The following is a 489,594-nucleotide window of genomic DNA, read 5'->3' as shown; positions in this document are numbered from 1 at the left end:
ACCAGACGGGCTGTATGAATTCAAGGTGATGCCATTCGGTTTATGTAATGCTCCTGCCACGTTTGAACGCATGATTGACACAGTTCTACGCGGCCTAAAATGGAAAACATGTCTCTGTTATCTATATGACATCGTCATTTTCTCCTCTTCTTTTCGTCAGCATCTTGATCGTTTAGACCAAGTTCTGACGTGTATTTTTAATGCTGGATTTCAGCTAAACACCAAGAAATGCCACTTCGCCAACAAGAACATCAAGGTGTTGGGCCACCTTGTCAGCAAAGATGACGTTCGCCCGGATCCTGACAAGCTTGCTGCCATGATACGCTTCCCTTGGCCAGAAAATCAGAAACACCTACGAAGTTTCCTTGACCTGGCGTCCTACTTCCGCCGCTTCATTAGCCATTTTGCTGACATCGGGTCGCCACTGCATAAGCTGCTGACATCCGGATCAACTTTCGCTTGGAACGACGACTGCGAGCGTGCCTTTCAAGCCCTCAAGCATGCTTTAACATCAAACCCTGTTCTGTGTCATTTCAACGAGAACGCACCTACATGTCTCCACACCGACGCGAGTGGCCAGGGCATTGGTGCTGTTCTTCTACAGCGGGATGCCACTTCACGGGAAAGAGTTGTTGCGTATGCTAGTCGTGCTCTTACGGCTGCCGAGCAAAACTACTCCATAACTGAGCAGGAGTGCCTTGCTGTCGTCTGGGCCATACAAAAATTTCGACCATATCTTTACGGACGCCACTTCACAGTTATTATAAGACCATCACGCCTTGTGCTGGCTATCGTCCCTGAAAAACTTGTGTGGTCGCCTCGGTCGTTGGGTGCTCCGCCTACAAGAGTACGATTTTGACGTCATCTGTAAGTCTGGCAAAAGACACCGAGATGCAGATGCTTTCTCTCGCTGCCCCCTTCCACTGTCACCATCGAGTACGTCAGGTGATTGCTCGTCTGGTGGGCAAAACACTGCGTCACCCCTCACATTATCACACCTTGCGGTTATCGACACGCCGGCTTCAAATCGCTACACCGAGTTCGCCACACGCCAGCGTTACGATCCATATTGCCATAGCATTATTCAACGCCTAAATAGTATATCACCTACTCCTAATGCTAGATTGCGCCGACAACTATGGCAGTTTAAGCTCGATAACAATGTGCTCCATCGTTATGTGTACACTACTGATGGACACCGCTGGGTTCCAGTACTTCCACGTTCTCTACGTCACCAAGTTTTCGAAGCCTTTCACGACGACCCGTGTGCAGGCCACTTGGGATTTCACAAAACACAAAGCCGCATCAAGAAACGTTTCTTCTGGCCTGGCATCTCTACTTTTGTGGCCAAGTACGTTGCATCTTGCCATCTGTGTCAACGGCGGAAGCGACCTACTTGGTCTCCTGCTGGCCTTCTGCAACCCATCCCGTGTCCCGAGACACCTTTCGCCATCGTTGGCATAGACCTACTAGGACCTCTCCCCATCACGCCAGCAGGTAATCATTGGATTGTGACTGCTGTCGATCACCTGACACGGTATGCAGAGACTGCTTCATACGTCGCAGACTTCTTTCTCAACGCCATTGTATTGCGTCACGGTGCACCTCGCGTCCTCCTGAGTGATCGCGGCAAAACGTTCCTGTCCACCATAATCGAAACCCTGCTCACAACCTGTGGTACAGTACATAAGATAACGTCGGCCTACCACCCCCAAACTGATGGGCTGACAGAGAGATTTCATCGGACACTAATAGACATGCTATCGATGTACATCGCACCAAACCACGACAACTGGAATACGATTTTGCCTTTTGTGACGTTTGCCCATAACACCGCTGTTCAAAGAACTACTGGCTACTCGCCTTTCTACCTCGTGTACGGCCGTACACCGACATTCACCATCGACGTCTCTTTTCTAAATGTTCCAACTGACTCCTCGGCAACCGTATCAGAGCAGCTCATCACAAGGCTCGAGGAATGTCGGCAATGGGCTCGCCTTAATACAGAATCCAATCAGCAAGATCGCAAGCAACAGTACGACAGCTCTCATCACGACGTCTCCTTCAGTCCGGGGGATGAAGTGTTGCTTTGGACGCCCATTCGTACTCCAGGATTGTGCGATAAATTTCAGTCACGCTTCATTGGACCCTATACAATCAACGAACAAATGTCACCAGTGAACTACCGTGTCACTGCCAGCGACCTTTCTTCAAATCGTCGCTGTCGTGGTTCGGAGATTGTCCACGTATCGCGTCTGAAGCCATTCGTTCGACGTTCCGTTTCCGTCTAAGATGCGTCTGGGCTGGTCGCTCAAGCGTGGGGGCGAAATAAGTGTGAGCATTATTCATGCGCGTCATCTTGTCATATGTACATACTCATCATCATCAGTCTGACCTGTGTTGTGGGGCAGAGGCTCGGCTAGTAAAAGAAGTCTCTTGCAACAAAAACGTTATAAATAATAATTAATAAATAATTATTAGATGCTTAAGTGATGTTTTAGACTTCAGGAGTCATTAGGAATATGCATCTGCTCCGAAAACACTAATAGGAACTCTAAGCCATAGCATATTTTTCTGCTTCAGAATCTTCTCCAAAAAGTAAAATGTCGTTTCTATCACTGACGAAGTCACCGGGACTTGTGAATTCATTAAATTGGGAACTTTGTAACATCGACAATGGGATTTTTGTGTTGTAGTGACTCACAAAAGCCATTATGTAAGTGTACGTGGCTATAACTCTCACCTAGATGCTTAAAAAGCTGTGCATAAATGTGGGCTTTCGCCACCTGTGCCTCGCTTAATACATACTTTCACTACATAGGGGAACTGTGCCAAAGCCTGGAAAGAAGTGCGCAGTCTGTCATTCTGTGCAGTTTCGGTTTGAAGTCTTGTAAAGACCAGAACGAGAATGCCTACGCTGTGTCAATTGTATCATTCTTGCGCTGGGAGCTCACCGATACACATTCTAGACACCATAAATTTGGAAAAAGCTTCTTTTCTACGCATCTTTCCCCCAAAGTGCTTCATTAAATCAAGTTTCTATTCATAAAAGCATTAAGTCTATGGGCAACCGTGGGGGAATATGAATTTGCTTGTTAAATAAGGAAATTCGTAAAGTCGGGTTTCACAAAATAAACTATTCAGTCCATGAACTGCTCAGTTTACCTTGTACTGTAAAAAACACGATCACAAAGGATAAAGGACCCCATGCCCTGAAGGTTACCCAGGAAAGCTGTTTCTTGTAGGATGAGGCTGAACCGTTTTTGTAGGACAAAGCTTAAAGGTTGATGAAAAAAGTATATTTGTAATGCACCTTTTTGCACTGCACCAGTGCAGGGATCAGCCTCTTACACAGGCTGGGGGGGGACATCCCTTGCAAGTGTCCCACTTGTGAATTTCTCTTTCAGACACCTGAATGGCTTGACAGTTAAGTATACCGGTTCAAACTCCCTAAAATTGTTTTTTAAAATTTTGGTAGCATTTATGCTAGGGCATTATCAAACCATTCACACCACAGATTTAGCAACACGCTGTGTACCAAGGCCGCAACAGACAATTCATTTCTCCTGCCTGCCGTGCTCCCTCAATGCATGAGACACGCTAGCGATCGCAGAGCTCTCGTGAGTGAACGCGATGATTTGAGCTTCGCCTTTGAGATAACCTCAGAGATTGCAGGCCCAAACGATGGCCTCCAAGTTTGCATGCCGACAGGGTGTGTGTCATCTCGGAGGCCATCACCCAGTGCGCCCCCAGCAGCCTGCATGCCGTCTGGCAACAGAGATGAAGATTGTGGTGTGGTATTTGATATTGATAATTGCTCCGACAGGTGCCACCACCCTACCAGCCAATCTTGCTTGCAATCCACAGCCAATCAGATCAGCCGCCTGGGTGATGTTCTGCTACCAGGGGATATCGTACTGTGGATGGGCGGTTAAAAATGCGTTTGGCTGAGCCACAGTGATCTGCAGCGATTCCAGCTCAAAGCATTATAAAAAATTATGCCGTTTACTCTGAGAGACCGTCTGTAAATGACGCTTATTACTTGGTCTACCTGCCCAATGTGTACGTTCAATATCGTGAAAACGACTTCAAGGTCCTTTGAATGCCCATCTCTTCTTTTTTTTAATTGTGTGTTGGTGTGTCAGTGTGTTCAATACCCCTAACCTGTGTGAATCAGCTCTGCTGCTCGATAAGTTTCAGAAAAGACACAGTAGAACAATGCAATTACTTGAGTTGAGAATCCATATTCGTTCTTCAAATTAATTTGAAGGCATAGTTTTAATTTTTGTTTAAGTAAAATAAAAACCACTACATTTTTGGAAACAAAATGGCTCCCATAGCTAGGTGTGTGTTAACCCTAGTGATATTTCTGAATTTACACCCTACTCATATCTCGGCTAGATTGACTATGCAGAAAGTCCTAGTTATGAGGATCTTACTCTCTGCAGCATGCATCAATGTTTTTTGTTTATTTATTTATCATAGAACCCACAGTGCTCAAAAGCATTACAAGGGGGGGGGGGGAGAGAGAGAGAGTGTACAATATTTCAGTACAGAATACAGATGTTACCAATTCGAAAATACACCAGAAAGGCTATTCATTGTATGCTTAAGTCAAGGAACATGTGCATTCGTAATGCCATTCATTCTTACACAATATGCTTTGAAGGGCTCTAGTGTAATGGGCAGCAGCTGACATTCCCAGCACGTGAACTGAATGGTGTTCAGCCTCGGTGCATTGGCGTATCCAGAGAGGGGACCTCCTATTTAAAGTCTGTGTCCTCCCTTCAGTGTGTGTCATCCAGCGCCTTTACATGAAATGAGCGCGCCCACCCTAAAATGAGTGGCTGAATCTTCCCCTGCCACGTTGGCAGTCAATGCACGGTTACATGAGACTTCAGCACTGCCAAGATCTTAATTAGCTACGATTGTTTTTCTATAGCTTGTTAGTTTGAATGTGTAGTATCATGGTTTCAGCATGCTGAATTCCATTGTGCCATGATTGATGATATCACGAGAAGAAAAGCAAAATGGTAAGTAAAACCTGGTTGTGAACAAGTACTGCGGACACAAAGGCACGTATTTCGCTACAACAAGCTAAGCTGAATATGTGGGATTGCGGTGCATTTCTCGGAAGTACCATGACTTTGCTGGGACAGCTGGAACTAAGTTTGGGCAACTGACCTGCTTTACGCACTGGAATAAAAAAATATATTACTTTTAAAATTGTGACCATACTCGCCCATCGTGCTCAATCAATGCTTTTTTACTGTTTTTAGATAATTTCATTAAAATATAAGTGCACCGTGCAATTTCAAATAAATGTGCACAGGACACGTCATTGCCGTACGCCTGCCGGTCTCTGGCAACATCAATGCTACTATAATGACTAGAACCTCCGTGACTAGAACCGATTCAATTGTCACGCTCTACACTCTCATAATAATATTATATTAAAACGCAGCACGCTTGCCGTGCTGCGTTGATGTCACCTTTTCTATGCTTGCCGCCGAATGGTGAGACCGTCGCATCGTGCTCCAGCCGGCCTCAGCGCACGCGCGTTTGTTCACTCTATATCATAGGTTGGCAGAACTTGTGGAGTTCACTGAGACTCACTGATGAAATGTACTTTGAGCTTTGGACTCACTCTGACTCAAGAAAATTTTCTTCAAGTGGACTTGCTCAGACTCACCTCACCAAAATATTACTCACCCGGACTCGCGGCTCTGTCCGAGTGAGTCGACTCACGAGTCCATCGACCTAGAATTGCCTTCTTCGTCCTTGGTGTTCATGCTCTTTAACACCAATACCTCACGTAATCGGTGCTCTTGCTGGTTTCGTTTGACATAAAATCTTCGAAAACGAGTTACGATTGCTTCCAAACCAGGAAGGTCATTTTTCTTGGAAAAGATGACAGCATAAAATATAATAATCTAAAACTTCCCTGGAAGATTTGTAGAGGGGGGGGGGGGGGCAGTAGGTCAAGGCACCCCTCTACGTTATTCACATGTCAAATTAATAAATATTTATAAGGTGTATGAATGACACTGCTTTGCAATACCAATTAGTAGGCGCAAGTATAAACGTTAATTCAGGTAAGGTTGATAGTAATGCAGAGGACAAGACCTTAGGTCCCAAAAGAAAGTGGGACTCGCTCAGACTCGCTGAGGCCGGGAGATAAACAAAGACGAAAGCCCGCCAAGCTTACGTACGTAAGACCACGCACTGGTAGCAAAAGCGAATGGTTGGGTCATAAAACATAAAAGGTTTTAAATTACGGACGAGGCAGCAAGCGCGATATATGTAGGAAGTTCGATAGCGACGACGCTTTATAAAGTGCAGTTAATAAGGACAAGATCGCACGTGCTCTGAACGTTGAGCAGCGCGCACAAGTGGCGAGCCCATGCGCCTCCCCCTTTGTTCGTTCACTCCGGGCCCCCTCCTCTTCCGCGACGACCTCGTGGCTCGCTCACTAGCACACGTTTTTTCAGACGCGTTTTTACCGAGTGGTCACTATGATAAATGCAGTGAGGGCGCAAAATTTAGGTTTCGCTACCTACATATTTTACCCATATTGGAAAAAATTGTTGAAAGAATTTCTAATCTTCTAGTTTTTCTACGTGTACTCAATAATTCCCACCCCAAGTTATTTATGCTTGAAGGAGCACCGACATGAAATTTACTGATGCCAAGGTTTTCGCGTCAGCGATTCGCGACATAAAACGCAACTGGGGGCGAATAACTAGTATCACTTTTTGTGATTTATATCACTGGTACCTAGCACTATTCAAAACGGCCGGTAATGCCGCCATTTTTAGCGCTAGGAGCACCAGCAGTGGTGCTACGTCGCGGTAACCTCCAGATCATGCCACAGCTGACCACGCCACAGCTGACCACGCCACAGCTATGGCAAATGGTAGTGTATAGGTGTTCTGTGGCTATGGTGGCTGTGGCGTGGTCAGCCACCATACCACAGCTTTCCTTCCTCCATGGCGGACCACTTCCTCCTTGACTTCTCCACGGAAAAGAGTGACGTCAGGCTCAGCTGCTCCGCAAGCATTTTGTCTGCAAGGCGGACAAAATGATAATGGTAGTGTATAGGTGTTATGTGGTCACATGCATTGCTGTCGTCGCCGTACAAAGTATCGACTCGGGTTCAATACGGCAGTCTGGAGCTTGAAATCCCCGCAATTCGCGACGTCGCGAATTATTTTTACTTCGATTGACCTTTTGAAGAACAGTGATTCCGAAATGGACCCCGTTCCAAGCAGCCATGGAGGAAGGAAAGAAAGCTTTTCCTTCCTCCATGCAAGTATACTGCACAGGTACCCGAGGATGCACGCTTCAACCATGTTCGCTGATGTGTCTCAGCTATATTGGTGTGTTTTGGCGTGCAAAGCATTCAGGTATATCGCGAATGAGCATCAGCGGAGAAATAAAATACGTTTCCTGCTTGCCAGGGTTTTTTTTTTTTTTTTTTGTGCCTCCAGATGGCCCCACCTATCCAGCCTCTCGCGGTTAGCACGGTATTACCACCTTTACGTGGACGCAAAGTGTACGGATAAACTAAAATCCCACAATGCCTGCGTGCTACTTGTTAGCGATGATATCTGACTATACGCTGCTCCACTTTTGATAGCTTGTGGTCGTGTTGATGTGTAACACATACGTGATTTGAAAAGACGCGCCCTCATTGCGCTTTTTCCGTGCGTCGAACTAGACAACTGCAACTCACCTTTATTTATTTATTTAATACTGTAAGCCTTTCTCAGGCTCATACAGGGTGGGCGAGCAAATATACACTGTTGCGTACAAACCAGGCAATATCGCACATAGTGGAAGAAACCTGTCACTCACAACGATTTCCCGACATGCTTATACCGACAAGCACACGTTTAATCATGCTCTCTTCTTTCGCCGTTTTTTAAGGTGGTTTTTATCATGATAATATCACGAAATCATTCAAATTGGTGCTACAAAGATCAGACGCTACAAGCGATTGCGTTTCGGTGCCACGATAAAAACACTCGGATCATACACGTCATCGCTACTATAGGCATCGTCACTCAGGATGGTATTTGTGGAATGTATCACCATAGAGTAAAATAGTAAACTATGTTACTCGACCTTTCCTTCCTTCGTGTGGGTAGGATTTGTGACACCAAGTGCCCTAGTGTTGTTGCTAAACACGAACTCGCACTGCCGTCGTGCCACATCTTTTGGATGCATACGTACCTGCATGCCTGCGGCCAGATTAACGTGCATTCCTTGCTGTCTCAATTTATATACAAGTTAGCGAGTATACTGGCGTGACCTAGAGCGGTAAGTTCAGCATTTAATAAATGACAGGGAACAACGTAGTTGACCATCAAGGTACAATGTGACCTTGTACAAGACAACACAATTTATCAAAGATTATTGCGTGATAATGTTAGGACACTTTCGAAAACATCTAATGTACCCGGCTTGAAGAAGGTTTCTTAATTTTTTTTCTCTGTAAATGTGCAGGTAAACATTATGAAGGTGAAGACCATTTTGCACTCATCGAACGCAATCAATGTGTGACAGTGGCCCTATATTCGAAACACCACAAAAAATGGTTGCATTGTGAAGGGTTGAGTAATGTCTGATTTTTTTTTTTTGGGGGGGGGGGGGGAGGGGCACGCAGCGCTAGTACAAAACATAAAAACTAGCAACAAGACCAGTGCTGGGTATCCAAAGTTCAATAAACCCCCATTAATTAACGCGCTCTATTTCACTTTATGTCCGACCCGTTAACTGCCGAAAGGTTCGCATTAAGGTTGTTATTCTCCAGTGCGGCATAACTGCAGTGTTAATTCATAAAGTTGTTCATCACGTTGATGAAGCTTGTTCAGCAGTGAGAAACTAGCAACGATCGAATCGACGCGCGAGCTGCACGGGCTTTGGCGGAGGACGAGGTGCGAAATGGGCCCTAAGCCACATGTGCACACAAGATGTGCACGAACACTTTCCCCCTCATCCAGCCGTAATGCAGCGTGAGTTCACACGTTGGTTCACATAACCCCGAAGAAAAAAAAAAATATGGCAGCATATCTACGGAGTGAATGATGGATAGTGGGGCGAAGCATCCGTTCGTCCAGTCGTTCTTGCTTCCGTCCATCCATGCGTGCGTCTGTGTGGCCGCCCGTGCATCCATCCACCCGTCCGTGCGTGCGTCTGTTCGTGCGTGCGCACGTTCATCTGTGCGTCCGTCCCTGCTTTCGTCCATGCATCCGCTCTTGCGTCCGTCCATGCGTCTATCCGTCCGTGCAGCCATCCGTGCGTCCATCCATGCGTCTGTCTGTGTGTCCGTTCGTCCACCTATTCAACACTCCAAGTACCACCATCTCGCATCTTTTCATCATATATTCGGATGGATGGATGGATGCTATGAGCGTCCCCTTTATAACGGTGTGGTGACAAGTATGCCACCAGGCTCGACGAAAAAAAAAAATCTTTTTTCTTTTTTTTATGTTGGCCTAATGCCTCTACTTCGATAAATTCTATCTTAATGGAAAAAAGGTAAATTTTCAGCTTAAGTTCTCTGCCATTTACGGCACACTGTCCATATTTTATTTTTCCAATATTTATTTTTTCCTTTCTCTCTAATTTTCTGCCACCAATACTCTAACCGTCTCTTACTTATTTCAATCGCGGGTGTGTTCAGCTTTCCATTGTTGTCCCTAAAACCCAAGGCTTCCTGTAGGCTCGTGCCCAAACGTACACCTGGGTGGATATCTCCACATTCAATCAGAACATGCTCCGCCGTTTCCTTATCTTTCCCGCAGCATGTGCATTGTTCTTCTTCTTTACTGAATCTTGCTTTATAACTACGCGTTCTAAGGCAACCCGATCTCGCTTCAAACAGTAAAGCGCTTCCCCTTGAATTATCGTAAAATGCCTCCCTCCTTATTTCATTTTTGCCCTTTCGGTAGTTACTCAAAGCCGGTTTTTTCTCCATAGCTGCCATCCAGTAAATCCTCTCCGCCTCCCTGACTTTTCCCTTAACGCTCTTTGTTGACATATGGCTCACAATACCAGCCGTATATTTACTAGTGAGTCTTCTAGTTCTTTTTCTCCACTGTGTGTCCACGCTCTTCCTATACAAATAACGGAACACCTTCTCTGCCCATCTACTCTCCTTCATATTTCTTAGCCTTTCTTCGAACCTTATTTTGCTCTGCGCTTCCCTCGCCTCAAAACCTGCCCACCCCATATCGCCCTTTACAGCCTCGTTTGTCGTCTTCCCGTGAGCACCCAACGCGAGGCGTCCCACAGTCCTTTGATTTACATCCATTCCCGATTGCACCTCTGCCCTCATGCACACCACTGAGTTCCCAAAAGTAAGCCCTGGAACCATTACACCCTTCCACAGACCTCGAAGCACCTCATACCTATTGTATCCCCACAACGCTCTGTGCTTCATTATTGCCGCATTCCTCTTTCCTTTTGCTGCCGAGGCTTTTTCCTGTACCTCCATGTATCTATCACTCTCATTTACCCATACTCCAAGGTACTTGTATTCACTTACCCTCGGTATTTCTTGGCCTTGTATGGACACCGTCTGATCACAGGGATCATTGAATACCATCAAACCACACTTCGTTACACTGAATCCTAGTCCAAGAGCTTCACCTTCCCTTCCGCATATATTCGCCAGCTGCTGTATATCATCTCGACTGTCCGCAAATAAGACGATATCGTCCGCATAAAATAAACCTGGAAGCTTCTGCTCAATCATCATGCCGCCCTGTTTGTGTGACAGATTAAAACCAATGTTGCTACCTTCTAGCGCTTTTTCCATACTCACCATGTACAGCATGAATAACAGTGGGGACAAAGGACATCCCTGTCTCAGACCCCTGCTAACCTCAACGTTCTCTTTGCTACGCATTCCTTCCCACTCTATGCAAACTGTATTTTCTCGGTATATCTCCCTCAAAAGCTGTATACAGTCTTCGCCCATGCCCATTCCTTTCAATATATCCCACAAAATTTCCTGATTAACGTTGTCGTATGCCCCAGTGATGTCTAGAAAAGCCACGTACAAGGGCCTATTCTCTATTTTAGATATTTCTATACACTGAGTGAGAACAAACAGGTTATCGTCTAACCGCCTGTCGACTCGAAATCCGTTCTGAAGTTCTCCCAAAATATCGTTATGTTCAGCCCATGTTTCTATTTTCATTTTTACTGCTTGCATCGCCAACCTGTATAGTACCGATGTAATGGTTAGTGGTCTATACGAGCGAATCTTGTCCTTTTCTCCCTTGCCTTTATAGATTAAGTTCATTCTACTTTGTCGCCAACTGTCCGGTATTTGTCCGTCCTTTAAGCTTTTTTCTACTGCTTTTAACAATGCTTCTTTAGTGTTATGTCCTAGTTCGTTAATGAGGCTAACGGGAATCCCATCTAAACCCGCGGCAGTGCGCTTTGGAATTTTTCCTTCGGCCTTTTTCCAGTTGAAATTATCTAGTACTAGCTCTTCCTCTGTTGCTTTCTCCGCCCCACTTTTACTCACCGGGGAGATCCCCTGGACGCTCTTTTGAAACGAATCGGCTGTTACCTTTTGGATGTAACCTAGCGCTTCGTACCCTTCCAATTGATTTCCTCCTTCATCTAGAATATGTTGTTGCGTTGTGACAGACTTCCTACCTAGCGCCTTTATGTGGCTCCAAAAAATCCTAGGCGCGGCCTCCTTTTTTTCGTGTATCTCTGTCATCCAGCGTTCACTTTCACCTTTAATTTTTGCCTCTACCAATTTCTGTACAAGGGATTTTTTCTCCAAATAGATTTCCCATATTTTTTTGACTTCGTCCTGCGGCCGCTTCTCCTTTTTTGCCTTTCTATGCTCCCGTGATGCTCCGCGTCGCTTCTCGATCGCCTCCCGGATTTCCTTGTTCCACCAACTTTTTGGCTTCCTTTTTCCTTTCCAGCAAACGGTTTTCTTCTCTTTCCCTATCTCCTTCGTCATTAGATGTAACAGCTCCCTATACTCCCAGTCCTTGCCTGGTATTTCGCCTACTTCTTCCTCGACTCTTGCGGCTATATTTATTATTTGTTTGTCATTTAAATACGAGCTGCCAGACTTTGATTCCATGCTCATATTTTTAGTTTCGTATCCCATTTGTAATGTTATTCGTTTATGATCACTACCCAAGCTGTTAATGCCTTCCTCGTCTATCCTCATTTCTGTCAGTTTGTGGTAAATTCCTTCAGTCATGAGACAATAATCAATACTTGATTGCTTGTTTCCGACTTCCCATGTGATCTGGCCGTCACATTTAGGCCCCGTGTTAACTATCTCCAGACTATGTTGCTCGCAAAGATCTAGTAATAACTTCCCATTGGTGTCTGAATATCCGTCAAGGTCATGTATGTGGGCATTCATGTCCCCTAGAAGGATGATTTCGGCCCCATTACCAAGTTCCTTAATATCCGCACTCATGCAATCCACTATCTCCTGATTCTTTTCTCTGCAGTTATTCCCCGTCCACAAGTAGGCTACCCCTAGCCACGTTTCCTTTCCACCTACTGTGCGCAGAACCCAGAGGTGCTCTGAACACGTCTGTTTCACTCTAACCCATTTGGCTCCGCGGTGAATTAGCATTCCTACACCCCCACCTTTCCTTTCCGATATGGTCCTGTTACACCCTTCCCAAACATAATTTTTAATATGTGGTGGCTCTTCCAAGTCTCTAAGGTGTGTTTCTGTAACCGCATACACGCCTATCTGTTCTTTGTTTAACTGCTCCTCAATCTCTAACCATTTTGCCTTCTTTCTGCCACCCTGCATGTTTATGTAACTAATTGCAACACGCGCCTTTTTCCTTTTTCTTTTACCTTTTTTCTGGTTTTTCGCAATTCTACCTGTCAAAGCGTCCTCCTGGTTGTTTTCCCTGTTACGAGCTACCCCGGACTCCGAAGGGCCCGTGAGCCCCCCAAAAAAGCTACTGCGCGTCCTGCCAGTCGCCAGCCCACCTCGTGTCCAAGCCTCTTATCGAAATGAATCTTGTCTCTTTGGAATCCACCCCACCTGTGCACTTCCCTGTTTAAATCCACTACCTCGAAACCCTTCTCTCGACTAATTCGCCATATCTCTTTGTTTGCGTCGACTACCGCTCTTTGCAGGTTGATGTTGCGTACTGGTACTTCCGGTACTGTGCATACTACAATTTGCACCTGGGGGGACACGGTGCGCATGTCATCCACCCCTTTCGCCAAGGTCGTCGCTAGTCCTGACGATTCTTTTTTCAGGACGTCATTTAACCCTCCCGCAATTACAACGAGGTTACGATTGTTAGCTTTAGCTGCGAGTTGTTCACCCGCTTGATTCATTACTGTCCCCAGCGTTTGTCCTGGGAACGTCCCTATCGCAACTCTCTTGTCGCCTTTCACCCTTTCTTTGATTGCCACTGCGCATCGGACTAAATTTGAGTCACCGGCGATGATGACCTGTTCAGACATTCCTTCTGAAACCTGCACCTGGCTGCCGACTAGGTGACTAGCGTGAGTCACGGCTGCTGGTTTGCTCCCTCCCTCCCTCAAAACTACTTCCCGGTAGCTGGGCCCTGTGGCCAATGTATCTGCCTTTGTCATGCCTGTATTCCTCATATAGAAACACCGCCATCCAGCGGACATTCCAAGAACTGAGCGAGAGGAGGCACACGCACACTTTCTTACCGCTTGCGCTTCGGGTCCACTTCCCACCTATAACCAACTCGAGTTCATGGTATATACTAGTTCACTGTATTCATGGCACTGCGGCTCAACGCTCGATAAACCTTTCTAAAACCTAGGAGGTTACGCCCAGCGAGTATAACGTAGCAACCCTTTCTTGTCTTCTGTGCGTTGTTGAACAATAAAAAATTCGCAGCGTGCCCGTTAACTAAAAGCCGAATTCTCCCGTCTCTCATTCTCCCTTAGCAGCCATTGGCATGTACATTGAGCACTATCTTTTATTGTTCAACAACGCACAGAAGAAATCTCTCACCGGCACCACCTTGTAGGTCGAAATGTTATACTTGTTACACGCTACTATAACGGCCAGGAAGGACGAACGGGTGCCGCTATAAAAAGCTTCAATTCATCAGCCCCAAATGCCGATGATCAGTACATGCAGAAGTTATATGATCACATTTTGAAGTTTAAAGAGAAAAAAAAAAACCTAATAATTACTGGTGATTTTAATCTCTCACAAATAGATTGGTATCATTGGAGATATGGACATAGCTTGTCCTGTGACTTACTCATTGATATTCTGCTAAACATGAATCTCCATCAAGTTGTACATGAAAAAAAAAATCCAACTGACCCCGCTGCGTGAGTGCATGCGTTACCGACGCACCAAGCAAGCCGGCAGTGCTTCCGACTACAGCGCTATCGCTGCGGGATTTGGAATGAGAGCCAGCTTTGAGCGGCCGGTTTTCACACGTCGCAATAGACCATATGCGAAATTGCTTTGTGCTCTGGCAACACTGTGCACTTCGACCCCGTCGCCATTTTAATGTGGGCGAGCGGTCGACGGAAACGCGTTCGCTAGTACGGCCGTACGACTTCTGAACACCCGCTTCACTGCGCTGAGCTACTGCGATGGCCACAGCAAGACGTTTCCCAGTGCCCGAACATGTGATGTGGACAAACTGTTTAGAAAACTTGCCGCATATATCGAACGACACTGTAGCGGACCTAATAAACCAGGCGCCGACGTCATCCAAGCAGCAAACAAAATCTTATGCCTTCGCCGTGGAAGCGTACACCTTGCCGTCGTCGGTTGTGACCAACGCCTGTGACACAAGGTAGGTAAGCGACGTTTTGTGTAACCTTCTGAAAGCATGCAGTGCTTTTCCTTTTGGAGCAACGTACAAATAGTGCCGCCGATGTTAACGTCGTGCGGGCGTTCTCGGCGAGGTCGGTCATGTCACTGCGTGTTTCTTTCACTACGCGTGCTCACGTGCTTGGATAACTTGTCATTATGGCTTGGCAAGAGGAGGCTATGGTTTGGCGTTTATTTTTAGCACGTCCGATCAGCAGGCGTGGTCGCGCAGGAACTTCGCAGCTGTTCCGGTGGTGCAGTGTGCATGCCTTGAAGGACATCGCTCGTACTACGAAAACAGTTTTTTGCGCAAACAAATTTCGCGTCCGCACGTATGCATTACTGGTCTAATATTAATGTGCTGCCTTTACGAGTGCGCATGCTGCTTTGTATAAAACACGACGTACGCTAGTTTGTTCACTAAACATTTGGACTAAACGGGTCTACAAGGACAGCTAGAAAGAACGGAACTGATCCACCGCAAGTGTCAACGTAAGTTCACAGTGGGACTCCTTAAAAACCTGATTCATTCAGTGCATGTTGGTTTGGAGATTTTTCAGCAGCATTGGCATGTGGTTTTTCAACTCGTCAATAAAAAGCAGTGTTTTTTTATGTTCCACTAGAGGTTGTTCACATCGAAGCACTTCATGCAGGTTTTGTATCATTGCACTGTAACGTCAGCTGCGCAGGGGTTTTCCCGAATGACATAGTCATTACTTTGTGGAGAGTAGGTTGCATAACCTTGTTGCTTTGCATAAAGCTGTCATGGCAAGTGCCACGACAGCTTTATTCGTACTTGTGATATGGCACTCGGTAAAAAGATGACAAACTTGACTGTGTGCAGCTTACAAAGTTCTTTTTTTTGTTGTTGTTGTTGCTCTTACAGTCTCGGGATTGTCTATGCACGTGCCACGTGCTACCGAAGCCAGAAGAAGAGTGGGCGGCCGTACAAAGTCAGCTTGGCTTTAAAAAGCGACAGTGGAGCAGTGGCAGATTCCACTTGTGAGTGCCCCGCTGGGGCTGGTGGTGCCTGCAGCCACATTCTTGCGGCTCTGCGCCTCCTTGTTCTGCTGAAGCAGAAGGGCTTCAAAGAGGCACCACCAGAGCTTTCATGCACCGAGTTGCCGCAGCAATGGAGGCGCCCCCGACGACAAGGCATCAGGCCTATGGCCGTGCAGAACGTAGACTGGCGGAGTCCACGTGAGGGTGGCATGGGCATGCCAATGCCCGTGCGACTTTTTGATGCGCGGGCTGAGGAGCAAAAGGAGCAGCAACACCTTGAAGCGATTCATAGCCTGGGAGAGGACCTCCAGAGCCTCGGGACTTTCGACTTTGCTGCCATTCTCCTTGCTGCTGGGGGGCCGTCAGTGGACACAAAGCTTGGGCCTGCGCCTGCGGGGTCTGCACTGTCGTACCAGCAGGCAAAACTCCCTGCAGGCTTCACTACGTGGATGTCACCCAGCATTTCGCAAGGGGCAGCCACCGTGACACCAGTGCCAGCTTTGACTCTGTTTAGTGACGAAGCCTCACAGCCACCCTTGCCCGGCAGATTCACGGCTGAAGAATGGAGGGTGTTGACTGTAAGTGCAGTATAGAAAAGATACTTCTCTCTGCACTGGTGGAGTGTGTACCATTCATGCTTTTAACTGATTAGGTGGACCTAGATGTAGAGCACATGCAGCCTAGAAATATTCTTATGCAGTCCTCTGTAAAAAGAGAAAGCGAGAAAATTATGAATGCCCTATTTGCTTCCACCAAATGTTACAAATGCCAAGACAATGGTCCCAGTGATGATAGTGGTTAAGCAATTTTAAACTACAGGCAAACCCAGCACTAATGCTGTGCTTTATTTTATCAGTGCAGATCATTGCTTTATGTTCTACGCTTTGAAGGATGTTAAGCTGTGTGGTTATTAAACAGTCTCACTCATATGTGCTTCTACAGGCTAACATTTGCTATTTGCTAGCTTTACCACCCAATATCCGTATTTTGATTCATTTCAATGCATCAGTGTAATGTAAACCAAGACTTACACTTAATCGAACTTGGGGCCACCATCGATTGCATGTCCTCTGATTTTGTCAAACCTGCATTATAACAATAGAGTTTTAGAATAGGGATGACCGGGCGCTAACGCTGCGGCGGCAGGTGGTGGAACCCGACTCAGGTGCGCATTCATTCTGTGGTGCAAACACCGATGCCTCGGTTGGGGTGTGTGCCACTCTCAAGCCCAAATCTCTAGCTACTTTTGCGAGGACGACAAACACCCCGTTGTTGTTGTTTTTTTTTTATGTGCGCGGTCACCATCCACTGCATATGCCATTTTAAACATGAGGGGACACACGTGTGGACTTCTTTTTATTGTATTGCGCTTTGAAAACATTTGCAGCCTCATGAGCTTCTATATCCAAATGCAAAAAATATATGGAACCCTAGCTATCCAAGCTTTGCTTAAAAAAACGGGAACTGTGCTCCTCTCTTGCCTGTTCTTATTAAAAAGCACAATTTCATTGCTGCTGCTGTTCTGCCATTCATGCCATTGACTCTCCTAAAAGTGGCTCCTAAATCTGTCTTTTGATGACTGGCTATTAATCTTAGTGCAGCACGGAACCGAAAACAAACATTGGCATACCAGCTAGGCTGCAGGAAAGCTGATTGGGTCTTGCTAGTAGTCAAAGTACCGTGTATGCAAGCTCTGAGCCGTTAAAAGTTTCTAGCGCTTTCTCATGCTATATTTACTTCCACATTGTGCAGGAGATCCAGCTGTCACAAGAAGAAGCTCGGGACCTCGAGCTGAACTCAAGGCAGCAGCGGCTCAGTGAACGCTGGCGACAGGCACGGGCCAATCGACTGGCAGCGTCAACTTTCGGCCACGTCGTCAGGCGGCAGGCATGGACGGAGAAGGGCCTCCGTAACCTTATTGAGCCGAAGGACCTCACGCACGTCCGTCCGGTGCAATATGGCATAAGGAATGAGAGCATGGCCAAAGATAGGTATATAGCTGTCATGAACAGCTACGGGCACAATGTGTCAGTGCAGCATTGCGGCCTTGTGGTAGACCCTGTGTGCCCTTGGTTGGGTGCAACACCAGACGGACTCGTGTACGACCCGGAAGAACTTTCATAAGGTGTGTTGGAGGTCAAGTGCCCCCATTCTCTGAAAGACTCTGAGCCAGAGGAAGCGAAGAAAAGAAAGTTTTCCTTGGTGTTCGGGGAAAATGGTGAACCGCAGCTGGACAGAGACCATGAGTATTATGCTCAGGTGCTTGGGCAGATGGCCCTCACTGGCTGCTGGTGGGGCGATTTTGTCGTGTGTTCGGAAAAGTGGATTGGCATTGAGCGCATTTGGTTCGACAGGAACGAGTGGGAGGATATGCGCAAAAAGCTTGATGCCTTCTTCTTTGAGCAAATGCTGCCCCATCTTGCCAGGCGGTAATCAGTGAAGCTTCCAGATTTCGGCTGATTAGTGCGCCAAAGCTACACCTAACCTATGAAGCGTGCACAGTACCTGCACACCCTAGCCAAGAGGTAACTCGGTGCTACCTTCGTGCCAGAGGATTTTTCAATACTAAAAAAATAACGCTCCGAGCTTTACTTGCCATTTGTGCATCTGGGCAATACTGTGCCCTGTAATGGATGGTTGCAAATTGTCTTGGCTGCCTGGGCATCTTAACGTGCACCAAAATCTCAACGCAGAGAAGGCAACACAACATAATACCTTGAGACAAAAAATTTTCCTTTTGCGGACATGTGGAAATAAACATTGGCTGCTTTATTGTGAACCAAACATACACAGGCTGATTTCGTGCAAGAATTTTTTCAGATTCACTTTTTTCACTAGACTTCACATTGCCACAGCACAAGTTGTGGAGACCACAATAAGGAAATGAAAAATCTCATGCATCATATTTTGGGTAAAGATAAAAGATTGCATGCCATACCTATTATTATTAGACTCCCATCCAAGGTTTTTTAAGCAGTGTTTAATGAATCTTAGTACATACTTGCAGCATCCAGTTGTTTGTATTCATACAGAACTTAGTGAGCCCTTAAAAGTTTTGGATACGTCTAAGAGAATATAGATATTGTACGTGAGCTCACACTCGCTCGATTTAATCTTGAATAATTTAAAATCTCGCCGATGAAAGTTCAGAAAAACCATTTTTCAGGCATAGTGATGCTTTGCAACGCATCAGTTTGAGTGGTATTGCAGGAAGAGACGCAAACACAACGTAGCAGTTTTCTTAACCACATGCTACAGAGTCACAAGGGACATGTACTTTTGTGTTCCTGCACTTTTTTTTTTTTTTTGAAATAGAGAAGCACGCAGCGAGTGCGCCTTTCAAGCCATTCAAGGTGGACAGCTCCACATGTTTTAACATGTGATACACAGCGATACACAGAAGTGCTACGGCCACAAAAAAAAAAGCAAAAAAGGCAACGAAACATGCCTAGGGGGGGGGGGGGAGAAAAGCTATGATTGTGGGCCACATTGCAATGCTGCGAATTAAATTCTTATCTCATCCAAATAAGTTATAATGTACATGCTAGCACCACTCAATCCCTTTGTGAGCATTTTTTTTGGACTAGATTACTTAAAATTTAGTCTGTGGTAACCAAAAGCATGTCATGACTGGACACAACCACATCTTCTGCCATTGAGCTGTACATGGACAAAACAAAACCAGTTTATAGTCAATCTTTGCAAGATTTGTTACAATGAGAGTCAACTTGAGGTAGGGTAACAAACACAACACAGTATATGAACAATAAGGAAGGATTACAAATGAGCGGAGAAATAATAATAGAGCTTGACAAAGTACTGCTGTGAATCCAGGTTCGGGAGCCTTTTGGTAGCGTGAATGGTGTCCGGAGATGACCAGGAAAAAAAAATTGCACAAGTATTTACACGGTGAGTACAAGTTTGGTGGTTACGTCTTTGAACGAATCACACAGTGAGCAACAACTTAACAGCGCACAACATTGCCTTCTTGCTCAAGGCTTTTTGTTCGCGCACGTGGCGCCCCTGAGTGCTCAAGTCACACAGCTGCAGATTACCAGTTTCACGGTCCGTGCTGTCATCTCCCTTTTGATCCTGCAGTCATCCTCCATTTGTGGGCTCATTTCCTGGCCGGAGCAGCCGCTTTTTGGACTGAGGCGGAAAGTGAAATTGCCTGCGTGTTTGAGACTTCAGTGCACGTTAAAGACCCCCAGGTGATCAGAATTACTCCGGAGCCCTCCACTACGGCGCGCTTCATCGCCTGTGTAGCGTCGGCACGTTACACCTCACAACCAGTCAATCATCAGTTGTCGGTGCATTAAAACGTGCCAAGTGCTGTGTGTTCTTTTAGATGCGGAGCGTAACTGCGAATTCATCTTAGGCTTGGGCTCTGTCCCTCCATAGTCCGTCGTCCGCACGCCACCTGCGCATGCGCTCAGGAAGACGCCGGCAACACTGTCGCTCCAGGAGCCATCTCATGGTCGGGGCTCGTGCCGGCCCAGGAGGACACCAGCAACACTGTCGCTTCAGAGCTTTTAAAGTGGAAGCGGGCTCGTCTCGTGAAAGCAAGTGTGTGCGCTGAAAAAAAAAAAAAAAAAAAAAACTCTTGCACTTCATTGGTGCATTGCAAAAATATATACTTTGTGATAAGTCGCAAAGTGCTGTTCAGATGGAGCCCCGTTACGCTCCGCATCCTTCGCAGGAATCCTCTCGTGGGAAAGGGCGTAATTTTTTAGCTTGCCACATCTAAGGCTCTTGTTGCGGTTTGCCACTTGACTGTTGCATGAGAGAAGACTGGAAGTTGCTCAGGATTGCCGTCACAGTCCAAATTTGGTTAATCAGTGGAGCCAAGGTTAACGGTATGGGTCTATCAAAAATGTGGAATGCCTTTATCCGCTGTATCCGCCGCTCCACGTGTATCCGCAAAGCAGCAATCTCCTTTGTAGATTTCACTTCCTCAGGTGAGAATGTGCCACCCTTCAGGAACGGCGGCAGGTTCAATTTCACTCCATTCTTTTCCAAGAGATCTTCGATGCGAAAGCCCTTATCTGCCATAACAGCATCTTCGTCGTCAAACTTCAAGTCTAAAAAACCACTCCTAATCACACACTCTCTGTCTGAGCTGGATCCTGTGAAAAGCTCTGACACAAAGGCGACAAGGCCATTAGGCAGGACGCCGATGAGTCCCTTGAATGTGTTGCTCGACTTGTATGGGGAGTACGTTGTAGACTGTAGGGACAAGGATGATGGCACCTCGCACTGTATTTCCGTGGCGTCCAGGATTACTCGAGTCGATGAATACTTTTCCTTAAACTCGGGTGGCATTGTAGCATCTACAATTCTTCTAGGAGCCCACAGAGGTAACAGGCCTAGTTTGGCATACAGGAAGTTAATCCACGATGTGCATATTCGGGACACGGTTGACTGGGCAATGCAGAACCTGTGAGCCAAATCATCTTCAAACAGGCCGAGGTGCAGTCGGACTAGCACCAAAAACAGCTCATTTTCCGTGCTTAGTTTTCTCTTCCGCCCTCGCGATGATCTGGGTTCACTGCTTTCTGTACGTTCTGAACGTAGAACGTTGCACCCATCATCACCGGGGTTCAAGTAGACCAGAAGTTTCTTGAAATGGTTGTAGCTTGGCAGCCCAGTGTAAAATAGCATGTCTTCGTCGCAGTCCTTGAACCGTTCCACTGTGAAGGGAGCCGTTCGTTCTCTTTCAGCAGCAAGTTGGCAACTCAAGGACGCCTTTTCGAAGCCCAGTTGCCTGATGATCCCTTTTGCAGCAACAAGCAGCTCCTTGATTTGGCAAAGCTCGTCTCGGAGCCGCGCGATTTCGTTTTTTTTCTGTTTTATCGTTTCGGCCAAACGTGCATTTTCACCTTCAAGTGAGCTGTTGAGCCTAGTGGGTTCCTCTAGAACTACCGGTGCTGCCTTCACTTCATCTGGGCTATGCATAAGCTCATCGCCTAGCACTCCTAGGCCTAGAACCGGGTTTTGGCTTCTTACTTGTGGTGAAGCACGTGGCTTTGGGGGCTTCCGTTCTTTCTTTTCCTTGGAAAAAGCAAAAACTGACGGAACTGCCGAGTCCCGAAGGAGGCTGCGGCCACTCACAACGCTAGGTATAAAGTCCGATGACCTAAAATGCTTTGAGCAGACCTTCGTTGACTTGCCGACTTGAAATTCCGGGCCTTCATCCCTCTTGATCGCAACAATCCACTTCTTGTATATCATTGCATCTTTCAGAAAGCGGTGGAAGGATACCTACAAGATATAAGCAAACAAACATTCAGTGCGACGTCATGAGCTAGGTTTCTCTTAGCTGTTTGATTGTTGTTTACAAACACAGGCACTATCACAAATTCATCTCACAAAGAATAGAGGTCACACTAATACGTGCATTGCAGGACTAATGATGCACTTGTAGTGTGACCCACCCCCCTCAGTTTTTTCTGTGCACACTCCCCTTTTCTAGCAGCCTTTCCTAGATATGGCCCTTCACAGCAAGCCTTAAGAGGCATTAGTCACTTGTGGACACTGGGGGGAATTTAAATCAGTTATTTTTTATCTCCAGGTAGCTTCAAAGGTTTCTATGATCTGCGAGTCTAAGGCAGCCAAAAGGCAGAATACCGTACAACTAAGTTATGGCTGCCTCCACAGCTGTATGTTTGATAATGCAACATGAAACATTTTTCAGGTGAGGTGAGTTGCAACACAACTGAGCCGAAGAGACTAAAATGCAGAGAATGAATCCCGTCTCACGAATAAATGGAACTGCCGCGCTCTGAACTCATGCAGAACGTCATTCAGTCAAGCCCTGGCGATACTCATGGTGCCAGTTTTCCAAACCTACGGCAGCGCGCCCCGCTATCTTTTCGATTTTATTTCGTTGGTAAAGGAATATCGGTGAGAGAGGACCGAATGGAAAAGTTGCGTCCGCGCACGTTGGGGGAACTGAAGTTAAGCGCCTGAGCAGATACTTTTCTGTTCGAAAGTGGGCATAGCCCTCATCTTCCGAATGACAGTTTTATTGCTGCGCGGTGACCGTACTTGGGGACACAACGGAGCCTGAACACGGACAAGCAACCGAGTTGCCTTTCTAGGATGCGTGTACGGCATGTTACTCGGAGTAGCGGAAGCTCTACACGTCTCTGTGCGCAATCACCTTCAAAAATAACATTTATACGTCGTCTACCTACATGGTGTAATCTCATCACAAAACAGCCCGTCCTAACACTTCGGTTCTATCACACTAGTTACCCCAACAGCAGCGGCGCACTCTCCATTCGACTGCAGAGAATCACCGGGGCTCTTCGATTTACCATCTCGGACTCGCCGCGGGTAGTCCGAGGATTCCCCGAAGCCATAGGGAAATTCGAATGCCGGACAGCTTCTCGGCGAGTCCGAGACGGTAAATCGAAGAGCACCACTGTCGTGGAGAGGGCCGACGTAGTGAAAACACCTAGCCGCAAAGCTGACAAACCTATAAAAACACGGCCTGTCTGAGTAACACAGAAAAATAGTTAGTCCTGCATTGCTCTCGTGCAGCCCGTGCACCGCGGAGATTCATGCAACTTAGAATGTGCCCATACAGCTTCTGCACGCCATACCCTGTTTTGCGTTTAAATGATCGTTGCAAAAACGTAATTCATGCCACATACCTTTCTCCCATCGCTGTCTGTGACTCCGCGCTGCTTGCACAGCGGTGCACAGCAGTGTACTGGCATTTCGCCAGCAAAAAAAATCTGACTGCGACAGTCGAAGCGTCGAAGCGCGTACGTTCCGTGGTACGCTCGCACGCGGGTCGCCCGTGCGTAGTGGTCGAGCCTCGCCAGCATCAAAATGGCGGACAGGGTACCTGCTGCGTTCACTAGATGGCGCTGTTAATTTCGCATATTTCTCTCGCTCGCTCGCTATTCCTCCGTGTGTGTTCGCTCTGAGTGGTGTGTGTGCGGTGTGTGATGTGTGTGCTGTGATGTGCCGCTCAGGTGAATGTCAGCAAGTTCTGCCACCCGCGGGTGCGGGGATTGTCTCGTCGGGCCTCAGCGACCAACGGGATACCATCAATGTGCGATGTCAGTGCATCGTCGCGATGTGTTGTCTGTGTTGAAATGAGGCCTAACTGGCCGCTCTCGTCGTAGCTGCTCAAACAGCACCAGCGCGGACGCGTAGTAGTACCAGCTGTGGACGAAAGGTGGCGCCCCCCTTCTACACCTGGGTGCGATGGCGAAGAGGGCGAAGAGGAAAGAGCGGGAGGAACCAATGGTACAGTGTGAGAAGTGTCGGAGATGGGCTTACCTAGATGAGACGAGCTTTCCATCAATGGAAGCAGCAGATGCCGCAGAGTTTGTATGCAACCTCTGCAGCACGATAGAAGTGCTTCAGGCAAGGATGCGTGCTTCGGAGACTGAGATTGACACACTTCGAGGAGTGATCTTGGCGGTAAAGGAGCAATTGCGAGAACCGCTGAGAGCTGCCGAGCACAGCTGTCCTTCCCGGCCGGTACTGACTGCATCCACAGCAGCGCAGACGCATTCGGTGGATGTCCTGCAGGAAAGGGATCAAGCGGTGGTGGAGTCGGAGGGTGGCCGGCCACTGCAGTCGGTGCAGGAGCAGTTGAGCTATGCGGTCGTTGGTGAACAGAGCGGCGAGGGTGCGCAGCGGGGTGGCGGCAGCTCCTCTCATACCACCGGCGAGGCGCAGGGTCTTCCCGAACGGACCCACGAGACGGGTGGCGTCGGCGAGACAATGAATCTGAAGCACGGGACTGCTGCTGGACTCGACGGGAGCAAAGCTGACGACCAGTCTCTCACAAACGCTCAAAATAATGAACAAAGACCGGGAAAGTGGAAGAAAAACAAAAAGGCTGCTTGCCGCTACACACCCGAGGTCCTAGTCGTTGGTGATGGCAATGCTCCAAGAATCGCGGGTGAGCTCCGAAGAATCTGGGGCAACAGTGTGCTCGTGAGGCAGGTCTCGGAGCGCAGGATGACGGCGGACAAACTGCAGCACCTGCTTCAGAGCCGCAGTGAAGGGGAAGGCCACAGCGCACAGCTGGTGGTCGTGCACGTAGGGGTCCACGATGTTCTCAAAGGAGTGCAACATGGAGATATTGCCCAGAACATCCGGCAGGCGGTGACACCGTATGCGAAGAGGCTGGTCATCTGCTCCGTCCCTGAAGTTAACACGAGAGGCAAGGCAACGCAGGCAAGAGCAATGCTCCTAAACGCAGAGCTAAGGAAGATGAGTGGAGCCGTAAAGGCAAAGTTTGTCGACCTCTCTAGGATGCTGGCAGGAGAAGGACGACTAGCCCAGGACGGCATTCACTACCTGGCACATACAACACGTGAAGTTGCGACCCAGCTGGTCCAGGAGACACGAAATTTTTTAGGACTACGCGAGCCTCACGGGAACAGGGGCAAGCCAACTCGCAGACCACCTCCAAATATAGGATCGAGAGTCCCCATGCCCGCCCTGGAGATACATTCCCCATCCCCGGAACCACCCAAGACCACAAGCGTGACCACCCACCAGGGGGAAATCAGGGCCGATGTACGGACCACCCCAGGGCAAACCCTCCGCGAACACACCCAGCCGGTTTACGCAGCAAACATGGCACAGCTAGCACCTTTGAGCACACCCCGTCCACCGGGGACGAGTTTGGCTCCGCCAACATGGGGGCCACATCTGGGCACTGCACACCCTACGAAGACCCCGTGGCAAGCATTCAGGCTCAGCGCAAGCCCCGAGCTGTATCAAATGGTTGGGGAAATGGTCCGCCAGCAAATGATGCGCCAAATAATAATGCCGAGTCAAACCACCCAATGATTCTGAAGAGCCGTCGAAGACACCACCACCGCAAACGCACAACCACCAATGTAAACGTTGGTTTTCTCAATCTTCATGGGGCGAGAAAGGCAGCTAAGTGGGCTGAGCTGTATAAGACGCTGAATAGCGAAAAGATCGCTCTGTATGGTGTGGTGGAAACTCACCTACGAGAGTTGGAAGAGCCACCAGTTGACCCCGAATGGCAGTGGGTGGGCTGCAATCGTACAGGGGATTGCCGCAAAGGAGGCGGCGCTGGTGTGCTGTGGCGCAGCAATACAGCCTGGATGCCAATGAAGGGTCCTTGTGCCGAGCACATTTGGGTTTCTGGGACTATTCTTGGTGAGCCAGTTCTCTTTGGTGTGGTGTATTTAACGGTGGCTAGTGGACCACATGACGGTAACGACAAAGTCCTACAGTGTATCATTGAAGATGTGAAACGGTGGGGTGCAGACCGCGAGGTGTTGTTGATGGGAGACTTTAACGGACACATCCCGGCCACTGACGGGTACTTGGATTACAATGGGAAGCTGTTGTTGCAATGTGCGGAGCAGCTCTCTTTGGAAATCGTTAACCTTCGCACTGACTGTGAGGGATGCTTCACATGGTGCGCTCGTACCAGCCGCTCTACCATAGACTATGCTCTGGTGACTGCAAAACTGGCCGCTCGCATAGCACAAGTGCATATTGATGAAGAGGGCCAGTTCAGCCTTGGAAGTGACCATAATCGCATACGGCTGTTGTTCTCTAAGGGCGGCTTTCGAACAGGCTGCATGTCACCTCCACCCAGGCGTGGCATGTACTTGCCGAGCAAGTCCGTGGAGAGGGTCGCCAAGGATTTTGAAAGTAGTCCTCAACGGCGGGAATCCCGCTCGTACAGTGAGTTCATGCGCGCACTGGACGCTGTAATGCGTACCCAGATGGTCCAGGAGAGGCCGGGACGCAGGCCACAGAACCCATGGTGGGACAAAGAAGTGGAGGTGGCGTGGAAGGAGCGCCGCCAAGCAAATCGGGAACATCGAAGATTTGTCAAAGGCCTTGACACTGAGGTATGTGCAGAGAAGTGGGCTGTGTATCTGGACCGTAAACACAAGGTACAGACCCTGATTCAGTGCAAGATAGCAGACTACAACCTTAGGCTGATCCAGTCCATCAGACAGGAAGGAAGATCTGCAGCACACAAATTTTGGACATACATTAGGTCCTTGGACAGAGCCGCCCCCCCGCCACCTCCTCTCATAGATGCGGCAACGGGGCAACCAGTCGGAGAGCCCTGTGAATACATTGCACAGCACTTCTCCCGGATTTTCGGGACCTCAGACTTGAATACAGACACCACCCTTAGTAAAGAGGAGGCAATCAGTCCTAATACCGAACGCCCCCCAAGCCAAACAGAACCACCCTGGGCCCTCTCAAGGTTCACAGTTGAACGGGCGTTGAAGCGGATTAGGGCTGGAACGGCCACTGGTCTGGACGGCATGCCAGCGCGCGTACTAAAGTGCTTGGGAGAAGACTCGAGGGAACAGCTCGCAGAGATCCTCACGGCCATCATCGAAGGCGAGCCCATCCCTAAAGAATGGCATGAAGGGAAGGTGATTCTTATCCCCAAAAGGGGCGGAGATGCGAGGAACATAGAGGACTACAGACCAATAACGGTCACCAGTGTTATGTATCGCTTGTTCGCGGGGGTCATCAAAGCATGGATGAGTGGCTGGGCGGAAACCAAGGGACTACTGACCGAGCTTCAGAATGGCTTCAGGCCAGGCAGACGTCTGGATGACAATCTGTTCGTCGTCACACAGTGTGCAGAAATAGCTCGCAGGGAAGGGAGAACGCTGTTGTGCTGCTTCCTCGATGTTGAAAAAGCGTACGATAGCGTGCCGCACGGTCCTCTCTTTGCATGCCTGTCTGACCTTGGACTGCCCCGGCTGCTAATCTCCACTATACAACGGTTGTACAGTGACAATGTAGTGAGTGTGCAGTTGGGTGCCATAACTACTGGCCCAATTCATGTAAATAAGGGTCTGAGGCAGGGCTGCCCACTGTCACCATTGCTGTACATTCTATACGCATCCAGAATAGAGCGGGCCTTGTTGAACTCCAACCTCGGATTCAGCATGCGTTTCAGCACAACTAGTGCTGAAGAGAACTTCCACCTGCCTGGTTTGGCATTTGCAGATGATCTGGTGGTTATGGCAGAGAGTAACCAGGAGTTGCAATCCCTCCTCGACATCTGCCAGACGGAACTCGCGAGTCTTGGACTTCGATTGAACACTAAGAAATCGGCGGTTGTCCGTCTAACTGGAGGGAGTACCGATGCAGCAGCGTTGACTTTAGGAGGAGAACTGCTGGCCACACGCAACGATTACAGATACCTGGGCGTCACCCTGTGTGTGGATGCAGCAAAATATAGTCTACACGAGACTGTGATTCGACAGACTGCGTTGCAGGCTCAACGAATCCTGCGTCGCCGATGCCTATGGGGTTGCAACCGATTTCAGATGATCCGGGACCTGTGGAAGATGGTTCACGTGCCGGGCCTGACGTTTGGAAACGCGGTAGTGTGCATATCGCCAACGACACGGGAGTGGTTGGAGCGTCAGCAGAGAGAGGTCGGCCGTGCAGCGCTCGGTTGCCATTATCGAGTGGCCAACGAGGCGATTCAGGGAGACGTCGGATGGTCCAGCTTTGAAGCTCGGGAAGCCGCCAGCAAGATTGCCTATCGGGGTCGTCTCACGCTCATGCGACGCACTCGATGGGCGCGCCGCGTGTTCGAGTACCTTTCGGCAACATGCATGAGGACTGACTGGACACGACGACTCTACCAGCTGGAGAAGAAGTATGGCTTCTTTGCAGAAGCCAGTCCTATTGAAACAGCAGCCAAGTGGACGGTCGAGGTCCGCATGCGAGTCAGAGAAGCAGAAGAAACCCGATGGCGAGAAGCTATGGAGGCGAAGTCCACTCTCGAGTGCTACAGGAAACACCAGGACAGCATCTGTGGGTCGCGCCTCTATGACAATAGCATTGGCAGCAGCCTCCTGTTCGAGGCGAGAGCTGGGGCTCTTCGCACTCTGGAGTACCGCAGAAAGTTTGATGCCACTGTGGTCAGCAACCTGTGCAGAGTTTGCGGCGTAGCGAGTGAGACACAGGGGCATCTCGTCCTTCACTGCAGGAGTCTCCCAACTTCTCAGGTGGAGGGTGCAACCCTCCCACAGGCGCTCGGGTTTCAAAGGCTTGATGAAGATGGAAGCAGCGACAATGGGGGGGGACGGTACGCGGTCGCAGCCACGAAAAGGCGGCTTACTGAGTGGTGGGCAACTATACGGCGGACTTAGGACCTAGACCACTGTGTGCGCGTCTCTTGCCTGTGTCGTTCAAGAGTGTGGATCCTTTTCTTGGTCCTTTCTTTTTTCTCTGTGCTTTTTGTTTTTCTTTTCCCACTTTTCTTTTTGAGGCCAGGACACTGAGTGTGTTCCCCCGTTGCAAAGGGGCCGGCCGCCATCACATCATCATCATCATCATCATAATACCGAACGCCCCCCAAGCCAAACAGAACCACCCTGGGCCCTCTCAAGGTTCACAGTTGAACGGGCGTTGAAGCGGATTAGGGCTGGAACGGCCACTGGTCTGGACGGCATGCCAGCGCGCGTACTAAAGTGCTTGGGAGAAGACTCGAGGGAACAGCTCGCAGAGATCCTCACGGCCATCATCGAAGGCGAGCCCATCCCTAAAGAATGGCATGAAGGGAAGGTGATTCTTATCCCCAAAAGGGGCGGAGATGCGAGGAACATAGAGGACTACAGACCAATAACGGTCACTAGTGTTATGTATCGCTTGTTCGCGGGGGTCATCAAAGCATGGATGAGTGGCTGGGCGGAAACCAAGGGACTACTGACCGAGCTTCAGAATGGCTTCAGGCCAGGCAGACGTCTGGATGACAATCTGTTCGTCGTCACACAGTGTGCAGAAATAGCTCGCAGGGAAGGGAGAACGCTGTTGTGCTGCTTCCTCGATGTTGAAAAAGCGTACGATAGCGTGCCGCACGGTCCTCTCTTTGCATGCCTGTCTGACCTTGGACTGCCCCGGCTGCTAATCTCCACTATACAACGGTTGTACAGTGACAATGTAGTGAGTGTGCAGTTGGGTGCCATAACTACTGGCCCAATTCATGTAAATAAGGGTCTGAGGCAGGGCTGCCCACTGTCACCATTGCTGTACATTCTATACGCATCCAGAATAGAGCGGGCCTTGTTGAACTCCAACCTCGGATTCAGCATGCGTTTCAGCACAACTAGTGCTGAAGAGAACTTCCACCTGCCTGGTTTGGCATTTGCAGATGATCTGGTGGTTATGGCAGAGAGTAACCAGGAGTTGCAATCCCTCCTCGACATCTGCCAGACGGAACTCGCGAGTCTTGGACTTCGATTCAACACTAAGAAATCGGCGGTTGTCCGTCTAACTGGAGGGAGTACCGATGCAGCAGCGTTGACTTTAGGAGGAGAACTGCTGGCCACACGCAACGATTACAGATACCTGGGCGTCACCCTGTGTGTGGATGCAGCAAAATATAGTCTACACGAGACTGTGATTCGACAGACTGCGTTGCAGGCTCAACGAATCCTTCGTCGCCGATGCCTATGGGGTTGCAACCGATTTCAGATGATCCGGGACCTGTGGAAGATGGTTCACGTGCCGGGCCTGACGTTTGGAAACGCGGTAGTGTGCATATCGCCAACGACACGGGAGTGGTTGGAGCGTCAGCAGAGAGAGGTCGGCCGTGCAGCGCTCGGTTGCCATTATCGAGTGGCCAACGAGGCGATTCAGGGAGACGTCGGATGGTCCAGCTTTGAAGCTCGGGAAGCCGCCAGCAAGATTGCCTATCGGGGTCGTCTCACGCTCATGCGACGCACTCGATGGGTGCGCCGCGTGTTCGAGTACCTTTCGGCAACATGCATGAGGACTGACTGGACACGACGACTCTACCAGCTGGAGAAGAAGTATGGCTTCTTTGCAGAAGCCAGTCCTATTGAAACAGCAGCCAAGTGGACGGTCGAGGTCCGCATGCGAGTCAGAGAAGCAGAAGAAACCCGATGGCGAGAAGCTATGGAGGCGAAGTCCACTCTCGAGTGCTACAGGAAACACCAGGACAGCATCTGTGGGTCGCGCCTCTATGACAATAGCATTGGCAGCAGCCTCCTGTTCGAGGCGAGAGCTGGGGCTCTTCGCACTCTGGAGTACCGCAGAAAGTTTGATGCCACTGTGGTCAGCAACCTGTGCAGAGTTTGCGGCGTAGCGAGTGAGACACAGGAGCATCTCGTCCTTCACTGCAGGAGTCTCCCAACTTCTCAGGTGGAGGGTGCAACCCTCCCACAGGCGCTCGGGTTTCAAAGGCTTGATGAAGATGGAAGCAGCGACAATGGGGGGGGACGGTACGCGGTCGCAGCCACGAAAAGGCGGCTTACTGAGTGGTGGGCAACTATACGGCGGACTTAGGACCTAGACCACTGTGTGCGCGTCTCTTGCCTGTGTCGTTCAAGAGTGTGGATCCTTTTCTTGGTCCTTTCTTTTTTCTCTGTGCTTTTTGTTTTTCTTTTTTGAGGCCAGGACACTGAGTGTGTTCCCCCGTTGCAAAGGGGCCGGCCGCCATCACATCATCATCATCATCATCATCATAGAATGGGCATGATAAAGAAGTCCGCACTAGAGATCTATCGAACGTTTAAGCAGGAAATTGCCAAGGAAAGGATCTATGATAATACTCGGGGTAGTTCTCTACTGTTTGAGGCCAGAACGGGAGTACTGCGAACCAAGACATATCGGGCCAAATACGAAGGGGTAGACACAGTATGCAGTGCGTGTGGAGAGGAAGAAGAAACTGCCGAACACTTGATAATGTTCTGTAAAGGGCTTCACCCTATAGTTCAGGATGATGGCGCAGAGTTTTTCAAAGCACTGGGGTTTAGGGACCGGGAGGGCAAAATAAACTTTAAGCGGGTAGACTTAACTAGAAGGAGGTTATCTGATTGGTGGCTAAAGTCAAGGCACGAGTGAAAATTAAACTCTTCACTGCAAAGTACGAATCCTCAAACCCTTTTTTTTAAGGAAAAAAAAATATAGTTTTTGGTTCATTAGTTATTACGGATTGGTGGCGCTAGCCACCGCCCGATCTAAAGGGTACAGCCATATCCATCCATCCATCCATTGCCTATTGGCCTTTGTTGCTCGCCGTGCTTTCATGAGCTTAATACGTCCCTATGGAGAAAGGAAAGACCATACGGGAAAAACTACCTTCACGTACGTCCCCATAGAACCACTTTACGTCCCGGGCAGCTCTGGACGCCGCATTTGTTTTTCTCAGGGACCAACCGGAAGCTCCGGCAACTAAAGGCATGCTCGTTCTTTGCGTGCCTGGCAGCCTGCTGGTGGCCCGGCTGTCCGAACGAGTTCCTTCGGGCAGCTGGCAGACGCCGCCGCGGTGCGCATGCCTGTGCGACCATCTTAAGTTAGACACGGGACATTTTCGACGCGCTCTTGCTCTCTCTTTGCGTTTCTGTCTGCTTCTCGCATGTTGCTGGATTTCGCGCGCTCAGTTCTTGTAATCGGTGTTGCATGTGCGTATTCCCGAATGTCGGGCAAACACGCGTTATACTCGCTAGGTATAGCGTATAGCGCTAGGTATAGCAGTAGTGGAACGACCGCGTGGGTCTGTACCTCGACCTCCTCTATAGATTGGCGACCTGCTCATACCGGTTCTCTCTACGGCTGCGCTTGACTCCAACTTTGGAGGGTCACGTGTTTACAAAAGTGTCACGAGAGGCCGCCTCAACTTAACCCCATAGCAGCTGACGCGACAACTTGAAAAGTGCGTAGCTCCGTCGGAACGGTTCCCGCGTTTCGAGTGTTCCGCGGCAGGTATTTTTTTTTCTTTTACCGTCGGAACGGTTTCTAATGTGCCGCTGCAGATATATATTTTTCTTCCTTTAGTAACTTGCGTGATGATCTTGGAATTTTGTGTTTGACTAGTGCGCAGAGACGAGGCCGAGAACGTGAAGTAGGCGCATTGACGGCATGCCTCGGCTCATTGCAGCGATCCCAACAATTACTCAACGCGGCTGCTGTGTATGTGCTCTGTGAAAAACTTTCTGTGCCGCTGTGTGGTGGACATTCACGCGTCCTTCATCGCGACACCATTGTTAATAAAGTCGGCAATGTAATGGGAATGTCAATGGGAGCCCTGCCGTGCGCTACATGCGGTTCTCACAGGGTGCCGCCGTTTAAATAAATACATTGGTGGCACTTGGTTCTTCAGATATGACATTTCAACGTCTTCATGGTCGAGGAGTCTGTCATTCTTCACTGAAGTAGAAACCTCTAAGGACTATTGTAGCTGTGCAATTTATTCCGCCCATTTGAACGAAGAGACGTGCCGAAACTGCAATGCTCGCATTTTCGTTTCTTGTAGCACATTGAATCATCCGAGTCTCAGTTTCAGAGTTGGAAGCTTCTTAGCGCACGTATTACTACGAGATCACGAATTACATGGAGTACGATTAGCTGCAGCCTTTTTATAAAGCAGCGTAAGCTACGTATAACGACGACCATACTTAACACACCGTTTTTATGCATTACGTGGACCAAGTTGCTGAACTTACCATACATTTAGCCTGCTACAAGCAGCGGCACTTAATAATGTGTCCCATTAAAACCAGCACACTTATGTTACTTACAAAGGCAAAATTCAAATGCATTCTCTGTAACTGCAATTGACCCGAATCTTTCTGAAAAAATATTTTGCTGCACTTCCATTTGTAGCCCGAGCCTCTTAACTGCTGTGCCCCTGATTAACCCACTAAATAAATGCTTAAGACCATTACTTCAGAAACTCGTCTATGTTATACTAAAGGAAATTCTCATACAGAAGGAACACACTTTATGCATTGTGAAATTTCAGTACATTTTATTTGTTTGCCAAGCTCAAACCTTGAGCACCTTTCGTGACTGTGGCTTGACGTGCAGCAACTTCCTTTTCGCATGAGTCTCGGTTACATTGCTGGAAAAATTTGCCAGAAAGGGTCGCAGAAACTTTACGAGAATGACCTTAACAAATGCAGTTGTATGTGCTAAACTGTCATTCCTTTCACATTTGAACAGTGCGTTCTTAATTATAGATGGAAGCACAGCACACGTGAACTTCTGCAGTGGCTGTAGTCGTTTGATCAGCAAAGGTGCCGCTCGTGAGGCAGCATATTCAAGCAGGCTAACAAAGCCAACAAATGCTATGCTCGGGTACGACAGTCCACCCCTATCAATGCCTGCAATTATGGCAGTTGTCGTCGAGTGCGACTTCGGCGATTTAAGCTTCATGGTGCATTCTTCACACGCAGCCTTCGTCCGTCTGCGAGAGATGGGGGTAAGTTGTAGCGCCACGCTTTGCCGTGGCAAATCAGATAACTAAAAAATAATAAACAAGCAAAAGCAAACTTGGCGCGCAGAAGCGTTGCAGCACGGGCAGGTCGCTAATTTATAGAGGAGGTCGTGGTCTGTACTAGTACAGTGCTCTAGATAGGGGTAGTGGGACGAGCAGAGAGCGGAAGCAAGCAGCGGTGGCGAGGCGAAACACACGGAAATTTTCGTGCATGGCGTGGTGGCGCCACTGCGTCTTTCTCCTAAAGCATCTTCCCTCACAGCAACGTTGAACGCGTGTTCGGCCAACAGGCGCTGCCGATTGTAGTTCCTTGTGCGTGGTATTTTTGCTGGTGTGATTAAAGTAACGATAAGTTAGACAGGAAAACCTTGGCAGAAGTATTCCTTTGCACCAAGATGTAAAACTGGATATAACAGAATGAAACTGCTGCCGTCTGACTACACTGAATGACTGCGGTGGTCGTATGTACCCACCGTGTATGTACCATACACGAAATTTGCAGTACAGGAGTGGACAGCACTGCAATGCAATTGTATCTCAGAAATACTTTTGAGTTCCTGTACATTTGAAAAATGTGTTTGTATCACAGTGGTGAAATACTTTTTCTTTGTATCGAATGTATCATCGAATGTATCGAAATACTGCGAAAACACGGTTATCTCGCTACTGTTTTGTCGGAACTGAGCTGACGTGTATCGAATATTCAAAAAAAAAAAAAAAGCTTGCATGCAAATAGCATGGCAAAAGCGCCCCACCAGTTGGCGACACATGGAGATCAGCCAGTAATCCCCCATACGCACATAATGTCCTTTATGTTCAAGTGTTCGACGCGATCGACTGACGTCAGAATCGAGGAGGCAGTCTTAGATCTCGCTCAAGACCGGTGAAGCACTGTCAGTTTTATTTTCGGGGACAATGTCGGTATTTAGTAGTTATAACACGAATTTGTGCTCACCTACAATAATAGACAGTCTTTTCTATATCGCCAGTCTTCAATTGAAACTTTACCGGTGCTCTGCCTACCGACAGTGTATTTTAGAAGCTTCTGTTACTTTAGTTTATGTAAACCTCGGCAAAACAGATCGATCATGTGTTTGAAATAAGAGCATACATTACTTCTCATAAGTGGTTCGTTATTGAGTAGAGCGATACGGCTGACAGCATTTTAACTATATGCAGCATTATCGACAACAGTACGGTACACTTAATCAATGTACATGCGGAACATCAATACCCATGTAACTTTAAAATATCTTAGTGCCTGTATTGTATATGTATTCCTATAACTATTCCGAGATACATTTTTCATCTTTTTGCAAAACTATCTTAGTGATATTTCGTTATGTTTTCTATAAATATTTTCAGTGCTTGTATTTTTAGGCTTACAGCACGTGTATTTCGATATTTGTACTTTCAGAATGATTTTATGAGTGTCTCTGCCCATTCCTGAATTATGTGCATAGACGCGCTCCATTGTGTCGGAGACACATGAACGTACAGCATTCGTATGATTGTGGCTCTTGTGAAGAATAACTTGCTCTGCTCCAGCGGTTATTCTATGCGACAGTCACAAGATAAATAAAAACACGAGAATTTTTTCGTCAGTCTTTTCGCGCACCTGCGCTTGAACTGGGAGCAAAAAAAAAAAATAAAAAGCTGAGCCGAACGACCTAGAAGCCTGGGTTTGTGTTCGCACATGTAGTTGTGGAAGAGTGTCTTTGCATTAATTAGAATTGTTTAATCCATTCTTTTAATTGTTTATCTGTCACTTTCTCTTCTTTTTTTCCTTGCGTCGACGGCATTGACTGTGCAGGGCCACATTCATTCTATATAAGTAGCCACGCGCAGTTCAAAAACTTTCTTGCTGACAGGCTTGTGCCTAAAATCTCTTGTCTTGGAGCTTCCAAGACAAACTATTTAATCTTTTTGTTGACTCGGTGTACAATTCAGCCAATAAGGAGTCTAGCACCAACGTTAATTATATCACACTCGTCATTTGAAAGTGCGGCAAAAAAGCGCCCTCTGCGGCGCACTTCAGGATAGATGGATTAATGGATGGATGGATATGGCTGTACCCTTTAGATCGGGCGGTGGCTAGCGCCACCAATCCGTAATAACTAATGAACCAAAAACTATATTTTTTTTTTCCTTAAAAAAAAAAGGGTTTGAGGATTCGTACTTTGCAGTGAAGAGTTTAATTTTCACTCGTGCCTTGACTTTAGCCACCAATCAGATAACCTCCTTCTAGTTAAGTCTACCCGCTTAAAGTTTATTTTGCCCTCCCGGTCCCTAAACCCCAGTGCTTTGAAAAATTCTGCGCCATCATCCTGAACTATAGGGTGAAGCCCTATACAGAACATTATCAAGTGTTCGGCAGTTTCTTCTTCCTCTCCTCACGCACTGCATACTGTGTCTACCCCTTCGTATTTGGCCCGATATGTCTTGGTTCGCAGTACTTCCGTCCTGGCCTCAAACAGTAGAGAACTACCCCGAGTATTATCATAGATCCTTTCCTTGGCAATTTCCTGCTTAAAAGTTCGATAGATCTCTAGTGCGGACTTCTTAATCATGCCCATTCTCCACATGTCAGTCTCCGTTTCCTTCACTTTCTTCTTAACCGATAGTTCTTTTTGGTTTGGCCACCTGCTGTTTTCTAAGTATTTACCAGTCAACTTCCTGGTTCGCTTCCTTCATTTTGTATCGACATTCTTTTTGTACAAGTAGCTGAAAACCTTCCTAGCCCAACGCTCTTCCCCCATTTTTCTCAATCGCTTCTCAAATTTTATCTTGCTGCTAGCTTCCCTACCCTCAAATGATGTCCATCCCATATCACCTTGTACTCCCTGATTTGGTGTATTTCCGTGAGCTCCTAAAGCAAGCCTACCTATACCACGTTGCTTAATTTCTAATCTTGCTTGAACTTCTGATCTCATGCACAAGACCGCATTGCCGAACGTCAGCCCAGGAACCATGACCCCTTTCCATATTCCTCTCACAACATCATACCTATTGTAATTCCACAGTGCCCTATTTTTCATGACTGCTGCATTCCTGTTACCTTTAGTCGTCACGTATATTTCGTGTTCCCTCAGATACTCGGTTCCATTGCTTATCCATACGCCCAGATATTTGTATTTATCTGTTATCTCTAGCGTGACCTCCTGTATTCTAAGCTCACTACCTTCGTTGTCATTGAAAATCATGACTGCTGATTTTTCCTTACTGAATCTAAAATCTAACCTATCTCCCTCATTACCGCAGATGTCCATCAATCTCTGCAAATCATCCTTGTTGTTGGCCATTAGCACAATATCATCAGCGTACATTAATGCTGGTAGTGCCTGATCAATAAGTTTTCCTTGTTTGACTAAAGAGAGGTTGAAGCCCAGCCCACTTCCCTCTAATTTTGCCTCTAATCCTTGTAGGTACATCATGAATAATAAGGGTGACAGGGGGCACCCCTGCCTAAGCCCCCGTTTTACCTCTGCAGGCTTGGATACCTGTTTTTCCCACTTTATAACTACCTTGTTACCTTTATAGATACCCTTTAAAAGATTAGTGACTACATGTTCCACGCCTAGTGTGTCCAGTATTCCCCACAATTCCTCTTGAACCACGCTATCGTACGCTCCCTTGATATCCAATAATGCTAGCCACAGGTGCCTGTGTTCCTTTTCTGCTATTTCGATGCACTGCGTCAGTGAGAACAGATTGTCTTCCAACCTCCTGTGTTTCCGAAACCCATTCTGCAGTTCCCCCAGCACCCCCTCATCCTCTATCCACGCCTGCAGTCTTTCCTTTATAATCTGCATCGCCAGCCTGTAGACCACTGATGTCACTGTTATAGGACGGTAGTTGTTTATGTCAGCTTTGTCCCCCTTTCCTTTATAGATCATGCTCATCCTGCTAAGTTTCCATACATCGGGAACTTCACCATCGATTATTATTGTGCTCACTGCCTCTCTCAAAGCCTGCTCAGACTTCGGACTTAATGTCTTTATCAGCCTAATTGGAATGCCATCTGGGCCTGTTGATGTACTACTAGGAACCCTTTTCTCAGCCCTTTCCCACTCTTGTTGTGAAAATGGAGCCATTGCACCACTTGATTCGTCCTTGTCTATTGTGGTGCATAAAGTACTTCTTTGTTGAAATTTTTCTGTCACCCTTGTTCTTATATTTTCAATAGCTTCGTCTCCTTCTAGCCTAGCACCTTGGGCTGTAGTTATAAAACTCTGCTCTAGGCTCGTCTCATTTCTTAGGGAGTTTAGATGGTTCCAAAATTTCGCAGCTGCCTTTCTATCTTTTTTATGTACTTCTGCCAGCCACTGAGCTCCCTTCCTTCTAATCTTTTCATTGATCAGAAGGGATGCATCCCTTCTACAGCTTAGAAAGGTTGCCCATTTTCTTTCAACATCATCTGTCGGTTCACCCCGCTGCTTAGCATGTCTGTGTTCCCTAGAGGCTTCCTGACGTTTTGCTATGGCTCTCTTAACTTCCTCATCCCACCAACTATTGGGTTTGTGTCTTCTTTTCTGGGGTGACTTGTCACGCGTCTTAGCAAGCTATAGCTCAAAGAGTCTAATTATATTCGTGTATGTCCACACTGTCATATTATCCTCTGTGATTACTTTCTCAATTTGTTTAGTGGCTATTTCATTTTGCCTTTCTGGATAAAAATTTTCCTGTAGTTGCTCATCTTGTCTCCTTCCCACTTTCACTGCTCTTCCAAAACTTAGCTTGATACGTTTGTGATCGCTACCCAGACTTCTGGAGCCACCTTCATCAATGTGCATTCCCCTGAGCTTATCATACATCCTATGTGACATCAGTGCATAATCTATCGTCGACTGAAGCCTTCCTACCTCCCATGTTATTTGCCCTTCACACTTTTCGGTACTGTTGCAAATGATCAAATCAAGCCTTTCACACATATCCATAATCATTTTGCCTGTCGGGTCGGTACACCCATCTATATCTTCTATGTGCGCATTCATGTCTCCTAGTATAATTATCTCGCACTCTCTTCCTAACTCAGGTGAAAGGCGCTGCAGCGCCACTTAGTGGTTTCCGTGCAAACGGCCTCTCCGAGAGGACTGCGCTTGTCCCACTACCCAAATCTAGTTCACTGTAGCTGAGCAGGCAACGTACTATCGGAACGGGTGAGCGCGCGCGGATCTCCGCAAAAGTCATTGTCGCGTCATGCTTGTCCTTGGAATACTTGAAGCAGAAATTTTAATCTGTCTTTTCTGCCTGTGTCACATGATTAAACTTCAGCCACCCGGCCATCAATCATGAACGCCCAGTCATCGTGAACAGAAAAAAAAAAAACTAAATAAGTTACTTGTTACGCGAACAAAAATGAATCGCATTAATGGCCATGTTCTACGTTACCGACGTGCTCGTTACCACTTTACAGTATGTAATTAAAGCACGTTATTGTTATTATTATTCCAGCATCAGATGTTAGTAAAAATCAGTGCGCCTTCGCTACAGGAACCAGAATAACATTTTAATAAACCCCGTATTTATATTTCACATAAAGCCTCTCATCAAAGTAACTCTTTTAGGTGAATAACTGATTTAACAAGAAAACTGCATGTGACACTTGGTAATTGCTCAAAGTCGAAGCTCACGTAAGATGAGATTTCATCCCCAACGCTCTCCGAAAAGAAAACATCTGATATCTCAATAAATTCACAGCAATAAAATCTGGCACCGTGCATTTACAACACAAACGCACATATATTGTACGAATAAAATAAATCCCCAAATAGAATTCTATGAATAAGAAAGCCCTAAATTGTATAGACCCGCGGAAAAATATTTTTCAGCATAAATCATTTTTACCCGTCTAACCTACACAAGTCCCGCAAAAATTGCGAAAGCATTCAAAGTGAGCAACGCTGCGCATTCGATTTTTTTTTTTTTGCCACCCTAGTACTATCTAGTTCACTGTAGTACTAGGGTGCCAAAAAAAAAAAAATTGAATGCGCTGCGTTGCTCACTTTGAATGTTTTCGCAATTTTTGCGGGACTTGTGTGGATTAGACGGGTAAAAATGATTTATGCTGAAAAATATTTTTCCGCGGGTCTATACAATTTAGGGCTTTCTTATTCATAGAATTCTATTTGGGGATTTATTTTATTCGTACAATATATGTGCGTTTGTGTTGTAAATGCACGGTGCCAGATTTTATTGCTGTGAATTTATTGAGATATCAGATGTTTTCTTTTCGGAGAGCGTTGGGGATGAAATCTCATCTTACGTGAGCTTCGACTTTGAGCAATTACCAAGTGTCACATGCAGTTTTCTTGTTAAATCAGTTATTCACCTAAAAGAGTTACTTTGATGAGAGGATTTATGTGAAATATAAATACGGGGTTTATTAAAATGTTATTCTGGTTCCTGTAGCGAAGGCGCACTGATTTTTACTAACATCTGATGCTGGAATAATAATAACAATAACGTGCTTTAATTACATACTGTAAAGCGGTAACGAGCACGTCGGTAACGTAGAACATGGCCATTAATGCGATTCATTTTTGTTCGCGTAACGAGTAACTTATTTAGTTTTTTTTTTTTTTTTCTGTTCACGATGACTGGGCGTTTATGATTGATGGCCGGGTGGCTGAAGTTGAATCGTGTGACACAGGCAGAAAAGACAGATTAAAATTTCTGCTTCAAGTATTCCAAGGACACGCATGACGCGACAATGACTTTTGCGGAGATCCGCGCGCGCTCACCCGTTCGTACGTTGCCTGCTCAACGGTGCCCGCGCTTTCTGTGCGCCCAGCGCCCCAAGCGGCATCGGTACTTTGGGGCAAGGTTTCGGCAGCCGCTTTGCACACCTCTCTATTGTAGTCGCGACGCCCGCGAGTCGACAGCTCGAAACGTGGCGCGTGGAAACTGAGCTAACGCGTGTGCTAGTTGCGCGGGATAGCATGTCTTTACACTCTTTGTTCTTGGTGATGGTGTGCGCCGCAGAAGCGGCAAGGTTGGACGTGTCTCGTGTGTTGCTGCCTCACCGCCACGACGTGGTCACCAACTACACCTTGGGCGTCGTAGACGAGGACGAAAGTGGCTGCTACGAGTGGTGCGTGCTTTCTCGCTTTCCGCGGTTGTTTGTTATTGCCGTAGTACGTGCATTTAAAGTGCCGCTACTGCATGCCTTCCGCGTTTGAAAAATCTCGATGCCTCTTTCGCCTTAGCGGATGTCGCTGGGCCATTGGCTGAGCGCGTACATGCCTCGTGCGCCACGAAAAAAAAAAAAAAAAAAAACCCACGCATTTTTGGAATCGGTGTCATGCGAAGCGGTCGGCGAGTGATTCTCCGTGCTGCATTTTCTGGCTTTAAGAGCTGAATTGACATGTTTTTGCAAGTGTGTAGGTGTGTGCTCATTGTGGGCTTACCAGGATCGTTGAATATCTATGCGTGATACAGGGTGACGATGCATAAGACGAGGACAGAGAAGAGGCGCTTGACACACGCGAGCGCTGACTTAACACTTGCAATAATAGTATTTAATTTTTTTATTCGGATACAAACAACGGCATATACATATAAAGAAACCATGACATGGCGCAAGAAACGCAGCTTTTTTTTTCTGGAAACGTCTTGGTATGAATTCTGTGCAGACGGCGTACACGTGATGTTATTTTTTTTTTAGCTATATATGTGGTTGCTTGTCTCCAAACAAAATACTGTTGAGAGCATTAAGTCAGCGCTAATGTGTTCAAGTGCCTCTTCTCTGTCTTCATTCTATGCGCCTTGACTCTGAATCGTGGTAAACCGGCAAGCTTAGACAGCTATCCTAGTAGATTTCATTCACAATAAAAAAGTAACTCATGGTCTGACGTAACGCCGACACACATATTAGAGCACTGACCCAGCAGTACTATCAAAATGAAGTGCACATCCACAGTGCAATGATGTCAATATCATTTTTAACTTACGTTTGTTAGCATATTCTTCTGGAGACGAGTAGCATTTGAATACAGCTTGCTGAATGGTAGCAACATGGAATGTGATGTGAACTAGGCTACTATGAAAGCAGAAGCAATAATGGAACCACTACTGACATTAACCAGACACGATGCCTATATCACAGGAGTTCATATGTTATTTTCGATGCTAATTTGATAGCCAGCACTACGAACGCAGTTGATGTTGCATTGACATTGCGCCTGCATAGGGTATTTTTACAAAGCAGTTTCAAGACCTGCCGTGGCTCTTGTAGAATACCTGACTGCCTCACAGAATGCTGCGCTTTGATTCCTGCAGAGATCCCAATTTTAAATGCAAACCATTTCTTTGCATACTGCAAGCACTTCTGGCATCTATCTACGTATTTGTCAATCTATCTAGCTGCTTATGTCTGGGTGCTCTGGTGGTTACCCCCTTAATTTGTGGTGAACCAAAATTAGTATGGGAGGGTAACATGGTTTGACCAATATGAGCCACTGGTCAATACATGATTAATGTCACAATCTTGTTGCGCACATCCTCAAACACTTTCCGCCAGACAGTGGCACATACCTGCGGGTGGGTATGTGCCACAGGGCATTGACAGTATCTACCCAGGAACGGCGAAAAGACACATGGGTAATTTTAACACATGAGCGTTAAGAAAAAGCTGACATCGGCTGCATTACCGGACGAATGCAAACAATAAAAATGTCAGGGTTTCAGCAGAAATCCAACTCCAGCATTCTTCCTGGCAATCAAATATTCTACCACAGAGCCATGTCAGGTCTTCGAACTACTTTTCAAATAGACCCGAGTGCTCGTGAAACGTCAATTGTGGTTGCAATGCTGACTATGTAATTTTATAAACATTACATATGTATTCTTGTGATACAGCTGTCTTGCCAGTTCAACATCAATTGTAGTCAGGTGCCATACACTGAAGTTCATTTATGTAGCAGTGTCCAGGGCTACCATCCTGCGAGCACCAGCTGCTTATCCCTTGTGCTCATGTCCCTGTTGGCATCGTTCAGCAAGTGTGAATAACTGGTTATATAAACATCTGCTACTGTTCAACATATGTCTGTGCATGCAATGTTTGTACATATATTTCTCAACATTTCAATGAATGTTTCTCAATAAAAAAATTACAACACGATCACCTTCCCTCTGTATGCTTCACAATGTCGATTCGCAAAGCACGTAGAATCTGCTTTTTTTTTTCTGCTGTAGTCGGTTTTTGTTAATGCTCGTGCCTTTAAATTACTGTTTCTTCTCGCCGTCCCCGGGTAGATGTAAACTGTCAATCGCATGTGGTGCATACCACATCTCCTGGTATATTTGCCACTCATGCTTGGTGGAAAGGGTTTGACGATGTAAGCGACCGGATCTCAACCTTATCATGTAATGACCAGACACTCATATTTGTCATACACATTCATACCAATTTTGGTCTAAACCAAGTTAAGGAGGTGATCACGAGAGCACTTGATTTAGGTGGCTAGAGAAGTACGTAGTTAGAAAAGCTAAAAGTGTTTGCAATTCAGTAAGAAATGATTAACATTGAAAAAACCCTCCGTCCTCATTGTTTCAGCAGTGTTGGTGCAGTACCCTATTTGTAAAGACCAAAGACTGCGCATGGATAACGAGCTTGCCATAGCCCTCTTATTTGAACTTGAAAGCTGTCCTGCATAGTTTAAATGCACGACTTCACCAGAGCAGACTTGAGGCAAACTTTCGCAATAACCCGTTTCACTATCTGGAGTGCCCCAAATCATAAGGCAACAAATCTTTTTGTAAACGGGCGTTGTATTGCCAACAAACATGGTCTTTTCTAAGATGTAACTTCAAATCTGAAAACTGTATGAATCTATCTGATGGCTGTTCATGAGTAATGTTCAAACCTTGCCCATGTTGGTGAAAAACAGTTGAGATGTGGTTAACGTAGTGGCCCAGGGTAAAATCCGTGTTAGACTTCAAAATGATAAAAAAAATTTGCAGCATATATAAAACCCTCCAGAAATACCTTGTCATCAAGTACACTAAGAAAATTGTTATCAAAAGAAGCCAAAAAAACGTTGCAGAGCCCAGATGCCACACCGTGACACGTGAAGTGATGCAAACACCTTGGCGCCGTACATAAAATTTTACTTTAAAAGACACAAACATTGATTTTGAGTAAAACTTTAATAAATTCATAAAATTGAGCACAGACATCCCTGAAGAATTCTGAAATTGGACCACACTGTTTTATCAATACAACCTTGAACAGCAGCAAGTACATCTTTTGGGGGCACAGAGTCTATTAGGGATTTGCTGGAAGCTTTCCATATCAAGAGCAAGGGCACAGAGTCTGTTAATGATAGAAACATTAATTTGTTTGGCAATGAGTTCAGATTTTTCAGATCGATGCTTTATTACCTATGCTGCAGCTGCGCACATGTGCTTTAGTTGATGTGTCTTGTCTGCGGGTTTTCTTGAAATAAAGCCAGTTGATGTTTAGCACCCGGCCTCTCTCAGCCAGTTCTTTCTTTTTTCCCGCTTGTGCTAAAAAATGTGACCTCTGGGCTATCAACCGGTTTAACTGTTCTTGAAGCAGCTAATTAGCGTGTTCAGACTTTGTAGGGAAAGGGGTTCAGAAGAGAATGCGAACAAACTTATGCACACCTCATGTCAAGGAAATACGATGCAGGAAATTGCTTTTTGTCTTCTATAGATTAACTTAAGTGTTGCTTTGCGCACTGTCTGTCTGTGTCTGATCTTTGTGCACATATCCTACAATAAGGTATGCAAGGAACAATGCCATAATGATGCCTAATATAGTCATACCGCATGCTAGCTCCTCGTGCTGTAACTGAAGCATGGAAGCTTGTAGCTAGTGTAAGGTAGCAGCAACGGACAAGAACAGCATTCATAGGCCTAGCGTTCCACCACTGTAGACAAGCCCGATTCCGTCTTGAGGTGAAAGAAGGCAAGAAAAGTGGCAGTAAGGAAGGTGTGAGCCTAAAGTGAGAGGAAGCCAAGGAAATCCACTCTTATTCAGTTGGAGCATCATTAAGTACTTGATATATCAAACAAAAAAGCGGCGATGGCGTAGTGTTTAGAGCATCCGCCTCGCTTGCAAAAGGTCCGTGGTTCGAATCCCAATGTCGCGCAGTTCCCAATTGGATAAAAAAAAATCTGCGTGGTGATGAAACTGCAATAAGAGGCCTGGGGTGCGGCCTCACCGGTGACCACCACCGGTAACGCACTCCCTAACCAGAGAAGGATTGGCCACCCTGGTGCAGTGTCAGGCCACTACGTCCCACATGCATACGTCAATTAACTCCCAGCCCTCAGTCCCCAGCAGCTGCGAAGCAACTGACCTTGGCGGCGGTCAGATCTGCTACGCAGCAGAGAGTGCTAAGAACCTTTGGATCCGGACAGGCGACCACGGGAACCTGAACTTGGCAACGTTTAAATGCTAGAACACTATTTAGTGAAGAAAGTCTAGCTGTACTATTTGAGGAGCTAGAGGGTGTTAAATGGGATATAATAGAGCTCAGTGAGGTTAGGAGAACAGATGAGACCTATACGGTGCTACAGAATGGGCACGTCCTTTGCTATCGGGGCTTGGCTGACAGAAGAGAACTGGGAGTGGGGTTACTAATTCACAGAAACATAGCTGGCAACATAGAGGAATACTATAGCATTACTGAAAGGGTGGTAGGTATCGTAATTAAACTCACCACACCGAAAACGTATCACGCCAAAAAGTAATGCTAAAATTTGAACACACATTAGACAAGGGGCCCGTTGGTGGATGGATAAAAAACTACCTATTCAACCGGACACAATTTGTACAAATTAACCACACCAGTTCTAAACTTATTCATGTCACCTCTGGAGTTCCTCAAGGTAGCATTTTGGCTCCTGCACTATTTCTCATCTTTATCAATGACTTACCCACCGACACCTCCGTCAACATAAGACTTTTTGTTGACGACTGTATGCTCTACAAAGAAATTACTTCTCCAGTCGACCATGTAACACTAAATAATGCACTGATGACAGTTTCCACATAGTGTGCTGACTGGCAAATGAGCCTTAATGTAAAAAAAAAAAAAAAAAAAAAAACAGTTCTTTTGCGAATAACAAGAAAACAACATGTACAGGAATTTTCTTACGCCATAAACGATGACCTGGTAACAGTAGTCGTGCAGCACAAGTACCCTGGACTAACAATAACATCTGACCTTAGATGGGATAGTCATGTGAACAACATTACTTCAACTGCGCTTAAGCGGCTCTTTTTTCTTAAGCGACGCCTTCGTCAAGCGCCCCGCGAGACTAAATTACTAGCTTATCATACACTCGTTAGATCAGTTTTAGAATATGCTACCCCGGCATGGTTTCTATCGACTAATAAATTAATCACCATTATAGAGGTAGTGCAAAGAAAAGCAATAAGGTTCATCTTCAATAAATATCAACTCTCAGACTCTCCAAGTGCTTGATCAAATCTGCTGGATTACTCACTACTGAAAACCGTGCTGCGCTCGCCCAATTGAAACTGCTTCATCAATTAATTCATAAGTTAAATGTTAATAGTTATAAGTACATCTCTATTTCAGACTCAAGAATAACTCAACTAAAGCACTCATACACCCTAAATAAATATCGCTTTCATACAAATTGTTTTGAATACTCTTTCTTTCCGCTGGCCATATGACAGTGGAATGACTTACCTTCCACTATTACCAATACCACCTCACTAACTACCTTTTTATCACTACTTGAAAATACTTACATGATGCACAAAGATAAAACTACAAATATTTCGTGCCTTTCTTTAGTGATGCATATTACTATTAGTATTTATTCCGCTACCCACATTCCGCTACCTGTGCTTAGGATGTATGTTTTTTTGTATCTTTTTAAAGCTTACATACTAATGTGTGACTATAATTGTATAACCACAATTATATTGATATGATATGATGTGTCAGTGTTAAACAGATTTCACAGTTGTGTATGAATGTTTAGCATATGTGAATTTTCATATTTATATTAACATTGCCATTCACGCACAAAGAGGAAAAAAGAAAAAAAAACAGCTATGTTATTTCACATTATTTTTTCCTTTGTCCTTTTCCTTATATATTTATAGTTTGTGTCCTTCCTGCAATAGTCCCTAAAGGGATTGACAGTATGTACTAAATAAATAAATAAAATAAAATATGAGATATGAGGTGAAGGTGGTACAGGCTTACGTGCCTACATCCAGCCTTGATGATGCTTCAGTTGAAAGCTTCTATGAAGACGTGGAATGCAATGAGCAAGGTAAAAACATAGTATACTATACTGGTGGGAGACTTTAATGCAAGGGTAGGTAAGAAGCAGGCTGGAGATCAGGCAGTACGAGATTATGGCATCGGTACTAGAAATGCCAGAAGAGAGCTACTACTAGAATTCGCAGAATGCAATAATTTACGGATATTGAATACCTTCTACCGAAAACGAGGAAACCGTAAGTGGACATGCAGGAGCCCTAATGATGAAAATAAGAACAAAATACACTTTATAATGAGTGCACACCCAGGTATCGTGCAAGATGTGAAAGTGGTTGGGAAGGTATGATGCAGTGACCACAGAATAGCACGATCTCGAGTTTGCCTAGACTTGAAGGAACGACAGAAACCGATACGCAAAAAGCCAATCAACGAGCTAGCACTGAGAGGGAAAGTACAGCAATTCAGAGTCTCGCTTCAGAACAGGTACTCGGCTCTTAGTGAGGAAACCAACCTTAGCATAGATACAATGAATGATAATCTGATGAGTATCATTACGAAGTGTGCAGTGGAAGTTGGAGGCAGGGTAGTGAGACAGGACACTGGCAAGCTTACCCAGGAAACGAAGAATCTCATTAAGAAGCATCAAATCATGAAAGTCTCAAGTACAACAGACAAAATAGAACTGGCAGAGCTTTCGAAGTTGATTAATAGGCGTAAGGTGTCCGATGTAAAAAGGTGTCACATGGAGAGAATTGAACACGCTCTGAAGAACGCAGGAAGCGTCAAAGCAGTGAAGAGGAAACTTGGGATAGGCAAAAATCGGATGTATGCACTGAGGGACAAAGAAGGCAAAATAACTACCAATATGGATAGGATAGGTAAAATAGCAGAGGAGTTTTAGAGAGATCTGTGCAGTAGTCGGGACAACCATGACCTTAATTCTATAAGAACTAGCAGTAACCCAGATGACACCCCACCAGTAATGATAGAAGTCGGAAAAGCTTCGGAGAGCATGCAAAGAGGCAAAGCTGCTGGTGAGGATCAGGTAACATCAGATCTGCTGAAACATGTAGGACAGATTGTGTTAGAAAAACTAGCCACCCTGTTTACGAGGTGTCTCCTGACGGGAAGAGTACCAGAGTCTTGGAAGAATGCTAACATCATCTTAATACATAAGAAAGGAGATGACAAGGACTTGAAGAATTACAGGCCGATCAGCTTGCTCGCACGTAATATACAAGCTATTTACAAAGGTAATTGCTAATAGAGTTAAGAAAACATTAGAATTCAATCAACCAAAGGAACAAGCAGGATTTCGTACGGGCTACTCAACAATCGACCTCATTCATGCTATCAATCAGGTAATAGAGAAATGCTCAGAATACAGCCAACCACTATACATAGCTTTCATTGATTACGAGAAAACGTTTGATTCAGTAGAAATATCAGCAGTCATGCAAACACTGCAGAATCGGGGCGTCGATGAAGCATATATAAACATACTGGAAAAATCTACAAGGGATCAACTGTTATCATAGTGCTTTATAAAGAAAGCAACACAATACCATTTAAGAAGGGCATAAGGCAGGGGGATACAATCTCCCCAATGGTATTTACCGCATGCTTACAGGAGGTTTTCAGAGGCCTAGAATGGGAACAGTTTGGGATAAGAGTTAAGGGAGAGTACCTTAGTAACCTGTGCTTTGCCGATGACATTGCATTGCTGAGTAACTCAGGGGACGAATTGCAACTCATGATTACAGAGTTAGACAAGGAGAACAGAATAGTGGGTCTTAAAATTAATATGCAGAAAATGAAAGTAATGTACTACAACCTCAGAAGAGAGCAGCGCTTCGAGATAGGTAATAGTTCACTTCGAGTTGTAAAAGGCTATGTCTACTTAGGGCAGGTAATAACCGCGGAGCCGCACCACGAGATTGAAGTAACTAGAAGAATAAGAATGGGGTGGAGCACATTCGGCAAGCACTCTCAAATTATAACAGGTAGATTGCCACTATCCCTCAAGAGGAAGGTATATAACAGCTGTATCTTGCCGGTACTTAGCTACGGAGCAGAAACCTGGAGATTTACAAAGAGGGTTCACCTTAAATTGAGGACGACGCAGCGAGCAATGGAAAGAAAAATGGTAGGTGTAACCTTAAGAGACAAGAAGAGAGCAGAGTGGATTAGGGAACAAACGGGGGTGAAGGATATCATAGTTGAAATCAAGAAGAGGAAATGGGCATGTAGCGCGTTGACAGGTTAGCCGCTGGTCATTAAGGGTAACTAACTGGATTCCAAGAGAAGACGAGTGGGTTAGGGGGAGACAGAAGGTTAGGTGTGCAGATGAGATTAAGAAGTTTACGGGTATAAATCGGCAGCAGCAAGCACAGGACCGAGTTAACTGGCGGAACATGGGAGAGGTCTTTGTCCTGCAGTGGACGTAGTCAGGCTGATGATGATGATGATGAGCCTGAACTTGGCGCCACAAGTATTGGTGGTGCCAAAGAGGTTTATGAGTGGCTTCTTGTACTCGCTTGCGTGGTGGTCATAGCCACAGTTTCCCGAGGAAGGAACTGGGCAGTTTCCTAAACTTCAACATTACTTTGGTTGGAGTTGTTTCTCAGTTCTCAAGCAGGCAGAGTTATGTCAAATGTTTACCTTCATGCGCCCTGTGCTAACATTGAGACTAGGATTAGACAGAGGCGCCGAATTGCATGGCAGGGTGTTGTGCCAGAAACTCTATGTGAACCAAAGTTTCGGCTAGAACTATAGCCAGGCTGATATTTGCATAATTCATTTTAACATGCAGAAGAATACAATCACTGGAAAATAATAATTATTGTAGGGGTTTAATGCCCCAAAACCACCATATGATTAAGAGAGGCGCTGTAGTGGAGGGCTCCGGAAATTTTGACCACCTGAGGTTCCTTAACGAGCACCTAAATCTAAGCACGCAGGCCTCAAGCATTTTCATCTTCATCGAAAATGCGGCTGGGATTAGACTCTGTGACCTTCAGGTCAGCGTAGTAGTGCCTTAAAGGGGTTTTCATCCATACTGAGATAATCCTGTTTTCTAATAGTATTGACAGTTCCGAAGAAGTTAGGGTGGTTCATATTGCCCAGGCACTTGCTAATAATTTTAATTAAGCAAAAAAACAATGAGTCAAGACAGAAAGCGAAACAGGGAGTGGCTCTGTCGTTCATGGTGGGTATCCAATGACGTCACAAGATACTGTCACCAGTGACGTCATGAGATTCGCTACACCCCGCCACGGCTGGCCATTGTGTAAACATAGCTCAGGTGCCTCGATCTTTTTATGCACGAAAAGCAAGTTGGCGATGGAGCTAACAAAATTTAACTGTGCGCTGCATCCGTCTGCTGAGAAAAGCGGGGTTTTTGAAAAAAGAGTAGGCCCTGGCGTCATATGCACAGTGTGGCCAGCCTTTACAAGTGTGATTTCAAAATCAGCTACAAATTTTAAAATTTGTTTTCTAAAAAGTAAATGACTTAAGGGTGTATAATTCGGCACTTGTCACCACGGTACCAACACGGACACATGTTCAAAGTTTGATTGAAATCGGTGAATACAAAAAAAAAAAAAAAAAAAAAAACGCGGAGTTCCCTTTTAACCACTTGACCACCGTGGCAGGTGATCACAGGAGAGGATGCAGGACATGGAGCATGCATTATCTGAACACCCATTGGTGTGAACATGTTTCATGTGCACACGCTGAGAAGGACATATATGTATATATACACTCTCCTTTTTTATGAAAGAGAACACTTAAATGCATGGCCTGCGCTTCAAACACTAGAGAGGACGGCAAGCGATGCGATTAATGCATAAAGCACTGAAAATTCGTGGTGATGCGGCAGTCACCTTCACCTGAAGCTTTGGCTAATCCAAGCTGTTGGGCCGGTGAGCAGTGGCCGGCAGCGCCTGTGGTGACTGTGAGAGCGCCGAGCTGTGTGCTCGACTTGGCATTGTGTGCTCGATGCGGGGCTGCTCGTGCATTGTTTTTACCATTACTTCGTTAGCTACTTTCAACCTTGTTAAAAAAACTAAACAAAATTGAACACAGTGAAGCTAGCCCTGCTGCTATTAGCTATGAAACAGGGTGTTAGTGTAGTGTAGATTAGTTGAATTATTCCCGAGATGTGGTAGGGGTGACGTCGTCCATGGCTTTCTACAAGCGCTGCTGCAATATTGGGGGATAGGCTTGAGACACGAACGATGCGCGACGGCAAATCCGCTGCCACTGGGTACCGCGTGCGGCTGTAACCATGGCAACATCAAAGGTAACCATGGTAACCTTCAGGCAAAGAAAATGGCGGCGCCACCTAGATTTTCAGAAAAATACGCCTTAGCGCGGGGTCTCATGTGGACACATTCCTCCATTCTAGTACACTCTACCAAAAGCGTACTCGCTTTCCTTAGCTGTCAGTGAATGGTGCTGTTGGCAACTGCCACAAAATAGAACACGGGCCACACGCTCGTGTGTTCCCTTTCAATAAAATGGACAATGTAGGACCATTGTCGTTTTCGTTGTCTGGTGGTGGGCTGTCTGTTGTCGAAAGTATTTCTTAACGCTTTCAATTCTATCCGCTCACTGCTCTCAACAACAGACTGCTTGCAACCAGATGGCGTGTCCATTTGTTTGGGACGTGCTTCGTGTATTTCTGCAAATAAATGTTGTTCGTGGTGCTCTGTCCCATGTTCTCTCTTGTCATTGCATTTTTTTTGTCATGCCTGAAAATCACGTATGAACTCATCAAAAAAAAAAATAATTTTTTAAGTGATATTTTCATGAGCCTCTGGGAAGGTAGATCACTGGCACAGCTGTGTATTGCACAACATAAAGGTGACTATGTATTCGGATTGAATGTAGAGACAGTCTTGAGTTGCTGTCATTGTGATGATAAGCAAACGTTCACACATTTAATCTTATTTGGTGCTCATTACACATCTTGATTGACAAGTTTCTCCTTGGGAAAGCATAAACCAGTCAAGAATATGACAAAGAAAAGAAGTGACACATAAAATGACTAGACTAGCAACTCTGCTATGTTGTGGCATATCATGATTGAGTCAGCACTGCATCCGTTTCATTAATGCTGAATGAATGCGAGTTCCTATCACTCTGGCAGTAGGGATCTCCGCATTCAAGTTGGTCGGTTCTCTCTCTCTCTCTTTTTTGTGTTTTGTGTGAACAGCGCATGAGCCTTGGTTCTCATGGAAGATGGTGTTAGCTAATAAAAGACAGTTTCCATACTCCACGGCAACTTGTCTCGTAGTGGTAGGGTGGCTAGAATTCTAGCTGCTACTACATTATGGACACAATGTTTACTGTGAAAAATGGGCATGCTGAAAAGAGGTGCTGGCTAAAAAAGGAAAAAAAATTAGGGGAGACATTTTTGCTTAGTGAACAATGACTGTATTTCACCTAAGACTTGCCGCAGGCATTTGTGCCTCAAAAACTAGCTTTGTCTTCTTTTCCCTTTAAACGGGGAAGTTAAGCACTGCCACTTTGCAGTGAAGGATTTAATTTTCACTCGTGCCTTGATTGTAGCCACCAATCAGGTAACTTCCTTCTAGTCATTTGTACCTGCTTAAAGTCTATTTTGCCCTCGCTGTCCCTAAACCCCAGTGCTTTGAAAAGCTCTGCGCCATCATCCTGAACTATAGGGTGAAGCCCTTTACAGAACATTATCAAGTGTTCAGCAGTTTTCTCCTCCTCTCCACACGCACTGCATACCGTGTCTACCCCTTCAAATTTGGCCCGATAAGTCTTGGTTCGCAATACTCCCGTCCTGGCCTCAAACGGCAGAGAACTACCCCGAGAATTATCATAGATCCTTTCCATGGCAATATCCTGCCTGAAAGTTCGATAGATCTCTAGTGCCGACTTCTTAATCATACCTATTCTTGACATGCCGGTTTTCATTTCCCTCACCTTCTTGTTAACCAAGAGTTCTTTTTGTTTTGGCCCCTGCTGTTTTCCAAGTATTTACCCGTCAATTTTCTGGTTCGCTACCTCCATTTTATATCGCCCCGCCGCGGTGGTCTAGTGGCTAAGGTACTCGGCTGCTGACCCGCAGGTCGCGGGTTCGATTTCCGGCTGCGGCGGCTGCATTTCCGATGGAGGCAGAAATGTTGTAGGCCCATGTACTCAGATTTGGGTGCACGTTAAAGAACCCCAGGTGGTCAAAATTTCTGGAGCCCTCCACTACGGCGTCTCTCATAATCATATGGTGGTTTTGGGACGTTAAACCCCACAAATCAATCAATCAATCAACCTCCATTTTATATCGACATTCCTCATGTACAACTACCTGAAGACCTTCCTAGCCCAACGATCTTCCCCCATTTCTTTTATATATAACACGTATAAATATAACATGTATATTTCGTGTTCCCTTAGGTACTCGGCCCCATTGCTTATCCATATGCCCAGATATTTGTATTTATCTGTTATCTCTAGCGTGACCTCCTGTATTCTAAGCTCACTACCTTCATTGTCATTAAAGATCATGACTGCAGATTTCTCTTACTGAATCTGAAATCTAACTTATCTCCCTCATTACCGCAGATGTCCACCAATCTCTGCAAATCTTCCTTGTTGTTGGCCATTAGCACTATATCATCTGCGTACATTAATGCTGGTAGTGCCTGATCAAGTAGTTTTCCTTGTTTGACGAAAGAGAGGTTGAAGCCAAGTCCACTTCCCTCTAATTTGGCCTCTAATCCTTGTAGGTACATCATGAATAACAAGGGTGACAGAGGACACCCCTGCCTAAGCCCCCGTTTCACCCCTGTGGGCTTGGATACCTGTTTTTCCCACTTTATAACTACCTTGTTACTTTTATAGATTTCTTTTAAAAGAGTAGTGACTCCATCGTCCGCACCTATTGTGTCCAGTATTTCCCACAAGTCCTCTTGAACTACACTATCGTACGCTCCCTTGATATCCAAAAATGCTAGCCACAGGGGCCTGTGCTCCTTTTCTGCTATTTCGATGCACTGCGTCAGTGAGAACCGATTGTCTTCCAACCTAGTGCGTTTCCAAAACCCTTTCTGCAGTTCCCCCTGCTCCTTTTAATAATGCCTGCAGTCTTCCTTTATAATCTGCATCGCTAGCCTGTAGACCACTGATGTCACTGTTATAGGACGGTAGTTGTTTATGTCAGCTTTGTCTCCCTTTCCTTTATAGATCATGCTCATCCTGCTAAGTTTCCATCCATTGATCAGGGACTTCACAATCGATTATGGCTTTGCTCACTATTTCTCTCAAAGTCTGCTCTATCAAAGTCTTTCAAAGCTGTAGTTATAAACCTCTTCTCTAGGCTTGTCTCATTTCTTAAGGAGTTTAGATAGTTCCAAAATTTTGCAGCTGCTTTTCTATCCTTTTCATGTACTTCTGCCAGCCACTGAGCCCCCTTTCTTCTAATCTTTTGATTGATCAGAAGGGGTGCTTCCCTTGTACAGCTTAGCAAGATGTCCCATTTTCTTTCAACATCATCTGTCGGTTCACCCAGTTGCTTAGCATGTCTGTGTTCCCTAGAGGCTTCCTGACGTTTTGTTATGGCTCTATTAACTTCCTCATCCCACCAACTCTTGGGCTTGAGTCTCCTTTTCCGGGGTGACTTGTCATGTGCCTTAGCAAGCTCAAGTTCAGACAGTCCAATTAGATTCGTGTGTGCCCACAGTGTTTTATCCTGAGATTTATAAAAATTGCCATCCTGTGGCGCTATGTGAAACTGCTTAGAGTGATGGCAGCAACATAACAGGTTCTTCTTTTCCCAATTCTTTTCATTAAAAATAAACTTCTTTCCCAAAGCACGGGATCTGCCTGTTGTGTTTGTTAGAAGTCGAAAATTTGTCCTGAAACACTCTACTTAAGTAATTATACATTGTGCCTATATATGCCTAAACAATAGTTTAAAATGCCCGTATATGTCTAAATGACAGTATTCAGGGCTTGTTATAGATGCCTAAAGCTTTGTTTTTTCGTGCCTAAACTACCGGTCTCTAGTAATATAGGGTCTGGGATACGCAGCGACTGAGATAATACGAACATCATCGACTGCGCGTGATAAACATGTGCGCTTTTCTGCCGCAATCTGATTCTAAGTGACGACTGACAGTTTCTTTGAAACTTCAGTCACACTCATTCACTAAATTTGGGTGGTCACACTCATTCACTCAATTGTGGGTGGTCAGTCTTATTAGATTATTAGGACTGAATGTTTAGTGAAAACCATTGCAATTATTTTTACCAGAAATAATTTTGATTGACGATGATGATTGACCCTAGAAAGCTGCTTCAAAACACATTTTTTGGTGCTCCGAACCTGCTCTAAAACAGCATTATTACTACTTCCTGAGCTGCTCCAAAACACTAAAGTTCACTTCCACCCGTGAGTATGTGCAAACTTTACATTTGACTGTGCTGCCTCTTTTGCTGTTCACACTTTGAATCACTGTTTCTTAATAATTATACGGTGTGTGCCTTCCTTTTCTTCATGATTGTTTTTGTTCTACATTTACTAGTGTTATTTTTTGCTCGATATGCATTCTTGACAAACTCTGTTTGTTCGCATTTTACGTTGTCTAAATCTAAATGCATTTCTAAACAAAGTTTCAATGGAAAAAGATTAGCACTAGTGAACAGTGGCCAGAGCAGCAAAATTGCGACAAGCAGCGTTGTTGATCACGAGCACGCCAATAGTGAGATTGCCAAGCAATTTCATTTTACAAAAGAGGGGTTATGTTGATGCTGGCCCCATCTGAAAATGCAAATCTTAAATAAATGCTGGTTAATTGCTTATCTTCAGCTTACTTGCTTGCTTGCTTGAACAATTTTTATTTATGCTGCAATTTGAGTAAGTTTGAGGAGGCTCAGAAGGGGCCACCCCTCACAATCACTCGGTGGGCTCCCCAGTACAGCATCCCGGCCGCCGCAAATCGAGCTCGGTTGACCGGGGTCTTTTGGCTCGCCAGGTTCGGGGTTGACAGGCTTGCCCACACCATGTGGAAAACGTCCGAAAATGTCTCTGCACAGTGTGGGCATTTTTCTGGTCAGGCAGGATCAAAGTGTTTAGTACTGCCGGGCACAGCAGAGTATTGATGTAAAAGTGCAGGAGTGTGCGCTCCTCTGCCTTAGTAAGGCCCTTACAGGGGTTAGGATAGATTGCATGGCTTAATCGGTAGAATTGAATAATCTCTCGAAAACGCCCGAAGATGTCTCCGCACAGTGTGGGCATTTTTCTGTTCAGGCAGGATCTAAGTGTTTTAGTACTGCCGGGCACAGCAGTGTATTGATGTAAAAGTGCAGGAGTGTGCACTCCTCTGCCTTAGTAAGGCCCTTGCAGGGGTTAAGATAAATTGCATGGCTGAATCGGTAGAATTGAATAATCTCTCGAAAAGTAAAGGACGGATTGGGTTCTGGATTCATATTCGAAGGCTCGAAAGGCATTGCCCGGAGAGTGAGCGTGTGGCGTCGTCGTCGGCCATTTCTTTGTCTTCGAGGCCCACATGAGCAGGAGCCCATATGGTTCTATGGGATGCGGGGGCCCCGGTGTAATTGCTACTTTCAAGATTGTGATGCTCCAGGCCCCTCTCGAGTCGACGTTAATGACGCATGAGGCAAGGTCTGCAGCGACTAGCGCGATGGCGACTTCTTCCACATGAGTTATGTTTTGATTGATTGATTTGTGGGGTTTAACGTCCCAAAACCACCATTTGATTATGAGAGACGCGAGTTATGTTTTGAGCTCTGAATGTTAAGCCATTCACCGTGATGTTTTGGTGGACGACTGCTGCCGTGTACCACCCCCATGGTGAGGGCCGGAAGCGTCCACGTAAAAAAAAAAAAATTCCGTGTATACCCGCCATAGTGGCGGGCCAGTTCCTCTGCCCGCGTAAAGTGCCTGCCACTGTGGTCTTCATAACTGTGGTGGTGCAGGGCGCATCACCAGAAAATAATTGCACAGTATTCCTTGCAAGTGTGCAGCGGGTACCACGCTTCTCCAAAGAATGGCAAAGGATGGCATAGTGAATGCCTGCCTACTACACAATGATTGATGGCATAGTGGGTACCTGCAGATGTGCTTGCAGCAGCTACCCGAAGAGTGTTAAAAAAAGGTTCTGAAAGGCTGCTCTTTCAGCTTTCGCTCTGGCAGTGCTGCACGTTCTGCATAGGCCTGGCGGATTTTACAGCGAAAGCTGTTTCGGAAATCGCACTCAGGTCACGCGCGGCGCCGTAGTTTTCTGCCGCAACCGCCTGTGCCCGTAATCACTATAGCGAAATAGGAAAACAAAAAATCTAGTACCAAGGACACAGTGGGGCTCGAACCTGGGTCCTCTGTGTGCCAGCCTAGTATTCTACTACTGAGCCACGCCGGTGCTTGGGACTTGTTCGCAAACTTACCTTAGGCAGGCTTGATGTCGGGAAAGGAATCGTGTCAATATGAGTAATAAAACGTTTTAGAACAGCAAAAGAACGAGGCGTCAATCAATGCGAATAGCGTAACCGAGTGGGTCCTCTAATGCTCCAACACAGTACAAAAGCTTGTTTTGATCGCCTATTAACTGTGGCGCATGCCCACTTCAGACATAATTGCTCATCTTCGTCAGCCACTGAATGAACAATTGGCATAAAATTCCTTGCAAGTGTTTAGTGGATACAATACTTCTCAGAAGAATGACGAGAAATAGCGTGGTGAATGCTGGTCTACTACCCTGAAAATATTGTTAATGATGTAGTGGGTACCGAGCAAGTGTGCTTGCAGCAGTTACCTGATGAGTGTTTCGAAAAGGCTCTGAAAGGCCGCTCTTCTAGCTTTCACTGACTGTGCTGTGCCTTCAGCCCAGGCCTGGCGTATTTTTTTTTCCTGATGAAGTTGCTAGTTACTGTATGTTTGTCACAGTTGCCCAGTAATAGCTGTTTGTTGGAGGGTTTGCACTGGTGGCCACTGCATTGAAAAGTGGGGTGTGCTTGTCAGCTCATAATATCGGTGTTCTCGGGAAAAACGCAGTGCCGCGTGGTGCAATCTTGCCAGTCTGCCAACTGATCACTTGTGCCAATCTTATTCCATACATTTTTCCCTCCTGCGCCTGGGCCCCTATTGGGCCGGCAGTGTTCTGTAATTAAGATAAAATAAATAAAAGGTTACCTTTTTACTGCCTGTATGTGCAGGATGTCGAGTAGGCCTGAGGTGGCCACTGTCTTCACTGAAGGACCCTGTTCCCGTCAGGCCAACGTATCTGCTGTATGGGACCAGGCTAGCCGCCAAGAGACCACTGTGGTGGCACGCGAACAACGTGAGACCATTTTTACTTACTTGTTTGGGAAAGTGGCTTCTGTACTGGCAGACAATGTACATCCATCACATGGACACAGTTTTTGAAGTCATATCCCTTTCAGGGTCCAGTTGTACGCATGAACTTCGTAGGCGCGTCGCGCACGGCATGTTTCTTCGCATAGTTTGGAACACAGTAGGAACATTTGTATGGGCATCCTGAGTAGACAACTAGTGATCATATTGCTGCGGAAGATCACTTTGCTAGACACCATCATGTTCGACAATCGTTCAACGTGCCGCATTCCAGGACCAATGTCAAGGGTATCTTTTTATTTGTTTCAAACCAGAAACAAACTGTGCTTATATTTTTGGCCTAATGTTTGAATATTTTTATGCAAGGATCGAAGCTTACCAATTTCAAAGTAATAAAACTGAACAATAATTATTGTAAGTGCACAACAAACAGATTCCTTAATTTTTTTTTCTTGAAGTCATGACAAGTGACGCATTTGCAGACATCGCACCATAGCTTGCACTTGAAAAGGAATATTGTTCAAATGCAGCACATTTGCAATGCACTGGCTGTGGCTCTCACAAACAGCAGCTTGCTTCTTCATCCACTTTCTACATTTCATCTTTAAACCCCTTCACGTGCCGATTATTATGCAAGTGGGTCAAATTCACATACTCCACTGCAATTCATTCACAAAAAGAAAATGAAGTGATGCGTTGTTTTGCGTGCATTTGAGTACCTAAATGTAATTAGAATGTAATCAACTATTTCATTATCCTGCAGCCAGTCATGTTTTATTTTGGCATAAAAAGAATACAATAAATGGAATGGAATGAAAAAACTTTATTTGAATGAAAAAACTTTAAGGATACAATAAACTCCAAATTTATTTAGTGAATACTGCCGACTTTTATGCGAACTCGTAGGCAGGAGTGGGTGACAGATACACTTGATTGGACATTTTCCAGGGCAAGAAAACAACAGAAGCTTAAAACAGAAAAAAAATGTCGGGGGGAAATATAGAAGAAAACAGGGATTTACAAACATTGAAGTCAATGCAGCGCTTCAGAATGAGCAAGTTTTGTTGACAAAAAAAAAAAAAGGCGAGAAAAACACATACCGACACAATCGACGAAGCGTGATACAATTGAGCTAGCGCTGAACATAGGAAAGTAATACAACTCAGACACACACGGGAGAGATTAAATGCGGTGACAATGAAATAAAAAGAAAGAAAGAAAAAAAGTTCAAAGGATAGCTGGCAGATTTGCTATCGCATTCATGAATGAAGCGACAGTTGTGGATTAAACAGCTTCATCGGGCAGGGCATTCCAACTACGTGCTGCTCGGACAAAAAATGATTTTTGGAAAGCAGTGGTTCTACATGAAAATTCCTGGACTTTTTTGCTGTGGTGTGACCGAGTTATTCGTGATTTCGACGGTAGAATATATTTAGTTTTATTGATTCCAAGGTTACTGTGATAGATCTGATAAAACAGTTTCAGTCTTTCACGGGAGCGCCTGCGTTCCAAGGGTTCCAAGTCCGAACTTTCAAGGAGGGTCGAGGGGGATGTGTTTCTTCTATAAGCGTTGTAAATAAACCTTATGGATTTTCTTTGTACACGTTCCAGTTTTTTAATGTTTGCCGATGTATGAGGTTCCCACACAGGAGACGCGTATTCCAGTATGGGTCTCACGTAAATTTTGTATGCCAACATTTTAATTTCTTTGGTAGATTTTCCAATGGTTCTGCATAAGTACCCAAGTGCCCTCATTGCCTTTTTTTGTGTGTACTCTATGTGCTCGTTCCACTTTAGGTCGGAGGTAATTATAACCCCTAAGTATTTGTAGCTGCTAACTAGAGATATGCAGTTATTGTTGATGCAATACGTGAAAAGAAAGGGACTTTTTTTGCGGGTAACTCTCATAGCCACGGTCTTTTTTGGGTTAATGCTCATCTGCCAAGTCGAACACCAAGAGTGTATCTTATCCAGGGATTTGTTTAGGGTGATCTGGTCGTTTGGGTCATTAATGACGTGGTACAGGATGCAGTCGTCTGCAAAAAGCCTTATTTTAACGGGTATGTCACAGACTATATCATTAATAAATACTAAAAGCAGAAGCGGGCCAAGGATGGAGCCTTGTGGTATACCGGATTGAACTGAAGTGGGGGTGGAGCTTGAGCCATCTACAGAGACACTTTGGTATCTATGGGAAAGGTATGCCCGAATCCATGTTAGTAAAGAATCATTTTTTAGGATCGGTTTTAATGTTATAAGCAACTTGTGATGGGAGGCTCGGTCGAATGCTTTTTCGAAATCAAGGAATATAATGTCAATTTGACTATGGCTATCTAGAGCACTAGCGAGGTCGTGAACTATTTCAAGTAGTTGTGTGGTAGTCGATAGTCCTTTGCGAAAACCGTGTTGCCGGGGGTCAATTATGTTGTTTCTGTCAAGGAATGTGTGCGCTATCAGTTTTTGGTTGTATTAATTTTGACAGAAGAAAAGGAATACTTTTGAAGCTGGTTGTGGAATGCGGTACGTCGTACGACCCAACGTTACTGGAATAAACTCATGCTGAATTCTAATGGTGGGAGTAGGACCAGCCGACGGACTTTGCGTGTGAGCACTCGACTCTGGCATAGAGCAACGCCTCCAAATCTGCGATATGAACACAATCCGCGCTACCAGAGCAAGTAAGATGTGCAAAGTAGAAACGAAAGTCCTTGAGTTGCCCGAATATCTTGTGTGTAGTATTCCATCCTACTAATTCCACGGTTGAATTCTTTGTACATGGTTGGTGGCTGTCTCTTAGCGACGAATTGATTTGCCCGGTCAGCTATGTCGTCCACCATTACTGCCAAAAACACGCGACAGCGGCGGCACCCACAAGCGGGCGAATATATTAGAGGTCATTCATACAGTGGTCAAACACTCCGTCCCATCATTGTCACAGGAGTACGGCACACTGAGTTCAGGTTCACTCTGCTTATTTTGGTGGACCAAATTTTCCTGCTCCATGGAGTCAATCTTGCTCTAAATCCACGCCAACTCTCTCATTGAAACACTTGACTCTTGCCCTCACTCTGTCATTAGAACATACTTGCCCCAAAAGGAGCGGAAAAACTTGCTCCGACTCCGCCGTTGGAATTCAACATTAGTTTCAAAGCTCTGTATCTGCACCAGTGGAGGAGGGTGGGCCAAACGTCAGTTGTGAGAACAAGTGGCGCTGCAGTCTGATTTTGCGCTTCCCTCGCCTCATCGTCTGCTACAGTGGCTGCGCTGTTCCTCGCGCCGGCTTCCCTGTTGTACTGTTATTGAACTTAATCATTCATCATGCTTTCAGTCAACATTCTTGCATCGCATTTGTAGATTGCTTGTGTGGATACGCACAAGGTCGCCTGTATAGGTATGACAGAATGTGTTGCTCATTGCAAGTAGGCTAAGAATCGGATGTCCTGTCTATATTTTGCTGTCTGCATTCGGTTTAAGCTCCAAGTACAGGAAATTTACGTGAATGAGCATTTTCAGCGTAGAAAGTTTATGACGACCACTACCACTGGCATCTTGTGATGAAAAATGGCCAAAAACGTCTGTAAAAGCTCCTAACAAGTTGACTTACTGGAAAACAAAAATGCTCTAGAAAAACAGTACTCATGTTTTTTACTAATTACCAAAAAAGACCTTTTTTAAAGAAACAATACTCATGCTTCACACTATTCATCAGACAAGTCTTCGCGACGGCTACCAATCGAGAGCAGAGTGCAAAATGTTACAGCAACTTCACCTCCTTTCTCGCGATTTCGACCTTTTCAGAAAGCGCCTGATTGTTTTTTTTTTTTGCAAAGAAAGAAAGAAGAAAAACAGGTAATATCACAATGTAAAACATCTCTACTATAACTACCACGTTCTTATGATGAGCAGTATATCTCAAAAAATGCAGTGGCAATCACTCCAACTTTTCAACCACAATTCAAAAGAGGTCATCAACCATGGGGTTTTCATGAAAAACCTGTGCATAGTTTTCTCGATTGTTTTTAATGTAGAAAGAAGGCCGCGTAAGGGATGATGTAAGCAGCCTTCTTGAAAACACCTAATCTAAATGAGTGCAATTTCGTGTCGTTTGGGTGCGCCTGCTCCAGGGGTACTTATGAGAGACGCTAGAGGCCCTCTTTGCATGTTGTCATTTATTCAATTTTTCTACGAAGGTACCCACGGATGCTATGCACTCATGGTATGCTATTTCCTGGTGCACTTCACTGCACCAAGGAGTGACACTTGACATGTGCCACACCCCTTAACCTGCTCTAAGGTTCAGAAATGAGAACACTGTGATTGAGCAAAATATCTATTGCTGTAATATGAAGGAAATGTAACAAAACCTAGTCACTTGCAAAACACGACCACTTACATATGTTTGTGTTGGTTGATAAGAGAAGTATATATCAAAACAAAGATATCCGCTGATTTGAAGGCAGTGAGACAGGTGACAATTCATTGAATGTCATGGTGATGCAACTCTTAAAATCCACAGCGTTGCTTGTCGCGTGCCTTTCGTCTTGCTTTTTATTTCTGGTGGTTCCTCCAATCTGGGCACTGAGCATTTGAGGGGCACCATGCGTTTAGAGAGGGGGGGATTGGCACCCAGTTATAAACATTTTGGCTTCGATATAGGGGGTGGAATTGCTAGGAACGGTATTGGGTGCGAGCTCCCACTTCGGCGTTAGATCAAAACTTCTTGTCCAGCAAAGCATGACGGTAGTGCGTTGTGATGATAGTGCGATGCGATGCCGTCATTCTCACATTGAACGTGATAGACCTTGCGTTTGGTCGTGAGATTTCTATCTTTGCAATGCAAAGCTTGGTAACACCTTTTGAATTGCGCCGGATTTCTTTGGAGGTCTGTCACGGCAAACATTAATTCGTTTATAACCCAATCAAGAACAAGTTATGGCATGCAAATGATTCACTGCACTACGCCTGATTAAGTTTTACTATATTTAGTAACATGGTCTCAACTTGTATCGATCGTCTGGTCACTTTCCTGGGTTATTTTTGCTGGAGGTTAGAAGTATGTTTCAGTGTGTGCTTCGATCATGCTCTCAAATTACGTTGTAGGATAAACGACTGTTTCTTCACCGATTCTCATATTTATAATATTTATCGCTTTATATTATTTGAACGTGATAGCTTTCACGAGCTCGTTTCACAGAAATTTCGGTGCCGGCGCCGCTGTCAGGGTCTTTGGTTGTGAGCGAGAAAACATTTTCTCCGTGACAGAAAAATCAAGAAACCTGCCAATAAAGTAAATAAGAAAAAATTCTGTATGAGTGAAAATCGAACCCATGCTCCCTGGTGGTAATCAGAGGTTATATCATAGAGGCACGCCTTTGGTCTGAACTGATTTGGGGAAAAAAACAAAAACAATATGAATGTCATGTTGTTGCAGCTGAAGAAGCGAGGCCTTGTGTTTACACTTCTTTTGTTCTTGTAGTAGAAGGAATTCTCCAGTCCATGTAATATTAGGTGGTAGAAGCGTACAATCAGGCCAGGCGTCTAAACGTGTGAGAATCGCAAGGAGTGCGTGTTAGTAAAGCCCAGTCATCACAGAGTGCTCAAACTTATGTTCGCGTGTTGCTTTACGCATACGTAAAGGCCGCTTCACTGATTTGCAAAAGGAACAATTATGGCACAGTGGGCACTGCTTGCAGTAGACATTCTACCATAGTTTGAAACAGTCAGTGTTGCATGCACAGCCGTTCGCTCTCTCAGGGCATGGTTGAGGCATACACCGAGACTGAAGCTAGACTAGTAATTGAGTAGGTAATTCGCACAGGGCCTGGTTATACTATCGCAGTCTACTTTTGAAGGCGAAGCTCCAGTGTCCTGCAAGTTTTGTAATTGTTCTGTTTGTAACTATTGTGTAATTAATGTCACACAATATACATAATACTCAATGGTGTCACCTCTACCGTATCTGCCAATTGCTACTGCTTGTAATAAATAATAATAATAATAATAATAATAATAATAATAATAATAATAATAATAATAATAATAATAATAATAATAATAATGGAGTTGTGAATCTTATTTGCATTATGATCTCCGGTAACGTGCAAGAAGAGAAAATTTGCTTAAGATTGTTCATCTGCTTGCTTGTCACCAAAGGGTGAAAAAGATGGAGGGCTAAGTATATGAGATTCCGGAGCCCTCCACTACGGCGTCTCTCATAATCATATTGTGGTTTTGGGACGTTAAACCCGACAACAAATCAATCAATCAATCAATTCACTGCAAAATTTGCAGTTATACACTCGCTAGCAGTGCGTGTCTCATCTTTTCTCATGTGCTTATTTTTCTTAACGTAAGAAACTTGTGATGTTATGTGCACACTAGCTCGCCCAACAACAAGTTGAGATCAGTTGGTTGTGCATTGTAGCCACGAGAGACAAAGCAGAATGAGCGTGCGACAACATGGCAAATTAAAGTAGCATACAGCTCACAGCTAATATCCCTCACACATGGACCAATTAGTTTATTTTATCATGATGTCACATGAAAATACTGCTGGCATTACAAATTGTTGCCAAAAAGATGGGGAACGCCAGGAGAGCGCACATTCTTTGTATTTTCAGAGGTTATTTAGGGGCCCTATAACAGGATTACCGCCGTAAAACAGAAGCTACAGTTCTCTGCGAATTCTGTTATACTTTACTAAGTCGAACAAGGAGAACAGGAGTCTGACATCTCTGCTGCACTCCCAAGAAGTACGCTCAGTATGATACCACTAGAGAACAAATGAAAGAAGGGAAATCTTAAAGGGTCCGCAAACCACCTAGGGGTTGAAACTCACTTGTTGTGGGGAAATTGTGCACAAGTGTACGACGAATACGGAGCCGTGAGAATTTTTCGAAACAGTGCATTAATAGTGGAGTTAAACGCGCTTGATTATTGAAACCACACGACCACACCTTTCACTCTCTCCTGCGCTTCCCTCCACTTGTGTCATCTCCCATGCCGCCTTGCCCTCTCGCCGTGCTCCCCTCCCAATCTCACGTGGCATACGTCATCGCTGACGTGCTGCTTAAAACATGGTCTACTTTCCGTTGCTGCAACTCCAACCGTTGACTCCGTCAGTTGCGTGCTTGTTGGCGAACCGTGGCTGCCGTAATCGTGCCGGTATGAAACCTGTGTTGCCCACATGCCTTCAAAGGATTGCTAACGCGATGGATCCGTGTACGAGGGACACGTTGTGCTCCTCACTTGTTACACGCATGCAGGCAACACGACGAACAATAATAAGCAGTGCGAACAGCTGCTTGCAGACTGGCCGGAAGTCGTAGGCTCTTGCTCGACAGCATATTTGGCATATTTGGCTCGGGGCACCAGAGATGTGGCACGGCGCGTCACGCGAAGGCCCGAAAGGCCGGGAAAGGACGTGCAGAATTGTTGACCGCGACAGAATTCTGCACGCGATGCGCGTGTTTACTTGAAATGCTTGAAAAAATATTGGAGGTGGTTTACGGGCCTTTTAAGGACTTGTTTTAAGGGCTTGTCTTAAGTGCAGAGCACTTTAGGCGGCCAGGCTGAGCTCCCCTCTCGCATGCTGTCATCGTCATCAACAATAATACACCACACCCAACCAATACAACACCAATACAACAAAACACGACACCCAAGGTGGTCGAAATTTCCGGAGCCCTCCACTAAGGCGTCTCTCATAATCATATGGTGGGAGGTTAAACCCCACATCTCAATCAAGGGGAGACTCAATAAAAAAAAAAGTTTCGTTCATCTGTAGCCTAGGGCAATTAAATTTTTTGTTGTACATATAGGCTTTTATGCTTATTTCCTATATCTAATTACTTTTATATTAAGTTACACAATTTTTGTTTTGTGCCCTGTGTAAAATATAGTTCGTTTTGGACGAACTTTTTATGCCATTAAACTTTTATGACTCTGAGCTATTAATGGCTCATATTGCTCCACCACATTAACTGTAAAATCCCAATAACTACCAAGAAAGTGTGTGTAATACATTTTAACAGATGAAAAAAATTCAATGTAAGAATTTTCAGAATCCTCAGCCCGCACTACCTGCTCGCTTTAGGTTCATAATAATTATACAGGGGATAACCAGTTCTAAAGGAGATATGTGCAACCTTCACATGTTAAGCAATATCTGCGCAAAATTTTAGCCTGATCTGTCTATCAGAAGTGCCATACACCATGTGTACCAACAGTACATTTCCCGGCTTCCTGTGTCGACACATTGGCCGCTGGACCAAAACTACTTGCCATGGCTGCTTGAGCTACCAACTATTGAAACGTCAATAGAAGGACTTTGCAGCAAACATAAAGTGCCAATCATTGCTGCTCAGCAGTTGGCATCACATCATCTGTTTGACAGTTACCAAGGCTACACTCACATGTACACTGACGGCTCGATAGCCAAAAAGATAGCGACACCAGGATTTTCAATTCCGGAATTATATGAATAATATGTATGTTGGTTGGGCCAATCTCTCCTCTTCAACAACATCTGAGCTTGTAGCAATTTTGCTAGCCTTATGCTTTATTAAACTCTCAAAGACACCAAGAAAATGGGTGGTTATTACAGACTCTCTGGCGGCGCTCGCATGTGTGGAAAATGCCACTTCAAGACACATTGATGTGCGTATAGTATACGCTATATTGAAGGAGCTTGCAAAAGCTACGAAGTCGAATCATCGAGTGGCATTTCAGCGGGTTCCCAGTCACTGCGGAATCAAGGGAAATGAAATGGTAGATGGGTTGGCGAAAGCCGTTGATCATTCTACGCAAATGCATCTCATTCCTTTATCTCAATATGATGTAAATAGAACTTTAAATACGAAACGTGAATTATGCTTGTCTACCTGGTTCACAGACAAAACAAAAAAAATCGCTTCTATATGTTATTGATCCTAATCTTGAATGCCAATTATACTGTCATCTCCCAAGGCGTATCGACACACCCATACATTGCCTATGACTCGAAACTGCTTGCACAAAGTATTTCCTACTTCGTATTCAGCATGCAATATTGTCAGCATGCTCATGCAGCCACGATGACGAGGATATCTATCACCTCTTGCTCGACTGTCCGAAACATGACACACACCGAAGGCGACTTGAACAGGAACTTCACGCGCTAGATCCCGAGCGGCCGTTTGCATTGTACAATACTAGCCCATGGCTGTCTAAAAGAAATGGCAAAGCAATGAAGGTGCTCCAACTCTTTTTCGAAGAAACAATGATTTGTGACCACTACTTACCGGACTATAGTTAAAAGTGAGCGTGGCGACTGCATGTTTGTTCTGCCCATAGGAGAACTTTTGCACTCACCCATGTGGGATTGTATATATGTGTATATGCTATTTTGTTTTTTTTTCTACTCATTATTTTTAACCATCAAATAGAAAGGGGTAGCTGTATGTATCGACATCAGATGAACTCTCAGGAGCTGACATATGAATTACTCCCTGACGACACGATATGAAAGCTGATGACGAAGAAAGGAAGTCCCATCCTAAAATGACTGTGTGAGTGCACAAAGGAAGTACAAGAAAGTGAATGTGGTGAAGGATGCCATCTATGAAAACTTGGACCGTACAAACACTGGAAGGCTGAATAGGGACTCCATCTGCGCAACGAAGGGGAGGGCCATCATATGGCGTTCTAACTTTTTTCAAGCGGGTACAAAAGTTTGCACGAATTACAGAAAGTGATGCGCCATTGTCTACCAGTGCCTCTGTTTGTATACCTTCAACATACACCAGTAAAACATTTGATGGGCGGTCCGGAGGAGATTGACGCAGTTAGAAAGCTGCAGCTTTCCCTCCCGAAGCTGCACTGTTTAGTTTTCCGGTCGGCGGTCAGGAATCGAAATAGAAGGCCGAAGGGGAGAGAGGAGGAACGCCGTATCGGTGAAGGTGAGCGATCACGTGAGAAACGGGAACTGCCAACTGAGCCAAGGTTCTGTGGATACGGCGTCCAACGTGTGCTGTTCTAATACAGTCGGCGATAGGGTGGTCCAGTGGGGTAGAAGTCGTCCCGTTCAAAGTGATCGCAGCTTCGTCTTTCGTCTTGCTGAAGGCATCGGCGAAACCTCGAAATATTACCACGGATGCCGCAATAGAAACAAGTCGGTCGTGTAGTGCACCAGGTGTTGTAAGGCTGGGAAGATTGTCGCGGTGCGAGTGAGTTGAGCGAACCATGCACCTTGGGCGCTGGTAGCTGCATTGGGCTTTGCTGGGGTGCAGGTGTCCTAGCAGCAACCTGAGCATAAGTTGGCATGGCCACAGGATAGAAACTCGGAACAGGTGTGACAGTCATCGAGGCCAGGCTTTGGTGGGGTGCAGGTGTCGTTGCAGCAACTTGAGCATAACTTCGTATGGGCACGGGATGTGAGCTTGGAACTGGTGTGCCAGTGATCAAGGCCAGTTTCTCCCTCACGACGTCGTGTAAACTAGTAGCAGGTGGCGTCGTTCGAATATCAGGGTGGCGAGGTGAAGCCTGTGCATGAAGTTCCTCGCGAATGATAGAGCAGATCAATGCACGCAGCTCTGTTGTGTCATGACTCGAGCTCAGATCAGACATATCTGGTTGCACCCGAGTGGTTTGAAGCTCCTCAAGGCGTTGACAGGTAGCGACAACATCGGCTACGGTCTGGGGATTCTGCCCCACAAGCGCATTAAAAGCGACAGTCGCAATGCCTTTTAGCAGGTGGCGCACACGGTCGTTTTCCACCATATAGTTGTCGATGCGGCGGCAAAAGGCGAGAACATTTTCAATGTAAGAAGTGTACGACTCGCCGGGGCGTTCAACACGTGCACCAAGCCTCTTTTTGGCGATATCCGAGCGCACTGACAGGTTGGCGAAAATCTGGCAGAGCTAGCTTGTAAAGGCGGGCCATGTCGGAAAATCTGTAGCGTGGTTGAGAAACCACGTTTTTGCGACGCCGCTCAAGTAGAATGCAATGTGGGTGAGTTTCGCAGGCTCATCCCAGTTGTTGATGGCACTCACACGGTTATACTCCTCGAGCCAGTCTTCAATCTCCTCACCCGGAAGCCCTGCGAACAGCGGAGGATCTTTTTGAGGGCTGGTGACCAGGTGAGAGATTTACAAAGAGGGCTCAGCTTAAATTGAGGACGACGCAGCGAGCAATGGAAAGAAAAATGGTAGGCGTAACCTTAAGAGACAAAAGAAGAGAGCAGAGTGGATTAGGGGACAAACGGGGGTTAAGGATATCATAGTTGAAATAAAGAAGAGGGAATGGACATGAGCCGGGCATGTAGCGCGTAGACAGGATAACCGCTGGTCATTAAGGGTAACTAACTGGATTTCCAGAGAAGGGAAGTGGGTTAGGGGGAGACAGAAGGTTAGTTGGGCAGATGAGATTTAGAAGTTTGCGGGTATAAATTGGCAGCAGCAAGCACAGAACCGGGTTAACTGACGGAACATGGGAGAGGCCTTTGTCCTGCAGTGGATGTAGTCAGGCTGATGATGATGATGATGATGACCAGGTGAGAAGAGTTTCTTGGCAGTGGGAGCGGTGGCGAAGCTGACGCGCTGGGCTGGTCGGCTTGCGACATTACCGAACCCAAGTCGTTTAAGCGGCGTCCTGAACGGAGCTTCATGGATGTGTTCTAGAAGACGCTGGGGGTGTTCCAGAGCACGAGAGGACGCAGGAATCAGGCAGCACTCTCCACCACTTGTAAGATGGCGTCTAGTACCCTCAAGACTCTTCTTTATTATCTCGAGTATGTGCCCCACAACCTAAACTGGAGTGGTGATGATGAGTATGTACAGATGAAAAGATGGGACGAGTAAAAATGCTCACAATGTATTTATCCTGGAGTAATTTATGCTCCGTTTTCGCATAAATGAAATGGGATCTCAGGGTAGAAATGTTGCAGACATTCATTTTTGGTTATGCCCATTTTGAGCGAAGAAGAGTTATACTTTTGGCATGGCTTGCCGGAAGTGGCATGTCGAGCATCTTTTCAAACGTGATGGTGCCTTCAGCCAAATGTTTACACACAGCAGAGCACTGCAAAATGTAGTTATATAAAGGAAAATTTATTATTTGGCGGTTCAGTTCATCCGGAACTCGATATATCTAGCTCTTTTTTGGTGCCTACTTGATACAAACAGCAAAAAGAAGTTGTGTACTCAATTGTGTATATAGTTCTCGAAGAGTTGGAAGAGCGCTATCCAAGACTTCGACATGAACCAACTGGGCCCAGTGTCACTGGTCCTGTTAATAGGAAGGCAATCGCCGGGCTGATTCCAAGGGCTGATGTATTGGCCCCCCGAAAGACACCACAAAAGCACGGACATATTAGTATTGGTCCATTAGAGGGCTAGTGAAAGCCGGCTGTGGTCCAAAGAACGAGGCAGAGCTGAGAGTTGACAACAAAACCAAAAATATAGCTACGATAGTAACGACACCCAGAAATCCTGTACTGACTCTGTCTACACGCCACAGTCTCATTGAAGTAAAAGTCGACTATGTTTCTTTGACTGCCCTTGTTGACATAGGTGCCCACCTATCTATTATGAGTGCTCATCTACGCCGCCCTTTGCAGAAGATTATGATGCGCTCCACGGCTGTTGCCGATGGCGGCACCGTAGAAGTCGTCAGAATGTGCACTGCTCGTGTCAGCAAGGCTGGTTGTCACACCAAGGTCTTTTTTGCTATGCTAGCTCATTGCCCCCATGACCTGTTACTCGGCCTTGATTGACTGTTCTTCTGGCATGCTCAGCCTCGACCTTCCCCTTCTTTCTGATGCCTGTGAAAAGCCCGTCAGCCACTTGGGTCCAACCACTTTTGTTCGCTTGTTGCCTCGAGCAGTGACGTACGTCTGTTTGTCATTCACTCTTTCAGTTTCCGACAGACTACATTGTTACACTAATAACGGACGCATGACTGAAGCGCAGTGTTACAGTGCCGCATACGATCACCACCATAGTGGACAACTGGTGTGTTCCTTCTGCGCCTAAATTTCGGCTTCATTCCTTAAGTGTTGTCCTACCAGATGTTGCTTGTTCAACTCACTACCAAACAGACGATGACATCAACGTTGTTGCTGTAACTGTTCCAGACCAAGCTGAAGTATCACAGTTATCTAGGTCTGATGAAGCGATCTTTCGAAGTATGATTGGATCAAATCTTTCGACTGATCAGGCCGATGCTTTCTGCCGGGTTTTGGCCGCCTACGGCGACATTTTTTATATTTGTGATTGTCCTTTAGGCCAGACTAATACAATCAACTGCCGATTTTTCGGACCCTCTAGGGAGCGAAAAACCATCCGAAAATTCGGGCAGTCCGAAAAGATGAATGCAAGCAAAAAACAATTGCATTAATTTACTGATAATTTTCAATGCAAGCAAAAAAATGCACAATTTTGCTAATATTTCTCAATGCAAGCAAAAATGCACCATTTCATTGATATTTCTCGGATCAAGAGGGTCAAGGTCGAAGTACCAGACTTCCGGAATTCTGCCAAAGCATCAGTGCCAAAGCATCAGTACTTAAAGTTTCTCAGCCATCCATCACTGAACTTAAAATCAGTGATGTCCATTCGAAGCACGGAGTTTCCGCTTTTTGTTTCAAGATGCAGCCCTAGACTGGCAACTGCTTGGCAATCATTGAATTAAGCCGCACGACAAAGCGTCTTCAAGCTTTGGATGAACACCTTGGTTTGCATTCATCTTTTGGGCGCCAGACCGTTTTTCGACCGCTTCCAAGACTTGTCTTTGTTCCTCAGGAAAGCTGTTTGCTTGGAAAGGCCGAACTCCTTGTTCGCGTCAGCCTGTGATCGGCCACTCTTCACTAACTGAATAATGGGGGTTTTCTTCTCCATCGTTAACTGAAGGTACTGTTTTCCGCGCTTCGATGCCATCGGCGAGGACGACGAAGGCGGAGTGGAGGCCATCGCAGTCAAGCGAAATCCTCACGATGTGATCAAGGAGTTAGCTGACGAGCGTCGAAGCACCTAGGCTTAGTGTTGCAGAGCACATTTTACACAGTCGCACAACCACGCACTAGGCTAGCCAAACACCATGTGGGCTGTGTAAACAAAACGGCACGACGGCAGGCGACTGTGCCTCGGGTACTCCGGAGGTGGCGCTGGTAAACTTTCAAGATAGCCAGCGTGGCCAGACCAAATCGGTGTGTGACGGTTAGTTCTAGTTCGAAGCGGTGAAACGCTTCGCGAAAGCGCTGCGCGGGAAACCAGAGTGGCACGCTCGAGCACAAGCGCTAAAGCGAAAGGAACTTTATTGGCGCCAAAAAATTTCTGGGTGGATAGTTTCGATTGTCAGCGAAGCAACCTTGCACGATAAACACAGCCAGTGTTAGGAATCTCGGAGGCCGTGTGTGTTTCTCCATTAAGGATCGAGTCCAAGCAGCAGATGCCGCCACAGTAGACCGGCGCGCTCATTTATACGATCGTAATCGCATGTGACGCAGTTGTGGTGGTTTTCACTGGAGGTCAGTGGTGGTTTCCGACCTTCCGTCGCATCAAAAAGTCCGGAAAATTGGACTCCAGAGGGTTCGAGCGTCCGAAATTTCAGACTTCCTTTACATTCATTCTATGGGGCTCGTGGCGGTGCCGCAAAGATGTCCGAATTATCGGGCATGTCCAAAAAATGCCGCGAAGATGTCCGAATTATCGGGCATGTCCAAAAAATCTGCAGTTGGCTGTACTATAAAGCACCGAACTGACACTGGTGACTCTGCGTCCATCCACCATCGGTCTTTACGTGTGTCCACATTGGAACGAGCAGTAATTTAGAAGGAAGTGTCAAAATGCAAGTTAAAGGCATCATTGAACCACCGTCAAGCCCTTGGGCCTCCCCAGTGGTCTTGTCCCAAACGAGCGCTCAAAAAAGCATGCGTCTTCAAATTCTACCCGCTACGTGAAGTCGAGGTGCCAGACTGTCGCAGCAGAAACCAGTGAAAAGAAGAAAACAAGCATCAAAGGACTTCTTGGGCGCGCTGCCCCTCTCCCTCGAAAAGCTTCGCTGTCACCAGCCAACCAACTTCCTCGCATCCATCGCTGAATGACCTCCAGAATCACCGAGAAGGAAAGCGGGAGTCACTTACTTGCGTCACGTGTCATGGACTTGCGTCACGTGTCGTGGACGGTTCTCGAAACGTCTCGCCCCTTCCTCAGCTTTAGCTGTGATGATGATGATTTGTGGGGTTTAACGTCCCAAAACCACTATATGATTATGAGAGACGCCGTAGTGGAGGGCTCCGGAAATTTTGACCACCTGGGGTTCTTTAACGTGCACCCAAATCTGAGCACACGAGCCTCGACATTTCCGCCTCCATCGGAAATGCAGCCGCCGCAGCCGGGATTTTAACCCGCGACCTGCGGGTCAGCAGCCGAGCTTTAGCTGTGAAGCGCGCCGACGAAGCTTCTCGAACTCAGGGCGAACGTATTTAAGCGAGCAGCGGATGGTGGTGACCAGGAGATGGTGTCTTTCCGTCGGCGTGCGGAGGCTTGTATTACAAGCAGGAGAAGATAGTGTGATTATCTCCAGTGGGCGAAGACTCGTTTTGCAGGCAAAGTTCTCTTATCGGAGTGTGGACATCTGACAAGGCGAGGTTTTCTGGAAGAGAAACTTCGGGGGCAGTGAAACGGCAGCAGCTCTGGACATTTAATGTTAGTGGTTCCTGGAAGAAAATCATTTAAACTTTGTTTTAAGAACTTTGGACTGAGTGAGACAAACTCATTTAGTATTTAGGTGTCCTGGTCAGTGCATACTGACACATTGTGACTTCAAGTTATGTGTGCCAGCTGATACTTGTGCCCTCCAGATGGTTTTCGACGAACGAGCCTGCGGCGCCCAGCTGCGTGCGACCCATGTTGGAAAAACGAAGAACGTGGAGGAAGAGGCAGAAGTGAATCCTCCAGACAACTAGGAGATTTTGTTCTACCTGTGTTATTATTCTCGGGCACTAGTTCGCCCTGCCTGTGTTAGCTTATTAAAAAGTGTTCATTGAACCATGCATTGCAAATCTGGTGGAAGTGCTGGGTGTGATGCCAAGCTTCTCTCAAGCGACGGAGCACAGTCCAGAACCACAGCGATTTGGACCCAACAAGCTGACGCTTGTTCATCAGCGCTGCAGTCGACGCCTACGTGGTGAGGGTCTTGAATTTTCACCTTTATCGACTTCCCTTAGAACCTCAACGGCTGTGAACGGGTACGCAACTGACATGACAGCTCAGGTCACTCCAACCAACATTTTGTGAACCAGCCAATGCTACCAAAGCCTTTTCACGGTAAAAGCTACGAGTATGCAGAGGACTGGCTTGAACACTTTGAACGCGTTGTAAAGGCTAACGGATGTGGGGATGAGCGCAAACTTGGAAGTGTTTACTTCACGCTAGAAGATAGCGTACAAACGTGGTATGAAAACCACAAAGCTATCTTTCGGTCGTGGGATGACTTTCGACGAGAGCTGCTCGCTACTTTCCCAAACACAGACTGCAAAGAGAGAGCTGAAGCTGCGCTCCAGACAAGAAATCAGCGAAATAACGAAGCTGTCGCCATGTATGTGGAAGACATGTCTCGCCTATTCAGCCGAGCGGATTCAAATATGTGCGAAGACGGGAAGCTGCGTCGTCTGATGTGAGGCGTGAAGCAAGAACTCTTTGCCGGACTAATTTGAAGCTTGCCGCGCACCGTCGCCGAGTTTCGTTCCAGGGTGATTACAATGGAAAGGACGCTACAACAGCGAGCAAGGTTATACAACCGGGATGCGATCATCACTTCCTTGGACATGTTGACACAAGTCTTCGGTAACGGCGTGGAGGCCCTAAGCGAGCTGGTGTGGTCTGTTGTGCGAGAAGAGCTTCAGAAGCAGCGCCTTGACCGGAACGCTCCAATGCTTTCGTCTCTGGCGGATATGATCCATGAGGAGGTCAGGCTGGTGGTACGCAAACCTTTGAGCAACGCACAGCCAGAGCCGCCACTACAACAGAAGATGAGAATGACGTATGCTGATGTGCTACTACGAGGTCCTCCAGGACATGCGGACGTCGCGGCGGCTACACCTATGCAGTACCCTATGCCGCCGAGCACCCTTCAGCCAACGCCAGAGAGGAGACTAAGGAAGAGCGATGTGTGGCGCACTCCCGACAGGATTCCGCTTTGTTACCACTGTTGGGAGGCTGGTCACCTCTACCGAATGTTCCACTAGCACCAGGCAAGATTACGTGGTTTTTCTGTCAATGCACCTCGACCACGAAATGGTGAACGTCCCTTCGAAATTGAAGAATACATGTCAGGTCGTCAAAGCTCAAGTGGCTTCCAACGACACCAACCTCGTGCAACGACAACGGGGAGGTATAGGTCGCCTAGTCGCCGACTTTCAGTAAGCTCCCCAAGGTCTCGTTCCCCAAGCCCGTGTTGGGAAAACTAGTCGGCGACCTGTAGAGGCAAGGCCGCTGTCGACGCTAATGCAGAAAAACCTCCATTGCTGACTCTAAACGACGACCGACTCAGAAACCGGTGCTTCGATAGTGACGTTGCTTCCGATTTACGTGTGTTTTTTGACGGCTACGAAGTCATCGGACTGGTAGATACAAGCGCAGATTATTCAGTGAGGAGTAGCGGACTTTCTAAAATACTGAAGAAAGTGCTGACTCTTTGGAAGGGACCACAAGTTCGCACAGCAGGAGGGCACCTCATCGTCCCTACTGGAATATGCACAGCAAGAATTGGAATACGGAGTTTCACGTTCGTCGCCAGTTTTATTGTGCTGCTGGAATGCTCAAGAAACTTGATTATCGGCATAGATTTCTTACGAGCTAATGGCGCTGTAATTAACTTGCGAGAACCTTCCATCTCATTCTCGACTAGGCTCGCAATTGCTACCTTTGAAACGGAAGAAAACGCATATAACCTTTGTATTGCAGATGATGGCATCCTGGTGCCGCCAAGATCGAGCATATCTGTCACAATAACCAACAGAGCATTCAGTGAATTCGAAGGCTTTGCTGACAACAACACTGCCTTAATACTCCAAAAAGGGATCTGCATGGCACGAGGCCTTGTTAAGTTACGAGACGTATGTAGAAATGTTCTACTTACAAACTTTGGAAATGAGGTGCAGCATGTTGCAAAGGGAACCATCATTGCCAGTCTGAATGATTTCGTCCAGGTTACGGAGCTGTGCACTTTCGAAACCAGTGAGTCTGATTTCCAAGACGTGGAGTCTGTCCCTGCAGCCATCGATATCGAGCCAGGGCTTTTACCAAGCGAAAAAGAGCAAATAAAGGGTCTTGTAAGGAAATTCGCCGAATGTTTCTCGTCATCTAAAGTTCGACACACTCCTATAGCCAAACATCGCATCATTGTCGACAAGTCAGTGGGGCCAATATACCAGCATCCCTACCGAGTGTCACCAAGAGAAAGAGAAGCTATTGGTAATCAGTTTAAAGAAATGCTCAAAGACGATGTAATTCAGCCTTCAAGTCCATGGTCATCACGTGTTGTTCTTGTGAGGAAAAAAAATTGCCCGCAGCTTCCCTCGGGGGAACACTGAGGAGGATGCGGAGCATATAATTGGTTAACGGGGTGTTAAAGTGCGACTTACTTGGGTCGATGGCTAAATTGGTTAACGTGGTTGTGAAATGGGGTGTTAAATTGCGACTTACTTGGGTCGATGGCTAAATTGGTTAACGTGGTTGTAGGAGGGGGTGTTAAATGAGTGAACACGTACACACGTATGCGAAAGGGCGGCGCTGGTCGAAGGGACGTCGATCATTGTGTTTGTGGATTCGTTGGAATTCATTTCACCGCGACCTTGGACGTCGACGCGCCGTACAAACCAACCGACGAGTGGCAACTGAGCGAGCGAGCGCCGACCTTGAGTATATATACAGCTCGACGGCGCATGCACTGTCAGCTGTTGAATGTTCTCGAAGCGCGACGCCACATGCGCGTCCACTGGAGAATCAGGAGAATTGTAGATGTCGAACGCGGTGTGTAGAGGAGGAAGGGTGCACAGATGGTGGAGGAGTGAAGCACGCGCGGTGTGTAGAGGAGGAAGGGATGCACAGATGGTGGAAGAGTGGGCGACGGCGCGACGGCGCATGCGCGCGCGTCAAATGTCGAATGTTTGAGAAGCGGTGCGGACGGCGCACTGCAAGGCGCGAGTATAAGATGCTTCCGCATCTAAAAGACCAAACGTTACGTTTCTGCATTGATTACCGAAAGCTCAACGCCGTCGCCAAACGGGATACTTATCCTCTTCCAAAAATTGATGACACTCTGGATAGGCTGCGAAATGCCAGGTATTTTTCCTCAATGGATCTTAAAAGTGGATATTGGCAGATAGAAGTTGACGAAAGAGATCGCGAAGAGACAATGTTTGTAATACCGGACGTTTTATACGAGTTCAAGGTACTCCCTTTTGGCCTTTGTTCAGCACCTGCCACATTCCAACGGATGATGGACACAGTGCTTTGTGGTCTGAAATGGCAGTCGTGCCTGGTTTATCTCGACGATGTTGTAGTCTTCTCTGCTACCTTCGAGCAACATTTGGAAAGGCTCCGGGTCGTGCTCACTGTGATCAAGTCAGCGGACTTGACAATAAAACTGCATAAATGTCATTTCAGCTTCCGTGAGCTCCTTTTTCTCGGCCATGTCATCAGTGCAGAAGGCGTCCGCCCAGACCCTGCAAAAACTGAGGCCGTAGCGTAATTTTCGAAGCCAACAGACAAAAAGGCTGTTAGGCAATTTTTAGGTCTCTGCGCCTATTATTGATGGTTTGTAAAAAATTTTTCACGAATTGCTGAACCACTGACGTGGCTGACAAAAGAGGAAATGCCTTTCGTATGGCTTTCCAAATAAGGGGATACCTTCAATGAACTACGAAAGTGTCTTCAAAGCCATCCTGTTCTGGCGCATTTTGACGAGGAAGCGGAAACCGATATTCACACGGATGCAAGCAATTTAGGTCTTGGAGCCGTGCTCGTCGATTGGCAAAACGGACAAGAACGAGTCATTGCATATGCCAATCGCACTCTTTCGAAAGCTGAGGTGAACTACTTAGCGACCGAGAAAGAATGCCTTGCCGTGGTATGGGCTATCAGCAAGTTTCGACCATATTTATATGGTAGGCCTTTTCGAGCTATACGCGACCATCATTCGCTATGCTGGCTGGCTAATCTCAAGGACCCATGTAGACAGCTTGCACGAGGGAGCCTGTGATTACAGGAGTATGATATCACGCTTGTGTATAAGTCAGGTCGCAAGCACAGTGATGTGGACTGCTTGTCACGTGCTCCGATTCAACCTGCTGCGTCTGCTTCCACAGAGGACGGTGAAGATCTTGTTTTCTTGGAAGCTGTGACACCGTCAGAGATGGTACATCATCAGTGATCTGACCCTGAGATACTCCTCTTGATCAAGGCGATGTTCCACGACCTTTTGTCCGCGGCTTGTCAGCGTTCGTCCTATGAAACAACATCCTGTATAAAAGGAACTTTGACAACAATATAGCGACATTCCTGCTTGTCGTCCCTTCATTTCTGCGACCAGAGATTTTGGAGGCTTGCCACGACGATCCATCAGCTGGACATATACTACTGACCGAAGTTGCTTAGCTCTGTACGACACTATGTCAGAACCTGCCGGGACTGCCAAAGACGTAAAACCCCATCGCTAAAACCAGCAGGTCTCCTTCAACCGATAGAAACACAAGAGGCCCCATTCACACAAGTGGGAATGGGCTTACTGGGCCCATTCCCTACATCGTCATCGGGAGAACGGTGGATAATAGTTGCGACCGACTATTCAACCCGGTATGCCGAGACAGCGACTCTTGTTAAAGGATCAGTCGTTGAAGTAGCCGAATTCTTCGTCTCCAACATCGTACTGCGGCACGGAGCTCCAAGAGCGTTGATCACGGACCGAGGAACTGCATTTACGGCCGACCTGATGAAATGTATTATGAAATTGACGTACACCAGTCATAGGAAAACGGCGACCTATCATCCTCAAGCGAATGGTCTTACTGAACGACTGAACAGAACGCTGGCTGATATGTTGTCAATGTACGTTGATATAGAACACCATACTTGGGATAAAATATCATTTTATGCAACATTCGCCTATAACACTGGGATGCAAGAGACAACACAGATGACGCCATTCCAACTTGTTTTTGGCCGTACGGTAACGACACCTTTAGATGTAATGTTACTTTTTGACGAGACGCCCAAGAATGACTATGATGTTCACGACTACATAATAAGAGCAGAAGCCAGACAGCTGGCATGAACATTCTCCAACAGGAGAAAACCGACACGCACTGATACAATCTGCGAAGAAGGGACGTCCAGTACGCACCAGGAAACAGAGTATGAGTGTGGATTGCTGTACGAATACGTGGCTTGTCAGAAAAACTACTTTGTTGCTATTTCGGTCCGTACAGAGTGCTCCGCCGCGTCGGCTTGCTCATCTACGAAGTTATGCCAAAGGGACAGGATATTTCATCCCGACGGCGGCATCGCACGAAAACTGTGCATGTCGTCAGGATGAAACCGTATCGCGACAGGCAATGAAACGCTGAGGACACAACGCTGTTTGACGTTAACGGCATCCATGACGAGGTGTTGTGAATGACCGCCATGCGACCAGTTCGACACAAGCATCGGGACGATGCACTCTGGAAAGGGGGCAATGACACAATGTGGCTTCAAGTAACGCGTGCTAGCTGATACTTGTGCCCTCCAGATGGTTTGCGACGCACGAGCCTGCTGGGCCCAGCTGCGCGCGACCCGTGTTGGAAAAAAGAAGAATGTGGAGGAAGAGGCAGAAGTGAATCATCGAGACAACTAGGAGATTTCGTTCTAGCTGTGTTATTATTCTCGGGCACAGGTTCGCCCTGCCTACGTTAGCTTATCAAAAGTGTTCATTGAATCGTGCGTTACAATACGATTGTATTGCAGTGCGTGTTGTTGTTTGTGTCCATTGTTTTGAGTATATCTTGGTGTGTTGTGTAGTCTGTTCGTCTGAGTATCTTGCGATCAGGGACATATTCTATTGGACTATTGCCAAGAGTGCATATTTTTGGGGTTTGATCTGCTGTATTTGAGAATGTATTTTTGTTTGTTATCAACTCTCGGCTTTGACTCGTTTTTTGGACCACAGCCGGCGTTCGCTGGCGGGCTAATTAGGACCATACCTAATTGTCCGTGCTTTTGTGGTTAAGTTTGGGGAGCTGATACGTCGGCCCTTGAATTTAGCCCGGCGATTGCCTCCCCAATTAACGGGACCAGGGACATCTTGGTAAAGTAGAAAGATGCCTCCTGGCGTTCCCGCATTGATTATCGGCACCTCAACAAAATTACTAAGAAAGACATGTTATCCTCTTCCTCGTATTGACGACGCACTTCACTGTCTTCATGGCGCCAACTTCTTCGTAGATCGTGAAAAAACTGTATTTGTTACCTCTGATGGCTTTTACCAATTCAAGGTAAGGCCGTTTGGTCTCTGAAACGCCCCAGTAACCTTCGAGAGATTGATGAGCACGCTGCTTCAAGGATTTAGATGAGCAACGTGCTTGTGCTACTTGGATGACATGATAATCTTCTCGTCCACCTTTGCCAAACACCTTTAATGCGTTTTAACTATTCTATCAATATTCCAACGAGCCGGCCTCCAGGTGAATTCTTCGAAGTGTCACTTCGATCTTTGTCAAATTACTGTTGGGCCACCTTGTTGATGCTTCTGTTAACTATTCTATCAATATTCCAACGAGCCGGCCTCCAGGTGAATTCTTCGAAGTGTCACTTCGATCTTTGTCAAATTACTGTTGGGCCACCTTGTTGATGCTTCTGGTGTTTGACCAGACCTGGCAAAAGTACGCTCAGTAACGAACTTTCCCATTCCGGGCTCTATCAATGATGTTCGCAGTTCTGTGGGCTTTTGCTTCTGTTGGGGTCCATTCCAAGCTGATGCCTTCTCTCAACTAATCACCGCTCTAATGACACCACCGATACTTGCACATTTCGACCCAGATGCGCCTACAGAAGTGCGCACAGATGCTAGTGGTCACGGCGGCAACGCAGTTTTGGCCCAAACTCAGCGGGGCACTGGTCGTTTAATTGCATGTGCAAGTCATCTTCAGTCGAAGTCTGAGCGTAACTACTTCATAGCAGAACGGGAATGCCTTGTCCTTGTCTGGGCGGTTTTGGAATTTCACTCTTACATGTATGGCTGCCCGTTCCTTGTCACAGATCATCACACCCTCTGTTGGCTTTCTTCATTGAGGTACCCAACTGGACGACATGGTCGTTGGGCGTTTGATTTTCAGGAGTACTCTTACTCAGTCGCCTTCAACTCTGGACGCCTCCATCTGGACGCCTCCATCTGGACACCGATTGCTTGTCCTGCTATCCTGTTGACCAACCAGATGGATCAGCCGTTGAGCCTAGCCCCAATGTCATGTCCATGTCTATGTTTCTTCATATTGGTGATTCACTCATTGACTGTCTTGAATCTGACCCTAACGATGCATCACTTATGTTTGTCCTCCTAAATGGCATGGTGTACCGTTATAATGTCCAGCCAGACGGCCCTGAGCTTCTTCTCGTCGTGTTTAACCGTGTGTATTCAGTGGTCCTGCATGAGCTTCACGACGAACCGACTGCTAGCCACTTGAGCGTATCTCGCACGTGTGACTGCGGCCGGCACCACTTCTTTTAGTGTGGTCTCGCTTGGTCCGTTCAACGTTACATGGCATCCTGTGATAAATATCAACGTTAGAAGCGGCCTGCTGCACCTCCTGGTGGACTGCATCTCTACCGAACATTTCTTCCGTGTTGTCCGTGTTTGTTTAGACCTTCTTGTACCATTCCAAGTGGGTTGCCGTTGCTATAGACCATGCGACCAGGTTTGCCATCACTAGAGCGCTTCTCACCAGCCCTGCTACTGACGTTCGCGACTTTTTGCTCCACTATGTAATTTTACACTATGGCGCTCCTCGCCAATTGCTCACCGATCGTGGCCGCACATTTTTGTCATGTGTACTCGATGAACTTTGCGCTCTTCCTCAACGCAGCACAAATTGACCACTTCCTACCATGCTCTAACAAATGGCCTTACCGAATGCCTAAATCGCACCCTCACAGACATGCTCTCAATGTATGTCTTATCAGACCACCATGACAAAGATCTAGCGCTACCTCACGTTACATTCGCCTATAATTCATCTCGTCATGATACTGCAGGTTATTCACCTTTTTATATGCTCTATGGCTGTAATGTGACCTTACCACTGGCCACCTTACTACCAACTACTACACCTCCGCTGAGCGAATACATACGTGATGTTATTGCTCGTGCCGACCACATACGTCAGATTGCCAGCTCAAGGCTGGTGGCTTCACAAGCAACCCAGAAGGCTCTCTATGACAGCAAGAATGTTGGCGTTCACTTCTGACCTTGTTCCCTAGGTCTTCTCTGGTGCCCAGTTCATTGTGTTTGGTTGTCAGAGAAGTTGTCTCAGTACAAGGCACCTTACTGTATCGAATGACGAGCAAAGGACGTTACCTATGAGGTCTGTCACAAACTTATCTCGGGAGCGCTTGCATCGAATGGAATTCAGAGAGTCGGGAGACGGGCATGGCACAAACAACACACACTTCATAACCCAAAAGATAAAAGGCAAAAATTGAAAACGAAACACACTCGCGGATGCAAAATTACCCAAATGACAATACAAGCAGACTAGTCCGCAAACCAGTCTAAATCCGCCCCTATCCCTAGCCGCTGTTCTTAATCAAATATGGCGGCACCACAATTGCACGCTCTTACTGTACACGTCGGCTTCTCTCCGATGCCATGTCGAGGTTTTTAAGTATGTTGTGTACCTTCTCCTCGACCTCTTCGTTGTTGCCATCGGTTGGTTCTGATATACGAGCCGCTCATCATCGTTGCCGGCGTCTCGGACTCCGCCGCCTTCTTTGGTCTTGCTAGGCTAGGCCAGAGTCCTTCAATGTTTTACTGGTCACGAAACTTCGGCGCTAGTTTCATATAGGGTCCGCGGGCGCCACTACTGGCGCCACCGTCGCACTGAGGGGATCCAGCCGCCGCGCGTGCGGCATATTTGCCAGCTTTTGGCATGAAAACACTCGCTGCTTCTGGTCTCTGCGCGCTGGGTTTCTTTTTTTCTTTTCGTAGTTGGTAGCGATGAACCGCCCAATTATTGTGTATACCACCTGCCTCCAATGGGGCTTTATTTTTTCGAATAAATCGCTGCAGATCTCGGCCACAAACGGCAACTGCTTTCGCGTCTTTGGGCGCAAGAGCTGCGCCGTGTTTACCGATTTTAAAATATCTTTTGTTTGTTTCCTTCAAGAAAACTTTGTAACCACAATACACACGGTAGCTCCGTAGCTGCGGACTGCTGCGGGCCTATCAATAATGCAACGAAAAAAAAAAAAAACTGAAAAGAAGCAGGTACGCGTTCTTCAGAGTAGGCTTTTAATGAATCTGTTGAGTGCTCTGGAATGCGCTGAGCACCCAGATACCCCAGTAATATTCTCTTTTCGATGAGGTGGTACAGTAACATTTAAAAGCGCTGCATAAAGGGAAAGGATCAAAACACGAAATGATGTATGTTGCACTGTGTGTCTTTCCGCGAACCCGCTTTTCAATCCTTGCAAAAAAGGAAGCGCAAACTTTTATCACATGCTACAAAATTAAATTTCAATATTATGATGGGAGACAAAAGAGCGTGGTACAGCGTACAAAAATTTATTGTTTGCGCTTTGATGTGTAGCACACGGACGAAACAGAATATTGCCACGCAACAAAGACAAATGTAAAGTTCTACTGAATGAAGTTTATTGAAGCGAACTCATGCTCTGCAAAAGACTAGAAGGAAACGCAAACGTCAAAGAAGCAATCCGCAGCGTGGCCTGCACAGAAGACATCGATAAAGTGAGTCACGCGGCATTTGCTATGCATGAATTGCTCTCGGGACGTCATTAATTTTCGAGCAAACAAGAAATCAAGTTAGTGACAAGGTGACAACCTTTCCATATCAACAATATTGCCCGACGTGACGTACAAAAAAAAAAGAGCAAACGGGCGCTTCAATTGAAACACCAGATAAAAAACTGGAAGCGGCCACGCATGGTTACAAAACAAAAAACGAATCCTAAGCGATAGTTCGTGGAAATATTAAAAGTGAAAGCACAAAGACACCAGAAAGGTTCTTTTGCATGCGAGCCTGACCACAAAGTTATAAAGTTTGCAAACAAGTAAGGAAACACAACTATTATTTTACTGATCAAACAAAAATCCGCCTATAAGTGAGCTATACAATTATAGGTCCAGGAGGCTCGCAAAGGGCTGCTTTGCTTTTACACTACTCCTTCAGTTTGGCTTTCTCCCTCCACCAGCTGGGCATGTTGCTCGCTTTGTCACACGTGACTGCTTATTTTTTTCGCGTGTGAAAAAATGCAGGCGGCACCGAAGAAAAAGGTGTAGAACTTCAGCAGTCGTTCCAACAAAGTGGGTGGGGCAGCCGACAGCAGCTGAAGCTGTACGATTGTCCAGCAAAACCTGCTCAACAATGCCCATGTACACACCAGCACACGCAGTTTGCTTCACCGTAAATTCTTCTACATGCTCTTCAGCAATTTGGAGGAGGTTTAGCAGTTTGGTGGAGGGGACCTGAAGGTAACCTCTCGACTTCACAAGAATGAGGTCACTTGGTGATCGTTGCAAGCCTTTTAAAGACTCCACGCAGTCGGTGCAGCACATCTCAGAAAATTTTTGGGCAACATAGCCGGCAAGGTAGTCTAAAATGCACTCCTTTGGAGACAAGTCTGCGAGGACCATTTCCTCACTCTCAGTCGGCTCCAAAAGAATGTCATCCAGGAGAATGGCCAGGGAGTCAACCTGAAACGAGAATTTTCTTTGTTTACATGCATGTTCGTGGAAAAATATCATACACAGGTAAATGATGAAGTCTGTGCATATTCTGAGTGAACGTCTGTTTAGCAGCTCTTCGCCGGAAAATATATTCCAGATGGAGAAACTATCTATAGCTCTTTGAAAAATATCATACACAGGCAAATGATGAAGTCTGTGCATATTCTGAGTGAACGTCTGTTTAGCAGCTTTTCGCCGGAAAATATATTCCAGATGGAGAAACTATCAATAGCTCTTTTGTTTTCAATATGGCATCGTACATGATTGACAGGAGCAGCTTCCTCGTTGAAGAGGTCCTGCAGCTTGAACAGCAACTGCGGCCCGTCACCATCAACTGATGCCCGCTTGGGTGGGCGGACAAGGTTGTTCACCGAAAGCATTCGGTATATGAACAGGAACTGTTGAATCGTTGGTTGCCCTCCGTCACCAGCAACGTGTCTCGCAATGCTAAAAAACCTCTGAAAGTGAGACAACAGATTAGTCAATGCAGAAATAAAAAAGCTTACATGTTTACCTCAAGAGGATCCTGTCCGAAATTTCCAACCAGCACATATCGAAAACCTGAGGCCAGAAGGTTCTCCACAAGTGCGATAGTACTGAGTAGGGTTACTCGCAGCGCTTCAGACGTGGGCTTGGTGAGGAAGCAGGCTTGCCTTTGCTTCGGCAAACTCTCAATGTAATCACAACAGTTGTTCAGCCATGTCACGTTCTCTTTTAATGTCTGAAAAATATTCATGTTACATCTGTAACAATAAATAAAAGCAGGATACCCATAATAACATATAAAGTCTCGAGTGGTATTTCTCACTGCAATGTGCTCCGCTTCGTTATACTGCACGTGCTCTGGCCTCCGAGAATTCAAGCAGTTAAACAGGCCGTTCATTCGTCTGGTGAATGCCGCGGTCGCCTTTGAATCATGCAGCTCCTTGCACACATCTTGCCTGCTGTAAAACTCCAGTGCAGCAGCTGTAGATTCACTGAACAACTGAAGATAAAAAATCGGTAAGGTGTGGCTGAAGGAGTAGTTTCCCAAACATGCTACCTGCTGCACAAGAAAAAGCCATAATATTACTTGCCTGAACAGCAAGTCTCACACTCATTTTCTGGAAGGCATTGGGCATTATGTGGGCTTTTGTCAGTTTAGGCACAGCTCGAAGTCCAGCCTGGTCTTCCTCATACCCCAAAAGGGACTTGAAATGATCGTGGTAAACGTCACCCTCTGGCAGCTTGAAACAAAATTTCAATTGTTGTAAACAATTTGTACAGCAAAGTATAGCATAACCATGCCTCGTTTTTCTTACCAGAAACTTCCCAACCTTCTGAAGGTTGTTTCTTATGCACTTGAAAATGTGCGGTGGGTCGATGACAGTGTAAATCTCTCTTGACGGGTCACAGGGGTGTTGAAATGATGTTTGTGGGTTTTTTGTGTCCCCATGTATGCCTGGAAAGAAGAAATTTCAGCTGTATAACCATATATTACAGCAGTACTCTAGGATTGTTACAGGAAAAAGTTGTTACCCAACGATCTCAAAGCTGACCGGTTGCTTGTAGAATTGTCGCATGTCACAGCCTGGACAACAGCGCCAGAATTTTCCAAGTGCACAATGCACTGCAGCAGCAATTTGGCCACAACAGAACCAGGAGCAGCGCTGGAAGCACAGAATGTTCCCACAGTTTGCGACCAGCCCCCAAGAAAGGGCCGAAACGGGAACACCAACACATGATCAGCGTCTGTCTCGTTATCCCCTGGCCTGGTGTGTTCAGCAAAGTTGACTTTTCCAAGCAGGGCCATATCAGATTCTCTAACATGCACGCTTTTGCGAACACTCATCTCATCAAACATGAGTACTCCTGCAAAATAGAAATGGCCAAATGGCTTAGGAACAATGTCAAAAGTCACAGGCACTGCTTTTGATTTTAAATATAGATATTTCTCCAAACCTCATCGTTCTCTCTCTGGGACCGCTGCAAGCTTTTCGTTCAGAACAGCAAACAAGTTTGCATCAAACCCAAAGTCAGCTTTCAGGTTCTTCATGTAAGTGTACAGAGTGCGGGGGTTAGGGAGAGGTAGAAATTCGTTCTCATGAAGGAACGTGTACACAGACGTCGACTTAACCTTCAGAAGGAGACAGTCATAAAGCCATTCTTTCCTGTACCTAAAGAGAAAAGTAGGGAACTGTTCTCACATTTCGAATTATGCTACATAGTGGGCCTTCAGGATAAAAAACATTCGTGCAGTGCATTTGGAATTACATGCATGTACATGACACAGACAAGATGCTTTATATGCATGCATAATGTGTGTGCACCAGACACCAAAAATAGGAGAGGGGGCTCATCATACTGAAACACATGCATTAAATAGTAAAGTTGTTTTATAATGGATTTCACATGCATTTACAGTCGCGAAACTGCTAAAAGGATACAAGCACATTATACCAGGTTCATGCGTAGGTGCTTCAAGAATACCCCATTCCATGACATGCTGTATGCTGCTTTCAAGCTGCATGTGCTGAAAGCCCAATGAACAGTAGGCACAGAGGAACCATGTTCAGGATAAATACATGCGATCTGGCGTTTCTCTGGCATATCGTATGTTATGCAACCATAGCATTTGACACGTTGCAAACATATGCAGCGCATTCTCCAACCTTGTAGTATGGGCAATACGAAAATGTATAAAACTTCATCCGTCTGTAATTGTATTCATCCTCAATAAGCAACAGACACTGCAAAGTGAGACTGTTGGCACGTTGAGGATAAAAGGAATGCTGTGGAAAGCAAACACAACTTTTATTTGAAACTGCTGGAGTAATAAAAAATATGGGGTGCTGAAACAAAATCGATGTGGTGACACGCATATGGCCTGTTGAATCAATATTCTCAACATGCCCGAGGAATGTTAACAATAAAGTGTATTTTCAGCGAAGAAGCATGGTGGGGTAATCTAAACAACCAAATTTGACACCGAAATACACCAACACTGCTCCCAAACATCCTACACGCGCTGGCCTGTTTTCTAAACTTACCTGGCAGCTTTCGCAGACTTGGCATTCGCCTTCATCACGCACTGATCAAAAATCAACTTCGTGCGGGTTGACATTTTTTGAAGGCTTTCTTCAAGTTTTTTGTGCTTGCTCGCTTGCACTCTCATCCTGGGTAATTTCGTCTGACACAAGGTCAGCTGTTTCGTTGCCCGAAGTTGGCACTTCAGCAGTTTAACCTCGGCGAGAGGGCTGGTAAATTCATCTGTCTGGCACGCCGAGTCCGAAGTGCGCGTTGGCCCCTCGCTGACAAGATCTGTGGGCAGTGCAAGATCTGCAAAACAGTTTCAAAAATCATTTCAAATAGCGCATTTTCAGCTCACACACTCTTTCGAAATTTCACCGATATAATCACTGCACGGGCAAGAAAGTTAAAACAACATTGGACGTAAACTCACCTTCATAACACGACGCAGCACCTGATGTGCCTGGTTTGGCGTGAACTTCTGTTTTACGGGCACATGAGGACGACTCACGACGTCGCTTCGCTGGGGACCTTCTTGTCAGGGTCCGTGACCGCTGCTTCGGCTTCGTCAAATACGCTGGCAAGCCGTCAAACTTCCTTGGAATGGCACAAGGCTTCAGAAGGGGCTTGTCGCGCGGAAGTGACACTTTTTCGCCATTCACCACAAATTCATCTACGCGGACGATGTCACTGTCATCGAAATGCTTCTCGCACACTCTCACATACTTAGAGTCGAAGCAAAAGTCACCCGTTTCTTGCCTTGGAATTAAGCGCTTCCATTTCTCGCGCAGCACGCCGTCGCTGGGTAAACAGAACAAGGAAACTTTTTCTGTTCTGCCCTTGTACCCGGAACGACATCCCGGGACACAACACGTGTTCGGCATCGTCGCTGCACTAACGCCGCATCACAACAGCACGATATGCATGTTTCCCACACAATGCAAACAACTCGCAGCGTCGTTCGAGCCAGCGCAACGTCGCCCGACCAGCCCGACGAATCCCCTCAGTGTGATGGTGGCGCCACCGCGCGGCAACCCAACGCATCATATGAAGCTCTCCCATTGAGTTACGGAGCAGTTTCGTGACCAGTAAAATTGAAGGACTCTGGCTAGGCTTAGCTTTGCTAAGGACTCTCTTGATGGCAAGTCCTCTCTGCTGACTGGTGTGGGCTGTCGCCATCCTACTGTGAAGTGGGAGCGCTGCAAGTCGACCAGGAACTTCTGGGCAGGATGCGGCAAGTTCGGGCTGCCTTTCTTGGAACCTCCAGGGCCTACAGCCACTTCCCGGGCCTCTCATGTCGACATCCTCAGAAACGGGCAGTCATGCTGCTCCCGTCACGATAGCGGCGCTCGTTTCCCATGTCTTTGCTGCTCAGCGTCGCAACACACAGTGCCAGCTCATCTTATAGAATTTTTCTTCCCGGCCCGCGTCGCGTGCCACAAGCCTTTCTCCGACCAATCTCTTGAGTCTACGGGGCTGGTGCGCGTGCACTCCGGTTACTCTTCTCTCCCCGGGCACCGCCGCCGCGCCTCTGCATTTGACACGCGTCTGGGGCCTCTCCTTTACTCATGACAAGGTCATTTCAGTCTTCGAGACTAACTTGTCTGCAAAACTTCCTGTCATGTAGTCAACATCAGTAGGTTGAAACAGTGCTGCCCTTCTTCTGAAGATTACTTATAAAGTGCACTGAGACAGCGCTTTTACAGCTGGAGGGTAATGCTACTTAGCTAGCGTATGAAGGGCGAACCATTCTACGTACAGAAGATGACGAAGTGCACTGGCTTGACTGCTTTGCGTACTGTGCTCGGTCTTTATCAGTGTCAATACATTCGCGAATAGTCACGTCTTGTGTCGTTTTACGTCACAATATATTCTCAGATAAGGCAGAACAATCAACACACAAACACGCACACTGGAAAGTTACCAAATACAATATAATACCACTCACAAGATACAGTCGATCCCGCATATATCAAACTTTAATATATGAAATTTTTGGCTATATCAAACAGTTTAGAAATCTAGAATTTTTCATGCGCAAGTACAGTATTGGTGCAGTCGTATATTGAACTTCGCACAGCGAGACATCAATTTATCGAACACTGAGCTGCGCCAAAGCCCAGAAAGTGCAATTTTTCCAGCAAATGTTCATAAATTTTTGGCCGCGTTCTCAAAAGTTCGGATCTCTTTTGGCTTGCAGGTGACTAAAAAGTGGTGTAATTCTATCGCGCTGACCTGATTCTTTGCTTCACGCTTGCGAGGGTACCGGTATGTTTGATGCGCTATCTGCAGGTTTTAACGTGCGGGCGTAGTGTTATTCAAAAAGGCCGATTGCCAATGACACCAAAGTGAGAATGCGAAGTGACTCTGCCACCTCGTTGATATGTTCACATTCTCTACCTTGTTCGTTGGGGCACAGTAGCATGTGATGAACATTCTAGCCTTACAGCATAGCTTTTGAGATGTGCAACCTCGTGACGTTTTTTAGTGTTTTGGGTTTTAAAATGCATGTCTTGGAGGCTACGCTTTTTCTAGCTTTTCACATCAAAGCAGCTGAAAGCAGCGGCTGCCAACTACAAAGCCATAATTGACATCAATATGGCTTACATATTGACGGTGACAACTCGGATATTCGTTCCACCACGGAACCCGCTGTTGCCTTTTGTTGTGCCTTGTGTATTTCTCGCCTCTTTTCTGATAAATCCTTATTAGGGAGTTAAACTGAACGTTGACTCGCACGTAGTGACAAAAATCATGACTGGCGCTAATAGCGATGTCAAGTAAAGCACCATCGTAAACTTTCCTTGCGGGCCAGGTGACGACTTTGGGTTTGTTATGGCAGCTGATAACGACGTGCGGTGCATCAGTGAATTCTACGATTTATCAGTATTTTTGTGCACCATCTCCGACAGTGAGGGAATTCATCGGTGCAGATGATGACATAGCTGGTTCTGACTGCATCTACCGCCGCTAACCGACATTCTACTGCGCTACAAAGCTTGGATCAGCGTTCCGCATCAATCAACGCTGCTGAGGTCAAAGGAGCTGAATTTACTTATTTTGGAACTTATCATAGGGAATAAAGTGTGGTAACTTACGGTTCACACTTTGTTATTCATTATTCTGTCAGTGAATCGTTATACAAGCACTTGTAACAATTTCAAAGGCTGGAAATTCTTTAATTTAGGCTTTAAAAGTGCATATTTTATAATTCCAATTATCGATATATCGAACTATTTCGTGATCACCTTTTAATTAGACATATCTGGGATCGACTGTTCTCCAATAACCTTGAAACAGGGGGCTCAAACGACAACACAGGCTACGATGGAATCACATGCATTAATTAACAAAGACACTTATAGACTAAAATATTCCTCCAACGTATTCAGTCCAAAGTTCTTCAAACAAACCTTGAATGCTTCTCTTCAAGGAAACACTCCTTGAAGAGTCCAGCGCCGGTTGTCGTCTCGCTGCGTCTGAAGTTTCTCTTCCAGGAAACTTTCGCATTGGGAACTGACCACACTTTAACAACAAAAACTTATTCACGAGTAACATGTCAGCCACTCACGTGCTGCTACTGCAGAACACGTCTTTGCCCACTGGCGGTAAAAACACATTCATTTTCTGCTTGTGGGACAAGCCTTTGCCCACATGTGGAAAACACGTTTTTCATCTCCGTATCAGCTAATTGCTTATATGTATGCACTAGCTGCTGGGTTCTGGAAATTACCAGGCTTGTCCGTGGCGCACCACACAGCCAAGGCTGTGGAAAGGGCAGGACTTCTCTCGTACCGTGACCCAACTCTGCAGCACCATGTCCCTTTCCTTTGAAATGTTTCTTGAGTTTGCTCGGTATTTCGTTCGTGACTTAGTCGGTGTGGCGGCGGCTGTTTCGAGGGAAAAGAGCAGGTGTGCAGGCGGTGTCTTTTGTTGCTTGTTTCTTCTTTACGCCTGCTTCTGTCGTGTCTGCTTGGTGCATGGTTTAATGTAGCCATAAAAATCGAGGCATGCGCTTTTTTCAGTGCTAGTTTGTGACACCCAGTCATTGCCTATGATCTATATGATTCACGCAGGCACAGCTGAGAAGTTGGAGTGTGCTGTGGTTGTCGACCGGTTGGCTTCCTTCAAGTTGGTTGGTGCCGCGCTGGTTCTGCTTGAAGGCTTTTCTCAATTATTTCAGGTCACTGCTCAGGATCCACAAGGTATGTGTATTGTCGGTGTGGTTACACGCAATCCTCATTGTAACAGTCACACCTGCCACGAAAATATATCCAAAACTTCATTAAAAACATATATTCCTAACAGTGTATCTATGACAAAACTATCCCTCACTTCGTTATAACTGATCATACAGTTGAACCCCTTTATATGAGATGTTTCTTATAAGCCAAGTACGTTGTATGCATTTTCTTTTCAACCCCTATTTTACGTTAGGCACACTGCTGTCCCTTATGCCCATTTGTCTTTTATATCTATGCCTCCTATAAGGGGGTTCAACTGTATGTTATATTCTGATGTGCTCAGAATGTCACACCTGCCATAAAAATACTTCGTTATGTATGAAAATTCGGTATAAACATATATTCATAACACTGATATATTGTTACGGGAAGGAGACTTACTCAGAAGGGTAGTCACCGATGTATTTACAGCTGGTTAGGCGAGCAGCGCCAGCCACACAGATTAGCTCGTGCCAGTCTATCTGCTTTCTCTTCTTCAGCTCCATGCACTGGCACGTAGCATGACACCCGGCGGCGGAGGCACCGTCCCGGTGCTTTAAAGGTCGTTATCTGACGCATTATTGTAGGGCTTGATCCGCGAGACGTGTACGATATCACTGGGCCGCATAGTAGGTGATGATGGACAGATGGGGCTGATCTCGTAGGTGACAGGTGTTACTTGACGCAATATACGGTAGGGTCCCGTGTAATGAGACAGAAGTTTTTCGGATAGGCCCAGCCGACGATGAGGGGACCAGAGTAAAACGAGGGTACTGGGAGCGAAATGTACGTCTCTATGTTCCGCATCGTACCCACGGCATTGGTTGGTTTGCGACGCCATCAGCCGAGCGCGAGCGAGCTGACGGGCATGATCGGCTCGCGCAATCGTGTCGCGGGCATACTCGCTGGTGGACGAGGTGTGAGCTGAGATGACTGTCCAGTGGTAAAGTCGGCTTTCTTCCGTACAATAAGTAGAACGGCAAAAAGCCCGCTGTGTCGTGACGGGATGAATTATACACGAAAGTTGCGTAGGGTAAGGCAAGGTCCCAGTCTCGGTGGTCGGATGACACGTACATAGTGAGCATATTTGTTAAAGTGCGGTTAAATTGTTCCGTGAGGCCGTTTGTTTGAGGGTGGTAAGCGGTTGTCAGTTTGTGTTGCGTGGAACAAGAACGCAGAATGTCGGCGATGACTTGGGATAGAAATGTACGGCCACAGTCTGTGAGAAGCTGTCTTGGAGCACCGTGAATCAATATAACGTCCCGTAACAAGAAGCCAGCGACGTCGGTTGCACAGCTGGTCGGTAGAGCTCGCGTAATAGCGTAGCGTGTAGCGTAGTCTGTAATAACGGCTATCCATTTGTTTCCCAATGTGGATGTGGGAAAAGGACCAAGCAGGTCTAACCCAACACGGTAAAATGGTTCCGCGGGTATGTCAATTGGTTGAAGATGGCCAGCGGGTAGCAGCGACGGTGTCTTACGACGTTGGCATAGGTCACACGTGGCAACGTATCGGCGTACCGAACGAGCAAGGCCTGGCCAGAAGAAACGGCGCCGGATGCGCTCGTACGTGCGGGATACACCAAGGTGTCCAGCCGTGGGAGCGTCGTGAAGTTCAGTGAGAACACAGCGGCGCAAATGCTTAGGCACAACAATGAGAAGGTCGGGCCCATCTAGTCGGAAATTGCGACGGTATAGCACACCCTTTTGAATGACAAAGTAGCGGACGGAAGCATCATTTGTGGAGGATTCCATACGGCTGATGATGTCAAGCAGCTCTGGATCACGCTTCTGTTCTTCCCCAATATTAAGGAAGTCGGACACTGACAAGATAGAGTTCTTTGTGGGCTCGTCAGTGTCCTCAGGATCGTCGACAGGGTACCGGGAGAGGCAATCAGCATCACGGTGTAGGTGGCCAGATTTGTAGACCATCGAATAGGAAAACTCTTGCAGGCGCAAAGCCCAGCGACCAAGGTGGCCTGATGGATCTTTCAGAGAGTTGAGCCAGCAGAGTGCGTGGTGGTCGGTAACTACCGAGAATGGGCGTCCGTATAGATAAGGCCGAAATTTCGCCACCGTCCATACAAGAGCCAAGCACTCACGCTCTGTTATCGAATAGTTACGTTCAGGGGCGGATAGGAGGCGGCTGGCATATGCAATAACGCAATCATGGCCATGTTGTTTCTGAGCCAGCACTGCACCAATGCCATGCCCATTTGCATCTGTACGGATTTCCGTAGGGGCAGCAGGGTTGAAGTGTGCCAGAATCGGAGGGGTAGTGAGAAGAGCGACGAGAGTCGAGAACGCAGAAGCCTCTTCGGAGCCCCATGAAAACGGGACTTCTTTCTTGAGGAGCTGCGTAAGCGGCCTCGCTATGTGCGCAAAATTTTTCACAAAGCGTCAGAAGTAGGAGCATAGTCCGATAAAGCTACGTACATCCTTCGCAGATCGTGGTACAGGAAAGTTTTTGACGGCGCTGATTTTTGTCGGGTCTGGTTGTACACCGTTGGCGTCTACTAAATGGCCAAGCACTGATTTGATGGCGTCCAAAGTGACATTTGGACGAGTTGAGCTGCAGGCCAGCGCAACGGAAAATTCCCAGGATGGCTGAGAGGCGCTCTATGTGAGTTTCAAATGTTGGTGAAAAGACGATGACATCGTCCAAGTAGCACAAACAGGGGGACCATTTGAATCCTCTGAGCAGGGAGTCCATCATTCGTTCGAAGGTGGCTGGAGCGTTACAAAGGCCGAAGGGCATGACCTTGAACTGATATAGGCCATCGGGGGTGATGAATGCCGTCTTTTCATGGTCCATTTCATCTACCTCTATCTGCCAGTAGCCGGAACGAAGGTCTATGGAGGAAAAATAGTGGGACCCATAGAGGCAATCAAGCGCATCATCTATTCGTGGCAGGGGGTAGACGTCATTTTTGGTAATTTTGTTTAGGTGTCGATAATCCACACAGAAACGCCATGCACCGTCTTTCTTGCGGACTAGCACTACAGGAGAAGCCCAAGGACTGCAGGATGGCTCAATGATGTCCTTGGCGAGCATTTTGTCGACCTCACTTTGGATGATGTGACGCTCGGCCGCCGACACCCGATATGGACGCCTATGAATAGGATGCTCATTACCAGTGTTTATGCGGTGGCTCATACCGGTAGCTTTCCCCAACGGACGGCCGCTGATGTCAAAAACGTCGATGTAGGACAGCAGAACCCGGTGGAGCTCATCAGTCTGCTGCGGCGTTAAGTTGGAAGCGATCATCGAAGTAATAGCGCTGTCGGAGCAAGTGGCAGATTGATGTTTAGCATGGGGGTCAGAAGGGGCGGCCATCGCGAAAACATCTACCGTATTGTCTTCTAAGGTGCAGAGCAAAGCCAAAGAGATCCCTTGTGGCAAAACTTGAGGTGTCAAGCTAAAGTTGACGGCTGGGAGGCACGTAGAATTTCCTGCGACGGACATAATAGTGTGCGGTAATGTAATGCCACGGCTTATGAGAACATCGGTGATAGGGGTCAGAACAAAGTCACCGTCGGGAACTGGTGGTATTGAGACGAGCTCTATGTAGGTCAGTGTCTGTGGAGGGAGGCGCGCGTGTCCCGTTGTGCAGAGGCGACTCGGCCGTTGTGTAAGAGGTTCTATTGCGGGCAAGTGTAGACGGAGCGTACTGGTCGAACAGTCTATGAGGGCAGAATGCGCGGACAGGAAGTCGAGGCTTGAGATTACGTCGTGGGGGCATTTATCAAGGACGGTGAAGAGAACAACTGTGTGTCGATCCGCAATGCTCACACGAGCGGAGCACATTCCAACGATAGATGCTATTCCACCATCCGCAACTAGGACGAACTGAGTGGTCGCAGGTGTGAGAACCTTCTTAAGCTTGCGGCGAAAATCACTCGTCATCACGCAAAATTGGGCGCCGGTGTCGACAAGAGCAGTGACATGTACGCCGTCTACTTGTACGTCTATGAGGTTCCGTTTTGTTGGTATCGTCAAAAGAGGATTTTCGGTCAGTCCGAGCGATGCAGCGCCACCTCCGGGGGCTGCAACGCTTAGTTTTCCGTCGGGGAACCTCGTGGGAAGGCGGGGGAAGATGGTCGGCGGGGCTGTGGAGAACGAGACTGGCGACGTTGGGGGGATGGAGAGCGGGAGTAGCGGTGTTCAGAAGCAGGTTCCTGGGCAAAATGGTCGCGGCTGGTCTCATGGCGATAGGCAGGACGTGCATAGAAGGGACGAGAGGACGGTTGTGCAGGAGGACCCCAGCGACTTCTGCAATGGCGAGAAATGTGCCCGATTCTGTGACACGAGAAGCATATCGGCTTGTCATCGTGTGTTCGCCATGCGGACGGATTACGGAACGTTGAGGGAGAGCTGGTCGGGAAGGGACGTGCAGGCGTGTATCGGGGCTGGTAGTTGGTACGGGGAGGCGGTGAGGTAGAGTGAATTCCCAAGCTGGCGATTTTTTGCCGGACGACTGCTTGAATGAGAGGCAACGTAATTGGCGGAGAGGGGTCAGGGGACGTTGGTCCCACCTTAGCTGGAGCAGTCGCTTCAAGCTTCCGCCTGACGATTCGCGTCAAGTTGTCACAGGTGTCTGGTGGATGATATGTGTCGAGACACGAGGATGTCGCAGTGGTGTTTGGGAGGCGCTGGAACTGATGGGAGATGCGTCTGCTTTTAGCTTGTTGGAACCGGCAGCATTCTTGAATGATCGCATCAACAGATGACACATTGTTGAATACCAACAAGTTGAGCGCATTATCGGCGATACCCTTTAGGATATGCGCAACTTTTTCAGTTTCAGACATATTTTCGTCAGCTTGGCGGCATAGTGAAAGGACAGCCTGAATATAACCGATGTAGGGCTCCGTGGAAGATTGTGCGCGAGTCAACTCATTTTTCGCAGCTTCACGACGACCAGAGATGTTGCCAAAAAGCTCACGGATCTTTGCCTTCAAGCTGTCCCAGCTTGTTATGTCATGCTCGTGGTTATCAAACCAAACACGAGGGGCTCCATCGAGATAAAAGACGACGTTTGCGAGCATAAGAGTGGGATCCCACCTGTAAGTGGCGCTGACGCGTTCGTAGAGGCGTAGCCACTGGTCGACGTCGGAACCCTCGCTGCCCGAGATCACGCCGAGGTCTTTGAGCGTGGGAAGCGTCACGAAAGTTGTCGCGGGCGCTGAGTTGACAGGTCGGGCAGAAGGGGGAGCGACCGGAGAGGATGTAGCAGAGTCTTGAGTTGTCATGTTGTAAGCCGCGAGGGAGCGTCCGCTTCGGAGTTCCGTGGCGAGGACGGGGATCGAACAACTCCACCAAATATGTTACGGGAAGGAGACTGACTCAGAGGGGTAGTCACCGATGTATTTACAGCCGGTTAGGCGAGTAGCGCCAGCCACACAGATTAGCTCGTGCCAGTCTATCTGCTTTCTCTTCTTCAGCTCCATGCACTAACACGTAGCAATATGACAGAACTATTCTTCACGTCATAATTAATAACTCGTGATATATGCACGCACTGAGACCTCGTTATAAGAGTCACATTTGCCACGAAAATACTTTGTTACATCCAAAAGCTTGATATAAACATATGTTCGTAACATCGTGACTTCACTTACTTCGTTATTACTGATCATTCGTCATATCCGCTGATGCTCGAACTTCATATTAAAGAGTCGCATCTCTCACAAAAATACTTCGTTATATCTCAAAATATGTTACAAACGTATATTCCTAATACTGTATCTATAAAAAGTATTCTTCATTACTTTGTTATAACCAATAATTCGTTATAACGAGCAATGAGTGTATTTCAGTGCGGAAGGGGCCAACACTGCTCCTCTACACAGGGGACACCTTCTCCTCCTTGGATGGAATTTTCTTTGACTGGAGCTTCCAACAAGACAAGCCTGTGCTCAGGTTGGTGGCACAAAAGTACTGTTGTATGTGACCTTGTTTGCTTGAAGCTCGCAATGTGGGATTTTTAAGCTTGTGCTAATATTTGAGCATTTCGAATATATGAATATTTATTAATTTTTGTCTTCAATTTCAGTTACGGGAAATTTGGAGGTATGCGGAATGAACAAGTAGCTTTATATTAGTCTGCATGTGATCAGTCTGCTCATTTCCTTTGTTAGACAGAATATTAATAAAAACTAACAGACAAGAAAATGTGAAAGTGGTTTTATTGCAGTGGAGGGATGCTATACATAGTGTTCACATGACGTCACAGGCAGGTTCTGTGAAAGCTTTTTTTTTTCTAAGTTGAACGACACAGTACACTCATTTAACTGTGGACGCCCTGTAGATCATGTTGAAAGTCATTTCGGTCTGATATTTTTCTTGCACTCAATCATAAGTCTCCAAAAGTTCAGAAGTACACAAATGGGTACCATCACATTTTGAGATAACCATTCAATTTTTGGATTCATAATTTTTATGTGTTTGTTTTTAAGGGCAGGGAGTCAAATAATACAGTTTTGCAAAAGCATTTTTCATTGGTGCATTCTTGGGACTGAGGAGGACATACACAAACTGGTGAGTAATATTTATGCAGGGGCATGGCCTGACATGGTGGTGGCTGTTATTGGGTTGTAAAGTCCCGTCGCGCAACGGATGCACGGTCGTTAGCTGCAGCGTCAGGTCCCTGCAGCAGTTGTACCACTCGTCCTTAAAGAGGCGTAGGCTACGAAGCATAGCCACAGGACATTTTGTGTGTCCTCATGAGAGTGACGTCGCTCGGCCGAGATCCACTCCTGGTCATGCCCCACAGATTATAGGGCATCGCTGAGAAGGCTGGAGCTCTCGGCCGAGATCTTTGCTGGCAAAGTTTGGGCTAACGCCTTCCCACTGCTACCACTCGTCTGCTCCTCTTTCCGTTCCAGTCTGCCCTGACCTCGCTCCTCTATGCCGGCAGCATCACCTCTCATGGCCGTTCTTTCTTCAATTCTCTTTAAATATGTTATAATCTTGTTTTTTTTTATTCTATCTTTCCTCATTTGATATCCTTCTTTTCTCTCATTTCTTCTTCCTTCTCCCACCATTCGACATGCTTATAACAATGATAACATGACCAATCAGTTATGCTTTCAAGACCGAGCTACCTTTGAGGCAAGCGCCAAGGTGCCGACTCCTTCTAGTAGCATTTCGAGGGGCCATCAAACAATCGAGGAACTGCGTCGGCCCTGAGCTTTGCTCTTTCATGGGGCAATCTAACAACGGTGCCTTGCATAATGCACTTGTCTTTACGAATGATGTTCTTCTTATCTAAATATATTTTGCCTACAGAAATGTTTGATCAGCTAAAAGAAAATGTGCCTGTTTCTTAGCGTAGTATATCTTGAAGGGGTATCGCCCTGTTTCCACTTGTCTTCTCTGTCGGGGTCACTGGGAAACGCGAATGGTTCCTCTATAACCAGATCTGCAATGTGGCACATAGTATGTCTTTGGCATCATTTGTCAAGTTGCTGCTAACTATTTCTCACAGTCAGAAAAGGTAACAAGCACACACAGCTCTGTGCACTCGTGATAAAACACGACACAAATCGAACAGAACCAACACACCACGGCGTCACCTCACCTCACTGACCTCCGCAGCACCACTTAGCTGGAGTGAAGGTGCAGCTGACTATTCGGCACGTTTGAAAATGTTAACACGCACACATAGCACCACACACTCCCAATAAAACACAATGTCTAGAGAACACACACTAAACACACATCATGTCGACGCCTCTCTTGCTTTGACCAGTGCTCCCCGAACATTGGTGGTGCTGTGCCGTGGTCAGAGTTGGCAGCATACAAAGCTCTCCTATAGAGTGACGGAGAAGTTCCGGGACCAGTAATAAGTATTAAGGGACAAGGGGGGGGGGGGATATTACCCTTGCATTCAAGTCATCATTTTTAATGCAAAAGCATTTCTTGACTTACTGCAGGCATTTTAAGCATCTGTCTGTTTGTCTGTCTGTCTTTCTGTCTGTCCGTCCGTCCGTCCGTCCACCTTCATCTGGGTGCTCTTGTGATTACCCCCTTAACTTGGGATGAACTAAAATTAATATGAGAGGGTAAGATGGTCTGAGAAGTATGATTTTCTGGTCGTGACATCAACATAGGCAGAGACGACTTGTCTTAAATGAAACTGTTTATCAGGCTGAACTTGTAGCCGGTAAACAAAAAGTCTGATTACGACGATACACACTGGAACAGGGTGAACAGAGCATCAACCGGGGATCAACCGACAAGTGGCGAAGCTCATTGACATTTATTTATGAGCTGTCGAATATCCATGCCTTATCACTGCGCGTTGGGAAAATTCTGGAACAATCTCGAGTGTTTGTGCCTTAGGTGCAATCTTAACAGAACGATCTACAAAAATCACGAACCTTCTCGAACAATGAGGCGCAGTTTGCGCTGAGCATTTTTGAGAGCCTGTGTGGACGAAAGCTGAATGAAACGAAAGTGAAAATAAATGCCGGTGGCATTGCCCCCCTCTGAAAAAGCATCGTCCCGATGATTGAAAACAGAACACAGGGGATAAATGTAAGAACAACAAAAATGACAACAATCAAGCAAAAAAGTGCAATACTAAGGAAACAACTAATACAGTCATTAGGTTCATTAACACAAATAAAACGGCTTTAGGCACCCGACATGAATGACTTCAGGTGGCGCACGCTGCCATTGAGAGCTCATGATGCATCAAGAACAACCTTGTAGTCGAGTGGGTCGAGATGTTGAACTACCCTGTGCGATTCGAAGTACCGTTGCAGAAGTTTCTCACTGAGGCCACGTCGGCGTGTGGGCGTCCATACCCAAACGTGGTCACCAGACTGGTATTCTATGAAGCTTCATTGAAGATTGTAACGGCAGCTGTCCGACGTATGCTGAATTTTTATGTGCAAATGGGCGAGTTGACGAGCTTCTTTAGTGCACTGAAGGTAGATGGTGACGTTGAGGTTTTCTTCGTCAGCGACTTTGGCAGCATGGCATTGAGCGTCGTGGATGCGTTCTTTCCGTAGACCAACTTCTACGATGACATCTGCGTCATCTCCTGCATCACCATGTTGTATGGGAAGGTCACGTATGGTAGGATGGCATCAAATGTCTTGTGTTCGACGTCGACATACATGGCGAGTATGTCGGCAATTGTCTTGTTTAGCCGCTTGGTGAGGCCGTTGGTCTATGGGCGGTATTCTGTCATCTTGTGGTGGCTTGTCTGGCTGTATGCCAAGATCGCCTGGGTTAACTCCGCAGTGAAAGCCACACCTCTTTTGGTAATGAGGAATTTTGAAACACCATGATGCAGGACAAAGTCTCCAAAGAAGAACTTAGCTACCTCGGCGGCCCTGCCTCGGGGTAGGGTATTCGTTTTGGCATAGTGCGTGAGGTAGTCAGTGGCGGCAACGATCCATTTAACCAATATGCTGGAACGGCCGCTTAAGTGGTTCAATCGGCTGAAGGAAACCTGTTGGTCTTGTCGGCGGTGTCTTTGGTCATTGACAGTCTTGGCATGTCTTGATGTAGTGTGTGACGCCGGCGGAAAGTTGTGGTTGTATTCTTGTGAGTTGTATTCTTGTGGTTGTATTCTTGTGGACGACGGAAAGTTCAAAGACTTAAATTTCTCTATAATATATATCACGGTAAGACTGGGCTAAATAAAGAGTGGTATTTAAAGACGCCTAGTTATATGTCGGAACGGAAAGATCACTTATATAAAATTAAAGAATGTACCTGTCGATTGAATGTCCTTAAATACTCTTTCTTTCCAAATTCTATTAGTGACTGGAATGCGCTAAAAATACCAATATTCTCTGATTCTAATTTCCTAACAGCCATTGAAACAGCATTTTGAGCTGCTGAAATAACCCATATATTTAACGTTGGCTTTGTACTTCTCTTGGTTGTTGATTTTTTATATGTATAATTACTGCTTTCGTTGTATAATCCTGTGTTTTGTACTTTTGTTCTAATGCTGTGCTACAAGTGTTGATTTCTGCTGTATACTGTAATGCACGATTTATTTGCTTTTAATTTTGCTGTTTTGTATTCTATTTTCTACTGTAACCCCCCTACAACAATGCCCAATGGGCGATGTAGGTACTTGTAATAAATAAATAAATAAAGAAATAAATACAAGAAACATTGATGTGTCCAGCCGTCAGGTCTTCGTTTAGAGCCTTGAGGACTTCTAGTTTCACCATTAAGAAAGCCAGGAGAAGGTGTTTGGTTCGAAGGGGCGAGAAGTTCTTCTTAAGAAGAACTCTGTTTGGAAGGAGGAGCGACGCCAGTCCTCTTTTGAATACCGTGGGACTAGTGCCGCTGTTACCCTCGAAGTACTCCACATGGCTCCTGAGTTCCGGGTCAGCTCGTTGTCGCTTGGTGAAGTCATCGGCATTTATGGTTCCCAAGAAGCAGTCATAATCCGGGTCGTCCTTCGGCAGTGGTACGACGGGGGCACTAGACAGGCAGTCGGCATCACAGTGTTTTCTTCTGGACCTGTAAACGAAGGTAATGTCAAATTCCTGATGTCTCAGGCTCCACCAAGTGAGGTGACTCGAAGGGTTTTCAAATCGGCTAGCCCCAACACAAGGCGTGGTGGTCACTCACACCTTTGAAGGGCCTGCCACAGAGGTAGGGGTGGAACTTCGATGTGGCCCAGATGATGGCACAGCACTTCTTTTCTGTTGTGGAATAGTTGGCCTCTGCCTTTGATCAACGTTACTAGAACCAAATCAGTTTCGCAGCTCCGTGCGCACGCCGGCACAAGCGGCTGATGCGTGAACTAATGGTGCTGCTGTTCTGTTTTGCTTCACATGCTGCGCACGCGCGAGTTGCTGCTCAGACACATCATGTTTTCGGCAATCACTTGCTTCTTCGCGTCGTTATTTAGTGAACTGTTGTCTCTTACTAAAGAGTTCTAAAATCTGACGAGGGACGCCAATAAACAGTGTTTTCTTGTTTTGCGCCGGGCTGCGAAAGCGTCTGCAGAAATGACACTGATCTCGCTTTATTTGAACCAACTTGAGATCCCGAGGAGTTTTAAAAATTGGGGGACCCTTAAGATTCACTTCTAAAAGTTGAACGCGGTAGCGATATCCTGTACCTTAGTGAACTCATAGTGCATGAAATATTTTCGAACTTTCTATGCACCCAATATGTGGCCTTAAGAAAATAGGCGCAGTAACGTGTGTGCCTCTAGTAGTGGGTGATCGACTTAAAACCATCAAGCCATTATCATAATCGCATGTTCTGACACCCGATCGAAATGTATGCTTGTACCACGTATTATTACTGCAACAATTCATGTTGTACTGTCAAGCACCTATACAGGCCACGTGCATTTGTAAAGCATGAAAGTTACTTTTGCTGCATTTTTAAGCAGAGATTTTTTTCACTGTATTCACAAGCAGATGCATGTCTTGTACCAAGAAAAAGACTGTACGAAGACTTGATTGCTGTAATGATTCCCGAAGCAGTATAGCGATAACTAAAGAATAATGCACCTGGGTAAGACGTGCGAAAGAGAGTGAAGAGACTGACAGGGAGATATATAAAATCTAGGCTTGTGCGAATAGTGAATTTTCGGTTTGAAGCGAATTCGAAGCGAATAGTGATTTCGATCGAATAATTTTGAATCGAATTCGAATGGTATGTATGACATAGAAAAAAAAATATTTATGATGACAAAACTAACCTGCACAATATTTCTTTTAAAATTGAAACAGGGTCTCTATGCAAATGCCATTTATTTTTTCGTTCAAAGGAAGTCAAAACAACCTTGAGTAGTAGTTTTGGTAGGATGCGAGTGATAACCTGTGATATACTTGATGTTTTAAAATTTATTATACTAGGATTATATAAGCTGTCATAGTAAGCTTAATAAAATGAAGAATTGATTTGAGGGTAACATGTTCCTTTAAAGGGGCCCTGCAACACTTTTTCAAGTAGCCATGAAGCCAGTAAACATGCTTGTTGCCTTAATTTACTCCAGCAAAGTTTCTAGAATCAGTGCAGTATGAGCCGAGTTCCAAAAATTGGCACACTCTGCAATTGCATTCTCTCTTCTGGTCTTGACGAAATAGGTGTAAGCTAAGCAGGGAGGAATGGCACGGCGAAAGAATTAAAGTACTCCACACGCACCTCATGGCCTTGAGCACCTCTTTTTTTTTCTTCGAGTACGTGGCTTTTCAGTGCGATCGCACACGTACTTGTGGACAAGCGCACCATGCTCAAATCAGCCAATGCCTGTGACCAGAGCCATATATTTCTTCTAGGTTGTTGAGCTTGCAGTGTCACTTCCTGAGGAAAAAAAGCAGTTTTTAGCTTTGAAGTTTTATTGTGAATTACAGGCCATGTACTGCACTACAATATTTGCCTCGCGTGTTTTCGGTGGCCTCGACTACCGATCGGCAGAATTTTCTGACGATGTTCAGTTATTGTTGCAAGGCCCCTTTAATTTGAAGGAAGGCTTCACGGCAAAGCAAATGTTCTTTAAGTAAATGTTTTCACTGTTTAGCACTCCTACATTGCTGTAAAACCACTTTTACAAGCGATAACTTGCAAATTATTATACATTTATTCGTTCATTGCGAATACTTCAAAAATATCAATAATTTAAATTGGAATCGAAGTGAACTCGAATACTCAACTATTCGTTCAAATATTCGAAGCATTTGAATATTCACATAAGCCTAATAAAATCATTTTTCTTCAAGTTATACACGAGCACTTTGCCAGTGGAAAAGTGGCTGAATGACAAAGGCATGTTCATACCATGAACGCATGAAGCTCTCTCATTTCGGGAAGGGCACCCGCTTGAAATGGTCATTTCTTGCTCTCTATGCCATTGCGAAAAAAAGTTTGGGAGGGTGGTGGGGCACGGGCTCAGTGTGCCATCTCCTGTCTACGCTCCTGCATGGACGCAAAGTGCACTCTGTGTAACGAACTGGAAATGATTGAACACGCCATCATTGACTTCTGGGTCCCTATATTTTTAAGGATGTGTTACAAAAAACCTTGAAGAAAGATCTGTTGGTAACAGCTTATAGAATACGTTATCTATAAATATAGAATGAGGGTGGTGTTCCATATGATATGATATTGTTACTGTGCCTTTATAGTCTCTGGATAACACGCATGTCCCTTGAAGCTTATGGACCCTAAAGCAATAAAGCAAATGTATATATTTTCTTTGTTTTGTTTTCTCTAATGTTATGCCCTTCCTGCTTGGGCCAAAGTATTGGCCTGCAGTATTTCTAAATAATAAGTTGGAAATAAGAACTGCCTGCATTGACGAACTGGAAAAAGCTGTTAGTTTTTTTAGTGAAAAGGTCGTTGACCTCAAGCACTGAAGCAGACGTTCTAACCTCATTGTCATTGGCATACCAGAAAATCCAAAAAAGACAGATCAGTATCTGAATCAGAAAGTCACTTCAGAGATATTCTGCGAGAGGGTAAATAGCTCCGGCAGTACAGTGGGCTGGATCCACCGTCTCCGCAAATCCAGTAAACAAAGACCTGTGGTAGTATATTTTCACGATGCAGACACAGCAGAAGTTGGATATAGAAGAGTTCACTTTAATTAAATGCAAGGCGCTCGTAACGAGGACCGGGCAAGAACTTCGTCTTTCTTGGTGCGCGAGCTCTTCTCTGCAGGTTGAATGCGGCATTTGCCTCCCTCCAGGAAGAGCATCGTCCCGATGCTCTGCTATAAAATACGCGGTGTACGTAGTTGACATATTATGCAACTGGCTCACTGCAGTATGGCTTCATCCGCACAACGTGTACGATTTCTGATTTTTGTTGGCGAGTTTGCGAGGAACTGTCAGGGATGGCCTCATAGTTCACGTCACTTAGGCACCGTACAACATTGTGGGGACCAAAGTACTTCTTCAGTAACTTTTCAGAAAGGCCACGTCGGCAAATAGGGCTCCAAACCCACCCTTTCTCGCCTGGTTGATAAGTTACTGTTGCGTTTCAAGCAAAAAAATCTTCAGCACCTTGGACTTGACACAAGCCTACCAGCAGCTGAAGGTGAGCGAATCAACGTCTGAACTGCTCACAATAAACACTATTAAGGGTCTTTACAAAGTTAAAAGGCTACCATTCGGAATATCTGCAGCGCCAGCAATCTTCCAGAAATTTATGGAGTCTACACTTAGCGGGATCCCAGATGTTTGTGTCTACTTGGACGATGTTATTGTCGGTGGCGCCTCCAATGAAGAGCACACAGAACGCCTGGAGCTCATTTTGGAAAGGCTAGCAAATGATAATTTGCGCATCAGTAAAGAAAAATGTGTTTTTGCGGTGCCTGAAGTGAAGTTTCTTGGACATCAAATTGACGCGCAGTGTATCCATTCCACTGAAGACAAAGTGCGTGCAATCACCGAAGCACGAGCGCCTACTAACAAGCAAGAACTGCAGCCGTTTTTGGGGCTATTGACGTTCTACAACCGGTTCTTAGAACATCAAGCTACAGTGGCCAACGATCTATATCAGCTCCTGCAGAAAGAAGTCCCATGGACTTGGTCGCCACGCCACCAAGAGTCATTTGTTGCCCTTAAGCAACTACTTCGCAAGTCTACTGTTCTGGGACACTACGACGAAAGGAGACCCTTACTGCTAGCCTGTGATGCATCACCATACGGAGTGGGAGCAGTCCTCTCCCAAGTTGACGACCAGGGACGGGAAGTCCCGATCGCTTTTGCTTCGCGCACCCTATCGCAGGCAGAGAGGAATCATTCCCAGCTAGATAAAGAGGGACTTGCCAGCGTCTATGCAGCAGATCACTTTCGGCAGTACATTACCGGCAGGAAAGTGACTTTCATAACAGATCACCGGCCCTTATTGGGTATTATGGGTCCCCAGAAGCCAATGCCACAGACATTGTCGCCGGGAATGACACAATGGTGCATCAAGATGTCGGCGTACGATTACGAACTCGTACATCGCACGGGGAAGAAACACCAGAACACCGACGCACTAAGCCGCCTGCCGCTAGACACCAAAATAGATGAACCACCCCCGCCGGGTGATATACTCATGTTCGAGGCGCTGCCGTACCCTCCGCTAACAGCTGACACGGTAGCAGCATCAACGCAGGAGTGCACTGTCTTGAAGGAAGTCTACGCAGCTATACAAGAAGGCAACGTGCAGAAGCTAAAGGGTGAACACTTCAACGCTTACCGCAAGCGAGCTGCGGAGTTGAGCACTCATCGCGGTTGCGTCACCTTGGGATCAAGAGTTGTAATTCCAGCGGCACTTCGCGAACAGGCCATGTCGCTTGTCCACGCAGGTCATCGAGGCATTGTTGCCGTGAAAAAGTGCGCCAGAAGTTATATGTGGTGGCCTGGTATCGACCATGATATAGAATTAACAGTTCACGATTGCCAGCCTTGCCAATGCAACCACAGAAGCCCGCCAAGAGCCCCTATTCCTGAATTGGAAAGACCAGACACGCCTTGGCACACCCTGCACATTGATTTTGCTGGACCTATCGAAGGGTGTTCGTTCCTGGTGGTTGTAGACGCATACACCAAGTGGCTGGAGGTAAAACAAATGGCTACAACGACATCGGCAGCAGTTATCGACACTCTGCGGTCGTTGTTTGCAACGTTTGGCCTACCACGCAAGGTGGTCTCGGACAACGGCACTCCGTTTGTGTCCACGGAGATTCTCAAGTTTTACAGCGAAAACAGCGTCTCGTCTGTTACATCAGCTCCTTACCACCCGGCTACGAACGGACAAGCCGAGCGCTACGTGGCTGAGCTAAAGCGCGCCCTTACTAAAGACCAGACTGGGACAATGCAACGCCGCATCGTGCGCTTTCTCTTCAGACAGCACAACACTGTTCAAAGCACTACTGATCAAACGCCAGCGAAATTGATGTTCGGACGAGAAATGAGAACCCAGCTGACAGCAATTGTCCCGGAGCCCTCAGCGAAAGCACCGTCGAAGGAAGAAAAGCTCCGGCATAGCAGGAGAATTGAAAGTGGACGGCGCATATACGCCCGCCAGTTCCACAGAAAGCCCGGCTGGGTTGAAGCGACGGCACTCAAACGCATAGGTTTGCGGTCATGGCTCGTCGACATTGGTGGAAAGGCCACACGCCGCCACCTTAATCAGCTACGCCGTTCAGGTAATTTGCCAAGGGAACCTTCCATTCAAGCAGCCACCTCGACGGAAGCTTCGTTCCACTTAGCCTGGCATGTCGCACCAGATGAATCGGCGCCGCCGCCCGCCGGCCCTGAACACAAGAGAAACGACACACAGCAAGTGGAGGCTTCTCTTCCTAGTGCGTCCAGAGCATCCACGCGCTCACGGCGGCCCCCAGATCGCTTCCAAGCGACAAGCTAAGGAGGGAGGAGATGTTGTGTTCCAAGCACCCCTGTGTCACGAGCGAGCTCCGAACCCGCGAAGGACCGGTTGCTGAAACTACTTCCAGATGTTTATTCCTCCCCTTCCCCCGCTCAGCGCAAACGAGCCACCGTCGTTTCCCCCGGCAGTTCGGCCGCCGCCTCCATCCGAATAGGAATAAACTTGTTTTTAACCGTTCGAGGCTGTCTGAGCTTTTTGGACTACCGCGACCAACGCGTACGTCTATGGGCTGACGACAACACCGGACATAACAGTTACGTATCGGTGTCGCAGGTTATAACGTTGTGCGTCGTAAGTCTGCTGCCGGGCGATTCGCACGCGTGCTAGCTGCCGCGCCTTTTCAGCTCGTTGGGTAAAGGCTTGAGCATCCGTGTCTGTATCGTCGCAGTCGTGCAGCAACATGGCATCAAGCATTGTCATCACTTCCTGGCCATGAAGAAGACTAATTGGCGGGCTTCAAGTAGTTACCTGCTGCACCGTATTATAGGCAAACATCAAGTATGGTAAAATGTTGTCCCAATTTTTCACGATCTACGTCAATGTACATACTCAGCATATCGACAATTGTCTTGTTGATGTAGCGACACCACGGACCCGAGCTAACGGGGGAGCTTCGGCTCCCTCCCACACCTAGCCGTGCGTGGCTTTGCCGTGCCCGGGGAAAAGGGGATCCTGGGGGTTGAGCTGACGCTGGGTGATTGGACCTTTAAGGCCCCCCGGCAGAGGCAACACACCCCTTTGGCCCCGGCTTCACGTAGACGGCACCCCTAGGCTGACCCACCCAGGGAAAATCGGCAGTCGCCTTTTCCTGTCTCCCCCTCACATCTTCGTCTTTTCTCTTACTTTAAATCTTTCCTGTCCTCTACTCTCTTCCGTTGACTTCCGTGTTTCCTGGCGGCAAGGGTTAACCCTGTGTGGCTATCCTACCTTGGATACACCATATTCGGTTATAGTGGTGGTGTACAGCTGGCGTCTGCAGGGCCTGTGCTTCAAGACCCTGCAGCGTCCCCTTGTAGGACTCCATGGTGGGTGGCTGGCACCGCTGCCGAAAAGAAACCTTTTCTTATGGCTAGTTCCTTCCCCCCACTCCCTGATCGCCCTCAGAAAAGAGGGCGCACCGATGAAGTCTTCCAGTTTTATGGTCACCAGAGAGTATCCTTTCCCCGATTTCAAGTTGTCCACGTTGACACACCCGGCAAACCAGTGAGAACAATTTCACCTTTTCTTGTTTCGAAGTCTTTGACAGAAATCTTTGGCCCAGGATATAAAGCTTCGAGAATGGCAAGTGGTGACCTCCTGTTGGAACTCCGCGACCAGAAACAATATGAAAAATTGCCTAACCTAAAGAAATTTGCAGATACCAAATTAATGGTAACCCCACACCGAACCATGAACACCACCCGTGGCGTTGTCTCAGATGATGACCTGTTAGGGCTGACGGAGGCTGAACTCCTGGAGGGCTTTAGCGAACAGAATGTCATCAATGTGAAACGAATTAGGATGAGGTGCGATGGCAAAGAAATCCAGACTAAGCACTTAATACTTACTTTCAATTCAAGTGTACTGCCCGACTCTGTTGAGGCAGGGTACATCAAGCTTCGAGTGAGGCCATATATACCGAACCCTCTCAGATGTTTTAAATGCCAGCGGTTCGGCCACAGTTCTCAGAACTGCCGAGGCCGCCTAACTTGTGCGAAATGCAGTGCTGATGAACACACATCTGATGCTTGTGAAAACTCTCCTCACTGTGTGAACTGTAACGGGGAGCATGCCGCATACTCACGGTCATGCCCCAGCTGGAAAAAAGAAAAGGAAATTGTCACGATTAAAGTAAAACAAAACATTTCATTTAGGGAGGCACGAAGGCAGGTGTCCTACCTGCCAGAAACCAGCTTTGCCGAAGTGGCGCGTCAGGGGGCAGCGCCACGACGGCCCCCGGCGCCTGTCTGGCACACGTGTAGTGAGTCAGCGGTGACGCCATCCGCCCCCACGGCGGTTGCAGCCACTGCGGCTCCGCCATCGAAGAAGGACCCACCAACCTCCGGGCTGGGGGCCGCGAAGGCCTTGTCTTTAGAGGCGAGGCCCTCAAAACAACCGCAGCGCTCGCAAGAGCGCTTGTCCAGTGCCTCGCTAGAGGCAATGGACACAACTTCGAGCGTGAGGGCGCAGCAAGCGCCTAAGGATCGGCGCGACTCCGTCGACCGATCCAAAAAAGAAAAATCTCGTGTCACGGCCCCTGGAAAGGGTCCGTGAGCTAATTTTCTATCCTTGAGCACACAGCACAAGACACATCTAAAATGGACACGCAGATTTTACAGTGGAATGTGAGAGGACTTCTCCATAACCTCGATGATATTAGAGAACTCCTTAATAAACATACTCCAAAGGTGCTGTGTGTTCAGGAAACACATCTCAAGTCCACACAAACAAATTTTCTAAAGCAATATGCTATCTTCCGCAAAGACCGTGACGACGCTGCCGCCTCGTCGGGCGGTGTCGCTATAATAGTTGATAAAGGTGTTGCCTGTAAGCAATTAAACCTCCGAACTTCTCTTGAGGCAGTTGCTGTCCGAGCAGTGGTGTTCGGGAAGCTACTAACAATTACTTCTATTTACATTCCTCCGTGCTATCAACTTTCAAAGACAGAATTTCAAAGCTTCATTGATGAACTTCCTCCGCCATATATAGTCGTTGGTGATCTAAATGCACATAATCTTTTATGGGGCGACTCCCGTATGGATGCACGAGGACGCCTAATAGAACACTTTCTGTTTTCGTCAGGTGCATGTTTACTTAACAAAAAAGAATCAACATATTATAGCACTATGCACAACACATACTCTTCTATAGACCTGAGTATTGTCTCGAGTACACTAATTCCTTATCTGGAGTGGTCTGTTCTCAAGAACCCCTTTGGGAGTGACCACTTCCCGATAATGTTAAAGTTAACAAAAGAAGATACATGCTCGCCTGACTTTCCTCGCTGGAACACCAAGTCAGCCAACTGGGAACTGTTTCGAGAAATTACATTTTTAAACGGAGATGAGATTACTGATTTTAATATAGACGATGCTGTAGCATTCCTAACAGGTTTTATTATTGACGCTGCAGTGAAATGTATCAAGCAAACCAACGGAATGACCAATAAACGTCGCATTCCATGGTGGAACGACGATTGTCGGAAAGCGCGCAACAGACAAAATAAAGCTTGGAGACTACTCCGAAATTACCCAACAGCTGAAAACCTCAACAATTTCAAACAGGTTAAGTCCCAAGCCAGAAGAACGCGTCGTCTTGCAAAGAAAGAAAGTTGGAATAGGTACATCTCCGGTATAAATTCTTACTCCTACGAAACGAAGGTTTGGAATAGGGTAAACAAGTTAATGGGTCGGGAGACACACCCCCTACCTTTGGTAAATAGCCGAGGGGAGAGCCTGGAGGAGCAGGCGGACTGCCTAGGCGAACACTTTGAATACGTCTCAAGTGCATCAAACTATACAGAAACGTTCTTAAAATTCAAAGAACGCGAAGAGCGACAGCCCCTTAAATGTAAACGTCCATCCAGTGAGTCTTACAACTGCCCATTTACATTAGCTGAACTTAAGGCATCTCTTGCGTGCTGCAACAACTCAGCGCCAGGTGTTGATCGTATAACATACGAAATGGTCAAGTACCTTCACCCCGAAGCACTAAAAACACTCCTAACTCTCTTCAATAACATGTGGGCAGTTGGGTATATTCCATTGTCATGGAAAGAAGCTATAGTCATCCCAGTACTTAAACAAGGCAGAGATCCGTCTTTGGCCGCCAGCTACAGGCCAATAGCGCTAACAAGCTGTCTATGCAAACTATATGAGAAAACGATAAACCGGCGCTTAATCCACTTTTTAGAAAGTAACAGTATACTAGACCCCCTTCAGTGTGGTTTCAGAGAGGGGAGGTCGACAACAGACCACCTTGTTCGCATAGAGACATACATCAGAGATGCATTTATTCATAGGCAGTTTGTACTTTCCGTATTCCTAGACTTAGAGAAGGCGTATGACACCACATGGCGATTTGGGATTCTCCGCGATCTTGTCACCATGGGCATCTGTGGGAACATGCTAAACTCAATTAAAAGTTACCTGTCTAACCGAACCTTTCGCGTAAAAGTGGGAAATGCTCTCTCTAGAACTTTTACCCAAGAGACTGGTGTTCCGCAAGGTGGCGTGCTTAGTTGCACACTTTTTCTTGTAAAAATGAACTCCCTGCAGTCAGTCATTCCAAGTGCGATGTTTTATTCCGTGTATGTTGATGATGTGCAGATGAGTTTCAAATCATGCAATATGTCTGTCTGCGAACGACAAGTGCAGCTTGGAATGAATAAATTCTCTAAATGGGCGGATGAAAACGGTTTTAAAATAAACACGAAGAAAAGTACTTGCATACTTTTCTCCAACAAACGAGGGGTAATGCCACAACCAAATGTTCCGATCAAGGGAGACCAACTCTCTGTAAGCAGCGAGCATAAATTCCTGGGAACCACTTTAGATTCTAAACTTACGTTTATTCCCCATATTAAATATGTCAAAATGAAATGTTTGAAAGCGATGAACGTCCTAAAACTCTTGTCACGTACAACATGGGGTAGTGATCGAAAGTGCCTCTTGAAGTTATACAAAAGCCTTGTCGGGTCGCGCCTTGATTATGCCTCTATAATTTATCATTCCGCAACCCCAAGTGCATTAAAAATCCTAGACCCCGTTCACCATCTGGGTATCCGACTTGCAACCGGTGCTTTCAGGACAAGCCCGATCCAGAGCCTCTATGTAGAGTCGAATCAGTGGTCACTTCACCTGCAGCGATCCTATAGCAGTTTCACATATTTTATAAAGGTACGTGCAAACATCAAGCATCCATCTTATTCAACTATAAACGATATGACCGCTGCCACCCTCTTCCATAATCGACCCACAGTGAGAAAGCCATTCTCCTTGCGTGTGAGAAACTTATGTGAGGAAATGGGTGTTCCGCTGCTGGAACTCTGTCCTACGCCCACAGGGATACTTTTACCGCTGTGGCAGTGGCAGCTTATACACTGTGACACCTCATTTGTTGAGATCACTAAACACGCACCAGAAGCACATATTAAAATGCATTTCCGAGAACTCCAGTCCAAATACTCATGCGTAGTGTTTTATACTGACGCTTCTAAGTCACATGCAGGGGTGGCTTATGCAGCCGTCGGACCATCCTTTTCGGAATCCGGCGTGCTGCACCCAGAAACAAGCATATTTACTGCTGAGGGTTATGCACTATTGTCCGCTGTGAAGCATATACGGAAATCAAACATACAAAAATCAATTATATTCACAGACTCGTTAAGCGTCGTAAATGCATTAAGATCCCTTTTCAGATTCAGAAATCCGATAATAATTGAGCTATATTCCGTTCTGTGTACAGCGTATATGTCCAACCAGCATATTACTATTTGCTGGGTACCTGGCCATAGAAGTATCGAGGGCAATGTGTTAGCTGACCAAATGGCCACGGCAATTATAATGCGCGCTATTAACCCCACCGCTACTGTCCCTGCAACAGATCTAAAACCCTTTCTACGAAAGAAACTGCGAAACCACTGGCAACGCTTGTGGGACACAGAAATAAATAATAAGCTTCATTTGATTAAGCCGCGGTTGGGTTACTGGCCCTCCGCTACAAGAACACGGCGAACTGATGTCCTATTCTGTCGCCTCAGAATAGGACACACTTATGGTACTCATAACTTTCTTCTGACTGGCGATGAACCTCCTACTTGTGGTAGATGTGGTGACAGGCTAACCGTCCTCCACGTCCTCCTGGAGTGTGCGGAAGCTGGAAGGGAGAGAAAGAAATATTTTGCTTTAGCATACCGCTATAATCTTCCTTTACATCCGATTATGTTTCTCGGTGAAGAGCCGCTTTTTAATACAAAATCAGTTTTAAGATTTTTAAAGGAAGTAGTACTGAATGTGTTTAGTCCAACATTGAATGTTTTTAGCCCAACAGGTTCATAGCACATGCTCTGTTCAGAGGATGCTGCTGTGATAGCAGATTTCAATGAGCCCAGGCCTCCATGCTCTTGTTTTAAGGGCTCTGTCGAGGCACTGGTGCTCCATGCCAAGTTTTTATTTGACATACTTATCACTTTTAAATCATTTTATGTCTCCATAGCTCACATCATTTGTCATTGCCATAATTTTACCATATGTATATTTTTACACACCTACAGCGACTGTTTTTTAGGCCCATTTACAGCCACGTCACATTTGTTTTATCTACACTGCACATCCCACAATTCATTATCATCGCTCTGGCGCTCTTTGGCCATATCTGGCCCTTGCGCCAATAAACACCACTAATCAATTGTCTTGTTGAGGTGTTCTGTTAAGTCTTTGGTTTGTGGGTGGTAGGAGGTCGTTTTTCGATGCACTGTTCTAGTGAGCTCAAGCACTGACTTAAGGATCATGACCGTGAAAGCGGTACCTCTGTTTGTTATTATAATCGTAGGAGCACCGTGCCTCAGAACGATATTTTCAAAGAAAAATCGTGCTGCTTCTACTGCGGTTCCGCTTGATAAAGCCTTTGTTTCTGCGTAGCGAGTAAGATAGTCCGTAGCGACAATTACCCACTTGTTTCCAGTAAGCTGTTGAAAAAGAAAAGGAATAAACGTGTGCAGACTAGTACTGCAAAAGAAGAAGTGGAAAACGAGAAACGGCGTTCGGTCTGGTTTCTTCTCCGATCGGTAGTTTTCCTTTACATCGTGGTGCCGAAACCCCTCGTGCGGACACGTCTCCTTCAACGCATGACTCGAGGGGGCCTTCTACTCGACCGCATCGTTTTGCGGGCGGCAAGGACTGCAACGAATCGTTCCTGATCGGCGTAGACCGGACTAGACTCCAACACCGGATCCGATGGTTCGCCTCAAGACCAAGCGCTCCGCTCGACGAGCCCAGAACACCAAGCTCCTGCAAGAAGCAAGGTCACTGCTAAGTGACCCTACCGCGGACAAGCCCAAACTCACAGGTATTTATGACCGTTTGTCAATGAGCAACAACGAGCTCTCGAAGATCAATGATGCCCTCGAGGAGCACGTAAAGGACGAGGAGCTCGAAGCTGAGTATATCGCGGCAGCAGAGTATAACGACGAAGCTATAAGCATGCTCGCTGAGATTCGCTGCAAGATAGACGGTTTGCGACATGGAGACAGTATCCTTTCTTGGACCCTTTCTTCACCCTTTTTTGGACCAAAACAGACAGCTTCGGCTTGGGGGACGACTCGAGAGAATGGACGCCACATATGACGAAAAACATCCGGTCATACTGCCACAGAGACATCCTTTCACGTCTCTGGTGGGGATTGAGGCTCACTGCAGAGCTTTGCATGGTGGTGTGGCAAACACTATGATGCAAATACGACAGCGGTATTGGATCATTCGCGCTCGACGAGAAGTCAAGCGAATCATCAACAAATGCTTTCTCTGCCAAAGGTACAATGTGAAACCTGGGAACGTGCAATATGCGCCGATGCCTGAAGACCGTCTTCTATCGTCACGGCCATTTGATGTAGTAGGATTGGACTTTGCAGGTCCACTATATATAAAGCAACGTGAGCTACATGGTGACACATCAAAAGTTTATATCCTGCTGTTCACATGTGCGACGACTAGAGCAGTACACCTTGAACTGACGAGTGCGATCTCGACTAGCGCCTTCTTGCTAGCGTTCCGGAGGTTTCTTGCTCGCAGAGGAGTACCCGCAACAATGTACTCGGATAACGCTCTCGCCTTCAAGAGAGCGTCACGGGACCTCAGGAACATCTGGAGTGTCATGAAAAGCTCTCCATTCGCATCTTTTTTGCTGAACTACCGCATAGAGTGGAAGTTTATCGTGCCAGGTGCACCTTGGTGGGGCGGTTGGTGGGAGAGGCTTGTTCGGACTGTCAAGTCATCGTTGCGCAAGGTGATGGGAAAAAGCAAGCTCAGCAGCGAACAAGCTGAAACGATGCTACTTGAGGTAGAAGCGGTTGTTAATTCAAGACCGCTGACCTACACGTATACGGTCGCCAAAGAGCCCTCTCCGATATGTCCAGCGCATTTTCTTGTTGGACGTTCATTGTTAGCGCCTTCGGATCAGAGCAACAATGACTACGATGCCATCAATGCTCAAGCTGGTCGAAGAGACATCAGCAAAAAGTTCAGATACCGACAGAAGATGATGGATCATATGTGGATGCGATGGAAAAAAGAGTATTTATTAGAACTACGGGCACTTCACCTATACCCAGCTCATCCCAGCAACTGCCTCCGAGCAAATGAGGTGGTGATAATCGAAGAGTCTGGTATTTCCATAGGAGTTTGGCCCCTTGGGCGTATCACAGACGTTTACCCTGGACAAGATGGAATAATACGAGCTTGTCGAGTGAAAGCTCAAGACGGCAAGATTTTCAGAAAACCAGTGCAGAAATTGTACAGACTGGAATTGAGCGACACTACTGGGGGGCGGGAGTATGTTGAAAAAGAAAAGGAATAAGTGTGTGCAGACTAGTACTGCAAAAGAAGAAAAAGAAGTTGAAAACGAGAAACGGCGTTCGGTTTGGTTTCTTCGCCGATCGGTAGTTTTCGTTTACAATGCGAAGTCGAAAATGGTCCTTGGAGGTTTATTCCGATTTGGGCAATAGGCACGGGGGGCACTTGAACTGGTTGCAACAATCGGGCTGGCTTTAAAGGGGGCGATTTTGGTCGTTGACAATCGAGGCACGTGTAGATGTAATACTTCGGCCAGTAATACTTCTGTTGGATTCTGGGTAATGTGCGCGTGTATCCGAGGTGGCCGGAGGTTGGCTCATCGTGGCAAGCGCTCAGGATCTCATCGCGAATGGATGTCGCGACGACAAGTAAGTGGGCACTTCCTCTGGAGGAAAAGTTTTTCTTATATAGGACACCACTGCGCAAGCAGAATGATGGCAGGCTCTTTGCAAATATCTTGGGAACGCTTGTAGACTGGCGGTTAAGAAAATTTAAAAGAGGAAGCAACTCGCTGTCTTCTTTATGCTTAGATGAAATGGTAACCGTGTCGTCCACTCCTAAAAACGCCATGTCATCCTCTTCTGAGACATCGTCTTGCTTTATAGGTGACCTGGATAAGCAATCAGCATTGGAGTGCTGCCATCCCGACTTATGGACAACAGTCGTATCGAATTCTTGTAGGCATAAGCTCCAGCACGCCAGCCGACCAGATGGGCCCTTCAAGTTAGTCAACAAGCAAAGGGAGTGGTGTTTGCTGACAACATGGAAGGGAAGGCCGTAAAGGTGTGGGTGAAACTTCATAACTGCCCATACTACAGCAAGACATTCTTTTTCCGTTGTGAAATAATGGGACTCAGCGCGCAAAAGCGTTCTACTTGCATATGCGATCACCCGCTCGGCTGAGTCTTGCCACTGGAAGAGTTCAGCGCCTAAACCTACGTTGCTGGCATCCGTGTGGATCATCGTAGGAGCGTCGTCGTCAAAGTGTGCAAACACAGGTAGTGTCTGCAAGCGCTGTTGTAGATAGTGAAATTCTGCTTGTTGCTCTTTGCTCCATAAAAATGGAACATCGTCTTTCCTTATGCCTGTTAAGGACGGCGCTATGTGCGAGAAATTGGCGATAAATCTGCTGTAGTAGGCACAGAGGCCAAGAAAACATCTCATGGCCTTCTTATCCGTTGGCACTGGAAATTTTCAGACGGCATCGATCTTGTCCAGGTCCAGACGAACACCTTCATAGCTCACCACATGTCCTAAGAATAGGAGTTCCTTGAAACCGAAATAACATTTCTCAGGTTTCAGCATTAGGCCGGCGGACTGTATTGCTCGAAATACTAATAGCGGCTGTCTGAGATGTTTCTCGAATGTTGCTGAGAAAACAATGACTTTCAAGGTAAGACCAGACATGTCCGCCATTTAAGGCTTGATAGGACGATATCCATCAGTCTCTGAAATGTTGCTGGAGCAAAGCACAATCTGGAGGGCAAGACTTGAAACTCGTAAATCCCGTCAAGCGTAACAAAATCAGTCTTTTCTCTGTCTCGCTCATCGACCTCGATTTGCCAATATCCGCTTTTCAAGCCCATCGAGGAGAAGAAGCGTGCATGCCTCAGCCTGTCGAGCGAATCGTCAATATGCGGTAATGGGTATACGTCTTTCTTCGTCACGCAGTTCAGCTTGCGGTATTCCACAGAGAAGCGTAAGCTGCCGTCTTTCTTCTTAACCAGCACTACCGGTGATGCCCAAGGCTGGATGATGTCATCGTCGAGCATTTTCTGGATTTGTTTTTGGATTGCTTCGCGTTCCCTTGGTGCCACGCGGTATGGGTTTTGTCGAATTGGTCTTGCCGTCTCTTCCGTTATAATTCGGTGCTTTGTCAGTGGCATTTGATTTATCCTCGAGGTCGATAAAAAACAATCTTCGAACTGGCTGAGAACATCTAGAAGACTCTGCCTCTGCGCTGGAGATAAATCTGTGCTCACGTCGACAAGTGGTGGTGTTCAAGCGGGTGTGTCTCTGCCTGTTGCACTGCGAAGCACTCGCGGAGTTCTACAATTTTTTCGAAGTATGCAACTGTGGTACCCTCTGTAATGTGTCGATGCTCGTTGTTGAAGAGTGTCAACAGGACCTCTGCTTGCCCAGACATTACACTGACGAGACTTCTGGCAATAGAAATTCCTCGAGAGAGTAAAAGCGTCGGTACTTGTTCCGCGACACCTTCTCCAGTATGCTGCGTGTTTTTTCTTTCTTTATTTATTATTACAAAATCAGTCTTTTCTCTCTGTCTCAAGTGACAGAGACGAGGCGGCATGATAACGGTGGCATGGTCACGTTGTCAGTGACGCGCATGAGCTTGCGTTGCAGCGCTGTACTTATGGTCCACTGAGAATGTCAGTACACCGTCTGGCATATTTATGATGGCACGGTACTCCGCAAGAAATCCATACCCAAGATGGCCTGTTTACAACACTCGGAAAGAAAAATGAAGGTTGCGACGAATGATGAATCCCCAATCTTGATTTGTGCGGTGCACTTTCTGGTAGGCATCAGCAGCTGGCCTCCAGCTCCTCTAATTTGCGGTGCTGTCCACTACATTTTCGCCTTCTTGAGTTTGTCGGCCAGATTCGCACTCATTATTGAAAGGTCCGCACCAGTGTCGACCAGTGTTGCCCCGCCGCAGTGGTCTAGTGGCTAAGGTACTCGGCTGCTGACCCGCAGGGCGCGGGTTCGAATCCCGGCTGCGGCGGCTGCATTTCCGATGGAGGCGGAAATGTTGTAGGCCCGTGTGCTCAGATTTGGGTGCACGTTAAAAAACCCCAGGTGGTCTAAATTTCCAGAGCCCTCCACTACGGCGTCTCTCATAATCATATAGCGGTTTTGGGACGTTAAACCCTACATATCAATCAATCAACATATCAGTGTCGACCAGTGTCGATCAGTGCCGTCACATTGTGACCGTCAATTGAAAGTGTAATGTCAGCGGTGACCACCTCATCTTTTGTCGATTCATTGGAAATGTGCGGCGGTAATGCGGGATTTTCAACTCTTCGGCAATTCGCAACTTTTCCCTCTAAGGTCGCTGCTTTTAGTTTACCTGGCGTGGACTGGGAGATCTTTCTCTCGCCATGTCAGTGGTGCTACCTCTATTAGATTGGGGGAAATGACCAGGAGAAAGCAAGCGTGACCGAAACCCAGAACAAACGTCCCGCAGGATCGTCGTGCTCGTATCAACGTTGCGTCTTCCGTCGAAATAGTGCCGATGGGTAGTGTACGGAAATACTCGGTACCCGGCGACGCAATGAGGACAATACCGCACGATGTGGCTAGCTTCCCCACAATGGAAGCACAAGGGCCTGTAGTCAGGGGTACGCCAGATGTCGGTTTTGCAGAGTGGAGGTCGCATCGGCGTCGACGTTTTCCTTTAGCACCAATGCACTGTCAGCGGCTGTTGCTGGTGGTACTGCTGAGTTGGCGGCACGTTAGATGGCTGTGGACGGAGAATATCTGCATAGGTTGGCCTAACCGTGTCAGTGTTCGGCTTGGGAAGTGAAAGCGCTTGCCTTATCTCTTGGCGCACAACTTCTGTGACCGACGCAATCGCGCAGTCATTCGGTGTGGCGGCGAGCTTCTTCACCTCTTTTCGTACAATTTCGCGTATCGGGTCACGCAAAGAACGCTCGTCAGGTGTCACAGTAATCACGGCGGTTGCGCTGATTTGTCCGCTGTTGTTTGGGCGGTCGTACTGGTGGTAGCGTAGGTGTAGTGTGCGTTCGATGATGGTCGCCTCCTTTGAATATTTGTCGGCGCTTGAAGGTGGATTCCACACGAGACCAGCAAAGAGCTGCTCTTTAACACCGGGCGCATGAGGTGGCTGATCTTTCTGCTCTCGGACATATCGGGATCGGCTTGATGGAAGAGACGAGCCATGTCCTCAACAAACATAGCAACAGATTCGTTTGGCTTTCGAATTCGTGATTCTAGGAGTCGTCGTGCATGTTCCCGCCTTTCGGTGTTTGCGAAGGTGTCCAGGAATTTCCGCCGGAACTCGTCCCACGTTGACCACATGCGATTTGTGAACCATGTGCGAGCCCCATTCTGAAGAGGGAAATACACGTACTTTGACTTCTGTGCCGCATTCCACCCGTTAACGTTGGCTGTGCGCTCGAACTCCTCAAGCCAGTCATATGCGACCTCATATGTGTTGGTGTGGAAGTCTACAGGAATTTTAGGGGTGAAAACAGTCACCTGTGTCGTGCTTGAGCTGGTCATGGCGGGGCTACTGCTTTCGGGCGCGGTCATGTTTTCTGTCCAAAGACCGAACCCTGGGCTCGGGCCTAACAGGCGGCGGCTGGCGCGGTGAAGGGGTGTTTCGACGAGCGGAAGTCTTTGTGGATTAGATTCCGGGCTGTTGGAAGGTGTCCTGGACATGTGCCCAGCTCCTACCACCAGCTCCTCCACCTCTAATAGAGGTAGCACTACGCACTTGGCGAGAGGAAGATCTCCCAATCCACGTTGGGGAAACTAAAAGCAGCGATCTTAGGGGGCAGTTTGCCGAAGAGTTGCTGAAGAGTTGACAATCCCCCATTACCGCCTCACGAAGCGCCTCACATTTTGAATGAATCGACGAAAGATGAGATGGTCAATATTTTCAGGATTACAATGAAAAAGAACTTGTTCTTAAATATGCACACAAGCTGAAAGGAAAAAAAAATCGCAGCATATCCACGGAATCAATGATGATGAGTGGGCGAAGCACCATCAATTCATCCGTGCTTCAAAGTTCGCCATCTTCAAGGTCCGCACGCCGCGGCCGTGCCAATTCGGCCTCTCACTCTCGTACCGCAGGGTCATCGCTGCGCCGCCGTGCAGCTTCACGTTTCGCTTTGGCCTCGCGCGCTTGCATGTGGGGGTCACATCTTAATGCGTGAGCCGCTGCCGCACTGCGCGTATGCCGATCCGCAGCCTTGTCCTACTTCCGCCATTGAGCCTCTGAATGCATGCGCGCCTAACACGACGCTTTTATTGTACTACAAAGTGCCCCCTGTCGTACGGCATCGCCAAAGAATACTGATCATGTCTTTCCTTTCGTACGTGTGACGTCAGTACCGCCCTCCATGACTGGATCAAGAGCTAATGAGAGGCGGTTACGCACAATGAGGGACGCACGAGTCACGCCACAAGGAGCTTTGCCTATAAAATAGCCATACAGAATGACTATTCCTGTAATACACTGAGGAAAAAAAAATCTGTTGTGGACTAGTGCCAAAAGCGAAAAGGAAGAAGGCAGGAAAGTAACCCTTGTTCATGATGAACTGTGAATTGATGGGGAATTGTATTATTGGGATGATAGCAACAACATTTGAATAAGAGTGCCAAACCGAGAACAAAGGTTTTTTAAAAAGTGACGTCACCAATCTGAGTACTCTGACCTTCATCTCCTGCACATAAATGCGCACAGCGTTGTAAACAAAACTATGCAGCTCGAATCGATTCTTCTGTGTTAGGCTCCCAGTGTGGTTATAATCACTGAAACATGGTTACAGGGGGACATTGATAATGCAAGTGTTTTTTTACCATCTTATCAAGTTTTTAGAAAAGACAGATGCTCAAGTTGAGGGGGAGTTGCTGTTCTTGTGAAAAGAAATATACCGGCTTTGCTTACACTCCAGGTTGATAATTGCGAAAGTATTACGCTGAAATTATCATGTAGGCAGTGCTTTATATAGTTCTCGTTGCGGTTTATGGGGTACCCAACCCATCTAGTGAATTTTCGCATCGCCTGTGTGATCACGTGTCATGCTTTCACAATTACAGAGTCATTATAACAAGCAATTTCAACCTTCTAAACATTGATTGGAATCACCCATACTCAAGTAGTGCTACCCGTAACCATGTTGACTACATGGCCGACATAATGATGAGTGCTACCCGTAACCATGTTGACTACATGGCTGACACAATGCTGAGTGCTAACGTTCACCAGATGGTAAATCAACGAACTCACATCCAAATTAATACTGCTTATTTATTGGATTTTCTCTTTATTAGCCATTCAGTTTAAAATTACAATATATATGTAGAAGAAGGTATCTCTGACCACTGTATGGTGTGTCTTATGCGTTCTTTCGAGGTAGAAAAAACAATTAGCACTCCCATTACCATTAAAGACTTCTCTCATGCCAGAGATGAAAGTATTGTGGATTATTTACTTCACAACCTAGATGATTTTGAGGGACATGATATAGAGGTATTGTGGAATTCATTTAAGAGCCTATTTACATTGTCTTGATAATTTCGTGCCAAACAACATTAAAAAAAACAATAAAAATAATCCTTGGATAACAAGATATATTTTACATCTCGTACTAAAGTTTAGAAGATTGAAGCAACCTAAAGGAAATGCTAACTCAGGGCAAAACACCCTATCAAGGTTGAACGAGACAATATATAATGCTAAGCAACATTATCACCTACATGCTTTCTAATTTTATTAAAAATTCTCCTGAGAAGTATTGGCGATATCTTTTTTAACAGAAAAAGGCAGTTGATTGAATCATGTGCGATAGCATACCAATCGATGATAAATTTAGCATAGCTGAAAGGTTCAATGATTACTTTCGTAGCATTTTTTTCAGTCAAACTGAACAATTACATCGGAGCCATAACAACGAGCATGAAAATTCCACCCCTATTTTAGGGGCTGGTGTTGTTTCCATGTTGTTAAATTTAAAAACAAAGTCTTCACTTGGGCCTGATAATATACCAAACCCCTTTCTCTGTCAGTAGGCTGAAGTACTTTAATAGTGAAAGTGCTTATGAAATTTCTTGCTATTTTTCGTGTTTCCCTGTCATCAGCCTAGATTTCTATTGGCTGGAAAATAGCTTGAATCATTCCCATGTTAAAGAAAGGAGACAGCATATTATTAAACTATTGACTAATATCACTGACATCGTGAAGTTGCAAAATTCTGGAGCATGTCATCTGAAATTACATAAACAATTTCTTAAATGACAATAATACAATAACTGTTTTAGCATGGTTTTAGAAAGGGGCTGTCTACAGTGACTCATTTGATAACTACCTTACATAGCTTCGCATCGGTTCTAGACAAGTCTAGACAGATTGATAGAATTTTCCTTGGCTTTAAAAAGGCTTTTTATCTTGTATGCCATGCAAAACTAATTTTTAAGCTGCAGGCTCTAGGCTTACTAGATTTCATAGTTTCTCGGGTTACAGCATATTTAAGTGACAAAGCACAATTTGTAAGTATTGATGGCCATTGCTCGGGGCACTTACCAGTGACGTCGGGCGTACTACAAGGAAGTGTGCTTGGTTCCTGGTTGTTTGCTGCATACATAAATGATATCGTTGATGAAATTAGTGAATTAGTTTCTATTCGACTTTCTGTTGATGATTGTTTGCTATTTAATGAAGTGAAATGTTGTGATGACCAAGCACTTCTTAATGTCAACTTGCGAAAAATTTATAAATGGTGTGAACGATGGGACATGGTTCTTAATGCCCGGAAAACTGTGTTCATGAAAATAACAAGAAAAAGTCAATGTCTTACCTTTTCGTACTCGCTTGAATCCATTGCACTCATCGAAGTTACTAACTACAAATATGCAGGGATAACTATAATGAATATGCTGAAATGGCATTCACATATATTGAACATTTGTGCATCCGCCTTCCCGAAACTGTCTTCTCAGACATAGGTTAAAACAAGCACCAGCTGAGGCAATACAATTAGAATATTTGTCACCTATTAAACTGAAGCTAGAATATGCCTCTATTGTTTGGGATCCACACACACACACAAAAAAAAAACATAGATGCACTCAGAAGTATACAGTGTATAATAAAGAACGGAGACAGTCAAAACTGTTATCCGAGACCAGGTAGGAGCGTAGGCCTAGCTAGCGAAATCAGCGACAGTTCGGGCCGAGCGTCTCGTGCTTAGCACTGACAATGTGTTTGCCGAGATTTGCATGACCCACTACATTCATCATTACATAATTCCCCCTCGCTGAAGATGGTGCCAAGTAAGTGTTCTTAGGTGTCGTGAGGACAAGTGGTTCGTGATACGGTTTGAGGCAATCCACATGTACGATTTCGCGGCCTCGGCGACGCAGGTCCACAGTGGCCGTGAGGGGTTTGATGAGGTAGTTAACGGCGGAAGTTTGTTCTATGACGCAATAAGGTCCATGGTACCTGCTGACAAACTTTTTAGAGGTACCAGGAGCAGCACTGGGGGGCACCCACAGCCAAACAAGAGAGTTGGGCGAAAATTGGTAGTTGGACCGTCCATCGTCGTGACGAAATTTCTGTAGCCCTTGTTCTTGTGTTGTAAGTGTGCGAGCTAATTGCCGACATTCTTCCGCATACCGCGCGGCTTCGGAAACTGGTGTGCCTTCGGATGAGTCGGGTCGGTTGGGGAGAATGGTGTCAATTGGAGATGATGGTTCTCGACCATAAAGTAAAAAGAATGGAGAAAAGCCTGTCGTCGCTTGAGGTGCCGTGTTGTAAGCGTACGTTACGTAAGGAAGGATAAGATCCCACTTGGTGTGGTCGGAGGCGATATACATAGAAAGCATGTCGCCAAGAGTACGGTTGAAATGCTCGATCAAGCCATTTGTTTGTGGGGGATATGCGGTAGTACAGTGGTGAATCACATGGCATTCTGCAAGAAGTTCTCGAATGACATCCGCGAGAAAGACGCGGCCTCGGTCGCTCAAAAGTTCACGTGGAGCGCCGTGACGCAGAACAAAACGTTGCAGCAGGAAAGACGCAACGTCACGTGCCGTCGCGGCTGCGTCGTGGCTGGTAGAGCGGCCGTTTCTGCATATCTCGTGAGATGGTCGATCGCTACAATAATCCAGCGATTCCCAGCTGATGTATATGGTAGAGGACCATAAATGTCTATTCCAACCCGGTCGAATGGTCGCACTGGGCACGGTAACGGCTGCATTGGTGCAGTAGGACGGCTAGGATCGTGCTTGCGGCGTTGGCACTCTGTGCAAGATCGAATGTACTTTTGAACGAATCTGTACATGCCGCGCCAATAAAACCGTAAACGTAGCCTGGCGTAGGTTTTAAACAAACCGGCGTGCGCACACTGCGGATTGGCATGGTAAGCAGCACATATGCTGGCGCGGAGATGCCTGGGTATGACGAGTAGCCATTTGCGACCGTCAGGGTGGTAGTTGCGGCGATAAAGTATTCCTTCACGGATGGCGAAGTGAGAGGCTTGTCGGTGTAGCGCTCGAGATGGCGGGTGGGTGAGTGTTTCAGATAGGTAATCCATCAGAGACGCAATCCACGAATCTTTGCGCTGCTCCGCAGCCATGTTGATGGGTCCTGATAGTGGAAGGAAGTTGTCTTGGATGGAGACACTCGCAATATCAGTAGAAACAGGCAAACGCGAAAGAGCGTCGGCATCGGTGTGCTTCTGGCCTGAGCGATGAATGACTCGGATGTCGTACTCTTGGAGCCATAAAGCCCATCGTGCCAAGCGTCCTGAGGGATCTTTGAGGGAGGATAATCAGCAGAGCGCGTGGTGGTCGGTAACAACATCGAAAGGGCGGCCGTACAGATAAGGCCGAAATTTTGTAATGGCCCAGATAATCGCTAGGCATTCTTTCTCAGTTACCGAATAATTTGCTTCTGTTCTTGTAAGAGTGCGGCTCGCGTGCGCAACAACATATTCTTGGTAACCAGGCTTTCGTTGGGCGAGTACAGTGCCAAGACCGACACCACTAGCATCTGTGTGGATTCCTGTGGGAGCGATTGAATCGAAATGACGCAGTATGGGTGGTGTTGTAAGCAGTTCACGGAGCTTCGCAAAGGCACTGTCGCAAGCTGGTGACCACGCAGATAGATTGCGGTCTCCCTGACGTAGGTCTGTCAGAGGCGCCATGATCGAGGCGAAATCTCGGACGAAGTGGCGGAAGTATGAGCAAAGCCCAATGAAACTACGCAGCTGCTTGAGAGACGCGGGCCTCGGGAACTCGCGAACAGCACGTAGCTTTGCGGGGTCAGGAAGAACGCCATCCTTCGACACGACGTGTCCGAGAATGGTCAGCTTGCGCGCTCCAAAGTGACACTTCTTCAAGTTGAGTTGGAGGCCTGCTGCAAAGAGGCAGCGTAGAACCTGTTCCAAGCGACGAAGGTGCGTGGGGAAATCGGGCGAGAATACCACTACATCGTCTAAGTAGCACAAACACGTGTTTCATTTGAGGCCTCGTAGGATAGTGTCCATCATGCGCTCAAATGTTGCCGGCGCATTGCATAGCCCGAATGGCATCACGTTAAATTGGTATAAGCCGTCTGGTGTAACAAAGGCAGTTTTTGGCCTATCATCCGGATTCATGGGCACTTGCCAGTACCCAGAGCGTAGATCAAGGGAAGAAAAGAACTCTGCGCCTTGTAAAGAGTCGAGGGCGTCATCGAATCGAGGCAAAGGATAAACATCCTTTCGTGTTATTTTGTTTAGGCGACGATAATCTACGCAAAAGCGTATCTTGCCATCCTTCTTTTTAACTAAAACAACCGGCGACGCCCAAGGACTGTTTGACAGTTGAACGATGCCTCGCTTTAGCATGTCGCCTACTTGTTCATCGATGATACGGCGTTCAGTCGGCGAACCACGGTATGGTCGCTGCCGTAGTGGTGGGTGATTACCTGTGTTGATCTGGTGGCATACGGTAGATGTTCGACCTAAAGTAGCGCTGTGACTGTCAAAAGATGGTCGAAACTTGTCAAGGAGGCTCAAAAGCTCACACCTCTGTTGTGGGTTTAGGCCTTCGTCGATGACACGGTTGAAAATGTCGGTAGTGGAAGGGTCATTCACGGAACTACAGGAGAGGGCGCTGACTTCCGATGATTCATCAGGAACGTCAAGTGTAGCGATGGTTTCGAATGATTCTATCGAACCAATACATTCGCCTCGAAGTAGCGTAATAGTGAATGGGAACGGATTCTCCACAGGCACGTTGGTCGCACCACCTTGAAGAGTAATGAGAGCGGTTGGGAGCGGTGATAGGTGGCGATGAACGAAAGCAGCGGAAGGGGGGAAGAATGCGGTAGCGTCAACGACGGTGGAACACGACACAGGTGCGAAGACAGTAGCGCGTGGAGGGATTTGGGTGTCGTCACTAATGACCAACTTTGCATCGAAAGGGTGATCGTGCACTGGTAGCGCATCACCAAGGGGACAAAAGGGGACTTCGGCACAGGCGCAATCAATGACGGCTTGGTGATGAGAGAGAAAATCTCAACCTAAAATGATGTCATGAGAACAGTGCGGGAGTACTAGGAACTGCACTGTGTACGGCACTCCTTGAGTTACAAGTCTGGCAGTACACGCGGCCACAGGCTGCACAGGCTGTGCAGTGGCAGTATGAAGACATGAACCCAAGTCAGGCGTTGTCACTTTTCGAATTGAACGGCAAACTTTTTCGGCGATGACAGAAATTGCGGCACCAGTATCAATAAGGGCAAGTATGGGTACACCTTCAAGAACGGCATTAATTACATTCGGAGGTGAACGAAGAGGGCTTGTGCTTTGCGACGAGGACGCAGTTCTTGCCTCGGGAACTGCGTCATTTAGTTTTCCGCGTCGATTGTAGGGGGGCGTCGGCGCATCGGGCAGGGCGAGCGTCGACGTGGAGAAGGAGATCGGCGATCAGGAGCTGGTCGGTGGCTTGGACGAGGAGCGTACAATTCGGGGTCTGGGGTGTATTGAGCGTACGTGTAATCGTTCTCATATGGACGTAGGTTTTCACGTGAGTGGAGTGGGCTGCGGCGGCACAGACGTGCGACGTGCCCAGGTAGACCACACGAAAAGCAGATCGGTCGGTTGTCGGCAGTGCGCCATGGATTAGGGACTCGGCGAACTGGAGGTCGTGGCGGCTGGGCGGCATAAACAGGAGCAGGCAGTGGAGGCGGCGCTTGGAACGTCTGTGGTCGTGGTCGTGCTGCTGCTTCGGCGTACGTCAATGGTGCATTGACTGGTAGCACCAGCTGTGGAGGAAGGACCTCAGACACTTGATCTCGTATAATAGTCCGTAGAGTAGGGCTAAGCGGTGCACTGCGCTCCGGTAGGCCAGAGATGAGCGAGAGTTGGCGGGCAACTTCTTCGTGCACGAAATCTTTGATCTGCGAGAGGAGGACGGGGTCTTGCGAGGGAGTTAAGCCGGACATCGATTCCTGATGTGGGACAGCATGGCGGGTGACGAGACGTTGCCGGCGGAGCTCATCATAGCTTTGGCAGAGCTCGGTAACTTGGGCGACAGTAGCAGGGCTTTTTGAAATGAGCATCTGGAAAGCGTCCTCGTCAATACCCTTAAAAATATGCTTGATGCGGTCCACCTCTGTCATGTTCACATCGACGCGTTTGCACAAGTCAATGACGTCTTCTATGTAACTTGTAAAGTTCTCACCAGGCAGTTGAGATCTCGACTGAAGGCACTGCTCCGCACGAAGTTTGCGGACAGAAGGACGACCAAAGACTTCGCTGAACTTTGCTTTGAATGCTGTCCAGGTGGGAACGTCGGTCTCATGGTTCCGAAGCCATAAGTGGGCAATGCCACTGAGGTAAATGCCGACAGTGGCCAGTCTCGTGGCTTCGTCCCATTTGTTCAAGACACTCACGAGTTCGTAAGTAGCCAGCCAGTCGTCGACGTCGTGATCGTCAGTGCCGCTGAATATGGGAGGATCCCGCTGACGGACCGCGCCGAAGCACACGATGGCCTGGGAAGCCATAGGAGGAGGGCTTGTGGCAGATGCAGTGGTCATGACAGCAGGTAGAGTCCGCCTTCGCAACTCCAGGATTGCAAGGAGACCCAGCACCTCCACCAATTATAATAAAGAACGGAGACAGTCAAAACTGTTATCCGAGCCCAGGTAGGAGCGTAGGCCTAGCTAGCGAAATCAGAGACAGTCCGAGCCGAGCGTCTCGTGCTTAGCACTGACAATGTGTTTGCCGAGATTTGCATGACCCACTACATTCATCATTACAAGTGGAAAGCTATACGGTTTATTCATTCATAGTATTGGCAGACTGACTCCCCAACCACCTTACTGAGTCAACACGGTATTCAGACATTGCAACTTCGGCGGAAGGCACAGAGATTGAAGTGTCTTTTTTAGCTGAAGCATAGAAAACTAGCGATAATTACGTATCGTCCCTTTCAACCCGACTAACTAGGCACCGTCATGCTGAATGCATAACTCTGTATAGCACAAAAACTAATGCTTTTAAATTTTCAATTTTTCATGCACAATAAGTAAGTGCAGTGCAATTCCATTGAAATGGCCTCATAGCGCTGAGCTCATAGAGCAAATGGTTAAATAGGACATAAGAGTATCCTCTTTTTTATTTCTTTTTTTATTTCATGATTTTTGGTGTACTTAAATGTGCATAGGTAATCAGTCTTTTTTTTTTCTGTGGTATACTGAGAACAGTAGTATTTTTTGTGGGCACTTACTTTATTGCTTATAGGCACAGAGCACACTGTCGTAGTTCTGCCTATCAGCCGTATTACTTCTTGTTTTTCTCCAATATTTTTTTTGTTTTTGTTACTGTTACAGTGGTTGGCATTTAAGTGCATGTATATATCTATGCATGTTTATTTTCTCGTTGTTTCAATGGATGACGTTTATTAATATTACCGATGTATCTATCCACCCCCGCCTGGGCCCTGAATGGGCCTGCAGCATTTCGTAAATAAATAAATAAATAAATTTAACAAAGATGTTTATTGTTTTTTATGTACATTGCAGACAAGCGACTGTTTTGGCCGCGGGTCCGGCCTTCATCATTCTGATGAAGGCCGTACCCGCGGCTGAAACCTCAATAAGATCACTTCGTACATGCGTCATCTTCACTGCAGATATATATATATATCTTGAAGGTCTTCCGGGATTCTGTAGTATTCTAGGTGCTCAAGTGAAGTGAAAAAGTGAACGAAAAACGATGTTATATTGCCTACGTTGAGGCTGGGGACCGGCCTTCGTCAGGGCATACACCTGACGCATTGAGTGGCTCAAAGAGCATCGCGCCATGCATGCCAGCAGACAGGCAACCTTGCCATGCACTGCAGGGAGTGTGGGTGCAGCTCAATGTTTGAAAAAACTACAATTCTGACCAAATAAAAAAATACAAGCAAAAATTTGGGAAGCCTTTCACATATCAGACCAAACAAGCGCATGCGTCAGTTCCAGCTTCATTGCACTAACCCCCATGGAGAAGCCAGAGATAGCAAGTTAATCAGCATACTTGGATAAGAATTTTGAATCAGCCCCACATCTGGTAATTGTAGTCAGCCCACGTGTAGCACCTGAAGACAGTGGAGCATGTTTCGCACACCTTACCCTCTCGGTAAACCAATTTTTCTCTTTCCTGGAAGCCTTCTTTCTTACAAGTTCCTTCAATAAACTTCATTCAGTTGGTGTCAACCCCTCTAAACGTAGTTTGGGAATGAGCTACCACGTAGTGGTGTCGTTTGCTAGTCAAGTTTAGTGAATTGTGATGCAGGTTTATGCTGAAAAGGCCGATCGATCTCCACGGACGGGCTGTCCTTGTCCAAGGCCAAGCGGTGGGCACGGCGTGGCTGACGGTGCGGCCCGCCCATGCAGCCTATGCAGATGTTCCACCCCAACGGCTACAGCTGCGTGTAGTGGATCGTGTGCAAATGGAACCCTCCGTCGTCTTTCTGCTCACTGGTTGCCAAGCGTGCTTCCATCTTCAGCCGGAATGTGACGTGAACTGTAAGTATGCATTGCTCAGCCACTTTTTGTGAACTTGTCTAACCTGTAAAATCACTAGCACTAAAGAGTGAAGGAAAGAAGGGTAAGCTTAAGGATTATTTTTTTTGTCAGAAACAATATTAATGAGAACCATGAGGCAATTATGCCAAGGGAAGTATAGGGGATATATATTTGAAGTAATTGTGTAAATGTGCAGAAAGAAAAGTAGACGAAAAAAAAAGTAGGTGAAAAATGACTTGCCGTGGGCAAGTCATTTTTCACCTGCGACCTTTGAATAACGCGTCGGATGCTCTACCAAGCTATCTCCCCATCCACTTTATGGAGTATGTATTCTATGTTTAATGCTCATACATACCCCATAAAGTGGGTGGGGGTATAGTCGCCGTGGCTCGGTTGATAGAGCATCAGACGCATTATTCAAAGATCGCAGGTTCGGTCCTTGCCCACGGCAAGTTATCGTTTCGTACTTTTATTTCTTCGTATTAACATTACAATTACTTTTAATATATATCAGCTATATATTCCTTGGCATAATTGTCAGTTTTCATTAGCACTAAAGAGTGTAATTACAAAAAAAAAAATCCAGCCAGCTCCACTTTGCGAATATTGTCGAAACTGTGAAGCTTATGCCCGTCCTTCATCATAGCTATATGATACTTCTATGTTTTGGCATTCTTTAGTTAGCTGCCATATGGCTTCAGTCTCGTTTGTGCGAACATCGTGGTTAGCTTTGCGACAACATGCCCATTCTTTATCAACTTCTTCATGGTCAGAATGAGAAATGCGCCATTATGAAAGCGCAAACTCCTCAACACCGATTCTGACACGCTATTTTACACTGCACTATGCTTCATCATCGCAACATGCTTGCGCATTTCTTGAATGTTTGTCACTTGCATTCTCTGGCCACCTCTCCCGCAGCATAACACTGCCCTGTCTTTGCTACAATGCTTGCTCCTTGCTGTCTCTTGCTGAAATGCTTCTTTTCTCTCTCTCTCTTATTTTTTTGTTTCTATCAAAGGGGGATCCGACACCCACGATACGCTGTGCCATATGTTGCATGCCTGTTGGAGATTCAGCGTTCTCGGTCTGGCGACGCAGCTCAAACACTGCCTCGTCGCGTTAGCCTATAGCAGGTGCGTGTAAGGAAGCAGCATGTCTCGCCAATAATAACAAAACGTACCTGTCGTTTTATCTTCACAGTAAGATGAAAGAAATCGATCGCGTACTTCACCATTCATTTGTTGCTGTCAGCACAGTGAGCGTGTGGCAAGAGCAAGTTCGGATCGAAGCAGACGGTCGCTTCTGCATGGGCGCTGCCATGTTGATTTGTAAACACAGATGTCGACGGTAACTGACAAAAAGAATTTTACGCATACAAACTGAATGTGAAAAATAAACATATCGCATATCGATGTGACGTAACACACACCAAACAAACGCCGATTTTAGTCAACCCGGTCAATTTTAAGCCACATATTATTTCTGAGGCTATGTTTTGCGGCGCAAGGGTGTGGCTTTCTTACACTTCATAGCTTTGGTAGTGCTTGTTAGTGCTTGGTAACACAAAGCCGCTTTGTCTTTGCTTGCAACCACATAGCAGCAACACTGTCTCGTTCCGGAATGACACTGAACGATCGTCTCTGATGAGTGCCTATGCTCTCACATACCTCAACTATTAAGAATGGCAGGCATTAACATAATAAGCAGTAAGCTGCAGCAGGAGCACGGGAATGTTGTGCTGCTTACTGCTGGTAGTGAGTAGATACAACATGTAGGTTAATTTCCTGCACACTCTCTTTTACTATTAGTGTGGCTAATTTCCCTTTTTTAGTCTGTGTGTCTAGCGTTGCACGATAACGAATTTCTAGACGTATTGCTTGTCACGGGGAGCGCTTGCAAAGGATGGAATTGAGAGAAACAGGAGACGTGCATGGCAAACAAGTACATTTTATCTCCAAAAGAAACAAGCAAAATGCAAACAAACGAAAACGAAACCAAATACTCACGGAAGCACACAAAATTATGCCAATAATATCACAAGCAAGACCGACAGTAAACCAGTCTAAATTCTTTACTAGACCTAGCCGTTACTACTCGGCCAATATGACATCTCAACAATCGAATGCTCTTGCAGTTCGTGTCAATTCCTCCCTTTTGCTGTGTCGACAGTTTGTCAAGTGCATCGCTGACGTCCTTTTCAACCTCCTACAGTCACCGTCGGTCAGTCCTGCCGAACCAGCCGCTTATACTTATCGCCAGTGCCCCGATCTTCGTCGATGTCTTCAGCCTCGCTAGGCTAGGCTTAGCTTGTCGTGGAGTCCCTTGCTGACGGTTGCACTCTGCCGGCTAGTGTCTCTCACGCCTACATCCTTCAGAACTGTTATGCCTTGGAGTCCAAATTGAACATCACTGCTCCTGCAAATGCAACCAGTGTCGAAACCAGCGAGTGAGCCAGGCTGGTGCATTCTCCGGCAGCGGCGTCTTACGCAACCCGTGAGAAGCTCCTTCCACCTACGGATTCGATTGTAGCCCGATGATGCGGTCAACGCCATCTAGCCCAGCGCATCTTACAAAACGCGTGGCAATGCCTCTCGCCCATGGGTGCAATCCACTGGTGGTCCTGATTGGAGGCTGCTGAAGCAAGGAACAGCAGCTGTCCTAATAGGAGGCTGCTAATGCAACGGCGATCAATCTGGAGGCTGCTGACGTAAATATCTCTCGAGCCTATTAAAGAAACAAGGGGCACGACAATAAGCAGCAGACAATAGCGTCAGAGCAGACTAGAGCGTCCGAAGACATCCTGGCTCTTCGAGCTCCCGGAGCTGTCGGCCCTAGTGCCAAATGTGTAACGCCTCTGTTTACCCTGTACATAAATGTTGCCTTAACTCGCCTTCGCCTTGTCTGCTCTGTCTATCAGCTCTGTGCAGAAGCAGCCGCGAGCTGAAACACTCGTTACTCAACAGGGGTGACAGCCACACGATTCCCAATAGTGGGGACAGTGGTGCACTACGCAACAGTTGATGGCAGCTACAGAATCAGCTCGCGTCAGCTCCCCTCAGTTGACCAGACTGCTCTAGCACAGGTTAAAGTAGTTTAGAGAAGGGCTGTGTGAAGCATTGGAGAAAGCTTTAATTGTTTCAAGCCTAGTTGGAGCACTTTGAAAACAAAGTTAGTGCGGAGGGTGTAAACAGGGTAGTGTTGAAAATTTCTTGCATGTCTTGCTAGTAGGCTTATAGTGGGTACGGCAAGTAAATTCTAAACAAGGGCAACCAGCAAGAGGATAGTGTGACTGATGGAGAACCTTAAAGTGAAGGAACTTATCGAAAGTGAGGAGGAACTTGGCCTTACTATTGGCCGTGTGAAACGAAAGCAATCGATCCTTGAGATCATGAGGGAGGAGGGAGTTATGGCTGAGGAAGTCAATGAGGTCAGGGCGAATATCAAAGCTTGCCGCAAGGAGGTTGAAAAGCCAGAACTTTGCGAATGCAAAGAAGCAAAACGGTGAGAACTTCTAGAGGAGGCAGAAAAGTGAGAACGCCGTGAAGAGGCCGAAAGACAAGAGTGTCTTGAGTTGAAAAGAATAGAATTGGAAATCTTACAGCGTTCGCAGGTGCCTAGCGTAGCTTCTGCGATGGTTCTGGTCAGCGGTCATAAAATTTGGGACCAACTGCCACCGTTTGTAGTAGGCAAGGACATGGCTAAGTATCTTGTCAAGTTTCAACAAGTCTGTGAGCTAAATGCTTCGGAACGATCTCTTTGGGTGCAGAACCTTTTGGCTCTACTTCTAGGCAAAGTATCCGATGTTATAACGTACTGGTTGAAGGAAGCGTTTAAGAGCTATGACAAGGTTAAGAAAGTTTTCTTGAGACGTTACAAGTTGTCACTCGAGGCTTACCGGCAAAGGTTCCGGTATGCAAAAAAAGGGCAATGAGTCACAGGTTGACTTCGCATTTCGTCTTGAAGCAGATTTAATTGAATGGCTCAAGGGCGAAGATGTTTATGACGATTGAGATAAAGTGGTAGAATGCATTGCATCGGAACAACTCTACCGCTGCATTGAAGATGACGTCAAGCTTTGGCTGCAGGGCAAACTTGGCAAAGTACAGCTAAACAAAGCAGCAGAGTTAGCTGAGGAGTATGTATCATACTAGCTGAAAGTTGCATAGTAGGGAAGTGTGCGTTTAAAAGGGTGAAAGAGGGCTTTTCGAAGAACGCTGATGAAAGGAAACCCAGTCCGCAACGTAATATCAAAGAGGACCCGTCTCTTACAAAGAACACTGTAGGGGAAGGGTAAACGAAAGCGCAGAAATCGAGTGAGGCTCCTAAACAGAGCACTGATACCACACGGGCATTTGAGTGACGGAAGTCGCTATTGCGCTATAACTGCAAAAAAAGGGCACATCGCGATAAATAGTAAACAAAAGTTTGCTTTCACAACAATTGAAAAGTCTGAAAAAGAACATATGGTTGTTAAAGCCGTATCTCCAGGAAATTAGTGTCAATGGGACGTGTGGGGCACTTCGAGACTGAGCGGTAATCATGGATGTTGTCCATCGTTCATATGTGTCTCTGGACGACTTTACAGGAAAACGGGTGTGGATCAGGCAAGTCGCCAAGGAACAGAGTGCTCGCTTACCAATCGCTACAGTTGTCATTTAAGGCTCTTCCGGTAACTTTCGCATCGAAGCGGCTGTGTTTGCCAAGCTACCCGATAGTTTCCTTTATTTATTTCTTTCGAATAACTCCGAGCAGCTTCTCAAAGAGGAGGGTGACTTATTCTTTTCCAACTTAGCATACATGACCCTCATGCGTTCGCTAGCGCAGAAGCTTTCGCAGGAACTTGATCTCGTTCAATGTAGTAAAACACCACCTGCAAAAGCGGCTGATCTGCGTGACCTTGGCAGCAAGTTGACGAAGCCTCAGACAGAAAATTCTCCAAGCGAGTCACTCAAGCCGCCTTTAACTGAAGCGAGTGGCGTCATCTCTGTTGGCGGAGGAGAAGAAGTAGCGAGATTTGATCGAGAAGGAAACCACACTTTCGCCTGTAGCGGAAAGTTGGTGTGAGCTGTCGAGGGTTGGTGAAGAAACGCTCATTCAAGAGCAGCGTGAGGACCTCTTGATTAAATCGCAACTGGTAAGCATAACATTGGGAACCATCAAAAAGAATGTTTCTTTTTATGCGAAAGCAGGGCTCCTGTAATGTAGCTACACAGATGTGTAATGTCGCAAGTATGGGCAGCTCTTGGTACCGCCTAAGTATCGTCGCCTAAATGTGGCTGGTTACTAAGGTGGAGCATGATACTCCAACAGCACAACTTAGATGTTCGCTACAAGAAAGGAAAGCTAAACGCTAACGCAGATGCATTGAGCCTTACGTTTTATTCAGTACCTTCTCCACTGTTAGGTCTTTCGCTGGCGAATCGGGGCAAAATTTGTCCTCAGCGCGGCCTTAGCCGAGCGCTCCCATTCAAAATGATCTCAAGGGGCCAACTTTATGTTGCATCATACTTCGTTACATTGTTGCAAGGGTAACATTTTGAATTCTGATTTAAGAGTCTTGTGTCCCACATGTGCCTTTTGATATCGAGGGAATGACATTCCGATACACATAGCTAGGTATATATTGTATTATATTGTGTCTGGTCTTCTGTCGGGTAACTAGGGCACTCGCTTGTGTCGTGTGTTCTCTGTTCGTGTGTTGTTGAACATTTCTTGACAAGTTGCAGAGCCATCAACAAGTCATGATCAGAAGAGATGAGCGAAACTAGTCGACAAGTTTTGGGCGACAAGCCAGTGGAGCTGGGATCCTTATTCGAGAATGGGATCTGTTCATGAAACTGAGCCTGCAGCCACATCCTCCCCATGGCCCTGGAGGCAAACCCGGAGGGACCTGGCGAATGAGCGCACCCGACATCCGAGCCACATGGAAGCAGCCGCCGAAGACTGTCTGCGGGTGGCCACATCAGCGTGCAGCACCAGGTATCGCCTGTGGCCGCTGCGCCCAACAACCGAGGCATCCGCCCTGTTGCCAACATCAGGCGACGACGCCGACGGCAGCAGCAGTAACAGCGACGTTCGGCAAGTGTCGAGATCCCCGACAGATGCCTGACACCATTAATCAGGACATTGGCTTTAAGATCATTAGAGCTGACAAGTGAGATCGGCCTGAGTCTCGAGTGGAACTATGTCGATAGAGATGCTCATCATTGATTAGGACAGTTTAGTTTATTGTGTGGTTGGCGTGTAAGATTAGGGGAGCTTAGTTTGACTTTGAAGTGATTAATATTGGTTTTGTGCGTTTTAGTATATATTGCTTTGTGCGGGTTCAATAAATGGGTTTTGTTGTTACCCGGCCATGTCTCGGTCCACCACCCGCTGTACCAGCCCGTAATCCGTGACACTCTTGCTCCGCCACTGCATACCCGCGCCCAGCATGTGCCTCGCGCCGCTTAACCCGCTTAACTAATGACATTGTCCCCCTTTATTAAGAGTTTTTCTTCCAAAAAGCTGATCATTTCTTCCGTTTTTACTTTGCATCTTTGCACCGTACATTTTGTTCCAGGCCATCCTTGCGTAGATCTGAGTTCACTTCCCTTTGACCGCATTGTCGCGCACTTTTCACTGCACTTTTCGTTTACATCCACTTGCATAAGATGGAGGGCTTGCATCGAATGGAGCGCTTGCATTGGATGGAATTGAGAGAATCGGAAGACGAGCGTGGCAAACAACACACTTAACAACCCAAAAGATTAAAGACAAAAAATTGAAAACGAAAATGAAACCAACACTTGCAAACACAAAAAACCCAATAACAGCATAAACAAAACAGCCTGTAAACCAGTCTAAATCCGTTCTTAGCCCTAGCCCCTACTAATAATCTAATATGGTGCGTCAACAATCGAACGATCTTGCAGTTCACCTCGGCTTCTCTCCATTACTGTGTCGAGATTTGTCAAGTACGTCATTGACTTTCTCCTCAACCTCCTGCTGCCACTGGTTGGTCCCGCCGAACGAGTCGCTCGCCGTTTTCACCGGCCTCCCCCCGGACTTAGTCATTTTCCTCGGTCTCGCTGGGCTAGGCTTAGCCTTGTCATAGACTCCCGTGAGGGGGAGTCCGCTTTGCTGACTGGTGTGGGCTGTTGCTGTCCTGCTGCGAAGTGGGAGAGTTGCAGGTAGACCAGGAACTGCTGTGCAAGGGTGCGGCAAGTCCGGACAGCCTCACTCGGAATCTCCAAGGTCGATCGCCACTCCCCGGGCCACCCACGACGACACCCCTCAGAACCGGGTGGTTATACCGCTTCCGTGCGCTCGTTCCCCATGTCTCACAGCTTAGCATCCTAACGCACAGTGCCAGGTCATACTCTGTGATTTTTCCTCCTTGCTAAAATCACGTGCCACAAGCCTTTTTGCGACCAATCTTTTGCGTTTACGTGGCTGGTGCATGTGCACTCGGGTGGCTCTCTTTTACTCAGCGCATTGGGCTCCTTTTAAAGAGTTTTTTCTAAAAAGACTGCTTATTCCCATTCTCCCTATGATGTATGCAAGGCTGCACCTTGTTCTTCTTTCTTTGTTTCTTTCTTTCCACATTCCGTTGACTTCTTTGCACACTTATTCATCACTCACTGCTATTTTTTTGGTTCACGTGTCATCACTGCTATAGTTCACTCATTCTTCACACGTTGTGTCACCTAATGTTCACGTGGTCGTGCCTAATGTCCCCATAATTCGCACCTCCCGACACACTGTTACAAAATTCATGTGGCTCTGCTCATACAATCCACTCCTATGTTTTGTCGAGCCTTGGTATACTCCACGTGAAAACAATATTTCTGGAAAATCTGCCTCGTCAGTCTTGTGAATACTGCCGCTGCTGTTTTCAGCCCAAAAGGCATGTATCTGAACTGACATACATTGGTTCACATGATATACTTCAGAAATGGTATACAGTCGAAATCCGCAATAATAAAACCCCGCCAGTACGAAATCCCCGTGGCAACGAAATATTTCCGTATCCCCGGCGAAGGTTCATAGAAGCCCATGTAACACATATCTCGCGGCAACGAAATGTTTTTGGACAGCGATCCTGCATTACCGAATTTTCTACTACAGTGCGGGCCTTATTTTACCCTCCCGCCAAAGGTTAACTGTTGAAAATGTGCTCGTACGCATGTTATGCGCACTCAAAATTTGTAAACGTCTGCTTTTGCCACGTTAGCATGGGTACCGCCATTTTTGTTTATTTAAGGGGGGACGCGGCTTTGGGATCGCTAAAAATGGCAAAAAAAAATCGATTTTTCGAAAATCAAGTTTTCAGTTTCTGGAACCCTTTTTCTATCTGATTCCAAAATATCTATACTGAAAACCACACAGAAGTGCTTCGGAAAATTCATTTCACCCACTTAGGTAGTGAAACTTTTTCTGGAAATGGCGAGAAAACAGCGATTTTCAAAAAATTATGGCTTCGCGATGGCGGGGCCGGGAGCCGGCTTCTTGGGCTCATCGGAAAGAGCATTTCTCCGTGTTTAACTTTCCCGCCTCAGCTGGCTCCTCTCTTTAAAGACAAGGGCACAAAAAGCAAATGTTTGAAGGTCGTTTCGAGGCCCTTGATTGGCTGGGGCCGCCATGTTGCCTCAGCTCGCCTCAGCTCGCCTAGCCATCGGCCCGATGCTTGCTTCGAAAGATCGTCGTCTGCTGCTTGTGCGTCGCGAGGACATGGTTCTCGAAAATGGTTCATGGTTCTCTTTGTGACATGTTCACGACTCGATGATCACTTAAGATATAATTACGCTTTAATTAGGAGCAGTAGGCGGATGCACGATCAGGTTACTACGAGCGTGGCGCGTCATTGGAGTCGTTTTTAGCCCTCACTCCGCCGACAGCGAGACTGCGGGCAGGAACGATGCGCTCTCGCACTCATGGCGACGTGCGTCGTCGCAAGCAATGAAGGTGTAAGCGGCAGCACGATCATATTACAAAGAGCAGGCGCGCGATCTACGGGCGCGGTTATTGGAGTCGGCTTTAGCCCTAACTCCGCTGACTGCAAGACTGCGAGCAGGAGTAACGCGCTAGCGCATCCAAAATAACCCGCGGGTCGTTTTGGATGCGCTGGACACTCTTTGCTCCTTCTTCGGCGCACATGACGACGACGTGGCTACGGACCACTTTTTCCAGTGCGAAGGGAGAGCTTTGAAGTTGTTGCATGGCAAGGGTGGGCAAAGTTGACCGGCTTCTGGCAATAAATTTTCGTTCTGCTGGCCGTATCACTGTTTTTATGTCTCATACTCGCGGCAACGAAATTCTCGCGAAAACGAAATTTTTTGGTTTCCCCGGCGATTTCGTTATTGCGGGTTTTGACTGAAGTATTACATGACTGTATGGCAAACATAAGTGACAGATCCTAACCTGGAAATCATGACATGCATGTCTTGTAAGTCATGACTACACGCCACGCTCATGGTGCGCTCGCAGTGGTTTCGCTAGCTTCACATATTGTCACGTGCGTCCTGCGAGAAAGATGAAGGCGACATTGCGTACACGCATCTGCACGCTTTTACACAGAAAGCGACAACGAGGAACTCTGGCACGTGGAAAATAAAAACACCGGCCCGCTGCTGCTTTCTTAGCTTCTTCAAATACGACCTCTGTCCACGTCGCGACACTGGTGGAGGTGCTAATGCCTGCAACCTGATGCAGGAAAGCGTTGTTCGGGGCCGTTCAACCAGTTCGGAGCCTCAAGATCTTGTTATTATTCGAGTACACCGATTCAGCCAGCGTCTACTAGGCCTAAGTCTCGAACTCTTCACTGCATCTCCTCTTACCAACATGGCGGCCCCTTTAACGTCTGCGAATCTTACTCCTGCCTAGACGACTCTTCTTTCCCAGGTAACCTTTTAGCCTCCTTGTGTTTCCTAAGTATTCCGTAGAGAAGCGTATGAGGATGTCGAGGAGTGGCTCGACCAGTTCAAACGGACCGCTGTGGTTAATCGCTGGAGCGCACAAGAGAAACTTGGCCATGCCTACTTCGCAATAGAAAATAGCGCTCGCATATGGTACGAGAACAGGGACCTACTTTCCAAACCTGGGACAATTTCTGCCAAAAGCTTCTCGAAACGTTCCTGAGTGCGGACCGACAGGATCTCGCACAACAGATGATTGAAGCCCGCGTGCGAAAACCGAACGAAAGCGTCGCTATGTTCGCTGAGGATGTGGCCCATCTATTTCGCCGCGCTGACCCTGACATGCCCGAGGCAAGGAAAGTTCGGTACCTTATATGGGGAGTTAAGGAACCGCTTTTCGCCGGCCCTGTACAAAATCCGCCAACAACAGTGGATGAATTTATCAAAGAGGCGACTGTGATCGAGTGGGCGCTCCGGCAACGATGCCGCCACTTTGACCGCCTGCCCGAGCAAACGTCTGTTGGTGCCGCTGCTCAAAACGCTGCCGTTTCCGAAAGCTCTCTACAGCAAATTATTAGGCAAATCCTGCGAGAAGAGCTGCGGGCCCTCCCCCTTCCGTCTACCAAGTCTCTAGTTGCTTCTGTTGCGGAAATCATGTGCCACAAACTACGGCAAGCCTTTCCAACACTGGCGCCACCACCTGAACCACGTCCACTGACCTATGCTGATGTTGTTCGCCGTCATCTACCTGCTCTAGAAGAAGCACCCTTTCAGCCTCGGCCCGTTACTTTGCCATGGTGGCAGCGGGAACCTGTGTGGCGACCGTCAGTACGCCGAACCGACTTGTGGCGCACTGCCGACCGTCGACCTCCTTGTTTGCACTGTGGTGAACCAGGCCACATCTCGCGCTGCTGCCTGGTTTGGAAACTTTTCTCGTCCCGCTTCATTTTATTTTGAAGACCCTCGTGACCATGGTGCCAATTACCTGCCGACCAACCAAGCTTCTTCCCCACGTCTTCGGTGGCGGTCTCTCTCACCTTCACGAGGTCACACTTCCCCGAATCGCTAAAGTTACACTGACGCCATCAGAAACCGCACCCCAAGCCCGTGCCAGAGAAACTTACTGCTGCGACCTCCGGGGGCAAGGTTGCCAATCCCAGAGATGCCAAAAAGACCCCCTCTCCTCTACACAAAGATGACATGATGACGGGGATGAGTACTAATGCGAGTACTAATGCCGATGAATTTGTACGTGCCGATCTTAGCGTTATTATAGACAGACACTACGTAACAGCATTGGTTGACACTGGTTCTGACTTCTCTATTACGCGACAAGAGCTCGCCGACCGCCTTAAGAAGGTCAAAACGTCGTGGAGTGGACCGAGCATAAAGAGTGCTGGTGGACAGTTAATGACGCCAACCGGTAAATGCAACGCTCAGCTCGTAATCGGTGATTCGAGCTTCGTCGCCACTTTTGTCATTTTACCGGACTGTTGTAAAGAGCTGATTTTGGGTATGTATTTTCTGCGAGAGTATGGTGCTGTCATCAACATTCCAGAACTTATCGTCACCTTTTCCGCTCATCCTTACGTCGACCTTGCCACTGAAGAACAACTGCAACGTTTACGTGTAGCCGATGATACAATGCTTCTGCCAAGATCTTCCTGCGTTGTGTCGATGTTATGTGAACGGCCGCTCCGTAGCAACATGATAGCGGAGCGAATAGTCACGCTATTGCTTACGCAAGGTGTTTCCATAGCGAGAGACGTTCTGGCACTAACTGATGGGCAGGCAGAAGTGCTCCTCACCAACTTCAACAACGAGCGCCGTCACATCTAGAAGGGCACCGCAATTGCCTACTACGACGATGTGGACCAAGCCAGAGATTGCTTCGTTTTGCAACTGGATGACGCGACCGTCCCAGCTTCGACACCTTTGTCGACATTTGCTCTACCCTGTCACTCTCGAATAAACAGCGCCTACTAGACCTGATACACCAGTTCCGAAATTCTTTTTTGTGCACGTTGAAGGTCAAGCAAACACCACTGACTCGGCACCGAATCGATGTTGAAGAAAATAGTAGACCGATCCGGCAAAACGGATACCGTGTGGCTCCAAAAGAACGCGAGGAGGTCCAAAAGCGAGTTCAGAAGATGCTCCAAGATGACATAATACAGCCTTCCCAAAAGTCCCTGGGCATCGCCCATGGTATTGGTTGAAAAGAAAGACGGCAGCTTGCGTTTCTGTACAGATTACAGCGAGTTGAACCAAGTCACGAAGAAAGACGTCTACCCACTGCCACGCATAGATGACTCTCTTGATCGGATGCGGCGTGCACGCTATTTCTCATCGATGGACCTTCGAAGTGGCTATTGGCAAATAGAGGTCGACAAGAGAGACCGTGGGAAAACTGCAATCGTGACGCCCGACGGTATTTATGATTTTAAATTGCTTCCATTCGGGTTATGCTCAGCGCCAGCCGCTTTTCAACGTTTAATGGACACTGTGCTATCAGTACTGAAGTGGCAGACATGCTTGGTCTATCTAGACTACGTTATTGTCTTCTCAGCTACATTCGACGAACACCTAAGTCGTTTATTCGCAGTTCTACAAGCTATACATTCCGCTGGCTTGACTTGAAAATCAAGTGCCATTTTGGTTTTAGCGAACTTTGCTTCTTAGGTCACGTGGTCAGGCACGAAGGCGTTCGACCTGAACCGGGCAAAATTGACGCTGTCGCAAAGTTTTCCGCACCGCGTGACAAAAGAGCAGTGAGACGCTTCTTAGGCCTCTGCGCTTATACTGATAATTCATTGCCAACTTTTCATCTATTGCGCTGCCTTTGACACGGCTCACACGAGAGGATGTTTCTTTCTTTGGGGCGAAAAAGAATAAACTGCAGTCAACGAATTATGCCAATGCCTCCAAAGACCTCCGGTTCTTACGCACTTTCACCAGGAAGCACCAACAGCACTTTACACCGACGCAAGCAATGTAAGCCTGGGCGCCGTACTAATACAATGGCAAGATAACTCCGAGAAAGTGATAGCCTATGCCAGCAGAGCTCTGTTTCGCACGGAAGAGAACTACTCGACTATCGAGAAAGAGTGCCTCACCGTGGTCTGGGCGGTTCTCAAACTTCGACTGTATCTGTACGGCCCCTCATTCAATATCGTCAGCGATCACCACTCGCTTTGCTGGCTCACTAACTTGAAAGACCCATCCGGCCGTTTGACATGTTGAAGCCTTCGGCTTCAAGAGTTTGATATGACCATAATTTACAAATCAGGGAAGAAGCACACTGACGTAGACTGTCTCTCGCGGTTACCCGTCGAGCCTGCAGCTAATAATGACGAGTCTATGGATACCGCATTCTTGGAAGTCATCAAAGCGGCCACTATTTCACAAGAGCAGCACAGTGACCCTGACCTGCTTCCACTTATTGACTTTTTAGAAGGACGACGTGAAGACGTGCTGCGAGTTTTTGCCAGAGAACTACCATCTTTTTGTTTGTTTAAGGGAGGACGTCCTATACAAGAAAAACTTTTCCCCCACTGGCAGCCCATACTTGCTCGTTGTCCCTGCATCACTGCAAAAAGAAATTTTGGAAGCCTGCCATGATGAAGTCACCTCCGGTCATCTCGGCTACACTCGAACGTTGTCCCGACTGCAAAACAGTTACTATTGGCCGGACTTACCTACTGCTGTAAAACATCACGCCCAAACCTATACCGACGGCCAAAGACGCAAAGCACCCCCCGTAAAGTCGGCAGGCTTATTACATTCCGTCCAAGTACCAGCAAAGCCATTCGCCCAAATCGAAATGGATTTCCAGGGCCCATTCCCAACTTCTACCACAGGGAACAGATGAGTCGATGTCTCGCTATGCAGAAACTAAAGCCATGCTGAGGGCCACAGCAGCAAAAGTGGCTCATTTCTTCATAGAAAACGTCGTCCTTCGGCACGGTACTCCAACAGTTCTTATCACGGATAGAGGAACTGCATTCATGGCAGAACTTTTAGAGCCGGTTCTTGGGCTCAGCAGTATAGCTCACAGGAGAACAATGGCATACTATCTACAAACGAACGGACTAACAGAGCGCCTTAATAAGACCCTCGTAGACGTGCTCTGCATGTATGTCGACACAGAACACAAGAACTGGGATTAAATCTTGCCTTATGTGACTTTCGCCTATAATACCGGCCGGCAGGAAACTACCGGAATGACGCCGTTTAGTTTAATACACGGGCGTGAAGTCACTACAACATTGGACGCTATGCTGCCGCACGAGTGTGACGACACTCATGCTGACGCCGAAGAATTTGGTCAGCGCGCTGAAGAAGCCCGACAGCTGGCTCGCTAACGTATTTGTCACCAACAACACAAAGATTTCAAACGGTACGACCTACCACATAAATTGGTAACCTACACACCAGGCGACAAAGTATGGGTCTGGATCTCAATACGTCGACGCGGACTTTCACAGAAGCTATTACGACAATACTTCTGCCTATATCGAGTCACCTGATGATTGAACGACATCAACTACAAAGCTATTCCCGACACCGATTGCAATTCCAGTCGCCGTAACCACTCACCAGAGATTGTGCATCTCATCCGGATGAAACCCTACTTGTCCAGCTAACTCTCGTTCGTCCTGTGTCTGCCGGTGCATATGTGCGGTTTTATAAGTAGAGCGCCTTGGCTGCGCATCGGGACGATGCCATTTTTGGACGGAGGCAAATGTCACGTGCGTCCCGCGAAAAAGACGAAGGCGACAGCGCATACGCGCATCTGCACGCTTTTATGCAGAACGCAACAACGAGAAAGACTAGGAACTCTCTGGCGCGCGCGGTTAACAAAAAGACCGACCCGCTGCTGTTTTCTCAGCGTCTTCAAATACGACCTCTGTATTCACGCCGTGACAATATACCAAATTTGGTGTTAGGTGATGTGAATGGAAGATGAAAGTATATGATTGGTGCAAACATGATAATCATGACATGCGTGCCATGTAAGAACACGATAACATACAACTTTCATGATGCGCTCGCAGCCATTTCGCTAGCTTCACATATACCAAGTTTGCTTTTACGTGTTGTGAATGGACGACAAACACAAATTCCGCAGGCAAACATGATGATCAAGACATGGAAGTCATGTACAGCATAATTTACGTGCACCCAGTAACTTTGTCAACCTTCCTCATTCGTGCTTCGCATTGAACTGATTTCTACTGTATGTGGGATCTCGAATTTTTTTTTCTGCTCCAAAGCTTGCTTGCAAACCAAACTTTTTCAGCTCCAAACCAGATCCTTCATACTGTGAAGAGGTTTATTAGTAGTTAACGACAACGGCAAGACAGCGTGACGAACCGTCCAGCAGAGACCGGCACAGCAGCGAGCTGAAGCACGAGACGAGAGAGCCGGGCGTTGGCGATGCTGCTCGCTGCAGGCACATCTTCTTCACAATCGCCCCCGCTGAAGAAGGAGCCATCCTGGTGACTTAACAAGTTTCAGGCAGAGGCTCATGGTACGGTTTCAGCCGGGAAACATGGACGATGTCTCGTGCACGCCGGCGCATGTCGTCCGATCGGGAAACTGGTTCAATTAGGAAATTAACCGGAGAGGTTTTCTCCAAAACGGTGTAAGGCCCCTCGTACCGGGGCAAAGTTTCGAGGAGAGTCCCGGAGTTTGGTATGGGATGGCAAGCCACACAAGAGACCCTGGGGCATAGCTGGGATGCGGAAGAGAGGTGCTACGGTTTTCTTTCTGGCGTTGTTGCTCTTCCGAGGTGAACGCACGGGCAAGCTGGCGGCACTCTTCGGCTTGTCGAGCAGCATCGGAGATAGGTGGACACTCGTAAGCATCAGGACGGTAGGGAAGTAGGGTATCAATTGTATGGGGGAAGTAGGGTATCAATTGTACGAGAAGATTCACGTCTGTAAAGAAGAAAGAAAGGTGAGAATCCCGTGGTGGTTTGTATTGCGGTGTTATATGCGAACGTGACGTATGGGAGGACACGGTCCCAGTTGCTATGATCAGATGCCACGTACATTGAGAGCATATCACCTAGCTTGCGGTTGAACCGTTCCGTTAGCCCGTTAGTCTGCGGGTGGTATGCTGTTGTTTTCCGATGAATCACGTGGCATTCCGAAGGCAGAGTTTCGGCGACCTCGGAGAGGAAAGCGCGGCCTCTGTCACTAAGGAGCTCTGGAGGTGCACCATGTCGAAGGATAAAGCGCTGTAAAATGAAAGAGGCGACATCCTGAGCTGTAGCGCTCGGCAAAGCGGCTGTTTCGGCATAGCGTGTCAGGTGGTCAACCGCCACTATAATCTACCGATTACCATCTGGTGTCAATGGAAGGGGACCGTAGAGGTCAACACCGACGCGATCAAATGACTTGGCAGGGCATGGAAGTGGCTGCAATGCGCCAGTCGCACGTGGCAGTGTTGATTTGCGTCGCTGGCAGTCAGGACAGCACTGCACGAATTTGCGTACAAAATTGTACATGCCGCGCCAGTAATAGCGATGGCGAGGCGTTCATATGTTTTGAACACTCCGGCGTGGCCGCATTGCAGATCATCGTGAAGAGAGGCGCATACTTGCGATCGTAAAGTGCGTGGAATGACCAGCAGCCACCGGCGGCCATCGGGAGCGTAGTTGCATCGATGAAGAAGTTGATTGCAGATGGCGAAATGGAAAGCTTGACGTCGTAGGGATCGAGATACTGGAAGGTTGGGCGTGCCAGATAAATATTCGATAAGAGAGGCGATCCACGGGTCACGACGTTGTTCGCGGTGGCAATCGAGTCGAGATTTAGCGATGACAAGGTCTGGAGGCAAGTGTTTCCGCACGTCTGATCTGGTGATAAAGGTGAGCGGGACAGGGCATCAGCGTCAGAGTGTTTGCGTCCGCAGCGGTATATGACGCGAATGTCGTACTCCTGGATGCGGAGCACCCATCGCGCAAGGCGGCTGTCATGTTTGCGAAAGACGTAAGAAGCACCAGCAGCACCACCGTACAAAAAAACCTTTAATGTCCGCAACACATCGAATATATACATAAAAGACAGACGCGCCCCCCGGGTGTGAAAGAATACAAAGTAAAACCGAAACTGAATATAGCATACTCCCTCCCTTATATGTAGTGATTAGTTGTTAGTAAGTGTTAGTAAGAAACCCCTACGCATGCACTGTACATTTTACACGCTGTATACACATACATATTTACACTACATACACACTGTGCTATAAACACAGGCAACTAGTGGGTCTGATAGTCCTTGAGCCAGACCGGTGGCCGGCGCTCTCGGGACGGCCGATGGGGATGCTGCACGGCCGGAGATGGTAATGAGCTTGTAGAGCTCTGTAGTACGCCAGGAGACCGCGATTGTGGCCCAGGAGAAGGCGGCTGCAGTATGACAGGCTCCGGTACAGGCAGCTGCGGATCAGGAGCAGGCGACTGCGGTACGGCAGACTGCAGTACGCCAGGAGGCGGCGGCTGCGACCCGGGAGAAGGCGGTGGCGGCAGGGCAGGCTGCGGCACTTGAACCGGAAGTTGTGGCACAGGTAGCTCCGAACGTTGGTATGGTGGACTCGTGCCCCTCTCAGGAACCCGGGAAAGCTTGGAAGCGTTCCATGTGCGGCCACCTGCAAGTCGGAAAGAGGCAGGTCCCCTCTTCCCCAACACCTCAGTTGGCGAGGAAAAAGAGCGATCCCCCTTGAAGTGAACGGACGGCTTCTTGATTCGAACGAAATCACCCACAGCTATCTTTGGCTCTTTAGCAGCTCTCCTGCGGTCCGTATACTCCTTACTGCTTTGCTGTTGAAGCCGGACCCTTTGGTGCAGTCGCGCCAGTTTCTTTGCTGGGTATTTTGCAAACGCTGGTGCCGAAAACCCTACAACATCCAATCTGGTTCGGGGCATTCGCCCATGCAGCAGAACTGCTGGGGCAACTCCAGTGGTAGCCTGTGGAGTACAGCGGTAAATAGAGAGGTAGTCCGTAACTGCTTGTCAGATAGGTCTCCTTTCGAGGAGTGAAATCTGGATGAAGTTCTTCAGAGTTCGATTGAACCTCTCGACTTGCCCATTCGCCTGGGGGTAATATACAGACGAGTGAGACAGCTTGATGGCTCGGTTTTGAAGAAAGGTTACAAATTCACGTGAAGTGAACTGCGGCCCATTGTCGCAAACAATCTCTTCCGGGTATCCTTCAAGAAGTCTTTCACGGTGCTTGTGGCCACTTCGCTGCAGAAATATATCTCTGGCCATTTGGAATGGTAATCGACCAGTGTTATAGCAAATTGGCTATTGTGAGGTGCATGTTCCAATGGGCCAACAATGTCTAGGCCCAGTTTCTGCCATGGCCTTTCAGGCCAGTCAATAGGCTGCAATGGCGCTGGTGATGTTTTGGCAGACTTATCTGCCTCCAGGCAGATGTGACAGTTTTTCACGGCGGATTCAGCTTGCTTGTCCATCCGTGGCCACCAGAATAGCTCACGAAGTCGCGCCTTTGTGCGCGTGATGCCCGGATGTGCTTCGTGGGCAACGGCGATGAACTGAGCCGTGAGTGAGGACGGAACAACAAGGCGTTCTGCGCGCAGTAGAAGGTCATCAACAACAGAAAGTTCTTTGCGCACAGGGTAGAAAGGTTTTGCCTCCTCTGGTATGGACTTTTGTGGTGGCCAAGAACCGAGCACAAACGACTTGACCGTTTGCAGACAACCATCGTTGAGGACGGCTTGCTTGAATTCTTCCTTCGTCACGCAAGCAGACTCGACGGACACAATTTCTTCATCCTTGTCCAGCTGTGCCTGCGCGGCACGAGCTGGCAGCCGAGAAAGAGCATCTGCCACCGTGTTGGTGGACCCCTTGCAGTACTCGACAGTGAAATTGTAGCATAGGAGTCGCGCATTCCAGCGTGCAATTCGAAGTGGCCTTCTGCCACGTCCTTGCGAAGACAGCAACGATACCAACGCCTGATGGTCCGTTCGAATCTTGAGATGGCGACCCCAAAGGTAAGTGTGCCATCGTTCGCACGCCCAAATGCATGCCAACGCTTCGCGTTCGCCGACCGAGTACTTTCTTTCCGCTGGTGACAAGGTACGAGACGCGAAAGCCACTGTGCGGAGCTCATGGCCATTTTGCTGCTTCAGAACGGCTCCCAGCCCACAGTCAGAAGCGTCGGTCGACACCATGACTGGAAGTGATGGATCGAACATGTGGAGAACTGTACTTGAAGAAAGCATTTCCTTGACCCTCCGGAAACTGCTGTCTGCTTCGGCTGACCAGATGAATGGCTCATTCTTGCGAAGCAGAATGCGCATAGTCTCGACCACCTGGGCCAAGCGGAGAACAAACTTGGAATAGTATTCTACAAGACCCAGGAATGAACGGAGGGCAGCAACATCTGTTGGCACTGGAGTGTTAACTACCGAGTCTACTTTCTCTGGAAGCGGCGAGATACCTTGTGCAGTGACCTTATGCCCTAGGAAAGAAAGTTCTGGAACGTCGAAGAGGCATTTGTCGTTCAATTTCAGGCCTGCGGACTTGATTTTCTGCAAGACCTTTGTTAGGTTCAAAAGATGTTCTTCTGCACTTTTACCAAAGACTATCACGTCATCAATGTAGAACAACACACCAGGGCAGCCATCCAGAATTGTGGCCATCATCTTCTGAAATGCCGCTGGGGCAGAAGCTAACCCAAAGCAAACTCTCTTGAACCGAAAAAGTCCTTCATGCGTGATGAAGGCTGTCAGGTCCCTGCTGTCAGGGTGCAAAAGAACGTGATGGTAGGCAGAAGCCAAGTCAAGTTTTGAGAAGTGTGTCGCGCCTACCAATAGCATGAAGGAGTTCCTCTGTATGAGGCAACGGGAAGCTGTCTGGTACAATAGCCTTATTAGGCTCCCGGAGGTCAACACAAATTCTGATGGTGTCGTCTTTCTTGTCAACGACAACAATCGGCGAAATACATTCAGAAGCATCGATGCGTTCGATGATGTCAAGGCTCAGCAACCTGTGAAGTTCATTTGACACTGGTTCCCGAAGTGAATATGGAAGACGGCGCAGCTTCGAAGATACCGGCTGAACGCCTTGCCGAATCTTGACACGATGCGTGAACCGCTTAGCAAGACCCAACTCGGGACTGAAAAGTGAACCGAAGTCATGTTCCAAGGCTGGCGGAAGGTTTGCTTGCCTGGGTTGCTCTATTGACTGCATCGGAATGTGACAAAGTGTCGGGTCATTAACACGCGGCGGTGGGGCAGCGGACGTGTGCAGGCACTCAAGGGTGGAGCCCTGTATTCGAAGATTTAGGGCCTTAATGCCGTCAAGGCCTATCAGACAAGTTCCTTGGCGAACGATGTAGAAAAGAAGTGGTGCAGAGCGCCCTTTAAACTGAACGTCTGCCTGGAAACAGCCTAGCACCGAAATTGGCCGCTTCGAATAGTCAAACAAAGTGACATGCGGAGCTGGGAGGAGCAAACTGCTTTGAAAATGTTGGTGAAATTCTTGCTCTGATGGAATTGAAACAGACAACCCTGAGTCAACAAGGAATGACAACTTGACATCCGCTACGCGTACTTGTATGTAAATTGCGCTGCGAGCGGGATGCTGCACAGTCAAAACTTGCTCAGAACTTCCCCCTGACAAAGCATCGTCATCGATGCCAACTTCACGAATCCTGCCTTGCATTTGACGCTTGCGGTTGCATACTTTCTGAAAGTGGCCCTTGATACCGCAAAACAAACACTTCTTTCCCTGCGCAGGGCACTGTGACGCTGATGCGCGGTGATTCCGCGAGCCGCATCGGAAACAGTGTGATGAAACGGACCGGCTATCTCTGTCTCGCCGAGGGGGCGGGGCCCCTGCGGCGCACGCGAACCGCTAGCACTTGGAGAGTTTTGCTGAAAATGCGCTTTTGGCGGGAAATTGAATTTTCGCGAAGAATGCGAATACTGGGAACGACGCCGTACAGAAACAGGCTCGACCGAAGCAGAAAATTCCTTCAACTCTTCAGCTGCTTGCTCAAACTGAAGAGCGATGCGCACTGCGCTCTCGAACGAAAGGGTGGAACCCTCGAGCAGCAACCGTTCACGGACGCGGTTGGAAACAACGCCGGCAACAAATCGGTCCCGCAGAGCATCATCTTGTGAAGCGAACGAACAATGCGAAACGAGCTCCCGTAAAGCAGCAACAAAGTCATGAACGGACTCGCCTGCGTGTTGGGTGCGGCGGTGGAAACGATGACGCTCGACGACGATGTACACGACGTGGAAAACTGCTGCCGTAAGGCGCTGAGTGCAGCCTCGTACTCGTCAGTAGCGGCTGCGGGAGGTTTCTCTTGTACTTTCGGTGCTGCGGCGCTTGCTGGTGCTGCGGCATTTGACCGTGCAGGTAAAGTCCGCTAAACACGCTGCCCTTCCGGCCCCAAACAATGCAGAAGAATGGCCTTGTGTCGCGCTGGTGGGAACTCAGCTGCTCCGGACGCTAGAAAGTAGACTGTTAAGGTCTGCTCCCACTCTTCCCATGGAAGTGACGGCCGGCCGGGCGTCGGGAGGAACGGCGGCGGCGGAGCAAGGCCGGAGAAACTCATGGCGGGGCGCACCCGGACGATACTCGATGCTGAAGGTCGCTTGACGTGTTTATCCCATCCTCGTCGCCAATGTGGTGTTTGCGAAAGACGTAATAAGCACCGGCAGCACCACCGTACAAAAAAACCTTTAATGTCCGCAACGCATCGAATATATACATAAAAGACAGACGCGCCCCCTGGGGGTGAAAGAACACAAAGTAAAACCGAAACTGAATATAACAGCGGCCAGAAGGGTCTTTCAACATGGAGAGCCAGCAAAGCGCATGGTGATCAGTTACTAGATCGAACGGGCGGCCGTATAAGTACGGCCGGAACTTTCCAAGCGCCCACACCAGAGCCAAACACTCTTTTTCTGTCACGCTGTAATTAGTTTCGGCTTTCGTCAGAGTGCGGCTAGCGTAGGCTACAACGTATTCTGAATAGCCGGGCTTTCGTTGAGCGAGGACCGCGCCTAGCCCGTTGCCGCTGGCGTCGGTGTGCACTTCGGTAGGAGCCGTCGGGTCGAAGTGGCGAAGTATAGGTGGGGAAGTGAGCAGACGGCGCAGAGTAGTGAAGGCAACGTCACTCAGGGGGCCAGGAGGAGAGGTTCACGTCACCGCGAAGAAGCTGTGTTAACGGTGACATGATAGATGCGAAATTGCGAACAAAGCGCCGGAAATAGGAGCATAGGCCTACAAAACTGCGAAGTTCTTTCATGGTCGTCGGCTTTGGAAATTCTGCGACTGCTCGAAGTTTTGCTGGGTCAGGTAATACGCCGTGCTTGGACACGATGTGGCCTAGGATGACGAGCTCGCGTGCAGCGAAGCGGCATTTTTTCAGGTTAAGCTGCAGACCAGCGTTGGTCAGACAAGTCAAAACGTGCCTGAGGCGAAGGAGGTGCGTAGGAAAGTCATGGGAGAAAACCACGACATCGTCGAGGTAACAGAGGCACATATTCCATTTGAGGCCACGTAGCGTATTACCCATAAAACGTTCAAACGTGGCAGGCGCGTTACAAAGCCCAAAGGGCATGACGTTAAATTCATATAGTCCGTCTGGTGTAATAAATGCCGTTTTTTGGCGATCGGCTTTAGCCATTGGGACCTGCCAGTAGCCAGACCGCAAATCTATCGACGAGAAAAATTCCGCTTCGTGAAGGGTGTCAATTGCGTCATCAATGCGCGGCAAAGGATTGACGTCCTTGCGGGTTATCTTATTCAAACGATGATAGTCCACGCGAAATCGGATAGATCCGTCTTTCTTACGCACCAGGACGACGGGAGCTGCCCACGAACTGTGAGTTGGTCGAATAACGTCTCTACGAAGCATATCTTCGACTTGATCGTTGATGACGCGGCGCTCTTCAGCGGAGACACGGTATGGTCTTTGACGCAGTGGCTGGTGTAGGCCGGTGTCAACATGATGTTTGACTTGTGATGTGCGGCCCAGTTGAGGTTGTGACACATCGAAAAAACTCCTGAACTCATGCAGAAGATCCAGCAGGTCGGCATGTTCGGTGGGAGTGAGAGTGTCAGCGATGGCGCTGGAAAACGTATTATTGAACGACTCATCGAGTGCCGACAGTGCTTTTGGGTGGTCGCAGTAGTCATCCGGGACAGCAACCAAAAACGTAGGGTCGAGATCCTGCACGCGGCCAAGACATTCCCCCGCAAGCAAAGTGACAGGTGTGGGAAGCGGATCGCTTACGAACATGTTTCTTCTTCCGGTGGCAAGGCCAATTGTTGCGAAAGGCAGCGGCAAAGCTCGACGACATTTGAAGATATCGGAAGGCATAAAAAGGACTGTAGCGTCAGTGTAGGCGTTGCATGAAACGGGAACAAGTGCGAAATTTCCAGGCGGAATATCGGTATCTTCATGAACGAGCAACTTCGGCGACTGATAAAGAGCGTCCAGTAATGGGACATCACACAAGGGTGAAAACTCAACTTCGGCATGTGCGCAGTCTATGACGGCATTATGGCGGGATAGGAAGTCCCACCCGAGGATGACATCATGCCAACAGACAGGGAGAACAATAAACTCCACGATGTAAAGAATGCCTTCGATGGAGACTCTTGCAGTGCAGGCTGCGAGAGGCGTTACTTGCTGTGAGCTTGCGGTGTAAAGCGACAGTCTCGAAAGCGGCGTCGTTACTTTGTGTAATAAACGGCAAAGATTAGCGGCAATAACAGAAACAGCGGCGCCAGTGTCCACAAGGGCGAAAGTACAATAACCTTCAACAGTGACTGCGACCACGTTAGCAGGAGAGGAGCGAGGGCTTAGACAGTTCGAAAACGGCGCAGTTCTTGCCTCTTGAACTGCGTTGCTTAGTTTTCCTGGTCGGAGGGTCCGGGCCGGCGACGCATGGGGGAGGGCGATCGCTGACGAGGAGAGGGTGCGCGTTGCGGCTGAAAGTCAAGGTGGTCAGTAGGGGCATAGCGAGGGGGCGAGACCGGCCCGTATTGGACGAAGGCTTGGCTGCCGGGATGCGACGACCGGGCATAGTTGCCGAACGTCTGAGGTCGACGGCGGCAGTAGCGAGCAACGTGTCCGGGAGTGAAGCAGGCGTAGCAAATCGGTTGGTTATCGGGCGTCCTCCAGGGATTGGCGACTGGTGATGCCGCCCAAGGTGCAGTATAAGCAGCCGGGTGTGCGGGCTGTGAGCGCGTGGTGTGCGGGCTGTGAGCGCGTGGTGTGGGGTGGTTGCGGGAGCCTACGTACAGCGTCTGCATATGTGAGCGGCGCGGCTACGGGCTGCATCTCTTGCAAAAAGGCGACCGTAGGAGCCACAGGCTGCACTGCATAGGTTAGGGGCGCGGCCACAGGCTGAACGGCTGGCGGATAGGCGACAGGAGCGCCTACCGGCTGTGCGACACCCGGGCAGTGACCACGGCTAGATATAGGTGGCTCGTAGTGCGCAAGAGGAACAGCTTGTGCAACTTCTTCTAATATAGCAGTGCGAAGCGGGGCAGGTAGACGGGTGGTGGTCTCGTGAGTAAAGGGCACTAGGGAAAGTTGGCGGGCGACTTTTTCACGGACGAAGGCTCGGACTTGCTGAAGCAATGGTGAATTGTCAGGCATGGAGTCGAAACTGGACAGCGACTCACCACTAGGCTGAGGCTGCTGAGTCAGAGTGCGTTGCTTCTTCAACTCGTCGTACCTCTGACACAAGCTGACGACTTCAGAAACTGTGCTTGGATTCCTAGCCAAGGGCATTAAAAAAGCACCATCGTCGATGCCCTTCAGGATGTGTTTGACCTTGTCCGACTCGGGCATGGTGTCATTCGCGCGTCGACAAAGGTCGACGACATCCTCAATATAGCTGGTAAAATTTTCTCCAGTCTGCTGAGATCGGACGCGCAAGCGCTGTTCTGCTCGCTGCTTGCGGACAGCCGGCCGGCTGAACACTTCGGCACATGACGTCTTGAAGACGCTCCATGTGGGAATGCTGTGTTTGTGGTTGTTAAACCACAATTCTGCGACGCCAGTGAGATAAAATATGACGTGGCCCAGCTTGTCGGCTTCATCCCACTTGTTATTGGCGCTCACCAGCTCGTAGTGGTCGAGCCAGTCTTCCACGTCGGTCCCATCCGCGCCGCTGAAGACCTTCGGGTCCCGTAGCATAGGATGGCCGGGACAGTTGAACTGTGGCGAAGACGCCGATGGGTTGGCGTTGTTAGTCATGACGGGCTGTAGCGTGCGGCTTTGCAGCTCCAGGGTGTAGCGACGGGGATAAACAGCACCCTCCACCAAATGTGAAGAGGTTTATGAGTAGTTAACGACAACGGCAAGACAGCGTGATGAATTGTCCAGCAGAGACCGGCACAGCAGCGAGCCGAAGCACGAGACGAGAGAGCCGGGCGTTAGCGATGCTGCTCGCTGGGGCACATCTTCTTCTTCACAATACAGTTCCTTCTGCTATGTCTGCTCCAAAGCAAGGTTTTTTCTGCTCCGCGAATTGCTCAAAATCTTATACTGGCTGGAGCAGCACTGATACCCAAGAAGCGCTACTTTTTTCACCGACAAAGAAAGGGTCAAGTAGTCATTTTGTGTAGTGTGTGTTCTGCCCAATCTGCCGATACATGTCCTTGTGGGGTATCGTCTTTTGTAGAGGAGGAATGAAATTTTATGTAAAGATAGGTTTCAGGGGCTGGTGTTTGTGCCCCCTGATGATTGATATCGACTGGCTGATGCACTCTCCAAAAATCAATCCATATCCATTCCATTTTCCCGCACACCTTACAAAGAATGCCTTTTCTGTACCAGGTACCAACAATATAGAACAAATTTTCAACCAGTATCGACTTCAAATTATCTCAGTGTAAATTCATGAAACATAGATTGTTAAAGGTGTAGCAACTATGCAGACACCACTGTTTATTTACTTCTACAGTGTTTTTTTAACATTTTTTTGCATAATAATTGTCTTTGCACAAGTGCATACAAGACTGTGATAAGTAAGGAGACGCACAAGCCGCGTTCCAAACTTAGAAGAGCGGCGACGGTGCACAAGGAGAAAACGAGGGCACGCGCAACAGCTATGTTGACGCAGGAGATATGTCGGAAAAAGGCTCATATCACACGACCTGAGCCGTGATGAAAAATCCCAGAGGATGAGCTGGAACTGTGCGTTGGGGCTCCAAGCTGCAAAGACATAGGAAACCAGCATCGCTACAGCGATGAGAGCTGCATAACTGCTTGGTTCTGAAGGATGTCAGTGTGAGAGGTCTGGAAAGTGGCTGTCGACCTCGAAGGTGCTCCCGAGCGAGGCTGCCCGGACTTGCCGTATCCTTGCTTAGCAGTTACTGGTGGATTTGCACCTATCCCATTTATTCCTAGGATTGAAGCAGCCCACACCAGTCAGCAGTGTGGACCCTTCAGCAAGGGAGTCCCTGACTAACTAAACTTAGCGAGGCTGAAGATTTAGTTGATGACTGGGACACCGGCAATGAAGACAAGCGGTTCGTGCAGAAGGAATAACCAATTGCGACAATAGAAAGTGGAGCAACCCGTCAGCGACGGAAGACTCGACGAAACGTCCACACAGCAAGAGGCAAAGAGTTGCAATGCGACAAACTGTAAGAACATTTCATTGTTGTTGCCATATTGGCTCAGGACTAACGGCTAGGGTTAGCAATGGATTTAGACTGAGCTACAATCAGTTTGGGTTTGCCCATGCACGCGGATTGCTGTTGAGTTTTTCAGTGTAATTGAGTTATTGACTGTTTTAACGTGAATGCTGTGTATTAGTTTTGTCTGTTCGGGCTATAAAGTGTGTTTGTCTTGCCACACCCATCTCTCTCTGAAATCTATCCCTTGCAAGCGCTCCTGAGATAAATTAACGTAACAAAGACTTATGTGACACATTGTGTGTTGATTTTGTTTACCTAAAAAGAAGTGAACAAATAAGTTATTTTGTCACTGCATATACAGTAATTCATATGCTACTTTTCTAAAATGCCTGCTGGTCTTGAACGGGTCTTTGGGTGCTCTCAAGATGTCTCCATCTTTCGACTTGATGTTGGAAATACAGTTGACTGGATATACCCAATATCCTCAGGTCTTGGACACCGGAATACTTTGCCGCCACTCTTGCCATTTGCGCTAATTAATGCCCATTGGGCTTCCAGTCCATAGCAGTTGTGTAGAACAGTCTCCTATGTCGATGTACAGCCAATCACATAAATTTACTAACCACGGAAGCTCGTAGCCTACACGCTGTTCAAATTTTCGCTGCGCCAGTCGACAGCAGCACTATGTTTAAGATGCACACACCCCTTAATTGATGGTCTCGCCATTTTCTAGTGAGCACAAATATTTTGCATGAACACAATGAACTAAATCAATATGCTGCACTGCAGTAGAAAATTGATATACCAGTGAGAACAAGAAGACCTGTGTCGAGCCGAGGGCTGCGGTTGACGGTAGGTGGCGTATTTAGATAGTTTGGTACACACTTATGAGATCCACAAGCTTCTGTAGTCGACTGTCCATGGAATGTCGTGGGCATCTTATACAAGAGAATATGCACCCCATTTCCGTCACGTATGCACACAAATGTTCTCTCTCTCCAGGAAAGCTTTTACTTACTTGGTCTTTCCGTCTTTATGGCAGGTAATGTGTTCTGGTTAATGTATGCTTAGTAAGGCCATCTGCCAGACACAAATGCAAGGATGATGTAACTTTTACGTGCTCATCGTCCTCGGTTGTGCAGCACAGGACAAACATGGTTGTAGCTGAACATGCGCTTTTGTAGTGTTTGAACGAAGGACCTGGAAATTTTAAGGGCTCATTAAGAATAGCTAACACACAATGATGCCAGGGAAAGTATAGAAGATGTTATTTGTAATAGTCGTTATAAATGTGAAGTAAGTAAAGTGGATGAAAAGATAACTTGCCGCTGGCAGGGACTTGTCCCTACTGACTTCTGCTCGCCAATGGTAAATTACTTGCTTGGCCACTTTACTTTCTCGACATTTGTCGGGATAACCGCAAGTAACATTCCCTATCCCTTGCATCATTTTCTGTTAGTTCTGGTCAAAATTAAAGTTGCATATGGCTTGTGTTGACTTTGGCTACAACTCAGTATGCCAGTGTGTAATGAATTTGTGTAACATGTGTGTGCAGTGGAACCTGCGCAGCCGCATGTCTTGCGCTCGCAGGACGAGCAAGTGGCCCGTGTGGAAGGGATGTGCACCTGGGCTCAAGGCCTTGGCCACACACAGCTGCTCCTGGCTGATTCTCGTATCCTTTCTCTTTGAAAGAATTTGGCTCCAAAATTTAAGTACAGGCACACAGGAAGACTGTCCTTTGATGCCAAAACAACTTCTTTTGCGCATTTCGCTCTCACACCTTGACCGCGGCTCTTAGCGGTGGCTGCCAATCCAGCTGACGTGCACGTGGTCAGACCGAGCTACCTTCGTGAGCCTTTTGACTACTTCTTTTGTGGCATGGGTATCAGACACCTATAAACAAGAAGGAAAAATGATAATTTGCATCATTTGTGAAAGAGAGAAAGCGAAGGGGGGAGGGGGGCTGAGCTAGCTTGCACTAGCCTGCTACTCTGTATAGGGGAAACGGGGAAACATAGTTGATCACTCCGTCTTAAAGAATGGTAAAACACGATAGTGAAACCCGTCCTTATTGAAGTTGTTTAATGTTTACTGTACATTGATACAGTGTAGGTCCAACTGTGCCATTTGCGCCATTTTGCTACAATTCTACTTGCCTGTGCCTCGCTGCGCCCAAAGAAGTGCAACTTGCAACAAGTGCGCCACAGCTCCACCTTTCTCTTCAATGACAGTAAGCTTATAGGTTGCATTTGTTCTTGGTCTGTCAACAAGTCCCAGGCACTCCGAAGTCTTGTCACTTGTCTGTCATTTGTCAGTCTCCCGCACATTCATCCAGCAGAATTGAGCGATGAGCAAGTGACTTCCAACACATGGTTCGGAGAATGGGCAAACGTAAGTATGGTATCTTAATTAAGTATTGTTATCACGGAATCTGTAATCGCAATGTTCAAACGAGCTCATGATTATATTGCAGTGGCCTAAACAAGGTTTCGTCGAATCGCATCGTGGATGCTAACGCGTTCTATCGTGTTGGTACTAAAGCAGCTAAAATGACAGCGAAGCAGACTTGTCATTTCGGGCTCTGTTGTGTAGCCGATGTGTGTATCCTGCTGCTCATTGCAGCCGCAGTGTTTGTCCAAAGTAACAACTTCTAGAGGATACAGCATACTCGTTATCCCTTACTCGTTATCCCGTATCCCGTTCCGTATCTCGTTATCCGTTATCCCGTACTCGTTATGGCGTGAAACGCCATAGTCTGCGGCATGTATAGCGTAGAGTAGCTTTTAGGGGCGAAGCTCTTTATGGCGTGGCTTGTGCGTTCCTCATTGTAGTGCGTAACTACCAGTGGCACATACCCAAAAGAGGGCCTTACAATGTCTGCTGGATGGAGGCACATGTATATGATGAATACATGATGAAAAGATGTGAGATGGCTGTACTTGGAGTGCTCACTAGATAGATGGACGGACATACAGATGGGCGGACAGATTGATGGACAGACAAAGGGACGGCTACACGAATAGATGCACGGACGGATGGACAGACGAACGAACGTACAGACGGAAGAACAACACATGGACGGACGGATGGACGCACTGCCGATCACATGGATGGACGGACACACGGACGGATGCATTAACGGATGGAAGCAAGAACGAATTGGGGGACGAACGCTTTGCCCCACCAATGATCATTCACTCTGTGGATATGCTGAGATTTTTTTTGTTATGAGAGTTGGTGTCCTAATTTTTTTTTCTTGAAAACAAGTTAGCAAATTGTTTTTTTTTTTGGGCGAAGAACCAAGTTTAAAGGGGTCTGTGTTCAATGAAACCCATGCCAATAATGACACCATTGATCTTTGGTGCAGAAGTGCAGTTGAAGACATAGAAGCATTGTGTATTGTCTGTAATCGCACTATTGATTACTAACAACATGGTATTGCTCCAGTAAAACTCCATGCAACAACAAAAAGCACATCCATGCTACTGCAAAATACAGAGACAAAAATGGAAACCTCCTGCCTCCTAAGTTGGTGCAAGCTGCTTTGAATTTTTCACCGGGAGCCTCTAGCACCTCTCTACAAGATCAAGTTCGCAAGGCCGAAGCAATTCTTGTCATGTCTGTCACAACCAAGGACATCCCATTTTCATGGGGTGACACTGCAATGAAAAGCCAGCACAGATTGTACCCAGACAGCAGTGTTGCCAAGTACTTCAGATGTGTTACGTCAAAACTTTCACGCATTGTGTCTCATGGACTGAGCCCATAAATCAAATCAAAAGGGGTGGATGAACTATGTCATCTGGGTGTCTTCTGCTTTATCATGGTAGATCAAACTCCAAAGCCTGACCAACAAGTGCAGCAACTTGAAGAGCTTGTAAGGTTCTTTTCTGAAGTGGAACAGCATGTTGTCGTTGAACATGTCGTTAAAGATAGTTTTTCTTTATTTCTAGGCACTTTTGTATTATATCTTCTTGCACAAAACTGTTTTCAGTAGTGTAAAAGTATTTTGATAGACAAATAAATTCCGTTTGCAACATACCATCGTTTCCTGTTGGGGGCACACGAGCCAAATGGCAGCGCTGCATCAGTCTCGCTTGTGTCTATATGCTCCAAAGTACCTAACAACTGTGCTATAGTGATAAGCTGCTACAAGTGTAGTGCATTTTGATTTTCTCCTGCTGCAACTGATCCCAAGCGGAAAATTTTGTGCTACAAAACTGCAACAAATTGCTTATGTGGCTGCTCTTAAATTGCTACAAAAGAGCCTTTTTCCTGCTCCAAAAATTGCTCCAAATCTTAGATTCTCTGGACCACCACTGATAAATATGAAAGAGCTTGCGTTATGCATATTGGTGTTTGACAGCTATAGCGCCGCTTAACGAGGATGCATTCATGTTGACGCATATTCGTACATCTCAATCACAATGACTAGCGTCCATCATTAATGCCTAGACAAAACCCTTGTGGTCATAGATGCTTGTCATATCTGTAGTAGTTTATGATGAGAGCAGAACCAGTAGAAGCAATGTGACAGAATAGCTTGACTGACTGGACGCCGAACTTGAGCTAAGGTCACCTACTCTAGATAATGTTAGACCTATTGTATATTACTGCCCGATCATAGGGAAGCGCAATACATGTCGTGTCGTTTCTTTGGCCGGCCGTGATAGTGCGAAGCGTGAGGCAAGTGAGAGCGCGAAGTTGAAGCCCCGCGAAGCCGGTAAGCGTCGCAGAGCTATTTTTGGTATGGATGGATGCTATGAGTGACGCCCACGTTTGGGGTTAAACCCCACATATTAAGCAATTAATCTACGCTTGGGGTAAGTTTGCCACCTTTGGTTGTGTCAAAGCGTTGACAAAATTACAAAATTGCACTTCTCCTATTGAAAGCCCGCCGAATGGGATGAATTCTTGGAAACTACGTGATGAAGTTACTATTCACTTATGTCACGATCATGATACATGACTCTACTTTACAAAGAATGCTGCGAGAAGACAGTGGCAGATGTAAAAGGCACATTTTTAATGCGTACAAAGAATGTGACTGTGGCATAGTGGATAGCGTGTTGATTATTTCCTTAGAGCGCAAATGCGTGAGCTCGGGCGTGGACACAGAGAAGAAGATGAAGACCAGCGACAGCGTTTGCCAGGAACACTATGCCAGTAATGAGTCTGTGCTGTAAATTTATTCTTTAACTCTCAACCAGTGTGGTTTATTCTACAAGTGGTGCCAAAGACTCGTAGGGAGTTCGCGCCAGGAACCCACTACTGGAAGCCAGCCTTTCGGAAAGCAAGTGGAAGACTTTGCCGAATGCCGCCGGTGAAAGATATGCCAATACATTCACCTGTGCAACGGAAAGCCAGAAAGGGACTGTGATTCCTAGCAGCCCCACCAAAGCAAGTGAACGCCAGTTCCACGCTACGAATGTGAAGGTGAGCAACAAAAATCACTATCATGATAGAGACAGTGAACCTCCTTAAAGGAAAGCGCACGTCGCGTCGACAAATGAATGCGCGCCTCATCGACAAAGCTAAGAGCGCTTTAGAAAGCGACAACATCGGTTACATAGTATCCCTAGTCGAACGACTGGAACCGAAGAATGCAGAATTTGTCAAGTTGAATGAGCTGATAGAGGAGTATGTCATCGACGAGGAATTCGCTGCGGAATCGGAAGCTGTCATGAGGTATCAAGATGCTGCCAGTAGAACGCTTGTAGAATTAAAGGCTATACAGGCACAACTGCAACTTAATCGTCTCCGTCCATCTCCGCGTCACTGATAGCAATACCTATTGTTCGGCGGAGGGACGAGACGCATGCCCAATGATCCATAAGGCTACCAGCGCTTCAGTTTCAAGCATTCTCCAAAAAATTTGCAAGTGGCCTGGATTCTGGGAACAATTTAAGGCATCGGTTCACCAAAATGAAGGGCTCGCGAAGGGAGAGAAGTTTCATTACTTGGAGAACCTACTGTGTGGTGTAGCGGCAACTGCGATTGAAGGCCTTCAAACGACTGGATATTGTTATGATGATGCCATTGACATCCTCAAAAGCCACTTTGGAGACCAGCGTCTCATCGTTCAAGAGCACCTGCAATGCTTACGAGAACTACCGAACGTCACGCGCTCCAATGACGTCCAGACGTCCAGGGGTTAAGAACCTTATACGATTTCGTCCAGTGCCACGTACGTGGACTGAAAGGCGTCAACGTTACTTCTACTTACGTGACGATAATGACCGACATATTGACCCGTGTCTGCATGTGAACGACAACGATGATGTGGGGATTTAGCAGACACCAAATAGTGGGCCTCTGGCTTGACTCAACAACAAAGACAATCTTGCGGCTTAGCTGTTGAAAACACGCTGTTTTCGCTGCCTCAAGGCATACTTGTGCTTTGTTCGCGTTGTGCTGCGACACTGGTGGAGATGCTGGCCCGCGACACCACCTGATGCTCCACACTCCCACGGGGAGCCATTCATCCAGTCCAGAAGCACTTGTCGACACTCCCGTGCATCGCTTCAGTCGTCGCTTGCGAAGCCTCCCTCCAAAGTTCACCCCCTCGCAGGAACACTCTACAAGGGAGCGCTCACATCTCTCAATGGCCACCGCCAGTCCACAACAGTTACTACGAGACAGCAGTCCACCAACCCCATCTCAGGTAACCTTTTTTTCACCGCTGGTGCCTGATCGCTTTGGTGGTGGAGCACATGAAGACGTTGAAGACTGGCTTGATTACTATGAACGTGTCGCCAACACCAACCAGTGGTCTCTTGAACAAAGGCTTTCCCGCGCCTATTTCTATCTCGACGACAGTGCTCGTACTTGGTACAAGAACAGAGAAAGCAGTTTGTCAACATGGAGTGACTTTAAAAGAGGGATGATTGACACATTTGCCGATGTTAACCGGCGCGAACGTGCGCAACATATACTCGAGCTACGGGTTCAGAAACCCAATGAAACGGTCGCAATGTTCGCTGAGGACATGGCCCGTCTCTTCCGTAAAGCTGACCCGCACATGACCGACGAAAAAAAGTTACGCTACCTCATGCGTGGCGTTAAAGAGCAATTGTTCGCCGGACTTTTGCGGAACCCGCCAAGCACCATGACAGACTTCATCAAAGAAGCTACGGCTATCGAGCGGGCGCTTCAACTACGATGCCGACAATAGGATCGCTTGTCCAGCAGCACCCACACTCAACTCGCCGCTACGACATCTGATAATCACAGCTCATTACGCGATTTAATACGAGAGATTGTTCGCGAAGAGCTGCTGAAGCTGCGGACTCTGGTCACGGAACCACCCACGGCGTCTGTCGCTGAAGTCGTCCGCGAAGAAATACGCCAAGCGTTTTCGGCAGCTGATCCTACTCACGATCAGCGACCCATGAGCTACGCAGCTGTGCTTCGCCGCCCGTTCCGCCGTCGTACCGCCAGCCATCGACAGCCGTTCCTTGGTCGCCACCGCAAGAACAGACACCGCGGCACCCCTCCATCGTGCCACCGCATAAAATGCTGCCGTACGAAGAGCCGTCTCCCAACGAGACACGGCATTTACAACATTATGAGCCGTTGAGGCGTCCACAGCTTCGTAAAACAGACGTCTGGCGCACCGTGGATAGACGCCCGCTTTGTTTTACCTGCGGAGGTGTCGGCCACATTTCTCGTCATTGCTGGCACCGCGTCGACACGTTTCAACCTCTTCGGCAATGGTCTGACGATCGACGCCCCAACGACGACTACCCACCACGCTGGGACGCTGATTCTCAACGACCTTCCTTGTCTCGGTTCCATTTTGACAACCGCCGTGCAAACAATGACGACGGTGAGCCTAATTACCAGCCAGGTTTGGGACGTCGACCACGTTCTCCGTCTCCGGCATATTCGCCTTCGTCGCGCCACCGCACTACAGCCGACGCCAGCGGAAGGAGGTCACCAAGTCCACGTCGGGGAAATTGAAGACGGCGACCTCCGGGGGTGAGGTTGCAGGCCGCCAAGGCGACGAAAAAAGGCCCCCGTTACTCTTACCACAGGACGCCGTAACGCCGACTAGTTGTAACGTTGACGAAAGTGTGACCACAGATCTTACCGTTTTTGTAGACGGACAGCAAGTAACAGCCTTAGTTGACACCGGTGCCGACTTTTCTATCATAAGTGAAAACCTTGCCGTGTGCCTAAAAAAAGTGAAGACTACAAGGATGGGACCTCACCTGAGGACAGCAGGCGGCCAGCTGTTGATGCCTGTCAAAAGGTGTACAGCGAGACTCGGCATCGGCAGCTCTTCTTTCGTGGCGACGTTTGTCATCCTCACCTCATGTTGCAAGGACCTGATCATAGGGATGGACTTCTTAAGAGAATATGGTGCCGTCATCAACATCCCGGACCGTTCAATTACGTTCCGCAACAGCCCTGGTTTGGTTGACTGTTCAGACGCAATACGTAACACTTTACGTATAATTGATGATGATGTGGTCGTCCCGCCACGGTCATGCACTCTTGTTTCGGTGGAAGGGCACGAAGCGTTTGATGGCGAAGGCATTGCCGGCCAAATTGGCTCGCTGCTATTTAGCCATGGCATTTCGGTCGCACGAGGTATCGTCCGTCTCACTGGTGGGCGTACGAATTTACTTTTGACCAACTTCAGTACTGAGCGCCGGCACCTTCCGAAGGGCACAGCTATCGCTTCTTACGACAATATCGTAGACATGCGAGGCAGTTTATGTTTATCGGTATTAGACGAAGCGCCTAATCAAGAACCAGAACCCGTTCTCGATGTTAGTCCCACTCTGTCAGAGGATGACCGACAGAGACTTCTTCAGCTACTAGCCGAATTCCACGACTGCTTTTCATCGACCTCACGAGTTGGTCGAACACCTTTGAGAAAGCATCGAATAATCACCGAGGACACGGCAAGACCTATTCACCAGAACCCTTATCGTGTAGCTTTAAAGGAACGCGAAGCCATACAACAACAAGTCGCGAAAATGCTTGAAGATGATGTAATTCAACCGTCACAGAGCCCCTGGGCATCGCCTGTAGTGCTAGTAAAGAAAAAGGACGGCACGCTGCGTTTTTGCGTGGACTACAGGAAGCTGAATCGGGTGACCAAAAAAGATGTGTACCCGCTCTCACGTATTGATGACTCCCTTGACAGACTTCGGCACGCTCGCTACTTTTCTTCCATGGACTTGAGGAGTGGATACTGGCAGATCGAGGTAGACCCAAGAGACCGAGAGAAAACCGCTTTTGTGACGCCAGATGGTTTATACGAGTTTAAAGTCTTGCCTTTCGGTTTGTGCTCCGCGCCCGCGACATTTCAAAGGCTTATGGACACGGTACTTTCGGGATTGAAGTGGAAGACGTGCCTAGTCTATCTGGACGACGTTGTAGTATTTTCAACGACTTTTGACGAGCATCTTCAAAGGCTGGAAGTTGTTTTACGTGCCATACGGTCTGCGGGCCTAACATTGAAACCGAAAAAGTGTCATTTCTGTTTCCACGAACTTCAGTTTCTCGGTCACGTCGTCAGTAACGTAGGCATCCGACCCGATCCTGGAAAAATTGCCGCTGTCGCACGGTTCCCAGTACCCTCCAATAAGAAGGCTGTCAGACGCTTCCTGAGCCTTTGTGCCTATTATCGCCGATTTATCGCAGACTTTGCCCGCATCGCGTCGCCACTAACTCGTCTCACAAGAGACGACGTTGCCTTTGAGTGGAACGAAGAACAGGAGGCTGCCTTTAATGACCTGCGTCAACGTCTTCAAACGCCCCCAGTGCTTGCCCACTTCGATGAAGACGCCCCGACGATGCTTCACACAGACGCGAGCAATGTTAGTCTGGGAGCTGTGCTTGTGCAGCAGCAAGAGGGCACAGAAAGGGTAATCGCTTACGCAAGCAGAACGTTAACACGTGCTGAGGCTAATTACTCTACAACTGAGAAAGAATGTCTCGCCGTGGTATGGGCGGTTTTAAAATTTCGCCCGTATTTATATGGCCGCCCTTTCAAAGTAATTAGCGACCACCACTCATTGTGCTGGTTAACAAGTCTATAAGACCCTACCGGGCGATTAGCGCGTTGGAGTCTCAGGCTGCAAGAATCAAGAATTCGATATTGTAGTCGTACACAAATCAGGCAAGCGACATATGGACGCCGACTGTCTGTCCCGTTCACCCATTGAGTCGGCAACCCTACCTGAAGAGGAGGAAATGGCATTTCTCGGTGTCCTCGACACGACCGCCATTGCGCAGCAACAACGTGATGACGCTGAGTTGCTTGACCTAATTAACTACTTGGATGGCAGATCTCGGAAGGCGCCAAGAGTTTTCGCAAGAGTGTTGTCATCATTTTGTGTACGGGACGGAGTACTACAAAAGAAACTTTTCGCCGACGTGATCTGCCTATCTGCTCGTCATCCCAGCAGTCCTTCGTACCGAAGTACTCAAAGCATGCCACAACGAGGTGAGCTCTGGCCATTTGGGTTACACGAGAACGTTGGCCAGAATACAGCAAAAGTATTACTGGCCGAGACTAACCACAACCGTGAAGCACCACGTCCGTGCCTGTCTCGACTGCCAGCGACGCAAGTCACCACTGACTAAACCAGCTGGCCTCCTGCAACCCGTACAGGTCCCAACAGCTCCATTCTAGCAGATCGGCATGGACGTTTTGGGCCCACTACCTACTTCTACTGCAGGGAACCGCTGGGTTATCGTCGCGACAGATTATCTGACCCGTTATGCCGAGACAAAGGCTATCCAGAGAGGTCCAGCAGCAGAGGTGGCAACATTTTTCATCGAGAACATTGTACTGAGGCATGGTGCACCATCCGTCGTGATCACAGACAGAGGAGCCGCATTTATGGCAGCTCTTTTGGATCACGTCCTCATGCTGAGTGGAACAGCGCATCGTAAGACCACCGCCTATCACCCACAAACGAACGGGCTGACAGAGCGTCTAAACAAAACCATTGAAGACATGCTTTCGATGTACGTAGACGTTGAACACAAAAATTGGGATGAAATCTTGCCGTACATAACGTTTGCGTACAATACGGCAAAGCAAGAAACGACGCGCCTGACCCCGCTCAGCCTCGTTCATGGACAAGAAGTACGAACTATGTTAGATGCGATGCTACCGCACGAAGGTGACGGCATCGACCCATACGCCAACACGTTTACGGAACGCGCGGAAGAAGCTAGGCTACTTGCACGTTTACGGATCCGCCAGCAACAAGAGTACGATGCAGGCTGCTACAGTGCTCACCGCAGAACTGTCGTCTATCAAACTGGCGACAAAGTATGGGTTTGGACACCCGTACGGAAACGAGGACTTTCCGAAAAGCTTTTAAGAAGATACTTTGGGCCTTACCGAGTGCTGCGACAACTGAGTGAGGTTACTTACGAAGTTGTTCCCGACAGTTTGTGTAGTACTAATCGTCGCCAGCACCATTCTGAACTCGTTCACGTAGTGCGCATGAAGCCTTACGTCAGCGAGTGATTGCGTGAGACTTTTCTTTAAAAAAAAAAAAACTGCATTATTGACTTCGCATCGAGTCGATGCTCTTTGAGAGGGAGGCAAATGACCCGTGTCTGCGTGTGAACGACAACGATGATGTGGGGATTTAGCAGACACCAAGTAGTGGGCCTCTGGCTTGACACAACAACAAAGAAGACAATCTTGCGGCTTAGCTGTTGAAAACACGCTGTTTTCGCTGCCTCAAGGCGTACTTGTGCTTTGTTCGCGTTGTACTGCGACAATATTACTTAGAGCCTTGCCAACAGACATCGTTGTTGAATACCACCGGTATATGGCCAGGAGTACATCATCTTGTAACGAGGCACGTGAAAGTAGCTGGGACATTTGCACAGACAATGACTTGCAAGATCTACTCTAGTACATTCAAGTAGAAGTAGAAAGTCATGAGCGAAGCAGAAGCAATAAAAGTATAGAAAAGAGTTACGCCTGACCTGGAGTAAAAAATGTTTCGTCGTTTCAGCCACTGGCAGCAGCAGCTCTGTATGCGTTTTCGAAGATCTCAAGGTGTGCATATTTTGCAATTCATCGAACTACAGTACTGTAGAGAGTACCGGCAATATAAGCAGGGAGGCAAAGCTCAGAAAGCTCACGGCCGGAAAGCGATGCTTTCGTTGACCATGAAAGGTCACCGCTCCAAAGCCTGCCGCCGAAAAATACAATGCGGAAAATGCAAAGGAAGACATGTCTCTTCAAAGTGTTATCCTACATGGAAGCCCAAGAAGGCTGAACTTACAAGCAGCTCAAGTACTGTCACAACAAACAGCCTTCATACAAGTTCCCACACAAGTATTGGCACAGAAGTTTTGCTGCAAACCTTTTGATTGTGGGTTATAGGACAAGTGCGCCTACATCTGTGGCATAGCAGACAGTGGCATCCAACACACATTTTGTACGTGAAGATGTTTCGAAGGCTCTCTGGTTGAAAGAGCTAGGTAAAATTAGCTTTGGTCTCAACATTTTTGGACAGACAGGATTCCTTTCAAGGCTGCACCGCGTCGTAGAACTTTGTCTGCGTAGTCAGTACGACAATTTGGAGCACTTCATCCAAGCTATAGAAATTTTATTTATTTGCAACGATGTAGTTCAGGTACCAGTGAACCATGAATTCATAAGGGAGATAGAAGACAGTGGGTGCCTAATTTCTGACAAGCTATTTTCACCTGGAATGGCCGCTGTAGCTGAAGTAAGTTTCTTACTTGGAGCGGATCACTCGTGGAAGTTTATGACTGGAAAGATGCGGCGTTGCTCTGCTAACAGCGACATGGTCTCCCTTGGTTCTACCTTTGAATGGATGTACCAAGGACCACTCCTCTTTAATACATCGTTCAACTTAGCCACCCCAGTCAGCATACTACATGTGAACGCTTCACTGAAATGACTGACAAGGTTCTACGAAAGTTCTGGGAACTTCAGAGCATTGGAATCCTACCGGAAGATGACAGCGTAGCCTAACGCAATGCATCAGTGCTAAAAGAGTTTCAGAGAAAATTCTCATTTGTTGATGGTCGCTATGAGGTCAGTCGGCCCGCCGCGCTGGTCTAGTGGTTAAGGTACTAGGCTGTTGACCCTCGGGTTGCGGGATCGAATTCCGGCTGCAGTGGCTGCGTTTCCGATAGAGGCGGAAATGTTGTAGGCCCGTGTGCTCAGATTTGAGTGCACATTAAAGAAACCCAGGTGGTCAAAATTTCCGGAGCCCTCCACTATGGCGTCTCTCATAATCATATTATGGTTTTGGGACGTTAAAGCCCACATATCAATCAATCAATCAATCAATCAATCAATCAATCAATCAATCAATCAATCAATCAATCAATCAAGCTATGAGGTCAGTCTCCCATGGAAAGACGCAAGCACAAAACTTGACAGTAATGAAGTGGAAGCTTCGAAAAGGTTGTTATCACTCTGAAAGAAAATGAAGTGAAATCAAGATTTCGCAGGTGAATATGCGTAGCATAGCCTCCTATATTTTTTCATGCCCGCGCAGTGGAGCGGCGGAGGCCGTCCGCTGCCCTCTCTCTTCCTCCTCAATTTACGCCTGCCCTCTCCGCAAGGGGCGCTCGCACCCCATACTTGCCCGTACATGCTCTGGAGCGTACCAAGCATAGTCGCTACGCTGCAACGTGTTGAGGCACCTCAAAGTTCTCGAAGTACCTACAAAAGTGGCTCTACAAGCAAAAGTTGTTCCGTGTCTGTCCTGTTTGCTGCAGGTAAGATTGTGTGTCTTGCGGAAGCAACGGTTTTAATTATGTTTTTTGTTTGGACTATCAGGGAAGCATGACAGAACTCGCAGACAACGTGTACAGTGCTCGCGGAATAAAACGCGGCCTGTACAGATTCAAAAACAAGAAATGGTATGCGTAGTTTAACGTGATAAGAACGCCATATCGCTGCAAATCTGACCGCTAATGTTAATGTGGTCTCTGGTGTAAGTGTAAGAGGCAGCCCTACGCCATCGTAGCACAAATTCGGAACGATGCAAGTGGAAGTACGTTTAATACATAGCCTTAAATTGTCGCTTTTAATTCCTTGAGTAATTTACACTGAATTATTTACATGAACGTTAATTGTTCTAACAGCGTTCTGATCCTTAAAGTTCAGTGCCACTGAATGAAGCGACCGTTTGTTTACTATTCTACGGGTCCATGTGTGAGTTGCTAGCGCCGTCACAATTTATATTGTTTGCTACTCTAAAAACTGTGATTTACGGTGCATATTCATGCTGCATTACTTTTCACATACCAATTCGGTTTTCTATCTGCAGTGTGGAATCAGTAAGGGTGCTCTGTACCCGACAAGATGCCGTACTGCTGCGTACCACGCTGCAAGTCTTTGAGCAAACAACGGACGCCGGGCATATTGTTCCACGAGATACCAAGCGATCCGGAACTTCGAGCGAAATGGCTAAAAGGTCATTTCTCGGGACGACTGGACACCGAAAACGACGTCGTGCTACTCGACTGTATGCAGCCAACACTTCGGTTCCTCCGACTTCAAGGAGGGCTGCCAAATTGGCAAACTCAAGAAAGACGCTGTTCCCAGCATTTTCGAAGAGTATCCTCCGTAGCTGCAGCCTCCGAAAAAGAGAGAGAGAAGTGACGTGTCTGTAAGAAAACGCGAGGCAGCTGCGCGAGTGAACACACCACCGCGGAAACGAAGAGCAGTTGAGAGCCAACTGGGGACTCCTTCACTTCCTTGCAATGACTTGCCGTCCGTCGACGTCGACTCTCAAGATTTATCACCGATGGATTGCACCGCAAGCGAACTGCCGCTACCTCTGGAAAACGGCGCAAGTGAGCGCTGCATTACTGCGACCGTGCAGGTGGACAGAGCTGTGCAGGTGTCGTCATTATCCTCGGTTTCAGCAATGAACAAACGAAAGTGGAGACGTAAGGAGCGAGACTTGAACGCGCGAATTGAGTGGCTCAAGAACACCATCGACAAGTACAAACAGGAACTGCAAAAGCTCAAGGAAGAATCCTATGTGTCTGCATTCCTGCAAGTTGTGGAGAAAGCGAAAGAGAAAGACCGGGCTGCTTCAATATTAGTGGAACAAGTTCAGAATTTCGCGAAGAAGAAACCAACGTGATCTGAGCTGACAGTACGTCATGCTGTGGTGTTGCGTAACCTCTCGACTTGTGCATACGAACACGTAAGGAGCACAGGTATTCTTCAGCTTCCCTGTCGAAGTACCCTCGAGCGCTTTATGGGCTCATCACGTGGAGAAGTTGGCGTGACCGAACTTGTGAAGCAAAGGTTGTCTGCAGAACTCGCTTCTCATCCCTCGTTGCAAGCGAGGGCATGCTCTTTAATTGTAGACGAAATGCGACTAAAACAACGGCTACTTTATCACAAGCAAAGAGATGCCTTCATCGGTGAGGTGGACTATGGTGTGAACTTCCCCAAAGAAACAACAAATGAGCCTGTGCTGGCCAACTCACTCTTGTGTTTCGTCCTTAACAGCCTTTCAGTTTCGTTCAAAATACCCGTGGCATACTTTTTCACGAGAAACTGCACAGGCCGTGAGCTGCACATGCTCATGAGATACGTTCTGAAGGAAGTTGAAGAAATAGGATTTATCGTCGTGCGCATTGTCACAGACAACCACAAGATCAATATCTTGGCTATGCAACTTCTGTGCAACTGAAGCCTCAAGCATTGCACTGACCACCCTGGAAAACCGAATCGAAAGCTCTTTCTTGCATTCGATCAGATTGATTTTTATTCACACCAGGGTCACAGTGGGATGCAAAGATTGCGCTGCACTGTTCACGTTTTTTTTCTATCACCCCTGTGCATCATGAAGGAACACCAATGCAACCTGCGCATTTATTTTACAACTCCATCTCTAATACGAACGCAAGTTTCTCTCCAAAAGCACGCGCGCAACAGCGTAGTCGCGTCGTATGCTCTGGGAGTGGGTATGGGGTGACGGCGTCGTGTGGTGGCGAGCGCATGAAATAGAAGGTACGGGCGGGGCGGGGCGCCTTGCTCCGCTCCCCACTCGGCGGGCATGAAAAAATATAGGAGGCTATGTGCGTAGACTATAACCAATCATATGAAGATGGGACATGCTGAACGGACATCCACCGAACGTGACGAAAGTTACAAGGTATCATCTAGGATTTATTACATGCCGCATCATGCCGTCGTACGAAACGAATCTACGACTACAAGAGTGGCTCTTCTCATATGGTTCTGGGTGAATCCAATTGCTTTAATGACCGATATAGAAAAAGCCTTTCTACAGATCAGCATCAAAAAAGAAGACCAAGATGCTCTGCGGTTTTTCTGGTTCAAAGACAGTCGACTACACAGAATCCGGAACCTGAGATAGAAGAATGGAGGATCACCAGAGTTTTCTTTGGTACCGCAGTGAGTCCCTTTCTTTTAAATGCCACTTTGCGACGACTCTTGATGTCTGTAAAGGGTAAACTACAGTCTACAGGCAAGATAGTAGCTGAATCTTTCTATGTAGACGATCTTCTCATCGGAGCTCGAACAGAGAAAGAAGCACAACAAATATATCGACAAGCCAACCTCATGATGGAGTCTGCTGGTATGGGCCTAAGGAAATGGGTGTCAAACTCGACGGCTCTACGTCAACTGTTTTTTGAGACCAAAGAACCTGACATTTTTCCATGCTCCGTCAAAGTGCTAAGACTTATATGGAACCCGTCCACAGACGTTATGACAGTTGCTTCAATGTCAGCAGTTGGATATTTGCAGTCAGAAAGAAAGCCATGCAAGAGGTCTGCGTTACAGACGGTATCAAGGATATTCAAGCCTATGGGGTTTATCACCTTTCATTATCCAAGCGAAGATACTTTTTCAAGAGCTGTGGAAAAGGAAAGTTGATTGGGATGATGAGCTACCAGAAGATTTCGATATACAGTAAAGTAACTGGTGCTCGGAATTACCACATATTGAAGAGATGACCATCAACCGTTGGGTGTATGCTTTGACAGGAGATGGCACTGCACAACTACACCTGTTCTGTGATGCCAGTGAGAAAGCTTAAGGAGCACTTATTTGAGATATGTTGGACAGAAAAAAGACATCGTTACGGCCCTTCTCATCGCCAAACCAAGAGTTGCACCTTTACAGACAGTTACGCTACCCAGACTTGAACTGCGCACCTTTTCGGGGGCAGAGAACGTTGATTATTTCTTTAATGCGCATGAGCGTGAGCTTGGACGTGGACACAGAGAAGAAAACGAAGACCAGCGACAGCGTTTGCCAGGAACACTATGGCAATAATTAGTCTGTGGTGTAAATATATTTTTTAACTCTCAACCGGTGTGGTTTATTCTACATAGCATTCTCGGTATGTGTTATCGTGGACCCAGAGGTCGTGGGTGTGACTCGGGCTGATGGAACTTCTTTTCGTTGTCTTGATCATGTGTATTTTTCCAATGTCACTTCCGTCATGGGACCTCGGCATAAAAACACTTTGGTGTTAAAAAAAAAAGTTGAAGAGTGATGATGTGCAGTAGAAGTAGTGAGGCATATATGCAATAACTACGCAGCCCAGTGGTTTGATTGAACTCAAATGACAGTGCCAACAAGTTTTGTAGCTTTTTAAAATGACTTATGCTCTGATTTGTACCTCATAGAAATATCCAGATGAGGGATCACAAAAGTCATAGTCAAAACGCTTGAGTCACAAATCCACCGCCATATATGTGCAATTATTGAGCGAAGTGTACCCAGTTGCGTTGCTTGCGTCCTGCTCAAGGAACACAAAACTTCTTCAAAATGCCAGGCATCTTGGGGAAAACTAGTGGCACGGTCGCCCAATGAAAAACGCGCTGTGGCCTTCCGCGTCACAGCACAGGCAATGGGCGAGAGGGTAGAAGGAACTTTTACAGTTGTCACCGCAATTCGCTAGGAGGGCGCTAGTTGTACGGGAGAACTCCACGTGATGCAGTGGCGGGAAGGAGCGAGCATTTAGTGGCTAGGTCGAGATTGTGGTTGTTTTTCTCCGTGTGTGTCAATCACACTGTCACTCAAGACAGTTTGCGCATGTGGGATATTTTATGTGTTAGCTTAGTCCTTCAATACTTTTTATGGTCATGGAACTTCATCGTTACGCTATGGGAGAGCTTGATGTGTTACGGAGAGCTGCTGCGCCGCAGTACCACTATTGTTTAGAGGCCATGTTTCTCCATCCTTCCGGTCTGATTCTGCAGAGACTGCACATACGGCTAGCGCAAGTTGAAAATTCGCACATTTACTCTCTATCTGTGATGGCTTTTTTAATAAGGGCCAAGTTCATGTGTTGTACTACAGTTGAATCTGCACATTTGCGTGATGATGCCGCTCAGGTGCTGTGTAGCATGGTGCCATTTAGGGACCCTACTGAAAAGATGTAGTTTTTCTGCATGCCAAGTCTTTGTGGAGAGTTTGAGAACTTAATGTGAGCCATAGCATGGCAAGAAACTGATGATTTCACCATTTATTGAAGTATGTGTATGTGAAGCATTTTAGTTCATCTGGGCTCGATAAATGGTGATACCTATGGGAGAGGCGGCCGCGAGCGCGCTGACATCAGAAAGTAGAGGACAACGACGTTCGCGGGTGCGCTTGGAACACGTAGCAGCCACTGGCAGCAGGCAGTTGCGGCCGAGGCTTAGAGGAATAAACAAGGTTCTTGGTCTGGCTCCACGGTTTCCCTGCGGGGTTCTAGGCCGAGCAACTTCGAAACCCCTACATTTGGTGCCCAACGGGAGGAACTATGGCCCTGGGCCACGGATATCGAGGCAGTCTACGACCATGGCCCTGATGACGCCGCTGACCGTGCCAACCTTTTCTGGCCAAGACGCGAGGGAATCGGTCATTAATTTCAGTTACGACCTTCTCATATACCCGACCGTTTGCGGCTTCTCGAAGTCCGACGTGCTCCAACAGGTCTCACCAGTTGCCCTGCGCGATGGTGCAGAAGATAGCGGCGTCTTCAACCTCCCTTCCAGTCCTGGAACCAGCTCATTGCCGCATTCCGGAAAGAGTTCCTGCCTGTAATGACTACCGGCCCACATTGGGCCACTTCTTCGCTTCCCTCGGCGAGCTTGCACACTTTCCTCGGACAGTTGAGGAGCCTGTCTTTCGGGAGCACCGCTACGAGCCACTACTTTCAGACGAGCTGCGGCGTGTCAGTGTAGTGTGTCAGTACTTCTCTTCTTACGTTGGAATCTTGCTACCCACGCAGGCCATGCAGGGCATGGCGAGCTTGTTCGACGAGGCGGCACCGCGACGCAAGCGACGAGGTGGCGATGCATCGTCCACCAAGGAGGCTGCCGCTACCCGGAACGAGGTCAAAAAGTCCCGCGATCAAGGTAGCTAGCTGACGCCCAGCAGGGACCACAGGGCGGATGACAAGCACCTCAGCAGCGCGGCCGAGGGAGAGGACTCCATGCCTGCCGAGACTGAAAAAGACCTCCAGGGGAGCGCAAGGGGCGCTCATGATGCAGTGGCCTCGTCCTTTGTGGTGGCACCAGGGGCGACAACGAAAGTGGCGACAACGCGTGCGCTGACGTGGGCCCAGAGAACTTAAACGCCGCGCAGTTCATGGCAATGGTAGAGGAGCTCTCCGGGAGCGAACTCGATGACCTCCAAGGCGGTAAAAAGGACACCGGTGAGTGCCGGACCAGCGAGCAGGATGACAATGTGGTCAGCGTAGCGGCAAACACCATGTGTGGAGACACCATGCGACAAAACGATGTTGCAGATGCGGGAGGAGCAGCCAATTATGCAAATGGAGAGGTCCAGGAGGCAAGAAAAAGAGGAAAAGGAAAAGAGCAATCACACAAGGTGGCGCACTGATGTGGAGGCCATGGAGCACTTCGGTGATGGAATACACGCAGCAGTGGGTGAGGTGAGCGTTGGTTACGCGGATGTTGACCGCCACGACACGATGTTAACCGCCACGAGTGGGCACGGCGAAAACGCTGGGCGCAGATCACTGACCATGCGTCTAGTTTTTCTTGTTCGGGCTTTGTTCCTGACATCAGACCCCTTCTTCGATGCACCCGTATTCAAGCCGGTTCCAGCAGCGACATCATGCGACATCGACGGCAAGGCTTCATGGCTCCTTCCAACGCTTTTTGACGCAAGGAGCAAGAGTCACGGGGTCGTGACGTTGACGAAACCAGCCCCTATAAAGAAGGCATCACAGAACGGTCTTGCCAGTGGACACGGGGAAAACGCTGGGCGCAGATCACTGACCATGCGTCTCGTTTTTCTTGTTCAGGTTAGTTACAATAGCACGATACGCAGTGATGACAGATACGTGATTTTATTGCCGTGCCCACGTGTGTGCTTGAGTATTGCTTATGATTGCTTATTTTCATGCAAGCTTTTACTTTGTGTTGATGTCGAAGAGAACCCGAGCCCCTCTGTCGAGGAAATGTTCCAATTGTTAGTGATTGGCCAGTAGGCAATTAGAGAAGACATTGCTTCCTTGAAAGAGCGACTTGAATCCACAGAGAAAGCTGTACAAGGCTTTGAAAAGCGTCTAAGCAACTGGGAATGTAGCATGGTTAAATTAAAAGCGAGAAATTGCAGACACGAGGGAGTAAATGCGGCTGTGGATGCAGTGCAAGAATTACTCAAGGTTCAACAGGAAAAACTTGTCGATCTAGAAAACCGCAGTCGCCGTTCGAATTTGATTGTTTTTGGTATTCCAGACAAGCCGAATGAAACTGAGGTGAAGCTACGGGATAAGGTTGTTCATGGCGGCCTTTGTGACAAACTAGGGATAAATTGTACAACCGTGGCGTGAATTCACCGGCTTGGAAAAGCACACTCAAGAAGGCCGGTCAGTGCGCTCATTCAGAGTTACTCTGAAAAAGAAACACTGCTAAAGAACGCACGCAAGCTAAAGGGAACAGGCATATCATTACAAAATGACTATTGTGCAGACACATTGCGCAGGCGCCGACTTCTGTGGAGCAGTACACAAGACGAAAGAGCAAGCGGTAAGAAAGTCAAGCTTGTTCATGATAAGATTCGCATTGACGGTGCTCTATACTTTTGGGATGACGCACACAATATACGGAAAGAAATTCCAAAGAAAAAGGAAAAGTCAGAGACATGAATGCGACATACAGAATAGCAGTCACAGTATCGGCAGTTGCGATTGCTTTCGCTAAACCTTAAGTATTGTCAACAAAATAGAAAAGCTGCATGATACCTTGCTGGCATACGATCCTCATGTGTGCGTTATTTGTGAAACTTGGTTGCACGACGGGGTGCGTGATGATGAAATTGTTTCACCGAACCATCAATTGCTTAGAAAAGATAGATGTTCCCGAGGTGGTGGTGTTGCAGTCATTGCAAAAAACAGTGCTTATGTAAGAGTACTAGATCAGATTGATAAACATGAAAGTTTATTTTTGAGTGTCGCTGTTCGAAGCGTGCAATTGATATTACGTTCTTTGTATCCAGCCCCAAATGCTGATGATCAGTACATGCAGAAGTTATATGATCACATTTTGAAGTTTAAAGGAAAAAAACCTAATAATTACTGGTGATTTTAATCTCCCACAAATAGATTGGTATCATTGGAGATATGGACATAGCCTGTCCTGTGACTTACTCATTGATATGCTGCTAAACATGAATCTCCATCAAGTTGTACATGCACCTACCCGTGGTGGCAATATTCTCGACTTGTTATTTGTTAGTGACGTTTTCAGCGAAGGAGTTGGTGAGATTGAGAATGGCATTACTGATCATCAGTTGATTTCCTTCACGGTTTCAATGAGTGTGAGTAATGTACGGTTACCCTGTGAAAAAACAGAAGTTAGAGATTATCATAAAGCGGATGATGAATCTATTATTGATTATTTAGACTTGCACCTAAATATTGTTGACAGCGATGTGGAGCTTTCTTGGCAAGTGTTTACGGGCACCATTACTTATTGTATTGACAAATTCATTCCTTTGAAGAGCGTTAAGAAACCCTTGTCCAACCCTTGGTTAAGCAGAGACATTATCCAAACTAAGCGCTGACTCAAGAGAATGAAAAAGAAACATAAATCCAAGAGTCCAATGGTCATAGAATTAAAAAATAAATTGCTGGCTAAAGTGGAAAAGGCGCGAGATAGATTTTTCAATCATAGCCTTCCTGATTTTATTACAAACTCTCCCCAGAAGTTTTGGCGCTACCTAGGCCAGTCAAAAAAAGCAACATAAAAAGTAAACATTAATGGTAAAATCATAGAAGACCCCCAAGAAATTGCAGAACATTTCAATTATTACTTCTGGAGTGTGTTTTCTGAATTAGACTGTTATGAACTAAGCAATGCAAGACCTGTAGCGCACGAGATTACAATTTCACGAGAAGGTGTTTTGGAAATGCTTCTTAATCTTGATGTAAGTAAATCTGCAGGCCCTGGCGGGATACCGAATGTTCTTTTACGACGTTACGCGGAACAGATTTGTGTCTTTTTAACAGAATTTTTCAAGTTATGTTTACGCTTAGAGAATATTCCATCTGACTGGTGCAAAGCCAGAGTTGTCCCAATTTATAAAAGGGAGACTATAAAAGGGAGACTTATATATATAAAAGGGACTTATATTTATAAAAGAGAGACTTATAAAAGGGAGACTATCTTGCAGTTTCTAATTATTGACCAGTTTTTATTACAAGTACTTGTAGTAAATTATTAGAACACATTGTAGCAGGTTTTATTCGCCAGTATTTGAGTGATCACAAGGTCCTCTCTCAACAACAGCATGAATTTCGAAAGGGTTTATGGACTACAACTCAGCTTGTGTAAGTTGTTCATGATATTTCTGAGGTACTTGACTCGTCCGGACAACTTGACATGCTATTTTTCGATGCTATTTTTCGATTTCAGTAAAGCCTTCAATAGGGTGCCTCACAAAAAATTAATCTACAAGCTCGAGTGCATTGGTCTCTTTTCAAACATTATATCATGGATCCAGGCATACCTACGACACAGGCAACAGTTCGTAGAAACTAAGCAATGCTCGTCCGTTGCGCGCCATGTAACCTCGGGCGTGCCGTAAGGCAGCGTACTGTGACCACTCCTATTCCTGATCTATATAAATGATATCTCGGAAAAACTCCCTAGTGGCGTGCATCTAAATTTATTTGTGGATGACTGTGTCATACTTAAAGAAATTAGCTCGCAGAATGATCACCAAAGCTTGCAGCAAACAGTCACAGCTCTTTCAGAGTGGTGTAGACTTTGGGGAATGGAAATAAATGTACAAAAAACAGTCTTGATGCGAGCAACAAAAAAAAAGAACCTAGCATATTTTCTTACGTTCTGAACGACACCATAACAATCGAGGTTGACCAGTATAAATACTTAGGTGTTACGTTGGATAACAAACTTACTTGGTCAGATCATATATCTCTTACATGCTCTTCAGCTTTACGCAAATTGTGGCTTTTGAAAAGAAAGCTTAGCAAAGCTCTGGCGAGTACAAAAATTTTGACATACAATGCAATTGTGCACGCAAAACTTGAATATGCAGCGGTTGTATGGGATCCTCACACCAAAAAAGACATAATGAATTGGGAGCGTGTGCTGAGGTAGGTTGTTAGATTTATTTATGGAAAATACAAAAGAGAATATTCCCCCTCGCTTCTACTGCTTACTAATAAAATAAGTTCTCTAGAACATCGCCGTAAACTTAGTCGCCTACAGTTCCTGCACAACATATTAAATGGGAAAATTAGCCTTCAGAAGCCTCATTTTTTAGTGCCCCTAAACACACGGTCGACTAGACACAGACACAGCTTTTCTCTCACACCTATATTCGCCAAAACCAAATCTCACATGAATAGTTTTTTTCCGCGCACCATAAAAAAATGGAACTCTTTACCTGTTCACGTCATACAATCGGAAACCTTTGCAAAAGAATTGGAAAACCACTTCTCTTTATATTTAGTGTTTAAACATTTCTTGCAATTGTGTCGTGAATCCCATGCGTCTTGCACTGTACGTTTTTCTTCTTGCATTGTTAGTCTTTTTGTGAATGCCTTGTCATTGTATTATTGTATTTGCCCCTCCTGTATGGGCCAACATATTGGCCTGCAGTATCGATAAACAAATAAATAAATAAATAAATAAAGAAGCGGTGCGGGAGTTCTTGGATATTTAAGCTGTGGCCATTGACGAAGAGGGAGCGGAGGAGGACGCAGGAGTTGACGACGGAACAGATGCCTGGGAGAAGCAGCTGACAGCGCCACTGAAAAGACACTTGAAAGTTCGGAAACGACACTGAAAAGTTAGAAAAAGCTGAAAGGAGTGAAGCGGGGAAGCCTGGGAGGCCAATGCCTGGATCATACAAGAAACTGTCTTTGTCCGAGTTGAGGCTGTTGACCAAAGCTGAGGTGAGCGCGAAGTACGCCATGTGGTTCAGCAACGATGTAGAGGGGGACCACAAAGATGTTGAGGCGCAGATATTTCAAAGTCGATGTGGTACCAACATCAGCGAGAGCCGAAGAGTGGCTGCCAAAAGCACAGGCAGCCAAGCCTTCTGTGTGGACGTCACGGCTGCCGAGGACGCCGGCGTTCAACGACTCCTATCTGGAGGAGTGGCTACCGCCCTCACGTAAACGGTCCAGACAGCTACAATGGCAACACTGCAGCTTATGATTCCCCAGGACCGATGCAGCACGAGGAGCACCGGAGTTCTGTAGTGCGAATCAGTTTTGAGTCTAGTGCGCCTCCGTCTTCTGGGGTGGCGTCGGCGTTGGCCCCCCCCCTGTGCGGATCGAGTGCGCCGGCATGTAGTCTTGTGCGCCACTCAGGTCTGCCGTGGCCGGGATAGCTCCTCCATCTATGCGGCATCACCTCTTCACTTTTTCCGAGTGGAGGGGGCAGTATAGGAGCGGTGGCCGTGAGCGCGCTGACATCAGAAAGAAGAGGACAATGTCGATTGCGGGTGCACTTGGGGCACGCGACAGCCACTGGCAGCGTGCAGTTGCAGTCAAGGCTTAGAGGAATAAACAAGGTTTCTGGTCTGGCTCTGTATCGTCCTGCGGGGTTCTAGGCCGAAGAGCCTCGAAACCCCTATACACCGTATCGTCGCTGAGAAACAAGCTGTGCATCAGGCCTAACACCATTGTTTGTGCACTCGACGGCCTGCTAGCGTGTTTTACGAATTGATAGTCACAACTACTGGCACTTTGAAAACTGCTGTAACTACCTTGAGCCCTATCGTGTGCAAGGGGGAGGGATTTCCAGCGGAGATAAAATGGCCATTATGTACTTATTGTACAGTCAAACCTCGTTACGTAGAAGTTGAAGGGAGTCGTAATTACTTAGTTATAACCATTAGTTTGTTATAGTCAATACTCATTTCTACTAACAATTAGTTAGAAAGAGAGAATGTACACACCAACAAATATCATAGCAGCCCACTGTGCAGAGAAAAACGGCAGTCGGAAGGCAAAACATAGCAAATGAACAAAGAACAATGCATTTTATTTCCCCCAAATTCAGCACACCAGCTGGCAGACGGCTTCAAAGAAAAATAGTCCTTAATAGACTTTTGCCGACTTTTCCTCACGCAGATGACTGCTTTTTCAACTGCAGCAGCTATTTCGAGTCCGTCTTCGCCTTCATCGTAAGCACCAAAAAAAGGTACCCAGCAGGTCTGTCGCATCAAGCGCTTGCGCGGGTGTCGGTACAATGGGTTCACCAACATTAGGCTCTAGTGTGCCGACACACTCATCACTGTCGTCATGTACGCCCATCACCGCGGGCACAATTTCCGCATCTGACAACGCTTCAGTTGTCACTGCGTCTGCATACCGACGTACATGCAGAAAGTGTCCCAGTCAGGCACAACGCTGGCATCAAAGAGAGCGTCCCACGACGTCTGGGCCTGGTCGCCCGCGGCACCCACTGGTGACATTGTCAAAATCTTCGGCCATATTTTTTTTCTTTACACCAGACTCAACGGCTTTCAACGTTTCCTACTTCTGCTCGATTGTTATATTTTGCACTTTGTTTGCCGCTGCCATTGTTCATCTCGTGTCTCGCAGCAGAAACGGATAGAAGTGTAAATTTTATTTTTTGCTTTGTATATTTTTACTTCTATGATTCTAACAGCTGTTTGTGCTTTTATTATTTGTAATCATTACCGAGGGTCCCGTTGCAGTCGTGTACTTTGGGACCCTCGTCTGTATATCTTACTCCCTGTAACATCCTTTTATGACATGATATTAAACTGATTGATTGATTGAAGTGGTGTTGCTCTTCCACAGCGAACGACAAAAAGTAAGCCACCATCTCCGCCGCCCTGGTGTGGAGCTGAAGGAGAGAAGGTGGTCACATGAGCGCGCGGGTCAACGAGTTTTACAGGAGAGGGGAGGCTGGCTGACGCGCATGCTCGCGCGAGTTGCTGCGCGGGCGAGTCCATTAGTTCCTGAGGAAAGGGGAGGCACGAAGACTCCCTCCCACATGCGTGTTGGCATGTAGTTCCTGGGAAGCGCAAAGTGCTAGTTTTACTTACCGCAGCCGTGATCTGACGTAAATTGTCGCTCGCTATAAGATGTTGAATTGACGTATACCAAATGATTAGTAAAAAAAAGAATGGTTCGCTATATCTATTGTGAGGAAATTTTTGCTTCGTTAAAACGAGGTTTTAAATACATAGACGTCTATTGGAATTTCAAGGGGAATTACAATTGCTTCGTTGTATTCATTAGTTCGTTATATCCCACTTCGATATAACGAGGTTTTACTGTAACAAGATAAAAAAAATCTAACCTTCCTTTGTCAACCTTCTATAACACGTATTTTGAACTATGTGCAACCCCAGTGTCGAGTGAACATGAAATTATCTGTAATATCTTGATCATAAGCAATTGTACTGCTTCATTTTCTTCAAAGATCATGGTTACAATCTCGTTAAGCGTCCTGGTTCACCAAGGAAGTAAGACACTGAATGCAATCGTGTGTCAATACTCGTCACCCTGCTCGTACAATCACACAAAATCAGTGGGACATACTGATCCCAGGGTTCGCACAGCCCCTTGAAATCCTTGAATATTCTTGATATTGACAATATTAGCTCAACGGTCCTGGAATCTTATTTCCTGTAAAAGGTACTCTGAATTGCACAACCTTACTAGATGTTTAGTTTTCTATCTCCTTAGGCCAGATCTCATTGCACAAAACGTTGCATCTTCCGGGTCTTTGCCTCTTGGCCACAGTGATGGAAAGATCGCAGAGGCATCACAGGAATTTCCTAAAGGTTAGAAAAAATTAGATTATAAAATCTACGGTTCCAAATTGGTTTTCTTTTTTCTCTACATTGCTCGCCACGGTGGTATAGTGGCCACGGTGGTATAGTGGCTGCTGACCCGCAGGTCGCGGGAGCGAACCCCGGCTGCGGTGGCTACATTTCCGATGGAGGCGGAAATGTTGTAGGCCCATGTGCTCAGATTTGAGTGCATGTTAAAGAACCGTAGGCGGAAATGTTGTAGGCCCATGTGCTCAGATTTGAGTGCATGTTAAAGAACCGTAGGTGGTCAAAATTTCCGGTGTCTTCCACTATGGCGTCTCTAATAATCATATGGTGGTTTTGGGACGTTAAACCCCACAAATCAGTCAATTTTCTTTACATTCTCTGATTCACTGCTTCAAGTCTATCCAATTATTATTCTATCCTTAATTTTTATTCACTTGTACTTCTTCTGTCTTAATTATTAACTTTTTGAACATTAATTCCGTAATTCGCTCTAGAACTAACCAGCTCATGACTGATACCCTCAGAGTGAGTATGAGCCACTGTTTCTAGGGTCTAGTCTACCCTACAGGCTCGATCTAGGAGCTGGCTCTATAGGACTCTATTAGCCATAGTCTTCAGATAAGGAATACCCACGCCCTGCGAGGCCGGTGACTTCTCGCACGCCGGATGCGTAAATAAATGTTGTTTCTCTCTCTCTCGAGGGCATGCAGGGAGTAGCAGACAACTTGACGCGTGTGACAAGAGCCGTAAATGGAGCTGGCAGTTCGGTGAGCGTGCATTGTTTGCATGGCTATGCAATAAGAAGGTCGCATCGGCAGCTATGTTCTGTCACCGGAAAGCAACAGGCGTTCGGTTCCAGAGACCATGACGCTGGCACTCAATGGCATGGCTGTTGACCTTGCAGACACTAGAGAGAGGCTCCTTGGAATTGCTGCAGCACCTTGCGGCAGTTACAGGTGCTCCAGCCGGAGTCCTCTTTCGCACGTTGGCCAGCAGCAATCGCTGGAAAGCTACGTCATCACGTTCAGCAAGGGGTTGAGCTCGTACTAGGCCTAACCTATGAGGACGCCTGCCACAACACTGATGGCGACAAGAAACAGACCTATGTGACCGACCATTGTACATCGGAGCAACAATTCCAGCAGGATCGTCAGCAATAACGGCCGTGGACCTAACACAACGAAGGTTGGACATACAGGGATCGATGGATTCGAGTAAGAATGTTTGATTCAAGCAACAACTTGACTGCGAGGCCAATGTGGACAGGCTGTAAGCAAGAGACTCAGCTAGAAGTGGCAAGAACTGTATACGTTTACATTTCTGTAGAGTAGTGCTCTGTGACAAGTGGTGAGCCTTATCAAGGTCGGAAACTCCTGGATGAAAAAGATTCCAACATTATTTCTGTTCCTGTCCAGTCACTGAGAGTTGAAGAGTGTGGAGATGGATTGCGAGCACTTGCTGGTGGTAGCTAAAAACCTTATAATGACCAAGAAAGAGACCTTGAAGCTTTTTTTGTTGAGGACTTGGCAATGTATACAAGGCGGCGATAAGGCGAAAACGACTTTAATAAACAGGAGCTAAGGCATCAATGTAGTCATGGAGCACGCGCGGGCCTACGAGCAACTACGAAACAGGATCACAACTAGATCAACATGTAGCACAAGGTTGTTAGATTACGAGCAGTCTCAAAATGGCCAAAGAGAACAAGATATACAGATAGCACTGAAAGAGAGTGAATATGAGTATGAATGAGAGAAATGAATGAAAAAAAATAGAGGCTCGAGTTTGAGCGCAAAGAAAAAAAAATCTTCTCAAATTAAGGTTGAGATTGGCACAACTAAATGGTGTTCCGCAAGATGACCAGAGTCACATCGGCATCCTCTAGCTCACAGCCACGTAAAGCCATCCGCATATGCCCGAAAAAGTTAATGGCTCCATTTGATGAAAGACTTGATAATTTGGATGTCTATTTGCATAGATTTGAATGGTTTGCAAGGGGTCAAGTATGGGAAAGAAAAAAGTGGACAGCAGCACCCAGTTTGCGTATGGTCGTTGAAGCTTTAGGTGTTTTTTCGGTAGAATTCCCACCGATGACTCTGGATTATGATAAGGTCAAGAAAACTCTTACAAAGCTTTAGGTTGACGGCAGAAAGGTTCCAGGAGTGGTTTCATGGCTGCAAGCCAGAGAAAGTCGATACAGCAAAGCAGTTTTGTGTGTTTCTTGTCAAATTATTTTGAAAGATGGATGGGGGTGGCAAATGTAGGAAAAACATAGGAAAGCGTGCGTGATTCCATGGTCGTGAAGTAATTCTTGAATTGCTGTAGTAAGAAGGTCAGTGTCTTTCTAAAAGAATAAAAGGTAGGCTCGCTGGATGACGTGGCAGACCGAGCTGAGCAGTATTTGAAGGCCTAGGGGTTTAGAGACCTAGGGAAGGTAAATGAGGATGGTGCCAAAGCAAAACCAGATTAGACAAAAGTAGACCTCACAGGGTACCGAACATGTTGAAGTGACCAGTCAGGTGTTTCCTGTGTATGCACATTTGGCACCGAGCTATCAACTGTCGAGCTTGAGATGGTCATTTGCATGCACAAGGATTGTGTCAGTTAGGCAGTAGAATGAGTGTAGGTCAGGGACTATAAAGTAGCCTGTATAGTGGATTCCCAAGACGGTAGCATGGAAGAAGTTCGGACTACAAAGTAGCCTATATAGTGGACTCGCAGAGTGACAACGTAAAAGAAAAGCAGAGAGAAAACTCGGGAAAGAACGAAATTAAACTTTGCTTGCAAGGATATGGTCTAATGGTGTTAGATGGAAATATGTGTAGACTACGAGTGAAAGCTCTGAGAGATAGAGGCACAAATGTGGCTGTGGTAAAAATTAACATAGTGAATAAATGAAATCTAACAGTAAAGTATGCAACAGTCATTTTGGTGGATAATTCGATGAGAAGGCTTGCAGAAGCCCAGATTAAAGTTGCAAGTCCATATCGCACCGGTTTGTTGACAGCAAAGTGCTTGGAGAAGCCCATGTATGATTGGGTAGAGTTCCAGGAATCGGGAAAGTAGATGAACTTGGTATGAACTGGGAAATGGAACAGAATGCACCCATCGGTAGAGTACAAGCAGTAAAAAGAAATCATGCTACAAAAGATTACGAGAAGTGCAGCCACATATAGCTGAAGTGGCATTGGCAGTGGTGACGAGAGCGGCAGTAAAGAGAAGCAGATGCCACAAGATTGAAGAATATAAATATTGTAAGCACAATATTGACAACGTTTGACCTTCGTCTTCTTCATCTGTATATAATCATCATCACGAAGAACGTCGTCTTCGTTCGAAGGGTTGATCAGGCGATTCGGCCTAACAAACGCCGTCGAGACTCCAACGCTGCTACTGTCTTGCAGAGTGGTGGAGGCTGCTTAGATCCCCAAGTCCTCTCCGACGTGACGTTCCCCTGGAGCTTCGTTCGGGTCGCCGCTTGTTTCCCCCGTCAGCTGTCATGGCTCAAGAACCGCTGCCCGGAACATCCAGCATCCCTGTCCAACAAACCATTCCTGCGTGGATCGTCAACGCCCGGCAGCGCGACCCACCCATCTTCTGTGGTCTTCCACGCGACGACGTCGAGGTATGGCTAAAAGAATACGACATGACCAGTGTTTATAACCAATGGGATGAGCCTCAAAAACTTTGTCACGTCGCCTTCTATCTGTCCCATGTCGTCAAAACGTGGTTTTTTAACCACGGGAGCAGCTTCCCGGATTGGCCTACTTTTGCTCAACAAGTCCGCAGGATTTTTGGAAAACCGAACATCCATTCCGAAGTGTCGAAACGAAAGCTCGAAGTTCACGCGGTGCCCTTTGCCACCGCGTGAACTCGGCGATGACAGAAGCTGATCAAGTTCGCCACATCATCAAAGGGATAGGCCATGTCACGTTTAACGCTCTGGCTGTTAAAAATCCCACCACCGTTGAGGACGTCATCACGACTTGTCAGCCTCTTGATGAACTCCAAGCCATTCGGTTGCACCCAGACTACCCAGACGCCAGTGACAGCCGGCCTTCCTCGAATGCGGACTTGGGCGCGCTGATTTGCACTCTGATTCGCGAGGAACTTGAAGCGCAAGGGTTGTCATGTGCACACGCCCCTCGGCCTCACTCTCAATCTGCTGGTCTGCGCGACATCATCAAACAGGAGCTCTCATCCATGGCTGGGGCTCTCCCATCGAACACTACGTCGCCACCAACACCACCCATGACGTATGCACAAGTCGCTGCCATGCCACCTGCCTTGGTTCAGCACGCGCATCCCGTTCCTGCGCAGTCCAACGTAGCAGCATTTGCACCACACTCGCCTGTCCCAGCGCCAGTACCAGTGCCTGTGACAGCTCCAGCACACTACGCCCCCTGGCACTCGCCTCGCCCAATATGTTACTATTGTGCCATTCGGGGCCACATTTCACGATTTTGCCGCAAGGGCCAACAGGACGAAGGCCGTAACTACGATGTTTACGAAAGGGATTCGGAGCCATCCCCGAACCACTACCAGCGACGCCCTACGACACGTTCCTTCTCTCCGACTTCTCCACTCGCCGCACCTCGCCCCTGCTATCCCGGACGCCGCCGGTCCCCTTCACCTCTGCGACGCGTAACATCTCCTCTGAGACCGGCTGTACCTACTTCTGACTACCACTCGGAAAACTAGCTGGTGCAGTTTTTGGAGGGAAAGCTGCATCGCTCGAACAAACACCAAGACCTCCAGAGGGCCCAGCCAACTTGTTATTAGTGTATGCGGAAGGGGTACCAGTTCAGGCATTGGTGGACATGGGGGCTGCTATTTTTGTTATTCATGCGGATTTGTGTACTCGTCTACGTAAGGTTGCTACACCTTATACTGGCACTCTCTTACGCAGCGCAAATGACTCGCAGGTACGGCCATCAGCACAGTGCACCGTTAGTTTTCATTGATGGGATCCGGCATCATATTCAGTTTGCCGTGCTGGCTTCTTGTGCTTTTATGCTTATTTTAGGATGGGACTTTCTTTCTAATGCGGCTGCTTCCATCTCTTGTCGACAACGACTCATACATATGCGAGAGACGGATGATATTTCCCCGAAATCACTACGTGACCGGCTACGAACAGCCAATGACTTCCTTGTGCCACCTAACCACGAGCATGTTATCACGGTTATGTCTGACTCCATTGACCACGGTGACGTCCTAGTCAGTCCATCAGCCCGTTGTCTATCCAGAGGGATTGCACTTTCATCGAGTCTTGTCCGCTTCTCCAATGGCACCGCATTTTTCGCAGTACTGAATATCACCAATGAGCCGATTCTGCTGACCAAGGGCACTGTTGTAGTTTCCAGCGTGGACACACAATCTATCTCTGTAGTGGCTTCGGATACCAGTCTGGTGGAATCACGTTCAATACCAACAGATGCTCCACCTACTACGGCTCTCGTCAATGCCATCAGCATGGATCTCACTCCCCCGCAAGCAGACGAACTACTGGCGTTGTTGTCTAAGCATAATTTTCTTTCGACGTACATTCCACTGCTCTAAGCCAGACTTCTGCGGTAGCTCATCGCATACACACTGACGGAACTTCTATTGTCTGTTGTCGACCATACTGTGTTTCTTCCAGCGAACGCGAGATCATCGTCAAGCACGTTGCTGATATGCTCAAGCAAAGCTTTATCCGCCCCTCCTCAAGCCCTTGGTCGTCACCTGTCGTTCTCGTACGAAAAAAAGGCGGTTCGGTGCGATTCTGCGTTGACTACCGCGCATTAAACAAAGTAACCACAAAAGACGTATATCCCTTGCCTTGCATTGATGATGCCTTAGATTCCTTACAAGGAGCGGAATATTTTTCGAGCCTTGACATGCGCTCTGGTTATTGGCAAATTCCAATGCACGAGGATGACAAGGAAAAAACTGCCTTTGCCACACCCGACAGACTTTACGAATTTAACGTCATGCCTTTCGGCCTCTGCGATGCGCCAGCAACGTTTGAACGACTGATAGACACTGTATTGCGGGGCCTTAAGTGGAAAACAGGCTTATGTTACCTTGACGACATCGTCATATTTTCTTCAACATTCGAACAGCACTTGCAGCACCTAGATGAAGTTATGACGTGTCTCGCAGCTGCTTGCCTTCAGCTCAACACCAAGAAGTGCCACTTTGCTAGCAAAAGTATTAAAGTATTCGGACATCTCGTCAGCAAAGATGGAATCCGGCCTGATCCCGACAAGATTACCGCCGTTCTTCACTTCCCGGTGCCTCAACGCGTCAAAGAGCTCCGAAGCTTTCTTGGCCTTGCGTCATACTTCCGGCGCTTTATACGAGACTTCGCTACCATTGCTGCGCCACTTCACCAACTCCTTTCTTCGGGAGCGTCATATGTATGGTCAGACGAATGCCAAATGGCTTTTGGCACCTTGATACGTGCACTCACGTCTGAGCCAGTTCTTTGTCATTTCAATAACGTCGCACCCACTCTCCTCTATACTGATGCCAGGGGACACGGACTAAGCGCTGTACTTTTGCAAGGAACAGTGCGTTATGACGAACGTGTGATCACATACGCTAGTCGCACCCTCACAGCAGCAGAGAAAAACTACACCATCACCGAGCAGGAGTGCCTCGCCGTTGTCTGGGCCATCCAGAAGTTTCGACCATTTTTTTTTTATTTATTTTATTTATTCATACTGCAATCCCTATTACAGAGATTTTAGCAGGGTGGTTACAGATATAATTTTCACAATGTTGGCACTCAAGATTGCATAAACCAAACAAACAAACAAAAAAAAATTTGAACAGCATGATGTAAACAATCAGGTCAAATTTGCTGCAAACAACTCTAAGAACGGCTCCATCACTTGGTTATTAGTTAATCCATTCCACTGAGTTACTGTACGAGGAAAAAAGGAATATTTGAAGCAGTTATTTCGGGACCGGAAAGGGGTTATCGTAAGTTGATGCCTTTGGCGGGTGGCGTACCCAGAAGAAAAGGAAATGATGTTGGAAACATCAAGCTTATAATGCCCTTTAATTATTTGGTAAAGAAATTGTAGTCGTATTAAAGGATTTCTTTCGGTAACTGAAGGCTCATTGGCACGATGTAGGAGTTCAGTTATAGAGGTGCGTCCAAAGCTATTAAATATAAAGCGGACTGCCTTCTTCTGTACGTTTTCCAATTTAGTTATGTTAGCTTTAGTGAAGGGGTCCCAAACAATCACTTCATATTCTAACACTGGGCGAATGATAGTCCTGTACGCTAGAGTACGCACCGTGGAATTAGAATGTTTTAGAGCTCTTCGAAGGAAGAATAGTTTTCGGTTTGCGTTTGTAACTACGGAGTCAATATGTTTATTCCAGCTAAGGTCATTGGTAATCCAAATGCCAAGATACTTAATGTTAGTTACCTCAGAAAGGGTGAAACTTGCGGTGGAATACTTAAATAGTAAGGGTTTTTTCTTGTGAGTTATTCGCATAAATACTGTTTTATCGAAGTTAATTGACATCTGCCATAAATCACACCACTTCACAATGTTATAAAAGGCACTATTCAGAATGATTTGATCGGTTACATTGGATATTTCGGAATATATGACACAGTCATCTGCATACAACTTGATTTTTACAGGAACTTCATTCACAATATCATTGATAAAAATTAAAAACAAAAGGGGTCCAAGAACCGTACCCTGTGGGACGCCAGAGTAAACGGTTGCCTCTTCTGAACAGCATTCGTTAAAAACAACAAATTGTTTACGGTTTATAAGGTAGTCTGCTATCCATTTTATTAGGCGCGGATTTTTAAGTGTTTTCTCTAATTTAAAAAGTAATTTCTTGTGTGAGACTTTGTCAAACGCTTTTGAAAAGTCCATAAAAATGGCGTCAGTTTGTGTCCCATTGTTAATTGAAGTTGCGAAATCGTGAATTGTCTCGACAAGTTGCGTACAGGTTGAATAGCCTTTTCTGAATCCGTGCTGGTGTTTTGTTAAGATATTATGCTTACTAAGAAACTCAGAGATATGCGTATGTATTATGTGTTCTATAAGTTTACAGGTAGTTGATGTTAATGAAATAGGACGATAATTTGAGATAAGTTGCTTTTTACCCGACTTATAGAGAGGCTTGACTCTGGCGGCCCTCCAATCATCTGGTACTCGACCTTCGTGTGGCGATTTTGAAAATAAAACATACAGATATTTGGCGATCCACCCGGCATAACGCTTTAAAAATGCGTTTGGAATGCTATCCGGTCCGGGTGTCTTTTTAACATTGAGTTCAAGTAACATATTTAGAATGCCATGCTCACTGATAACAACATCAGGTATAGATGGATAATCTGCATCGAATGAGGGAAGAACATAATTGTCAATGGTGAAAACCGATTTAAATTGTTGATTAAAGGCATTCGAAATAACCTTGCTATCATGCACATCAACGCCATCAATTACAAAAACATTACATTCAGTAGATGTAGGCTTAATGCTCTGCCAAAATCTCTCAGGACACGTTTTAATGAAGTTTGGTAATGATTCACCATAATACAGCTGTTTGTCAATATGGATTTGGTGTTTTAGATTAGTTGCAATTTCTAAAATCTCTTCGTTTATACCAGCGATATTCCCAAGACTACGACGCTTTTTTAATCGTTTTAGCTTCCTTTTGAGATGCAACGTGTCCCGAGAAATCCAGGGGTTCCTTTCTTTCTTCTTTTTAACAACACATGGAACGAAGCGATCAATACATTCATTCGCCAAATCTTTAAATGAGTCCCAGTGGCCTTGCACATCAGCAGTACTGTTTAAAAACGAGTCGAAGTTGAGGGAGAGGAGATCTATAATTGATGTATCGTCAGCTCGCAAAAAATTTCGAAAACATGACATTTTTTGTTTCCGTGTCATAAAGCCATTTGCCAGGGTCAATAGTACAGCACTGTGGTCAGAAATACCAGGAACCACTTCATAGGTGGCCGAAGACTTAATACATCCACTAACAAAAAAGAGATCTAGTACTGACTTCGAACTTCCCTGCACCCTAGTGAAATCGTGAACAACTTGTAACAAATCAAAAGTAAAAGCAACGTCGAGCATTGCTTCTCCTATGATATCGTTATGCTTAGTAGTTGAAAGAGAGGTCCAATCTATATCTGGTAGGTTGAAATCTCCTGATAAAATTATCCGAGCTCCTGACTTTGCATGAGTGCACAGATATTTTTTTAATTCATTGATGACTTCAATGGACAAGGTCGGGGGTCTATATATGGAAGCTACAATATATTGAATATTATTGTGGTACATTTTGCAGAATAAGCCTTCCACTTGTGGAATATCTGGCATCCTAATTACTTTGAGACATTTCTTAAATACAACTGCAACGCCTCCTCCCTTACTTTTGCGATCTTTTCTTAGCATACTATAACCAGGTGGAATTATTTCACTATCAAATATTGTACTATGCAACCATGTTTCTGTAAGTATTATTAAGTCTGGATCATGAGTAAGAAGCAATAATTCTAATTCAGTTGCTTTGTTTACCACACTTCGGCAATTTACATTTAGGATTCTTAATGGCTCAGATACAGGATCTCGACGTCAGTTTCCCTTCTTCTTTTGAAGCACGATTTTTCGGTTTCATTCCAACCATACAGGGTGTCATCAATGCTCAATTTGTCGTATATTAGCTTAACCTTTGCGCCATTTCTCTTTTCTTCAGCCGCGCTCTTCCACAAATTTCTTCGTACTTCCCGTACCCTGTTAGAGAAGTCCTCAGAAATAGACATCGTAGTTCCCTTTAGCTTAAATGCGTTCTTTAATACAGAAGTCTTTTCCCGATGATCTAGAAATTTTATGATTACTGGACATGGCTTATTTCCAACCTTACGGCCAAGCCTATGGCATCGTTCAATGGCGGATGTCGTTACCTCAAGGTTTTTCTGAAAACATTCTGTTACTTCATTCAGTAGTTCCTCGTTAGATTCTCTAGCAGGTTCTTCTATTCCATATATAATTAACTTATTTCTGCGGGATCTGTTTTCGAGATCGTCAACTTTCGATACAAGCATACAAATCTGTTCATCTCGTTGTGACATAGCAATCTCGATACCTTGTACTTTACTTGTCAGGGTAGCTAAAGCAGATAACTGTGCTTCAACCCCTTCTATGCGCTGGGTTAAATCAGAAATTTTTTTCTCGATTCCAAGTTGAGAGCACTTTATGGCGTCAAGCGAGGCAGTAATTTGTGCCTGACCATTTAACAGTTCTGACAACATCTGCTCTGTAGGACCATATCTTCACAGCCGCCACTTTACCGTCGTCACTGACCACCACGCTTTGTGCTGGTTGTCGATATTGAAGAATTTGTCTGGACGTCTCGGTGGCTGGATACTTTGTCTCCAAGAATACGAGTTTGGCGTTATCTACAAATCCGGCAAGAAACACAACGATGCCGATGCCCTTAGCCGCTGTCCTTTACAATCCTCATCAGGCACTCCTGGCCTGTTGCCAACTGTGAGTGAACCCATCAAAGTGTCTCCGTCAGTTCATTCACTCGCCGCTGTCGATTTTCTTTCTACCTTCGGCAACGAGACGTTTGCATTCCACCAACGCAGCGACACTTACTGTCGCTCTATAATGCAGCGCCTTCAAGGCTCCTCTCGTCCTCCCAACGCCCGCGCCCATCGACAGCTGCGGAACTTCAATACTGAAAACTCAATCCTTTACCGCTTTGTCTTCCACCCCGAAGGACAGCACTGGGTTCCTGTTGCTTCTCGTTCCCTAAGGGCGCAGATTTTGGAGACGTTTCACGATGACCCCAAGGCTGGTCATCTCGGTTTTCAAAAACCTATGAACAGATCTGCAGTCGTTTTGCCTGGCCTGGCCTTTCCAACTGCGTAGCACGATATGTTGCGTCATGCTCGCTATGCCAACGCCGCAGGCGACCCACTTTCTTCCCGGCCGGTCTTCTACAATCTCTTCCGTGTCCTGACGGTCCCTTCGATGTCATTGGCATTGACCTCTACGGACCGCTACCAATATCAGCTAGCGGCAAGCGCTGGATTGTCACAGCAGTTGACCACTTAACAAGGTACGCCGAAACAGCTGCACTTCCTTCAGGATCAGCAGAGGACATTGCCACATTTTTCTGGAGGCAATCTTTCTAAGACATGGTGCACCACGCATCTTATTGAGCGATCGCGGCAAGGCATTTCTCTTGAAACTACTCGAACAAGTCCTCCACGCATGTAATACGATTCATAAGACGACATCCAGCTACCATCCCCAGACTAACGGCCCCACAGAGCGCTTCCATCGAACTTTGAGCGACATGATATCTATGTATATATATGCCGACCACACCAACTGGGATACCATCCTGCCATTCGTGACTTTTGCGTACAATACCGCTACACAGTGCACCACGGGCTATTCCCCATTCTTTCTCGTCTATGGCCGTCAACCAACATCTCTGCTCGGCATCTCCTTTTTTGACGTCCCTGTAAACTCGTCATCGTCATCGAGGGAGCACGTAATTTCTCGCTTGGCCGATTGTCGCCGACGTGCCCACCTCAATACACAGGCAAGCCAACAAGAGCGGAAGACTCGCTACGATGCCGTCCACCGCGTAGTTCACTTCGATACTGGAGACGAAGTACTGTTGTGGACCCCAACGCGGGTTCCCGGCTTATGTGTTAAGTTTCACTCACGTTTCATCGGCCCTTACGTTATAGTCGAGCAGACGTCTCCTGTTAACTATCGAGTAACCCCTGTTGTCATGCCTTCCGACGGCCGTTTTCGTGGTACGGAGGTTGTTCACGTGTCGCGCTTAAAACCATTCCAGCGCCGTACACCTCCGTCATAAACAGCGGCCTAATTGGCCGCTTCCGCGCAAGGGGGAAATTAGTGTAAGCACAATATTGACGTTTGACCTTCATCTTCTTCATCTGTATATAATCATCATCACGAAGAACGTCGTCTTCGTTCGAAGGGTTGATCAGGCGATTCGGCCTAATAAACGCCGTCGAGACTCCAACGGCGCTACTGCCTTACAAAATATTCCTTATGGAGTTCTGGGAAGAGCAGAAGGAAAATTAATCAGTGAAAAGTTGTTTTCAGAAACGAAAGGCTGCTTTGAAAGCGCGGGAGATGGATAACAGTTATGTGGCTACATCACCGGGGTGCATGCAACCACACAGAGATGGGACGAAGCCTTGAGGAGGCATCTGGCAAGGGTTTAAATAATAATTGAGGACTGGCAGAAAGATGGAAGATGTAGTAAGCATTCCCAAAGACATGCAGCGAGTAGGCGCAGAAAAAAAAGAAACGTGGAAAAGACGCGGAAAGTGGAAAGAAGCAAATGTGCACTTGAAGCTGTAAAGCCCTAGCCACCTAAGAGGCATAAATGATTTTTGTGGGAAATTAAGAGTTACAATTAGTGTAACGTATGATTTTTTTGTGTGTGGGAGTGGTAGTACAAGAATGGTATTAGGTGTTAACGAAAAGAAGGTAATAAATATTAGAGTATTTCTAGCAAAATGTGCTTTGTACAATTTTTCAGCTTGTTTGATGTATAGCCGTGAACTGCATGGTTTGCGAAAAGTAGAACGTGACCTAGAATATATTTCGGTGAACACAGGCATGTAGGAAGAACGTTTAAATGATTTAGAGTAGTCGATGCATTTATTAAAAAAGAAAGTTCTTCTTATACTTATAGCGGTACTGACAAAATTTGGCGGCTGAGATTGCCTGCGTGGTCGATTTCTATGAGCATTCGTATATCATTTGCAAAATATCAACTGCGAATATAGTTTGGAAGGTATTTTAAATTAATTTTGAAGTTTGCTTGACTGCTCGACTACATCATGCCATTGACACCCTCGAAGGGGACTCTTTGGGGGCAACCCCTACTTCAATCACGTCACCACGCTGTAGTCAATAAAACAAGTTATGATGATGTCATAGCTGCCACTTTCCTTTTGCCACGTTTGTTCCTGCGGTATATACTTCTCAGCGGCTGGTCATGAGTGTGTAGCCGTGGCGCACACTTTCAAAGTTTTGTGTTTGGCAACACTGCAGTCCTATTTTATATTAGAAAATAATTCTGTCTCCTGATGTGGTCAAGAGCTGCACACACTAGGTGACAATAGTTGCACCCGGCGACTTCTCATTTTTCTAACTTTCTGACACCGAAACTGAAGTTGGTCGTTAATAAGGGGCCTGTAATTGATTATCTGTCATGTGCTGCAGCAAACGATGTATCATGTTATTATGAATAACAGGCCCCCAGCAATACATTGCAGCAAAAAACGCAAGGCTAAAGTGTACCCATTGAAGGTACAAATGTGAAACAGAGGTTATGGTATGTGTACAGTGATATATTGATGTTTGTGGTAAGGTGGAGAGAGAGATAGGGACAAGCGACTTATATATGCATTGTGAAATAACCTGTGAAGTGGCCAGTGAAAGGTGTCCTGAAGAAAGAAGAGAAAGATGGAAGCTTGCGCTGAGAAATTGGAAAACAGGGGGGGGGGGGTCGCTGGAGCGGACATTTCGACAAGCGGACTTGAAAAATACAAGTTGCAGCCTTAAAAAAAGACTAGTCTGCTTGTGAAAGTTTGTGGGGAAGTGTCAAGTAAAAATGCCTGCAAATTAGGATGGTCAAGGTGCACAAAAATGGCAAAAAAGCTTTTAAAGAAGAAAATGTTTAAAAGAAGAGACACATAATCATTAAAGAGTTTGCCTATATGGCCAAAGACGGCAAAGCAGGAGGCGAAGCGCTCACAATAGGCATGAGTGCGTTCATGGAGTAGCACACGACTCGACGTGCATGACACGAGCTGTAAACAAAGGTGGCAGTTTGACGAGCTTGCATTGTTTGCGTGGCTACAGGATAAGAAGCTCGCTTCGGCAGCTACGTTCTGTCGACAGGAAGCAAGAGGCGTTTTACAGTTGCTACCGGCTGCGATTTTCAGTGAGCAAGAAACTGCATCAGTTCAGGAGATAGCGCGGGCAATCCGCTGCTTATCACAATTGGCCGATTCAGCGCACATGGAAGACAGCCGCTACTGCGCACTGCCAGCTGTCGGACATGTGTGGTTCTCCTGTCTATGTGTCTGAACACTGCGATCTTTGGCGCTGCGCCGGCATCACTGGACTGAATAAAAGGAGCTGTTCGGTGGGCATGCGCTTCTTTGGCAGTAGTGGCAGCGTATGGGTCAAGCAACTCGCGCATCTACATTGCCTATTTACAGGTTAGTTCTGGTACACGGGTGCCTGTTTCTGTGCCATTTATTTTGCTGCTTAGCCGCTGTCACTGCTGCCTTCGCCTTGTGTTTATGTTGTAGTTTTTGTATGTGTATATTGATCCTGTTTTGAGTCTTGCAGAAGCTGGTGAAGCTGTAGAGAGGGATTTCCGCGTGCAAATGAAAGCACTGCGAGCGGAACTTCGTGATGATACTCATAGTATGGAACACATGAATGCTGTCTTTAAAGATAAGCAACAGAATTATGATGCCATCAAGACAAAGAATGCTGAGCTCAAGGAAGAGAATAGTAATCTACACAATGAACTTGTTAAAATGAAGAAACTCTTTGCAGACGCCGAGTCTTGTTTGAAACACTCTGAACAATATTCGAGGAACAAAACCATTGAAATTAGGGGAATTTATGAAAACCCCAATGAGGATGTAACTGCCGTTGTTTGCAAACTAGGACAGCTTTCGGGAATAAATGTACCAGATGACATGGAAGTTTGTCACCATGTATATGCTAGAAACAAGCCAGGTTCTATTATTGTGCAGTTCACGAGACGGCAGAAGCGAGATGGCATACTTGTGAAACCAAGAAAGCTGCGCCTTAAGAACAATGACTCTGGCAGCAGCTCGTCACATGTCTACGTCAGTGAGCACCTACGTCCTACATAGGTGCTCAAAACGTCGTCTTAGAATGGCTGTAACAAAAGAAGGAAAGTGGGTGGAAGTACGTGCGGTCCCGCAAAAAGTTCTTCGCGAAAAAAATTGCACGGCTCAGGAACACTTGCCATAAAGCGGGAGCACGATCTAGAGAAGATGCAATGAACAGCTCTGCGTGCTTATCAAGTACAGTTTAGTTGAATGATACTCGAATGATACCACGTTAGAATTGCCATGGCCACAGCTACGTGATGCCCACGTAATTCCTCAGCTACAACAAGAAGTCACTGCAGTTCAAAACGTATTGCACTAGCATGTAGACGTCTTTGCCACTGATGACAATGCTTTGGGGCTTTACAAAGGTACTGACCGCTCCACTGAATTTTTGCCAGATGTGGTATTCCGCACCTCCACCAAAATATAATGTAAATGCAAGGTGAAAGCAGTAGCAGCGTCAGGACAGAAGCAGCAAGAGCTGACCGGGTATACGGGCGTCGTCGCAGCAGGAACCAGGCAGTCCTAGCTTGCACCTCGCACCAACATGTTGATGTCGGTGCGGTAGTGGGCATTGCTCTTCACTACATATCATACATATGTTGCCTGCATAGATCCAGCAAATAGAATGACTATTTTATTCCAAGCCAATGTGAAGCGTCAAGACAGGACGGCTGGACCCAGAATATTGCCAGAAAGTTAGCCAGCTACTGCAAGCCAATGAATTGAAAACGGAGAAACAAAAGGAAGCCAATGGAAGCATGCACTCACCGAACTAAGACGTGTCAGTTTTAGTGTGCACACAAGATGTGCACAAACACTTTCCCCCTCATCCAGCCGTGATGCAGCATGAGTTCATACGTAGGTTCACATAACCCCGAAGAAAAAAAAAATATGGCAGCATATCTACGGAGTGAATGATGGATAGTGGGGCGAAGCATCCGTTCGTCCAGTCGTTCTTGCTTCCGTCCATCTATGTGTGCGTCTGTGTGGCCGCCCGTGCATTCATCTACCCGTCCGTGCGTGCGTCTGTTTGTGCGTCCGCACGTTAATTTGTGCGTCCGTCCCTGCTTTCGTCCATGCATCCGCTCCTGCGTCCGTCCATGCATCCATTCGTCCGTGCAGCCATCCGTGTGTCCGTCCATGCATCTGTCTGCGTGTCCGTTTGTCCACCTATTCAACACTCCAAGTACCACCATCTCGCATCTTTTCATCATATATTCCTCATATAGAAGCACCGCCATTCAGCGGACATTCCAAGGACTGAACGAGAGGAGGCACACGCACACTTTCTTACCGCTTGCGCTTCGTGTCTACTTCCCACCTTTAACCACCTCGAGTTCATAGTATATACTAGTTCACTGTATTCATAACATTGCGGTCTAATGCTTGCTAAACCTTTCTAAAACCGATTAGCCCAGCGAGTATAACGTAGCAACCCTTTCTTGTCTTCTGTGCGTTGTTGAACAATAAAAAATTAGCAGCATGCGCGTTGACTAAAAGCCGAATTCTTCTGTCTCTCATTCCCCCTTAGCAGCCATTGGCATGTACATTGAGCTCTACCTTTTATTGTTTAACAACGCACAGAAGAAATCTCTCGCCAGCACCACCTTGGAGGTCAAAATGTTATACTTGTTACACACTACTACAACGGCTACGAGGGACGAATAAGTGCGCTATAAGGAGCTTCAAATCATCAGCCCCAAATGCTGATGATCAGTACATGCAGAAGTTATATGATCACATTTTGAAGTTTAAAGGAAAAAACCTAATAATTACTGGTAATTTTAATCTCCCACAAATAGATTGGTATCATTGGAAATATGGACATAGCCTGTCCTGTGACTTACTCATTGATATTTATTTATTTTTTTTATGACATACTGCAGGCCCAGGTAAGGGCCCAAGCAGGAGGGGCATGGGAAGTACAAATTATAATAACCAGAGGGAAACAACATTGTAAGTATGGAACGGGAAAAGAAACAATACAAAAGTTGGCATATGAACTAAGCATATGCAAAGCATATACAAGGCAAAAACAAAAAGGCATACACAAGGCATATACAAAGCATAAAAAACTTAACATCTTAACTGAGCAATAGCGTCAATATTGGACAGCTGTTCATAAGGCAAGTTGTTCCAGTCTGTTATTGTACGTGGAAAAATGAATAAATACGTTGGTTTTAGTGCTATGAGGCGTTAGGGATTCAGCGTGGCGATGCCTTGTCCGGCTTGCTTCGAGCGGAGTTATGAAAGACTGCGGGTTAAGGGATAGACGGTTATTTTTCAGCAAGAACATAAATTTTAGTCTGAGAATTTTACGCCGTAGTTGTAATGTTGGAATGCTATTAGTTAGCATTAGGGTTGATGGGGAATCAGTTGAACGGTATTTGGAGAAAATGAATCTTATTGCTTTGCGTTGTATCATTTCTAATGCGTCAGTGTTACGTTTGGTGTAAAGGTCCCACACAGTACATGCATATTCTAATTTTGGATGGATTAGCGAGTAATAAGCTGTTAGACGAGTGTTGTGGGGAGCCTGTTTTAATTTATGCCTCAAAAAGCAGAGCTTACGGAAAGACGACTTGCAGATGTTAGAGATATGCGTATTCCAGGATAAATTGTTAGTAATAGTAACACCTAAGTACTTATATTGATTAACTTCAATTAGGGCTTTGGAAGCGATATTATATGGAAAGGCTAACTTTTTAACCTTTTTGGTGATTTTCATATAGACAGACTTTTCTGCATTTAATTCTATATTCCATTTTCCACACCAGGATACGATATTTTGAAGGTTAGAATTGAGTGCAGCTTGGTCGTCACTGCAAGTTATTTCATTGAACACCACACAATCATCGGCGAACAATCTGATTTGAACGGGCTCTGTAATTGTGTCAGTGATGTCATTAATGTAAATTAAAAATAACAAAGGTCCTCAAATGCTGCCCTGTGGGACTCCCGAAGTTACCGGAAGTTCACCCGAAAAATTATCATCGATAACAACAAATTGCTTACGGTTAGTCAGGTAGGCAGAAATCTGATTAATTAAATATGCTGGCAAGTTAATCATTTCGAGTTTTTTTATAAGGTTACAGTGCGAAACAAGATCAAACGCTTTCCTAAAATCTAAAAAAACTACATCAATTTGCCCAGATTTGTCAAGGACAGACGCAAAATTATGAACGATAGAAGTCAGTTGGGTAACCGTAGAAAAGCCATTACGAAAGCCATGCTGGTAGTTAGAGAGAATATTTCTATCAGAAAGGAATTTGTTAATCTCGTTTGCTATGATATGTTTAGCAGCTTGCACGAAGAGGATGTTAGTGAAATCGGACGATAGTTAGTTAAAAGTGTTGCATCTCCTTTCTTAGGCACAGGTACGACACGTGCCCTCAACCAATCGCTAGGAAGAACTGCAGAAGGTAACGATGCATGAAAAATGACAACTAGAAAATGGGGCAACTTTTCTGCATATCTGCGCAGAAAAGCATTTGGTGAGGCATCCGGACCAGGTGATGACTTAGTTTTCAGATTGAGCAACATAGAGACTACGCCTGGTTGCGATACTATATCGGGTGGTACAATGTGAGGCATATGTTTTATTAACGGCAGATCATAAGAACGGGAAAAAACACTGTGAAAAAATTTGTTAAGATGATCAGCAATGCTTTGCTTCTCGAGGACTAGGGATCCCTCGTGTACAATTTGGTCAACTGACCTTGTTTTTTCTTTTAAGTACCTCCAAAACTTTTCTGGGGCATTTCGCATAAAACCTGGCAGCGTATGCTGGAAGTACCTTTCTTTTGCGTTTTTCACTATTTCATTTAATTTAGGTTGAATATTTAGAATAGTATCACGAGAAGCGCCTTGTCGTCTTAAGTGTTTAATCTTTCTCTTTAGTTGTAGTGCTTCTCGCGTCATCCAGGGATTTTTCTTTGCTATTTTCTTTGTTTTTTCAGGAATAAAATTATTAATACAGTACATGCACATGTTTATAAACTTTTTCCAAAGACTGATAACATCGTCACCATGAAAACTGTTGAGACTAAAATCAAGGAAGTCCAACACACTCTCGTCTCTGGCGCGCGAGAAATCTTTAACAGTCACCCTCTTACATGGATTGGTGCTACAAGACTGTATTGGACAGGAAAAATACACCATGTGGTGATCAGATATACCTGGTTCAACCGATACAGAAAAATCACTGATTGTTTGACTGGCAAAGACAAGATCAAGTACCGTAGCTGACGTACCATGAACACGTGTCGGTTGATTGACAACCTGCCTCAAGTTGTGGTATAACATGATATTACTTATATAATTAGAATTTGTATTTAAGTCGGGACCAGGGCATTCATTCACCCAATCCATTTCAGGCAGGTTGAAATCTCCAACAAGAAAAATTTTGTCATGAGAAAATGAAGACATGTGTTCACAGAGGTCATTAAGAACTGAGGGGATGAATCAGGAGGGCGGTACAAGCCAAACACCAACAATGAAATATTCCAGCATGTAATCTTTAAAGTAACGCATTCAATATTTTCAGGCTGACGTAAAAGCACGACTGGAATATCGTCTTTGATCAAAATAGTTACTCCTCCTCCTCTAGTATTCCTGTCACGACGAAAAGCCCGATAAGAAGGGGGGAAAACAACCGTATCGTCAATATCATCATGTAACCATGTCTCGGTTATCACCACTATGCGAGGGGCGTATCCTAAAATAATTGCCTCGAGTTGGTCACATTTATTTACAATACTGCGCGCGTTGATATTAAGTAGTCGTAGTTCCTTGCAGACCTCATGGGCAAGTCAGTTCTGTTTAGAAGATCCGTGGGTCCGAATATTAATTCTTGCGTTTTGGTTGTCGTCCCAGATAAATGTGTCATCATTGACACGTAGCTTGTCATCCTTTAGACTGACTTTTTTCCCCTGCTGTTTTTCCAATTTTGCACTGTCCCACAGGAGCTTGCGCTTTCTTAATGTGGTGTGCGAGTAATCATTTTGCAAAGATATGACAGTCCCTTTGAGTTTGTAGGCATTCTTTAGAATTTGTTGTTTTTCGTTATAGTCTTGAAAATAAATGATTACAGGACGTTTTTTACCGGGTCTACCAAGACAGTGAATTCTGCCGATTGATTTACACTGAACGTCAAGTTTCTTCGAAAATACATCGTCTAAGATTTTAGGTTTTAACATAGAATCGGTCCCCTGTGCTTCTTCTGGTATGCCGAAAACCACCAAATTAGAACACCTAGATTTGTCTTCTATATCAGTCAACTTCGCCTCCAAGGACTTGACTGTATTTTCTAGAATATCAATACGTGCCACTCGCTTTTCTAATTTCGAAAAACGAGCGACCCAGTCAGCCATGAGCTTTTCCATATTATTCTTCTGAGCTCTAATGGCTGCCACTTCATCACCTAACTTATTTTGACCAGCTAACAATTCACTTAGCAAGGCCTCAGTTAAAGGACCGGGATTCGACTCCACTTCACCACAAATCAAAAGCAAGCACACACAAAAGACATCATTTGCACAGCTAAATAAACGTTGTGGGCACGGTAGGACCAAAAGACCACGATGATCGCTCTTAATTGTGCTGAAGTAATCACCAACCTAAACGAGACAGAAGAATGGCTTGTTAGACCACATACTCGCTCCTGGTCCACCATGCCCACTGAAAGAGTAGTGTCGGTGCTGCTTTATAAGGTGCTCTGCGGCAGTCACATGGGGTGCCGACTGCGTCTGCGCACGGATGTCAAGAAGCACGGATATCGCACTGCTGGCAGTATCACGATGTGGCTCCTCTGATGACGCTGAATACTGATGAAGCTTGCCAAATTCGGTTGGTTCGAGCTGCGGATTTATTCCGGAAGGCACACGTTCCCGTCAATGTGTTAAGCCAGCGGATCCAAGAACAAGCACCTGAATGAGACAGAAAAATGGCTTGTTAGACCACATACTCGCTCCTGGTCCACCGCGCCCACTCTGCTAAACATGAAGACAAAGTTGATGATTCTGAAAATCGGAGCCGTAGAAATAACTTAATCATTTATTGCCTAAAAGAACCCCCTAGGGAAACACCTCAGATACTCCAGAATAGCGTTAATGAAATCCTCGAGAATAAACTAGGTATAAGGGCAATTACTGTTGAAAGATGCCGCAGGCTTGGCCGCATAATTGAAAACAAAGACAGACCAGTTATTCTAAAGTTTATTGATTATTGGGAGAAGATGTCTGTTTTGAAAGTTACGCACAAGTTAAAAGGCTCGGTATTGTCCTTTTCTGAGGATTTTTCATACAGGGTTCGTGAGGCACGCAGAAATCTGTGGAAAAGTTCGGAAAAAGAGAGAGAGAACGGTGCTAAAGTAAAGCTTCTTTACAATCGACTGAGTGTGGATGGGAACTTGTTTAGTTGGGATGAAGCGAAAAATGCACGTGTTAAGCTAAGGAAGAATGGAAAATGACGGAGCATGTGCAGTTTTCAGTCGCTGAAAGTACTAAATTTAAACTGTAGAAGTGTTATTAGCAAAACCACAGAATTAGAAGTAACCCTCCTGGCCTATAGTCCCCATGTTGCTATCCTAACCGAAACATGGTTGCACGATAACATACATGATAGTGAATTTGTTCCTCGGGGCTACCGTGTGTACCGGAATGACCGTGGGAGTAGAGGCGGTGGGGTGGCGATCCTGTTTAGACAGTCATTGCAAATTACAAAAATGCGTGACATACATAATGTCGAGGGCATATTTTGCAAAGCGTGTTACGGAAAGACCAGGTATGTTATTGGGGCTATTTATCATCCACCCAATTCCTCCATGGATGTTCTGGATGAATTGCACAATTACCTTGTCGCGCATGTGAAGCCTGAGGATCGAATAATTCTAGCAGGAGATTTTAATTTGCCTCATGTTAACTAGCCATCTTTCTCTTTGCAACAACCTAACTATAAAATTGGTGAAAGAATGATCGATATAGCGTTTTCTTTTGACTTGATGCAAGTCTTTGATGAATTCACTCGAATACCCAAAGATATAAAGTATTGAGATTGAAATTTTTCTTTCAGTTAGTTAAAGGTTATTTTAAGTTAGACTTATCACATATACTTCATTTGTCCACAGGATATACCACAAGGCAGAGGCATGCCTTTACAATAACCCCATTTTCCACCCGTAATAACACATTCAAGTATTCGTTCTTCCCTAAGACAATTACCGAATGGAATAACCTTAGTAACGAAGTTGTTTCCCAGTCATTCTTGAACTTTTTTGCTGCGCAGCTCTAGCAGTGAGTGTCTAAATTCTATGACATGTGCTTCTGTTGTTTATTTCAATCACTGTAACCATTCTCCACTTGTGATCATCTTTAATGTAGCACTCATTTCTCTATATGTTCTTATGCCGGTTTATTACAAACCATTTTTCGTTCTGAAAGTGTGTAAATGCCTTACCTGTTTTATATTTATTTGTTTGCCAATTTGTAAATTTATCAAATGTATATCCACCCTGCTAAAACCCTATGTTAGGGCTGCAGTATTCATAAATAAAATAAATGAATCTCCATCAAGTTGTACGTGCACCTACCCGTGGTGGCAATATTCTCGATTTGTTATTTGTTAGTGACGTTTTCAGCGAAGGAGTTGGTGAGATTGAGAATGGCATTACTGATCATCAGTTGATTTCCTTCACGGTTTCAATGAGTGTGAGTAATGTGCGGTTACCCTGTGAAAAAACGGAAGTTAGAGATTATCATAAAATGTATTGCCACGTTCCATTTCCCAAGTTTTGGTTATCATCCCAAAACACCACACGATTCTCAGCGCAAACCGCGCCTGCAGTTTTCTAGAAGGTTCCGGACTGTAGTAGATAATTTCGATAAGATCACGCCCACTGTGCGAACGGTACAGATTGTTCTGGAACTTACGCCACCGCCAGCGATAACGCTAGAACATTCGGCGGCAAGAGTATAAATGCCGACGCGCTTCGCCGCCTGTCAGTTGTTGATCGAAGGCCGACGCTCCGTTCGCCGCTATCAGTCCGAGACTGCTATCTGTGCGAGACTGCTGCTGTAATTGGACTTTCCTTTTACCGGGCACAGGTTCGCCCAAATAAACAGTTAAATCCCAACACGAAGTCTCCTGTCTTCGGCCACGTCACGACCCCGTGACATCTGGTGGAGGTGCTGCTTCGTTCATGTACCGGACGCCCCCGTCAAGCCGTGAACCCAGCCCACGTCGCGGAGAAGACACCGACGCCAACCAGGAGCAGCGAACAAGCTGCCGACAGCAAGGGCTACCACCGGAGTACGGGATTCTAGAAGACAAGGCGCGGAAGACCAAGGCCATGACCGCGACTGCAGCGACAATGACAACCGCCGCATCCCAGCCCACGATGGTCATGCATCAACCCAGGGAACCACCAATTTTCCATGGGTCATCGTTCGAAGACCCGGAGTCCTGGCTAGAAACATACGACCGTGTGGCCGCCCTCAACCACTGGGACAACGAAGAAAAGCTCCGTCGTGTGTACTTCTACCTGGAAGACACCGCAAGGACCTGGCTAGAGAATCGTGAGTCCACGCTCCGAACGTGGGATGTCTTCTGCGGCGCATTTCTGCAAACGTTCGCAAGCGTCGCTCGCAAAGAAAGGGCCGCTGCTCAACTAGAGACCCGGTTTCAGCTACCAAGTGAGAAGGTTGGAATTTTCACAGAGGAGATGACCCGCCTATTTCGTCACGCTGACCCAGACATGCCTGAGAAGAAGAAAGTTCGTTTCCTCATGCGAGGGGTCAAACAGGAGCTCTTTGCGGGACTAATGAGGAATCCACAGAACACCGTCCAAGAATTTGTATCCGAGGCGACCACCATCGAAAAAACCCTTGACATGCGCACCAGACAGTATAATCGTCGCCTGACTCCAGATTGCGCTGTTGCTCAAACCAGTGACTCCGAAAACCTGCGTGAAACGATCCGAGCGATCGTGCGGGAAGAGCTGCGCAAACTGTTGCCTTCGGCGCAGCCTCAAGTAGATTCGATTGCCGACATTGTGCGAGAAGAAGTCCGGCAATCGCTTCGAATTCCCCAAACACCGCTGCCCGAGCCAGAAACTATGAGCTACGCCGCTGCAGTGCGCCACAACGCTCCTCCGCGTCCACGCCAAAACGCCGCCCCGTCGCACTTCCGTCGCCAGACGCCACCGCCGCCACCACCCCCACCGACGTCCTACCGTTCCCCAGCGGCCCAGTGCAGGGTGCCGAGGAAGACTGACGTCTGGCGCACCCCTGACCACCGCCCGCTCTGCTACCACTGCGGCGATGCCGGGCACACATACCGCCCTTGTCAGTACCGACAGATGGGACTGCGTGGCTTCGCCGTTAATGCACCGCGTCCACAGCCAGGAGAACGACCACGTGACATCGACGACTACCTGACAGGAACTCGGTGGACACCACGAAGCCCTTCGCGTTCGCCGTCGCCCAGCCGCCGCACGTCATCGCACCACCGGCAGTACTCTGGCCCAACGCGGGGCCGGTCTCTTAGCCCGTATCCGGGAAACTAAGGGCAGCAACCGGTGGAGGTACGGTTGCTGTGCGACGAACTACCGAAGATCCTCCGACGACGACGCCGCCGCGACGGAGCTTTCCGAACACAACGTCAAACAGGCAAAGCCCTGACGGCGAAAGCTCACTTACCGAAGGTGGCCTGACGACGCAACATGGAAGCAGCGGGACAAGCCGACGCAGCCGTGACCCGACGCCACGCCCTAACTGTAATGTGAGACGGCGAACTAGTGACCTCGACGTTCTTATCGACGGCCACAGTGTGACCGCTCTCGTCGATACTGGAGCCGACTATTCTGTCATCAGTGGGTCGTTCGCCGTGAAGTTAAAGAAAGTTAGGACAGCTTCGAAAGGCCCTGAAATCCGCACAGCTGGAGGTCATCTCGTAACGCCTGCAGGAATCTGCACAGCGAGAGTCACCATTAACGGCCGTATTTATCCTACATACTTCGTAGTCCTACAGCGTTGCTCGAGAGATGTCATCCTTGGCATGGACTTCTTATGCCTCCATGGTGCTGTCATCAACCTAAAAACAAAGTCGATAACGTTATCCACAGAAGAAGCACTACCGCCGCGCATGTCGTCAGGACACCATGCCTTGAATGTGCTGGAAGAACAAGTCACCATTCCGCCTCGCTCAAGCGTCATTATTTCAGTCAGCACTCCTAAATCACCTGACTTGGAAGGCGTCATTGAAGGCAGTCAGCATCTGTTGGTCACCCGAAATATTTGCGTCGCAAGAGGAATTGCAGAGCTGCGGGGAGGCAAAGCAATGGTTATGCTCACAAATTTCAGCAATGAGTACAAACATGTGAACAAAGGAACAACGGTCGCATACATCGAAGAAACTGTCGAAGCCACCAGTGCTTTCGCCCTCGCCGATTCTGCGGAACCTGCTCAGAGGAACCAAGCCCCTCCCATAGCTTTCGACGTGAATCCCAGACTTCCGAACGATAAGCAAGAACAGCTCAAGGCCCTGCTCCTGCAATACGAAGATTGCTTTTCGTCGTCATCGAAAATTCGGCAGACCCCAATCACGAAACATCGTATCATAACCGAAGAAAATGCCAGACCACTCCGTCAGAGTCCGTACAGGGTTTCGACGCGAGAACGTGAGGCCATGAAGAGAAAAGTTGACGAAATGCTGCGGGATGACATTATCCAGCCGTCCAAGAGTCCATGGGCATCCCCCGTAGTGTTAGTGAAGAAAAAGGATGGGACCCTACGTTTCTGCGTCGATTATCGCCGCCTAAACAAAATCACAAGAAAGGACGTGTATCCTCTCCCACGAATAGACGACGCACTTGATCGGTTTCATAACGCCAAGTACTTTTCGTCAATGGACCTCAAGACTGGCTATTGGCAAATCGAAGTCGACGAAAGAGACCGAGAGAAGACAGCGTTTATAACACCGGACGGCCTCTTCGAGTTTAAGGTGATGCCCTTCGGCCTTTGCTCAGCGCCTGCAACTTTTCAACGCGTTATGGATACAGTACTGGCAGGATTGAAGTGGTAGACTTGCCTTGTTTACTTGGACGACGTCGTCGTGTTTTCCTCGAGTTTCGACGAGCATCTTCGGCGCCTTGAAGCTGTACTTCAAGCCATCAAGACTTCGGGACTCACACTCAAGCCAGAAAAGTGCAGATTTGCGTATGAGGAGCTCTTGTTTCTGGGGCACGTTATCAGCAAGTCTGGAGTTCGTCCCGATCCACGGAAAACAGCCGCCATCGCCGACTTCCCACCACCCACTGACAAGAAAGCTGTGCGCCGATCTCTGGGCCTGCGTGCCTATTATAGGCGGTTCGTGAAAAACTTCGTCCGCATCGCCGATCCTCTCACTAACCTTACCAAGGCCGACGTGGAGTTTAAGTGGGAAACGCCGCAGGAACACGCTTTCCAGGAGCTTAAACATCGCCTCCAGACGCCTCCGTTACTTGCCCATTTCGACGAATTCGCCGAGACAGAAATACATACTGACGCAAGCAGCGTAGGTCTTGGCGCCGTTCTTGTGCATAGGGCTAACGGACTTGAAAGGGTTATTAGTTACGCCAGCCGATCGCTATCCAAAGCAGAAGCAAATTATTCCACAACAGAAAAGAAGTGCCTCGCCATCATCTGGGCTACGTCGAAATTTCGCCCCTACCTCTACGGCAGACCCTTCAATGTTGTGAGCGACCACCACGCATTGTGTTGGCTAGCCACTTTGAAGGACCCTTCAGGTCGCCTCGCACGATGGAGCCTGAGACTTCAAGAATATGACATTACTGTCATTTACAAGTCCGGCAAAAAACACTCCGACGCCGACTGTCTCTCTCGTGCGCCTGTCGACCAACCGCTACCCGACGAACCGGATGACGACTACTTCTTAGGAACGATAACTACCGACGACTTCGCTGAACGACAGAGGGCCGACCCGGAACTTAAGACCCTAATAGAATACCTCGAAGGCAGGACCGCCGAAGTCCCGAAGGTATTCAAGCGCGCACTTGCGTCGTTCTTTCTACGAAACGGTCTTCTACAAAAGAAAAACTTTTCACCGCTTCGAGCTAAGTACCTCCTTGTGGTGCCTTCAGCTCTGCGACCAGAACTCCTGCAGGCCCTGCACGACGATCCGACGGCAGGGCACCTCGGTGTTTCTCGCACGCTCGCGAGGATACAAGAAAGGTACTACTGGCCACGTCTTACCACTGACGTCACTCGTTATGTGAGAACATGCCGGGAGTGTCAGCGACGCAAGACACCGCCGACAAGGCCAGCGGGACTTCTGCAGCCAATTGATCCACCTTGCCGACCTTTCCAGCAGATTGGTATGGACCTACTGGGGCCGTTCCCGACGTCGGTTTTCGGAAACAAGTGGATCGTGGTAGCTACCGACTACCTCACCCGCTACGCCGAGACAAAAGCCTTGCCAAAAGGCAGTGCATCCGAGGTAGCTAAGTTCTTCGTCGAAAATATCGTCCTATGTCACGGCGCCCCGGAGGTCCTTATCACCGACAGAGGAACGGCATTCACTGCCGACTTAACTCAAGCGATCTTGGCATACAGCCAAACAAACCACCGCCGGACGACAGCGTACCACCCACAGACCAACGGCCTCACCGAGCGGCTTAACAAGACGATCGCCGACATGCTGTCAATGTACGTCGATGTCGAAAACAAGACGTGGGACGCCATTCTTCCGTATGTGACCTTCGCATACAACACGGCGGTGCAGGAGACGACGCAGATATCTCCATACAAACTGGTCTACGGAAGGAGCCCGGCAACGACGCTCGATGCCATGTTACCCAACGTCACCGACGAAGAAAACCTCGATGTGAGCGAGTACTTTCAACGCGCCGAAGAAGCCCGACAACTTGCGCGTCTCCGTATCAAGAATCAACAGACGACCGACAGCCACCGTTACAACCTTCGACGACGCTTCGTGGAATACCAGCCCGGTGAACGTGTTTGGGTGTGGACGCCGATACGCCGACGTGGACTAAGTGAAAAGCTTCTGCGACGGTACTTCGGCCACGTTCCATTCCATTTCCACGTTCCACGTTCCATTTCCCAAGTTTTTGTTATCATCCCAAAACATCACACGATTCTCAGCGCAAACCGCGCCTGCAGTTTTCTAGAAGGTTCCGGACTGTAGTAGATCATTTCGATAAGATCACGCCCACTGTGCGAACGGTACAGATTGTTCTGGAACTTACGCCACCGCCAGCGATAACGCTAGAACATTCGGCGGCAAGAGTATAAATGCCGACGCGCTTCGCCGCCTGTCAGTTGTTGATCGAAGGCCGACGCTCCGTTCGCCGCTATCAGAGACTGCTATTTGTGCGAGACTGCTGCTGTAATTGGACTTTCCTTTTACCGGGCACAGGTTCGCCCAAATAAACAGTTAAATCCCAACACGAAGTCTCTTGTCTTCGGCCACGTCACGACCCCGTGACAGTATGATGAATCTATTATTGATTATTTAGGCTTGCACCTAAATATTGTTGACAGCGATGTAAAGCTTTCTTGGCAAGTGTTTACGGGCACCATTACTTATTGTAATGGAGATATAAGGAGCTTCGCCTCTAAAATACAGCCGCTTGACCAAGGCGTGATTATGTCGCTGAAGGCAGGTTACCGCAAGTGCGTGATTGACAGGCTTCCTCAACATGAGGTTGAAGCGGGACACCGATTTTGACTTGTGAAATGCTTCGAGCGGCGTGGATTAGTGATTCGATTCTTACGTAACATATTTGGTGGAGTTGGAATGTTCCCCGTTCTCACCACGAAGCTTCGGTGTGGCCGCACCATCCAGCCTCTGGCCATAGCTTCCAATGATAACAACCTGTCACCGCCTTCAGCTGGAGCGCCAGCTACTACGTACCTTGCAATGTCCCACCCCCGTGATCCTGGTACGTTCGCCGCCCAGCCTAGCCTTGACGTCGACTACTGGCTCCGCATGTACGAGCGCGTTAGCCTGTCTCACCGATGGGGCCTTACCATGATGCTCGCCAACGTAATCTTTCGCAACTCCCAAACACGGCTGGCACATCAACCTGTACCGATCTCGGTGCCACACCACCCTTGCATGAGAATGTTACGCGCATTGTTCGGCGCGAGCTTGAGGCGGCCCGTCCAACGCCCTTTCATCCACTTCCACTCGACCAGGGCACCGTGCAAACACCTCTGGCGGTGTCAGTTATTCAGGCAGTCGTGCGGCAAGAAATTGCTAACCTTGGTTTTTCTGTCGCCTGCTCCGTCTCCGGACCAGACTACAGACCGATGCCAATGAGTGCCAACCTGCCATGACCCATACCTTCTGCCCAGATCCCGCAATCCGGCAGAATGGAGAACAGCGGAGGACAAACCAATCTGCTTCGGATGTTACCGAGTTGGCCATGTCTCCCGCTACTGCCGCAGCACTTGGACGCCCCCCCGTTGAAGCCAATTTTCTTCTTCTTGGCCATATGCGGATCCCTGTCGGTATTCGCCCAGCCATGAGTATCCTGCTTCGGATGCACCTCAGAGCCCCTCTACCGTTTGTTAGCCGTTACCGCAACGCTGTCGTTCTTCGTCGTTCCAACCACGCTTCTATTCATTGCCGACTAACTATGGATCTTCCCGGACGGAAAACTAGGTTACGCAGCTCCTGGAGGTAGTGCTGCATCAAGTGTGATTGATGCAAATCCTCCGTTGACGCTCCCTACTAATAAGAACTTGCTGGAAGTGCATGTGAACGGTATTTCTTTCACGGCTTTAGTTGACATTGGAGCTCAGGTGTCTATAATGAGTGCTCGTCTCTGTCGCCGCCTCAAAAAAGTACTCACGCCTGCCGCAACACAAGCCGTCCCTATCACTGATGGTGGAACTGTGGCCGTCATTAATATGTGTACCGTTTGTATTAGCCTTGCCGGCCGCCATGTTCCTGTTCTATTTACCGTGCTCGACAATTGCCCTCATGACCTCATCTTCGGGATGGACTTCTTATCGACTCATTCTGCCCTGATTGACGGTTCCGCCGGCACTCTCTGTTTAGAACTTGCTCTTCTTTTAGAGTCTCGCCCCTAGCTGCCGAAAAGCCTCTGTATCGCAGACATGAGTCCGATACCGCCAAAAGTCCTCAAATTCATTGAATTGGCAACAAGTTCACCCGTTGTTGACGGTGATTATGTCATCACGCCTATTCCTAATGTTCTCCTGGCGCGCGACATCACTGTGCCACACTCCGTCATAACCATGGCCTCTAGCCGAACATGTCTGCCCATTATCAATTTTGGTTTCACGCTGCAAGTACTACCGCACGGGATTTAAGTCGCCACGCTTTGACCCTTAATAGACGGCCATGTCACCGCTTTTGCGGCAGATGCATGCTCCGATCTTCCATTTCGCCCGCAGGATGCCACATTCCTCGATGCGGCCTTGCGCCCTATGATCGACCCAAAACTCGAACCTGAGCAATCCGACGCTCTTTTCCGCCTTCTGGCTTCCAACCACGACATACTTGACATCGACAGCAGTCCACTCGGTCAGACTTCCCTCATGAAGCAACGCATTAATACTGGTGATTCTCCTACCATTCGCTGCCGACCATACCGGGTGTCTGCCACAGAGCGTAAGGTAATTCAAGAAGTCAACAAGATGCTAGCCAAAGGAATTATTGAACCCTCCTTGAGTCCTTGGGCATCTCCTGTAGGGCTCGTTAAAAAGAAAGATGACACGTGGTGCTTCTGCGTTGATTACCGCCATCTTAATCAAATCACAAAAAAGGACGTTTATCCTTTGCCCCGAATTGATGACGTCCTCGATTGTCTTCACGGCGCGCGATACTTTTTTTCAATTGACCTACATAAGAAAAAACGTTTAAAAAGTTTTTTCTTTTTGGATTACTGAAAATTTTTGGTACTTTTGCATTTATAACTTCTCGGCATATGCAGTTACTTCTGGTACACTGAGTAAAAAAATGCGATTACATTGAGGGAGCCGTAGCCGACAGTGTGAATTACCATCTCATACTTTTTTTTATAGTTGCAATTGGGTTTAGCATATATTAGCTGTAGATTGCAGTGACAAAACAATAGCTAAAAAGTAGCCAAGTAGCTAATGTCATTTTTTTTGGTCGCCGTGTCCTTTTAAAAGTAGCCAATCTGGCGTAAATTAGGCAAATCTGGCAACTCTAGATGTAGTTATTACTCCTTTCTCTGCAGGTATGGTAAATACGATGCTTATAGTTATACTTACAATACTGTCAGTGCTTACAAATATTTAGGTGTTCACATTGATAACAGTTTACATGGAATGACCATATCAATTATGTGATTAACAATGCAAACTCCACTTTTGGCTCCTTTCCTCATAACTTTTCATTAGTGCCTGTTTCATTAAAACTACTTCTTTATAAAACACCATTCAGATCTAAGCTCGAGTATGCCTCATAAATCTGGGATCCTCATTCTTGTACACTTAACGCAATAGAAGCCATTCAGAATTGCTCAGCTCATTTGATTGTTGCTAATTACTCTCACACAGCTAGTATCTATTCAATAAGAAATTCTCTTGGCCTCCCTGCCCTGTCTAACATAAGAAAGCACGTCCGCCTATGACTCTTCCACAAAGCATTTTTTATAAATACTGAAATAATACATATATTGTTCTTCCCACCTTTTTACTCCCATCTTGCATGGAACTCAACTTCAAAGTTCATGTGCCATTCTGCCATACCAACATGTACTTCCACTCCTATCTGCCCAAGACTTCATCTGAATGGAACCACCTTCCTGCCTCCGTCACCAGCGACCCTGATCATGCATCATTCAAAACTGCCTTGTAATACCACTCCTTTGTAACGTCGCAAATGGCATATAATGTATTCAAATAAATTAATCAAAATAATGTGTCAATTAGGATGGTTTATGGGTGCAGTACCTAAGTGTGGGCTACTGGGCAAGGGTCTTAGTCATAGTTTGCTGGCATTCCTTGATGGAAACTAAGATAGCACAGATTCTTCCATTATTACATAGCTATTATTGATGCAACTTCTCTTAAAGGGCCACTCACCAGGTTGGACAATTTTCAGCTGACAAGCGCAATGCCTACATGGGGCATTCACGATCACGCCTGCCAAACGTTGCAATGCTACATGTGGTGGAAATGGGCCAAATTTCAAGATGAACGCTACTCTCCCTTTCTTTCGTGGGTGCGCGCCTAGGGAATGAGGGCATGACATACTCATAGTATTTGCCCTACGTACAAAGAAGTGCTGTGACGTTGGTCCTCTATGTAGACGACTGTGCTCTGACGTTGCCAACAGTAGCACTTGATATGGCGAAAATTATTTAGCACGACATGTGTAGTGTATGTAAGTTGTTGCTTGAATAGATTAATAAAACTACAGATAAATAATGAGGTGCAATAAGGGAATGTGCGTGTTTTTTCCATTTCCCCCCCATGAATTGCAATGAGATGCGGGGCTAGTGTGTCTGCGTTTAGCATGCGGTCGTGTCCTCGCGTTTAGCGCATCAAGCAGACGCCTGTCCTGGAATATAAATTAATGGTCCTGCTTGTTCGAGCACTCATTATGCTTATCTATTCTATCACGTCTAAGTCGACATTTTCAAACCATCCCACAAAAACGGGCAGTAAATCACAAAACAATGCTGGTAAAAAAAAACAAAAAAACAAGGCCGCTTGCTTGCTTGAAGGTTAGGCTTGTTCGGGCACGTCATACGCACCCGACCTCTTGGTTGGATGCTGGAGAGGGTAGAGAAGAGATTTGGCTTGCAAAGGCTACGCGGGGTAAGCGGCAAGGGTTTCAAGCTGGCCTCCTCGCATCTTTCTTACGAGCCACATTAAAAAAACTGTTTTCTCAGCTTGTAATGAAAAAATATTTGTGGCATAATGCTGTTGATTGGACTCACAACTTCCACGGTCTTACTAAAATTTGTAATGGGGCCTAGTGAGTGGCCATTTAAGGGTGTACTAACAGAATTTTAAAGGTGGGGAACTTGTGGGGCAGATTTGCATGAATACACACGCATCATCTATTTCACATATCTATACAATCGAGCCTACATATAACCGCCCCACTTAAAACGAACTTTCGCTTAAAACCAACAATACAAGTGATGTGAAAATATACATTGGTTCAATGGCACAAAATCGCACTTACAACGAACGTCTCCGAGCGCCGCTGATCGGTTACAGTGAACGTAGTCAGCGGTCTGCCTACTTCCCGGGAAACCACTTTCGAGCACCGATCAGGCATCGGCAAGGTGCCCATACATTCTTATTGTTAAACGCTGACCCTGCCTTCACGACCCTCTAGTTGCCGCTCTCCCCGACCCATGAAGGAAGGAAAGCTGTTTCCTTCCGCTGTGCCCCGACTGCTTTTTGTTGCGCACCCCTCCGTCCTTTGTCCCCCCCGCTACTCTGAGCACCCTGCATCGCCAGACGAGGCCAGTGTTTTCACACTGCCTTTGATCTTTGGAAGACCGGTCGACCGTCTACCTTGTTTTTGATCGCTGGTACTGTCGTTGGCGTCGCCGGCCTGAAGTGACCAGACCGTTTGCCAACATCGTCGGCCATCGACTGTATCAGATAGTCAGTGTCTAGTGCTACCCCACCGACTCTGATAACTTGCGATTTGTTTCGTGTTTAGGACTCGTTCTCGCTCACTTCGTACTCGGCTCAGTATGCCTTCGGCGTGTGTGCGGAAGCGCAAAAATTTACACGGAACAAGTCGCGAAATATCGAAGTTCTTGAGGCCGCACAAACCCGCCGGCGCAACAAAACAATTTTTTTGACCACGGCCGCCGATTCTTTCAACACCGCCGCGCGCACCGATCCAGGCAGCCGTGCTTTGACTTCAGCGCGCGCAGGCACTCTCAAGTTCTTCTACGTGCAAAGTTCCCGGACCTTTCAAGCAAGCTGCCCAACCTGCCTCCTTACCGTGTGTTTTGGTTTTCAAAGGTCGCCCTCTCGCCGCATCCTCCCCTCTCTTTATCGCAACTTCTTCCTTTTTCTCGCAAATCTGCTCTCCTCTCTTGATCACAACCCCTTCGCCCGTCTCCACCGCTCGGCGACGCCAGTCACGAATTAGTTTCATTTTCTGACTGTAAACTGGCCTAGAGCTGTTCCAAGCGTTCTGGCATGTGTGTTGCATGTACTTCATCGACGTCGAACAGGACCACTGCGGCGGGGATTCGTGGCAGCGAGTCGTCGACTCTGACATGGGAGAGCGGGTAATATATCCGTTGCGATGGTTTAATTACAGTGTTCTAGAACACTGTAGGTTTAATTACGGCCGATGATGATGCCGACACTGCGGAACCATGCACAGATAGGGGCAATGTGAATTAAATACGCGGTGAAAGCGATTTGGAGGAATCTGATTGCGAGAAAGACGAAACTTTGGAACCAGTGCCTCATGCAGCTTATGCCACGGGTCTCAGCGAACGAGCACCCAGCCGTTTTAAATGAACTCGAGACCGCCCTTATCGCTTCTGCTCTTCGAAACACGTGCATCACGGACTATTTGGGGCAAAAAAAAGTTTGTGTTTTCACTCGCAACTTCTTTTAAAAGCTGTGTTTCATTTACTACGAACTTCGGGATACAGCGAACGGATGCTGCGTCACCCTCGGGTTCGTTATAAGCAATCATCGTGAACGCTCTCTCCTAGCAGACCTTTTTGGTTGAAAGCAGGGGCAGGCCTGTGTGGAAGTGCAAAGGCACAGCAGCATATTTTTGGGGTGTCGCGCATATTTGTGACATCTCGGAGGGAGCCTTCATTGAAAAGAGGTGTCAACTTGGTAGCAACACACAGGCAGTTTCTTGTGCTCACATGGTCAGCTATGTTTACATGAAAACCACTGTGGGTGCCATCTCACTTGGCACTCTTATGGATCTGAAACTGTGACCAGGCAGTATAAAACTATTTCGAAATAATTAACTGTCGCATGCTTGGCCAAACGACCTTTCCAGCCATGATGAGTGGGCCATTAGTTACTTATTGCAATAGACAAAACAACATGCAAAATGTTTGTGTTGGTGCTCTGTTAATTGTGAGATGAAATTCTTTCAGTGAGCCTTTTCATCATTATTGGCATCTTTTGTGGCAGGCTTGTCCGTGACCCCGGGGGAGTCCTGGGTGCTTGAGCGCCACGCAACGTTCCAGGTTCTGGTTCAGATATTTGATGAGCACCATCACCAGGTTCACGCAGGCAAGGTGGGTGATTGGTTGATCAGGTGCCCAGGTCAGTTTGTCACGGTGTTCTGTGCTGCAGGACGTGCGCCTGCATGTCCACTTTCCGACTGAATACTTCAATGTGCTCAGCTCCACAGAGAATGGCACCATCCACCACGTGCGGCCAGTACAGACAGGGAAGACTGTCATCAGGGCCAGGCTTCAAGGCTGTCGGCGACCTGTGAGTAGAGCTGTTGATGGCTTTTGTGGCAGGGAGAATTTGTCGGGACCCGGAGCCATCCAAGGATCAGGGGGAAGACGAACGAAGGAGCCAGAGCTGAAAACTGGAACATTTATTTACCGATATTTACGTTAATCGGATAGCGTGATACTACATGAAAAAAAAAAGGAAGCTCCCTGGAGCGCCTTGCGCTCGTGTTTTTATCTCCTGGTCTTCCCAAGATTTCATGCAGGGAAAACAATTGAGGCCAGGATAGTCCAATGAAATCGTTTTAATTTTCACCCCCCCCCGCAAATGGAAAGTCAAACACCGCCTTCCTCCCAATCCAGGAAAGAGGGAAAAAGGCTTATTAAGTCGCATGGCGAGGAAAAAACACACAATACACTACACAACTAATACAGTGCATTGACGGGCACTCTCACGCACAGAGATCGCTCATTGAGGTGGCTTCGCTGCGGGGCTGGCCGCGGTGCGCATGAAATGAGGACTGGAAAGGCACCTTGGAAGGTGAAAAACGTCCCTGAAGATGGTTCTTTCGCGCTCGGCTCATTGTCAGGTGCATTTTGACGACCCAAGCAATGCAGAGGTGTCAACTTTTTCTAGGCAGCCCCGACAGCAAACAGCTTTTTCTAGGTAACCCAACTGTCGTGCGAGTCTAAAGGGCTTTTGGGGAGGCAAGCCAACGGCCTTAAAGATTTCGCAGTATGCTACTGCCGTATTGTTGCTGATTCCGGACACCTCAAAAAGCGCTGCAAGGCCGGAACCCATCCACGTATCCAAGCGGCGCCAATACATGGGGGCCGATCACAACATAGCACAATTAAAGATTTCTCTTTTAGGCCAGGAGTTGTCTATAACTAGAGTAACTAGAATTATAGGGGTGGGTTTGATCACAATCACAAGCATTCTCAAATCATGAGTGGTAGTTTACCACTATCCCTGAAGAAGAACGTACACAACAGCTGCATCTTACCCGTGCTTACCTATAGAGCAGAAACCTTGAGGCTTACAAAGAGGCTTAACTCTTTCGTTATCGCGCTTATTCAAATTGATCATCGCCGATTGATGTTTTTTTTGTTATCGATTTTGGCATGTTAAATTTATTTCTCGTGCACCCAGCACTTTCTAGTAGTTAGTTCAGCCACTCAACTTTCAGAACGTTGTCGAATTTGCCAACTTGGGCAACATAGCGAATTTTTTACAGACTTTTGCGCTAACCAATGGGTGTCTGTAGTTGAAAAAATGCACTAGGTTGGAGAACTTCACACAAGTGCGTGCCCCTCAGGATCATGCTGCCGTAACATCGAAGCTCTGCAACGAAAAGAAACTCTGCAAGCCAAATATCGAATTGATGTGTTAGCTTCGCAATTTGACTGAGTTGAGCAGTAATAACTGTCGGAAATTTATGCCAGCTAATCAATAAAGAGCTGTTGCTAGAAGTCAGGGAAAATTAGTTCTACAAAAAAGTATTTCCCAAGGTCCACCGCATGTATAAAGTGTGCAGGTGGCTCTCACAGCCAGTTTCCAGCCGTTTTGGTTTTGCTTGTATCTTCATATCGGACACAGGGTCACATTTAGTGTCACTAGTCGCTCCTATTACGCGGTCATCACTCACGCATGGGTGCGTATCAGCGCTGCAGAACACATGAGCTGCTTGAAACTGTCTTGCGACCCCACCCTAATTGAGTGAGAACGAGCTGAAATTTCGTGGATGACAGCACCTCAGCTTCAAGTTTTATAGGGACGATGTTTTGCATCAGCCCGAGACATTCGTAGCTGTTCGTGGGTTTGTTTTGTTTACATCCTCAAGTTTTCTCCTCCTACGCAAGTGCATATAGCTTCTGACCTTTGTGCATAATCTTATAGTTACTCAGGTAACTTTGCTAGGACGCGGTGTGGTGGCACTGGCTTGCAGAGCTTCTCTTAACGGCAAGAAGGCCCCCAGAGCACATCTTGGCCCTGACTACAAAGCAGTGCGAAACATTTTAGAACTGCGCATGATATTGTCCTTTTTCTATTGCAATATGCGCAAAGATGCAAAGGAATATGTTTAGATGCATATATTGGAGCACCAACCTATGTGGAGTGAGGCGGCTCATGTAAAGAGGTGATGCTAGATGTAATAGCGAAGTTCATTGTACATCTCATTTACAGAGGGATTATTCACATCGCAGGTTTTCATCTATATTGGGATACCTAGAGACTCTTATCGCAAGGCAATGAGAATTTACTGAGAAGAGAGTACGAGTACACTTGTGTCTCACGAAAAACCATGCAATGCTTCACGGCATGGCATGAGCAAAGAAGAATCACCTCGGTTCTGATTTTCTTTCTCTACGTGAACAGAAACATTTTGTACAGCATTAATTATTTTGGTACTGTTCCTAGGTCATTTATCTACAAAATGTATATTCTGAATTTTCTTTGTTTTGAATATTTTTGCAAATATAGTGTTTCTTATTCCACTGTTTACCAGCCGGTGACGAAAAATTTCACACTTTTCAGATTTTTACTCATTCCAAAATATTTTTGTTGCTCTACAACCTATATTTTTTGGAAAAAGCAGTTCATTCTGCAAAGCTTGGTATGCTGCAATGCATGCTGGAATACTTTTCAAACTGGCAAAGGGGATCTTCCCGAAACATATGAAAAACAACCATTCTCGCGTGGTAACAAAAGAATAAAGGGATAATTAAAAAAAAGTGTGAGAACTGAATAAAACATTGAAATTCTACTCGAAAGATGCCTTTGTTTTGATAAACAAAGTTTATTTTTTGTATTTTTCAACAGTGTGTTGTATCTCTGGTGGATTGTCATCATGTGGCGACTGCAGGCAAGTGTGAGCCGTGCTACCACATTTTTCCCAGTCGCATGCTGGATGCTCGTCTTCCTGTCCTTCTCTTACTTTTATCCACCTTTCCTTTCATCTCTATCTCCCCTTTTCACAAAATTCCTGATGCTTTAACCCAGCCAAAAGCATCGTTAGCTGTCGTCGTTGTACTGGGAACTATAGTGGGAACTGAGTGGGCTGAGAGAAATGAGCGACGGCTGGCCTTGTTAAGATGCCTGTTTCCTAGGAGTGTAACGTCACTCATCTCCTCTATCTAGTTCATGGTGTGGCCACTAGACACAGAAGTTTGTAAGAAAATTCAATAAATTCATTATTTGCCTTTAGTTTCTACCTGAAATGAAGGTTGTGTTTGTCGATTTGAACACCCAATCTTTCAAGTTGGCTCAATATCTCGGTGGCAATAATTCTGTTCAGTATCCCTTTGAACTGAAAATGACACCATGAGCGATAGAAAGGAAAATGGTAAATGTGCAGGGGAGTTTAACTCCCTTTGTAATGTAACTTTAAGAGACAGGAAGAGAGCAGAGTGGGTCAGGGAACAAACGGGGTGTGAAGGACATCATGGTTGAAGCCTAGAAGAAGAAATGGACATGGGCCAAGCATTTAGCACATAGGAAGGATTACCGCTGGTCAATAAGGGTAACTGACTGGAAACCAGAAGAAGGCAAATACGCGAGGGTCGACAAAGTTAGGTGGGCCGATGAGATTAAGAAGTTTGTGAGTACAATGTGACAGCAGCAAGCACAGGACTGGGTTTTTTGATGGCATAGTCAGACTGATGATGATTGTGAGGACTCGGCAACGTAGACAAGGTGATAATATAGCGAAAACGGCTTTAATAAACAAAGGCTATGGCATCAATGCAGTCGTAGTGCACGCACGCCGAGAAACAACACTACGAAACCGCATCTTGACTAGCTCAACATGGAGCACAAGGGTGCCACATGTTGTGAGATCTCACATCCGACCCCTCTTAAAAAAAAAAAATAGTCGATGGGCTTTCGAGATCACACCCCACCTGTTTTTTTTTATGCCTTATAGTATAGCAGCAATCAAAACACCAATATCTTCCCAGAATCTTGGAACAATGTGGTCCTTCTTAAAACCCTTTGTCTTTGTCTGAGGCTTGGTCTTTCTGTGTGCCTTAATGTTGTCTCAAAGTTTCTGCTGGCGCTCTATCTGACGTTCCACTTGTTCAGTGCATGAATCCCACACTTTGCCCTGGTCTGCTGCCTCTTCTCGCACCGTTTGAGCTATGTCTTCATCAAAAATATGGGCACCTATTTCTTGTCGGAGCCCAAAGACATTCCCGCTTTTTCTGAGCCTCTTCCGTGACAGCTGTGCGGTAGAAGGCAGCTGTCTCTTGTGATGTCTTTTCCACTTTCATGTAGCGCGCAGCAGGTTGGCTTGCTTGACTCGGCTTGTGTCGCTTATTCTAGGTTAGCTTAGCAGCTGGCTTGATAGCTTGTTTCTTGGCCTTGCGCTCACCACCTGCTGGTTCCTTATCTCTGAGAGCCTCAATCTTACAGCTGAGATGCAGTGGAGGCTCATCCAGAAAACTGACACATTTAAGTATAGCTAAGTGCATGTTTCGATTGGCTTCCTTTTGTTTCTCCGTCTTTAATTCATTGGCTTGCAGTGGCTGGCTAACTCTCTGGCAAGGTTCTGGGTCCATCCGTACCGTCTTTATGCTTGAGTCCTTAGGATGAAGCTCTTGACATTGGCTTGGAATGAAATAGTTATCCTTTTTGCTAGATCTATGCAGGCAACATATGTATGACGATACACCTGGCAAAAATTCAGTGGAGCGGTCAGTATCTTTGTAAAGTCCCAAATTATTGTCATCAGTGGAAAAGATGTCCACATGCTGGTGCAATACGTGTTGAACTGCAGCGACTTCTTGTTGTAGCTGAGGATTTACGTGGGCGTCACGTAGCTGTGGCCGTTGCACTTCCAACGTGGTATCATTCGAGTAAATTTGCGTCGGGTTCGGTTCATGCGACATCACATTAGGTAACCCTTCATTTGGTTCGAGGAATAACTATGTGGGCTGGGGTTTGTGCGGCAACGGCGAAAACAGCGAACAGGCTGTAGAAGACGTCATCTGTGTAAAAAAAGGCATAGAGCTATTGTACAGCACAACAGTATTAGAAATTCTTGGCAGTGGCTTCTTCATGCATCGCACAACAACACCTGTGCTGGGATGGCGAATTTGTGTTGGATGAGGTAGTCGGACAAGGAGCTCGGCGCGGGCGGCCTCAAACCAGTCCTTTCCGAGGATTAAAGGCAAGGGGTTTTTAGCCAGAACTAGAATCTCAAGCACTGCCAAAATAGTCCCTACAGTGATGCGAGTACATAATGTACCAACTGGCATAATGGCACCACCACCTACACCAGATATGGGAGATTTGGACAATGGCAACAAGTTGGAAGATATTGAGGTCTAGCGATATTATGGTGTGTTTTGAACCACTGTTCGAAAATGCGTCTAGAGCGCCAATAAGTGGAATGTCTGCTTGAATCACAGCGCACTGCCCAAGAGATCCTTTGAGTGGTTCTGAAGGCTGAAGGCATGCCAGGCAGGGAAAACTTGTTTGCTGGCTGGGTAGCGGGACATTGGTTCCGGAACGGGGGCACTTCAATGCAAAATGACCAGGTTGGCGACAGTTGTAACATATGGCCTTGCTTATATCTTCCCCGGGGCTATAAGCAGGTGCGCCATTTTGGGAACTAATTGCAAGATAACGAGTGTCTTATTGATCCAGGGGTATTGACAAAATTCGATGTGGTGCGATGACGAAGTGTCGTCATTCCTAGAACCAATCTGCAGCACAGGCAAGGGAGGCACTTGTAACGTTGACAATCTGACTGCAATGGGTGACTGACTTGGGAAAACAGAGACATGCTCTTAGTTCGGTCGATTTGGGTGGCGATGGCAAGAAATGCGCTCACAGTTTGTGGCCGCTGTGCGGCGATAGTTGTTATGTGTGCGTCGTGCACACCCTGTAGAGCATATTCAATGCGCTCAGGATCTGTCAGTTGGACTGGACATCTTGAAATTATGTGCAGTTTCGCCATAGAGTAGTCAACGAGGCCCTCACTGGGTGACTGGACGCATCTTGTGGCTATGTGCTGCCACTGCAAAAACGTAAGTTTAATCTCTGAGCTGGTTCTCTAATGCAGCTTTGAAATGCTCGCACGTGTCCAACTGGTTTCCTGTCACGCTTTTCCTATCCGCAGCAGTGACACGGGGCTTACCAAGCGCTATGACTAGGAGAGTAGACGGTGTCCACGACTCTAAGCCTTGAGTTTGCTTAAGTTCTTCAACCACTGGTGAGCCGAGGTGCTACCGTCACCACTAAGGTTGGCAGTGAGGCCGAAAGGTCGGGCAATTTAGTGACTTGGACTAGAAACGTCGGTCGTTGTGATGTCAAAAACTGCTGTAGTAGGTCACTCAGCATTTTCGTACTTAAAAACAACTGCTCAGCTGTCGATTCAGGCCCACCAGACGGTTGACCGTTCCGGGCATTGTCATGAAGCAACCGTCCAATCATGTCTTCCTTCGAGCTAGTCATCTCCAGGTTACGGTCCAATCATGTCTTCCTTCGAGCTAGTCGTCTCCAGGTTACGGTGCAATCAAGTCTTCCTTCGAGCTAGTTGTCTCCAGGTTACGGTGCGAAAGTTCATGGTGTATAGCGTCCGCTGTGAACCCGTGGAGGTCTTCCACAGTGGCCTCATTCCAGTTTATATGCGGCATTGCGATCGACTGACCGGCAGGCAAAGGCAGTGAGGCGGGCAGCTAGCACAAAACACCAACTCACACGAAATGTACGAGTGGCTCTGGTTTCCTCGGCATGGTTCGTCGACGACTGCGCCAAATGTGAGGACTCTGAGATGTAGACAAGGCGATGATATGGCGAAAATGGCTTTAATAAACAGAGGCTATTGCATCAATGCAGTCGTAGTGCATGCGCGCCTTGGAACAACGCTATGAATTCGCGTCTCGACTAGCTCAACATGGAGCACAAGGTTGCCAGATTACACGAAATCTCGCATGATGAAATACATTTTTTCATATTTGTTTAGCTTGGAAAATCTAGAAGAAGAATTGGATCTGTCCTTTCATCATGGAAGCAGGGTGTCAGAATAAAATAGTTTTCTTCATGGTTTTAGTTTCGTTCTTCCCCCCAAAAGTTTTGTTTTTGTTCTCAAAGGGAAAAGAAAATGTTCTTTGACAATTCATAACTGCTATTATTTGTGTGTGAAATTTTCAAGTTGAAGTAACAATAAAATGCAAGATTTGCGGTAAATTTACTCGGGTTTTTCTTAACCCTTTGGGGTCCAAAACTTTTACCCACTTTCCGCCTCTACTGATCCGAAAGCATTTTGCCAGTTTCTGGCACCGTGAAGAAAAGCACGTGCTCTGAAAGAGACTCACAGGATATTGATTTTTGCTCCTGCATTTTGTAGGCAACTCCTTTATTGATACCTAGGCATCGTATGATACCGCTCAAAGCAGTCTTCTTTGTGCAGGCCAGGGTTGTTACTGCAGGTTTTGCCGAAAAACAGAGGTGTTGTCTCCACTGTCGTTGTCGTCCCCGTCACCCACTCCTGCCAAGTCATCGTCATCAATGTCTGGTGGAGCACGTAATTCTCTTGCTCACTAAAGTCGTATTCGCTTTCACTAAGAGCATCACCGGGAAACGTACCCGGGCGTCTCTCATAATCATATGGTGCTTTTGGGACATTAAACCCCACATATCAATCGAAACGTACACGGTGAAAACATGGCCATGCTTTTCAGTGAACCGCACGCTAGTGGGTACGCTCTATAGACTCCATGCATAACATAGTGTTGCACTCTAGTGTAAAAAAAAAGGTAGACCACAATAATAAAACTCACTTGTTCCTCAAGAGATGGAGCTTCATGTATTAAAAAAATGCAAGCAACTTGGAGTGAGAAAACCATGAAATTTAAACCCATGAGCACCCTTGTCAGGCAGGGCCCAACAGTGGACCGCTACGGCCGTGTTACGTTGGCTGCAAAAGGTTAGAGGTGAGAGACAGAGGTAAAAAACATTCTCCCCATGTTGTCAAGAAAAGCCTAACTGCACCACTTGAAAAAACTCGTGTAACGAAGGAGGATGAGAATGAAATGATGGCGCGAACAGACAGTTCAGTTTTTTTTTCTCTCATTTTTTTTTTTCTCAAAGCCCTGTTAACTGCACCATAAATTCTTACCAACTAGTGCAAACTAGCACCCTTCTAAATATTGAACTTACTCAAAAAGTGAATTGAGAATTTTCTGAGCAGGCTGAATGCATTGTAAATGGAAGCACTTCAACTTACACGACACACTCAAAGACGTTGTGAAGGACTGGGTCTTGTCACGGCCACATAAATTCTAGAGGTGGGCGGGGGGAGGGAGGGGACATTTGGCTTGTTCATCACAGGGATCGTTGTGCTCAGGCCTGTGGTGTATACTTTGAACAAAGTATTCATTTACACCTATAGTAGTGCCACTTCATACTTTTTCATTTAAACACCCTTGTAATTGAAACATCCCTTATGATAGAAGCGAGGCCTAATGGCAACATGACCTTACATTGCTCATTGTGGCACTGGGGTACGGTGCTGTGGGAAAGTGCATTTTCTTCACTTAGGAAAGTGACTTCTTTGCAAGTTCTTTTTTGTTGATAAATAATAAGTACAGTAAAAAACAGCATGAATGAGCAATACCAAAGAGACCACAGACTGAGCTGCTAGGTTGACTTGAGCTGCTTGTGTGAAGATCTTTTTTAACAAAGCTTCACACATGTGTGGAATCATCTATTTGCGGGGCACAGACCTGTATATCAAGAAACGGTGGTTCGCAGGACGGTGCACTGTTGCGAGCCACGGCGTCGGGAGAGCAGGAGTTGTCCATCGAGGAGCCACTGTTGGTGCAGCCCGGGGCAGTGCTGCTTCCTTGGGACCCAGATGTGCAGCCAGTGCACAGGGTGCGGGCACACATCCAGGGGGGCACCGGTGCCCCAGTTGATTGGAAGCTGAAAGCACCTCCTGTGTGGGTGCGTCTCGATGCCGTCGGCCCAACGGCGACCACCTTGGTGACCAGTGGTGGCCCCGGCCAGGTGCAGCTGATTGCACACGATGGCCACTTAAGCCCGGCCCACATGCACGTGTCTATCGTTCCAGTCATGGAACTGGAGGCCCTGGGTTCTCCGGTGCTGGAGGCAGAGTTGCCTGGCGGAGAGCTGCTGGTGGCTGTGGCCATGTATGGCCATCACCGTAAGTTGATCCAATTTGGGAGAATACACTGTTGTGCGAGTCGGTGTTTTATTATGCCGGAAAAAGTGTGAAAAAACATAGGCAAAGGAAGAAAAGGACAGCATGAGCACGTAATAGCAACTGAGGTTTTTTTTTTTTTCTTTTTAAACACTAGCCCTTTGCGAATAGTAAACTTTAGGTTTGGAGTGAATTCAAAGTAAATTGTGATTTGGGCTAATAATTTTAAATCGAATTCCAACAGTATGTATATTACATATTATGAAGAAAATGAGCATATTTACTGTGACACAACTAACCTGTTCAATTTAAAAAAGAAATTGTAACAAGGCATGTATGAATGTCATTCTTTTTGGTTCAAGGGAAGTGGAAGCAACTGTGCATTCAGTACAGAGCAAGCAGTAACCTCTAAAATGCAATAAACTTTAAAATGTAATATATTTAGAGCATAAAAGCCAGTATAAGAAACTTTTAGACTTAAAAAATTGGGGATTGATGTGAGGGTAGTATGTTGATTTAATCTTGAAGTGGGTCTTTACAACTGTCATGGATTCGGGTGGTTGTGCTTGAACTGAGACAAGCGACTCATGTCACTACGCACGCACAACGGCACAACGAATTTACTAAAAGCAAAGGCATGGCACTCAAAACATGAACAGGAAATACTGATAACCTTGAAAAAACAAACACAACAATACTGAATGCCTACATGCACTAAGTAAGCAAGCCTCATTGAGTACTTAATACTGGTCCTTACTGACACTAATGAACCTCTGAGCCCGAGGGTCGGTCTTTCTTACTTTTGTCACACCAAAGTTCGGGATCCTTCACAATTGATCACTGGTGTCCTCAATGCTCTTGACGAACTTCACTGTCCCTGTTATTGCCAACATCGTCCATCGTAGTTTTCTTCTGGCCTAGTCGCTGACATGACATAGGCCTCCGAGCTTAGGCCTAGCAGTGTGTGATGTGGCCAACCGGGGACAGTCTTTGGTGACTTGCTTCAAAGAGGGCTTGCGCTAAAAACATGCTAGTTAGTGTGCGCGGTTGCTGCATCTTGAGCAGCCTCACTCGAAGCACGTCTCTGACCACTTCTCGGGACGTCACTGCCGCTCCCGTCTCCAGTGCGCTTGCAAGAAAACACTGGTATAAAGATTTGGGTTGATGGTGGAGTTTCCCAGAGCGTTGTCATGGGTGCAAGCCAGAGAATGCAGAGACAGCAAGGCAGTTTGTATGCCGCTTGTCAAATTATTTTGAAAGATGGATGGTGGTGGTGATTGTAGAAAAAACAAAACATATAAAGGCATGCATGATCGCATGGTTCTGGAGTAATTCTCATATTCACTGTATGGCACCTTTTTACTGCAGTGAAACTGCATTTACAAAGGGGTTACGTGTGGACAAAGACGTAATTGTTCGTTTCGAACACCTCAAAATTTCCCATATTTTAAATTTTAATCAAAGCGAATTTTAATACTGTGACATTTGTTTGAATATTCAAAGTATTCGAATGTTTGCACAAACTTATAGGTGAGGCATTAGAGGCTGAAGCTCGCTCTACCATTAACAAAAGATCAGTGTGCAGCAGAGGTATCTGCGTGAGATTACCTAGGAATCGTGTCATCCCCTTTGCGAATGAATGACTCGTCAGGTTTACTAGGTGTCAAGAAGCCATCCTTTTTCCATATCATTGCACTGTTTTAAATGAAATACAGTCATACCTGTTTATAACAAACCTTTGTATAACGAATTCCTCGATATAACGAAGTTTTTCTATTCCCCGCCGTTGCTACATAGAAGCACATTTATTTGCGACCTCTATGTAACAAAGTTACGGTGGGAGAAATCCTTGATATAACGAATTTTCCCCACCAACAATCTAGGAATTTTACTCAGCATTTTGGCACGAGCATGCATGTCACGCGACGTCCCCGCCGCTGACAAAGCGCGAAGCGGCGGCGCGCACAGCGCACCAGGCGAGAGCGATCGCTCAATATTGGGCGAGGGTGGGTCTGCGTGAGGTGGTCCTGCACCCGATGAGCCGGTGTGTGCGGTTGTGTGCCCCCCGTCCTCCAAATCAAAATAAAAAACGAAAACTACTTTTTCGCGTTGGCAGTGCCACGCTTTTACATATGGGGAGCCGCGCTGCTCATGGAGAGGGCTTTACTGAATAGTTTTCCGCGGTGTTCGTGTCGTTCGCTCTTCGTTTTCGACGCCGTGCGCGCATTGTGCGGCCCCCGACGACATTCAGTTTGCTTTTTTTTATTATTGCGATAGCAATTATATGGACAGTCTCGACTGGTTTCTTGCCCTCGCCGCTGCCATTCACACATATATATATGAAAACTCACGAAAAAAAATCGGCCTTGTATCTGCATTTAATCAGCAAATGTTGTCGAAAGACGATAGTCGTGCATGTGGAGAGAGTGAATAAAACATTTATTTGATGTTCTGTTCAAGAAAATCAGTGAATGGTATTCGTATGTGTATATGAAAGCTCAAGAAAAAAAAAAAAAGCCACCCGGCGCCCAGCTTGTCACGATGCGCTGACGTGCGCTTATCTCCAGCGCGTACTTTGCCCCATGAATGGAGAGTATAAGCTTGTGCACGCATGCTTATCTTTCGGTGTGGAGAATAGCGCACCTATGACTGTGACCGGAACGATTGCGTTTAGTTGCCGGGTGCACAAAGATCACTTTGCTCGTATTACAGGCGCTGTTTGTGAAAAGAATGCGCTTTTCAAACACAGCAAAGTAACAACTGGGGCACATTGTTGTTTCACACTCATATCTGTACCGGTTATTATGTCTTGTGCCTTGTTTTTCTTTAAACAGAGCGTTAAATGTCGAGCGGTAAACGTTGTTAGTTCGCCCTCATCCTATGTATGTTGTTTTCGTGCGTCATTTGTGCGTGAGCAGCGCGCTGCCCGTTTCAATCTCTTTGACGTTCTCAGCGTTAATACGAAGTTTTCGCTATCGCATTGCCTCGCCCTTTTGGCAAAACTGACTTTTCTTAATTTCGGACAACCATGTCGTCACCACCGAGGGGACGTCAGATTAGACGCTGATGGAAATTCTCCGAGACCACAGTGACGACGGATGTTCGGAGGTTCACTCGTCGCGGGCTTCCGTCTTGTGCCACGAGTTCGCAGGCTGGTAGCTTTCGCGATTAGCCGATTAGTTCTGTCAACAACACGACGTCGCGTTGAATGGAATGCAATGAACGCGATAGCAAGAAGTTGTAATGTTATAAGAAATAAGGCTGGCAGCCAACTCTTTTGGATCTGATATGGCAGAACTCCTACGAAACGCTGGTGTGAGCAAATACGACTGCTCCAGGTAAAAGTGGCCTTTTCACACAGTTCCTTCACGTTGAAACCGCACTGATACTCTCCGAGATAGCAAGCGCGCCAGCGATCGCGACCGACCTTAAAATCCAAGTTCGTTATTGCTACTCAACACACACCTTATACAAAAGACGAACAAAATTAACTCACAGACTTCACGTTAAGCTCTCAAAAATTAACTCAATAACACAAACTATATACACACCAGTCTGCTACAGACTGAAACCAGAACTAACGCAAAATATTGCCATTCGCTCCTCACATTTTGTTATCACCCCATTTCACTGTCAGCAATACTCAGCACGAACCGTGCCTACAGTGTTCCAGAAGCTTCAGCACTGAAGTATATAATTTTCTTAAGATTACGCCTACTTTGTGAATGTGGCAAGAGACTATTTGCCAAAACCGAAAGAGCTGATCGGGAAAAGACAATGGTGGTGTGTGCGGGGATCGAGCGAAGATCTCGAGGAATGGGGACCTCTTGGTGAGTGGCAGAGAAACGCATTGGCCGGTCGAGCAACGGGCCACGTCCCGACGTTTCAATATGACGCCGCTAGCCTGGGGCCCATCCCAACTTTCACGATACCGGGGACTACTAGGCTGGGTATCGCCCCACCTGTCCCCGGCTGCGGTTCCCCAGCGATGTTCCTGGCAAGTGGCTAACGTTGTCCCTGGCGCTCCCTGTCGCTGTCTGAGGTGCCGTTTTTGGCTTGTACCGTTGAAGCCACCCTTCGTGGCACTGTTTCTGTTGACATCCCCGGTGCTGTACCAGGTGCCGACACTGCTGCACCGAGTTTCTCCCTGGCCTGAATCAGCTGAGCCGGGCCATGCATCGGTCCTGACCCAGAGGAAGCAACTCACCCCGGTCTTGGCGCCGAGTACACGTGGCCCTCTTCCGGCCTGCTGAGACCATGACCACACAGCATGCACCGCCGAATTGGTTCCATGCACCATTGCAACCCGCCCGTTGTTTGAGGTCCGCCAGACGAGAGGAGCTCGGAGCTTCGCTCTTCAACAACTCCGCGACTCAAGCACCGAGAATAACTGCATTAGTGTGAGTGTAGAACTTGTTCATGTTAGTTACTTGTATGTGTATGTATATATGTCATGTCGTGTAGTCTCGTGTCTGTGCCGATATTATGATGTCTGGATTGAGACAGCATTTATTCAGCCCAAGGGCTCAGCAGCGAACGGGCAGGCTCAGACCGAGTGCGCACACACTTGATGATGATTCAGGTGACACCCAGTGAAGATGAGGACAGAGATCCAGACGGATGATGATGATTATGATAATGCATATATGAGAAGCGCATAACGAATGCCCACACTAATTCCCCCCACATCAAAGCAGTCAACCTGGCCGTAGCAAGTCAATGTGACAGAGAACGTCACCTCAAAGGCTTCATGCGAGACATGTGCACGCTTTCTGTGGTACGGTGACAGCGGTCTGTTGGGACAACAAGTGGGGTCACGCAATAATTAACGGGCAAAGTCTGCTCAATAACTATGTAAGGCCCAATGAAGTGTGGCTGAAATTTGTCACACAGAACAGGTGTACGAATAGGTGGGAACAGGAGCACCTCGTCACCAGGTCGGAAGAATACAAAACGATATGATGCGTCATAAATGACTTTTCGATCTTGCTGTCGCGCTTCCGTGTTGATGCAAGCACGATCGCGACACCGGGCTGACCTTGAAATGTATTCTTCGCTGGAAGACAGAGAGGAGTTGACGTCACTGTTGAAAAAGGAAACGTTGAGGAAGAAACTAGGGGAACGTCCATAAACAAGGTAGAACGGCGAATATCCGGTGGTGCGCTGAACAGCCGTGTTGTAGGCAAAGGTGAGGAATGGTAGAATAGTATCCCAGTTTTTGTGGTCTGGACTGATATAGATGGCTATCATATCTGCAAAAGTACGGTGAAACCTCTCGGTGACACCGTTGGTCTGAGGGTGGTAGCTTGAAGCTGTCTTGTGTGTTATTCCAGAGGTGCGCAATACTTCATTTAGCACTTCTGACAGGAACACCCTTCCACAGACACTCAGCAATACACGAGGGGCTCCATGGCGCAGAATGATGGCGTGCAGAACCAAATTGGCAACTTCCGAAGCAGAGGCAGTAGACACAGACGTCTCCGCGTAGCGTGTCAAGTGGTTTATGGCGGTCACTATCAATCGTTTGCCAGTAGATGTAACGGGAAGAGGGCCGTAAAGGTCGATACCTACAACCTCAAATGGCATTGTGGGACACGGAATTGGCTGCAGAGGCCCTTCCGGTGCAGTTGTCTGGTTTTTACGACGCTGGCACGGGAAACAGGAACCGACGTAGCGCGCGATGCTAGTAGGAATACCAGGCCAGTAGAAGCGACTTCGAATGCGGTCATAAGTTTTTTGAATAGCAAGATGTCCGGCAGTCAAGTCGTCGTGGAAGGCTTTAAGCACATCGAGTCGAAGAGGGCGTTGTAGCACAGGAACTCAGCCTTGACCATCAGGGTGGTAGATGTGACGGTACAGAACTCCATTCTCCAGCCCAAATCGCAAGATTTGTCGACGATGCCGCGCGTTAGGTGGATGGGAAGCTCCTGAGAGCTGTTCCATAATACGCTTACAGTACGGATCAGACAACTGGCAGGAGTGATATGTGTGCTTGTCATCCAGAATAGCTGGTTTATTGAGGCGAGCACGGGCGCTTCAGTAGAAGTGACAGGAATTTGCCAGTATGCTTGAGCTCGGAGCCAGACCGGCCATCACTGGAACCGCTCTTGCGAATATATTTTGTAAATATTGTGACGGGGCGAGATCTACGTTTATAGTATAGCGTCCACAGAGAATCGGCAGCGGAACAAGATGGCTGAGTTGCCTCTCGCACAAGCGTCTAACGCACAGGTGTCTTTGGCCTCTTCGCAAAGTGCTACGCTTGCTCCTGTCGATGGTGCACCATAACATCACTCTCCCGCGGCGGAAGCCCCATCACGGCGATCACGGCGCTTGGTATGGCAGCAATGAACTAGCAGGGTGACACAGTTTGAGTCTGGAAACGTGGACAACGTCCATCTAGAGTGAAGGGGTCAAAGAGGCATTGTTTAGGTGTGATCTTGTAGTTCCCGTCACTGATTGTAACGCTTTCTAAGGGCCAAGGTGGTGTGGTAGTAGCTTCTCTGATTAGCCGACTTGGCGGTTTGGTGTCCAGAGAAGTACGAGAGACCCCGGCAGGAAGTGCACGCTTTGGTGGCGACTGTTATAACGATCTTTTTGGTGCTCTTGCAACAAGTGCAGCTGATCATGGGCAAGCTGATGGGCTGCATGGGCTCGAAAAACGACATCGCTGGCGTACTCAGTAGACAAGGGGGCAGCCGAAGGAAGGGGCGTGTCAAATGCTAACGATGGATGTCAACCATATAGGAAATAAAACGGCGAATAACTAGCTGTGCCGTGCCGTGAAGAGTTGTACGCAAAGGTGACAAAGGGGAGTGCTTTGTCCCAGTCACGGTGATCTGGTGAAACGTACATTGACAGCATCTGTGTCAGCGTTCGGTTCAGACGCTCGGTCAATCCGTTTGTCTGTGGATGATAAGCGGTGGTAAGCTTGTGCTCAGTGGAGCAGGCGCGGAGAATGTCATCCACAACACGTGAAAGGAACTACCTCCCTCGATCAGTAAGCAGTTGCTGCGGAGCGCCGTGATGAAGAATGACTTCATACAAGAGAAAGTCAGCGACGTCAGGGGAACAGCTTGTCGGCAGTGCTTGAGTGATGGCAAAGCGTGTGGCGTAATCTGTGGCGACTGCAACCCATTTGTTCCCGGAGATGGACGTAGGAAACGGGCCCAACAGGTCAAGGCCAACACGGAATAATGGTTCCGTCGGTATGTCGATGGGCTGTAGGAGGTCGGACGGTAGCACAGAGGAGCGCTTGCGACGTTGGCAGCGGTCGCAAGCAGTGACATAGCGAACCACAGAACGATACAGCCTGGGCCAGAAAAAGCGACGTCGCACACGATCGTAGGTACAAGAGACGCCTAGGTGACTGGCTGTAGGTACGTCGTGGAGTTGTGCGAAAATGCTAGAATGAGTAGCAATTCTGGGCCATTGGCGTTGAAGCTGCGACGGTACAGAATGTTATCGTGCAGTTCGAACAGGCAAACGAAAGGATCTGTTGGAGCAGAGGTCAGTGGCTCGATGATCGAGAGTAACGATGGGTCATGTTGTTCGTTGGAGATATCACCCAAAGCTTGGATGGAGAGCACGCAGGGGTCTGTTGCAAGTTCTGTCAAGTCGGGCATTTCAACCGGATGACATGACAAACACTCTGCGTCTGTGTGCAGGCGTCCCGACTTGTAGTGGACCACGAACGAGTATTCTTGCAGACACAGCGCCCAGCAACCGAGACGTCCAGATGGGTCTTTTAACGATGAGAGCCAACAGCGAGCGTGATAGTCAGTAACAACAAAAAAAGTTCGGCCATACAGGTAAGGCCTGAATTTTGTCACGGCCCACACTAAAGCTAGGCATTCACGCTCAGTGATTGAGAACTTCCGTTCGGCAGGTGAAAGAAGACGACTGGCGTAAGCAATCACGCGGTCCTTCCCGTGCTGTCGTTGACCGAGGACTGCTCCAATTCCATGGCCACTAGCATCGGCTTGAAGCTCTATAGGTGATACAGGGTCGAAATGGGCTAGTATTGGTGGCGTAGTGAGCAGATGGATAAGAGCCTAAAAAGCGTCCTTTTGCTCTACGCCCCTGCAATTTATTCACTCTTTACTCATGTAACAATATAAACAAAAATTTTGCCAAACTGTGCCTAAGTCGGATTTGGGAGTGTCTGTCACCGGCAATAGCTACGTCGGTGCATAAAAACATCATCATGTTCTCGGGGCCACAAGAGTCACAGTCACATGCCTAATATTATTCCGCTGAATTAACAGTGGTCGCGCGTGTGTCTTAAGTAATCCACGATGTTTGTTGCCTACACAACTTCTGTTGTGCAAGTCCACTTAACGGTGAAATGCACTCTTCGCAGAGGCTTGTGACGTCTATTCCTATCTGTATCGTGAAACTGTGGCGGCGATTTATTGGCGGGCGTCTTTCGTTCCAGAAACACTGCTGATGGCTCGTCTGAAGAGTTGCGCGGCACCATATCAAAGGAATTTTCACTAACTACACACGTACGCATCGCCAGAATGTGTGTCACGTCTACTTCCGGACATCACGTGCGGTCTGATTTCCTGTGCTTCGAGTCCACAAAAGAACACGTGCACGGTGGAAACGCATTGACACTTTTTCTTTAATATACTTTATTCATGGATCTTCATTCAGTAGTTCATTTTCGTGATTACTTTCCCCAGCACATTCCCGTTTGTAATCGCTGTTGCGGTAAGAACTGCTAAAACACCCTGCCATTTTGAACTTGACATTGCTAGAGTCTGTATTCAAAATTTTCACATGCTTTTTTTTAAATGTCATCTCATTATTAAAAGCATGCTTCCTGGTTGGAGCAGCCAGAATTCAGTTTTAATATCGCTGACTGCTCTGGGGTTGGAAAGCCCACGGTAAAGCGGCTACGTCTTGTTATACGTCCGCCTCTCGCTTTCCAAGGTCAATAGCTGACCGTTAAAAAAAATTAAACATCACTTCATCGCAATAATTGCTTAGTTTTTTTTGGGGGGGGGCCAAAGCTGCATCACTTGAAAGGCGCATTTGCGAGCGCGCTATTTTGAGGCCTTATGAGACATGCTTGTAAACTTTTTGTGCTACTATAACATGTGCTTCGCATTTAGGTAACTGACAGTGCAAAAACCGCTTCTGAAATTGGAGTGATCATTGTCCCTTTAGCCAGAGTTCATCTGAGCTACGCAACATCCTGTCTAAAAGATACCTTGCATTCCTAGTTCCTTCTCGCTTTATGAAGATGAGTGGCGCGTTCCTCTCTGCTTTAGTCACAATCTATGGCAGGCCTGGCACACGAGGTGATGCTATCGCATCTGCACTCGTGAACGTGGACATCGTGAACTTCCCTCCCCTTCCCCCAAAATATTTTTTGCCATGGCATTTATATAGCTAAATATTACCATTTGCATGCCCCCCTTCTGATCAGTGTGCACTTCCTCCCCCTGAAAATAGAGAAAAAAATTACCTACGCCCCTTGCGATGGCAAAGACTGGTCAAGAATGTCCCTGTAATTGCTATCGCAATAAAAGCAAAACGTCTCTTGTCTTTTAGTCGTCTTAGGCCTATGCACAAGGTACCCTGTGAGGTTCTATTTTCATTGTTCACTGCTTTCTAGAACTCTACAGGGAGATTTTGGAGTATAGACAATGCCTTAGCCACATCAAACATCGCTGCAAAGGAAAAACGAAGTTTGTTTGCACAGAGAGATGAGTGCCAGAGGAGGTTGGCTTTACGAGATTAGATAAATGACGTCATGTTAAGCCCAGCAGTGTAATGAGTTGTGAAGAAAAATAACCTCTCTATATCCTTGGAGTCTTTTAAGGGAAATGCAGTTGCAACTAGGTGTGTGTGGATCTAGTGTTGTATGTCATAGCATTTGTCTACTATATATACTGATAACCACATAGGTGCATAGGATGTTATTTCATGAAGTACAATTTTATTCAATCAGTATTCTCTTTAATTGCTACGAAAATAATCACTGAACAAGTTTTTTCAGAATGGCCAACTTAATCATGCTATCTTTTTTTGCACCATCAACTAAAATAGGGAATGCTCCTAAAATGGCTGGCTTCATGAGATTTAAAATAAACAGAAAAAATATTTCTAGCTCTTCACAGGAGACAAGAGTCCCAAAATACTTATTCATGTCCTTGAATGTAAATGCAACTCGCTTCTCCTCCAGGATGTGAAGTTAGTTGTTCCAGATTACTCCAAAATAAAAACTTTTGCTGCTCCCAAGTGCTCCTAATTGAAAATTTTGCTGCTTTAAAAATTGCTACAAATCAAAAGACCTTATTGGGATCACTGCAACAGAAAAGAAGTGGCTTGCCATTCTCTGGGCGACGGCAAAGTTTCGTCCTTACCTTTACGGTAGGCCCTTCAAAGTTGTGAGCGACCACCACGCATTGTGTTCGTTAGTACCTTGAAGGACCCTTCAGGTCGCCTTGCGCGATTGAGCCTGAGACTTCAAGAATATGACATTAGTGTTTTTTGAAAGTCCGGCAGAAAACACTCCTACGCCGATTGCCTGTCTCGAGCCCCCATCGACCCACTGCCGCCCGAGGACCTAAATGACGACTGCTTCTTAGGAATAACTGCCGACGACGACGCTAAACAACAGCGGGCTGACCCAGAACTTGGAGACCTCTGTTGTTCAGAAGGTATTCAAACGGGCACTTACATCATTTTGGCTGAGAAATTGCCTTGTGTAAAAGATTATCTTCTCGCCCCTTCGAGCCAAGTACATTCTTGTGGTGCCTTCAGCTCTGCGACAAGAACTCCTCAAGGCTCTGCACGATGATCCAACGGCAGCACATCTTAATATTTCCCGCACGCTCGTGAGGATACAAGAAAGGTACTACTGGCCACGCTTTAGCACCGACGCCATTCATTACCCGAGGACATGCCAAGACTGTTAACGACGGAAGACACCACCCACAAGATCAGCAGGCTTCCTCCAGCCAATCGATCCTCCTTGGTGACAGTTCCAGCAGATCAAAATGGACCTCTTGGAGCCATTGCCAACGTCGACTTGCCAAAATAAGTGGATTGTCCTACTGACTACTGACTAACTCACACCCTACGCCGAAACAAGAGCCCTGACCAAAGGTAGTGCTGCTGAGGTAGCCAAGTTCTTCGGTGAGAACAGCATCCTTCGACATGGCGCCCCAGAGGTTCTCGTCACCGACGGAGGTACGGCGTTTACTACTGACCTGACTCGGGCAATCCTGAGATACAGCCAGGCAAGCCACCGTTGTAAAACTGCGTACCACTCACAAATGGATGGCCTGACCGAACGTCTAAATAAGACGCTTGGTCAAGCAGGGTCAGAGAAGAGGTAGTAGAGGCAAGCTTTGAACCCCGAAATAATGGACTTAGTCAGCAGCAGAGTTGCTTCTTGTGTAATCACTTTGGTCATCAAACCCGTAATCCATGACACCCTGAAATCCGTACTGCTGGAGGTCATCGAGCCAGATTTAACCTGCAAGCTTTGTCGCACCACAGCATTGCCCGAGAGATGTCATCTTTCATATGGACTTCTCCCTTAAGCCTTCATGGTGTCGTCATCAACCTGAGAACAAACTCGATAACACTATCCACTGAAAAAGCACTACCGCTGTGCACACTGCCTGGACAAGCCTTGAATGTGCTGGAAGAACCAGTCACCACTCTGCCTCACTCAAGCGTCCTCATTTTCATAGGCACTCCAAAACCAGAAGACTTCGAAGGCGTCGTTGAAGGCAGTCAACTTGCCGCAGCATAGAGGAAAAGCAACAGTGATGCTCACAAGTTTCAGGAATGAGTAGAAGCATGCCAGCAAAGGCAAAACGAATGCCCACATCGAATAAACACTCAAAGCCAGCAACGCTTTCGCCCTCACCGATTCGATGACTGAAACCGAAGGAGTACGGCCACCAGCGTGGGTTTATTCTTAGCGAACCGCAGGGCATGCGTTAACCCTCACTTTGGCTAGAACACGATACTGCTCAAGGTCGCAACACTTTATTGTCTGTGGCAACGCCAAAACGCAGCACAGTCGAGCCCACATATAACGGCCCCACTTAAAACGAACTTTCGTTTAAAACGAACAATATCCACGTGACCGTGATAATACACATTGTTTCAATGGCACAAAATCGCACTTACAATGAACGTCTCTGAGCGCCGTTGATTGGTTACAGCGAACGGAGTCAGCGGTCTGCTCACTTCCCAGAAAACCAATTTCGACCACTGATCAGGCATCGGCGAGGTGCGCATACATTTTTATTGTTAAACGCCAACCCTGCCTCCGCGCACCTCTAGTTGCCGCTCTCCCCGGCCGCTTTTGTTACACACCCCTCCGTTTTTGTCCCCCCGCTACTCTGAGCATTCCGACGCGGCCTGTGTTTTCACATTGCCCCTGATATTTCGAAGACCGGTCCGCCATCTACCCTGTCTTTGATCGCTGGAACTATCGTTGGCGTTGCCGGCTTGGAGTGACTAGACCATTTGCCAACATCGTCAGCCACCGACTGTATCCGATAATTTGCGTCTAGTGCATGTGCGTACGCTACCCACCGACTCTGATAATTTGCAATTCGTTTCGTGTTTAGGACTTGTTCTCGCTCACTTCGCACTCGGCTCAGCATGTCTTCCGCACGCGTGTGGAAGTGCAAAAATGGCTGTTAATTTGCGCCGAACGAATCGCGAAATATCGAAGTTCATGAGTCCACACAAACCCGCTGGCGCAACAAAAAGATTTTTTTACCACGGCCTCGGCTTCTTCAAACATTGCCGCGCGCAACGATTCAGGCGGCCATGCACTCTTTCCAAGTTTTTCTACGTGCGAGTTTTGCGGACCTTTCGAGCAAGCTACCAAACCTGCCTCCTTCCCGTGTGTTTTGGTTTTCAAGGTTGCCCTCCCGCCATATCCTCTCCTCCCTTTATCGCAACTCCTTGCCCTTCTCTCGCAAGTCTTCTCTCCTCTCTTGATCACAACCCCTTCGCCTGTCGTCGACGCTCCGCAACGCCCGCCACGCTGGCTCGAATTAGTTCCGTTTTTCTACTGGAAATGAGCCCAGAACTGTTCCACGCGTTCTGGCATGTGTGTCGCGTGTGTGCGTCTTGCTCGCTCTTGGTGTGCGTGTGTGGTCATAATGGCCGACGAGAAAACTACCACGCTTTTTTTTTCGTGCCGCTCAACAAAACTTTGAAAGTGTGACCGCTTGGCTTGAGCGTAATTCGCGCATTAGGTGCCGCGTTGCGGAGCGCTTGCTCATAGTTGTTGACTACCTGGCAGCCAACTTGCCGCTTCGGGTGTCCTGGTATTCAGCTGTGGAGATGGTGAATGTTTCGTGGGTGGCGGTGTCGACGACATGTGCGCGAGACTGTTTTCGCGAGGCTGACTTCGTCGACGTCGGGCCCGATGCCGAGCCTGAAGCTTCCGAACAGGACCGCTGCGGCGGCGATTTGTGGCAGCGCGTCGTCGACTCCGACCTGGGAGAGCGGGTGGGACATCTGTTGCGATGGTTTAATTACGGCCGCTGATGATGCCGACACTGCGGAATCGTGCATGGATTGGCGCATTGTGAATAAAGTACGTGGCGAGAGCGATTTGAAGGAATGGGATTGCGAGAACGACGAAAACTTTTGAGCCAGTGCCTCATGTAGCTTATGCCACGGGCCTCGGCGAGCGAGCACTCTGCCGTTTTAAATGAACTCCAGACCGCCCTTATCACTTCTGCTCTTCGGAACACATGCATCACGAACTTTTTGGGCAAAAAAAGTTTGTGTTTTTACTCGCAACTTTTTAAAAGCTGTGTTTCATTTACTATGAACTTCGGGATTCAGCGAACAGATGCCACGTCACGCTCAGGTTCGTTATAAGGGGGCTCGACTGTACAGCCCTTTGCAAAGGTGTGGCGGGAAAGCAAATGGGCTTATCCACGCCACAGGCAAAAAGTACTACACAGGGTGCCACGAGGACGTTGTGGGGTTTCGAATTGGCAAGCGCGCACCACGCCACGCTCTTGGAGTGAACGGTCACAGTAGACGCGGTCGGTACAAACCAAACAACAACATACATTTATTATACTACTTTTGAACGATGATATCGTCTGCCAAATGATACATCAATCGTGATCAACCAACTAAGACATTCTTACACACAATTTCCATGCACTCCAAAAATGACATGCACAATAACATACCCAAGGCGGCGGCGCCAACGCTTGACTTACAACGAGGGCCACCGGCGCGCAGGCCCGCGGTGCCACGCGCCAAGGACCCACACTAGAAACAACCGTTCGCGGCAACCACCACGCGCAGAAGAGGCTCCTGAGAGATACGGGATGGCGTAGCCTGGCCATGCACTAGGAACCGGCACCACTCTTCGGCCTAGCGTTTGGAAAGGAGGGGCGACATAAAGTAAGCGTTTGCCGCGGGCGCAAGGCTCTGTTGGTGAAGTCCGAACAAGCCCCAAAGGGAGCTGATAGAGGGAAAAGAAAAGCATGCTTATCCCCATGTCGTCCCCGGAAAGGTCTTTCCCACTCCCTGAAGCGCGTGCGCAAAACCTCTCGACAGACTTCGTGCGCGGAGCCACAGTCGACATCCGGTACCAGGTGAGATGGGTTAAACGTCATTCCTCGCTTCCCCAGCGCGGCAGACAGCGGAAGAGGAGAGTCATGTCGGGACATGAGAACGGCCGAAATAGGTGGCAAAGCCTGCGCAAAGGCAGTGTGCTAGCCTCAATTCCCACATCCCCCTCTCCTAAATTTGCCCTTTACCGGTCTGCAAAGGTAGCCAGATATCACCCATGCAGTTAAAATGACACTGCTATGAGCGACAGCTAACCTCACTCCAGCCCTGTAACTGCTAAAAAATGATGACAAAGGAGAAAAAAAACATTAACAAAATAAACACATGACACTATAAATATAATTGCGAAAGGGAGCACAGGAAAGTAGGACTAGTGTTCGTGGTGCTTGGGAGAGATAGCGTCCATGGTGCGGAGGGGCTGAAGAGCCTGACAATGTCCGCTGGGTGCGATGCCCGAGTGCGAGGTCAGAGGCCCGGAAGGCTCTCTGATGGCTCGTTGCTGTTCTTGATTAGCCGCGAGTCCGATGGATGCCTCTTTGATTGTGGTTTGAAAGGCCCACATTTCTGGCTCTATGACAGAGCTGGGATGTTGCGGGAAGCTGGGCCTCTCCAGGGATCAGGGAGGCCGAACAGGAATTGGCGGCCAGGCCCCCTGGGGTTAGCCAGCAGCATGTAGCTGCTGTCAGCTGGTCTCGCACAGGAGTCGTGGTGGAAAAGGCAGCAGGGCTTCTTGGCGACGACCGAGAGCAGGGCACAGCAGGACCGTCTGACGGTACTGGGTCAGCGCCCCGAGCACCTCTAGTGTCCACGTGGATAGGGCGAAGCCGTGACGAGCACTCTTCACGGGCACGCACTAAAGCGTCACGCACTTGCAGACGCACAGAAGCACTCCTACATCGCTGACGGCTGTGCAAAAAAAAGTGCAATGTGTCCTTTTTCCCGCCCTCCATGCATAAGCACAGACAGTCAAGGTCACAACTCCCTTCGCGGTAGACGAAATAAACACGAAAAAAAAGTAAAACAGAGCAAAATGACACTCAATTTCTGGCCAAAAGAAAATAAAACAAAATACAAATAACACTTAATATTAGACGAAAGAAACATAAAAACATAAAATACGCATGAACACTTTAAAAGAAACACTGGCAGCAAACTGGGCAGAGTCAACTTCTTTACGAGAAAAGGCCTTAAAGAAGCTAACCTATACTGAGGCTAGATAGTAAACTGAGGGCCTTCGTTTGCGGAGAAGTCCGCCGTCTGGCACGAAATCACAAAGGTAACCGCTTCTTCAGAATATACTGGTGCGGGGTCCGAATGCGGTCCGCCGCCCTGGGTGTGCCCGTTGCTTGCGCGAAGTGCTGCAGGGCGCTGGCGCGAGCTCGTCAGACCGTAACAAAGGGCTTCTGGTCTATGATGTGGGCACAGCTGAGTTTTCCCAAAAGGGGATCTTTCAGCTAGTACGGGCCCTGGACGCTCACTGACAATCTGCTCATAAGACCGGGCGGCTTGCCAACCCTTGGTTCCACCGTTTGTCAGGCGTCGCAGCACGGCATAGCGATAAATGTCGCGCTTTGTGCCGGGCCAGGTCACAACGTTGCTAAGTTTGCAGAAACTTTCAAGCCACTCAGGTGATCGGCCACGAGTTCGTTGTGAGAGGATGGCAACAGTGCGGCTCTCAAACTTTTGGGCATAACCACCTTAAACAGGTCGATGGACTCGTCGTCAGTGACTATACACTTCAGCAGGAGCCCATCATGGTCCAGCAAATATGAATTCGCCGAGGACTCGGCGACACACGCTGGTTCGAGCCCCTATTCGCGTCCGCTGCAGAGACAGCAGCGTCACAGTGCTCTGTCTCGCCGAGACAATCGCTATTGGCGCCCGCTGCAGGACAAGCAGCGTCGCGGCACTCCATCTCTCTGAGACCGTCGCACATTTCGCGACAAAACGGATCACTTTGCATGCCTTCAGAAGCTCTTCTCTGCTGAAAGCGATTCCCATTCTCCCAAAGGGGGGAGTCTGGTATCGCGCCTACTCAGGACTGCAGCAACCGCCTCGTGCACTGCGTCACTGGTTCGCTGTCCTCACAGTGGTAAAAGTTCCCCCGCTCGGCCGCTACACAGTGCGCCGCTTACCTAAATAGCAGCCAAGGTCGTCCTCATGGGGACTCCCCCTTTTCGCCGCTGTTCCCCTCCGACACTTGCATGTGCTAAAGCACCGCGAGCGGCCGTCACAACGAAATTTAGGTTCTCGGCAGACAACAGGGGGCAGAAGATAGCACATCAGCTACCACGTTGATTGTGTGTTCACCACAAAAGGGGGTGATGACACGAACGGGTGCCGAAGGGCGCCCGTCGTTAGAGGCGATGGCCTCTCTGTGCAACGCGGCATCCGCCTAAAAAGATCAGTGGACAAAAATGTTACGAAGCAGGCATGTTGCAACAAGCCCAAATTGCGCAGGCGAACTGACTCGCTGAGAGCAGTCAAAAGCTTTGAGCTTTTGATACCGCGTTGCATCCGCCTAAAAAGGTCAGTGGACAAAAATGTTACGAAGCAGGCATGTTGCAACAAGCCCAAATCGCGCAGGCGAACTGACTCGCTGAGAGCAGTCAAAAGCTTTGAGCTTTTGATACCGCGTTGGGCGCCAGTGTTAAAGCAAATTTGACATTGTTGCGGAATTGCGCGCATCGCCGCATGTGGATAATTACACATGCTGCACGGTAGGGTAGCAGGCGTCCCACAGATCCCTTACCAAAGCGCCAACCAACATGATGTGCAGGGGCCTGGTGACAGACTGGCAGAGTGTGTGCGTGTGTGTTGGATGGCCGGCGTGGTGTGGGCTGAATGGTTGATAGCATGTCCAGTGGCTGCGAGTACCTTGAGTTGCGAGTTTAAATGGTGATCATTTTTCTACTTATGAATATTTTCTGAGTTTTGAGGCCGTGAGGCATTCTGTCATTTGGTCCGGTGGCAAGAACCTTCACAATAATATTCTTTTAGATATCCAAATGCTCAAATATTCACAGAAGCCTAGTGCTCAATTCTTTTTGGTTGTGTGCATTTCGAGAAAAAGAAAAGAAATGTTTTGAAAAAGCACTGATTCTGTCCAACGACTTGTCGAATATTGTAGTGACTTCACTAACGCTCTCGGCTGCTGTTCTATGCAGATGCAGCACACTTAAGCTAAGTAATGACATACTGACTATAAATAAAATACACAAACGTAGCCACCACTGCTAAAGGGGTTATGCTTGTACTGTGCCGCACACTTTGGGCAAGCCTGGCATTTTTAACGCACTTGTCATTGATCGATCAAGAACATTATGCATCTAACTGTGTAATCTTTTCAGCTGAGGACCAGGAGCTCAAGCCTTTTGATGACTGCAGACAGGTGTCACTTGCTGTGGAAGTTGTGGACGAGAGTATTATCAAGTACCTCCCAGGCAAGTGGGCCTTTGATTAGCCAATTGTATTCACCATTGCAGAAAGATTGGTAGCTGCAGCATAAATCATAAGTGCAAGTTTGACATGAAAAATTCTTGAACGTGTTCTGCTGGAGCCAATGTCTTGGATGTGTATGATGGGCGTGTATTATTTTTTAAGCATGCTGTCCAGTCGTCACAGTTTAACAGCCTGTAAATGAACCTTGGTATTGTCATGTTCGTTAGGCCTCACTCCCTAGTCCCCGTGACTCCTACGTCCTACCACCACACCTTCCCCTCACACACTGCCCACACAAGACCGATGTCTGCTGTTGCCACCTTATTCAGGGGGCGCCGCATACCCTCCTATCGATACTGATGGATGTCCCCCCCTTGAAGCGTGAAGCTCCCACCCTGCCGACCGTGGAGGATAGTATTTGGCGAGCTGGTCAACATGGGCCTCTCCACAAGCTTTTCCAGTCTGCGGGTGGGCGAGCTTGAAGATATTTAGACCAACACGTCTGTAGATGCAGAATTGTCCATTTCGCTTTGGTGAGAGCTTTGACGAGATGCCCCTTGCAGCATCACTGAGTATGTGGGTTTCACGCAGGACAAGGTCACCTTTCTCTAATGTCGTAGCTTGCCGTCCCTGATCGTAGTGCTGCCTCTGAGCATGCCAAGCATTTTGCTGATGCTGCCGTGCAGCATCCATGATCTCCGCCAAATGGGACTGAAGTTCTGCTGCGAATGCATGAGAAGCCGATGCAGCCGGCTCGGCATCCTGCTTCTCCTCGGTAGGTTTCCAGAAAGTTCGTAGCTCACGGTCATAGCAGAGGAGGGCTTGGGTGTACCCAGTAGCAACACTTAGGACAGTTCGCATTGCAAAAGCAGTCTCGGGAATGTATTGGTCCCAGTTTTTGTGCTCATTGCAGTATGCACAAAGGCACTGCTTCACGGCGCCATTATGCCGTTCGAACATTTGTCCTGCTGGCCTGTAAGGTACAGTGTGGCACTCCCAGATACTCCATCGTCTCAAGAGGTTCTTCTATAACTTACTAACAAAGGGTTTCCCGTTATCGCTAGAAATAGCAATAGGTACCCATGTTGGCAGATGAACTCTTCCACACGGCTTGCTATTTGCTGTGTTGTTGCTGCAGGAAGAGGGAAGAGCTCAATGAATTTGGAGAATTTGCTAACAATGACTAGCAAGTGCTTGTGCCCCTGAGGGCTAGTAGGTAATGGCCCCGTCAAGTCAATACTAAGTCCTTCCATTGGTGCAACAGGCCATTGACTTGCCATAAAACCCTGGGGTTTGAAACGCTGTGCTTTCGTCCTTTGACAGACAGAGCTACCGCGGACATACTTTGATATGTCATTGTTCATGCCCAACCACACAAATTTCTCCCTGATGCTCCGTAATGTTTTGAAGAATCCTGCATGGACACGTGTTGGGTGGTCACGGGCCATCTGCAGGACCAAGGAAGGAAAGTGAGCAGGCAACCAAGCTACTGTACGGTCGCAGCAGCATATTACCAAAAGTCCCAATGACTCTAGATGGGATGTGGATGCTAGGTCCTCCAGGAGACCGGTTTTGGCACTGCCTTTCCGCAGAGATTCTCCCTGGATAGTCTTCGTTATGTCACATAAAAGGGCAGCACGTTGTTCCTGTGCTAGTTTTCTCACATTGTTTATTACACTGAGGTCCTCAACGGTGGTCAGCAAGCAGGTGTCAAACATGACAGAACCTTCGTCAGTGTCCAAGTCAAGTGGCAAAAGTCTCTCAGGCAGTCTTTTAGCTGCCGTCTTGTAGTCTGGCTCAACAGGCACCCGGCTTAGGGCATCAGCAGGGATGTTGGCCTTCCCACGACGGTGCTTAATTTTGCACTGAAACCTTTGAAGGCGTAGCACTCAGCGGCGCACACGAGGAGAAGCCTACTCAGTGGTGAACATCCTCGAGTGAGCCTCGGGAGGCGCCCGAGGTGAACGCTCACCTTTTGTTGCCCCTCTGCATACGCTCGGCCGAAGGGTGGTACGGTGTCCTAGTGCGTGGCCAAGCTGCGCCGACCCGTCTCCCTCAGAAGCCAACGCGAGCGCCTTTGCCCTCGCTCGAGCAATCGGGCCTTGGTCCCGGTGTCTCCGTGAATCACCTTTACGACGGAGACGTGCTCGCGGCACCCTGTGTAATACTTTTACGCCCGTGGCGTGGATAAGCTCATTTGCTTTTACGCCGTTCCTTTGCAACAGGCTGTACTGCATTTGGTGTTGCCACAGACAATAAAGTGTTGTGACCTTGAGCAGTATCGTGTTTTCGCCACGGCGACGGTTAACGTGTGCCCTGCGGCTCGCTAATACCGGACCCACGCTAGTAGCTGTACTACTTCGGGATACGTGTGCACTACACCGGCACTCTCCTAGAGAAACAATATGACCGAGAAAGGTGAGGTATTGGGTGCACTGTTGTACTTTGGTAAGAATTGTAAGTCCTGCATTCGGGGTGCGTTAGAGAACTTCACGGACATGTACTAGGTGATCTTCTATTGTTGGAGAGTAGACCAAAACATCATCCAGGAATGCCATGGGAAATTTGTTGTTTATGCCCTCGGAACCCCGTCCATCAAAGCTTAAAAGGTGGCCGGGCCTCCTGCCACACCAAATGGCATTCTTGTGAACTCAGAGGGGCCCCTACGACATATGAATGCAGCCTTCTCAACATCTTGTTCCCGTAGTGGAATTTGGAAGAACCCTTGGGACAGATCAAAGCTTGTGAACCACTGGGCATTACCCAGTTGCACCAAGAGCCAGTCAGTGTGAGGCATCGGGTACACTGGTACATTCGTGCAGGAATTCAAACGCCTGTACTCAACAGCCACACAGTAGCCTCCGGATTTTTTTCCCACCAGAACCGGTGCACTTGTCCGCTACTTGTGCTGCGCCTGATCAGGCCTCCTTCCAGCATCTCGTCCAAACAGGCATCCATGATGTGTTGTTTCTTGGGATTGACTGGGCGCAGCTTTGTGCGCACTGGTGTGCTGTCACCTGTGTCGATACAGTGCTCAATGAGGGTAGTACAACTAGGTAACTTTGTGAACAGTGCCTTGCACTCTCCCAACAGGTTCCTGAACTCATTCAATACCTCTGCCCGCTGTCCTGAGCCACTAATGGTGGTGCATGCCACAATGTCTGGGTGTTGCTCAAACAGACCTCCAAGGCAATTGGCATCATCCACTGGACCTGGGACAACCTTTTTGTTAGGTTTGGAAAAGGCACAACAAGCTGTAGTTCCATGCCCCGAGTCCATCCTCTCAAAGCTATGTGCAAAGAAATGCCAGTGGCTGTAAGAAAGTCCCTTCCAAGAACCACATCTTGGCACAGGTTGGGCAGACAGAAATTTTTGAACCCGGGAGCCACCATTCCATTCTATCCTGCATTTGGTTGACACAGAGCTTTGTGACCAACCTGATGCCAGACGAAATGTTCGAATTTCGCGTTTTTTTTTTTTCCTCCCTAAGAGCGCGCTGTACTGGTCACCAGTGGACCCAGAAGACTCACGCTGGACCAGGTGTCAAGCAAGACACGGAACATCGTACTGCCGATTTGAACGTCCGAGAGTGGCTCCTTCCCTTCTCAGGCAGCAGATGCAACTTGCATACTAAAACCGCTGTAGTCACTCGCCGAACCAGTGCCTACTGGCGCCCGTTTCCCGAGCACTGCGCCTGGAAGTGCCCTGGTCGGCTGCACTGGAAGCAAACGACTTCGTCTTGGCGTGGTCTACTTGCACAGTTGCGTGCAATGTGGCCGACACCGCCACATCGTCGGCAAACAACCTGGTTCAGAACCTGCTGAGGTCGACGTCCTGCTGGTGGTCGGAACGTTGGCGCGTCGACAGGTTGGGCCTGAATGATGGGCCACTGGTCCCGGTGATACGATGGTTGCACTGCTGCAAGGTGGAGGGGCCACGTGCACCCAGGTGTCCAACTGGCATTTGGTGCGGAGACGACCACTGTGGAGTGCTGGGGCACTGCCATTGCGTCGGGCATGCCGTGCGCCGAATATGCCAAGTCGCGCGTGACTTGGTTTGTTTTGGGTGGCGGAAGCCGCTGTTTTGGGTGGCGGAAGCCGCTGTTTTGGGTGGCGGAAGCCGATGTTTTGGGTGGCGGAAGCCGATGTTTTGGGTGGCGGAAGCCGATGTTTTGGGTGGCGGAAGCTGTGCTCGCTCCATCAGGCCATTGGCCACATTAAACTTGAGAAAGTAGACTCCGCTTCCAAGTCATGCAGCTGGGGCTGCATCTGGCGCAGCACTCTGTCGACCTTAACGTCATTGGCAACCTCCTCTCTGATTCGGTCATAAAGCTCTGAGATAACATATATAAATTCTTTCAAGTTTTCCTCGGGGTGCTGGGTGCGGGCCTCCAATTCATCCTTCGGACGCTTCTTTTCGTCGGCCGACGCAAATTCCCGACGGAAAGCTGCGACAAAGTCATACCACAAAGTGAAGGGTCCGGCGAAGCGATACCACAACGGGAGCAGCCACCAGCGGTTGCCGCAGCTCGCCTGCAAGGCGTTCGTGTTTTATTGCAGATCCATTAGTCTGTCTCAGCATAAACTGCAGGAATCCGTCACGGATTTCAGTCAGCTCAATCCCAAACGAGCCCCCAGTTGTCATGTACGTTAGCCTTCACTCCCCAGTTCCCGCGACTCCTACGTCCTACCACCACACCGTCCGCCCACACACTGCCCACACAAGACGGATGTCAGCTGTTGCCACCTCATCCAGGGGGCGCCGTGTACCCTCCTATCAATACCGATGGATGTTCCCCCAGCATTCCCGAGCGGCGAACGGAGCGGCGGCCGTCGATAAAACTGACAAGCGGTGAAGCGTGTCGGCATTTATACACTTGCCGTCAAATGCTCTAGCATTATCACTAGCGGTGACGTTGGCTCCAGAGTAATCTGTATAGTTCGCGGAGTGGGCGTGATCTTATCGAAATGATCTACTACAGTCCTGAAGCTCCTCGAACACTGCAGGCGTGGTTTGCGCTGAGAATTATGTAGTGTATTGGGGCGATAACAATGCTTGAGTACAAGAATGTGCCATTATGATGCGCTCAAGGCGTATTTTCACCGTGCGGCTGACGCCAGGCCATCAAGTTCTGCCCTTCAGAGACAACTGGACGCAGCACTTGCTGACAAGAAATCGCTAGCTGAAATTATTTTTTTATTGAACACAGCCGTACTGTTCACTGGATTCCAAGCACTTTTTCAAACGCAGGAAGCTCTTGTACACATCGTACTCTCAGAGTCTGTCACTCTTTTAAAGAAGTTGTCGAGCCGCTTTATGAGGCATGAAATATTTAAAAATATGAGTGCAGCTCACCTCAAGTGCCTGGATGTAGCGCTTCTGAAAGGCTTAAGCAGGCTTCAGAAATCGGACTCGACACTAAACAACGAATTCAGAGCTGGAGTCTAGAAGAAAAAAGATCATTCAAGGGTCACACTCAGGCATTCTACATTGCAGCAGCGCGATATCTACTGAAGCAGCTCCCCCTCTATAAGAGATTTTTTTTTCTGCATTTATGCTTCCTCAATTCTGCGCTGCCTGTAGTTTTTAAACAGTCGGTTAAATCAATAAAGTATGTGGCCGCAAGTGTGCCTCATATGATAAAGAGTGAGCAAGTGGCGTGTCTTGTTGATGAGTGGCACTCTCTTCAGTCTAAGTTGCCCGATCAAGGCGCTGCTTCTACAAACTGCATCATCGACACTTATTGGGCTTCAGTGCTATTGGCTGAATATCCATTGCTTTCCATATTTATTCATGCCTTGCTCTCCCTGCCACATGACAATGCGGACTGTGAGCGAGGATTTAATGTGAATAAACATAGTATAGACAATCCTGCTAATTTCGGAATAATAATGCTCAATGGCAAAAGACATGTGAAGAGCTATTTGAAGAGTTATGATAGTGATGCTTCCCAGGCTCCAGTAACATGAGAACTTCTTAATGATGTGAAAAAATCGCACAAAAATTACTCCGACCGACTCCAGCTGGAGGCTGAGGACAAGAAAAAAAACGGAAACCGAAGACATCAGGTGACAACACTTCAGTCACCGATAAAGTGTGAAGCTTCAAGAAGAAAAAAAGTGCTTAGAAAGGCGCCTAGAGTCTTCTAAAGCAATGCTGCAACACGCTTAAGGTCTTATCGAAGGAGACATTTCCAAGAAAAACATGGGAGACATAGAATTGGGCCAAGTGCTTTAGCTGAGGCAAACGAAAGTCCTACCAAAAACATGACAAAGCGTGCAGACATCAACAAAAAGCTGCTGCAGCTTTAGTACTTTGTGTGCTTGAGATCGTGTGAACCATGTTAGATGCGACTGAAAGTGCAACGTTTTATCAACGTCAAGAGCATTCTTCAGGGGAAGAAACCCTGCATTTTGGACATACATATATTTGTATTTATAATGTTAAATATAATGTGATATACCTAGCATCAATTTTTTTTTTTTTTTACTGTGAGCAAGAAATGGCAGAAGTTAACCTACAAACTCCTAATTGTATGACTCTTTACTTTTGCATTGTAGTGTGAAATGATATTGATCACTCCTGCAAGGATTTTCTTAATGAGATCTGCACTGTATATAGGCACTTGTGTAGCTTTTTCTAAGAGCTCCATATTGAAGGGTATTGGAAAAGAAAGATGATTTTTTTTTTCATATAGTCGAATCTCGATAATTCGAACTCGAAGGGGCCCGAATTCGTTTCAATTAAAAGAAGTTTGCAATAATTAAAGCTAAATGAACGGAGAGTCCACCATGCAGTGGCGCATGCTCATTGGGCTTACACACGAAGGGGAAGTTTCAGAAGACTTACATTTATTAACAAATCACAGGACATCCGTCATGCGTCAAATTGCACGCAGCGATGTCCAGCACTGCGTGCTGGACGTCGGCAAGGTTTTTTGACAATATTACCGGACTTTTCCTGTTCACCCCTCTGCGTGCGGAGCAATCCATACCGAGGAGTAGGGCCCATTAGGCCTAACCGGCCTACGTTCCCCTCGGACATGACAGACTCCCGCATAGACGATGAGGCTACCAACGTATCCGAGAATGACGAGGAGGATTTTGGCTGGCAATTTGCTGCCGGCCGACGATCCCGTGCTGGGAAGAAGAGCAGTGCAGCGGTCAACGCGGTGCCATGCAACTCACAAGTGTCCAGTGGAGACGCCGCCACAGGCGGCGGCAGGAGAGCCATAAACGCCACCGGGGCGTTCAAGAATCGTGTTGTCAAAGCCTCAAGGATGCCCCAGTTTCCCGAGGAGCATCACAAGATTATAATTCGACCACGGGGAGGACTGAATTTTAGCAAAGTGAGCGCCACGGCGATTGGAACTGCAGTGATCGAGGCTTCCGGCCTGACGGAAGAGCAAGCAAATGAGGACGTGGTGTGCCCCAACTTCATGCAAAATATCGTTGTGGTTAGCACGCCTGAACCAGATAATGCAGCAAGGTATGTCAGAATCAAGTCCTTCAAGATCGTGGAAGCGGAATATGAAGTCAATGCATTCGAAACTGCCCCACACGCCACTTGCAAATGTGTGATTAAATGAATCGACATCAGGGACTCCCAGTCCGCTATAACAACAAATATCGTGCATGAGCGCAATCCACTCGCTTTGGCTGCAAAGCGTATCAAGACTTCGGGCTTAGTCATCGTCCTCTTCGATGGACTGCGTGTGCCAAAGTTTGTGCGTTACGCACCGACCTTGGTAAGATCCTACCTCTACAGGAAATAATTTGATGTGTGTTTCACTTGTGGTAGGGTAGGACACCGCTCGGGTGTGTGCCTAACGCCGGACTCTGTTCAGTGTCAAGGGTGTGGAGCCCTCAACCCGCCAGAGAACCACATCTGCACACTCACGTGCAAGTTCTGCGGAGGAGGCCACCCTACCAGAGACAAAATGTGTAGGAAGCGGTTTCAAGTACCCTATGTGGTACGAGCCCGCCGAAAAGAACGCGACCAGTTGCTATCGGCCTTGAACGCGCCCATGAAGACGCCAAGCCTACACAAGAGCCCCAGAAACGGCTCACGCTCTCGGAGTTGCTCGAGATCCAGATGCCGCTCGCTACCCAGAAAGAATAGCCGCTCCAAGTCGAGAGGAGTGCCGGAGAGCTCAGAATTCGGAGCGCCTGGTGCCACGCCGGCTGCTGGGACCACTTGGGCTGATAAAGCAAAAGGTACCGTGAGAGTCGCTGGTAGCGCTGCTGCGCCAGTGGTGACTGACAGCAATGATGCCAGAATAGATCAATTGATTAGGGAGGTAAAATAAACTCTTTGCAGAAGGCTAACGAAGAACTGACCAAACAGGTAATCGAACTCATAAAAGGAGGCGCAGCCATGCCCTGCTAGCGTAATAACAGTCAGGCCAGTAAGTCAAAATAATGAATCATGTGAGGGGGACTGCTCCCTCGCTCCTAGAAAGAGAGCAGTTAGCCCCAAAAGTCATTCAGTTTTCTCAGTCCTTACTGAACTGAAAGAGGTAATTAAAGAAATAAGAGAGACAACGGAAAGGACTAACTTTAAAGTGGACAAACTATGGAAATGGAGGTTGACGGCAGAAAGGAGGTTCAAGAAACTCAAAATGAAAAATGACAGCGACGAATTGTTGCCATTGGACTCGGAAAGTCTAAATTCACTTTCTGGACCATCAGGGAGTACTCCAATAAGAACGACGGTGGGTAACAGCAAACTAAACTCATCGAATAATTATGACTAGCACTCACAGTTTTCGTGTGTGGCAGTGGAATTGTTGCAGATTCCACAAGAAAAAGGCAGCGCTGCGCCAATTATTCAGGTCAATGAGGGACAAACCAAAAGTAATTATGCTGCAGGAAACTTCTTCGAAAACACTCTTGGTGCATTGGTGGATCGTCTGTTCAAGAATTCTATAAGCGAGTTGAGCTCTCGATCATCTTGTTGCCGAGAAATTAGGTCAATGGGGGACAAACCAAAAGTAATTATGCTGCAGGAAACTTTATCGGACGAGGTCAAACTAACCGCCTACAAATCGGTATGTAGAGGAAAACATTGCGGGAGAGGATTAGCAACCCTCGTTGACAGAAAGCTCCTTTTATCGAACACGATATCCCACTCGGATTGACTAAAATCGGGTATGCCCTAGTAGAAGTCGTACTTAAAAGGCAGAAAGGCAAGAGGCGCAGTATCTTCTGCTTAAACATTTACAGCAGTCCCAGCGCCAAGAAACAGAACTACAGGACGCTTTTCACCAAGGCATTCGCCATCGCCAAGAGCTCCCCGCTTATATTAGGAGGTGACTTTAATGCCCCCTACCAGGCGTCGGGATACACTTGGAATACAAAGAAAGGAGAAGGGCTATGGGACCTCGCCACAGATCTCGGACTGAGCCTGATCACTGATCCGCCTTTTCCCACCCGCTGTGGTACGTTCATGTGAAGAGACTCTACACCCGACCTCACTTTTGTGAAGAACTCAAACGAAGCTAGCTGGGAAAATTCAGGCACAGATCTAGGTAGCGACCACTATATCATACATACACATTGGTATAGGAATGCTGAAACAACCGACTAGAGCTTTTCGATGCACCGACTGGGACCTTTTTAGGAAAGCTAGAGCAAAATGACTAAAGTGGAAACCCATAGAAACTAGCAGACAGTCCTTCCAGACCTGGATCAACCAGCTCGCAGAGGACATGCAGGAGGCCACTATAAATATTACAACGGAAGACAGCATAGATACCATAGATAGTAGGCTTGACCATTTGATCGAGGCCAAGCAATCTATCCTGCAAAAATGGAAAACACAGACTTAACTGAAAGCTCAGAAAAAAAGATAGCGTTGCTGAGTAGACAGATCGAGGAGTACTCACAAACCCTCACAAAACAGCAGTGGGACGAAGCTTGTAACCAGGCAGACGGTAGAGTCAAACGTGGGGGCAGTTGGAACCTCCTCAAACACCTATTGAACGAGAACGAAACTAAGTCTAACAAGCGAACGGCCATTGCGAAACTAGTACATCAGGCGAGCCAGTCCAGGACTCTAGAGGTAATCATGCAGCAGCTTGCGGAAAAAAATCTCCCGCTGAAACAACCGGGGGAGAGCAATGAACACATAGAGTACTCTGGACCATTGTGTGAGGAAATGGACCGTGAGTTCACTGAGGGTGAAGTGCGAGCTGCCCTCCATGGTCTTTTTTAGCAGATCGGCAGCCGGACCCGACGGCATTACTAACAAACTGTTAATGAATCTAGACGATAGCTCTATCACTTTCTTGACGGATGACTTCACCGACTTATGGAAAAACGGAGAATATCCGGAGGAATGGAAGCGAGCCAATACCATTCTCACACCCAAACCAGGTAAACCACTCAGCCTGGATAACCTCAGTCTAATCTCACTTACGCCACGTCTAGGTAAAGCTATGGAACACGTCATTGTCAACAGGCTCACGCGCTACGTCGAACAACATGGCATACTCCCATGTATCATGATCGGTTTCCGTACCAGGCTGTCGACTCAGGACGCCATGCTCCTGATCAAGCACCAGTTCATACAGGTTAGCCCAGTGCATACGAGAGTGCTCCTAGGTCTCGATGTCGAAAAAGCTTTTGACCCCATAGAGCATAAGGCCATCCTCGAGTTCCTATCCACGCTGGGTCTGGGCGAGAAGCTTTTCCGCATAGTCAAGTCGTTTCTTAGTGGTAGACAAGCGAGCCTCACACTAGAAGAACTAAAATCTAAGTTGGGGGCACTGGAGAACCGAGGCACCCCACAAGGAGCTGTGCTCTCACCCATGTTATATAATTTAACAATTACTAGAGTTGCGAGGGATTTTGAGCGGATAGAAGGTATACACTTCGCAATATATGCCGACGATATAACCATATGGAGCGCCAACGGAAACATAGGCCAAACGGAGACTAGACTTCAGGAGAGTGTAGACATCGTGGAAAGCACTCTCGGCGAAATGGGGCTAAATTGTTCGGCAGCAAAGTCAGAACTTTTGTTTATAAAAAATCGAGGTAGGGGTCGAAGACCCAAGGGCTATGTTCCAGGTGAGGAACCCAAGATTATCTTGCGCTGTCAGGACGGATCCGCAATGAAGAAGGTCGAAAAAATTAAAGTTCTAGGCTTCTACATAGAAGCGCGAGGGAGGAACCTCACTGCCATTCAGCATATTTGCAAAAAAACTGACCAAGTACTCAGGCTTCTAAAGGGAATCACCAACCGACACAGGGGCCTCGGTGAGGACAGCACTCTAAGGCTACTACATGCTTTCGCTCTCTGTCACTTCACCTACGTGGCAGGTCTGTCTCCTCCAATGGTCGCAGGCCGAGCTGAACAAGCTCAACGCCATTATCATAAGTTAGTCAAGGCTGCCCTAGGTATACCCAACAGTGCGTCGAATGAGAAACTCGTGAGCTTAGGCGTGCACAATACTATGCAAGAAATGGCTGAAACGCAACAGACTGCGCAGCAGGAAAAACTAACGAGAACACATGCGAGTAGGCTGATACTCAAGGCAATCAGGTCAGTCTCCAATAGATCAAAGAACCTGAAGGAGGTCGAGGTCGAACTAAACGCGAAGCTTAGAGACGTGATAAGAACCACTCTCCTGACGAGAAACATGCATCCAGAACACAATGTCAGCAGGCAAAAAGCGAGAGAGAAAGCTTTATTGAAAGAAATTGAACAGGTAGGACAACAGGCGGCCGTCGTGGACACAGCCTGGGTGAAAGGCCAAGAGGCCTACACGGCTGTGGTGGTCGACAGCCAGGGAGAGGTACGGGACGCCCTGACTATACTCACTAAAGATTGCACGGTTGCGGAGCAAGCCGCGATTGCTTTAGCTATCAGGAACAGAAAATGGTCATACGTCTATAGCGACTCCAAAGCAGCAATTACGAGCTTCGACAAGGGCTATGTCGCTGGGACTGTGGTTAAACTTATGAACAAAGTCAGTCCTATGGATACTGAAATTCGATGTTTTTTGCGCATATGGGACAAGTGGACGAAACTCGGGTCAACCTCAATGAGGTGACGAATGACCTGGCACGAGGACTGGCTTGCCGTGCCGGTCAGACCCGATTCGACGCCCACTACCATTCCGGGGGGCTATAAAGATAATTTAATCACTTACAACGACATCACAAAATATTATTACTTGGGGCATAGGTAATTCCCACTGCCACATGCAAAATTGAACAGGGCTCAGGCAGTCACGCTACATTTACTGCAAACCGGAACTTACCCCACTCCGTATTTTCTACATAAAATTCTCCTTGGCAGTGAAATTCAAGACAAGTGTGACGCGTGCGATGGCATCATTGGGATCAGACAGACACATGCTGGCGGGCTGTCCCACGACTCTCACCGACCCCGAAGAACAATGGCTTTACTGGCAGACGATGGTGTGAAGCGCGTCTTATCAAGACCAACTACGGGCAGTCCAGAAGGTCCACCATGACGCCACAAGGCTCGACCTGACGGTACGATGTGGATGCTGCCCGCCGCGGTCTGAAAAGACTGGGCTGCCCCGCCCTGGTGGTGTCTAGTGGCTAAGGTACTCGGCTGCTGACTCACAGGTCGCGGGTTCAAATTCCGGCTGCGGCAGCTGCATTTCCGATGGAGGCGGAAATGTTGTAGGCCCGTGTGCTCAGATTTGGGTGCATGTTAAAGAACCCCAGGTAGTCGAAATTTCCAGAGCCCTCCACTACGGCGTCTCTCATAATCACATGGTGGTTTTGGGATGTTAAACCCCACATATCAATCAATCAATGAAAAGACCGGACTTCAGGACACAAATAAAGTTTTGTGAATGAATGAATTCCAAAATCACCATGCTTGCCACGAGAACTCTTTCGGTAAGCAAGAAAATGCGCAAAAAGAAAATCCTGGTGGCTTCACATAGTTGCATTAATGCATCAATTGCTGTGACTTCATATATTTTGGTGTTTTTTTGCTAAGTGCTACATTGGTCTTAAGTACTAAAAACAAAGTAAACCGACTTCTGAGATGGCTCTAGACTTAACGTGCTAAGTCTCAGGCAATTACTTAGAGGGAATGTCACTAAAGTTAAAAAAAATACACATTGAAATTCGTGATATTATGTGCAAAGATTTCAGTGCGAAATTCAGAAATAAATGTTTTACTTATATTTTTTCACCAATTAATAAACCTGAGATGATGAAAATAACGACGTGAAAATTTTCGAAGCGTTTTTCAATCTAAAGATGCTTTGTTCTAGGTCAGGGTTCATTTGATATTAAAGTGTTTGAGGTATTTTCTTCTCTGAAGTGCTCCATTGAAAATATATACCTATGCCAAAGTGTTCCTAATAGTAAGATTACGTGCTCCAAAACTAAAATTTTGCTGCTGTAAAATGCTTCTAATGGCAAGATTATTCGTTCCAAAATGCTTCAAAACTAAAATTTTACTGCTCAAAGGTGCTCCTGATTGCGAGATCACTTGCTCCAAAATGTTCCAAAACTAAAATTTTACTGCTACAAAGTGCTCCAAAACTTGCGCCAAATGGGGATCGCTGAGTGTTGGATGACAACATGATAAGATTGAGGTGGAAGAAAAGTGCACTCATACATTTTGCCATGTTGACTGTTTTGGCGCGTCCTTCTATTTTGCTAGGTGTTCCCATAGGGTGTACTTTGCACTGCAAATGCTATGAAGATGCCGAGCAGACACCACAACAACACAATCCGGATGTTGAGCAGTGCTGCAGAAGGCCACAGCAGATGGACGGCCTTGGTAGTGAGGCGGCCACGGTGTTGAGGCACCATCTAGTTTTGAATGAACAAACCAGCTGCAGGAAATCGTCTACATCTCCTTCGGGCGCCGTGTGTACAGTTGTGCACATAAACTTCAGAGGTGCCTCATGCACCACGTGTTCCTGCAAATGGCTTGAAGGTAGTGTTGCGGAATGGGTGCCTTCATTCCAGTTCACTCTGGGGAATTAGGATTTGCCGCAATTCCATTCCTTTAAGGGGAGATGCGGGTCGAAAAACCGCGATTTTTTTCGAAAAAGTTGATTTTGTGTTTTCTTGGCTTCTGTATTTCTCCAAGCCTTCTCCTTAATATATTAAAAAATCAAAGCTGAAAATCAGCTAGAAGTTATCGAAAAATACAATTGAAGCACTCGTGGTGGCTCGTGAAAGTGCGAAGTTACCCGATTTTCACGCACGCGGCACTTCGCTCTACGGCATCGCCGGCTCTTGAAGTTTCGCGGGCATGTAGGCCAAACCCTCTTCTCCCAGAGCCCGCTTCGGCAAAGCGGCATTCACGCTAAAAATACAACAAAAAATCGTTTTCCCACAGCATTCTAGCGTGGTGACTGGGCCTTCGAAGTCACGTGGTATGATCGGAGCCCTGTCATTGGTTGCGAGCATTCCGCCACGCAGTCGGATGCAAGCGCTTTCTTCGTTATCCTGCTTTCGCCGAGACATCGACGAACACAACCGCCGGAGTTATTATTTCCGCGCCATGGATGCTGGCGAGAAACGCTACTTTTGTTCACGGAAGTTCATTACGCGGCACCAGTACGAGGGAAGGCACCCCAAACTATGGTTACACCGTGCCCCAAACACAGTGAGCGCCGGCGAGAGGTTCGTCTGCTGCTAGGCCTAGCCGCGGCAGCAGCGACGCACCCAATTTGTATTGTTCGAGCTTTATTCCTACCGTCGATGACTTCATCAGCGCTTCAGAGGGAAAGATAAAGATGTTCGACGACTAAAGCAAGTGTCAGGACGAACGCGGAAGCACATTTATTTGTGAGACCGACGCGATGCAGAACCTCATCAGTGGCGTAGTATGCTCCAACTGCGGGCGGTGCGAGCTGTCTGTTTGGGTAATGGCAAGTAGACGATAAGGACAGGCATCGCTTTCGGAACTTCAGCGCTGAAATAACGCATGTGCTGCAACTGTTGTTTCGTCCACATATGCGTCAAGCCGCGTGTATCAGTCATGCAGTGGAAGCGAGGAGACGTTCGCCAGTGGCAGTGCACGGGACAGCTTCGCTGTGAGCGTGAAGTCGATGGTCGCACCGCGTGCAATCGGCATCGGACGCGAGCAGCTTTTGCGGGTTTTGTGCAATCATTGGTGTTAAAAAACCGGTGCGTCACAAGAACTGCCATTAGCAAAAAAAAAAAAGTGCATACCGCCGCCGAAACCTCGAATGAGCCCGAGAGCAACGGCCTGTCGCCGCAGTACCAAAAAAAAAAAAAAAATGCTCGTTGGGAGGAGACAGCTTGCAGAGACTGTAAGGGTCCAATATATAGTGCTGGGTTATTCTGAAACTGTCAACTTTTTCAAGATAGCTTTGCTAACATTCTCTGTGAATTTCATTCAGATTGGTTGAAGAGTATAGTATTAAACATGTTTTTGAACTTTCAAACCGCTTTTTCTCAGTTCCTCATTTTTCGGCGTTTTTAGAGCTTGTGCACTATAATTTGTACGTTTTACATAGTCGGATTGCAATGAAACTTGGCACACTTAAGGTTTAACATGTCCTGAATTCAAACAAACAACTTTCAGAGGTCTTCAAAGCATATTCAGCTGGATAATTTAAGAAGCTTGTTCCTTGAGTATGGTAAAATTCAAATTCACCATTAGAATTTTTTTCTAGGCCAGCACACAATTGTTACACAATGTTTCTTTGCTTTATTGAATTCTTAAATTCATTAGGAGCAACATTGGCTATTTTTTAGAGCTTTCTTGTGCTTACTATTGTTGCCTAAACTTGCACAAGAATGCATTGTTTTTACAAATGCATGGTCTGCAAAAAATTAACTAAATGAGCCAGGAAAAAAATAAAAGCAGATTTGAAAAAAGGACCTCCAACTCTATAACTGGTGAAAGTTTCATTGAGCTGTCACAAATATCTGAAGAAAAAGTTTTTCGAGGAGCATCTCCCCTTAAATTCCTCGGAATGAAAAAAATTGACCCATTCTCTCTCCAGTAATTCCTTAAATTCCTCAACGTGACAAAAGGTGACAGAAACTAGAACAAAGGCGAGAAGGGTGTGAAGACGGCAGATGGCTCGGAACTGTCGCTGGAGGGCCGCCAAGGGCAAAAAAAAATATCGTAAGGCGTAAAGGGGCGCATGCTGCCACCGTAGTTCCGCTCGACCGCGGTTACGCCACAAATAAAGACAAACTTCAGAGGAGCAAAGTTACTATGAAGACAAACTTGTAGTAGGGCACGTTGCTTTTATTTTATTTATTAATTTTATTTAGAGAATACTGCGGTCGAAAGACCAAGCAGGGGGGCATAATAAAAAGTGATTCACAGTGTAACTTAAATAAAAGAAAGTTCAAGCAATAAAAACATCTTAAGGCAGTAGAACACATGTATTGTGTTCTACTGTATTGTGGCAGTATTATATTGTGGCAGTAAATGTATTGTGCTTCTAATTAGCCAAATCATTTTAAAAAAGTTGCTTTATTGTTAAATTCGAGGTGCTGATCTACTAATGTGTGAATTTCGAAGAACAGCACACGAAACAGCAGACGAACAGCAGACAAAAACGTGCTATATTTTTGACAAAAGACATAATTCTATTCTCATTTCATTCCAGGCAAATTGTGCTTGATTCTATTCCCATCCTATTCTTCCAAGCATTGTCCCCATTTCATTGCCATTCCATTCCAGGGTCGCGAAAATGTGGAATGATTCCGGAATCGTTCCCATTTCCGGAGTGGCAACTCTGCAACACTGCTTGAAGGCTTCCTGAGGGGACAATAACAGTCATTCAACCTCACTGTGCTCAGCCTTACTCAATAAATGTTTTTTCTCTCCACGTATTGCTGCAGAAGATCACATTGTTGGAGGTACTACCACAGTCGGCAATCGTTCCACGAGCTGTGTTTCAAGACTAACATCGAGAACATTTTTTTTGCACAAGATGAGTACAACCGAAAAGCAAAATGTGCATGCATTTTGGGTCTAGTATTTCATTCTTCTTTATGCAAGGATTCAAACGGACCAATTACAAGAGAATTAGATATTGAAGTGTACGGAAATAACATTAATTACTGAAATTCACTAAACAACACATTCCTTTATTTTCTTAAAATGTAATACTGAGTGCCTTGAATACATGCTGTGAATGTAGCGCATTTGCTAACAGTGTATCACAATTTGTGCCTTAAGGCGATATATTGGCTTCGATACTAGATTAGTTCACGAGTGCTTATAATGAGCCAAGGAGAGCCTGTGTGCAGGTGAAGCGGGCCCCCCCATCGGTCGTGGCTGCACCAGTTTACGCCTGCAGTGCCAGGCAGCTGGTCACACGCGTCTGCAGCTGAGCCATGGACCACTGAGATCTACTGTGTTGCTTGGCTGCTACAAGCCTCTGAGGGTGGGTGTCTCATCTCTAAACAATATGGGATGTGCAAAAGGCCGCTGGAATTTTACTTACCTGCTTCATTGTCATTATTGGCCTATTTTTATTTGCATTGCAGGACAAAAGCCTTTCCGACTGATCTCCAAATTGCCCAGTGCTGTGCTAGATGATTTCATTCAATGCATGTATCACGAGCCTACTGTACGAGCATGCATCACCCGTGTAGGATGCATGCTCGTACCAAAATGTCGAAATCTGGAGAAAAATTTCTAGGTTGCCCAGGGGTAAAATTCGTTACATCAAGGTTGTATCCCACTGCTACTTTGTTGCATAGAGGTCCCAAATACATGGGCTTTTATGGAGCAACGGCAGATAATATAAAAGCTTCTTTATATCGAAGAATTTGTTTATGGAGGTTCGTTATAAGCAGGTTTAATTTTATAACTGGTGTATCAGGGGGATATATTGTAAACGTCTTGTCACAGAACAATGGAGGAATGGAATGGAAGAATGCGAGGTAGCAAACAGCCAACAGGTAAGCTGAAGAAATTCAAAAATGCTTTCAATGCATATATACAATAATACGTATCATAGCTGAACATCAACATTTGCAGGCAATTGTTTTCCAAAGCTTGAGATTGAAAAGAACGTGGACTTTGACATTTTATTTGTGTTAATTTTTTTAGCAGATGCTAGGTGGTGTCGCAATTTGATGAGTTGTTTGGAAGCGCTTTTCCCAAACTGTCGGCCCAGGATTGTGGTACGCCAGGCACAAAACAAACTAATTCGGTTCTTTGGGGTCATGCGGCTATGTTTCGATGCAATCCACATCGTATGGAGAACATTTTGTATCCGTTTTATAGACAGAATGGGCCTTCCGCTCGTTCTGTGACTATTCACTCATCTTGACCATTATACGAACCTCGACTAATTCTGCACGGCTCCCTCTTGTGGATCCATTCGGTCCCTCCTGGCTTCTTCCATTCCGTCACTCGTTTTTTCATGTTGTACCTTACCAAAAAAACTTGCCCTCAATTCTTTTGCTTTTCTTCATTATGTCATTGCAATCGTTTTGTTTTCTGGGACACCTAGGATATGCATGATGTAATATATTTGACAAGACATATATTTAATTTACTTGCATAAAACCACTGTCTGTTCACAAACTGTGGGCTAGTGTTGTGAGATGGTGCTCACTCTTTGCTGACTGTTGACTTGTTATGGGTAATTTAATTGACTAAGTGCATGCTAATATTGACTAACTGTTGGCTACTATGTGCACATTTTGACTGGTGGTGGCTAATCTCTGCTGGTTGACACAGTACAGTGAAACCTCATTAATACATGCCTGCAAAAAACGGCCCAGCGTGGTATACAGACGATGTCTGATTTCCCAGAGCCATAACAAGGTACTGCGAAAACTTCTGGAAAATTAGGCAGTCCAGAAAAATGAATGCAAGCTAGGACACACTTTTTAGTAGGTATTTCTCGCTTAAGAAGAGGGTCACGGCAGAAGTACGGGATTCTCATTGCAATTCAGCAAATGGATCATTTACGTGACTCTGAAAAGAGTCGTTTATTATTAAAGAAAACATAACAAAAGAAAGAAAAAAATTAACAAAAATTTGATGTGGCCATTACTACTGCATTTGTAAACACTTGGGCGCACACAAGGAAAAATTTGCTTATTTTCAAATGCGGTGCTTTCCACTTGCCTGCAGAGATGTCTGCCTCAATTTCTGCTAACGCCATGCTGTCGCTGTCCCCCGATGACAGTGTCGGTGCTCGCGTCAACTCCGAGCTCATTGGCTGTGTAGGCGCTGCCTCTGCGATTTCGGTGTAAAGGCTGGTGCACACCGGCGACTAGCAGCAGTCGCGCGACCATTTGCGACTGGTCGCAAACAGTCGCGAACGGTCGCAAGTGGTCGCAAAGCGACTGCTTTGGCTAATCTCTTCCTGAACGATTTTTCAGTCGCGCGACTGCAGTCGCAAAGCTGCTGGAACCAATCAGCGATGCTCAATTTTTGTTCTTTTGTTTTTCATTGCGCTGGCTTCCTGCCGCCAGATACAAACAAGTGCGTTCCTCTGGGTCTGTGGCAGCATGGCCACTACGGAATAGTTGGCTTGGAGATGGCGGGGCGCAGCAGCTCGAGCAAAGTGTCAAATTTACGTGGCGGTATTCGCAAGAAGGTAAACACCATGAAAGTGAAGAGAATATAAATTGTGCACTATCTTTTCCCCGTATTCAGAACTGTTTTATTGCCTTGAACTTGATTTGTCGCCGCCTTCAATGCAGCGCGCTTGGAACGCGTTTGTGCTTCATGCCTTGCCAACGGCTTAAGACACCACGTTCGAGACGCGTTTGTGCTGTATTGTAGGCTGCGGCAAGTCAATTTAAATTCAAAGACTGTTTCTGAATACAGCGACTCTCGGAAACACTCTTCGTCGTCTCAACGCAGCTCGGCAGGCAGGTGGCTTGCATGGCCGGCCAACTCCCGCGATCGAAATGACGGTCACACCCACTACCGGGCTTTTTTCTTTGGAGGCATCTGTGATGCCAGCGCCGACACCATGGCACAGCACATCACCACCATGACAATGTCTAGTTCTTCGCTTGAATCGAACTTGACCCTGTTGGGAACGTTGTGCGAGAACGGACGAAAACAATAAATGCAACGCGCCCGGTTTGCTCCGCTCACTCAGCTGGTGGTGATCAGCTGATCGGTGCCGATCTTTAGAGTTCTCCCGGATAACGAGATCCGGACGTGACTCTCCGCTTTTGCGACTTACGGTCGCTCGCATGCAGCCCCTGCCGGTGTGAACATCAGTCGCTTTTTGGTCGCCAGTCGCAAATGGTCGCGCGACCGCTGCTAGTCCCCGGTGTGCACCAGCCTTAAGAGTCATCGGAATCCTCCACAGCTTGAAGAATGATTTTGTCATTGGTCAATTCCACACAGCTCGAGGTCTTTGTCAGCGTTGATGAAGCCCTCAAAGGTTATCCCGGCTGGAATCAAAACACCGGCATCGTGCAGACAGTCGAAGGCAAGGTTCGCGGATGGAGGTTCGTCACAAATGCTGTCCACTCCGGGCGAGACAGCTGTTTTGGCGTCCAGTGTGAAGTTTGCATAGCGAAAATAGTTCTGGAGGGTCTGTTGTGTAACGGCCTTCCACGAGTCTGAAAGCGATGGCAGAGCACATGTGTCTGTCAGTCGTTGCCATTTCGGCTGTGTTTTTTCTCTATATTTAACGCAAAGGCATCACTGCAATCAAATAAAAGGCAGAATAATTGATCGGCCAATCTCTGCACTGATTAAAATTATTTCCGTCTTTGAAAACTTGAATTTCTTGGCCAGAGCATTCTCATATTGACATTGCTACCTCATTAATATGGTAGATCGGCGTCAACATGAGAAGCTTTCTATTTCAGACAGCGATTTTGGGTGAACGCTCGTGGTCCCGATTACCAGAACTGCACGGCAAAAAAAGATGTAGCGCATCGAACGGCGAACGAAACAAGCGAGAGACGCATTCCCATCTTCGGCGCTGGCTCTGTGCAAGTGTTCACGCTGCTTTCCTTCCTTGCTTTCTTTTTCCTCACCCGTGTTTTCACCTCTCGCTATTTCTTTGTCTTGCGCAAGTGCGCAAGCGGTGCAGCTAAAGTAGGGTATAGTGGAGCAACTTTACGACTTATGATTAGCGCCTTTATCAATGTAGCCAGCAGTTAAATGCATATCCGCTGTTGGTGCTCAGCTGTCACAGCTAGAAGAAAAAACAAGCGCAAACTTTTACTGCCAGACAGAAAAATACTACAGTATTTTTAAGACACCATTTAATGCTTAATAGTTGGCTTCTGAAGTATGTATATATAAATATTGTGGGCATTAATTATGCGCTTCTTCTCATATATGCATTATCATAATCATCATCATCCATCTGGGTCCCTGTCCTCATCTTCACAATCATCATCGGGTGTGTGTGCGCTCAGTCTCAGACTGCTCGCTTGCTACGGAGCCCTTGGCTGAATAAAAGCTGTCTCAACCCAGACTTCATAGTATATATTGTGAGGAACCGGTTTATTCGGCCAGGCTCGAGCTCAATCACGCTGGTGATGATATTCCTAGATGAAGAAGATGTACAGGTGATGATGATTACAAAGAGAATAAAGAGTCATTCGCTTGTCGCGCTCACACTAATTCCCCCGCGCGGTAAAAGCGGCCGCCTGGTCGCTTGACAGTATTATGAAATGCGTCGCGCATAAGGCTTTAAACGAGATACGTGCACTATCTCTGTTCCTCGGCAACGATGATCAGGACTAGCGCTAAGAGGAGAAACGCAATAATTGACAGGAGATGTCTGTTCGACCACCGTGTATGGCCCAATGAAGCAACTGATGAATTTGTCGCATAGGCCGGGGACGCGTAGTGGAGTCCATAGAAGAACTTCGTCACCAGGGGAAAAACTCACAACACGGCGAGACGAGTCGTAGCGAGAGTTTCGAGTGTCTTGAGAGAGGCCGGTGTTAACACGGGCCTGGTGACGGCAGTGTGCGAGACGAGATAGGAATTCTTCAGAGAAAGGAGCCGTCGAGGGTGCAGGGGCCGAAAGGAAAGAGACATCCAGAGCGAAACTCAGCGAGCGACCATGGACGAGAAAAAATGGAGAAAAGCCGGTAGTGCGTTGAGCAGCCGTATTATAGGCGAATGTCACGAAGGGTAGAATTGCATCCCAGTTCGTGTGGTTGGGGTGAATGTACATGGCGATGATGTCCGATAGGGTCCGATGAAACCGTTCAGTCAATCCATTGGTCTGCGGGTGGTAGCTAGAAGTGGTCTTATGAACAGTGTTCGAGGCACGCAAAACTTGCTCGACAATGGAAGATAGGAAGACTTTGCCACGATCACTGAGGAGAATGCGTGGAGCTCCATGACGCAAAAAGATGTGGCAAAGAAAGAAATCGGCGATCTCAGTGGCAGTCCCAGATGGTATAGAAGCTGTTTCTGCGTAGCGGGTAAGGTGGTCGACTGCCGTGACAATCCAGCGATTCCCATTGGATGATATAGGAAGAGGGCCATACAAGTTGATTCCAACGACTTCAAAAGGTGAGGCGGGACAAGGAAGAGGTTGCATTAAGCCAGCCGGAGCAGTTGGCGGTCGTTTTCGCCGTTGGCAATGGACACAGGAGGCGACATACTTAGCGACGGCTGAAGAGAGGCCAGGCCAAAAACAACGACGTCGTATTTTGTCGTAAGTCTTGTGGTAGCCTAGATGAGCAGCGGTTGGATCATCATGAAAGGCTTCCAGAACTTCACGTTGCAGAGAACGTGGGATGACGGGTACCCACTTGTTGCCATCGATGTGGTAAATGTAGCGACATAAAGCATCACCGACAAGCTTAAATTGTTTAAGTTGTCGACGGAGTCTGGCGTTTGGAGGAGCAGTAGAGCCGGTCAAGCGGTCAACAATGGTGCGGCAGTATGGGTCGACACGTTGTTGTGAAACAAGGACGGATAGGGTGGCAGGTGATGAACTTAGCACTGCGATTGGAGAGGTGCTGTTGTTTTGGAGTATCGATGGTGAATTGCTTCCGCTGGGCAGAGGACAGCGCGATAGAGCATCAGCATCTTGATGCTTCTTCCCAGATCTGTAGGCGACATCGAAATCATACTCCTGTAAGCGAAGCGCCCAGCGACCAAGGCGACCCGATAAGTTTTTCAGCGATGAAAGCCAGCATAGGGCGTTATGGTCGGTCACGACGGTAAAATGACGGCCGTGGAGATATGGTCGGAATCTTTGAACTGCCCAAACAACAGCAAGGCACTCCTGCTCGGTGATAGTGTAGTTCTTTTCTGGAGCGGTAAGAGCACGACTTGCGTAAGCAACGACGCGTTCGCGTGAGTTTTTGTCACGCTGCAAGAGTACCGCACCGAGACCATGACTACTTGCGTCAGTGTGAAGGATGGTGGGTGCGGTGGAATCGAAGTGGCACAGTACCGGATCCGACGTGAGGGCTTGCTTCAATGCCGTGAAAGCGCTTTCGCAGTCTTCGGACCAAATGAAGGGGACGTTCTTTGCGAGGAGTTGATGGAGCGGAGACGCAAGTTCCGCGAAACCACGTATGAAGCGCCGGAAGTAAGAAGATAACCCAAGAAAGCTGCGCAGGTCCTTCTGACGTAGTGGACGAGGAAAATCGAGGACAGCGGCAAGCTTCTCGGGGTCGGGCCGAATTCCTTCTTTGCTGACAAGGTGGCCGAGAACCTTGATTGTCTTGCTAGCAAAGGTACATTTCTTGGTGTTAAGCTGTAGACCGGCTTTTGCAAGGCATGTGAGGACTTCGTCAAGACGTTGTAGATGCTGCGAGAACGTGGATGAAAACACTACTATGTCATCGAGATAGCACAGACATGTTTTCCATTTCAAACCACGCAATACGTTGTCTATCATGCGTTCGAAGGTAGCGGGCGCATTACAGAGTCCAAAAGGCATCACATTGAACTCGTACAACCCATCTGGCGTTGAAAAGGCGGTCTTCTCTTTATCAGACTCCGACATTGGTATCTGCCAGTAGCCTGACCTAAGGTCGAGGCTAGAAAAATACTCTGCGCTCTGTAATGAATCCAGAGCATCGTCGATCCGAGGGAGGGGATAAACATCCTTGCGCGTTATTTTGTTTAGCGCACGGTAATCGATGCAGAAACGCACTGTCCCATCTTTCTTTTGAGCGAGAACTGGGGATGACCAGGGACTCGAGGAAGGACGTATGATGATGCGTCGTAGCATGTCTGAGACGTTTTCCTCGATGATCTTGCGTTCTGCCTGAGACACGCGATATGGACGCCGATGTACAATACGAGAGCCGTCAGTCTGGATGCTGTGAGTAGCGGTGGTAGTCATGCTGAGGGCGGGCGAGTTCACGTCAAATAGAGAACGGTGTCTATTTAACAGGGCGAGCAAATCTTCAGTTTGATCAGGTGTTAAGTCATTGCTTATTGTCGCCGACACAGGTGTGGCAGAGGCATTGAATGGCAATGATTGCGACTTCGGAACATCGTTGTGGTTGTTGTTCGGAAGAGTAACAATCGCAACAGGCTCACTGTCAACCGCGCAAGATAATGTTGAGCCACAGGGGAGCAGTACACACTCGGGCGTTTGATTTATGGCGGTTAGGTACGTACACCCATCGAAGAAGCGAATAAGTCCCGGTGTGATCACAATGCCCCTACGTAGGGTATGACCGTAAGGGAGAATTAGTACGTCGCCATCCACAATGTCGGTGCAATTAACACTTATAATTTCTTCGATGTATGGCCGAAGTACATAATCTGACTTGATGACAAGGCGGATGCGTTCATCTTGTTCAAGCGGAGAAGAGTCAGTGGCGTTTAGATGCAGGAGGCGCTGATGACATGATATGAAAGCGGATGCAGAAGACAAGAAATCCCACCCAAGAATGAGAGCGTGGGTGCACTCACGAAATACCGCGAAAACAATGTGATGACGAATGCCTTCTATGCAGACACGAACGGTACACTGTGCAAGTGGACGAATGAGAGCATTGGTCGCTGCACGTAGAGGTGGGCCGCCATAAGGTGTGGTGACTTTTCGAAGGCGGGAACAAAAATCAGCACGTATAATCGAAACGGCAGCGCCAGTGTCTACAAGAGCCTCAACACGCACACCTTCTACAAACACTACTATCAAATTCGATGGCCGCTCTGGAGGAATTGTTAGCTGTCCAAGGAATGCAGTTCCCCCTCCTAAAACTGCATTGGGGAGTTTTCCGCGTGGGCGTTCGTGGAATGGGAGGCGGGCTGTAGAGGCGACACTGAACGGCGACCTGGCGAAGGCGACCTGCGGCAAGTACGGGAATTCCCAGGCATGTCCGTGTTGTAAGTAGGTGACGGTGAACGGTAATAGGACGATCGGGAGGGTGGCCGTAAGTAGTTCATGGTCGGACGGAAGCTTCGATGTTCTTCGGGAGCGTAGCCGCGTTGCTCGTCTTGTTGGCGCCTTCGACAAAACCGAGCGATATGTCCTCGATAGCCGCAGTAGTAACAGATTGGTCGAGGTGGGCGCTGAAGTGCGTAGTAAGGTGGTGCACGCACTGGCGGTGATAACGAAGCCACAGGCGTATGGTCTGCTGTTGTAGGCACAGAAACGGTGGGTGCGGCAGAGAGCGCGGCAATTTCGGCATACGTGCGCGTCTGGCGTACGCAGGGACTGTTGGAACACGTCGCACGCGATGCGGAGGCGATCTCTTGCTTAATCAGGTCTCGCAGGCTATCTTTTTCAGGAGGTAAAGTAACTTCAGCAGCACAGGAAGAGCAGCGCCCGTGCAGCGATGTCGCGAATAAGCGCACGCAAGTCGAGGGGTGCAGGCAAACGAACGTCGGTGGCATCGTAGCAAAGGCGAAGAGACTGAAGCTCGTCAAGTCGCTGACAGATGGTTATCACGTCCTGGGTGGTGGCAGGATTTTGCGTGGCAAGGGCGTTAAAGGCGACGGTGTTAATGCCTTTAATAATGTGGCGTATTTGGTCGTTTTGAGACATGCCGGTGTTAACGCGCTTGCACAGTGCAAGGACATCCTCAATATAAGAGGTGTAAGATTCACCCGGCAGCTGCGTGCGTTGAGCGAGTTTCTTCTTTGCTGCCTCAGTGCGAATTGCAGGGGCACCAAATACCTGACGAATTTGCTGCTCGAAAGTGTCCCAGTCGGGAAGATCCGGGTGGTGGTTCCAGAACCAAGTTTTCGCAACATCGGACAAGTAAAATGGGACGCTGCGCAACTTGTATGGATTGTCCCACCTGTTCAAATCGCTGACGAGGTCGTAGTTCTTGATCCAGTCTTCGACATCATCGCCTCGGAGACCGGAAAAGACAAGTGGATCACGCAGGCGAGTGTTGTTGGGCGGAGCGGGTGGCGGTGGCTGCAGTAAGACGGCGACGTTGGATAGGCCAGGGTTTTCTTGGGCCGCCAAGGCAGAGGGTTGTATGCGACGACCCGAGCGGAGCTCCAGCGGGAGCGGGCGAGAGGACTTGAGGGAACGAAAAGCACAGTCCACCACTTGTGAGGAACCGGTTTATTCGGCCAGGCTCGAGCTCAATCACGCTGGTGATGATATTCCTAGATGAAAAAGATGTACAGGTGATGATGATTACAAAGAGAATAAAGAGTCATTATATATATATATATATATATATATATATATATATATATATATATATATATATATATATATATATATATATATATATATATATATATTATATGTGACGTATGAAGAGATGGTTAGGAGAAGTGGAGGTCGAGAAGGAAGAAGTGCAGAACGGAATAAACATGGCGTATGAGCCAGGCCACGTCTCCCATTCATAATAGCGTCACACAAGTCGACAGGATGGAGACCTGCCTTCCCCTTCATCAGTCACTCCTCATCGAAGCAGTTCCCCAGAGGACACCCTGACCATACATTGACTACCGAATCATCACCTAGAAGGACAACGACCAGCACATGACAGAACCATCGGCTGACCTCGACATCCCCAAGTACACCGGATCAGCGGACGACGGACCCGTACAGGACTGGTTCAACCTATTCGAGGTCCACGCCGCCGCTGCATCCTGGTCGGAACGGGAGATGATGATCAACTTCACTGACTACATCTCCGGTGAGGCATTTAAGTTTTACCTCACCCACATCTTTGAAAATGACGAGTCTTGGCAAAAGATAAAAGAAGGAATGATCACTCGTTTTAGCGACTATGACCAAGACCTACTTATTGCCAACCATCTCATGAAAACCCGACACTATCGTCAATTCCCTAAGCAATCATCGAGCATTCGAAAGCCCAACGTGAATCGACAACTGCCAAAAGACAAAATCGCACATGAGTTTACTTACAGAAGACATGCGTATTTTGGGAAAAACAAAACCATCGAGCGGGGCTCCCTTCTGCACGAAAGTCGGCATTTTCGAAGTCATCGCTCCAGCACTTGACACGAGACGTTTCTCAACCACCTGATGTCCTTCACTGTTCGTCTCGCATGCGTGGTCCACCACCTGGGTTTTCATCACGCGGTTCTTCAAGCACTCTTAATACTCACCACTTGCCTTATAAGGACGCCGTATTCATGGTAGATGACCTGGCGCATCGGGAAAATACCTTGTCAAGCCACTGCCGTTCCGAAAGCCACTGTACTTCAGGAACGCGTAGCTCAACTCTCCCGCAAAGAAGCAAACATACGGAATCGCAACCATGTCAAGCCATGTTTGCGGCGATGTCATCCTCGGGAACTGGACCAACCCAAAGTCGAAACAGTATGGAGTCACCATTGAATGCAAGTCTCGTTGATAAAAACGAAAATGCATCTACTGCTTTCCTTGACACAAATGATGCTTGCAATGCACTTGTAAATAACGCTGGGACTACCGACAGCGTCTCCTCCTTCAACGACGATGGCCAACCACAATTTTCTCAGCGCCATCACTACACCAAGAAAAGACGACGACGAACGAAAACTTCAAACCATCCACAGACAACCGCACCCAGTCGTCACAGTCAAAAGCAGCCTTCACGCTTTGACCAACCTCCTGCTTTTCCGTCGCGTGGATCTCCGGTCGCTCACAACGCCCACCTCGCGTCTCACGCGTTCACTATGGTCGGAATAGAGTGGAGAAGGCCCGAGCATACTCAGTCAAGCCCGTCACCTACAGTTCAGTTTCATGCGCCAGAAGAGCTCGCATCGTTCGTTCCACAGAAAGATAGTCATTCACAATTAAATTATGACTTAACCGATCCTTCCGCAGTGTCGCCGTCGAATTCCCAGCCACCTGAGAGCCCAACCCACACAGGAGGCTCGGAAGGATCAACTCTCAAGCACTTCCCTGTGCCAGAAACATCCATCAAAAAAGGCGTTGTAAGAGCCTCAGCAGATTTTTCTGCCAATTCTGGTGCACTATCTTCATTGCCTGACACAAATCGCGACACCCTAACAAGTATCAACTATTTGCTGGTCACGTCAACCTACAAAGAAAAGCGGGCTCGTGGTTCCAAAGGAAGTCCACCTCGTCAGACAGTGCAACATCAGCAATGCCAACAAAAGCAACAAGAGGAACCCCAACAGCTAAAACGCCCGCACCAACATCGGCAACGAACAACTAAAACTACATCGCAAGGATACTTGCAGCCTGAAGAGTGTCATGATCAACATACACTAAAGAAAAGACTGATTCCGCATCTGAGCTATCTTCGCAGAAAGAAAAGCCAAGGAACTTTTCTGCACCAGCGTTCAAGATTGCGCCTTCGGTCTGAACATCTGAGTCATCACCACAGAAAACTCCCAAAAAGCCACAAAACAACCGCTTGTGCTCTGCAGGAACACAAGCAGCGCCTAATCAGCCACGATCAACGGGCGCGCAAATTGCATGCACGACGTTTGTATGACCCACGACATAAAATGCAACGCCTACGAAACATTCAATCCTGCAAAGCATTCCAACCTAGTTCGTTCTTTGCAAGAATACCGGCTGTATTTCCATCTGTTTCCATGTCCAAAGCGTTTTTGTGTTATCCAGGACGCAACCACCAGCCCCGCCCACCAGAACTCCTGCATTAACCGGACTGCTGCACTTTCCCCTGAAGTCTTTGAAAGTTTACGGAACTCCCCTGGAGCATAGAACCAATTGCGAATTTTTGACATTTGTAACTTTTTAACCTCTACTTGTTAACTTTTTCTTGTTCGTAATCCATGCCTTTTTTCGGGGGGAGGGGGAATCGTGTGACGTATGAAGTGATGGTTAGGAGAAGTAGAGGTCGAGAAGGAAGAAGTGCAGAACGGAATAAACATGGCGTATGAGCCAGGCCACGTTTCCCATTCATCATAGCGTCACATACATACATACATACATACATACATACATACATACATACATACATACATACATACATACATACATACATATGTGACGCTAGATGCGGGAGACTTGACCTGGCTCATACGCCATGTTTATTCCAAAGCACTTCTTCTTCCTCGGCTTCTACCAACCATCGCTACCTTCTTACGTCACATGATTCCCCCTACACCCGAAAGAATGTGCGCGTTATAATCAACAAAACAAAAAAAGCACAAAGTGAAGAATGTCAAAATACGCAGTAGTTCGATTTCAGAAGGGAGTTTCTTAACTCGTACAAAAGCTTCACAGCGGAGGACAGCAGTTTGGTCATATTTATAGGTTAGCTCTGGCGGACGAGGCTGGCTGTTGCGCCCGGAATAGCATAACCCCACCCTGCACGTCTGCACTGATGATGACACGGCTTCAGGTCTTGTGAGGAAGGAACAAGTCTTGAAATCTGTGTAGCATTGAATTGACAGATGTCTTTGGCATCGAATCCAGCACTGTCGTGGCAACAAACGCTTTGCTTCTAGTCGGCGTGCGTGAGAACCAAGGCAGATGGGACAATGTCTTTTTTTATTCGTTGTATACGTGGTAGCTTCATGTCTCTTTCGTAACTTTCTGTGGCGTTCTCTCAGTTTGTTGGATCGCAGACACGACCTTGAGAACTGGTGCAGAAAATTTTGTCGACGTTGCTTTCTGCGAAGATGGCTTAGGCATTGACTTTGTCTTTGCTTCTTTAATTGCTGTTGTCTCTGATGACCTTTAAGCCACAAGTGTACTCGTGAGGAGGTTTCACTTGATTGTTGTTCTTGTTCGAGTAGCAGTTGTAGTGCCTGGGGTTCGTGAAATTGCCTTTGTTGAAATTGCTCGTTTTGTTGCGAAAATTGGTCACATGGGCATCTTTCAGGAACATGAGTCTACTTTTCTTTGCATGTGATAGTCGATAGTCGGTACTGTACTGCAGCGTTTTTCTTTAGATAAAAGCAGGGTGGCAGACTGATGAGAAACCTTCCCATGTGGTTGTGTGTCATCATTCATTGTAAATGTTTCCGTCAGTTCACAATGCGCTGGCTTTGGTGGACTCGAAGCTACTGTAGGGCTTCGACTCACATGTGTGTTATCACTTGAAGATGAGAGCACTGCAGACATGGCTTGAGGTTCTTCTGATGACGTTTGTTTTTCTTTTCGCTGTGTAATTGAGCTGAGAACGTCTTTTGAAAGACTGTGGTCTTGAACATCAGGGTGTGGGCTGGTATTGAGGATTCATGGACTCGTCACGCGTAAATGCCGTTACGCGTTCGAAGCCGTGTTCGACCGCATGTTCGAACTTGCCCGTGCAACGTGACGTAAGCTAGCTAGCATGGCTTGCGCCAGGGCCTGGCAACAAAACCAAGGGCCATGTTACCGGCGCTCTATTCGCACGCGTTAGTGCTCGTGCAAGCTTGGGGAACGAAGCGCCTAAGGGGAAGGCGCGCTCGATTACCATAAGGTGTACTGACACAAAAACTTTGGCCGCGCACCATTTTGCTGCACTGTGCTGCTGGGGGCCTTTTAGTCATAACACTGCACATCGTTTGCTGCAACCCGTGGCAGATAATTAATTACAGGCTCCAGTAGTTTTGGTTTCGGTTTGAGAGAGAGCTCCAAAAACGATGAGTGGCTGGGTGCGGTTATCACCACTTAGCGCGTGCAAAGCCCAGCCACGTCAGCACACAGAACTGTGATGCACTTCCGCATTTTCACCATCAAGAAATCCTTTCAAACAGGGAACGGTACAGTAGTGTCGCCTGACACAAAACTTTCATCACATGTGCCGCAGTTATGGGCTTGTAAGCAGCTTCCAAGAAGTAGTCTGCTGGCGTAAACAGGGAAAAAGCATAAGGACGGCTCTGACGCCACCATAATTTATTGTATCGACTGTATTGTAGTGACGTGAAGGAAGTAAGGGGGTCATCGTGGGGTCACTTTTGATGGTGTCAGTAACGAGAGGGTCAATCGTGCACACAAACTTCAAAATTCACCTCAAATGGCTTCGGAGTTATATTGACTGTTGATATTTTTCAAATTATATATGCATGTTGGTGAAAATCAATCTCGTAAGCTATCTCAGCCGCGAAATTTTATGATAGTACTGCGTTAAAGGGACCGTCAACTGCCCAGAACACGAAATGAGATCACTGCACGGATCGAAATAATGTCTTTCATAGTAACTCAAACCAACCCTGTTTTTGTTGTGAAAAGTGGAGTTATATTTTTGTTCCTTCATTGGAAAATCATGAAAGAAGCATGTGATGCCACCTGGTGGCAGAAAGTTTAATTATCTGATGTACCCTGTCATGGGACCATTGTAAAAGATATTACTCTATAAAAATGTACGTATAGGCCTGCGTTGGTAATATGCATTGAAGTGGCGCTGCCTTCACATGACATAATGATCCCATGCTCGTCATGAGATCATTGCACAGGTGGAAAGATTGTCCTTCATAGTGACTCAAACCAACCTTGTTTTTTTTTTATGAGAAGTGGAGTTATATTTTTATTCCTTGATTGAAAATCGTGGAAATAGCTTGTGGTGCCACCTGGTGGAAGAAATTTCACTTGTTCTATGTACACTGTCATGAGACCATAGTAAAAGATATTAGTCCATAAAAATGTACGTATAGGCCTGTGTTAGTAATGTGCATTGAAGTGGCGCTGCCTTTGCATGACATATTGATTCCATGCGCGTCAGCGTGTCTTGAGCAACTTTTCTGCGCTCTCATGAAACCGTGCACACAGTTTATGAGTCGCTAAGATTTTGGAGCGACGTGGTTTTTCTACCCACAATTAGTCTCAGAGATGATATGTACTACTACTCGGCACAGTTGCACGCATATGCGCAGTGACATTTTTGGTGAATCGGCTGGGCTCGTGTGTCGAGAAAGTAACGACCACGTGACAAGCGATCCACGACATAGGTGCAACAACCCTGGGCGTAGGTGCACACAATGCGGTACAAATACAAGGAAGCTCTTTAAAGTAAGATCGTCTCACTGTAACGGCTTGTTATTTTCAAAAATAGTTTTAAAGCTCAGATTAAACGTGTTTAAGAATATTTACAGGAACTCCTGTGAAAGCACAGCGATAGCATGCACAGGTCGCTAGGATTACCGCATCGCGGTCAATTCGCAACGTTGCTGGATGAAAGAGCTCATCAGTGTTCAGAGCCCGCCAGATCGAAAGATACTCCTTATAGAACAACTAGGTGTCTTGGGGATTAACTACTGCAGCTACGAACACTTTGACGGGTAAACTTTCTGTTATGACGGAAAGAACTGTGTTTAAAAAAATCAGTTGTCAGTCCTTTTAAAGCTGCTCCAGTTTCTGTACTTGAACTGAAGGAACTGCTTTAACAACTCTTCTCTTTCGACAGCATCTCTCTAATTGAGGAGTCTGACGGGCAACTAACACGGCCTCTCTTTGGGATCTCTACAGCTTCTATTGTTTCTTTGGTGAGCTGGTGAAGGTTTCTGGCCAGTGAATGAGCACCTTTATACACGGGCTTGCATTCCAAGCAAGCAGAATGTGTAGCAAGATGGCCTGACAAGGCAAGTCTTTCACTGTTATATATCGTGCTGCTACAAATGCTCAATTGACCAAAGTAAATGCTTGGGTATGATGTCTCGAAGCGAAAAAGCGCCAAAGGCGGAGCACAAGAAAAACAGATGCACATACAACAGTGCTAACACACAAAAAAGTAAATTTATAACTGGTTCTTTATATCAATGTTTGAGCGTATTCTGATAATATAGATCCAATTTACCTAGATATTAGAAATACAGATATATGATGAAGTATCAGTTATAACAAAGTATTTGTAGAACGGTCTTGCAATAGAAACAGTGTTAGGGATGTAGCTTTGTGACGAATTTTCAGATACAATGAACTTATTTTTGTCTAAGAGGTAACTTCGTTATGAGGTTGATGAAGTATCAGTTATAACAAAGTATTTGTAGAATGGTCTTGCAATAGAAACAGTGTTAGGGATGTAGCTTTGTGACGAATTTTCAGATACAATGAACTTATTTTTGTCTAAGAGGTAAATTCGTTATGAGGTGTGTGTGCTAATTCAGCACACACAGAATGGAATGTTTGAACGTGCTAGTAATGTTTATGTGGGCTGTGCCCACATAAACACAACACTGTTTATTTCAACTTTTCTCCAGCTTGTGCAACGATTTATTTTTAATTTTTTTTCAGGCAGTACATCCAATCAAGGCGGCAGCAGTTGCCTATGGAACAATCAAGGAGGTGGCCTTCGAAGGGGGCCCCCGTCCATGGCCCATGCTGCCTGCAGGATACAAAGTGCAGTGTACGTTGGTCATATGCATTGACAAGCTTGTCTTTGCATATTGCAGTGTATTCCTGTTACAACAGAATGGGCAAGTTGGTGTGTGTCCGTCTTGAACGATTGAACTGCACGACAGGAAACAAGTAGAGGAACGACACTTCCCGTTGAGTTTGGCGTCAACATCATTGGTTATTCAGTGATGTCGTCTGCCTTTCCTCTTTTCGTGCTCCTTTTCTGTTGTGCAGTTTATTTGCTCAAGTTGTGTTACTACAGCCAACGCCTGATTTCTCGGACACCCGAAATTCCGGACATACCTGATTTCTTGGACCCATCTGTAGCACCGTCAAGTCCCCCACGTAGTCAATGTATTAAAAAGTCTGAAATTTCAGGTGTTTGAAGCTTTCCCCATTGTATTTTCAGACTTCTTTCTGCTAACCATAGACTCGCAATCACTATCAAAACCACCATTTTGGTTGTTTTTTCGTACCATTGAACCCATCGCGCCGCACCTTCGAAACTACAAATGCCGCCATCTAGCGCATGCTAATTCGTTGCCAGCCATAGATTAGTCAAACCTGTGGCCACAGTAGCATGTTGCTGTGCAACCTGTGCTCTGACAGCAGGGAAAGCTCTGTTTACCTATAGTCTGCCCTCAGCATGCTTGCAGACTCTGAGAAGGCAGTTATGCAACAGACCCTTCGAAACTGTTTTCACCAGGCGAACTTTATACTGTGTGCCGAGACAGCCGTCTCGCCCAGAGTGGACAGTGTGTGCGACGAACTTCCGCCCGCAGACGATCGATTCCAGCTGGGATAACTGTTGAGGGCTTTGCCGACGCTGACGAAGACCTCGAGCTGTGTGCAGAATTGATCCATGACAGAATTATTCAAGTTACAAAAAGTTTCAGTGACTCTGACACTGAGATTGAGGAGGCAGTGCCTACACAGCCAACGAGCTTGGAGTTGATGCGAGCACTGACACAGTCATCGGTGTATGGCGACAGCATGACGTTAGCTGAAATTAAGGCAGACATCATTGTGGGCAAATGAAGCACCATGCAAACGAAAATAAGTGACTTTTCTTCTTTTTTTTCCCTACCCAGGTGTTTACGATTGCGGTGGCGCCGGCCACGTCAATTTTTTTTTTGTTTTTTTTTTAATATGAACAGATGTTTTCAGAGCACTTAAACGTTACATTTGCTGAATTTCAGTGAGAATCCCGTACTTTTGCCGTGACCCTATTCATCAGCGAAAAATACCCATTAAAAGGTTTGTTTTCATTTGCATTCGTTTACCGGACTGCCTAATTTTCCAGAGGTTTTCGGGGTCTCTTGAGGTTTGGTGAAATATCAACTGTAGGGAGATTCAGCACATGAAACTGGAAGAGCCGAGGTCACCTAAATTGGAACTTAGAAAATTTTTTTCATACTGAGAACATGGTCGGTTCTCTAACAATTTTCCCACAAGTGTTCTCGTGATGCAAAAATACCTCAAGTCGTTACTGTGGCTAAAATCTATATCCCCTTCTGGAGCAGTCGTTACGTTTTAGTGCGCAACTTGTTTATGATAGTTGTGTCAACCCATGCTGAAAAGACATCACTCATATGGATGAACTGAACCTTCTAAATGGTCTCTGCGTCTTCACTATTGTTGCAGAATGGGAACCTCCATTCCGATTCCATTCGGAGGAATTGGGACTTGCCTCCATTCAATTTCGTTCTCAATTCCTTGGAATGAAAGGACTTAGCCTATTCCGTCTCCGAGAATAGCCCGGCAGTTCAATTCTATACCTGTGATTCCTGAACGTAGGGAAGGTATCTTGATAGTTGGATTGAGTTATGGGTGAATACACCATAAAGATGTCATCAGATGCATCAGGCAGGCAGGCGAGCCTGCGCTCTACAAGCTGGCATTGCCGCCGTGCTCGCAGCGCATATGTGCTGACCCCCCACTCTAAACCAAAATAAATAAAAAGAAAACTAATTGCAAGCATTGGCAGTGCCACGCTTTTAGTTAGCGTCACTTATGTGGAGCCGTGCTGCATGGGGAGTGTGCTTTACCAAATAGTTTTCTGCGGTATCCGTGCCTGTGTCTGTGTCATTTGCTCTTTGTTTTCGACGTTGTGCGCGTGTGCATAGTCTCTCGGCACGCGTTTGGTGTGGCCCCCGACGACGTTGAGGTTTGCATTTTTTTTATTGCGATAGAAATTTCATGGACAGTCTCTGCTGTTTTTTTGCCGCCGCCACTGTCATTCACCGTATATGTATATGAAAGCTCAAGGGAAAAAAAAAAAGCCACCCGCGCCCGGCGCCCAGCTTGTCACGATGCGCCGACATGAGCTTATCTCTGGCGCGTACTTTGCCCTGTAAATGGGGGGGGGGGGGGGGTATAAGCTTGTGCCCGCGTGCTTATCTTTCAGTGTGGAGAATACGGCGCCTTCGACTGTGACCGGAACGATTGCGTTCAGTTGCCGAGTGCACAAAGATCACTTCGCTTGCTGGACAGGTGTCGTTTGCGAAAAAAGTGTGCTTTTCAAACACAGCGAAGTGACAACTGGGGCACTTGTTAGTTCACACTCATATCTGTACCTGTGATTACGTTTCGTGCCTCATTTTTTTCTTTAACAGCTCGTTAAGTGCCGAGTGGTAAATGTTATTAGTTCGCTCTCGTCCTGTGTATGGTGTTTTCGTGAGTCATTTGTGCGTGAGAAGCACGCTGCATGTTTCGATCTGCTTGTCGTTCTCAACGTTACATTTCAAGTTGTTGCTATCGCATTCATTGCTTCGCCCTTGAGGTCAAACTGTGGCTTTTCTTAATTTCGGACAATCGTGGTGTTACCACTGAGAGGATGTCGGATTAGGCGCTAATGGAAACTCTCCGAGACCACGGTGACGATGGACATTCGGAGGTCTACTCGTCACGCACTTCCGCCTTGCGTCGCGCCGCGAGTTCGCAGGCTTGTAGTTTTTGCAATTAGCCAATTAATTCTGGCAACATGACGGCTTGTTAAATGCAATGCAATGAACGTGATTGCAAAAGTTGTAATGTTATAAGAAATAAGGCTGGCAGCAAACTCTTTTGAGTTCGATATCACGGAGCTCCTACAAAACGCAGGTGTGAGCGAATACGGCTGCTCCAGAGAGAAGTGCTCTTTTCACACAGTCCCTTCGCATTGAAACCACACTGACAATCGCTGAGATAGCAGGCGCCTGAGTGATCAGGACTACCCTTAAAAGGAAAATTTGTTATTGCTACACGAGCGATCCTCACCCCTTTCCCGCTTTGTTTCATGCTCGTTCAATACGGGTGGTTTACTTTCTGTTTGAGCATTCGACGGCAGTTCTAACGTGCGAGAGTGTTACCTTATGAACTTTTCAGGTGAAAGAGATGGGCCGACTCATTTGATCTCTGCTTCAGCAGCGCTCGCGCGCTCTTACCCGCTCGTGAAAGTTACGATGCGCGGGGGCATGCTATCAATTTGGACTTGTTACAGAACATGGCGGCGACGGCAAAAACCCGCCGAGAGTGTCCATATACAGTCGAGCCCGCTTATAACGAACCTGAGCGTGACGCGGCATCCGTTCGCTGTATCCCGAAGTTCGTAGTAAATGAAACACTGCTTTTAAAAAAAGTTGCGAGTGAAAAAACAAACTTTTTTTGCACCAAAAAGTCCGTGATGCATGTGTTTCAAAGAACGGAAGTGATAAGGGCGGTCTCGAGTACATTTAAAATGGCAGGGTGCTCGTTCGCCGAGGCCCGTAGCATAAGCTGCATGAGGCACTGGCTACAAAGTTTCGTCGTTCTCGCAATCCGATTCCTCCAAATCGCTCTCGCCACGTACTTCATTCACAATGCCCCAATCCGTGCACTGTTCCGCAGTGTCGGCATCATCATTTGCCGTAATTAAACTATCGCAACAGATGTCCTACCCGCTCTCCCAGATCGAAGTCGACGACACGCGGCCACAAATCGCCGCCGCAGTTCGGAAACTTCAGGCTCGGCATCGGGCCCGATGTCGACGAAGTCAGCCTCGCAAAACAGTTTCGCGCGCACGTAGCCGTCACCGCCGCCCACAAAATATTCACCATCTCCACAGCTGAGTACAGGGACGCCCGAAGCGGCAAGTTAGCTGCCAGGTGGTCAACAGCTATGAGCAAGCACTCCGCAACACGGCACTTAACGCACAAATTACGCTCAAGCCAAGTGGTCACACTTTCGACATTTTGTTGAGCGGAAGGAAAAAGCGTGCTAGTCCTCCCGTCAGCCATCATGAACACACACGCACACCAAGAGCGAGCAAGTCGCGCACACGCGACACACACACCAGAACCCGTGGAACAGCTCTGGGCCCGTATCCAGTCAGAAAACGAAACTAATTCGACCCAGCGTGGCGAACGTCGCAGAGCGGTGAAGACGGGCGAAGGGGTTGTTATCAAGAGAGGAGAGCAGACTTGCGAGAGAACGGCAAGGAGTTGCGATAAAGAGATATGAGGATGTGGCGGGAGGGCGACCTTGAAAACCAAAACACACGGGAAGGAGGCAGGTTGGGTAGCTTGCTTGAAAAGTTCGTGAAACTCGCACGTAGAAAAACTTGGAAAAAGTGCATGGTCGCCTGAATCGGTGCGCGCGGTGGTGTTTGAAGAATCGGCGGCCGTGGTCAAAAAATCGTTTCGTTGCACCGGAGGGTCTGCGTGGCCTCAGGAACTTCGATATTTCGCGATTCGTTCTGCGCAAATTAACAGCCGTTTTCGCGCTTCCGCAAGCGCGAAAGGCACACTGAGTTGAGTGCGAAGTGGGCGAGAACAAGTCCTAAACACGAAACGAATCTCAAATTATCAGAGTCGGTAGAATAGCGTATGCGCGTGCACTAGACGCAAACTATCGGATACAGTAGGTGGCCGACGATGTTGGCAAATGGTCTGGTCACTCCAGGCCGGGGACGCCAACAACAGACAGTACCAGCGATCAAAAACAGGGTAGATGGCAGACTTGTCTTCGAAAGATCAGTGGCCTTGTGAAAACACGGGCCTCGTCTGGCGATGCTGGGTGCGTAACAAAAAGCGGTCGGGGAGAGCGGCAACTAGAGGGGCGCGGAGGCAGGGTCGGCGTTTAACAATAAGAATGTATGGGCACCTCGCCGATGCCTGATCAGTGGTCAAAATTGGTTTCCAGGGAAGTCGGCAGACTGCTGACTCCGTCTCTGTAACCGATCAGCGGCGCTCGAAGACGTTCGTTGTAAGTGCGATTTTGTGCCATTGAACCAATGTATATATTCAGTCACGCGGATATTGCTCGTTTCAAGCGAAAGTTCGTTTTAAGTAGTGCCGTTATATGTGGGCTCGACTGTAATTGCCATCTCAATAATAACGCACTTTATTTCACTGTAAAATAAATATTTTGGGATAACTCTGCCTTTAGTCTCTTTTTGTTAAATTTGTGTGTTTATTTTCCGAATTTTCGTATCAAACGTGCATATAACAAAATACTCTTTATAACAGATTTCTCAGGGAATTTATCAATTTTGCTCTATCCAGGTTTAACTGTAATTCTTATTAAGGTAGTTCTCCCATTACCCATAGTATTTGCAAGGTTAACATGTTTGAACAAATGATGTTTCAATGTTGTTTAAATTTAAACGTGTCAATGATAAAAAGATGATGTAGCACATTTTTATGATGACAACGGGAGTGTTTAAGAAGACCGAGTGTTGCCGCACGTCTTGAGTGGTCATGAATAAGGAGAAAACTAAGATTTGGTTAATGGGGAACGAAATTCTTTCGATCTGCTGGTATTAGTTCGAACGGTGCATCACTCGGGCACCTTGCGCCTTTGCATCAAATACAGAACACTGGTCTACAGTGCTTATCAGCACTCACGCTTGTAGAGTGTTCCTCAAAAGCATGGGTAGGGTGAGGAAAACTTCGTGTTCACCTGCGGGCAGGTATGTGTAGTGTCGAAGGTCGACACTAGGTGGCTTTAGTTATGTTCAACTATCATCAAGAGATGGCACCATCTCTGACATATATACGGTAAATACGGCCGTCACCAGAATAAAGCAATTTTTGTGTGGCATGAGTTGAGTGTGTTCGTTGTCCTCAGTCGTGCCGTGTTGCTGGGGCGACGAGGTTTTCAATCCCACTGCGATGGCTCTCACCGTGCTTTCGCCACTGCCCCGGGCACTCCAGCTATACCCTGGACCCGCTGGATATGCCTCTTCGAGAATTATCTTCTCGCATCTGGAGCTGTTGACCTGCCTGCGTGCCGCTGTCGAACCCTGCTGTTGCACTGCCTGGGCCCGAAAGGACAATGTATTTTCGATGCTCTTCCTTCGATGCCCACTGCACCGCAACTGAGCTGTTCGCCTCCGCCCCTACCTCAACCAGTGAAGGCAAAGACCGTGGCGTGGCCCCCAAGCAAGAAGCAGCAGGGACGAGTCTTGAGACGTATATAACGCAGCCCGCGTGATTCTGGAACAACATTTCGCCGGCGCGCGCGACATTCGCACAGAACGACATCGCTTCTGAGAGCGCCCTCAGCTACATGGTGAGTCTATCCCAGACTTCACCCTTGCGTTTCGCGAACTGGTAACTTCTTGTGTGATTTCACCACAAGCTAACGATATGTGCGATCAGTTCGTTACTGATGTTGCATCTCCGCAGTTGTAATCATGGTTGTTCTTGGAAGGCGACACGTTGACGTTCAACTGTGCCATTGGAATCGCGCTACTCAGCGAGCGAGCCCAGCTGCAGTCGGAAGCTTTTTCTGATTCCGTTGAGCGCATCACACACCAACATCGTCAGTATGACACTTCTGAACGAAGCACGCACAATTGTGGCCGGTACGACCACGAGGCACACCCCCTTTATCAAAGCCGCCCTAGCTTGCTGCTTGCTCGTCAAACGAGCTCGTCATCTTCAGACGCCGATGCTGCCGATGTTCAGTATAGCAAAAATATGCAGACTTGTGGCAATTGCGGCACACGTCACTGTGAAATGACGGTATGCCCTGCTCGCAGTAGAACCTGCTTCGCATGCGGCCGCTGTGGCCACTTCATGCGAGTGTGTCATAGCTCACGCAGAGCATGAGGAAAATGCCTGACTCACATCCAAGTTCCTGAACAAGATGCTTCACATGTCATTAGCCTACTCACTGTTCATGAAGACAAGCACAAGGGCATCTACATAGATGATGTAGTCACGCCAGTCGCCTCAAGCTCAGAACGGCGCGTTGCTAAGTTCTTGGTCAACACGGGATCAGCTGCGTCAATTATAAGGGAACAATAATTTCAAAACATGTTCGAAGGGGTTCAGTTGACCAGCTCTGCCCTACGTTGTTGGACTTCCAACACCGCAAGATCACCGTACTGGGCCAGTTCAAAGCAAGAATCTCGTTTAACGGGTAAACAACTGTGAGATGCCTTTCACAAACAGCTGAGATGCCTTTAAATTTTTCTGCGCAAACCAGTTAGCGACCAGCTTCAGCGGCTCCTGTCCGATGATGTAATTGAAAGTACTCACGCCTCTGAATTGATCTCTCCTATAGTTGTCCTCTGCAAAAAAGATGACAGCATCCGCCTGTGCGTTGACCTTAGAGAGTTCAACAAAGCAATTGTAGTTGATAGCTTCCCCTTGCTTCATACGAAAGAGTTACTGCGATCTCTTGATGGTGCACGTTACTTCTCAAAGCTCAACTTGGCCTCTGCATATTACCAAGTTACACTTCATCTGGACCTCCCGGCTTTCATTACCCACGACGGCCTTTTTCGGTGTAAAAGAGTGTGCTTCGGATTGGCGTCTGCTCCAACCGCATTTCAGAAACTCATGACTACAATCCTGCCGGGTTGCAAGGGGGTCCTCTGCTACACAGACGATATCATCATCTTTGGCAGGACTGAGTTGGAGCATGTGAGAAACCTGGACAAGGTTCTCCTGCACATTTCCGATGCTGGACTCAAATTCAGTAAGTGCCCCTTTAATGCATCAGAGATATCATTTCTTAGACGTTATGTCAGCGCAAAAGGAATTGCACCCCTTCAAGCAAAAGTTGGCGCACTTGCACACGCTGCCACCTCCACTGATGTAGGCATGCTGTGTTCGTTTCTTAGTCTTGTGGAATATTATTCAAAGTTCATACCCAACCTTGCCGAAGAGGTACAACCTATGTGTAGGCTACTTCGCAAGGATGTTCATTTTGAATGGGATCTTGCTACTGAGCAAAACTTTGCAAAGGTGAAGAAACTACTTGTATCGAGAAGAGTACTGCGAGTGTTCGACCCAGCGCTTCCAGTTATTGTAGCCACAGATGCCTGGGCATATGACCTGGCCAGTACTGCAACAAGTTGATGGTCTATTCATTCGAATCGTTGCATTTGCATTACGAACCTTGACAGACAGAACCGAAGTACTCGACAGGAGAACGCGAGGCCCTGGCCTGCCTAGGCCATTCGAGAAAGGGCACATGTACCTCTGAGGATGATCATTCACTTATCACCAAGCCCATGTATTCCTGCTGTCAACGCAAAGCACAGGACAATGGCCACTTCGCACTGCAAGGTGAACTCTCAGTTGCTGCGTTACAACTTAGTTTTACAGTTCCGGCGTGGGGAGCACAACAAAGTCGCAGACACTTTGTCCCAACTTTCTGTACCTAGCACAGAAGATGGCCTTAAGATTGAGGAAGAAATGGTGTTTATCATAATGCCTTCAGTTCATATCGATGACCTCCGTATTGCCACAGTTGAGGATTGCAAGCTCCCACAGGTTGCACAATTCGTTCAGGCTACATGGCCAACGAAGAAAACGTCACCTGAACTAAGACATTACTATGAGGTGTAAGGGGAACTATCCATAGTGGACGGCCTGTTGATGCGCTCGGAACGCATTGTAGTTCCAGCCAATCTCACACCTACATTCATTCAACTAGTCCATGAATCACACCCAAGAATAGTGAAGACAAGGCAACGTCTTCACGAAAACTACTGGTGGCCAGGTCTGGACAAACAAGTTGAGAATGCTACGCACAGTTGCGCAACTTGCCAAGCCGCAGACAAGAGTGTTAAAGAGCTACCCCCACTCCACTACAGCCAGTAGCTATTCCTGACTGGCCTTAGAGCAACCTAGCTATTGATGTTGTTTGGCCATTTGAGTGTGCATCAGCTGACTGTAGTTTTGTCATCTCTGTAGTCGAATACTTCTCAAGGTGGCCGGAAATAGCTTTCTGCCGTGAAGCCTCCTCCCATACAGTGCTTGACTTCCTCTTGTTGATATTTGCACGGGAAGGCTATTCTGTTGAACTCGTCTCAGACCACAGTTTACATCTCAAGAATTTGTCTTTTTTTCAAGACAGGGGTATCAAACACGGCTTTTCGGCTGTGTATCACCCCAAGCCAATAGAAAGGTTGAAAGGTTTAACCGTGTCTTCAAATCATACATTCAGTTGGCAATCATGAAGAAGCGCCCAATAAGAAATACTGTTACAGAGTACTTGGAAACATACAGAGCCACTCCTTATAGTACCACTGGACTCTGTCCGGCAGTGCTTCTACGTAGCAGGCACATGAGGACATCCTTGGATGTCATTGGCTATCCCACTGCGAACGTCTTCACAGATCCCACTCAGGAGAAGTCCTCACTTTGGGAAAGGGTGAAAGAGCACCAGCGTAAAAGCAAGAGTTATGTTGACCGATGGAGAGCTGCTCGAGTACCCAAGTTTCAAGTTGGAAAGTTGTGAAGGTCAAAAAGCCAGTCCTTGGTCCGAAAAGCTCTCCCACTTTCAGACCTCCTTTAAAAATTGTCAAGCGAATAGGACGCTGGTCCTTCTGCCTTGAAGATGGTCACACGTGGAATGCTTCTCAATTGACTGCAGTTCCCAAGGAAGCCTTGCCGCACCATGGCGACAAAGGACACTCCTACGACACCGTGCCAAGTCCACCAATACCTCGCAGAACGACTCACTATTCTGAGCTTCGCCAGCACCCTGCTCCTAATGATCATGATCATGATGATGATAGTGCTTCAGTGCATGGTGATGGTGATAGTGCTCCAATAGAAGGTGATGGTGATTGTGCTCCAGTTGTTGGCACCAAACCCGCTGGTGAGCCATCATCTCTTCATAGGTTCGCGAGAAATTGAAGACAACCCACTGGATTTTAGGACTATGTATAAGGCACCATGATGTGAACATGACTCTTTTTGTAATTATTTTTTGTGCATATATTTAGGGAGGAACAGATGTAGTGTTGAAGGTCGACACTAGGTGGCTTTAGTTAGGTTCAACTGTCACCAAGAGACGGTGCCACCTCTGACATATATAAATACGATTGTCCCCAGAATAAAGCAGTTCTTGTGTGGCACGGGTGGAGTGTGTTCATTGTCCTCAGTCAAGCCGTATTGCCGACACCACAGTATGCAATGTCTTTTTGTCGCGAGGGTTACTTACGTGTGTCGGGTGCTAAACTGCTTGTGAGATAAAGATCAGGCTGTGCACAAAGTATTCACCACTTTCGTGTAGAGCTAGCAATGAGAACCAATGCACAGGGATAATTTGTTTCTCCCTTCAGTATCTGCTGAGATAATGCCTTTGTTTGTACAGTAGCTGATGCCTCGATTTCTCTTTTACAAATTATCAGATCGTTCACACTTTTACACCATGTCTGCCCTTGGCTCTGACTAACTAAAAGTGAACCTAGAAAATGTACTCAGCCCTGGATAACTAAGTTGAGCATGATATACAGTAGTAGCAATTAAGGGTGCGGTAAAATATGTTCTTCCCCAATGCCCTGTTTGCTTAGGGATGTGAACACATGTATGTGCCGAATCGTAGCACATACAATCGGCACATACGAATCGTATGTGTCAAGCGAAGAAAAGAGGCAAAGAAAGAAGGATAACAACTTTAATGAAATAATTTAAACCCTGGAGTAGTGGGAGTGCAGGCTGATTAGCTCTCAGCTCGAGACAAGAGAATGCCTAATCTCTCGGTCTAGAGCAGCAGCAGTCACTCGCACCTTCTGAACGTAGGCCACCCACCCTTGTTTTATTTTTATTGGCTCGAACCTAGGTTCTGACAACAACCACACGTCCGGCAATCACTAGTTCTTTGGAGAAATCACTACGTCGCAGAAAGTGCTTAGGTGTTCTGATGGTCTTAAATGCTGCATTCAAGATAAGAATTGAAGGGTGAGGATACAGCAGGCGGCTGGCATGATGCCAAAAGGAAAAAAAAATCACAAGGCATAAAAGGGGAATATGCAACCAACGTAGTTCCATGAGACAGATACCAACAGCATAGAACCGTGGTTGCGCGAATAATGAAGACAAACTTTGAAGCAACACAGTCATAATTGTTGTAGGTGTGCTGTTTATAAATGTAATGTGCCATTAATCAGTCAAGGTGTTTTAAGGATACTGCTTTATTATTAAATTCGAGGCTCTGACTTAATTATGTTTAAAGTTTGAAAAACAGCATGTTGAGGAAAATATGCTCTATTTCTGGGAAATGACGTTACTCCATCCCCATTCTATTTTGTACAAAAGACACTTAATTACATTCCTATTCAATTCCTCCAAGTGTTGTCCCCATTGCATTCCATGGTTGTGAAAATGTCAAATGGTTCCAGAGTCACTTCAATTCTGAAGTGGCAGCTCTGCAACACTGGTCTTCACTTAAGTGCACAGCGTATTATTACTGTAATCAATCACTTCGGTGAAGGCTCTGTGATGTTTGACGGGTTGTTTGACGTGCTTCGCTTCAATACCAAAGTCAAAAGTACTACTTTTCTGAACATGAGTACAATACAGGCTACTTGCGCACACATTTTCATTTCATTATTTTACTCTTTTCATGCTGAAATGGAATATCACTGACTGCAAAAAAAAAATTAAGTATTTGATTGCATGCTAGCTGAAATAATGATGAAACTGACACAAAACAACACATTACTTCATTTTTTGCTTGGAATTTTAAACTGAGTAGCTTGCAATTATGCTATGGGAATTCAACACATTTGACACATTCTTGACTCATTCAGTATCTTGCCAACAAGTTCAAGAAAGCTTCTCAAGCTTTACTTCAGGTGCACGTTACCCCACGTGGTGGAAATTTCTAAAGCCCTCCACAATGGGGTCTCTCATAATCATGGGGTAGTTTTCGGTCGTTAAACCCGATCAATTAATATTCTCAAGCTTTACTGAGGTTTTAATTGCTACGGGAAAAATAAAAGAGAACACAGTCACAGGCTAGATGTTTCAGGCATTTACGATTTGCTGCTGTATGCCTTTTGTAGAAGCACTGAGTGCTGTATGGTGTACTGCGCAGTGTCCTCGAGCACAGCCAACCTGGTGAGGGTCATGCGCATTGTGGACCCGCATCGTAGAAACCGTAAGTACCTTACCCTGGATTTTAACTTATCAAAGTAAAGCTGTGGGCTAGTTGGTTTTGCATTGTGGATTCTTCAGTTTGAAGAAACCACGATCATCGGCGACCTAAATAGCACAAGAAGGTTCGTCGGGCTTGAGTAAGGCATTTCATCATTATACTTTATGGTGAAGTAGCACACTTTTGATGATGCTCGCTACACTTGCAACTAAATTTATTTCAGAAAAAATAATTCATGTATAAGCGCTCATATTCCAGGAGTGAAACAGAGATAATATAAAAGTCAATGGAAACTTATCTGATGGCATATTTTGCAAACTCAAGCAATGAAAACGTAGCATGTTTAGTCGCGCGTGTAGCCAGTGCCTTGTCCAAACGATCCTCCTCGTCACATGAGCTGTCAACCTAGACATTGCAGTCCACTTCCACGAAGTCGTCCGCATACACTTTGTGTGAATCTGCTGCTGGGAAGCGGGACAACAACTCGCAAAACGCGTTGTCTATGCGCTCATCATCTTCACCGGTTTCCGCAAGTTCCGCCGTCTCGAAGCCTGCCCTGCAGAAGCAGATGACCCCTGGTGTCCGTCTTCACGTCTCGCCAGGCATTGAAGATCTCCGCGGGAGAAGACTTCGCGGAGATTTTCGGCCACTCCTTCGTCATCCACTGGTGGTTGTCCTGGCTGCTGACAGCTTCTTTTTTGCCAGAATTGGTTTTGCCAACGGTGTTGTAGTGCTGCCTAAATAGGTGAAGCCACCCGCTGTTGTCTGCGAAGTTGTTTCACCAAGTGCAGCGGCAAACCATTTGGCCTTGGCGATCAGCATCAAGCCATCCACCAGAATGTTCTTCGCGCGCACTTCTAAAAACCAGGCATACAGTGCCTTTTCTACATTCCCGTGGGCAGAAGTGTGCACATTACAGGCTCCCGACGTTTGTTGCTGCGCCACTTTTGCCTTGCTATCTGCCTTGTTTTTCAACGAGGTACTCAGAGTGCTCCGTGGTATCCCGAAGTTTTCTCGCCCGAACGGCCGAACATTTCTCGCCTGCCTCAACACGCTGAATAGCCTTCAACTTCGTCACGAACTTGACGCTGGCCTAGCTACACGAGAAGTCGACAATTCATGGAGTCCGCAACGGCTTTGCAAACCACGCACACAAAAGGGAAATGCTGCACATGCGGCGTTACGTAGGCGACGTGACAGCTCGAGAGCAACAAAGCGTGAGAGTAACAAAGCGCTCGCGAGGCGATGGCTACCTGTGAGGGCAACAGCAAAAGACGCGAGCTGTGGTTGGCTGATCAAAACTCGCAAAACAGCTACAAAAAATAAAAGAACAGGCGAAAGGAGGAGGACGTCGGCTCCTTTGTTCCTGCTCTCCGAGCCGAAGGGTACGCGGAGAAAGCATGAGAGAGACAAAGAGAAACAAAAAAAAGCCGTTCCACAAGTTGGAAATTGTGCCGTCCGAGCCCTCTCGCCCTTGCCTTTTTTCTAGCATTTTAGGTTTTTGCGGAGGCGTGGTGCCGCGCGGGCGGAGGTCACTGGACGCTGCGAGTGCCGTTCGATATATCCGAAGGCAGGTAGAAATACCGATCGATATAAACGTGCGAGTTTCTATACTTTCACAAAGAAATTTCAAGGGGATAACTTGCGAGTTCGATATACTTGAAAATTTGATATATGTGGGTTCGATATAACCGTGTTTGACTATTCACATCATCTCACCATAGGGCACACTTTGTTTCTATAATATTTACATCAGTGCCCAACATCAATGCTGAGGTTGTGTCAGGTAATAAATTTCTCTTTAAATGCCAGTGTAGTTGACCACTACTACCACACTGACAAGAACACGTCAATGCACCTCACAAAGCCTGTGTGAAAAAAAAATAATAATAAGAGGATATGTGGCTTAGACGAGTACTCGCTGACACCTTTGCGTAAAATCGATTCCCACAGCTCATAAAATTTTAACACGAAACAGGTACAGTCACTTATAACGAACTAAGCATGACACGGCGTCCGTTCGCTGTATCCTGAAGTTCGTAGCAAATGGAACACAGCCTTTAAAAAAGGTTGCAAGTGAAAACAAACTTTTTTTGCCATGAAAAGTTCGTGATGCACGTGTTTCGAAGAGGAGAAGCGATAAGGGCGGTCTCGAGTTCATTTAAAACGGCTGGGTGCTCCTTCGCAGAGGCCCGTGGCATAAGCTACATCAGGCACTGGCTCCAAAGTTTCGTCGTTCTCGCAATCAGATTCCTCCAAATCGCTCTCGCCGCGTACTTCATTCACAGTGCCCCAATCTGTGCACGGTTCCGCAGTGTTGGCATCATCATCGGCCGTTATTAAATCGTCGCAACAGATGTGCCACCCGCTCTCCCAGGTTGGAGTCGACGCCGCGCTGCCACAAATCCCCGCCACAGTGGTCCTGTTCGGAAGCTTCAGGCTCGGCATTGGGCCCGATGTCGACGAAGTCGGCCTTGCAAAAACAGTTTCGCGCGCATGTGGCCGTCACAGCCGCCCACGAAATATTCACTATCTCCACAGCTGAATACCGGGACACCTGAAGAGGCAAGTTTGCTGCCGGGTAGTTAACAGCTATGAGCAAGCGCTCCGCAATGCGGCACCTGATGTGCCGATTACGCTCAAGCCAAGCGGTCACACTTTCGACGGTTTGTTGAGCGCCAGGAAAAAGCGTGCTAGTCCTCCCATCTGTCATCATGACCACACACGCACATCAAGAGGGAGTAAGACGCACACACGCGACACACATACCAGAACGCGTGGAACAGCTCTAGGCCCGTTTCCAGTCAGAAAAAGAAACTAATTCGAGCCAGCGTGGCTGGCGTCGCGGAGCGGTGGAAACGGGTGAAGGGGTTGTGATCAAGAGAGTAGAACAGATTTGCAAGAGAAGGGCAAGTAGTTGCGATAGAGAGAGGGGAGGATGCCGCAGGAGGGTGACCTTGAAAACCAAAACACACGGGAAGGAGGCAAGTTGGGTAGCTTGCTTGAAAGGTCCAGAAAACTTGCACGTAGAAAAACATGAAAGAGTTCCTGCATGCGCAGAAGTCAAAGACCGGCCGCCTGGATCGGTGCTTGGGGCTGTGTTCGAAGAATCGGCGGCCGTGGTCAAAAAATTGTTTTTTTGCGCTGGTGGGTTTGCATGGTCTCACGAACTTCTATATTTCGCGATTCGTTGAGTGCAAATTAACAGCCGTTCTCGCACATCCGCAGGCGCGAGGAAGGCATGCTGAGTTGAGTACGAAGTGAGGAATAACAAGTCCTAAACATGAAACGAATCACAGATTATCAGAGTCGGTGGGGTAGCGTACGCGCGTGCACTAGACGGAGACTATCGGATACAGTCGGTGGCCGACTATGTTGGCAAATGGTCTGGTCACTTCAGGACGGTGAAGCCAACGACAGTACCAGCGATCAAAAACAAGGTAGATGGCAGACTGGTCTTCCAAAGATCGGTGGCTGTGTGAAAACACGGGCCTCGTCTGGCGATGCGGGCTGCTCAGAGTAGCGGGGGGACAAAGGACGGAAGGGTGCATAGCAAAAAGCAGTCGGGGCACGGAGGAAGGAAACATCTTTTCTTTCTCCATGGGTCGGGGAGAGCGGCAACTAGAGGGTCGCGGAGGCAGGGTCGACGTTTAACAATAAAAATGTATGGGCACCTCGCCGATGCCTGATTGGTGGTCGAAAGAGGTTTCCCGGGAAGTCGGCAGACCGCCGAATCCGTTCGCTGTAAGCGATCTGCAGCGCTCGGAGACGTTCATTGTAAGTGCGATTCTGTGCCATTGAACGAATGTATATTTTCATGGTCACACAGATATTGTTCGTTTTAAGCGAAAGTTCGTTTTAAGTGGGGCCGTTACATGTGGACTGAATTGCATATGTAGCAGGGCTCACTAAGACTTCAGTGACGTGTTTCCGTCTTGGAAACGATGTCGTATTCACATGTCAAAGAAAGTTCTGTCAATGGGCATCATATTAATGACTTCTGAATGCATCGCCACTAGTGCTGAGCACGCTACTCACTCCATAACGGCCACATATTTTAACCGCTGCACAAACGCGCCTTATATATCTCATAGACAAGAGGACAATAGCTGTGTAATGTTATTCTCTTAGAGCGGTAAAGTAGTTCATCATTACTGTGGCCTCAGCAATTAGCACCTGCAATGCATACTGCCACGTGTCTGTCTCATACGGTGGATTTTCAATGCAAGTGCAATTTCATTAATCCATTAACACACCCCAAGGTGGTGGCCTTAGTCCAAGGGTCTATCTCGCTCACGGTGCCCATCGAAATAGTCCTGTGACACACACGTGCTTCACGGGTCGAAGCACATTGTTTACACTCATTGTGTTTGCATTAACAATATTTCTTAAAGGGCCTTCAAGAACCTGCATAAATACTCCAATACAAACGGTGTAAACAAAAATTTTTGTTGAAGTATTAGAAAATGTGAGTGATTATAACGTTAAACTATGCTTCGTGTCTTCCTTTCGAAATGATCCTTAGCTGTGTATAAATGGTCAAAACTTTCCGGGTCATGCACACAGCGCCAGCGTGTTACATGAGGCAACAAATGACGTGAGAATGATCAATTGCATAGTGACCACTTATTCATGACCATGTAAAAAACAAGGGAATGAACTTTTTCAATGTGGCATATTGTTTGCCATTGGTTCTTCGACATTTGCAATTTTCTGAGTGTCATAAAATCGCTTGCTTGTTACATGTCGTCACGAATCTGTGAAATGTTGTAGTGTTTATTACAGTACATGCATATTAAACAGTGAATTTACGTGCTGAACATTACCTAACACTTTTTTGAATAGTCAGAGGGCATCTTCTCCTAAATGTAATTCAAGTAGGCCAGCCCCCGGTCACATTAGCAGCAGCTATACTTATAACAGCTGGCAAAATGGATTGATAAGAGTGTAATAAAATATGTTTACTTGCCGCATAAGGTGCTTGGAAGTTCGCACACGTATACATCCCTGTGAGCTCATCCTTGCTGAGAGAGACAGGAAGAGAGAACTAAGCAGCATTGTACTTGTGCGCTTCTTTGCTGTCCAAGTTGTATTTTGATCTGGTAAAGACAATTCATGTTGAATGAAAACCAACTAGGCTGACTCTTAAGCCCCCACAGTGCTAAAAATTGTGGTCTTTCCCCCTTCTCCTTGGTCTAGTGGGTCTAGTTTCGGGGCAAGCTTAATAAAAGTTCAACTTGCTGCTGTGGTCGAGTTCACTGCTTTATTCACAGCCACTTTTCAAGCTGCCGCCATCGCTCCAAGTTACCATAAGGTAGTAGTATACACGTATCCCGAAGGAGTACGGCCACTAGCGTAAGTCCAGTCTTAACGAGCCGCAGGGCACGCGTTAGTTGTTGCCGAGGCGAGAACACTGTACTGCTCAAGCAGGCAACACTTCATTGCTTGTGGCAACACCAAAACGCAGTACAGAGCCTTTTGCAACAAGGACGGTGGGAAAGCAAATAGGCTTATCCACGCGGTAGGCGAAAACCACTACACAGGGTGTCGTGAGCATGTCTCCGGGGGTAAAAGTGTTTCACGGTGACATTGGAACAACATGGCCCAGTCGCTCGAGAGAGGGCAAAATTCCGCTCGCGTTGGCTTCAAGAGATACGGGTCAGCGTAGTACAACCACGAGTGAAGACACCGCACCGCTCTTCGTCCTAGCGTTCGAAGAAGGCAACAAAAGGTGAGCGTACGCTGCGGGCGTAGGGCGCTATTGGTGAAGTCCAACAAGCCCCAAACGATAGGAGCCGACGGACCGAAAACAAATGTGTGCTCACCCTAAGTCATCCTGTAAAGATCTAACTCACTCCCGACGGGCACCCGCAAAACGTCCCGAGAGACTTTGTGTACGGCGCCATAGTCGACATCCACTACCGGGTGAGAGGGATGAATGCTCACTCCCGCTCTCCCAGCACGACAGACTGCGGAGGAGGGAAGAGTCATGTCATGACATGAGAACGGCATAAATAAGCAGCAAAGCCTGCGCACTGGCGGAGGGCTAGCCTGAATTCCCACAAGGTTTATCGGAGACTTAAGTGGAAACATTTCTTTTTTTTTTGTGCTTCTAAAAAACACTAAAACATTAAAACATTCATCACACTCATCGGCTCACAACAGATTTAACAGAGCAGCTTCGATGAAATAAACTGATTTTCCTGAAGCAGCAAACGCTTTGACCGATCCATAAAAAGTTTACTTGTTCCCATCCGTAACTTCATCGGCCAGTCACAGCAAAATAAAAGCATAAACAACTGATGTAATGCTATAGGGCCCCTGTTCAGCGCTGGCCTGATCTGTAATACTACAGCACAAGCAGCAAAAGCATCACATAGTCGGCCCGCACCGCAAAGAGCCTACAAGGAAAATTGGCACAAAAGAAATGTTGGAAAATTATATTGTAACGTTCTCTTGTAACAAAGGAAAATTGGCACAAAAGAAATGTTGGAAAATTATATTGTAACGTTCTCTTGTAACAATATAATTGAGTGATTACTGTGATGGAGGAAAACTTTGCCTTAGTTGTTGGTTTCCCCAGCCTCATGCACTCCTTGCCCCCCTACCCCCCGGCTGATATGCCTGTGGCCATAGCCCACAGTTCTTTGCGTGAGCCATGATTTTGCTATCCACCTATCGGCATCCGTTTTTCCTGGTAGCCAGGGCACCTTTTTTCTGGGCAGCACGCAGGCTGACCTTTTTAAAGAGCGCAGGTGGTACCTTTTTCCCGGGACCCACGTACACTACCACTGCGCAGCACGTGGCGCCATCTCTGGATAGCTGGAGCAGCTAGATAAGTTAATAAAACACAGCCATTAGATAAGTTTGCATTGACTTATTTCATTTTTGTCTCTCTTGGGGAGGGGGGGGGGGGGTACATACGCACATATACCGGTGCTTAAGAGCACTTGCATAATAGGTGTACCCACAGTATGGTCGTGAGAAATCAGAGTTGTGTTATTTTCGCACATAATACCAGCGCCCCAAACCATCAGTGATCAGTAGTTCTGTATTGTATTTGCATAGTTTCCATGCGACGCCCCCTCACGTTAACTGGAACATGGAAAAATAAAAGAAAAAAGACCCCCAGCAGCATTGCGCTAGCTGCGTGGGCTCACTAAGGGAGGAAGAAGAGCAGTTGCCTGAGTGTCAGAGAGGAAGCCCAATATTCAAGCTGTCTTGTACAAACTTCCCACGACATTGTTAGTTTTAATTTTGATTCTATTGCTGAGTTATTGCATGCTTGTTTGCTTTAATGCAAATTTTGTGTATTTGTTTCATTCGTCCAGTGTATAAACTGTGTTTGTCTTGCCATGCCCGTCTTTCATCTCTCTCAATGCAATCTTTCGCAAGCACTCCCAATGATTAAATGGTAACAAGTATCTTGCTGAGCAGTTCATAGCCATGTCTGCTTTCCTTAGATGTGTTCTTGCAAGGAGCCCAAGGGGTGCGTCATGAGTCTCATGATCCCTTTAAGATGTACTATACTTAGAGCATATAGCTGTCATAACATGCTTTTAAAATTAAGAAAGAATTGATGTGGAGGTAATATGTTCAATTAACCTTGAAGTAGGGATTTGCGGCAATGCGAGATTCCCCTGGAGTGGTCTATAATCTTTTATTGCAGTGACATCATCTTTACAGGGGTGTTACGTGTGGCCTAATGTACAGTTATTCATTCTTTTCAAATACTTCCAAATCAAATACTGTAATATTCATTCGAGTATTCAAATTGCTCGAATATTTGCACAAGCCCAAAAAATTCATTAGCAACATTTTTGTTACATTGGGATGCTGCCATGCAACCTGCGAGCACATCTGACTGCGCAGGAGATCTGCACGTGTTCCAGGTACTATGCCAGGCATTCGGGGAAACGGTGAGTATTTCGAAAAACAGGAGGAACCAGTTGAGCATCAAGTGCCATGACGCAGGTTCTTGCGCTGTCTGTGGGAAACAACGTCTCAGCCAGCCTCCCAAGCCCAGCCTCCAGTGAGGCCGCCATCAGGCAAGCCACATTTAATGCTTATTTAAGCACTTGCTTTCAAAACTACGACCGTAGATTATATTAGGCCCGAGAAGCTGGAGTGGCACTGCCTGGTGGGAGGCTTGCAAGATGTCATGGCACGCACTCATTGTCTTTTGCTGTGGTGCACGTATACATAACACACGCTCGCTTCCTTGGCCCTTGTGCTGCTGGCTTCTTTCACCTTTCTGTTTGTCTCACGTCTAAAATGAATGATGAAAGCAGCATCGATGATGTTTCCGGTAAAAAAAATGAACTAAGCCTTTTTTTTTTTTTTTTTCAGTAGAATCGCCAACAGTGCCCACGCCCTAGCGTACACGCTTTAATCAGGTTTGTTATGGTGCCTCGCTGCTTACCTCGAAATTGAGTTCGATTCTTCGCTACTGCAGCTGCGTTCCGACGGGGGTGAACTGCTAGACCATGCATTCGCTTAGATTCATCATCATCATCAGCCTGACTACGTCCACTGCAGGACAAAGGCCTCTCCCATGTTCCGCCAGTTAACCCGGTCCTGTGCTTGCTGCTGCCAATTTATACCCGCAAACTTCTTAATCTCATCTGCCCACCTAATCTTCTGTCTCCCCCTAACCCGCTTCCCTTCTCTGGGAATCCAGTCAGTTACCCTTAATGACCAGCGGTTATCCTGTCTACGCACTACATGCCCTGCCCATGTCCATTTCTTCTTCTTGATTTCAGCTATGAGATCCTTAACCCCCGTTTGTTCCCTAATCCATTCTGATGGGGTGGAGCACATTTGGCAAGCACTCTCAAATTATGACAGGTGGATTGCCACTATCCCTCAAGAGGAAGGTATATAACAGCTGTATCTTGCCGGTACTTAGCTTCGGAGCAGAAACCTGGAGACTTACAAAGAGGGTTCAGCTTAAATTGAGGACGACGCAGCGAGCAATGGAAAGAAAAATGGTAGGTGTAACCTTAAGAGACAAGAAGAGAGCGCTTAGATTCAACAGCGTGTAAAAAAATGCGAGGTGGCCACAATTACTCTACAGAGTGCCTCGCAATCATATTGTGCTTTTGAAACGTATACGACAGTGTATTTGCAATTCAAGTTGCGTTGTACGTAGTTGATTCCTTTAAAAAGATGTGATTGTTTTCCTTCTACAAGTGGTACTTTTATCAGACGTGTCCGAGTAACGGTGGGCGGCATTCTTTTCCGGTGTGCCAAGCCACGCGCGCGTGCTTAGTGTCGAGTGTTGCAAAATATCTCGACTGCACTCGCCCGAGAATAACGCCGCAGCTGTTGCATTACATTTTCTTGTGTATAGTTGCTCAAGTGTTGCATTTAGTTATTCAAGCTCATGTTTCTTCTCAATAATTTCACTCAGAATTTCACTCCAATTTCACTACATTTCACTACAAAAACAACCTGTGGTTAATGGCAGAGACTGCTTCTGCTGTCAGATAATGTCTTCGTGCAACTTCGTATAGCAACTGTTCTGTCACACTTGTAAGTACCAGTTTAGATAGCCACTTCATAAGTAAATTTTTTCCACAATTGATTACTCCTGAGCCGCATCGACTTATATATAGACATGACGTGCGAGACCAGTCGTTGCCTCATTGGGGCAAAATATGTTTCGTTATTACATGGGGCACAAAGCTGAATGCGCCATTAAAACATTTCATTTCTATTTCCTGGCGTTTGTTTTGAAAATAATTGCCATCATCGGTACTCCTTTGTGAAATCAACATTACAGCTTATGATGTGGCGGTAGATCGTGTCAGGTGTTTGTGCAAGTCAGTGTATGAGACTGACAACTGTTGAGAAGAAATCTGTAAGTGAGATTTGAGTATACCAACGTCTCCGAATCCTGGAAACCATTATGTAGGTTGCAGAATTACTTTGTTTCCAAATGTTAGAAGTGATTGCGTGTGACAGCCAAATTCATATAAAGTCTCCTGAATCACAAAGCAGAATTCTCTCAAATGACTGACATTATTTGCAGAGGTAGACATAACTTGCACGGTAAATCCCAATGCTATTAGTAAATTCAAAACATCCTAGTTTCATTTGTAAAACTCCCACACACATGTTTAATGGTGTAGTCTAAGCCAAGCTGTAATGAAGATAGACCCATTTAACACAAATATTTTCTTAGCACCGATTTTGTGGAGTATGCGCATTGTGAAAATTACTTGTGTCTCGCTGTCCTTCACCCCCCATTTTCAAAGTGGATCATCTGTTTGAATGGGAGTTCTCCATCCCAAGCCATATTTATTCATACTTTCTGCAGTTTAGTTAATGCTTTATAATAATACAGTATAATCTCATTAAAACAGACCTCCATAGTGAAGAGGAGTTTGGTCTGTTGTAAAAGGAGTATGTAAAATCCAAGTGCCGTTACAATAGACTGAACGGGTCTGTGATAACTGGGCAAACTGACGAGTCATGTCGAATTTATTCTCAAAGGGGCATAAAAGAGTTGACCTTTTTTGGAAATAAATATTTAGAGTCTGTAGCCTTTTTTCTATCTGATTTCAACATATCTTCGCCGAAAACTATGTAGAAGTGCAGTAATGTTTTTGTGCTTGCTGAGGTGATGAACATCATCGTGGAAGTCACACACAAAAAGTTTTTCACAAATTTATAGTTTCGCGTTGGCACAACTGTCTACCACCATTTCGTGCTCGTCGTAAAATTATTTTGTAAGGAGCATTCCGTGTTCAAAAAGCAGAGGTCTGAAATTCATTTGGAAGATTCTGAATGGCTGCTTCGGCCGTATTGCTTCAGTGTGACCCACTAGTGCGATGCCCGTTCCGGATATGCTTCCGGGATAGCGTCGTCTCCTTCTTGTGCGTCGCGCGGCCGTGGCTGTCTAAAGGTGCACTACTTAGTGACATTTTTGCACTCGTTCTAAGTTTGCGAGTTGTTAAAGCAGCTGCAAGCAGAAGTTCAGACTTCAGACTACGATCGCGCGCCGTACTCGTCGCGAACATCACATGCGCGCGTCTCTGAATTTATAGCGTTGACTTGTTGGTGAGAAGGTTCTGCTTATCAGCGCTTCAGACCTTGCGACGAAGACCACAGCGGAACAGACCGTTGTACTTGCGATCTAGCATGTCGTAATTTGAAACATCGGGCACCGCGGCCATGAACATCGCAGTCGTGCTTTCTGCTCGAAGTCATGGTTAGGCCTAACACCGCCCCAAACTTGGCGGGCAAGACCCGCCAAGACCAAGAATAAGCCGTAATGTGTTTCGTCGCAAGCAACAAATCCCATTGGCCGCTGGCTCCTTAGAACTGCAAATCTTGTTCATTGGTTGCAACTTCAGCCATGCTCTCCGCGCACCGACCGCTTGGAACAGCGGGGGCGGCGGCTAGCAATTACGCGCATCAGCGCCCCAACATGCAAAACCAAGCTTGCTGCACGCCAATTTTTCGTCGCTGAAGCTTGGCGTAATTAATCATTAATAGACCAGATATCGGCGGCCTTTGCTTTTAAATCAGTACGCCGATATCCGCGGCTCTATTCTCATCCTGAAAGTATGACACACGACGCTTTAAGACGAAAGTTACAGAATTTCAGATGTCCATGGCAGAAATGTCCGCTGTAACGTAGTCATGAGCACGTTGCAGTTCTCACATTTTAGTTAACTATATTTGGATGTCCGCTGTACCAGAATCCCTAGTAAATGAAGTCCAAGCAATGCAACAAATAGGGAGGTCGGCATTATGCCACCAGTCGGTATGTACTAGTAACCGAATTCCTGTTGTAAGTGCATCTGTTGTAATGAGGTTATACTGTAGATACCTTTACTTTGTACCTTGCGGCATCTACACTGCTAAATAAAGAGGAATAGGCATGTATCGCAGAAGAAAGGGTACTCGGCGGGCTCGAAAAAAAGCAACCGTCAGCATGCGTTGGCGGCGGAGCAGACGAGTCCTTGCCATGAATGTCACTTCGCCACGACTGCAGCAATGCCAGTGTTCGTTCTTGGGATTAATAGTTGAACTGATTTATGCGACACAAGAAAGATGCACTCACACATTACTACGGCTTCATGACATAATATTTTTGTCTCAATGAGGCAACGACTGGTCTCGCACATCATGTCCACATACTGGTTGCATCGGCTCAGGGGTAATCAACTGCAAAAAACGAATTAATCAAGTGGCTATTTGAATATTATGGTGTCATGACATATTTAATAATATTGTTTTACGTTACGAATGGCAGCATGACATAATATTTTAGGTGCCAAATTGTGAAGCTGTGCAAATTGAATTGGAGGATGCAAGCAAACAATCATCGGTTGCCTCTATTGCTCGCCTTCATCATCTGTATCTGCTTCTTGCAATGAATTCAACATTGTGCTTGGTAACTTATCTTCAGAAAAGAAAAACGTTCTCGTTTCTGGTGACCTTAATATAATAATCTAACGAGGGCAGTGGACATGGAGCTCGAGTACAGAAAAAGGAAGAAGGCACGCTGTGATCGCAGGCTTGCATTCACTTAGCCCTTGCGCTAAAAAAAAAATCTCTCGTTCGTCGAGTGAACTCCTACTTGTTCAACACCCCGTTTCAAGTGTTGGAGGTGCGGGGTACATCTAGTCCTCACCCTGGAACTTCGCAGCTGTACAGTTCAACGACCTTCTGCAATGACTGATTCGGGGTCGTCTAAGGCCGCCACTCCAGATCTCGCACCCGTACCTGTCTTCTGCGCTGGCGCTCTCCGGCAGCACAATCCCCCCATACTTTGTGGCACAAAGGACCAAAATGTGGACAACTGAATTGCAGAGTATGAACTGGTGAGCTCGTACAATAAGTGGAACGCAGCCGATAAGATTGTTTTTACCTGATTGACATGGCGAAACTATGGTACAGGAATCATCAGTGATTTAAGTACCTGGTTGGAATTGGCGAAAAACCCTCTCGGAAGTCTTTGACTGTCCTGCTGTCCGCCGCCTTCGTGCTGAACAGCGCTTGCGTGGCAGAGTTCAGAGAACAGATGAGACTTTCACGAGCTCTCTGCAAGCTCGTCAACTCGACTCTGGACGAGGCAGGCAAAATCAAGAACATCATGAAAGAAATCGATTACGGTGCATTCTAAATGCTTGCTGCAAAGAGTCCCCAGACGGTCGCCGAGGTGATTCAGCTCTGCCAAAGCTATGATGAGCAACGCTGGCAGCGCGCTTCCACAGGTTGCAATGCTCAAGACACCGCAGACCTCTTATATTTCGTCTATTGCCATGACACCGCCGACCACTCTGCTTTGATGCCACTCGTAAAGCAATTCATGCGCGAGGAGGTCGCCGTCCAGTTATCTATAATCACAAGAACTACAGAGCCGATGGCACCCTTGTCGCCTTCGCTTTGCCAGGTCATTGAATTGCAAGTTGCCGAAGCGTTGCCGCCAGCTCAGGGTCCACCATTTGTTACCGCACTACTAACGTATGCAGCCGCTGTTGCTCGGCCACGTGCTCCATCGTCTCCACTATCTACGAAGCAACTCTTCACGTTTATTCATTGATGCCACCTGCCCGCCCGTTGACCGTCCCGTCTCCGTCTGTATACGAAACAACTCGGAACGTTTATATGACGCCGCCGCCAGCACGACCGTTTACTGTTCCTTATTCAGCTAACAGTGCCCCTACCGTCAGCCAATGGTGCACTCTGGATAATTGGCCAATATTTTTTTATGTGGCATCCCAGGCCACATAGCTCATCACTGCCACTATCGTAGCTTTCCTTCTCCTGCCATTGCAGGGGCCTCACACTATATGCCCACTCAGCCGCGATCTCCCGTTCGTGCCGATCCACCTTAAGACGTACGTCCCAATCGCCGACCATCCGGTTCAAGCCGTTCGCCTTCTCTTCGTCGCCGATCTATTTCGCCAATGTTACGTCACAACAGCCCACCGTGAGAAGAAAACTGACGGGCACAGTTCCGGAGGCAAAAACTGGCAGCGAAAATTTCAAGACCTAACTGCTGTCCTCCGAACGAAATCAAACTCTATATTGATGGCATTAAGGTGCACGGACTTGTTGACACTCTAGCTGCCGTATCTGTAATTAGCGAGAAATTGTGCCGAAACTTGAAGGAAGTCACCACTCAACTTACCAACCAATCTTTGCAGACGGCTACGTCCCACCATGTTCGGCCTTCAGCTTTGTGCACTGCACGAGTTGTCATTCAAGGTGCCATGTATACGTGGTCACATTTGTAGTATTATTCCGTTTTTCGCATCACGTTATCCTTGGAAGGGACATTCTTTTGTCAAATTCTGCTTTGGTCGACTGTTCTCGTTCCAAACTCGCGTTATCTGTGCCGTGCTTTGACCCCGACGATGGCGCTTCGTGTAGAGTGTTTGCTGTTTCTGAAGTTGACATTGCACCTTTCTCAGCTGTTGTTGTCCCGGTGTCGTATGCCTCTCCTCCGAAATCGCCTGTGTTGTTTATGCCATCGGTCACATCTTCGTGCCGTCCAAATTTAGTGCTTCCGTTTGCAGTCATCGTTTTTCGCAACGGTTATGCTGCCATTTATGTGTGCAATTCCTCGGAAAGCCCATCATCCCTAGAACATGGAGAATGCCTGCGAAGCCACGAACCTTATGAGTGCATTCTTCCAGCTACTATACCCGATTCTACGGTTTCGCTGTGCTATCACTCCTACCAACGCGCCTAATGATGTTCTGGACGTCTTCTCGGAGGCCATCGACTCTGAGCTCGCACCAACTTAACGCCAAGAGATCATAAGTCTTCTACTCCACTTTCACTCTTCATTCGATCGTGACCATTCAGGCTTCGGCTGAATCTCTGGTCGTTCACCATATTTAACCGGTCAACAAGCCCCGCTAAGACAGCGTCCGTACCGTGTGTCATCTGCTCACTGCCATGTCATCGACGAACAAGTGGACGACATGTTGAAACGTGGCATCATCGAGCCCTCCAACAGTCCCTGGGCTTCACCGGTTGTTCTCATCAAGAAAAAAGACGGATCCATCCGGTTCTGCGTTGACTACAGCCGACTCGACAAGATAACATGATAAGACGTATACCCTCTGCCTCGCATCAATAATGCTTTAGAGTTCCTATAAGGAGCAGAGTTCTTCGTTAGATTTACGCTCGGACTACTGACAGGTGCCCATGGCAGAGGGCGACTGTCCGAAGACAGCCTTTGTAACACCGAATGAGCTATATAGATTCACCGTTATGCCCTTTGGCCTCTGCAATACACCTGCCACTTTCGAAATGATGATGGATACCATCCTGCGAGGTCTGAAATGGAAAACGTTCCTCTGGTATTTGGACGATATTGTGGTATCTTCAAGAGACTTTGTGACCCACCTTAGCCGCCTCGAGCAAGTTCTTACGTGCCTTTTCACGGCGGGACTTCAACTTAACCTGAAGAAATGCCACTTCGGCGCTCGCAAGCTTGTAATCCTCGGCCATGTGGTTTCTAAGAACGGCATTCTTCCGGACCCTACAAAACTTAATGCAGTCGCAGCATTCCCAAAACCAGCCACCATCAAAGGGCTCTGAAACTTTATCGGTCTATGTTCATACTTCCGGCGCTATGTCCGCAATTTCACCTCCATTATCGCCCCCTTGACCAATCTTATTGCCGGAAGTTCTGATTTGTTAGCGTGGTCGCAGGCATGTGATGATGCATTTCAGGAACTCCGACGGCTCCTCACTACGCCTCCCATACTCTGCCATTTCGATCCGTCTGCTCCAACGGAGCTTCATACAGACGCTAGTGGTGTCGGGCTAGGGGCCATACTGGCCCAATGCAAGGATGCCGTTGACGAGTACATCGTTGCCTATGCCAGCCACACCCTCAGTAAAGCGCAGAAGAATTATAGTGTCACTGAAAAGGAGTGCCTCACCATTATTTGGGCAATCGGAAAATTTCGGCCTTATTTATATGGACGTTCATTTGATATTGGGACAGACCACCTTGCACTTTGCTGGTTATCTTCAGTAAAAGATCCTAATGGTCAGCTCGCAAGTTGGGCATTGTGGTTACAGGAATTCGATATCCGTGTTATCTACAGTTCTGGCCGGAAGCATTCCGACGCCGATGCCCTGTCACGCTCGCCGCTGGCTTCAGAGCCTGTCTGTCTGCTCACCTATCTCCACCAGTGCTGCCTTGGCCACCAGCATTTCGGACATGCCTTCTGAGCAATGCAAAGACGCTTGTATTTTTTCTCTTTTGGACTTTCTCTCAAACCGGACACCCGCTCCAGTTTCCAGAACTCTTCGCCGTCAAGCACAACACTTCGCTATTCGGGCTAACCGGCTTTACCGCCGAAGCTACAGCACGATCGGCCGTAAGCGGTTGCTCGTCATTCCCCGACATCTCCGCACTGACATCTGCGCCACGTTCCACGGTTTTCCGCAATGTGGCCATGCCGGTGTGTTAAAAACATACACTCGCTTGCAGCTGCCGTACTACTGGTGCGGTATGTACCATTTTGTTCGTCATTACGTAAGGTCTTCCCTTACGTGCCAGCTATGCAAGATACCCACTCAACATACCACAGGTTCCTTGCAGCCGTTGCCATGTCCAACACGAGCTTTGATCATGTTGGAATCTATCTTTACGGTCTGCTTCCCTATACTCCAAGTAGCAATCGCTGGGTCATTGTCGCTATTGACCACCTAACGCGGTACGCTGAAACAGCTGCATTACTTTCTCCTACCGCAAAAGACGTTGCATGTTTTATACTGGAAAACCTGGTTTTAAGGTGTGGAGCACCTCGGGAGTTACTAAGCAACCGCGGCCGCATTTTTCTCTCTAATGACATCAAAGCGTTGTTTAGCAAGTGTTGCATCATACACCGCACTCCCACAGCCTATTACCTGCAAAACTAATGGGATGACAGAGCGTTTTAATTGTACACTCGGTGATATGTTGGCCATGTACACTTCATCCAACCAGTCAAATTGGGATAGCATACTGCCTTTTGTTACGTATGCCTACAACACTGCAACGCAACACACCACTGGATTTTCACCTTTCTTCTTTATGAACGCGAACCATCATAAACAATGGATACTATTCTTTCTTATCGACCGGACCTTTCAGAGTTCACAACCGTATCACGAGCAGTTGCACGTACTGAAAAATGTCGGAAGCTTGCTCATGCATTCACGTCACACGACCAAACGCGCCAAAAACATTGCCAGGACACGTCAACCACGCCTGTGAGCTTTGCTCCTAACTCGCTGGTGTGGTTATGGATTCCTTCTACTGCTCTGGGACTCTCCCACAAGCTTTCGTCCAGGTACTATGGTCCCTATCGAGTTGTGTGCCAAACATCCCCTGTCAATACCTCATCGAGCCGCTGAACGCATCTCCAGACAAGCGCCGTCAGGGACAAGGATTCGTACACTTCTCTCGGCTCAAGCCGTACCATGACCCTTCTGTGCACACCTGTCCTTAAGTCGCCAGGATAGCTCCCTCGTCGCCTGGGGGTGATTGTAACCAGGGCAGTGGACATAGAGCTCTAACAGAGAAAGGGGAAAAGCGTGCTGGGATTGCAGGTGTTACGGGGGTGAAAGAATGAATGAAATAAATATATTTACAAAATATACAGGGAGAGTCAGAGGCAGCTGCAATCAAGATGGAAGAACAGCAGCAACAAAAACACGAGCATGGTCGCTTTCATCGTCTTCGTCGTCTATGATACTCTTTCGTTGCCGATGTCGTGTAACATATAACCCCCCTGCTGCTGGCAACGCCGTCCTGGCCCCTAAAGGCGAGTAGGGTGATATGCGAATATGTACGTTTTGAGGCGGGTCACGTGGACAACGTCATTAGCGGGTGCGGACGATAATGACTGACTGTCCAATGGAGCAGTCTCGTATGTGACATCGGTAAGCCGGCGTAAAACCTCGTAAGGCTCCAAGTAGCGAGACAGGAGCTTCGAAGAGAGGCCAACGTGGTGGCATGGTGTCCAGAGGAGGACCAATGAACCTGGAGAATAGGAAACTACTCTGTGATGGCTATCGTAGCTAGCCTTCTGAGAGAGCTGCGAGCCAAGAAGACGTTCCCGTGCGATTTGGCGGGTTACTTGAGCTCAAGCAGTGGCATCCCGGACGTACTCTGTAACCGTTTGCGTAGTTGATGGGAGAAGAGTCTCGAAGGGTAACGCTGGATGGCGGCCGAACAATAAATAGAAGGGGGAGAAGCCAGCGGTGTCGTGGCGTGACGAATTGTACGCGAATGTCACATAAGGCAAAGTACTATCCCAATCAAGGTGATCTTTGGAAACGTACATGGAGAGCATTGTTGTCAATGTTCGATGTAGGCGCTCGGTAAGACCATTTGTTTGTGGGTGATAGGCAGTAGTGAGCTTGTGACGCGTCGAACACAAGCGAAGGATGTCACTCACTACTCTTGAAAGAAATGAGCGACCACGATCAGTCAGCAGCTGTCGAGGAGCGCCATGGTGAAGAATTACGTCATGAAGCAAGAAGTCCGCGACGTCAGTGGCACAGCTTGTCGGTAGCGCTCGTGTGATAGCGTATCTTGTGGCGTAATCAGTGGCTACGGCTATCCACTTGTTTCCAGTGAGAGAAGTAGGAAATGGTCCAACCAGATCAAGACCGACGCGGTAGAAGGGAACGGTGGGTATGTCTATTGGTTGGAGCGGACCAGCTGGTGGCAAGGTGGAATGTTTGGAGCGCTGGCAGGACTCGCATGCAGCAACGTATCGGCGCACAGAACGGTAAAGCCCTGGTCAGAAGAATCTACGCTGCACGCGATCGTACGTGCGCGTGACCCCGAGATGTCCCGCGGTTGGGGCGTCGTGAAGCTGTTCAAGTACAGCGGAACAGAGTGTCGCAGGAACTACGAGTAGTAGCTCTGGTCCTTCGGCGCTGGTGTTGCGTCGGTAAAGAATGGCATCGCGTAGAACGAACAAGTGTAGCGACGGGTCTACGTGGGGCAAGCGTAGACTTTGCATGATAGACCGCAAGTGGGCCTCGCTGAGCTGTTCCTTGCGTATGTCGGTGAAAGCCGACATGGCGAAGACACAAGGGTCAGAATCATGTGCTGAAAGGTCAGGTGGGTCCACGGGGTGACGGGATAGACAGTCGGCACCCTGGTGCATTAGGCCAGATTTGTATATCACGTCGAAGCTGTATTCTTGTAGTTTCAAGGCCCAACGGCCAAGTCGTCCTGTTGGATCTTTAAGGGACGACAGCCAGCCAAGGCATGGTGATCTGTAATTACCGAAAACGTGCGGCCAAACAAGTATGGTCGAAAAACAAGTATGGTCGAAAAACAAGTATGGTCGAAAAGCACTCACGCTCTGTAATGGAAAACTTGCTCTCCGAAGGAGAAAGGAGGCGACTGGCATAAGCAATGACACGATCTTGTCCTCGTTGCCGCTGGGCGAGAACAGCACCAATTCCATGTCCGCTGGCATCGGTACGAACTTCAGTATAGGCTGACGGGTCGAAATGGGCCAAGATGGGTGGGGAAGTGAGTAATGTTGTAAGGGTGCTGAAGGCAGTTGCTTGGTCAGTACCCCAATATAAAGGCATGTCCTTCTTCAGTAGCTCCGTAAGTGGTCGGGCAATGTCAGCAAAATTCTTCACGAAACGTCGAAAGTAAGAACGAAGGCCGATAAAACTCCGTACATCTTTTGCGGAACGTGGTATGGGAAAATCTTTGACAACTCGAATTTTGTCAGGATCAGGTTGCACGCCTCGAGCACTGACAAGGTGGCGGAGCACAGTTATTTACCGACGGCCAAAGCGGCATTTGGAAGAGTTGAGCTGAAGTCCTGCTTTCCGGAAAACCTCAAGAACAGCCGTTAGGCGGCTAAGGTGGCTTTCGAATGTAGGTGAAAATACGATGACGTCATCGAGATAGCACAGGCACGTGGTCCATCTGTATCCACGCAGGAGAGAGTCCATCATTCTTTCAAATGTAGCTGGCGCATTACACAATCCGAATGGCATAACCTTGAACTGGAAAAGTCCATCCGGTGTGATGAATGCGGTTTTCTCACGGTCTCGATGATCGACAGAAATCTGCCAGTATCCTGATCGCAAGTCGATAGATGAAAAGTAGGCAGACCCATGTAGGCAGTCGAGAGCATCGTCAATCCGCGGCAGTGAATACACGTCCTTACGTGTTACTTCGTTTAAGTGACGGTAGTCTACGCAGAAGCGCCAGCTGCCATCCTTCTTCTTGACTAGCACGACCGGCGATGCCCATGGACTGCAGGAAGGTTCGATGACGTCTTTTGTGAGCATTTCTTCAACTTCGTGCTGGATAACTTGTCGCTCAGCATTAGACACGCGATAAGGACGTCGTCGGATGGGGCTAGCGTCTCCAGTGTTAATCCTATGAGTTACAAAGGATGTCTGACGCAAAGGGCGGTCATCAAAATCAAAGATGTCGCGGTAGGATTTCAGCAGGTGCCGGATGTCAGCTGTCTGTGCTGGAAGAAGGTCCGGAGCGATCATCATGTCGATGGTGGCATCCGCTGCGCTCTTCGAGGATGAAAACAGAGCAGACGACGAAAAAGATTTGGCAATGAACGCCGAAATGGTAGCATCTATAGAAAAAACTTTTGCCAAAGTCATACCATCTGGGATAACTTGAGCGCACCAGCTGATGTTTAGGATCGGAAGAGATGCTGTATTTCCCGTGACTGTCAAAAGTGTGTGAGGCACGGCAACATTTTTGGCCAGCAGAACGCCAGCAATAGGTGTCAATATGTAGTCACCATCGGGAACAGGAGGGATAGATCTCAGGTTCACGTAAGTAACGGCTTGAGGTGCTAGGCGAACGTGATCTGCAGAACACAGACAGGGTTGAGCTGGTGTTGGGTCGTCATGGTAACACGGTAAATCAAGTTCAAGCATGCCGGTTCCACAATCAGTAAGGGCAGAGTGGGCGGATAAAAAGTCCATGCCGAGGATAAGTTCATGGGAACATTTCTCGAGCACAGCAAATAGCACTGTCGTGGAGCGATCAGCCACACTTATAAGCGCGAAGCACATTCCAAGCACATGAAACGTGCCGCCGTCGGCGACCTGGATGACTGGCACTGTGGCTGGCGTTAAAACTTTCCTAAGGCGGCAACGAAGTTCTAAATTCATCACTGATATGTGAGCCCCTGTGTCCACCAGTGCAACAACGAGTGTGTCATCTACTTCAACGTCAATAAGGTTGCGTCGAGTCGGTAGCATGGTCAGAGGATTTGGCGGGCAAGTGGTCGATGCAGCATCAGCTCCGGGAGCTGCATCATCTAGTTTTCCCGCGGCAGGTGGTCAGGCGGCGACGTTGGTCAGCGAAATTAGGGCGAGCGAGACGATGGGCGACGGGAGAGCGGTGAACGGGACTGGTGAGCATGCGGAGATGGAGAGCGACGACGATATGGCGGCATAGAAGGAACGTTTTCACTGGTGGCCTCAGGTGACTCCCGGTAAGTTTGAAAGCGTCCATGATCCCTCTCTGGCTGATGGGGGTACTCATAGGATGCCGGATGCCAATACCACCGAGTGTTACAATGGCGGGCCACGTGTCCGATACGGTGGCAGTTGAAACAAATCGGGCGATCGTCAGCAGTCCTCCACTGACAGTCCTCCACTGGCGCCAGAACGTTTTTGCTTTGGGCATACGAAACATGAGGTCGACGACGGTTGATCGGCTGAGAGGGAGCTGTAGTGCACTCGGAGGCCAGTCCAGCATTGGAAAGCTCTTGTCGCACAATGGCATGTACCAGTGGCACCATCTCAGGGCTAGAGTCACAGGCATGGGAGCACGTGGACACAGTAGACAGAGCTTCAAGTTCACGTCTGATGATCTTGGTCACATACTCTGCTGTTAACGGCGTCTGTAGCGCAGGCCTGTCTTCGCACGACCAGGTTGCTGCTGTGTTTGGTAGTCGAGTGAAATTATGGGCGATACGTCGACTTTTTGCGGCCTTAAAACGCTGGCACTCCTTGATGATGGCATCGACCGTGTTGCAGTCCTTGCATGTGAGAAGGTTGAATGCATCATCTGCAATGCCTTTCAATATGTGAGCCACTTTTTCAGTTTCTTCTCTATCGTTGTCTGCTTTTCGGCAAAGGGCAAGCACGTCCTGTATGTAAGTCACGTAGGACTTTGATGACGTTTGCGCACGAGATGCCAACTCCTTCTTGGCCGCTGCCTTTCTACCCACAGACTTGCTGAAAAGGGCGCGCATCTTTTCTTCGCTCGCATCCCAGCTTCCAATTTCATCTCCGTGGTTCTCGAACCACACTTTTGCTGTTCCTTTCAAGTAGAACAGGATATTCGCTAACATAAGAGTTACATCCCAGCGGTAATTCTTACTTGTACGTTCGTACAACGGCAACCATTCTTCGATGTTGACATCATCCGTGCCACAGAACGTGCCAGGATCTTTTAGCTGTGGAAGGACAACAGTTGTTGTTGTAGTCGCCTCGGTGGGAGCCGGTCCCTTGTTTGCCATGGCGGAAAAATCGAAGCCTCGGCCACTGCAGAGCTCCGTTATATCGTGTTGTACCCCGCACCACCAGCAAATGTTACGTGGGTGAGAGAATGAATGAAATAAATATATTTACAAAATATACAGGGAGAGTCAGAGGCAGCTGCAGCCAAGATGGAAGAACAGCAGCAACAACAACACGAGCACGGTCGCTTTCATCGTCTTCGTCGTCTATGATGCTCTTTCGTTGCCGATGTCGTGTAACACAGGCTTGCGTACAGTTAGTCCTTGTGCTAAAAGAATCTCTCGTTTGCTGAGTGAGCTCCTGCTTGTTCAACACTCCGTTTCAATAATAACACTCGCTGTTGGACTGGTTGGTACATTGCATCAGGAAAAAAAATTATCCAGCCAATGAAATAACGAACGCGTGAAAAGAGGAAGGAGACAGGATAGCAGCTAGACTACCAACTGTTATTCATGTGCACAGGGCTCAAATTTATGTACTCATGCGGTCACATGATCATGCTACAAGCGTTGCACAGGAAGGAAAAAGGAAAAAGATTTTCTGCAGTATTTTCTGTAATAGTGAGTGATAAGTAGGGTGGAGAATTCATACAATGATTGTACATCAGTTCATTTTATTTTGCAATTTTTGTTAATAGCTTGTAGTGATGTATCCGTGACGTCACGCCAGCCGAAGCCGCCGTTATCACCACTGCTTCTCCTTCCCTTCTCCCTAACCCCTCTCGCACAACGCTACATTAACCCGCGCTGTGGCAATAAACGTTTGTCTTGGCCCAGCCACGATCTTGGCGTGTTCGTTTCAGTGGCGACGAGGATGGGATGAAAGCAGCGCGTCAACTTCGTCCGTCATGACCGCCGCACCCACGGGAGGATACGCCAGCCTGCCGCAGTTTGACGAGATGAGCGACAAGTGGCCTACGTATCAGGTTCGGCTGGAAGCATTTCTTGAGGGAGATGGCATCATGGAAGACAAAAAGAAGCGGGCCCTGCTGGTGACGGCACTCCCAAACCGTCGACGTACTCAGCGGACGTTGTGCTCCGGATAGGGTGAATGAACTTTCGTACCCACGAGTGATAGCCTTGCTTAAGCAGCACTTCTCACCGCAACCGAACGAGATAGCACAGTCTTATAAGTTCTCCACCCGCAATCAGCTGCCCGGCGAACCGGTCAAGGATTTTATCGTGGCGATTCGACAAATAGCGGACACCTGCAATTTTGGTGCTTCGTTGGACAGAATGCTACGAGATCGCATCGTGTGTGGTCTGCACAACGTCGGAGTGCGTCGGCAGCTACTCGCAAAACTACAGCTGACGAAGAGCGAAGCGGAAGGAATTGCGATATCTACCGAAATGGCCGAGGCCAACGCGCAAGAGATAGTAAGCCCCACCACTGAGGCAAGTGCGCATGCGCTGGGAGGCCAGTCCTATCGCCCACGAAGCCGGCCACGGATTGTTGCGTGCTACCGCTGCGGAGAAAAAGGGCACGGACCCGAGGATTGCTGCTTCCGCTCGACGTCATGCTATAAGTGTAAACAACAAGGTCATATCGCTCGAGCCTGTTGCCACCGTGAGAGTGGGTTTGGGGCGGTACCACCAGAACGCCAAGTACACGCCTTGTCGCGGGAGGAAGACACTGGCTCATAAAAGGGCCACCGGTACATTTCGAGACGAGAGAAAACGTGGTGCCAAAATTTTGGAAAGCATGCGAAGTTCCGTACGCTTTTTGGCCAAAGGTCGATGCGGAACTGGACCGCCTTTTGGGCGCGGGTATTATTGTACCGGTGTCTCATGCGGAGTGGGCAGCGCCAGTGTTACCGGTAGTAAAACGGAATGGCTGCATCTGCCTTTCCAGCGATTTTAAGCTAACGGTCAACAAAGCCTGTCGCACTGAGCAATATCCGTTGCCACGGGTGGAGGATATCCTGGCTACATTAAATGGCGGTGAAGGTTTTACCGCGATAGACTTGCGGGAGGCATACAACCAGCTTTCTTTGGATGAGGAAGCCATGCAACTCACGACCATAAACACGCATAAGGGGCTGCTCAGCTTTACTCGCTTGCCTTTTGGAGTGGCATTCGTGCCAGCCGTGTTCCAACGGCGTATGGAGACCATTTTGCGGGGACTTCGGGGTGTTCAGGTCTACCTAGACAACGTCATCGTGGCAGAGAAACGCAATGACTGTACCACCCGGCACGAAGTATTCAAGTGTTTCAGGGAATATGGCGTGCGCCTGAACGCAGATAAGTGCAAGTTCCGCTAACCAGAGATGGATTTTTTTGATCATCAAATTAGTGCTCGAGGTCTTCAACCAGACAAGAAACATAGATGCCATTCTCAAGGTTCAGGCACCATGGAACCCCGCAGAATTAAGGTCCTACGTCGGCGTGTTAATGTACTACCACAAGTTTCTTCCCAATGCGACCGCCATGGCACTCCTATATCAACTATTCCGGAAGGAAGCTAAGTGCGAGTGGGGTACCGCTCAACAACAGTCATTCAGCAGTGTGAAAGACCTTCTGAAATCTGCAGACTTTCTGGTGCATTTTGACCCACACAAGCCGCTAGTCCTGGAATGCGATGCCTCCCCGGACGGAATTGAAGCAGTGCTTTCACACGATGTCGGGGGCGGGGTACTTCGGCCCATAGGGTTCCACTCTCGGTTATTGACTGGAGCTGAGAAAAATTACTCGCAGCTGGAGCGTGAAGCCTTGGCACTTGTATTTCGTGCGTCGAAATTCCGACTATACTTGCTTGGCAATACTTTCACATTGATGACGGACCATAAGCCGCTTGTTGGACTTTTTAACTCAGACAGGCCAGTGCCCGTGATGGCCGCGGCGCGAATCCAGCGATGGGCCCTCCTGCTGAGCGGATACGATTACGTCATCAAACACCAGCCCGGGAAAAACAACATTCCAGCCGATGCCCTCAGCCGACTCCCTACGTCAGCAACTTCCCAGCCAGAGATAGAGAAAGAAACTGTGGACGGCGAGTATGCCCTGCTCACGGAGAACCTCAATGCAGGTGTCATGTCTGCGAAGCAACTGGGTACTCTCACGAAGCTCGATGACGATTTAGCAAAGGTGCGAAAATGGCTGCAGGAGTGATGGCCAAGAAATTTGGCACCGAAATATGGCATCAAGGACCAGCACTTGATGCCATACTTCAATTTGAAAGCTGAGATAACGGGGAGTTATGGGCTTCTCTACTGGGGCCATAGAGTGATCGTCCCTAAGAGTGCCCAAGCAGTAATGTTACGTCTGCTGCATGATACTCATCAAATAATTTGCTCAATAAAGCGGCTAGGGCGCTCCTTGATGTGGTACCCCCGGATCGATAATGACATTGAGCACATGGTTAAGTCCTGTACCAGTTGCATCCAAGCTGCCCCTGTGCCCCCAAAGAAACCCCCTTTTGCATGGCCGGAAACGGATGAGTGTTGGTCAAGGCTGCATATCGATTTTGCGGGGCCGATGAATGGTCACATGCTACTGATTGTGGTGGATTCACATAGTAAGTGGACAGAAGCGATACCCTACACACGCCACCATAGAGGCTTTGCGCACCTTGTTCAGTACATTCGGGTCGCCCCGAACGCTGGTATCCGATAATGGCCCACAGTTTACGATTTGGGAATTTAACACCTTCACGAAGCTGAATAACATAGTACAGCTCCGAACAGCACCGTATCACTCCCAGTCCAATGGGCTCGCGGAACGGGCTGTTCGTACTGTGAAGTATTCATTGAAGAAGAATGTACAAGGGTTACTGAAAACCCGCCTGGCTAAGATTTTGCACAGGTACCGCAGGACATCTCAGGCCGGGGGCCGGACACCAGCACAACTCCTAATGGGCTGGGATGTTCGCTCCAGGCTGGACAACGCAGTGTCCATTCCGCCCTCACCAGTTGACCGTCCCCCCCCCCCTCGATGGGTGGCAGCCTAGGGAGCCAGTCTGGGTGAGGAACTTCGGGCGAGGCGAGCCATGGACTCCAGCCAGCATTGCATCGACAGACGGAGCCCGCCTGGTGAATGCCGATGGTCCGGAGGGGGAAACCATTCGTCGCCACAGCCATCAGTGAAGCCACGGAAGTTGGAGCATGACCACGGACGGAGAAGCCGGTGACTCTCGATGCCTTGAAACTGCCGGCGGGGCCCTTGCAGGAGAAACACCGCGGCAAGCGCCAACAAGAAGCGAGATCGCCGGGAGTTCCTGAACTCCGGCGTTGCATCGCTCCTGCCGGCAACGCAAACCCCCAGACCGTTATTACCACTGCTTCTTCTTCCCTTCCCCGTAACCCCTCTCGCACAATGCTACATTAACCCGCACTATGGCAATAAACGTTTGTCTTGGCCCAGCCACGGTCCCGGCGTGTTCATTTCTTGTAGCGTGACCATGTTACTGCATGAGTACATATACTTTATCCACGCGTACATGAATAAAGTTTGTAGTTTAGCAGCTATCCTGTGTGCTTCTTCGTTCCTTATTTTATTGGCTGGACAAATATTTGGGGCGAAGCTCCTCTTAGTCTAACCTTGTCCTGCATCAGGAGTAACCGGCAGTATCAGACAGACGGATGGACAGACACTTTGCCCCACTCATCATTCACTTCGAGGATATGCTGTTACTTTTTTTCTGATACTGTAACAGACTAGTAAAAGGTAGAGAAGAGAAAGAGAGGAAGACGAAGAGCCTTGGCACGATCGCAGTGTGCTGCCGCAAACTACCATCGTTCACCTCCTGTAAATAAAACCATCTTATCACAGCTCGCTGTTACAGTTGTGGTGGACGTGCTGGGTAATCGACACTTGAAGACAGAGGGTGAACCGCAAGTTCTTCGACGGAGCTGTCGCATTGCTGGACTTCCACCGAATCCATCTGGGCTGGACATGTCCAACAACGCAAATGAACACCGACCCCTCTCGAATTCTGCGCCGACCAGTTCGGCTGCACAATTGAGAGATGCTCGTCCTTTTGCCGGCAGACCAGATGAAGACGTCGAGGCTTGGCTCATCCATTACAAATGGGTGAGCGCCGCTAGCAAATGGGATGCCGCTTCTCAGCTTTTGTACGTCGTGTTCTTTCTGACGGATATTGCATTAATGTGGTACAAGAATCGGGAAGAAACGCTGACGTGGGACAGATTTGTTTCTGAAATCAAAGAGCGTTTCGGCGACCCAATAACGATAAAGAAAAGAGCAGAACAGATGCTAATGCAACGTGCTCAAGTGCCAGGTGAAACTTGCACGACGTACATTGAGGAAGTCATAAAGCTATGTAGGACCATTGACTCCGGAATGTCTGAGGAGGACAAAGTCAGGCACATTCTAAAAGGAATCGCCGAGGATGTTTACAGTTTCCTCATCGCGAAAGACACCTTGACATCTGTCACCGATGTCATTCGCTATTGCTGCACTTTTGAGCAACTAAAGACGAGGCGCATCACGCCGAAGTTCGGCAGGCTACCCAATGTGACGACCATCGCGAGTATAGACAGCAACCAGGCGCTTGATCTTGCATCAACAATCCGGCAAATAGTACGTGAAGAACTCGGCCTGTACGCGCAAGTGGCAAACCGCCCAAGCACTCATCCCCCCTACCAGCCACCAGAGTTCGGGTGAAACGTTGCTTCATTCTCTTCGCACCGAGTCGCGGAGGGCTTTGAGGATTCTGATGCCACACCTCAGTATCAGCCACGCCTATACGATAGAGTTCCTGTTTATGACGCACGATCACGATGAGCACAGCCGCATTCTTATACTGAGGACTCTAAGCCGAACTACGTCCCGCTGCGGCAAGGACAGTACCAACCCTACTACCAAGATGTAACTTACGACGAATACAATGGATTCCAGAGAGTGGCAGAAACCCGTTCTTCACGTGATAACGAACTTCCTCGCCAACAACAGCGGCCCAGGATTCGTTCCAAGGAATATAGTATAAACCGTGGCCCTCCCGTGTGCTACAACTGTGATTTCACTGGGCATATCGCTCGGTATTGCCGCCAACAACGCCGCCAATCACGAAGGACTCCAGCCATGTCTTCGCCACCAAGACCCGGTGCTTCATATGACTTGTTACCAAGGGACCGTTTTTCGCGCGAAACCAGACGCAGTGATTCGCCAGCATCCGAGTGGAGTTTGACACCACCATCCAACCGCTCTCGTCATTCGCCGTCTCCTCTGCGTCGTTCTTCTCTGCCGCCGGGAAACTAGCATTCGCGGCCAAACTAGCATTCGCGGCTGGGCTGGTTCTGAATTCTAAAAAATGTCGCTTTGGCGAACGTCAAACTCTCGTGCTGGGGCACTTCGTCGACAAGGATGGCGTCAGACCCGATCCTCGCAAGATAGAAGCAGTGAGCTCTTTCAAATCACCGCAGTCCGCACGAGAACTTCGCTCATTTGTCGGCCTATGCTCATATTTTCGTCGTTTTGTTCCACGATTTGTGGAGATCGTGTACCCGCTGACAAACATCTTGCGACAGGATGCAACCTTCAACTGGACACGAGAGTGTGACGCCGCATTCTCACAACTTAAGTTTGTACTAACGTCAGCACCACTGTTGCGTCACTTCGATCCATCTTGCCCGACTGAGGTCCACACGGACGCTAGTGGTATCAGTGTAGGCGCGGTGCTTGTACAACGTCACAATGGCGCAGAGCATGTCGTGGCATATGCCAGCCGTTGCCTGAGCAAATCTGAACGCAATTACACAGTTACGGAACAGGAATGTCTGGCAGCTGTTTTTGCCGTACAGACGTTTCGTTGTTATCGTTACTGGAGGACATTTAAGATAATTACCGATCACCATTCGTTATGCTGGCTGGTTGGTTTGTATGACCCCTCTGGCCACCTCGCACGTTGGGCGCTGCGACTTCAGGAATACGACTTTACGGTGTCGTACAAGAGTGGCCGTCGTCACGCTGACGCAGACTGCTTCTCCCAGATTCCTCTTGCGACTACTGACTGGGATGCTGAGAATTTTGACGACTTCCTTGCTGCTGTTACAAGCACGTTCCCCAACGCAGCTGATTTCCAGAGAGAACAACGCAATGATTTCAACTTGGATCCTCTTTTTGCCGCCGCACGTGCCTCCCAACACAGCGGCCGCTTTACGGTCCGAGACAAGTTGCTTTATAAAACTAACTACTCCAGGCCTGGAGCACGTTTTCTTCTAGTTGTCCCCGAGAGCCTTCGCTCCGATGTTCTACGTGCCATGCATGACGATGCGACATCTGGTCACTTCGGCTTCATACGAACGCTGAACCGCACGCAGGAACGCTTTTACTGGCCCAAGATGTACGAAACGACGAAGCGTTACGTCGCTAGTTGCGAGACTTGCCAACGTCACAAGCGCCCGGCCACAACTACACCAGGTCCCCTTCAGCCGTTAACACCACCCAGCACACCTTCTGAACAAGTAGGAATTGATATTATGGGTTCATTTCCGTTATCTAACAATAAGAAGCGTTGGATAATCGTCTGCGTAGATCATCTTACGCGGTGTGCCGAAACCGCAGCTATTCCCTCTTCTACCGCTGCATCCGTGGCGGACTTCTTGCTTCACTCCGTGGTCCTTCGCCATGGCCCACCGCGTGTTATTATCAGCGACCGTGGCCGCAAGTTCACTGCTGATGCCGTTAAAGAATTACTACGCATGTGCACGACACAGTTCCGTCATTCCACACCGTATCACCCGCAGACGAATGGCCTCATTTAACGGACAAACAGAACGCTGACCAACATGCTTGACACAGTTCCGTCATTCCACACCGTATCACCCGCAGACGAATGGCCTCATTTAACGGACAAACAGAAGAACGCTGACCAACATGCTTGCCATGTACGTTTCTTCCAATCACAAGAACTGGGATGAAGTGCTGCCTTTTATCACGTACGCGTACAACACAGCAAAACATGAAACAACGAACTTCAGCCCATTTTATCTGTTGTACGCCAGGTTGCCACTAAGCCCTCTAGACACTTTCTTACCCTTCATTCTACACAATGACGACTCTGTATCAAACACCCTGTGCCTCGCAAAAGAAGCCCGTCGAATCGCTCGTCTTCATACTCTGGCCTCTCAACGTCGTTCGAAGGAACGATACGACGACCGTCACGAACCGGTTTTATTCGAAAAAGGTGACTTGGTGTTACTTTGGACACCGCAACGCAAGCGTGGATTGTGTCAAAAGCTTCTGTCACGATATTCAGGCCCATTTGTAGTTTTGGAGCGTCTAAGCCGGCTCACTTACGTAATAGCTCGTCTTTTGTCCAATGGTCGACGATCGAGCAGAACGCAGCTCACTTGCGTTGCTCGCCTGAAACCTTTCTACCCTCCTTGTGCATCATAACTCGCCCTGCGGGCTTCGTCTGCTTGCGGGGGAATGTAACAGACTAGTTAAAAGTAGAGAAGAGAAGTAGAGGAAGACGAAGAGTCTTGGCACGATCGCAGTGTGCTGCCGCAAACGACCATCGTTCACCTCCTGTAAATAAAACCATCTTATCACAGCTTGCTGTTACAATATATTATTATAAATTTGCTAGATGTCTGCAGCACTGCTACTATTGCTTACACTAACTGCCTTCATGGTTTGCCTCGAATCATTGGTCTTCCTTCCAACCAAATGTCCACGAGGGTCTTTGGACACCATAATCGACCACATATTTTCCAATCATATGTGTCTTTCTGTCTGCAATGTTCTTGAGAATAACGTCACGGGTCATTTTTTTATCTTGTTTAAGCTTCTTTGTCAGTTACATGAATGTTGTCATAAGTTTGATAAAGCTGTGATCAACAAAGATTACCTTAATACACAGGTTTCTGAGCTAAAATGGTCTTCCGTAAATTGAGAATAAGACATTTATTCTGTGTGTCATGAATTTTCAGATAGCATAAAATAATGTATCATAAAATCGACCGGAATTGTGAGGTGCCGGAGACATATCCTTATGTTGCACAATCCCTGGTGAACAAATGGCTTTCTGACTTACTTACGCAAAAAAGATACTCTTGACCACAAAGTTAAAAAACCGTCTTTCAACATTCGACTCAAAACACGCTATGAAGTTTACTGCAATCTGCTGGACAAGCTACTCAAAGAAGCCAAAAGAAGATATTACGAATGTAAAATAGCTGAGGCTGGCTCTTACGAAAATTCTTTCCTGAATCGATCTAGTCTGAATGAACTCATGAGAAAGCTTCAGTCATCAAGTGGCTTCTGTAACGAACCGTGAGATATTGCCAACGCTTTCAATGACTTCTTCTGTGTGCCTACTTCTGAGGAAAACAACAATAATCAAGTATCACCTCAATATTGCCAATGTACTTATTCCCAACTGACCTAGACGAGTTAATCAATCTCATAAATCATTTAAAGGTTACGACCGCAAGTGTACAATAAATCAGTTCAGCAAATATAAAGTTAATCGCTTTATCCTGCATCATCAACTGAATCTTCACGAGTGAAATATTTCTAAGTCAGCTAAAAAAAAATTATTCTCATGTGTAGAAAAGGAGACCGCACTTGCATTTCAAATTGTCATCTTATTGCTATTCTCCTTTTTTTTAGCAAGGTCATTGAAAAGTGCATTGAAAAGTGCCTTACCACGTATCTCTAAAAATTTAATATCCTTTCGTCAAATAAATTCAGCTTCAGGGCAGGTTCTTCGATTGACTATGCTATACTTTCCTTCACAGATAAAATGAAAAGTGCCATAGATGTTGATTTCTGTGCAGGATCAGTTTTCATAGGTCTATCGAAAGCATTTCACTCAATAAATCATGTCATCCTCATTTCTGAACTATGAGCAGTAGGTGTTGACAGGCCCACGCTGAAGCTTATGAAAAAGTTATTTAAGAGACGGACATCAGGCTGTGTGTATTGGTTTCTCGCTTTCTAACTTCAGAGTAATCAACAAGGGTGTTCCGCAGAGATCGATACTTGGTCCACTACTACTCTTACTGTACACAAATGATTTGTCTAACCACCTATCACAAACGGAAGCTTTCCTTTACGCACATAGCACGACATTCCTTGCTAGCAATTGATCACTAACTGATCTTACATAGAAGTTGAATACTGATATGAACAATATTGTCACTCACCAAGAGCCGTGAAGACAAGACAGGAACAGCGGGGCAGAAAAACACGAGCGCGTATCTTTAAACAAAGCGCTAACACACACTTCTTCTTCGTTCTCTTTGCCCTTTTCGGCTCGCTAGGGCTTGCCGGCTCACAACTCCAGGTGGCATTATTCCCCCTTTCATTAGAGTATCGATTCGATGCTCATACAGAAGGGGAAAGCAGGGCCCATAAGGGAATAAAAGGAAAGGGAGAAATGATACTTATAGTGCACAGGGCATATGCAGGTGCAACAAAAGAAATGTCTGTGGTTGGTCATAAGAAAAAAAATAATAATACAGTTCAAAGTTCGTTCGAGACCCTACGGACAACGAAAAAAAAAAAATGTTTGCCGCCCTGGCACAATAAGGCGAGTATTACCGGGTAAAATAAGGTTTTAAGCGGATGAAATGCGCAATTTCTGTTCGTGGCGAGTGGTGCTGGGTCGTTGCCGAGCCTCTGTCTGGAATAACTTCATAGTTGACCTCGTTCAACCGCTGTAATACTTTGTAGGGTCCGAAGTACTTGCTCAGGAGTTTCTCGCTGAGGCCTCGCCGTCTAACAGGAGTCCAAACCCACACTTGGTTGCCAGGTTGATAGGTAACTGGTTGATGGTGGATGTTGTACCTTCAGGGTCTTTACAGTGCTGCGAACTTATGTGCACGTGAGCTAGCTGACGTGCTTCTTCTGCATGCTGAATGTAATCCTTGACATCAGGAGTTAGCAGCCCGTGCTGGTCGATTTCACAAGGAATCATGGCGTCTAGCATGGTTTGCACGTCTCGACCGTAAACGAGGCGGAAGGGTGCGAACCTTGTCATTTCCTGGGTTGCGGTGTTATACGCAAACGTTACGTACAGCAGGATCTCGTCCCACGTTTTATGCTGCACATCCACGTACATATAAATCATGTCAGCCAGTGTTTTGTTTAGCCTTTCTGTCAAGCCATTACTCTGAGGGTGGTATGCGGTTGTCTTGCGGTGGTTCATGTAACTGTGCTTGAACATGTCGTCCAACAGTTTTGCCTTAAACGCTGTCCCTCGGTCAGTGATGATGAATGACGGGGCGCCGTGACGGAGAACTATGTGGTGCATGAAAAACTGGGCGACTTCAGATGCTGTACCGCGTGGCAGTGGCTTCGTTTCAGCGTAACGCATTAAGTAATCAGTTGCGACGGTGATCCACTTGTTTCCAGAGTGAGACATAGGAAATGGTCCAAGGCAGTCCATTCCAATTTGGTCAAACGGCGTACGCGGTGGGTCGATGGGCTGTAGCAGGCCTGCAGGCTTTACAGGTGGTGACTTGCGACGCTGACATTCGCGGCATCCTTTCACGTAGCGTTCGACACAAGCTGCGAGTTTTGGCCAGAAATATAGCTGTCGTACCCGGTCGAGCGTCCGTGAGTATCCCAGATGGCCGGATGTCGGCTCATCGTGGCAGGCTAATAGGATATCATCACGAAGGTCTTGAGGAACAACTAGAAGATAAGACCTGCTGCCGGCACCGGAGTTTTTCTTGTATAATATGCCGTGTCGTAATGAAAATGACGGCCACGTACAGGAAAGTGGTCGAGGAACAGACACGGTGCTGCCTTCTAAATGATCGATGATGGGCCCCAACTCGGGGTCCGCTCGTTGCTTACTGAGGAGGTCCGCCTCACTGAGAGTCCCCAGGAAGGCACTGTCGTCTTCTACAGCTGTATGGTCGGATTCCAGAGGTGCTCGTCTTCATGTCGGCGTCTTCATGCTTTCTACCCGACTTGTATACGATGGCGACATCAAACTCTTGAAGTCGCAGACTCCATCGTGCTAATCGCCCAGAGGGGTCTCGGAGGTTAGCCAACCAACATAAAGCGTGGTGATCAGTCACAACTTTAAATGGGCGCCCATAGAGATAAGGCCTGAACTTTGTAATTGCCCATATTACCGTGAGACATTCCTTCTCTAACGTTGAATGGTTGGTTTCGGCACGTGATAAAGTGCGGCTCGCGTAGGCAATCACATGTCCGGTTCCATCTTGTGTTTGCACCAAGATAGCTCCGAGACCAATGTTGCTTGCGTCAGTGCGCACCTCTGTGTCAGCGTTCTCATCGAAATGACCAGGCACAGGAGAGGAATACAATCGATGTTTCAGTTCCGCAAAGGCACTCGCTTGTTCGTCAGTCCACAGAAATGGGGTGTCGTCACGCGCAAGTCTGATAAGTGGCTCCGCAATCTTAGGGAAGTTTTCGATAAAGCGGCGAAATAATGCGTAGAGCCCCAGAAAGTTGAAGACCTTTCTTGTCTGTCGGAGCTGGAAAAGCGGCCACAGCGACAGTCTTCTTGGGATCGGGCCGAATGCCTGCAGCGCTCACAACGTGACCCAGGAACTTCAGTTCTTTGTAGCCGAAATGGCACTTCTCAGGCTTGAGGGTAAGGTCAGCAGATCGTATAGCTTCAAGAACTCTCCGTAGGCGATGAAGGTGCTCGTCAAGCATTCTTGAAAAGACAACAACATCATCTAGATAGACGAGGCAACTTTTCCACTTGAGGTCAGCGAGAACGGTATCCATCATTCGTTGGAATGTGGCTAGAGCGGAACAGAGACCGAACGGGAGCACTCGGAATTCATACAGACCGTCAGGAGCTACAAAAGCAGTTTTTTCGCGGTCACGTTTATCAACTTCAATTTGCCAGTAACCACTTTTGAGGTCGATTGAGGAAAAGTACTTTGCTCGCCTCAGCCTGTCAAAAGAATGATTCACTCGAGGCAACGGGTACACGTCTTTCTTTGTGACGTTATTCAGCTTTCTATATTCGACACAAAAGCGAAGTGTACCGTCCTTCTTTTTAGGGGCGAAGCTCCTTATGGCGTGACTTGGGCGTCCCTTGTATGTAACCACCAGTGGCACATACCCGAAATAGGTATAACACTTGACCTCCAAGGTGGTGCCAGTGAGAGATTTCTTCTGTGGGTCATTTAACAATAAAAAATAGTGCTCAATGTAGATGCCAATGGCTGCTAATGGGGAATGAGAGACATGAGCATTCGGCTTTTAGTCAACGCGCACGCTGCGATCCCCATTAGCAGCCATTGGCATGTACATTGAGCACTATCGGACAAGAAAGGGATGCTACATTATACTCGCTGGGTGTAACCTCCTTAGCTTTAGAAAGGTTTAGCGAGCGTTGAGCCGCAGTGCCATGAATACAATGAACTTGTATATACCATGAATGAACTCAAGGTGGATAAAAATGAGAAGTAGATACGAAGCGCAAGCCGTAAGAAAGTAAAAGCCGAATTCTCCTGTCTCTCATTTCTCATTAGCAGCCATTGGCATGTAAATTGAGCCCTATCTGACAGGGAAAGGTTGCTACGTTATACTCGCTGGGCGTAACCTCCTTGGTTTTCGAAAGGTTTAGCGAGCGTTTGGTCGCAGTGCCATGAATACAGTGAACTAGAATATACCATGAACTCGAGGTGGTTAAAGGTGGGAAGTGGACCCAAAGCGCAGGCCGTAAGAAAGTGTGCGTGTGCCACCTCTCATTTAGTCCTTGGAATGTCCGCTGGATGGCGGTGCTTCTATATGGGGAATATATGATAAAAAGATGCGAGATGGTGGGACTTGGAGTGTTGAATAGATGAACGAACGGACACACAAACAGATGCATGGATGGACGCATGAACGGACGCAGGGGCGGATGCATGAAAGAACGCAGGGACGGGCGCACAAACAGACGCATGGACGGTCACACAGACGGGCGCATGGACGGACGAATGCTTCGCCCCACTCTCCATCATTCACTCCGTGGATATGCTGCCATTTTTTTTTACAAGGACCACTGGCGATGACCAAGGGCTGCTTGATGGCTGTATTACACCGTTTTGGAGCATTTCCTTCTCTTGCTTTTGGATCACGCGTCGTTCGGTTGGTGAAACTCGGTAAGGCTGTTGCCGTATAGGGTGCGCGTCGCCATAGGTGATAATACGGTGTTTGATAATCGATGTCTGATGGATTCTCGATGAACGTGCAAAACAGTTGTGGAATTTTATCAACAGGTCGTTAAGCCTTCATTTGTTTTAGTCAGAAAGCGTTGGATTTATGTCCATACACAGGAGAGGGGCATTGGCATTATCGGTCGCCTCAGAAGCAAAAAACTCAGTCACATTGGTTACTGGGTAGGCATAGGCGATGACAGTACCAGTGAAAAGGTGTCGGCGCTCGTAGCTAAAGTTTGTAACAGTGGCCAGCCTGGAGGTCTACTAGGCTTCGTGCTACGCACACACCTTGGGAAAAGAGTAGGGATCGATTGCTCTCCGCCACCATTTCACCGTGTGCTGATTCGTTACACGCCACTTGAACCATACCACTTGAGCGCAGTAGTATCATCACAGCATCGTCAATTACACGCAGATATACTCGATCGTGGCTGGGATTATGCTCTGGTGTGGCGTTTTTTGTTGAAAACGTGACGAGGCGTTGTCGAATGTCAATGATAGCACCATGCTCTCTCAGGAAGTCTGTGCCAATGGTCAGGTCTCACCCCGCCATGGTGGCCTAGTGGCTAAGGTACTCGGCTGCTGACCCGCAGGTTGGGGGATCAAATCCCGGCTGTGGCGGCTGCATTTCCGATGGAGACGGAAATGTTGTAGGCCCGTGTACTCAGATTTAAGTGCACGTTAAAGAACCCCAGGTGGTCGAAATTTCCGGAGCCCTTCACTACGGCGTCTCTCATAATCATATAGTGGTTTTGGGACGTTAAACCCCACAAATCAATCAATGATCAGGTCTCGAGAACACTGACGGAGAACGCTCAAGCTGACAACAAAGGTAGAACCATGAACCTGTATTCGTGCTGTGCAAACGCCGAGTGGCGTGACGAAGTGCCCGCCAGTAGTACGAGTTGGCCTGAGTTTCCAAGGCATCGTGACTTTCTTCAGGAGAGCAGCCTGTTTTTCAGTTATTATAGAAAAATCCACACCCGTGTCAACTAAAGCAGTGACTTTGCGACCGTCGAGCAGCACTGGAATGTCTAATGAAATCTTTGCGGAACCAGTTTGGTGTCGTCGTCGGGGTATTGTCAGTTTGCGGAAGCGTCGGTAGGAGGCCTCGAGCTTGTCCAGTATGAGCGGCCTTGCCCCCGAAGGTCGCTGTGGTTAGTTTTCCCAGCGTGGACTGGGTGACTGACCCTGCGCCACGCTCGAATAGGCACGGCAATTAGGAGAAAATCGCCGCGGTGACGGGGAGCATGACTGGTGCAAGGACGACGAAGTTCCGCGCTACTGAGCCACATACTCTTCAATTTCAGGGGGCCGCTGAGAGCCTGGGTGGCGGTGAGTTCGTCGAAAATCCGCGTAGTTCAAGTTGTCGGTAAGAACAGTGTCGGTACAGATGCCCAGCTTCGCCACAGTGGAAGCAGAAAGGACGTTGATGTGGCGCACGCCAGACGTCTGATTTCCGCGAAATCAGGCGAGGTGCACTGTAATATGGTGCTGCTTGGACCGTCTGCAGCATGGCTGGGGCCACGGTGGGATGCGGGATTGTGGGTGTAACAGGTTGCCGCAAAGCTTGAGCATACGACATGCGGGGGAAGTCACTGGGTGGTTGATAATCCCGCATGAAAGGAGGCATGCTGGACTTCATCTCGGAATACGCTGGACAACGAGGAGATAGTGGGCTGCGAGGGCACTGACAGCTTCTGGAGTTCTTCGCGGATGACTGAACGTATGAGCTCTCGGAAGAAATCCATTTGGCCACCGAAAAGTCCCAAGTAGTCCGTAGTTGAAGTGTTGACGTGCCGTTTGTATGACGGGGCCTGGTGCCTAGGAGTGCTTTCGATGGTGACGGCTTTTCTGAAAAATTCTGACACAGTCTTGGGAGGACTGCGCACAAGCCCACCGAAAAGCTGCTTTTTCTTCTGGCATGCCGGGGTCAGCTCGGTGGAAAAGACGCGTCATGTCCTCGACATACATCGCAACCAACGCTGAAGAATATAATCCCTCAAATCTGTGTTTTCCGTGTGAAGATGATAAAAAACATTCGGCAGTTGTATGCGGGACTGCACATCGCGCTCAGCTCTCTCCCGTCAGTCGGGGCTGGCATATGTCCCAAGAAGTCGGCGTTTGAAGTCTTCCCACGATGTAAGAATACCGGCCCGGTTCTTATACCATACACATGTGCCGTTCAAAAGACTGAAATAGACGTCCCGCAGTTTGTCCGCGTCGTCCCACTGGTTGTGCACGGCAACGAACTTGTAATGAACGAGCCAATCTTTGACATCCTCAAGTGCAGTGCCATGAAAGGGATTTGGCGTTCGTGGTGTGAGTAAGGTGCAATGAAGCGGCGTTGTGCCGTTCGTACTGTTTGGGTTGGTGTCAGTAGGGCTGGTCGGAGCTGCCATGTTGTTTACGAGCAGTCCAAACTCAGGGGATTGCCCTCGGATTCTTCAGCTGGCGCGGTGCACAGGAGTGACCATCGATATGACGCTTGAGTTCTTGCTATGTGGAGGGGTTCGGTGCATAGATTACCCAGCACGTCCACCAGTTTGTCACGCACCAAGAGCCGTGAAGACAAGACAGGAACAGCGGGGCAGAAAGACACGAGCGTGTATCTTTAAACGAAGCGCTAACACACACTTTTTCTTCGTTCTCTTTGCCCTTTTCGGCTCGCTAGGGCTTGCTGGCTCACAACTCCAGGTGACAATATTTTAGCATGGTATTGCCTTAATTCACTGAAAATAAACCCCACCAAGACTTTGTTTCTGCTTTTTCCTATCAGTCAGAGAACACTAGAAAGGCTTCCCAGTGTCATTCTTGATTCTCAGGTCATTAGTGCAGTTGATAGCTGTTCATTTCTTGGTGTTACTTTAGACTCAAACTTGAAATTTACGAAACACACTGCCCATCTGAAGGGCAAGCTTTCTCTGGTATTAGAAATTTTAATAAAAGCTAGGGACTATTTCAGGACACCTACACTACTACACTCTGGGACATCTTTCTGTGGCAATGAAGAGAAGGCTAGTAAACCAAAGTGGGCGTGTGCCAACGCTGAAGAATATAATCCCTCAAATCTGTGTTTTCCGTGTCAAGATGATAAAAACAATACTTCATTTTCGACAGGATGCTGTTTATAAAAAGACGTTGCAGAAACCAAGGAGATATTAATATTTGTTTTTCTTTATGAAGTGTCATTTTGCATTTTCGCACGTCCACAAGCGTTGCGCGTTTTAGGTGCACCTCACAGTAGACCTGTGCGCCGGTACCAAAATTGCCGGCGGAGGCGTGCCGGTGTTTCCACCTTCAACGGTGGCGTGTTAACAGTGCAGGATCCATCAAAACGGTGGCGGCGCAGCGTCGGTAGGGGGGGGGGGGGGTTCAGATTACGATTGAAGAATTGGTGGGGATAGCAACTTGTTCCTTGAATTTGGAAAAAAAAAGCAAAATGGTTTCCCGACAGGGCGAAGCAGTTGAAGTGACAGCAGCATGTCTTAATGTTATTTATTTACAAATACTGCTGCTTAAGTTTTCGAGGCATAGCAGGCGTAAATACAAATGCTCAGCACCTTCAAAAATACAATTTAACAAAATAGATGTTCATGCAATGTTTTTTTTTTTTTTTTCAGTTGCTCAGAAGCGAGTCTCCACAGGTATTCATCAAGCTTATTTCAAAAATGCACGTTCCACAGAAAAGCAAACAATAAATGAAGAAAACAATCACATTTCTTAATTGATCTAACAGGCACAATATTTAGATAATCAAATCACCAGGTATACGATGTACAGAAAAATTCAATGAATGATATGGGTGCAAGAACACTGAAACCATTGTGCACTGTCTTATTTATGCAGGAGCATGACACGATTGAAAGTCAGCATCGATAATACAGCGCATTTGAAATGTATACAAGAAACACTGGTCATGGCGACAAAATATAAACCTTCTTGCTTTTTTAGCGCATTTTCACATTGCTATGTCATGTTTGTGGTCGGGTCACCAAACAACCAACCCTTATTCGAGTTTGGCCACTATGTTATGTGCTGTTAGTCCGTATCCTTTTGTCTAGTTGCTCTGTCAGAGATACCAATGTTTTCGAATATCTTGTACTGTTCCAAAATACTGTGCCATTCTAAATTTGTTAAGCGAGTTACACCAATGTATTTAAAGTTCGTGACACGTACTAGACTTACACGGTCATTAGATTTGTAAAATGAATTTCTGATTTGAAAAGTTCGTGACTAGAGTATTTTTGCATGTACTAGACAATTACCATCTTTCAATCCTGTTACAAAATGATGAGGAAAAAACAGCAGCACATCTTGATCTTGTGTATTAGAGATGTTTTTACAGATAACGTAGTCATCTGCATACATTGCAAGTTTAATTTGGATGTTACTGATGAACTCTGCTACGTCGTTTATATAAACAATAAACAAAAGCGGACCAAAAACTGAGCCTCAAGGCACCCCTGATGTCATCTGTACGTCAGATGACTTCGCGTAGTTAAACGTAACAAATGATGAGCGTGATCGCTACTAATTTGCGATAATCAACCAGCTTGTTGTCATCATTGTGAAGAAGCTAGAAGTTTGGCGTGACAAACCATGTCAAAATCCTAAGAATAGTCAATAATATGGCATAAATTGGTCTTCGGTCGTTTAGGGCAGTGGTTCTCAAACGGGGGTCCGCGACTCTCAGGGGTCCAAGAGCCATTTCTACAATCCGCGAAACCCTCGCCCGATTTTGTTTTACTTTTTTTTTTACATATGCAACTCTGTTTAAGCGGGACTCTGCCATGTATTGATGAGCTGTCCAAAGTGAAATGATGCGGCACGTTTGTTTGATGTTTTCAGTAGCAATAAGAGGCACATGTTTCACCCTCCAGTTGTGTTAATTTACCTACGTACCCCTCCCCCTCTGCTGCAAGGGGTCCCCCATCACTTCACCAGTACACAGGGGGTCCCTTACACCTCCATGGTTGAGAACCACTGGTTCAGGAAATCAACAAGGTCGTGTGTTATTTCAAGCAACTGTGTAGCCATCGGGAAAATAGGTTGTGTGCTTTTAGGTATTCTACATAGTATTTGTTGATTATATGCTTAAAAAACATAGAGCTTGTATAGAAAGCAAAGATATTGGTCTATAATTTGCTATTTGCTTGTTTCCGGATTTGAGGGCATGACGTTTGCCGATTTGCACAGTTGGGGAACTGTTGCAGAGATTTACTTTTTTCAAATATTACAGTGAGGTAATTTGGCATACCACTTGTGCCAGAGTGTATCGTAACTGCAAAATTACTATTAGGTTATGCAGTTTAGTGGAGCTAAGTTCCAGATTATTAAGAGCAGGTAGTGTGCTGCATAAGGAAAATGGAGTGATGCTGTTATCGGTAGAAAAAAGAAATTTGAAGTAATTACTGAAGGCGTTTGCAATAGCTTCCGGATTTGAGGAGGATTGGTCATCAAGAATAAACAATGAGGGCATAGTCATATGCCCTCATTGTGACATATGTGACACATGTGACATATGTACTTCTCTTTTGGTACCTGTTGTCATGTGCAATATTGTACTAAAATATTTTTTTATTTTTTTTTATTTTTATATGTTGTTATAATTGAATTTTTTCACTATGTTTGGCGTCTTATCGCAGAAATGTTTCCTATGACTTCTTATGTATACCCCCCTGCAGTAATGCCACTACGGCGTTGCAGGAACTATGTAAATAAATAAAAATAAATAGTCGATGCAGGACTGATCGACCTTCAGAACCTGGATGGATATTTTTCATCAGTGTAGCGAAGATGTTGATAACATAGTAGTTCTTAGCCTCTTGAATTTAGCTTATGTTTACTTTTCAGTGCATTAACTCATGAAGCATTATTATTACACTTGGAATGACAATTCTTGCATAAGCTCTATATGCGACAAGCGAGATGAATTGTATCTTTATGGAAGCATATGGGTGTGTTGGGTTCCATTTAAGATATTTTTGTGACACATACTTTGATAGGCATTATCAGAAAACTTAAGGAGGAGCGCATCTACGTTGCTAAATTCGCTGCAACATTCAAATTCCTGAAAAGATTAGGCTAAACATGAACCTTAAGAAAATTCAAAGCAGTTTTGATCTCATGTCTTTGAGGAGAACACACTAAATTTGAGACAACATCAACAGTATTATGGTCAGAAAACCCTTCAATGGCTTCACATTTTACACCATGCGATAGGAGCTCACAGCCTCATAATGAACTTAGGCTGTAGCAACTATTTTTCATATGACCTTGCGAAACTATAAAGAGCTATCGTATGGGAATACAGCTGCTCCCGGGAAATAAAGCAGGGTTCGTACAATGATAGCTGAGCGTGTTGAAGGGTAAACGAGCCGTTCGCTGATGCTTGCCGAAATACCGAACGTGCTAGTGCGTGCTAGCAATCGTGACCACACCTTTATATTCAAAATTCACAGATGCGGATCGAGCTATGCAGCCTCCTACATGAGTATCCCTTCATACTACTTCATCCAACAAAAAACAGACAGCGCCTCCTTTTCGGTTGAGGAGTAATCGATGGCAGCCATCGCACGGGGAATGATGTTATCGCATACACCCTCCATGTGATGGAGATAGACAGCCTGTTTGATTCGGTTCTGTAGCTTCCACAGAGCTGTCAAGAAAAGTTTTCGCTAAGTATAGCTTTTGCTTTGCATATTGTGCATGCCTGTCATATTTTGTTATTAATGTGCTTGTCTAAGCAGATTAGTCTTTGCAGGTTTGTGTGTGCAGTGCCCTCATCACTTGAACTTCGGCTGCACTCATCAAGCCCATTCAATTATCAGGTATGTTCACGACATTTTGGATTGATTTTGTTCAACTGTGTGCAACGATATACTTAAAAAAGAGCGGACTGAAGGCATTGACACCTGGGGAAGTCGTCCCACTGGTAACAACAATCTGCACATGGGCAGTGGCAGCAACACGGAAGGTACTGAAAGATTACAGTAGAAAATATACAGAATAAAGTTTAAAATCTATGTACAAGTTTGGTCAGTATGAAATGCGAACATATCATCATTGCTACGAATGCTAATTCTTAAACAGAAACAAAAAACAGTACAAACTGCAAAAAACACAAAGAGCTTTGAAAAAAAATCTGTAAACGGGGGGTTGTGTGCACGAGACGACATTTCAACTAGTGGACTTGAAGAAAAGAAATCCACACCACCCGTCAAGCACACAATTCCCATTTACAATTTTTTTATTGTAAACTTTCACCTTCTTCTTCCTGCATTCTTTTTGGATTTCCAAAAAAAAACTGAAAAAATATCCGACTTCTTTCTCACTTCATAATTTTTTTCTAATTTGTGGTTTGTTATTCTGTAGCTTGAAAAGGTCCGCCCTTTGCATGGCTGGTACAGAAGCCTAGGTAATGTTCCAGCCGCACACTGTCGTACCTTGCACGGTTAATGTCCCCTTCCCCGAGTTCCAGTCCTAGTAGCTACGAAAGGTTCGGGAAAATAAGGCAACAGGCTAGGTCAACAAAATGGCATTTTATTGCCACATTAGCAATAACACGTAAATGTCACATAAAGGGGCTATCTGTTCTATGAAGGTAAAAATGGATAGACTTACATCTTTCGTCTTCGATCGCCTTGACTAGCAGGAATTCCGGAGCTCAGTCATTGCTGTTCGGTCGCTGGTGCAGGAGGGACCATCTTGCTGTCAGCACGCTCATTTTGTCCAACCTCCCGGTTTCGCTCTTCTCAACCAGGGTTACTTGTCTCGCGAAGGGAGGGTTACTCGAGCCGGGAAAAGGGGGATAGCATGCGCTGGCACCGGGGTGAACGGCCCTCCAAAACTGGCTTCATTGTAGCTATTCTGAAGGAACTGACGTGTGCTCGCAGATAGACTGGCTGCACTGCCGTAAAAGGGAAAGGAAACATGGGCGTGCGTGCTTTCCCACAAGCTTTGTTGTTGTTCAAGAGCATCATAATCTGGTAGTGCAGTGTTTGTGAACTATAGTTTGGTCTGATACGGTATTTATTACAGATAACATGTCAAAAGGCATGAGGTAGAAATTTCGGAGGTCATGTAAGGTGAGTCAAAAAGTAGGCACTTGATTGAGCATATTTGTGCTTCAATCTTCTTACAGGTGGTGAGCAAAGGAGGTCCTGTTGAGCTGGAGCTTGTCGTGCGAGAAGCCGGTGGTCGTCGGTTGGCCAACATCAGTTCACTAGATGTGCTGTGGGATCTGTCGGACTACAGGCTGGCCAAACTGGACAGCCACAGGGATGTGACCACTCATGTGGACGGCTCGGCTGGGTACCGCCGCACTTCAAAAGGTGCTTGTGCCTTTTTTTTTTTCGAACAAAACTGTGTAATTATTTTAATGAAGTGACGTTTATTTTTATTTTTTTAATCGCGTTTTATGTACTGCATGCACGGTATCAGAGGGGGCAATGCAGTGAAAGGGGAGACACAAGAGGAGGAGGAGGAAAAATTAACTCTATTTTTAAAAACATAGACAAGTAGAGCAACCCCACATTAAAAAACACAGCTATGGCCTATGTTGTCATCATTGGCTCCATGTGGGACCAATATTTTTTAACGTTAGCGTCAAGGGCCAGCCACCGCTGGAAACACCATCAGCATGACGTACTTGGCAGGATCACATAGTCTCTGTGGCCGTGTCAGCTGCTTGCGGAGCATTCACTGGTGCTTTATAAACGAGTTTCAAGCTCCACCTGTGCCGCAGACTGTACAATTGTAATAACAATAAAAGTGGCTGCCTCCGAAAGTGAAGAGCATGCTGCCCTTGATGCTCGGTGCCGCAGTGCCGGACATATGCAACCACAGAGTTCAGTGTAAGCCTGCACCGGTGTACAAAAAACTGCATGAGGAGTGGGTTGGGGAGCTAAAAACAGCAAGCAGCTATCGGGTACAAGAAGCACTCTTGTGACGACGTTCGCTACTGCGTCAGGTCTGTGATGTTGAGTAGCAGGAAGTGCAACTGAGACGATTGTTTGCACATGCTTCCAGCCGACTAATGGTGCTTTCTCCCACAGGTTGGAAATGGCTTGGCCTTTTACCTCAGCGATACCATCTTGGAACGTTCTCTTGTAATCTTTTTATTGTCGGCTGCGTGTTCAGCATCTGCAATATGGGCTCTACATACTTTAGTAATTGTGTAAATACATTTTGATTTCAAAACTCACACGGTTCATATGCGTTTCCCTAAGATGACCGGAAGGCGAAAGCCACCTTTGGCTCCTTCTTGTCAATGTATTGACAAGAAGCTCCAAAAACTTATTGTATGCACACGATTTTGTACTGCCTCCGTGATCGGCCCAGCAATCTTGGAGGCTATGAAAAGGGACCATGTTATGTGAGCACGACACCGTGTGACATCACATTGTGTGGCATTATAGTGACATCATAATGGCGGCATGAATTTGGGCAATCTGTGACGTCGTGGGAAATTATCATCATCATCAAGCTGATGTAGGCCTGTCTTCAGTGATTGATGGCAAGCAGGAACATGTTTACAGCAGCTTGAAAGCTGTTATGTGTGGGAGCAATGATTTCAGCAGAACTGTCAGCAACAACGATATCAGACAACAAAGTTTGGACGTAGCAATCGATGGAATCAAGTAAAAGGGTTCCATTCAAACCACAACTCAACAGTTAGGTAAAAATGTCCAGACTAAGTTAAAGACTCTAGTCAGATTGAGCAACAGCTGAGAATTTCATTTGGTTTACTTTATATTTGTTTAGTGTGTTTTCTAAGCGTTTTGCTGATTGTCAAGTTTTTGTGTCTGTTATTAAATCATGTTTCGTGTGCTGCGCAGCGTCCTCTCAGTAAATCACCATCAGCATGCCCCCAAGATCCGTGAGAAAACAATTGGTGAGCCTGTGCCAAAATCAGAAGATTTCATGATCATTTATTTTCCTGCCCAGTCATTGATACTGGAAGAGTGCAGAGATGAATTGAGAGTGCTTTACTGTGGTCGCTATAGATCTAGGAATGATTAAGGAGGAGATCTTGAAGTTCTTTGAAAAGGCCCAAAGAGAACAGGATAAGCAGATAGCACTGAGAGTGCGAGTATGAATGAGGGAAACAGGAGCGCAAGTTTGAACGCAAGAAAAAGCTTCTCAAAATAAAGTTGAGACTAGGGCAAATAAATGGTATTCCGTAAGATGATCAGAGTGTTGCATCAGCATCCTAGCAGGCTCACCAATTTTTTCGTCATTGATCTCGGGGGCGTGTGCTATTGGCGATGGATTGAGAAGACACTGAATGGCACAGAAAACATGATTTATTAACTGACACAAAGAACTAGAAAAAAACTTGGCAATCAGTAAAACCCTAGAAACACACTAAACAAATAAACAAAACTAACTCAATTCTCAGTCACTGCTAAATACAACTAATGTCCTTGACTTGGCCACTTTGGCCTAACAGTAGAGTCGTGGCTTGAATGGAACACACTTACTTGGTTGCGTCGATCACTGCGCCCAAACTCCATTGTCCGACGCTGTTGTTGCCAACGATCCTGCTGCAATCATCGCTCCCATGCATAATGGCTCATCAAGCTGTTGTAAGCCTGTTTCCGGTTGCCTTCAGTGACATGTCATGCATCCTTGTTGGCTAAGCCTAGTACGAGCTCGGCCTTGACTTGCAGTATGACACGGTATTGTGGGAATCGCTGCTGGATGATGTTCAAAGGGGGACTGCTTCTAGTGCGTCCGGAACTGCTGTAAGGTGCTGCAGCAGCTCCGAGGAGCCTCACTCGAGTGTCGTCCAGATCAACGGCCACACCACAGAGTGTTACTGTCACTGCCTCCAAAACTGAATGTCCATAACTCCAATCGCCAGAATGTAGCAGCCGATGCGACTTGCTGCTCCCGTAGCCGCGCAAGCAATGCCAGCTCATAAAACTAGCCTTCCATTAGGGTTCGCGTCACGTGCGTCGGACCGTGTACCATTTCATGCACGCGCTCATGCCTGTTTCACATGCTTCTCCTCCAACTTCGTCTTCGTCCATATCCGCAAATTTTTCACTTGTGAGACAGTGATGTGTTTCACGTTACTCGTGGTGACACCACTGACGTGGGATGCCGACTGTTAATCTTCCTATTTGATGAGTCATCAAAGGCTTTGGCCTTCATAAGCTATACACAAAGTTTACTGGTGAACGTACAGCAGTGCTCAATATGAGTTGAGACACGCTGGCTGTGGTTAAAGTGACACCAAGCTTGAATAATGATACCGACAGACATCAAGTTGGTCCAGAAATTACCGGTAAATGAAATAGCCTAATTCACAGATTCACAGTCTCGGGGCTTTACCGGTTGTTCTCGTCAAAAAAAGAAAGACGGATCCATCGAGGTTTGCGTTGTCTACCGCCGACTCGACAAGATAATGTGCAAAGACGTATACTCTCTGCCTCGCATCAATGATGCTTTTGACTGCCTACTAGGAGCAGAGTTCCTTTCTTCGTTATATTTACGCTCCAGCTACTGGCAGGTGCCCATGGCAGAAAGTGACCACCTGAAGACAGCCTTTTTGAATTCACCGTTATGCCCTTTAACCTCTGCGATGCACCTGCCACTTTCGAAAGGATGACGGATACCTTTCTGCGAGGTCTGAAACGGAAAACGTGTCTCTGTTATTTGGACGATATTGTGGTATATTAAAGCGACTTTGTGACCCACCTCAGCCGCCTCGAGCAAGTTCTTACATGCCTTTTTATGGCGGGACCTCAACTTACCGTAATTACTCGAATCTAACGTGCACCTTTTTTTTTCGGTTAAGCGAGTTCATGAATCGCATGCGCGTTAGAATCGAGTACGAAAAAAATATGAATACGGTCATTCTATTTCCAAAATTTCCAAATTTCCAAAATGGCCGCCCCCTACGTGCGTCGACATGAAGAGTCGGCCATTTCTACCTATGTGTTTCCCATGTGCGGCACTTCGTACGTGTGCTGAGGAGTTTGTCATCTGGTAGTGCATTAGCATCGACGGCATGGAAGGGCCCACTCCAAAAACTCGACGAGTGCACCACGATGCCGCTTTTAAAAGAAAAGTCATCGCGTGTGCTGAAACGGACGGAAATCAGGCCGCATCGCGGTCGTTTAGAGTTCCCAAAATGTGCGTGCGGGACTGGCGGAAACAAAAGCAGGATATTGTCGACAGCAAAGATTCACATAAAGGCTTCAGTGGACCACAGCAGGGTCGGTTTCTGCAAATTGGAATTGCTGCTCAGCGAGCATGAGATTGAGCAGTGAGCGGCACAGCGGCCCTTGACGACAGAGCTGCTCCAAGTGCAGGCTATGCAGTTAGCCTTAGAAAAAGGGCTAATGCCGAGCCAGTTTAAAGCGAGCAGGTGCTGGCTAAATAACTTTATGAAGAGGAGAGGCTTTTCCCTCCGAAAGGGAACAGGCATATGCCAAAAGTTGCCGGAGGAGTACGAAGAAAAGCTTCACAGTTTTCAGAGGTTCGTTCTAAACTTGCGGCACAACAACGGCTACCTGCTTGGGCAAATCGGGAATGCCGATCAGACGCCTCTTTACTTCGACATGCCTGGCACCATAACCGTCGAGAAGAAGGGGGCGAAGCAAGTTCGCGTGCTGGCATCGGTGCACGGTAAAACTACAGTGACGGCAATGCTCTGTTACACGTCAGATGGGCACAAGCTTCGCCCATACCTCATATTTAAATGAAAGACGCTTCCGAAAGGAGTCGTTTCCCCGAGTGGTGTGATCGTGCGGGCCAACGAGAAAAATGGGTGCGCATTGCAATCGATGTCTTACTTTTTTTTTTTTTTCGTAGTGGAAACCGGGTGCACGTTACAATTGAGGGCGTGGTAGAAAATCGAGTAAATGCGGTAACTTGAAAAAATGCCACTTCGGCGCTCGCAAGCTTGTAATCCTTGGCCATGTGGTTTCTAAGGACGGCATTCTTCCGGACCCTACAAAACCTAATGCAGTCGGGGCGTTCGCCTAACCAACCACCATCAAAGAGCTCCGAAGCTTCATCGGCCTATGTTCATACTTCCGGCGCTATGTCCGCAATTTCGCCTCCATTATCGCCCCTTTGACCAATCTTCTTGCTGGAAGTTCTGATTTGTCAGTGTGGTTGCAGGCGTGTGATGATGCATCTCAGGCACTCCGACGGCTCCTCACTACGCCTCCCATACTGCAACATTTTGATCCGTCTGCTCCAACGGAGCTCCATACAGATGGTAGTCGTGTCGGGCTAGGGGCCATGCTGGCCCAACGCAAGGACGGCTTTGACAAAGACGTTGTTGCCTATGCCAGCCGCATCCTCACTAAAGCCGAGAAGAATTACAGTGTCACCGAAAAGAAGTGCCTCGCCATTATTTGGGCAATCTGAAGTTTCGGCCTTATTTATATGGACGTCCGTTTGATATTGTGACAGACCACCATGCGCTTTGCTGGTTATCTTCACTAAAAGATCCTAATGGTCGGCTCGCTCGTTGGGAATTGCAGTGAGAGGGATTCGATATCCGTGTTATCTACCGTTCTGGCCGGAAGCATTCCGACGCCGATGCCCTGTCACGCTCGCCGCTGGCTTCAGAGCATGTCTGCTCACCTATCTCCACCAGTGCTGCCTTGGCCATCAGCATTTCAGACATGCCTTCTGAGCAATGCAATGACGATTGGGTTTCTTCCCTTTTGGACTTTCTCTCAAACCGGACACCCGCTCCAGTTTCCAGGACGCTTCGCCGCCAAGCACAACTCTTCACTATTCAGGATAACCTGCTTTACCTCCGAAACTACACCTCGGTCGGCCGTAAGTGGTTGCTCGTCGTTCCCTGACATCTCCGCACTGACATCTGCACCACGTTCCATGATGATTCGCAACGTGGCCACGCCGGTGTGTTAAAAACATATACTCGCTTGCAGCTGCGGTACTACTGGCGCGGTATGTACCGTTTTGTTCACCTTTATGTAAGGTCTTTCCTTACGTGCCAGCGATGCAAGATGCCCACTCAACATACCACAGGTCCCTTGCAGCCGTTGCCATGTCCAGCACGAGCTTCGATCATGTTGGAATCTACCTTTACTGTCTGCTTCCCTATACTCCGAGTAGCAACCGCTGGGTCATTGTCGCTATTGACCACCTAACGCGGTACGCTGAAACAGCTGCATTACTTTCTGCTACCGCAAAAGACATTGCATGTTTTATACTGCAAAGCCTGGTTTTAAGGCATGGAGCACCTCGGGAGTTACTAAGCCATTGCGGCCGCGTTTTTCTCTCTAATGACATCAAAGCGTTGTTTAGCAAGTGTTGCATCATACGCCTATCATACATCATACACCACAGCCTATTACCTGCAAAATAATGGGATGACAGTGCGTTTTAATCGTACAGTGTTTGATATGTTGGCCATGTACACTTCATCCGACCAGTCAAATTGGGATAGCATACTGCCTTTTGTGACATATGCCTACAACACTGCAATGCAATGCACCACTGGTTTTCACCTTTCTTGCTCTTTTATAAACGCGAGCCGTCATAAACAGTGGATACTATTCTTTCTTATCGACTGGACCTTTCAGAGTTGACAACCGTATCACGAGCAGTTGCACGTGCTCAAAAATGTCGGAAGCTTGCTCGTGCGTTTACGTCGCACGACCAAACACGCCAAAAACATTGCCAGGACACGTCAACCACGCCTGTGAGTTTTGCTCCTAACTCGCTCGTGTGGCTATGGATTCCTTTTACTCCTCCGGGACTCTCCCACAAGCTTTCGTCCTGGTACCATAGTCCCTATCGAGTTGTGCGCCAAACATCCTCTCTTAACTACCTCGTCGAGCCGCTGGACGCATCTCCGGACCAGCGTCGTCGGGGACAAGAAATTGTACACGTCTCTCGGCTCAAGCCGTACCATGACCCTTCTGTGTACACCTGTCCTTAGGTCGTCAGGATGACTCCCTCGTCACCAGGGGGTGATTGTAACGAGGGCCGTGGACACCGAACTTGAGTGGAGAAAGAAAAAAGCGCACTGTGATCACAGACTTGCATTTAGTTAGCCCTGGCACTAAATAAATCTCTCGTTTGCCGAATCAACACCTGCTTGTTCAACACCTTGTTTCACATGATACATTACAATCGGGCATTAGAACATGCATTTATCATGACTTCATTGTTTAAAGCAGGCTACCCACTACAAAAGGCATGTACATTCTGCATGTTTCTTCTGAAGTCCATGCAGTGGGTGCATAGCAAGTTCGAAAAGATTTCACACGCATAATTGCTCATGGTTTAAAGCATGCTACCCATAACACAGAATGCAGCCATATGCGATAGCTTCACTGACACAAGTCACTTTCAACTGTATTGATAAGATTGTAGTAATCACAATTTAACCTTCTCGAGTGACGCCATACAATAAAAAGTATGCCTTGAGTGCTTAAAGCATGCGCTAGGGACATGATATCGCTATCTTGTTCAATTCTTAAAGGTCTAGCTTAAGGGTCCTCCAATTTTTAAGCTCCCCTTGCACCATAGCACCCTGTTGCATACTGTTTCCCACAGTATTTACTAGAGGAAACTCAGGCACGGCACTTGGCACTGCGATTGTGGGTAGAACATGGATTAGCCTAGTCTTCATGCTTGCAGGCTTCACAGGCACTTGTGGCTTAGTTTATTTTTGTGTTTTCACATTTTTTGTCGGTGAAAGGATAAATCATTGTGAACTTTGCAAACCGATTTAAACTGGCGAGTGTAAATGGTTAAGGTCGTCAAGAACAACTATTGAACAATTGCACAGCTAAATGAAACTACGAAACTTAGACAAATCTGTGTACTGCTCATGATTCGCATGCTGGCTAAATGCCGTGTATTGCAGCTCCCATAAGACACTAGCACCAGAGTGCCCTCTAGTGCACTTATAATAAAGCCCCACCGCGGTGGTCCAGTGGCTAAGGTACTAGGCTGCTGGCACGCAGGTCGCGTGATCGAATCCCGACTGCGGCGGCTGCATTTCCGATAGAGGCTGAAATGTTATAGGCCCGTGTGCTCAGATTTTGGTGCATGGTAAAGAACCCGAGGTGGTCGAAATTTTCGGAGCCGTGCACTACGGCGTTTCTCATAATATTATGTTGGTTTTGAGACGTAAACTCCATATATCAATCAATGCACTTATAGGAAACTGTCATGTTGGGCCTGTAATGTCTCTTAAGTAAATGAATGTCTTTTGAGTAAAGAAATAAAAATAAATTAATATTGTGAGAGTGTCGATGCAGGCTTGTTGGTATTGAACAATGTGGTCACTGTATGTACATTTCACACAGACTTCCAAGTGTTGCGGCCACGTGGGAAGCAGGGTACGTTGACGATAACGGCCAAGGTCCGTGGACTTAGTGCCCACGTGCTTCGCCAAGCAGCCTTACCCATGAAACAGGTGAACTCTTTCAAATCTAAGCTCCTCTCATTGACATCCTAAACAGATATTAGCGCTATGAAAACAGGGACGGGAAAGAAAAGACAAATTACAGTGCTGACTCGCAACTAAAGTTTATTCCTAAAAGAATCGGAATATATGATATCTGAAAAAAGCAAAGCAAGGACAAGAAAAGAACCATCGCGCAAGCTCAAAATGATGAAACTCTATAAATCTCTATGTAGCTAATGAAACGTGCAAGGTATCTGTGAGATATGAAACTTCTGCACCTGATAGCTTTATGCAAGGCTGGCTCATGCAATCATCACCTTCCAATGACATAATGAAAGCTTCCATGATTTCTCGGGACCGTTTGTCTCTGTGGCAACGTAAAATTTCCATCTTATCAAAATAAGGATTACACCCTCTTCTGTGACAATTAATGGCCAAATGAGAACCTGTGCCATTTTTTACATTACCCGCATGTTCCTGGATTCTTATATTCACGCATCGACTAGTTTACCCAATGCTAACCTTGTTGCAAGAACATGGTATGTTGTATACTGCATTGGTTCGACACTCAATGAATTTACTCTTCTGTTTTATTGCGCATTTGTTCCTCTTGTCACAATTTCTTTCGTTTAATTTTTTGCACAGCGGGACAAACTTGCCGCAATTTGTGGCCAACGCTGAAAACAACATTAACTTTGTTTCTCATTAACTTTGTTTCATTAACTTTGTTTCTACTGTTTTTAAGCTCATGCAACAACCTATGCACATAAGAAATCACGGCTATATTATTTATAGTTGTGGAATGATTAACTTTTGTTTCCTTCTGCTCATCCTTTACTTTCTTTGCCACTTTTTCACAGGCCCTCATGATGACCGATTCAGGGTAACCTGCTTCCTTAAGTCGTGAAACCTGCTTCGCGAAGTTCTGTTGCATTTTGTGGTGACAGGTTTTAAACAATGAAGACTGAATGCACGCAACACTGATGCCACTTGTTACAATTTTTGAGTGATCAGATGAAAAAGCAAGCAATGGCTTATCGGCCCTAGGACAATACTGCCAACAAAGGTGATCTCCCGGTGCAAAAAATGATGTTAAATCTAAAAATTGCAAATCATTTCGGACCGGCAATTCACACGTAAAACTGAGCCCATTACCACATTCCCTAAATACATTTAGAACATCAATTACTCTTCTTTGTAAGTCAAAAGTCTTGACAATGACTAAAAAGTCATCTACATAACGCACAACTTTAACAACAAGGTCTCCGATATTCAGTTCTATCTTTTTATCAACACAGGCCAAAAAAATGTTACTAAGAACTGGCGCAGCACTAGATCCAATGCACACTTCGATTTCTGTAAAAAAAATTTTCCGTTCTAACCAACAAAAGGGAATTCAAATAAAGAAACAACACCTCCATAAAACTATTGACGGAAATGAGGCATTTGTCAATGAACAAAGGCTCATCATTTTCATCAGTAATACAGCTTTTTATGCACTGCATTAGCGTATTATGTGGTAAAGAATAATACATATCCCGCACATCAATACTGAAACCATTGGCATGCCCCAGATTGCAGTTCTTCGAAAATTTCACCATGGCGGCAGAATTCGGGACATTCAATGGATCATGAAAAGTAAGTGCCGACAAGTGCAACTGAAGCCACTGCGAAACTGCGTGCTCCAAGTGTTCGCCTCCGATACTATGGCTCTAAAGGGAACGTTGGGTTTGTGTTTTTGCCATTAAGGAAACCTCCAGTGTACCCAGCCTGGCTTTTTTTATCTTTGCTACTAAACGCTCAAGGTGTAGACCGCCTAAATGGTTCTTGTCTTTGCTTTGCTTTTTTCAGATGTCATATATTCTGCTTCTTTTAAAAACAAACTTTAGTTGCGAGTCAGCGCTGTAGTTTGTCTTTTCTTTCCCGTCCCTGTTTTCATTGCGCTAATATTCGTTTACGATACCGTGCTCGCTTGCGATAACGTGCCCGACTGTCTGGAGAAGAGCTCACATGATGTATCGATGATGCCGAAGGCTTCTGCCGTCCCTTCAATCCTGACATGTCCGAAACCGCATAGGTCAGACATATAATGAAGGGCATCGAAGACGATGCCTTCCACATGCTGGTGGCAAATAACTAGCAAACACTTGCAGATGTTATTTAGCACTGCCAAAGCTACGACAAGTTGCGAAAGCAGCACATTTCAACACGACGCCCTACTTTCGACATGACCAGCACGCAGCATACACTGTTGGCACCATTTCTCCGGAACCGGGGGTATTGACGCAGCAAAATCAACAGTTCATCCAAGAAGTGGCATGCAAGTTGTCTCTTGCGCCCTTCGTCCCAAGCAATAGTAATATTCTCACCTTGTTTCTGTGACAAACCATCGAAGAGCAAGTTTCCGAGGCACTCCCGCCCACATACCAACCATCGCCTGTGTCCGCTCCCCTAACCTACGCTGACATCATGCAAAGGCAGGCACATGCGCCACCACACGTTGCCGACTCTGCTCCCACCAAACAAATGCCCTCTATGCAAGGTGCATGCCCACAGGCCCGCACATTCTTCTTTATTGTCGTCTTTCAACGCTTCCCAACAACCCTTGGTGCACATCGGATAACAGATTCATCTGTTACTACTGTTGGTCTGCCCGGCCATGTTGAGTGGTTCTGTTGCCGGTGCGTTCTTTGTCCAGGTACCGCTGGTGAAACCTACAGCTACACTCACACAGAACCACCACAGACGATGCCTCTCCATGCTACTTCGGACACCCCTTTAATGACCTGTCGACAATCGCCTTCACCGATGCTTCATCGTACACTACCTGCCCAAACGGAAAACTAACCATTGCAGTTTCGGAGGCAAGAACTGTGTCCTCAACACGATCAGCGCACAAAAAAGAACAAAAACACAAGAAAGTGCACGACACAAGTGCTGCACTTTCTTGTGTTTTTGTTCTTTTTTGTGTGGTGATGGTCTTGAGTACATCCCAACTAGCCCAATTTGCTACTTTACTTAAGAACTGTATAACGGTCAAACTTGTGTGGATAGAAGCTGTCCTATTGCCATTGCACGGGCTTTACCATTGATACATGTTGTGGTGTACACGTATCTCGAAGGAGTACGGCCACCAGCGTGGGTCTGGTCTTAGCGAGCCGCAGGGCACGCGTTAACCGTCGCCGTGGCGAGAACACTATACTGCTCAAAGTCGCAACACTTTATTGTGGCAACACCAAACGCAGTAGAGCCTATTGCAAAGGCGCGGCAGGAAAGCAAATAGGCTTATCCACGCCACGGGCACAAAAGTACTACACAGGGTGCCACGAGCACGTCTTCGCGGTAAAAGTGATCCACGGAGACACCGGGACCAAGGCCCAGTTGCTCGAGCGAGGGCAAAGGTGCTCGCATTGGCTTCGGAGAGAGACGGGCCGACGTAGCTAGGCCACGCACTAGGACACCGTACCGCCCTCGGCCGTGCGTACGCAGTGGGGCAACAAAAGGTGAGCGTTTGCCTCGGGCGCGAGGCGCCGTAAGCGAAGTCCGACGAGCCCCGAGCGACGGGAGTCGACGGACGGAAAAGATTGCGTGGCTCACCGTTCGGAGTCCCGGAGAGTATCCGTCTGCCCGCCCCGACGCAGCGCGCGAAAACCTCTCGGGAAGCTCCACGCGCAGCGCCACAGTCAACATCCGTTACCGGGTGAGGGGGTTAAACGTCACTCCTCTCCCCCAGCGCGGCAGCGAAATTCAGAAACATGCAAGAAGCGAACAGAAAAGCAAAGAGAGAGCGAGAGCGCATCGAAAATTTCCTGTGTCTAACTTAAGATGGCTGCACAGGCAAGCGCACTGCGCTGTTGTCTGCCAGCTGCTCGAAAGAAATCGTTTCGACAGTCCCAGGCCACCCGCAAGCTGCCAGGCACGCGAAAAAATGGCATGCATTCGAGCAATCCCGGACCAGTGAGCGGAGCTTCCAGTTCGTTTCCAAGAAAAACGAATGCTGCACCAGCGTCCAGGGCACTCCGGAGTCATCCGGGATGTGTAAATCGATAAATCTCACTGACATGGCGGCTTGATGGTACCAGCTTTCTGGTTATAGTGCAGCAATGCTCGAGAAGTTCCGTGCAGCCTTTCTGCGCCATTCTACCTGCTGACTATGAAAGTATAATGCGGCAAGAGCTTGAGATTCATACACAAGATCCTGACGAGTCTTTATAGGAGTACAAACACGCGATGAACGAACTTCACACTATCGCTGAGCCCAGAGCCTCGAACAAGAACTGCGTCGAACGGGTGAAAAGCAGGCACATCAGATTTTTTTCAGCGTACTGGCATCACGGCCGCTTCCACGATTTAGAGGAGTTGCCTGCCGAGGCAAGCCGCATTCATGGTGACCTTCTTGCAGTGCGTGCCTATCACATGCCGCCGCCACCATCCAGCGAGGCCTTTGAGCCGCGCTGAGCTTTGGGAGGGGCCGTGACCCTTCTATAACGGCAACAGCCTCATGGCAATGCTTTTGCGGCTGCAACCTGCTGTGCGTTGGATTTGAGCGGTCATGCTCTTGATCCCTACACGCATGAAAGGTGGGCAGCGTGGGCTGCACCACCTGAAACCCCCATGAAGGGATGCCTTCCAACCCAGTGTAATGTGGGAGGTGACACTTGCATAAATGCATCATGTGATAATATAGCGAGCCAATTACTGCCACTAGAGGCTTCTCGGCCCGGGGAAACTGGTCGTGATGGAGTGCACGATTTTCGCTGCTGTAAACAAGGGCACATGCAAGGGAGTGCACCGTATCCAGAACTCCTGCGAGGCAGGGAAACGGGATTACGGGTCGTTTGTGAAGGCACAAGCGACCTTACCTTTGCTTTTTCCCTCTGCGTACAGGGCGAGCACTTTTCTTGCTGGTGCACACGCCGTGTTCATTCCGGCCAATATTGCTGGTCGTGATTTTTCGACGTTGCTGCACACGGGCGCTAGTGTCTCATTGTATGGCGAACAGTATCTGCTAAAGACGATACTGGCGGATGTGATAGGGTCTACTAGGTATGCATCCTCACCCAAGACTGTCGACTCGAAAGTCACTTCGCCATCGTGGTTCACGCCTTTCGACCCTTTGGAGCCGAGGGCCCGGAGTCTACTTGATGCGACTGCTCTCGGGAGTGGCGGACACTAGTGCCGGACGCCAAAACGAAGGAACGCGACAAGGCGAGACGTCAGCCACGACGTTCGATTTCCCTTTCCGGTAGCGCACAACAAAGTTATACCGCTGCAAAGTCAACGCCCAGCGCGCGAGGCGGCCCGAGAGCTTGCGCAAGCGCTTAAGCCAGGTGAGTGCCATGTGGTCCGTTTCCACCACAAATGGCACGCTGTCGACATAGCAGTCGAACTTCCGCAGAGCAAAAACTATAGCGAGACATTCCCTTTCTGTGACGCTATAGTTACGCTCGGCGGCGTTAAGTGACCGGCTCGCAAAGGCGACTGGCCGGAGGACGCCGTCGTGCTCCTGAAGCAGTACCGTGCCCAGACCCAGGTCGCTCGCGTCCGCTTGGACAACGAACTCCCTGTTCAGGTCGGGCGGCTTTAACTCGGCTGTGGCCACTAGAGCTTCGAAGTGTGCCTTGAAGGCTCGCTCTTGTTCTGGCCCCCAGCTTCATCGTGCCGACTTTTTCATGAGTGCAGTCAAGGGCGCTTGGAGGGCCGCGCAGTTTGGGATGAACTGTCGATAGTAGTTCACCGTGCCCAAAACGCGCCTCAGGTTCTGATTGTTTGCCAGCGTCGGGTACTCCGCAACCTCCTCCTCGCACGGCAGAACACGACCGCTCTGAATGGTAAAGCCTAATAGTGAGGTGCTAGTCTCAGCTATTTGAGCTTTCTTCAGGTTCAAAGTCAACCCAGCGGCACGCAACCTCCCGAGGACATCCTCCAAGTAGTGAAGGTGTTCCTCGAATGTTCGAGAGAAAATGACGATGTCGTCGAGGTACGCCATGATGTGTTGCCATTCAGCATCAATCTCTGGAACTATCGACTATAAATCTCTGGAACGTAGCTGCAGATCCAGAACAGCCAAACGGCATGCGGGTAATCTGGTACAAACCTCTGTGAGAGGTGAATGCAGTTTTCTTCGTGTCAGCCTGCTCCATCTGAACCTGTAGGTAACTGCGGCTAGCATCCAAGGTGCTGAAGTAGCAAGCACCGCCTAGAGCAGCCACGATCGAGTCAACGTTAGGCATAGGATAAGCATCCTTCCTCGTGACCTCGTTCAGCCGGCGGTAGTCCACACAGAGCCGGTGAAAGCCGTCTCTTTTGGGGACCGTTACCACCGGTGAACCCCAAGGACTGTTTGAGCGTTGGACAACTCCGGTGTCAATCAACTCATCCAATGCCTGGTCAATTGCTTTCCTCTTTGCCGCACTAACGGGGCGAGGATTGCATTTCCACGGTTGTGCGTCGCCTGTGTCAATCCGGTGCCTCACCAGAGAGGTGCAACCCGGGCGTTCCGTGAACGTGTCGCTGAAACGTGTCAACAGCGACGACAGGCGTGCTTTCTCGCATTTCGACAAGCTGTCCGGCCAAGGCGGCAGCGAGCTATCCGAGTTGCTGCTTAGCGGGGGGGGGGGGGGGGGGGGGGTCACCGGCATAGCCAAGACCTCGTTCACTGCGGCAGCATTATGCTCGATGGAAAGCTTTACGCACGGACCGTTTTCTGCCGCCCCGGCCAAAGGACCAGTCTTGGCGTCAGAGGGAGAGACGCAGGCTGTAGGGGCGACACTTTGTCTCCTTTCCTCCTTCTTCCTCGTGGCGTCCGGTGACTTACTGGCAGCCGAGACCACAGGAGGTGCAGCGAAAGGCCGTAGAGCACTGGAAGGACCGTCCCTGTAGCCTCCGCTTGCGACGTCAATCACGATTCCTGTGCGCTCGAGAAAGTCACGACCGAGAATCACAGGCACGGAAAGACCAGGCAGATGCACAAAGCGCTGTCGGCATGCGTGACTCTTCTAACAGACAACCAACCGCGCAGCGCCGCACGAGGTGGCGGTACCGGTGGCGAGGTGGAAGGCAGTGTCGCAAGCTCGAATGCGGACAGAGCGGTCGCGCAAATGAGCCCTAACCTCTTTGCTGAATAGCGGGATTGACGCCCCGCTATTCAGCAACGCCGCGAATTCTCGACCTGTGATCATAAGGGCGATGAACGGCGCTGGCGTGGCTGGAATGTCATGTCCAGCGCGACACGCCATCGGTGCCAGAGGTTGTGTTACACTCTCGTGCTCTCTTTCTGCTGCAGCCACTGGCAAGGGGGAGCTCACCGACGGCTCACCCCGTTTCCCGACGCGCGAGCAGGCCCTTGTGTCGGTTGGGACGCGTTGCACTCACGCACGGTGTGATCACGCTCACGGCAACAAAAGCAGACCATGTCTTTTCCTCCAACAGGGGGGGATTTTGGCGATCCTTTAGAGCTACGAAGTGTCTGTTCGCTAGCCGCAGTGGGGGCTCCGCGATCGGATATGCCCTCGTGCACCGGAGCACGGGGTTTTCGTTCTTGTTCACGCTGCTGGGCAAAGGTGGCCGCCCGGGCGTACGAGTACGGGTCGAGAGCACGGTTCAACACGTTGAGCGCGTCTCAGTCTCTCGCGGCAGAGGCCACCTCATGGGTCGGGGAACCCCGGTGTGACTAGTCACGACCAGCCCACGCGCAACGAGGCTCGTGAGAGAGGCAGTGGCGGCGGGCGATAAGCTCGCGCCCCCAGAATGTCGCCCTAAATACACTTCGCATTGGATGCCAGCTCGTTTAGGTCACAATAACGGCCGCTCCAAAGGTAAGCGGCGAAGGTGGGATGAACCTGACGTATGGCTCGGTCCACCTTCCCGGCGTCCTCGACTTCTGATGGTGTAGGATCGGCAAAGAGGTAGAGCTCCTACGAAGCTTGAGTGTACTCGAGAAGAGATTCGTCGAGATGCTGTGTGCAAAGCTCTAGCTCGCGACGCATGCGGCGCACGTATTCAGGAGGAAGGAATTCGCTACAGAAGAGCGCCCTGAACTCCTCCATTGAGCGAGCTTGGTGGCTGACAAGCCTGTACCGCCTCGCCGCTTGGGCTGTCAGCGACACAGGGAAAACAGAGCCTAGCATAACACTGTCGCTCAGCCGCATAGCCTGCTGATAGCGGTGCAGTGTCTCGAGGTACTCTGTGGCAATGATGCGATCTCCGAATAACCGCTGTACTCAGGCAGAGGTATCCTTAAGCTACTCGATACGCTTGGCTGAGGGGACTTGAGGTCTCCCTTTAAAGCACAAGGCTGCGAGCGCAGCACTTCCAACAGAACGTTTAGGAGCTGTGCCACAGTTGCGTGCAGCGGTGAATGCTCCGAGGCGGGCGCGGCTGTAACAGGTGCGCACGCCTGTTCCCCAACATGCGCGTCCGACCGAAAAGGGCCAGTACAAGGCATGGAGGAGGGAAGGGTTTGCACTCCGACTGGTGCCTGAGGCATCACGCGACTGGCAAACGTCGAAAACGTCGCCTGAGAAAAGTCTCAGGCTAGCGAGCGTCGGTGAACGCGGGTATGTTGTTGGTTAAGCAAGCACGCTCTCGAACGACATCGTCAACCCTTTGCGCTCGCGACCACAGCTGGTCAGTAGGCGCATTCCCGCCAACACCTGAGTGCCCCCGGTAGGAAGGATCGGGAGCGGCGATTTGAGCTGTCAACCGTGCTGCTGACGGGGAAAGGCCAGCGAGCGGAGACTGCGCCGGGGACGGGCCCGTAAGCGCGTGAGTCTCGAACAGCTGATGCAGCCCGTTATTGGCTTGGCTAGGACTGTGGTCCTCGTTCAAGCGGCTCCCATCACTGTAGGGGGTTCGAAAAAGGGATCTCTCCCGGTGAACGAAAGCAGGGGGTCACCGAGTGGGCCGTGACCTGTGCTGTCTCGGGCGTTCCCATCGAACAAGATCAAGTCCCGCGCCACAGGATCGAACAGGAACGAGCGCCTTAAAGAGGTCTGCTCTGAAGCCATGCCGAAACCAAGTTGGGCGCCAGTAATGTGGAGATAGGTTTGCACTGGGCTTACTTACTAAGCACAACCGTGTAGGGATGCGACGTCCTCCACTGCCGCTGCATGCGATGACGCTGGGGCCGAGTTCGTCCTTTTCTCCGACACAGTGCAGAAACCACGCACGAGGCAAAATAACTACAACAGGTTTATTAACCCAAGATGCAACACAGTGCGACACTCGCGGGCTTGCAGGTCGTATAGAAAACTCCGCAAGACCGAGCAGGTACGCTTGCCTACGGCGCAACGACTCACGCACAGGGGCCGAAGTCGAACGCATGAATTAGAAGCAGCCTGCTGAGCAGCGCGTGAACTTCTCGTGAAGGCTTGAGAGCATCTGCCGCAACGAGCAAATCGTCGGGCGCAACATAGCTCGTAGGAGAGGAGGATGTCATGCGCGGCCCAAAGGGAAGTGGCGCTGCGTTGTGACGTAGGCTTGTGCAGCGTGCCAGCGTACCGTGCCCGGACATGCCAGCGGGACGGAGCCGACGCTTGACTCACCCAGACCAAGAGGCACCCTGGCAGCCATCTTGGCGAATGCTGGTGCTTATGTGCGCCCAATCTATGCGATCGGAGCGCGCGCGGCAGCTGGGCAACGCGGCGCCAGGAAGGAGGGCGCTCTCAATCTCCACAGCGCTTAAAGTTCATTGAAGAGGAGAAATAATGGCTTAGACAGGAGTTTGAGGCAAAACGCGCTGAACTCGAAGCAAGGCATGCAGTAGGGCTCGAAGTGTATGCACAAGAAAAACAAGAACTTGAGCGCAAACTGCGATTAGCAAAAGCCAATGGGGGCATAAGGCAGGATGAGAAAAGACCTGCAGAGGTTGGAACAGAAAGTGAGGGTGCCCGATGTAAAAAGTGCCAATTTAGTTGACCGGAAGGGCATTTATCAGGCGTGTTATTCAAATGAGATGAGGTTTGCAGATGATGAACTAAAGGGAACGAGCACAGACATGGCAGATAGTACTAACAAGGCGCCGGATTAAGGAGTGCATGCCACTATTATCAAAAAGGGCACAGAAAAAGAGAAAGTGATGCCTACAGACAACAGAGAGGCAGAGCATAGTGCTTCAGCGACAAATGCGCATATTGAGAAAAAAAGCATGGCAAAAGTGCGAGAGAAAGTACGAGAGAGGAATATGCCAGAAAGGAGTATGATGAAAAGATTGCCTGACGCACGGGGCACAACTCGAAAAATTAAGGAAAAAGCGGACAGCTCTAAAGGCATTGCAAAGCTGAGGCAGTTATGAAGACGCAAGAAAGGTCGGTATGGTTGTGAGTGATAGATGCTCAAGAACAAAAAGAAAGAATATTGCGAGACTGCATAAAGTGGATTTCAGAGATTTAGAAACAGATAGGGTGATGAAGGATAGGACGCAGCCTGGGAAAGTCTGTTTGAAAAAATGTAGAATGAAGAACAGAAATAAAGGTTTTTAGTTTGACGATTTAACGCGAGTGCGCATGCGCCCTCCGCTAAGGCCTTAAGCGAGTTACCGGAGCGGGGAATACGGTCCGCTTACGAGCAGCCTAAGCGGAGCGCGGTGCATCGCTGCCGTTTTTGAAAGCGGAAGGGAGACAACGCGCGCGCCCTCTCTCGTGCGTGTAGCAACTTTGCTCATTTCAAGATGGCTGCCTCCGAAGATGGCACGCTTTCCGCGAGCGCTGCAGCTTGGCCGTCAACTGCCCAGCGCAAGCCGCGAAAACGATTTCGCATCAATGAAGATTTGTGCCTGTTGAAAGAAGTGGTGTGTGCTGACTCCTTCAGCAATCCCACCGCGTGGGAGGACGTGCTTCAAAACGTCATGAGAGCGGTAAATCGCGAGCTCACAATTCGCGGCATCAAAGAGCGAGTGGACCTCCTCATCGGCTATTTCCGACAGCAGGACACAGTGAACATGAGGAAGTGAGTGCTCGCTTACTTTATTAGTAAACGCTGTTCAAGTGCTGTAGATGAAACAGTCGCAGTGTAACGTGCTTGATTGCTTCGTAGGTCTGGCACCGAAGAACAATATGGAGAGCGGGAGCAGCTGCTTCAAGATGTATCAGATCTCATGAGGGAGGTCGATTATGCCCCCAGAACCGTGCCGCGGAAGGCAAACGGCATGGGGCCGTCGAAAAAAAACGACAGCGGGTCTCGCCGAGTTTATTGGAAGACTTCAAGGCACAACTCCTTGATTTCGGACCACTTTAAGAAACCCATCAAAAATGGGTCCTCTAACACACTTGTCGGAGGCATAAATGGTTATGCAAACACAGTTTCAACGGTGAAAAATAAAAATGCCGCCACCACACACGCGTCAAAAGCGCGAACAACACACAGTGAATGCTTGCAATGGATCTGGAACGGAACCTTGCTGGCTTTTGAGTGGCTACTATCAAGTCAGAGCTTGCTTCTTTGTCAAAAAAATAGACGCTTAATACATTGAAAGTGTATTTCTAAATACTTCATGAAAAGATAATTTATACATTATTGTTTTGCTTTGTATACGTGAAAAAATGTTTTTATTTTGTTTACCAACGATGAAAACGACCAGAGGGCGCTGCAACTGCGAAAGGACCGCTTCGCTGCCGGCAACGAATAACTAAAAGAGAACATTCAGCCGCCGCTCCGCTGCGGCTTCGCGGGTGCTCCCGGAGCGGGGCGGACCACAAAAACGCCAAACTAAAACCTTTAATAGTAGGATCAGCTGTAGCGAGCGTTCGAGAGGATGGATGGCCAGTAGGTGTAGAAAAAAAAAGCTGAGAAAGATGCAGAATGAAAGAAACACAGGTTTAAGCATGCTGTACCAAACTAAGGCCTGATCCTCGGAAAGAATGTAAGTTCTATGCAGGGAAAAATATTCTGGGTAAACTGATTGATGACTTTATGCATAGTAGGGTCTGTAGAGTTCTTTAGTTATGAAAATGTGCAGATTTTTGGAATATGGAATGCTGAGTGCAGTGTGCTGTTCTTCTTGTGAGTGTATCTGTGTGGTATAAGATAAGGAACTCGTGGACATGTGAACAGTTGATTTTAGTGCTTGATGCGTGTTGGTGAATGGTGTGATGCTTTAATAGTGTGGCGTCGTGCCAAGTGAATATCATTGAAGACGTGCGATGAGGAAAGGTGATGCGCCACCATGCGCACGTCTGGCCACAAGTCACGACACTGACAGAAGAACAGAAGGCAGAAACCAAAAAAGAAAAACAAGGTGCAGCCTTGCAGACATCACTTAGAGAATGGGAATGAGCAGTTTTTTAAGAAGTAACTTTTTAAAGGGGCACTCGATGTGATGAGTAAAGGAAAGGCACGAGGCGTGTACCAAACGCAGAAGCGCGGTGACTGTGCGCGAAGAGAGGAGAGTCACTCGAGTGCATGTGCACCAGCCACATAGACACAAGAGATCGGTAGGAGAAAGCCTTGTGGCACGCAACCCGATTCCAGAGGATGAGCTGGCACTGTGTGTTCGGACGCCAAGCTGCGAAGACGTGAAAAATGAGCGTCGTTACAGCAACGGTAGCAGCATGAATGCCCAGTTCTGAGGATGTTGGCACAAAGAGCTCGAGAAGTGGCTGTCAACCTCGGAGATGGTCCTGAGTGAGGCTACCCGGACTTGCCGCATCCTGCTCAGCAGTTTCTGGTGGGCTTGCAGCTTCCCCGCATCGCGTCAAGAAGGGAGCAGCCCATACCAGAGCCAATTTGACGCATAAGCGGGGGAGTCCTTGACGCGCAGGGCCTAGCGAGACTGAAAATTGAGACAAGGACTGAGACACCGGCAATGCAGTCGAGCCTATCGTCAAGTGGACACGCGCCGTCGCCAATGAGGCAGCACCACTTCGTTATAGCTCCGAAGGTGGCATCAGAATAGTAAGAATTTTCTACTATGGCGAGAGCGCACGAGAGTAGCCACCAAGACGCCATTTTGGCTAGAGACAGTGTAAGGCTTAGTACTGAATTTTACTTGGATCATTGTTAGTTATGGTATCGTTTTATAGCCGATTACAGTGTACATACTTGTTTCTATTTGGGGAGTGAATTTTGAGTGTCAGATTGCTGTTTGCCGTTTTGTTTGGTGTGATAAAGTGTGTTTGGTTTTGCCACACCCATCTCTTCCACATCTCTCTCTCAATCCAACCCTTCACAAGCACTCTCACGATAAGTTTGTGCCACGAAGATAAGCTTCTTTTTGTCCTTGTCTGTCTTGCGCTCTAAGCAAAATATTGTCACGGGGTCATGACGCGGGTGAAGGGAGCAGACTGGGTGTTCAGGTAAAACTGTTTATTGGGCCGAACTTAAGGCCATGTAAAAGGAAAATCAGATTGCACCAAGGCACAGACAGCGGCGAACAAAGCGTCATCCATCAGATCAACTGATAAACGCTGAAGCATGTCGGCATTTAAACATGTTCCATCAAATATTCCAGCGCTATCGCTAACGGTATGTTGGTTTCAGAATAATCTGCAATGTTCGCGTTGGGGAGGTAACCATAAGAAAATTATCGACAACAGCTCTGAAGCTTCTTGAACACTGCAGGTATGGTTTGTGTTGAGAATTACAGTTCAATGGGGTGATAACAAAACTTAATGAAGGAATGCCACAAGATATTCCTTTCTTTTGTCCTTGTTTGTGTTGCACTGTAATGAATATGCGTTTGTTTCCTGTGTCCTTGTCTGTGTTGTGCTGTAACCGAAATACATTTTTTCCTTGTGTGTGTTGCGCTGTAAACAAAATACAGTAAAAGCTCGTTGATTCGAACTCGGTTATTTCGAAATCCCACTTAATTCGAAGTATATTCGCGGTCCCGTATTTTGGGATGCAAGTTAGAGCGGATAATTCGAAGCGGCGGTCAGTAGAAGTCTGGTTAACTCGATAACTTTGGGTGCAGTGTGCCCATTCCCGACCCCGATTTCGCCGCAAATCCGCGGAATTGATTAATCTTAAGAGCCACTAGGCAATGTACTTTAGCGATACTAATGAATGGTAGCTGAAGCACCCCTGCCTCGCTACTTTCAGCACGAAAAACAAAATTATATAAAAAATAACGGTCTCGTGATCAACTAAAATATGCGCCTGTGGAAAACAAGACGTGCGTCACTGCAATACCCTAGTGACGTGCGGACAGCATGTTGCATGCTTCTCGCAACATCAGCGCATCACGATTTATCCATTCTTTCTAGGAATTTAAAGAAATTCATAAAGGACAGTCTGGAGAAATCCGCTTTGTATGCGAACCTTCGAGTGCCGGTTGCTCCAGCAATTCGAGCACCTGCATAGCTGGCGGAGCTCTTGGCTCCAATGCCTACTTTGAAAACTCCGGCCAAAAGCTTCAATGGTATGATGTTTTTCAGTCAGAACACATCGCGAATTTCGTCACACTTTCTTTTATTAAATTTTTTTATTTTACAAGAAAAAATGAGCAAAGGATTGCATCACGGCGTGCCGACGCAGCGAGGAGCAGGCAACATGCTGCCCGAGTGTCGCTACTGTATTGCAGTGAAAATGTCTTGTTTTTCGCAAGTGCGAATACCAGTTGGTCATGTTTACTTTCTGCCCGCGTGTCACTACTGTGTTGCAGTGATGTCTTGTTTTTTGCAAGCACAAATATCAGTTGGTCATGTTTTCTTTTTTTCTCTTTTTTTGCGGTGACAGCAGTTAAGCCCGGAATGCCCCCTCGTTTGCAGAAACTGTGACCAGGTATTGCTGAAAAACATGTCCCTAGAGCCACAAACTAGCAGGCACAGCAAATGACCAGCCCTGATTAATTTGGATAATTTCAAGTTCCTTGCATTCCACTTTTTGTATGTTCTGGTAATTCAAAAACCCGCTTAATTCAAAGATTTCTCACGGTCTCAGTGACACTGTATCAACGAGGTTTTACTGTATATTTCTTTCTTTTGTCCTTGTCTGTGTTGTGCTGTAACCAAAATATATTTTTTTATTTAGTCCTTGTCTGTGTTGCGCTATAACCAAGATACGTTTATTCCTTTTGTCCTCGTCTTTTATGTGCTGTAACCAAGGGTTGGTTCTTCCGTTTGTCTTTGTCTGTGTTGTCTTTGTCTGTATTGTACTGTAATCATCTTGCATTTCTTCTTTTTGAATTTGTCTGTATTCTGCTATAACTTTGTTATGTTTCTTCTTTTTCTCCTTGTTTTTGTTGCACTATGACCAAGTTAAACATGAATTCCAATCAATTGGCCGAACTTGCCATTTTGCTGCAGGTACCAACTGTGAGTGGCTCACTACAACTGCAACTGGTTGAGGGCCTGTCGGCAAGAAACAGTGCTCAACATCAGGTGAGTTGTTCGTTCAACTTGGAACCACACATTTGACAGAGACTCTCTTTTTCTTCACTCAGGAACTGTAAGGGATCGTCCAACCTCAACAACTGGGAATGGTGCTTTACTTAGCAATGTTTGGTTGACTGCAATAAAGCCCACCTGGAGTCTCTCCTTTTAGTGAGCTGAATTTTCTGGTAACACTGGGGACACTCTCTTGTTTCTGTCAAAAAGCAAATTAGTGTTTGAATACATATAGCCGGCTAACAAACTTGAAATTGTAAAATTCTCAGCATTGTCACATGAGCGTAAGGTTGACAGAGGCAGCAGATTGTATGTCCAAGATGAAACTATTTATTTTGTCAAACTTGTAGCTGGTAGCCATAAAGTCAAATTACAACGGTACACAACGGAGCGTCGGCTGGGTGTGTTCAGATAAGGACAGACCAAGGGGGTCCTGACTATTTTTTTGTTTTGCACCAAATTCTATTCTAATTTCTACCATGCAGAGTATGTGCACCTCAAGCCATTGAGAGCTTGTAATGCTGTCGGGGACAACCGCATAGTTGATTGTGACCCTGCCACGGTAGTCTAGTGGCTAAGGTACTCTGCTGCTGGCCCGCAGGTCGCGGGGATAGAATGCCGGCTGTGGCGGCTGCATTTTAGATGGAAGCGAAAATGCTGTAGGCCCGTGTGCTCAAATGTGGGCGCACCTTAAAGAACCCCAGGTGTTCGTAATTTTTAGAGCCCTCCACTATGGCGTCTTTTATATCATATAGTGGTTTTGGGACATTAAACCACACATATCAATTGACAAATAATCTAGTGGTCGATGGTGCTGAAACACTGAAGTACCACACGTCCTGTCTCGACTCCAGGTCCAGCAGCTCTCATTTTGGCAGCTGCCCCTGTCGTTGGACCCATCGTCCAAGAAGTGAGATGAGGCGCTCTTAAGAACGAGGTTTTATTTAGATGGTTAGGAACATAGAAGTTGACATGAGGTGATCAAGGGGTTTAGTAAATAATAGTTCGTTGAAGAACTGAAATTATACAAAAGGTCATCCATTTATATACAGTGGAGCCCACATATACCGACCCTACTTAAAACGAACTTTCGCTTAATACAAACAATATCCGCGTGACCGTGAAAATATACATTGATTCAATGGCACAAAATTGCACTTACAACGAACGTCTCCGAGGGCCGCTGATCGGTTACAGCGAACGGAATCAGCGGTCTGCCGACTTCCCGGAAAACCAATTTCGACTACCGATCAGGCATCGGCGAGGTGTCCATACATTCTCATTGTTAAATGCCGACCCTGCCTCCGCGCCCCTCTGGTTGCCGCTCTCTCCGACCGCTTTTTGTTACGCACCCCTCCGTCCTGTCCCCCTGCTACTCTGAGCACCCCGCATCGCCAGACGAGGCCCGTGTTTTCACACTGCTATCGATGTTTCGAAGACCAGTAGGCCATCTACCCTGTTTTTGATCGCTGTTACTGTCGTTGACGTTGCCGGCCTGGAGTGATCAGACCATTTGCCAACATTGTCGGCCGCTGACTGTATCCAATAGTCTGCGTCTAGTGCACGTGCGTACGCTACCCCACCGACTCTGATAATTTGTGATTCGTTTCGTGTTTAGGACTTGTTCTCGCTCACCTCGCACTCGGCTCAGCATGTCTTCCGCACGCGTGTGGAAGTGCAAAAATGGCTGTTAATTTGCGCCGAACGAATCGCGAAATATTGAAGTTCATGAGTCCACACAAACCCGCTGGCGCAACAAAAAGATTTTTTTTACCACGGCCTCGGCTTCTTCAAACATTGCCGCGCGCAACGATTCAGGCGGCCATGCACTCTTTCCAAGTTTTTCTACGTGCGAGTTTTGCGGACCTTTCAAGCAAGCTACCCAACCTGCCTCCTTCCCGCGTGTTTTGGTTTTCAAGGTCGCCCTCCCGCCGCATCCTCCCATCTCTTTATCGCAACTTCTTGCCCTTCTCTCGCAAGTCTGCTCTCCTCTCTTGATAACAACCGCTTCGCCCGTCTCCACCGCTCCGCGACGTCCACCACGCTGGCTCGAATTAGTTTCGTTTTCTGACTGGATACGGGCCCAGAGCTGTTCCACGCGTTCTTGCATGTGTGTCGCGTGTGCGCAACTTGCTCGCTCATGGTGTTCGTGTGTGTTCATAATGGCCGACGGGAGGTCTAGCACGCTTTTTCCTGCCGCTCAACAAACCGTCGAAAATGCGACTGCGTGGCTTGAGGGTAATCTGCACGTTAGGTGCCGTGTTGCGGAGTGCTTCCTCATAGCTGTTGACCATCTGGCAGCGAACTTTACGCTTCGGGCGTCCCGGTATTCAGCTGTGAAGAAGGTGAATATGTTGTGGGTGGTGGTGACGGCTCATGTGCGCGAAACTGTTTTCGCGAGGCCGACTTCGTCGACGTCGGGCCCGATGCCGAGCCGAAGCTTCCGAACTGCAACGGCGATTTGTGGAGGCGCGTCGTCGACTCCGACCTTGGAGAATGGGTGGGACATCTGTTGCGATGGTATAATTACGGCCGATGGTGGTGCCGACACTGCGGAGCCATGCATGGATTGGGGCATTGTGAATGAAGTACGTGGCGAGAGCGATTTGGAGGAATCGGATTGCGAGAACGACAAAACTTTGGAGCCAGTGCCTCATGCAGCTTATGCCACGGGCTTCAGCGAACAAGCACCCTGCCGTTTTAAATGAACTCGAGACTGCCCTTATCGCTTCCGTTCTTCGAGTCACATGCATCATGGACTTTTCGGGGCAAAAAAAGTTTGTGTTTTCACTTGCAACTTTTTTTAAAAGCTGTGTTTCATTTACTACGAACTTTGGTATACAGCGAACGAATGCGGTGTCACGCTCAGGTTCGTTATAAGCGGGCTCGACTGTAGTCCTGCGTGTCCTACTCTGGGCACATTGTCTGCGTCTTCAGCCAATACGGCGCTCGATGGTCTCGGTGCTCCACCCATGAAGGCGGGGAAAGACACCAAGCAATGCACATGGAGAGGGCACAGTCTAAACTATGCCCAAATTTGGTCATGACAGATTTGGGTGCACGTTATCTCCAGGTGGTCTAAATTTCTAGAGCCCTCCACTACGGCGCCTTTCATAATCATATAGTGGTTTTGAGACGTTAAACCAGACATATCAATAAATCATCAATCAAATTTGGTCACGAATACGCAACACGAAGATTTTGCGCATGTCCGATGATTCTAGTTTATCTGGGTTCCAAGAATTCTCCTGGCAAGAGGGGGATGTTAGAAAAGTCCGGCTCTTCTTACGTATGCCAAACTTGCCTGTCTGCAGCGGCCTGGCAGGTTTATCGTCAAACATGCCACGCCATGTAGCCGCTACTATGGAGGAAGGGGGGAATGAGGAGTGGTCAACTAATTTCTCTTCATTTGCTAGGAGTTACTCCTGAACACCTGCAAACTTTCGGGCTCTCCTTGAAAGGTGCAGCTACAGCCGGTTTGGTTTTAGCTGCCACCCCGAACAGCTAATACCTCCCTGTGCTCCCTCGTTCAATTCTCCTCTCATCACAGTGGCTTCGAAAATGGCCCTGTCGCCTCTTTGTTTGCCTAGAAAGCCTTTATACCTCGGATAGGGCCAAGGTCACAATGACCTTTCCTTTCTCGTGCGTTTTTTTAGCACCAAGCTAGTATGAGGACACCCTTGTTCACACTTGACAGAGGAAATCAGCCCGTCTTAACTCTTTTGCTCGAACTGGGTCTAGGCCTTTTCATCGGGTTTACAGCACACAAAGAATTTCATTGCCGATTACAGTCATAACAGGTTCGAACTACCGTTGTGGTAGTTTTTCACTGAGTCCTTGTCGGCATATTGGCGTTCACACCCAACGAGGCGGCCAGGCTGGTATTCTACGAAGCGTCGTCCAGGGTTGTGACTGTGGCTGTCGGTCGTCTGCTGATTTCTGGTGCGTAGGTGGGCCATTTCTCGGGCTTCTATGGCATCCTCAATGTAGGCAGTCCATCGGCCCTGCTCAAGGCCGGTCTAATAGCCTTTACCCGGATCACCACAGGCAACAACTCTGTGAGGAGGTTTATTAGCCGTTAAAGACAGCGACGAGACAGTGAAGAACCGTCCAGCGATCGGCACAGCAACGAACCGAAGCACGAGCCGAGAGAGCCGGGCGTTGGCGATGCTGCTCGCTGCAGGCACATCTTTTTCTTCACAATCGCCCCCACTGAAAAAGAAGCCATCCTGGCGACTTAAGAAGTTTCAGGCAAAGGCTCATGGTACGGTTCCAGTCGGGAAACATGGACAATGTCTCGTGCACGCCGGCGCATGTCGTCCGATCGGGAAACTGGTTCAATTAGGAAATTAACCGGAGAGGTTTTCTCCAAAACGGTGTAAGGCCCCTCGTACCGGGGGACAAGTTTCGAGGAGAGTCCCGGTGTTTGGTATGGGATGGCAAGCCACACAAGAAACCCTGGGGCATAGCTGGGATCCGGAAGAGAGGTGCTACGGGTTTCTTTCTGGCGTTGTTGCTCTTCCGAGGTGAACGCACGGGCGAGCTGGCGGCACTCTTCGGCTTGTCTAGCAGCATCGGAGATAGGAGGACACTCGGAAGCATCAGGACGGTAAGGAAGTAGGGTATCAATTGTATGGGAAGGCTCACGTCCGTAAAGAAGAAAGAAAGGTGAGAATCCCGTGGTGGTTTGTATTGCGGTGTTATATGCGAACGTGACGTATGGGAGAACACGGTCCCAGTTGCTATGATCAGATGCCACGTACATTGAGAGCATATCACCTAGCGTGCGGTTGAACCGTTCCATTAGTCCGTTAGTTTGCGGGTGGTATGCTGTCGTTTTCCGATGAATGACGTGGCATTCCGAAAGCAGAGTTTTGACGACCTCGGAAAAGAAAGCGCGGCCTCTGTCACTAAGGAGCTCTCGAGGTGCACCATGTCGAAGGATAAAGCGTTGCAAAATGAAAGAGGCGACATCCTGAGCTGTAGCGCTCGGCAAAGCGGCTGTTTCGGCGTAGCGTGTCAGGTGGTCAACCGCCACTATAATCCACCGATTACCATCTGGTGTCAATGGAAGGGGACCGTAGAGGTCAATGCCAACGCGATCAAATGGCTTGGCAGGGCGTGGAAGTGGCTGCAATGCGCCAGTCGCACGTGGCAGTGTTGATTTACGTCGCTGGCAGTCAGGACAGCACTGCACGAATTTACGTACAAAATTGTACATGCCGCGCCAGTAATAGCGATGGCGAAGGCGTTCATATGTTTTGAACACTCCGGCATGGCCACATTGTGGATCGCCGTGAAGGGAGGCACATACTTGCGATCGTAAAGTGCGTGGAATGACCAGCAACCACCAGCGGCCATCGGGAGCGTAGTTGCGTCGATGAAGAAGTTGATCACGGATGGCGAAATGGAAAGCTTGACGTCGGAGGGATCGAGATACTGGAAGGTTGGGCGTGCCAGATAAATATTCGATAAGAGAGGCGATCCACGGGTCACGACGTTGTTCGGTGGCAATCGAGTCGAGATCTAGCGACGACAAGGTCCGGAGGCAAGTGTTTCCGCACATCTGATCTGGTGGTAAAGGTGAGCGGGACAGGGCATCAGCGTCAGAGTGTTTGCGTCCGCAGCGGTATACAACGCGAATGTCGTACTCCTGGATGCGGAGTGTCCATCGCGCAAGGCGGCCAGAAGGGTCTTTCAACGTGGAGAGCCAGCAAAGCGCGTGGTGATCAGTTACTAGATCGAACGGGCGGTCGTATAAGTACGGCCGGAACTTTCCAAGCGCCCACACCAGGGCCAAACACTCTTTTTCTGTCACGCTGCAATTAGTTTCAGCTTTCGTCAGAGTGCGGCTAGCGTAGACTACAACGTATTCTGAATAGCCGGGCTTTCGTTGAGCGAGGACCGCGCCTAGCCCGACGCCGCTGGCGTCGGTGTGCACTTCGGTAGGAGCCGTCGGGTCGAAGTGGCGAAGAATAGGTGGGGAAGTGAGCAGACGACGCAGAGTAGTGAAGGCAACGTCACATGCAGGGGACCAGGAGATGAGGTTCACGTCCCCGCGAAGAAGCTGGGTTAACGGTGGCATGATAGATGCAAAATTGCGAACAAAGCGCCAGAAATAGGAGCATAGGCCTACAAAACTGCGAAGTTCTTTCATGGTCGTCGGCTTGGGAAATTCTGTGACTGCTCGAAGTTTTGCTGGGTCTGGTAATACGCCGTGCTTGGACACGATGTGGCCTAGGATGACGAGCTCGCGTGCAGCGAAGCGGCATTTTTTCAGGTTAAGCTGCAGACCAGCGTTGGTCAGACAAGTCAAAACGTGCCTGAGGCGAAGGAGGTGCGTAGGAAAGTCATGGGAGAAAACCACGACATCGTCGAGGTAACAGAGGCACATATTCCATTTGAGGCCATGTAGCGTATTATCCATAAGACGTTCAAACGTGGCAGGCGCGTTACAAAGCCCAAAGGGCATGACGTTAAATTCATATAGTACGTCTGGTGTAATAAATGCCGTTTTTTGGCGATCGGCTTCTGCCATTGGGACCTGCCAGTAGCCAGACCGCAAATCTAGCGACGAGAAAAATTCCGCTCCGTGAAGGGTGTCAATGGCGTCATCAATGCGCGGCAAAGGATAGACGTCCTTGCGGGTTATCTTATTCAAACTACGATAGTCCACGCGAAATCGGATAGATCCATCTTTCTTACGCACCAGGACGACGGGAGACGCCCAGGGACTGTGAGATGGTCGAATGACGTCTCTACGAAGCATATCTTCGACTTGATCGTTGATGACGCGGCGCTCTTCAGCGGAGACACGGTATGGTCTTTGATGCAGTGGTTGGTGTAGGCCGGTGTCAACATGATGTTTGACTTGTGATGTGCGGCCCAGTTGAGGTTGCGACACATCAAACGAACTCCTGAACTCATGCAGAAGATCCAGCAGGTCGGCATGTTCGGTGGGAGTGAGAGTGTCGGCGATGGCGCTGGAAAACGTATCATTGGACGACTCCCCGAGTGCCGACAGTGCTTTTGGGTGGTCGCAGTAGTCGTCCGGGACATCAAACAAAAACGAAGGGTCGAGATCCTGCACGCGGCCGAGACATTCCCCCGCAAGCAATGTGACAGGTGTGGAAAGCGGATTGCTTACGAACATGTTGCTTCTTCCGGCGGCAAGGTCAATTGTTGCGAAAGGCAGCGGCAAAGCTCGACGACATTTGAAGATATCGGAAGGCATAAAAAGAACTGTAGCGTCATTGTAGGCGTTGCATGAAACGGGAACAAGGGCAAAATTTCTAGGCGGAATATCAGTATCTTCATGAACGGGCAACTTCAGCGGCTGATGAGGAGCGTCCAGTAATGGGACATCACACAAGGGTGAAAACTCAACTTCGGCATGTGCGCAGTCTATGACGGCATTATGGCGGGATAGGAAGTCCCACCCGAGGATGACGTCATGCGAACAGACAGGAAGAACAATAAACTCCACGATGTAAAGAATGCCTTCGATGGAGACTCTTGCAGTGCAGGCTGCGAGAGGCGTTACTTGCTGTGCGCTTGCGGTGTGAAGCGACAGTCCCGAAAGCGGCGTCGTTACTTTGCGTAATAAACGGCAGAGATTAGCGGCAATAACAGAAACAGCGGCGCCAGTGTCCACAAGGGCGAAAGGACAATAACCTTCAACAGTTACTGCGACCACGTTAGCAGGAGAGGAGCGAGGGCTTAGACAGTTCGAAAACGGCGCAGTTCTTGCCTCTTGAACTGTGTTGCTTAGTTTTCCTGGTCGGAGGGTCCGGGCCGGCGACGCATGGGGGAGGGTGATCGCCGACGAGGAGAGGATGCGCGTTGCGGCTGGAAGGCAGGGTGGTCAGTAGGCGCATAGCGAGGTGGCGAGACCGGGCCCGTATTGGACGAAGGGTTGGCTGCCGGGATGCGACGACCGGGCATAGTTGCCGAACGTCTGAGGTCGACGGCGGCAGTAGCAAGCAACGTGTCCGGGAGTGAAGCAAGCGTAGCAAATCGGTCGGTTATCGGGCGTCCTCCAGGGATTGGCGACTGGTGCTGCCGCCCAAGGAGCAGTATAAGCAGCCGGGTGTGCGGGCTGTGAGCGCGTGGTGTAGGGTGGTTGCGGGAGCCTACGTACAGCGTCTGCATATGTGAGCGGCGCGGCTACGGGCTGCATCTCTTGCGAAAATGCGACAGGAGGAGCCACAGGCTGCGTTGCATAGGTTAGGGGCGCGGCCATAGGCTGAACGGCTGGCGGATAGGCGACAGGAGCGCCTACCGGCTGTGCGACACCCGGGCAGTGACCACGGCTAGATAGAGGTGGCTCGTAGTGCGCAAGAGGAACAGCTTGTGCAACCTCTTCCGATATAGCAGTGCGAAGCGGGGCAGGTAGACGGGTGGTGGTCTCGTGAGTAAAGGGCATGTAGTGCCATCATCACCATCGTCATTTTTTCCATCACCGCGCCGCGTCTCTCGCGCAGCTGGCGCGAGCTCGAGCTGCGCGAGAATTAGAACGAGCTGACACGCCTGGCGTGGCGGACGCTGGTAGCCGACGTGGCTCCGCTTCAGGCCTGCAATAAAGTGGCGAGATCGGCACGGCCCCATCGGCCGCCTTCGACGTCATCTCACGTCTCTCTTCTCTCGTCGCTACATTGGTGACCCGGAGAACACCCCCTTCGCCGAGCGGCCCGCGGCCATGTTCCCCCAACTCTGCCCACCAGTGCCGCCGTACCAATCAACTTACCCCAAGGTATGGTTTATGCAGCTCGACGCCGTTCTTGCGGTGAATGGCATCACGGACCAGCTGCTAATGCATGCCATTCTTCTCGACGCCCTACCGGTAGAGTTGCGCCATCTCGCTGCCACTTCAATCACCAGCCCGCAGCCTTACGATGCCCTCTGCACTGCAGTGCTCGCCCGCAGCGGCAACACATACCGTCCGCTTCCGTTTACCCGCACCAGGCAGGTTTCCCCGGCCTCGCAGAGCAAGGTACGCACGCAGAGCAAGCGACGGCACGCGACACCGTGGCCCTCGCCGTTTCCGCGACCACCAGCTCAGACGTCTCGGCCTCCTCCTCGCCGCAGCTGCTGGTCAGCTCCTCGACGGGGCCCCCTGCTGCTCCGCCACCTGCCACTGGTGCCAGCAATGGCCTGCCGGGTGCCTCGCCACATTCCACTCGCACCTCCCCGGCCAGCAGTCGACCACCCTCGGCATCCCCGCTCCCCGCCCCTGTCCCTGTCTCTGTTTCGTGGTCTACGACGGGCCCCAGCGCTGTGCCTTCGCGGAGCCAGAGCCTGCCCTCATCGTCGGCATCGACACCGGCAACCACCAAAGCAACTGCCACCGTCGCCCCTCTGCCCATGGCGCCGCAGCAGGCACCTACGTCGAGACCCGGCGTCGCACAGGTGGTTTCGGCCAGCCCCAGTCCTCGCACCTCTGGTGCCCCCCGGCTCATCCAGCCGAAACAGCCACAGATCCTGCCCAAGCTGTGGAGCGGCAGCGCGAACATGACGACGCCTTCGGCAGCGGCGACCACCCGGTCCCAGTCTCCCCGGGCGGCCCAGCACAAGGCCACACCGCGGCCCGCGCCTGTACCGGCGCCGCAGCCTGCGACCACGGTGCAGCGCGGAGCCGCGATGGGGCTCAACACGGGGAGTCCGCTGCTCATCGGGAACCCCGCGGCACCGCAGTCGGGCATGTTTCCGACTGGACCTGCGCACGGCACTTTCCTGCTGAACCAGTACATTCCGGGCCTGGGCCACAGCCCGATTCTGATACAAGGCACACTGGGGCAGACCCAGAGCTCTCTGGGACAGATACAGGGGGTCCAGCTGGCCCTGCGGCCACCCCATGCCACGGGCCTGACCCTGGGACCTCAGACGGGGCCCAGGCCCCATGGGGAACATCCAGGACCGCCTGGCACCCCAACGCTTGTCATTCCACAGAACCTGGGGCCAAGACCCAACATCTTTCTGGCACCGCCACGCATGATGTCGCCCCCCTCGTTTGCCATAGTCCCGGGACAGACACTGACGCTCCAACAGCTGCAGGCCATGCTGCCCACGCAGACCATGCTGGCCCAGCCCACACTGGGTGCGTTCCAGACAGACCAGCACCAATCCCTGGTGCAGATACCGACGTTCACCCAGCCGCAGATACTGGCGCATGCCCACCATCACCACCACCACCACCACCATCATGGCGCCCTGTCGGGACCTCTAATTTCGACAGGCGGCAGTATAGTCTCCTCTGCACCCAGCGCCAACATTGTCACCCACCATCCTGTCATGACCTCGCGACACACGGTCCACTCTCGGCCTGTCCGACCAGGTCACCGTGAGACCCGCTTGTCGGCTACCACAGCGACCCGGCACTTCCTCCTGCGTCCTCTGCGCAACTCCCAGAGTCGCCCACCAGAGACACACTGCTTACCGATGGCCTATAAATGTTGACAAACTGGACTTGCCAAAGGAACACTTTATGGACTGCCGTTCATGTACATAGCATTTGTCGCCCTCTTTCTTTTTTTCGTATGCGTTCAAATCGCGCAAAGCGCTAGGGGGGGAGCCCTGTAGTGCCATCATCACCATCGTCATTTTTTCCATCACCGCGCCGCGTCTCTCGCGCAGCGGGCGCGAGCTCGAGCTGCGCGAGAATTAGAACGAGCTGACACGCCTGGCGTGGCGGACGCTGGTAGCCGACGTGGCTCCGCTTCAGGCCTGCAATAAAGTGGCGAGATCGGCACGGCCCCATCGGCCGCCTTCGACGTCATCTCACGTCTCTCTTCTCTCGTCGCTACAGGCACTAGGGAAAGTTGGCGGGCGACTTCCTCACGGACGAAGGCTCGGACTTGCTGAAGCAATGGTGAATTGTCGAGCATGGAGTCGAAACTGGACAGCAACTCACCACCAGGCTGAGGCTGCCTAGTCAGAGAGCGTTGCTTCTTCAACTCGTCGTAGCTCTGACACAAGCTGACGACTTCAGAAACTGTGCTTGGATTCCTTGCCAAGAGCATTTGAAATTCGCCGTCGTCGATGCCCTTCAGGATGTTTTTGACCTTGTCAGATTCGGGCATGGTGTCATTCACACGTCGACAAAGGTCGACGACGTCCTCAATATAGCTGGTAAAGGTCTCACCAGTCTGCTGAGAGCGGACGCGCAAGCGCTGTTCTGCCCTCTGCTTGTTGACAGCCGGCCGACCGAACACTTCAGCACATGGCGTCTTGAAGACGCTCCATGTGGGGATGTTGTGTTTGTGGTTATTAAACCACAATTCGGCGACGCCAGTGAGATAAAATATCACGTGGCCCAGCTTGTCGGCTTCGTCCCACTTATTGTTGGCGCTCACCAGTTCGTTGTGCTCGAGCCAGTCTTCGACGTCGGTCCCATCCACACCGCTGAAGACCTTCGGCTCCCGTAGCGTAGGATGGCCAGGGCAGTTGAACTGGAGCGAAGGCGTCGATGTAGTGGCGTTGGCAGTCATGACAGGTGGTAGCGTGCGGCTTCGCAGCTCCAGGGTGTAGCAACGGGGATTAACAGCACCTTCCACCAAATGTGAGGAGGTTTATTAGCCGTTAAAGACAGCGACGAGACAGCGTGAAGAACCGTCCAGCGATCGGCACAGCAACGAACCGAAGCACGAGCCGAGAGAGCCGGGCGTTGGCGATGCTGCTCGCTGCAGGCACATCTTCTTCTTCATAACTCATAGGGGTGCGGTTGCTGTTCGATGAATAACCGAAAATTCTCCATCGATGCCGCGTCGAAATATGAAGAACAGCCTGAAGCAGGAGAGCGACCTGAAGCCAAAACTTTGTGGCCAGAAGGACGACTTTGTAATGCCACGTGAAAACAATGCAGCTAACCAACGTAGCTGTGATCCGACGCCACCACCTAACCACAACACAAGGTGACGAACTAGCATTTTGTTGGAGGTGAATATGTTTGAGGCCAGTGTACTTAGATTTGGGTGCATGGAAAGAACTCCAGGCGATCGAAATTTCTGGAGCCCTCCACTATGGCGTCTTCCATAATCTCATTGTGGTTTTAGAACATTATTATTATCAGACACAATAACAAAGTATTACGAAAGATTCGGCTGGTCCCACGCATTGTGGATCGGTTTTATGTGAAGCAGTCGGCGAGTCTGTGCTGCCTTTTTTAGCTTTTAGTCAACCGTATCGAAGTGGACCTACGTGTTTTTGTAGGTGGAGTAGATGGGTGGACATATAGTGGGCTTTCCAGGCGCGCCGACTACATTGGCGTTTCAAAGGTAACTTATCATCCGACGTAATGTCAGGAAAAAAAACGTTAGTTTTATTGCAACGAAGGGCCCGCTACATTGCGATTAACAATTCGCGTGTAATGCTGTGAATACCATACATAGCATTTGATTGATGATTGATATGTGGGGTTTAACGTCCCAAAACCACCATATGATTATGAGAGACGCCGTAGTGGAGGGATCCGGAAATATCGACCACCTGAGGTTCTTTAACGTGCACTCAAATCTGAGCACACGGGCCTACAACATTTCCGCCTCCACCGAAAATGCAGCCGCCGCAGCCAAGATTCAATCCCGCGACCTGCAGGTCAGCAGCCAAGTACCCTAGCCCCTAGACCACCATCGCGGGGCACATAGCATTTGTCTGAGTGTTGCTCTGAGGTCACACTACTCCTCATATTAGCTTGCCGAGTCATATGTAATTTTTATCCCATGGTTTTAAAAGCCAAGCCTACACGTACTGCAAGCAGAATTTACATTAAACCAACATGGTGTCTGTATCACAATATTAGCTGTACATAAGTAATGTTTATTGCATTTTCATAAAATTAGAAAGTCAGCACTCCAACCACTATTGATGTTGGTTACACTGGCATTTTCTTGCCCATAGGGTCTTTTTCAAAAACAGTTTCAGGCCCTGGCTTGGCTGTGATGTAGAATACTTGATTGCCAATAAGGATGCCTGAGTTCTGTTCCTTCTGGTATCCTGATTTCTATTATTTGCATACCTCGGCTCATCACGGCTGATGCCACATTTTCTTGACGCGCACCCGTCCAATGTCCATAAATGTGAATCACCTGTGGCTCATAAATGCATCTGGTGGTTCGTGTATGTGCCACACATGTACACATGGCAGTAGGAAAGGGTTTCATGACGTACATGCCAAAATTTTTGCGTTCTCATGTCACAACCAGGTAGTCATGTTTGTTATATGCTAGCAACCACTTATGCCAATATTGGTCAATATCAATTAGCTTAAAGGGGCCCTGAACACTTTTTCAACTAACCGTGGAATGAATTCCCTTGAAGAGCTTATTGCCTCACAAATTCAATGCCACAACGCAAAAATTTTAAGAATCTGCCCAGTGCGAGCCGAGTTGCGAAGATTTGTTGCATGCTGCAATTGCGTTCTCTCTTTTCTCGTCCCGTCGAAAGCTCTGGAAGCTAAGCAGGGAGAGATGGCAGAAGCAAAGAAAATACGTCACTGCGCCTCGTGACTTTGAGCACTTTTTTTTTTTTCTTCAATTGTGCAGCTTTTTCAGTGTGATTGTGCGCGCACGTGTGGACAAGTCGTGGCCTCTTGCAGAGAATTTTGTAGCGACCGAGCGCGCCATGATCAAATCGGCCAATGGCTGATAGGTGGGCTTTCTGCAAGTGATTTTTGAGCGTCTTCCGTCATTTGTCGAGAAAAGAGAAAGCATTTTTTAGCTGACTTTGATAATTTATTGTGAATCCCAGGCCGTGGACAGTGCTATAATATTTGGCTTGCGTGGTGTCGAGGGCCTCTATAACCGATCGACAGCGTTTTCTGGCCATGCTCAAAAAGTGTTGCAGGGCCCCTTTAAAGAGGCGACCTTGAGAGCACCAATCGGCTTCGGTGTCTAGGTAGATAAACATGTACATAAGAACGCTCAAAGCGTATTTGGTGAAATGCTTCGCACTTATTATAGAAATGAAAATGGTAAGCTACTACCGCAAGCTTGTCACATTGAGCTTCATCTGTGCGGCGCACTTGCAACACAATTTGCACTTGTTATCACCTTTACATTCTGTGATTTCATGCACCTGGCCTGCTTTATGCAAGCGGCAACCGTTCTCTAAAGCAGACTCACGAAAATACGCACACCGGCTGGTCAAGCATTGAAAGCAACCGGGCAATACAACTTGTATCAGCATGGGTTTACTTGAGCAGTCAGGACTCGCCTTTCCTTATGGATAACAGTGTCCAATAGCAAGCTCAGCAGTTATAATGCAAAAATGTTTATTTTACAATAGCTCTCTAGCCGAGCCTGCCTCATTTGCTGTCTCGAAAGGGGAGAGGCATCCGCTTCCAAACGTCATCAAATACCTAAAAGCACGAAAGTACGCAATGAAGCCAAGTCGTTGGATGTTCCGACGTAGCTCCTCGGTTTGAAGATAGGAAAAAGATATGCGTCATCCTTTCTATTTACCATTAAACACTGGCACGACCGCGAACGACTGCATGGTAGTCTCTCTGAAGCCCGACGATGGGCTCCATCATCTGAACACATGTCCAACAGTTGACCTCTTTGTGCATTGTTCAAAAAACACTGTTGCTGCCGCTTTTCTTTGCCTTGAGTGACAAACGCAACAGCGTACAGCTTCGGATTGTAAATTATGAAAGGCCACTCCTACGCTACAATTCCTATGCTCAATGTAGCAGAGCCTTCTCCGCGTTCTCTGCTTCACATGCCATTGTCGCTTTTCGGGAAAAGCGCAGCTGACACCTTACGACCACAGAACACCTACATGCTACCATTTAGAGAAGGGAAACTGTACTTTTGACAGTGCAGCGATAATAAGGATAGCAGTGGGGTTGTAAACTAACTTATCTGACTTAGAGATGGCGCTGCTTAAACTATCATCATAATTGCGCTGGGGCAATAAGGCGGCTGCTTTGGTAGCAGGTGGTCACGGTGCATTCGCGCAGGTTTACGGGCGTTTATTTGCTACTGCTGCGCACAGCAGCTTAACATTACTATAAATATTTCCGCAATGTCACCAGGTGACCTAGAGGCCTCAACTGGGAAAAAACTCGCCAAGCAAGTAAACTTACATTGTTTATTGACAATCGTGAATGTAGCAGTATACATGTAAACAAGTAACACTGTCATTCACAGAGGTGAACAATACATACAAAAAAAGTAATAGCCATCTGTTTAATGATATTACCCGCTGATATTGTGCAACTTTGTTTTTGTTCAGTCAGACAACAATATGTACGCTCGGCGGCACTTGCACAGTACTTCATACAGGGCTGCTTGCTGTTTGCTGTTTTTCTCACCACACGTGCCTTTAAAAGGTGCATGTGGGCAACTGTGGGCACAGGTTAGCCAGATGAGGACAGAGGACGTTCTAGGACAACGAGAGACTTTTATATACACGAAGACGGGCAAAGGGATACACACAACATAAACTCACACATATATACAGGCGTTCACGGTTCTACGCGAAAGGGAGTTAATGTTCTTGTTCGTCCACTCACATTCTACTCTTCGGGCGTGAACGTTGTGCTTGACCTTGAGCTCTCTAGTAGTCGGGAGGCGGTGTGCCTTGTGCTTGCGGAGTTCGTACCGAGGCGGGGCCCGGTCTAGAAGATAACCGCCAGGGGCATCCCAGAACGGTGGTCAACGCCTGGGCTTGCCTGTACACCACCGAGAACAGCGTACCGCCGACTGCCGCGAACAGACCTGGGACAGCGTCTCGCTCCGAGACCAGAACAGCAGCTGGCCGTGACGAACGCCGCTTCAGAACAACGTGGGGGCGAGGTGGGGCGACGCCCAGTCCAGGACGCACCCGAGGAGTTCAATGCCGAGACGAGGCCCGGACACGGAGGGTCAGAACGAGCAGCCGGGGCATGGCCCGAACTTGTCCTTGCTCTCTGATGTCTGTGGTTATCCGAGCTGTCCCCGTGGCTCGGGAGCTTTTTCACGTGGTACGCGCACGAGCACGCGCATAGGCGCGCTCATAGTTTTACCGCTATCACCATCATGATAATTCCCGCGCACCTTGAAATACTAAATCGGCCCCGCACACCGATTTTCTACGTCAAAGCATGCCACACACTCTCCAGGGCAGCGTTTTTTTACCACAGTGCTGTAAGATTAGTCTAAGCCGCAGTGTGATATTTTGACAACACATTACTGAAAGCCGCACCATGTTGAATAAAAAAAAATGATCTCACGCTCTTGTGCTAGGTATCCCTGCATATAGCATTGCTCTCGATATTGTGTTTAGTATCTCTGTGTTCATGCCTACGTGTCCGATCTTTTTAGGACCTATTTCGACCAACTAGTTCAATTTCAAGTTGTGCTAAGCATGTGTATCCTGGAAAAAAACCATTTACAGGATCATGTTGAAAAGAAAACTTAGTTTGCGTTTCAAAAGAGGTAAAAAGGTTGCGGTGACAAACACTTCAATTGAGTAACACTCGGCAAATAATAAAATCCTTAGCCTGAATCAAACTTTTTAGCAAGTGAACATTGTTGTGATAGTTGTCACAGATGACAAGTTCAGAGAATGAGCTACCCTTGTCCTTGCTTACCCACTGTTTATAAGCTGTTACATGAGATAGTGGATGCCTGTGGCTGTTTTAAAAACCACTCATTTGTAAAAAAATTATGCACCTATGGACAGTGCTCACAATACACTGCACACGACATATACACATACAATAAGGACATATAGAACACTAGTACTACTAGACAGCTGGGAAGCGCTGGAAGTCATGGTAGTAATGTTGGAAAAATAGGCATTGAGTAATCATTGCAGTAAAATTTGTATAACGAAATTTTCTACGATAGTTATTCCTAAAGTATGGACCATTTTCTAATCTTTTATTACTTGCACGTCAGACTGAAGAGTTGTATGCACAGCATAATCTGTTATTTTTCCGCGAAAGCACTGAAATGGTTGTTCTGGCTCTGTAGCCATCTGCTTGTTCGGGACCACAGATGACAGTGTTGGCGAATACTGTTGCTCCTGCCTGTTGTGAACTGCCCACTATAATTACATTTTTGCATGCAAAAAAATCACTGGCTTATCCAATTTATGAGAAGTTGTGCCTAGTTGATGAACCAACTGTGAAGAGTGAAACAAGGGTCAGAACACGGTGTTCAGACTTCCGAAATGACTGCGCATATGTGTACGACAAAGAGTGGAGTACCACGCCAAGCATCTAGACCCATTAAACTGTTCAAGTGGACTGGATATTGCAATTAGATCGACGACAAACAGTTAGTGGTCTGTAAGACAAAGTTTGCCATGTTGGCCTCACTACGATTTGCACAGTTGTAGCTGATATGCCCAGATATCACAGAGTTTTGTTGAAGCTGGGTTCGAAAATGCTTACCAACCAACTTAATCACTGAAGGATGTTAAATGGATGTTAAATGGACAAACTTTTGGACTGCTACCGATAATAGAGTTATGATTTGTTTAAGCAAATTTTTGTACAGGTGACGACGCTTTATAGTGTATGCACTTGCAAAAAGAAGATAATCAGTGCAGTGGTACCACCACTCACCTTAAAAAAAACTGAAAAATATTCAACCAATTATAGCTTATTCCTGTGAGAAAATGATGGGTACCATTTTCCAAGTGAAAAAAGGCATTTTTAGTGTGATTTCATAAACTGTGGGCCACAATTACAGCTGATGTATACTGTGAAGTGTTCACCAGAATAAAAAGTACGAAAGAAGGAGACAATCCAGAACTGCTTTAGGCATGCCGGCTTCCGCATGCCTGGTGATGACAACCCAAATTCTTACAGCACTGAAGACACCGCAGGTGTTTCCGCCGAAGTTTGGAACGAGCTGGCAGAGTTCCCGGGTGCTATCGACGGATTGACATTCGACGAGTCCGTCAGTGCGGACGATGAATGTCCCCATTATGGGCCAATTACAGGATGAGGATTACATTACAGACGTCGTGCCTACCACGAGCCAAAGCGACAGCAATATGGAAATCCACAACGGCCCATTGCCTACATCCTCCGAAGTGATTAGTGCACTTGCGTTGGTCCGGCGCTATTGCTTGAATGTGGAAGGTTTCGGCCTCAGCTGCTCCGACTCGTTGGACAACATGGAGGCATGCGTGCTGTCGCAGGCAGCGAAGTCGTTGACACAGAAAAAAATCCGGGACTATTTTGTTCCACAGTAGGGCACGCAAGTAAGCCACCATATTAATAAAGTACTTTTCTTCTAGTTTGTTATGTGCCTTTGTGTCAAAACCTGTACCGCGCCTATATCGAACTAATAAACGTTTTTTAGCGAGTTCGATATACCCGGCTTCGACTGTACTGAGCACGATGATGTTTTGCGTGGCGTTTGGAGCGATCGAGTCGTCCTGCGTTACCTCCCTGATGATTTTGGCTGCCGCGGCGATAGCGTCACGTAGCACCGATATTCTCACGTTGTTAATTGCGAGTCCTCCGCGAGGCCTAACTACGACCCGGTGCTCGTCTTTCTTGGCGAATGTCGTCATTCTGGCCGCTTTCTTCATATCGGCGTTAACCCGAGCCACGTATTGAGCTTTCAAGTCTCTACGACGCTCCTCTTTGCTCTTAGCAATTAAAGCCGAGGCTAGCTTGCCTGGCTTACCTGCAGCCGGTGTTCCTTGCTGCGATGAGGTCTCCGTTTCTAGAGGCTTCTTCACCTGCACCAATCGGAACCGGTTCACAGCTGTGCACGCGAAGTTCATAAATTTTGCAGCGCGAGTTCAGTGGTGCAGGCACATTGCGACACCCGAAACGCATGACGATGTGCCGACAAGGCGCAGGACTTATTTCTGTTCGCTTAGGGTGCATCGTTCAGCTAACACTGACCGATGGAAAATCACACATGCATACAATTTATGGGGTGCAAACTTCTTGGCAAAACATACTGCGTTAGTAGAGACGGGTATGGCACCTACAGCTCAGCGCTGCGTCGTCTGCTCAGCTGCACGCGCGGCTGCACCAAGCTGGCACCAAGTCCGTTCGATTCGCCTGCACCACGTGAACCAGTTCACGAGGTGCTGCACCTTACCATTCGTTTCAGCGGTGCAGCATTGACGACCGCTGAACCTTGCCATTCGTTTCGAAAGGTGCAGCACCGGTTCACAATTTTCCTGCACCTCCTTTGCTGACGGTGCGGGCTTGGTGCAGGCGCGCGCGCAGCTGAGCAGACGACGCAGCACTTAGGCGTAGGTGGCTTAGGCGCCGTACCCGCCTCTACAAATGCGGTGTGTTTTGCCAAGATGTTTGCGCCTCATAAACTGTCCGCATGTGCGTTTCGCCATAGGTCGGTGTTTGCTGAATGGTGTAAATTAACCGAAAAGAAATAAGGCCAACACCTTGTCGGCTCATCGTCATTTGTTTCGGGTGTCGTGCTCTGCCTGCACCGCTGAACTCACGCTGCACAATTTTTGAACTTCGCGTGCACAGCCGTGAACCGGTTCCGACCGGTGCAGGTGAATCGAACGGACCTACCATCAGCGTAGGAGGTGCAGGAAAATCATGAACCAGCGCTGCACTACTTCTGCACCTTTCTAAACGAATGGCTGGGTTCAGAGGTCGCCAATGCTGCACCATTGAAACAAATGGCAAGGTGCAGCACCTCATGAACTGATTCATGCGGTGCAGGCACGGAGGAAGGAAAAAGGTGGGTGCAGTCAATTCTGACGGACCTCATAATACCTAGAGAGGAATCTGGCACTGCGATTGTGTACGCTCGTGGGAATGAAGTACAGGCTTCGGATTGGATCGCGTTAGCCAGTGAACTGTCTACAGATGTTTTTTTTTTTTTTTTTGAGTTTCAGTTTCGTTTTTTATGTGGAGTGGGTAATAAAGTGAGTGTAAAAGGATTGAAGCTGCACCTCTGGTGTTCAAAGAAGTTGAAAACTGCTAGACCTCTCGATTTACTGCAACAGAGAAGATACGGTGCTTCGCGGACGTGCTTACGTGCCGTTGGCTTTGTCCGCTGTCGGCGAGCGTCCTTGCTGGTTTGATTAGCTTAGTACCGGGTAGTTTTCTTGTCTCATATGATCTCTAGTGCCTTATCTGTCATTTAAAGCTGGATCAGCTTCTTTTTGTTGTTTTGCTTATTTGAAGGCGTACTGATGTCCAGGAATTCTTCTGGTCAAGACCGTTCCCCATGGACAGCCTCTCTGCGGCATGATGACCTTCCTCTTGACATGTTTCTCCGCAGTGGTGTCAGCAGCATTCCTGTCGCGCTAGTACCTTTGGGTGGTCACTTCATTAGGTTGAATAACCCCAAGGGGCCATTCAAGAACACCTTTACGCAGTATCCCCTAGCTACCAGACCATAACTGATGTGCGTCAGTTTGGTCGCGGTGGGGCAGTATGCAGATCGCCAGACCAGGAATGTATAAGAGGCCTTCTCAAATGTTCGTCCTTAGCATCGATTCCGGGGAGTGCGTTTGTTCTACCTCATCTGGTTTGCACAAAAGGTATCGTACGAGGTGTAGACGTGCATCTGAGCCCTGCTGAAACTCTAGAAAAGCTCTCTGTGGCAGGTGTAGTGGTAGTTTATTAATGCAATCGAGTTGCGGGCAACAAATGCGTCGCAACAGAGTCCGTGATTGCGACTTTTGCTGGCACCTCATGTCCTTCTGAGATTAAAGCGTGGCCCCTGGTGTTTCGAGTAGATGAATTGACTACTCAGATTGTCCAATTAGACAACAAGAAATGCAAGTTCTTGAGGTCATTGATAAAAGGAGATGCTCTAAAAAGGAGGCAATGGCTATTATTAAGGAAAAAGAGTATGGGTATGCTGGCGTTACTGCACGTCAAACGTTCACGGATAAGAGCATTGCTCAAGAAGTCGAGGTAGCTGTTAAAAAAGCTATGGCTAGGGTGATGGAACAGCTAGTTGTCAGCATCTCTGAATGTACTGCTCAAGTCGTAAGCAATAAAATTGCTAAGCTCATATCCCCGCAACCAAGCGGTTCTCTCGAGTCAAATTTAAACGCCCTCTTTTGAACCCTCAGTTGAACAGAGGGTCTCCACTGAAGCCAATCACACGTGTGAGCTCGCATCGCCACACCCAGTCGCCAAAACACTTTCACAAGCGCTGCATTTGTAAAAATCTTGTTACGAAATACAACACGAGTAGGGTGGCTAGAATATGAGGTGTGAAAAGCGGCCGCAGAAACCGGTCCCCAAGGCGCGCCGATGCCGCTTGGGGCGCTGCACGCACCGGCGCGGGTAGCCTTTCGCAGGCGATGTACGAATGAGCGCGCGCTGCTCGCCGCAGCGCGCTGCTCGCCGCAGAAAAACGAAGCAGTTTTAGCTGCCTATAGGCAGCTAAAACTCATCTGAGTTAATGTATACATTAACTCAGATGAGTCACGCATTAAGAGCGCCAAAATTTACCTATACCGCTAAGCGTGTGACTTGAGAATTGTTCCCAGCAGCATAAATTTAGCAGACACTTTTTCACAAAAACACAACTTTATTTCCACGCATGCCATTCATGCACTGCCACTAGAGTACGCATGGCTTTACTCTCCGCCCTTTCTTTTCGTCTTCCTTTTGGTTCATCCCTTTCAAAAAAAAGTGGACACGAGTGAGGCAATAAAATCGCACCACACTTTTCGTCAAAAAAGCAGCATGCTTTGCGCAACCAATTTGTTGCGTCTCGCCTATCCCCTTCATCATCTCAACGGCCGATTTGGCATGAAGACGTGATGTGCTCAAGAAGCGAGTGATTTTGTTCTCAAGGGATAATATCAGGTTATAGAAGGAATTCGACGGATACAAAAGTCCTCCGAGATCCCACAGCTTGCTTGCCTGGGCTGGGAGATTTCCTGGCACATTTTCTTTAGAAGCAAGGCAGGCGTTCTTGCAATCATCACAATTACTACGAAGTACACGCTTTCTTGCGACATAACCTGCGACATAATACACAAGGCGGGCGTCACTTCGCTCAACAGTGTATGACGCATGATCTACAGACACTTCTAGCACGTCAGATGAAAGTCTTTCGTTGTCTTCGTTGTGATCTTCCACCTCGTGCAGCATTTCTTCCAGAGAGAGAAGAGATTCCACCACTCCGTCAGCTACATTGCCACCCTTCGGACTCTTTGCCAGGCTATAGAAGCTGAGGCATCTATAAATAAACAATGCATATTTTACTCACAACAGCAGTCAAACATAATCAGATGCGTAACAAGTTTATACGACATGCAACATAAGGCGTAAAATTTGATAATAAAATACCTCGTGATAACAACAAACTGTGCAGGGGTTGGGTGATCATTGCCACCACCTGCCTGCCGCACGATTCCGAAACAGCGCTCAAGGCAGTCTTGGCTTAGGCGAGCCGTCATGAGATACTTGAAATGTACTTCCTCACACAGGTACTCCAGGAGGTGCTTCGTACTTTTCAACGTCACACGCAAACCCACTGCGGTACTTTTGCTTAGAAAGCCAAGTCCTCTTGCGTGAGCTTCCCACAAATCGAGGAACTTTAGTGCCTGGTCAAGCACAGCTTCCTTTCGGCTGTGAAGCCTGAAATAATGTTTATGTATGAAGCGTAGAAACTTTGTCTGGACTAATTATCGACAGGGTAAATATTTCACTCTTACCGTAAAGCTTCTGCTGGAAACCTGGATGTCATCACCTCGATTAGTTCCGCCATGAGACCAATAACGAGTCTTGTTGGCTCAACATTTGTGTATTGCTCCTCGATCTGATCTTTGTAAAAATCTAAGCACCGAGTCACTTGGGCACTGAAAACATGAAATGTTAAGTCCACACGCATTTTCTCGAATCCATTTGGAAAGATATGTGATCGAGTCAGCTTTGGTGCCACTTTCAAGGTGATGGCACTGCTGTCAAGTTTCCACATGGTTGACACATGATCCCAGTGGGCCTGTAAAATTTCCACATTGCATCAGGAACTGTTAAGGATTCAAATTAGCATTGAGAAGTACGCATTATGCATAAAAATTCCACAGAAATATTAGAGCCAACTTGCCCTTCCGTTGTGGGTGTTGAAGCCCTGCTTCATCATTGTGTTTCTCACGCACTTCATGAGGTGAGGGAAGTCCGATATAAAGTACAAAAATCGGTGTTTGTTGCACGGATGAACAACTCTGCACTGAATGTCATTGAGGGTGGCGCGTATCCCCAGGATGTTCCACATAGATCTGTTCCAGGGCGCACCATCACAGCAAATGTAATCCACGTAGAGGCCGGCTTGCTCACACAAAATTGTAGCTTCTACCAAAAGTTTTGTCAACAGCCTGGCTTTTACGTTCCCGCTGGATGAAAACACACCTGAAGAGAAATAGAGCATTACAAAACGCTTCGGCATATGTGCCTTAACAGTGCAAAAAATATATTACCAATGATTTGTGTCCATTTCCCCACAAATGGTTGGAACATTATGACAAGCCCATGGTCAGCTTTGCGGTGTCTTTCATTGGCATCGGTAAACTTGCCGAGGTCGACAAAGCCTTCAATATTGCTGGACGACTGCAAGTCCAGATGAGCAGAGAGTTTCATTTCATCCACTACTATGCCCCCATGCCTCTCCATTTCATCCATGTCTTTAACTTTTTTCTTCAGACAGCTCAGGAGTTTGGTATTAAACCCATAAGCAGCAGCGAATCCCTGTAGATAAAAACATTAGGAACCATCTCTATACTGCACACCATATGCAATCACATACCTTGATGTATTTTTGAAGGCAAGCACGGCTTGGCAGGACAAGAATTCTGTGTGCTCTAAGATGCTCATACAGTCGTGCACTTTTCATTCTGAGGATGATGCACTCAAGGAGCCATTCTTTATTGTAGTTATATCCGCGCAAGGACCTTCGTTTGGCAGCGTCAAAACAAGCCTGCACCGCAGCCCGTTGCTTTTTTGGAAGAAGTTTCAGCTGAAATAATTAAGAAGCTATTAGTAATGAATCTATAACAACTTAATGGGACAGTGTACCTTTTCCTCTAACACAGATGCAATGATTTGTGAAGTCTTTTCTCGCATCTTCTTCAGGGCATCCTGCAAGGTAAGCAGCTTCATTTTCTTTTTCTTCAACGTACGAACAGCCCATTTCAGTCGTTGTGCAGCTGTTCTTGCAAGTGGCCGCTTAGTCTTTTTTTTTTTTAGACGGAGCAGACGAGCCTTCAGAAGGTTTCTGCATTTTCTGCAGGCAGTACAACGTCCAGATGAGCCATCTGTAAAGTGTACCATAATCGGTGGATAAGTCTAACCAAAGCAGGGACAGGTATCTACAGGCTCAAATAAAATATTTTAGGCAGGGTTTGCGCAACTGCGATATCTCATAATACCTTGTAGCGAAATCGATGAGGAACCATCGCAAGAAAGGGAGAAGACACGATTTTGAGATAGCTTCGCCTTGCTTTCCAAATTCAGTGGTTGGAACTCTTCCATTGTCCCAATTCCTACGCAGGGTGTCAATGTGTCTGCATACTTGAGAAGATCCTGTGCTTGGCTCACTGTCTGACAGCCACTTTTTTTGAATAGGAACCCGTTCAGAAAGATGCTGCACTGAGCAGCTGCTCCTTCCTCAGCTTCAAACAACACTATCTTGTTGTGAATAACAGGAGGTGTTAAATCTCTGTCCAATTTAGCGGTCTGGTAGCATAATGCATTCGTTTGCTCGAACTTCTGCATCGACCACAACTCGCTAGGACGGTGAAGCATAGCACTTAAGGAATGCAGCTGTTCGGTCAACATGACGTTCTGTTCTGAAACGATCACGTCATGGTCAATCGCTGAGCCTTCTTCGACATTGTCGTGGTTCACACTAATTCTTTTACTCGAAACAGCACTTTCAGCCACGCTTTTCCGTCTCTTTCTCTCCTTGGGCAGAGCTTTCGTCAAGTATTTAGGCAAATTAGGAAAAATCGTCGGCACGGCGTCATTTGTTAAGGTCGGCACAGCGCGCGGCATGTATACATCTTCACCATTAATCCTATGTTTGAACGTACGCACGACAAATCTGTGAAAAAGAAAAGAGAAAAGGACAGCCAATTGGTTATGTTGCAATGCAGCATGTGACACGTGGAACGCAAGTAAGCAAAATTGGTCTCTTGCTCGGGTGTGCGAACACCGTGCCTTCTATTTTTTGTACATACCTTGGGTCGAAGTGCTTCTCGCACACTGCGGAGTTCTCGTCAAGCTGTTTGTCCGCTCTTGGAATAGCACGAATCCATTTGTCGAACAGCACACTACACGTGGGAGCTCGGAAAAGGGAAACTTTCTCTCCTGAAGAATTATAATATCCAGTGTTGCAGCCAGGCACAAAGCACCAACGTTGCGTCTTCTTTTTTGTCGTTGACATCTTCGGACATTTCAGAGAGACTCAACGCAATCACCGATCGACGACATACTTGTAAGACAGTGCGACTGCTAACGAAAAAAATTATGGCGCGACTGAAGCAAACCCAGCGAAGTGCGCCGCTCACTACCCGCGCCGCTGCCATCAGCGCCCCTAGCGGCATCGGCGCGCCGAAGGACCCTCTCCGCCAAGCGAAAGGCGCCCCGCTCATCACACCTCCCCATTCTAGCCACCCTAACACGAGAGGGGATAAGTTCTCCCCGTGTCACACTCTCTTCTACTTCCATGTAGATGGATGGATGAATGTGGCTGTACCCTTTAGATCGGGTGGCGGCTAACGCCACCTAGACATAATATTGAGTGAACTAATCACTACATTTATCTTTTTTTTTCTTTTCAATAGTAAAGTTGAGGACTGGTACTTTGCAATCAAGGGTTTAATTTCCACTCGTGCCTTGACATTAGCCACCAATGAGACAACCTTCTTCTAGTCAATTCTACCCGCTTAAAATCTATTTTGCCCTCCCTGTCCATAAACCCCAGTGCTTTGAAAAACTCTGTGCCATCATCCTGAACTATAGGGTGAACCCCTTTACAGAACATTATCAAATGTTCGGCAGTTTCTTCCTCCTCTCCAGATGCACTGAATACCGTGTCTACCCCTTCGTATTTGGCCCGATATGTCTTGGTTCGCAATACTCCCATCCTGGCCTCAAACAGTAGAGAACTACTCCGGGTATTATCATAGATTCTTTCCTTGGCAATTTCCTGCTTAAATGTTCAATAGATCTCAAGTGCGGACTTGTTAATCATGCCAATTCTCCACAAGCCAGTCTCCGTTTCCTTCACTTTCTTCTTAACCGATAGTTCTTTTTGGTTTGGCCGCCTGCTGTTTTCTAAGTATTTACCAGTCAATTTCCTGGTTCGCTTCCTCCATTTTGTATCGACATTCTTTATGTACAAGTAGCTGAAAACCTTCCTAGCCCAATGCTCCTCCCCCATTTCTCTCAATCGCTTCTCAAATTTTATCTTGCTGCTAGCTTCCCTGCCCTCAAATGATCTCCATCCCATATCACCTTGTACTCCCTGATTTGGTGTATTCCCGTGAGCTCCTAAAGCAAGCCTACCTATTCCACGTTGCTTAATTTCTAATCTTGCTTGAACTTCTGATCTCATGCACAAGACCGCACTGCCAAACGTCAGACCAGGAACCATGACCCCTTTCCATATTCCTCTCACAACGTCATACCTATTGTAATTCCACAGTGCCCTGTTTTTCATTACCGCTGCATTCCTGTTACCTTTAGTCGACACGTATATTTCGTGTTTCCTTAGGTACTCAGCCCCATTGTTTATCCATACGCCCAGATATTTGTATTTATCTGTTATCTCTAGCGTGACCTCCTGTGTTCTAAGCTCACTACCTTCATTGTCATTAAAAATCATGACTGCTGATTTTTCCTTACTGAATCTGAAATCTAACCTATCTCCCTCATTACCGCAGATGTCCACCAATCTCTGCAAATGTTCCTTGTTGTCGGCCATTAGCACTATATCATCTGCGTACATCAATGCTGGTAGTGCCTGTTCAATGAGTTTTCCTTGTTTGACGAAAGAGAGGTTGAAGCCCAGTCCACTATCCTCTAATTTGGCCTCTAATCCTTGTAGGTACATGATGAATAACAAGGGTGACAGGGGGCACCCCTGCCTAAGCCCCCGTTTTACCTCTGCAGGCTTAGATACCTGTTTTTCCCACTTTATAACACCTTGTTACCTTTATAGACACCCTCTAAAAGATTAGTGACTACATGTTCCACGCCTAGTGTGTCCAGTATTCCCCACAGTTCCTCTTGAACCACGCTATCGTACGTCCCTTGATATTCAAAAATGCTAGCCACAGGGGCCTGAGTTCATTTTTTGCTATTTAAATGCACTGCGTCAGTGAGAACAGATTGTCTTCCAACCTCCTGTGTTTCCGAAACCCATTCTGCAGTTCCCCCAGCACCCCCTCATCTTCTATCCATGCCTGCAGTCTTTCCTTTATAATCTGCATCGCCAGCCTGTAGACCACTGATGTCACTGTTATGGGATGGTGGTTGTTTATGTCAGCTTTGTCCCCCTTTCCTTTATAGATCATGCTCATCCTGCTAAGTTTCCATCCATCGGGAAGTTCACCATCGATTATTATTTTGCTCACTGCCTCTCTCAAAGCCTGCTTAGACTTCGGACCTAATGTCTTTATCAGCCTAATTGGAATGCCATCTGGGCCTGTTGATGTACTACTAGGAACCCTTTTCTCAGCCCTTTCCCACTCTCGTTGTGAAAATAGAGCCATTGCACCACTTGATTCGTCCTTGTTTATTGTGGTGCATAAAGTACTTCTTTGTTGAAATTTTTCTGTCACCCTTGTTCTTATATATTCAATAGCTTCGTCCCCTTCTAGCCTGGCACCTTGGGCTGTAGTTACGAAACTCTGCTCTAGGCTCGTCTCATTTCTTAGGGAGTTTAGATGGTTCCAAAATTTCGCAGCTGCCTTTCTATCTTTTTTATGTACTTCTGCCAGCCACTGAGCTCCCTTTCTTCTAATCTTTCATTGATCAGAAGGGATGCAGCCCTTCTACAGCTTAGAAAGTTTTCCCATTTTCTTTCAACATCATCTGTCGGTTCACCCCGCTGCTTAGCATGTCTGTGTTCCCTAGAGGCTTCCTGACGTTTTGCTATGGCTCTCTTAACTTCCTCATTCCACCAACTTTTGGGTTTGTGTCTTCTTTTCCGGGGTGACTTGTTACGCGTCTTAGCAAGCTCTAGCTCAACGAGTCTAATTAGATTCGTGTATGTCCACACTGTCTTACTATCCTCCGTGGTTACTTTCTCAATTTGTTTAGTGGCTATTTCAATTTGCCTTTCTGAATAAAAATTTTCCTGTAGTTGCTCATCTTGTCTCCTTCCCACTTTCACTGCTCTTCCAAAACTTAGCTTGATACGTTTGTGATCACTACCCAGACTTCTGGAGCCACCTTCATCTATGTGCATTCCCCTGAGCTTATCATACATCCTATGTGACATCAGTGCATAATCTATCGTCGACTGCAGCCTTCCTACCTCCCATGTTATTTGCCCTTCACACTTCTCGGTACTGTTGTAAATGATGAAATCAAGTTTTTCACACATATCGATGATCATTTTGCCTGTCGGGTCGGTACACCCATCTATATCTTCTATGTGCGTATTCATATCTCGTAGTATAATCATCTCGCGCTCTCTTCCTAATTCCTGAATGTCTTTTGATATACACTCTACCATTGCCTGGTTTTCCTCTCTGGCCTTTGCTCCCGTCCACAAGTACACGAAACCAAGGAGTGTCATTTGACCTGCCACTTTCCCTTTTAGCCATAAATGTTCCTTGCACTCCTGCTTGACCCTTTGCCAGTCTGTACTTTTATGAATGAATGCCCCAATACCACCCTCCTTTCTGCTGCCTTCTGTTCTATTACAATATTCCCACGCGTAGTCCGGATTGTTAGGAGGTTGTTCCATGTCCAAACTGGTACGGACAAACTGGTAGGTGTTCTGTGACATCACCACAGAACACCTACCACATCAAGTTCTAGTACACTCTAACATCACTCTATGACGGACATGCGTTTTTGAAGAACGCGGCAACTGGCTCCGCGGTGCGCGCGTTTTCGGGGGCGGAGCCGTCCGCGCTGTGGACTTGGAGAGGGGGGAGAGCAATAATGTTACTAGATCGTTGGGGGAAAGAGCCACAACAATCGAGACGAGGTAACGGCGGCCATGGCGGTGAACGGCTGATTGATGCAGCCAAGCGGCCCGAGCTGCTGCACTGCCGATAATGGTGCGCCACGGTGGGTGTCGTCGATAAGCTCATGGAGGGTTCGGTCGGCCATTCGTCGTCGGGTCGGCGATAGTGAGCTATGGCGCTGCTACGGTGGCGGTGCTGACGAACCACGTCCCCGCCGTCATCGACCTGCCGCAGCAGCATGGCTACAGCCGGGTGTGCCCCCCCACTTCTGCTGCTGCTACTGCTGGTTCTCACCGGTGGGTTTTTTGTTGCTTGCATGCGAGCTGACATTTTAGTATGGTTGTAAATACTACTTTGTACACCTTGGTAATCCCTTGAACTGCACTCACAATCGCGTACGCACAGACTTGGCTGACCATTATAAAAATTGTGGTTGTCAGCCGATCTCATAAGTGTGCGGTCCTGGGGCGCGATAACGAGCAACGTGAACGCTAGGTTAGCGAAGCCTTCCTCATTCGACAGAACGATGCTTATTGTGTTATCGTGCTCTCAATTTCGTTTCACGGCTGTGAATAATTAAGATACCTGCGATCTACTTGTGACGAGTTGATAATGTTTGCTCTATATATGGCTATCATCACATGTGTATTTCTGCGTATGTTTCGTAGTTCTGTGAAAATACCTGTTTCATGTATATTGCGAATGTTCCGTAACAAACCTTGGTTCAGCGCTGTGACTTCGTCTTGTTGGCGCTGTTTTATTCTTCACTCACTTTGCACCAACCTGCCCGATCAAGCACACTGCACTTGAAGAAACACACCACCCAGCGATTGTTTCGAGATATAGTTACGCTAAGTGCTTACAATCTCACAAGTGACCAACTTCTAGAATAACAAGTTTTATTGATCAGTCATTCACTGTTTTCAAGTGCATGTAGGCACCAAGATGCTAGGAGTGGAATCCAACGTCATAAACACCGTTTGAGCTACTCTCAAAACAGTGTTTTGTTGCTCATATGATTATGAATGCAAATAAGTGCAGCCAACTGGAAAGGACAGAAGTGAGGACATTTTTTGTCAGTGCTGAAATGCTTGAGGCCTGTGCATTTAGATTTAGGTGTGTGATAACGAACTCCAGGTAATCAAAATTTCTGGAGCGTTTTACTGTGGTGTCTCATAAACCCCAATAATTTAATGTTATAACATAACATACTGTAAGCATAATTAGGTTTGTCCACATGATGGTTTCTTATAACGTCATTGTGTTCCACACATGGCTGTTGCAAGTGTGCAACTATAATTCATGACGATGTCTTGGCGGGCTAGTTGGTGTGAATTCATAGTGATTATTTTTTAGACCGAAATGACTCCACATGAAAGAAGACGGGACTCTCAGCTGACATAATTTATTGCGTCACTCCACTTTTTATACTGACCAGCACCTGAAGGTCGCACGTAGTGTACACCACGCGCAGTAGTCAGTGCAACTTGAACATCCCAGCGCACTCATGATAGTACATTCAGATGAGAAAATGCATTGCCAAACAAGGATAAGGATGGAATATTACTAACGCACTCTGAATCCAATGAGCATAGGTTGGCAAAAATATAGGAACTCATGCAGACTCGCTCAATAAATAGGTTTTGCTGTAAGAGCTCACTTGGACTCGCACTCACGGAAATTGTTCACAGTTGGACTCACTCGGACTCGCACCCAAATATTACTTACTTGGAGTCGCTGAGACTCTCGGCTCGATCCGAGCCTGAACCAGTCGACTCGTGAGTTTGCCTGCCAAAGACTGAATGAAAAAAGCTTCTGATGATTCCCAGGCAGCGGTTTCAAAGCTTTCTTTGAAATGGTGGTCAGCTTTTAAAACGTTGCAGTTTTTTATTTTTCTTACACATATGCCTGCACAGCATCGACAGTTTTTGGGGAGCAGAGAACACTACTGGAATCGTGTACCTGGTGACCAAATTGTTAAGATTGTGAGCCACTCTGTGGCAATAGCTACAGTCTGCTTCTGTGTTTCACTCTTGCACTTCTGGTGCTTAACTCTGATTGATTGATTGATTGATATGTGGGGTTTAACGTCCCAAAACCACTATATGATTATGAGAGACGCCGTAGTGGAGGGCTCCGGAAATTTAGACCACCTGGGGTTCTTTAACGTGCACCCAAATCTGAGCACACGGGCCTACAACATTTCCGCCTCCATCGAAAATGCAGCCGCCGCAGCCGGGATTCGAACCCGCGCCCTGCGGGTCAGCAGCCGAGTACCTTAGCCACTAGACCACCGCGGCGGGGCTGCTTAACTCCTAGGTTTAGCTTAAAAACTGATGGGACCCCACTCATGGGCAACACGAGCCACAACCTATTTAACTGTGCATTAAAGCTCTTGCTTGCAGTGTGATTGCAGGACTTCGCTAAGGAAGATTTTAGACACGTCATAGCAATTGCACATTTCTCAATCATGGAATGAACACACTTGTACTGCAAAAATCCCTTACGCGCACGTGACGAATACATTCAGCAGGCGTGACTTGCCTGTAAGCATAGCTGTATACCTAGAAACTGCGGTTTACCATCCCTTGTGTGCTTGTGATTGAAATTCAAACCTTTGTCATTGTCACTGAACATGCTTAAAATATCAGCTACAGAGCCTTCTTGGTTTGTTTTATCACAACAAGAAAATCCTCTATATATCTAAAATTCTGGTCATGGTAAACACTCTTAAGAACACAGTAAATGGAAGATAAGAAGATATTACACAGAGCAGGCACCACATGTGAACCAACGCGGGTGCCATTTTTTTTTTTTAATGAATAACTTGTAGTCGAACGAGATAAATGTTGCACTTGAGTAAAACTCAACAATAGATCAGAACTTTCTTTGAGGATATCCCAGTAGCATTGTGAAAATCTAACTTGACATTTTTTTCTGATGCAGGTCTTGTCACACGACGAAATAGCTCATAGAGGGGTATCGAGTTACATAAATCTGCCAGGCATACAGAAAAAATATTCACTACTGAATGGTTTCCTTCAGAAAGGGAGCAACATCAAAAGAATTCGTTACAGCAAAAGCTGTTATGAGATTATAACGAAGGTCTATTTTGGTGCCATAATTGTCTGCTGCCACCAGTGTACATAACCACTATTCTGCGAAGTAAAAAAACTAAGTAAATAAAAACACCAAGGACACAATCGGTTTCGAACCCGGGTCTCCTGCATGCCAGCCCAGTATTCTACCACTGAGCCACGCCGGTGCTTGAAACTGTTTCCAACTGGCCTTAGGCAGGCTGCATGTCGAGAAAGGAATCACGGTAATTAAGCATGAGCACCAGGCAAATCCATGTGCTACCAATCATCCCCATGGTGGCTAAATGATCACACCACCAGAGTTCCCTCTAGTCAATTTTAGGAATTTTTATGGTTTAAGCCTTTTAGTCACGGTGTGTACAAATGTACATGCCAACTTCACGTACCACGTGTTGCATCAAATGGCTTGAAACTTAGTGTGCGCATTCTTACAGGCCTCCTGAATGGACAGTCATTTAACTTCATTACGCTGCGTATTGCTAAATACACTACCGTGTTCGATGATTGTTCAACGTGGCCCCGTCGTAGTAGTCTAGTGGCTAGGTACTCGACTGCTGACACGCAGGTCGTGGGATCGAATCTGGGCTGCATTTTTGATGGAGGCAAAAATGCTGTAGGCCCTTGTGCTTAGATTTGGGGGCACATTAAAGAAGCTCAGGTGGTCTGAATTTTCGGAGCCCTCCACTACTAAGTCTCTCATAATCATATAGTGGTTTTGGGATGTTAAACCCCTCATATCAATCAATTGTTTGACGTGGCACCTTCAAGGTCTACCGTGAAACCTAGCTTTTTACTTTATTCGAAAGAAATACAACCAAAGAACAAATTGTGCATGCATTTCGAACCTAATTGTGGATTATTTTAATGCGAGTACTGTAGCTGACTTGTGGCAGAATTATTAGGTAGTTACACACTCCTCAACTGTAATTACTAAAACTAACATGAAAAAATGTTTTCCTTGATTTTCTTACTTGTAATGTTATACAAAGTGCCTTGGAAATATGCCACGCCAATGTGACACATTTCTGACAGCGAATCATAATTCGTGACTGAAGGGGTTATACCACTTCAGGGGGCTTTTTTTGATTATTAAGGCATTGCAATGTGAAATACACCTTCTAATAATATTGTACCTGTGATTGATATTTGTTTTTGCCTCTGGTTAATTAATCCAGCCAATATTGGTTACAAATTGTTAGTGCAAAGCTACACATGGACCAAAACGGGACATGCAAGTTCTTCTTATAGTGAAAAAGAAAGATGTTGATACCATAGGCTCAACTATCATCAACACAAGAAAAAGGCATGAGATCAGCGATCGAGCATTGTCATCTGGGTCCGCCTGCATTCCTTTCGTGCTACTACCCGCTTGCTCAGTTCCTTCAATAAACCCCCTTTACATTTGGTAGATCGTGCTGGGTAACTACATCACCTGATCTCTGATCCAGCACCCTGCCGTCGACCATGCAAGTTGACGGCTGCCCAACAGACAGCACCTTTCGCGGCCGCTGCTCGCCCCGGCCCGGTTCACCAGCGAGACCCCCCGATCTTTGTGGGCACCGAAGACCAGGACGTCAAGGACTGGCTGTTGCCTACAAAAAAGTCAGTGAACCAAACAGGTGGGATGACGCTGCTAAGTTGAGCACGGTCAACTTTTACTTGGCTAATGTGGTGAAGCTGTGGTACACAAGCCACGAATCCGAGTCCGAAAAGTGGGCCGCTTTCAAGCAGTCAATATCCTCGGTTTTCGGTCACCCGGCCGTGGAGAAGTTGCGCGCCAAACAACGCCTGTGTACACGGGCACAAGAACCTGGCGAAACGTTTACCGCCTATATCGTAGACATACTCGATATCTGCAGGCGCATCGATGCCGCAATGTGAGAAAATGCCAAGATCCAGCACATTATGAAAGGTGTCGATGATGACGTATTTCAAATGTCCCATGCGAAGTCTCCTGGCACGGTGTCTGAAGTTGTAACTTTGTGCAAGAGCTATGACGAATTGCGACGGCAACGGGCTCTCACCTGTCGTCCATTTCAGCCTAACCAACCACTCGCTGCACTGGACGTTGTGCATGACCACTCGTGCCTTCTAGCACAAATGGAAAAACTTTGTGCATGAGGAGGTCGCACGTCAGCTTTCCCTCCTGCCGTTTTGTCAGCGCCAAGAGCTCTCGCAGCAGCAGCAAGAGCAACCACCGACCCCGTTAGCTCCCATGCTCCGACATGTGTTTCAGGACCAGATTGCCTAGGCTATGCCAGTGCCCTTTCAGCAGCAAGTTGTCGCCGCGCCTCTTACTTATGCTGACGCAGTAAAGAGGCAGCAGCCACACCAGCCCTCGCCGTTCAATGGACTGCTGCATATCCCCGCTCCTACTCGGTCTTCCGTCGCATGGGCTCCTTCCCTCGACTCAGCCTCGACTCAGCCGTATGCCGCGTGGGCAGCGCCCCTCATTGCAAATGCATGGAGAACGCGCGATAACCGGCCAATCTGTGCGGCGGCCCTGGCCATATCTCCCGATACAGCCGTCGTCGTGTGCCCGGCTACACAGACGCCTGATCACGGAGCAACTACATGGACCGACCCCCTTTTGGTTATGAAAGTTCGAATCATCAGTCAAGCACGCCTTCCCGTGACTATCCGGCAACTTCGTCTCGTCGCTCGCCTTGTCACCCGTGCGTCCACCCTCAAAATGAGGGAAACTAGCCGTCAGAGTACAGGAGGCAAGAACTGCGCCATCGAAATGTTCAAGTCCTCGCATTTTGCCGTCAAATATGGTCGAAGTTTTTGTATATGGCGCCCATGCTTACGCTGTTGTATATATCGGTGCCGCTATGTCTGTGTGGCTCCTTGTCACCCATGCGTCCACGACCAGCCCCTCAAAATGAGGGAAACAGGCCGCTGTGGTAGCTCAGTAGTTATAGCATCGAACGCGTTATTCGAAAATGAGGGAAACCAGAGCCGTCGCAGTACAGAAGGCAAGAACTGCGCTATCGAAATGTTCAAGTCCTCGCATTTTGCCGTCAAGTATAGTCTAAGTTTTTGTATACGGCGCCCATGCTTATGCTGTTGTAGATACCGGTACCGCTATGTCCGTTATAGATGCAAATTTTGCCGCAAGCTCCGAAAGGTGACCACGCCGCTTGATATGATGTCTTTATGTGCAGCAAATGGAGAACCTGTTCGAGTTATAGCCGCCTGCACTGCCAGACTCACAATTGCGGAGGACCACTACATTGTTGAGTTTATGGTCCTTTCCTCCTGCTCTCATGACATTATACTTGGCTGGGATTTCCTATCGCGTAATCACGCCATTATAGATAGTGCCCGTTCCGAACTTGAACTGCTTCTGTTGTTCAACCAGCACTACGACTACAAGAATCAAGCCGCACACAAGCTAGTTGTCAAAGAAGACACCGACATTCCACCGACAACAGCTGTTTTGCTCCCTGTGGTCTCCGATGGCATGCGTGATGAAGTAGCATTTTTTTAGCCATCAAGCCTCTTTCTAAGTCGGAAACCACTTCTGCTCTCTTATTCAGCCCTCTCATTTCTAATGGAGCCAGTACTCTCTGTCTTACCAATCCCTTTCTGCATACCATCAAACTATTTAAAGGCGAATCTCTTGGATGCGTACAGCCCATTGATAACAAACGAATTTTTATCATGCCGCAAGAATCATCCCAAAGTAACCTCGCCGCCGTCAGTGCTCTTAACCAATCTGATCTACAGCCTTTGAAAGTGTTCGATTCGGCGATTGCAGACGGGCTGTCACCATCTGAACGATCTGAACTCCTTCAACTGCTGTACCAGTACCGCAAACCTTTTGATGTTGTTCAACCTTCACTTGGCCGCACTTCTACCACTCTACATTACATCGATACCGGCTCCCATGTGCCACTACGGCAATGGCCATACGGTGTTTCTGTGGCGGAACGCCAAGTTATTACCGAACAGGTGAATAATATGCTGCAATGTGGCATAATTCAACCTTCACAAAGTCCATGAGCCTCACCTGTAGTGCTCGTTAAAAAAAAGGGTGGTTCCTTCCACTTCTGTGTGGATTATTGGCGCCTAAATAAGATCACTTGAAGAGACGTGTATCCTTTACCCAGGATTGACGATGCCCTTGGTACTTTACAAGGTGCCGAGTTTTTTTCATCATTAGATTTGCGCTCAGGGTATTGGCAGGTTCCCCTTGCAGATGCCGATTGACCACAAACAGCCTCCATGACACCCGACGGTCTATATGAGTTTAATGTCATGCCCTTCGGCTTCTGATATGGGCCTGCCACCTTCGAGCACATGATGTACTCAGTTCTTCGGTGTTTGAAGTGGCAAATATGTCTCTGCTATCTCGGCGATATTGTCGTCTTTGCGCCAGACTTTGCAACACATCTCGAGCACCTGAAACACGTCCTCACGTGCCTGAAGAAGGCTCAGCTCCAACTCAACCTCAAAAAGTGCCACTTCTCTGCTTGGCAACTTACGATTCTCGGGCTATATTTCGTCATGGTCTTCTGAGTGTGACCAAGCCTTCTGTACCCTTCGTCGTATCCTTACTTCACCACAAATACTGTGTCACTACGATCTTACGGCGGCAACTGAAGTCCACACCGATGCCTGTGATGTCGTCCTCGGTGCGGTTCTCGTGCAACGCAAGCCTGGATTCGCCGAATATGTCGTTGCCTACGCCTGTAGAACTCTCACCAAGGCTGAATCGAACTACAGCGTCACCGAGAAGGAATGCTAGGCGATTGTTTGGGCGCTTGTCAAGTTCCGCCCATACCTTTATGGCCATACTTTTGATGTAGTAGCAGACCACCACGCATTATGCTGGTTGTCTTCGCTCAAGGATCTATTGGGTCATCTTGCCCGTTGGGCTCTTCAGCTTCAAGAATATGACATCCGCGTTATATATCGTTCCGGCCACAAGCATACTGATGCTGATGCACTGTCGCGATCTCCCCTATCCCCGGACATTGCATCTGTTTCCTCGGACAACACGTTGTCTTCTCTTGATGAGGACACCATCTCTTCTGCACAACGCAATGACCCATGGAACGCTTCGCTTCTTGGCGCGTTATCAAGGCACCGACACTTCCGACCACTGCAACCCTGTGCCACCAGGCTCTGCACTTCAGTATTCGGGATGGCCTTTTTTTTTGTACTGGCGCAACTATTGAGCAGATGGTAGGAAATGGCTACTAGTCTTTTCCCGAACGCTGCGGTCTACTATTTGCGCGTCGTTCTATTCCGACCCGCAATGTGCTCACGCCGGTTTCAAGACCTACGAGCGCCTAAGAAAAAGGTATTACTGGCATGGAATGTCTACGTTTGTTTGCCAGTTCATTCGCGACTGCCACGAATGTCAACGGCGGAAAAACCCGCCACATCCTGCAACAGGTTCATTGCAGCCACTTCCATGCCCAGACCGCCCATCATTCGACTGTGTAGGAATTGACCTCTACGGACCACTACCATTGACAACGGCAGGCAACTGATGGGCTATCGTGGCTGTGGATCATCTTACACGGTACGCTGAAACTGCTGCTCTCCCCACAGCTGCAGCACAAGACGTCGCAACTTTCATATTCAATCATTTTGTGCTTCGTTATGGTCCTCCTCGCGAACTCCTCAGTGACTGAGAGCGTGTTTTCCTCTCCGATGTAATCCAAGCACTTCTTCAACAGTGCCATATTGTACATCGGAAGAGTACAGCCTACCACCCACAGACTAACGGTTTGACTGAGCGGTTTAATCGTTCTCTGGGGGACATGCTCGGGATGCATGTCACTTCTGATCAAACAAACTGGGACCTCCTTCTTCTATTTGTGACATACTCGTATAACACCGCTACGCAAGTCACTACCAGGTTTTACCCATTTTTTCTCCTGTACGGTCGCCAACCATTGCACACCTTCGATACTTCACTGCCATATTCACCAGATCTTTCCGAATGCACGCCTGTCTCGGAAGCCGCTCGTTACGCAGAAGAGTGCCGCTAGCTAGCCAAGCGGCTTACTACAGCCGACCAATAGCGCCAGAAGGAGACCCGTGACGACGACCATCGTTCTGCACCAACATTTGTTCCTGGAGCACTTTTATGGCTGCATGTACCGCTCTGCGCCCCTGGTGTATCACCCAAGCTACTCTCTAATTATCATGGTCCCTCCCCCGTAGTCGAGCGAACCTCACCCGTCAACTACGCCATTGAACCCCTCACGCCACCGAGCGACCGTCGTCGGCGTGGCCGTGATGATGTTCAGGTAAACTGTCTCAAGCCCTACTTCGACCCGCTTGTCCCCACATGTTAGATTGCCAGGATGGCTTCAACTTTTTCGCCGGGGGTAATTATAGTGAATAAGAAAGACGTTGATACCATCGGCTCAACTATCAACACAAGAAAAAGGCAAGAGATCGGTGATCAAGCACCGTCATCTGGGTTCGCCTGCGTTCCTTCCGAGCTACCACCCGCTTGCTCAGTTCCTTCAATAAACCCCCTTTACATTATTAGTGCCTGTGCCACTTCTGCACTGAAACTTTTTCTTTGAAACTTAAACTTTTTCATTTTTCGCATTTCAGTACAAGCCGTTGTTAATAGCCCATTTTCTTGGCTCTCTGTGACCTGCATTCATTTTGTTGCAAGACGAAGGTCAGCAAATGTTCAGCACTTTTGCTTCACCACCGTAACCGTTTTAGGCTCACCAATTCAAATTGGCTCATGAAGTTTACAACGACCCTACCACACGTTCATTTGAAGCTGCAAGAATGAGAATTGGGCAAATCCATGCACTACTCATCATTCCTGTAAGTGGCTGAACAATATCAGCGCCAGAGTTCCCGCTAGTAAATAATGCAGAAAACTCAATGATTAACATCACTTGATAAGCCAGTGAACTTGCTGGGCAACCCATTAGCATGGTGCTACAAACTTGGTTTATTACTGCTATAATGAAGCAATGATGACAACAACAGGGAAAAACAAGCATCATCGCAGAGTAAGGCACCACGAGATCGGCGCTCGAGCTCCTCCATCTTCCTCGTCCTGTCGCTATCTCGAATATTCCACTTGCCCATTTGGTTCGCCTAATAAACCTGTTTACATTTGGTGGACGTGCTGGGTAACCACATCGCCTACACCCTGGAACTCCGATCCCGCACCTTGCCATCGACCATGCAAGTTGACGCTGCCCAACAAACAGTACCTCTCGCGGCCGCTTTTTGCCCCGGCCCGGTTCACCAGTGAAACCCACTCGATCTTCGCGGGCACAGAAGACCAGGACGTTGAGGACTGGCTGTCGTCATACGAGAAAGTCAGTAGACCCAACAGGTGGGATGACGTTGCTAAGTTGGGCACTGTCAATTTTTATCTCACCGCCGTGGCCAAGCTGTGGTATACAAACCACGAAACCGAGTTCGCGAATTGTTCCGCCTTCAAGGAGGCAATATGTGCCGTTTTCAGTCGGCCTGCCTTACGGAAGCTACGCGCCGAACAACGTCTGCGCACACAGGCACAGTAGCCCGGTGAAATTTTCATCTCATGTATAGAAGATGTGATCGATCTCTGCCGGCGTGCCGATGCTTCCATGAGCGAGAGTGCAAAGATACAGCACATTATGAAAGGCGCCTACGATGACAATTTCCAGATGCTTCTCGAGAAGTCTCCTAGCACTGTAGCCGAAGTAGTCCCTTTGTGTCAAAGCTATGATGAGTTACGGAGGCAACGAGCTCAAACGCGACGGTCATTCCAGACAATCCAACCAGTGACCGCACTGGATGTCATGACTGACCAGACAAACCTTCTCGCACAAATGAGTCTTCGTGCGAGAGGAAGTGGCTCGGCAGCTTTCTCTACTGCCTTTTGCTCAACGCCAGGAGCTCTCGCAGCAACAGCCACTGCGACACCCACCACCATTGGCTCCCATGCTCCGACATGTGGTGCAGGAGCAGATTTCCGAGGCTATGCCGGTGCCCTTTAAGCAGTCCCCCATCACCGCGCCTCTTACTTTCGCTGAGGCACTAAAGCGGCGGCAGCTACACCACCCCCCGCCGTTCCAGGGACTGCCGTATACCTCAGCCCCGACTTAGCCGTCCACCGCCTGGGTTCCTCCAATTGCTACCACAGCCTCAACTCAACCGTCTGCCGCATGGGCTGCTCCCCTCGTCGCCAATACTTGGAGAACGCGCAATAATCGGCCCATCTGTTTTGCGTGCGGCGGTCCTGGCCGTATCGCCCGATACTGCCGCCGTCGCGTGCAGGGATACACAGACGACCGGACACAGAACAGCTTCATGGACCTTCCTCCATCTCGTCTGGAAAATTCGGATCCTCAGCCAAGCTTGTCGTCACGGGAATGTCCGCGTACTATGTCTGGTCGCTCACCTTCACCCCGTCGTCGCTCCCTGTCACTCATGCGTTGCCAGCCAGCTCCTGAACACGAGGGAAACTAACCGCCGCAGTTCAGGAGGCAAGAACTGCGCTGTCAAAATGCTCAAGTCCTCGGACATTGCCGTCGAATATTGTTGAAGTTTTTGTAGAAGGTACTCGAGCTTATGCTCTAGTAGATACCGGTGCTGCCGTTTCCGTGATAGATGCTAAACGTTGCCGCAAGCTCCGAAAAGTGACGACGCCTTTTGATATGATGTCCTTGCAAACAGCGAATGGGGACCCGGTTCAGCCTATAGCCGCCTGTACTGTCTGACTGATGATCGCGAAGGACTACACTGTTGAGTTTATTGTTCTTTCGATATGCTCACACGACATCATACTTGAATGGGATTTATCGCGTAACGCCATTATTGATTGTGCAAGATCGGAACTTGAACTCTTCCCGTTTTACGACCAACCAACCAGTCGCATTCAGGTCGCCGTACACAAACTTGTCGTCAAAGAAAGCACTGAAATTCCTCCGACAGCAGCTGTGTTGCTCCCCGTGTTCTGTGACGGCATTAGGGACGAAGCTGCATTCTTAGAACCATCAGGCCTCTTCCTTAGTCGAAGATCACTTCTTCTGCTTTATTCAACCCTCTCCATTTCTGAAGGAAACAGTGCTCTTTGCCTCATAAATCCCCTTCCGTATCCTGTCGAACTGTTTCAAGGTGAATCTCTTGGACACGTGCATGCCATTGATAAAGAACAAATTTTTAGCATGCCGTCAGATTGTTCCGGTGACTACGACGCCATCAGTGCCCTCAACCCTTCCAATGTACGAACTTCCGAGCTTTTCGATTCATCGATTGCCGACGGACTATCGACATCTGAACGCTCTGAGCTTCTTCAGCTGCTCTACCAGTTTCGTGAATCCTTTGACGTTGCTCAACCTACCCTTGGCCGAACTCCCAGTTTTTTCACTGCATCGACACAGGTTTCAACGCACCAGTACGACAGCGACCATACCGTGTTTCCGCCACGGAACGTCAGGTTATCACCGAACAGGTTGACGATATGCTCGAGCGCGACGTTATTCGATCTTCGCAAAGTCCATGGGCGTCACCTGTCGTTCTTGTTAAGAAGAAAGATAGTATAATTCGCTTCTGCGTTGATTACAGGCGCTTAAATAAGATTACTCGCAAAGACGTTGTGGGGTCTCGACGAGGCGAGCGAGCACCACGCCACGCTCTTGGAGTGAATGGACACAGCAGACATGGTCCGGTACAAACAAACAACATACATTTAACTAATTTACAACGACGATATCGTCCGCCGAATGGATACATAACTCGTTATGTAATACACTAGTACATCGTTACACAATAACACGACAAAATATACAATAACATGACAAACACAGTAACAGGACAAACACACATTAACATACCCAAAGCGGCGTCGCCAACGCTTGACTTACCACGTGGACCTACCACAGGCGGCCCGCGGTGCCGTCCACGGCAGACCCACCGCGAGAGACAACCCGCAGAAGAGGCTCGCTCAACTCTCGTCCGCCACCAAGGCCTGCCTTTCGCCAGGGGTCACCGCTGGCGCTACCACTCTACCAACAGTGGTACTCAACGCGAACACAACGCCATCTATCGCCCGGCGTTCGTCACCCGAAATGCGGCCTTGGGGCAAGACACGTGCGCCACACGGCGCTGACAACTTTACAGGGGGGTGTCGGCACCCCCACAACGTGTATCCTTTGCCCAGGATTGATGACGCTCCTGATTGCTTACAAGGTGCAGAGTTATTTTCGTTGTTATATTTGTGTTCGGGGTATTTGCAGGTGCCCTTAGCAGATGCCGATCGTCCAAAAACAGCCTTCATGACACTGGACGGCCTATATGAGTTCAATGTCATGCCCTTCGGCCTCTACAATGCACCAGCCACATTCGAGCGCATGACGGACTCAGTTCTGTGGGGTTTGAAATGGAACATATGCCTCTGCTGCCTCGACGATATCGTCGTCTTGGCATCCGATTTCGCAACACATCTTGTACGCCTGAAACATGTCCTCATGTGTCTGAAGAATGCGCAGCTCCAACCGAATCTCAAGAAATGCCACTTCGCTGCTCGGAAGCTCACCATTCTCGGTCACGTCGTATCAAAGGATAGCGTTCTTCCCGACCCGCCTAAACTGCGCGCTGTCGCTGAATTTTCTAAACCAACGACTGTAAAGCGGTTACGCAGCTTTGCAGGATTGTGCTCCTATTTTCGTCGGTTTGTGCGCAACTTTGTCTCCATAATTGCCCCTTTGACCCAACTTTTAAGCAGTGCCAACAACATCTCGTCATGGTCTTCCGAGTGTGATCACGCATTTACCACTCTTCGCCGTCTCCTGACATCACCGCCTATATTGCGCCACTATGATCCCACGGCTGCAACTGAGATCCATACAGACGCCAGCGGTGTGGGTCTCGGTGCAGTTCTCGCTCAACACAAGCCTGGATCCCCTGAGTATGTCGTCGCCTAAGCCAGCAGAACGCTCAACAAGGTTGAGGTAAACTACAGTGTTGCCGAAAAAAGTGCTTAGCCATACTTTGGGCGATTGTGAAGTTTCGCCCATACTTATATGGCCGCACCTTTGCTGTAGTTACAGACCATCATGCCTTATGTTGGTTGTCGTCGCTGAAGAATCCATCAGGTCGCCTTGCTCGTTGGGCTCTGCAACTTCAAGTGTATGACATCCGCGTCGTGTACCGTTCCGGCCGCCAACATGCCAATGCTAATGCGCTCTCGCGATCACCACTGTCCACTGAGCCTGCCTCTATATCTTCTATAGAACACGCACTATCAGCTCTTGACGTCGACATAATGTCCGTTGCACAGCGCGACGATCCATGGATAACTTTGCTTCTGGACGTTTTATCTGGGGTACCGACATTTCCAACCACTCGAGCAATGCGACGCCAGGCTTCGCATTTCACCATTCGAGGTGGCCCCTTGTACCGGCGCAGTTACTCACCAGACGGTAGGAAGTGGCTGCTCGTTATTCCCCGAAAGCTGCGCTCTACAATCTGTGCATCATTTCACTCCGACCCGCAATGCGCTCACGCTGGTGTCTTCAAGACTTTCAAACGTTTAAGGAAGCGGTACTACTTGCGTGAGATGTTTACTTTCGTTCGACAGTTTATACGCGGGTGCCACGAGTGTCAGCGACGAAAACAGCCACCGAATGTAGGAACAGCTCCACTACAGCTGCTTGCGTGCCCCGACCGCCCATTCGATCGCGTCAGAATTGACCTTTATGGACCACTGCCGTTGACCACAGCAGGTAACCGGTGGGCTATCCTTGCTGTAGATCACCTGACACGGTACGCCAAAACCGCTGCTTTTTCTACGGGGACCGCTCAGGTCGTCGCATCTTTCAACCTCCGTCGGTTTATGTTGCGTCACGGGCCTCCTCGCGAGCTCCTCAGTGATCGGGGCCGTGTATTTCTATCCGATATAATCCAAGCACTTCTCCGTCAGTGCCATATTGTACACAGGATGAGTACTGCATACCACCCTCAGACGAATGTCCTGACTGAGCAGTTTAATCGGACCCTGGGTGACATGCTCGCGACGCATGTGGCACCTGACCAAACGAACTGGGACCTAGTTCTTCCGTTTGCGACCTACGCGTACAACACCGCTACCCAAGTCACCACCGGCTTTTCCCCATTCTTCCTTCTATACGGACGTCAATCATCGCACACAATTGACACTTTGCTGCCATACGCACCAGATGCACCTGAGTGCACGACCGTGTCCGAAGCCGTCCGTCACGCCGAAGAATGCCGCCAACTAGCGAAGCAGTTTACTACAGCTGACCTGCAACGCCAGAAAAAGGCTCGCGATGACGACCACCCTCCTGCCGCACATTTCGCCCCTGGAACCCTTGTATGGCTGTATGTACCACCCTGTGCACCTGGTTTGTCTACCAATCTACTTTCAAACTACCATGGTTCATACCAAGTGGTAGAGCGCACATCGCCTGTCAATTACGCCATTGAACCGCTTACGCCGCTCGGTGACCATCGTCGACGTGGACACAATATTGTTCACCGCTTGAAGCCGTACTTCGACCCGCTCGTTCCCACCTGTTGGATCGCCAGGATGGCTTCATCTTTCTCGACGGGAGCAATTATAATGAAGCAATGATGACAACAGGGAACAACAAGCATCATCGCAGAGTAAGGCACCACGAGATCGGCGCTCGAGCTCCTCCATCTTCCTCGTCCTGCCGCTATCTCGAATCTTCCACCTGCCCGTTTGGTTCGGCTAATAAACCTTTTTACACTGCTACTGCCCCACTCATCATTGTATAGGCTTAGCCTCCTCCACGGTCACATCAGCTCATCCCCATTGCACCAGAAAAAAAATCTTAAACCATGGCTGCCAGACTTGCATAATATGGATGTATAGCCATGTCCATGTCCGTGTATAACCGAAGAAGCGTGTTTCCCTTTCGGCATTGCGATTTCAAAAGATGACGCGTCTCGATACCGTAATTAATTTGTGGTGTTTAACGTAGTGGAGGGCTCCGGAAATTTCGACCACCTGGGGTTCTTCAACGTGCACCCAAATCGGAGCACACGGGCCTACAACATTTCCGCCTCCATCAGAAATGCAGCCGCCGCAGCCGGGATTCGATCCCGCGACCTGCGGGTCAGCAGCCGAGTACCTTAGCCACTAGACCACCGCGGCGGGGCGTCTCGATGCCGTAGCCACATCATAGCCCCTAACCACTGTAAAGTGTCACCTCGCAGAGGAAGGCTGGCTGGTTGTGGCTGTACGTGAGCAACAGCTTCAAGGTGCTGCGATTCAGAAGTTTTGAAGCTCGAGAGAGTTGGTCATCCATGAACTTAGCTTGTATTAGCATGGCGCATGTAAGAAGAAACACGACTCAGATGTGAAAAGAAATTTAGGTGCTAAATATCTATTTCTTCCTTGCCCCTCACACCCATCCTACATATGTGGGAAAAACAACTCATCTTGCACATGATTGTAATCCAAGAACTGTTATTTCTTTATGTGTCAAAGCAATCGATGGCTAGCTTGCATGTCAAATAAAAGAAGTCGAAGCGATAGTAGAAATGGGAAACTTGTGTGTGAGCTCTCTATCAGTTGCTTTGGCAGAAAAGGAAATTATGTTTCTTGGATTAATATCATGTGCGATGTAATGTTGCACATACACGCTGACGAACACAAGTAGTAAAAAAGCATAAACGGAGTGCGCTCTTTCTGTTTACGCTTCTTCCTGTGTTCGTCCGATTGTATGCGCAACGTTACATACCACAGACATGCACCAACTCACCCAGCAAGGAGCTTTTCTTAAGTCATGTGCAAAATGAGTTTTTTCGTGCATATACAGGATCGGTGTGAGTAGCATGGAATGGTTCAGCGCGGACCTTTCTCTTTATGTCTGTGTCACATTTCTTTTCAAAACTTGCCGTGCTGAGGCAAGCTAAGTGCTGTGATTCTTTCTATTATGGGCATAATGTAATGAAGCCTCAACCAAGCTGTCGCACGGTTTGCCAGCATATGAGCATGTGGCTGTACACGAGGTAGCTTTGTTGCTTGGACACTATCCAACCTGCTTGAAAGTAATTTCCTTTTATACAGTGGGGACTCGTGACATCTGTAATGACCTGTGGCACACTGTCACGAACACCAATTTTTCTTATCCGAAATTCATGGAATTTTCAGTAAGTCTCAACCTGCATCACACTGCAGATTTATTGGTCTTTATCCTTGAGAAATTTTCCAGGGTTTTCTTTTCTTGATTTATTAATAATTTTTTGTGCTAAGGCAGACCTATGCCACACCTTTTTTAACATAGTTGACATGCTTAAACACCTCAAAGCAGGCTACGAGTGGTAACATGCATTGTGTAAAATAAGAAAGATAACATGGCAATGCCCACTGGATGTGATCTCGAAACATTGACCGTAAACACAAGCTAGAAATCGCATGCAGTGAAAGACTGGAGAAGTTATTACGATTCAAGTAGAGCTTTTTGTTGGACTAATTGGTGCATATTTAAAGGAGATAATAAGATGCAAATGAGACAGACCCAAGAAGAGACAAGAACGAAGGATTCTTCAAAGCTACAAAGCGGGGCAAAAAAGCTATGACTAGAATTATTAATGTGCAACATTCTTTTACCATCAGCGATATGAGCAGCAGAATCATGTATTAAATGCAACTATGCTGAACACATATGGCTTCATAGAAAACTCATGTGGTTCAGTTTGGCCAACTCCAGAGTGGGTGAACCTAATATTAGAAGTTAAATGGAGGTGGGCAACATATTCTAAAGGATTTCTTTATCATTACCTAATGTGTACTGGGTTGGGCAAAGATATAATAAAATTGTATTGAGATACGGTGCAATATACTTGGGCCACATATAGTTTAGATGCAGGTACAAGATACTACTACAATTATTTGATTCGATACGATATTCTACAAGTGCATCTTAAGATACATTCGATATTGTTGCAAATTTCTTATTACAGATCTTTATAATGTAGTAGCGAATGCGTATGCCTATAAACTTTTGCTTGAAAATTAATTCCTGCAACCAACTTTGTTTGATTTGAATGAAATGTTTTTTAGCATCTCAAAGGCTTCATATTTCTTGATCAAAGTATCTCTTTCATTCTGAATCGACACACTCAATTTTCTTTTTTTTTTTTTCAAAAAAAAAAAAAACTAATGCGCAAGCAGACAGCACATTCACGTGCACATACATTCCTGCAAACAAGCACCAAACATATTGCTGCGATACTCATGGGACTAGTCATTATACGGCGCAATGTGTCCTGCCGTTGGTGCCACGCTTTTTAAGAGCACCGGAGCCTCCAACGGACAACCTACATCGTTGCAGAGGTTTCCAAAATGCCTTCAGCCAACCACCTACAATTATGTCCTCGTAAGATTATCAAGGGTACAAGGTGCCTTGTGGAAGGTTTGGCGACGTGGGTGAGGCCCCTGTGTGCTTTAACTGTAGTTTTCATGGACATGTAGCTCTATTCTGCAGTCAGAGGCGACACACACAATAGTGCTACTGTGAGAGACCGCCAGCTTCTTCTCGTTAAAGCAGCTGGCGCGGTGGTATGTGGTCAATGTGGGGGCGTATGTTGGGGATAGCTTCCAGCAAAATGCCCGCAGTGACACGCATGTTTTACGCAATTTCCACCGGAGTTTCTGCAGCGACTCGCCTTCTTCTGTGCGAAGCTTTGATGTTCCTCACAGAATGTTGGCTCTGTTCAGTGTCCCTTGGTCTATGCGTCACCTCCCCATCGCCGGGAAGCTAGGTGGTGTGGCTAATGGAGATGAGTTCGCTCGACATTTTTCAATACATTCAATTATGCCGCCTCCACTTGTTACTATAACTATAATGATAAAATAATAGATGCTTTACTTTTCATCTAGACGATGGGGAAGGATGGGAAAAACAGCTGACAATTGGCCTGACTAGCTCCGGGCTCCCTGAATGTATACTTTGGAATGTTTTCAACAAACTGTGCTACACACATGAAATAACAAAAAAAGAAAAGAGCTTGCAGCAATGCAATAGTATAAAAGACACACTAATTAACAGTGTGAATGAATAGAGCAAATAAACAGAAAAAAGTAAAAGTAAGTAAACTGAGAAAGAAACACAGTTACCACTAACAATACAATGTGTTTTTCCTGTAAATACGATGTGACACATAAACACACACATCATAAGAAAAAACTAGGGTACCCTAAAGCTTTACCTTAAGGAGTTGAACGCGATATCTACATCCTGTTCTTATTGCGCATTTCTAACACTTAGTGCATGAAACCTTTTCGAATTTTCTATTCACCCACTATACGTGGCCTTAAGGAAATAGGCGCAGTAGCGTGTGTTCTTTTTGTAGTTGGGTACCAGCTTTCAACCACGGAGCCATTATAAAATTACATATTCTGATGGCCGTTGGCAATGAAGGCTTGTACCATGCATTACTACTGCAATATTTCATGTTGTATTTTGAAACATACATACAGGACGCGTGTGTTACTGTGTTGCTGTTTTTTATTTTATTTGCATCGTTCTTGATTTTTCAGTCACACATAAGATGACGATTTTTTGCTCATAACCAAGGCCACCAACTCTGACACCAGAATTTCTGCAAAACGAGCTTGTTAACGCTATCAGACTAAAAAAAGGAGCTCTTGGAACTAGAGAATGAAGTGTAGAATTTCAACAGCCGAAAAAAAAAAACACGAAAAAGAAAAATAAACACTAGGAAAACAAGGCACTGTGCTTTAGATATTTCAAGAAGCATATTGTCACGGGGATGAGAGAATATCCTAACCGATATGCTTCTTCATATCGTCACGATTATTAGCCATAAGCACAAAAGGAGGAAGAAGCCAGCATCACGTGTGGCGGTCGCTGGCGTTTTCGAGAAAGACGACGTTGCGCGTCTGCTCTTGCGCTTTGTTTTTGTGTGCCATTAGAGCCTTGCTGTTAATGTCGAAAGGAAGCCTTGTGTCCTGTTCTTTGCACGTTGCGACACTGGTGGAGGTGCTGGGTTTCTACGACTGATGATCGGGACTCCTCCGCGGTTCGGTACTTCGAGTCTGATACCGGAACCCGTTCCTTCAGTGGATACCCTTGTCCACCGCTACAGTCGCCGACAGCGAGGCCTTAGTTCCGAGGCGATTCCCCTGGAACTTTCTCAGCATAGCACTCCGCCTGGAGAAATGGCAACTGCAGGTGCTTCCCAGCTGACTTTTGAGCAGCCTCAGATTCCAGAAACATTCCATGGTGAGGCGTATGAAGACTTTGAGGACTGGTTAGCCCAGTATGAGCGAGTCGCTAAGGCAAACCGCTGGACCACCGAGTTAAAGTTTTCACGTGCTTACTTTGCTTTAGCAGACAGCGCTCGTACGTGGTATGAAAACCACGAAGCAACGCTGTCTTCATGGGATGAATTTTGCCGCCAGATTCTCAGCACCTTCGCAAACAACGACCGCCGTGACTTTGCTCAGCAACTCATCGAGTCTCTGGTCCAGAAACCGAACGAGAGTGTCGCCATGTTTGCGGAGGACATGATGCGCCTATTTGGACGGGCTGACCCTGATATGCTTGAAGCCAAGAAACTCCACCATCTGATGCGAGGCGTCAAAGAACAGCTGTTTGCCGGCCTTCTCCGCAATCCACCGACGACCGTTGTGGAATTCATCAAAGAGGCTACAGCTATCGAGCGCGCACTGCAGCAACGGTGTCGCTATTACGACCGACCAAACGGTGCCTCAATCAGCGTCTCTGCTCTGACGGCCGGCAGTGACTGTTCTCTTCGTGAGCTTATTCGCGAGGTTGTTCGTGAGGAGATCCGCAACTTCCTTGTGACTCCGCAAGAACGGGCGATGGCTTCAGTTGGAGAAGTTGTGCTGCAGGAAATCAGGCAAGCATATTCCCAGCCCGAATCACTACCAGCCCAGCGATCTATTAACTATGCGGCAGCCACCCGTCGTCCGTCGCCAGTGCCGCACAACTCGTCTGCACTGGTTCATTCTTATAACAAGCCGGCGCCACCAGTCTACAACCCACCGCCGCCGCCACCACCACCAACGACGACGACTCCGCAATATAACGCACCTACTGAAACTCCGTTCTACCCACCGTTCTACCCTCCGCCAACACCTGCAACTTGGTCGCCGAGGGTGCCTACCAGTCCAGTCGACCATTCGTTCGGAAGACGAATCTGTGGTGCACCGTCGACCGCTGTCCACTGTGTTTCAATTGCGGAGAAACTGGACATGTCTACCGCATCTGCCCATATCGTGAAGAAAGATACCCGACTTATGCGCCGACTTTTTCACGACCTCGTTTCGACACCCAACGTGACAGCGCGCACCCGCAAGGACAGCCATCCGCTCAGTATCATCAACCCCGCTCTCCATCACCTTCGCCGAGCTCTTCGCCCAACCGTCGTAGTTACGCCGACGCTGTCCGGGGCAGGTTTCCAAGCCCTCATCAGGGAAACTAACAGCTGCGACCTTTGGAGGGAAGGTTGCCACTCGTCGACATGCTGCAATACCTCCAGTACCAGTACGATACGACGAACCATGCAACGCCGCCGACCTCACAGGAAATCGTAAGCGCCGACATAGCTGTTTACATAGACGGACGCCCTGTGACAGCGCTAGTAGACACTGGTGCAGATTTCTCTATCATGAGCAGAAAACTTGCTGATTGGCTTAAAAAAGTTAAAACGTCATGGACGGGGCCTAACATAAGAACCACGGGGGGCCAACTGATGACGCCAACTGGAAAGTGCACTGCCAGGATTAGTATTGGTGATTCAGCTTTCGTTGCCACGTTCGTGATTTTTTCCGAGTGCTGCAAAGACCTAATCTTGGGGATGTACTTTTTTTGTGAATACGGCGCCGTCATAGACACTCCAGACAGGTCAGTTACATTTTTGATGGCCCCAGATCAAGTTCCAGATATGAGATGTAACGACCAGCGGCGTAAACATCTGCGCGTCTTCAAAGATCACGTGACCCTTCCACCCCGTTCAAGTGCTCTCGTAGCTGTAACATGCGACCACCCAGGCAACTTCGACCACATCGCTGAACAAGTTTCAGCATTGCTATTCAGCCATGGCTTATCTGTTGCAAGAGCCGTCGTAAGCCTCAATTGCGGACACATGCTCGTTCTGGTTACGAACTTCAGTACTGAGCGACGACTTCTTGCAAAAGGTATGGCAGTCGCGTACGTCGAGGAGCTCATGGAGGTTTCAAGCTGCTTGACTGTGGAGAAAGCCGATGTCACCGGGTCAGCCCCTCTATTCGTCGACGTTGGCCCAAGTTTACTGCCCCCGCAGAAGCAAAGCCTTCTGAAGCTTATTAATGAATTTCAGGACTGTTTTTCTTCAACGTCCAGAGTTCGCCAAACGCCATTGATGAAACATCGCATAATTACGGATGAAACGGCCAGACCCATATGGCAGAACCCATAACAAGTAGCTCCGCGGGAACCATGAGGCCATAGAAAGTCAGGTGCGAAAAATGCTTCAGGATGACGTTATTCAGCCGTCAAAAAGTCCTTGGGCATCACCGGTAGTATTGGTGAAGAAAAAAGATGGCACCTTACGTTTCTGCGTTGATTACCGCAAGCTCAATCAGGTTACGAAAAAGGACGTTTACCCGCTGCGTCGTATAGACGACTCTCTCGATCGACTACGGCATGCACGGTATTTTTCGTCGATGGATTTACGGAGCGGATATTGGCAAATAAAAGTTGACGAAAGAGATCGAGAAAAAACAGCATTTGAGACACCCGATGGTCTTTATGAGTTTAAAGTTCTCCCGTTCGGCTTGTGCCTGGTCCGGCAACGTTTCAGCGGCTCATGGACACAGTCCTGTCAGGTCTAAAGTGGCAAACGTGCCTAGTATATTTGGACGATGTAATTGTATTTTCAGCGACATTTGACGAGCACTTGAAGCGACTACACACGGTATTTCAAGCGATACGATCGGCCGGACTAACACTCAAGCCAGAAAAATGTCACTTTGGTTTCGAAGAGCTTCTTTTCTTGGGACACCTTGTCAGCAGTGAAGGTGTACGGCCTTACCCAGACAAAATAGCCGCTGTTGCAAGTTTTCCTGCGCCATCAGACAAAAAGGCAGTGCGGCGATTTTTAGGCTTGTGCGTTTATTACCGACGCTTCATTGAGAATTTTTCGCGTATCGCATCACTTTTAACACAACTCACCCGAGAAGACGTCACGTTTGTGTGGGGTGAAGAGCAGCAGGAAGCGTTCAACGAGCTGCGACGTCTTCAAAGCCCGCCAGTTCTCGGACACTTCGACGATGACGCTCCGACAGCGGTTCACACCGACGCCAGCAATGTCGGCTTAGGAGCTGTGCTCGTTCAGTGGCAAGATGGCGCCGAACGAGTAATTGCTTATGCAAGTCGGACTCTCTCCCGTACAGAGGAGAATTACTCTACCGCTGAAAAAGAGTGCCTTGCAGTGGTGTGGGCAGTCATGAAGTTTCGTCCATATTTATACGGCCGCCCGTTTAAAGTCATCAGTGATCACCACTCGCTTTGCTGGTTGACGAACATGAAGGACCCGTCAGGACGATTGGCGCGCTGGAGCCTCAAGATTCAAGAATTCGATATGGCTATAGCTTATAAATCCGGAAAGCGACATACAGACACCGATTGTCTTTTTCGCGCCCCATTAGAAGACGTAAATGCTGAAGATGATGACTATGCGGCGTTTCTCGGTGTAGTCAACACGTCTACAATCGCACAGCAGCAACGCGACGATCCCGAGTTGCAACCCCTTATTGATTTCTTAGAGGGACGCACATTTGCTATGCCAAAGCTCTTCGCAAGAGGGGTAGAATTTTTTTGTTTGCGCAACGAGGTCCTTTATAAGGTGAACTTTTCTCCGAGCGGCAACACTTACTTACTTGTCGTCGCAACACCACTCAGGAAAGAAGTATTAGAGGCGTGCCATGACGAACCGACATCCGGTCATTTAGGTCACACATGAACGCTATGCCGAGTGAGACAGAAGTATTACTGGCCGAAACTGGCGGCAACTGTTCAACAGCACGTTCGGACTTGTCTTGAGTGCCAACGTAGGAAAGTGCCAGCCATCAAACCAGCAGGGCTCCTCCATCCAATTGATGTGCCGGAAACTCCATTCGCTCAAGTCGGAATGGATCTTCTAGGACCATTTCCAACTTCAGGTGCTGGTCGCAAATGGATAATTGTAGCCACAGACTACCTTACTCGCTACACTGAAACCAAGGCTTTGGAGCGGGGCACAGCAAGTGAAGCAGCACTGTTTTTCATTGAGAATATAGTCCTGAGGCATGGCGCTCCATCTGTAGTAATAACTGACAGAGGAAAAGCGTTCACAGCCGAGCTATTACGCACAGTTTTAAGTCTAAATGGGACATCTCACCGGCGCACAACGGCATACCATCCACAAACAAATGGTCTGACGGAACGGCTGAACAAAACACTTGCGGATATGCTTTGCATGTACGTCGATGTGGAACATAAAAACTGGGACGAGATACTGCCTTACGTCACTTTCGCTTACAATACGGCACAGCAAGAGACAACACGCATGACACCATTCCGCCTTCTCTATGGCCGTGATGTCACAACCATGCTCGACGCTATCTTGCCGCATGAAAGTGATGGCGTTGACACAAGCGCAGACTACATAACTCAGCTTGCTGAAGAAGCCCGCCAACTTGCCCGCGTACGTATTCGTCGCCACCAGGACTATGGTACAAGGCGCTATAATCTTCGTCACCGACCTGTCTCCTATGAACCAGGACAGAAAGTTTAACTCTGGACCCCAGTTCGCCATTGTGGCCTCTCGGAGAAGCTCTTGAGACGGTACTTTGGGCCGTATAAAGTTCTCCGTCGTCTCAGTGATGTTAACTATGAGGTGATTCCCGACAGTTCACATTGTTCAAGACGTCAAAGACATGCACTAGAAGTTGTGCACATAGTTCGGATGAAACCTTATTTGTCCGAATGAATCCGTGGGCTGCCAGTGACTACAAAACCTTCCGCCATGATGACGAAGCATCGGGACGATGCCTTCTGGAGAGGAAGGCTAATGTCACGGTTATTAGCCGTAAGCGCAAAAGTAGGAAGAAGCCAGCATCACGTGTGGCGGTCGCTGGTGTTTTCGAGGAAGACGACGTTGCGTGTCTGCTCTTGCGCTTTGTTTTTGTGTGCCAATAGAGCCTTGCTGTTAACGTCGAAAGGAAGCCTTGTGTCCTGTTCTTTGCACGTTGCGACAATATATTTCAAGCTAATCCTAATATATCTTCATTTATCTTCATATAACTCGAAATAAAATCCCTATGTTCTTTGATGGAGTGCCTACAATGGCTTTAATAGACACTGGAGCAGCTGCTCCAGTGATGAGTCGTAACTTTCAATAGTGACTAGGACATGGTGATGCTTTGCGGGGACAGTTGTGCAACATTTTATGCAGTAGGCGGAGAGATGCTGTGTCCTATTGGTGTGCGTGTGTTGTGTTACTTTGGGCGACAAGGTGTTCGAGGTAGAATTCACTGTCCTGGCCAGCTCCACCATGACATAATCTTGGAGATAGATTTTTCACGAGACTGTAGTGCTACTGTAGATTGTGGTGCCGGCGAAATCATTGTATTGGCATTTAGAGACGATTCCAAGCACTGTCAAGGATCCATCACTGTCATTGAGGATGTTGTCTTGCAGCCTAACTGAATGAATCTTCCAATTGGCGTCTGAGAAGCCAGAAACAAAGAAAAGATTGAGTAGGGACCTACTCTTACCCCGAATTCTTGTAAACCATTCAATAATTTGATGAAAGTCAAATGTGAAAGCAATATCTAGTAGTGTCTTTCCCACCATGTCATTACGACTTTTGGTAGACATTGACAACCAGTCGTCATCGGGCAAATTAAAATCTCCTTAAAGAATTACCTGATCATCAGGTTTAACATGGTCGCATAAATATGTCAGTATGGTTGATTGGGCAAGTTGGTGATACATGATTGTTTTGAAATGAGAGCGCACTACTTAGACGCAGACAGAAAGCTCTTGTCCCTGTCTTTCTGTCCGCATCTAAGTAGTGCGCTCTCATTTCAAAACAGTCCCATAAATACTTCAACGCATCCATAATAGAAACATCAGAGTTTGGGGGTCTGTACATGGCACCCACAATATACCTAAGGCCGCCACTGTAGGCTTTACAGAATATGCATTCAATGTTGGTAACATCAGGCATCGAGAATACTTCATGCGCACTTTTGTATATTATACAAACTCCACCACCCCTGCTACCACGGTGCTTCCTGTAAACCAGATATCCTAATGGAAGGAATTCACTATTGTAGACATCATTACTCAGCCAAGTCTCAGTCAATATGACAATGTCAGGGTTGTTTATAATAATTAGCCCCTCAAGCTCAGTGCTTTTGTTGACCACGCTTCTACAACTGATGTTAGGAAGATTCAGAAATCGATTATCATTTTCTCTGTGTCACTCCCGTCTATCACTTTTCAGCTTAAAACGGCACTTCTTGTCACTGTTCCAGCCATACATAATGCTATTTACACTTAACTTATGATAGACAAGCTTAACCATAGCCCCCTTATCCTTTTCGTCTACTGCACTACTTCAAGGTAACCCAAGATGCACACGAATATGTTGCGAAAAATCCTCGGCCACAGAAAATGTAGTGCCTTTAAGTTTATACAAAGCTCTTAAAATAGACAACTGTTCTCTATATAGTGCAATTGGATTGGATAAACTTTTATTTCTATGTAGTGCAAACACTGTATTATAACTAGATGTGAACTGGATAGGATTTATTCTCCATACTGTGGCTTATCCTATGAATTCACTCAATGCTCGCCGCTTTAAGTACCAGTTTATCTTCTACGATATATTTATTAAACTTCTTTTCTAATTCATCATGTGTCTTGCTCTTAGGCTCATAGAGACCATAAAGGTGTAGGTTATTTTGGTGGCTTCTATTTTCTCGGTCGTTTACTTTGTCGTTAAGCATGACAAAGTTTCTGTCGATGTGGGAAATTTTACCTTTGTCTTTAACTTTGTTGCCTAATGTGGCAAGACTGGACAGTTGTCGCTCTATAGCTTCCATTCTATTGCTTAGTTTGGTAAACAAGTTGCTGTCATGAGGAAAACGTCAGGCTTTAGTCCAAGTCCTTACGAAGCGCACCACTATAAAAACGAGCAAGTAAGTGTACCCGAGTCACGTACTTGTCACGTTATTGATACAGGATCTGCTCACCCTATATGGCAGAAACCATATTGTATCTCATCTGCAGAGCACAAGGTCATTGCTCAACAGGTAGAAGATTAGTGGAAAAAAAGAATCATCCAAAAGTTGTGTAGCCCTTGCGCTTCCCCTGTGATTTTTGTCCGGTATAAGGCATGGTACATTGTGATTCTGCGTGGACTACAGACACCTCAACTCTGTTACTAAAAAAAGGATGTGTTCCTGCTTCCAAGGGTTGATGACGTTATTGATGTTTGCATTCTGCATCGTACTTGTCCTCCATAGATGTCAGATCGGGATATTGGCAAATTCCCAGCAACCAGCTGACAAAGAGAAAATGGCCTTCCTTACCCCAGAGAATCTATTTGAATTCAGTGTAATGCCTTTTGGCCTATGTAACGCTCCAGCTAAGTTTGAGTGCTTCATGGACACTGCGTCGCACGGGATGCTACCGGGATGACATTTTTGGCCATGCATTCAACGAGCACGACCATAATCTACACATTGTTCTCACCTGCCTTGAGAGAGCTAAGCTCATCCTCAATTTTAAGAAGTGACACTTCGGCAACTGTGAGACTCATGTGGTTCTCGATGGTTTGGTTGACAAGCATGGCAAACGACCCCAATCTCAGAAAATTGCTGCTGTGAGCAGCTTCAAACAACCTCAGTCTGTATAAGAGTTTTGAAGTTTCTTCAATAGTGAGTACATATACAGAATGTAGTCATTTGCAAAATGTAGTCAAAAAGGTCCTATAGTGCAAGCAGTGTAAAAGGACCTAATTATAATGTAAAAAAGCCACTTAACAGCAAAATATAAACATAAAAAAACTACGAACTAATCAGAGTACAAAGTAAGAAATAATAGGCATAGGCTATTGAGATATTTAGGCAAAGAGTAATACATAAAAATTATGAAGTTACAAAAACTGTAGAAAAATACTAACAAGGAATAATCAGAACTGAAGCGAATTTGCTTGTTGACACATTAAATAAGTGGTGCTAATGGTTGAAAATGCGAACAAGATGTTTGAATGATGATACAGAAAAAGCATACTTAATGTCAAATTTCAAAAAATTACAAAATTTGATTAAAACAAAATCTAGTAGCTGCGAGTCTTTGTGAACCATAGTTAGTTCGGACTTTAATAAGCAAAAAGCTTTTTATGCTCATACTTCCATCGTTTTGTGCCTAAATTCACCGACATCGCTTACCTTTGATGTCCCTACTCAACAAGAGTGCCCCTTTTCGGTGGTCAGCAAAATGAGTCGTCTTTTTCGCAACTTAAGTTTGTTCTTATGTCAGGGCCCGCGCTTCGCCTCGATGATCCATCTGCTGCCACAGAAGTACATACCGACACCGGTGGTGTAGTGGCTGTCTTGGTTCAATGTCATGGAGCTGCAGAACACGTTATTGGCTATGCCAGTTGCTGTTTAAATAAACCAGAGCGAAACTACACTGTCGCAGAGCAGGAATGTCTTTCAATCATTTTCGCTGTCCTCAAGTTTCACCCGTATACTTAGGGACACTGCTTTTCAATCATCACGGACCACAATTCTTTATGTTGGCTCACCGAACTACGGTACCTATCTAGTCGTCTTACTTGTTGGGCATTACAAGTGCAAGAACACGTTGAAATTTGTTACAAGAGCGGTCATCGTCATGCCGACGCTGATTGCCTTTCGCAGCTTCCCCTTCCAACAATTGAGTGACACCGACAACTTTGATGAATACTTCGCAGTTGTTGATGCCACATTTCCTTACCTAATCAATTTTTGTGTGACAACAGTGTCGCTTCTTTCTTTATCAAAATCTCAAGCTGCAGCAATACATGCTGTATGCTGATAACAGTTGTCTTTTGTATGTCAGTCATTGAACCTTCCAGCAGTATCGCTGGTGCTCCTGTAATTTCTCAAACCTTGCAATTCATATGCTGCATTTAATGTTAACAGATTGAGCTCAAACAATCGTGAAGCTTTAAAACATTGAACCTATTGGTGCCAAGCGTAGCTAATAGTCTGGTTAATTGACACTATATAATATCTCGCGCATGCCTATGAGTATCAGCTATAGAGAATATGTCGGTGTACGCTAGGCATGGCGATTTGTAACCACTTCATATTTTCTCATATTTTCTCATATTTTCTCATTTTTTTCGGTCGTGTATTGAATGATTTGTGCAATCATATATCTATAGTGTACTCTATGTAAATTACAAAGTTATGTTAATCTGTATGCATGTATTATGAAGGTAATCTATATGTACTGAGCTATTTAGTACATCCGTTGGTGTATATTTTCATTTGTAGTGGGCTCACATTTTCCTTCGGGTCCTGTACTAAGTGATTCATCTGTTCAGTACATTTTTTTTCCTTTTCTTGTTGTTATTATTGTTGTTGTCTGTTTATGTACTGAGAACACCGTTGTACCCTGGTGCCAAAATGGGGGCCCGCAGCTTCGTCAAGCTATCCTTGCGATGGCTTTTTCTGCCGGCCTCCGGCATTGTGTACTATGCACATGATGTCAATAAAGTTCACTGTTCACTGTTCACTGTTCAATATGATGGTTTTGGGATGTTAAACCCCATCCGTTAAATAAAACTACAGGGTGCCAAGCAGATGGCTGTGACTTTTCGGCAGCCTGGTGGGGCGAGTGGTTCCTGCAAGGTGCACGGGAACCCGTGCGCATCAACCGCACCCACATATCCACAAGAGGTCGCTGCCTTGAGGGCCGCGAGAGCAAGTTCCTGCTGTCTGAGACTGGCTGTGTGCGCTGCCTGGGAATCAGCGCGAAGCATACAAACGTGCTTCAGTACAAAGAGACGGCTTGCTCGCACCAGACGTCGCATGCGGCTGTGTGTGCTGAGTTTGCGGGTGACGCCAGCCTGTACTCGCTGTTTCGGCTCAACGGCAGCGAGCAGGAGTGCCCCATTCAGGGTCCCCTGCTCTTCAGTTATAACCAGGGCGGCGGGGACTGTGCCAACCCTCCCTCATACCTGGAGTCATGCACCGAGCCCAGCAGGCTGCTGCTACGATTCCAGGCCTGCGCCAGCGTTTTGGGCTCTGAGAGTAGAGGTGAGCTCTAAATAGTAGTTGTCCATGTGTCTTGTATGCCTTCAGAGTGTGTTGAGTCTGTTGTGCTCAGCTTGGGGCTCCTGTGAAACACTTGAGCATCTTGCAGTACAATAAAACTCACTTTGAACATAGTTGGTATATATTACAGAATAGAAATTAACAGCGCAGACACCCAAGACAGTGCTCCACATAGAAAAGACACGGCACACGCGAGCGCTGACTATAAACACTATCAACACAGTTAGTAGCCGGCGCTCGATGGTGTTCGCACTGTTCATTTCAATTCTAAATGATCCTATATTTCGCTGTCCCACATTTGTTACCCCGTGGGTTTTGCTGATTAAGGAATCTAAATTACTGGAATGTAAGTGCACTAACATGGATAATTACCTCTTTTTGGGAGGTTTGGTTTCTCGATGTGACCAGACCCATTGAGCTCTACTGAATTTTGTAGACCAAGTGGACTAGGCAAACCGTTAATGGACCTTTTTTTAGATGCGAGGCATCTTATGGTCAAGCTCAATCCGGTGTGTGGAGTGACCGCCCTGGAAGTGCATGCGCTGTAAGGGTGGTCACGGTGTGAGGGGGAGAGGGCCCTTCCTCCCCTCTTTTACGCTCGCTGTCAGGCCTCTGCCTGCCTACACTTGCTCCCCCCTCTCTCCTATAAGTGTCTACCCTTCTCTCTCCACTTGCTTCATGTGAAGCTGGTGCATATCTCTGTCAAGAGTATCTAGGTACTCCACGAAGGTGACTAGGAGGTCGTTTGTGAAAACAAGGTCCCAAAGGGACTGTATCACCTGCTGGGCCTCCTTCAATGGCACTGCCTGGGTTTCACGTATCACAGACTGCTGCTGCGGGTGACATCGACATCATCATCATCAGCAGCAGCAGCAGCATCATCATCAGCCTGACTACATCCACTGCAGGACAAAGACTTCTCCCATGTTCCGCCAGTTAACCCGGTCTTGTGCTTGCTGTTTCCAAATTATACCCGCCCGTAAATTTCTTAATCTCATCTGCCCACCTAATCTTCTGTCTCCCCCTAACCCGCTTGCCTTCCCTGGGAATCGAGTTAGTTACCCTTAAGGACCAGCGGTTATCCTGTCTACGTGCTACATGCCCAGCCCATGTCCATTTCCTCTTCTTGATTTCAACTATGATATCCTTAACCCCCTTTGTTCCTTAATCTACCCTGCTCTCTTCTTATTTCTTAAGGTTACACCTACCATTTTTCTTTCCATTGCTCGCTGCGTCGTCCTTAATTTAAGCTGAACCCTCTTTGTAAGTCTCCAGGTTTCTGCTCTGTAGCTAAGTACCGGCAAGATGCAGCTGTTATATACCTTCCTCTTGAGGGCTAGTGGCAATCTGCCTTCCATAACTTGAGAGTGCTTGCCAAATGTGCTCCACCCCATTCTTATTCTTCTAGTCACTTCGATCTCGTAATTCGGCTCCGCAGTTATTACGTGCCCTAAGTAGACATTGTCTCTCACAACTTGAAGTGCACTATTACCTATCTCGAAGCGCTGCTCTTTTCCGAGTTTGTTGTGCACTACTTTCGTTTTCTGCAAATTAATTTTAAGACCCACCTTTCTGCTCTCTTTGTCTAACTCCGTAATCATGAGTTGCAATTCGTCCCCTGAGTTACTCAGCAATGCAATGTCATTGGCGAAGCGCAGGTTACTAAGGTACTCTCCATTAACTCTTATCCCTAACTGTTCCCATTCTAGGCTTCTGAAAACCTCCTTGTAAGCATGCTGTAAATAGCTTTGGGGAGATTGTGTCCCCCTGCTACACCCTTCTTGAGTGGTATTCTGTTGCTTTCTTTATGAAGCTCTATGATAGCAGTTGATCCCCTGTAGATTTCTTCAAGGATGTTTATATATACTTCAGCGACGCCCTGATTCCACAGTGTCTGCATGACGGCTGATATTTCTACTAAATCAAACGCCTTCTCGTAATCTATGAAGGCTATATATAGAGGTTGGTTACATTCTGAGCATTTCTCTATTACCTGATTGACAGTATGAATGGGGTCGATTGTTGAGTAGCCTGTTCGAAATCCTGCTTGTTCCTTTGGTTGATTGAATTCTAATGTTTCCTTTACTCTTTTAGCAGTTACCTTTGTAAATAGCTTGTATACTACAGAAGGCAAGCTGATCGGCCTGTAGTTCTTCAAGTCCTTGTCATCTCCTTTCTTATGTATTAAGATGATGTTAGCGTTCTTCCAAGACTCTGGTACTCTTCCCGTCAGGAGACATCTCGTAAACGGGGTGGCTAGTTTTTCTAACACAATCTGTCCTCTATCTTTCAGCATATCTGATGTTACCTGATCCTCACCAGCAGCGTTGCCTCTTTGCATGCTCTCCAAAGCTTTTCTGACTTCTTCTATTATTACTGGTGGGGTGTCATATCGATATCGCGACCTCCTAAATATGATACACCAGTGTGTCAACCTGTCGAACTCTCCATTTCTGAAGCAGTAATGCGACGTGGGTGCACATGATCCCATTTTGCAAAAGTTCGTGCGAAAAAAAAAAAAGGTTAGTTTGTGACGAAGGTGAAGCAGTCAATGTCATAGCAAAAAATAAGAATGTCACAAGGAGAAGGGCAAGCAACTTCATACATGCAACGTGCAGCTCAAGCATGGAGGACGCACAAAAAGAAAGTGCACAGGATGAGTGCTGATTAACAACTGTCACAGCTCGACACTGGGCGCGTGCTGCTTAAACAAACCAAGAATGGTGCTAGAAAAGAACACGCGTATTCACAAGATGAGTGTAAATTAACCACTGTCATTGTTGTTACTTCTTGGCTGTTGAGCAACGTTCTGCGATTGTCAACTGTACACAAGCCAACACTCTTGATGAGGTGGTGCCATCAAATTTCAAGGCTGTAGCAAGCATCGTGTGGGTTGAATACATTTTAAGTCACTTCCCAAGTATACCTAAATGCTCATTCTCCTAATTGAAGCCCATCTCAAGCACATCTAGCACTGACATAGCTCTATAGGAAGGGCAAAAAAGGTTCTAGTGACGTCACACCAGACCTGTAGTCAAATGAGTGACCTCCGGACTTCCATCCCATACATACCGGCAAAGCATCGCGGCTGTTGCAGGTAGCGGTGAGTTTGTTTTGCAGGTGCTTGTGTGGCACATGTGTGCGAGAGCTAACGATACTCAGCATGATGCGTGCAAAGCTTTGCGATCACATGACTAAGTCAGCTACACTGCTACGTACCTACCCAACTTCGTCCCCACAAACAGGAACTGAAAATTGTTCATATCAAAAAGGTGACAAATTATATAGCGAAATTAAATTAATCTTGGTGCGTGTATCATGCTTATTGGAGCTATAACTAAAGCTTGGAACAAAGAGCGTACAAGCCACAAATAATGTGGAACGACCCCTTTAAGGCCTGACTACACATGCGCGTTGAAGCCCATCAGTGCGTGACTTCTCGAAATGGCATCGTGCCCTCTCCCTACGGAGAGTGTGTGAGAGGGTGCGAGAAGGTATTAAGACCACGCTCTTTTTTTTATAATTTCGATATCTATATATTTATTGTAAGTGTAATAAAATTGGGCATTCTTAAAAATTTTAGAGGGAAAAATTCTAACTTAGCATGCCGCTTTGAGTCCTTAAAAAACTTGCAACAGGTCCTGGAAAGTCCTTAAATATCCTTGAATTTTCGCTTTGGAAACCTGTAGGAAACCTGAGTTGGTACGCCGGAGCTGCCATCGCAACGAGTGCGCGGGCCTCACGCTTTACCTTTGCACTTGGGCTGTTCCAAGACTTCTTAGACACCGTGAATTTGGCAAGGTGCAACATATTGCTCCGTAATTCAATCAAAAACTTCAGTGTTTAGCTGTGAGGGCCTCTAGACTAGTTCCATTGGTTGTTTCACTGTAGGATCTGTTAAGCAGCTAAGAAACGTCATCCTTTTGTTTTCCTCGACACCAGTGCTCTACGGCAAAAAAATTAAACAAAAAGAAGAGACAAGTGGTTTGCCAATGAAGCACACCGGCGGTTTTAGATTTGTGGATGCATTCATAACCAATGTCCATTGAAACTGTCGACGAGTAGAATTTAAGGTTCCAATTTTTGAAGAATACTGTAGAAGGTATAGTCGGCACTTAATAAAATAAGACCCATTCAAACAACAGTGTGTGCGTTGCTCACACCATATATGTAATGACGATAAGTGTCTACTAGCCTGCATTGACACTAGTTAGAATAGCACTTAGGTCGGAAAAAAAACGAAAAGCAGGACACGAAAGCCCGAGAATACACGCACCATCTAGTGCTCCCTTACTACTGAAAGTTACATGTGTGAAAAAAAAATTACATAAATAGGGGTGCAGCGTGCGTGTTATAAAGAGGCATAAAAAGTCAAACTATGGCCTGTTTACAGTCGATTAATACAGTCGAATTACTTATCTTGTAACATCCGCAAAGGTCAACGTTATTTGTGACATTATATGCTTACGCAATTTCTCAATTTGTCTGATTAGGTCGATGGTACAAAAATGCTGTGGTTTCGAGTACTGAATCACATTTTTATGACTGGCACAGCGGCGCGAGATAAAATGACTCCATTAAATGAATTCCGATGCTCGCTGGTGTGCGTGTCAACATATCGATCAGCGTAGCGAATGTGGATGAAAAAAAAAAGAAGAGAAATTTGTGTTTACCGAAATTGCGCTGCGCTGTGCCAAAGTGCCCGACCAGCCTCAAAATTTTCTCAATTGCCCTAACTTCAGCGAGGCCACGGCGACCTGTAGTTTCCGTCGTTAATCAACCCAGGAATCTAGGCGTGCAAACCCTAACCCTAAACCGCTGCTAAGTCAGGACCTAGTGAAATGCAATAGCTCAGATAAAGTAACAAGACCACACGCTCATCGGTCCGCTGACCACCACCATATCTATTGGCAGGATGACGCTACATGACAAAAATGGGTTGCCATAGCCAGCAACACTTCGCGGGTCAGCAAACGTGGTTGCGGTGTGTTAAGATCTAAAGCTGGTTTTTAGATACTTCTTTTTCATACTGCTCCAAATGTGGTGTTGCGTGAAAAAGAATGGGTGTTTTTTTCTCATGACCTGCTCTAAATTTGTAGTTTTGTGCTCTAAAAGTAACGTTTTGCTGCTCCAAAAATTGTTCCAAATTCTACATATTTTCACAGTGCAACACTACGAGTAGTTACGGCATAACTACAAAATAAGAGACAAGGACAGAAAAGAGCGCTATTTTCTGTCCTTGTCTCTTCTTCCCTAGTTACGCGGTTAACTACTCTTAGTCTTGCACTGGGCAAATATATTGATTCCCAGTGATCAACTAGCCCAAGCATCTGTCTTATCAAGTTCCGAATTCTATTTTGGCTGTTGCACTCCTGATTCATGGCTCAAATATTCATAGAGAGTGCAAGCCATAGAAAAAATGCAAACAAACTTTGTCTAAATTCTTGGAGTCATGTGTGGCAGAAAAAAAGCACTAATATTGCTCACCTTCAAACACATTGCACAAGCGCCTTTATTAATATGTAGACCGAATTCAGTATAGAGAGTAGGAGCGGTACTTTTAAAATAGTTTTTTCAGAAACAACACCCAGACAACATTCTGGAAGTTCGGAAGGCACCCACAGGAGCACAAATTTATTTTTCTACGAAATATTATAGCAGCTTACTGTTTTCAATGTAGCAAATCAGCATGATTTCTTTAAATACATTTGAGATGGTCACTAAAATGGCTGGGGCGTTTGGCACGGAATGACCCACATTGGTTTGCCCAAAAATCTGTCAAAAATCACCATGTTGCCAAAATGGGCTAATTGAAATTGATTCTGAAAGATGAATGGCGCCGGACTAACTGCTAGAAAGTGCTCGCCGCACGAGAAACAAATTCAACATGCCGAAATCGACAATCCAATACGTTGATCAACGGTGATCAATTTGAATAGGCATGGTAACGAAAGAGTTAACATGGCACATTCAATCCCGTTCTTATCAACTGTGCTTGGTTTTCTCATAGCTTTCCATTCTCTATAGTTTTCTGTCGGGAAAAATGTCGTTATTGAGCTTGCTACAGATATCACTCCTGCTATCTCGTCCGTAAATTTAAACCGTTTACGGCCTCATGATGCGAGCTTTCACCTTTGCTGCCAACATGCAGTCTTACAACATGCTTGGCGGGCTTTCGTTGTCGTCAATCTTCCAGCCCCAAACGTTAACGTTGCATCGTGCACGCTGTTCTTGGTTCAGTGCTTGAGTGCGATCTTTTCAACGCCCGATCTTCATGTCTTGTTCAAACTTCCCGTGACATGCCGAATGGCAGGCTAGCCTAATTAGCTTTTGTTGCATTTCAGTAGTAGTCGCGTGCAATCTAAATAGCGATTTGGTATGGAATCAACGAAACTCTTGGAGAAATGGCTACACTTGGAGAAAAGGAATACATAACAGTAATGAAAATGGCGGTGGCATGTGTAGCACTTAAATGGTGGTTCACGATTTGATTGCTGTGTCTTCAAATCAAGTGTGCACCCATGAAGGCGAATGATCAATGTCCTTCAGCGCGCGAAATTTCGGATGTGATTCAGAATAGTTTCTTTGTACTGTGCATAATCGAGATGATCTAAAAAGTAGTCGGCGAGTTTCCGCGATAGTGCTTTGTTTTGCCCCTATTCATGTTAATTTCATTGGCAATGGAGGTCATTGTACATTGAAGATGTTTGTCATTCAGAAATTTAAATGGTCGTAAGCACAATTCATTGCATGCTTTGATTCTCAGACACCCGAGGCTGCATGCTCAACGTCATGAATAAAGGAGAGGCATGAGGCACGTGCCGAACGTGGAAGCGCGGCAACGGTGCGCGAGGAGAAGAAGTCACTCGAGATCACGCGCACCAGCCACATAAAAGCAAGAGATTGATCGGAAAAGGGCTCGTGAGACGCGACCCGAGCCGGGATGAAAAATCCGAGAGGTTGAGCTTGCACTGCGCATTGAAACGCCAAGTTGCGAAGACTTGGGAAACGAGTTTCACTACCGCGATGAAAGCCGTATAGCCACCCGGTTTCGAGGGGTGTCAGCGTGAGAGGCCCGGGATGCTGGGCCCAGCTAATAACTTGGGCTCGGAACTCGGCATCAGTTACCCGCACCTCGTTTTCTGAAGAAAGGTCCCAGAGCTCTCTCGCTCATGCCAACAGTTGAAGTTCCGAGCTTGCCTTTTCTTGGCGGAGGCGTCCTTTTAGAAGACTACGTCTGGTCGTGATAGGTCTGGTGATAGCTTGCCCTGGTCTCTGGGAATACGTGTCTATTGTCGTCCCATGAAGAGATGGGCCGGGCTGTAGCCAGTGACACCGAGTGTGTCGCGATACACCAGCCGTGCGAGGAACTGGTCGTTACTTTTGCGGAACAGATAGTTTTGACAGCCCGCTCCACCGCACCATTCGATTGAGGGTAACCAGGACTGCTTGTGATGTGACTGTACCCATAGTTCTGGGCAAAACTTGCAAATTCGTGTGACGAAAACTGGGGGCTGTTGTCACTTCGAAGTACTTCTGGTATGCCGAATCGAGCCATGACACTCTTTATTGCTGGTATAACTGCCTGGCTGAAGGTGTTGCGTAGTGTCATAATCAGTGTCATGTCACCAACATGCCAGTTCTCTTAGCTGTCTCCGCTGCTCGTACTGCTCTTGAGGAGGACGCAAGCCTGAGTGAGAGGACTCCTTTGGCGGTTGACCAGTTCTGTCATCTACTGGAGTTCTGCCTCTCCAGTACGTACTTCTCCTACAAAGAAACTATTTTCAGGCAGAACAGTGGAACCATGATGGGAGCTTCCATCTCCGTCACGATGGCAAACCTGACCATGGAGTACATAGAAGAGAAAGCACTCAGCTTCTTCTCGCCGCGACCCAAGCTTTTTCTGCACTATATCGACGACTGCTTTTGCGTCATTAAGACGGCTGAAGTTGAAAACTTCAGACAACACCTAAATTCCGTGCACCCAGCCATACAATTCACGACCGAGTGTGAAAGCGACCACTGCCTGCCCTTTCTCAACGTCCAGGTGGCAAGAAAGCGCAACGGCCTGAAGTTCTCAGTTCATAGGAAGCCAACCCACACGGGCCGCTACCTTCAATTCGATTCTTCCCACCCCGCCTGCCACAAGGCCTCGATTGTGACCACGCTACTCGAGAGAGCGAGGAACTTATGTTCTAATGACACCGAGCAAAAAAAAAGAGGAGGCCCGCGTAATTGCTGACCTCAGAAAAAATGGATAACCAAAAAACTTCATTTGAGCTGCCACCCGCCGCGCAGAGCAACAGAGGATACGAAAACCCCAATCAACCTTAATTGGCAGCCCCCCAAAACGTGTACCGGTTCCATACGTTCAGGGAACTAGCGAGATGTTGGCACGGATCTTCAAGAAAGAAGGGGTTCGCATCGCGCACGTGCCTTCGTGTACGCTGGGCCGTCTTCTCCCCCACCCGAAAGACCGGCCAACAACGGACAGGAGCCCCGATGTCGTTTACGAAATTCCGTGCGCCGAGTGCCCCGCGTCGTATACATCGGCGGGACGAAAAACCTACCGGAACGACTGAAGCAACACGCCAACGATGTGCGGAAGATCTACAAAGAGCGCAGCGCAGTCGCCGAACATGCTGAGACATTGGAACACAAGATAAATTTTGAAGCGACGGCCATCCTCGAAAGCGAGCCGAACTGGAGGAGAAGGTTGTTACTCGAGTCGTGGCACATTCAAAGAACAGCCCAGCACATATCAACCGCTCTCTCGGAACCCTTTCCCCAGTGTACACACACGGACTGCGCTCCACGGCAAAACGACAGAGAGAGAGAGAGACAGAGAGAGGGGTCATTAGACACCCCTCGAGTGCTTTGAAGACGCTGCTGCTACGTAGCCTACGCTGTCACCCCTGAAGAAGGAACCAAGTCGGTTCCGAAATGTCGGGTCTCTTAAAAACTTTTGGTTGGAGCCTATATCATCTCCCAGTTTCATACCCAACCAGACAGACTTCTGTCAAATGTTTACATTCGCGCTCCTTGCATCAGTTCACAACCCGATGACCCTCGTGCTAAGAATCCAACAGGTCCCTCTGTAGAGCCTCCGGAATCATCAAACGCCCTCCTTTCTGGAGCAGTCCCTTGGGCATGGTCATCTCACCTTGGTGCTTCCAATACTTCGAGAGGTTTCATGGAACTTTGTTTTCTCGGGGCCAACCTTGCCTGTAGTACTTCACGAGGGTAACGCTCTCCTCTTCCATTAACATTGTTGACGAACCGCTTCAAGGATAATTTGTGTGCCTTCCTCGATGTTGCAGACGACCTCAGTCATGTACAACTCCACTTGGTTTTCTTCTACTGGGGGCGCTAGTAGGACCGGTGCTCTTGATAGTGTGTCTGCCGTTGCCAGCAGCTTCCCCGGAACGTACAAAATTGTGTACTGGTACTTTGTGCGTTTCAGTCAAATCCTTTGGATCCTCGGTGGTAAAGCGTCGACGTTCATGGAACCAAGCAAGGATATGAGCGGTAAGTGATCGGTCTCGATGGGCAATTGTAAGCCTTGGACATGCTCGTCGAACCGCTTGACATCCCATGCAACTGCCAAGCCCTCCTTTTCCGTCTGGCTGTACCTTTGTTCTGTTGGTGTAAAGGAGTGTGATGCGCAGACCACGGCTCGGTGCTAACCGCATTGTTGGTTTTGTAGCAAAACAGCGCCTAAACCAAGCGAACTGGAAGCTGTGGATACAATGTTGGACGACATCATGTCTTTCAACTTTTGAAAGGCAACCTGCTGGGCTGGTCCCCACACCCAGTCACTTTAATCCTCAAATAGCAGCAGTCTCCTCTGACAGATGCGGTAAGAACCGTCCCACGTAGTTTACCATGCCCAATAGTCTGCGGAGGCCACCGACATCGGCAGGAGGTTCCATGTTCTTGACAGCAGCAAGCTTGTCTGGGTCTGGTGAAATTTCGCTGCCACAGATAACGTTGAGGAACTTAACGCTTGTGATGCCGAATTGACATTTCGACTTTTTAGGGTCAGCCCGGCATTTATCAGTCGATCCAGAACTGCTCGAAGTCGACTTTCATGTTCTGCACAGTTGCGGCCAAACACCAAAATATCGTCGATCATGTTTATGACACCGTTTTGACTCTCGAGAAAGTATTTCGTTTGGCGCTGAAAGTATTCGGGGGCGGACGTTATACTGAATGGCAGTTGACGATAACAATACTGTCCGAACGTTGTGATGAATCTTGTTAATTCTTCAGACTCTTCTGTCTGGCAGTTTTACTCGATCAAAGCTTGATGTGGCGTCAAGTTTCGAAAACACCTGAGCATTACCCAGTAGTCCGAAAACTTGGTCGACGGTGGGCAAGATATGACGCTCATGCAACACCACCTGGTTCATTTTGGTTAGGTCGACACAGATGTGGTATGAATCGGATGCCTTTGCATACCTGCCAAGTCTCTCGGATTGGCCGGGAGACTCCCGAATTTACACCCTTTTTTCCGTTTGTATGGTTGTCATGAAAATCTCCCGGAAATCGAAATTTCTGTGCGTGATCTGGCCGCATTGACAAAAAAGCAGCTCAATCCGTTCCAGGCTTTTCGGACCTACCCCATTTTAATATAAATCAGTTTAAGATTTGTTCATCTAAACGTACAGTAAAATCTCAGTCATGCGAAACCGCGGCAGATACAAATTCGTGAAAATCCAACTTCCACTGTGTCTATTGGGCATAAGTTCGATTGTGCCGAACACATTTCCTAATCACGGCGAGTGATTAGGAAATGATTAGGAAAAAGACGCACTGTCTTCCTTCTACAGTGCGTGTCGTTGCCACAACCGCGGTGGACGAAATCGTGGTCGCTCTTGACACGATCATGTATGGCGATGACGTAACTGATAGAACCCCAAAAGTCTGCGCTCAACTAGTCAAAGCAACGCTGCTTTCCACAGACACTGCAGACAAAAGTGCGGAAAATGCAAGCGTAGATGGCATAACACGACAGTGTTGAAGGCGCGTGTGCAGCCAAGCGCACGGGGATTGTAAAAGGAACTGCCGTTCGCGTCGTCACGGCGATGCAATAGGATCTACGAGCTACGAGGGCACGCAACGGTAGAATGAAGGCAGTAAATTTGTAAAGAAAAAGTCGGTATCGCCGCAAGGGTGAAGCAACGAATGCGACAGCAACAACTTGGAATCTCACGCTGAGAACAGCAAGCAGATCGAAACGTGCAGCGCGGTCAGGTACAAATGACGGACGAAAACGATACACACAGAATGAGAGCGCACTAACAACGTTTACCGCACAACACGTAATGCACTGCTTAAACAAACACGATGCATGATACGTAATCACAGGTACAGATGTGTAAAAACTAACAAGTGTCCCAGTTGCTAAATCTTGCTGTGTATGAAAAGCGCGCTCTTTTCGCCAACGGGGCCTGTGCAGAGACCGAAGTGGCCTTTGTGGGTCCGGCAACTAACGCAATCCTTCCAGCAAAAGTCAAACACAATTTTCCCCGCCAAAGGATAAGCGTGCGCGCACAAGCATCATTTTAAGCCCCCCTTTCCAACCCACTCGCCATCCGCGGGGCAAAGTACGCATTAGAGATGAGCGTGGTGAGGCACGCAGAGGCAGCTTTTTTTTTTTTTTCTTGAGTGTTCATATATATATATATATATATATATATATATATACACCGTATTTACTCGCATAATAGGCGCACTTTTTTTTCAGAAAATCCGGCTCGAAGTTAGGGGTGCGCCAATTATGCGGGGTAAAATTTTCGAAAATTTTTTCAACTCGGTTCTCGCGCTTTAAATCTGCACACCTGTCAAGTAAAAGGCGACTTTATCGTTTACCAATTAATTCAGCATAAAACAAACATACCTACGTACCTTTTAATGAACAAGGGAGAGCCGTCAACTGCACACACGCACGTAAAATTTATTTACACAAAAGTCGTAGCTGTTCCTCCTTTTCCTTATTCGGAGTCCGAGTCGGAGATCACACATCCATCCTCGCCGAGCGGGGATTCGTTTTCGGTGTCCGAATCATCCGCACCCCACAACATGTCATCCTCACTCGCATCCAGTGCGTTCGAGATGCCCGTCTTCTTGAAGCTTTTCCTGACGACTTCGTCGTATATTGCCTGCCACGCTTCCACGATCCGAGCGCACAGCATTTCCACAGGCGGCCTCTTAATCTTACCACCTGGAGTCAGCTGATATTGTCCTCCAGCCATCCAGGTGGTGTACAGCCTTCGAACATTGTCCTTGAAAGGTTTATTCAAGGACACGTCCAAAGGCTGCAGTATCGATGTGAGGCCGCCCGGAATCACTGCCAGATCTGTGCGCAGCTCCTTTAGCTCATCTCGTACGCGGTCTACTAGGTGCCCACGAAAACTGTCCAGGACAAGCATGGACGGCAACAACAGACCACCCGGCCGCCGACCCCAGACTGTTTTCACCCAATCCATTATGAGTTCCGCGCTCATCCAGCCTTTTTCCTGGACTCTGACGTAGATGCCTTGAGGGAATTTGGCCTTTGGGAGCGTCTTACGTTTAAAAATAATTTAAGGCGGTAGCTTACGCCCATCCGCTGTCACCGCCAGCATTACGGTGCATCGTTGTTTTTCAGCGCCAGACGTTCTGACGATGACGCTCCGTGCACCTTTCTCCTCCTCTGTCGTGTTCCACGGCATATCAAAGCAAAGGGGGGTCTGATCAGCGTTGCCGATCTGGGACAAAATGAAGTCTTTCTGCTGTCGGAGCTTTATAACAAAACTGTGGAAGTCCACCACTTTGTCCTCATATGCTGCGGGCAAGCTCTGGCACAAGGTGGTCCGCCTTCGCAGTGCGAGGCCATGGCGCCGCATGAAACGAGTTGTCCATCCAGAGCTGGCTTTGAACTCTCTTGCTTCGATGCCCTGCGCTCGGGCTATTCTGCGCGCCTCAGTCTGCACAATAACCAACGACACAGCACAGCCGTCTTGTCGTAGCTCCCGTATATGCCGGACCAGTTGCTCTTCGACGTTCGGATACCTGCCGGTCTTGGCACCGCGGAAAGCCCGTCGTGTCTTCTTCGTCGCCTTAAGTTTTTCTTCTTGGTCCCTCCAGTACCGAATACTGGTTTCTCCAACGCCGAAATGCCTGCTTGCAGCCCGGTTGCCGTGCTCCAGCGCGTACTGCACTGCCTTCAGTTTAAACCCAGCCGTGTAGCTCGCGTACTTCCCCATGGTGGAACCAAAGTTCAATACACGACCACAACATACGCACACCGCTTGCAAAATGGCGTTACTTTCTTTTTCTCTGATGGTGGTGATGGCGATCGAGCCCCCGGCGTTGTGCACGTGACCTCCAAAAAGCGCGGCAATTTGGGGGTATCAGTAATTGATGGAACAGCCGTTTTTTTTTCGCTCATGGACTCTTTTTTTTTTCAAGTTTTATTTCGACAAACACGTTGGTTAGGTCGTTGCACTTTGAATTTTTTTTATTTGCTCGTCGATTTGCCTTCTTTTTTTCTTCAGGGTACGGGGAACGCGTTCCAACTGTACCGCTGGGGGGTAGAATCGTTTCTGATCACGGCCAAGTTCGGGGTGCGCCTATTATGCGCGGAATAAAAAAAAATCGAATTTTCCGCGACCAAACTAGGGGTGCGCCTATTATGCGAGTGCGCTGATTATGCGAGTAAATACGGTATATATATATATATATATATATATATATATACACACACACACACGTGAATTACGGCAGTGGCAGCAACAGCAAAACACCAGCGTAGTAGACTGTCCATATAATTTGTATCCCAATGAAAAGGGGCCAGATGCGTTTTGGCGTTCCTGTCAAAAGAATCTAGTAGTGAGCAAAGCTTTGACCCGCACTTTTGCGGCAGCCAGCTGCGCCATCCCATCCGTTCACGTGTGAAGAAATACATGAGTTGTTTCGACGGAAATAGATTTTGTTAGTTGTGTTTGATCCTTTGAGACTCGCTTTAGTGGGAAACCCTACCCTCGTGTGTTCGGCCACTCCGAGACCGCAATGCTGATGTTGGCGCCTGCGATTGAAACCCCCAACCCCACCCCGCTTGTTTATTGCGATGTTGTTTCTGTTTGTTTGTTTGACCTTGCATTTTTTTGGTGCCGAAAAAAAAAGAAATAATTTCAGTGCCTCCCCCCCCCCCCCCACGTTGCAGAAATCTCCCGGATTCAGAATCTTTGAACTTTGGCAAGTATGTCTTTGGTACAGTGATCATACCCGCGCACCACTGTGTAGGCTTTGACACACGTCTCATCACGCCCTCCACTTCAAGCCTGTCGAGCTCCGCCTTCATGACACCATGTTAAGGAATGGGCACATGCATGGAACCAGCAGCGAATAGGAGAGAGAATCTGGTTTTAGGCGTACATTGTAAGCTTCTTGTAGCTCGCCCAAACCACAGGACAGCTTGTTTGATGCCGCCTGGTTGCCTTGTGTCTTGACCAGCGGATCCACGAACTTGACCACCCCCAGCTCCTGGACAGCAGGAAACCCAAGAAGTGGTGCGACCTGTGACTGACGCACGTGAACTTTTGCGTTGCCGACTTGCTTTTCCACTGCAGAGTGGCGATGAACGTTCCCAGCACATCCAATGGTTGTCTTGCAAGTCCTGAAAGTTTTTCTTCTGGCATCTCAAGCTATGACGGAATTCCAGAAAATGTACTGTGGACAACTGTGACCTCAGTGCTGCTGTCAACTTTGAAGCATAACGGCATTCCATTCACTTTTACATTAACGAACTTGATCCGCGCTTCGAACCAACAGCATCTAATTCCTCAATGAAAGGTGCTTGTTAGCCTGGCAAACCACTGCGAAGTGGCCCTTCTTTCCATATTTGTTGCAGGTTGCTCAGCATGCAGGACATTCTGAGCGCGGATGTAAGGAATGGCCACAAAATCTACAAAGTGAAGAAACGTGCAGTCATAGGGGCTGCTGCATTGCACGTCTCTTGCTGCTGTGGGCGGTTCTGCATGAAATTCACTGCATCCACGTTTATCACTTCGGGATGCATTATCGCTGCTGGTGAACATGCAGAGAATAAAAGAGCAAATCATTCAGCGTCTTCCACTTGACAGACACAAATTAGTGCTTCATGTATCGTAAGCTTTGGATTGCGGAACAGCCTATTCGATAATTTCGTGTCAGGAAGATCGACGATAAAACGGTCGCAGACCAGTCGCTCCTCTATGTCCCGTCAGGAGTAATTGCATTTCACCATGTTTCCCACTGCGCTGAAGAAACCGTCAGCTGTCTCGCCTACCTGTTGAACACGTCGGTGGAACTTTGTGCTCTCGTACAGCTAGTTGTCGGGGTGTGTGAATAATCGTCGAGCTTACCAATGATGACTTTGTACTTTGCATAGTCTTAATCCCGTTCCTGCAATCAACATAAAATGTCTCTTGACCTGGTTCCCATGCAGTAGAACAGCATTTTGACGAGAACTTCGTCGTTCCCCGCCTGAGGACCTATTGAGAAACCTAGTCGTCGAACTGCTGATGCCACCTTTGCCAAGCCACTGGGTTCTCAAAGTCAAAATAGGTTGGCAGTTGCAAATTGGGCCTTGCAATCTTGGCTTTCCCACCAGTCCCCGCAGATAGCTCGCTTTCCTTGGTGTTCTTCTCGGCCAAGAGTATTTTTACTATGATGCAGACCCCACTTCTGACACCATGTCGAGAATAACGATAGAACGACGTGACGTTCGGCTGGGCGGATGACTAAGTGCCCGGTACTGATCATTAATACCTTGTATATATATCTCTGTAAACACTCAGTGGCGCCCTCTCTTAGTGGGTCTCTAGTGTTAAAGTGCCGCCACATACGTTTACTACAACAAAATACATACTACAACATAGACTGGCTTAGGGATAAAGCTCGAATTCGTGTTAATTTGGTTTCTGGCTTCCGGCTTCAATTTTAGCACCCAGCATCTCCACCACATTGCAAGGTTGTTTATTTGACATCAGGTATCTGGCAAAAAGTCTAACAGGCTCAACACCAACACTTTGCGAACAGCACTCACACTTTGCACCAATTGAGCATCCCACTGGTGAATTCCTTGCTCCTTCATCACTACAATTGTATGTATTGTATAATAACGCAGAGGAGCAGCTGACGTGCCTGGCCTCTTGGAAGGAGGGCTCTGTGCGCTACCTGGTTGGCCGACTGGTGCACGCAGCGGCCAAGACTGATGCTGATCGACTGCGCTGCTTCGCATATGAGCAGTTCGATGGCGGCTGGCAACTCGCTCAATCAGGGGACGCGACGTGCGACGCCCTGAGTGGTGCGACCGAAGGATCGCGCACGCTGCGGCTGTGGCCGCCTCTGACGCCGCCGGGTAGCATGTGCACCTGGCCTGACTGGTTCTCGCAGGGTTTTTGGCAGCCCCTTGGAGAGGCTGGTGCCCCTCTCGAGGTGCGGGCGCCTGACTTGCTACTTATGGGTGCCACACGGCTGCGCTGTCTTGAGCCGCTGCATGCCATGAGTGAGCCAGCCGAAGCACGCTTCAAGGTCCAAGCTGTGCATCAATGGTGGGTGGTACTGCGCATGTGTCGTGGTCACTTCGGTTGAGCAGTCTTGGACCGTGATAGCACACAAGACAAAAACAAAGAAAAGAAGCTTCACACACATAAGCACCGATTTGACAACAGTCTTTTATTTGAAAACAGGTAACCATATATATATAGCAAAAAGCCTGTGATAAGTCACGTGTGCGCCACTTGCACAAAATTCATATTACAACACGGTGGTCTAGTGGTTATGGCGCTTGATAGCTGACCCGCAGGTGTCCGGATTGAGTACCACCGTTGGCAGCGGCATTTTCAATGGAAGCGAAAATGCTGGACGCAAGTGTAATTTGATGCAGGTGCTCGTTAAAGGGCCAGTAAAACAACACCAAGGTCGAACATTGTTGTAAAGAGAAATATGTGCACTTTTACTTCGTGAATATGCTGCTGCAAGAATTTTGCGAACAATGTGCTATACAGTCGAATTTGCTATACAGTCGATTTTTGTGAATGTGCTATACAGTTGAGCCCGCTTATAACGAACCTGAACGTGACGCGGCATCCGTTCGCTGTATCCCGAAGTTCATAGTAAATAAAACACAGCTTTTAAAAAAAATGTTGGGAGTGAAAACAGAAACCTTTTTTGCCTCAAAAAGTTCGTAATGCACGTGTTTCGAAGAGCAGAAACAATAAGGGCGGTCTCGAGTTCATTTAAAACGGCAGGCTGCTCGTTCGCCGAGGCCTGTAGCATAAGCTGCATGAGGCACTGGCTCCAAAGCTTCGTCGTTCTCGCAATCCGATTCCTCCAAATTGCTCTCGCCACGTGCGCCAGCGCACGCAGAAGTCAAAGCATGGCCGCCTCGTTCGGTGCGCGCGGCGATGTTCGAAGAATCGGCGGCCGTGATCAAGAAATCGTTTTGTTGTGCTGGCGGGTTTGCGTGGCCTCACGAACTTTGATATTTCGCGATTCGTTCCGCGCAAATTAACAGCAGTTTTCACGCTTCCGCACGTGCGCGCGGAAGGCATGCTGAGCCGAGTACGAAGTGAGCGAGAACTTGTCCTAAACACGAAACGAATCGCAAATTATCAGGGTCGATGGGGTAGCGTACGCGCGTGCACTAGACGCAGACTATCGGATACAGTCGGTGGCCGACGATGTTGGCAAATGGTCTGGTCACTCCAGGCCGGTGACACTAACGACAGTACCAGCGATCAAAAACAGGGTATGTGGCCGACCGGTCTTCGAAAGATCGGTGGCAGTGTGAAAACACGGGCGTCGTCTGTCGATGCGGGGTGCTCATAGTAGCTGGGGGACAAAGGACGGAGGGGTGCGTAACAAAAAGTGGTCGTGGAGAGCAGCAACTAGAGGGGCGCGAAGGCAGAATCGACGTTTAACAATAAGAATGTATGGGCACCTCGCCAATGCGATCTGTGGTCGAAATTGGTTTCCCGGGAAGTCGGCAGACCGCTGACACCGTTCACTGTAACCGATCAGCGGCGCTCGGAGACGTTCGTTGTAAGTGCGATTTTGCGCCATTGAACCAATGTATATTTTGACGGTCACGCGGATATTATTCGTTTTAAGTGAAAGTTCGTCTTAAGTGGGGCAGTTATATGTGGGCTCGACTGTATTAAGGAAGTTACAGGGGCTAGAACATTGCGTTCAGCTGGTTTCAAATTTTCGCTCGGTCTCGCCACACTTCTCCTTCAGAGGAATGGAAAGCGTAGCCCGTCGTCGTGACTCTGCCCACTTCGGCAATGTAACAAGACGTCAGCAATTGACGTCATCAGTGAACTTGATCAGACGCAACACACTTCCGCTTGCTGGGATACCTAGCTGCTTACTTACTGTTTACCCGGTGCCCATGCTTCTCCGCTGGCCGATCGCTCGATTTGCAGCCGACAACAATTTGTAGCAAAACTGCATTCCAAAACCTAGGCATGAAGTTGGCCCGATTTTTCTGGAGTTTATTTTTTTGGTAGCAGACTGTCGTGCCAAATGGGAGCAGCAACGCAAAACACAAATAAGGCTCTTGATAGTGGGTGTGCTAATCAACAGGTGGCTCGACAATCTGCTTACTGCCAGAAACTGGGTCAGTGAAGTGTCCTGATTTCGATGCATGGAGCCTATGGGAAGTTTCGCTACTCATATGCTTGAGTAGCTCTGTCGTAGCTGTAGGTGGGAACAGGAACTGTCGTTGATTTCACTACTGTTTGTTGAGACCTTGTTTAGACCAATCAACGAGCTACATGCTGCGACGTTACGTTGCGATCGCTGAGTTTTCGTCACTGCGCGTGCAAGGAGTATTGGTCAGGTGTAGAAAAGGAGTGCGGGAATTCGTTTTCGAGAAATTGAGGCTCCGCACGGCGCGCAGCTCCTTAGTATTCAGAAAACGTGATCGCTGCGGTCTACTTTACGACTTGCAAGGCTTGTTTGGGGGGGGTGTAAAAAAAAGTCGGAGCCTGTTGACTGGCCTTTTAAAGCACCCCAGGTGGTCAAAATTTCCAGAGCCCTCTGCTATTGTGTCTCATGATGATATCGTGGTTTTGGGACATTAAGCCCCATGAATAATTAACACAAGAAATGTATCTCTTTTCTAGAAAGAGCAATTAACAATCGGGATATGAGATGAGTCATGTAATATATTTTGTGCAGACGGCTTATATGTTATGCATGGCTTTTTGCTGAATATGTGGTTGCTTTTTTCCAAATAAAATACTGTTGTAAGATGTGGCTTGTGTGCGTCAAGCCCCTTCTGTGTCCATGTCTTATGCGCTTTCACTTTGTGTCATGCAAAACCAATGCTCCCAAACAGCTTTCTTGGTTGAGCAGGCGTGTTCAAGGAGGCTTTCAAAAAATAAATTGCCGGAGTGGTCATTATGTCCAGGAGTAAAGCCATGCTCATCAAAAGATGATGGCTGTAGCTGCCATTTGAGTGTGAGTTGGATATACTGCTGGCATTTAGCGAAGAAAAAGAGCATTTTCCTTGCACGCCCAACAAGTATAATATGGAAAATTTTGGGGAGATATGATACTTCTCCAAGTGTGTCTCTGTGTTACTAGATTTTCCTTTAAACCTTGGCCTATTCAGATATTTTATTGCAGATCAAGTCACTAATACTTATCTCTTGTCATTTCCATTTGGAGTAATATTCTTTTATTTTATGTTTAACATAGTATTTGAACTAGCAGATAATAACGGCTTGATTTGTAAGAGTGCTCCACCCCCCCCCCCCCCAAAAAAAGCACGTTTTCCAGATATTTGGAGGGCAGAAGCTGGCTTCACATTGGCTGGCAAGGTCAGCGTTACTAGAACCAGGTCAGTTTCGAAGCTCCCCGTAGGCGCGCGCTCTACGAAGTGGCCGCGATGGCCGATGCGAGAATTAGTGGCGCTGCTGTGCCATTTTTCTTCAAGCCGTGCGTGTCGTCTTCTGTAGCACGAGTGATCCGCGTTGTCGTCGCAGCTCTCGCCTGTCGTGATAACCGAGATTCGCCATTCACACTTTTACGCGAGAAACTCAATTACTTTAAAAACGAAAGTTTGTAAGTAAAACATAATCATCACTAAAATTCATGAGCCTTTCCACTCGGGAAACTAATTATTATTTATTTATTTACTTATTTGTTTAGCGACAGTCCCCGAAATGCTGTTCTCGGGCAGAATCGGCTGGGCCCAAACAGCTTGTGTTGGGCGCTAGTTCGTAACACATTAAAAAAATAAACTGCGCGAAACACGAGACGCCAGAATAGAAGTACATAGGACGAGTTGTTAGTATGCGATCGTCCCTCTTTTCTGGTGACTCATCAAAAGCATAGTTCATCTTTTCAATCGGCTGGGCATCTTTCACATTCTTTCCAGTATTCATCGGCCTGTAAAATTTCCCAGCCAAATTGCCACTGCGCTATAATGAAAGCACTTTTTAGAAATACAGTTTGCTCGAGGTGTCAATTTTTTTCTAGATGCATAGTTATTAGCCATCTTTCTCACGAGAGAATTCTCTCGTGAGGGTATTAAAAAATCGTAGTTATGCCAACTCTCGCACGAAAGATGGCTAAAGTATTAGCCATATTTCTCGAATAATTTCGCTGGGTTATTGCTGAACACTCGTTTCTTCAACAATGTCATAAATGAAAACCTTAGCAAATGAGGAATCTCAGCAAGGGTATTTTCCATTCCCTCATTCGAAGCTGTGGAAAGGTTTCGCTCGAAAGCCAGGATCTCCTCACGTTTCCTCCTTTTTGCGGCAGCCGCACAGGCAAACCTCTTTGAGAGGTTGCGAACTTTTTGTTTACTGGTTTTCACCATGTTTGCAGGCTCTCTGGCTCGCAGTGGCCTCCGTAGGCACAGGCAGAGAAAGCTAGTGGGCCCCTTTGTGAAAACTTCGCAGTGTTTATGAACAGTGTTATGCTCCCATTGTGGGTTGTGGCTGCAATCTCGTTCAACAATAACAGCTTTTTGTAGTAGCAGCTTTTGGTACAAGATATCTGCAGTAGAAAACACCGCACATCATTCCTGACATGGCATCATCGATTAATTCTTGGCTCTTCGACGCGGAAGGCAACGAGAAGTTCATCGCTTCATTTAGCGTGAACAAACAATGTAGCTGACGAGACGTCTCATCTGCCCCCGAGATGCGTCGTCGTTAGAATCACTTGACTGACTCCATGACCATGACAGCCATATTTTGTTTTGTGGCATGAACTCGTCCCTAGCACGTTTTTTTTTTTTTTTTTTGACCTTCTTGTTTTTGTCGTTACATCTGCCTTCGAGACGCGCTCTGGCAGACAGGAAAAAAGGCGAGGTGTTGTCCTTGGTGCTAGCGCCTATTTTCCTCGAGGTGGAAGTATTTTATTTCCATTTAGAATGTGCTTATGTTATTTGACATTATCGTCCGCCTCAAAATTTCATTCACATATCTTGGACTTGTGAGTCAGCCGCCTATCCTTGCGGCACAGCATCTGTGCCCATTTTTATAGCGACAGCGTTAAAGAGTTTGTTTCGCAGAAATGCTAGCATCTGCGTCGATTTCGTTGGTTGTCAGCGAAAAATAATAATCTTGGGCATGACCGAAAAAATTGAAAGATGCAAATGAAATAATAATTAAATATTTTGGGTCTGAGTGGGGGTCAAACTTGGGGAGTTCGCGGCGCAAGCGGGTGTTCTTCTACACAGCCACGCGTCTGCTTTTCAGAACCTTTTTATTCAGAAATAAAGAAATACATATGTATAAAATCACATTGGTCTACTCACACCATTTTGATGGTTTAAAAACGCTTAATTTTCACCAATTCATCAAACACCTTCATACAATCTAGAGGTTAATTCAACGTTTGATATATCTTGTGCTCATATTACACATTCAATGAAGTTTCCCGAGCCGATTTCGCTTTAGGATCCACGTGCCTCATGGCCATGCGTTTTATCCAGCGACTGTAAAGGCCCAGTATTAGTATCATATTATATGGAACACCACCCTCATTCGGTATTGAAATATAACGTATTCCATGAGGTGTTATTGGCAGATATTTGTTCAGGGTCCTTTGTACCACATACCAAAAGAATATTGGATTTGAGCACTCATTCACAGCATGTTCGACGGTTTCCGGTTTGTTGCACGAAGTGCAGTTTGCGTCCATGCAGGGCATGGCTAGAGGGTAGCACACCAAGCCCGTGCCCCCCCCCCCCCCCCCCCGAAATTTTTTTCATGATACATAGCAACAAATTACCATTTCAAGGAGGTGCCCTGCCCGAAATGAAACAGGTGCCCCCCCCCCCCCCCTCCACCTTCCCCCCTCGAAAAAAATTTCTGGCTACGCTTTGCTTGACTCGAGTAGATGCGTTGGAAGCAACAGTATCTTCAACCAGTAGTGGGGCACAACCCAACATCAGTGTCCCAACACTCGTTGAAGGACGCACTTCATCATTCAGTGAATAAGAATAATAAAGACGAAATAACAATACCCAATTACGCAACATTCACGCGATACCCCCCCCCCCCCCTCACTCTGCGAAGCATTCACCCGACTTCCCCTTGCGGAAATATGCGGGCAGCTTTTTTAAACTTATTGGGATCTCGGGGTGGTTCAAAAAAATGATGATCGGTGCCATTTCTGTAGCCACTTTTGCAGCCCAGGGCTGAACAATAAGGCATTGTTTATTGGCCTTTCTTGTCACATGTTTGAACTCTTTTGTAAGAGACAACAGTTCACTAAATAATGGCGCGAAGAAGCAACCAAGCGCCGAAAACGTGTTGTCGTGTCTGAACGGCAACACGCGCGGCGTGCTATGTGAAGCAAGATGGAACAGCAGTGCCAGTAGTTCACGCGTCCGCCGCTCGTGCGGACGCGTGTGCGAAGCTGCGAAACTGATCAGGTTCTAGTAATGTTGGGCAAGTTGTTGCAAGCATAGAGGTCGCATAATAACACTAGAGGGAACTCGGGTGCTAGTGCCTATGGGAGTTACAATGCACGACACTTAAGCCAGCATGCAAATGATGGGTAGTGCATGAATTTGTCTAAACTTCGTTTTTTGTCTTCATTTGGCTTCAGGTGCCCTGGAACTGCTTTGTCGCAAGACGAAAATGAGTTAATGTTTAGCAGTTCCACTTTGACTCTTTAACCCTTTACGCTTACCAATTTAAATCGGTTCGTGAAGTTCACAATGGCCCATTCTTTTATTCAAAGCAAATGTAAAAACACAAGCTTAAATAACGCCGCAAGTGTGTTTGAAACCAAAAGTACAAAAACTAGGCAAATCCGTGTACTGCTCATCATTTGCATAGTGGCTAAATGATGGCAACGCCAGAGTTCCCTCTAGTTAATTTTTGTATACTTCATGGTTGTAAGAGTTTCCACCCTAGAATTTTTTTTTGATAGCCTTCTTGGGTGTGCTTCGTGCAGTTCCAGCCAGCGGCGCTGCCTGGGACTTCTGCGGAAGACGCCGCAGGTAGTGGAGCTGCGTCTGGGCGACTGCGAGCAGCCGTCGCGACCGCTCACGTTGGTGCGGCAGCAGCAGGCCGGAGGCAGCTGTGGACCCATCCTGGGACGTCTCTCCCTGCTTCCTCAAGGGGGCAGCACTGCGGGCCTCCTGCTGCGCGGCTGCGGTGGCAACTCTGTGCTCAGCTGGGACTGTCGTGACCACCAGGAACAGTTACAACTGATGCTGGGATGTGGCTCGGACGTTCACCGTGAGTACTTTTGTCACACTGGCACAAAAAAGAAAGCGTGAAGGGCAAAGTGAGAGGCCAGGAGGTTAATCTATTTAAAAAAAAAAAAAAAAATCCAGTTCGCTACCTGCAATACGGAAAGGGTAAGGGGAACAGAAAGGTAAAAAAGAAAAGTGAGGAAATGTAACTGGAAGGGGCTGTGAAATGTGCTCATTATATCAGTAGTTCATTTTACATGGACTCGCCCTTAAAAAATTGAAACTTAGCGACCAAGTCATTCTTTTCTTCTGTGCATTTCTATTAGGGTGCTAACAGCCCCGCCGCGGTGGTCTAGTGGCTAAGGTACTCGGCTGCTGACCCGCAGGGCGCGGGCTCAAATCCCGGCTGCGGCGGCTGCATTTCCGATGGAGGCGGAAATGTTGTAGGCCCGTGTGCTATGATTTGGGTGCACGTTGAAGAACCCCAGGTGGTCGAAATTTCCGGAGCCCTTCACTACGGCGTCTCTCATAATCATATAGTGGTTTTGGGACGTGAAACCCCACATATCAATCATATTAGGGTGCTAACAACGGCTTTGGTGACAATTATTAAAGGCACTCTTAAGGCAAATGACTATTCATGTCAGAGTGAAAGCTCAGTGTATGACGTCCAAAATGACAATATTATCAACAGCAGTGCCTTACTTGCCAAAATATTAAGTTAAATCCATCGCACAATGTGCGTCATGAGTGGGCATTCGTCAAATGATCCCAGTGACATCAGCGTCCCACTACAGTTAATCACTAATAACAAGGTAGCTACAACAAAAAAGAATCCTCTATGCATCAAGAGACGTAATAAAATGCTGCCTGTCCGCTTTTTTTTTTTATTTTTAGAAAAGAGAACCGCTTGGGCGTTACTATAGGGGATGGAGCGAGCGGTCCTTAGTTCACTTTCGGCTGGTTAGACTGGATAGGATGAGCCATTTAGCGGCGCCCAGTTGAACCAAGTAGCAGCTAGCAGAACCATGCCTCCAAGATTGCAGAAAATTGTTCAATGGCTGTTCTTGCTTCTGTGGTTCCCCCTACTTTCGATTTGCTGCAACTGGTGTCAGTGACTGTGCAGTAAATGCAGCCAATGTTGGGCACAGCAACAGTTACATCTAAAAGAACACTTTTAGGCGGGTGATTTAAAGTGCGCCAATGCGATGCGGGCCATTAAAACATGAATTTATTTAAAAATAAGCAGGTCTTTGGCACAAAAGTAGCACTGCGGGGTTTCTGGACCGCTATTTCAGCTACAGTGAAAGCTCATTAATTCGCACCTCGTTGATTCAAACTTTCGGGTTAATTTGAACTGATAGTCGTGGTCCAGTCATGATGTATAGGAGTCTATGGGTTAACCAACTCTTAGTTCACGCGCGCATCGGCTCCTCTATCGATAATTCGAACTGCGCGCCGCTGCGTGGTGGTATTTTATACTGCTGCCGCAAGCTTTTATGCCTCTACAATAGATGCCGCGAGCGTGAGTGCAGGCGCAATTCAATCCAATCCAGCGCCTGGGTACATAACCACGTGGCATCATTGCGTGACTGCGCCAACTGCGTGTGCTTTTTGCATCATGTAGTGGTTCGTGCTGAATGCCTCTCAGTGTCCTTTGTGTGCCACACATTCAGTCGCTAGGTCTCATGCGCGCCAAAGCTACAAAGTCATTCAGTGCCATGGGTTTTGTGATGGTGTTGCCTTCGGCTGCTGGACCTAGCATACCGCACTTACTATGACTTCTTGCGAAAGAGGACAGAGCACTAAGACGCTCAAGGAGAAGGTAGAAATTCTTTCTGAAGTGGACGGTGGTAAAACAAGCAAGCTTGAAATCGCAAGGAAGCATGGAATCCCAAAAAGCACTCTTTCGACATATATCTCTTATCGGAGCTAAAAAACTTATATCACGTCTTCCTGCCATATTTGTACTCTTTGTTTTGTGACGTTGTGTTGTTAGTACACAAGTGATGTTAGTACGCACTTATATAGGTATTATGCTATGCGCAATTGCATGCCATGCACTGTATATTTTTCTTTTTACCACGTTAAAACCTGTGTGTCCGCGACATTCTCTGTGCGTAACATATTGTGAAAATGTTCAGTGTGCTATATTTATATGTTACCCACTCCTGCTTATGGCTTCACTTTGAAGCCAGCAGAAATCCTGTAAATAAAAAAATTAAAAAATAAGAGAGCGATTGAGGAGGCCTACGCAACTGATGCGTTCACTGGCAGTCACAAGAAGCTTCGCTCAGCGAAGCACCCGGAATTAGAACGCGCAGTGCTCATGTGGATCAAGGAAACGAGAAGCCAAAACATCCCACTGAGCGGCCCTATCGTTATGGCAAAAGCAGTGAATTTCGCACTTCACCTGAACATTGATGATTTTAAAGAATGACACGGGTTGTTGGAGACCGAAAAATCGCGAAAAAGCTTTTTTTTCTTGTTATACAGCTACTAGTGCACTTATATTGTGAATTTCATGCCTATAATATCATTATTTTAGCCGCTAAGTCTTTTATACAAGGCTTTCTAGGTAAATCTGAGCCAAAATTGACGCTGAAATTGCACATTTTCTGTGACGTGCCCCTGCCCTTCTATGTGTGCCAGCACAGTCCGCTGGTTTCATTTGAGAGAGCCGTCTTTCTCCTTCAAATTCCTGCCAGAATGGGCTCAATTCAACCATTGGCAGCTTAGAAAATGAGTGGCAAAAAGAAGTATCAGAGTGCCTTCCTATTCGCTACTTCGTGCACGTGACTTGAGCTTGCCTGCCTGTTGGTAGAGGCTCCTGGCTTCATCCGCTCCGCGTATTGAGGCGCGCGTCCAGGCGTGCCATTTTGCCTCAGTGTCAGCGAAGAAGCTTTTCACGATGTCAAATCCTGAGTGCAAATTCTGCGCGTGGCACAAGTTTGGTGCAAAAAAGGTGCGACGGAGGCTAGTCACGAATTTCAAAAAGTGCTCCGTGATACTGCAAAACCCCCGAGACGCTACACTTTCCGCGTCCCATGGTGAAGTTGTCGATGCTACCACGGAAGGCCTACCACGGAAGCCGCCGAGCCTTAGAGAAGCGGTCGCATGCATCTAGGTACTATCTATCGGCAACAATCTGACTTGAAAGAGGAGCGAGCGAAAGTCGAAGATAAGTTATCGGAGTTGTCGTCCGCTGCAGCGATAGAGCGGAAATGCGCATTCATGGTTGACTGTGCCGACGAAGCAGCTCAGCCGCCTGATGGAATCATATTCACAATTATATATTTGGACACAGTGAACAGCGCTTTGTTGAAATTTGCAAAGTGCAAGGCATGCAACGGAGAACTGCAAATTGTCCACGATAACCGGGAATTTGGACTCGCCGTGAAGTTGCATTTTGTGTGTTCGACCTATGGCGAGACTGCGTCGTTGTGGAGCTCGCCGCGCGTACATAGCGATGAAGGTACGAACCCTTTTGCTGTGAACGTTTTGGCTGTACATGCCATGCAGGGAACGGGAAGAGACAGACCGCGCTGAATGATGTGTTCTCGTTGATGGGCATCAGCCGTCGGGGTTTTCACACGAAATCGTGGCAACACTACATGAAGACGAAGTTGGCACTCGCGGCTGATGGTGCTGCATGCAATTTGACTGCACGCGATCGGTTCGAGAACTTTACGCCGAACTTAATATAGGCCGCATGGGAAACATTGCGGTGTCAGTTGATGGGTCATAGATGACCTACGGTCATTCATCGCATATCGGTCTCGGCACCATCATAGAATTGCTCAGCACGCTGCTGCTTGACTTGAACAACTTTTGTGTTTGAGTTGTTTGAGCAACTTTTGTGCTGGGTCCGAATCAAGCCCAAAGGATAGCGACCCTTCCTATGCAGCATGGAAAGAACGTCACCAGTGTCAGAAGAACAGTGACAAGAAGGCTGGGGGAATCGAGGTTAAGGCTGCACTCATTCTCTTCAGGAGGTCACTTGAGCGGCACAACCTGCGCTACACCACGGTGCTTTGCGACGGGGACAGCTGTATTTACCTTGCGCGACAAGATGATAAGGTGTATGGGTATATCCCAGTGGAAAAACAGGACTGCATTTATCATGTCCAAAAGCGTACGGGATATGCCTTGTGCAACTTGATAGCAAAACACAAAGGCCCTGGCCTTGAGAGTCTTAGGGGAAAGGGCTGCTTGACAGGAGACCTGATCTCCAAGCTCGCCAATCATTACGGGTGGGCTCTGAAGACATGCAGTGGTGACGTTGATGCTATGCACACAGCAGTGGTGGCCACTTGTCACATCACGTCCATTGATGATGTGGCAAACCACTCTGTGTCCAGCTGGCCCAAATTCCTGGTTTAAACAATATGAGGTAAAGGCCAAGGGGGAGCCCATTCCCAAACATCGTCGAAAGCTGTTGCAACAATGTCAGCATAGGAAAACCCAAAATAACAACGAATGCTTGCATTCAATGATCTGGGTGCTGGCACCAAAGGAGCGACATGCTTCGCTATTCACGGTAGAGGCAGCCGTGGCAGAAGCAGTGGTAAGTTCAATGCAGGCAATAAAAAGGCATCAGAAGACATTATGAAAGAGCTGGCAGAGCCGAAGCCGCATGGCTGAAAAGGATTGACCGCGCACGGCAGCGTCAGCCAAGAAGCGACAAACAACTGAAAACATACACCAGTCCCTGAAAAAGCGGTACACAGGGGCTCATAGACAAAAGGACTACATGCCCGGTGCATACTGAGCATTTTAAGTGCAGTTATGTAAATGAATGAGCTTTGTTTGTTTTACTCAGTTTTCTCAAAACATGCTTTTTGGCGACATTGCTAGTTTTTTTGGGTTGATATCTTGTGATCTAGAACAGCTAGAGCAATAATCTTTTGTTAATATAAAGCCCAATCTGTGTATTACAAAGTGCTGGGAGCAGAATTTCCATTTGCTGCCCACATAAACTTAAAGGTACAGTCGAATCTTGATAATTCGAGCTCGAAGGGGCCCGAAAATTTGTTAGAATTAATGAAAGCTAAATAAACGGAGGGCTCCCCATGCAGTGGTGCATGTGCATTAAGCTAACACACGAGGGGGAAGTTTCAGGAGACTTACATTTATTCACAAATCACAGGGCATTCGTCATTAATTGAAGTAATCGGTGATACGCGTCTGCACACGTTTGCCTTGCAGTGAGTCTCATCAATTTTGCTCGCAGCTTGCAAAGCATTTCTACTTCGGCTTCAGCATTCTCTTAGGAAGAGAAGTTGCGCGCGGAAATGTTCAGCGCCGACACTTTCTAAAAACGACGACAACAACAACTGCGTAGCGCTACGCAGCCGCTGCATTGCCAGCACGTGACGAGAAAGGAGGAGCGTCTCCATGCGGAGAGAAGCAGACTGGCATTTTAGAGAAAACCAACACTCCACGGCAGTTTTTTTTTTTTTTTTGCTCTCTTTGCACGCATCGTTGAAAGGAGAAGGGTTACGTGGCAGGGACGAGAAAGGGGGAAGCGTGGCACCGGCGCGTGGGACACTCCCCCCACCCCACCCCCTCAAGGCACAGAGCCGTGCTCCCGCAAGGGGCAAGGGCTGCAGAAAGATCCTTTCCTTCAACCACACATTCATTCAATGCAGCGACAGCTTTCTTTTTTTTCCTCTCTCTGTTCGCGCGCGGCGTTGGAAGGAGAAGGGTCTTTATGTGGCTGCACAAAGATCCTTTCCTTCAACCACACATTAATTCAACGCAGCGACAGCTTTCTTTTTTTCCTCTCTCTGTTCGCGCGCGGCGTTGGAAGGAGAAGGGTCCTTACGTGGCCGGGACGTAAAAGGGAGAAGCGGGACACGGGCATGTCGCAGATCGGCATTTGAGGGAGAGCAAACATTCCACCGCAGCCTTTTCTTTCCTTTTCATTTCCTTCGCCCGCAGCGTTGTGGTGTGCAGGTGCCACCTAGGGATCGGGCTGGTAGCTGAGAGCATTTTCGGAGCGCGGTATGTTCAAATTAACCGTCGTAAGTGCTTGCGCGCTTGAATTACCGGGCGTTTTCGACCATTGGAATACACATAGCTTCGACGGGATCTCATGGTGAGTTTGAATTAACTGAAAGTTCAAATTAAGCGTGTTCAAAATAATGAGATTCGACTGTATTAAATTTCTGTGTATGTGATAGTCATGATATGGCTCCTCAACTTTCATCATCTGCAGATCACTAGTTTTTCTTTGATTTGAAATCTGCTTTCAGCATTGCACTTATTGCTAACTGCACTGTCTAGCTATGCAATAATATTTATTTTTTGATGAGCACTTTCTTTTCTATTATCTCCAAAAACAATAGAGTGGCACCATTGTATATCTTCTAAATTGTTTACTTACAATAAAATTATTTGTATATTTGAAATCAGCACGAAAAACTATATAAGCATTTACATTTCATCGTGTTTGGTCTAAGAATGCAGGAAATATCTCTACACATCATGTCCCCTCTTGAAGAGGCCCTGCAACACTTTTTGAGCATGGTCAGAAAACGCGGCCGATCGGTAGTAGAGGCTCCCGACAATATGCGAGCCAAATCTTATAGCACATCACGCGGCTTGAAATTTACAGTAAATTATCAGTCAGCTAAAAATAGCTTTCTTTTCTCTCAACGAATCACGGAAAATAATTCCAGTAAGCCCATCTTTCAGCCATTGGCTGCTTTGAACATGGTGCACTCGGTTGTTACAGAGGTCGCTGCAAGAGGCTGTCACTTGTCCATGCGTGCGCGCGCGATCGCACTGAAAAAGTCGCATATTCGAAGAAAAAAAGAAAAAAATACTCAAGGTCATAAGATGCGAGTGACACTTTTTGTTTGCCCCTCCCATTTCTTTCTGCTCAGCTTCCAGCGCTTTCGCCAGGACAAGAGAGAATGTGATTGCAGCGTGTGACAAATCTTCGTAACTCCGCTCGTTCTGGACGGATTCTTAAAATTTTTGCGGCGTTTAATTTGTGAAGTAATACGCTTTTCCAGTGAATTAATTTCATAATTACTCAAAAAAGTTTTTCAGGGCCCCTTTAAAGCTTCAGAGGGCTGGCTCCATCGCTTCCGAGAGAGGCACGAGATTGTGTTCCGCACCGTGTCTGGCGAAGACAAAGAAGTGAACAGTGAGGCATGCGCGAAGTGGCAAAGCGGTGCCTTGCAAGAACTCCTTCAAGAGTATTCGCCGGGCGATATGTTTAATGTCGATGAAGAGAGAGAGAGAGAGAAAACATTTATTGAAAGAAGCTTGTGAGTGAAGGTGGGAGGGTCCCTTATTCCAGGAACCCTCTGGCTTGGACAGCCTGCCGAGCTTGAGCGACGAGTTGACGCTGCTCGACCAGGTCCGGCTGGGAGATCGCAGCCTCCCACGCTTCACTGAGGAGGTCTTGGTCCGCATCTGGTGCTGCTGCTCGTAGTCTTGGGACGCTTACTTTGCACTGCAGTAGGAGGTGCGCCAGAGTGTCTGCCACATTGCAGTGAGGGCAGATGTAGCTGTGCAGCGTTGGCCTCGTATGGTGCAATAGTACGCCGTGTGTGAACGTGTTGCTTTGAAGACGCCTATAGTCAGTCCCTTCGTCTCTTGTGAGTTTTGGATGTGGCAGGGGGTATAACCTGTGTTCGAGCCGATAATGTTGCAGTAATGCATGGTACATTAGTGGTATGGCTTCTCTTGTCTCTAATTCTGTTGTTGAGTGGGAGGTGCCTCGGATCTTGTATGGGAATGCCCGGTTGACGCATTCGCGGGCTGCAGTGTGTGCCGCTTCATTTCCCTCGAGACCTTCATGCCCGGGAATCCACACGATGCATGTGTAGGGAGGAGGATTGTCCATGCGCTTTAGTAGCCTAATCGCCACCGTGGAGACCCTGCCTTTCAGGTAGTTCCGTGCCGCTGTTTGTGAGTCGGTAAAGACCACGATGGGATCCTCACTCGTCTGGGTGGGGAGTGCTGTAGCAGCCTCTTCAGCTGTTTCCGCACGTTTGGCGAGGATAGTCGCCGATGCCAGTACCCCGCCCTTGTAATCTACGACGGTAATCGCGAAGGCATTACGTCTCGGATATTGATTGATTGATATGTGGGGTTTAACGTCCCAAAACCACTATATGATTATGAGAGACGCCGTAGTGGAGGGCTCCGGAAATTTAGACCACCTGGGGTTCTTTAACGTGCACCCAAATCTGAGCACACGGGCCTACAACATTTCCGCCTCCATCGGAAATGCAGCCGCCGCAGCCGGGATTCGAACCCGCGCCCTGCGGGTCAGCAGCCGAGTACCTTAGCCACTAGACCACCGCGGCGGGGCTACGTCTCGGATATTTGGCTGCGTCCACGTATCGCGCCTGCGGGTCATTGCCATGTTTTTTTCCGGATCATGTTAACCTTGGCGAGCCGCCTTTCTCGGTGATGTTGAGGATGCATGTTCCGAGGGATCTGCTGAATTTCAAGGCTTTCTCGCAGCTGTGACGGTATTTTGCCTTTGCGTTCTTCGTTGGGTTCTAGAGTGGTCTGGTATCCTGTGCGTCGAAGCACGGCTTGCCCTGTGAGTGACAGCTTGAGTCTCTCGACCTGGTTGATGAGGTGTGCTTCGGTGAGTTCTTCCCACGTATTATGAACTCCCATGCGAAGCAGTCGGTCAGCGGAGGCGGCTGGCGGCAGTCCTAGGGCAAGCTTTGTAGCCCTTCGTATCAGCAGATTAAGTTTTTGTTTCTCCGCTGTCTTCAGGTTGAGGTAGAGAGTTCCTTACGTTATGGGGCTGTAAAGGAGAGCTTGTACCATTTTTAGGGTGTCGTGCTCTTTGAAGCCACTGCGGCGATTAGCCACCCTTCGGATTAGGTGGGTGAGCTGTGTCACAGTGTTCTGCAGCCGGGGTAGGGCAGCGGAGCCAGACCCATCTTTATGTATGTGTAGTCCAAGGACTCGAAGCGTGTCAACTTGTGGTATTTGGACTCCCTGTAGAAAGACTTGTGGGTCAGGAGTGTCGTAGCTTGGTGGTCTACCCCTGGTGCGTGCCGCAAGTACTAACAGTTCCGACTTTTCCGGAGCACATTGGAGGCCACAGGTCTTGAGATATCCTTCAGTGATGTTAACCGCCTCTTGAAGTCGGTCCTCCTGTTCACCCGTGCTTGAACCTCTTGTCCACATAGTGATATCATCGGCGTATAACGCGTGATGTATCCCAGGGACAGCGTCCAAGAGACGTGGGAGCTTAAGGAGGGCCAAGTTGAAAAGCACTGGTGATATCACTGAGCCCTGCGGCGTGCCTTTGTTAGGGAGTTGAAAAAGCTCGCTCCTTATATTGGCAATCCCTACAGTGGCAGTGCGGTTGGTGAGGAAAGCCAGCATATAGGCGTATGTCTTGGCACCGCAGCCGACATCTTCCAGGCTACGCAGAATGGCTTCGTGGCTCACATTGTCAAATGCGCCCTTTACGTCCAAAGCTAGAACAGATGACTTACTGTGCTTGCTCAAGCGGAGAAGAATATCTTCCTTTATCTGCAAGAGGACATCTTGTGTGCTAAGCATTTGGCGGAAGCCGAACATGGTGTTTGGATAGTGACCATTGTCTTCGAGATGTGTGGCGAGCCGCTCGTTTACCATGTGCTCAAAGAGTTTCCCAGCGCAAGATGTAAGGAAAATGGGACGAAGATTCGCAATTGAGATTGGCTTGTTTGGCTTGGGTACCATGATCACCTCTGAGTGCTTCCAGGCTTGTGGTAGCTCGCCCTTCCTCCAGCAGTCGTTATAGTGCCGAAGGAGCGCCGTCAACGCCCGGGGCGGTAGCTTTCGTAGGTGCTTATTGGTCACTCCGTCTTTTCCCGGGATTGTGTTGCGCGTAAGCTTAGCAAGGGCCGCGTGTAGCTCTGCCAGCGTGAAAGGCTGGTCTAGTGCTTCGTTCGGTGCTCTTCGGTACTCCCTGGGCGTCGAATTGTTGATGGAGGTAGCTTGCTGGTTAACCGAGCCACAAAGTTTTCCTTGAAGTTCTTGGAGTAACTGGTGCTCTGTGCCCTCATAGTAGTGTATGAGCCGCTTAATTGTATTTCTTTGGTTAGTTTTGGTGTGGGTGTCGTCAATCAGGGCTCGAAGAATGCGCCAAGTCTTCTTTGTGCTCAATGTCCCTTGAAGTTTGTCGCAGAAGGACCGCCAGTTCTAGCTCGCAAGGTTTTCGGCGTACTCCTGTGCCTGTCTAGTGAGTACGGCGATGCGGCGCTTCAGCTTGCGGTTGAGCTTTTGCCGTTGCCATCGTTTAATAAGCGATCTTCGAGCTTCCCATAGGTGAAGGAGATGATTATCGACTGCCGGATTGTCCTTGTTCAAGTGTATCGTTTTGGTATGTCCGTCAGCAACACTTACAATACTGTTTAACCAGGCTTCAATGTCTTCGATAGTCGAATCATTATCAAGCTCATTCCTGCAGGCGGTCCAGTCCGTGAGCCGAGCTTTTCCTGTCTTGAGCGAGCGGTGAGCCTGTTCGACCTCTATTTGAATTATGTGATGGTCACTCCCTAGAGTGTCTGGTAGCCTTGTCCACGTTGCGTTGTGCACGTCTCTAGTGAACGTGAGATCAGGATTAGTATCCCTCGAGACGCTGTTGCCAACTCGGGTTGGATGGAGCAAGTCATTCCACAGCGTCAGACCGTGTTGCTGCGCAGCGTCGTGAACACGCGCCCCCTTCTTGGTGGTGCTGTGATAGCCCCAGGCCGCGTGTGGAGCATTGAAGTCCCCAACCATGACGAGTCGGTTGCCGTTAACCATTTGACGGAGCTCGTGGACGAAGTGGTCGTATTGGTGTAACTGCTCCCGCGGAGGGCTGTAAATGTTGGCCAGGTATAAGCTTTGTTGAGTCTTCCGAGTGGGGATTATCTCCACGATGGTGTGTTCGATGCCAATGTCTTCAATTTCATGAGCCTGTGCGGTTAGAGTCTTCTTGACTAGAATTGCGGTGCGGGGTGTGCATGTGAGAGTGCTGTAGCCAGGGAGCTTGATTTTTTCTGTTAGGGTTTCCTGCAACGCGATCATATCTGGATTATTTGTTTTAACATATTCTTGCAAGTTTGCAGAACGAGGTCCGTAGGATCTGCAATTCCAGCGCCAAATTCGAAGAGTGGAGAGTGGCTTAGACTGTCTATGTGTGGGAGCTGCCATTCCGGCAGTTGATTCCCGCCTGGTGCCGGTCGTTTGGTGCTGTAGATCGAATTTCCGCTGCAGTTTCATCCCCTAAAGTTTTTCGCTCTTTCCGCTTGGTTCCTGATTGCTCTACCAGCTGCTCATGGGTAACGAAATTTTTGTATGCGTATGTTATGAAGTTATGCTGTTGTGCCATGAAGCCATCAAGCTTGGCGTCGAGCGTGCTTACAGTACGGGTCAGTGGGTCTACCTTTTCCATAATTTTAGTAACCACTTTCTCTATGGTTGTGTCTATGGATGCGAGGAGGTTCGCAGTGAGGGCTTTCTCGAAAGCTTTAAGGCGTCGTTCGACGAGGTCGAGCATCTTCGCTTCATGTGCTTGCAGCCTTTCTTCTATCCGCTTCATTATTCTGGCTTCCGTCTGTTTTAGTATGCTGTCGTCAAGTTCTAGTGTGCGACACTTGGCTGGTGGGCGTTGTTGTATCCTCCGTTGTAGATCTTGGACTTTATTTTCTAGAGCCCGGATGGTCGCTGTCTGAGCAGGCGAGATGGTCGAGGCACTTGTAGTATTTAGAGAACTGGGCCCGTCACTACCGGTCACCGCGGCGGCGTAACTGATTTCCCTAACGGAGCGAGACCGTGATGGCGTGCGGGATCCAGAGCGACCTTTTTTCTTAGAGCGAGAGCGACTTCGGTCAAATTTTGGGGGAAAAGAGGGGGCCCGTGAAATTTCTGGTGTGATAACTGACCCGGGTAAATCAGTGGTGCAAGCACTCCAGTGATTCTCACGGGCGCGGGCGTTATCGAGCTGGTGGCGTCTTACTTGATAAGGAGGGGGGTTGCTGCGAAGTTTCTTCTTGTATTCCTTTCCAGCAGTCTCATGGTCTTCTCCGCAGATCTTGCACATCGGTTGGCAGTCATGTGGTTCTGTGTCCTTGTCGTAACCGCATTTGTAGCAGAAGTTCGCTTTCGGCTGAAGGCAGATGTCTTGTCGGTGACCTAGGGCGCCACAGGTTCGGCAATATTGGATGGACTTCCGGTATGGCTTGCATCGGTAGTCTCCACTGAGGTACGTCACGTAAAAAGGAACGTGCTGCCCGTCGAAAGTGATAACTGCAGCTGTGGAAGATCCCAGCATGCGCGCGCCAAGGGCGTGGTATCTTGGGTCTACGCGAAGTCCTGAAACAATCTCTGTGGGGTTTGTTCCTGGTTCGAGGCCGTAGATCACTCCGCGGCACACATTCTCTACTTTTTGCACCTGCACTCGCACATGGTCATAGAAGTCCTGCTGGGCCAAGCCACTGGATCTTCCGATGGCATGTGTAACCTCGATGAGTGTTCGTTTTGAAAGATCTAGTCCTGGTTGCGGGCGGAATACAATTTTGAAGTCATCAGTAGGGAATGGCCGCATCCTAGTGCTGCGTTGACGTTGCGGTTGAGATTCGGCATCTGGCTTCACAGGTTGCGTAGCTCGTTCTTCGGCTGACTTTTCTTCTTTGGCTGACCTGCCTTTACGGCCACCTTGAAGCCACTCAATGTGGGCTTTGCCTGTCGTTTTGCCACTATTTTCATCAAACCTCCATTGTGATGCCGTTCTTGAGTTACCCTCCGTGTTGTCCACTTGCATCGTACTCGGGTTTTCTTGACGTGAGTTAGACGTCTGCGTTTCCATGAGAGCTCTTTACCTCAGACGCTGCGTCTCTGTGTTACGCGAGCAGCGTGCTCGTGCACCTACGAGACGCTGGCGTCCAGCTCGTTTCGCAGGCCCGTCGCCACAGCGGCGTTCGCGTGCAGCGCGTCCTCTGAATTCCTTGCCGCGTCCCAGCGAGCAGGCACAATATGTTTAGAGTTCAATATCTAGTAAAAAAGTACACTCACTGCGGTGAGTCTGGTGTCAAACGATGCCTTGCAACGTGAGGAATCCCAGGTCACTAAACTCTAGCAGTGTCCAGGCAAGGTTGCATAGAAAATAGCAAAAAGAGCAGCATGTTGATGAAACAGCGTTTTTTAATAAGCAGCTGCCGAGTAAAACCTTGGCCTACAAAGGTGACACCTGTGTTAGTGGGAAGAGAAGTAAAAAGCGCGTTACCGTCTTTGTCGCAGCAAACATGACAGAAACAGATAATCTTCACGCTACTGATCATAGGCCCTGAAGCCTTGTTGCTTCAAGAACGTCCGCACACTACCGGCAGAGTATACAGCCAACCGCAAGGCATGGATGACGCAGGAAATATTCAAACAGTGGCTGATAAAGCTCGACGGCAAATTTGAATTAGCTAACAGAAGCGTGCTCTTGGTAGTTGACAACTGCTCAGCGCACGTGGTTAATATAGACTTGAAGGCGATCAAGCTCTCGCTTCTGCCGCCGAACACATATATATATTTTTTTGTCCTGGGGTATTTTTTTTTTTTTTTGATGCCAGAAAAAATAGGGGCAAATAATTCAGTGCTAACAGCACGCAAACAGTAAGCTTTCTCAATGTTTATTAGCTCTTCTCCGTTTCAAATGAAGGGGTTATTGGAAAAAGCTAATAAAAAACACACTACTGTCTCTTCACCTGGGCTCCTCTATGTTGTTTGAAAAACAACATAGAGGAGCCCAGGTGAAGCTTAAAGTGTTTCCTCTTTTCTCATAATTGTCGACGTCCGCTTCTTCTTTAATGTCTTGGTGTAGATACAGTGAAAGATCATTCGAGCACCAGATTTTTGCTTGGCAATCAATTATTCTACCACAGAGCCTTCCCAGGTCCCATGAACTACTTTTCAAATTGATCCTACTAACGTTCGTGAATTGTCAGTTGTGGTTGTAGGACTCGCTATCCAATTTTTTAAACATAATACATATATTCATGTTGCAGCCATTACGTCGGGTTAACGTCAGTTGTAGTTAGGTGCCATCCAATGAAGTTGATTCATGTAGCAGTTTCGAGGGCTTGCTTGTGAGCACCAGTGCTTGATGTCAACTTGCTGCTTTGGTGTTGCTAATACCCATGTTGCTTTTGGCGTTGTTGTGCAACTTAAACAACAGGTTATATAAAACATATGTGGCTGTTTAACATATGTCTGTACGTGCAATTGTACATATCTATAGAGCCACTTCATAATGTTTTGCTCAATAAGAAGATTACAGCATAGTCGCCTTCAAAGTGCATGCTTTGTATAACATCGATTCCCAAGTCACGTGTGATCTGACGATTTTATTCTTCATTGGGTCGATGCTGCTGGTGTCGGCTTTTTCGTAATGCTCATGCGTTAAAATTACCCATTTGTGTTCTCGTTGTTCCTGAGTAGATATAAAGTGTTAAAACACCTGCGGCACATACCCACATAACAGGAGAACTGGTATGTGCCACTGCCTGACCGAAAGTGTTTGACGACATATACGATGGTATTGTGAAATTATTCATGTCACTACCAGCGAGATGTATTCGTCAAATCATCTTACCCTCTACTGATATCGGTTTACTCCAAGTTAAAAGGGTGATCACTGAAGTACCCAGGCCTTGGCGGCTTGACACACAGGCAGACGCTCATAGTGCCTGCAGTGCGCAAAGAAATGCTTCGCACTTAATAAATATTTCCTGGTCCGAGTGAGAATTAAACCTGTGTCATTTGCATGGCAAGCTGATGATGTTCCACCACACAGCCACGCGTCTGCTTGGAAATCATCATCATCATTCATCATTTATTTTACCCTTAAGGGCCTCTCTCGGGGCATTACATAAGGGGGGGGAACAATCCAAGTACAAATTTCAATGAAAATGCAGTTCATGGTTACAGTTTTTGAATTACTAAAACACACAGGTAGCAACAAAAAACAAAAAGAAAACAGCATGTCAAACGAAATATTCAACAGTCAGTTCGCGGTCAAAAATATACAGGCGGCAGAGAACAAACAACAAATAAAGACAAACAGCGATTAAGAGTCAAGGGTAGCTAGTAATAAATCTCTAAATTTAACAGCAACTTGTTCGCTGACAATAGCATCCGTCAAACCGTTCCACTCATCGATAGCCGTAGGAAGAAATGATTTATTAAAAGCGTTAGTAGAACCAAACAGACGTTGGGTACTCAGGGAATTAAATAGGCGACGAGATGTTCGGACAGTAAAAGTGAACCATGTAGGTGAGGAAAGCTGTAGTAAAGTTTGTGAAAAAGACAGAGACGTGAAATTTTGCGTCGAGCTGACAAAACAGGGAGACCGAGGGATGATTTGATTTGACTGATGCTTGCTCGTTTGTCGTAATTTGCGGAGATGAATCTGGCGGCACGATTTTGGACGGATTCAAGAATGTTAATTAGGTATATCTGATGAGGGCTCCAAATTGCAGATGCGTATTCCATTTTAGTACGAACAAAAGTTTCAAAGGCCAATTTGCGAAGGCTTGCAGGTGATAATGACAATGATCTCCTAAGATAGCCAAGAGTTTTTGAGGTATCGGCAGCTAGTTTGGTAATATGCTCGGTCCAGGTTAGTCTGCTTGTAATTACAACGCCCAGGTATCGGTAAGAATCCACTTGGGATAACACTATTGAGTTTAATGAATACGGATGGATGACGTTATTAGTGTGTTTTCGTGAGACAGGCATGAACTTACATTTGGAAGTATTCGGCCTCATCATCCACTGAGCGCACCAGTTATCAATGATGTGTAAATCTTGCTGTAGTATTAGCTGATCTTCGGGAGTTGATATGCGACGGTAGATGACGCAATCGTCAGCAAAAAGCCGAACCGTTGATGTAATGCCGGAAGGAAGGTCATTTACGTAGATTAAAAAGAGGAGCGGGCCGAGAACCGAGCCCTGAGGGACGCCAGAGATTACTGGAGTAGTATCAGAATGGGCACCACCGATAACAGTGAATTGCGACCGGTGGGTTAGGAAGCACTTAATCCATGATAAGGTCAGGGGATCGAGGGAAAGTGAAGAAAGTTTGTTGATTAGTCGTTGGTGAGGGACAAGATCGAAGGCCTTTGAAAAGTCGACAAAAATAACATCAGTCTGAAATGACGAATCAAGGTTGAGATGAAGATCAGTCGTAAATTCAAAAAGTTGAGTTTCGCATGAGAGCCCTGAACGAAAACCATGCTGCTTATGAAAAAAGAAAAAGTGATCATCGAGGTGACGAGCAACATGTGAATATATTATATGTTCCATAAGTTTGCAAGCGATGCACGTTAGTGAAATGGGGCGATAGTTAGATGGGTCAGATCGCTTACCAGACTTGAAAACTGGTACAACCTTCCCAAGTTTCCAATGATTTGGGATGAAACCTTCAGAAATGGACTGTTTAAAAATTATCTCCAAAAATTTACTAGAAATGCTATTAGTAGCCTTTAAAACTTTGGCAGGAATATTGTCAGGTCCGGGGGAGCTGGATATTTTTAATTTCTTTATCAGACTGCTGATGCCTTCGGAGGTAATGTCAATGGGCGGCATTTGTGAAAAATTAGATCTCGGCATGACTGGAATACTATGAAGTGGTTCAGAAGTGAAGACTGAAGTGAAGTAAGTATTCATAACGTCCGCCCGCTGTGGGAGAGGAACGTGAGAACCATCGGAGTTGGTTAAGGATATATTGTGCGTGTTATTTTTAGGGTTGAGAAGTTTCCAAAACTTCTTTGGATTAGTTCGGGCAATGTTAAGCAAGTCATTATGAAAAAATTTCTTTTTGGAGCGCTTCAGCAAGTGAGTGTATTCACGAAGGCATGCGAAATATCTGTTCCATTTTGATATTGACTCAAAGTTTTTAGCAGCGCGAAAAAGACGTTTTTTCTTTTGAGATAGTTTCTTTAGGAGATCAGAATACCAGGGTCGCTGAGCATCGCCTGGAACACGAATAAGGGGGACGTGGTTATCAATAAGGGTTAATAATTTCCGCTTGAACAATAACCAGTTTTGGTCAACTGTTCGGGTAGAAGCAGACAAGGTGAAGGAGACCAAAAATTTATTAAGTTCAGAGTTAATCGTCGAGAAGTTGGCGTTGTTAAAGTCGCGTATTAATTTTTTCGAAGGTCTTCACGAAGGTAAGGCAATGGACAATGAAAACAATACAACATTATGGTCACTCAGACCGGGAATGCATGACACTGACTGAATTAAATCTGGGTTGGAGACAAAAACAAGATCAAGAGTGGTTGTGCCACGAGTTGGCATTGTGACTGATTGCGATAAGTTAAAAAGAAGACACAGTTCAAGGAAATCTCTGGATTGTCGTGAACTAGCACACAAGTTGTCCCAGTCAATATCAGGGTAATTAAAGTCCCCGCATAGCAAGAAGTTTGCGTGAGGAAACCGGGATGTCAGATCAAAAAGAACATTTTGAAGGTCATCTGTGAAAGAGTGGTCGCAGTCGGGTGCGCGGTAACAGGCTATAAGAATGTTTTTGCACGTGGGAAGGATTATTTCAACGCAAAGAATTCAGTACACAATTTGGGAGGGTAGGCTGTCTTTCACGAAAACTAAAATACCACCCCCTCTGCGTCTGTTCCCATCAAGCCTGTAAGACGTGAAATGGGTGTTGCTGTGACATAATTCATTGTCGTGAATATCAAGGGTTAGCCATGACTCAGTTAGAATTGCGATGTCGGTGCTGGTGTCCTCAAGGAGAGTTTGCACAGCTTCCTTTTTGGGCATATAGCTACGGATATTCGTAAGCAGGATAGATGTAGTTTGATAAACTGGAGGAGCGATTCTAGTTGGGATGGACTCGAAAGGAGGGGAGGACGGAACCCTGGAAGCACACAGTGAACGCTATGCTTTCAGTTCTATAACTCTGTCCGATTCAGCATCATAAACGAAAGGCTTTTTGTCAACGATAAGCTTGTCGAAACGGATTTTGAAGGACACGAATTTGCTTTCCTGCGCATACAAGAAAAGCTTCTTCCTTGCCAATCTTACACGCGCTGAATAATCCTCGCGTACAGAGAATAACGAGTCCTTCAGTTTCGGGCCAGCGGAAAGTATTCTAGCCTTATCCTTAAATCTGGACAGGGTGACTATAATCGGGCGGTTTTTATTGGCTTCAAAGCGGCCTAGTCTGTGTGCTCTTTCAATATCTATGGAAGTAATTGGAACTTCAAGTTTTTCGGTGCAAAACGAGATTATACGCGATTCTGATTCGGACCATGTTTCGTTAATGACGTCGGGTATTTCAAAAAATAGCAGGTTGCACCGGCGGAGGCGATTCTCTGAGTCATCGCATTTTTCGGCTAGCGTTTGAATGCTGGAAGAAAGGTTAGATAGGGTATTACCATTCTCGGTAGTGGGATCAGTGGCACGGGCTGCGTTAATTTGCTCAAGAGCATCAACACGGGAGGAGAGGCGATTGACCAAGCCTTCCATGTTTGATTGTGTAGCTCGGATAAGGGCCAATTCAGAGAGCACTGTGTCTTGCGATTTTTCAACACGAGCAATGGCTTCAGCAATACTTTCAAGTGTGGGGGAAGGACCAGGGTTAGATTCAATGTCTCCCGCGAGCATGAGCAGAAGGCAAACTAAATGGGCATTCACGGCGAAAGAACACAATGATTGACACAATAATCTACGCCACCTACGCCAGCAATCAAGGATGTCAGGGGGGCACGACACCGCAAGTAGAAAGAAATCACTTGATCGAAAGGAATTAGCGTGTTGCAAGTAACTGACCTGCATTAGGAAGGGCATTTTCATGATCGCGTTCGATGCGGTGGCATGCCCCAACTGGCCTCCGGGCGAAGGCGGCTTTTGTAGAGATGCGGCGCTAGTAGATGTCCGAGGTTGCCAGGCGATGAAGTGGTCGGCGACTGAAGGTGGCGGATCCGGTTCGGCTTGACACTCATCGTTCTCGTCGGTGAACAGAAGTGGCGGCTTGTTGGTGAGGTAAGTAGGAGGTAATCAGGGAGGACTTACGGGCAGCCGGAAAACGCAGGATGTAGTCGAGATGAACCCGAGTAGAACAACCTGCATTAGGAAGGGCATTTTCATGATCGCGTTCGATGCGGTGGCATGCCCCCGTGAAATACAGTGAAAATAACTTCCTCTGGTTGGAAATGTAGTGCAAAGAACTTGCAAGCTTCACAATCAAATGTGTTCTGTATACAGGCTTTATAATGCAACATATAATATTGCAGTAATATTGTGTGGTACAAGTGATCGGTCGTCAGAGCATGTTATTATCATAGTGATGTGTGGTCTAAAGCTAGCCACCCAGTACAAAAGGCACCCACATAGTTGCATCTTCTTTAAAAAAAACGCAAAGTTTGAACCGCATCAGCCGGGGCGAGCGGGAAAGAACCGCGTCTGCCGGGGCGAATGCAAAAGAAAACAAAGAAGAAAAAAAACGCCCGCGCTTAAGACCATGTAGAAGATGCATAGCAAGTTTGAAAACATCTTGCACACATAATTGCCAGTGCTTTAAAGCATTCTACCCACTGCAAGCAATGTAGCCATATAAGAAAGCTTCACTGATGCAAGCCACTTTCAGCATTGTAGTAATTGCGAATTTAAACTTTTTAAGTAACATCATATAATAAAAAGTATGTTGAGTGGTTGAAGCATGCACTAGGCACAGTGACACTATGGCGTTCAACTTGTAAAGGCGAAGCTTAAAGGTCACCTAATTTTTTATGCACCGAAAACGGTATAAGCATCAGCAGGTGTAGTTGAACCCTTTATCAGAGCCGCTGATGTAAGAGAAGAAGGGGTATAAGAGACACCAGTGTGCCTACATTCGAATTGTGGTTCACAAAACGCATATGTGGTGCGCTGCTTATTAGACACCTCATAAGAGGGCACAATTTTTGCCCAGCACATGTCTCTCATAGAGGAGTTCAGCCGTAAAAGGTGCTTGTGTGCCAAAGGGTGAAATTAGTTCTGCTGTTGTCGACCCGCAGGATTCAGGTGCCATGGCAGCTGGGAGGAAAACGGCACACGCCTGCTAGTGGCAAGTGCTGTGTCTAGCCCGCGGCACTACTGCATCATCGTGTTGGCGCAGCGTGTGCAGTTTGCCGAGAGTCCCCCTGCATGCGTCCCGGGCCTTCCCTGGCCGTGGCTGTCGTTCGAGCTCACACGCACTGACAGCTGTGATTCGCAAGAAACTGGTGCAGCTGCTGGCCTGTGGCACCCATTAACTCTTTTGGTGTTGCCACTTGCAGTCCAGAGGCTCTCCTAGGTGGTGCTGTGGACAGCAAGCTGCACAACAGTGTCCGTGCTGACCTTGTGTGTGTGTGCGCTATAACAGAAAACCAGGCTGTGTCTGTTGTAGGAAGAAGAAAACTTCACAGTCAAATTCAACTTTAGAACTCCACAACGTTTCCTCCTATGTGGTGCTGTGGTGGATGAGTAACTGCACGGCAGTATCGGTGCTGGCCTTGTATTTTCACAGAAAAGCACAAAGTTGAGATAGTTGGTATTTAAGTGCTGTGACAAAACTCTTGGCCATGTTTGTTCAAGGGAGAAGACAAGGTGCACATCTAGGCAAAAGCCTCTACCTGGGACTTGAGAAAAACTTGTTCTTGGACAAGTTGGGGTTGCCAAACACGGTAATTTTGTTGCAAAGCTAAAGATATGGAAAAAGACAATACAGTTAAACCTGCCTATAACGAACCTCCATATAACGAATTCCTCGATGCAACAGTTTTTTTATTTGTCATCGTCGCTCTATAGAAGCACATGTATTAGCAACTTCTGTTTAAAAAAGTGGTAGTGGGTAACACCCTTGATATAACGAATTTTCGCCATTAACAACTTAAGACTTTCGCCCCTAATTTTCTCATTTTAGCACGAGCATGCACCATCCGCAGTAGCCCCACCAAGGAAGCGTGAGGCGGCGGCGCGCTTGTGGCCTGGGCGACTCCTAGACGAAAACAAATACTTGTTCGCGGGTGTGCGCGAGAAGGGCAAGCAGGCCTCGCCCCTCGAGCCGGCGTTGCCACTGTTCTTGCCGCCACGGGCACATGCGCAAATGTGCCCTCTCTCTCCCCCCAAACCAACCAACAAACAGAAAACATTTGCGTTGACAGCACCACTCTTGGAATGCTGCAAAAGTCTTCGAACTGCACTTTAAATAGTGACACAGGTGATGCCACTTTGCATTGTTACACTTTTAGTTAGCGTCACATATGTGGGGCCACACTGCATATGGAGAGCGCTTTACAGAATAGTTTTTGGCGGTATCTGTGTCGTTCGCTCGTTTTCGACGCTGTGCGTGCGTGCAGACGCTGTGCGCACGTGCATGGTATCACTTCGCGCACATGAAGTGGCCACCGACGACGTTCAGCATCTGTTTTATTTTCTTTTATTGTTAATATCAACAAACGTATTGTTACTACCAAGGAGATGTCGGATTAGGCGCTGATAGAAATTTTGAATATTCAGAGGTTGACTCGTCCACGCTTTTCGGTCTTGCACCACGCTGTGAGTTGCGAGACTGTAGCCTTCACGATTAGCTGATGGGCTCTGGCAACATGATGGCACAATGAATACAATGCAATCGATGCAACAGGAACTAGTTGTAATGTTATACGAAGTAAGGCAGCCAACTCTTTTGGATCCAATACTGCTCAACTCCTACAAAACGCTGCTGTAAGCAAACACGGCCGCTCGAGGGAGAAGTGCTCTTTTCAGTCTCTTCGCTTTGAAAGCAGATGCTTGTCATGATAGCATGTGCACCAGCGACCATGACCGCGTCCTTAATATCAAAATTCACTGTTGCAATTTGACCCCCCCCCCTTGTTTTTTCATGCTCGTTCAAGACGTTGAGCATTCAATGGCAGCTCTAACAGGCGGCAGGATGTTATGTGTGCCCTCCAGGCCATTGAGATGGGCCGACTCATTTGATATTTCTGCTTCAGCAGTGCTCGCGTGCTTTTGCTTGTTCGTAACAGTTACAACGCACGGGGGCATGTTATCAATTTGGCCTTGTTACGGAACATGGCAGCGACAGCAAAAATCTGTCGAGAGTGTCCATATAATTGGTATCACAACAATAACGCAATTTTTTACTGTTAATTAAGTGTTTTGGCTGAGCTCTGCTTTCTGTTCCCCTTTTGTTCAATTTGTGTGTTTATTTTTCCAATTTTCGTACCGAACCTGCATGTAATGAAATCCTCTTTATAGCAAATTTTTTCGGGGCTTTGTCAGTTTTATTATATCCAGGTTTAGCTGTACAATTAATTTGTACATCAGTTGTATCGTCTCAATCTTAGATGTCCCTTTTTAATCGTCCGCTTACGTATTGGTGTGCTGACGTCACACTTTCACACCACTTTGCATGCGTGCAAGTTTTCTCAATTTTCAGCCTTTGCTGGCAATGAACTGTCAGTAGTCTGGTTCTCTTCTGTTGTTTTCCTTAATTGTTTTTCGAGCTTTGCTCCAGAATGAACATGTCTAGCAACCTCTGTTCATTGTTCACGTACAAACAACCATTGGGCCATCTTCAAGCCTATCTTCAGAACGAGTACAACGGAATGGTGCAGTGACAAGCACTCAAGCCAACCGTCAACAGAGAGGCACACTTGTGTTTGTAATGGACCTCTGTGCATGCTGTATGGCTGAGCAGGAATGGCAGCTTCACAAACGATTTGTTAATACTTCATGCTTTTGGGCTGTCTCCACTGTGGACATCTTTAGTGGTTTTAATTTGGGGAAAAATAAAGTGCAAAGCAGCTTCAAAGAGGTGCTTACATATGACTGCTGCAGTGGTCAATTCTTTGCTCAAATTATTGCTATGCACTGTTTATGAATATATTTTTAAGGTGTAGATGTATGCTCTTGTACAGTACCTGTAGATGCAAGCAACACATCATATTTTCACGTAATGCGATATTGCTTTGTATTCGGATACTGCTTTAGAAGTTAGCGGTGTTTCTCTCTTCAAAGACCGATGCATACAAGCCTACACCAACGGGCGCGCACTCTTGACTGACATCATGAGTCAGATGGGTGGTGACCCCGCTTTTGGAGAACTTTGCTAAGTGCACGGTGCAGCGATCGGCTGTCACACTGGTCATCTGGGCGGGTTCTCTCTCGACTCCAAATGTTGTATCCGACTATAGATAACCCCATAATGTCGCCCTCAATCTGGTCTCTTAAGATAATGTCAGCTCTTGTCTACCAATCCGAGTTGAAATTACACGAATATGATCCGAACTTAAGATGGTGGAAACAAAAGTACAAGTGCTTTACTTAGCTTTAAGTTGTCCTTTTTCAACCCATGAGTGCTGTACAACCTTTGCCATATGCAAGTGAACAGTAGTTGTGGTAAAAGCTCGGCATGAGACTTTCCAGTCGTCATATCATCGTAGGCATTTAGACTACTGAGACTTGCTCCCGAAATGTGCCTGCTCATTTTTATATTCTTCGTTCATTCTTTTGCTCATTCGAGTAAAAATGTACTTAGTTACTATAGGGGAGACACCTGTATACATTCAGTCAAAGTGTGAACCCTGTGAATTGTGAACAGATCTTATCACCAAACCCCGCTGTGAATTCTGGTTAGCTATGAATGTATGGGTAGACATGTCCCCTTATAAAGGGGCTTAAACCAGCGGCATGATATCTTGATGCTTCCACGTAGTGGACTACATATCTACTTTGGCCTCCACTGATTGGCTAGAGCCTGGCAAGCAGCACACCTAGTTTCCGGCCTTTTTCCTGCTACCTAATTTTGATGTCGCAAAGATTTCACAACTGTCGACACAAATCAGAGACAGAATGTGCTTCACCATAACAAATGCTGCCTCCAGAGATCAGCGTTCGGACGCACATCTCGGAGGCTGTGCATGAACTCTAATTATTTTAGCTATTGAATTGCGTTAAGCGGGCTGTCTTCCAGACTCATCTGTAAGGTCGGTACGCACTTCTCGCGTCATTCTGAAGTACCCTAACCCTTTGTAAGGAAGTTTTGGCTTGTCAAGTTTAAGTGTCCTGTTAATTCACATTTCGCCCACTTTCTTTATGCTGGGAATGTGATGGCAGGTTCGGTGCGTAGATGTGGCCAAGAGCGCCTTGACGTCACAAATCGCCATTTTTTAAATTTTTTCATGTAATTCGATGTGCTTTGCTGAAGTAGATAGTTTGCTAAGTGGATACATTGATAATCATGTCCCTGCTGGCCACCAGTCTCTTCATTTTTATTGATATTCATTTCTGCCCACACTTTGCCTGTTTGAGAGAAGTACACTTTCCTTGCTGCATTTTGGTAGAGTAACAGCAGTTTTCGTGCTATTCTGATTTTCATCTTTCCACCATTAATTGGCTTACAGTTTTGTACTGATTTATATCAGAATGCTCTGAGGCACTGGCTAGGAAACGTTCTTTTCAAATTTTTTCGGCTGTTTCGATTGGAAGAAATCGTATGTACTACTGTTCTGTTGCAATGCTTCAAGGATGAAAGCGCTGCTGCCAACCAAAATGCTTGTGTGCTTGTATGTATGTGCATCTAAAAAAACGTGTCCAAGTTATTCCAGGGCTTCCATCAAGTAATATGCCTCATAGTCATATTTATATTAAATACCTTATGGACCCGTTTGGCATTGTGTAAAGGAGGCTCTGAATCATTCAACACAAAATGGAAAGGTATCGAAGCCAGATAGAAATGACTATACATCGTACAAAAAGTTTGAACGCTTTGTACGTAATATGTATATAATGCATAATGCATACTGATTAGGTACATATTGCATACATAATACTGACACAATATATAGAAATGCAGTCTTAATAATGGACATCAGTGAAAGTGCACAATTAGTTGCAACAAGAGCTTAATAACCCTGCCACACAGCCACCACCAAACTGTGGTAAACTCCGTAAACGTAAATCTCCACTGGAGAGTTAGACAGAGATAGAGTTGTGGCAGTGTCACATGGCAATGACAAGGTTGTAATAGTTGCCACAGGGGCTCAACTGACACTTTGATTTTCACAGATGAATTGTTGCTTTTCTTGTGAATCTGAATCTTTGCTATGCGTTCTTTACAAAAACATACTAATAAGCAGGTCTGAATCGAACAAAGCAAAATTATTTCAAATGGAAAAGAATTTGCTAAATGTAGCGACGCTGGCCTCCTTTTGCCTGAAATGTTTGTTTACAGTCGTGCCGTGCTCGACAAATTGATTGTTGTCTAGCCCATGTGCGAGTTCTTCTGTTTCCTTGTCTCGTGAGTGCGCATTTTGTCTTCTGTTTACTGTGCTTTGTCTTCAGCTGGTGATGATGATGTAGCGCTGTCAGTCCTTTCTCTGATGGGCAAATACAATGTCGACAACAACCGCACGCACGAACGAAATATCCCGGCCCTACTCGCGAGGCACAGTGTGGAGAGTAGCTGCACTCTGATGTGTGCGTGTGTGTGTGTGTGTGTGTGTGTGTGTGTGATGTGATGTGATGTGATGTGAAGAAACACACGTTATGAATGAGTACTGCACGTTATGAATGAGCAAAATCTATTATTGTTTTCAATGCAGCAATAGAATGCTAGAATGCTAGAAATTTTTTTCTGACCTACACATTACTGGGGACGAGGGTACCTCATTCCGCTACAAAGAGTAATCGCCGAACCTCCTTTGGGAAGTGCTTCATTTGCCTTCGTTTGCATACGGGTCACTGTGTGACACGGACTGCATCTCCCTTGTCGTATGAACGAGGGAGTTAAACGGTGTTAACAGGTGCCCGTGTGACAAGCTTATAATTTGGGTGAGTTGGTTCATGGTTATATTGCAGTAACAGTTCGACAATGGTAGGAAGAGACCAAATGGACAGGAAAGAGCGCTCTTTCCTGTCTATTTGGTCTCTTCCTACCGTTGGCTTGCTGTTACTACAATATAACCAGAATTAGTTGGCGATAGAATGTGTCAGGCTTGGACAATGAAGCTATCTCACATGGAAGTGCTGATGAATAGTGTGTGACCGTATATGCATTTAAAACTTAATTATGCATTCTTTTGGATGTTTCGATCATGGCTATGACAAGTTACACATCAGAAGCAATTATGTAGTGGCACCTCTGCACAGTTCAGATTTGACCATAGTCGGGGGTATTGGAAAAATTGCTTTGTGCGGGGTTAACTTCCGTTTATTACTTTTCAAAGCTGTTATGAGATCAAAACTCGGGTCACGTGTGGCGCCGTAGTCGTCCGTCGCCACCGGTGTCCATGACCACTATTGCAAAATAAGAAAAAAGACCTAATACCAAGGACAAAGTAGGGCTTGAACCCGGGTCCGCTGCATGCCAGCCCAGTATTTTACCACTGAGCAACGCGGTGCTTGGGACTTGTTCACATACTTTCCTTGGGCAGGCTTGATGTTGAGAAAGGAATCGCGTTAATATGAGTAATAAAGCGTTTTAGAAAAGCAAGAGAATGACATGTCACACAATGCTCCAACCCTTTACAAAAGCTTATTTTGATCACCTATTAACTGTGGCACATACTCTCTTCGGGCATAATTCCTCATTGTCGTCAGCCACTGCATAAACAATTGGCACAAAATTCTTTGCAAGTGTTTAGTGGATAAAACGCTTTTCAGAAGAATGACAAAAAATAGCATAGCAAATGCTGGTCTCCTACTGAGAAGATACTATTAATGCCATATGGGGTACCCAGCAAATGTGCTTGCAGCAGTCACCCACTGAGTGTTTACAAAAGGCTCTGAAAGGCTGCTCGTCTAGCTTTCGCTGCAACTGTCCTGCGCCTTCCGCGCAGACCTGGAGTTTTTTCAATGTATGACTTCCTTGAAAAAAAAAAAAAAGTGTGTAGTTTTTAGTTTAGCTTCATGACTGTTTGCGTTGTCAAGAACTGACATAAGGACCACTTTAAGCAGGTACACACCAAACACCCTACATCAGTTTGTGGCAGCACTAACTACACTCGGCGGCAACTCATATTGGCTGCGGAGGCAGGGCTTTTGCACATTCGTGTTGCTTCGTAAGGAGTACAGTCGCTTGCGGCTGATTACAGTTTCACTCGCTTACATTGTTAACGCCTCTGGAAAGTTATATACACACACAAAACTATATATATATATATAGGAGAAGCATTTGGATGGTTCAGTGCACATTTTAATGTCAAATTACGGATTTATTTTCTATGGTGAACTAAACGGCACGTTTGTGGCTGTGCACTGACCCACTGCGCCATGCACGTCATGTTTATTGTGAAAAACAGGCGCACTAAAAAGGGCGATGCTTTCCAAGAAATGGAAAGAAAAGGGCAACATTATTGCAAAGTTACCAGTAACTCTATTTCGCTTTTGACTTCCTACAACTGTCAGAGTCTCGCAATAAATAAAGTAGCATTTATTTCAGCATCTCAAATGAGAAAATTATTCGTAAACTTCACTACTCTTTCAAGATGTGGTAGGTGGCACGGGCTTGGCTTCTGTAGCTTCCACAGGGCTGTCAAGAAGAGCTGTTGCCAAGTGCAGCCCTCCATAGCAGCTTCACTTGTGTTCAATTTTCCTGCCATTTCAGTGCCATGCAGTCGTGTTATGTTTTCAGATAGTTCTAGTATTTTTCAGACCACTAAGCAATCTACATGCTGCACTTGGTTGTCTGCTAAGCCCAAACTGTGAGACCGTGCTTAGCCATTTCTGCTTGTCAGATGGGCTTGGGTAAGTGAACAACAGTTGAACTTCTCTGCTGCCAAGAAAGACATTACGGACTTGATTTGCAAGTCATTAGAACACTGTGCAGAAGTACTCGGTAGTTGTTTTTCAGTCAGAGAAAAAGAAAAAAAAGTGGAAATTTAAAGCTTGTTTTTATTTGCTGGACATAATATTAATGAGAACTAACTGACAATGATGCCAAGGGATGTGTGGAAATTGTTGATGGTAATTCTTATGTAAATGTGAAGATAGGAAAGTGGACGAAATGATTACTCGCCATGGGCAGGGACCGAACCTGCAACCTTCAAATACCTAATGCATTTGATGCTCTTCCAACTGAGCTACAGTGACGGCCATTCTTCCATTCATTTTATGGGATTTATATGTGTATTTTTAAATGTGGGAGTGTCAGTCAGTGCTAGTTTTGTGGAAGTGTCAGTCAGCAGTGCCATGATGGCGAGTGTGAAACACTTTTTCTGCCTGTTGGCTTCACATAAAACGTGGTCTTATGAGCCAGCAGCTGACCAGTTTGAAGGTCACTAGTTTGGTCCCTGCTAGCGGCAAGTTATCTTTTCGTCCACTTTTTTCTCTTCACCTAACGACATCTCTATACTTTCTTTGGCATCATTGTCTATAAGTTCTTATTAATATTCAGTTGGAGAATGCGAGATGACTAGCATTAACCCTTTCATGACAGTTGAAACGTGTGGTCGTCAGGAAGTCTTGTAACAGAATTACTGACAATGACCATACTTTTTGTCAACAAAAATTGATCCCACACGGAACCAATGAGGACTAAAAAGGCTGCAGTTTTTTTTAATGCAAAATGGCTGCACTTGTCCATGGTTTTTCTTTATTAGTTTATTCTTCTTGCATCTTTTGTGTTTCTCCTTTCGTTGCATTGCTGCCTCTGATCCGCGCATGCGGTATCTTTGTACGCATTTAGAGAAATAAAAAACTCTTATTTTATTGAAACTATTGTGTGGAACGCAAGTGCAGCTGGAAATCGGCAGACAGAAGCGAGCAGTGCGTTCCTTGAATGACGAACAAATTTATTTTTGCAATTGTACACCCTCTTTAGCTCGGTCGTGCACCCCCGCAGCATTTTCCTTTCTCACACACAATGCGATAAGACCACTAAAAAAATGCCCTCACCTCTCCAGCGAGAATTGTAAGCAAATGCGAATGCATTGCTTGCGTCGAGAGAGGGTAATATTGTTGACAGACATTCGCCTTCACCGACTTCTGTCACTTCTTCACCGACTTCTGTCATCGCCTTGAGAGGCGCCCAGCCAGCAAATGGTCGAGAGTGAGGAGCGAGCGAATAAGGGAGTGGGCTGCCAGCGATCTCGGCTCAGCGTTGGTGTTTCACAGCGGTGTCTCGAGCACACATTTGCGGATGTTCTTGAGAGATGCCTAATCAGTGAACGAGCAAGAGTGAGGCGCGAGGGGACGGGAGAGTGGGGCATAGAGTGGAGAGAGTGAATGGCGAGAGGAGTGACAAAGCACTGCACCTACTCTCTCATACACTCTCTCGCACCACATGCACCAGTTGCTAGAGGTGCGCACGCGCCCGCAATTGTTGCTATGGGAGTGGGAGTCAGAACAAAGATATGACATCGGCCAGTGCACGGACACCGACGCAGCCAACGCCGGATGCCTGACATAGCCCTACTAAGAAATGCATTTGCATTTACTAAGAAATGCATTCGCAAGGTGGCTGGCTGCCATCTTGCGACCACGATGCCACCACATCACTATAGTGAGTTAGAAAATGTTCAAAGGACGATTTACACTGTTCTCAAGTCCATGCAATGGGGCGCCTTGGAGACCCATCCAGTGGGTGTCTCTAATGTTTTATTCAGAAAAAGAAGCTGTACAAAGAGTGCAAAAAAAATTTTTATGCGAAACATTTCACGGTATGAAGAATTTGACATGCTAGTCAGCACACGAATAATGTCGCAATCTCATTGTGTACGTCATCATACACTTCTTGCTAGACAGTGGGCGGGTATGTGTCATTGGTATACGGGTATGTGCCACAGGTTATTGAAACTCAGCCTCTACCAGGGAACAATGAGAACACACATGGGTAATTTTAAGGCATAGGCATTAAGAAAAACCTTACATTGGCAGTGTTGGCCTGACAAATGCAAAGAATTAATTCCAGGGTCCCAGCACAAATCGAATCCAAGCATTTTGCATGGCAATCAAGCATTCTACCACAGAGCCACGCCAAGCCTCGGAACTGCTTTTCAAATATGCCGTAATCTTTGTGAAATGTCAATCGAGGTTGTAGTGCTGGCTATCTGATTTTATAAGGCTTACATGTGTACTTTTTTGATACAGCCGTCACGTTGCGTTAACCTAGTTGAGCACTGTGAGCTCGAGTTAATTTATGTAGCAGTGTCTAGGGCTACCATCCGCGTATCGCTTCTGCTGCTGGTAATACTCATGTTCCTGTTTGTATTGTTGTGCAAGTGCAAATTTAAACTGCTTATATAAACATCTGCAATTCTTCTGGAAGTGCTGCTCCAATTGCTGCAAACTGCTCCGAAAAAGAAATGCTGCTCCATGTCGCTCCAAACAGTTATTTTTGTTGGCAATTGCTCCACTCCTGCTCTGCAATGGCACTGACAGAATGAGAATGATAAACTGTTACTGTTTGACCAGCTCATGAGTCTTAAAGGAACTGAAAAGAATCTGTATGCTGGCATCCCAGTATGCTACTAGTGCATATCACTATTGGTCCTTATCTCACTTATGCAACAAGAACTGACATATTAAGCAAATAGCTCATATGGCAGTTTTTTTTTTTCAGCTAGACATGCAAGCTAGTGTGGTGAAGTGTGAAAATGAGCAGGATGGCTTTTACCTCGTATTGATCATGTATACTGCTTGTTTGGCAACAGTTATATGGGATTTTGGTTACTTCTAAATTTGGTGCAGCTGTAGCTCCTTGATTTGATTTCTTTCACAAATACTAGTATTTAAAAATATAGCTCATTCCACATCCCGCCCCCCCGCGGTGGTCTAGTGGCTAGGGTACTCGGCTGCCGACTTGCTGGTCGCGGGATCGAATCCTGGCTGTCGCGGCTGCATTTTTGATGGAAGCGAACATGCTGTATGCCCGTGCGCTCAGATTTGGGCGCACGTTAAAGAACCCCAGGTGTTTAAAATTTTTGGAGCCCTTCACTGCGGCGTCTCTCATAATCGTATGGTGGTTTTGGCTCGTTGAACTCCACATATTGTTACGGAGAGAATAGCTTTACTGGACAAAATACAGAATGAACTCCGGGCAGACAAGATGGCGCCAAGCTGGCTCGTAGAGACTGACCACGCCGTCTTCCTCCTTGTCCTCTTCGTCGTTCTCCTCCGCACCTTGCATGGTTTCCCCGGCGGCTAGAGCACCGACCCGGTGCTAATCAGGAGGTACTGGAGTGATATGGTTTGAGGCGTGTAACATGTACTATGTCAGTGTGGGTGTGAATGATGGTAGGGTCCATACGGGTGATTTCGTAAGTGCCGTCAGTGACTTGGTTTAAAACGCGGTAGGGACCTGAATACCGTGGGAGTAACTTCTCTGAAAGCCCAAGGTGGCGCAAGGAGGACCAAAGCAGAATGAGATTGCCGGGTGTGAAGTAAACATCACGATGGCGGGAGTCATACTTTCAGCAGAATGAGATTACCGGGTGTGAAGTAAACATCACGATGGCGGGAGTCATATACTCTCTTCTGATTGTCCTGGGAGTCCAGTAGTCATCGTCGAGCCATTTGGCGTGCCACTTGGACCTTCATTTATTGCATTCTGAGCGTACTCAGAGGTTTCGCTTAGTCCAGTCGGCAGAAGCGTGTCGAAAGGTAGCGCTGGGTCTCGGCCGAACAACAGAAAAAAAAAGGAGAGAACCCAGCGGTGTTGTGTCTAGACGAATTGCAGGCGAATGTTACAAACGGTAACCTAGTGTCCCAGTCACGGTGATCGACGGAGGCATACATGGAGGGCATGTCGGTGGGGGTGCGATTGAGGCGCTTTTTTAGACCATTTGTTTATGGATGGTAAACAGTCGAAAACTTGTGTTTAGTTGCGCAGGAGCGGTGGAAGTTATCAATCACTTTGAAAAGGAAGTAGCTGCCTCGGTCAGTAAGGAGTTGTCGAGGGGCACCGTGATGTAGGATGACGTTCTCCAAAAGGAAATCGGCCACATCAGTTGCACAGCTGGTTGAAAGAGCCTGTGCGATCGTGTATCGGGTAGTATACTACCCGATACACGATCGGTTGCTGCTGAAATCCTCCGATTACCTGATGTAGGAAAAGGGCCAAGCAGGTCCACGCCAACACGGTAGAATGTGTCTGGTGGGATGTCCAGTGGCTGAAGACGTTCGACCGGAGGGACATTTGGTTTTTTTCGTTGTTGACAAGGGTTGCAGGCTGCAACATAATGGCAGACGTCGTGGTACATGCCAGACCAAAAGAAGTGCCAGCGAACTTTGTCGCAGGTCTGTGACATACCGAGGTAACCGGCTATTGGTGCATCATGAAGCTGGGCGAGAACGGTATGACGTAATTCAAGGGGAACGACAAGTAGTCTTTATGGGCCGTCAGGACGCATATTGCAGTGGTACAGTACACCATCATGTAACTGAAATATTCGGAGGGAAGGGTCGGGCGTCGCCGATGTTAGCCTTCGGATAATATCGTCCAAGAAAGTATCCCGTCACTGCTCCATTCCAATGTCACGAAGTCACATAGAGAGAGAACGTCGGCAGGAAGGGTGGTTGTAGAGGAGTCGCCGTCTGGGGTGTCGACAGGATATCGGGACAAGCAGTCAGCATCTTGATGCAAGCGGCTGGTTTTGTACAGGACTGAGGAGTCAAATTCGTGAAGGCGCAGTGCCCAACGGCCAAGACGGCCTGAAGGGTCTTTCAGGGACGAAAGCCAGCACAAGGCGTGGTGATCATTGATGACTGTGAATGGCCGGCGATACAAATAGGGATGAAATTTCACGACTGCCCAAACAAGTGCCAAATATTCGCGTTCAGTTATTGAATATTTTCTCTAGGCAGGTGAAAGAAGGCGGCTGGCATAGGCAACAACACGGTCGCGTCCTTGTTGTCTCTGAGCCAGGACTGCACCGATGCCATAGCTACTTGCGTCTGTACGAACTTCTGTTGGAGCTGAGATGTCAAAATGAGCGAGGATAGGAGGAGAAGTAAGCAGCCACACTAGATTTCGGAATGAATCTGCTTCCTCATGGCCCCAGATGAAGCCAGCATCTTTTTTGAGAAGTTGAGTGAGAGGGCGTGTGACGTCGGCGAAGTTTTCAACAAAGCTGCGAAAGTAAGAACAGAGGCCAACAAAACTGCGAACGTCTTTGGTACAGATTGGTACATTAAATCTTTACTGCCCGTATTTTATCTTGATCAGGGCGAACTCCTACAGAATCAACGAGATGTCCGAGCACAGAAATTTCACAACGGCCGAAGTGGCACTTTGCCAAATTGAGTTGCAGTTTCGCTGTACGAAAGACAGATAGGATTTTCGATAGCCTTTCAAGGTGCGTCGAAAAGAAAGAAAAAATGATAACCATAATTACTCGAATCTAACGCGCACCTTTTTTCCGGTTAAGAGAGTTCATAAATCGCATGCGCGTTAGAATCGAGTACGAAAAAAAATGAAAAAAAAATTACAAAGCGAACTGCGTGCCGGGTATTGCGTTCGAGAATAAGACGCACGGCCACGAAATTCGCGGGTGAGCTTCTCTGCATTTTTCTGGTCAAAAGAAGGTTTCGCGTTTAAGTGATGTCAAGCAGACATCTGTGTTTTTGTAATGTCCATGCATTTGCAAAAACTTGTGCCAACTTGTGAATGCCGCTTTTCTTCTTCCGCGTCTTCCACCTGGTGTGCTTGCGCCCAAGCCTCCTTGAGAGTGAGTGTAGCGTTTCTACAGAGCTGGCCTGAAAGACGCGAGTTACGTTAGTCGACGAAGAAACTGTCGCATGCTATACCCTTTCCTCAACTTGAACTGAAGGGTAGGCACAGGGTTTCACCATCTTGCATTACTCGGCATAGTATTCGTTGACGCTCTCGCTTGGCTGCTGTATAAGTCTGGGAAAATGAGACGGCTCATACAGGTTATTGCTTGAAAGCACGAAATGCTCTGCGAAACGGTCTACCACGGTTTTGTAGGAAGTGAGGAACACCGCATCGAGCGAAAATGAATCGAGGAGTGGATGTGTTTCAGGGTCATTGCAGTATAAGAGCGAGCATACCTGTGTTTCGCCCGGTGTATTCTTCAGACCCAAGATAGCTGCGTAGTCCTCAAAGCGACTTTTCGATGTTGGCCAGGTCCCAGCGTTCCCAAAGTCGAACAACTCCGGCATCTGAAGGTTGACGGCCATCCATTTCGCGCTGGACTGGTCGGTAAACATGATGCGGACAATGGGTTAGTGTGACATCGGTGCTCGATTCCACTTCTGACACCATGTAGTGTTAGCCATTCACTGGAGACTGTAACACCGGCATAGCACGGGCATCTCAGGAGCTCGTGTTAAGACAACCACTCGACAGTGAACCAAAACAATAACTTTCTTTATACAGCTTCGCGTAAAAGGCATTACAGCTAGGACGAGGCGCCACTCTCTGACACAATAGTAGCGGCCTCTACACTGCAGATAATGCGCGAGCTCGTCCGTGAAGAGCTCAATCGATGCGCTCGCCCGACGCCGTATAAAGCTACACCCGGCCGTGCTACTTTCTCTCACCATCACGTGTCCATTGGCAGAGCAGGCGTCCATGGCTACAAGCCACACACCACCGAGGCCACCGCATAATAACTACCCATTGGCTAGGTACGAAATGTCACGTACTCATTTCGGGAGGGTTTGAATCTAAATGAATTAAGAGATTCGGGAGACGGGCGTGGCACAAACAACGCACACTTTATACTCTAAAAGATGAAAGGCAGAAATTGAAAACGAGCCAAACACTTGCGGACACAAAATTTCCCCAATAACAATACAAGCAAAGTAGCCTGCACACCGGTACATCGACTTCTGTTCGATGCCGTGTCGAGGTTCGCCACATACGTCGTTCACTTTCTCCTTGATCTCTTCACTGTCGCTGTCGGTTGGTCTCGCCGAACAAGCCGCTCGTCACGTCGTCACAGACTCCGTCCTCTTCTTCGGCCTCGCTAGGCTAGGATCAATCTCGCCATGGGCTCTCTTGATGGCTAGTCCGCTCTGCTGACTAGTGTGGGCTGTCGCCGCACTGCCGTGAAGTGGGAGCGCCGCAAGTCGACCACGAACTGCTGGGCAGGACGCGGCAAGTCTGGGCAGCCTCGCTCGAAACCTACGAGGTTGACGGCCACTCACCGAGCCTCTCTCGCTGACATCCTGAGAACCGGGCGGTAATGTTGCTACAATCGCGGTAGTGATGCTCGTTTTTCGAGCCTTCACAGCTCGGCGTCCAAATTCACAGTGCCAACTCCTGCTCTGGAATTTTTTCTTCTCAGCTTGGGTAGCGTGCCACAAGCCTTTCTCCGATCAATCTCTTAAGTCTTTGTGGCTGGTGCGCGTGCACTCGAGTGACTCCTCTCCTCGTGCACCGCCACCACGCCTCCGTGTTCGGCACGTGTCTGGTGCCTTTCCTTTAGTTATAACACGAACAGTGTTTCAGTTATCCTCACCAGTCTGCCAACATCTATCACGACCAGAACGAAGATGCCATTTGTGCCACCACCATGTCCGGGCAATACGTTCCAATAGTACAATGCACACTGCCCAGCCCCTATTTGTTATGTGTTACCGTGGCTGTATCGCCCGGTATATAGCTTCATTTTGTCGTCGATAGAGAGAGCCGGCATCATGATATGCTTCCCCATCAGTGTTTCCTCCAGCGGGCACTGTTCACAGGCAGCAACAGCCATTGGCCCACTTATTCCAGGAGCATATCTGAAGGCGAGAGAATCCCCATAGCAGTTCTCCCGCTTTCGACAGTAGTTTGATGCCTCCATCTGCCTGACTGCATCACTCGCCTTCACCGGCACGATAACTATCATCGCCTCCGCCATGCAGCCAGAGTTAAATTTGATAGTAAAAGAATTAGTTGGTGTCAGAGGGGTACATGCGCTTACCTATGTGTTCATTATGGAAGACAGAAAGCGCCTTTTTTTCTTGAGTCATTATATTGTCGCGAGCAAAAAAAACAAGATCTGCAGCCAGGAGTTCACCCGAACCGGAGCAACCAAAACGTTCTCTTCTTCGCAGCCCAAAACGGGTATGAGCCACAGCGGCTCGTTCATCAATGGTGGCATTACCCCCTCTTCCAAGAGGCATCGTCTCGATGCTGTACATGAAGGCAAAAAAAAGAAAATGAGATGAAAATTACCATGCAAGCAAAATGAATGGCGTAAGGCGGAATAACATAGTTGGTTGTGGAGTCAAGAGTTAAATGAGAAATAAGAAAAATAGGAAAGAATGTAAGGGAGAGACGAATAAAGTCAGTCACTCTCTGGCGATTCACAGCGCGAAAAGTATGGTTTTAGCCGTGAAACGTGAACGACTTCAGTTCGCGGGGTGAAACGGGAACGTCTCGAAGTGCCTTCTGGGAGAACCTCATATGTGACGTCGCTGAGACGTCGTACGACCTTGTAAGGGCCGAAGTAGCGGCGAAGAAGCTTTTCTGAACGGCCACGTTGTCGGATAGGGGTCCACACCCAGACTTCATCACCGGGCTTGAAAATAACTTCACGGTGACGAAGATTGTAGCGGCGTGCGTCTGCGCTTTGGTGATGTTGAATACGGTGACGAGCAATTTGACGGGCCTCTTCTGCACACTGCGCGAATTTGGCGGCATCGGTGCGGTATGTTCCTAAGTTGTCGGGCAGGAGCATGGCGTCGAGCATCGTCATGACCTCGCGACCGTGGACTAAGCGAAAAGGTGTGAAACCGGTACTTTCTTGAACAGCTGTATTATACGCAAAAGTTACGTAGGGAAGTATGGCGTCCCAGTTCTTGTGATTGATGTCCACATACATTGACAGCATGTCTGCAATTGTCTTATTGAGTCGTTCAGTCAGCCCGTTTGCTTGCGGGTGGTAAGCCGTTGTTTTGCGGTGTTCCGTGCCACTTAATCGCAAGACTTCCTGCAGCATCTCCGCGGTGAAAGCTGTCCCACGATCAGTTATGACGACAGCTGGAGCACCGTGACGTAAGACGATGCTGTTCACGAAAAATTGGGCGACATCTGCTGCGGTTGCTTTTGGAAGCGCCTTCGTTTCACAGTAGCGTGTTAAGTAGTCGGTAGCGACCACAATCCACCGGTTTCCAGACGAAGACGTGGGGAATGACCCCTGCAAGTCCATGCCAATCTGATGAAAGGACGCCTTTGGTGGGCCTATTGGTTGCAGTAGTCCCGCTGGTCGTAAAGGTGAAACCTTACGTCGCTGACAGTCGCGACATGTGCGAACGTAATGCTTCACAGTCTTTGCGAGACGTGGCCAGTAGTAGGAGCGTTGAATCCGTTGCAGCGTGCGCGTATAGCCGAGGTGTCCGGACGATGGCTCATCATGACACGCACGTAAAATGTCACCACGAAGCGTAGTTGGCGCAACAAGCAGATACATAGCTTGTGTAGGATGAAAGTTCTTTTTGTAAAGCACTCCATCGCGGAAACAAAAGGAGGATAGCGAGCGTGCAAAGCTTCGAGGAGGGTGGGAATTGCGTCCTTCCAGGTAGTCCATGAGCGGAATGAGCTCCGAGTCGTGACGCTGTTGCTCAGCTAAGCGGGTTGCTGATACGACAGAAAGAAAAGTGTCGTCGTCTTCAAGGTCAGTGTTGGCATTTTCGACCGGTGCACGTGAGAGACAGTCGGCGTCGGTGTGTTTCCGCCCAGATTTGTGGACGATGGTGACATCGAAATCTTGTAGCCGAAGGCTCCATCGTGCTAGACGACCTGAGGGATCTTTGAGATTTGCGAGCCAACAAAGCGAATGGTGGTCACTAACTACCCTGAATGGGCGGCCATACAAGTATGGGCGGAACTTTGTTATGGCCCAGGCAACAGCGAGGCATTCCTTCTCGGTTGCAGAATAGTTTTTCTCCGCTGGGGATAACGTTCTGCTCGCATAAGCGATCACGCGCTCTACGCCATTATGCCACTGAACTAATACCGCTCCTAGTCCAACGTTGCTGGCGTCAGTGTGTAATTCCGTGTCAGCGCTTTCGTCAAAATGACCCTGTACAGGCGGAGCCTGGAGGAGGTTTCGGAGCGTGTCGAACGCATGACACTGATCGGGACCCCATACAAACGAGACACCGTCTTTTGTAAGCTTGTTGAGGGGTTCAGCAATCTTCGAAAAGTTTTTGACAAAGCGCCTGTAATACGCACAGAGCCCCAGAAATCGGCGTAGGTCGCGCTTATTTGTGGGCACGGGAAAGGCGGCAACAGTACGGGTTTTCTCCGGGTCTGGGCGGATGCCGGCATGGCTCACAATGTGACCAAGGAACTTCAGTTCATCATATCCAAAATGAAATTTCTCGGGTTTGAGAGAAAGCCCCGCTGTTCTGATTGCCTGAAGTACTGCCTGAAGGCGTTGGACGTGTTGTTCAAACGTGTCTGCAAAGACTACGACGTCATCAAGGTAAACAAGACATGATTGCCATTTGAGCCCTGTGAGAACCGTATCCATCATTCTTTGGAAAGTAGCTGGCGCTGAGCATAGACCGAAAGGCAACACTTTAAACTCGTACAGGCCGTCGGGAGTAATAAACGCCGTCTTTTCGCGGTCGCGCTCATCCACTGCGATTTGCCAGTAGCCGCTACGTAAATCCATGGAAGAAAAATATTTAGCGTTGCGTATACGGTCCAACGAGTCATCTATCCGGGGTAGAGAATAAACGTCCTTTTTGGTGACCTTGTTCAGTTTACGGTAATCAACGCAAAAACGCAACGTACCGTCCTTCTTCTTTACTAGCACAACTGGCGAAGCCCAGGGACTGGTTGATGGCTGGATGACGTCGTCCTGAAGCGTCTGCTGGACTTGGTCACGTATAGCGTCTTGCTCTTTTTGTGACACCCTATAGGCGTGTTGTCGGATGGGTCTCTCGGTGGGTTCCGTGATGATACGGTGCTGAGCAAGTGGTGTCTGTTTAACCCTTGACGTAGTGGCAAAGCAGTCTTGAAATGAGCCGAGTAAACGCAAAAGGCTTTCTCGTTGAGACGAAGGTAGTCTCTCGTTTACGTCGAGAGTGCTCGTGAACGCCTCGTCAGGGTGGCCATTCGATGAAAATAAAGCTAACGTGGGCGAACCATCGGCATCGGCAAGTTCTTCACAATATGCAATGGCAGTGTGTCTCGTTAGGTGGGTGGCGATATTCGTCGCTGAAGTTCGTGACCAGCAGGTGAACATGCCTATTGCTAGGTTGAATGATTCCTCGGGCAACACAGATTTGTCGTGAAATAAGGAGAGACAAATTGGCCTCTGCAATTACCGCGTCAGACATGTCCTATCCCAATTCTACTTCGACAAAGAGGCTGCTTCGAGGTGGGAGAGTCAGAGAATCGTCGGTAACACGAAGTGCTCTTTTCCGGAATTGTGTACTGTCAGTTGCAGCGCAAAAAGGATCCTCGAACGACACAAGTAATTCACGGAGGTCGATGACGGCGCCGTATTCACGAAGGAAGTCCATTCCTAGAATGACTGGCCGAGAGCACACGCGCAATACGAGGAAAGAGCCTGCAAATGTCGACGTACGTATACGAATGCGTGCCGTGCACATACCGGTAGGCATCACCAGATGGCCCCCTGCCGTGCGCATTGCGGTCCTTGCCATGGTGTGGTAACCTTCCTTAGTTCAGATGCCAGTGCGGCGCTCATTACGGAATAGTCGGCCCCGGTGTCGACGAGGGCGTTGACAGCATGATTGTCGACGAAGACGGCGATTTCGGCAGAAACGATCTTTCTGCTGTCAGAGAACACTGCAGAACCGGAATGGTCCTTGTCTGGTCGTTGCGTCGAATGAGGGTCTTTTACAGTTCGCCGGGCCGTGACTTCACCCCCAGAAGTCGCCGTTCCTAGTTTCCCCTGCGGGGACTTGGTGACCGACTCCTGAAAGGAGCGGAAGACGATGTGGGCAAACTGGGTGACGTAGACCGGCGAGGCGACGGTGATCTCGACTGGTGGTGCTGAACAGTCGAAGGTGTTCGCTGGCCCGTGAGATAGGCTTCGATTTCGCGGGGGCGCTCACCGTAGCGCGGGCATCGAGCTTCAGGATGGAAGCCGCGGAGACCTAGTTGCCGGTATTGACAGTTCCTGTATACGTGACCCGCTTCGCCGCAGTGATAGCAGAGCGGACGGTTATCCGAGGTGCGCCACGTGCTTGCCTTGCTACCACTTTGTCTTGAGGTGGACTGCAGATAGGTGGGTGTGCTCGGGAACCTTGAGCCGTGAGGCGGGCTCGAAGCAGTGGTGTGGAATGACTGCATAGCCTGGTACCTGGGCCGCATAGCAGGATATGTAGCCGGTGGCGCAGGGGATTGCAATGCCGCTGCGTATGTCAGGACTGGCGCCTCGGGAATCGGTGGTGTGATTGGGGTCAGGGGTGTGACGGCCTGCCGGACTTCTTGTCTGATTACATCCGCGAGGGCAGACACAGGTTGATGGGATCCCACCGCCTGAAGCTGTCGCAGTTCGTCCCGAACAATACTTCGAATGAAGTCTGCGAGGGCCTGTCTCTCGCTGTCACTGCCGATAGAGCATGCGGTGGCCGGGATCTGGCGTTCGTATTGTGATGACCGCTGCTGCAGCGTACGTTCCATTGTGTTCGCCTCACTGATGAACTGGGCGACTGTCGTTGGTGGATTGCGCACGAGCCCAGCGAAAAGCTGTTCTTTTACTCCACGCATCAAATGCCTCACCTTCTTTTCCTCGGGCATGGCGGGGTCCGCGCGCTTGAAGAGCCGAATCATGTCCTCGACAAACATGGATACTCGTTCGTTCGGCCGCTGGTTTCTGCAGGATATGGCTTATTCGGCCCTCTCCTTCCTCTCGGTGTTCCGAAAGGCGTCACGAAGCTGACGGCTAAACTCTTGCCAGGTTGCAAAGGAGCCCTCGTGGTTCTCGTACCATGTCTTCGCAGAATCCTCCAAGTAAAAGTAAACTCTGCGCAGCTTGCGGAAATCGTCCCATTCGTTGATACAGGCAACCCGATCAAAGTGGTCGAGCCAGTCATCAACATCCTCGAAGATATCTCCATGGAACGGCTTTGGTGTCTGTGGCGCATGAAAAACATGGGCGAGAAGAGAACCATGTGCATCGCTGGTTTGGACTGCCTGGCTTGTCATCGAAGTTGCCATCTTTCTGGGTGTCGATGTCAAGGGACCAAATTCAGGGGGTAACCCACGCAGGCGGTGGCTGCTTCTTGCTCTGGGAGATGTGGCTGTCTCCACGATGGCCGACACAGCCGAAGTACACGTACCCAGCACCTCCACCAGTAATGTCGCGAGCAAAAAAACAAGATCTGCAGCCAGGAGTTCACCCGAACCAGAGCAACCAAAACGTTCTCTTCTTCTTCGTAGCCCAAAACGGGTATGAGCCACAGCGGCTCGTTCATCAATGGTGGCAATATAAAAGGAGACATACTAGCACGAACAAAGGAACAAACTAGAAAAAGAAGTGGGAGGAGGCAGCAAGGTCTCAGCGACCGGCTTTTCCGCTTCCTTCCACTTGTTTCTCGAGTGTATGTTTGTTTTCACTTTGCGCTAATATGAATTCTCTATATAGAAAGGGGCACGTGCACTTGAAGTTCAAATGTCATTTGGCCACCATTTTCCTCGTAATTAACAGCCTTAGATTTGACCGGAACTCGCAAAAACATTCCTGTTTGAGGCGTAAGTTCATGAGTCTTTCCAGCTAATTGTCATTATTTGTATGAATGCGATGCGCATTCATGACATTTCTGTAAGTGGGTTTTATGAATAACAATGCAAATATACTTGTTATAAACTTATCGTTTAAAAAAAATTCACAGCATACCACGGAGTGAATGATGACAAGTGAGGCAAAGCTGCGAGGGCTTTCAGCTTAGCCTTCCGTCCGTCTCTCTGTCTGTCTGCCATCCTGTCAGACTAAAACACACAACACGCGTCCACACCATCTACTCATCACTTCACGTACTTCAGCAGCGCAGCGCCATCTAGTGAACATTGTGAGAATTGAGAGGTGACTGCGGAGGTGGGACTGAGCCACGGCGTAAGAAGCTTCGACCCTAACCCCCGAATGCAGAGATGTTACTTGGCTCGCGACTTCAACTTAACTTGAGCAAGTCGGCGCGAAGCAAGCAGCGAACTTCAAAACGCCCAAGTCAGCCTTCGCGTTCCATAGATGCTCAGGCTGTCTTGCTTGGTCAAGTCAAGAACGAGCTTCAAAGCGGAAACACGCTGCTCGCCTGCTAACGAGGGTAATATAATGAAGTTGTTCGCGTAGGGCACGCATTACACCAAAAAAGACCATACGTTTTAAAATAACTATAAAAACGAAGGGCCAAAAGCATATTCCTGCCATTTTACGGCTAACGAGCGGCACGTGGTTCCTGCCGCCACGGCGATGCGCAGTGTTGCTTCTGTAAAGCGTTCGTCGCCCGCTGGTTTTAGTGGCCACCCAAACGCGGCGTGTTTCTTCACGGTTGCTTGTTTGGAGGCGAAGCAAGCATCACGTTGGGTTGTTTCGTCGTTTTTTTTTTCTCAATCGAACGCCATGGCATGTATTTGTGCTGACCTGGCTCACGAGGTGACGCAATTTTCACGGTATTTGCCTTTCTGTTCACCTGTGTGCATGCCTGTAATGGGCTAGGTCGCAGTTATTATGAAAAAAAAAACAAGTTCTGGGAACAAACGTGATTTGTATCCTTTTGTTGAGCTTGGTAAACAAGAGAAAAAGCGGGGGTCAGGACATTGCCCTCAGCAGAATTCTGTCTCGCGGGGTGCGGCAATGTGTCGCTGCATGATGGTGACGCGGATAAAAAAACCCGTGATAGGGGCACCTCTTTTTTATGTGTGTGTAATTTTACGTAGCGTTGTGCTACAAGCGATGCCTTTCTGAGCGAGAAACAGCGCCCTAGACGGGACGAAAGGATAGACGAGGCACACGGACACAGCACCGAGTCAATTTTTTTTTTGTTTTACCGAAAGAGACGGAAAATGTCGTCGTGTTATAGAAAAACAGAAATAGCCTTTGCGGTTACGGAACACTTCGGCGTTGTCGACACCGGGGCTATTAATACGCCCGTGTGTGTAGTCGACACAACCTGTAACGCAATAGATCTCAAGCGCACCAGCATCGCGTACAGGTGCTTTGCGATGAGTA

General features: G+C 47.4%; 4 protein-coding genes, 1 long non-coding RNA gene and 1 pseudogene across 9 annotated transcripts; 3 read left to right on the top strand and 3 right to left on the bottom strand.

Moving 5' to 3' along the window:
• The first annotated feature begins 14,443 nt into the window (after positions 1 to 14,443).
• On the top strand, positions 14,444 to 18,622 carry LOC142774509 (uncharacterized). Its single transcript, XM_075874839.1, has 3 exons — positions 14,444 to 14,819; positions 15,723 to 16,416; positions 17,591 to 18,622. The coding sequence occupies exons 1-3, from the start codon at positions 14,614 to 14,616 to the stop codon at positions 17,960 to 17,962; spliced, it is 1,272 nt and encodes a 423-aa protein (XP_075730954.1). The 5' UTR covers positions 14,444 to 14,613; the 3' UTR covers positions 17,963 to 18,622.
• LOC142774508 (uncharacterized) lies at positions 18,585 to 23,666 on the bottom strand. Its single transcript, XM_075874838.1, has 2 exons — positions 23,497 to 23,666; positions 18,585 to 22,099 (listed from the first exon to the last, which is right to left on the bottom strand). The coding sequence occupies exons 1-2, from the start codon at positions 23,560 to 23,562 to the stop codon at positions 20,582 to 20,584; spliced, it is 1,584 nt and encodes a 527-aa protein (XP_075730953.1). The 5' UTR covers positions 23,563 to 23,666; the 3' UTR covers positions 18,585 to 20,581.
• Positions 23,667 to 40,896: 17,230 nt separating this feature from the next.
• On the top strand, positions 40,897 to 363,426 carry LOC119181346 (nuclear pore membrane glycoprotein 210). 4 transcript variants are annotated; one of them, XM_075874835.1, is made up of 21 exons: positions 40,899 to 41,178; positions 58,523 to 58,647; positions 92,727 to 92,855; positions 98,693 to 98,795; positions 132,340 to 132,572; positions 160,675 to 160,791; positions 160,918 to 160,968; positions 221,476 to 221,582; positions 221,641 to 221,781; positions 230,509 to 230,920; positions 248,857 to 248,949; positions 266,197 to 266,333; positions 282,450 to 282,561; positions 294,855 to 294,917; positions 302,787 to 302,833; positions 302,889 to 302,962; positions 338,294 to 338,360; positions 339,674 to 339,863; positions 347,847 to 347,956; positions 363,190 to 363,264; positions 363,327 to 363,426. In XM_075874835.1, exons 1-21 carry the CDS (start codon positions 41,027 to 41,029, stop codon positions 363,333 to 363,335), a joined length of 2,547 nt encoding a protein of 848 aa, XP_075730950.1. In that variant the 5' UTR covers positions 40,899 to 41,026; the 3' UTR covers positions 363,336 to 363,426. The 4 variants fall into 4 exon arrangements, with proteins under 4 accessions (XP_075730951.1, XP_075730950.1, XP_037288461.2 ...); XM_037432564.2 differs by having other exon boundaries at positions 40,902 to 41,178; positions 98,726 to 98,795; XM_075874836.1 differs by lacking the exons at positions 160,675 to 160,791; positions 160,918 to 160,968 and having other exon boundaries at positions 40,897 to 41,178.
• On the bottom strand, positions 153,095 to 156,059 carry LOC142774504 (uncharacterized; annotated as a pseudogene).
• A 28,761-nt stretch (positions 363,427 to 392,187) lies between the features above and the next one.
• Positions 392,188 to 469,321, top strand: LOC119181232 (uncharacterized). 2 transcript variants are annotated; one of them, XM_037432412.2, is made up of 5 exons: positions 392,279 to 392,666; positions 422,311 to 422,778; positions 438,950 to 439,376; positions 446,254 to 446,540; positions 466,525 to 469,321. In XM_037432412.2, exons 1-5 carry the CDS (start codon positions 392,609 to 392,611, stop codon positions 466,800 to 466,802), a joined length of 1,518 nt encoding a protein of 505 aa, XP_037288309.2. In that variant the 5' UTR covers positions 392,279 to 392,608; the 3' UTR covers positions 466,803 to 469,321. The 2 variants fall into 2 exon arrangements, with proteins under 2 accessions (XP_075730949.1, XP_037288309.2); XM_075874834.1 differs by lacking the exons at positions 422,311 to 422,778; positions 438,950 to 439,376; positions 446,254 to 446,540; positions 466,525 to 469,321 and adding an exon at positions 396,917 to 418,485 and having other exon boundaries at positions 392,188 to 392,666.
• LOC142774506 (uncharacterized) lies at positions 446,427 to 488,539 on the bottom strand. The gene is made up of 3 exons (XR_012886421.1): positions 488,266 to 488,539; positions 465,299 to 465,592; positions 446,427 to 446,558 (listed from the first exon to the last, which is right to left on the bottom strand). It is a non-coding gene; the product is annotated as an uncharacterized LOC142774506 (long non-coding RNA).
• Positions 488,540 to 489,594: the final 1,055 nt, after the last annotated feature.

The sequence above is a fragment of the Rhipicephalus microplus genome, chromosome 10 (assembly GCF_043290135.1).
Source record: "Rhipicephalus microplus isolate Deutch F79 chromosome 10, USDA_Rmic, whole genome shotgun sequence".
NCBI classification, from domain to species: Eukaryota; Metazoa; Arthropoda; class Arachnida; order Ixodida; family Ixodidae; genus Rhipicephalus; species Rhipicephalus microplus.
The sequence above is the reverse complement of the archived record's forward strand: the minus strand, read 5'-3'. Positions and strand labels throughout refer to the sequence as shown.

Bases quoted from the DNA above. Each gene is read 5' to 3' on its own strand.
- LOC142774509 (XM_075874839.1), top strand. From the start codon at position 14,614: ATGGCCACAGCAAGACGTTTCCCAGTGCCCGAACATGTGATGTGGACA. The intron at 14,820-15,722 runs GTAGGTAAGCGA...TTGCTCTTACAG, and splicing joins ACCAACGCCTGTGACACAAG to TCTCGGGATTGTCTATGCAC. The intron at 16,417-17,590 runs GTAAGTGCAGTA...CACATTGTGCAG, and splicing joins AAGAATGGAGGGTGTTGACT to GAGATCCAGCTGTCACAAGA.
- LOC142774508 (XM_075874838.1), bottom strand. From the start codon at position 23,562: ATGCCAGTACACTGCTGTGCACCGCTGTGCAAGCAGCGCGGAGTCACA. The intron at 22,100-23,496 runs GTATGTGGCATG...TATATCTTGTAG, and splicing joins CAGACAGCGATGGGAGAAAG to GTATCCTTCCACCGCTTTCT.
- LOC119181346 (XM_075874835.1), top strand. From the start codon at position 41,027: ATGTCTTTACACTCTTTGTTCTTGGTGATGGTGTGCGCCGCAGAAGCG. The intron at 98,796-132,339 runs GTTGGTGGCACA...ATTGTGATGCAG, and splicing joins CAAGACAAGCCTGTGCTCAG to GTTTATGCTGAAAAGGCCGA. The intron at 282,562-294,854 runs GTACGTTGGTCA...TGTACTGCGCAG, and splicing joins TGCAGGATACAAAGTGCAGT to TGTCCTCGAGCACAGCCAAC.
- LOC119181232 (XM_075874834.1), top strand. From the start codon at position 412,471: ATGATCGGGACTCCTCCGCGGTTCGGTACTTCGAGTCTGATACCGGAA.